Source organism: Onthophagus taurus, chromosome 1 (assembly GCF_036711975.1).
Source record: "Onthophagus taurus isolate NC chromosome 1, IU_Otau_3.0, whole genome shotgun sequence".
NCBI lineage: Eukaryota > Metazoa > Arthropoda > Insecta > Coleoptera > Scarabaeidae > Onthophagus > Onthophagus taurus.
Genome location: NC_091966.1, coordinates 23,988,070 through 24,484,799, shown reverse-complemented (window position 1 = coordinate 24,484,799; position 496,730 = coordinate 23,988,070). Strand labels below are relative to the sequence as shown.

Below are 496,730 nucleotides of genomic sequence, written 5' to 3'. Positions count from 1 at the left end.
AAACATTATTCTTAATAATATTGCTCTTTTATATTTTTGCTCTCATATGCATAAATATTGTGAAAAAACCGAATAGGTGAAAATTAAATGAAATCGAGGTTTTACATCATTTTGCTGGAGGAGTACGGGATCCGGACGTTTTAAAAAAAATTTTGATACAAAAGTTGTTACAAATTTTATACATAACAATACCAGTTTTTTATACTTTTGCTCTCAAATGCAAAAACATCGAGAAAAATTCAAATAGGTGAAAATTAGACAAAATTGTGGTTATATCTTGTTGTTGATTGAGCACGGGATTTGGAACGTTTTAGAAAAATGTTGTAGTATAAAATTTGTACAAACCTTACTCTTAACAATATTGTTCTTTTAGACTGAAGTTTTCAACTGAGATATAAAACAATAAAATCCGTCAAACCGTTCTTTAGTCATAGTCGATTTAATCGATTTTCGAGCGTCCATATGTGAATAAACAACAAGCCGAACAAGGTGTCGTTCTGAGGACTGTACAAAATTAACGGCAAAGAATTGAGATCGGGGTTTTTGTGATTTCGATCAAAGTTGAGGAGTACATCGTTTACGAGTTATGTCCACCTAAAAAAGCCATTTTTCTGTTATTTTCGTGTGCTTTCGCAATGTTACGGCATTTTAGCGGAATTAGGAAGAGATTTCGAATGGGGTACTTTCGTATTGGCCAAGAATTAAGCGTTCGAATGAGATATTGTTGAAACTATAATCAAAATAAAGTAAAATGCTTTTATCTGTCTGTACTTTTATTAAAATGGATTCACCGTTATAAATTCTACAGGTTTCGGTCCTTTTATAAAACCATCTTCAGGAACCTTCGAATCTCGTCAATTTAATTTTAAAGCTCTCGTGACAATTAGCATCCTGATAATTGTGACAAACACGTGCACACATAATCCATCTTGTTCGTTAGTTTAAACTTGATACGCAATCTACCATTAATAAAAACACAGACGCATTTCAATAAATAATAAAACGTTTTATAGAAATTTCAGGATGCTAATTGTCACGAGAGCTTTAAAATTAAATTGACGAGATTCGAAGGTTCCTGAAGATGGTTTTATAAAAGGACCGAAACTGGTAGAATTTATAACGGTGAATCCATTTTAATAAAAGTACAGACAGATAAAAGTATTTTACTTTATTTAAAATAAAATGGAAAGAAATAATGCTTGCAACAATATAATCAAAATGGCGGAGGAGGTATGTAGAACGAAAACCGTTAATTATAATCAGAAACGAACATGTTGGTGGAACGACACAGTAAAAAAAACTACAGGAGAAAAAACGAACATGGATTAGATACAACCAATGTAGAACGCAACAAACTAAAGAGGAATATCACCGAAAACGAAATGAGGCAAAGGAAATTATAAACCAAGCAAAGGCAGATTCTTGAGAGAGATTTGGTAAAAAGATCGAAGAAGATTGCACAGGTAATCAAAAACAGTTCTAGAATACTATCAAGAGATTTAAAGGAAGCAAAAGAAAATAGATAAAGAACATCAAAGATCAAAACGGCGATCTAAAAACATCAAATAAAGAAATATTAAGGGCATAGAAAGAACATTATATTGCAAAATTTAAGAAAGAGGAAAGGTGAGGTGAAAGATGAGGAATGGCGGAAGAGGAGATAGGGATCGAAGAAGTAGAGGAGATAATGAGAAATGGAAAGGCGGTGGGAATGGATAATATAGTTCCGGAGTTACTAAAGAAAGGAGGAGATAAGATGAAGAAAGAGATGTGGGAAATATATAAGCCGGCATGCGTACGGGCACAATACCGAGCAAATGGGAAAATAATATTATTATTCCAATACTTAAGAAGGAGGAAACCATAAAATGTGAAAATTATGGAGCAGTGTGTCTCTCGTCGGTAGCTCTAAAAATATACACAAAAATACTAGAAAAACGCGTAAGAAAGGAAGCAGAAGATAAATTGGAAGATAAATTGGCGTTTCGACACACCAGGCAGACACAAGACTAATACAGGGTGTCCCGTTAAGGGTGCGGAGCGGCTGTATCTCGACAACGGTAAGGCCTAGAGGTTTGGGAAAAAAATCCTTATAAAGCAAAGTGGACAAGAGAAATAGCTGGAAATTATTTAGAAAAAAATTAAAAAAAAAATTCCCGCTATCTCAGAAAGTTAGACGATGAGCTATAACTTTAACAACATCATTTAGTAGCTTGAATAATCCCGCATCGCGTTTATTTTGCGATATTTCTCATATCTGTCATAGTAAGGGAGGGGAATGCGTTTTCAAATGTTTACATTTTAATATCTCCCGGACCATTCAACCGATTTGAATATTTTTGGTCTTATTTGAAAGAGTATTTTATGCTCTTTTAAAAGATATTGTCAGTAAGACCGTTTGTTTAAAAACAAATAAGCTAGAGGGCGTTATCTGCAGTGACTACATATTTTTGTGATTTTTGAAAGAAAGTTAAATGGAACGGTACTGTTCACTTCACAGACCATTAGTCACCATAAAATTTGCTAAATATTGGTGAAAACCGCATCTCGATATCTCTATCCCTTCTCGAATTATAGAAGAAAATGTTAAAAACTCGAGTGCCATCAATAACATCCAGTTACTTCATCGAGAAAAACAAATCACATAACCATGGTAACTGTAAACATGTGATTTACTAACGCAGAAGCGTATGATAGAACGTATGATAATTTATTTTCAATGTTTCGAATATGATGCAACTGCAGGGCAAAAAGGTGCAATGCAATTACGACAAAGAAGACATTTTTCTCTAGAAGTGCTTTTAAGATTGGCTTTGCGATTACGGGAAACTCGCAAAGTGTAGCTCATTTAGACATCTCTATGAATTCGTAAATCACATTAGTCCAGAAGATTCCTCAAGAGAATAATATATATCTCCACCACATTGATTTACATCAGGCCTTAACAGATACCGATTATGATAACATTGATAACAGACTGAACTATTATCATTGACTTTTAAATATGATTTGGGCAAATCCAAACCTTTTATTACAAATGCTATAGATGCATGAAGCATCTTTCAACAAGCTGGTGTAAACTTGCATAATATGCATTCTTAGTTCGAGCGAAACCCACATTGCTTTCACTCCTTTATCTATGGGGTAGACTAAACGACCTGACTTTTCAAGAAAAACCAATAACCAGGGAAAATAGGACAAAACACTAAATGCCATTAGAAACGTATCCAGGGCTGAGACTTAAACAGCGTTTCTTTTTCCATAGAAACTAGATTAAATAAATGCATTGAGGTTTATGGAATGCATTTCGAACATTTGTGAGCTTTGGCGTCTTTAAACAAATTGGATAATTGGTGGATGGATAGTTTGTTTAATTAGGAACAAATCCATAGAGATTGAAGAATAGATCTTAGTATCTATTTTTTTTCGTTAATTCGGGTTGCTCCTTTTTTGTTTTATTTGAACACCCCGTTGTCGGGTAAGCACCTTATTATTTTTCTAATTAGTCGTGTGAATTGTCGATCACTCATTTGTTTTTTATATAATTTAGGGTGTTTAATCGTGATTGTAAACCATTGAGGGGACTAAGTCGACTTCAAGTTTGGAAAAGATCCTGTTATTGGGGAGTCAAGTCGCGCCGTTCCGATACGTAAAAGGATCGCCATTTTGGAGGCGTAATTATAGAAATTTATCGTATTTTATATTCGTTTCGCATTTCGTTGTTTGTAAGGTTAGATTAAATTTAATGAATAGTTATTTCGGCTCAAATTGAAACCAACCTCAGTCAGTTATTACTAATAAAAGAAGTTTATTATTTAACATCTTGATTTTTATTGAAGTAATAAAAATTAGCTGTGGCATGTGAAGGAAGGTTCTAATGTGATCCGATTAAGATATACGATTTTTTAACATTTTCTTCTATAATTCGTTCCATATGACTTTTTTTCAAAAATCACAAAAATATGTAATCGCTGCAGATAACGCTCTCTAGCTTATTTGTTTTAAACCAAACGGTCTTACTGAATAACTGGATGTTATTGATGGCACTCGAATTTTTAACATTTTCTTCTATAATTCGAGAAGCGATAGAGATATCGAGATGCGGTTTTCACCAATATTTAGCACATTTTATGGTGACTAATGGTCTGTGAAGTGAACAGTACCGTTCCATTTAACTTTCTTTCAAAAATCACAAAAATATGTAGTCACTGCAGATAACGCCCTCTAGCTTATTTGTTTTTAAACAAACGGTCTTACTGACAATATCTTTTAAAAGAGCATAAAATGCTCTTTCAAACAAGACCAAAAATATTCAAATCGGTTGAATGGTCCGGGAGATATTAAAGTGTAAACATTTGAAAACGCATTGACCTCCCCCTCCCTTATTATGACAGATATGAGAAATATCACAAAACAAAACCGATGCGGTATTATACAAACTATTAAATAATGTTGTCAAAGTTACAGCTCATCGTCTAACTTTCTGAGATAGCGGGAAATTTATGTTTCTCTACGAAAAGCTATTTTTCTTGCCCACTTTGCCCATAAGGACCGTTGACGAGATACAACCGCTCCGTGCCCTTAATGGAACAACCTGTGTTCAATCAGAACATTAATAGGTAAACCAATGGAAATGGGTAAGGACAAATACCAAGCATTTGTGGACCTAGCAGCAGCCTTTGATACAGTATCAAAAGAAGAAATATGGTAAGTCTTACGAGCGGTACAATGTAAACAAAAAATTACAAAGAACAATTGAAAGTATACAGGTGTCCCGAAACTCAACGTCAAGCGGGCACCGGGTGAGAGACCAACCCATACCTGTTCTGGTAAAAATAAGAAAAAAATTCTGTCTCTTAGTTAAGTGGTAATAGACATATTTTTGAAAATGTTATGAAAATTTATGTCTATTAAGTTTGACACACGATTTCTAAACAAAGGACTAGTACAACACCCTTGGCAAGTTATTTTAAAAGATGGCCTGTTTAGTCAAGATTCCAAAATGGTATAACACTTACCATTTTTCTTTTCCTAAAAAATATTATTGCCTGTTTTTCTGCCAAAAACGCGTTATTTAAAAAATTCATACTTTCGTATGTTATTTGTATTTTCTCCAAAATGACTTAACAACTTTGTTGGAAGATGTGTGCCACTCAATATCTACAGAGAAATGTGGTTTCAACCAGATGGTTGCCCAGTTCATTATGCTTGTCCTGTACGGGATTGCATACAGAATATATGCATAAAGAGATTTGCACAACTAGTAAAAAGATCTTTTCTGTGACGATGCAGAGCTTGTATTAGTGCCGACAGCAAATAATTAGAGCATTTGCCATAGTTTTAAGAAAATAATGCTATAAAATTAATAATAAATAAATTTGTTTGTTTAATTTTGTCTTTAGGTTAACCTTATTTGAAAGAGTCTTTTTGCAAGACATAAGGGCAACCATCTTATTGAAACCACATTTTGTTGTTCGTAGATATTGACTGGCACATCTTCTAACAAAGTTAAGAGGAAATAAAAAGTAAATACAAATAACATACAAAAGTATGAATTTTTTAAATAACGTGTTTTTTTGCAGAAAAACAAACAATAATATTTTTTATGACAAGAAAAATGGTAAGTGTTGTACCATTTTGGAAACTTGACTAAACAGGCCATCTTTTAAAATTACTTGCCAAGGGTGTTGTACTACTCCTTTTTTTAGAAATCGTGTGTCAAACTTGATAGACATAAATTCTTTCAACCTTAACTCAATCAAATTAATATATTTTTTTGCAAAACTAACGACACCCTGTATATAGTAAGATAAAAGAGTGCGTCAGTCTAAATGGTGAAATGTCCGATAACTTTAATATGGAGAAGCGTATGAAACAGGCATAGGTTCTCTTGTTATAATCAACATACTATACATGTAATATCCTGTCTAATTGGGTGCTAATTTCGCATAGATGATTGTAAGTCACTTCACTTCATCAGTTATAGGTGTTCTCTTTTAATTATAATTCTGATTCGATGATTGTAATGATTTATTGTTTGTATTTATGTTTAATAATTTTAAATTTGAATTCAATGTTATGTACTGTAAAAAGTAAAATTTTCGGGGTATCTATTTTATATGTATAATTCATATTATTCAATATTAAATTGTCATTGTGTGATGATAAGTAAACATTTTTAAGGACTTGATTGTTCATGAAATCAAAAAAATGGTGAACATAATAAATTGAGAATACTTTATTTATTTTCTGCTGTTTTAGATATCTACATAGATAATCTTGATAAATGGATAGATAATCTGATTTTATTAAATTTTTTTGAAAGCGCTTTGATAGCTTTAGATTTATTTTATTAACTATGAAGTTTTAGGAAATATATAGTTTTTTTTACACAAATAGATTTTAGTATAGAGTTCTCTATAGGTATTCCGAAAATGGAAAATTTATCGAGTGATTTCCCTGTGACGCTAAATTAATAGCTTACGAAGTTGTGTGAAGATTCGTTGTTGATTAATATCGCCAGCTAGCGCTCGCTTTACATATAAAAAGGTTAGTTATCAATTTTGTAGCAGACAAATTCTGCCAGAAAAAAAGATTTGATAACTTATTTTCATAAAATCACCGTTATCGAAGTAATTCAATCGTCTGAGTTACGACCTTCGTTATCACTTTCGAAATACTATAGCAAGTATTGTAATCGTGAAAAAATCGAGCTCGAGAGATTTTACATAATATGTATGTTTCAGGGTCACAAAATCCATTTTAAACAAAATTTCCTTTCTCATCTTGTCTTCATTGTTTTCTTCGGTTATTTGTTCCTGTAATCTTTTGGTATTTCACATAATTCCATGAATTCACCACGATATCGGGTGTCGATATTAAAAGAACTCCTTGAATGTACAACAATCCTGTTTCAAGCAAATAAATTTGATGATAGAAGTTTTTCCAGTTTTCAAGCTTGTCTGTTCTTCACATATAGTTTTACTTTACCTCATATTATGTTTCCTTTTATAATGTTTTCTGTTATTTATAGTTTATATTGAATTTTATACTTATATTATTATTTTCTGTATTCCATGCGCTAATCAACATGTCATGTAATAGTCTTCATCATTGTCATTGCTATATGTTAACGAATTATAAAATTCATGATATGTTCTTGGATCTGTTTCTTAAGTAGCTTCTTTAAATTCCATACAGTGTGTCCGTAAAGTAACTGATATAGACGATAAAATCATAATAAACTGTTATATAAATAAATTTGAATAAATGATAAAAATAACAGTAGCCATAAGTAACTATGGTAACCAATTATTTTAAACAATTCCCTGAGTGTCAAAAACTGATTTAGTAAAGCTTCTTGAAGTGTGGTGGCGCGCCATCTTGTTGGAATAACTGCCGTTGGACTTGAGTTGTGTCAACATTATCGGGATGGAAGGAATGACATCGTTTTGAAAAAATATAAACATCCCTTTCCAGTTAAGATTTCCTCAAATCTTTTGCGGATATTAGGTGTGCGACTTTCTTGGCTAATTTGGATTTTGGGTAGCCCAATACCGACAACTTTGTCTATTTACTTGCCCACTCAATGTAAATGTCCCTTCGTCGAAAAAATTATGTTTTTGAGAAAGTCTTCGTCATCGCTACAAAATTATTGTTGCAAAACCTACGATTCATTGCTCGTGATACTAATGTCCAAATTAGACTCAATACTCCTTACAGTAACATGAGGGTTTTCTTGCCCAGCCAAACATTTAGTATTCCCCTGAAACATTTAGTAGGTCAGACTTCTAGAAATCCTTTAAGAGATGGCCACGCTTTTTAAATTTAGTCACAGCTAGGCTCACCATACTTGGGCTAATGAGTTGTCGATCAAGATATGTTGTATTAAAGAGGTCAACTACTTAGGAAATTGTTTAAAATAATTGGTAACTATCTGAAGTAGTTAAAGTTTAAAGTAATTTTTCTCGAAAAATTTCTTATGTAACCAATATAAATATTGACTGTACTAGATTCAGAAGAAAATCCTTTTTCATATTCTGTAATAAAAATGGGGGATTGCCATTTGAAAAAAATACCGATAACGTCATAACTCGCTTAAAAATGGCGGAAGAAATTTGAAATCTACACCAAACAATTGCAAAAAATTTAAATCTTTGTCTGATTTTATCGCCTATATCCGTTACTTTACGGACACACTGTATATCTTTCCGATTCATTTCCTCTACGACGCGACGAGAGGAAATAAAACTTTCAAAACATTCAAATAGTTGGAGAGGAGAAAGTGAAGAGGACCTTAACCTTAATTACATAAATTGTTATATGTATACATTGCAAACGATTATATAAATTATACAATATTTATATAAATTATATTAAATTATATTTTGAACGGGAATAAGGACAAGAAAGACATAGATAATTGATTATGTGGTCGTAGATGAGGAATCATAGGAGTAGATAGATGAGTTCAAGGTGGTGGATTCAGATTCTAGTTAGAAGTTGATTTGAAGGGCTTGGAATAATAACAGGAGTAGATGAGTGAATCGGCGAGAATGAAAGACAGGTGATAAAGTACGACTATGAATACGATATGGAAGAGATAATCGAGGTAATGAAAAAAGCAATTGTGAAGAGAGAATATAGATGTGGAGCGAGACCAAACAAATGGTCTATCCCAAAATGAATTCTATAAGGCAAAAAAGATGATCAGAAGACAGATGAGGTGGTGGAGAAAAACTAAGGCGTCGGAGGCTCAATACATTACATTTCATGCAATTGCTAGAAGGGCGTGAGGACCTGCAGAAGAGGGGTGTGGAGAGGAGAATAAACAAAAGAGATGTGGTAGAAATCGAGATGCAAGAATTGGTGAGGATACTAACACAGTTGAAGAGAGGAAAGGCGGCAGGGGAGGATGGGTTACAAAATGAGGAAAGGCTGGAGGCAACAGAGAATATTATAGAGAAATTTAGAGGATTTGGAGGGGTGAGAATTTCCTCGTCAGTGACTAGTCGGACTTACATACAAGTGTTTATTAACTATGGAACCGGCTTAATATGTCCAAAAGTACTTGTCGTATCAACATAAAATTTGAAATGTGAATTTGTAATGTAAATTTTGTCATATTTAACATGTTTGCAAATTATTCGCAAAACGTGCAATAAAAAATTTATTTGACATGATCACCACCTGGCCAAGTAGTGTGGCTTAATACACATCGAATTGGAAGGTTCTATCTTGAAATTATAACCAGTAGTGGGTATAACCGACATTTTTTGTAAATTGTGTTAAATGTTAAAAGTATGCTTATAAAATTTTATAAATTGTTGTTCTTATAATCTAAATTTGCATATTGAAAAAATCTTTATAAAATTCGAACTAAGGCGAATGAAAATTGTTGCCAATATTTAAATTCAGTTTTTTTTAATTTTAAATCAAAAACCTAAAAGAAATAATAAAAATCGTTAGAATACGACAATAGTTATTTCTGATACAAGATAGTGAAATGATCTTGCATTCGAGAATGAAAGTTTTTTTACGAGCGATAGCGAGCAAAAAAAATCGTTCAAGATTATCTTGACCAACAGAAACGTTGACCTCAAGATAATTTTGTTAATTTTATTAGTAAAATTTAACAGAATGTGAACTTTATACTTTCTACGGAATTCCTAACGACGTATTAACGGTGATTGCAAAATAAAATTTCGAAGGAGTTAATTCCTGGATTAAGAGGTTGGACATTCTTTAAAACTTTTGCGATCCTCATTTTTCCCAAATGTTTTTTAATTAATATAACAAAACCTAATTAACCTATATTTAATTGTGGGTGACATTTGTATTTTTGAGCTATACATATTAGAAAATGTTATATACAAAATAGTTACTAATAGTTACTCTTGGTATTTTCACAGGACAGGCATAAGGTAAGTCGGTAAGTCGGGCGTCCAGGTAAAATCGGGCGGTATGAATATCGGTACGCAGTCTTACGACGTTCTTTTTGCTATCCAGGGAATGCGTAACATCCGTATCCAGTACCACGTTTCAAATACGGCTATTTTGTGTCCATCTAAAGTGCTAATGATCCATGATATTACTGAGTATCTATAGATATATAAGTCGCACCTTGGTGTTCCTTGTTATTTGTTTATCTGACCATATCGTCGTTAGTTAAGTAGTAACGGTGTGGGCGAGTGCTATGTACCACCTTATTTCTGGCTTACAAGTACTCTTACTGGAGATTATAGATCAAAGATAAACAAACTCAGGGACGGTTTGGATTTGTGGTGGGAGGTGCTATATTTGGAGGGTATTGCTTCGGTTCAATATCATTAGTTTAGTTTTAGTGACATTTATTTTCAGCCCCAGTGCACGGCTTTGGTTAGTAATTAGTTGGAGCATTTCTGCCAACTCGATATCATCCTGGACTAGTATACTTGTATCGTCAGCGTAAAGGAGGTTATTTAGTTTCTCGCCGCCGATTAACATCCCTCCGTCGTAGTGCTCAAGGGCATGATTTTCCATCTTATACAGTAGAACACCTTTTGTAATCGATGAATCATACTAGCAATTTTCGTGATTTTTCTATCAGTTGTCAAATATTGAAGATCTGATCTCTGTTTCTTCTACTTTTAACAAAGCCTGCTTTTTCTGAAGGAATTTATCGTTCTAGATAATAATTAAGCTTTTGATCGATTATTCTCAACACGACTTTGTTGGCCAGAGAGATAAGTGTGAATGTTTGATAATTCTCACATTTTCGTGTAGAGTCTTTCTTGCGTACTGGTATAAAAATCGATTTTGTCCAATCTTTAGGCTGCTGTACTTAGTTGCATAGGTCCAATTTAATGTCCACGCTGTCGTCTTCTAGTGTATGGATCATTTCCGTGGTGATATTGTCGGGGGCCTCATGTTTTGTTCGACTTTAAGTGACTTATCACACCTCTGTTCCTAGTACGTTCGGTTTTAATTCGGCGTCCGCAATTTTTGGCACAGTCTCACCACCTCCCTCTTCGGTGTGTAGTTCATTGCAGATTTTTCTCCGTCTGTCCACTATTTTGTTCTTTTATCTCAATATCTTTCCGCTTTTCTCGTAGATCGTGGATCTTCTAAATGTAGTTGTTTTTATCTTGTCGGTACTTCTTCTATATTTGTCTACATAATTGTCTGCACAGGGTTCTATCTTCCGAAGTGTTAAACCTCTCATCTTCAGTATCTGACTCTCTTCGATTAGCTTTATTGTTTGATCAAGTGCTTATGTTGTTTATTCTTCTGCCAATTTTTGTAGATCCCTGTAGTTGTTTCTTGTGTGGTGTGTTTGAAGCTGCCCCATTTCTACATTTTAATTTAAGGCGTCTTAATGTTGATTAATCGAGGTTGTATTTCCGGCTTGAAGATCTGAATTTCTTCCGGTGTCATCTTATTGGTTTTGGGTGTCCTTTGTATTGTTTTCAGTTTCAATTTGTGTTCCATTGGAAGGTTTTGCAGTTGATTACTGATGTATTCAGCGTGCGTCGACCATGATGAAATCAATTTGACTCCTGAATCTGTCTCCCGGTAAGTTTCAAGTATACAGTAAGCGTGGATGGTGTTGAAATAGTGTATTCTTGCTAAAACTGTAGTATACGTTCGCTGCGTTCAGGTCTTACGCCAGGTATAAATTTTCCTGCCTCTCTATAAGCATCATCGCCGGTTGTATTCCTGATTATTGCATGCATATCACCTTGTATTACCAGAATTTCTTTCTTGGGGAAGTAGGTTTTATAGTTTTTCCCAACAGACCGTAGAAGTTGTTGATGTTCTCGTGTCCGGTTTTTGATTTAGGAACTAGCAGCGCACCTCCGTTGTGACTCTCATTCGTATATCTCGAAAAATATACTGTGGAGCTCTGAGATGTGTTGAAGTAACCGCTACCTTTCCAGTGAATTTTGGAAAGGAAGCTTACTTTATGTATGTGTATTTGCTTCCGTCTCGCTTTCAATTATGTGCAGTTTCCTCAGCTGCAGAAGGCCTCGTGGATTCTATGTGTCGAGGCGGATCTTCTGCTCATGATCGCTCTTCTTTTCGTAACGTCATTCAGGTTAGCTTAACATTGTAAAAATTGAAACAACGTCAATAATATTCATCTGGTTGTGAATTATTGAACAGTTAAGTATTAGGTATTCTTTTTTAGATGTCAATCATGTCTGTAAAGTCATTTTCTTATAATGATTACTAACCAAAAACACTTGTGGCTGTGCTAAAAAAGATTAAAAAAGTAGTAATAAATTTGATACCCTTCATAATAAACACAATGGAATTCGTATTAACATAATAATAATAATAATAATCATCTTTATTACCGTAATAACATATTACAAAGTCAAATGTAACAACATAATATTTCAATTCAAAAATACTTCTATTTACAAAATTATTTCAAAAAAATCTTCAATGGAATATAATGGTGCTTCCATTAGTACTTCTTTTATTACACACTGGAGCCGTTGTTGTGGTAGCATCCGTATGCGCTGGGGAAGGTGATTAAACAGTTTAATACCCCAGAAAATACTGTTGTCTTGCGTCTTTTTTAACCGATGCATCGGTATTGCAAGTTCTTCTTTTTGTCTAGTGTTGTATTCGTGCTTCTCATTATTGGCAATATGTTTATCAATATTTTGTCGCATATCTGTAATACAATTTAGTACATATACTGAATATATGGTAAGTATACGCTGCTCTTTAAAATATTGTTTGCAACTTTGAGTTGATTTAAGATTGCATAGCGCCCTCAATGCCTTTTTTTGGAGAAGAAAGACTCTTTCTGCTGCAGACGATGCTCCCCAGAATAATATACCGAAAGTAGCAATGCTGTGGAAGTTGGCATAATAGGCAAGTCGCGCTGCAAAGATGGTGGCTACATTTCGTATTCTCCTTACGGTATAAATTGCAGTGTTCAATTTTTTAGAAATGTTCTCTACATGTACTTGCCAGTTAAGTTTGTTATCCAAATAAATTCCCAAAAATTTTAGGCTGTTATTCTCTGCCCCAACATTGTTTTGGAAATGCAGGTATTGAGTCTTCTCTTCATTTAATTTTAAACCATTGTTACCAAACCATTTTTTTGCTGCTACTAATGTTAGCTGAGTTTTAGTTTGCAGATCATCCATATTGTTCGCAGTGGATATAAAGGTGGTGTCATCCGCGTACAAGCACACATTGTCATTAGGTACAGAGTAAGGCATGTCATTTACATAAATTACAAACAAGAGAGGGCCCAGGATAGAACCTTGTGGTACACCAACGTTGATATCATACGTTTTAGACAAAGCTCCATCTATTATCACCGTTTGCTTTCTATTGCACAAATATGAAGTAAACATGCTAAGGGCTGTGCCTCTTACACCATAGCAATCCAATTTGTATAGCAGATACGAGTGGCTAACACTATCAAATGCCTTACTTAAATCGATACTAATCAATTCAACATATTTCCTCTGATCGATTGCCTTGATAATGGATTGTATTATTTCATTAACTCCACTAGTAATAGATCGTCCTTTTATATAACCGTGTTGGTGATCATTGAAGAGCTCAGTCTTCTTAAAAAAATTTGTCAGTCTGTCGGCCAAAACGTACTCGAAGATTTTGGAAATTGTAGGGAGAATCGATATTGGTCTATAACTTGCTGGATTTTCCAGATGTCCCTTTTTGTAGATGGGGCATATTTTAGCAACTTTTAATTCGTCAGGGAACACACCATGTTTTAAACATGCATTTATTAAATATGCTATGTGTTCTGCAATCGCAGGTATAACTTTTTTTAGAAAAACTGTCGAGATTCCATGTATGTCTTCTGTTTTCTTAGATTTTAGTTTCATTGTTACTGTAATAACCTCGTCTTTGTCAGTAGGTCTAAAAAAGCACGAACTGCTATGTGTGTTATACAGAACATTTCCTTCATTAATAACATTTACTCGTTCACATTCTACAGAAGCCAAATAGGAAGCAAATTGATCCGGTGTAATTATTAAGTCTTGTTTTTTCTTCTTAATGCCCCTTGTCTCTGAATTTATTATTTCCCATGTTGCTTTTTGTTTATCATCTGCATTCAGAATCACAGATACATTATACATTTGTTTCTCGTGTTCAAATTGTCTTTTTAACTTCGTCTTATACTTATTGTAAATATCGTATGATTCTTTGTCTTTAAGAGTTTTTGCCATAATACTTAATACTTCAACAATATTTTGTAAGCTTATTATTCTGTCGCTGACATTTAATTTATATTTAGATGAAACTTTTACTTTGCTTCTTTTTTCAGGACAAGATCTATTAAACGCATCCAATAGAAATGAGTAATATTCAGAGAACAACTGTGCTGGCTGTGGCGTAGACTCTGGCGAATAACTTAAGTTAAAATAATATTGACACATAATTTTCATAAATGAATTCATTCCCGTATTTGCTATATTTCTGTATCTAACGTACTCTTGTTTACCAATGTTACAATCTGTATGTTGATATGTAATAGTTTGAGCGTAATGATCCGAGAGATGGAAATTTATAGTTTTTACATTATATTCTTCTTTATTTAAGTTTGTAAATATATTATCTATACAAGAACTTGTTGTGCTTGTCTCTCTTGATGCCTCTAACATAGTAGCATGTAGTCTGTAACAATGTAAAATATCTTGTAAATTTGTCAAAGCTTTTGACCCCTTAAGAACATTTATATTAAAATCTCCGGCAATAAAAACTTTTTTATCATTCAGCTCCGTTTCTATTTTCTCTAAAAGTATTTCTAGTTTTTGAAAAAATATTTCTAAGTCGCCATTTGGGGATCTGTACACTCCAATGATGAGAGTTTTTCGATTTAAGACTTCAACTGCTGCAATTTCTATATGTATCTCTTCAGAGATGCAACACAGGTCTTCACGAATCTTAACTTTTATAGACTCCTTAACAAATATTAATGAACCACCTCTCTGATTGTTTCTCCGAGTGAAGGCAGATGCTAAATTATAGTTTGTAATACTTATTCTCTGCAATACATCGTTTGATAACCAGTGTTCAGTTATTATTGCATATTCAATCTTAGAATTATTGATGATATTAGTGAAGGCGTCAATTTTATTGCTAAGACCCTGTATGTTTATGTTCAATAATGTTACCATAGGAATTTCTCTCATGTTTTGGTCAGAGTAGAGGCCTGGAGTCTGAATAAAAAACGGTTGATTCTAGCTCCAGCGGGCCATAATTGCGTATTTTCTATAGCAATTTGATGACTTTCTTCAACGGATAGTTTAAAAGACGAATATTCATCAGGATATTTTGAAACAAGTTTTTCGCATTTAGCATCTATGTTTTGTGTTTTCAGATAATCTATGATGTCCTTCGTAGTTGTTTCAGGACTTAATCTATACAAGTGAAAGTGTCTGTACTGCTTAACCCCTTTCAAATTTGTGCCTTGCGCAGTTCCAGTAATTGTGTTTTGATTTCTTCGTTTGTTTTTTCTAGCAATGGCTAATTCAAAACCATCATCGTCAATAAATTTGCCACTGTTTTCATCATTTTTTTTGTTTTTATGAACCTTTTTTTCCAGGAGTGATTTTTTTTGAAAATATTTCCTTTAAAGAATTTTCCTCTTTACTATTTTTATTAATATTTTTGTTTTCGATCTTTTTGTCATCAGCTGTAGTCTTTTTTTCCGATTCCGAGTTTTTACGATGTTTTGAAATTGTACCGGTTTGCGAGTTGTTATTTCGCTCGGATCTCATCTCAATATTATTAAAGTTACCGGTTTCTTTTTCCCGATTTATTTCTGGCATTACAGAAAATTTTGTTTCTGAATTTATTTTTAACTTTGCAACTTCACGTTGGAGGTCTCTGTTATCTTTTCGCAATTTTTCTATTTCTATTTGTAGGCTAGTTATTATAGTATTAGTAATACTTTTGATAGCATTTTCAATTTTTTCATTTATAAATTTTTCTAAGCTAGAGTTATCGCTTACCTCTTTTTTTTCATCGTTTATGATTGAGGTTAATTTTACACTGCAATCATTGCACTTCCATTCTTTAATTGTGCCGTCTTCTCGGATTTGATTATATTGGGCTATAGAAATACCCACACACTTTAAATGATAATTTCTTTCACAATCACTTCGACATACTATATAATCATCGTATCTTCCAATACTTTTCTCACAGTATGCACACTGTATCGCCATGTTGGAAAAAATAATGGAGGACACAAGGAGGTGGGATTAGAGGTATTTCTCGTGTATACAAAAATTTATTAGACAATCCCAGTAATAAAAATACCGATTTGGTTGTCATAAGAAAAACAAAAGATATAGCTTGAAACGAATGAAAATTGGTGGTTTCCGTTTAGACCAGATAACTCGTTCTAAAAAGTGTCAGCAATGATAAAGTTTAAAAGCAGTTGCATTACGCGTTATCGGTTTATTGAGGAAAATTGAAATCGGCAATTTTTATTAAATGTGTGGCTTGGTGTCATTGACAATGATTTAATTGTACCATATTTTCTTCGAATGACATTAAATGTTTTTAAATTTTCACATACTGTCATTTCCTCGAAGATGAGTTGCCTCAGCTTCTCGATGATGTTTCCATACAAATCAGGAGAGAATTGTCTGGTCGCTACTTAGACGAAGTTTATACAAATCATTGGATAGTCCGCGGTGGTCCTCAGAATTGGCCAGCAAGATCTCCAGAATTAAATCCATTAGATTTTTGTATGTATTTGGGGTTTTCTTCAAACGTTGGTTTATTCAACTCCTGTTAATAATAAAAAAAATCAAATATCAATGATTTACGGAATCGTATCATCGCATCATATGCAATCGTGCGTTCCTGCTGAGGGTGGCATTTTCCACATTTATTATGATTTATTATTGATATTTTGTTAACGTTGTTATTACTTGTTTTTATAGTTTTGTTAATTGTTATTAGTACTACAATTATTATTGTGATATTTCTTAATTTACATGTTTTTTCAACTAAATGCATTTCTTGCCATTCTTTCAATAAGATTTCATTCAGTTGTTCAAAATGTTTTCAGTACATGCGTATAAAACTCTAGACATTGTAATAATTAGTCTGAATTTATGGCATATGTGTCTGTATATTATTTTTTTTGTGATCAAACTAACAATTTTATGAGAAAATGTTAAGAGACAAAAAAGTTGCAGATTGAATCCATCTATCTCTCATCTATCTTTAAACCAAGAGATAGAAAAATAACACGGACAAAATCACAACAATGAAAATATTTGTCATTATAACACTAGCCTACTTGACATTTTTAAATAAATAATAACTAATCTGTGAATTTATGTCAAATTTCTAATGGATTCTTTTGAAAAATTCGCGTCTTCAGTAAACAAAATACGACATAAAAACTGCGGTGTTTGTGTAACTATTTGAAGAATACATTGGCAAAAAATTAAACGAGGTAAAAAATCCTGCGGTAAGAGCGCTTGAAGTTTGTAAATGATCTTAAATAAATATGCTGGAATAGCTTAAGTTTAATTCTTGAGCAATTTTTCTTGTACTAGTTCCGGGAGAGTCTTCAATTAAATCAAGAACTTCTTCCTCTAGTGCTACAGTTCGTACTTCTCGTGAACGTCCGTAATCGGCAGTTTTTCTTGAAAAATGTCCATCTTCTCGAAGAGATAGAAAAATAAACACGGCCAAAATCACAATGAAAATATTTGTCATTATAATACCAGCTTACTTGACATTTTTAAATAAATAATACCCTGAGTATTATTTAATTTTTTTATGGACAAGAAAGTTGCGTATTGAGTCTCACTATTTAAATCAAGTTTTTAAATAGAAAATTGTAGGCGCATTAAAAAGTTCTGATGGAAAATATTATAGGGGTTGATTTTTTCACCCCCCTTGTAATAACATTTTAGGGTTACAAAAATCGTCAAAAGGTGTCATTTTATTACCAACAGTTATCTACCAAATTTCATTCTTCTAATTCTAAATTCCTCCACAGTGGATTTATTAAATAAAAACAATTTTTTCCCATAACTTTAGAGGGCTATAACTTGGAGCAGAAGGGGTTTTGAACAAAAAGCTATATGAAAGATACCCCTTAATTTACACTGAAAAATCACCCCTTGAAATGTTCGCATCAATTTAGAAACAGCCTGTATATAAAACACGATACCATTATTTCGGTATTTGATTTATACCGTTACTTTTAATGTCTGAAACTTATTATAATAATAATAAATTGCTTTATTGTTCTCATAGCATACAAAAAAAATCATTGTAATAAATCATTGAAAATAATAGAAGAAAAAACAAAAATAAACAGCAAATTAAATAATTACCAATAATAAAAATAAAAAAATTCATACATGAGAACAATATTATGGCATGGTTCAACTCATGTTGTTCTTCCACCATGCCATAGGGAATTTAAACATGAATAGAATGCGCATTAACTACAACAATATACAACAAAAAGAAAAAAACATAATGCAGGTGCAAAGCTATTTTTACAAACGTGAAGGTCACTGCCGCCCATCCAAATAATTTAGCATGTATCTTTTAAAAGTTATTGATGATGCACACACTGTCCACTCAAGAGGAAGTTCATTCATTGTCTTAGCGATCTGATAGGAAAATGACTTTTTGAAAAAAGCTGTATGAAAAGTAGGTGGAGGTAATCTCCCTTCAAATCTAATGTTTACAGTGTGTATATCTCCGCGAAAACTTATTTTATTATAAAGGTAAGGTGGCTTATAAAGATGGAGGATCCGGTGGTAGAGGCATATAGAGTGCAGCTCCTTCCCTGCATGTTTAACCATTTTAATTTTGGCAACTTATCATTTACATGATCACTTCGGTGAAGACCAAACAGTAAATGTACACAGGAATTTTGCGTTTTTTGAATTTTTTCTTTTAAAACATAGGACAAAAAAGGAGAGTACAGAACATCTGCATAGTTAAAAAGTGACAGGACCAGACTTTCACAGAGACATTTCCTTGTGTTACGGTTCAAATAATGCCTGTTCGAGTAGATAACCTTGAAACTCCCATACGGCCTTTGTATGCATTTGTTGATATGATCATTAAAAGTCAAACTCTCATCTAATAAGACACCCAAATTCCTTACTGTTTTCTGGAATTGTAACGGTTCATTGTTCACAAATAGATGGAGACTGTCCGCAACTTGCTGTCTGAGGCTCTTCGGGCCGGAAATAATGGCAAGAGACTTACTCTGATTTATATGAAGCCCATGGTGCACAGTGTTAACAAGTTTGAAATTACCGGCCATAACATGATTTTACTAATTTCTTTTTTTAATATTTTGGCAAATGGGGATCGTTAGGTTATATCCTAATACTCGCTACTCCGCAATAACCACTTTTTATAAACTTCAACTGTGAATAAAAATGACATGTAAAGTTAACACTTATTTTGCATATCAATTTCCAAAAACATTTGATTAATATTGAGAAACGATTGTAAACATATTAAAAGTTGTACCCTTATGAAATTTCACTATAATTTTATACTGTATGTGTTGTTTATGTAACACTGTAATAGCTTCTTGAATGCTGGATTTATTTATCTTTTTCTCAACACTGTTCATAAACAGATTTTATTTGCATTGTTAAACTTTAATTTAAGCTACAAAAAAGGTCCTACAAGATCCCAGGTTGAAATTTGTTTTTTATGTAGTTTCAAGCCTGTACTTTCCTTTCCTAAAAAAATAAATTGCGCATATTTGCGCATTTTCAATAAAATGGCTAATATACAGGGTGGTGTCTACGGATATTCGACAGTGAATACTGAAAATTAGTTTTGAAACTATCAATCGTTTACAATTTTTCAGTATTACTACTTTTTATGAGTTAATAATAATGAATTAATAATTGTCTTTAATTGTTTTTTAATAGTCAACATATTTTTTTATGTACAATTAAAAAGTGTATTAAAAACTGTAGCATTCCATTTAAAGTAACGAAGTTATGGTCTACTTCCGGTGGACCGGAAGTGGCAGCCATCTTGAAAATGTTTTAGATCGAAAGTTCCGAATGAACAACCTATGCTACCAAAATTGCAAACCTTTATGAATAGAAGTCACTAGAGTTTACAGAATCTGTTAAACACGTTTCTGTAAGACATATTATATCATAATGAGCGTTTTGAATAATATTTTTTAGAGCATCAAAAGATAGTAGCAGTGACTTGACGTTTAAATGGCAGAAGGAAATCATAGTGTTGTGAAATTACAAATATTAAATACAATAATTATAATATATAATTATATAATATATATTATATAAAAATATATTGTACAAAAAGAGAGAAAAACAAAATTAAATAAAACAATTAAATAAAGTAATGAAGTACAAAAAAAAAGATTACTATCATGTACATAATATCATGATAGTATATTCTCATGACTCAACCGAATCACAATCAACCGTAAAAGGATTTCTAACATCAATTCACAGGTATTACTAGACTAAGGAACATCTTTCTTCTAGTCACACTTAAGTATTTTATTTCTTTTTATAAAATTTAATCAATCTTTTTTATTTTAGTTTTAACATTTATGTACATAGGTATATATCGTTTTGTCATAACGTAGAAATTTGTGAAATGAAGTGTGCATTCTTAATCTCTGCGCAATGTTGGTAAATCCCGTTTAAAAGGTTCAAAAGAAATAAGTATTTTCCATATTAAAGTTTGCATAAGATCATTTTTAATTTTATTTTTTTCAGTTAATTTTCAAGTTAAGAAATAATGTCACACTTATTTAAAAAAAATATACAAATTATTCATATATTCTAAGTTATGTTTACATTAATACACATAAAACGGGTTTGAAAGCTTTCATGGTGTTATTACAAATAAATCTTCGATATTTAGCCATGAATCTATTAAAATAGTGTTTGATATTTTGATTGCCATGTTGCAATCTTCTTCAGGCATAAGTCCGAGGTCAGTCACACGCGTTAATTACTAATCTGACACATTGGAGAACAGATGTAATGGTACACTTTATGAAAATTGGTTTTAGGCATTAAAATATGTTAAATACAAAACTTTTTAATTTCAAATAATTAATATTCTAATGTAATGTCGACTAAAGTAATATTATGCAAGTCTAAAACCATATCTTATATAACTAAATATTCTCCTTTTAAATCAACTTAATTACACAAAATGAAGCACAAAATTTCAGTCACGTTTCTATAGGAGAAAATGAATACAGATAAATTTCGGTTTTGTCATGTCGAACGAGTTATTTTAAATAAGCAAAAGAAAAGAGACACGGTAACCTACTTCGTCGAAGGTTACGCAACACTCCCTGACCATGCTTTGGACGGATAATAAGTTAAATAACTTTACGTCACAAATTTTTTTTTCGGTACATATTTCGTTCCAATGTGTCGAAACATTAATGAGGTATTTGCAATAAAGGGGAAGTGCGTTGTTACATTTTAAGTAAATATTTTTGGTATTAGTTAACATAGTTCGTTGAACTATGAGAAAAAAAGACAAGAAATAACGTTTACATAAAGAGATTTAAAAGTATAATTACCTTATTTCTTTTAATTTTCTATTCAATTCTTAATAAATTTGAGAGTTTTGTTATTTGGAAATAAGCTTAGGGGATGTGTGGTACCTTTCTTACGACCTTCGATGTATTGTTACATGATACGGACACATAATATAACTTCCGTTTGAAGTAATGTGATGAAGTATTTGACTTCGGTGATAACAGAACTGATTGCAGGTCCACCTTTGATTATATATAATATGGATTGAGCCAACGAGAGAGATAGCTTGCGCAAGGTGATCGAACCGAGATAGACATAGAAGCGTACTGCCATATAATGGGTGTACTGATAGAAGTGAGATAGATATAGAAGCGTACTGACATATAATATATCTATCTTTGTTACACTTTCACATTATCGCTTTCCATCTGCGTCTATTCACCTTGAGCAACATTTTTGTTAGTAGATATATTCAGTTAGCTCAATCCATATTATATAATCAAAGAGGTCCACGCATATAACTTTCTGCTTCTTTATCTTTTATTTTTTCTTCCCTTACTTCTTTTTTCATTGTCTGGTGTAAGTTGAAAATTTCATCTGATAGATTTCCAGTTCTATGACTTACACATTTGTCACATTCGTCTTTCTTTGGACGAAAGAGCGACAAGTTCATTTTCTCAAAAACATGATCAAATGATGTACTGGATGCGAACTTGTATTTATTATCTGCGCACCATTGTTTGTAAAATGTATAAATTGATGATTTTGACTTCCATAATGGTTCTAAGTAAAATTTTGATGATGACGATCGGCAGTAATGAGATTCGACCCTTGGCAACTTATTTAAAAAACGCTGTATATTTTCTTTCACTTTCTGATATCGAGTAGCTTTTTCTTCAATAAATTTTTTTTCTTGTTGTTTTTCAGTATTCTCTCCCACATCTTTATTTATATTCTTTTCCCGAGCAATTTCCTTCAACCAGTCCAAAACCATGTTCTCTTTTACGCAATGTGTGCGTAAAAACATTTGCTTGTATACTCTTAAATGATCACCTGCTTTTTTTATGTAGTATTCTAAAGTCTCGCTTCTTCTTGACACATTATCCTCTTTTCTATTTCTTTGTCTATTAATGGGCTTAGATACAATTAATAATGACACATACACTTTTCTTGTAGACCATGTCATTTCTGACCAAAAATGATTAAAAATATTTTCCCTCTCCGTTTCTGAAAAATCGCGACATTTTAGCACTGAATTCTCACGCAAGGAAGGTTTGCAGTTGTACCACTCTTGCATTTTTCTCTCCTCTTTTGGCAAATCGTATCTCCATTTTTCGTCGACCATTTTTCTTCCTAAATATTCTTTTCCTTGTTCGCGAAACGACTTTCTTTTATTTTCATACCATATTTCGGTGTCTACAAACTGTCTCTTGTTTCTTTTCCTTTTCATCTCTGGTAAGTCAGATTGTTGAGCTGTGTCATTGCTTACATCATCCTGGGGATGGATGGCAGTTTCAGGTACATAATTTAGATCCTCATTATCAGTATCCATTTCCTCATCTTATTTATGTTTACTATTTAATTCAGGCACATAATCCGGATCATCTATTTGCACTTCTATCTCTTCTTCAATATTTTTATATGGTAAATGTTCTAAAAGCACATTATTTTCTAGTCCAGTCTTTTTATTCTCTTCAATATCACATTCTGTACTCGTTAAGGCTTTGCAAACTTTATTTATTTCTAAGGTTGTCTTTCCATCACTTATTCCTACATTATCATATTGTTGTGTAAAACTAAAACTAGATTCGACGGCACAAAGGGAATCAGTAATTTCTGCAATGTCTAATAATAACAAGCTTTTATCGTCTTGTATTGCTGTCGGATTGCACAAACTAATATCGTTCGTAATATTGTCTATTTGTTGATTATAAGGTAACATGATACTAGTTTCAATACTCTGTTCATTATCACAGAAAGGTGTTACAGGGTTACAATTGTGCATTATAGGACATGAATGATTGTTTCTAGCAACTGATTCAGGATCAGATTCATATAAAATTTCATTCAATTGTACAATATTGTTTTGATTGTTCATTGCATTGTGTGTAACTTGGTTATTCGGCAGCATGCGTAGAATTTTTTTTTATCTTTAACATACTCAATTATGTTTGCTGAAAAGAAATTAAAAACTAATTATAAATTATTTTATTATGCGAAACCTCTCGCAAATCCCACAAGTCCAACTGTGTTAATATATAACATAATATAGAATAACTTACCTTTAGCAAAAATTGCAAAGAAAATCACACTGATACTGGATGTTTACATATAATTTGTTTTTCAACAGACCCTCTGTTCACTGCATGCTGGATTACTCTGCAATGAGGACTTACGGTTATTACGTGTCAGGTTCAACGAGCATGGATTTGCGGAGTTTACTAAATTTTAAATTAACGAAAAAGTAATTTTTACAGGAATATGTAATTTTTTCAGTCAATAGATTATTTTTTCCTCAACAGATGCTACTAAAATGTCAATTTAGACCAAAAGTGGACTTAGGGGTTTTGCAGATTAGGCCGACGATATGGCAAGTGTGCGATATCTGACACCATTAAAATAGAGATAAGCAATTTTTATCTTGTGATTAAACATAAATTCCTTTTAAAAACACAAAAAACGTCTAGTTTGGTGTAGTAAACCTCCAAAAAGAAAAGATTGCTCCAACCGAGGGACGTTAGTTAAATCAGCACAACCAACCCCAGAATCAACTCTAGAAATCGAACTTATTCTTTGTTACTCTAAATATCTTTAAGATTATTTTCGGTTCCTTATATTTTCCATGTAAACCTTAATCTTTATCCGAAGCAAAATTCGTAAATTTGTACACTATTGAAATCAAAATTGAGACGATAAAATTGCAATCTATGTGACGTGATTGAAGAAATAGAAAAAGCACAGACTGGAATAAAGAAAGGCAACGGTTGGAAATCAAACCCGTTGATCAAAACCTTATGACTGTATTTAGTGGAGATCGAATAATTTAACGCAGTTACATGAGCGTCTGCGAATATCTGATTGAGGCATTTTTAACCTAACGATAATTCTAGAATGGTCGAAGACTTCTAATGATTTTTATAGGTCAACTCCTGATTCATAGTTTAGAAGACAAAGGGGCGGAGGACGTTTTGGCCCATGATTTGAACAACATACGCCTGGACTTGATCAACGGTAGACTAAAAATGAGACAGCCCACCGATATTGAATCAGCTGAAGGATACGCATCAGAAATAGACAAATACAACATATAGAACAAACGTTACGTTGAAATGTAGAAACCTACAGTAACGCTAGTATCAAAAGTCATGCCTTTACTTTCATGGCCGTTTACACATTAATCAACAAGGCCCATGATACTATTTCAGAAACAAACACCTCAACAACGAAATGAATTTATACCAGCATTTTATTTTTTCCATTAATACAGCTTATGCTGTATTATCGACCAACATCTATGGACATTGATAAAAAAAGAATTTGAGATAATAATATGATGTTAGAAGATATGCACAAACATTGCACGGAATAGAAGAAAGATCAAAAGTTCTGCAATTACCATTACCGAATGCCTTCCATGACAATACAGAATATATTTTATATTGTTTTAACTTTTCGAATGTTTATGACATGCTGATTAGTATGCACGTCTTCAAAGCATTGAAAGAAAAATCGAAAAGGAAACACACTAACTTCTGACTACTTATGAAAAAAACACGTCGGAATAGTGGAATCTTAATAGTAAGAAATACTTAACAGATGGGTAGACCACTTCAAAACACTTTTAAAAAGAACCAGAAGAAGAAGAGGAAAGGGTCAACACCAATATCAATACCGACTCCATAAACGATTGTTAACAGACTCTCCCCGCCGACAAAATAATAGACCATTTTCGAGTCTCTCAAAAATAATAAATTGCCAGACTCTGACGAAATACTAGGTAACTTTTTTAAAAATGGTGGCACCGCATTGGTACAACACGTGGAGGACCTTGTATGATAAATTTGATCATAACAACAAATATAACGAATGGAATGAATGTACTATAGACAGACTTCAATTATACGTAGAAGAAGTTATAGAGCAAACCGGTTTCCGAAAGAATAAATCAACAATAGATATGGTCTATCTTTGCATTATGACAAACACTGGAAAAGTGTATGGAGTACAATCACACATCGTATTTTCGTGGATTTCAGCTGCGCATACGACACCATACTGAGAGACAATTATTCGAAGTAATGACGCGGTTTAATATACCTCCTTATCTGGTAGCCATGATACGTTTAAGTCTCAGGAAAGTTTCCTGTAACGTCAGAATACAAGAAGATTGCCCAGCGAAAGGTAGTAAGAGATGCAGGATTCCGAACATCTGGAACAATTTGATTCAGATGTTTGCTTAAAGATAAATTTACAAAGACCAAGTATATGGTAGCAAAGGCTGGTGGTGGAAATATACTAGTACATTTAGAAGTTGAAGATGACAATATAGAGACGGTTAGCAGTTTCGTATACTGTTATGGCCCTAAAAGACATACTCATTCACTCCTCCATTCATTTTAGTTATTGATTAAAATTAGTATTATCCATGTGATTTTCATACATTGCATTCGCATGGTAAGTCATAGTTGATACTGAATATGAAATTTCTCCGGTAACTAGAATAGCTAAGACCCATTAGTACGCACAAAGCAGTATTATTAGCTATTGTAAAGCCGGTTACTTTTTATTACTATTTTTTTAATTTATTATATTTTTACTAATTTTGTATTTAAATAATATTGGTAATTATATTGTGTATACATATGATAATTGTAAAGTGACAAAATAATAAACTTAGAGTAGCAAGTTTTGATATTATTTTACATTTCAACGTTTTTATTATATTCGTAATTTTATCGCTTCTAATTTATTAATATTAAGTTCTTCTGAACTAAGTAGTAATATTGATTATTCCACCATAAGGTTGATAAGGATCTCCGATAGGATATGAGGTATAAAGTAAGTACAAAGTTTCCACAATAGAAACTTGAATAATAACATGATATTGTATTGACAGGCTTTAATATGAATCAATCTTTCAATTATAAGCGTGTTTTCTACCAAAGCAACAAATTTTATATTGTGTAACTAAATGAAATTACTCAACACTTTGATTAATTCCTTTCTCCTATTAACATAGCACGAAGAAGATTTCTATTAACAAGATTTATTATTTCGATCAAATCAAGTAATTTATTGAAGAAAGAAAGGAATGAGAGTCTCCTTTTAATATGTCTGTTTTATCTGATACATATAATAGATTGTTGGTATCCATTAATTCATTAAAATCAATAATTATAAAATTTGAATTTATTGTATTTGTAGATTCATTTACTAGTTGAAAATTTGTATACACAAGTTGTAGACTTTTAGCTTGTGTAAAAAGGTGTATTAGGTATTTTGACGATATTCTAACCTGTTCTAACCTTGAAATTAAAATTTGGAAATGGAGACTGAGAAAAGGCGACGAACCACCAATTTCACCAAAGAGGACTGCAAACATCTTCTTGATGGGATGGAATTCTTATATGGATACAGTCAACTGCACTGATAACAAACGGAAACCGGGCAGTATCATAAAACTGCCTTTGTACATTTGCGATTTCAACACCTTCCTTCATTCTACAATGTTGCGGTCTTAAGTTTGCAATGGCACAACTAACATGATCTCCTGCAACTCCTGCAAAATCTGCTATGGATAGCAACATGTTTCCTGTTGCATAAAACCGAAGAGTCAGCAACAAACGGTTTGAAGGAGGTACAGCATTATTACTAAAATTTTGATGAATTTTACATTAAATAATAACAATTAACAAATTACTTACGTCATGTATGGAGGTTTTACTACATCTTCTATTTCATTCAAAAGGTGATGAAAACTTTTTTTCGAGAGACGAAATCTCGTCATAAATTCAACATCTGAATGAATATTTAAGTGGTTAACTCTACTCTTTATTTCCTTTCGCTTCTTATAGGAAATTATTCATTGATTTCTTCAAAAATTTGTTCTTCATCTCCAATGTCGAAGAAATTATCCATGATAATTTTATCTAATGTTAATTATTAATAGTGTTTTATTTAAGTTTATATTACTTTTCTTATTTTAACTGAAATAGCAAAACACTCGGATTTTATACGTCAGTATAAATCCTATTTGAGGTTAGATATCCGCGGTTATCCCTTAGATAGCAACTTATCCGACACCCAATCCGCGGGTTACAGATATTTCAAAAGTTATCTCTTGGATAGCGGTATCTATAAGATAAATACATAAATTAATAAGTATAATACATTAAGTTGATGGTACAAAATTGCTACTTTCGTATTTGACAACTCGTACAAAGTGTTGATATTTTGACGTTTTGTTTTGCGCTCTTATTTGTTGATGATGTAGTTTTAAGTAGGATGGAGTTACCTAAATCACATGAATTGTTATGTGGAACAGCACACGTTGATTCATTGACTGAATTCTGAAAACTTGAATGTGTTTCGTTGGTTTTTGTAACCCGAATGAAAAGCTTAACCTTTGTGTCTACACCCACATACTTGAGTGGGCATTTTATTTTCAAATCAATATATTTTGATTGTAGGTGGAAGTAGTAGTTGAGTTATTGGGTCCTATCGATTTGAAACTTCGAGTAGCCTCCTAAAATATTGTTATTTAGTATATTAAAAAATAAATTTATTAAAAGTTTTTTTTTGGTTAGCATCGGATATTTTTGAAAATAAACAATTTGTATGTGCATTATTTTATAACCTTACAAAAGCCTTTTGTGGTGGATATACCACATTTTAAATAATTTACTTTATTAAAATATAAAAAATTTGTCAATTCGAAGATAAATACGTCTATTTGTTATACAGTACTTCCCAAAAGTAACGGATAAATTCGTTAAAACAATTAAAAACGGACAAATGGCTTTATGAACAAATCGCTGAGATGGGTCTAAAGATATAAATGTTTTGCAATTTTTTGGTATACATTTTAAATTTTTACCGTCATTTTTAAACAAGTTGTAACGTCGTCGCTATTTTTTTCTAATAGCAATCTCCCATTTTTATTACCATTTTGTTGTCCAGCAAAAAAGCTGGTTGCAAACGATCAATATTATGCTTGTTGTAGCGCGAAAAGACAAAATTGTTTACAAACTTTTCGATAACTTTATATCGTCCTTCGTATTGAAGAGAAAGTGAAGGTTTAAGACCTTTAACTTTTACGAAAACAAAATCAGAACGTAAGAGTTCTTCTAAGAGAGGCTCACTCTCAAGACAAACATGTGAGTTAACAAAAAATTTTCCGGGTAAACGAAGAGGCTGACCATAAACTAATACAGCAGAACAACATCCCAGATTCTCTTTGAAAGAAGATCAGAGTCCTAACAGAATCATCGGGAGATCGAATGTGAGATCGCATCGGGAGATTGGATGTCAGACCTATTGCTGCTTTCTCCGGCAACAATAGATGTTGCAAGAGATTTATGGAATCTCTCTAAAATCCCATTGGTTTTAGGGTGACAAGAAAATGTACGAATCAAATTGGAATTCAAAGTGTTTCCCCCGGTCTTGTGTAATGGTGTGTGGAACACCGAATCTTGGAAAGTAATTACGGTATATACGGCGTTTGCAATAGAAGAGGCACTTACATCCTTAAGGAGTTATACATTTGGCCAGCAAGTAAATCTATCTATGATAGTTAGAACATAAAAACATCTTTAGCAGGGGGTGAGTGAACCAACAAGATCAATATGTATATGCTCAAATCAAAGTAAGACGTGTTTTATATTTTTCGACATATGAGACCAGAAGAAACGTGCTTTAATGGAATGAAGAGAAGCGCGAAAACCGGAATAAGATAAATTATGGAATTTAAAAAATATATCATTACGAAATATTGCCGGTACGTATATCTTTGGAGTAGAACAAGCAATGAAAATTTATGCCAAAGAAATAAATCCGAAAAGAAAGTTGCGAGTCTAGATAGTTTAAAAATACAGTTTTCTGATGATTGTTTAGAAAATAGATGTTGAAATTCAATATCTTTTGATTGAGCATCTGCAATAGCTTGTATATCAGGATAAGAAGAATTAAGATCATCAATATTGATCCTGGAAAGAGTATCAGCTACAATATTTGAATTAGTTTTAATATACTGAATATCAGAAGTAAATTAAACAATGTAATCTAAATATCTTGTTTGACGTGCAGATTTTTCAGTTTCTATGTTTTTAAAATTTTACGACCATGCAAGTGGAGCTTAAAATTCAAATTCTTTTTTGGCAATCGCAAATTTTTAAGGGATCCAAACGTCTGTTGAACATTTGTTATTATACGGTGTTTAACGTTATGCAAGACAGACAATGAAAAGTCCGAAGAAGAAGTTAAGCTCGGGAAAGATTTTAGAAGTTTAATAAATGGAGTTTTAATAGAAAATAGTTTAGGGTTAGGTATATTAGAATGATGAATTGAGCAAATAGTGTATAATTTAGGTTTAGTATGAATTGGACGCTTATATTTGATGTCAACGGGAATATCAAACTTGTATAAAAAATTCAATAATTGGTATTGAATAACAATAGTAGGTATTGATTGCAGAGTTATCAGCTGCTGAAAGAAATGGAGTTGAATCTCTTTTTAAGGATGGGAATAGTTTAAATGGTAAAACGTCAACACCTGTATCGATAAGAGAAATTACATTGTTATTATCGTCGTAGATAAAAAGACGATGACTAATAAGATGAACTGATGGTTGACGTGAATTACGTTTAGTTATTAAAATGAAATTTCTACTTGAAGGACTGTTTTCTATTGAAACTTCATTCAGTTTTATGAACTTCGATTTAAATTAGATGACTTCGTTTTTTAAATTAAGAAATTAAAAAATTTGCACCACGAACCTTGACAATTGGGAGCATTATCGCCAAACTTTGTATGGTATGTACATATGGAAAAAGAAGATTGATGAACAACGGAAAACGTTTATTTAATTCGTTATTTAAACGTTGGTTAATGGAATTGACCTGTGATTTAATAGAAAACTGGCCTTGTGTCGTGGTTTGTAAAAGAAGCTGACAAGAATTTGAGAAATCTTGCAATGTTTTAAGAATTTCTGAACTATTCGCAGTAGAATTTTCAAATGACGTTGTTGATGTGAATAGTGAGCGATTTGGATCCTACTTCAGTCATTGAAAAAGAAGATGAGAGGTTAGAAGATAACTAATCCCAAATTTCATCCGTAATTGTAAACACGTCATTAACATCTTCTTTGCCAGAAGCTAGAACTAGTAAAACAACTGAAATAGCTCGCGGCAACTTCTTTAACAAACTCTGGATCACCATTTGGGAATCTTCAACACTTAATAATATCTGTCGATAAAAATCAGATGGCCTTTGATCGCCAGTCTGTGAACCAGACAGAACGTCATCTAATCATTATGTGGTGGATGTACCACATTTTAATTTTTTATCAAATTTAATCGTCAGGATCACCAATAATGTGGTGGATGTACCACATTATAATGAGTCTACCAGTCTACTTTATTAAAGTATAAACAATATTATAATTCGTCTGTTTGGTACAGTCTGTAGGTTTAATACAGAATGAATTATGGTATAAAAATAACTAAGTATTTGTTTTCTTGGAAACAAATAAAAATATAATTTTCAAAAACTATTAGATTTTTTAAATAATATTAAATTCTATGTAGAGTTTACTGAATTATAGGGTAAGAATTATGTGCCAATATGGATAAACTTTCTATTGTTACACTAACTTCATCACTGCTATCTAACATATGTGACCTGGACTAAGGCAAGGGGGTTTATGTGCGAAAATTTAATTTTATTTCTACAAAAAAGAATTTTAAATTAAATTTTATATTTTGCGTTTCTAATTTAAAGACATTAAACTTTCGATGCAAATAACTCAGTCGCGAAGATAGTTGCGAAGCTGAGGTTAAGTTCATTGAAAAGACCGCACTTTACACTATTAGAATGATTCAAATGTCAAAATCGAACCCTTGACACGTAAACCCCCTTCCGTAGTCCAGGTCACATATGTGTGTTTGCTCCTTGGAGTTGTAGATTCAGGATATTTAATTTCTCGAATATGTCGACCAAGTAACTCAATTTCGTCACAAATAAAGCATATCGAAACTTTTCGGCTTTCGGGCAGTTTTCCTCTTCTAGAAAAGTGGCAATTTTCTCTTTTAACTCATAAACACGTTGTAGAAATTTCCCACGCGATAACCATCTAACCTCGCAATAAAATAGCAACGTCGAATGTTCTGCACCCATATCTTTGCAAAGTGCATCAAAGATTCTTGAATTTAGGGGTCTCATTTTTATGTAGTATAATTTACTACAGTTACTACTCATTTCTTTGGAAGCCAGAGCCTCTCTGTGGATCATACAATAGGTCCAGACACATTGCGGAGATTTTTGTTTCACAAGTGCTTGTACAGTTTGGAATCTTCAAGACATTGTACGAGCACCATCGGTAGATTATAAGATATTAAGATTAAGATATTTGAGAAATTGTTGCAGACTCAGCTCCGTCGCCATATTAACACTTTTAACTTGTTGCCTCGCTATCAGTCAGGTTTTAGACCGGGATATAGATGTGCCACCGCGGTGACTTGCGTGATTGATGACATTGTTTCGGCTACGGACAAGGGAAAACTTACGGCTCTTATACTTCTGGATTTCACGCGGTCCTTCGATATGGTTTCTCATAGAATACTCTTGGCTATACTTGTGGCAATGGGTTTGGATGAGGGAGCGGTGGCGCTGAGTTGCTCATATTTGGCCAACCGCAGACAGCGAGTTGTTGTTGATCGTGTCCATTCGGATTCTCTGGATGTCAGTGTTCCCCTATCCTATCACCAATTCTGTTCGCTTTATATACGTATGACCTACCAAGCCATCTTCTGGGATGCAACTACCACCTGTACGCCGACGACACTCAGATATACAGATCCTTCTATACACAAGATGCCGCGGATGCTGAGAGTAGTATCAATTCTACCTTGGAGGCTTTGCTTAAATACACAAAACGACACTGTCTTGTGCTGAACCCAACGAAATCATAAGCTATTCTGTTCGAACCGACCCGTGGCCGTGGGTGCGGGCATCAACTCGGGTTGACCGCCGGGTCTGTGCCTATCCCGTTTTTCGATTGTGTTAAGGATCTCGGTCTCTTTCTGGACAGGAGTCTGCGTTTTGTTGAGAATACCTCTTACTTAATAAGTAAGTCACGGATCGTCTTCGACGAATTCTGTGAAATAGCTCATATTGCTTCCCTCAAATTTATATGTAACAATATAAATTTGAGTAGCAATTCGGCAATAGCAATTCGATATTGTAGTTTTTTTTTTAGTTTTTGTACTTTGAGTGAGCAATAAATTTACAACGGTATCATTTGAAAGAGGTATGGATGTTTGGCAAAATTATCTCCAAACATAGTTTCTACAATCTCCATCGCAGCTGGCAGAATTTTTTGAAGAATGATGTTTGCTCTTCATACGACTTTAATTTTAATTCAAAGAATTCTCGGGGCTTGATAACGTACTCACTATAAAGTGTTACCAAATGGCGTCTAAGTTTGTTAGGTTTCATGCTGCCTGCTGCCAAAATTTTATTAGGGTCAAAATTTTTTACGTATAATATACGTCATATTTTATTATTATATGAAAAAGAAAGGTTGGGTCCCGAATACTGAAAGGTGGAGAAACGCTGCACTAGATGTTTCATCTCTTCAGAGATTTTATCATTTAAAAACTTAAAATTCCTAATAATTCTACGCAAAATGAAAAGGTATTGTAAGGTATGAATAGAAAATTACTCTGCAAATTATTAGATTAATAAACTATAAAAATGACAAGGAAAAAGAAGAATCATTACTGCTATCCATTATCTACAATTACAAACACTTTTATGAATTCTCTTTGTATTTTTATATTTGACAATTTTATCTTTAATACTTGGACTTTTATTTTACGATCGAGTGGAATTTCGTCTTTTGCGTCAGCATTGTTAATACAACCTTTTTGTTTCTGAGTTATTACGTTAATAAGTTTGTTTCCAGTTAACCGAGTTGTTAATCGACTGTTTACGACGATTCAAGTTGGTTTATTTTCTTACTAGATAAAATGTAATACTTTTTTACGTCTCTTTAATGATTGAACATATATTATTATAAACCTGGGCAAAAGATAAGAAGCTGAAATAGCCACGAATTAAAAAAAAATTAATCCAATTTATTAACACTTGTTATTTACAATGACAAAAAATCGACCAAATTCATTCAAACATAAACCAACCCAAGCAAAATTCGCGTTGAAAGTTTATCAAAATAAGCGATGTTAGTATAGATTAGTACTCATTTTTCGAAATTGTATAAAAATTAAAGAAGGAGCAAATTGCCTCACATATTTTCAGTTTGGTATCTTTTCTAAGATAGAAATAGAGACCTATGCGAAGTTATCCTCGAACATTTTCATTTCCCAATTAAATATGATTTTATATGTATGTATGTTTAATATTTTAATTATGATGAAAGAATGTTTCTTAACTGATTTCGAACAACAATATTTCATTCAAAAATTTAACTTTTGTGTCTACACCCACATACTTGAGTGGGCCTTTCATTTTCAAATCAATATGTTTTGATTTGTAGGTGGAAGTAGTAGTGGAGTTGTAGGTGCCCTATCCATTTGAAATTTCGAGTAGCCTCCACAAATAAATATTGTTATTTATCGTATTAAGAAATAAATTTATTAAATGTTTTTTTTTTTGGTATCAAATTTACAAGCAATTTTTATAATTGACTCCTTGTTTATTGTATATTATATGCGTAAAATATAACGTTTCAGCTTTAATACATGATATAACTTGTTCTTTAGCTCTCAAAAATAAAATCATAGCAAGTTTTTTATTCTAATTTCTTCTAATATGTTCTAATTCTAATTTGTGTCATAATCGTACAAATCCCAATTTTGCAATTTCTTCTAAAAATTTATATTGTTAAACTTGCCTATTCTATATTACATGTATACGCAAAATATAAGTTGTGCTTTAACTCCTAAAAGTGAAGAATAGTATATTAAAAAACAAGTTTCGTAAGACACGTTTGAAATGCACGAATTCAAGTTGAAAAACGAGTGGCGAAGCCACGAGTTTTTTAATGAATGAGTGCTTTAAGTCTTATGAAACGTGTTTTTTATGCTATTTTTTGTAATTCGCGTTTTTATCCTTTTTTTTTTTCTCAAAAATAAAATAAATATATATATGTAGCAGGTATGTAGCAGTTGGTAACAACGTAACACTTGAAAATAGAAATTTGAATGACAAATAGAAACTCAAAACACAAAACGTATTCACCTGATAAAAATGTTTCATGTACACCTCCCAAAATAAGAGAAATTGCTCAGACTTCAATGTCCTCGTCATTGTGGACCTTGTATTCGATGTTAAAAACGTGTTTAAACATCCATAGGCAAACATTGTGTGTGGCAAAACATTGACAACTAGAAAAATTAATGACCCAATGTCACCAACTTGAACTGATTCCATAAAATGTTACTAAAATCTCATTACAGCATCGGATGCTGTAAAGAGTGTCATTACAGCACCCGTTTGAGTACTGTAATAGCTTTCATTACCGTCGCGAATTACAAAAACATAATTAAACATTTTTGTTTAATTATTAATAATCCCTTTTTTTATTGATTTAGCATTTCTTTGTATATTTTATAGAAGAACAAAAAAATAAAAAATTTAAAAAAAAATGATATATTTTAGGTTGCGCTTCTATCACATTGGGTGATATCTACTGAATGTTGAAGTCTTTTTGTCTTGTGACTTTTGGTATTCTTTAGAAGTTTTTCGGGTTGGTGTTCTTCTGGGGCATAGGTAACGATTTCTCTTCTGCTTGATTCTGCTAGAATTGCCACGTTCGTTTTGAAGGCTGACTGGCAGATTTTTAATAGTAGATGGTACTGGGCAGCCTAACATGCTGTGAATTCCACTACGAGACGGAATTCCACTCATAGCTAATTGTTGGTTATTGTTTGTTGATGGCGTCAAGTCTGGATTATTTTCTATGTAGCTCACGTATACAGCTACATCTATGATTTTGTAAAAAAGCCAAAGGCCATGTCTGCGTTCTGCTCTTCGTTGTATATGTACTCATCATTTAATATTAATAACATGCCCTTAAATGAAAATAAAACTGTTTTTTACGTTTTTTTTTTCTTACATAATAGTGTCTATGTTAAGCCTGTTCGTGCATATAAGTTTCTGAGATTAATAATTTGTATTTGTTTCTACTTTGAGGTTGCAAACAGCTAAATCTGTATAAAGTAGTGTAAGGCATTATAAATCTGGGGCTTCATATGTAGCTTGTAAATAATGAAAAATGGAGGAATAATGCCAAGAATACAATTACATCAATGTCTTTCAGAACACCAACGTTTCGGCGTGAATCTTTCAATCACGATTAGGTACTGCTATTTTTGTTTAACTAAATCTAAAATTATCGGTTTTAATTCTAAACGTTCTCATAATATTAAGTATCCGAATGTAGCAAGTGTTACGGAAGCCTCTCCTTTTGAATCTGACGATATTCCTCCAATTCCACCAAATCTGAAGACATTGATTCACTTGATTGCGAAGATTCTAATTTTCGGCCGGTTCTGTGTGATCAGACTGCAATAAATGATTTGGTCAGGGATTTAAGTTTACCTCAAGATAAATCTGAACTGTTACATTACATTACATTACATATTAATCTGAACTGTTAGGTTTACGACTAAAAGAGTATTTCTTGGTATAGACAGTATAGACATCGAGAGAAGTCATTTATTGAGTTCTTCTCCGAAGGTGGCAGCTATGTTTATTGTAATGGTGTCAATATCCTTGTGCAAAAATGTGGATGATTATATGACCCAGAAATTCTCAAAGATCCATTGATTAATGCGAAAACGATGTTACTACTCCCACTTCATATCTAGTTAGGAATAATAAAGCAGTTGGTAAAGGCGCTTAATAAAAATGGTGCTTCTTATTAAAAAAACTTCTTATTTTGAAAATGTGATGATTTTGGATGACAGAGGTGCCTAGACTAGCTTCAAAGAAGTTGTGAAAGGTTTTGAATATTTCCCACAGTTTATGGAATGTGGATAGAAGTAAGTTTAAAGAAAGAATATACTTACTTTAATAGAAAGTATGATGGATTTATAATATGCAAGAGATTATGTTAGTCTTATACTTATCTATATTATTGAAAATTTAGCAGAAGATACGGCATAAGTTCGTTGTAGATTGAACAGTGACGTCAATATCGAATATAAATTGGCGGCAATAAATAACTGGACATGTTACAAAAACATGGACGAAGTATAATGAGGAAACATTACGGGTTAAAATCGTAGATAATGTGATCCAGTCGGTGTTATCTCAAACGTATAGGTACATATTTCAACCCATCATATCTGCGAATGGGAAACTTCTTTTCGTACGTTAATTGTGTTAAAAAAAACTCTGGTACCTTCTGGCACAAAATTTTTTATAAACTTTACCGCCATTTTATTCAGCGGGCGGTTGCGAAAATATCGCTCTCTAAAGTGATAGGGTTTGACTTGCATGTTACCAAAACCACACATCAAGAGTGGTTCATATCCAGACAAAAGTTTAAAATACACAATCACCAAATTAAGTACAAACAAAAAGTATACCATCCGAATAGAAAGAAAGCATGACAATACCAGTATTCAAAAAGAGGTGCAAGACACCTATGGAATTCTATATTTATTACTATTATCCTTTATTTTACATGGATATCGTACGAAGAATTAAATTTTAGCAGTAGAGTCTCGTTAGAGATTTTATCAATTAAAAACATTCCCAATTTAATAATTTTGCCAAAAGGAAGAAGGTATTTTAAGTTATGTAAAGAAAATTACTCAGTAATTTATTAGGCTAATAAACTATAAGAACGACAAGAAAAATAAAACTCGCGATTACTATCAATTATCTTCATATAAAAACAATTTAATAACACGTTCTTAATGGTACTTATTTCGAATGATCTTGTGTCGTTTAATACTTGCACTTTTATTTTACGATGGAGTGGAATTTCGTCTTTTGCGTCAGCATTGTTGATAGTACCTTTTGATTTAATAGACTGTTTATGATGTTTTGTGGATGGAATATTTACTTTTGCGTCAGAATTAACAAACATATTAGGATAAATTTCCTGCCACAGGAACCATTTATCAATTTTACAAAAAGAAACAATTTTACCGCATTTTTTGGATTTGTTAGTTGTTGTTGTTTATTAGTAGCTGTTAATATAATTTTAATATAGTCGGGAAATTAATTATTTGAAATTGATTTATTTTCTTTCTAGATAAAATGGAAAAATTTATTACGTCACCTTTTTAAAAACATCTGTTTACGAAACCTTTATGGTTTCAAATCAGTTTTTACATAATTTGTAAATGTTTTTGATAGGATTGTACACATTCCGCACATAATTAGTGTATTTTAGTTTCGTTCAAAATTTAGTCCAATATTTTTGTCGAAGTCAAATATCTTTCAAATGAAGAGGTCAATGTCAAAAATTTCTATTTATGTTTTAATTTCTGTACTGTAAAACGATATTTGCGATATTTATTATTACCAACTGATTATAATCAAAACTGTCGATGAAACTTGTAAAATTTCGTAAAACATCCTATCGTTGAGAAGCTTGAAATAGATTTTTTTCTAATAGATAATTGATAACAAAAATTCTATCTAATTTTTATCTATCTTTTTTTCATTATTATTTTTTTTTATCTATCATCTTTTATAAAGACTATATTTGACGTCACGGTCACTTAAATTCTGAAAAGGAAAAAGGAAACATCCAAACTGTGTGATAAATAAATAACACTCAAAATTTACCATTTACCTAAATTTATTTTGAATAAAAATTAAAAAAAAATATCCATTAATTATTCATAATAACTAATCGTTGTGATTATAACCATCATTATCAGTACCATTCAACTCTTTTTTCTTTCCATCATCTTCTTCGTCATCGTCTCTCACAACATAAGTATAACGATACGCCATAAAAGCAAATAGAGCCATATCAACAATCATCAACGAAGCGTATAAGAAAAATGCTGAGGACTAAAACCAAATATATTAAAAATTAATTTGTGTATTAATTTCCAGAAATTACCTCATCATCAAAAGATTGTAATGCTTCAATAATAACAACTATAAGATTTCCGAAAGCTGTTGTTAATAACCATCCAGCTTGAACGACCGATTTCATACTTTTCGGTGCTTGATTGTACGCAAATTCCAAACCTGTGATGGAGTACATAATTTCTCCCATAGTAATGATGATGTATTGTGGTAGTTGCCATAACATATGGACTTTATTGGGTTCTGTTATTTCGATGATATCTATATTCTAAACGTAGTTACAAAAATTAAGAAAAATTAGTTATTCGCAATAAGTTAACAAATTGAAATTATAATACATGTTCTTGAAATACTAAAACGGGATATGTATCACAATTTAAAGTCGACGAAATAAGTGGTTGTTTCAGTTTCCTGTTATACATATTGCTCCGATCACCTTAAACACCACAAATAAGGTGAAGGTTAAGCGATTTTAAATCAACGACCTCGTTCAACCAATGCAAAGTGGAACAAGAAAAATTTAAAAATCATATTAAACGAAAAACTGTACTGTTATATATTAAGAAAAATGTCTACGAATATGCCCCATTATGTGCCTTCTAAGGTAGCTGCAGTCTGTGAAATTACACGATCTCTTATTATATATATCAAAGGTGGCCTTCACTTGTATTTCATAAAAGAATCTGGTATTAGAAGGGTTAATCATCAACTAGTGTGATGTAGTTTGTGAAAGTATAGTAAAAAATTTGTTTTACTTTGGAAACTATAGCGTATGAAATGTATACCTTTCCCCGCCGTATAAGTAGAACACTGTAGGTACCAGCGATTTTCTTGCTAGTTTTTACATGAACTTTAAAAAGCGAGTTTTCGTCCTTTCTGTTATATTTATACAAATCTTAGTATTGTTGCAAAATTAATAACATCATTATAATCTAAATATTGTTGGCTTTGCTATCCAAAGATATTCTGAGTCTGTGGAAGATATGAACAAAGAAATTTAGGCACAAAACTACTATCACAAAAGTTTCACAGTATTTTGAAACAAAATGAAATAAAAACACATGTTATAGATTATCTTATAGATACCCCGGTTCAAATAACTGTAAACAAATTTCCGTAAAAAATTAATAGTTATCTAAAAAATCGGGATTCTAGATCGGAATCCCCCCCTTAACAAAAATACTACGGCCGGCGTTATAATTTTTGTAGCAATAAAATACGAGATAAACAAATCGTGTTCTTTTGTTGAATACATTTTAATTGGCAAACATGATTTCGGTGTCTAACAATGTTGAAATTTTCAGAGGTAAAATTACATTGAAACATTTAAAGACAAATAATTCGGAAACTGATTGCTTTGACCAGAATAAACAACCTTTCTTCGTAAAATTCATGTTCATGAAGGTGTACGACTTTTAAAGGTCGTAATTCATTGACAAAAAAGTATGGGTGGTTACAGCACTGTAGTAAATAAAGGCCTTATTGCGACTTCTACGACTATTCACAGAAAAGACTATGTAAAAGTCTTTTCTGTTTACACCTTAAAAGTTATTAAGAAATTAAAGAACAAAAACAACGTTAACCTTGCGACATATTTCATTGCCTCAGTTTTGAGGTTTCCCGTTAATTTTCCTATACATGACCAATGTAATAAACGAATAATTAAATTTAATTAAAGTTCTACATGATTTTGCACGGAATGTTTGGGTATAGAACCCAAATGATGGTATCATTGTTATCATATTTAAAAAAATAATTTAACAACGATTATTTAGAAAAGTACGGTTAAAATACAACTTAAAATTATATAAAAAATATACTTACAAATAAGGTATTGTTATCTGAATAAGCTAGAATGGCATAAACTCCACCGAGTTTCGAGTCCAAATATTTTTCCGAATTTCCAACCCATACATATAGATCACCAGGACTAAATTCATATTGTTCGTTATCACCAATATCGCTCGTTTGGTGAAGATGGCGAATTTTGTTGTAATATCTAACGTTTAGATTGCTTATATCATTATTCATTGTGTTAACTAATGTCCTATAAAAAAGAAAGTAGTTTAATATAGTTATTGCAAATCTTAGAGTAAAAGTGTAAATATAATAAAACCGTATAGAATCATATTTTTTTTATTACAAAATCATGCGATAACATTAAATTTATCTAAACTTCTTTTAGTATCATGGAAATCAATCAGTTGTAATCGCTTTGATTTCTTATTAATTGGAATTTGATGAATTGCTTAATTTACTTGTTTTGATTCAAATTAGTTGTAAGAGGAAAAAAATTTTTAAATACTCAATTATTACCACTCAACAAATTACCAATTCCCATCGTAAAATCATTTTTAACATCTGTGTAATCACAGTTTTGTATAAATAATTTCGTGTTTAGTATGACGTTATAATTGCTAGCAACGATATAACCGATAAAAATTCCGACTTTAATTCGTGGTCAAAGTAATTGTGAATACTTTTGTTGAATTGCCTGCTTTAACGTATTTCGCAACCTTGTTTTTTATTTAAATGCTGTAATTTAAGGAATGATTCGAAGTGATTTATGTTAGAGAAAGTAAAGGTTGGTACTAAGAAGAGGGAGAGAAAAAGGAGGGAGACGTGACAGTTAGAGAAAGAAGTTCTTGTTATAAGTTTTGTATGTGTATTCAGTTAAATATTAAATAAAGTAATAATACGAAAAGTGGAGTTATTTTAAATAACCTTTAATAATTTAAAGATTAGAGAGATAAACTCAATTTTGAAAACTTATAAAAGAATAATCGAACATAATAACATTGTAGGAAATCAACTTAGCACTGCTTGATTTATCCAATCTAACTGATTTAACCAACGTAATAACTTATTCTTGGACTATTTCAGCTACCTCTTTAAACGCAATTTTAAGTAACCTCGACCTTTTGAAAGTTTGCAATAGCCTCACTGGCTTTTCAGTTTGGTATTTTTCCTGAGATAGAAATGTAATCGATATGTTGAGAAATAGTAAATCACTGTTCGTTTTGGTCTAAATGATGATAAAGCATGTTTCTAATCTGTTAATTACTCCGTTAATTAAGTTACTAAACCACTGTCCGGGTACTAAAACATTGTGTCCGGGAATAGCTTGTAACAGGTCAATATCAAGAAACTAACTAGTCTTAACTATTAGACTAATAATATATATGGATATACCAGGTGTTTCATTTAAAATGACATATGCTTATATCTCAAAAACAAAAACTGGAATCGAAAATGTTTCAAGTAAACATTTTTTGGTGAAGAGAAGGGGGACACATTGTACACATGAACAGAATTTTTTTCAGGGTTGCCTAAAGGCATATCCTTTTTTTCTTTCAAAGTTTTAAAGAACTTGACAAAATCGTCATAACGTGCACTACTGATCACATGAAAATCCTCGTTGGCTAAGACAAGTTGATCATCAAAAACCTTGGTCAGTTAATGTCTAGCGTGGCATTGTTGGCAATAAAATAATTGGACCTTTTTTTATTGATGGCAATTTGAATGGCAGAAAGTATCGGAATTCTTTGTTGAACGATTTACCGGTTTTGTTGGAAGACCTTACTCTGGAACGAAGACTTGCGCTATGGTATCAGCATGATGGATGTCCATCTCATTATGCTCTAGCCGCAAGAGAAGTTTTAGACGAAATGTGTCCTGAAAAATGGATAACACGAAATGGACCGGTGAATTGGCCAGCTAGATCACCCGATTTAACTTCTCCCGATTTTTTTTTTGGGGTTACCTCAAAGAGAAAGTTTACAACCAGGTTCTAACAACACCAAACGATATGAAAAATCGTATGAGAGCAGCTTGCGAATCAATAACTGAAGAAATGCTTGGCAATGTGCAGAGAACGTTTTCAATGAGAATTCAGAAATGTTTAGAAGTGAATGGTCATCATTTTGAGCATTTAATCGATGTATAAAGGTAACTTTATAAATTTTAATCAATGTTCTAAGGTGATTTCAAAAATTAAGAAGAATTTTAGTACTATTTTACGATTAATTAAATCGTTTTTTTATTAATTAAATTTTTTTAAATACATTTTGAAAAATGTTGTGTTATTTTCCTTTTTGTAGATATCTTCATAACGCAGAATTTAAGAAAAAAAATTTTTAAGCAAAAAATGCTTAGGTTGTCAAGTTATTCAAGACGTTGAATGAAAAAAGTATATGTCCGATTTGAAAAAATTAAAATGACGTCAGAAGGGCCTTTAGGCAACCCTGAAAAAAATCTGCTCATGTGTACCCTGTGCCCCCCTTTTCACCAAAAAAAGTTTACTTGAAACTTTTTTTCGATTCGAGTTTTGGTTTTCGAGATATAAGCATATGTTATTTTAAATGAAACACCCTGTATTATATTGGTTGTATTGTCAAAATCTTTGAATATTTGCTTAAAAATTAATTATTTCTGTCTATTTATATCAAAAAATTGAATATGCAATAGTCACTCGGTAGTCTCGACTTGGTAGTTTTTAAAATATTCCTAAAAACTAGGAGTTTGAACGTTTGAACAAAGAAATTTAGGCAGAGTACTATCATAAAACTTTCACAGATCGAAAGCCACAACAAATTCACATCAAAACTATTCTGAAGGCAGATGAAATCTCATTTCTCAAAATAAGTTCGAACGTTGCTTAGATGCAAAATCACAGAATAATAATGAGTGGTTAAACCCGGTAATTTAGAATTTCTCTCTGAAACGTTTACAATACAAAACTTTTAATAACGGATTTATACTAATTTTCAAGATTATGTATGTGACAGAAGTAATAATTAGCCAACAAGCAGAATTACAAACGCACAGCCACAATGAGATCTGCGTTAGGCGAGCAAGAATACGTTCGCCCAATTTCGCAAGAAATCCAAACAACGTATTAAAGAGACGAAAGGCCAAACTTGCATAATATGTACAACCTATTGTCCAGAAATAGCAAATTAACTGTAAATACTTGCATTACAAAGTTTATTATAATAATAATAATAATAAAGGCCTTTATGGCATATGTTGATATATTAATAGAAAACTCTTCGAAAATGAGTATTAGTTTGCGTATATATCCTTATTACTCACCACTGCCCCACAGAGGAACAAGAGGAGGATGTCAAAGAAATGGTAAAACCTACCATTTCTTAAAGGAAGTTTATGATGTGACATCAAAATAATCCTGGAAGATATGAATGCCAAACTGGAAAAGAGGTGCAGTTTACATGTACGATTCATTGCTTGAAGAAAGGTATGTGAATGGAGAATTTCACATAATTTTCAATGGAGAATGAATAAAGGGGATATCTAGGAGAATATCGAAAAATAATGTAATCTATAGATTTATAAAAATAAAACAAGTTTATATAGAAACGAACAAGGTCAAATAGTCAACAGAAATATAATATATTTCTGAGGAGAGAATCGAAATTGAAACACTGCAAGATAAAGGTAGGACCCGGAGAAAGAAAATACAGAACTTTCAACAATACAAGAAATTAGAAAAGCAAGAAATGCTCAAAAAATAAGAAACCAACAGGCGTTGATGAAATACCTTCACAAATATATGCCGGTTGAAAAGTTTTTATCCATGGGGTTGGAACTGAGGTCGGATGGAACGGAAAACAAATCCTACATCGCACATACCAACATCAAAAAACATCCATCGTAACGAAAATCTTGGAGTGTATAAGACAATTATAAGACTTATTATAAGTTACGAATGACGTAAAGCACAAGAAATAAATTAAGAATATTTGAATGGAAAGTATTAAGTAGAATAGTGAAGTCGATCAAAGAAATCAAGATATAACAACGAATTGTATCAAATCGTCGGAGAAGCATCCCTTCGCACAGTTCGTTAGACTTCAAATACTGCAATGGGGTGGACATGTTAGCAGGAGAAAAGAAAAGAGATTACCAAACAGAACTCTTAACGCAGCGAAAGCGTCTCAAAAACACTACGAATAGGGCTTGCAATACCGGACCAAAACCTCAATACCGGTATGCGGTATTCAAAATTTTTAAAACCGGGATACCCGTATTAATACCGGTATTACTATAAAAAAGTTTACTCACTAAATTACAATCACTAGATAGATATCTATTATATTAACAGGTTAATTCCTACTATATTTTTAGATTGGCAAAAAAGCATAAGATACAGAATTTGAGAAGATAATCAAAAAATGGAAAGATATTAGGAATCTGTACAAAGTACCAATAAACTTAAAGGTCTGGATACCATTATTGTTTTGTTGTCTTTCACTTGGTCCAAAGGTTCAACTTCACAGCCGCGTCAAAAAATGAAATTACACTTCATCATCTGAAGCTCGAAAGTAGTTCTTCTATCAGATCTTTATAGTTAATGCTTGCTTCATGATTTCCCTAAAAATTTTGCGCAACAAATTCAACTTTTCTTCGAATATGTTATCTTTCAACAATTCCCTGATGTGACGTCCGACGAAAATTTCTTCATTTATTTTTGCGTCACTAACTTTAGGACATTTTTCTTCCAAGTAAAACCTGAACGGTTTTGGTTCATGGCTTTGACAATTTTTTTTATTAAACCTACTGTTTTATGTAAAGGTGGTAAAAGTACTCTGGTGGGCTCGACAAGGGTGTGTAAAACAGTTCTTTCTCTCTCACGCTTTAGCCAGTCTTTCTTGCGTAAATAATTGTTTCGATATTTGCTGCCTCACTCGTATAGAAAGTAACAAAACTTTTTAAAACACAGTTGCAATCTTAGAAGTAAAGTTATGACTTTTAAGACACCGCATAGTTTAAATGAAAATGTGTTATACTGGATATTTTCTAGCACCAAGTTCATGTTTTCGTAAGTTTCTTTCATACTGAAAGCATGTGCTACCGGAATAGAGGGAAATCTATTTCCAGTATGTGATAGTACTGCTTTTAAACTGGTTTTTGATGAGTCTATAATCAAACGACAATCTTGTATTTCAAATTTAATATCTATCAAGTTCATGGCCGAAGTCATATCATAGCAATAAATAAATTTTTTTGTTGTGCAAAATATTTTGTTAGTTCTTCGCTACGGCTAGAAAAACGACACACCTTAGTATCTGGATGAAGCAAATTCCATTCTTTCAATCTAGCTCCAAATAGTTCAGACTGCTTTTTTGATAATTTTAAGTCACGAACCAGACCGTTCAGATCAGCTTGAATTAGTAAATGAGATTCCTTACTATCAGATACATAGGTTGGATCATGAATTTCATATGCAATTACTCTATATGAAGGCAAATTGATGGCATCATTTGCAGTGTCATTTGTCTGATCTGGCACTGTAGGTATAGGTAAATCAGCACTATGAGGAAGTGGTCGTGTTGTAGAGCGTACATTTTCATATTTCACATGTTTAGCGCCACATTTATACCTTTATTAGTCAGGCAAAAGTAGCAATCAAAAACGTGGTCTACAGACTCTGTCCAAATCATGGATTTTCCGAAAGCCATATATTGCGTTTCTTTTGCCCAAGCTGCAAGGTCTTGAGATCTTGAGAGAAGCCAAAATAATCACGATACAACTGCTATACCTGTTCAATCAAATTTCGTCGTTGACATTTAAAAGTTGCTTCACAACATACGTAGCAAAAACTGTTAGGATGATTGATACACTGCCTGCGCATATTGGGAAACTAACAACGATTAGCTTATGTTATGCTAAACTCACAATTAAGCATTGTTTTGAATGAAAAGTTGATGCAATTCGACATACGTACAGTAGTAGGTATTAGCGGAAAATACAGCTAAATCATGAGTGGATGTCATAACAAATCTGTGGGTGACAGAATCAAAATAATTTGTGTTTTGTATTGAGGGTATGTAGTAAAGTAATAATTAGCATTCAGAATCCATGTGGCAAAAACCTTGTCGATCAATGTAATTGGAATCTCATGGGTATTGTCACTATTGAAAAGTATCTGTAATATTTCTACAGACGGATTTAGTCCAAAAGTTAATATAGAGCTATCAATTCAAAACGCTAAAAGAAATGAAGTTTGGTCGAAGGCTGGTTTGGCTCGTTTGGTTGAAGTTACTTCGTATAATCTAGAAAGTAAATATTTGCAAAATTCCTGAATCACGGTGTACAAAAAAAACAAGCTCATATTTGCTTTTTTCACAATCTTTTTGATCAATATCAAACAAGAAACTAAAACACTTACCTAAATCTTGGATATCCATTATTAACATTTTTCTCATTACTGTCAATAAACTCTGTAAAATTATGCGGATTTTGAAAGTAATACCCAACTGCTTCATTTTCCCGAACCGAAAAAGTTCCCTTGTCACTATAGTCATCGCATGTATAACTGTAGCTGTATTCGATTTCCTTGGTGATTTTAAAATCTGTGTTTTCATAAAATTTATTTGATTCTATTTCAACAATTCCCATCGGCGAATTTGTTGAAAATGTTAAAGTACATGGCATGTTGTTATAGATTCTAATATGACCAATTCCATCCGTGGGTTGTACAGGCATTTCATTCTCCAATGCCAGCGAAATTGATGCTGATACGAAAAATGCAACGGCGGCCAATAAACCACCGGCGACGAGTCTTTGTAGCGGTGTTTTTAAAACGCCGAATTTATTGAAAAGCGGATAGATCAAGTATTGAAAGACTGGGATAAATATCAAAATGAGTAAAGGATTGACGACTTGCATCTGATCTGGAAGGATGTTGTAAAAACCGATGTCGCCGGTCATCATTCGTGCTTGGAACGTCCAACCACTTCCTTGTTGTTCAAAAAGTGCCCAAAAAACTGGAAGAGGAAGATAAAGGAACAAAACTTTTAGTAAATCTTTTACGTCATTAACTAATTTTGTTCCGTGTTTTGCTTCAGCGTAATCTAACCAATGTTCTTTGCTTCCACTAGATTTTCTTTTTTCGCTTATTGCACTCTAAAAATTATAAAAATATTTAAGAATTTTGACAAAAATATTAACAATTTAAATTTAACTTACCCCAATACATTTTGATACTTTAATAACCATGTTACCTTCGGGTTTTCTTATAATATATGACGGTTTACCAATTACAAATATTACTAAAAAATTATTATGTGCATAACCAAATCCTTTAAGGATTTTTAAAACTTACCTAGAGAAATCAACATTAAACCAGCTGGTAAACCAAAAGATCCAGTAAAACAAGTATCGTCGTTAAAACAAGACGATTCTCTAACCAAAGGGGTAATTATAGTTGACAATAAACTTCCGGCGTTAATTGCAAAATAAAATAAGGAGAAGAATTTAGCTAAATGGAGAGCTTGCTCTGGTAATTTAAATTGATCCCCTCCAAAAGCGGCAACGCACGGCTTTATACCACCGGTACCCACAGCGATAAGAAATAGGCCTATCAAAGAAAATACTTCGGTATCCATATCGACCGGTGGAGCTGCCGCCAAAGATAAGACAACATTTCCTATGGCGTAGACAATAGATAACCAGAAAATTGTGTAGAATTTTCCTAACCAACTATCCGCGATCATAGCTCCAAACACAGGAAAGAAATAAACCATAAAAGCAAAGGTGTGGTAAATGATTTTTGCATCGGATTTGCTGTAGAGGATAATATCCGTCAGGTATATACTAAGAACAGCTAAAAATTAAAAAAAGGAAAATGTTTAGATTTAAATGGACAAAAAGGCGTTTCTAATTTTTACCTCGCATGCCATAGTAACTGAATCTTTCGCAAAATTCATTTCCAACTATGAAAAATACGGATTTAGGATACTTTTGTTTCTGTAACAATTAATTATTAAAATACTTTATTAATGCTCTCATAGCAATTGGTATAATAGATATCAAAATGAATGAAATACGCCGAATATTTACATAAACTTTTGTGTGACATTGTAAATACATCGATTCCGCTCAATTGCAACACATCGAGATCGAGACATTTTGTATATTTTAAATTAAAATAATTGTGCCTTAGGATTACACTAGGTTACAGCGCGACATTGATGCACTACGTCTTTATTGCAGCTCAAATTTCATGACACCGAACCTTGAAATGTTATTTCTTTTACAAGGAAGATGACTACGATCAGATACGATTACAGCATGGGTGACAAGAGTGACTCAGGTCAGGGGCCTAGGTGTCACATTTGATGTCAAAGTAATGTTTGAGGGCCACGTTGACGGAGTTGCTGCAAAGGTTTAGCGCATACTTGACTTTGTTATGAGGGTCACACGAAATTTTACAAGTATTTATGCAACAAGAACTTTGTATTTTGCGTATGTACTTATGTACATAGCGTTTTAAGCTTCTTCAGCTCCGTTTGGAATCCCTAATATGAAATACCTACATATTAAAGAAATTCGTAAAACATCTAAGCTATAAAAACAACATCGATCTCCTTCAACTTCTTATCGCTCCGTCAGTGTCATTCATGTGGAGATGCTTTAACATTCCATAAAATCATTTGTTCAAAATCTGCCCAAAAACTGGGAGAGAAAGGTAAAGATATCATATACATAGTACCAGAACTGAAAGGATTCCAAAGACATTCCTAAAATATCTAAGCTTTAAAAGTAACATTGATTACAATGATTACATAGCAGCCTGCGCCTACTTCAAGTTCGTATCGTCCAGACAGCGTCGTTGTAGAGACGGTTTAACATTCCATAAAATCATTAATAGTAGTATTCCAGAACGTATTCCAGGACCATCCAAGACTCTCCCGTACTGAGAATGGCACGCACGTGCAAACACGATAACGATTCGAGCTATCGTCATGAGCCGAAACACGTAGAGTTTAAAAAATACGAATCCAATGATTGCTCGCAACCAGTAAACAAACATTTTAGGCATAGGACATTTTACATAAAGTTGATCCAAAATTTTTCATAAAATTCAAAAATTAATTCATATGTTAGGGCTGCCAATTGAAAAAATTGACTTTAAGGGCTTCTCTTAAGTTCAACTTTGATATAATTTGAACACCCTGTATAGCATTTCAAAGAACTTTACTACTGCTTACTGATTTTCCGATAATAGATAACCACCACAACATTCCCAACACCAAATTTTTCTTTCCGGCGGTCAGAGTAGATGATTTATAAATTATTGAAAGTAATGTTGTAGCTGACATTTTTGATTTAAAAAAATGAATATCTCAAAAATGACTTATTATAGGTATAGGGTATGTAACATACCAGTGGCTTAAAATTGATTGGTGTTCCATTTGAAATATGAAAATTGTTACCACTTCCGATGTAACCACAAGTACGCGGAACCTCAAAATATTTTAGTTAAAAAACTCGCATCAAACATCATAAGTCCGCAAATTTTCAAACCCCCACTTCATTTGGTTCGCAATATTGTTCTAATGGACGGTCGTTGTGAACCCTGTATAAGTACGTACATAATAATGCGTACTTATAATAAATAAACAATTTATCAACTTTTAAAAAAAGACATAGATACCTATATTTTCTAAATATTTTCTTTATAAGTTCAAATTAAATAAATCCTATAAAATATTATCACATAGATACTATAAATCTGTAAGCCCAACTAAAAGAAACACATTGGGTTGATTTAACTCAAGAGCTCACAAACTTCACAAGAAGGATATGAAATAAGACAAAACGACTCTCACCTTTTGCCAGACCAGCTTGAAATTAGGTATATTATGATTTTGGCTTTTTAAAAGACTAAAACAACCCTCAAAAATTGGATTAGAACAACGTTCTGAAACTGTTGTCAAACTTGGCTAATTTAGACGATTGGGAGTTTGTCAGATCATAAATAAAACTAAAATTTTAATTTTCAAAAACAGAAAATTATAGTTATTAATTTATTTTTATTTGTTGCTTATTTGCTATAAAATATAAAATGATGCAGACGATATGCAGATAGAAAATAATTGAAATTACCACTTTTCTGGACTGGCAAATCAATCCAGATCTGGTTGAATTTTTAATTTCAAGGATACATTTTAGTAAAACTAAATACAATCCCGTTAATCAGTTAGTGAAGAGAAAAGACTAGATGATTTGCTGTCAGGATATGAAATAGATCAAAAGCCCTCTAAATTTTATCGAGAAATGTTGGCTACAGTTGGAGGTAGCTAAGTGGTTAGTCATGAGTTGCTCTTGAAGTTATAGGGACGTAGAGTTGTTCAAACAATCTCAGTAGCATTACTAGCATGCGAAAAGGATAATGTTAACAATTTGCTAAATATGGCATACACAATATGGGAATCCATAATTCTTCTTCCATCTCTTTCAATATAAGATCTCGTAAATTAATAAATAAAATAGTTCTACTTCAGATCCCTTACTCATCGATAAAAATGTAAACTCTGATAATGTTAACGAAATTGTCAAGACATTGTCAGAATTTACGTTATAGTGTCAGACAATTTTGCAAACGATCAGTCAACAGTAAGCAATGATGGAGACTAGCATTAATTAAATCACAAATGATTACTAAAAGTTGTCAACCTAACCAGAAATTTTGTTCTAAATCCAGAAATCAATACAAGTCTAAATCAACTTCTAGAAATCGCTCCTTGTCACTATCCTCTCCACCTAAGCTGTATTTTTATCACAAGAAGACGTTATTAGTATTTGTTTTAGTACTAAAATCAATTTTTTGTGTCTTATTTTCATTCTTTCATTATGATGAAACCTTTTGACTGAGACCTTCATTTTCGTGTAGTTCAACTGTACTAGATATATTAATCAATGTTGTGTCATCTGCATACATTATCGTCTTACACATGTTCAGAGTTTCCGGAAGATCGTTCACATATAAAAGGAATAAAATTGGACCCAAGATGGATATCTGCGGTACACCGATTTCCACCCTTCTTATGGTCGATCTATTATTACCAACTTGGACCACCTGTCTTCGATTTTCTAGGTACCATTGAAACACTGTTATCGTGGGGTGTCTGATGCCATAATATTCCAGTTTCTTCAACAGTATCTTATGATTAACACAATCAAATGCCTTTGTAAGGTCCAACATTAGTGGTGACATTTTTTTGACTCATTAAAACCATCAATGATTTGTTCATGTAGATTAATTTTGTGGAGGATAGCCACATTGATGCTTACTGAAAACATCTTCCTTGTACAAATAGTCAAGAAGACGCGATTTCAACAGATGCTCAAAAAGTTTTGACATTGTTGGTAAGATAGCTGTTGGCCGAAAATTGTTAGAATCATTTACCTTGCATCACCATTCATCACCTTTCTTGTGTATGGGAGATATTCTCGCAATTTTTAGCACAAATGAACTGTTGAAAACATTTGTTAATAACAATATTTAATGGTTCAACAATGATGTAAGCAATAAATTTTAAAATGCTCGTTGACATACCATAATAATCTTCTGAGTGACTAATATTGAGTTGCATTATAGTATTAAATATCTCTAATTCATTCGTAGAAAACAGTACAGACGAGTTAACATTCGATTTTACACAGTTCATGTAATCACTGGGGCTATTTGGACCATCACTCATCAATGATGATGCAATTTCCAACGGTGTATGCGTGAAAAAGATGCTCAATTCTTCTGCGTTTACATCAGATTTTATTTTTTGTTTTGAACATAAGTTTATGTATCCCTTGATTACCTGCCAGGCCGCTTTAGACTTATTTCTCGCATTCATATTGTAGTTTGTATTATACTTTTGTTTAGTTTTCATTAATTCATGCCTGTATTCAGTTCTATACTTTTGATAGATATCATATGATTCAGTTGTTTTTGTTGTGTTAGCAATTGTATCAAGTATATCCAGTTTTTCTTTTATAGAATGTAGCCTTTTGTTAAACCACGGTAGTGACCTAGATGGATTCGCCGGTTGTTGTAAAGGAAAGCATTCATTAAATAAGTAGGAGTAATTATTTAATGCTAGTAGATTAAGTTTATCTTTTCTTAACCTATGTTCACTTACACATACAATTTTTATATCATGTTGTTGTAATACAATTTCTAAGCTATCTATCTTTTTTTCAATACTTTACATGTTTATACATAAAACATTGTGGCGTGTTATGTCTCTTGAGTTCATTTCTGAATTTTCCAGAAAAAATGACTAATTAATGTACCAATTGGCCAAATCATTGGATTTTTTAATTGATCAACCAAATTAAATGGAACGCCCACCTTAAAGGAGCTATATATGTCGGATCTCTTCGACTTCATTAAGTCACATTTGACGTCGTTAAATCCTTTTTCATTTAGGTATCGAGTAATATCATGTACCGAAGTGTCCTTATTTAATTTTAAAATATATAAATAAGAGTACTTGATTATAGCTTTCAAATTTGATGTTTCAGCAGAATCATGTATAAATCTATTTTTTTGTGTTTTTACTCCTTTTTCGTACCACTGTTTGAAAATTATCGTCTTCTTTCTTCTCGTCCTGTATGGGATCAGCTATTGTAGGTGTCGCTTTATTGCATGTGCATATGTATTACGAGATAGCGTAGAATTTACATTTCTCGGGCCTTTCTCAATATTAGTATCTTTTAAAATTATTATTATTTTATCTGTTTTTTCTTGACTCGGTTTTTTTTTTAATGGTGTCGTATTAGGTGGCAGTATTTGTATCTTTATGTTCTTTAAATTAATATGAGGATGTGCCGTACAATTGTCGAGAAGGAATACAATTTTTCTTTCTTTATTTTCAAATCCCTTTTCGTACGGCAAAAGACAACTTCGAAAAATTTGGAAGTCATCCACGCGGCATTCTATAGCCCTTAAAACACCGAAGTTTGTTACTTTTTACTATAACGACCAATTCTCGTATATCAGTCCCAAACATATTGGCGTAACAAAGAGTAGTAATCCGGTTCAGTACCTTTTTGTATCCAGACAGTGCAAAATTCGAATAACAGAAGGATCTGCCTGGTGTATCTCGATAATAAAGGTAGGTTTCGTCAGCATTATAGACGTTGCCTACACAGAAAATTTGGAATTTTTGTGTGTCATCAATTTTAGTGCTTTCATTATTTAGCACTATGCACCTTGTCCTTTCTTAAAAATCACGTATTTAGCGCTTTGCACCGTGTGAATCGTGTCCTCTCTTCTGTTCTTCCGTTCTGACTTTGTGTTTTGCTTTCCATCAAGATAACCATCCATCTGTTGCCTTAAATTCTTTATGTTCTAGTTTTTCCGCAATCTCTTCTGATGTCTTTTTCAATACTGCCCCTGTAACATTTACTCGTCCACTAACTACGAAAAACCATTTATCCAACGCTTCTTCAACTTCTGGATCTTTTCGATCACGATTTCGCCAGACAGGCGTTTTCTTGGACAATTTCGTTGTCCCGAAAAAAATAACGACATATAGACGAACGACAGATGGGCGCATCGCTTAAGCGATGGAAAGTGACATTATTACATAAAGGTCATAAAAATACGATCGATGATGTCAATACATATTGTACCATGTCTGGTAAATTACAATCGGTTTTTTATTGTATCGCACGAGACAACGGCCCAACGAAACGGACAACGACCAACAAGAAATCATTTCGAGGGATATTGTTCGTCCCGATTAAGCGGAAAGCTGTCTTAAGTAGGCGATTAAACTATACATTAATTAGAAAGTTTGGTTTCCGTTATTTGAAATTTATTCCAAATTAACAGCCGGTGTCTCAATTATGCGGAATCGTCTGTACTAATAAAAATATTCAAGCTCATAATGTTTATTAATATTTTACTTACTTTGACGAGGGATTCATTGTCGCTATCCTGGGAATCTACAAAAAATAGTATTTAATTTAATCATGTATGTGTACTAAATAATTAAAAAGATATGGGATTCACATATCGAATAAAAAATTTTTATTGCTTTTTTAAACAATTTGAAAAAATTTCGTTTATGACGTTATTAACATTTCTATTCAATATTCCTTATCGAGATTATGATAAAGAAGTAAGTGCACCATGGGGGATATGATTAATTTAATCTAGTTTTAAAATAATACATATCAACGTGATAAGAATCAAAAAAATAACTATCGTGATTTTTTTAAATAAATTTGAGTACAGTTAAAATAATTGAGATATTCGTTAAAGGAAAATGTAAAAACGACTACTGATAATAAATAGTTATATTAAAAAAACTTTTTTGCTGCGTCATTATTTGAAATTTTTACACGTTTATAAATGTTGATAAAAGTCATTTTATTTATCTATAACTGCTTCAAAATAAAATGCGATCATCTTCGACTTGACATATTTTACCATATCTGGTTGATTAGTATCAAACTTTATTTTTATCCTTAAATAAATCGTCTTTTTAGGAACAACAAGTGATTTCAATCTTTACAACATCCACATCATATATCTTTATTATATTCAATGTAGTATTCAAAGTAATGTTGACTTAGTTGTGATTGGAAAAGGATTTAATCTTTTTATGACAGACAGAAAGACTACGGTCGATAGTCCTTTCGGGCCAACGGTTTTTTTTATATATGTATACATACCTTTCTTTTTCTTTCTACTCTTATCTATTGTAAATTGTAAATAATTTAATTTGTTGGCCTTAATAAATTTTGTTCTCTCTTTTATGATTTGGCAAAAAGTTGGGAATAGTGATCAAAATGCTATTTTAATATATGTAAGTAATTTTTGCAAATTTGATAAAATTTTGCATTACTTGTCAAGTTTCGCCAAGTGTTGGTCATTTTACTGTTTAAAATTACTAATTATAAAATATTAATATTTAAAAAAAACTTACCGTTTGTGCATTGCATTTTAAAACGTTTTCTGGTTAAAACTCAACTGCTTTCGTTGTTCATAACTGATCACATTAACCATTTATTCACTTAGAATGAGTATTATCAGTAAGAATTCGATATGGGTTATCATTACCTTTGAGTGGTATTAATCAATTCTCATTAACATCACAACTGCAAAAATGTAAACCTAAGTACCCTTACAAGATTTGTATAAGATTAAGTGCCGCTCTATGAACAACATGCAGAACATTGTTATATGTGCGCAAATTTCGTTAAAAAATTCACCATTTTTACGTTAAAAGAAATAGATTTATGTGAAGTACTTTTCAATTCTTACTAATATGGTATATCTATATTTATAGTAGTGTGTCTATTGAGTGTATTTGTTTTATTCTATAATAACAATCGCACAAAATCTTGATCTTGAGTTTGACACGGTTTTTTAAGCAGAACTATGCAGCGCGAAGAAAGCTTTTGAAAAAAGATAAATAGCACAACATTAAGATATAAGAATTTTGAAACCTACATATTTACTGCGGACAATGTGTAATAAAACATTGTTCATAATTAAAGAGAAGATGTTTTTTTGGAATCATTTTTACATCCTCACATTTAAAGAGAAATTAAGTGCTGTAATCGTGTAAATAAATCGATATCAACATTTTGATGGATCTATACGTTTTGAGGGCCCCTGAATCCATTTCGAGTATTTTTAGCATTATATCTGAGTGTATGTGGGCATGTATGTGGACAGGATAAGTCAAAAGTACAATTATCTGTGACTATGAAAGCTATTAGATTAAAATCGTAGATGTCTATAGTTTCAGGGCTAAAAATTATTGATCGTAATTTAGTTTTTGAGTTATTTTATTTTAAAAGTTCTTTATATTTGAATTTCTCGGCAATTATCAAGCGACAAAGATAAAAATTGGTATGATTGGTCTTTAGATATTCCCAACTGGAATGCCATTTGTTATACAGTGCTAGCGTAAAGTAACCCCCCCCCCTGTTTAACTTCTGAACAGATTGAGATATCAATATGAACAAAAAAACGTCAGTTTCTATATTTTATCAGCACAAATATTTTCTTATGGAAAATTTTGGTATCACTTTTAGTTTTTCCGGAAAATGGAACAGCGTTGTTTTTTTAAATGGAACACCCAGTATATTATGGTATCTTTCGAAAGAATAAAACAATACGAATTCAACGATACCTCACAATCAAATATCGGTTTATTAGTTTTTTACATAAAAATTACACAAAATGCGGAATTTCGCCGGAAAAACCAACGTATCTTCGTTGACTACCTGTCGAGATACAATGGGCCAGATAAATGGTGGACGGTCAGTTAAAGGTCGGTCTACGCTCGGATTAAGCAGGGTTAAAATCAGCAATTCTTTTAGAATGTTTTTATGAAACAATCAATACAAGAAAAGGATAAAAAGAAAGTTCTTTTTAAAACTTCTAAGAAAAAATTGTCATAACAACAATTTTAAAGTTTGTAGGTACTTTGAAATTTTGTATTTAAGGCAGCATGCAAATATTTTCCTTCATTTCTATCTTTGAATTGTACCCGACCAAGTATAACCAAAGAAAGGCGAGATCAAAATGGCTAGAAGGAGTTTAGAGCAAGCACAATATCGAAGCAATTTTAATATTCGCTCGTGCTGACGATTAAGAACTGATTAAGGAACGATTTCCTGAACATCCAATTAGTCGAAAATATTTAAGAGAGCTTGTGAATAAGTTTTTGGAAACTGGAAGCGTCGAAGACCGCAAAAGAACTGGTCGTCAGATATTAACAGAAGTATTTAATGTGCCCATGATGTCGTCTGCTGCTATCGCATCAACGTGTGATGTGTTAAATATTTCCGCGTCGTTGTTGGAAGACGTGGAAATACTTAAAGAAGAATAAATATCATCCATTTTAAATAAAAATGCTTCATGAATTAACAGAAGATGACCCTGATATAGAAGAACAGAATTTTGTGATCTAATGACAAATATGGTTGAACGAAATCGATTATACTTGAAACATATTTGTTTCAGTGATGAATGTACTTTCTTTTTGGGTGGAAAATTGCATCGGCGTGATGTTAATCCACATGAATATCGTGACGTTATCACTCAATTTCATTAGAAAGTAAATGTTTTTTTTTCAAGACTTTTGCAAATTGTACAACAGAATTCTGACGATTTTGAAATGGAACTAGTGTTTCATCAAGACGGACCACCTCCACATTATGCGCCAATGGTACGAAATTATCTTGATAAAAATTTTAATGGACAACAAGATCACCAGATCTGACACCTTTAGATTTCTTTTTATGGGGTTATTTAAAATCCAAGGTATATGAAATTCCGTTGGGTAGTATTGAGGATTTAAAACAAAAAATTATTGACGTCTGCCAAAATATTGATCACATGTTAAGCCGTGTGAGAGAGGAAACACTACAAAGATGTTACCACTGCCTAGAAGTTCAAGGTAATCATATCGAACAATTTACTTAATATTTGATTCTTAATAAATAAAAAATTCTTTTATTATTCAATAACAACACTAAGCTAATTTTTCAACTGTTACCTATACTAGCAAAATCTTTAATAAGAAAATTTCATTTCTTATATTGACTTTTTTTCTTTATAAATATTTTTTGATAAAATATGATTAATTCATAAATTTAATATACTTCCAAACAACTTTTATTTCATTTCTAAAAAAAATATGTAATTGAACTTGCAATTTTAAATCCGTCTTAGCTCGAGCGTATACCGACCGTCCACCATTTACCTGTCCGATTGCATTTCGACAGGTAGTCGACGAAGATACGTTGGTTTTTCCGGCAAAATTCCGCATTTTGTTTAATTTTTATGCGAAAAACTAATAAACCGATATTTGATTGTGAGGTACCGTTGGATTCGTATTGTTTTCATCTTTCGGAAGATACCATAATATACTGGGTGTTCCATTTAAAAAAACAAAGTTGATCTATTTTCCGGAAAAACTAAAAGTGATGGCAAAATTTTCCATAAGAAAATATTTGTGCTGATAAAATATAGAAACTGACGTTTTTTTGTTCATAGTGATATCTCAATTTGTTCGGAAGTTAAACAGGGGGGGGGTTACTTTACGCTAGCACTGTATATATGTATGTATATCTACCTATCTTATACAGATATTCAGAAATTTAATTACCATATTCAATTGACACAAGAAACTCGAAAATGTTAAATAGAGCACCCTACTGGTTTTTCAGATAGGGGAATTTAATCCACTACAACTCAAAAGTATACATACAGGGTGGTCCATTTAACGTGAGACAAGCGATTATTATTGTATTAAATGACAGTTGTTCTGTGCGAAGGGGGAAACCATATGACGATAACATTTCTTGACCTTGACCTTATTTTCAAGGTCACAGACAGTCGGGCCGCCTTAAAGGCAATTCAGTCCTACACGTGTGACTCCGCACTGATCAGAGCGTGTACCAGCAACTTGAGAGAACTCGCTAGGGGCAATGATGTTACCCTATAGTGGGTTCCAGTTCACAGCTACATTGAGGACAATGAGAAGGCAGACAAGTTGGCCAGAGAGGCAGCGTACACCCTGGTTGTGGACTACAAAAAAGCCACCTAATCAACGGTTGGGAGGTCTCAAAGGTAGCCTTACGCTGGAAAGAACTTCCAGGTCACAGACAAGCGAAGAGTATGATAACTCCGTCGCAACAAAACCAAAGAGGTTTTATGCCTCAGCAAAGGGGATCTAGACGCTCTCAGGTTACCTGACCAGCCATGCGCCCCTAAAATACCGCCTCTTCCACATTGGACAAGCTGAGGATCAAACTTGTCGACTTTGAAACGACGAATCAGAAACAGCTGAACATATACTTTGCAATTGCGTCGCCAGAGGCCGTCTAAGACATAAAGGTTCAAGAGCTCAGGACAATACTAAGGTTCATCAAGGACCAACATTTGCCCTAAACCTTTGGAGGGCTAAAGTTACAATAGATCTTATAGGTCGCGGTAACGAGAGGGGCCGCTTCCCTTAGCCCGGCAGCAAAAATAATAATAGTGTGGACAATATGAACAGAAGGTATATCAGTATTCTATTGAGATGAAACTGTCAGATTATTTATAGATGCAGATTTCCTACAAAAAGTATCGATATTTACTTAATCAAGTAGAGAACTAACCAAAAATCAGTTAAAACTAAAAATCAGGTGACTTTCAAACTAACGTTTAAGAAGGATGTACAAGTAGAAAGCATTAGTCGAGACTCTCTATGCGGATGGAGAAGACTTAAATAAATCTCTATGGAAATCAGAACCCAAAAAGCCACTACAAGTCCGGCAAGCCCAGGATATTCGACGAAAAAGAAAAAGCGGGACTTTTGGCGGATCATTTAAGATCACATTCACCAGTCTTTGTAACAATGACACTTCTATTTTGAATTGTTTTTTGGTAAAGTAATTCGATTATGTAGTGTCCTTTGAGTTAAAATATTGTTATTATAACTCAGTTATTATCAATAGTAGTAATTCTGACCAGATATGGTAAAGGATGTATGTATACATGATGGCCCATTTAACGTGAGACAAGCGATTATCTCGAAATTCATTTTAGATAGAAATGAACCTAATGAAAGTTGTTCTGTGCGAAGGGGGAAACCATATATTATGGCGATAATAGTTTTTGGCCTTGGCCTTATTTTCAAGGTCATATGAAGGTCACGACCAATTTTTTAAATGGCACCCTATGTTTTTGATTACAAAATCTGAATCTATGGATAAAAGTAAAATAATTAAAAAAAGAAAAAATAAGTTACCGTGTGGTTTTGCCAATACGATGGCGAAACATGTTTTGTAGACAAAATCTAAATAATTTTTTATTCAAATAGTTTTAAATATTGTTTGTTTATTAAAAAAATGATTAAACTATACTATTAATCAACAACAAGTATAAAATTTATAATACATGTCCAAATATTTCCCCACCCACTTCAATACATTTATTAACCCTTCTACTAAAACTTTCTTTACATCTTAAAAGGTTTTCTTAGCTACTATTTCTGCATGCATTTCTTATCCGCTCTTTCATCTTTTCTGGCGTAGTCGGTACTTCGCGATACACATTATTCTTAAGGATCCCCCACAAAAAAAATTATTCATCCGAGAATAGCACGTTACCACAGAATAACCAGAAAGGACACTGCGATCTTATAGGTTGGTGTTATTGTTTACAATTCCCTTTAACTTAACCTCACTTATGTTCGATGCATCCGATTGTGCTCAAAATAAATTTTCCTAAATTATTAAATTGCAATTATTAAAACTCCAAAAGGAAATATATATTATACAATTTGCCTATTATTTCACGAAAAATAAACGTGCTTTAAAATTCGCACACTTAATATTCCAACCAGTAAGATGGCGTATGCATTGTAAGTAGGTCAGTAGGCCACAAATTTGAACCCTTGAACATGAAAGAGAACGCCGTCGCTGTCCTTTCTGGTTATTCTGTGACGTTACCAAAGAAATTGACGTCCAACCGCATTCGTTCTTGTGCCCATTTTCAAAATATTAATCGATTTACAAAATCACCTCCTTAAAACTGTTGATGTAATGAAATGTGGTATGGGTGATACTTGTTGCGCTTTAACATTCTTAAAATGCTGGTCTTCGATATTCCGACGTCAATTGCAAGTCGTCAAGTGCTAACTTGAAGATTTACCTCACCGCTAGCTAATACCGCAATTTCCTATTCTTCCGGAGTTACAGTTGCTCGCTGAGTTCTTTTTCTTGATTCCACATTTCCAGTGTAGTGAAATCATTCACAACCCTGTAAAAGCTAATAAAAATTATTTCGACTTTTTCTGCCACACGTAGAGTATCCATGATTTAATGACTTAGTTTAAACACTTTGCCTTAATATAAAACAGTGGAATGAATTCAGAATTTGTTGCCAAGCAGTTTTTATGCAAATTTAGTTTTACCTGTTACATTTTAAAACAATTCAACCAATTAAGTCTCTGACAGCGATATTCTGAAAATGCCGACATAAGCAGTTCCACGAACTCTTGTTTTCTATGCGTTGTTATATTATCAAATTGACAATTGAAATGTCGGAAACTTTTAAACCTCTTCCAAAGGTATTTCCGACGAGTCAGGTCACCCGATGTACCTCTTCTGGATTATTTTTTGTTGATTATTCTTAAATAGTATTCTAAGAATTAAGAACTAAAGACAATGTATCAAAGCGGGTAGGAAAATGTTTAAAAATTCATAAATCTTATTTGTTCTTGCTAGATTATAAACGTTAGTTAATTGTTTCTGAAGAAGTTTCAATTTTTTTCAAAAGATGTTTTGTCGTTGTACTGGCAAAACCACACAGTTTTTTTATTTTGAGTTACTTTACTTTTATCCACAGATTCAGATTTTACAATAAAATATATAGGATGCCATTTAAAAAATTAGTCGTGACCTTCATATGACCTTGAAAAGAAGGCCAAGGTCAAAAAATGTTATCGTCATATGGTTTCCCCCTTCGCATAGAACAACTTTCATTTGGTTCATTTTTATGTAAAATGAATGTCGAAATAATCGCTTGTCTCAGGTTAAATGGACCATCATGTATACATACATCCTTTATCATATCTGGTAAAGCTTTTAAAATGTTAAGAATTTAAAGGAAATCATACATAAAAGTGGCAGAATTACTACTATTGATAATAACTGAGTTATAATAGCAATATTTTAACTCAAAGGACACTACATAAAAGTGTCATTTTTACAAAGACTGGTGAATGTGATCTTAAATAATCTGCCAAAAGTCCCGCTTTTTCCTGTTCGTCGAATATCCTGGTAATCGGTGAAAATAATACAGAATGTATTTCTGAAGATTAAATTTTATTTAAAAAATTTTTGTTCTCTCAATGACCGGTTTTGATTATTCTATAATCGTCTTCAGGTTGTTCGCTACGAATTAAAAAACATGTATTGAAAATTTCACAAAAACGCATTAAATCAATTACCAAGTATTTACCGTCAAAAGGGAATTCAATTCTTGAAGAAAATTTGGAGGCATGTCACCAGTGGCGCGCCGTGGTAAACGATCGCCGGGGTGCGAACTCATTTTTGGCGCCCCAAATTCGTATTGAAATAAGATACAAACATTGGAACAACAAGTAATTTATAAAATATATTTTTTATACTAATTTATTACAATTTGCAACATATTTATAAAAAATTAATTTTTAATAATTTTTTCTTGTAAGTACGAAGGCTTTCACGGCCGGTGTGAATTAAACTAAAATTAGAACTAAAACTAGAACCAACACTAGAAACTTTCGGGTTTTGCCGTGCGTCTTTTAATAAAAGGTTTGACGTTTCGGATGCCATGTTGCAACCTTCTTCAGAAACAGGGTTCGAAGTGTTAGCTATAACTGGCGATAGTGGAGACCCCATGGCTGCCCCTTCGAACTGCTCGTAAAATTCTCCTTTCCAGCTGAAATACGTCCACGATAAGCAATACTCCACCAGATCTGGCACGTATTCTGGTAAACCCTCCGGAATGAGTTTTCGGCGAAGACCCTCTACAGCATCCTTAACTGGTACCCTAGTAAAAAGGGATTCCACATCGAAACTTACCAACATATCCCCAGCATCCAGCTTTACACCTTTTACCGATTCCACAAAATGTGTAGAATCGCTGACATACGATTCCGTGTTACCTGTAAAGGGAGACAGAATCTTTGCAAGATGTTTGGCCAGCTGGTATGTTGGGGAGTTGATGGCGCTGACGATAGGGCGGAGGGGGACGTCTGGTTCGTGAATCTTCGGTAGTCCGTAGATTCTTGGTGCACAAACCTTTCTGCTGTTCTGCTGGAATTCCTGTGGATTTTATCAGTTTCTGCATTTTTCTTACGATTTTGTCTGTGGGTTCTTGATCTTCCCGTAGATGGCTGGGTGCAGTAGGTTCAACATTTTGTAGTCGTCTTTCCTGTCCATAACAACAGTGGCATTCCCCTTGTCTGCTGGTAACACGACGATTTCTGACTTTTCTTTTATAGATCGGAGTGCCTTCTTTTCACCAACCGTCAAGTTGGATTTTGGTGGTTTTGCTGACTTCAGTACTCTCGTAACTTCTTGTCGGATCTCTTCGGCTTTCAGTGTAGGCATCCCTCGAATAGCTGCTTCCACTTCGCAGATGATTTCCTCCTTTGGGACCTTCTTCGGGGCGATTGCGTAGTTCAATTCTTTGGCGAGCACAGAGGTTTCGTCTTTCGTTAGTGGGATATTCGATCTGTTAATGACGATTGTTTCTACTGGTAAACTATTACCTTTCTTCTTTTGCGACCGGCGTTCCGGAGATTCAAACTTCTTGATGTGCGTGTCACGGGTCTTCTGAAATTCGCGATCAGCCTTCTCCATTGTTAGTCTGTCCACTTTGTCCCAGTCTTCTCCGGATATACAATTGGAAAGTGAGAGGTGGAGTCGTAGTAACTTCTCACTTATTTTTTGTAGATCATTGAAGGTCTTGTGGATTCTTTCTCGTAGCAGTGCTTGTTCTGTCCTAATCAAAATTCTACGTGCTGCAGCGGAGTCGATGTGGTGCTTCATCTTCAAGAAGGTTGGCGTTACTTTCTTCTCTCTGCATCTTCGTAGAAAGGCCAAACTGCTCAACAGCTTGCGTTGTCTAATTCGTGAGTTATCCAAATCCTTGATTTGTTTGTTGATATCCTCCCCATAAAGGTTAATAATATAAGTACCAAGGCTTTCACTTCGAACCCTGTTTCTGAAGAAGGTTACAACATGGCATCCGAAACGTCAAACCTTTTATTAAAAGACGCACGGCAAAACCCGAAAGTTTCTAGTGTTTGTTATTATTATTATTACTTATTAAAGACAAATTGTTAAGTCGCTCTGGACTCATATTTGCTCTTAAATAGGTTTTTATTATTTTAAGTTTTGAAAATGATCTCTCTCCTGATGCAACACTAACAGGTAATGTTAGGTATATTCTAAGTGCTATAGTAATATTAGGAAGCATATTGAATAAATCATTAGTAAAAATATAATGCAAGACATTTTCAGGTTCGTTTGAAATTTTCACGTCGGATTCTTCTTCCTCTGTTATATTTGTGCCAATGTTTGATATTTCAGTAGTTCGCCTTTGCATATAAAAGCGCAATTTTATTGCGTTACATGCGCCCCTAGGATGACCGCGCCGGGGTGCGATGCACCCCTTGCACCCCTTGCACGGCGCGCCCCTGCATATCACTTCTATTTATTATGTTACAGAGAAGATTCTTAGAGGTTATGTCGTGTTCACTTGTCAAATTATACAAAATAAACGTTAAAACCTATTAAAAACTCCTTTTTACAATTAAACAGTTGCAGATGCAAAGTTTTTAGAAATAGGATGTTCTAAATTATTACAAAATATTCTTTACTATACAATAAATCTTCATCAACAGCGCTGTACGAATGTCAAAAACAAATATCGGACGGAAGAATTAAAAAGGAAATAACATTTTTACATTGGCGCGAATTTTAAATTAGCATTGGATTTTAATTTATTAAAAACTTCTATAAAAATGTGATTTCTGTTGGTTTCAGTAAATTCATTTAACATCTTATCCTCTTCGTAGTATTTATGTCTGAATATTTCCCATTCTTCATATAGATCCAGACTTTTCGATTTTGGAATGTTATGTAAAAGTGTTATTGTGTTTGTAGAATGTGTTGTTGATACTATATGTTTATTTACGGCTGAATTATTATTGTTCAAGTGTTCATTTAGTCTAGTCCTTGACGTTCGTTGCAGTTAATTTTGTAGACCCCATTCTTTTAGTTATTGTCTATTTTTTGTATAATATCCTGGGGTTGCCGGTCTTGTAGTGGCTTTTTGAGTTCTGATTTCCGTAGGGATTTATTTAAGTCTTCTCCATCCGTATAGAGAGTCTCGACTAATGCTTTCTACTTGTACATCCATCTTAAACGTTAGTTTGAAAGTCACCTGATTAGGTTAGTTCTCTACTTGATTAAGTGAATATTGATACTTTTTGTAAGAAATCTGCATCTATAAATAATCTGACAGTTTCATCTCAATAGAATACTGATATACCTTCTGTTCATATTGTCCACACTATTATTATTTTTGCTGCCGGGCTGAGGGGAGTGACCCCTCTCGTTACCGCGACCCTTAAGATCTATTGTAACTTTAGCCCTCCAAAGGTTTAGGGCAAATGTAGGTCCTTGATGAACCTTAGTATTGTCCTGAGGTCTTGAACCTTTATGTCTTAGACGGCCTCTGGCGATGCAATTGCACAGTATATGTTCAGCTGTTTCTGATTCGTCGTTGCAAAGTCGACAAGTTTGATCCTCAGCTTGTCCAATGTGGAAGAGGTGGTATTTTAGGGGCGTATGGCCGGTCAGGTAACCTGAGAGCGTCTAGATCCCCTTTGCTGAGGCATAAAACCTCTTTGGTTTTGTTGCGACGGAGTTATGATACTCTTCGCTTGTCTGTGACCTGGAAGTTCTTTCCAGCGTAAGGCTACCATTGAGACCTCCCTACTGTTGATTATTTGTTTTAGGTGGCTTTTTTGTTCCAATGAAGGGCATTTTCGCTGCTTCTTTGGCTAGTTTGTCCGCCTTCTCATTGCCCTCAATGTTGCAGTAACCTGGAACCCACCATAGGGTAACATCGTTGCACCTAGCGAGTTCTCTCAAGTTGCTGGTATACTCTCTGATCGCGGAGTGACACGTGTAGGCCTGAATTGCCTTTAAGGCGGCCCGACTGTCTGTGAAAATGTTTATGGATGCACCTTTCTGTCCCTTCTGTAGGTTCAAAGTGGTGCAGAAGTTTATAGCAAGAACTTCTGCGTGGAAAATTGTTGAAAAGCTGTTGTTGTACTGTCTTATGTTTTGTTTTTGGCCACCAAACCAATGAGGCGTAGGCGACCATGGGTCTGATTATAGCTACGTAGGCCCAATGAGCCATTCGTGGTTTGAGACCCCAGTTTTTATTCAGTGAAGAAGTCACGTTTTCAATAAATGGTGGCATCTAAAAATTTATGGTACGTGACTATGGAAGCTCTTGATTGGATTACAAACCTAAAGTGACTATATTCGCGGAAAATAAATGTATTGTTTAAAAATTGTGATGGTGGACTATGGATTCTTTTTTTCTTTTTTGGAAGGTAATTTGAATGAAAATCAATTACTTACCGTATATATTACTACCACGTATACATTACTTACCACGTCTCAAGTGGAGCCCTCTTGAATTTTAAATTATAAATGGAATGTAACTACATACAAAAGAGGTTTAGCGGATTGTAAAGGCGGATTGGTGAATACAACTGGAATTTGATTAGTTTTTTTTAATAATTGTTTTTTAAATAGTTTTGTTGTATGTTGTAACGAATTAAAATAGTTGTTAAGTAATTGTTTGCAATTTTGTACATTTTATGCCATGGTGTACTATATCTGATGAAATCAATTGATAAAAAACACTTCATTTTGAATTTATTTGCAAAATTATTAACTTGCCATAATTTTTTATAAAATTTGGCATACACTCATCTAAAAGGTGGTTAATCCAGTGATATACTCAGCACTTTTAAAAAAATATTTCTAATATCTTCAGGTCTACTGTTAATTCTAGTGATAGTGCTAATGTTAGACACACAAGAACAGTTACCTACAGGCTTCGTCCCATCACTATCCACAACAGAAGAGGTTAGTGATTCATGCCTTGTTCTAGTAACCAGAAAAGATGTACGACGAAAAGAATTTAAAGAAAGCATTTCTAGAACATGTGATCCAGAAAAACGGCAACACTCTCAGGGATATCCAGCGAGCCACCAAACAACGCAAGTAGAGAGAAAACGCGAGTAGAGACTGTCCGAAGAAGAGAAACCAAAATTTGGAACGCTTTTCCGATAACTAAAGACAAACTAACCTAATTAAAGGGAGCAGGAGTCTATCAGCTATCGCGCAGTTGTGGGAAGTATTACGTTGGCCAAACTGAACCTAACATCGAGTGCCACATCAACCACCATGAAATTCGACTGAATAAGATTCAGCAGTCGGCAGTCGCAGAGCATTACCACATAAAGGGGCACATCATAGATTTCGCTAAGACCAAGGTGCTAGCCAGAGACGGAAATTAATTCCAACAGATGATAAGACAGGCGATAGAGATGCATTGACATAGGAACAATATGCACATGGAACATTACTACTTTAAACTACTTACAATTAGTTAACAATTAACCAGTAGTTAGTGTTAATTAATTGTTAATTATTTTTTCATGTGTACTTTGTCAAATTTTTACCGATTTGGTCGCTTCGAACTTGTTTCTTTATTTAAAGACGCATGGTTTAACTCGAATGTTTCTAGTTCTAGGTCTACTGTTAGTTCTAAAATTAAGTTAGTTAAGTAGCACGTTAAGTAAGTTAAATTAGTTTTGAAATTTCAAATTCAATGCTCATGAAAAGTTTTATAACAATTCCTAATGGAATTGAAACATACATAAACATATGTATGTTACACTCCTGACATTTTATAAAAGTTAAGGATTTACAACAAGATAATCTGTATCTAGAGCGGCTGTTACCGATTTTTGTCATATCCGTTGGTAGATGTGATGCTAATTTCTTTTTTCTTTGTGTTGAACGGTTGTTGCGATGCATCTTTTCCGAGTCCTGGTGCATAAAGCTTGTCTCTCCCATGTAAAGTTTTATCTAAGCTGGCCTTGTTACGTCAATGTATTTTCTGTTGTTTATTTAAACGTCTACAAGTATCTTCAGAGCGTACATCATTTTCTGTAAATGCGGCAAAGATTGGCTTGTTATCAAACTTCTTTACAACACCCACTTTTTCACACACAATACAATCATAATCCCTGTTTTCTTAGTATGTTATCTGATTTCAAATTTATTATAGTTTTGCCTTATAGTTCTTTCCTTTTTTGTCACTTTTTTCTATTAAAATGCCCGTCCCATTACATTCACTTTGCCTTGCGACATCCAAAGTGGTGTAGAGGTAAAATATTCCTGCACCTTTTTTTTCTTTGCATTTAAATAAATATAAATTCAATGGTAATTCGATGGGATTCACTGCGACCAAAACTTTCATCCCATTCGGATTTGGCTTACCTTTCACCAGTTGCTTTTTGACACATTATTCTACGTAATATGTCAATCAAATCTTCAGTTATTATAACGTGTAGATTCTGGAATGTCAGCGCCTTTGTCAACTTTTAAGCTTGTACGAATTTCAGTATAACGATTTCTAGTTATTGCAGTTACCACTAAGTCGCATCTCTTTCTAAAGCCCAGTACTGTTTTATTCATGGTATAAAAAACTTTCTGCTACAGTATTGTTAATAGATCTTTCTGTTCGTGTAAAGGGGGTAACATTTGTAGAAAAAGTAAATTGATAATCAATTTTGAAAAAAAGTATATTTCATCAATTATTCTACGTTTTCTAAAGGCGAAATGTTTAGTGTAAAAATCTGCGTAGTGGACGGATGAAAATCCTATATACTGCCACCGTTTGGAAAAATTAAACGAATTTGTGGACGTTGATCCTTCAAATACTAGAAGAGACATGTGGTGTTTACATTATGTGCATCTGAACATGTTGCGCGAATGGCGTGAAGGAATTTCTTTAGGGTTGTTTCCTAGGATCGTGGATCGGAAACATCGATAAATTGACCACCCCGGCCACTAGACGTCAATACCTATGGATATATAGTTATGGGAGCAAATTAACTCGTTGGTCACAGTGTTGAAATTCCATTGGTACGATAGTGGAATAATTTGACAATATTAAAGCAGAGATAAATGTACTGTCTACAATACGGTTTACATAAAGACGGCGATATCAGGCATGCAAAGATGCCAGCGGAGGTCTTTTTGAACATCTCTTTTAGTATATTTATTAATTTTTTTCTAATGTAACTAACTTTTCTTCGATCTAGATATTTATTTTTTTAGTGTTATTATTTAAATCGAGAACTTGAAAATGGTGATTTTTATCAAAATTATCTAACAAATTGTAATAGTGATAAAATTATCTAAAATTAGTTTTTTATTAGAAGCTGCAAAAATAAATTTAGATTACAATCTAATAAAAAAGTGTTAAGCAAATGAATTTTTGGAACATTGTATATTGATTAGCCATCAAAGATTATTAAGTTTTAATTATTAAGTGCAAGAGTAGACATTCAAAATTGGCAGGCCAACATTAATAATCGCCTACTAATGTCAGTTGGAAAATTTAAAGGTTTTTCAATATTTATATGTATTTTTGGACATCAACAAATAGGTTTCTCAAGAAAGTTTCTGCAAGAATAAGTAATTTTTTATCAATTAAAGAGAGGCTTAATTATAGTTTTTAATGTGATAAAGAAAAATCCTAACCTTCACGATATAATAATACAAGAATTTAAAACTCGTACGTCCTTTAAACGCAACAATTTATACAATTTATGTTTACAAAGGTGCGGATGCTAAACACTACGAATTTTTTATAATCGTGAAAACTAATTTCTCATTGGTAAATAAATTAAATTAGAAATTACGCAAACGAAGAAATGTAAAAATAAATTAGTACTTTGACGTAAGAAACGATGAAACGGAAAATGGGCAATAGAGTGCAAATGCGATAGATTTGATCAATACATTTTGTGGCGGCACATTTACGGTCGACCTCCCTTTTCTTTAAAACATTTTATTTATTTATCATGACAATATCACCAAGACAAATTGTTTATTATTATTAATTCATTAAAATTCAATCACCATGTACGAAGCGTACATATTGATAATATACATATGTATTAAAATATAATTATTCAAAGAATACATTGTTATTTATCATATTGTGGATAAGATCCCCAGAATTTAGTAACCCCGAAGACTCGAACCTGCAACCAAAGACCATTTCGAACCTGCAACCTAAGACTACTTAGAACCAGCAGCCGACGAATTTTATTGAACTTCCCTCAACGATTATTTTACACTTGACCTGATTCTTTTGGACCTATACCCGGCGATTTTTGAACAAACTTTAGATTTTTGAACTTAAAATTTTCTTTGGATTATTATCAATCACCTCCCCCAATCACATTGTGGACTACAATTTCAACTTTAAAACATTTTGGAATACGTCATGGGTGAGTCGGCACCTTCCATATTTCCTCTGCAGACAGAGAGTTGGACAGAGCAAATCTTTTTATTAATTCAAATTCAAATCCAAATTAATTCTTATTCATATTGCCGCGATATTTTGTTAAAAAGTTTGTTAAAAAGCACGTAATGAATCGTTTAAAATAAAAGATGGCTTTAATCTGTCAACACTAACAGTACAATACTTGTTATTTCTAAAAATTATGAAATTTTTATGACATTTTTAACGCACCGCGCATACCTTCTAATTTAAGGAAGAAGATATCTGATTTTAATAAATCTTTATGAACAAAAGGTTTTTGGAATGTATGATGTAAAACTTGTCAAGCATGTAAGTTTGAAAAGATTTCACGTAAAGGTATGAGTAAAGGTTCACTATCCAAAGATTCGTGTGATGTAAGAAACAATTCTGCAGGAGAATACCAAGGTCTTTTTTGTAAGCATATCTGAGCCCAAGAAGAATGACGAGGAGGTATGAATCTGATGTGCTCCAATTAATGTACTAAATTGAGACAAAATCTGAGATTCAAATTGCTTACCTCTATCGTGGAGGAGGAGGAAGGGGACTAACAATATCAATGTGTATATGTTCGAATCTTCCTTTTGGAAGTGCAACTCTTTTAAATGATGATTTTATATATTTGTGAATCTTCGTTTTTTAACAAATCGTAGACAAGATTTCGTCCAAAGATAAATATCTTTATTCATACGAGGCCAAAAATACAGTGTTTTAAAAAAATTCTGTGTCGCCAGAATGTGAAATATTATGAAAAGCATGAAGTTTCTTCCGTGGAGAGAGTAAACTTGGTAGTTTTTAAAGTTTGTTGTAATAAAAGATGTTTTTGTATCTGCATACTTTTGACATTAGGAAAAAGAGAAGTCATTGATTCAACTCGAGACAATGCGTCTGCGATTATGTTATCAGATCCTTTAATGAATATCAGATGTAAATTGAATAATATCATGTAGATAACGTATCTGACGAGGAGTGTTGTCAGCTTTAGAATTAAATGAAGTAATTAAAGGTTTATGGTCGGTAAAAATCGTAAAATTATTGGCATGTAGAAAATGTTTGAAAAATTTAATCCCTGAATATATTGCAAGAAGTTCTCTATCGTACGTGGAGTAATTAATCTTTGAAGATGACAGTTTTTTGAAAAGAATGGTATAGTTGAGTAAAATTCCAAGAATTCAAAGAACTAAGAATCGCAGAAAAATTTGGAACGAAACGATGATAGAAATTAATCATACCTTGCAATTCCTTAAGGGTTTTCGGAAAATCATTCGGACGAAGAACGAATTCCATTTGATGAAATGGTATGACTAAGAAAGTCAATGGATTGAACCCCAAAAACACACTTTGAAGTTTTTATATTCATGCCAAAATTATTTAATCTTTCAAAAAGTTGATCTAAACGTGAAAGATGTTCGTCCTTATTTTTACGCGCTATAAGAATATCATCTAAATATACGAATACAAAGTTTAAACCATTGGTGACTTCATGAATGAACCATTGGAACATCTGTGCTGCGTTTCTGAGTCCGAAAGGCATTCTGGTAAATTCGTAAACTCCAAAAGGAGTTGTAATAGCAGTTTTATAAACATCTTGTTCAACAATAGGTATTTGATGGTAAGCACGGACTAAGTCAATTTTTGAAAAAAAATTACAACCATGTAGATTAAATTAGAAATCTTGAATGTGAGGCAGTGTGTAACGATCTGGAACAGTAATCAAGTTTAATTGGCGGTAGTCTCCGCAAGGACGCCAATCACCAAAATCCTTTTTAGAAACCATGTGTAATGGAGAAGCAGTGGAAGAAGATGAAGGGCGACAAATACCAAGGGAAACCATTAAATCAAATTCTTTTTTAGCAATTACGAATTTTATTGAGTCCAGACGTTTTAGTCTGCAAAAGGGTAAGTGGGAATTTGTAACGATATGATGTTTTGTGGAATGTTTAACGGGAAAAGCAAAGTCAGGTGTTGAAGTTAAATTGGGAAAAGATTTTAATAAACGCGAATATTCATCAAACTGATGAAAAAATTTTTGGAAACGGGTTCTGTATTATCCATAAAGAGGCAGGCAAAGAGACTAAACGAGGAAGACGCTGCTTTTCAGATAGCTTTTCAACAAATGACATTGTTTCTTCCCAGCATTGTCGTTATTGGAGCGATGTAAATCCAATGATCCTTACATTTTATACGGTCAATGTACTTTCAGCAAGACATTTGCCCAGCTTACCATTCACACATTGTGCCAAATGGTTAAAATTACAATTTCGTCAAAAATGGATTGAACGAAATGGTCCTATTTGATGGCCAGCACATAGTCCTGATCTTACAATTATGGATTTTTATTTTTGGGCACGATTGAAACAAATTGTTTACAGTGAACCATTACAAGATGATGCAGAACTATTAAAACTAAGAATAATTAAAGCGATAGAATCTCTACCACTGGCGGAAATTCGTACTTCTTATAAAGAATTTAGAATTCGTCTTCAAATGTGTGCCGAATTGGCAGGGAATTTGTTTGAATAAGGAATTGTACACTTACAAATAAATAATATTTATTAATTACATAGTGTATTATTACATAAATTTACATTTAAAATATTTTATTCAATTAGCCATATTTTAATTTGATTTGTCCGTATATTTTTCACTATACTCTGTTTTTAAACCAGGAGGAGTATTTTAAATTTGTCACCAGATTGACCTTGCACATGATTGGTTGAATGCGAGGAAGGTTCACACACAGGCAATTTTGAATTTTGATTTTGAATTTGAAGGTTAGGTTATTGACAATTCGACAGTTTCGTGTCATTATTGTAAATTTTGTGTTCTTAAACCCTTCTTTATTATATTTTGAAATAAATACACTCATAACTTCAATGTTAATTTGTATGTTTAGTGTTGACGATAACAAACGAATATAAATACAATAATAAGTAAATAAATAAATAATAATAATTATTAATTTAAATTTACCGCCAAAATATCTAGTGATATGTTCTGGTGATTTTTCCTAGTGTAAATCTTACTTTCGCGTTTACTACTCCTGGTTTAAAAACAGAGTATAACATAAGTTGTAACTTTTATTTTATTTTATTGGTTTCTATGGTTACGTATCGTAAATTGAACTTGAAAAATTTTTAATTTAGGAAAAGTATAATTTTTACATAAAAATGGGAATAATTATTTAACTTCTATAGTTAGAATATAAAGTTCGTGCGATTTAGTGGTTTGAACATATCCGACGCATTATTTATACTAAGATACGTTTGAAAAGTCAGTAACAAAAAATTTTTTCCTTTTTTTCTTTCAAATTTATCAATATCGTTTGTTAGTTTTTGAGTTTAAATCCAAGTTTCACAGTAGGCGCCTAAGTTTTCAGGAAAAAATGAACATGGGAAAGCAGATGCCATGCTGCTTCTTCGGGATTAAATATTTTGTAAAGATTCCGTTGGCCATTAATTATCGAATATCAGGCGTTACAAATATTCCTTCTTTGATTTTTGCTTTTGACAATTTGGGAATTTGGATTTACAAGGGGTACAGAGACGTTTTATTTTCCTAGCTCATAACAACTACGACTTACCCAACTTTCTCTCACATAATGATGTCTAGTTGCACGGTTATCCCACAGACACAAAAGCAGCAAAATTTAGTGAATCACTTTAGTTGGAAAGATATGTAAATCAATTCATGTTTAAATTAGAATTAATATACTTTCATAGCTTTAGATCGCCACAAATGTTCCAGTGATGCTCATTATTTTTGATCTTGGCTAAAGTTGTATGCATTGTGTCGTTGCATTCCTTCGTTTGTGTTGCCTGAACAATTGGAATGGATTGTTTTTATTTCCATTGTGAAATTTCATTGAATATTCCGTTGTGAATGTTCCGTTGTGTTTCTTTTCCTATATACAGTGACTCATATTTCACTGTCAGATAATTCCTGCAACCAAGATTGAAGCAACTCTGCCATTTGTTACAATAAGCTCAAATCATGCAGTTCACTTTGTGTTGTTAAATGGTTTCTTTCTAGTCGAATTTTATTGGGTATTTAAACTTACAACTGGACAAACTGGCAATGGGTCATTATTCGTACGTAGAACTGGCTTGGACACTGATGATACATCATGATATTTGTATTGTGCTAGTATTCTTGTACTAATACCGACGACATTCATCAAGCAAAAGTAGCAATCATCTACATGATTTTTATTCCTCTCCATAGCAATAACAAGCAAACACTTGTATAGCTTTGTTCTGGATGCATTACAAAATGGTACTAGTGATGCAAGTATGATAATTTTGTCACTTTTAACGCATATTAAAAGCAGGCATCTTTTAAACAAAATCACAACGTTTTGAATACAATTGACGTGGCATCTGGTGCCCTAAATAGTTTTTTTATTGAAGATTTTATAAAATTATCACCGCTTTTTCTAAATTCATCTTTATTTTTTAGCAGACTTGTTTCTGTTCGCATAAAGTATACACTCAAGTATAAACTCACAAGGAATCTTAAGAATACTGAGCTTTTTGAGAATAGAAATTTACAGTCATCCTTGTAAGCCACATTGCCCAGGATAGGAACAGCACGTCCGTGCAGTTTGTAAATATGTGTGCTTTCTTGTGAACAGTACGACGAGACAGTTTATCACATCTTGTATAACTGCTCTGCCCTCAAGGACCTCAGATTAAGAGTATTCGGGGAAGAATGCCCTACTACGGATGGCGTCAGAGACACAACTCTGAGCAGTATCCTAGCCTTTGGTAACTCTTTAGGATGGTCGATATAATAATATATAATATAATATATATAATATTGTCTCTCAAAATTATTGTTGTTTTAATGATTAATTTTTTGTTCTTTCGGATGATCTTCCTATGGCGATGCCATTATTGGGACTGCTTGCGAAGATGTTTTTGGATGACATCGAAAACAAATATATTATCAACTCTGTCAATCCTTTTTCTGAACATATTGTTGCTTGGTATAGATACGCGGATGATGTATTCTGTATATAGAGTGGTGATTTTAATAATCTTAATGATTTTCATAATTTTATTAATAGCTTACATGATAAACTTAAGTACACTTCTGAAAATTGAAAAGGATAAAATGATAAACTTTTTGGATTTAACTTTAACTAGAAACGATAAAGATTTCATCGATTATGATATTTATAGAATACCGTCCACTATAGCAACTACTATACCTTATTCTTTACATCCATATTATCTCTGATTATAATAAAATTAAAGAAACTAATTTCATCTTCCGGCTTGCTTGCGACAATGGCTTCCCGATTTATAAGGTTGAACAACTTTTTAATAAAATACGAATCCTAAAAGACCCTTTACTTACTAGAGACAAAATTAATAATACCATTTACAAACCTTTACTATTTAACAGTCCAAATTTACTGTACTACCAAATTTCAACAAACCTTTTCAAAATATAACGTTAATATTCTTTTTCTAATCGTAATACTATTTTGAATCTATTAACTAATCACACAAAGAAAATTTTTAATGAGCTGGAAGAAAGTGGAGTGTATTCGGTCAAATGTTCTAATTGTAAAAGCATATACAGGGGTGGTCCATTTAACGTGAGACAAGTGGTTATCTATGTGGGTTCGTGCTCACTCTTATTCTAAATCTAGGGGTTATGTTTTTATTTATTCACCATAACATCGGAATTGTAACTTAAGTTTTATTTAATAGTTTAACAAAATAAGAGTATTATTTGATTTCACTATACTGGTCACCGTTTTGATCGAATCTACAATAGAAAACAGTTTTTACTTTCGCGTTTTAATTCTTCGCCCGTCGTTGATCTTACAGATCTTTTGCGTTACAGTGCTTTTTTACTACTAACATCCCGCCTAGGAAAGTCGGTTCTGTAGTAGTTCTTAGAAGGTCTGTAGTTCTGTAGGTTCCAAGCGGTGCAGAAGTTTATAGCAAAAACTTCTGCTTGCAAAATTGTTATGTCTGAACTGAGTGCCAGTTTAATGTGGCTATTTGGTCCACTGATGCCCATACCTACTCCGACTCTAACTGTCTTTGAAGCATCGGTGTACCAGGCTACGGCTCCTCTTTTTAGTTGAGGCCCTCCCTTCGCCCAATCATCCCTGCTTCTAAATACGGCTGGTTGAAATTGTATTCTGTCGGTATAAGGTCCGTTTGAAATCAAGTGATTTAGACATGGGTCCTTGAGGATTTCGAGGTGCCCTCTGAGGTTGCCCTGCATGGACTTGAGTGAAGAAACTATTTTCAGTGATAAGGCACTTAAAGCTGTCTTCTTTTGTATATGTAAATGGAGCGGTGTGAGACCGAGTACCAAACCAATAAGGCGTAGGCGACCATGGGTCTGATTATTGCTATGTAGGCCTAATAAGCCATTCGTGGTTTTGTTACGGGGGATGGATTGCGCCGAAGAAGAAACAACAGTTGTTGAATAAAACGAAATAATTTATTTACAAAATATGTACAAAAAAAAAACCCTCAAAGGTTTTTTTAAGACGAAAGGGGTCGTCTTCGAATTGGCGGTTGAAGTGCTGGCTCGTTGTCGCTGTTATCGTTGTCGCTGCTGTTGTCGCTGTTATCGTTGTCGCTGTTGTTGTCGCTTCGGAGTTCGGTTGGAATTAACCGCTGATGGAAACCCGGCCGCCTTATATAGGCGCCCTTGGATAAAACCCTATCAACCGGGCGTTGTGGTTGGTTGGCGACCGTCCGATCCGTAGGTAGTGTTGACGACCAATGGCCAAGCAGATCGAACGGCGCTCAATTCGTACTTGGTGACAGTTTGAGACCACAGTTCCTTCCTAGGAGCCTGCGGTAGATCTGGTTTGCCATGATGACCTTTTTCCTCACCTCATCTAAGTGTGAGTTCCAGGTTAGTTTACTGTCTAGTATTACCCTTAGGTATTTAACTTCTGTTTTGAGATTGATAGTTCTGCTTTCAATGGGGGGTGCTTTTATTTGTAGCTTCCTTCTTTAAGTGAAAGGGACCATTTCGATTTTATTTGGATTGATGCTGAGCCCATTGCTTCTACACCAAGTACTGGTGAGGAGTAGGGCTTTCTGCATTAGTTGAGTTATGATTGTATCATATTTACCTCGGATTGTGATTACCAGGTCATCAGCATATCCCTGAATCTTGAATCCGTTTTTTGTTAGGGTGTTAATCAAGTAATCAACTACCAGGCACTATAGTAGAGGTGATAGCACTCCTCCTTGGGGACATCCTCTTAGCGCCTTTATACTCAGCGACTCGCCTCCCAGACTGGCTGCGATCTGCCGACTTTTCAACATGGCGATACACTATTTGATTGTCGGCGGATGTATATCTTTTACGTTTAAAGCCTTCTGTATGGATTCATAGGAGATGTTATCAAACGCACCCTCTATGTCTATGAAATCGCATAGGGCTATCTCTTTGGTTGCAATTGCCTCCTCTAAAGTGCTAGTGAAAACAAGGAGAGCAGTTGATTTTGCTTTCTGGTAAGCATGTTGGTTAGGGAGGAGTGGATTAATGAAAAGCACTCCATTCCTAAGGTATTGATCGATTACCTTTTCCATCCCGTTACTTCAGGGTCGGCATCTGCGTGGGGGCAGACTTTTGAGGAAGGGAAGTGTGTACTCAGTAGGAGCTCCAACGATTCCTGAGCATCCTCAGTGTATTTACAGTGTTGTGATCTTTTGCCAACATCTTATGCAGACGAGCAACTGTAGGCGAATTGTGTATGCCTTCACAGAAGCTATGCCAGGTTTTTCTTTTGGCTTGACGGATAGCCAAGTTACATTCCGTTAGCGCTTTCTTATAGAGGTCCCATGTTTCCTCGAGTTTGGAATGCCTGACTTTATTATATAGTCTTCTAACCATGATGTTTGCACATTGCATTGTGCTCTTTTGTGTTTTATTGGACAGCTTGATTCATATGCACTATGTATGATTGTTTAGTTGAAAAGAGGCTATTTCAAGATCCTCTCTGCTTTCAATATTTGTTTTGATTTCATCGACCTCTTCGCTGATGTGTCTACAAAAAGAGCACCAATCAGTGAGTGAAGGGATTCTGAATTCTGTTTGTTTTGGTGATTTCGCGTGAAACATGCTAGTTTGCGATTTGCGAACTGAGACGAGACGTAGCTAGGTTCGTTACCTCTGTTGAGGATATCTAAATTTGTACTTGTTAAGTATTGGTAAAGTTCCTTTTGTTTGTGTCTGAGCTGTTCCATGAGAGATGGTGTGCGTTCGCATTGCAGCCCAGGAGGAGCTGTTTCCCCCTTTTATTGCAGTAGTCTATGAGGTCTTTCACCTCCTTTGGCGGTGGATCGTCCGATTCACCGGGGAAGTATGCCGAGGCTATAATCGCCTCTTGCTTACCTCCCGGCGTCGGCAGTATCGCTGACATTGCACCCAGGTGCCTAGAGATAAACTGGGTTAAAGGTAGGGAGGATTTAGCCAGAATCGTTGCTCTCGCAGGGCACTCTCCTCTGTGAGAGCCTTTGACCAGCACGTCGGAGGCGCTTTTACATTGCTGGATGTTGACCTGGAAAAAATCTGAGATTCAAATTGCCTACCTCTATCGTGGAGGATGAGGAAGGGGACCAACAATATCAATGTGTATATGTTCGAATCTTCCTTTTGGAAGTGCAAATCTTTTAAATGATAATTTTGTATATTTGTGAATCTTCGTTTTTTAATAAAACGTAGACAAGATTTCGTGCAAAGATAAATATCTTTATTCATACGAAGCCAAAAATACAGTGTTTTAGAAAAATTCTGTGCCGCCAGAATGTGAAATATTATGAAAAGCATGAAGTTTCTTCCTTGGAGAGAATAAACTTGGTAGTTTTTAAAGTTTGTTGTGATAAAAGATGTTTTATCTGTACATCATTTTCTTGCGCTACCTGTATACTTTTGACATTAGGAAAAAGAGAAGTCATTGATTCAACTCGAGACAATGCGTCTGCGATTATGTTATCAGATCCTTTAAAGAATATCTGATGTAAATTGAATAATATCATGTAGATAACGTATCTGACGAGGAATTTTGTCAGCTTTAGAATTAAATGAAGTAATTAAAGGTTTATGGTTGGTAAAAATCGTAAAATTATTGGCATGTAGAAAATGTTTGAAAAATTTAATCCCTGAATATATTGCAAGAAGTTCTCTATCGTACGTGGAGTAATTAATCTGTGAAGATGACAGTTTTTTGAAAAAAATGGTATAGGTTGAGTAAAATTATCTGTTTGAGAGAGAACTGCTTCAATTGCTGTAGATGAAGCATCTGTTGTTATTGACAACTTGGCTGTACGAGAAGGTTGCGCAAGAACAATTAATTGATTTAAAAGAGTTTTAGTGGTATTAAATGAATGTTCATGTTTATCTAATCAAACAGTGATGTGTTTTTTGTTATTATTTTTCAAAGAATTAGAAAGATTACACAAAGAACTAAGAATCGCAAAAAAAATTGGAACGAAACTATGATAGAAATTAATCATACCTAAAAATCTTTGCAATTCCTTAAGGGTTTTCGTAAAATCATTAATGGCCTGAATCCTATCGGACGAAGGACGAATTCCATTTGATGAAATGATATGACTAAGAAAGTCAATGGATTGAACCCCAAAAACACACTTTCAAGTTTTTATATTCATGCCAAAATTATTTAATCTTTCAATAAGTTGATCTAAACGTGAAAGATGTTCGTCCTTATTTTTACGCGCTATAAGAATATCATCTAAATATACGAATACAAAGTTTAAACCATTAGTGACTTCATGAATGAACCATTGGAACATCTGTGCTGCGTTTCTGAGTCCGAAAGGCATTCTGGTAAATTCGTAAACTCCAAAAGGAGTTGTAATAGCAGTTTTATAAACATCTTGTTCAACAATAGGTATTTGATGGTATGCACGGACTAAGTGAATTTTTGAAAAAAAATTACAACCATGTAGATGAAATTTGAAATCTTGAATGTGAGGCAGTGTGTAACGATCTGGAACAGTAATCAAGTTTAATTGGCGGTAGTCTCCGCAAGGACGCCAATCACCAAAATCCTTTTTAGAAACCATGTGTAATGGAGAAGCAGTGGAAGAAGATGAAGGGCAACAAATACCAAGGGAAACCATTAAATCAAATTCCTTTTTAGCAATTACGAATTTTATTGAGTCCAGACGTTTTAGTCTGCAAAAGGGTAAATGGGAATTTGTAACGATATGATGTTTTGTGGAATGTTTAACGGGAGAAGCAAAGTCAGGTGTTGAAGTTAAATTGGGAAAAGATTTTAATAAACGCGAATATTTTGTTTCAATGGAAAATAATTTCGGAGACAATACAGATATTTACATCAGTTATTTTGGTTGTAGAATCGTTGATTTTTAATATCAACCTAAATGGCGAACTTTTCAAGTAAATCTGCACCGATAATAGGCTTATTAACATCGGCAACGGTAAATATAAAGGGAAAATTTCTTCTTAGATTCAATGTTACTGTCAAGATCTTTTTACCATAAGTATTAATAGAAGATCTATTTGCAGCACAAAGAGATGGTTCTGATTCTGAAATAGATTTGTGTTTATCATTTTCCATTGAAACGGTTATTCGTTGTTTCTATAAATTCTGGTATATATAAATTAAATATATGTTAAATTAAATATATATAAACAAAATAAAGTTAAAAAAGTTTCTTTTTCTTTACCATAATGTACGAGGATGTACAATATCATGTACAATATTTTTATTGAATTTTAAAAATTATTTTTATTCTACCATGTTTTAGGTTGTTAATGGATAATTTAACATGCGTTTTCTTTGCGTTCTGTCTTGGTCTCTTCTTGGAGGGGGAGTATTTGTGACACCACATTCATGGCCGAGCTCCCTTTTCTTGTATGGCGCTGCAGTCCGATGTTGAATCCTGAATGTCTTTCATTGTTGCTTCGATACGTCTCTATCTCGTGCTTCCCTCTTCCAATTTTTGCATCCTAGGATTTCTTTTACATCAATATCAACCGCCTCATCCTATATTTTTCGTGATCTCCCTAAAGTTTCACTCCTTGCATATGTCTGTTTTTTAGCATTCTGGGAAATCTTTCTCTTTCATCATAGAAACATGAGCCCCCTACTGTGTCTCCGAATTCTGATGTAATTGGATAACTTTGGTTCTTTGGTATAATTCATAATTGCATAGATTTCTCCTCTTCAAGAATTCTTGAATTGGGCCTAAAGCTCTCAAGCGTTTCTTTCAAATTTATCAATATCGTTTGTTAGTTTTTGAGTTTAAATCCAAGTTTCACAGTAGGCGCCCATTATGCTATGTCTTGGCGTACCCCTCTTCTTGCTCGTTTCTCGTATCGCCTAAGTTGTCAGGAAAAATGAACATGGGAAAGCAGATGCCATGCTGCTGCTTCATCGGGATTAAATATTTTGTAAAGATTCCGTTGGCCATTAATTATCGAATATCAGGCCAAATATTCCTTCTTTGATTTTTGCTTTTGACAATTTGGGAATTTGGATTTACAAGGGGTACAGAGCCGTTTTGTTTTCCTAGCTCATAACAACTACGACTTACAGTAAGTAAGCTCGTAATCACTATTTTAAAGAGCGACCCATTATAACGTTTTTGAAAAAACAATAGTTATCTATTTAGGTTGAAATTGTAAGTCACTTAAAAGATAATCATATTGACGTCATTATTGATTCCACAAAACACATATCAGCATGTATTTTATTTATTGTTAATAATTATTTACAGCCTTATGTACAATTAAAACTAAATAAAATAATTACATAAATAATACATGATTATGCACAGATAAGTACTAGGATAAGTCAATTTTTTAAAACCTACAAATTAACTAATATACACATCTAATTACATTATTAACAAAATTTTACATTTTAAGCTCCACAGAAGCTAATTTTTCAATTTACGCATCGTCCTTTTCTTTAAGAAAACCCTTATTTTCAATTCCTGATTTATCCGGTAATTGGTCTGCGCTGCTTACTTCGCTATCACTTTCTTCTTTAACTACGTATTTATATCTCATTGCCATTAACGCAAAAATGAACATATCAACAATCATCAAACCAGCGTAAAGGAAAAAGTTTAAAGACTAAAAGTTGAATAAAAATGTATGAATTTTTTTAACAAAAAATATTTAACTTTTATAAATACCTCTTCATCAAAAGGATGTACTGATTCGATAATAATCACAATCAAATTGCCCACTGCTGTTGTAAGTAACCAGCAAGCTTGTAATACTGACTTCATGCTCGTTGGAGCTTGCGAATATGAAAATTCCAAACCAGTGATTGAGAACATAATTTCTCCCATTGTTATTATTACGTATTGAGGAATTAGAAGTAACATATGGATTGAATTTGGATCGGTAACGGTAACTTCTGCTGCTTCCTATTGTAAATAATGATAATTTTAATCCAAATTTATTGGGAAAAAATGATTGATAAGTGATTTATTTTAGTTTTGAATAAATTAAATAAAGACTAAAATTCACAAACTTACAAAGATTCCGTTTGTATTTTCACGTACTAATACAGCGTAAACACCACCCAATTTAAGTGTTATGTCGATTTTTGTGTCACCAATTTCTATCTGGTAGTCGTCAGGTTTTAACTCAAAGAAATTTGGATCTGATGCGTTAGTTGCTGCCATAATGTTTCCTTTGCTATTGAGATATGTTACGTTTATAACACCCAAATTACTTCCACTAATTAATGATCTATAAGAATTAAAAATAGCATATTTAGTAGAGCAATAGAATAAACAACGATTCGATTTCTTCTAGTTTTTTAACAGTAACAATATAATTTACATCTTTATTTATTTTAAATTCTACTACCAACATACCTTACTTTTGGATATCCATTATTATCATCTTTTTCACTACTATCCAAGAATTGTTCCATGGTAACTATATTATCACTATTAATAAAATAATAGCCAAATGCTTTATTTAATTCAGCAGTTGCTACACAACCATCACATTTCAAATTTGCACAAGTGAAGTCGACGGTTGCCGTCCATTCATTGCTGTTAATATCAATATTCTCATAAAATAAGTTCTTTTCAATAATTGATTCTGTATTATCATGTATAATCTTTATTGGACAATCCATGTTATTATAAATCCTAACGTGAGCTTCTGTTGGCGAAGGTTGTCTGGGCATACTCGCTTCCAAAGCTAAAGAAATGCAGGCGGAAATAATAAAGGCAAGAGCTGCAAGTAATCCTCCCGTAACTAATCGTTTTAACGGGGTTTGTAAAATGTGTAATTTGTCCATAAGTGGATAAACTCCGTATTGAAAAATGGGAATGAAGAGTAAAATTAGAAGTGGATTGACGACTTGCATTTGATCTGGAAGGATCGTGTAAAATCCAACGTCTCCATTCATTATCCTAGCTTGGAAAGTCCAACCGGTTCCTTGTTGATCGAAAAGTGCCCAAAAAACTGGGAGTGGAATGTATAAAAGGAGGACTTTTAATAGGGCTTTTACATCAGAAACGAGTTTATCACCGTGTTCTTCTTTAGCATGATCTAACCAATGTTCAGCTTTTTCTTTTGATTTCCATTTCTTTTTAATGGCAGTCTTAAATTAAAAGAAAAATTACATGTGATACAAAATATAATTATTTTCTTGATACTTACAGAAATACATTTACTGACTCTGATCACCATATTGCCTTCAGGTTTTCTAATTGTATACAATGGTTTTCCCAGAACAAAAATAACTAAAAGAAAATTAAAAATAATCCAATTGAAAATTAATATATCATCTTATATTTACCAATAGATACTATCATTAAAACTCCAGGAACGCCAAAGGCTAAAGAATAACAACTATCATCTTCAAAGCAATGAACGTCTTCTCTTAAAAGAGGTGTAACCGTCGTAGAAATTAAACTTCCGGCATTAATAGAAAAGTAAAACATTGAAAAAAATTTAGCCAATTGTAATTCTTGCTGTGGTAATTTAAATTGATCACCGCCAAAAGCTGAAACGCATGGTTTTATGCCACCCGTACCAATAGCGATTAAAAGTAGACCGACCATCGAAAAAGCTACCATTGGAAAATTTAATGGTGGAGCTGCAGACATGGCAAGAACAATGTTTCCTATCGCGTATATGATCGAAACGTAGAAGATGGTATAGAATTTTCCAAGTAAACTGTCGGCGAGCATAGCTCCAAAAATTGGGAAGAAGTAAACGAACATCGTGAATGTGTGATAAATGATTTTTGCGTCTGGTTTGCTGAAGAGGAGGATGTCCACCAGATACAAAGTGAGAATTGCTGAAAAAAATTAATACAGAAATTGTGGCTTTGAGGTGAAATAATGAAATAACTTACTGCGCATTCCATAGTAACTGAACCTTTCACAAAATTCATTGCTGACGATGAAAAATACTGATTTTGGATACGGTAATTTCTGAAACAGACAAAAAAAACATATAAAATTAATTTTTAGGAAATTCTAAAGTTTTCGAAATTTATTTTGTAAGCATATATCAGAAATTAGTGAAATGCTAATGAAAACGCCGACAAAAGTATAGATGAAATCCAAATGCAGATACTAACGCTCCGGAACAATACTTTCGTTCGGTTCCTTATGTATCATATTTAGATTCCATTATATTTTCAATAACAAACCGTTTCGAACACACCATCATACGCTTGGGTATTCTTTTTTTGAACACCCAGAATTTTTAATAACCTCATATAGGAATGAGATTCCAATATTTTTGATGACTAAACTACAAACTGCCGAACAGTTTTATAGACAATCTTTATCAAGAAGCTGACACGCAAATGCAATATTGCCAAGGGTGGCAAATTCTAACAAATTTAACATTTTCTTTTCATTCATTTTACTTTTATGACTTTTCTACTAACAATTTGTTCCATTGAAAAAAGTTTTTGCGCATTAACTAAAGTGAGGACATGACTGCGGTTTAATGACTGAGTGAGTATGCTAAGTGTTAATCGAGAAAACGTCAAGGATAATGGTCAAATTTTGCAAATTACGTCTTAGATATTTTCGCACAAACTCTAAGGAAATTAGTTTTTGCTTTTTCTGATAAGTAAAAATAATAAATTCTCGAGACACCTTACTCCTAGAAAACGTGTTCCCCGGGTGACGAATAGAGGAACTGGAGACAGCATTGCTGTAAATATTCATAATAAGCTGCCGTGGATCAAATGCTAATTATCTCAAGGTAACGGGATCTCTATCGTTTAGTCAATCACACACACAGAGTTTCTGAGTCGGCGATTGAGAATTTTTACGGGAGCCTCGGACATATATGAAAATCAGGCAATGAAAAGGTGAGAAAAAGATTAAAAAAAAAGAACATGAAAGTAGAAAAAGGAAGAAAATAGTTGCGGAAGTGCACAACTATAGAATAAGATTACTTGGTATCAGCGAAACCAAGAAAAAGAATTCTACTTTAAGAACTATTACCATATGCCTCAGATGTAAGAGATAAGAAGAAATTTTACGACGATTTGCAAATAGCAATGGAAAACATGCAAAACGAAATGAAACATATGTATAATGATAACAGGAGGTTAGAATACTCGAACCGGATGAGATGAAGAGGATAGATCTAGAACATTGGGCAAGTTTGGAGGAAAAGAAAGAGTAAATAATAATGGCCAAATGATGATAGATAATCATAAATCGCACATAACAGGGGCTGAAATGAGATTCTTAAGAAAGATCGTGGGCAAAGCTAAAAAGGATCGAATTAGAATGAAATATAGTGAGTGAAATAGAAAATGACCAGCTGAGCTGTTATGAACAGTTAATTAGAATTCCATAAGAAAGAATACTCAGAAAAATGATGGACATAAGTATAATTGGACAACTAGGGGTAGGACTAAGATAAAATGGGAACATAATGTAGAAGATATAACACTTTGGGAAAACGATAAAGAAGAAGAAAAAGTAATCAAAAGTTACAAAAATTAAAAAATTAACATTAATTTTCTACTTCTTTTTTTTACATTTCATTATTGCGACTCTCTGTTCTTTCGGTTTTTAGATATCATGAATATCTTATGGTGTATTGTATCTTAAAAAATCGGACCCAATTACATATTTTGAAGGTATGAATTAATTTGCCTAGGTATTACGTAGTACATTTTGAAAAGATGTAAGGAAAAATACCCCTACTGAAATAATGTCAAAAAACATTTATTTCAATTGTCACGACCTCTGCGTAAAATGACTTGCACATTCAGATTCTTTATTATATTTCTATTTTACCTTAATACATTTTTATGTTTTTCATTAATATTGCGATCTCGATCTTTTGACAGTCAATTCTAATCGCGTTTTGTTTCTAATTTACTGATTCAGGATTTTTAGAAAGTGTAAATCTCGATTTATTGATACAAATCGATTGAATATCCAAAAGTTGTTGAGACTTTTATTTAAAGTATATGTTTTATAATGATGGTAGTTCCAAGATTTGATGTTATTGAAATTATTTAATAGGGTATATAAGATTTTCAACTATTCTACAAGCATAGTACTATGTTCAAAACATGTTGATTACAACATATAATGATGATGTGCATATAATGCTTAGCGGAATGGTCTTAACAGTTTTCACTCATGAGGTGGGCATGGCGATCATAGGCGATCAAAATTTGGAGCAATCTTTGATCAAGACTGCTCTCATCTCCTCGTCGATCGTCCTCAGTGAGAGTTGAAAACTCCAATTCGCATAAGTAGGTCGTAGCGAATGGTAAGAGAATTGCAATAGCACGCCGTGAAAGCAGTGGATACTCATTTTTATATGCAGCCAAAAATATACTAGCTCCGTTTAGGAAAATTTTAGTTTTAATGTCCGATCTGTTTTTAGCTCCATGAATTCTTTCTGCTCGTTTATCAGTAAGTGTCCAAGGGTAATGTTATCTGAGAATGAATTTCATACCCAGTCCATAGGTTGCAGGTCACACTTAAGAAAATAACTGTTCATTTTTTCTGCTAATCACTCCAAGTGTTTCACTATCAAAGCCTGCACCTTTTTTTGTGAATCGGCAACCATGACATTTGGGAACATTTCATTACTACCATTGGTAGCGTGGCTGATTCATACTCCAACTTAGCCACGAAAACTTTCAATCTTAATTCAATATTTTAACGTCATCGGACAATGACGTTAAAATATTAGAATTCCTGCCTTGCATTTTTTTGTTGAGCTCATTTAAATGAGCGAATATGTCCGCCAGATATGCGAGTTTGAATGGCTAGCATTCTTCTTTTTTAAACAGAGAAGCAAAATCTGATCCCTGGGTCTCTAAAAACATCTGAGTTTCATTTCTTAGTTCGTAAATCTGAGAAAGCACTTTTCCCCGAGAAAGCCATCGTACTTCTATATGAAACAGAAGTGCCTGATAATCTGCTCTCATTTCCTGACACACTGCATTAAATAGACGAGAGTTCAGAGGTCACGACTTTATGTAATTAACAATTTTGACAACTTCTTGTAAGACAGACAACAATTCATTAGGCAGAGATTTCATCATCAGTGCTTCCCTGTGTAAAAAGCAATGTAAATTTTTAGTATTAGGATTATTTTCAGAAGCTCTGGTTACAAATCCATTAATTTTTTTTGTCATTGCTGCTGCTCCGTCTGTGCAAATGCTTATGTAGTTGTGCCATTCCAAATTATCCTCACTGAAGTACTGGTCTGTTACTTGGAATATTTGTTCTCCAGTGGTAGAACCGGGTAGTGGCAGACAAAATGAAAAGTCCTCTTTTATTTCATAGTCGTCAGTGTACCTCACATTTGATATGAGATGCGCGTGACCACTGTTTATTCAATGTCGCAATAAATATCATTAATGCGACGTGGGATCGTATCTGTTGATACAGGTATTTTTTCGATTTCCTCAGCGGCTTCTTGGCTAATCATAATCTTGACAACTTCTTTGCAGGCCGGTAAAATTAAAGTTTCAGCGAGAGGATGAGGCTTCTTGGATTTAACTAGCATATTAGCGATCACGTAGCTTGCTTTTTGCACTAAGTCTGATGTTTTGAAAGACAAACTCATGAGAGTTGTACAGCAGTGTGCTGCGGCACACACTTTGCGGAACACTGCTCTACAGGATTCTTCTACAGGAACCACAGGAATTATGTTGCTTGTATATTCTATAGGGCAATCTATAAATTACTATTAATACATTGGAAAATCTACCAGTATCTGAAAGCATTTATAAAGCTGAAGTGAAGTTCTTAGGAGTTTATCTTGATTCCACATTAGTTTGGGACAAACATATAAAACATATTTCGGGACAATTGTGCCATTTATCTCCAAAGAAATCTATTTAGTAAAATCAGTACAAAACTGATGTTGATTTATTTTTCTTTATTTCACTTTGTTGCGTCGTATGCTATAATATCATCTTACCACATGCACAGAATCTTTAAATTGCAACGACGGGCTATACGTATTGTCATGGGATTGCAGTATAAAGATGATGTGAGGGATTTTTTTTGTAAGTCACAATATAATGACAGTTCCATGTCTATATATATACAGAACTCTAATATATTTAAAAAGTAATCTCTCAAGATACCAAACAGTTCAGAGTGTGCATAATCACGCCGTACGATCGCAACAAAATTTGAGGTTTAAAAAAAAAAGGAGTTTTACAAGAGTGGATAGAGGTCGAAATGCTGTCAATCATTTTGGGCCGTCACTTTATAATAAATTGCCACAAGATGTAAAGGATCTTCCAGTGAAACATTTTAACACTAGAATAAAAGACTACTTGCTTAGACGTGCCTTTTATTCCGTAGAAGACTTTGACTTTACATAACTAATTAAGATTTGTTTAGCTTGTGCGTATGTTATTGTTGTATATTTTGTTTGTATTTTATCTGACTTGTGTAATGAATGTAATGTTCAGTGACATCAATAAATCTGAATCTGAATTAATTATAGATCTTATAACATTAAAATAACAAATAAAATATTCACATCGTTTCACAATTATCATAAAATGTTTAAAAGTAATAAACTTTCTAACGACTTTTGATGCAGTTTTACACTTTATTGATTCACTTGTATGCTTTTATGAACATTTCTACAGAGGTCCTTTCTACCGATTATCCTTTCAAAGATTTCTTCTTCTGGAACCATGTAAATTAAACAATACTTTCTATTCATCTCTTTCCGATCGTTACGACGTCATACGCAGTAAATATTTCCGCCTACATTCCGTGTTATAGCCACATGTATTATGTATTATCCGCCAGTGAAGAAAGTATTATATACTTCATTGATAGATAAAATTATTTACCTGTTTATATTGGGTGTTTAGGAAAACTTCAATATCTATTTCCGAAATCGGGAACAAAACATTCAAAGAATTTTCACCAATTCGAATTTCATGATGTGGTCATGGCATATATGAAAGATTTTTGATCTTATTACATACATAATTAATTTAGTAGTACTTCCGGAATCCTTCTTAATGAATATTTTAAAGATTTATTTATTTTTGTTAGGAATTGAGTTACGTCTAATTGATTACGATTTATTTTCATTAATATACCATGTGGTTGTTTGTTTTCAAAATAATATGCTGGTGTTATATAATAATTTGACTGAATGATGCATAGCCTGTAACACAAGGTACTAAATTAAATATTATGTGTTGGCGAAGCAATAAAAATAGAATTGATTACTTTTACAATGCCATATAAGGCGAATATTACCATAAAAATAATTAGACATAATAAAAATTTCTGTAATTAATAAATTCGTGTACAGTCGACATTATCTGTCAATGTTTCCAACTAATTGTAAGCATAACTACAATAATGTTACGTAGACTATATTACAAATGTTTTGCTACTTATGAATTATATACAAAACGGTAATCATCTTGATACAGTGTTTTAGTCACTTTATTCCATGACGTATTAAATTATGACTCATTAATTATCAGTAATCCCCCGAGGTATAACCATTAAAATCAACTTCTAAAAGAAACAATTTGAGATATGTGGAAATATCAATAAATTTGTATAAAGCTTTTTATTAACTTTTAATCTTAATACAACTTCTTTAAACAACAACAACATATAATTATTGTCAATGGCAACAACTAGTGGGGTTAGAATAATTTGACAGGAACCAATTCCTCTAATTAAAAGCCTGTAATTAGTTCTGACTTGGTAATAACAACTTGGTATTATGAACAAAATGCTAGTTCGAATAACCTTATAATACCATGGGGTAAATAGAGACCAAAAGCGTAGAATATATTCCCCATATTGGTATCATAAATCATAAAAAATTCTGGTATTATAAGGATTAAGTCAAGTTTCGGTTTTCACGAATATCGAAATTAATTTTATATCCCAACTTAAAGTCTTGTTCAGATCATATAAATACCAATAAATACCAACATGGACCTATATTGGTATACGATCGAATGGAGTTGATTAATCAATGAACAATACCGAATACCAGAAATCAAAACATATTAAACAGAAAGAAACAGCACAGAGATTCCAAATATTTAAATGAACTTGGTCTAGAATCATTAGGAAACATGAGCCAATTATGGGTCGTATGCAGCTCATTATTAAAGAATTTTGAACAAAACATTATCAGTACTTAGAATATCAGTTAATGTTTATAAAAAATTGCCTGTTGAGAATTGAGATACATTAAAAATACGTTATTGTAGATACTTAGAGTAGTGGTTCGCAACTGCCCTTCCACGGAACACCACTGTTGACACTGTTTTATACGCCGCTTCATTTTATAAAAAACTTGTTTAATAGATTCAATTGTTTTTCCAAACAGATAAGGTTATTTATACGGATTATTTTAATTAACTCCTGAAAGTTTAGACAGTTTTGAAGAAAGTTGTGATGGTGTTCAAGAGGGTAATGATTAAAGAGGTTTGATAAAAAGATCGGGTGCATAAAAATGATTTATTGGCGAGAAACAGCCGATTATCGCCAAGAAATGAATGGACAACATTACGAACAGTGTTTCAGACATGTGTTGTCCATAATTCCTGCGAGATCTTTTATTATGATAGATCAAGCCTCATACTATACTATGTTAGATCCTAGTTTTAGAAATGCCACTACCGCATGAAAAAAAGGGGGTATCAGGAGAGAAATGTGCCGGTACCCGAAAGTTATACAACTTTTTCATCGGTGATCAAACAACAGCTTTTACAAGTCACGCCCTATCATTATTAGAGACGTTATCTGTTGTAACCTTTAGTATGACATATTAGGAGTGGTACGGTAAAATTGTTTTGGTTATTAGCAAGTAACTGTGAATTTAACGCAATTAAATTAATATCGATTTATTAATTATAAATGAAGTGGCAAGGAACAACACTACCTTTAAAATTAACGACATTCGTAACTTGTATCAAAATTCAATTGCTTGAATTACTTCACAAATCATGCAAAATTGCGCCAGACATGTTAAAAAAACTGAGGATAAGTACATAGAAGAATAACATCTGAATCCCGGTCTAGATTCCAGATTTTTTAGGTACCTTGTATAAGAAGTATTTTTATTTCATTATTGAGACCATTCTGCTTATCTAAAACTAGCAATCTAATACGATTCTTAAAATATACATCTTAAGCGAAGCAACTAGAATAAATGAAAAACTTCAAAAAGAAACAAAATAGGGCCTATTTGAAGACGTAAATTTACACGATGACGTTTAATTTTACATGATAAAGAGCTCTTGAATCAATTTAAATTTCAATCTATTGAAAAATGAATGTTTTAACTTAATTTTAGTTCAGCGATTAACATATGTCCAAGCTTGAGCATAATTGAACCAGTAGATTTTGGAATCAAAAACGCGATTGAAGTTTTTATAACTATCATGTTATGGAAACTTTGAAACAAAAGTATTTACAGTTAATTTGCTACACCATTTCTTACAAGCCGTACATATCATGCAAGATTACCCTTTCGTCTCTGTTATGCGTTGTTTGTGTTTTTTGCGATCTCGGGAGAGCGTATTTCTGCTCGGCTGATGCGGATCTTATTGCAACTGGATTTGCAATTCTGCTTGTTTTCTAATTTTTACTCTGGTAACATTCATAACCTTTAGAATTCATATAAACAAAAGATTGCACCACGAATTGATATCGAATTAGTATGAAATCCCAAATTAGTGGGTTTAACCACTCATTATTGTTTTGCCATTCAGATCCCGCTAATTAAATTCGAGCAGGTCATCATGAGATAGGTCTTGACAAATGGACTTTACTTTTGGGTAATTTTGATGTTGTGATTTTCCATATGTGAAAGTTTTATGTAGTACTCGCTAAAATTTCTTTCTTCGTCTCCTCCAGTTAGAATGACTTACGATTGCTAACCCATAGTACCTTGTCACTTCATACTTTTTTGCAAAAGTTTTGTATGTAAGTCATCAATATACAACAAAGATAAATGGTATAAAATAAAGCAGAATGGACTAAAACTTGCTATTTAAAGTTTTAAGTAAAGACGTGTGAGAAAATCGCTTGTACCTTTAATGTTCCACTGATACCGCGTGAAAGAGCATACGTTTCATATATCTTCGAAAATAATGCAAATTTTTTAAATTTACTATCACAAACATATTTCGCAAGGTATACAGTGCTTCCCAAAAGTAACGGATACATTCGTTAAAACAATTAAAAACGATTTATAGAAAAATCGCTGAGACGGATTTAAGGATTTAAATTTTTGAAATCTTTTGGTGTAGATTTTAAATTTTTTCCGCCATTTTTAAACTAGTTATGACATCATCGCTATCTTTTTCAAATAGCGATCCCCATTTTTATTACGGAATATGAAACAGGACTTTTTTCTGAATTTGGTACAGCCAAAATTAATATTAGTTGCATAAGAAAATTTTAGAGAAAAATTGCCTTAAAGTTTCATGACTTTCCATTCATTTGAAGTAGAAAAATAGCAGTAGCAATGCGTAACCATGGCAACTAGTTGTTTTAGATATTTTATTAAGGCCCACTTTTACCACTTCCTGATAAATTTATCCGATAGATAAATCCAGTTCTTAGCCAATGAGAGGGCTTAAAACCGCCGTAACCATGGCAACTATCCTCTAGATAGTTTATCAGGAGGATGGTAAAAGTGGGCCTAAGACAATGATTAATTTTTGATATCTGAAACAGTTGGTTGTCATGGTTACGCATAACTACTGCTATTTTTCTATCTCAAACAAGTGAAAAATCATGAAACTTTAAGATAATTTTTCTCGAAAATTTTCTTATGTAACCAATATTAATATTGACTGTATTAGATTCAGAAAAAAGTCTTCTTTCTTATTCCATAATTCATTACTCGTTTAAAAATGGCAGAAAAAATCTGTACCAAACAATTGTAAAAAATTTAAATCTTTAGACCCATCTCAGCGATTTTTCCATAAACTGTTCTTAATTGTTTTAACGAATTTATCCGTTAGTTTTGGGAAACCTTGTATAATTAAAAAAAGTTTTGATTTTGACCTTCTAGACGGGCATCCCCTCTTAACCTTTCAGAACACGCGCTCTTAATTATCATAAGTACACACGCGCGGAATCTGAGTCCGCATATTCAAAAAAATGTTTTGTGATGTAATTTTAAATGAATACTTATTGTATATGATAAAATGTTATGACTATAAGAATCTTATTTATTCAGTATCACATTCCTTAGAATGTGACCTCGTTTGTAGTGTTCTCATCATGAGATGTTGTTTCTTGTTGTGGTTCCTCAAACCCGGTGATATCTCTAATTCGCGACTTCAGCGGTTTTGGTAAACAACGTAATTGGGCTCGTTAACGAAGATGGCCATCGACTAACTACAGGAATAAAATAAAATAAAGTTTAAATAGTCTAAATAAAATTTAGTAGGAATTGTCTTCTTCTTTCCATACTAGCTGTAATATGTTTCTGGATTACCATAGCATTAATGGCGTCCTAGTATTTCTGGCGCAATCATAAGATGCGCAAAGTTTATCAAAGGTGTTACCTTTTGTGTTGTTGTAATCTACAATAATTTCTGGTTTACCAGTATTCTTATCTATATTATCATCGTAGTGTAGACTTGAGATGAGCAACACATTCTTGTTTTTCTTTGGGTTGTACGAAACTACAATAGCATTTTCATAAAAACCAAACATACTGGATTTTTTCCCTTTTCTTCTTTCGATCTGTGCCCAGCAAAGTCAATTTATTAAAGTGCTGTCAATAACTCCATACTTGTAAACCAATTATCGGTGGTGATGTTTCTTCCATGAACATTCTTAATAAACAAATTCTATTTTTAGATTACGACTAAAATTTGGATCATTTTAACGTGTAGTACGGATTCCCAAGAAACCACTAACGGGTAATGCAATAACAAATATAATCTTTATATTTTTTTTTTATGTATTGAAGTTACTACATAAAACTACAGCCAAGTGAGATAGCAAGAGGAGAATCAACTCTTCAATTATTCATAATGTAAGTAAAAATAATTCATTTAATCAAACAAGTTGTTTTTTAGTCGCACAAATTTCAACAGTTCTTAATATATTGGTAATTTAATTAATCAACAGATTATATGAGCCTATTAATAAGAAATCTAATGAATCATTCCTAATCCTTTAAAAATCGAAAATATATTAATTTAATGTATACGCAATTAAGAAATCGAACTAATACTTTAAGAAATTAAAAAACTTAAACATATAATAATAATTTCCTAACCTTTTCATACACAAAAATAGCCTCTTAGAAAAATAAGTTCGTTGGTATATGTTTATATGGAAGTGTGTCATTGACACAACTATAGGTGAATATTAAGCATTTCTAAGATATATAATTAAAATGGATATATAAAGTAGTCAAGGATATATCAATTATTATAAAACAAGTTTTGATATACATCAATGGACAGGTATTATACACTAATAAATATTATTTCATAAGTCTTATTCTGCATCTTATTAAAGTTATTCGAAAAAGTTGCATTTTAAATAGTACGAAAATAGCCTAAAGAACATTTTAAACATTCATTTGTCAAAGTTATGCTATGCATAGATTGTTATCATAAACATATTTCTAAATGAATAACAATATTAGTATAAAATATTGATATAATTGTTGGAAACGAAGATATAATACTATTAAAATTAATTCCTTAGCGTTTTAAATAGTAAAAACGTGGTCGTAACAATTAACCACGGTAAATTAAAATACTTTTACAGTCATTTGCACAAGCAATAATTCTTAGAAATGTTTACGCATCGTCACGCTTTCTAAAAGTGTTATAAGATGTAGATACCTTAAACTGAAAGCATCTTATAAACCTTTATAACTCACTTGTCATTAATTTTTTTATAAATACACAGTAATAAAAGATAATAGCTTAAATCCGCAAACAGGTGATATGAAGGTCGTTTCTCAATGTTTCTTATTAATTTTAACTTTATTTTTACGTCAATTTAAAAAACAATTAAATCTTACCTTTCTTTGAGATTTTTTTTCTATTTGCGAGGACCCCATTGTTATCACAGGTAAACAAATTACAATAATCGAATATAACTTTCAATAAATATATCACATTTATGTAATAAATTAATAATTTAACTAAAAATCACAATATATTATTCACATTCGTTGAAAGAAGTCTGTAACAGACAAATTATATGTTGACGGCTTGACTGTCGATTGAAAACTGTTGAAGAAGTTTCACTTCGAATGCAACCAACAGTTGACGCCTGTGAAAGTATTGTTTCGATATAACGTTTAACTCTGTGTTGCCTGCGTTTATGTATAACACTTTCATTGTTATTACTAGACGTTTTCAAGGTGTCGATTATTACAGAGACATCATTCTCAATGATGTTATTATTGAGATAAATCTGAACAATCAACAATTTGTCGGAGACGATCTGCGGGTTTTAAAACACAATAAACTCAAATCTTAATTTATGTTAGTATTTGATTTTGCGTGATAAATTTTTCCTTGACCTACATTTTAATACTTAAACGATTATAAAAAAATTACTTTTACTGATTTTATTTTCTATTAAATACATTAAGTCCTATAAATTTAAAATAAAACTTTTTTTAATTTTAATGTAATAATCGACAACGAAAATACTTTGTGATTCAAAAACCGTAATAAAAAGACAGTTATAAAGTACTACTCATTATTTTATAAAGGATTATTTTAGTGATGTATTAATGAGAATGGAATTTTTACAGGAAGTTGTATCGTGTTACTTATTTGATGCGTTATTGTTGTTTTATTCATAGAAATAAATATAATTTTCGGTTAGCTTAAATTTTATTTGATCGTTTGGTTTGCATTAAACGCAAATATTTGCTTACACTTCCTAATCTTTCTGTTGTAATTGTTAAATTGATACAGATGCATTTAAAACAAATAATATTTCAACTTTTTTTTTTCCGAAGTGGATATATTTTTTTAATGCATATACCTTTACTTTATTTTTGTGTCGTCATCTTCAAAAAACTTATCAAATTAAAAAAAAATCAAAAATAATCAGATAATAATATAACTTTTCCTTGCTAAAATATAAAAAGATACCCAGACTAATGGTTGATCGATTAAAAACATTTAGAAATTTGACAGTAGAACAAAATCGCAAAACGTAGCATTAAAGATTAAAAAGCCTTGCTATACTATGTTTTACATTAAACGAGTTTCACGCTAAATAATATTTATAAAGGAATTATGTTGGCGGTTGCGAATAACTGGCATTTTTATGAAGTTTTCAAAACCACATTTCGCGTTATACCTTAAACTTTTTAGTATATTATTCTGGTAATATGAATAATGTAAATTCCGTAATCTATTTGCTTGCAGAATAATGCTGTTTTATGTACCTTAAGTCTTCTGAAAACTTGTTTGTTTGCGTGATATCTGAATATGACATAAATTCACTGCCTATACACTTGATAATACGAAAATAGAAAAAAAAGTAGATGAAAACGGAATCCCTGAAAATGGTTTTGAAAGAGTCGCAATATGAAATTTAACAGTCAAGCTAACAACTACGAATTAGTGTTATTCCAGTTAAACAAAAATTATTTGATATCTTTACTTAATTTATCACAAAATAATGAATTCATCGATTCGCTTTCCTATGTTTCATTTGATCAAAGGAAGAACTAGTGCATGACCGACCTGAGCAAGCAAAATAATTCCGACTGAAAGTTCCATGATTAGGCATTGACACAAATTTCGTCAGTGATAATTTCAAAGGTAAATACAGGGTGTTTCATAACATGTGCGCACGACTGCAGGGTGTGATAGCTTGTCCAAAAATTTGAAAAAAGTTTCGATCAACTTATTACCCTCTAAAATGCACCATTTTCGAGATACATTGTGTTGAAATTTAATAATAAATCGTTTTTTGCGAATAACTCCGGAATCGTTTATCGTACAGAAAACAGCGTTTGTAAGCATTTTCTACTCATAATAAGCTAAGCTTTGTGCGAGAAAACATTTTTTTAAAGGTCATAATTGGTGAAGATTTTGAAAGGGTAGTGGTTGTTTTTCTCCCCAACTTCTACGCCACTGGAAAGAGTGCGATTTTGAGACGTCCATTTGAACCGTCAATATTTTCTACACAAAAAAGGCACTGTAGGTCATGAGCTCTAAAGTTGACCGTTTTCTAGAAAAATCAACTTTTATGTTGAAGAACATGATCAATTTTTTGAAATAAAAATGTTACTTTAGAATTAAAGAAAATTTATGTAAACGTTAGAACAAGTAACAGAAGCAAGCGTTAACTTCAAATTGCAAAATAAAAAAAATGATACAAAAGTTGTCTTTTTAAAATTCTCCAAACCGTAAAGGTAACGCATTTCGCACATTTCAGCATTTGTGTAAAAAATTGTATAATTTTTTTTTAACAAGTAGCCTTTAAGTTTTATAACAAAAACTACCTCCTATCAAAATAATAATTAGTTTGTACCTGCAAAAAGTAAACTTGTATTACAAAATTAAAAATGAATTACACAAACGCTGAAATGTGCGAAATCCATTACCTTTACGGAATGGCATGCGGCAGAAGCAAGGCGGTTGTATCAAAAAAGACATCCTGATCTCCCAGTACCACACCATAACTTGTTTCACGCATTCACCAACGACTATGGGAAAATGGAAGTTTTAAAAGGAATACTACTGATAATGGGCGGCCTATGGAGGTTGCAAATCCTCAAGCAGAAGACTTTGATGAAAATCCGACCACAACTAGCAGAAAAATTGCTCACAACTTAAACCTATCTCACTCGACGGTTTGGAGAATTTTGAAAAGGCAACTTTTGTACCCCTACCATATCCAAAGAGTACAAGCCTTATTGCCAAGAGATTTTTCGCCAAGATTGAGTTTTTGTACATGGATGCAAGGCAAAATAGCTCAAAATCCTGAGTTTGGAGCCGAAGTTCTGTTTACCGATGAAGTATCTTTCTCAGAGGATGGTATCTTCAATTTTCGCCATAAACCACATATGGGCAGAAGAAAATCCACATGAAATTGCAGAAGGCCATCATCATCAACAATTTTCCGTAAATGTTTGGGCTGCCATCGTCGGTGATCATTTGATAGGCCCACATTTTTTACCGAACAGATTAAACGGAATTGAAAAGGGTCAACTTTAGAGTTCATGACCTGTTCAGTACCTTTTTTGTATAGAAAACATTGACGGTTCAAATGGGCGTCTCAAAATCTTACTTTTTCCAGTGGCGTAGAAGTTGGGGAGAAAAGCAACCACTACCCCATCAAAATCTTCACCAATTATGACTTTAAAACATTTTTTTCTCGCACCAAAGTTAGCTTATTATGAGTAGAAAATGCTTATAAAAGCTGTTTTATGTACGATAAACGGTTCCGGAGATATTCGCAAAAAACGAATTTTTTTCTATTAAATTTCAACACCCTGTATTTCGAAAGTGGTGTATTTTAGAGGGTAAGCTGATAGAAACTTTTTTACAAGTTTTTGGACAAGTTATTACATTCTGAAGTTCTGCGCATATATTGTGAAACACTCTGTATATTCTGAATAAACCACAAAAACGCAATAAAAATGAATGGGGTCACCATCCCCAATGTATGTTGATACAAGTAGAAAGCGTAAAATGAAACAGGACAAGTGACAGAAGTCATGATATATAACAAATAACAATAGATGATATAATTTATATATTTATACATTATTCTGGATTCATACAGGTAACCGCCACAATAGTATCCGCTAACAATACAAAAATAAAGTATAAAAATAAAAAAGAACTCATTTACAATGAGCAGTGCTTATTATTGAGTATTAAGGCTATTATATATTATTAAGCATTGATTAACACGTTGACTACCATGAGAAGCGTAACTTGATGCACGGCAAAATTTCCACAACAGCCACGAGAAGCAACAGTTGATTCTCATCCAAGTTTGCTTTTAAAAGCCAAATAAATCAGCGGTTCAAAATTCAAAATACTTGCCTGATGGAACTGGAAGCTGGAATTGGCCTATGCCTATGAGAATCGAGTGTTGATTCTCAAGGCTTGAAATATTAGTAATTGAATTTGTATTGAAAGATAAAAAACTCCATAAAACATAATACAAAATTCAAATACATTCTTTGACGCGCAGAAATAACTTTTTTATGAAAAAATACTTGGAAGTATAGAAAAATGTTATTATTCTGTACATGTATGGACTACAAAAAAGCAACTCAAATAATAGTTTTTAGAGCATTCTACACAACGATATCTTGACTGAGTGGCCTCGGTTTGCGCTTGTTTTCTATCAGATTTTGCAAGTCTCTCGTAACAAACAACACATCTACAACGGTTTTTAGTACCCACGTCTTCTAAAACATGCTCGGTGCGTGGTTATAGTTTTGGGCTGTGAAAAACGTCAAATTTAGTTAGCTTCCAAATAAGATCTATGAATTTCGTTATTGACATTTTTTTATTTGCAACTTCTTGATGTAAAATATGAGCATTCGCCAAACCAGCACCCAAAATTAGGTCAATAGCCAGTTTTCTATACCATTTTACGCCTCTACGTAAAGAAGTTCTGTGTGTCTTCATTTGGTCAGAAAAATCAATGTACGTTTTATATTTATTATAATCAATAATAGCCACTGGTTTCTGATTTTCATTGCCGTAATGAGTGACTGTTTTCAGTTCAGCAGTGTGTTTTGTGCTGAGAGTGCAAACATCACGTTTATCTTTCCACTTTTGTTGCTTTCTGCAACAGTTTTTCCTTTTTGTAGCTTTTTATTCAGCATGGATAAAAAGTTTTGAATCAAATTTTCGGTAGGTTCTCAGTGTCCCAACTAAGTGGGTATTTCTCTTCTGTAATTGATGCGCTAACGAAATACTAGTGTAATAATAACTTATTTGTATTGATTATACGTCCTTTATCTAACAGGTTGTCAGCCAAAATAAGAACTATTTTTTCAGAAGAGAGCTGGTTTGGTGTTTTATCCTCCTTTCCGCAATAAACTTGAAAATTATACGTGTATCCTTTGTCGAGACATAGTTTATTAGTTTGATGCCAAACTTGTGCTTTTGTAACTAATGTATTGGCGAAAACTTAGACGTCCTCTAAAAGGTACTAAGGTTTCGTCTATACACACATTCTCTATGGGGACAATAGGCTTTTGGATATTTTTAATTAATAAATTTGCCAAAGGAGAAATTTTTTGTAACTTATCTTCAGTTATTACTTCATTATTATGAAAATGCAATGTTTTTTGCAACAACTGGAATCGATTACGAGGAATTAGATCTTTGATTTTGTTAGCGTATAGAACACTTCTGGACCAGTATGATTGAATGGACGGAAATTGGCAGCGGCTCATCAAAATCAAAATTCCTAGGAAACATTCAATTTCCTCTTTATTTGTGTCATGCCATTCGTGAATCCTGGATTTGGGTAATTTTTCAGCAGCTCTACACTGGGCTGCATATCTATTTGTCTCTGTTACCATTAGTTTTATGACCTCGGAGGTTAGAAATAATTTGAAAAACTCATACGGACCTTTATCAAAATATTCACCGTGTATTTCTTCCAATACGCAATTCTTCCAACATTTGTTTCAGTAAAAAGAAGTGATTCTAGATTTATTCCAGTTACGTTGACCCATAACAGCTGGTCACTATCACACTTGTTCGCACTATTCGCATCACTACTTTCTTGCATATTTGTTTGAATAACATCATTTATCGTGTCTAATACACTATCTGACGCGTCTTGGGTTGTAGCGAATGTGCTTGGCGTACTTACATTTTGTGGTTTTTTCTAGCAGGTTCATCATCAGAAGAATAACTAGAATTTCGGGGAACAAATTCATCACCAGAATCCTCAAATGGTTCATTATCGTCTTTGTCTGAAAGACCCTCTTGCCACAATTTGTGTTGTTCTTCTTCGTAACTCATTTTTACAGACACTTTTTATACCAAAAACTAAACACTACCACCTGAATACAACATATACCATCCACAAACTGTAAACGACTAAACGTATCATTCATATAGCACTGCATTTTTGAATGAACAGACTTGTATAAAAAAATGATCTGTTGAAAACGAAACAGGAATGATATTCAAAATAAATTACAATATTTCGAAGTATTATTGTCAGACGTTCAATTTACAAGTAACCTTACGAAAACTAATGAACGATAAAACAAAAATATCCAAGTCAGAACAGTAACTATTCTACGTATCAATTATACGAGATAACGACGAATTAAAATGTGCATTAGTGCTAGAAACGGGTGCCTAATCTAAATAAACAGTGATCTCGAGTAGAATAGTTAACCACAACGAATGAAATATGATTCACAAGATCAGGTGAATCAACTAACCCGTTCATCAATTTATGCAAGAAGAACATGTCAGCGGCAGTTCTACGTCCGCTCAGCGTTCGTAAACCAATGATGCTGCACCTCTTTTGTGGGCTAAATACCCAGCAACCTTTTTCTGCGATCCCCCAAGGCGGCCAATATACACAGGATACCCCACGGAAGCATAATATAGTACACTATTGACATAGGCCGTATATAAGGCCTAGACTAGGCCATAAACTTACACACTGTAGGTTAGTAAAAGGTCTGGAAATTCTGATGATGAAACCTACAAATCTGTTAGCCTTAGTAAATTATTCTTCCAAATGATTATTGACAGGTAATTTAGAGTTGAAAACGATGTCCAGATGCTTTATACTAGAAGTAACTCTCAAGAACTCCGATCCAAGCCTGTAGTTATAAAATGAAGATGTAATTTTGTCATAATTTTTCTAAATGCGAAACTGTTTTTAGTTATAATTGAAATAAACAAATTTACATTCTCAACAAAACCTATTACAACGAAACGAAATCAAAACATCTAATTCCTTAACAAAGCCTCAAAGCTGTGAATACGTGAATACAGGCTTGAGATTGTTGCTACTGCTTCGTTAACCTTTGCAATATCACTTGCAAACACCCTTGTACTCGACCAATCCGGTAGGATATAGTTACAAGTTATATCTTCTGAGATATCTATGAACAAAAAATTGGGTGTGAGTTTTATTTTTTGATAATAAACGTATGCAGGTGTAACACATAATTAAAGGAGAATTGATTGTTAAGGAAGCGATCGTATTGGTATTAAACTCTTTAAGGGTTGAGGTCTGCCCACGCTTCTTAACATTTTCTCGTATGTTTTCTCAAATCTCTTTCTTGTTTTTGTAAATAACAGATTTTGGCATTTTTTTAAGATCATTTTTTTCTTAGTGCACAAGATACACTTGCCTTTCGCATAATGTCCATACTAGTCAACATCACTGCTTTAGTCCGTTTCAAAACCACATCGTAGCTAACAAACAACATAATAAAAGCACCTTCGTATAGTGTTACAGCATTCTATTCATACTATTTCTTTCCTCCTTTGTGGCCAATCATTGCTTACACTAAAGTAGATGTCTTGCTGGTCTTGCTCGTTTGTTGCGATGTTTGCCATTGGTAATTGTTAATGCGTATTCCACTCTCCATTGTCCCAACTCATATTTACAACTATTTCTGCAATACTATAGAGACTATCTCTTGTCTGACTAAATTGATTACATTTAATAAACTGTGTGTTCGCTTTTTATTATTTTATGTTTAAATTTCTTTTAATCGCTGTAAATTTATACATAAATGTTTTATTTTATAGTAATGTTAACTATGGTAATATAATATAAACATTTAGGCTCAATTTCTATTATATTCAGTTGTTCATTTCTTGCTAAATTATTCCTGATATCCCACATAATTAAATTATTATTTAAAAACGAAACCTCACTTCTATAACTCACTTTTAGTTTTGTAATGTGTAAATTATGTTAATTTTTCTATATTAATGTTCCAATTTTGGAAATGCAGACGTGTTCAAATGTACTACGCATTTCCTTTTTATTTCCTTTTTAATTTCCTTTTTTAATGACTTCCTGGATAAAAACTAACGTTCGAAATAGAAATTAAAACCTGAAGAGTTATGTTATAATATTGGTAAGAAAATTATTAATGGAACCGTATTAAGAATCTCTATTTTCGATATAGCTTGAAATTTTACACTATTCTTAAAAAGTAAAACCTTCTTGAAAATATTAAATATAAAATTTACTACAAAAAAGGTCACTGTAGCATTTGTTTAACTTACCTCAAGTTGATCTTCGGAGTCAGTTAATGCATCGCCATTTCGATGTGATTCTAAAATAAAAATGATTTTGTAATTAATTTAATACAATTAAAAGTAATAATCTAAACGGTCATAATGAATGTAACATTTATCTGATTCTGGTAAAAATCATATAATCAATAAGATTTTATTTACAAAATTTATCAATTTACAAAATTATTGAATATGTTTAAAATCAAAAACTTTTGACGATAAGTTTTAGTTGAATCTACATCTAACTTTTGTAAAAATTCATTACATGTTTGTTCCAAATATGGAAGTTGTAATAATTTGTTAAATCTTCCCAATACTTAGTTAACTTAGCTTTTCTTTTAATGTAGCTCAATTATGGAATGCATTTATACAATAGTTGAAGTTTCATCAATACTTTTACAAATTTTATTAGTTTATTCTAGAAATATAGAATGCATACTAAATTAGTTTATAACTATATCAAGTCAACTAGTATAAAAATAAAAACGCAATAAACAATTTAGGGCAATACTGCAACTGAGACGTTCTATTGACCTTCACAATGAGCACGTCCGGGGGACGACTTTAAATTAATTAATAATTATATACAAGTGGTGTGCATTAAAAAATAAAAAGAAAATCAAAGAGACAAGTTCTCGGCCAACCCCGACATTTTGTAGCCTTGATCCAGATATGACTATTGTCACTGATATTGACACCTTTTTTAAAACTTAAATGAAAACGATGATCAAGTCTCGACGACTACGGTTTTCTCGAGTGGTTGTGTCCTAGTTTTTTTAATACAGTTTTGATAAAACACGTCCAATCTACTGACGCGAAAAAATAACTTTGGGAATGAGATTTTACACGTGCAATAACAACAACTATGTAGTTTTAATTGATTAAGATATAAAAAATCATTCAATTTAAGATTTTTTTAGCTGCTGAAGTTTTGATCTTTTTGATTTTAAAATCTTCTAGAGTAAAATTTTGATAGTTAATTTATGTATATGTTTAAATAAAAAATGGAAGGACATGTTGAAATATCTCGTAAAAATATTGTTTACTTTAAGTTAAAAAAAGCACGAGAGAAAAACCGCAATTTATGGAAATAGAAACTTCATTATTAAATTGTAAACGTGAAACGTTTTGCTTTATATCTCTGTATAATGACTAATGACATGGATTAAAATACATTTTTCTAGATTTGATAAAAATATCTATAATCATAAACTTGCGACAATTTGATCTGAACGCGATGATAAGAACAATTAATTATCTTTTAAAAAAATGTAGAGATAAAAAACCGCATTTATCTCCTATTTAAACAGGATTTGTATTAAAATGGCCAATTTATTTTTATACGCATCAAGTACTTAATTTAATTGTGTTCGGCGGAGTGCAAAAATAATTAAAAATTCAATATCTCTACGAGTTGATGAAATATTGTTGGAATTATATTATTTAGTTTTAACAAGGATTTCTCGCTAACTATGTCATAAATAAAGTCCTTGATATATCTTTCAATTTCTATTCGCGTAATCTATACGGAATTAAATTCAATCGAATATAAATATTGACTTTTGACGGTCGTATATAGAAGGATTTCATCGTAATTCTATGTAATAAACAGGAAACATACGATTTATAACAATTGATTGATATTAAATTAATATGAAAACAAAATAATCAATTGATTATATAAATAATTTTTTATACTTTTATTCAATACATCAATTTTAGATTTCGGAGAACGCCAACATATATTTTTGAATAATAAAAAAAGAATATGATATTTACAATCTGATAATACGACCTAAACGAATTGTTGTATTATAATTTACGACGCTGAGCCGTTATGTATTATTAACAATAAATTATGGATATAATTGATGGGTTATACACCAGCTTGAAGTTAAAGCTAAAAATTTTGGGAAAAAACGACTACTTGTTGTCATTAAGATGTCGAGTCCTCTTAATATTGAACGTAAAACATAACAACACGCTAAGTTAATTACTATTAATTAGTCAAATTTGACACCTTTTTTGAAAATAATAATAGTATGTAATATGGATAAAAAAATTAAAAATAGCCATGAAGTCTCTCAATTTCTAAATTGTTGCTTTTGAATAAAAAAATGTATTATAGCTCAAAAGCTAATTAACTGTAGTGACATACACTTAATTTTATCATAATTTTTATACTGATAGATTAAAATGATTATAAAGGCTTATTAAATGAAATTTTCGAACTGAACGGAATAAACAAAATGTAAGTTACGATAGTTTTAGTCCATGGGCTTTGTGAAGATGAAAATGTGGAAGGAAGGATGAATTCTAGAAAAGTACAATAACCACTATCTGACCACTATCAATAGTAACTAAAATACGGTTGAACATTCATGTAGAAAAGTAAAATAAAGTAACAAACAAGGATAGGGTGGTCTATAAATCTATCAAAACTTATTTACCAGCAACAAATTACGAGAGGATATGGTTAGGAAGAGGTGTGCGGAAATTGTAACAAATAAATTGGATAAAAATAGATTTAACAATGAGATGGGGGACATTGAACACAAATGGAATTATTTCAAAACAGCTATACTAAAAGCTGCAAGCATTACATGTGGAAGATATAAAAGGAACAACGTAAAGTAGACGTAAAGTGGTCGGTAGAAATAAAGCAAGGTATCAGAAATAAATGGGCTAGGAACAATTATCTAAAGAAAAAGAAACGCGGAAAGTTATGACGATTAAAAAGGAAAGAAAGAAAGTGCAAGAAATGGTGATTGAAGCTAAAAAGCAAAATTGGATAGAGTTCGAAGATACGATGGAAAGAAACAGCAACTTACTAAAGCTGTAAAGAGTAATAACGGATTAATACTGATGGACGCTAGAAAGTGATGGAAAGAGGAAAGAACACTTCATGAAACTGTTACATGTAAATAGTCAAAATGAGATTAAGTAACCGACCCTTATACTAGAACAAAGAGACAAATAGAAACAGATGAGCAGATAACTGTGGAGGAGTTTGAAACGGTAATAAAAGAATTTAAAAATGGACAAGCTCCCGGTCAAGCTAGATTAATTACAGAAATGATAAAATATATGGGAAGAAAAGTGTTACTATATACACTGTAGCAAGTGTGGCAAGAAGTAATTTTACCTAAAGATATGCAAACGGCATTTTACTACTAGTCCACACGAAAAGGGACAGAAAAGATTTCAATAATGATAGAGCGAGTATAGCTACAAAAATTTTAGAACAGATATGTATGTATCACACTTAAGCTCCATTGGACCCCTTGTGCATCCTCCCATCACACACTCTGGTCACATCAACCAGGCTAGGGATTTTCCAAAGGCTGGACATCTCCCAGAGGTGTGTTCCTGATATCATCTGTGGTTGGCCATTTCTCCCCGAAGGTCCTTATTCTGAGGTCGGTCAGAGAAGGGCAATCACACAAGATGTGTATGACTGTCTCGTCATCCTGTTCGTAGGCTCGAGAGCTTCATGTTATGAAGGTGCTTATTTACCTTACAGTGTCCCGTGAGGAGACCTGTGGCAGTGTGAAGGGCACTTTTACCAAGCCCTACGAAGATCTAAGATGTTGTTCTGAAGGATATTTTAACAATTCCTTAGCAAGATGACAGCCCGGGAATCCGTTTAGGAACTTTTTGTGGGTAATGCGCTTAATTGATTCGATTTAGAACAGATAATAGATGGAAGAAAAAGCTACAATAGAAAATGCCCTGGATGAAATACAATGCGGTTATAGAAAAAAGTATCCAATACCATATATTTACAGTTAAACAAATAATAGAGAAGAATCTGCAAGAACGGAAAAGTTTACCCTGCATAAACTTGGAAAAAGTGTTTAATATGGTACCGAGACCATAACTATCAGAAATATTACGAGAAAGAGGTGTTAATGGAAAGGTTTTGAATATTATAAAAGTGGTATATGAGAACAATGTAGAATGTATGAGAACAAGGCACTTAGTAGTGAGCCCAACCTTATTCATAATGTATATTCCTTAACAATTGTGGGGTATTATTGGTTTTGAAAACAAAGTTGACTCATTTTCCGAAAAACTAAAAGTGAACAAATTTTATTATGAATAGTTATTTAGTGTGATAGCCATATACCATATTTCGATGTAACAACTAATTGTGGTTAACTATACAGTGTACATACATTCATACGTACATATGATTTTTGCATAACTTTGCATGTTCAAATCTCGATAGACTAAATTTTCATAATGCGTTCACATTGGCTCACTGTAAATATTGCTTAAGTTTATAAAGCTTAAGCGTGAGTGACGAATATAAATTGAAAGCATGAGAAAATATTGTGTTATAATAGAACCTAATCTTATGCGCCCTTCGAAAGGGAACAAAATGCATCACTCGATGAAATATCCAGCGAACAGCTCCAGAATGAATGCAATGAAGTGTCAGATGACTCTCCTTTTCGAGCAAGCTGGTATGAAAGTGCACATATTGGACTTATCGTCTCCTTTTGAAATTTATAGACAGTTTATTTTTGTTGAAATACTGGACATTATCATTGTAAAGACAAATCGCTGAGCCGCTCACTATGTAAGGCCACAGATTTTTTCACCACGTTGAACGCTGTTTAACACAAGCTCTAAAATGGTACAATTTTACACATCATATCTAGTGTATCTTACTGGTATCTTACCATCTTAGAATATGTACAGTAAAACAACGCTACATAATAATGACAGTTTATGACAATTTATGATATTATTAAATCCAATAAACAACAGAAAAAAAAAGAGTATTGACAGAAAACTGAAAATATTAGAATAAGATATTAAAATATGAGGATAAAGACGAAAACAGCTGAAAAACTATGCCATCCTTATTATAAAATTGTCAATAAAATATTGTCAATATGGCCAATAAATATTGACAAACTGTAATTGCTTCAGACTATCAGTATTTATTGACAATCTACTTAGTTTTGCGTTTGCCGTCAAAGATGTCATGTCATGTTTACATTGTGTTAATGAACCATCCTGGGAGTTAATAGCACTTTCGTCCATTAAAGTATATCTGTCTGAATTAATTATTACGCGATAAATATAATCCGTAATATAATCCTACTAACGCAGGATTGTCAATATGTCCCTCAGACTGTCAATATATCAAATATTTTCGTTTTCGTCAAACCATCCCATCAATATTTTTAATATTGACAATATGTCAATCCTTCTACTCACACGTTCAATAATATCGTCAATACTTAGATATTGACAATATATATTGATCGTGTGAAGAGGGCTCTTTAAAAATCGCAGTCAGTATCAATAAGTTAAAATCTTTAGGTATGTTTGTTAGCTAAATATTTTTAATTAACTATAATATATATTTGTTAAAAAAATACAGGAATTTCAGAACTCGAAATGGATGCGCAACCCGTGGTATACCGATGTAAATATAGTCACATACATCGTAAGTCCCACCGACAATGGATCAATTTGACGGAAAATATATTCTGAAATAAGCAGTATATCGGTCATATCAATGGTGTTTATGTTCCTTCCATTAATAAACACTGTCGTTGCGAACCTCTTAAGCAAGCAATGCAGATTTACCAATTTCCTTAATGATTATGCTGAATTAAATGTTATAGTAAACAGCATTTCTCAGCTACAGAAAAAGAAGTTTATACGATTACAAAAGTAGTGTTATTCTTTCATGACATTTCAGTACAATTTTTCAAAGAAAATGTTCAGCATTTCCTATATAACACCTGCATAATAGAGGTACCTATTGCTTCATAAGGACAATCTTTAAAATCAAAAACAGGAAAGTATGCAAGTCGCTTAAGGCGATGTTATGCGCTATATGTCAGTTATGTGTAGTGTGACTAATTATTTTTCCACAATTGCCGACAAACGACTCATTATTTAAACAATGATACACAAAATAGATATTTGTGTTGAAAAACAAACTAGAAAAGATGTGGCAGCTGCTGCATAGGAATCTACGAAATCCCTACTTGAAATGCTTCATATGTATTTATAACACATGTTTTTTGAGTGAGTAAATGTATTTGTTCTTCTATAAGGTATATTCAAAGTTCTAAAATACTTGAATTTTACGTTTCATGATCTAATTTAAGATGACATACTTCAACTTAAGAACGCAGGAACTTTGTTTAAACTAATCGTTGATACATTGTATAAATACTTTAAATATTCTTTTATTGCTAAATGCTATGTTTCGGGATATTGTTGATTACATATTATTCAGTTTATTTTAATAGTGGTGTACTTATTTTTTCGCATACAAGACACGAAAAATAGCCAGGGGGAAAGTGTGGTAAAAACTATGAACAACTTTAAGTATTTATTTTTAAACTTTTCTTGTTTAAACTATTGGAAAAATTTTGTTCTTGTTATATTATAATGTTCTTAATGTGATTTATTTCAAATAATGCTGAAACAGGTGAAACGATTTATATTCTTTGCTAAATCTTTAAAGCAAATTGATCGTTCTTCGGTCATAGTTAAAAAAGTCATGAAGTTATAAATGTATTTTTCAAATCAATCTTCCTTTCTGTTATGTAATCGGTAAACATTAACATTGACCACGTAAAAGTGGTCCATTAAATATTAACTATTTCAGATAATAATTAAATTATGAGCAAACTGTGTATTTATACCTTCCTAATAATTTCCGTTGATATAATTTGCACCACGTTATCTCGTATTCTAATTTTTAGATCATACATTTAGTCGAGTCGTGTAAACTTTACTTTTCAGATTTTATTGGTCAATTCATCGATTGGAAAGTATTTCGTTTAAACAAGCTTGAACAGGAGAGACATAATGGTATGCCATCTTGTTGCAAAAATAATTCCAATTTACACTGATTGTGAGTTGGGTCAACATTATTAGGAAGTCTGGTTGTCAGGAAGGTTGGTTAACAAAAACCCTAAATATATGTTTTTAGTTTAAGTTTTTACTACTAGTGCGTTCGTTCTTTCGCAAATCATCTTTTATATAAACTGTAAATAGCTACCTGTTCCTCGACGAAAGCATACTTCCTAAGATTTTACTACATTTTAGGAATTTTGATTTTTTCCTTTTACTTTCGTACACTATGTTATTTACCTTTATTTCATAGTTTTCTTCAATTACTTCAAAATTTACCTTCCACTGATTTATCCGTCATCTCGATCTTGAAAGAGCTGGTAGCAGATCGCATATAATTCTTTAATTAGCATTGTAACGAGTATTTCAAATTAGTTCCTAACATTTAACGTGATCAGCAGACATTTACCGTTTTTGCTAGTCTAAATTTATCCATACGCCTAGCCTATGCTGTAAGTTTAATGAAGTTGACTGTTGAAGATTCTTTTCTGAAAGCTCATAAATTATTTATATGTCCCCCCTTTTCCTGTAATTCTTCTAATCTTATCTTTTAGATAACCTCATACAACATGTGTTAATGTACCAGTTTTTACGATAGTCTGAATTGTATTGTTTTTCAAAAGGACATTACACATTTCTTTTGACTTCCTGTTTTCTAACTGTTTTGTAACCGTTTTCTTTAATTTTTAGTTTTCGAACTAACATTTGTATTGGTGAGTTCCTTTATACTTTCTGTGTCTTATTGGTATTTTACATTTACACACTAAGGCCTTCAGCACACGGAGCTGCTCGTCATAGACGCGTATTAGATGCGATTGTAGGAAGGCGTACGCTACAGTGCATCTCACGTATTTTTAAATGAAAAAATGCAAATAACGACGCGGCGTAGCGATTTCGTCTAATAAGACACTTAAAAGCGTCATGCAGCGACGCTTCTTATACGCCTAAAGATCCGCAAACAAACCGATCTTAAAACGTATTTTATTCAGTACTTACCAATATGTCAAGTGATGAAGAGGATCTACTTTTGTTAAATTATCTTCGTTCTCGTAAGAGAAAACAGAAATATAAGAGAAAATTTTGGGTGCATCCTTATATTCGCAAAAATATCGACAAGAGACTATTTATTGCTGCCAAAGAGCTATCAGTAGACGACTCTAAATTTCAAAGTTTCTACAGAATGTCTAAAAATACGTTTAAAGAACTGGTGTTAATTGTAGGTCCCACCATTCAAAAACAAAATACTAACATGCGTGAATGTGTTAGTGCAGAAGAGAGAATTTTGATAACGCTAAGGTAAGTAAAGTAATTTATTTATTATAAAAACAATAATACAAGTTATATATTTAATTTTTAAAGAAAATTATTTTGGTCATTTATATTACTACTACAAGCAGGTAAACTTTCCAAATTATGAATTGTGTATCCATCCGTGGTATCATAAATACTGGAAGCTGAAGACGACGCAATACTAATCGGCGAGGGAGCGTGATTGCTTTGTGCGTTATCGTGCATTTGAAAAGGATCTATAGATTGCTCTTGCTGCGTTAACAGTTGTTCTAGCAATACAAGTGTTTTAATTTTAAATTGTTGCATATTTTTGTCTGATAAGTTCTTTATGTCGGGTAATAAACTTAAAAGAAACATCCTTCGATCGTCATCTAAAGTCTTATTACTTTTCTTTTCTTTGATATAATCTAAAATAGCGTGATCGATTTCATCTTTTTCCTGTACATGTCTTCTCTTTCTTTTCTTTTTTTCAAAGTTAAAAGAACTTTCTTCAGAAGATTTCGTGACGTTATTGTTTTTATTTTCTTCAAGCAGGGTATAACTTAATTGAGGTTCAGGATTGTCTTCGTCGGTCTCTGTCACTATTTCACTTTCTTCCAACGAAATGTTTCCGGTTTTTTCTAAATGCTGAATGGGTCTTACATATGGCAAGACAAACTGCATAATGTCGTGTAAATAGTAAGGTTTTTTAGATTTTGCTGATGATCCACTCGCAGGTGGTTTAAGGCTGCGTACAAAACCATTCCGAATGTTTTTCCATTTGTCTTTACAATCTGCCGCTATAAAAAATTCACGTGTTTATAAGCCAATATAGCGTGCTTTTCATATAATATATACAACTAGTTTTTTGTTTTAGATATTTAGCTACTGGATGTACATTTACTGCTCTATCTTTATATTTTCAAAGAGGTGAACGTACAGTGGGAAGTATTGTAGAACAAACTACAAAAGCGATATGGAATGTGTTGAAGGAGCCATATATGTCGTTACCAAATACAGAAAAATGGAAACAAATAGCAAGTAGATTTTTTGAGCTATGGCAGTTGCCAAACTGTTTAGGAGCAATTGACGGTAAACATATCCGCATTCAGAAATATCCAAATTCCGGATCCACCAACTTTAATTATAAAAATTATCATTCTGTTGTTTTGTTTGGCTGTTGTGATGCTGAAGGGCTGTTCACAACAATAGAATGCGGATATGCTGGCCGAAATAGTGATGGAGGCATCTTTCGGGTTTCTACATTTGGTCGTTGGTTAGAGACCACAATACTTTGCCATCTTTAATAGAACTTCCAAACGACGAAAGTGGCAATAAATTCCCATATTATTTTGCAGCTGATAACGCATTTCCTTTGAGACAAAATATTATGAGGCCATACCCCGAAAGAAATATTAACAATAAAATGCGAATTTTCAATTACAGACATAGTCGTGGAAGAAAAACAATAGAATGTGCTTTTGGAATGATGACTCAAAAATTTCAAATTTTTTTAACACCTATACGAGTCCGCAAATATGAAACAATTATATCAATAATACAATGTGCATGCGTTTTACACAATTTCATTAGAAAAAAAGATGGCACATTATACGCAGTTCCTGTAATAGAAAAGAATCCGCAAAATCCGAGAAACTTGCCAGATATTGAAAATATAAATATCAATGAAACTTCCTCACCTCAAAATCTCCGAAACTATTTAGCTAATTATTTTTTATCACCAAATGTAGCTTTACCATGGCAATGGAATTATTGTTTATAAAATGTTAAAATGAATATCCATATAATAATATATGAAATAATTCTTGAATTACCTGTCCATTTCATTTTTTGACCTATTGCAGACCAAGCTTTTTCGGTAACATCTTTTCTAGAGTGTTCAGCTAATGTATGATTATATAAACACTGATAATTTTCAATTAACTGAACAAATTTCACCGTTTGATCGCTTTTATCTTCCATTTTTACTTATTATTTTATTTATACGGCGTTACCTCTACGCCAAGCGACCAACACTGCTGTACGCCGGCCGCTATGCAGCTTGCATGTTCAAACCAGATCGCGACGCTGCGTCGCCATGTGCAGGTTTTCATTTAAAAACACGTGAGATGCAATGAAGCGTACGTCTTCCTACAATCGTGTCTAATACGCGTCTATGATGAGCAGCTCCGTGTGCAGAAGGCCTTTGGTGGACGAAATCGCGACGCTGCGTTGTCTCTGCAGATTTTCATTTAGAAATACGTGAAATGCACTGAAGCGTACGCCTTCTTACAATCGTGTCTAATACGCGTCTATGACGAGCAGCTCCGTGTGCAGAAGGCCTAATTCCTTCCGTAAACTGATTTTTGATTAACATCTTCACTTGTTTACTGTACACATATAAAATCCTTTTCCATATTTTGTGATATAAATGGTATCATATTCAAGTGTGACGGAAAAATGAAATGAAACCTATTCTGAAAATGATTATAAAGTTTTTGCCGATAATGACCTCTAATTTATGGACGTACTGTATAAAGGATTGAAGCGCACCAGAGTTATGCTCATATACAGGGTATTAGGTAAACATGCGGCAAAAAATGTGGGGGGGTTATTCCTTAGCCTATTCTAAGAATATTTTGTCCTACGCTAATTTTTGAAAAACCCCTTTGTTTCGAAGATAAAGGGCGAAGAAAATTTGCGACAGTAACAACATATTATTATCAAAAAGTACATGTAAAGTTGCTCAATCTACAATAAATGTTCGAAATGACTTCCTCCAGTCTGAATACAAGCATTCAATGTTCTCGTCATTGACTGCCGAATTCTTTTAAATACACCAGAGTCGGTTGTAATTGAGTTACACCCAGCAATTATTCGATTTCGCAAATAGTCCAAATTCTCTACTGGATCAGCGTAAACTAATGACTTCAGAGATGGTCAGAAAAAATAATCCAGGGAGTTTAAGTCTGGGGGTCGAGCAGGCCATGCGTGTAGCCCACCTCGACCAATCCAGCGATTTTCGTATGTCAGCTATTAAAAAATTAAGAGCAACCAAACTGAAATGTGATGGTGCACCATCGTGCATAAACCACGTTGCAAGTCTTGTCGCGTATGGTACATCCTCCAGAAACTTAGGTAGTGTTTCTGCAAAAAAGTTGCGATATAATAGCACGCCAACAAGTCTTCCGGGTAGAAATACCGGTCCAATTAGATAATCATCCACAATTCCAACCGAAACATTCAAGGAGAATTGATATTGAAAATGATCTTCACATACCTCATGCGGATTTTCATCTGCCCACACATGATTATTATGAAAATTCCTTATTGTATTTCTTGAGAAACTGGCTTCATCGGTAAAAAGAATCTGTGTCAGGAATAGGGGATGCGAACTAACATTTGCAATATCCATTGACATAATGCAATACGTGGAGGAAAATCAGCAGATAGTAGTGCTTGAAGGCGTTGAATGTGGTATGGATACTACAAATCGTCCTTACGAATTTTCCAAACTGTCTAAAGACATTCAAAGTATTTGCAATTCTTCACGTGGAACTACCAGGATCTTCCTCTATCATGTCCAGCACATTCTGTTCTAATTGTACCGTTCTTGCAGTCATTGATCTTCCTGGCCCTCCACTTCGTTTTAATGAGCCTGTTTCGCGAAGACGTCGATGAATGTTTTCGAAGATTTTTCAGGCAGGAAATCGGTGGATGTACAATCAACGCTCTAGTCTAGCTTCTGATGAGTTGCCATCAGCAAGTCCATACATGAAATGCATGTCAGTCATCTCGACGTTCGTATAAATCATAATAGAGTAGGTACTGCACTAACTGTTAAAGACATGCCAAAAGCCAAACGTCACTCAATCTAAACAAATGCGATCGATGAGACGTATTTAGGTACTTGATAAACTCATTGACGTACGCCATAGTTTTATTTACATTAATAATTTCAACAAATATCGAATATGGTTTTTCAAAAATCATCATAGGACACAATATTCTTAGAACAGGCCAAGGAATAACCCCTTGAATTTTTGCCGCATGTTTACCTAACACCCTGTGATACTGTGGTGTAAGCAAGAATAATTTGAAGAATTAACCTATTAAAGAAAATTTAAAAATCAATACAAGACTTAGTTTCTATTAAATAGTATTTAAGTGTAAAGTACAACTTACATTGAATTAATCCTGTATTTATGCATTATTGGTACTATTTAATATTATGAGAAGATGGGAGTAGAAAATATAGGTGTATTGTGTGTAACATTGTTGTATGTAGTTTACTAATTTCAACTAATTGTAGTTGCTTTGAATAAACACACCCTTATTTACTACATAAGTATTTTGGCATGTTATCGAAATAAAATAAAAAACGAAAAAAAAGTGATTAGAAATTATACCACAACGTTATGCTCTTCACTACATCATCAACTCTAACGTTTTCAAATTTTCTTGATTTAAAAATATAGTTTACTTATTAAAGATAGTTTAATTGATACTTTTTAATTCATACTTTTTCCAAAAATCATGTTATTCCAATTTCAGGTTAATAGTTAAAACTGTTATAGTTAATTAAGCATTTATAAATACCTGTTAATAACCCTGTATTTGATACACTATTGTAATTTCGATGATTCATATTTAATAATTTTTTGTTATATCTGCACATAGCACAGTTACAAGTCTTTCAATTTTTTTAACAATAGATTAATCAACTTCGTCTGAAAGTTTAATTTCTTTTTCTGATTGTAATACGTTATGCATATACACACAATAGCGTTTGGTTTTATCGCTTTGCGGTGATGTGATTCATGCAATTACGCAATCAAAACTACTGATTAAAATATATCTGCATTAGTTGGATGTTCAATATATACACTTTTTTATAATATTGCAATAATTTTCTTTACATGTTTTTATTATTTTTTGATCTAAATTGTAGAAGATGAAATGTAAACACTGAGACCTCGAGATCAAATTCATAAATTTCCCATTTTAAGATTTTTACTACTGTGATATTGTTTTAGATTATTCTAGATGAAGGAAACCAAACCAAGGCTGCGCGACTTCTATTATTGAACTGCTATTATTTTAAGAGACAATTTTATATTTACAAATTGAACCTCATTTTAAAAAATTTCTTATTTGATAATAACATGTCAATCGGGACTATAAAATTTTTAATTTCTTCTGGTAGCTCGTAAGCACTATTACTCTAAATTCTAATATTCTGCTTATTCTTCCTTTGCATTCTACTGCAGAAGGTAAAAGCAGAATCAATTGCTAAACCATTTAATTAAATAACAATCAACTGTTGAAATAAATCAGGCTGCAACTGAGGTATCATATTGATATACTCTCACAATTTAAAAATGATTGAAATAACTGTAATTATTGTAACAAAGTGTGGTTAATATCGCCCAATCAGTTTTTGTCTGAGTCTTTTTTTGATTTGTTTACGATTAGGAAAGAACTTTTGAAGAATACTAATTAAGTGGGCTTACTGCTGGGCAGGACTTGCACAAGTTTCAAAATATTATTTCCTCTGAAAAACTCTAAAAACTTTAATAACCGATGGTGCTCTGAAATTGATTGTAAAAATTGTGAACAAGATCACAGCAAGGATTTACTTCTTCACTCTGAATTTCGATGTTTAAGAAAGGATGAGTACTTAAACGTTTAATAACCTCTTATTCACCACTGTTGAATTTCTTAAATAACGCGATGAACTGATTTTTGAATTGGAGGATTCAATCTGGTTGCAAGACTTAATTGGCAACTTCAAGGAAGAGACAAGAAATCCGCGGAGATAATTTCAGATGTACAAGTATTTACAAGAAATCTTGAATTTTGGAAACAAAACTTTATCAACTGCGATGCTAAACACTTTTCCGGACTTTGAGAAAAGATATCTCAACATCCTTTGCAATAATCACCGTATGAAAATAATTTTTACCTTAAAGCATGCCTTTAAATCTCGATTTAAAGATTTTAATAAAATATCTCTGATAGTACAACTTGTTTCGTCACCTTTCACAGGAATTAACATTGAGCAATTAAAGCTTTAAAATCTTTGGTATTACATGCAAAATGTACTTGACCTTTAGTAAAGACAAATATTTATTGTTATGCCGAGTTATTAACATCGTATAACATAATCCGTATTACAGATAAATTTTTGGACAGTCGATGAGTCTGAGTACTAGGAATGAGAATCCTGGTAAATATTGTACTCAAAGTAAAGTTTATGTAGTTGTATCATTGTATTTGTTTATTTTATACAGTTAATATACTCAATTATTTTTGGCATTAACTTGTTTTAAAGCTGTCTTTTTATTGCAATATTAAAATATCAGGTTTAAACAAATTATTTTATTGTACTATGACTGGTTTATTTTAATTTATTTGTTCGTCTGACTAGTTTCGCTTTAAAGGCATCATCAGAGACTTTGTCTAAATATACAACCAAGTTACATTCAAATTTTGAACAAAGACATTATAGAGGTCTTAATGAAACATCTTAAAAATATTTATCTACAACTATTGAATTATCTATTCATTATACATTTGATTTTTGACGGGTAATGACACGCATTACTCATGACTGACAAAGTGTTGAATAATGAAGCCATTATTTCACAGTTCTGACACAGCCTAGTAATCAAAAAATAAAATATTAATAGAAATGTCAGCTTTCTTATATTGAGGTTATGTCTGAAATGTCTATCAAGTTTTTTTTTTTTTTCAAAATTAATTAGTTGTAGATAAAGTATAGTATTCAACTTGCGTATAATGGATGTTACCCACTCAGATTACACGAACTTCATCTTCGTGGATAGCAGCCGCCATTATACGGTTGTTGAATAATATACTATTAATTCCGAAATACAACTTAAAACTTTAATAGTATATTAAAAAACAAGTTTCGTAAGACACGCTTGAAATGCACGAATTGAAGTTGAAAAACGAGTGGCGAAGCCACGAGTTTGCTAATGAATGAGTGCTTTAAGTCTTATGAAACGTGTGTTTATGCTATTTTTTGTAATTCGCGTTTTTATCCTTTTTTTTTTTAAATAAAATAAATTTTGACAATGTAGGGAATGTAGGTATGAATTAGGTATGTAGCAGTTGGTAACACAGTAATACTTGAAAATAGAAATTTGAATTGACAATTAGAAATTGTCATAACACATAATGTATTCACCTGAAAAAATGTTTCATGTACACCTCCCAAAATAAGAGAAATTGCTCAGAGTTCAATGTGCTCATCATTGTGGACCTTGTATTCGATGCTAAGAACGTTTTTCAACATCCATAGCCAAAATTGTCACATTGACAACTAGAAAAATTAATGACCCAATATCACCAACTTGAACTGGTTCCATAAAATGTTACTAAAATCTCATTACAGCATCGGATGCTGTAAGGAGTTTCATTACAGCACCCGTTTGAGTACTGTAATAGCTTTCATTACCGTCGCGAATTACAAAAAAATTATATACAGCACGTTACATATTAAAATGGTTGAACTACGTCGTATTAAATTGTGTACGACGTAGTCTGACGAATATTTTCAAAAATATGTATTTAAAGTAAAAACGATTTAAATGACTAATTAGTCATTCATCATACTTGATACTGGAGTATGTCTAATTCCTTGATAATGATTTAAAAAATTCTTATACTTACATTAATTGTCAATACGATTCTGATAATGTTATTAATACGATTATCTCAACTGTTAAATTCTATTTGAAATAGATTAAACAGATTTAGATAAAAATCAAATAAGTACACTTAATATTTTTAGATTTTATACTTGTAATGTAAAATGCATTCAAATATTAGAAATTTAATAAAAATTTAGCAAACAATTTTTAAATATTATTCAAAATTGAAAACGAAAAATGCAATAAATGTTTACGAAATCCTAGCTGAATCTAATTGAACGGATAAGGTAAATGGAACGATAGTAGTAATTTAAAATTTAATTTAATTTAGTAATTAAAATTAAATAATTTCGTATAACTGCGAAATTTACACATTTTGAATTTACAGAAATTAATACCAAACTAATAATAATAATTTTAAAATCTAGTAAAATCTTTTTAGTACTTTCATTAAATTTTCTGTGGTACAGATAACAATAATTTTGTGGGTTACTAAATTTTTTTCTTGATAATCTAACAGAAAATCAATACTATTATCATGCATCTAAATCAAACCTAACTAATTTCAAACCTTTAATAATATTTTCTCACTATTAAAACTATGTTAAAGTTTATTAAAATAGTTTCAATCGAGAATATTTAATCAAAAGGTGGTACAATTCTTTTTAAAAAAATATAAAATACCTATTGATTTATTGAAAAGAGCAGAAACAATAATTTCATTCGTATAAGATTTTCATCATTATGGGTTAACATATTGATATTATATTATTAATTGAAATAATAGTTAATTAAATAATTATGAATGACTTTTTCAATGTTAATGATTATATCTTTTTAATTAAAAAAAATCAACTTACCATCATCCTTCTTCCCCATTATAGTTTTTTTTTATAAACAACAACTAACACAAAATTGTTTAAATATAAAACACTAAATAGTTAAAGTTGTAATTATGTAGTAATATCGACGACTAGATTCTCGCTACTATTGGCAAAAGATGATGTTCACTGGTGTTACTATTTGAAAGATCCTCGATTGAACCTTATCAGCTTTATATCAGTTCTCTCTGGAGATCGTTATCTCGCCCACAATCAATTGTAAAGGGAATTAAAGCCATTCAATCGGAGATTAACCTGATACGTATTAGGATATAACGACGAGGCAGTTAATTTACTGTAAAACCTTTGGAACAATGCCGAGGATCTGTTGTAAATCACATAATCCTTTGGGATATCGTAGCGTTTGCGGTACGATATCATGAAAAAAAAAAGATTTTTATATACATTCTGTTCCTTAATCATCTTTAATACAGAATAACGAATTGGATTTTTAATAGATATTTAGATTCTCGAAATTTATAACAATGAAGATTAAAAATAAGCTGTTTAATAAATATTTTAAAATTCCTTTCATATACAATATAAGTAAATCAACAAATATTTTATTAACATTTTCCTTTCATACAACAATAAAAGTTGCAAGGTTGGTTTTTTGTTTTCATTTTACTCAATTATATTGCTTTTCACTGATAACAAAAATAATTAACGTGCAGGCAACTAAAAAAATAAAACCGGTTAGATATCTCGTATCACCCATTATCTGGTGGTACACAGTTTTTCATAAGATACTCGAAATTACTAATAGAATAGTTTAGATTTTTTCGATTTTAACAAAAAATTTCGAATCTAATTGAAAATCTGATAGATTGGGAAATTAGCAAAACTACTAATAATAATTTCTTTATTTGCTATATTAATGTTTACAACATAAATACTAATAATAATCGATAGATACCAAATAATCACTGTAAATAACCCAAAAAACTAAGTTCACAAACAATTCGTAAAAGATTTTGCGAATTACTCAGATAAGTAAATAGTAAATGAACATGAGTACCTTGTTTTTCAATAATCCTGGAAGTCAATCAATTCAGTCAAATTAATCAGATTTGTGGGTGAAGGTCTTTTAATTATTTGAATAAAACGTAAACACGTAAACATGGAATTTGCATCCATTTAATTATTACACGAAGCATCGAGTAAATATAGGCGTTATAAACAATATCGTTATAATTAAAAAGACGTTTCACCTGTGCATTTCACATAAGTATCTTCAACTGAGTGCATAAGAAGTGCCCACCTGAATATAAAAGCTTTAATGTTGTACAGTCTGACTGTAGTTTGTTTCCAGAGTCAATAGCGTCACTCATGTGCTATTAGTCAGGAAACAATATTACCACCAAGATGAAAACTGAATACTTCGAGTGTGTATCATCGGCATCCATATTTTTTATATCTGACATTAGCAATCTGTAGGAGCCACCAACAATTATTCCCAATAGAATCATGCATGGTCTCAAATAAAGAAAATGATGGAGTCGCACAATACAAAAAAATACCAATTGTTGCAACTTATAATTCAGGGAAACGTAGATATAGGTGAAACGTAGACTTGGTAGAAGGAAACTGTCATGGATGCGGAATATCAGGAATTGGACAGGTTTAAACTTTGAGACCATATTAGAGCTGTGACGGATCGAGAGACCTTTGCGGACGTGATCACTAACCTTCGATAGCAGAGATCGCACAAGCCATCTGTTCTGGGTATTATTATAATAATACTACATATTCGCAAAGCAAGTATATATACTTGCTCTGTTTTTCTTCACTCAACAAAATAATCTTGTGAATATACAAGAATATGATAAGCTTGAGTCAAGAGTTCAAGAATACTAATATATTTCTCTCAGTGTACAGCTTTAACTACGTCAAAGCTACGTGTTTAGCACTTACAATTTTTCCGCCATCATTCCAAAGGCACATTCGCTGGTTTTTGTTCCCCTGCTTAACCTATAGTTAAATATCCTATTGACGTTGTCGAGAACTCTTTTTGAGTAAGGTCTCAATAAATGCCTTGATAATGGGAATGCTTCGTCTGCTACAAAATAATAACGAAAAAGACTGTCACTATTATCGAAACAAAGCTTTGAGTGCGGTGGAATATCAAGTTGACATTGTGATAAAAAATATGTCATTGTTGAAGAACGATAAATGTCTCCGTCACTATTTCTCTCAGCATATTCAGTTTCGACCATTCTGTGAAGACCATCCGCATCGTAACAGGCCAATAAGACTGTATAGTTATATGATTTGTATTTAAAATTCGTAGATCCAGTATTTGGAATTTTTTCGATTCGTATGTGCTTGCGTTCCATATTAATTCGAACCGTTATTATTATTAAAGCTATTATTTATAAAGATATTATTTACACGAAGCCCTGCAGTTTGTTTTGCCATTTACGGAGGCTAAAAACTCTATTAGGCGTAATTTATGTAAAAATTCTAAAAGAACCCAGGAAATTGTTCCGGAAATTGAAGCTATTGAACGTCCCAAATCTGAAGGCGATGAGTTTTTGTCTCCCTTTTTATCAGCACTATTACCACCAACTCCAACATCCCTTGTATCTACATCTTCAGCACCACAACATTCTCTGTCGGAAGTCAGCAAGCAGCCTGATAATCCTAAACCAGAACTGCCCGAAATTTTTCCGACTGCTAGAAAACAAGGTAGTAAAAAAAGAAAATCCTGTACTTCTGAAAATGATGTCCATAAAGTAGCCGCAGAATATTACGTTGTGAAAAAAATCACTTGGAGAGACGGAATGAAAGAGGTACTTTTAGGCTTTTTCAGCAGCATTGTCCCCGACACCTTGCACACTGACTGATGCTCAAATAAGATTGTTCAAGTGAAGAACTCCTTTTAATTGATGAGATAATAAGTTATAATACCGTGTTAGATAATGCTTGCGGCCTTAGTTACTCTTCTTTCCTCAAAGATTGCCATCCGAAGCAGCGTCCCTAACTAGTAACTTCCTTTCAACATACCCTCTCGTCCAAGTAATGAACATAATTTTCCGTTAACTACTGAACCTCAACTAGAAACGAACCCAGTACCGTCGGTTATAATCCTAGTCGAGATGTACATATTATATCTATATTTTGAAAGTTTTTTATATAAATATTTATATTGTATAACAAAGGTTGTTTTGATATCATAAATAAATAAGGGTGTTTTGAGTAAATAGCATGTTATTTACCTTAATATACTTACCTTAACCCTAGGATACTTAGGCCCACTTTTACCACCTCTAGTTAAAGTGGTTGTTAACTTTAACTAATGGTTAGCGCAAAAATCGGCTTTTACCACCATATTTACCTTGTTGATAGTGCTAACTAATAGTTATTTTCGGTCTATCTGTAACTATCGGTTTGGGGGTCGGGTTAAATGTTTACCTCATTGATAAACTTAGTTGAAGGTATTTTTAACCAGATGGCGTAACATAAATCTAACCTAAAATCATAATAAACGCTTACGTTCGCTCAAAACTCCATAATAGTGATTAAAACAGAGTTACACAGCGATAGAATAAAAAATCTTGGATTTCGAAAGGTTTGAAATTGATGAGCAAGAAATCTTGGAGAAAATTAATTATCTATTTCCCATTCGGGGTGGACGCGTAATAAAAGACAGAATAGACCACGTCCGCCATCAAACTGATGAATTTATTAAAAGATTTCGATTATCAAAGGAATGTGTGTTTTCACCACATTTTAGCACAAATTGATAATGACATCAAACCACGAACGAGGAAGTATTATATATGTATAGCACCTAGTTTTTATCAGTAGAAGAATTAATAATGTTTTTTAGAAATTCTACAATCCCTGTTTCAAATTTTTTAAATTTCTACTTTAAGATTTTTTGCTACAGGCAACATGTTATTGGATGTAGCTGACTTTTGTGGAATCAGCGAATCATTAGCTTCAGGTCAATAATAGAAGATTAGTAGTTATCAATTATTTTCGGAACTTATAAAAATAAACTTTATAATTATAAAAAATAATAAAAGAAAACGTTATTTACAAGAAATATGTACATTATTACTATTTAAATATCATCAATAAGTATTTAAAAAATAGATTAACTGTCTTTTTTTTTCTTAATTTTTTTATCCACTTCTTTTTTCAATTTTATCACTTCCATCTCTTTCCTTCTCATTTTCTAACATTAATGTTGTTAACTCTAATCTTTTCTTTAATAACTCATTATAGATATCGTGTACAGCTTTATTGGACACTACACCATATAAAGCAGATCAATTTTTTATAAATACATCGTAGGTTAGTTAGTATTTTGATTGTACTTTTACTTTTCCTTGTTTGCAAAACCCAAACGTTATTTTCTACGCACTAACGTGGCTGTTTTTATTTTCGAGGACATTTTTATGATCCGCCACCAAGTCAAGTAAAAGTGTTATTTCTTCAGGTTAAAAATTTGCCCCCCGAATACGCTTTTCGGCCTGATTTGCGGTTTTTATTTTTTCGTGTTCGTTGATTGCCACTAACAGAACTGACAGGTTTATGAGAATTACCCACGAATTACCGACCATTACCGACGGACAAAGGAGATAGAAACCTGTAATACCTCTTTTACGCATAGTCACCAACAGTCATTATAATATTCCCCTAGATTTTTACGTTAACTACTAGATAGCCTATCCATTAGTTAGATCGAAATGGTAAAAGTCGTTTCGCAGTTAACTAATAGGTAAACGTTATCCGATAGTTAGACTAACCGACCAGTTTAACTAAAGGTGACAAAAGCGGGCCTTAACTAATAAAATATCGTCATTTACATAATCCGGGCTTCTGAGACCCGTTATATAAAATCACGTGTAGTCAGAACAGAAACAAAGTTATTGAAGTAAAACTTTATTTATTTATACATATGTACGTTACAAACGTGAGGTTAAATATGAAAGTAAACATTATTGTTTATTGTTTTTAGGGATTAGTGAAGCATTTAGTGCACATTCTAATACTATGCTCGTTACAGATATTATTTTTACAAGTAATACATATTATTGTGTTACGATCAATACTTGCGGGACATACTGAGCATCTTTTTCTCTTAATTGTTGCACTTGTGTGAGCGGCTGGCGGACCACATATATCAATAAATCTGCTCATACACTCCCGGACAGTACGCCGTAGGTTAGGGTTAGTAGATCTTCTCTGCATATGTGTTATCACTAGTTCCTTCGCTAAATCTTACAAAAACAGTCTGCGTTTGTGAGTCACTCCTATGTTGTAGTTTGGATGTTCCTTCGTAAAGATAGTTGCAGCACTCATATGCATTGAGTGCTGCAACATCAATGATGTTGAAGAAAAATGTCATGGGCAATCGTTTACTTAGCCTCTTGCACGTGTATGTCGACACCATTTGATCCATGATGTCAACACCGTCCTTTGTTTTATTATAATGAGAGATGATTTCAGGCTTCCTCTTAGCGTCGTCATTGATAGATGCGTCGTTGTGCATGGTGCTTAGTAAAATTACGCATTTGTTCTTTTTACGTGCGTAACTTACCATGGATACGTTATTTTGAAAACAAAACAATAAAGAGTACACGATCTTTTGAGGCTTTTATTTCTTTCGGAATGTCACGCTTATTCTGACGTAGTGTACCCACAACAGTAATATTTTTATCCAACAGATAAGTTGCTAGCGGAACACTAGTGAAAAAATTGTCTATCGTGAGATTGCGACCAGAATTATGAATGCCATGCACAAGAGTTTGTACTACTTAAAGCCCCAGGTTTTTATGTGGAGGTTCTCCGGGCTGGCGACAAACATAAACTAAACCATCCAAAGCATAACCAGACGTAGATTCACACATCCGAAATATTTTAAGTCCATATTTGTCCGGTTTACTTGGCATATATTGAACGAATGTGCATCTACCTCTAAACCTAACGAGTTGTTCATCAATAGTTACATTAGTATCAGGTATGACGCAGGTTTTGCATTGCTGAATGAATAAATCCCAAATGTAGGACACCATTGCTAACTTATCGGTTTCCAAACGCGCATTCCGGGTTCTCTTGTCGTCAACTCTGACGAATCTTCGTATTTCTTCAAAGAGAAATATGGACATTGTAGCTCGGTATACAGGATTGGCAAATTCATCACAAAATAATTCTCTCGCAGGAACATACCAGCTTCTATCAACTCCCGCATGAATAAGTAAACCACAGAATGCAAGAAATTCATCAACAGTTACATCTTTCCATGGTTTTCCATTTGCTCCATAAACACGTTTGCCCTCTAAATTAGTACAGTTCACAATTTCTTGTACAATAACTGTAGTTACAAATAACTGAAACCCTTCTTTTGGTGTTGCAGCCATATGTTCCCTTGCTAGTCCTAGCGCACGCCGAATAATGTTGTGTGGTTGAATTCTATTTTTGCTGGAGGTTCCAAACTCCATACCAGACCACTTGGAGCAATGTAACCGCTCGTTGAAGGCTTACCAATATCATCAACATCATCCTCTGAATTATCGTCACCATGATTAGACCTGGATCCAGAATACTCGTCAGTCACATCACTTTCTTCAGAAGGCAGATCATCACATTCAGCTGCCCACTGCACCAATATTTCTTCATAACCGGGGTCACCAAATCTCACGCTTTTTACATTCCTTTTTGACGCCATTATCATATGTATCTCACAAGTTCACTCAATCCAACTTCTATTCCAACTGAATGAAAAACAGCTGCACCTGCTTTTATACATCCAACAGTAATGTACGTTTTAACTTGCACAGACACGCACAATTCCGCGCAGCAGTGTTTGACAAATTATAATAACCCTCAACCTGTAATGAACAAGTTGAAACTTGTTCTATAGTAACTAGTAGTACACGGGCTTCGGAGGCCCGGTTTATGCAAATACGGGGTGCTAATGGAAACAATTTTTTTTTTCGATTGCTAATTACACTTGAATGTTTTTGAATCAAGTGTGTATTGAATAAAGACGTGTTTAGAGCATATCTAAACTGCAGAATCGTTCCATTTACATCCAGTATGACCATTAAGGTCTCCCAACATAGTGATTTTACTTATAGAACCGATTTTTACTGTTTATTCATTAAGGCTCGTTACTACCATCTTCTGGTTAAGCTATCTAAGGGATTATTACCATGGTTACGGCTATTTTACGCGCTCTTATTGGCTAGTAGATGGGTTTATCTATTAGATAAATTTAACTAAAAGATGGTAATAACGAGCCTAAGTCTATCAAGGAATTGCTCTTTAATTACTCCAGGGTTATCCTTTGGCTCCAAGTACCGTTATTTTCCTGCCCATGCTGTTAATTTCCAATTCGATTATATTTTCATTTGCCGGTTACTGATTTTATTTTTCGGTTTATTATTGAGTAATATTGAGACTGTCAGCCCTTTGATCCTTAGGCACGCTGCTATATAAATGTATGTAGTTATTTGCCATTTCGGTTCCTATTTCTTTTCTTTGTCTTTGTTAGAATTCCTATTTCCGATGTTTGTACACAATTTTTGTACTGGTGAGCTAAAGTCATCGTTTAATAAACACAAAGGAAAATTTGTGTTAATTAAAATGTTATTACGGAGTTACGTAAAATTTCTATAGAAATGTTTATAGAAATTTCTATAAACATGTCTGGATAACTTTTTGCAGTACGCCCAAGCAAATAATGCTTAACCTTTGGACACATTAATAAAAAAAAATCATTACTGATAAATAAAATGATACATATATTTTAGATAAAGTAAATATAAAAACGTAAAAATATTACAATAAATTATTCGTAAAAACTGAAATGTTATGTTAAAGCTTCTTTTTCTGATGCATTATCATCGAAAAGCGCTACAGAGCTATCTGCTTCTAATTGGACGAAAGTATATTGAGATGCCATTATAGTAAATATCATCATATCTGCCACGATTAGAATGGCGAAGAAAAAAAATTCGAAAGCCTGAAAATGAATCTAGTATTACGTTCTTGGAAATGAATGAAATTATTTTATTCATTCAAAACTTTCTCCTTTGTTTAAATTAGATCTTAATTTTTTCATCAATAAAAAAATGCATTTCTATCTAAAAAAGTATGTACTCCAATTTGACGAATAATGCAGTTAACACGTGCATCGCGTGTAATAAAAATTATAGATTGCTTCGGATTGGATTAATTTTTTATGAATGCTGTTAATAATTTCGTAATTGCATCATACTTTTTTAATTAGACTGTATCGCGTTGCGACGATAAACAATTCAGATTACATGTCTGGATCACAAAAATCATTTTAAATGAAATTTCCGATAGTAATCTAAGGAATTTGTGTTACCACTGATAAATATGTTTACAAAATCTGTTATTGCCACTCCATTAAAAGCATTGTTAAATTCTTGACAAGTTTACATCATTAAAGAAAATTTTGCTTAATGACTTTTATAAAAAAAACTGTATGTGATAACTTTTAATATTGTTTGGATTTTGAAAGATAAATACGTATAAGATACTGATTATCAATCTATTTTTTACATACTTGGTTCTTAAACATATCCAATTGGGTCACCACGATAACGATTAAATTACCTATTGCTACAGACAAGTACCATGCTGCAATTGTAACTGTTTTCATGCTTTTTGGTGCCTGAAATTTTCCATTCAATATATTTTATAACATAATCTTAATCTTATCTCTCGTAGTACCTGAGTGAAAGAAAACTCTAAACCGGCTATTCCAAACATAATCTCTGCTATTGATATTAAAAAGTATTGCGGTATTAGCCACATAATGCTCACATTATTTGGAGGCGATATCGTATATAATTTTCCAAACTGCAAAGAAGTATACACTTGTTAAATGTAACTATTTCGATAATTATGTTTTGTAGGTAGTACTTCAATAACCCCATGTCGTTCTCTAAAAACCAAACTGTACACTCCTCCTAAAGCCAGGTGAAATGTTTGGGAAAAAAGTGTTTGTTGATTCGATAATACCATGCAATCATATCTTAAAAAAATATATTTTGATTTACAATATCGATTATAAGAAAGATTAAAGAATAAATGTTTTTATTACCCTCCATGAACTAGTTCAATGTATTGTGAAACCGAAAGATCTTTAGGTTCTTCGCCTAAATAGTAAGTATCAACCAAACCGTTGGTTCCTCGTAAAATAACAGTAATGTTATATAAAAAAGGAGATGTTCTTATAAACGCAATTCTAAAAAAAAAGTAAATAAATGTAGGTTAGATTAAAATGAAATCTGATTACAATATAAGGTGAAAATGGACATAAACTTTTTAAATTTTGGAAATTATTTAAATAAAATTAAATTGTCTAAGATTTATAGGCGAAATTTATTATAAACCATATAATGTAAATGTAAAAGCGTGTTTTAAAATGTCATTATCGTGGTTTTAATGAATTATAGACATGCGTTTTACATGCAACGTGCTTTGAAAATTGTTTGGCGTAATGGTTGATAATGTGATACAAAAGTTCTGTAATTCTAAATAATATTCTGTGAAGGAAACGAAATAATTCACAACGTTTATGTCATCATTTACAACGATATTAGACCATTTTGTAGAAATTATCTTCAAGTTGAGAAATAGATTATGGACTTTGATAACATTGCAGACATTACAAGTTGAACAACTTTAAAAATTAACCTCCTAGAAGAATTTGCAGTGAACGTGAGTTGTTCATAAAATGATAAAATGTTTATGCTATTTATAAAGAGGAAGAAGACCAACAAAAGTTGTGCAGCTCAGAATCATTCTTCACGGATCTTTAAATTGCAGGAGTACTCTTGTTAAGCACTAATTACGAATTATTTGTATTATTATTCGTTATACATTTTGATTATGTGTAACTAAATGGGTCAGAAGCAAGAAAATATGTGATCTAGGATATTATCGAGTATCAAATGATAGTTATCCAGATCAGGCCAACGATGCCGATGTAGACGAAAATAATACATCTTTGAAATGGAGAATGTAGATGGGCACAGATTGAGAAGTGAGCTATATGAGAAAAACTGAGTACGTGTTGTTCAAACTCTCGTTTTTTTAACAAACTCGTCGGCGTTAAGTGAGCGACACAATGTTATTATGAATAATAAGAGGTAATCCCGATTAGTTACCACCACCACAGGAATTTTCAAAGATACTCTTTAGATTAAGATAGATTATTACCATATTCAAACAAGGCGATTTTAGCAAATATTTCAGCTGAAAATAATATTGTTACTTCCTCGGAAAAGAAGGAAGTGAACATTGAAAACGTAAACAACAACACCACAGTTAAATCAGACGCTCAGGTAAATATAAACTCCATCAGATTGGTATAAATAATTATCATCCAGGCGTTCTCTTCTTGAATCTGGAAGATTTATCATACAGTGTCCGCCAAAAAGTCAGCAACACTCGTTTCTTTTTTGTTCCATTGTATCTACATTTCTGAAATTTAATTTAGTCTGTATGGGAGGTTCATACCGATCTTTCGATCTAAAGTATTTTCAAGATGAGGTATACTTCCGATAGACCGGAAGTGGTCACTATCTTAAAAATACTTTAGATCGAATGAACGGTATGAACATCCCATACAAACCAAATTTCAGAAACGTAGATGCAATGGAACAGAAAAGAAATGGGTGTTACTGACTTTTTGGCGGACACTGCATATTGTTTCTATCAATGGATACTCTTGTAATACTAGAAAGATCCTAGAGGCCCTACCTTAAGAAAACGCCGTGTCTCCCACTTAATTTAATTTATTGATACGCGCATTTATTATAGTAGAAGCTTGTTTTTCAGTGATTTGTACTCTAACTTGCTTATAACACTCAATTACTAATCAGTGAAAATTCTTAGTATTTTTCCCGAGCATGTAATTTATGCAGGCTACAAATAGAAAGTAGTTTCAAAGCTCCAGTTTTTGCAATCTCCTTTTTATCCAATGTTCAGCTTGTTCTCCATTCTGATCGTGTGCGTTGATCTTATTACTGCAGATATTAGAACAATGCAATCATTAACAATTGCGAAACTTGAAAAATTAAATGACTATCAAACAACAGATATTGTATCTACAATACACACATACTAGGATTAGTTAACATCAATTCGATGAGTAAGTGCAGACGATATGCAATCAATGACCACGCATAACTCAGAAATACAGAGTGGGGCAGAATGGACGGGTCTTTCTGAAATAAAAATAACGCAGCTGATGGTTAATTGAAAAAGAGTTTATTTATAAAAAAGTAAAGTTTAGATGTCCTCATAAAAAATAATCAAGAGCATCACCGTAACAGGAGATTAATAGTCCCTACAAGTCTGTAGTTGTTATTTATATTAAATCTTCGGGCGAAGTGACTTTAAAAGGTAACATTCCTATATGCAGATGATATGCACGATAATATGATGATAATATAAAAATTAAATTGTCCTGGGGCAGTCTGAAGTATTACAAAGTTCGATCGATTAAATCATTCAATGGTTGTGAAAGTAATTAATTTTGCCAAAATAAGGAACACCTCAATAACCTGAATTCTAACCCTTCGAATTCGCTCTCTTACTATATTTATTACTTACTATTACTTTATATTGAAATTTCATTGAACAACTACATGAAGAGCCCAATTCCTCAAATTATTCACCAGAAAAAAAGAAAATTACCACAGAAGTACTTATCGCAAAAGTCTAGGGCGAAGTATAATTAGTCGCTATAAATAAAAGCAAAATTAGTCCAAAACTTTCGGTTTCACACATATCAATATTAATGTCATCTATCAGTAGTCATCTATCAGTATTTTGTTTATCTATGTTTCAGACACTAGTAGACAGTTGCGATTGAAGTTCCTAGACAAACGTCTCTGGGTCACTTCTTCTCTGCAACCTGTAAGCAATAACCGTCACATTACAAATTTTATGACTTGCAAATCTAAACCAAATCTATTCTATGGTGCTCGAAGATGCAAGTAAATTAATCTTAAGATTTTTTCTTATGCAGATTCCGCCACAGATCAGGGGCAGCCCATAATAGATATTAACAATATCTGTGCTATACATCTAACAAAAAGAAAATACAGTCTGCTAGATCAAAAATAAAAAGATGAACAATTACAACAAAATGAAACCGCTGATTACCAAGTCGTTAGTGGACACTTATTAAAAAATAAAGAAATAAAATTGGCCGCAGACGACACATGTAATAATAATAATTCATTTAACTTCATTTAATTTCTCGGTTAATAAAAATCAATGCAGAGGGTAGATAAGCTTATCCGCTCTATTATTTTTATGTAAACTATGCTGAAACTACACATCTTTGAGGTTAAAAGTATTGATTTATTTAAGATGATCCGTTCTAATTGGTTAAGTCGTGTTTAATAAGAATTCTCGGTCATCTAAACCCCTTCCTCTTTGATTTAGCTTCAAAATCGTTTTTCTTTTGTTTTACGAGTTGCAAATTTAACTATTATAGGAGTTGCTTTTTGTATTGAAATGGAAATTTGGATTGAAGTGAAGAAAGAACCTGCTTCATGAAGCAGGTCCATCGAAGTAAAATTTTCAATTAGGATGAGGTATAGATCGTAAAGAAAGACAGTACTCAATCTGTATCATAAAACATGATACCAAAATGCCAATTCTAGACAAATTACTCGATACAAGAGATGACAATTTATCTTTTAAGCAGGACAAAATGGAGAAAATGAATAATAATGGATCAAAAATAAGAAGAGCCGTGGAGTGAATGTAACAGACAAAAAGCAAGTAAACAATTATTGAATACTATGAACAAAATAATCATGGAAAATAATGAAACATTTGGACACTTACGTATATAGTGGTAGAAAAGCATAAAAAGAGGTATACAAAAATGATAGACGGATATGATATACAGAGTGATTCACATAAGAACCGACATAGAGCAGGGCCATGTAGAGGACAATAAATTAAGATGATTTAACGTAACTTACCTCTATACTAAGTTGTACACCTGAGGAGTTATAGGCCTTCAAAGTTGTCTCTTAAATTTAAAAAAAGTTAAATATCTTTGTAATACATTAAGCTAGAAAAACCAAATTTGGTATACGTTATGAGTGTACCAATGTTATGAGTGTTTGGTAGCAAATTGAACTCAATTGAAGCATTTCAAAGGGTTGATTAAGGGTGATGGTACCCTAAATGTTGACAGATTTTTTTAATCTTTTGGCGGATTTAATACATTACTACTTCATTTCATGTGGAATTTAATTCTAAAACTTTTCTTACTCTTATTATTTTTTAAAAAACTGTCGTTTTCATAGAAAACTTAAATAATTAAACCCACGTATTTCGTAATGTTGCTTAAAATAAGCGAAAATTCAGTAGTCGGCTATGAAATTGTACGTCAAACTTGACAAATAGGTTATAAAGTTATTTGACGACAAGGTTTTATAACCTATTTGTCAAGTTTGACGTACAATTTCACAGCCGACTACTGAATTTTCGATGATTTTAAGTAGCATTAACGAAATTCGTGTCTTTAGTTATTTGAGTTTTTTATGAAAACGACAATGTTTTTAAAAAAATAATATGAGTAGAAAAAGTTTTAGAATTAAATTCCACATGAAATCAGGTAATAATGTGTTAAATCCACGAAAAGGTTAAAAAAAGCTGTCAAAATTGATGGGACCATCACCCGTAATCAACCCTTTCAAATGCCTCAATTGGTCTCAACTTGCTATCAATTAATACCCTCGGTACACTCATAACGTATACCAAATTTGGTTTTTCTAACTTAATGTATTACGAAGATATTCAATGTTTTAAAAATTTAAGACCCAACTTTGAAGGCCTATAACTCCTCAGGAGTACAACTTAGTATAGAGATAAGTTGTGTTAAATCGTCTTAATTTATTCTCCTCTACATGTCCCTGTTCTGTGTCGGTTCTTATGTGAATCACCCTGTATGTAACTTATGCATATACAGGGTGTATCAGGTATGAGTAGAAAAAAATTGAGGGGTTATAGGTTTCCTCTTTCTGAATAAAAAATACTTATAACACAATGTCCCATTTATTGTCCTTCTTAAGATATCATACGATAAAGTTAAGAGTTCACAAGTTTGAGTACTACTGGTTAATGAGTTATACTAAGCAGGCTTTGCTTTGCAATTTGTAATTTATTTCTAGTTTTGTAATTAAAACCTCAATTTTTGTAAATTTTCACATTAAAGAGTGAAAAAACAGAAGTGATAAATTTATTCGTATAAAGTAAACAACCTCTAAAAAAATATCTCAAAAATGTCTTTTATGTGTCAAATTAAAGCTATATTACATAAACAAAGTCTGCTTGATATAATTCTTTATACAGCAGTACTTAAACTTTCGAACCCTTAACTTTATCGTATCATACCTTAAGAATGGCATAGAATGGGACATTGTGTTATAAGAATTTTTTATTCAGAAAGAGGAGACCTATAACCCCTCAAATTTTGTCTACTCATACCTGATACACCCTGTATAACACGTATGCAAAAATTCCATAATTACTATAATGTACCCAGTAGAAAAGTTTTAAAAAGACGAATACTTATTTATAGAATGCAATAAAAACTTACACAGAATGTGATGTTGAAAGTTTTTTCTGAAACTTTTTTCTATAAAATAGATTGTTTTTGAGTTATTAATTCGTCGTAATTTAAATGCCTCATCCGTTGACCAGGAAATCGCATCAAAATTATAATTGTATTGATTATATATTTTTTCATCGTATGGATTATCCAGTCAAAATTTCAAATAATTAAAGAGTAGAATTAAGCAAATGAAATTGTCAAAGAATTGATAAGATTAATATTGGAACAGCATAAAATCTGGAATCGCAAGCAAATGTAGAAAAGTTGTATTATACTCTAATTGAACACATAAAAGAACCAAGGGTAAGGTAGAAGAGGGACCTTGCTACCACCCTTTTCTGTCACAGGGAGCTGTTACCAATGTCATTAAAATATCCAAGATTTGGTGACAAATATGAAAAGAAAGAAAAACAAAGGATATAAAAGAACAGCTTCGTTGAGAAAACAGTTATTTATGAACTTCGACATACTTCGAACTTCATGAAATATCGGAGACACGATAAAATCTCGCTACTTTCAGAATAATTACACATCAAGCTCCTTTGTTTACCAATTCAACTAAAATCAATCAACACTTTAAAAGCAGTACTTGTAAAATCTTCAATTTCAATTATTAATTATATTCATTCAAGTTGAACACTTTTTAAAATTAATTTCGCGTTATTGTTAGTGGTAAATTACTAAAAAGGAATAATGTAATCATTAAAACTCAATTTTCCTATGTGAAAAATTAATTATAGCACAAAGAGTATTAGTTTACATTTTAAGTAAATAAAGGTTGACGTAAAAATGAAGATAAAAGAACACACATGATTTTCATGAATACGTGATTTGATAGATAAATTTGTAATAAAAAAATTTTAAGGACAAAGGGAAAAACTAAAACAACAGGTAAGGCATTTAAGTTACAACGATCTAATAATTCATAAACCATCAATTTTATAGGAATATGTTTCAAATAAAACTTTTATCATAAGAAATAATATATTGTGTATTCTGTGTAAGTCTTCATTGTACTTTATAAGCGAGCACAAAGGCGGCACTAGAAGACGAGAACAGTTAATAATATACAATCAATGTTTTCGCTGCTGTTTGTAATAACCTACACATTCCTGGTGTATCCCAAAACCGTGTACTTAGAATGTTACATTGTCATAAATTTCACCCAGAATCACGAAAATGACTTGCAAAATCAAATTTCATTTATAAGTATTATTTATAATAGTATTTATTTGAACGTTATGGAAAAGTTAATTTGAAAGAATCCAACACAAAAATTTATTAAAAAATGCAAGGAATGATAATCAAGTCTCAGAAATCAACACAGATTCAACATTTCTAGAAACTAAATCCAGATAGCTATCACGATTGATACTTCGTCAGTGTGGTAGAGTATCCTATAGTATGTTTCCTAATAGTAGGTAGCATTGTAATCTCTCTCTTCTAGTAGCTGAAGGTTATTTATTATATTATGGTTATTGTGTTAGGTAAAGATCTACTACAATAAAAGAAGTTAAGTAGCAATGAGGGAAAATAGGTCTTTGAAATATTCGATCTAGAGAGACAAAAAAATAAAATCATGAATTGCTTTTCAGAAAAACATTACAGGAGTCACAGATATTCCGGTCTGCGGTCAAGACGTAATAAATTTTTGTAATTGAAGCAATGTTGTAGGTGCCATATTGAACGATTTATTTATTATATATTTCAGTCTTGTACGAGATAGCCATTAATACTACTTTCTTCTTTCTATATATAGTAAGTGTAATTTCTCAAGTAATATACAAAATTAATCAAAAATTTTTGTTGAAAAGTTTACCCTTCTTAAAGAACTTAACTTACAACTAATCTGAAAATACAGAGCAAACAGAATATAGAACCCAAGACTTCTTTGTGTATTACGAGACAATAGTATCCATGCAACTCATAAAGTGAAACATGAAATATAACGTCAGAAAACCATGACAAGACCTTCTGCATGTCCTCGAAGTAAGTATAGAATAATATTTTATATGCGGCGTTCGACTGTGTATATGTCACAGGTAAAGCGTGCATTTCAGTTAATGTACACATTAGCCAGTCAATGTATACATTAATGTAACGTTTTATTGAAAGTATTGTCAGGCAGTGTATGCATTTGCTAACAGATGTTAGTAAAAGTTATAACAAAGAAAATTTACGGTATAATTCTTTTAATAGAAGGGATTGCATGTGATGCAAGTAGTAAGTAAGTAAGTAAGTATAGCAGTAACCATTTTTTGGGTTGGGTTGGGTTCTGTATTTGAGTGCACACGTTTCGAGCAGTTCAGAAGACGAGCGGAGATAAGGATAGGAAGAGAAATTAAAATAGAAAGTATCCACGAACTGTTGAGAGAAACGAGAGAAGTGGGGAGGAAGTAATGGACTTCCTAACTAGAATAATGAAGGAGAAGGAGGTGGAGGAGAAGCGAAGAGAAGGAGAGGAACAAAGCTCCAGCCAACAAAAGAAAGTTGGAGTTGTGTATTTTTCTTATCATCGTGTGAATTAAATAAATTAAAAAACTGCACCTAAACAATTCATTGTAAATAGCTTAGTGTTCTACCGGTTTCGACTGTACAACAGTCATCCTCAGGAAAACAACGCCAACGAACATAAACTAAAACAGGAGCTCATCGGATTAAGACATAAAGGTTCCCTCACAAGAAACTATTACAATAACTTATTTTAGAAATGACAAAATGTGAAAATTTTTTGAGGCGCGCAAGTATGTACATATTTACGCGCCTAGTTCGTTGACATCGTTTTCCTGAGGATGACTGTTGTACCTACAGTCGAAACCGGTAGGAAACTAAGCTATTTACAATAAATATAATCGTTGAAGTGCTGTTTTTTAATTTATTTAATAAAAGAAAGGGCGTAGGTAGGAATGACATAGAAGAGGATCAACAACGAGAGAGCAGCCGCTCCCTCGTTCAGGTATGCAATAAAAACAAAGAAAGTTAAAAATGAATAGAATTCTATGTCCAAATGAACGACGATGGAAAAGAGAGAGAAATATACTGGCCATTAGGGATGAGAAGAAGAAGATGAACAAACGAGAGAGCTCTCTCACCCAGGTTTAAAACGCATTAAAACAGTTAAAATTCAGAAAAGTATGTTCATGAATGAGTAGTTTCATTCATATGTCCACATGTACGCTGGAGAAAATGAAGAACGCTTCTATCGAGCTGTGAAGGAAGATGGGAAGAAGAGGAACAAATTCAGGTGCGAATTTATAGTGTTAATTCAAAAAATTAAAGGACTCGTGTGTCCACATGTACGCTGGAAGAAACGAAGGATGGCGATAGTTGTTAAGCTGAGTATGAAGCTGGTTGGGGTGAAGCAGGAGATGAAAACAGTATGTAACATCTAAAGTCGCAGACTGTCCGAAGAGATGAGCAAGCGGTTCCGGATAGTGAAGGTCTAGTTCATGCGAACAAAAGAGGGGGAGTTTTTAGTGCGGTTGGCCTGGCAAACAACACCTATGCCAGGAAAGTCCCACACTCCCGATCGGATTAGTTTTCAGACGCCACATCCGATCGGGGCTCAGTCCTAAAGATATTCTCCGTTGGGTTAGGTTTCGTTATGTAATATGCTAGTAAACGTACTTTAAGCTTTAATTGGGCGTCATTAGTAATTGTATACATCAACTAGTAAAGGTTTACATTTCGTATTTTATCTACACATTAACTTGATAAATTAGTTAATATATGCATTGACTAGACAATGTGTACATTTACGGAATGAATGCTTTAGCTGTAACATATACATGGTTAGGTCATATGTGTATGAAAGAGAGAACAAAATTTATTTAGGGCGGTAAAAAATAATTACAAGTATAGAAGAAAAAGAAATGTATGTAAAAACAAAAAACGTTGTCCCAAAAAGGCTATCAATCAAAGTCTTTTTGCCCTTTTTATGTGTATGATTTATTTTCAAATGAAATGTGTTAAGCACTCCTATTTTGTTTTATGTATTAAGACCGCCCGAAATATATATTTTAACAGAAATATATTATTACTATTTTATATTTTCTATCTGTACGGTTTAGTCAACCAATAAATTTGTTGTTACGTATATTACATTGTACTATACTATATGATACTACACTAATGATGGTTTAAGAATCATCCTGTAAAAACCCTACCGTATTTTAGGTCTTTCACTCATTGACATCATAAAATCAATAGGATCCGTAATATAATCGGCAATTTCATCTCGGCCATTAGTACCAATCAAAATCGTATCGGTTTGATATTCAACGGCAACTACTTTAACCACGTACTTCGGTTTCATAAAATGAATATCACCGCATTGCGAATTATCCGTTTCTATAGTCACGTTATATTCCGTTTTATCCTCAGCCGGAATATTAACGAACACATATCTATCCGAAGCGTTTAATTGTACAGGTGGTCCAAATGGATTGTCCATGGTTATATCGCAGGGTAAAGTATTAATAAAATTTATGGCAGAAGTGTGTCGTCCTGGTTGGTAAGGTGAATCTTGTTGTAAAAATAATTCTAAGAGACCGGCTGATAAAAATGCAACTCCAGCTATTAATCCACCAACTGCCATACGATGTAATGGATTTTCCAAGAAACGCATTTTTTCTAGGTATGGATACAAAATCCGATCGAACAATGGAATAAAAATTAATACGAATGCTGGATTTACTACTTGCATTTGATCTGGTAATATTTGTAAACCTAAAAACGTATCTCTCATTTTTGATGCCTAAAATCATAGAAACAAATTATTACATTTTCTAATACAAATCCTCCTCAACATTGTTCACAAGAGCGAATTAGATTGAAATCCATTTTCAACTGTGTGAATAATGTGAACAAATAAAATGACCCAATAAATAAAATAAATGCAATTATTGTTGAGATTAAACTAATTTATTTTCGTTTTTGTACACGATAAAGATGAATATCGCAACTAATAGTGTAAAATTTATTTATTTAATCGAATTCGCTTGTGTGGGAGAATTCGAGGAGCATTGGTTATTCCATACATTATTGTTACAAATTATTCTTTATTTTATGTTATCATCATATTTCACATTTATTGCTACGTTATTTCAACGACCCTGCTATAGTTGAATTTTTCCATTTGACCTATATGAGTTGACCAAACGTAACACAAGGTTCCACATAAAAGTTTCAAAACTAACATGTCGCCGCAGTGTAGTTTCCGCCTACAGTGTCTGACCGTGATCAATGAGAAATAATACTTATGTATTCTTTAATAAATAAGGGATAAGGACGATAAAATCATTGTGTTTATGGAAAAATCCCTGAAACGAGTCTAAAGATTTAAATTTTTTAGTGTAGATTTTAAATCTTTTTCGCCATTTTTAAACGATTTATGACGTCTTTGATATTTTTTTGAAATAGTAGTCCCCCATATTTATTACGGAATATGAAAGGGGATTTTTTTCTGAATCTAGTACAGTCAATATTAATATTGGTTACATAAGAACATTTTCGAGAAAAAATAGTTTCAAGTTTAATTACTTCATATTTGCTTGACATGATAAAAATAGCAGTAGCCATGAGTAACTAGGGTAACCAATTGTTTTAAACAATTTTCTAAGTGTCAAAAACTGATGAAGTAAAGCTTGTTGAATTGTGGTGGCGGGCCATTTTGTTGAAATAACTGCTGTTGGAATTGAGTTGAGTCAATATTATTGGGATATTTGGCCGTTATGGAAATGATATTGTTTTGAAAAAATCTGAATTCGTCTCTACAGTTAATGTTCCCTCAAAAAGCAATATTTCGCTCCACCCAATGATCTTTTGCCTGTATTGGGTGGGCGAATTTCTTTTCCAATGTGGATTTTGGGTAGCCCGATATCGATAATTTTGTCTATTTACTTGTCTATTCAATGTAAATGTTTCCTAATCGGAAAAACTTATGTTTTTGACGAAGTCTTCGTCGTCGTTGCAAAATTGATGCAACTACTATTCGTTGGTCGTGAATGAGGTTTACTTTACACACTGAGAGAAATGGATTGTACTGTGTAACTAAAAATATACTATAAGGTATAATACTTTACTACGAAAAGTGACAGCGAGACGAGATTGTATTCAGCACGATAAATATAATGAATATAATATAATGAATTGCTGCATGTATAATATTTTTTCTATAACACGATACGTACAATCTATTTCTTTCAGTGTATAAGGTAGGATTAGTGGGTACGGCGATCAGACACAAAAAAGTAACTAAATTATTAGTTGTGATATTTCGAAACTTTATTGTTTCTTCTACAGGCAATTACTAAAAAAATAAATAAACTCAATGTGCTTTAGCTAATCATTTGGTCACTTGTAATCATAATTTTGACTTTGAAAACCCTGCCATTCTTGACAGTGATGCGAATTACTATAATAGATTATTTGTGGAGATATATCAAATCAATTTGAGTGATACGGTTAATTTTAAGACGGATACCAGTAATTTAAATAATATTTACTCTTTTTTATTTCACTGGGATAGAACCAGAAGGGAGGTTAATGTAAGTCCTCCAGATGACGATTCACTAACGTTTTAGTTTGACTTTCTTTTTAATTAGTTGTTTTTTATTGAAAAAATTTAAATTGTTTTTTGTTTGTTAAAGTTCAAATTTAAAATTTAGCGGTTTTCTGTTTTGTTTTTGTTCATGCGCGTTTAAGTCTAGGATTGGTCGATGATGCGCAGACGGAAAACTGTTTAAACCGGTTCAAAAAAATTGTTAAATGTCCCCTGAAACATTTGGTTTGGCAGTCTTCGAGAAATCTCGTAAATGATTTTTACCATTCTTTTGCTAATGAGTTGGCAATCAAGATATGTTGCAGTAAAGAGTTCAAGTACTTACTAAATCAGATTTTGACACTTAGCAAATTGTTTAAAATAATAGGTTATCTTTAAAGTAATTTTTCTCGAAAATTTTCTTATGTAGCTAATGTTAATATCGATTGTACTAAATTCAGAAAAAAATCCTCTTTCATGTCACATAATAAAAATGGTGATTTGCTATTTGAAAAAAATATTGATGACGTCATAACTCGTTTAAAAATGGTTGAAAAAATTTAAATTTTTAGACCCATTTCAGGATTTTTTCCATAAACCGTTTATAATGATTTTATCGCCTATATATCCTACTTTACTGATGCACTGTAGAGTAGAGGGCTCTAAGAGTACGCAGTTGCTAAAAATCTAAGTTGGCAATATTGTACGTCCGCGCTTTTATAATCCCGAGGTTAGCCACAGTTGGTAGCAAATGTGGGTATATCAGTTGTGGCCATTAACGTAAGCACGGAAGTGTACGGTAAGTAAAACAAATTTAGTTTAATTTTCTGTAACTTTTTACGGATGCGGAGTAAGCATTCATACAGTGGCGCGCTGAATCATGTATAAACATAATGTATTCCGGTTGCTATAACCTCAATTTGCTTGTCAGAGACCAGTTTGCACATTTGTGGCTAAGAATACGCTACCAAAGAGTACGCACCGCGTACTCTTACTCCCCACCTGCGTCCTCATAGCAACTACATGTGTACTCTTTGCGACAATATAAAACGCGCGTTTTTGGTTGTAAAAAATGGGGAAGTACAATCGAAAAAGCGCAAGGTCCTTGAAGTTTACAACAGAATTGTTACAAGAAGCTCGTGAAAGGATAGCAAAGGGCGAAAGCAAGAGATCAGTAGCAGTCTCTTTAGGAGTAAATGAATGTTCGTTAAAGAAAACGTTTAAAGTTGGGTACAGTTCCTGTAACTCTCGGAAGATTTGTACCTGTCTTCACACGTGCGATGGAAGAAGAACTTGAAGGAGAACTGGAGAAACGATTTTACGGCCTAACTATGAAAGATGCTATGCTACTAGCATACCAGTACGCCGAAATGAACAATATCTCCCATCGTTTCAATAAAGAGAAAAAGACTGCTGGAAGAAACTGGACAAGAAATTTCGCAACTAGGAATAATCTATTCTTAAGATATGAAGAAAGTGCAGTTTAGCAAGGGCTGTTGGATTTATGTTTTTGTATTATTACCCCAATAAAATACCGAGAATTTTTGCACCAAGAGGAAAAACGAGTGTGTCAAAAGTGGTGTCTGCTGAGAGAGGACAGACAGTTACGGCTGCATCTGGCATTTGGGTACCACCAAGTTTGATATTTCCCCGGAAGCGAATGAGGGAAGAATTATTTGTTGGAGCACCTCCAGGAACTTTAAAATTGCTGACAGACTCAGGTTATGTGAACACACAACTTTTTATAGAGTGGTTGGTACACTTTCAAAATTTTGTGAAGCCAACGGCCCAAGATCCTGTAATTTTGGTGTTAGACAAACACATATCGCCAGCAATTCTCTTTGCCAGAGAACACCACATTATATTATTGACACTACCCCTCCACGCCAGTCGTAAGTTACAACCTTTGGATAAAGCACTCTTCGGGCCACTGAAAATTACATTTTCATCAGAATGTGACAAGTGGATGCTAACAAATCTGGGCAAAGTTATCAAGTTAACACAAATCTCTCCATTTGTTGCCATCATTGACATCTGCGAAAAAGCATTTGCCTCAACAGGACTTTATCCTTACCACTCCGATATGTTTACAGACGAGGATTTTTGCCCCGGCAGAAGTAACGGATGTGTTACTTAAGGAAAATACTGAGCAAACTGTAGACATTCTTGCTAAAACTTCCCCACGAATTTCTGAGTCGGATTCTTGTGATGATGCGGAGGATAACTTACCTTTCTGCGTCTTCATACAAAACTTCAACTCCCATTCCGGTATCAGCAAAATGATAAGTCCAAAAATGATCATACCTTTTCCAAAAATAGATGAGACCCAAGTCAGGAAGAGGCATGGAAAGAAATCTGAGATATTGTCTTCAACGCCGTACAAAAACAAACTAGAGGAGTCTTGAAGTAAAGACGCAGGTGGTGAAGTGTCGAGTTTTTTCAAGCAAAGAGACAAAAGAATCAAAGAAGTTAAAGAAGAAAAAGCAAGATAAAGATGCCGTATGTCCTTCATGTAGAGAAGCGTACAGTTCGACAACGAAAATTTGTGACTGGATTGGGTTGCACTGACAATTTTACAAGGAATAAATTTATGTGTGATCATTGCACGACATAGGTTAACATATCTACGTACTAAAGTGCGATAGCAACCAATATTGACAAACAATGATTCATTTTTGTTATTTTCAGAAAAACAATCTTACTTTCTTTAATTTGTAGTGTTGGAACCAGTGGTTTCCAAGAGTACGCAGTTGGAAATCTGCAGACTTTTTTAAATAACCAAAGTAACCGTTCTTAAGTATGTTTGAGAATTTATTTTATGTTTTGTAATATTTGATCGAATATATTTTGTGTTAAAAAGCGTGCTTTTCCTGAAGCCTTTTTGTTTATCTGTTTAAAAATTGATTTAAAAATTAAGTGCGTACTCTTAGAGCCTCCAACCCTATATCAGATGAGAAACAGGAAACACCTTCTACTCCAAATAAATCATCACTTTAATTTCAAACGGCCTAAATACTTGTATATTCATGTAAGTTCGGTCGTTATTAAACCTTTTACTTTCAAATGTCTAGTGTTACTTCTAGTGATAGTGCTACTATTAGTTCTAGTTTTAGTTTAATTAACACTGGCCGTGAAAGCCTTCGTACTTATATTATACATCAAGTTAGTGAATGGCAGGAATCGTGTTTTATTATTATACTACTTTATCTGGAGGCTTAATTTTTAATATATAGTCAAGATGATAAGAGACCGCATCTAATAATTCGCAGTTTTCACAAATTTAAGAGATGATTCGGTTTCAAAATAATATCGAAAAGTAAAGCAAAAAAACTACCAAATTGACATTTATGATTTATAAAACGTTAATGTTTGTAATGTGTATATTCCTTATCATAGATTTTTTCTTATTTCCTTATTTCGCATGCAATAATATTACATTTTGTATGTAAAGATGTCACACAATTGTTGTAACATTAGTAAACATGATAGTAAAGCACTATTTCCTATCCCGCCTCAAAATAGACATCCTCCTTATAACCGAAACCAAATTAATCCCAACAGACAAAGTATGCTTTCCTGGCTATACCATCTATAGAAAAGATCAAAATCTCCCAAGCCGACCTAAACCACCTCGACGTCATTGCCCTAAAACTCCAAAACAACCTCCATACCGGGTGTCAGTACATTGTAAGTTAATATCATTTACAGAACATTTAGTGTAAAAGAACAAAAAATAAAGAAAACGAAATAAAAGGTCAAAAATAATTGAATCAAACTTAATTGTTTGATCGCGTTTTTCCTTTAAAACTAATTTAATACAACTGTTAATTTACACCATTATTAAAAAAAAACCACTGACTAAAGCATAGCAGTAATCACTGTTCGAGAAACAGCAAATCAAGAGGAACATAGCGTAGTTCATACTATTAACCTAGCTACTACGCGTCAAAGTTGTAACATTTTCCGAAGGTAAAACGTTAAAAAATAACGAAAATAATTTTTTTTTCAAAAATTAATAGCGATCGTGAAAATTGTTTCAAGTAAAAGATATGTGAAATTATGCTGTCTACCCAACTGAAGAAAAAAAATTATAGATTTAAAAAAATTGCAAAATTAGTACTCACATCCGATATAACCGGAAGTACAAAGAGAATGATTTCATGTCGTAATAATCCTTTTTAACGGCCTAATTATGCATTCCAAATGGTTTTCTTATATCACTAATAATAAAAAAAAAATATTGGGGTGAGCCACTTCTGAGGGACACCCGGTATATCCACCCTCTACAACAGTCCCAAATCCCCGCTGACAAAAAACGAACTTAACAAACGTATAATCCCATACAATGAAATCCTAATCCTTGGGGATCTCAACACCCGCCACTTTTCCTGGGGTTGCAATATCACCAACTCCAAAGGACGTTACATCTTTAATTTCACTCAATCACACAACGCCTTCGTTCTCGCACCATCTACTCCTACTCACTACCCAACCAACGGCAGTAATCTTACCACCATAGAGTCGCCCTAGAGGAGCTCTTCTCCGATCACCGTAAAATCCTTCTAAAAATCAGCTCGAAAATCCTTCCTTCTCAACAACCAACAAAAATCCCTAATTACCGCGCCGCCAACTGGCCTCTTTACAGACACCTCATCAATCAATCCATTCAAGTCACCCTTCACATTGAATCCACCTCTCTTGAAAAAGAAGTCGCTTCCCTTACTGCAGCCATACCAACAATCACAATTTACGCACAGAACTAAAGCTCCACAGAAACCAAATATGTTCCAACAAACTAAAATTCCTCAACCCCAACGACAAATCTATCTGGCAGGAAATCCGAAAGCACAAAAACAAATTCAAACTCATTCCCACCCTCGCAACCCAAACCACTTTCATAATCTCCGAACGAGCAAAAGTCAACCACTTCCCCAATATCCACAAATCCAAACCTAGTTCTTTATAATTGGTGTCTTAATACTATTAACTAATAGAAATACAGTCGCACTTGCCTATTGCTAGTGTTAAACATATTAAATTAAATATCTTACGAACCAGTTAGTTCCTTGACAAGAAATTGTCAATGAAAAGTTACTCAAAAATTATGGGATGCTAGCCGGTCTAGCATGTGTAAACCCAGTGTCTACACATGTTTTGCTATCAATTGATGCATACAGTTAAGAAAGAAATGGCCGACTTTTTAAAAGTGTACAAGTTATACTAACAAATCCGGTGCTTAAAGGTCATATTAGGACTCTAGCCACATTAACAAATATCACAAATTTTCTTGATCTGCTCAGTCATGCAATAATAGATAAGTAAAATGTAATAAAACCTGATTGGTTTGGAGATTTTATCGATAACTGCACCGTTGTCATTCCAACAATTAATATTATGGATAAATTGCGAGAGTAGCATTACGTAATTAGACATAATTAGATTAACAAATTTGCCAAGCAAGGCGAACTGAGTAATTGGAGAGATTAATTGGATGAAGAAAAAAATATTTTATAAATATATTCGAAGAAAATTGATGTCGATGATGAAAGTATAGTGAAAACTGTTGTGTTGTAAAGAGGAGTGATTTGGATCAGAAAATATTAAAGAATAAAGAAGAAGAAATTTGATGGTGGAGACAAGTAGATGCAAGGAAGAGGAAAAGATAGCGCATCTATTTTTGATTGTTGGGTGAATGTTGGAAATAACTTAGAAGGGAGCAAAGTCTATTAAAGGTCTATTTGATCCAAAAATGTAAGTATAAAAGAATTTCACACATTACATTAAAAATCCGTCATTAAAGGATCACTTTTTAAGCATGTTTTCTTGTGTGAAGTTAAACTTAAGTTCACCGTTATTAAGTGAAAGGTATTAAACTGAGAAAACGGCTTTATCGACTTTAATGAAAACAACACATGATAGGTAAAAAAAGTAACGTTTGAAGAAATATAATATGATTTATACTGAGTAGAAGCTAATTTCTATCCTTCTAAATTTTCTGTATTACTTTAGAAAGACCTAGGACATTAAGCAACGTCGAAATTTTGAAATCAGAATATCTACTTCCAGAGGACGTACTCTAAATGAAAGGCTATACATCAAAAGATAACCATTTCATTTAACATGAAAATGATTTTTAATTGATACATGAAAATCCTGAACTCAGTATGAGAACTATCTAACATCAAGTTATTATACCTAGAAGTACTATCTACTTTTATTAGAAAGCAATTCCTCCATGGTTATCATATCCAACATGAACAAGATGATTATACAGATGATTAGTTTTAGAATTAAATTCCACATGAAATGAAGTAGTAATGTATAAAAACCGTCAAAAGGTTAAAAAAATCTGCCAAAATTTAAGGAACCATCACCCTTAATCAACCCTTTGAAATGCCTCAATTGGTCTTAACTTGCTACCAATTAATGCCCTCGGTACACTCATAACGTATACCAAATTTGGTTTTTCTAGCTTAATGTATTACGAAGATATTCAATGTTTTAAAAATTTAAGACCCAACTTTGAAGGCCTATAACTCCTCAGGGGTACAACTTGGTATAGAGATAAGTTGCGTTAAATCATCTTAATTCATTGTCCTCCACATGTCCCTGTTCTGTGTCGGTTCTTATGTGAATCACCCTGTATATCATATCGAACTCATATCGAACATGTGATGTGATGTAATAAATTTTCATAACCATCATGTTTATTCAGGTCATAATCTTCATGTAATAAGAATCACCCATTTCATTAGAGTTTAAAATTAATGATTGGTTTATATGGTTAATAATAATTATTTAAATATTTTTCTGCATTAGAAAATATTAGAAAATTGACATATATAACAGCGCCAATAAATAATTTTTATGCATTATAATGCATCTCATTGCATTCGTCATACAACACAATGTTGAACAGAAATTATCCATAAAAATAGTTCGGAAGAAGAAATAGCGCCATTGATCTTCACTATTACCAGATTTCAATCCATGTGATTTTTTATAAAACTTGATACAGTACACCAAATTAGGACAATCATTCAGTACGCAGCAAATTCCCTACAACGTGACAATCATTTTTCAATTTGTGTTTGTTTAATTCTAATTGAATAATTAATTATAGATACAGCGACGAACATTTAAATAAACAACCACTTTAAAATCTTCGCTTTTTTGGAAGATTATTCTTTTAATATGTCATTAATTCTTATTTAAATTAATTCATAATATGAAAGGTGACCCATGAGAAGAGTTGTTCGGAAAAAACCTTTTGTATAAGAGAAAAATACAAGAACACTGCACAGCTTAAGACTTAGCGCAGGTGCTATTGTTTTTAACAATTCGATTCTCGACACACAAAATTGACTGTTAATCACAGAGGTGGCTCCTAATATATTATGAAATTTTCTGTCGGTACGAAGTGGGCCCCCTTTATCACGTGGATGGAAGAGTGACTAAATGTTGTTTATACAGAATGTTATAAATAATGAATTGAGAAGAATAAAGCTAACCTTTTGGACTGACCAAGACAAAGAATGCAATAATACTTCTCTTAGGCAACTCTTATATGTTACGCAATTAAATATTAATAATTGAATTACTTGTTACTAAAATAAAAGGGCTTTATTGTTATTATTAAATTAAATTTCACCTCAGATTCTGTTTTGTATTTATTTAAATGTCGTAGATATTTCTGGTTGTTTATAAATAGTACAACCGTTTCCTTGAAATGATTGAGAGGCGTAAACTGCTTAGAATAATTCCGATCTTCGTGGAAAAATATATCGTTGAAGAAAATAAAAGTTTTAACGTATTGTATTTATTTATATGTTTGCCACTGTAAATCAAAATGACCACCATATTGAGTATTTTTGTATACATTTTATTTCGATTATTGTCGTTATTCTGCTTGTTGTCCTTATTGCTGTTGCTTTTGTTATGATTGTGATTGTTTTTGATATAGCTAGTTGTTTTTTGTTCGTTTTAATTTTCTTGTTATTAATTAACAAAAAATCTTAAATTAATTTAATTGTTATCAATAAAGTAAAAATAATTTTAATAAACATTGTTTGTTGTGGGAGAACGTAAAGATATTAACTGCTATGGTGCGAAGGTCCAACTACCTTCGGAATAACGGGTTATTTATTGATGCCACTAAATTACATCAACCATTGCTTGGAAGAGGCAAAGATGATGTCTTTTCCTCCCTTGTCCGTATATGAATTTAGCCCATGTTTTTCTATTTTTGTCTAGATTTCCTACTTATTGCATAGTTTTCACTGACTTGTTAGTAATAATGTCAACTATTACCTAATGTAGAGTCAGTCGCGGTCTTCTCGTCCTTCCATCCTGTTTCTTCTTGCTATTTTTTGTATACAATATATGTAGGAAAATTATTTCAATATTTCTGTAATTATTTAGTCTTCTTGCTTTTCCGTTTTTTAAATCTTTTATAACCTGCTCAGGTTAATCTATTGTTATCTGTCTGTCCACGTCCATACCTTTTTCTTCTTGTACTTCTTGAATATTATCACTCTGTTCAGTTATATTTAATAGTTAATAGCATAAAATGTTTTTTATCTTTCCATTATTTTCTCTTTTTTGTTTTATTTCTTTCCATTCTTTCTCGGAAATTCTTCCATGTTTGCTTTTTTGTCTCTATTACCATTCCTTTTACCTATCTTCTTTCTATTATTTAGTCACAATAGCTCTCTGTAATTTTTTGATTTAAGTAATTTTTCCAAACCATTTTTTTATTCCTTATCTACTGTGTCTTATTTGGATTGATCCTAAAGATGGGAGTCAATGACACCACTGCCAATAGTTGCTTGTTTTCGTGTAGTTTCCTCATATTTATCTTTTTTTTGATATAGTTTATCTATCTGGATATGAGTCAGTACTTATTGCGTAACCTTCATCGTTGTGTCAGGACGTTGAATTACTCTTCTGGGGTTTTCAGCAAACATATAATTTATAGTTGTGCAAAACTTTAACAATCTTCGCTCATTATCATTTCTCACCTCCTCTTCGAACTTGCCTGTTACATCATTGTCCATGTAGTTTTTTGACACTATGTGTTTTACTGTATTAATTCTTAAAAAAATAATGAGGAATGGGAGAACACATGCTCTAGACAGGGAGCAAGAAGGGGCTCAGAACGTTGGAGAATACTCAAAAAATGCCACGGGAGCGAATAAGAGATATAATTTCATCAATAACAGCTAAAAATGGACTTATAGTTTCGAAAAAAATGGTAATAATTTTGGTAACAATAACATACATATAATCACGAAGGATCACCAATAAGAATAACTGTGTAAGAGATGAAAAAAGAGCGGCGTGACCAGGGAAAATACCTGGAGAACTTATTAAATATGGAACAGACAATCTAAACCAGATGCTTACAAACATATTCTAAATATGTATAAATAGATCAGAAGGACAAAAAGAATGGAGGTTTTCATATTTTTCATAATGTGGAATGTAAGGAGGAATACGTAAAAACAGAATTGAAGACGAGTATAGTAGGATGGAGGCAGAAGCATAAACCGGCTTCAGAGTAGAAATAGAGAAAAGATAACAGCATATATCCAAGAAGTGCATTAGCTATTTGTAGATCTAAAAAAAGCATATGAAGCATATGATTAAGCTTAAAAAAACTACCGAAGACTTTACAGCACTTTACTTTACTAACATAAATGCTACTTTAAAATAATAAAAAAAGCAATAAAAACCCTACATGACAATGCAAAAATTGATATAAAAATGGGAAATACTTTAACTGCTGGGTTTACAATATCAAAAACGTCTCGAACACGATTGTTGTATAGCGCCAACACTCTTTAAAGTTTATTTAGAACGCGCATTAGTAAGATGGAAAAGAAAATGCCAAACAATATGCATACCAATGCATAGTACATCAGCACTCTACACCTTAGCATTTGCTGAGACCAATTTGTGATCATCACAGGATATTGATGATGACACACAAACCGATAATCAAATATATGAAGAGTGTGATCAATTAAACTAAAACTAGAACTAACACTAGCATCTAGAACTAGAAACTGTTTAAGTGTTTTTCACTTTGAACTTGTTTTCTGAAGAAAGTTGTTAGTGTTAGTTTAATTAACACAGGCCATGAAAGCCTTCGTACTTATAGTGTGATCAATGTTACTTAGAGGTTAACTTGCGTAAAACTGAAGTCATGTATATTGGGGGGAACAACAAGATCTATTGTTGTAATAGTTCTTTAAGTTAAATAGTTGGCAACGCTAAATAACTAAGAAAATTTAAAAAAAAGAGCAATGTGAGTGGAATTGATTTTAATCTGATGTTTCTGCACCGCCACAATTTCCCGGTAAGGTCATCAAATGTTTCTCCCACCGAGATGATGTTTGGTAGACATTTGAATACGAAAATACCGATATTGCGTAACAAATTACGACCTGAAAATGCTAAAAAAATAGGCGATTAATTACAAATTCATCATAACAACTACAAAAATTACCCAACCCAGCAAGAACAGCAAGAAAACCAGAAAAATTTAAAACAAGCAGAAACATAATAAAACAAGACGGACATGAAAAAACTTGGAAGCACGCAATAGTCTTGGGAAAAGAGAATACTCCTAGAAGTTTATATGGATTAATAACCAACACTCGCCAAATGAGACAATGAAACCACAAGAGAAGGGTGTAGAGGATAGCGAACCAACTTTAATACAAGATGACTCGAACAAGGTCCAAAGTGCAGTAGAAAGTAATCCTAAAATTCTTAAACCTGAAAACAGAAAGGTAAGTCGAGAAGATAGACTAGTAAAACCACTGTCATATTTAAAAGATTACATAACATAGCTAAGAGGATAGATGTTATAATAGTTACTTTAAGTTAAGTAGTTAGCAACGCTAAACAATCACACGCCAATGACCCAAGCCAAGCGCAATATGTAATGATCTGCCAGGGGTTAAGCGTTGTCTTCTGAATAGACATTTTAATGTTTGTATTTCAACGTTTTACAATAAAACTAACTAGTTAATCTGGTGTTTTATTTAATATCCTAAGTGGATAACATAACACCTATCTCGTGCAATCAAATGTCCGAGATAGTCTTGTATTTGGTTGACTGTTTGGCTGTGCTGTTGGGTTGGTACTTCTGTCTGTACACTTTATGGATACTTTTCGTGCGTCATTTGAATGTGAGGTCCCTGCTTGCGCACTTTGATGATTTCAGGGATAATGTACTTCGGTTTGATTATGATGTTTTTGCTATTTCTGAAACTTGGTTAAATTCGGATATTGCTGCATCTGTTGTTTGTATCAATAATTATCACATGGTTAGATCGGACAGGCCGTCTTGGGGTGGTGGTGTTGGTCTATATATACGGAGTTGCATTGAATGGCGACGTATTGATGCTGTGCATGTTCTTGGAGTGGAACAGCTTTGGGTTGAGGTTCGGCTCAATGGCTTAAACTTTGCAGTTGGAGTTGTCTATAGGCCTCCTTCGTTTGATATTAATTTGTTTCTTCGTTCGTTTGAGGAGTCTTTATTAGAGATTTATGTTGCAATGGATAGAGTAATAATTTTGGGTGACTTTAATATTAACCTCATGGTGCCTGCTCCCTCTACTGATTGTTTACTTTCAACTCTAAATACTTTTAGTTTAAGACAGATTGTTGACCAGCCAACTCGTATCACCAATTTTTCTGAAACACTCATTGATGTTATTATTACATCAAATGAGTTGCTTCTTCGTGTTTGTGACACTGTCGATGTTGGGTTCTCGAATATCTTGAGTCCAATCAATCAGTGATCAATGAGTGCTAAGTCTAAGGCTAGAGTAATTAGTTTTCGTGATCTCCGTGGTATTGACATTCGTGCCTTTAATGAGGATCTGCCATTAATGAATTGGAAGTCTGTCCTTGATCTTAATACAGTTGATGACAAACTGAATTGCTTTAAAGATACTATGTTATCCTTATTTGATTTTCATGCACCTGTGATTACCAAGATAATCAGAAAGCTTGCTTTGCCATGGATCACTTGGAATGTCAGGCAAATGAATAAACTAAGGAATGAAGCATTTGCTAAGTATAAAAGGATTGGTAGTCAGCAGAGTTTTCATTATTATAAGACTCTACGAAATTACGTCACGGGTGCTATTCGCCGGGAAAAAAGTCATTTTTTGAAAAAAATTTAATCGTCGGTGGCACTAAGTGTTTGTGGAAAAACCTGGGCAACGAAATAGCAAAAGCTTTCAACACGTTAAATCTTCTGCTATTTCGTTGCCTTCTCGTTTGTCTGATCCTAATGTTATCAATACATTTTTTAGTAATAGTGTAAATGACTCCTTGGTTACTCCTGATACTGATCTTCTTACTTTTTATAACAATAATAGGAAGCGTCCTGCTTCGTCTATGTTTGCATTTAATGAGGTCTCTACTGAATGTATCCAGCAGATTTTATTGAACGTAAGGTCTACAGGAGTTGGATCTGATGGAATCAGCCTGGATATGATTCAACTGTCTTGTCCACATATTCTTAACGTGCTTGTCCATCTTTTCAATTTTTGTTTGATTCATTCAGTGTTTCCGGATTGCTGGAAGTACGGTTTTGTTGTTCCTATTCCCAAAGTTATTCCTATCACTGGTTGTAAGGATCTGAGGCCCATTACAATTTTGCCGGTTCTTTCAAAGATCTTAGAAAGACTTATGATAGAGCAGTTAAATATTTATCTAGAAACACATTGCATTTTGCCTCTTAAGCAGTCCGGGTTCAGGAGACAGTTCAGTTATGCTACTGCGCTCCTGGATTTGACTGATGATGTACTCAGGTCTCTGGACCAGGGTAAATCCACAGTGTTAATTTTACTTGATTTCACTAAGGCCTTTGACATACTTGATCATAGTCTCCTGTTGTGCATTTTGAAGTTTATTGGATTGGACGTTCATGCTGTTAAGCTATTCGATAGCTATCTATCAAAATGGGTTCAATCGCTTAAGCTGAATGCTGTTTTATCTGATCCTGTGATCTGCTCTTCTAGTGTTCCTCAAGGTTCTATTTTGGGCCCCGTCCTTTTCACCATTTACACGTGCAATCTATTTTCCAAACTTGAGTATTGTTCTTATCATGTGTATGCGGATGACACGCAATTGTATTACAACTTTAAACCCTGTTAGTATTATTAGTATTATTACTGGCGAGTTGAAAATTCTGTGCACGGAAATTAGTAATCATGACTTGAGGATAAATCCTGATAAGACTCAGGGTATCATATTCTCTAAAAGAGGTGGTGAGTTTGTGGATGGGTCTCGAGTTCATATTATCATTTTGAATAAACCAATTCGTTTTTCGGATGAGGTTAAAAGTTTGTAAATCATTATAGATAGTCAATTGAGTTTTGGTAGGCATATAGGTGTTCTGCGTGCGCGCGCTTTTGGTGCCTTAAAGCGTTTGTATTCATGTCGTAAATTTTTGCCTGTTGAGCTCAAGCGTTTATTATGTGATAGCCTAGTTTTGTCCAACTTCCATTATTGTAGTGTTGTTTTTAGCTCTTGCTTGTCTTTTGAATCAATGCGCAAGGTACAAGTTGTTCAAAACTCTTGCTTGCGCTTTGTTTATAGCGTTAAACGAAGAGATCATATTTCCCCGGTTCTAATGTGTAGTGGTTGGCTGAATATGAAACAGAGATTCCGTTGCAATATTTGTGCCGTTGTACCTTGTTCATAAAATAAGATTTAGAACAAACATTCATAACTTAAACTTGAGACAGATTTGCGATAACGATACCACATCACCGGTCTGCTAAGTTCTGTCGTTCCTTCTCTTACTGGATTGCGCAACTATGGAACTTGTTGTCTGTCGAGGGTATACGATTTTTTTTTCTGTTTTTGTTTGTCTTGGTACAAGTTAAAATCAGTGGTAGTGTTGCTACCTTTTCTATTCTTGTACCATTTGAGCCAATGTAATTTGAATACTTTTTATTTATTTTAGTTGTAAGGATTATTTTATTTTGCCTTGTTAATTATATTTATATTTATATTTCTTGTTATCATTATTTCTGGCTCAATAAACAGTTTATTATTAGGTTATTATTATTAAATATCAAACATTGCAGGTCCGGGAATAATAATAAATATATAATAAATATCCGGGCGTCAAAATATCGTAGGAGGTAACGCTTGACAAGGCGATGATCGAAAGAAATCTGCAGGGTAAGAATGCTAAGCAGTATACTGTAGGATAAACATATAAAAAAAGAAAACAAACGGAATATACAACTCAATAATTAGATATATAATAATCTATAGCTGTGAAGTTTGATCAATAAAACATAACACAGAAAGAACAAGAAAAAACACAGAAATGAATTATTGGAGACGAGAATAATATAGACTAGAAAGAATTAGAAACGAAATATAAGAGATATAATGAAAATAAAACATGTACAAATTGGGTACAAAATCAAGATTGGCTACCAAAGAAAGTATTGCACTGGACATCACAAGGAAGAAGAAGGAGGGGAAAACCACGGAGGAATTGGAAAGAAGGTGTTGATGGAGAGATGCGGATGAGCGATGATGGAGGAGGACACGTGGAGAAACAGAGACGAATGAAGAGGAGTTGAAAGAGGAGTAGGAATAGAAATAAATATATATTTGCATACAATATACGTAGTATATGTCTAACATTCATTTTGACCCCACTTCTAGCAGTTTTTGTATCTGTGTCGCCAATATATCCAATTATGACTATTGAAACCCCTCTTCTAGACTTTTTCCTCTTTTCATTATATGTTTTTAACATCTCATACACTCGACTTCCATGTAACCTGGCCACTACCTGTCATAATCTTTGCATACGTCATTTCTTGGTCTTTACATTCACCAATTTGTTTACACTTTTCAATTATCTTTCCTTGTTTCATTTCCATGTCCTTATTTTAAAGTTCTAAATCAATTTTTGGCAATAAACCATGAAATAGTACTAACCTACTGTGTTCTTTTTCTCTTCTTTCTTACTTCCATTATTTTTTGTTAAATATAAATATTTTGAACTTCGATGTCTGTTTGCAAATTAGTTTTCATGAATCTAATTTATTTTCCGACTTGATAAAAAATGATTTTGAAAGAAAAGCTCTTTTAATGGCACAATTCAACAAGTTTCAAGAAAAAATAAAATGTTTTATTTGGAGGATTAGGTCCGTAACTCGTGTTGGCTCGTCTGTCAAACTGACGTACAAGCAATAGAAACTACAGCTTCTACTCCATACAAAACAATATCCTTTTATTTATATCTATCTCGTACACACTCTACACTACTTATTTACGTTTTATGACCTAGATTCTACTCATAATAGTTGAACTTTTAGCTTTTATTGCGGAATGAACAACATCTGCACTTTATAAACGACCGACCTTACTCTTAGACCATTAAATAACCAAAACAGAACATATTTGTTTAGAACTTTTAACAGTAAATCTTTATTGAAAATTATATTTACGGGTACGTCTATATTGGAGCTGCGATAAACGATAAGAGCAACGATAGTAGCAAAGCAAAGAAAATGATGTCATGATTTTATATACAGGTGTTTATATCGGAGCGACGCGTTGAGATACGCATCGCTATATGCTAATCCATAGAAATGCATTTATTAGCAGCTCCAACATAAACGTACCCTTAGTGGGTTCGTCAAAGCACTTCACGTTTTCAAGAACTTCGGAGAAAAGTAATTTTTTGTTCAACTTTAAAGTGTAATAACGGCTAAACAAAGCTACTTGGTATATACGTGATACTTCTATGTCCATGAAACTTTAGAAACTTCTCTGACATCACATCTAACACATGCGACGTTATTTATCTTTGCGATCTTTTGTTTTATTAATTTATTAATGATGATTTTCAAAGCCATATAAATTAACCGTTTTAAAATAACCAATTATAAAAGATTACTTTCCATACACCATAAATATCAAAAGTCTTTTACATTTTCAAATACCATAAGTACCTATACAAAGTTACATTCATGCATATCGAAGATAATTGACTGTTTCAGTATCATTTTCCAAGTTTGTATAACTTGTCTCACAGGTGTATTTAGTACATCGACTATTGATTGATGTGGCTAAATAGGAAGTTCAAAAGCGTCCACATGCCTCTACTACAAACTACCACCAAAGGAGTAATTACAGAAACGATTTATTGATTTATGTCAACATAAATTACTTGAAACTAAAAAATTAATTGTATTAAGATCGGATTGTGTGGAATTACACTTCGTGGATTAAACCAGTTGTGACAAGGTAATTAATTACATGATTGATAATTTGAAATTGCTGCGAATTTGATCTCAGCATCCGATAAATAAATCTTGAATCAGAATGTATGAATTAAAAATAAAACACTTATTGCGTACAAAGTTTTTGTTAATTATTTGATTAATTATCTCATTTTGACGGCGCACGCTGTTTTTCAAGTGAGATTTTCATCGCAATCATGTTTTATATCAAACATATCTCTATTTGTTACAATTGAAACAATACGTAGAAATGAGAATTTGTTATTGTAACGTGATTCGTCTTAAAAGAATGCAATTCCTGATTATTTGTTTATAAATATGAAGAACCCTAAATATGTATTGAAAATGATTGTTGGTTTCATATCAAAACGTAAACTAGTGATTAATAATGAATTTCCGCGAGAAACAATATTAAACATATTTCGAACAAACGTAATTACTTATTCCGGGAAAACTGATATTGCTGGAATAGACAAAATTGAACTTGTAGTTTTAGAGTAGTTCACAATTAATTTCATTTAATAATTTTACTATAATATTAGTTTCATGGGAAAATATTCAAAAGGCTCCCTTAATAGGCAAAAAAAGTGCCTGAGAAGCGTTTTTATTGTATGTGGAATCAAAGCTAACAAAACGAGCGCACCAACCACCAAGAAAAGCAAAAGTTTTTTTTGTAAAGATTATTAAACCATGTAAGTGAAAGGTAATTCCAACAACGAAAAGAAGTGTTTGTTATAATTTCAAATGGATATTCAAAGGTTTTTAGATGAAGGTATTAGTGATTCGGATGTATTTCCCAAGTAGCTTCTACTGATAAGGGCTTTTTGTATAGCCAACAAAGAGCAACAATAAATTGTTTGGCAGAATGTCAGTTCATAAATAGCCTCTATTCAATTAAACAATAGGTAGTACTGCGCTGGAAAAAACTTCCAGAACAGCGACAGGCGAAAAGTATGATAGCTCTCTCGCAAAAGAAAAGGAGAGGTTTTATACCACAGCAAAGGGGACCTAAGGTCGCTCTCAGGTTTCCTAACCGGCCATATGCCTCTAAAATACCACCTCTTCAACCTTGGATAAGCTGACGATCAAACTTGTCTATTTTGAAACGACGAGTCAGAGACCGCTGACATAAAGAGATAAGACCTTGGAAGTAGTATAGTAATGTCGGTTCTGGACCAGGAGCGGCTCCTTGTGACGTCACGCTAAAATATTAAAAGTATAGGGAAAGTGACCAACTTAAATCTGGGGGGGGGGGCAAAAAATACTAGATTTCAGTTGATAGTGGAAAAGTAACTAGATCTGGTGACTTTTAAAAAAAGTAACTAGATAAATTTGCGCCACCTAGTGATAGGTAGTGAAAGCTTACGTAAAAAAATTTTAAAAATTGTAGAGTTCTGTGGGAAACCTAACCTAGCAATTGGGGAAATTAAATTGTATTATTTCCGAAATATTCCTAATTTCGGCCACGCGTGCATTCAAGCGTCGTGAGACGTGCCTTTAAACGTTCTGAAGATATGAGTTCAAGGTTATATTTTTAGGTAAGCTTTCACTACCTACCGCTAGGTGGTGCCCCTCTTTCCGCGTACAGAAATCTCTTAATCGATCTGTTTTATCCGACCAACCGCATTTGTCGATTAGAACACCGATACTTTTTCGGATGCTTTCGTAACATCTTTACCTGATATAGTATTGCTTGTTACAAATTGAAACAGATATAATGGGGTGACGGTGGTCTGATTGCAGGGAGGACTTTAACGCAAGAATAGGGTAGAAGGGGAAGAGGGTAATGTAGGGGGAAGGAGGGGGAGACGGTTCAAGCGTAAGGTACTGAATGGAGAAGGAAGAGAAATACTACGATGGCTGGAAGACAGGGAATGGGATATGCTATATGAGAATAGGGAGGAAAGGATAGAGGGGTGGGGATTTCCTTACTCCAGGGTGCGGGGGCGTTCGCAAATAACCAATTGTACCAATAATTCTATTAGTCAGAGTTATAGCAGCTGCGAGCCAATTGCTACAGTGCATTGTACTTTCGATGCATTGACGAACCAGTAAACTCTATGTGGTAATGTGCTAACGAGATCATAAAACAAGCAGCCGAAAACATCTTGGTTTTTACCATAAAACACCACGAAACGACTGGTTTGATGAAGAATGCCAAGAGGTGACGAATAGAAAGAACAAAGTATACCAGAGGAAGCAACAGCGGAAAACAAGGGAAAAAGAGGAGATGGACAGACATCTTAGACGAGAAGAAAATAGAAGATAGAACGACTTAAAAACCAGTCAGAAACTTCTACCAACGAGTCAGCAACATAACAAAGGATTTTAAACCGAAAGTCAATATATGTGAGAGGAAGCACGGATAAATTCGGACTGGATGGGTGGAATACTTCTCCGAACTGCTGGGCTCTTATGACCAAGAAGAAGAACGCATGGCTAGAGACGCGGGTCAAAGGATCACATATGGAGAGTACAACATCAAAGCAGTGGAAGAGTTCGTATACCTCAGAGCTATGATAAACCGAAGTAATGATGTTAGTAAAGAAATAAATAGCCGCATTATGCTTACTAACCGCTACTACTATGGACTGACAAAATATCTGCGTAAATCGAACTTATCAAGAAGTACAAAGATCAGAATTTATAAAATTGTACCAGTGTTGATCTACGACTCGGCGCCGAAATATGGATTTTAACAAAAACAGATGAGACGCTCTAGCTACATTTGAAAGAAAAATCTTGCAGAAAATATATGGTGTGGTAATTTTGAACTTGATAACTTATGTAGAGGATCGGGAAATAGAGACATAATAACAACGATCCAGATTGTCAGGCTTAGATGGGCAGGACATGTAGCATGTTATGACATGGGCATACCAACGAGATGAACTTTTGAGGCCGTACCAATAGGCAATAGAGGCAGGGGAAGACCAAGGCTTAGATGGAAAGACGATAGGTATCCGAGGATGCGGGAAAGATCGATGCAGCAAACTGGCGGATCCTTGCGAGAGACCGGAAAGGATAGCGGACAAGGCTAGAGAAAGTCGAGACCCCCCTATATGGCTGTACAACTATTGATTATGATGACTCTTGTAAAAATACTACGTGTTTTTGATATACTATGAATTAGCAACCATTATTAGCAATAATAGCATTATCCTGCTATGTTATTATTATTGGTCGTGATGCTTATGGTACGGTACAAAGTATTTCCAGATGGTAACTTGGTGCATATTTCTTGCTTCCTTCTAACTTCGCACAAGCACAGTACATTCCAATCTTTGCCGATGATTCCCTCTTCTAATTCAATGAGGCGTTCGTCCATTCCTAAAATTTTCACATTGTACGTTGCAATAGTCATGTTCTTTAGGCAGCCTTTTCTGACTCGGAGATTCTTATCACCCTCTAACCGTCTACAGGATTCGTCGCTGCTGAAACAAGCTGCTTCTGGTCTGCCGTGGACTGAGGGGTTTTTCCTTCGGTTGTACTCCACGAAGTGATTTTTGATCGTTTTACAGGTCAGAGATGGGTGTGAGTGATTTTTGGTTAGGTGGGATATAGGGATAGGGGCATGGTTCCTTCCAGTATTGGGAAATGGGAGAGAACCAACACAATTATTAAGCTAATGTTCCGCTAATCGAGTTTACCAAATAAGTATTAAATGAAAATTCAGAGCAATACGAATGTCTAGGGTATAAATATTAAGAGTCTCATTTTTTCAGTTTTTGTTTGAACTTAAGAAGACATAGTCTATAATATTTGAAACAATAATAACTTAAATTGCTTATTGAACTAAAATTAGAACTAACACTAGAAACTTTCGGGTTTTGCCATGCGTCTTTTTTGAAAAGGTTTCAATTCACTCCGGCCGTGAAAGCCTTCGTACTTATATTAAATTGCTTAATTTTAATATTTTATTAAAGTTGAAATAACTTCATATGTCAAAAACTTTAATATCGACCTGTTCTTAGAAACCTAAAAGTTTCTCCTCCTTTCAATAATGCAGGTAAACTCTTGTCGTGTAAAGGTTTAGTAGGAGGAATGGCAACCGTAGAAGTTGTGTCGGTTAGTAAGTTACTTACTTGGAAAGTCCACCGGGATCCTTGTTGATCGAACAACGACCAAAACAACGGTAACGGAGTATACAGGAACAAAACCGCAAAGACGATTTTCATGTCGTAGATGAGCTTACCACCGAAACGGTCTTTTGCGCTGTCCAACCAGTGGTTACCCGTTGTTATTTTCGGCTTCTTGATGTTTTTTACTATAGCGTACTATAATGTTACAAAAAAGTTATTATAACACAGGTTTAAGCGGATCTAAATTGTTTACCGATGTGCAATGAGCGAATTCTAAGACAACATTTCCTTTTGGTGTTTTCAACCTGTACCATTGTTTACCCATTACGAAAATTACTAAACAAAAAAATTTATAATTAAATTAAAAACTAAAAGAAAAATAATGATAAGATAATTTTATAAAAAAAATATTTGATATTTTCTAAATAACATTATAAATCAAGAAAGAAGTCAAGATCAATCAAAATATCCTGTAGACTACAATTAATATATAAAAAATATATGTCAGGAAAAATAATCTCGATATCAACCGCGATAATATGCAAAAATGTTACGGATATTACGGATTTGATTTATCACGTTATAAATCATCAATGCGTATCTATACTTGTTGTTGTATTTATAATTTATCGGAATGATAAACAAGAATATGTGATAAAAATTGTAGAATCCCGATTAGTTATATACATACAACGTGTTAGTAAATTATTACGAGAACTCACACAACGATAGAAAAATTAGGACTGCAGGAAATCCAAAACCTAAAGCATAACAGGTGTCATCCCCAAAACATGTGATTGCCTTTCTCATTATTGGTGTGATAATCATTCCGACGAATCCACCCAAATTAATGCTGAAGTAGAATATGGAGAAGAATTGTTGTAATTGGATTTTTTGCATGGGCAAGTAAAACTGATCACCACCGAAAGCTGCCAAACATGGTTTTGCACCACCGGTCCCAATTGATATTAATGCTAAACCAAGTACAGTCATTGTACTAAAAGAAAATAGCTTTAAAAATTATTACTGTTTTGGTTCAAAACTAAACTTACATTGGGTTTAAATCGAATATAGGTATGGCTGTAATAACCATTATGATGTTTCCAATCAAATAAACTATAGAAAAATAAAAAATTGTCCTAAAAATGATTTGATTAATTCGAAATCTTACAAGTTTTAGGTTAAATGGGCAAATTACCTGTATCTACCTAAAAAACTATCAGCACATATTGCACCTACAATAGGTAAAATATAGCATATCATTATAAAAATGTGATACACCATTGTGGAGCTATTTTCAGAGAGATGAAGTTCGTTTCTAAGGTACAAAGATAGAATGGCTGAAAATAAGAAAAGAAATAGTTATTAACATTAAACTAAATATAAGCAAAAATGATGTTAAAAGAAATTAAACAGATTAAAAAAACTGCTAAACAAAATGTAAAAAGAAAAATTGCTAAAGAAGCAGTAAAATTCAAGAAAGAATGTAGTGAAGAGGGAAGTTACAAAAATATTCAGCTTTGTCAGTCTTCATCAGATGATGATTCACAAAGCTACTTTGAATTGAGTAGAGAAGAAAAAATCGAAAAAGTCGTAAACAACCGCTCTATTTAAGAAAAAGATTATGTACTAGTACAATTAGCAACTAAAAAGACGAAAAAACACTTTGTGGCCAGAATAGTTAAGAAAATTGATGAGGAGTGCAACGTGCAATTTCACAAAAAAATTGTTGGCACAAAAGCAGCTCGAAACTTTGTTCTCGGCGATGAAGATGTTTCTTTTGTTGGTAGTATGGTGTACTGGTTCGTCTTCCCTCGCCTGCTTATGTTGGATTGTCAAAAAGACAAGAAGAACAAATTATCTTTTCAGTTGACTTCAGTCAATACAATGTTTTGTAATTAAAAATGTATCTATGAAATACTTTCAGTCTATCCTGTTGATAATGGTAGGTACTTGTCACATTTTATTATCTATTATTGTTAATAATAATATACATAAATAAAATTAGGTGTAGTTACTAATTGTTCCAACGTACATTCATCGTTGGTTCAAGGTACAACCCTGTACTGTACTTTGGATCAATTCACATTTTTTCTTTCGACGAATGATTTACCCATAAAATGAACTACTTTGCGATTGCGGCTATGAAATTTTATCAATTAAAGCATTACAGAATCGATTTTAACCAAGAGATTTGATTAATAGCTGGTAAATTTTGAAATATTAGCTTTAAAAATAAAATGATCCACGGTACAATACATGCCCCTACATATACATAGTAATAGCATAAAGTAAAAGTACAGCAAAAAGTATACAAAATATATACTACGAAAATCTAGGCTAAAAAAGGAAAGCATTATAAAAACAATACAATTAACAGGAATTGACTACAGTAAGCAAAAAATAAAAGTTGCAAGATGTTACAACAAAAAACGCATGATTACAAATTATAGCAATGCCATCAGCAAGCCCTCCACGTTATCGAAATTGTTTAGCGTATATTCGTTTATTATACGGGGTAATTTTTTGAAAACGATCCGCCTGAGATATTTCTGAAATCAAAAGGAAATTGAAAATTTCCGAAAACAAATTCATTTATATTTCAAGGGGGAAACGGTTTGACCTATGATTCACACTTTTGACGTTTACCACTGCGCCCCCACGAATAGCTCTCCAAAAATTTTAAATGGAATGATTCATCGTGTGGTATCTCAAATGAAAGCTTTATCTTATAAGAATTATGGTGATGTGACACTTGCCCGCGTTTCCTATTTTGTAATACATTTTATGACAAAGTTTATCATTGCCACTTCAGGAAAACGGTAAGCGCTATAGAAACCTAATTTTCATTAGTTATGCGTGGAAAGAAAATAAAACAACCCGTTTTGTCTAACAAATTGTCACATTAGTTGTTTCCGTTTAGTCAACTTAACCTACATTGGTTTCCGTAAAAATGGTGTAGTCTATTGCTGAAAGGGTGGAAGTTATCTACATTTATGGTGCCAAGCAATGTGGTCGTGCAACAGAAATGTTTTTTAATCAAAGACATTCAAATATGCATATGGAGCATAAATACGTTCGCGAACTTGTGCAAAAATTTGAAGTAACTGGATCGGTAGAGAACAAGAAAAGGCATACTAATAAGGTAATAGATGAACTGGCGGAGATGGAAGTAATCAAAAATTTTACCATGGAACCAACCAGTTCTTTGCGTCACGTTGCAGCATCCACCGAACAATATAAATTTCGCCATTACAAGATGCAAATATTAAAATGATCATTGCGAATCCAAATTTAGTAAAAAACATTTGCTTCAGTGATGAGTGCACTTTTTACTTCAATGAACATGTGAACAAGCATAATGTACGTATATCCTGGAGCGACTGGAACATCCCCATATGACAAGAGAGGAACATACCCAGAGACCTCAAAAGATTAATGTTTGGGCAGGATTCATTAATGAAACGCTAAATGATGACATGTACTTGAATATGTTGGAGAACATCATCGATCCTCTAATAACTGAAGAAGTGGAAAACTATCTTCATGAAGAAGGTATTCAAGTACTCGACAAACATCAGTTGTTCTTCCAGCAGGATAGTGCTCCACCGCATTATGCTGCGAATGTTCGTGTAACTGGCTTAACCGGAGATTTCCAAATCACTGGATTGGTAGACAAGGAACTCGGTAGATATTGATCAATGTTATAGAAACTTTTAAATTCAAGGCTTATTTTAGTTCTAAACAGCTTAGCTTCAAGCACATTGAACAGTTTGGCGGCGTAATAGTTCACGCCATCTCACGCTCTCACAGTACGAGTAAAATCTATTTCAATATCGTTACTATTTCTAGTGTAATAATTGTGTTTATCGCTTACTTTACGGTATGAGGTTGAATTATTTTTAATGTATTGTAGACATTCTAGAATATACAAGTGATATACACGGAACAGTCAAGATATTCAATTCAGAGAATTTGGATCTGCAACTCTCGGCAAAGCGCAAACTTTGCCGAGTCATGACTCTCAAAGATCTCCTTTGTATTCGAAAAGCCTGAGCAGCGTGAGCAAAGTGACCCCAACATAGAATGGCGTAGAATACCTGCGGGCAGAAGTGTCCGAATAAGTGACAATCAAAGTGTCAAATGGTATTCAACAATTCTCCGTTGAGTCAAATGTTAATGACTCAGTCTTGGACGCATTCACCACAAGATTATTAGATTTAAACCGAGATAGGAAGCTCCGTATAGATCTGATCAAGAAAATTAGGAAAAAGTTAAGGGGCAAAACAGTATCGGACCAAGTACAGATCCTTGTGAGACTGCATATTTAATTGTAATTTCATCAGAAGTCTACTTTTGTTAGCCTTTCAGCAGTAGAGTTACTAAAATGGTGACCTTATACTTTTAGCAACAATAACTCGTGGTCAACACAGTCGAAAGCCTTGTTCAAATCAAAAAAAGGTATCAATTAAAACTGTTAGCACAAATTTTATAAGTATTGTTAGGATTCTTTGTACTTTCGTTAGACCTTGTTTTATTGCCTTTTTGTATATTTAGAATGTTGTTATCTTTTGCAGTTATAAGAATTGCTTTAAAACTAGTAAACGGTGTACTTTTTACCCATTCTCGCGTTGATACGTACACGAGATATCATTTTATAAAAACTTTTTTTGTAACTAAAGAGAATTATTTTGTGAAATGGATTCACGGCCAGCTACATCGAGATCGATCGTAAATAGATCTTAAACATCGGCGTTGGTAAATGAGAAAATTATTGAACATTGGTCCGATGAAGAAATAAAAATTATTGTAGTATTGAAAGTGATCATGACACAGCCAGTGAACAAGAAGTATCGACACCGATAAGTCAGATGCTATGAGCTGCTACTATCATGGGTGTGATGTTATCCAATGGATAGGAGATGTTCCTCCCAAAAATGTAAGGATTAACAGTTATATTAGTATCCAATAGACCAGAACCTAGAGGAGACGCAAAAAACTCCTTAACGCCAGTAATGGCATGATCACTAATAATATATTAGATTTGATTGTAATGTATACTAACATATACAGGGTGAGACAGAAAGAATGGGAAATCCGAATACCGGAGACACTAGACACCAAAATATGACGATTTAACCTAACATCTTATACAAATGTCGGTGGTTTTCAAGGCACAGGGTGTTGAAAGTTAAATTCTTATCTCGAAATTTCTTGATAATTTTGAAGCTTTTTGTACTATTAACATAATATTTAGTAGTTATATGTTAAGCTGTTAAGAAATACGAATTTGAATTTTGTTTTGTGATTACTCATAGAGGGCGCTAGATACACACTGCACGTTTGAGATATCAAGTCATAACTATTTTGTCAGTTGAGGTATGGTGAATTAGAACCAGAAATCTGAAGGAGCTTTCAATTCTACACAAAAAAGGTAGTCTTGCTTACATTGTGTAAGTCTACTGGTTTCCAAGTTATCTGCTTTTAATTGTTTCAAAGTAATTTTAAGGTTAACATTTAAAATCAATAACACACAGTAACAATAGCAATTAGTAACGATAATAATCGATAACAATAACAATTAATTAATAACAATAGAATATTGTGATTATATTCAAAAATCCAGTGGACTCAAATCTGAATTTCTCACTATTAGAAAACTTATTACGTCGTGACATTCAAATTGGTAATAACTTTGTTGTTGGTAAAAATGATTATTGCACACGGAAATTAGATCAATGTTGACAATTAACAAGCAATTGTCGAAACATGAGCGGAAAAATAAGCCAACTTTGCTATGTTAAAAAATAACAATTTTAGAAGATAAAATACATTTAAACATTTAAAAGTAAATAATTCGAAAACCGATAGACTTAGACAATTTAAATAAGAGTACCTTTTTTATGTAAAATTGAATGCTCTTTGTGATTTTTAGCTCTTAGGACCGATTTACATCAGACGAGCGAATGCTCATTCTATCCCCACTCTATCATATTCTTTTAGTGTAAACAGATGTAGAGCATTCTTTCGATGTTCTGTCTGTGTTCTCAAAGATTCTAGAGAATATTCTAGGAATGTTCGATTGCTTGATGTAAACGGCACTAGAGCGTGCGAACAATTGCTAAGAGCCTTCTTGCGTGTTCGGATGTGCTCGCTCATCGGAGCGGTCTCTTCAAAGCGTTCTTGTGTTCTAGCCGAATGAGCATTCGTTCGGCTGATCTAAACATCTATGTGCAAGAATTCTGATTCTTGATTCTCGTTTTTGCTCGTTGATATTTTGGTGTAAACGCTAAAAACGCGATTTCGTTTACACTAAAAGATCAAGAAAGCATGCTCTTGTTCTAGCTCTAGCTCTTTGTTCGTTTGGTTTAAATGCACCTTTATTGGTCGTAGCTCCACAGCCAAAAAACTTATGATTTGATTTATTGAACGAGCAGTGTGTATCTACCGCCCTCTACGAGCAATAACAAAACAAGTTCCTATTTCTCATGCTTGAAAACATAAAACTATCAAATTTTATGCTAATAGTACAAAAAACTTCAAAATTATCAAGAAATTTCGAAATAACAATTTAACTTTCAACACCCTATGCCTCGAAAACCACTGACATTTGTATAAGAGATGTTAGGTTAAATCATCATATTTTGGTGTCTAGTATCTCCGGTATTCGGATTTCCCACTCTTTCTGACTCACCCTGTATATAGAGTCACAAAGAGTACATTCCTCGTTTCTTATTCGGTCTAACCGTTTAATTTTTAATATGTTTTAGAAGCATCTGTTGGTGAACACCTGCAGTTTCGCGTCTATAGCTATTGACTATCTTGACGACTTCCCTCAGTTTTTCTAGACGCGCTTGCATATCACTGAAAGTATGCGCTACCTGGCATATGTCATCTACATAATCTAGATTTAGTAGTTGTCGGTGTAATTCTCATGCAATACCTCGTTGTAGGTAGTTTGTGGTATTCATGATCCAGTCTAGTGCTATGCTAAAGCGTAATGGGGACAGGGGGCATCATTGTTTCATGTAATACGCAGCACTTTGCATCTTTGCAAAATTCTTTTAATAGTGCTATTATTTTGGATGGGATTCCGGCTAGCTCTAAGATGTGCCATAGCGCTCTATGATTTAGTGAATCGAATTCTCGCTTGAAATTTATGAACGCCATATGCATTGTGGCTCTCTATTCCATGCCTTGTTCAGCTATTGTTCTTAAACTGTTCATGTGGTCGACGCATGATCTATTTGATCTGAAACGTTCCTGTTCCGTTCTGAGTTTTGTTTTAATTTGCTCCATTATTCTTGTATTTATTTTATCAGCTATGATTTAGTTAATCATATTGAAAAGTGTGGTGCACTTCCAGTTACAGTACTTCGATATATCGCCCTTCTTCGGGAGTTTTATAATTATTCCCTCCTTCCAGTCTGACAGGATTTTTCTTCTTCCCATACTCTGTTGGGTAATGGTTGAATGGACCTACATTTAGTAATTCAGCCAGTATCTTGTCTGAGCCTGTTGGTTCGCGCTGTACACAGCTTAGATACTGCTGGCATGACTTCCTCTTTTGTTGGATGTTTTATGTTTATTCTCAGCAGAGGTTGTGCTTTTGTTCTTGTTTTATCATGAAGAAACGTTCCTCCCATGTTCTTATTTGTTCTTTTTCCACCGTTATGATGTTCCCTCTCCGTCTTTCTTTGGTATATTGGTATGGTGGGGCCTGTTAGTTAGCTTTCTTTCTCCTCTTGTATTTTGTCCATCTTTCTACTTGATCTTCATTTCCGATTTCATTCGAATGGTCAGAGTTTTCTTTGATGGTTCTCTTGAACTCTCGTAGTGCGGATAATTCCTCCAGTCTTTCAAGATTATATTTTCTCCTTGTTGCTTTTCGACATTCTGATTTTACTGATCTTAACTTTATTTGAATTACGCCAATTAGTATTATTTTATAATTCAAAGGTGGGGTTGATACTGTCGAAGCATTGTGTGAAACGTATTCAGTTTCTAAAAAATCGTGCCAATGACATCTTATCGTATTCTTTGGTATGATAAACATCGTAGCAATAAATGCATTAGTGAGACACAAAAACAATAATTTAACAAAAAATGAGTATAGGAGAGATTTCCTGAAATCTCTTGTTTTGGAGTTATGTAAACAACATTTATAACATCGACAAACAATTGTCTCATGGGATGTAAAAATGCGTTAATATATCCAAAGGCTGTAGTTGGAGAAGAGATACCACTAAAACGTCCAAAGATTACATGAACCAAATGTCAAGACAATTTCTTACACTTGAAATAAAGTTAACACTTGAAAAGTTGTTAAATTTCTGATGGTAATGTTATAGTAAAAACACTTTACTAATATAATGTTGATATTCAATATTTGAAAGTTCAAAATAATTTTCAAATTTCATACAATACTACTAACTAGATACTACTTGAAAACAAAATTACATAAATTTCTCGAGCTAAATGTTGTAAACATAAAAAAAGGTTGGAATTTAATTATTCTTTATGACATGCAACAAGTTTTTATCGCAGTGGTATGTAATGTAAAAAACCCTTGTTAAGGTTTTAATAGATTGTTTGTACCATATAATTTTCTTTGACGGCAAAAATATTCATACACGGGTACCGATAATAAATGCAAAAGCTTTCTCGTAATTATGATGTATTACCCTGTTTTTCGTTGTGCGTGCCGTTTTATTCGATAAACCTAATTGGACACGTGAAAAGATATTTCTCCACTTACGCGACATGTAGGAAAAAAATTCATAAAATTAATTTAATAGGCAGTTTCAAAATAACGTTTAAACATTCATAGGGTGTATACTACAGTAGAAAACAAGTTGAAAAGTTAAATCAAATTATTTTCAATACCTTATCTAAATGTTGGAGAACTACACGATTTAAAGGGGTGTGCGCCAGCTTGAGGAAATATTTGTCATAGAAGATTTTTCTTTGACAAGACTTAAGATTTCTTCTTCGGCACCCAAAATTCGTTGGTGTCGACCAGGTCCATCATCTCGATCTTGAAATATTTACAATATACCAGTTTCACGGATTACTAGAGCGGTGAATTTTTGTGGAATCGGTGTTGACCTGTTAAGAAACCACTCAGCATACAATCTACTTGCGGCAGCAGCTATCTGGCGTACTTCCCCATAAATTAACACCATGTCAACGTATTCACTGCTGATGAGTCATTTTTAGCTTCCTTATTAGGATTTATTCGAAATTTATGTCAAACCAACAGTGCAGTGTGCACTACTGTGACATCGGGTCTGTGTATGCGTCTCTCTGGTGAAATAGATGCTTTTACTTCTATCAATTTACCTAGTAGGAACGGAAAGTTATTGGTTTTCTCTTTTTTTAACAAAAATAATTTAATAACATCTCTTTGCGTTCAACAAGACGGATTTCATAAAATATTATGTAACTTTTGTTAAGCCATTTTTACGTTAATGACTTTCTTTTAAGAAGTTTAATCATTCCTTAAAGATAAAATCACATAACCGTAAACACACTATAAGTATACATCACCAATTTATTTCATTTAAAATGTTCTTAGTAATAGTCTATTTAGCACTCCAATAGTCGCATGTCATAAGAGATGACGTCTGCCTGGACTAACCTGTTAATACTTTTGCATCATAGAAAAATATATATGTGACCTGGTCTACGAATAAGGGGCTTAGGTGTCAAAAAATCATTTTCCACTTTTCTACCGATTCAGACTCAGTTTGAGACGCTCTTTCCAATAGTGAAAACCAAAAAGTCGTAACTTATTTAAAAGTTCACTAAAAATGAAGAGCAAGTGGAGCACAAATATGAAAAAACTGAAATTTTTGCTGCTTTCGTTTCTTCGATGCCCACTCTCATCCGAAACTAAGCTGCGAAGATTGTTATGGATATACCACTGCCGTTCTAAAGATAAACCAGTTGGTTGTATAATTTGCGGCATTCGACCATCGATAGGTTTTAACAGGAGGTGAAACGACTGGACGTCCTCACTGTCTGCGAATTGCTTCGTTTTTACATAGTCCGTACTGATTATGAAGTGATGAAATTGTGTTATGCCAATCAGTGATTTATAGAATGGTTTAAGATAGCTGTTCCATTCATACCAAACAACTTTCTCGGAGGATACAACTTTATTATAACCACCTGGTGACGATTGTACCACGCACTTCAGTAAATCTTCATACGTGTCGATGTTACTGATAGCGTACTTAGCCTTAAAAATGCCGAAGAAATGATCGGGCGCAAATTTCGTATGACCAGTAAGCAGGAAATTTAATAAAATCGTTTTGTTAAGTCCTCGAGCCAGTTGCCATTGCAAATACGACAGCAGAACATTATTTTTGTTCTGCCCAACGCAATTGTCGCAGAAAAGAACAAGTGTTTTTATATCCTTACAGTAGGTTTGCAGGTGATAATGCAGGATGCTCACAACGCAGTTCGGTCCTTTGCCCACGTCATCTTTTTCGTCTATTAAGTAATTATACTGTAAAAAAGAATTATAAGCAAGATCTTGTAAAACCGAGGAATTTGAGTTCGTATGACACAGTTTGAAATCCAAACCTTAACTTTTTGTTTTTCGTCTGTAATTCCAAAGAGTGCGCACTTCTTCGTTGCTTTAAAGTAAGCCGTAGCGGGTTGTTGTGGACGACTGACGGGGTAACGGACCGTTTGAGCAAAACCGTTTGGAAAATACAAACAGAACAATAAAAACTGAACACAAAATGCTTAAAGTAAATACTCTACATGACTCCCTTCATTTAAAGACATGCTTGACATCTTCGTACAAAAGAATCGCGCACTCTTTCGAAGATTCCTGGAGATTGGCGAATAGTTTCAGATGTGTTTTGTATTCTTTGCTGGAGATCTTCCATGTTATTAACAGCCAAACTATCGAACCTCCTCTTCCTATTCAATTACCGTAAAATTCAGTATTAAGAAAATTACGAACAATGATCGCAAGATGTGTTGGCGCGCCATCGTGCATGATCCATATTTGCAACCTATCCTGGAGAGGTACATCTTCGAATAATATCGGCAAAGTGCTTCGCAGAAAGTCTAAATAAGTTTCACCAGTAGCGATTAGGAAGAATCGTTGGTCCTATCAATCAGTCACCAAGGATACCAAGCCAAACATTTACAGAAAACTTATACTGGCTTCTTGATGCACAACAGCATGAGGATTTTCAGTGAATAAAACGCTAGCATGAAATATCGGATTTTTTGCAAGCTTTTGCAACATCACTTCACAAAATGCTCTTCTTGAAACGTAGTCAGAAGCGACAAGTTCTTGCACTCATTGAACATGGTAAGGATACAATTGTTGCCGACGTAAGATTCTCTAAACTAGAGAGGCAACAATGTTTACTGCAGCAGAGATTCTTCTTACACTCGTACCTGGATTTTCTTCAACCCTTCTCAAAACATCCTCTTCTACTGCAGGAGTACTCACAGATCGAGGTCAACCAGCATCGTAATGAGTTTATTTATTCATGATTACATGAAATAAAACCACTCAACTACACCAACGATAGTGACGTGAGATTGACAATAACTAAAGACAAAATGTATTTAGTTTTGAATGGACACGACTAAACGACTAGATATGAACTTTATTGAAAAGCAACGTAAAATCTATATCTCAACTATATCGCAACTATATCTCTGAATCAATTGATTTTAGGACCTAAATTTACTAAGACTTTTTTGTTTATCTTGATGAGAACTATAAGTGGGTAAAATATCCGACATTTTTTAAACACCCGGTATAGTTCGTTCCTTACATGCATTTCCGAAAAATTATGTGTTTCCTACTAAATGTTAAAAAGTCAAATTTGAAGCACACATACATAAATAATCACACATAAAATTATAAAGGGTCGATGATGACCTAAAGCTAGATAGTAGTTGATGGCTCTTAAGTCTTATAACGTCAGTACTACAGCGTAACTTTTAAAATAAAATTATAAATGTGGTGTTTTAGCCCCTGTTATGCTTTGAACTAATACCAGCCGTCAAGATGCTTTTGAATGATTAATACGCTTCAATGGCAACGACTTGCTTTACAGTTTGACGATACAGAATCTAGTTTCAGCAAAACATTAATGAGGTGTTTACAGATGTACGGGAAAACTACATTAATGATGTATGTTTTCTTTATTTAAGACTTCGTTTCTTGTTGTTACAAAATAGATGATAATTTATAAAACAAAATTTAAAATTAAGGTTATTACCTAATTACGTATTGCGACTTCCTTTGATTCTTTTAGTTCTGCTAAAAGTAATTGAACGATTCAATAATATAAATAAATAAAATGTAGTATTTTTGAGTAAATTTTGTTAACAACAAAGTTCAATGTAGTTTATATATCGATATTTTCCCATAATCAAAAATATATCTGACTAAGCTTTAATTTTCACAAAATTGTAACTGGGAATTGATACTATAACAGCAAAATGTTTGATACTGTCAACATATTGTCCACCACCGAATCTTGTCTTTTTTCGAAACAATATATTTATTATTACATATTATGAAGTAATTATAGGACTGTTTATTATTCTTCTTTGCTTCCTCTTTTGTCTATGTTTACTGCTGGTTTATGCTCAAATATGATACATGAAAATATTTTGTACTGAATTGACACGGTATATATAGCGATTTTTGTGTAGAAGACCGGATTATAGTGACAGATTTATAAATAACTGACTGAAATCATTGCTTGCATTGTCTACATGTTGATTGAGAAAAAATTGCCGGATATTATTAGTAAGTCGAAATATGGAGATCAATTGTACACAATTTGTCGTTCGCAAAGAAATGGATTCAGAAAATCGAAGTGATGTCGTCAAGATTTCAATATAATTAAGAACCTTCAGTTTGATGATGATAAAGTTGAGAATACTAAAACAACAGAATTTGAATAGGCGTTGAGCTGTTATAATTGCATGTATCTACTAAATATTATTAATTCTATTCCAGCTTATTACAAAAAGGGTTAACTATTACTAAATTAAATTTAAACTACATTTCGTGTTAAACTTAACGTCTCGTAGAAGACGTAACTATTATTTACAAGATAGTATGTATCGAAGAATTACGTAAAAAGGGATAACCGTTGTTGTAATACAGGAACTGAAAAAAACTTGGAAAAACCGGTACAGGGGAATTATAACGACGTTTTTACACTGTATTTTCGGAATTTCATTGCATTCCTTCTTGAAAGTAACTTAATTAATCGCGAAAAAGCCAAAAAGCAAAACAAACCTTAATCATCAATATTAAATACATAACAATTCTAAAAGGTAAGGGACCAAATTTGTAACTTGAAAGACCTTCAGACTAACATTTTCTTTAAAAAAAACCACACAAAAAATCGATAGGGTTGATATCGGGAGATCTCGCAGACCATAAAATAGGACAACCGCGACCAATCTATCTATTAGGAAACTGTTGAAACGGTTTTCGACAACGTTTCAATGTTGGATGGATTACTTTCGATCTTGGAACCATAAAGATTGGAAAGAACCTAAAGAGTAATCCCAGAAGGACGGATGTGGACGTGTTCAGCTCTCTGCTAACTGGGTGAGCGATATTGGGTTGCGTAAGCCAACTGAAAGCGTTGAAGTTGAGGAGTACCTAAATACCATTAGTGATTCCTTAATTAAAGCTTATAAAAAGGCCTGTCCCCTCCGATCAGAGACGGTCTCTGGGTTTGCTACCATATGGTGGTGTCCTGAGATCGGCAAACTCAAAAAGGAGGCACGAACAGCCTTTAATAGAGCTAAAAACTCAAAATTAGACGCCGATTGGAAACTTTATAAAGGAAAATTAGCGAAGTTCAAAAAAAGCGTTCGTCATAGAAAACGAGAAACGTGGAGGAAATTTTGTGAGGAAGTTTCCTCCTGCAACGAAGTTTCTCGGCTAAATCGGATTATGGCTTCAGACCCTGAACGGACGAATTGGCTTACTACTTGCTTTTCTTTAAAGTTAATTAGTTCATATTTGTCTGATAGAAGTCAGGTCCTTAATTTCAAGAACTGTACATCGGCTCGTAGATGTGTAAAGCGTGGAGTACCGCACGGATCAATTCTTGGGCCACTGCTTCTTATTATCTATATTAATGACATGCCCAATGCTATCGGGCGTGGTCAAGCGGTGCTCTACGCGGACGATACTACGATTATCTCCAGGGGTGCTTTACACCGTCTGGAAGATGAAATGGCCGACGCCCGACACAAATTAGAGAGTTGGTGCAATAATAACTATCTGTCACTAAGCAAGGACAAAACTGAACAGCTTTCATTTCGTACTACGGTTTGGGGATTGTTATTGACTCTCATTTGTACTGGGAACAACACGTAATAGAATTAGGAAAAAAAGATATTAGAAAACATATACCTAATTCAAAATTTAAAGAATGTTTCCGAGGAGGTTATTTGGGTGGCCTACCACGGACTAATTGAATCGCACATCCTTTATGGAATAATGTCCTGGGGTCACTCATGTCATGCGGAGAGCATCTTCGGGCTCCAGAGGAGGGTATTGCGAATATTAACAAATTTAAAAACACAAGATAACGTAAAAAATAAATTCATTGATTGCAAAGTGCTCACCGTACCGTCTATTTATATTTTGGTCACTTTGACATATATGAGAAAAGACATAAAGGATTACAAATTACACAAAAAAGTGCATGAATATAACGCCAGAAACAAAAACGCAATTGTACCAAAGTTTCATAGAATCAACAAGTGTAGAACGGCAAAAAGTTATTATGGTCCAACATTATTTAACAAATTACCAGAACTCATAAGAGAGCTCCCACTAGGGACTTTCATAAGACGGGTCACTGCAATTCTCCTGGGTCACGCATTCTACAGCGTACAGGAATTTCTAGACAATGAAATGTAACCTGTAAAGTTTGAAATTTTTAAGTATAAGTAGTTTGTCTCATGTTCTCCGTCAATATATCGAATTAGTTTTCTGTTTATTTGTAAGCGACTTGTGGCAGATCGAACGACATGTAGCCAAATGACGAGTGGAAAAGAATGTAGATTCTTATTTACACAAATAAAGTATTATTATTATTATTAGTAAAAAAGGCTGACGATTCTTATACCGACACCCTTTTAGAGAGTCTTCATCTATTAATGGAGGTGCATTTTTCAGTTTCCGGAAGTTCCGCGTGCTTAGAACAGGACACCAACCATGAACCTACTGCAAATGATTGGATTTCAGCCGAAGAGATCTGCATGGAGGAAAAAATACGGTGGGCCATCAACAGTTTCTCGTCGTTCAAAACACCAGGACCAGACGGTATTATATCAGTCCGTTTACAATGGGGCTTGGAGGATTTAGTACCTCACCTAGAAGAAATCTTTCAGGCATGCCTGGCGCTGCGCTATATACCCAGTCGGTGGCGTGAGGTCACAGTGAACTTCATACCAAATCCGGGTAAGCTTGATTATTTCACACCGAAATCGTTTAGACCAATCAGTCTCTCCTCCTTTCTTTTGAAAATTCTGGAAAAACTGTGTGATCGCTACATTAGAGATTTCTGTCTTCCAACTAAACCAGTAAATCCTAATCAACACGCTTCCACTCAGGCCAGGTCCACACTAACGGCTCTTCACTCAGTGACCAGCTTTGTTTGCTGGACCTAAAGGAGTCCGCCCTGGGTGTTTTCATAGATATAGAAGGAGCTTTTGATAAAACAACATTCTCTGGTATTAACGATGCCTTGTTAGAGCATAATGTTCCACCGATTCTTTGTGGATGGATTGAGAACACTCTTAAACATAGGATAGTCGAGGCTGTCCACAAAGGGGTGTACTATCCCCACTTTTGTGGAACCTCACCGTGGTTAACCTCTTGAACCGCCTCGCTGAAACCAACTTTACTACAGTTGGTTACGTAGATGATTTAACCATTCTCGTCAAAGGCAAGTACATAAACGTGCTTTTTGATAGGATGCAAGTAGCTCTCAAATTGATAGAGACTTGGTGTGACGAACAAAGACTCTCTATGACTTCTAAGAAGACAAAGTTGATTCTTCTCACACGGATGAGGAAGTTTGGCAAGCCCAGAATGCCATCCCTTGCTAATACTCCATTGGTGTTGTCAAAAGTGGTCAAATATCTGGGCATCACACTTGACAACAAATTGACATGGAGAGCCCACCTAGATAATAGAGTAAAAAAAGCGTACGTTGCATTCGGTCAATGTCGGAGGGTTATAGGTAAGACATGGGGTTTGTTACCCCAAAATGCCCTCTAGATTTATACGGCTGTAATCCGACCTATGCTTACATATGGTGCAGCAGTATGGTGGTCAAAGACCTTACAGTCTACATCCACTGCTGCATTTAATAAAGTACAGTGACTTGCGTGTTTGTATGTTACAGGTGCGCTGCGGACTACCCCCACTGCAGCCATGGAAAACATGAACCTAATGCCACTTCATTTGTTCAATCAAGAGGTGGCACTGGTGACCATGTTACAACTGCGAGTAGCAGGAATTCTAATGGGTGAGAGATATGGTAAAAATGCCATTCTCTGGAATTAAATGGTGGACTACTCACCAATTTTGGAATGTATAACGGACTTCACACCCCTACAACACATTTTTACGAAGAAATATCTCACCCACCTAAGTTCCACAGAAGTAGAGGTAAAAAACAGCCTTAAAATCTACACTGATGATTCAAGTACACGGGAAGGAGCTGGAGCCGGAATCTTCTCGTACGATCTCCGACTATATATAGGTATATAGGCGGAGTTATTCGCCATACAACTTGCCGCTGACGTTATTGTCAGATCCAACTTAGTAGGTAAGACTTTGATAATTTACACTGACACTAGACAAGCTATTTTAGTCCTGAGTAGAATAACAATTACCTCGGGACTTGTTATGGGCTGTTATCTGACATTGGAGAAGGCCGCAGTGAATAACTGTGTTCTACTTCAATGGACAAAAGGACACTCGATTTGTTCAGGTAACAAGCACGCTGATAGGTTTGCCGCCAAAAGGGCTGCCAAGCGAGTGCCATGTTTGCCTGAACCGATAATCGCTCCGTCCTTATCAACTCAGACTGAGATAATGAAAGATTATACCCATAAAAAGTTTATGAACTGGTTGGATAGGGTTAAGGGCTGCCATCTGTCTAAGGAAGTATTACATCATCCCTCAGCAAAGGCAGCCTTGTCTTTCGTAAGGCTTGGTAGAAACGCTCTACGAACAGTAACGGGACTCGTCACGGGCCACTGTAAGGTAAACAAACATCTTTATAACCTTAAGGTTGCTGTTAGTCTTCTCTGTCGCCTCTGTGAAGAGAGCGAGGAGACGGTCATCTTGTGTGAATGCCCCACTCTGCAAGACCTCGGAATGAGAGACTTCGGAGAGGAATGGCAGAGCACAGATGGCATCAGGAACACACCTCTGAGCTGTATCCTAGCCTACCGAAAATTCCTTAGGCTGGTTGATGTAGCCGTAGAGAGTGCAGGAGGATGTACAAGGGGCCCGTTGGGGCCTAGGTATGCGCAAGCATACCCTCTCCTTTTCTACATACAAACTGTTCGTATAACCACTGTCTCACATTATGCACGAAATGTGTAGAGCACCAACGTGCATGTAGTCAGATTAGTGTTACGACGTATATTGAGCGCAATTTCGTCCATAACTTACTTCAATATTTGGAGATATTCGTGTGCGTTAAGATGATTAGGTAAATAAATTAGTCTAACTACCCTGTGATCAACAGTACCCATATTACCGAAACGCATGGGGATTTTCATTCGCCCAATGGTGAAAATTGTATGTGTTCAAAACACCATTTCTAGTAAACATAGTTTCATCAGTCAAGAGAATATGCCGATAAAATCGTCATCGAAGTGAATTGCAATAACCCTCTCAATTTTTTTGTGAGGGCTCTTTTTAAGAAAAGGTTTAATTAATGGGATTAATGGAAATTACAACCCGAGCCGGTAACAGACTGTTGAACCAAAAATATTCGCAGACGTAAAAAATACATAAAGACGTTATGAGCGCTTTCAGGAAAGTTGCTGAAATAGGCCAAACGATTTATAATTTTGCTAAAATTTTAGAGCACTTTTAAAGAAATATCTTTTCCATTACTTTTAGATTTAAAGCTATGAGTAACATTAATAGCGAAAATGATCAAATTTGATATTTCGGACTTCCACTTTCTAACTATAGTTATAATTAAGCTAAATATATTAATGAATATATTTTTGGTTACTAGAAAATGCTAGTCAGAGGTAGTAAAAGCTATTATGAAACAGATTATGGCCCGAATCTTTTTGATTGTTTCAGTTATGGTTGATTTTAATGTTCGAAAACCATAAATTTTATACATTATAAACCTTTTAAACAATTTATCTGCAAAATATTTTACCGTCACATTTAGTTTTGGTATTATATTTTAAAATTTGTTGTCTCTCCTTAAATTTCTCTATCATTTATAAATGAACGTGTTGTAATTACAGTTAGTTTATCACTCCAGTTAATTGAAATAATAAACGATATATCACGTTAAATTTATTACCAAAAGACAAGTATGGTTTTAGTAATATAATGCCCTTTTAAATGAATTGTTAAAACAAATACGAATGAAATCTGAATTTGACCAGAACTAAAATTTAAAATTCGTTGCCAATTATGGTAAATATTTCAACAGATTGTCTCTTTTTTCACAAATTGTTTTGCATTGTAATGGAATTAGATTTTTATTGCCTCGTTGCTTCCATTCCTATTTCGATCCAATTCCGATATAGTTATAGATTAGAGCTGATCATTAACGCAAAGGTCAGGATTTTTTTAAATTAATACGATTTTTGTTATTTCATATGCAAATCCCGATAATACCACGGTAGAGTATACTTTATAAAAGTAAGGGTAGTTTCACAGAAATTGATTTGTATAACTTTATAATCAATCACAAAATTAAAATCTATAAACGTCCATTTTTATTTTTTATGCAACAAACAAGGCATTAACATTTTATGTTGATATTTTTAAAGTTTTTATAAATATTAAACCATTTTTAAAGTTTTTATAAATATTAAACCATTTTAAAAGTTTAATCCACTATACGCAATTTGGATAAATTAGTGGCCAGCCAGGGTAATTAGTGTTAGTCAATCGCCGCAATAATTTCTTAATATTGATTATTAGGTCATACCATTGAAATAAGAAATTAATGTCTTTATGAAAAATGACTACGACAATGTATGCAAATGTCGACGAATTGTTATGATAACATCGTTTTCACATTTTCCTGATTAATTTTCGAAGTCTTGTAAGTGAAGATTTTGTATATTATTTCCAAACTTTTTATCCACTTTTAAGTTTAAATTTATGAATCATTAAAGATTATGAAAACTTGTGAAAATGTTTATGCAGTCAGATCTAGATAAGTAGGAAACTTCCAAAACCGGGATCAAAACGCCCGCCTGTTTGAATGTTTTTATAAAAAAAAAACTATTTGGATCAATTATAACGTATACAAGGCTTCCACAAGCTCGCGGGGCGGAGCTATAAGGTTTGAACGACTGAAGAAAAAAATTTGAAAATTTGGGCATCACCAAAGACTCATAAAAACTACATTCTTAGATAGTTTAGATCTTCTATGCAATGTGAGTAGTTCTATGAGCTTTTCAATGTGAAGGTCGACAATTTGAACATTCGTTATAAAAATCGCAATAAACGTGCAAAAAAACATGAAAACATTTTATTTTCCCATTTGGTAATCAACCCATCATATTCTTGAAAGAATTAAGATATCGGATTTTGGTTTATGGGGTTGTGTTTCTTCTTCGGTCTCGTAATGACCCAAACGCTCATAAATGGAATTTTGACCTATCAGAAGCAAATCCCTAGTGATATTGGTGATGTCTTCAAATATGCGATTTTCAATCATTAAAAGAGTGATTCTTTCTTTTTCGGTCAGTTTTTGCGCCATTTTTGGAGTTAATAATAGCAAATTTTAGAAAACAAGTTTGTTTTAACTATATACTAAAAGAAGATAAGTAGACTTAAATTTAATAAGAGAAAGATGTTGTGGCGCAGATGTTATTTTGTGACACCTTAACCGTAGTAAAACGAACAATAGAACATCTTACGATGAAGTGCGGCAAGTCTTCAATAATTTTTTTCACAAACGACCACCGATTTCTATCAACAGTCGAGCTATTCGAAGATTTCAAGAAGAGGGAACTGTAAAAGATCTTCCGAGAACTGGTAGACCGAAATTTGCATTTTGTCTTTTATTGAAGAAGCTTCAAGTTCCTTATCAAAAGCATCTCAGGGACATGAAATTGGTAAAAGTTCTGTCCACAGAATTTTGAAAAGAAATAACTACTAATTCCCCTATAAGTTTCACCTAGTTCAGGAATTGAACGAAGGTTTCTTCGAAAGAAGGTTGGAATTCTGTGAAATACTACGTGAAATATGTGATGTTGAGAGAAATTTTCTTTTGAATGTTGTTTTCTCTGATGAGGCTACTTTCTACTTGATCGGTAAGGTTAATAGGCACAATTGTCGCTTTTCGGGTGACGAGAATCCACGTTTAATAAGAGAAAATAATACGCAGAGACCGCAGAAAATATATAATGTATGGGGTGGTGTTTTGGAAGAGAATGTAATTGGTCCATTTTTTATTAATTGAAATTTAGACGGAGACAGATATCTGCAACTGTTAGAAAATCAAGTGGTTTCATGTGTACGTGCCGTATGCCCTAATGGTATTCACAATAAGTGGTTCCAACCAGATGGTGCTCCTCCTCATTTTAGTCGCACAGTCCGAGACTTTTTAAGCCGCACGTTTCCAAACCGTTGCATTGGTAGAAGAGCTGAAATTGAGTGGCTACCACGATCTCCTGATTTAACACCCCTCGATTTTTTCTTTTGGGGGTTTCTGAAAAGTAGAGTGTATGCAACAAAACCAAAATCAACAACCAATATCACTCGGGATATGATCCTGATGGTTCAAAATTTCTATTTATGAGCATTTGAACATTTGTTCTAAAATAAAGTAAAACTCGACAGGTTGCTATTTAAAAATGTAGGGGTGGTCATCCCCTAAAAAAACTCCACATTGCATAGTTCTAAACTATCTGAGAATGTAGTTTTTATGACTCTTTAGTGATCCCCAAATTTTCAAATTTTTTTCTTCAGTCGTTCAAACCTTACAGCTGCATACCCGGAGTTTTGGAAAGCCCTGTATAATGATCAGCAGTGTAACGGTAACACAATGAATACTCTGCACCAAGATCAGGAAAGTAAAGGGATAAAAGCAGAACATAACAACTTCAACATATACAACAAAATTAAAGAACTCGCCGTGAACAGTGCAACCAGTGAACATAAACAGCTCAGCCACACCAGTGACGACCTGATTCATATTCTGGTGAAACAATAAATATCGTTACATAACAGTTATGATACCAAACGAATGGTTGCCATCAACTTTCATTACATTAAGGAAGAAGAGTGCAAATATTACTAAGATGATACAGCATGATAAGGCATGATAATGGTTCGCACATTAAAAATATTGTTGAAACTGATCCATAATATACAGTAAACTAGATACAAACATTAACGACACGAAATTTGCTCTCCGTAACAGTTTGTACTCTATACCATAGCACAAAATGCCTAGACATAAATCAAGACCTATACATATGCTTCAGATAATATACCTATAGATTATAACAAAGTCTTCGCTAATAATGAGCAACATAGACCTTAGATATTCAGGTGGTCCCGTATTTTCCGCATCAAACCATTATACGGTTGAAGATTGATACATTATTCTCAAGCGATTTTTTTAATAACATTTTTTCGAAATGTTTATAATAATCGCATGGGAACTGTTCAAAGACGTCCAGTAGATTATAAATCAGACTCAGGCAATCGGTCTCACCCTCGGCCGGTCCGCCGCGCCGTTCATAACTCGTTTCTCACGAGTACTTACCAATAGATTCGACACGGAAAAAGAAATAAACTTTTTCCCTGAATTGCTATTAGACGACTTTAAACAGTTCCCGTGCGGTTATTATAAACATTTCGAAACATTTTTATTAGAAAAATCTCTCCAGAATAATGTATCCTTCAACCGTATAATGTTCTGATGCGGAAAACACGGGACACCTGTACAGAAATAATTTAAAATTTCTACCACAGCAGTAGTGAATGAAGAATAGGGGCTATTATTCATCATAAGATAAACGACGTACGCGATAACAAAATCAACTCTACAACCGCAGAATACCTATATGTAAAGAATTACCCTATTGATAGGGTAAAGAATACAAATAGCAAGGCACACCTGTGCATGAGGGTAACAATATCACTCAAGAAATACGAATTAGAATCGAACGAGCAAGAAGTACATTTACTAAAATGAGGAGGCTTAAACGTGCCTTTCTATTGCCGAGATCTAAATATTTAATTAAAAATATGAATAGAGAGATGCTATGTATTATCAGTGCAATGAAGCCTGGAAATTGAAAGAAATCGACGTAACGAGACTGGAGATATTTGAACTATGGATGTACTGGAGAATACTTAGGGTTTAATGGACGTACAAAATAACCAACGTAGAGTTGATAAGACGGACGAGAAAAGAGAAAGAAGAAAACTTATCTTGAGAGAAAAACATATCTAACACTCCAACTTTTATGCATTGAAAAATCACAGGAAAGAGATCTATAGGAAAGTGACGAAGCCCAAATTAATTATAAGACTAGAGTTAGGAAAGAACTACAAACCCTGGAAGGAATAGGAAATGAGTTCAGTAGATTCTTGCTGGACAACCATTACAACGATGCTGCAAAAGATTGCCGAAGAGGTAGTTGACGATGAGGTATGACGAAAAATGCAAGAAGACCATTGACAAACAAAACAAGATGCGACAAAGAAAGATACAACGACCGACTAGAAGTCAAACAGGGACGGAAAAAGCGAGAACATCTACACAGACAACTAAGCACAGTACAAGAATTTTGCAGAAATATGGAGGTGAGAGGCTTATCTGCCAAACTTATAAAAAGATACGGTACAGAATTACCTCTTATACCGAGGAGAACTGAGGCGAGTACCAAGGTGGGTTTAAAACCGGCATATGCACCACAGGTCAGCTTATTACAGTTTGACAGGTCATTGAAAATGCATGGGAATTTGATACCATGTTATGGATCGAGAACCACTATACAGAGTGTGTATAAATTGGCGGAAAAGCTATACGCGACGACATGCTCCGCTTAATTCTGAAGTGAAAATATTAATGCAAAAATGTTGTACCATGCTTCATCCTAGTTCACGAGGTTTTCAAAGGTCGGTCAATTAGGTCATAAATAATCATTAATATTGAAAATCTGTTGATGGAAACGGCTTCCAGTATAAAAAGATCTTTAAAATGATTTTTGTTCACTTTATTTTATTTAGGTTAAAAAGTTTGTTTTTAACATTTCTTAATTAACATACATTCACGAAAAACACTTGACAACATAGTAGAATTTCGTTTAGAATTTTGTCATTTAGAAGTCATTTAAAATTAAAAAATAAATAATTCACAATGAATTTCACATTCAATGAATTTGTTGACATGTACATAGAAAGTGTATGTATCTGACAGTCTATCTAACAGGGCAGCATCAGAATATCGATTACGTTTTCCGAACCGCAGACATCCCAGTGGAAATGCATTTCGGAGACTCAACCAACGTGCACGCTAAACCAATTTTTTTTATTTCTAGAAATCAGAATGCTGGTCGACCAAGACAAAGACGGACGATTAGAGGAACAAATTCTCAATAGTACACGGGAGTTAGGATCAACATTAAATGTTTCTAGTAATAAGACTTCTTCATTCCGCTGCAAAATTGTTGCAATCTTTAAATAGAATTGAAGATGATGATTTTATTAAGTATATTCTCTGGATTGGTGAAACTACGTTTACCAGAGTGTTTTTAACACACATAATTTTCACGATTGCATTGGGCGGATGAAAATCCTCATACCTTTCGGCAATAGAGTAACCAAAGAAAATTTTCTGTGAATCTATGGTTGGGTATTGTTGATCTATCTCTTGTCGTCTTAACGCACATGAATATCTCCAAGTATATTGAAAAGTCACGCCCTGAATAGAAAAAATCCACAATGAATGGTTGCTGGAGGAAAATGCGGCCAAATGTTATCAAATCAGAGAAGATTGTAAGATTAAACTAAAACTAGAACTAACACTAGCACTATCACTAGAACTAACACTAGACCTAGAACTAGAAACGTTCGGGTTAAGCCGTGCGTTTTTTGAAAAAATGTTTGACGTTTCGGATGCCATGTTGCAACCTTGTTCAGAAACAAGTTCGAAGTTGTTTCTGCGATACAACATTTTTACATTAAGATTTTCACTTCAGAATCAAACGAAGAACGTCGTCAAGAATAGCATTTCCGTCAAGTTATGCACACCAGTATAGATCCAAGCATGAAATGGGAATTCCTATTAAATTAGTAAATCTGATACGTATGATGATGAGCAACTCGAACGGTATAGTCAATGTGGAGGGCAGGAGGAGGGCTTACGACTAAACGATAGACTAGCTTTTTTATTGTTTAATATAGCGCTACAGGTCATTAAAAATGTATTAATACCAGAATAGCACCATTATTTACAACGAGACACAATTATAGGCATACGTTAGTGAAGGAGAATGCACACCGTGTAGGGTGGCATATAAATATAGATAAAATCAAAGTGATGGTCCTGAAGACAGCACATAGGCTAGGATAAAAATGGACAATTGGGGACGATAACATTGATGTAGTGCCAAGTTTTACCTATCAAAATAACGTAAAGAGGATGCTTTGAAATTGTTTGGAAGAAGGAATTGGCGAGCGGCTGCGAGGAGTAGGAGTTCTTGGAGGAGGTTTATGCTCATTCTGGGCTATAACACCACTGCAAAAAGAAAAAGAACCACTTTTTGAAGGCCGAGAAGAAACAATTTGTTTTAGTTTATTAAATTATTTAGAGAAAAACTTAGAAATGGATTTCAAGAAACTACGTTCGTATATAATCGATTATTTTTGTTAATTAGTAAACTACTTGTTTTAGTTTAACCAAATTTCGTTGCTTGTTTTATTTCTTCTTTTAATCTTAAAAATGTCGGGTTACTGAATTACTGGTACACCTCTATAAAACGGATTTTAAAGATATGCTTAAAGTCGCACATATTAAGATTCAACTGTATGAAGGTCTTTTTCTCAAATTATATCTTCTATGATATAAGTTTTTGTAGTCCAACAATGTGTTGTAAGTAAATTTAAAATAAGATATATACTTACTGCGTAATCCACAAAACGAAAATCTTTCACAAAACTCTGTTGCAATAATACAAAGGATAGATGCAGGTAGTGGATTCTGTTGAGAAATTGACTAAAAATGTATTACAACACAATTTAATTCTTAAAAGTATTTAATAATAACGAAAAATTAAAAAAATACTTACATCCATATTATAATTATTTTCAAAATTATTTAATGTTACTTCAAAGAACAGTTTTTGATTTTGTCATATTGACATACTGACGTCAACATCTTATTAAAAGAAAATCTTTCATACTCATTTATTTCTATTTAAATTGTATTAATTTTTTTTCAAAAAATAATCCTTTATTACCTTTTTGTAAATGATTTTATTATACAACTTATAAAATCTACAATGAGGACATTGCATATATTACACATTGATTTTATACTTCTGACATATACAGGTAAGCAACTTGCAGCATAGCACGTTAGTTAACAAGAAACAACAAAGAAATTAATTAGATGTAATTTTATTTATAGAATACAAGAATTTATTGTGCTCAGCTGATATTTTGTGAGTATTAAAAATTTATAATCAAACAGTTCTAATCAAAATCTTAAACTTTTTTCCTTTATCTATCTTTTATTATTGACTAAAAACTTTCTAAAACTCACAATTAATTTGAAAATACGTGGACCATATTTTGGTGATTTTACATTATAATCGATATCACAACATTTAGTTTTTTTTATTCGCATCGTTAAATACAAGAATACTCCATTTAGAATACCGCTTAGATCTCTAAATAACGCTCAGAGATCAACGAAATAAAAAACGTTGCAGCGTACGGTGTGTTACCGCGGATTTTTTCGATCAGTTTTTTTGCATTTCATTACTATAAAAAATATTTTCAGTCTTTATTCGAAGATATAAGACATAATTATTTTATTATATTTACAAACAGGACGAATGCTGTCGTTACTAATTGGTTAATTATTAATATTAGATTTTGATTTCTTTTTATTTAGGAAAATTTTACACAGAATATTCAAAATTACTTGAAAAATATCACCTTTTTTGAATACTCTGTATAGACATATTAATGTAATTTGTAACTTCATTAATTTTATTTATATTACTTAGGTATAAGAAAATGTGCGTCTTTCAAAATGTCGTGCATAAATCCTATTTTAATTATTACAGTTCGAAAAATTCCGCGTACGTACGGCACCAGGCAAAAATATTTTATATACAACATTAACATTATTATATATACATATATAGATACATGAAAATAAATTGCACATTGAACACGTACATATTTTTGATTTTACATAGTGGTACAGGAAAGTGATCTACCTACACATTTTTAAAAAGGTAATATAATTAATTTGCATACAATATACATTTTTTGAATGAAATATTGATTTAGATAAATTTAAACTTCTTCGCACACTTTTTAAATCATGATATTCTAAAGTTTTTTATCTCAAAAGTTAGATCACTTTACTGAATCACGCTGTATAACTTATTTTTATTATACAAGTGATACACATTATTTTTTTATTATAGCAACATTTATTATGTATTATTTTATTGTTATACACGTATTTAAGCTGATATTATAAAGTATACATACAGCAAAGGGAATACAACTATATAAAGTCATAAGATGGTTTGATAGGCTAAATACATATAACATTATATTTGTTTTGTACACAAATAGTATTTCTTTTGTAAGCGTTCTACTGTATACTATCTGTTCTAGTCAAAAATCAATTATGTTTAATAATTCGTTGTTCGTCTACGAAGGAATGGATTTTAGCATCGAATGCTTCTATTACTTATTCAGTGAAAAAAAACGCAAAAAAAACTTTAAATTACGATAGAAATTAAAATCCACAATTTTATTATTATGCCGGCTTGTAAAACACAATGGTCCCTTATCACATTATTATAAAAAATGTACATTACATTTTTTTCGCCGATTAGTTTTAAACAATAAGATTAAAGTAGATGTTTTGTTTTTTCTTCTTCATTATTTTCTTTACATTTGTAGTTTCATTTTTATAGAGAGATCACAGTTGGGAAGAAGGCAACTCTTACTTCTCGAATAATATAAATAATGTTAATTTTAATTTGGTAGATTTTTGAAAAATTGTTATAGTCTTTTAACCGTTTCCTCTTCGCTTTAAATTTGTTTCAATAGAAATTTCTAATGACAAACATGTGGTGTTTCTTTAATATTCAATTAATGTATCAAAAACAATAGCATACTTTTAATTAAAGTTATAATGCTGTTTTTATTTAATCCAGTAGATTTATCTTAAAGGAATGAAAGGATTACAGTTATATAGTGCAACAAGACAAAGTTAACTCCATCGAAATTGCCGATACCAACGAACTTATCTCGTTACATTCGCGTAAGTGCACTAAAACGTTCTTGTCACTAGAAAATTGTTCCCCATTTTAGTGATTGGATGGTAAAATGTAGGTTCCAACTACATAATATTGATCAGTGACAATAACTTTAGTGTTCTTATCCCAATTACTAACACGTATTCGCTACCAACTATGTGGCTATGTAATTGTACATGATGTAGCCCCAACACAATTGCCCCCAAAAGTAGTTAAACTCCCAAATGCAGAATAAAACTAGCTTTCGAATGATGTAAATTTTAACTGGTGGTGCTAACTGTGTGCAAATTCACATTTCAAATTTCATGTTGATCCGACAAGTACTTTTGGAGTTATTAAGCTGGTTCCATACTTAATTAACACCTTTTATATAGAGGATGTCCCGAAACTCAACGTCAAGCGAGCACCGGGTGAGAGGCTAACCTATACCTGTTCTGGTAAAAATAAGAAAAAAATTCCATGTCCCTTAGTTAAGTGGTAATAGACATATTTTTGAAAATGTTAAAAATCGTTCTCGTAGATCATATCTTTAGGTACTACGGTCAGAAATGTTCGCAATTTTATAGTGATTTTCTTAATAATGTAATCCTTATTAACTATGCTACTATAGAAGTCACAAATCAAACAACAAAAGTCGTTAGTTTAAAAAAAATTGTTTGATTGAGTTAAGGTTGAAAAAATTTATGTCTATTAAGTTTGCCACTTTTTCTAAAAACAGGAATAGTACAGCACCGTTGGCAAGTAACTTTAAAAGTTGGCATGATTAGTCAAGATTCCAAAATAGTACAACACTTGCCATTTTTCTTTTCATAAAAAATATTATTGCCTGTTTTGTCCTGCAATTATCTTGGCATAACACTTGACAGAACGCTAAAGTTTTCCACTCAAGTAAAGACATGCGCCAAGCACTTTAAATCACTCTCGCTCAGTGATCGCGGAATCTCCACCTCATGTGCCTCACACATCTACAAGACCATATGCAGGCCCATCATAGATATGGACCAATACTGCTAAGCGACGCACCAAGAAGAACGAAGTACCACCTGGAAGTGGCGGAAAGATCTGCACTGCGATCCATCACCCGAATTAGGAATCCGCTCTTTAACCCAAGCAATGAACTCCTATATCAACTTACCGATATCCCCCCCTATCAACGCTTGGAAGGCACATGCTTATATCGCCTGGATTACTTCACCCTCTCAACAATCCACCTCTTCTCTTCCAAAAACTGCTGGCTGTCAGAGAAGACTGAAACACAGTGTTGCCACACAGAGGACGCTGTAGTACCGTACTTGAAAACGAAAATTACCGTATTTTATGTAAAAATACCGTACTTGTACTAATAATTGTAGTGACAAAAAAGGTTTTGTGAAGTAAATGATATAAAATGAAGTGTGCAAATAAATAGGTAAAAAAATATTTTAAGTATAGCAAAATAACTAATAGTTCTAATTAATTGGCAATTGTTAATTAGTATACTTCTGTAACAAAAAAAAAGAACTGAACAACAAACTCTCCTCTCATTCTGCTTAACAAAATTAATATAATTTTCATTTTATGCCACACATTCTTTTGTTGTTGATGTAATTAATTTATTTCGTGATTTTGTCTTTATATTGTTAACTCAACTAAACAGACGTTTAGATACTGCATTTGAATGTGGTAAACACAACACATTTAGCACAAATGTCGTCAAATTTCTAAACAAATACTCATTTCCAGCATTTCTATAATTATATAGTGTACCCCAAAAAACATTGATATTTACGTTAATGTTTATTTTGTCATCATGATTAGATGTATAGTTTGCCAATAGCCGCCACTCATCCTCTACACACTGTTTCGTACTTTTTCCCACTAATCTTTCTAATTATTGTAGAATTGGCTGTAATGACTGAACATTATTTCGCGAGTCTGATTTGGTAATGTTTTCCGGTTTGAAAATGTGTAGATTAGATAATACATCGTTGTTAAAATCTTATCGTTTTCTTATTTCTTTACAGAGAGTTACGTAGACGTAGATAACCCTACATAGATAATAAATTGAAGACAACCATCGTAAAAATAAATTAGTAACTCTTGTTGTTGCTGAATTTTGAGTTTATTAATTTCCCTACAGATCTGTATGCAAGATATAGATCTGTAGGGAAATTAAATCGTTTTCTTATTTTTCGTCTACGTAACTGTCTGTAAAGAAATAAGAAAACGATAAGATTTTACCAACGATGTATTATCATACATTGTTTCCTGACAAACAATGCCTGGAATCATGGGGATTAATTAAATTAATTTCAGTGCTATTTACATAAGAACTTTGCATGTAACCTAATAAAAATTCTTTATACATACACTGTGTTAATTAATTATCGTACCCGACGTCATAACTGCAAGTATGCAACCAATATCACAGTATTCGTATGGCAATACGCAAATCGCGTTATGGGTTGCATACTTGAAATGATGACGTCGGGTACGATAATTAATTAACACACTGTATATATTAAACATTGCATTGTGTAAGTCTGTGATTACAATCTTCTCTGTCTGAAAATATTGATTTAGTTTGCATATTCTTGGAAGAACATAATTAAGAAATGTAATGTTAAGTTTTATGCCATTCAAACTTTTATAAATTTATTTTGCAGCAATAGTCGTTCTTGTAACTGTTTGTCATTGAAAACTAATTGCAAGGGACTCCACTGTTCCAAAATTCTGGAAATCACTGCTGCAACTGACAACCATCTCGTTTGGCTTGGATGTAAAATTGTATGAATGTCAATGTAAGCAAATTTTTGAAACTGGACAAATTCATGTTGCTTCTTACTGCTCGACTAATAAAATAAATAATAAGTAGAGTTATAAAAATTGTAGTAACATTTTAAATTTAACCTTAAAAAAATTGTATGTATGTATATGGTCACAAACGGAATATTATAAAATGTTAACACAAAATCATGGTTATGAAGTGGTTATTACATCGTTGGTTATGTTAAAAACGTGTGTGATTTCCCGTTTATCGATTGAACAGCATTTTATGCCACTTGTTACGGCGCCACCTAACGCCATTCTGCGTACAGTACATATTTTCTTAAATTACATAACAGATTTCTAAATTACCGTACATTTTTGTACGGTATTCAGCTTTGGACCGTACACCGTACATTTAGTGGAATTACCGTACGTGTACGGTAATTACCGTACGTATGGCAACACTGTTGAAACAAGCCGCCGCCTACAAAAATCACGGGCGGAAAGACCCTGGTCGGTAGCCCAATTCTGTATATTGTAGGTATATATGTATAAATGTATTGTTATCATTACTCTTATTTATTTTATGTACTAAGGGTTCAGAATAAAATATGTTATTTCTCTCTCATATCACTCAGTACGGTTAAGATTCCTTCGTTTACTGCGAATTGTCCCGTAATCGTGTAACATTTGTACAGAAAACTTTGGCGTGTATTACCCTGGACTTGATATAACATTTGTGCTGACAATTAATGCTTTGTTTCCCTGGACGTGATTTGCGTTATACACGTTACCCGACATGCCGTATTTGTACACCGCGAAAGAATATGCTAAAATGCATCTTATGTATGGTGAGTGCCGTTGCGATGCCTCTCCAGCAGCAAGATTGTATCGCGAGAGGTATCCGAATGCTCCACGACACCCAGATCACCGTGTCTTCATTAATTTACACATGTCGTACTCGCAAGGACGATTGCCTATTGCTCGTGTGGTCGGTGGAAGACCTCGGGGACAACGTCGTTTTAAATGAAATCCCATATAATCTGGAATAGCGAAAAGTATACCATGCGCAACGTGTACAAAGTTTACTACTATCATGAGTATTTGTGTAGAAAAAATCTTTGCAGAACAATGTTGGCAAAACATCATGAAGACTCGGAATTTTTAGACAAAATTTTGTAGTCTGACTAAACGACGTTTAACAAAGACGGTTATTTAAATTTGCACAATCTACACGACTGCCAAAATCCGTATTTAATGCATGAAAACCTGTCCCAGTATCAGTTCAAAGTTAACATGATACCGACATTTTTTTGAACGGACAAATAATTGGATCATTTGAGTTGCCTGAAACTTTAACTGGCGACAACTATTTGTGTTTTCTCCAAAACAATTTACCAACTTTGTTAGAAGATATGCCACTCAATAATGAAATGTGGTTTCAACAAGACGGTTACTCAGCTCATTATGTTCGTCCTGTAAGGATTACTTGAACACAGAATATCCCGAAAGATGGATTGGACGCCTTGGTTCGATTACATGATTGCATAAATAAAAGAACATGTATATTTAAAACCTATTGAAAATCTTCCCAAACTGCGCCGCAATATTTATACAGCCACAGAAGAAATAAATGCAAACAGATTTGCACGACTAATAAAAAGATCTTTTCTGCGGCGATGCAGAGCTTGCATTAGTGCCGACGGCAAACAATTTGAGCATTTGCTTTAGTTTAAAGAAAATAATTAAATAAAATTAATAATAAATCAATTAATAATTCCTTCTTCTTGTTGAAGTCACGTTTTGTAGTCCGTAGCTATTGAGGGCACATCTTCTAACGAAGTTGGTAAATTGTTTTGGATAAATACAAATAGCATACGAAAGTATGAATTTTTTAAATAACGTGTTTTTTGCAGAAAAACAGGCAGTAATATTTTTTATGAAAAGAAACATGGCAAATGTTGTACCATTTTGGGATCTTGACTAAACAGGCCATCTTTTAAAATAACTTGCCAAGGGTGTTATACTACTCATTTTTTTAGAAATCGTGTCTCAAACAATAAATTCTTTCAACCTTAACTTAATCAAACTATGTAATATCTTTTTTGCAAACCTAACGACTTTTGTTATTTGATTTGTATTTGATTTAGTAACATGGTTCATAAGGAATACATTATTAAAAGAATCACTATTAAATTGTGAACATTTTTGACCGTAGTACCTAAAGATATGATGTATGGAATCGATTTTTAACATTTTCAAATTTATGTCTATTACCACTTAACTGAGAGATATGGAACTTTTTTCTTATTTTTACCAGAACAGGTATAGGTTAGCCTCTCACCCGGTAACCGCTTAACGTTGAGTTTTGGGACACCTATATATAAATTCATTTGCAACAATTTCTGACTTTATATTTCAACCACCTTTTTACGATACATACCGAATTTTTACCATTAATTCTACCGACATTTTGCTGGCATAGGTCGTCAATGTAAAATCTTTCGTTCGCCGTTAGTTTATAACTCTTTTATATCAGCAACCATCAGAACGACGTTTTCATTATTTCAATAAATAACGAAACGATTTGCAGAAATATAGCATTCAATTTTGTAATTGTAGCCAACATGTTAACTACTCCGAAACTTTTATAGTTGCCATTTTATATATGCCATTATTAAGATGGCGAATATATCAGCAATGTTAATAGATTTGACTTTAAATATAGTGAGTCTGACATTCTTGAAATGTTATGTAACTCTGCTCTGGTACAATAAAGAGCAGAAAGCAGTTGTGTAAAGTCAGCTTCTGTACTGTACAATTATTTACGAAATTTCATAACTGAAACAAGAGTTGGAGGTACAGTCATTTGGGGTGAGTCATTTGATCTCCAGAGCAGAGAACACTCACTATATCGCTGTTGTGCTAATTTGAATTTAGCACCGAAACTATTAGTGTGATTGCGACATTGAGTACATGTGCATTGAAATCCCGTACTCATGTTGTAATAAAGAAAACAGCGCTGAGAGTTCAACCGATTTGTTATTAAAAGGTTAAGCAATTCGAACTTTGTCTGGTAAGTTAGAATCTGATGGGAATCAACGGATAGTTTCTGATTTATTTCAAATTTTATAACGTGGAGTCATGATGAATGTAGAGTAACATTAGTCCATTGATTTCCAGGAACAATGTCACCACTTAGGCCAGAAAAATCTGACTTAACATTGTACAAATTGAAACAACGTTAAGAATAATAATCTGGTTGTTAACTATGGAACAGATTAATATTAAGTATTCTCTTTAGGTGTCAATCATGCCAAGAAAATATCCGCGAAAGCCGAGATCGCGTTCTTATAAAGATTTCACTCGAGAAACCCTTGAAGCTGCCTTAACAAGGATTACAGAAGATGGGTAGTCCTTGCGTCACGCCTCCAGTACGTATAAAACACCATATTATACGCTTCGTAATAAATATAATTAATAGTATTCGTATTAAAATAAGTCAACCTATTTTCCCAATAACGAACTAAGAGTAAGAGTAATATGGCTAAATTTATTCAAATTAGCTTTTAATTGGACCTGGTCCATGTTCCAAAGACATGATAACGAGATAATTCAAAAATTCACCACAAACATTAAAAGATGTGCAGAAACTATCGATCACAATTTTAATAACGTAAAGGAGACATTAGGAGATGTTTCAGCTTGCAACATTTTCAACTATGACAAAACAAATTTACAAGACTAATAAGGTTAAAAGAAAACGTTATTCCACTGTGGAACTATGTATCCTGAAAGGATTTTCAATTTTGCATAAACCGTTGCATTAGCCGGTTTGTTAAACCGCCTTTGTTTTCGAAAAAACTTCACTAACCCCACTCAACCTTTGTATGTTGGGTTTTCCGTCCGTTCTAGATTGCATGGAGATCGGTTGTAATCAACTGAATTTCTTTCAGTAATTTCCTATCTGCAACAAACCTCTTTAAATAAAAAGATTTTCCTAAATAAAGAAAAATTTAATAACTTCGTTTTGTGCAACCGGTATTGTTCCTTTAGACTCTAGGTCTTGAAAGAGCCAACGTCCTAGTTAATTATTTGAAGCAACATAAGTTCACTGCAGAGCCAGCAAAATGTTAACCGATAAAAACTACACGTGGAAACCGGCAAGAGCGTTGTAGTACACACCTGGACATTGTAGTGATTCAGAGCTAAATGAGGTAATGACAGTTACGATGAAGATGTTCTAGAAACGAGAATTATAATGCGAGAGCAGAGACCTACTTCGAATCAAAAAACAGGGAATCGTACCGAAAAAATCCTGCTGGATGGAATGAGTGCCACACGATACGGCAAAGCGCTGGGCTTTCCCCAAGAGAATATGGAGAGAGGATGTGGCAGAGGCAATAAACTCCAGGGAATTGGCGTAACCGGAAAATGGAAACCAGAGTACTAGAAACGGTTTTAAACTGTAATTAAACTCGCTTAGTAAAAAAAACTAAAATAAAAGGTCCACTTTAGGAGGAATTTGCACTCTATAAATATTGCAAGCATAATGTTTCACATGACAACTTTGATATGTTTTTTTGATGTTGTATCATTACGAGCTTTAAAAGAATAAATAAGAAATTACTCATATTTTATTAATAAGTAAAAATAATTAAATAAATAATTTATCACAATTATAAAGGCATGTTTGCAAATAATAATTATTAATTTTTAAAAACTTTCGTTGCGTTAAGTACATGTAATATTGGTGGCCTATCTGAGTCACCTAGCGATAATGTTGCTTACATAGGCCAAAAACTGTTTAAATCATTACAAAAACTACTGTTTTAGCATACTCTTTAGAATTGAAATTGTCATTCCTTCATTCTTTCATTAATACCAAGTTAGTGGTTTCCAAATTCAAATGTACAGAATGATGTCTTTCTTGTAATTTGATTTTCTAACCTGTTTTAGAAATTTTATTCCTTGCTCCTTTTCTAAAGTTATTTGATAGTTATAAAGATTTATGCTTACTTCATCACGATTTAGTTTGAGTTGATGATGATGATCGCTTCTTACATCTGTGTTGTCCCCGATAAGACCTGTTGCAGTTGTTTTATAACTCGTTCGACTCTTTTCTTTCTTTCAAATGCTTGTGGTTATTTGCGGAGATTATAGTAGTAGCATATATATTTTATGGTAAATATAGGCAATTTCAAGTACAGAATGGTACAATTTCCCAACTGACTATCTTAGACAAACTATGAATAGTAACTTTCATAGTAACTGACTACCAATCGATAACAGATTAATAAATCTACTATTAAGCAGTTATGGAGTAACTAGTGCATTTTATGAGCAGTTACAAAAAGAGCATCAATTTCTAGATTTTCATGCAGATAGATTTAGAGAGCAATCGACTTTTACGTAAAAACTGTTAAAAAAATTCAAAATTTATTGAAAAATGAAAAAATAAAAATAAGTTTTGAACATCCTGTACCATATACCTCTAGTTCAGAAGTTTCCCATTCTTTGTAATTGGTTCTGCGTATATTCCAGCTAAGATATTCCAGATTAATCTGCATGTTATATAACCACTATTATGACAATTTGGCAACTCTTCGCTTTACCATGTGTATATTCATTAAAAAATTATCCCTTTAATATTACTAAACTCTAACTGATTGTTGATTAAAATATTAACATTCCAAAAATAAGTTGTGTAATGCTATAAAAAAACAAGTAATGTAGCAAAACTAACTATAAAAATTTTATTTTCTATTCAATTTATCTCCAAACACTTGAATTAAATTCTATTGGATATCACACTAATGAAAAGATCCGAGCCAAAGTACGCTACTAACTACAAAATCCTGTAATCTCGTAAGATGCACGGAAAAAGCTCCTTGGAGAAAACAAGCTTAAAAAGTTTTCCACCCATTGACTTTCCATCCACGGTGCTTCTTCTACCTTCGGAAGTTATACGGGAAATTGCGTTTCCGTATAACCCCTCAATATGCATCGCAGTCGAGTTATATTTAAAAATCTCGCTCTCTCTCTCGCACTTTTTTCTCTAGATGAAGGAAAATGGAATAGATTGTCGTCGTAACACGACGCCCTTTCTATTTATACTGAGTTCATTGTTAGGGTAATCGTGCAGCCGTTGCACGTCGGTCGGCGGATGCGTACACGCGAAGCCTCCGGCCTGACCTACATATTACTGGAATTTTATTGCGCGGAAGAGGAAAATGGAGAAAACAAGAGAAAAGAAAAGAAGCGTCTAGTTGTGCCCGTCTGAAGATGGCGAAGTGAGCGCGAATTTTCCACTAACGCTTCCGAATACAATTGGATTCCTTATCTCAGGCGCGTACACTTTGAGATCGAAGTAGAAAAGTATTCAAGCGAATGTGGGAATCTTTCGTTGAAGACTTTTTCTACGCATAATCATTTAAGATTGACATCTGGAAATAACACGAATATTAAATATTATAAGAAATGAATTAATTTCTTTTATAAATTAAAAGAGCCGGTTGTTGCAAAGTGTTGCAGAATTAAATTAGATTATGTACAAAACAATAATAATGAAATACGTGACATATACCCAAATCATGTTTGAATAAAACCAACAGGCCAATTTCAACAGGCTAAAATACTAAATATTTTGCGTATTTCAGTGCTTTAAAAAACATTTAAACCCAAGAATTAGGCAAGATACCACAAATTTCACACGGTAACTCCACTTCGTTCATTTTGTTATTACATTCGGATATTAATTTCACTTTCTGCACGTGATCTGTCCGCCGCGCCATTAAGGTAGGCCGGTCATTTGTGAATCTGGATAGAACTCCCTGCTTAGTGTTTTATAGATGGAGAAAAATCGGTTCACGTAGCTAATCCCTTAAATCTGAGGACAAAAATCTTGATCGGAGGTAGAAGAAGTGGAACACTGAAGGAAAAATAGGGGAGTTCGAACATATGAAGTAATGTGCTTCCTTTGTCTGTATAGTCGATGTGTTAGATGAGACTATTTTTGACATACTTGACACAAGGCAACGTTATCAACCTTGTCGCAATGATGAAAGTTACATGAACTTGCATCGTTGTAAGACCGCAACTTTATTTCAACCGATATCCTTCTTCTTCCTTCCATATAAGGCATAACTACCTGTTTTTCTTCATTTTTTGCTCCCTAATCGTTTGGAATGTTGCCGTTTTTTTTTTGTAGGACTTCCAATGCTTCTTCGTGCTGATGGTGATTTGTCCCGTGTTATCTTCACAATTCGTTCTTCTGTCATTCAGTCAATGTGCTCATCTCATTTCTTCTTTCTGTCCAATACAAATCATGTCCAATCATTGATGTTATCTATCCTGCAAACCTGTTGATGTTCTCACTTCTTTCTCTGTCAATGTTTTCTCAACTATTCTACGCACTATTTTCATTTCTGTTGTTTCTAGCCGATATCCAACATAATCAATAGTTTGGCTAGCACCATTAACTGTTGCTAGCCAAACTGACTCAATTCTCTTTGGTTCATTGTTTCGAATTTAATTTGTTTATTTCCAATGTATTTACTGTTATTACTTATGTGAACCAATAAATATTGTTTATTATTATTATTATTATCAAACCTATTATCTAATACCTAAATACGGCTATTATCAAAGCCGTATTTGTTACTAGTGGAGGTCAATATGTCCTCGATGTTACCTTAGCTGTAATGCGTATCTCTCATTCGATCTATAATTGGACACTTGTAATCTTAAAAACTGAAAGGATGGGCTTTAATCTGCAAGATTAAATCCAAGTGGCTTACGTAATCCATTAAAAACGTGTGAAGTTGAAGAATACACGAACGCCCTTAATGACTCTTTCATTAATTTTTTATTAACTGTATGGTTATTCTTGGTAGCACAAGGAAGTTATCTGCATTAGAGAGGTTTTCTGTCTGAAGAGAGTTCTAGCATCAAACCCTAATCTTTAGATATCGGTTTACTAAAAGAATGACAATTGATATTCTGAAAGGCTTCACGTATATCATCATTTCTTAATGATTATACATTTTTCAGTTTCGGCATTCTCAGTGAATCTGGTGCTATTCAGATATTCACTGCATATAATTGATTGTTAAAACAAGTCTACACTCGAATCTCCACTCAGAGACCAGTTACATCGCTGGTGCTTTGAAGTATAATGTAGTATAAATATAAAGTCCTACTTGAGGGTATTCATAAATATAGGGGACTTTTTGTAGGAGTAAGATAACCTGTGGTTGGATTGTGTGAAAGGATATGATCGATAAATTTCTGTGTTATTTATTCACAAGGTAATGTGTTCACCATAATTCTTCTTCTTCCATGGTGCGACAACCCGATGTCAGGCCTTGGCTTCCTTTATCAACTTTCTTCATTCCTGTCTATCACTAGCCCTCCACTTTCAACACCTCACACCCAGAACCCTTTTCGTGTCCTCTTCCACAGCATCCACTTATATACTTCTTGACTTTCTGACTCTTCTCTTACCACCAAAATTACTATTTCTCTATGTTATATCTCTTCTTAGGCATACGTTCTGTTCCCATGTGCTGTACACGACCGCCCATTGAAAGCTTTTGAGCTTAATAATTATGGAAATAGCTGGCTCATCATACAAACTATAAAGTTATTTGTTGTATTTTATTCTCCACATTCCACCTTGCAAACGGGTCTCCAGATTCGTCTCAAAATCCTTCTTTCAAATGCATTGACTAACAATTCCTCTCTTCTATTGACAGTCCAGCTTACACCATCAACTATCCTACTATCTTAATGCGGTCGAATGATAAAGAATGCATATTATTCCTTAGTATTTAAAAATATTGACGCCAAACGTATACCTTTTGGTGCACCAGAATTCGCTTGTTTGGCGGTACGTCAAAGAAAAATGGTTCACGTGCGGCCTGAAGATGGAGTAGAACAATTCGTTAGCAATACAACTCATTAATTTATACAGAGAGCATGAGTACCTTTGGAATCCAATAGAGAATAATTATAAATAGAAATTGAAACAAGTAGATGCTTGGAATTTAATTGCAGCAGAATTTACATGCACTTCAAACGATGTTTAGAAAAAGAATCGAATCTCTATTCGGATACATTTGAAGAGAGTACCAAAAACAGAAAATTGCCTTAACAACAAGTAGTGTGGCTAAACACACATACAAACATATGCTAAGTATTAAATACGAAATACTGGCAATTAAACAAAAATTATCATCACACATTATGTTATTTTCAAAATCGATCGCAAAAAATAATCTTGTCAAACAGGTGGATCTAGTAGACATACAAATTTGCTACTAACTTTATTACAAAATCCAACTTGTAATGTAAGATTTTAACAATCTTTGTTGACAGCAGACAGTTTGGTTTAGATTGACTCTGCATTAATCATGGACGGTCATTTTATACTTGAGGCAAAAGCGACATTAATTTCGTTACACTCCAGTGAATTAAAGAACATTGAATCTATTTGAGAGTTGGCATTCTTGCCAAAATCGTAATAATCCCCCTGTCCTTATCATGTCATATCGAACTTATTGAAACCATAACCTGAGTGAAGATCAAGACTAGGATAGATTAAAAGGGTGCCAATTGGCCAAACAATTATTATGTTATTCTGTCTGTGGTCCAATCTTCTCTCTAATGTTGTGTGATCGCTCTACTCTGTAAGATTTCAGAATGAGAACCTTCTTAGAACAATGGCTTTCAATCAAGAATACCGAATGGCTGGCTGATTTAGCAGGAAGTTGCGCAGGGATCAGTTACAGCCTACATGGTTTACGAGGATGCAAACACTCCCTGCATATAAACAAATATTCCAAAATCTAGATTTATCCTTAGGCGTTAGAACACTTTTATCACAACTAACTATAAATTCCAACAGTTTGGATGTCCTCTATTTTGAAGTTCAGTTTATTTTTGAATAATACTCTTCATTGTCCTTAATCTGTACAGTTCAGAAACACATCTTACACTGAACAGTGCTCTGCGGTGTAACATACCTCTTGTCATAAAAAGGCCAAAGCAGAAAAGGAATATTTAAACAACGCCCCGAATTTCTAGTTTTATCTCTATTTCTTTTCTGGGTATTTATTCGGCTCCCACCCTGGCGATGGCCATAAATATCGGGTGGAATGTTAAACTAATTGAAGATACCTTTTTTGTTCTAACTGCCTATCAAGTATAATTTTAATCGATATTGTAGAAGTCAGTGTTGTTAAATATTCTAAGGTTAAAGGATCTGAATGTGTGTGATTTAATTATAAAAGTGTGTTTTTCAAGAAATCAAGTAATTGAGAATGTCATTTGAAATGTCTGAATGTATCCTTGAATCGGTTTTTACTTAAGACCTGTAGATTACATAGTAAGTTATCGTTGGAAAGAAATCTTGTGAATGATCTGGGTGATGAACATAAGGTATTATCGAGTTCATTAAAAGCAATTGTCGCCCTCGATGTCGTAGGAAAAGCTTTCTGCCTCTTGAGTGATTGAACACGTTTCAATACATTCTTCCAATAATTTTACTATCCTCTGACACCTTGTTAGATGAGCGATATCTCCTCTTGGATTTTTCCATACTAAAAACCCAAAACGATTTAGTTAAAAAATAAAACTAACCACATATTTAGGTATAACACATGTGGATAGAAAAGTTTTATGCCTGTCCCACCAGACCATGTGGTTGAAGATTTTTTCAATACAATATACACGGAGACTAAGCAAGACCAAAGTAATATTACAAGTATAGCAATGATATCTTCGTACGTTATTGAAATAAATTGAGTTGTCATAAACATTTCAGTTTCAATAGGTTTGTTCGAAGAAAAGTTGTTAATCCCTCGTCTCAAATAATATACTAACATATCAATAGCTTGTGCATGCCTCACAAATTCGACGTTAACTTTATTCAAGTATTATTAGCTGCATACAATAATAATAATGTAGATATAATTCAAAACCAGACAATTCAGAATTTCTCTCAAAATTTTGTTGATTTATATTCAAGTTGCATACTAACTGAATTGAGCACGTGTTATAACACGTTCAGCTATAACAGCAAATATTCTCCGCAATATCTTGAAACATCTATTTATTACTTTCAACTGGAATTCTGAAGAAAAGAAAATTTCACGTTTGAAAATGATGGATTCCAAAACTGAATTTATCAAAACTACATTCGTGTAAGTGGACAATTTTGCTGTAATATATTAAGTTTTATTTAGTTGATTAAAAAATGAATAAATAACGAAGTAAATATGATTTGTCATATTTTTTGGATTAATGATTTTGGGGTAAATGGACGGGAAAGTTGGTGAAACAAATTCATCCGGAGGCTGACCTAGATATTCGTTGACAGGCAATTTATTAAAAGCTATTCAAACGTAGCCACTTTATTGTTTGCTCTATTCGGCATCCATCGTTCTAGCTAGAAATAATAAAACTTGAAAGGAAGCTAATATATTCTCACAGGATTCGCTTTCTATAAACGCATCTCTTTCAGGATAAGTTTTATTTACCGAAAATATTTGTTTAAAATAAAACTATTAAAGAAACACCTCAAGTTAATCAAAGTCGAAACATTTCCACAAATTACTTTACCGTCATTTAAGTAAACAAATTTGTCATTTACCAAATTGATGGTCTCTGATCCATTAATTCATTGATGTTCACCATTTGCAGGTGGTGATTAATGGAGCAGATTACTTTATCGATTTCCTGGATCCATTTAACCATCATCGTCTTGATAAAAGCTTAAGCCAACCGTGTAATATACATATATAGATATTTGTAACCTTTATAACATGAATCTCTCTATTATACGTGTTAAATACGTTAACTATATTGGACTTTGTGAACTATTAGCAATTAATTTTTTTCATCTTTTTTTCTTTTAAATTGTATTTATTTATTACTTAATAATATCGTAACCACTCGATTATATTAATGTGCGCATTGTAAAATTGTGTTATAAGCGTGCACTAAATTAATGTTAAGCTCAGTTATCGTCGAGAGGGGTACGAAACCTGTTCGAACTTGCTCGATGAAAGCTTTTACTATGTGCTTAAATCTAGTGGTATTTAATATGTACGTTGTACTTCCAAATTAATTAGCGCGTTAGTGCGGTAGCGGGGACAGTACTTATGGACGGAGGCGTCAAATTAAATTATTAACGGCGTTATACGTGAACATTTATAAAAGGGAGGATTTTAGGGTAGGTTTATACGTGTTGATGAAAATTAAATCGGATTAGCTAGGGAGAATGATGTTGGTGTACCAATTTTAATCAATTTTAACAATACTGCAATAAAAGTTAATTTGGAATAATTAGGGAAAATATTTTTAATTGGTGAAACTATTTTTATATTTCAAAGAGCTTTTTAAAACATTATTTATATTGAAATATCCTCATGTATTTTCAATTTTCTATTCATTAGTTCAAAGGTAATTTAAACTAACCAGAGCCTTTTTCAAAAATTATCCAAATGTTTCCCTTCAACAACCAGATTTCATAACACCGATGAAACAGTATTCAATCAAACATCATATCATATCATCATTAAGTTATCTCCCTTACCCGAGATCGTATTATGTACTTTGAAAAAAATAATAAATAATCATCGTGGACTTATTCTTTTTTATCCTATTAATACTCACCATGATGAACCTGGAGGCTACAATTGCCAATTTTCTTCTTCTTTAGTAGCATCACCATTATAACAAAGATTTAGATTGGCAACCTGATACCATAATTTCAAGATTTAACTTGGAGAAGTCATAACGAAATGTTTTTTTAAATTTGCTTAATACGAGAAGATTTTTTGGTAAGAAACTCCGATTGCAGAAGAAGGTATTCATAAACCAACTATTCTTTTCAGGTTATGAACGCCAATGTCTTAACACCATTATTTAAATTTTGATTTTCATGAGCCACATATCACATGAACTACACTTAAGGATACCTTTACATAATTTCCAACTCCAAATTCAAATTCTAGCGATTAATAACTTATTACTCGAATTTAACATGATGCACTCAATTATTGTACAACAAACGGATTGATAAATGTTAACCAAATAGTGTTTATAGTAGCGATGATAATAATGAATGGAAACGTAATAATGATTCTTTAAAACAACTTTATAAAGACATTAATCTGAAAGAAATGTTAATTTTGAGATTAAAAACTTAGAAGCGAAAAATTATTCTATGGATCAGATTATTTAAATCTTTGGAGGTGAACAACAGTCTCGGAAATTTCAAATTGAAGAGAAAAACGTTCAGTTATGAACATTTTTATTCCATTACATTTGATATAAAATCTCAAATTATTTATAAGGAATTGTGTGGTGATTTTGAAATATGTAAATATAATTTTATCTACGACTGCTTGGATGTCATCATTACCACACTCATTTGAGGTGATTTGAGTTACGTAATGAAGTTTATTACCGCACTGGTTTTATTACTTCCAAAAAACTTCTTAAAAAACTATTTCCAACCTCAATGAATTAATTCAGATACCGTTTTCCCAAAAGTTATCGTTCGAGATAATTTTTATTATGGATTTATGCGATTTATGCTGTATCCATCCGAAGAATGTGTCATATGTGTGGATGACTGCAAAAACAATGTTGGGTAATATTGTTTTTCAAAAAAGCTTATATGTTGTTGATTGATATGAAATCCTAAATGTAAAAGAGATATTGCTGGCTTTCATTAATATAAAGTAATATGTGGCCTACATCATTGGATATGTAGTGCGCATGTTGGAGTGTATAATAGTGAAGTTGGACACCATTTTGTCAAATCTCGTTAAAGACTGACAGGTCAGAATTCAAAAGAAAAGGTGCAAAAATGTTTGCCTGGGTTATGCCAAAAAATTAGCTATTGGAAAAATTAAGTTTTTGACACTTCTCTTAATTGAGAATCCTACAGAAATGGTGGGTAAAAACACTCTTTAAATTTCTAATTTCCCGAAATCAGGAGAGATAATCAAATAGGTTTGCACTCAACTCTAAAGTGATAGTGGACGAACAAACTTGACTTAAGGTAAGTAGTTGAGCTGGTCGAAGAGTGTATAATCAAAGTTATATTTAGTAGCTTTAAAGGGCAAAGCAGCAGAAATCGACAATATCAAAATGAGACCCTCAAAAAGATAGAAGATTAACTAATTAATTAATTAAAAAAATTAACTAAAGGACAATAACATTAACTAATTTTTACAATGACTTCCTAGAGCAAGAAAATTTTCCTAACATTTATAAGCAAACAGAAGTAATTGTTATAAAAAGATCCTACACTGCCAAAGTCATTCCGATATACATTCCGACGCGATTTGCAAAAGATTGATGATACACAGAGAAATTACAGTTTGGCTATCGGAAAAGCAGCTAAACCGAAGGTGATTTAAACACAGCTGTTGCAATATTTATAGATACATGCAATGATTGTTAGAAAGGTTGTTACAAACCATAGATAGCTACATAAAGTCTATAATGGTACAAAATGAGTTAATAATTAAACAAAAGACAAAGAAGAGTTTTGACACAACTATTGGCGAATTGCTAACAAACTCAAGGAAAAAGACTTATTAACATAGCTAGAAGTGGAATGTTAAACTACTAGAAAGAAAAAAGGACACCGATACGACAACTAATTAATTACGTGACCATAACATCTGATCGCAGATTTGACCAGATAAGAAGTGAACTCAGGTAAAATTACACAATATAATATATTATGCAGAATTTACTTGACATTTTTGTAACTCAAATGAAAAAAAAATATGACTGAATCCTTATTATGTACATTTTTTTTTATCCCAACTGTCAGACGGTACTTTTGGATAAGGATAATTTAATCGTGGCCGCTTGTCGCCAAATGCGCACGGTTTGTTAAATTTTAAAAGAAAGCTTAGATTTCGATTAGTTAGCCTACTAATGCTCATTTTTCTTTGCTATGTATATGTTAGGAGCAACTTGATTAACCGGACAGTATTTATTAACCGATCATTATGAATAATGACCAAGAGCGCCGGCCAAATTGATAAATTTATTACTTTGGCCGGCCCATATTAATAAAGCCCGATGGCCTGTAGTCCATTTAAAAAAAATCAAGGTCTGAAATAGCTTGAAATTATCACTTTGACCGGGCAGTATGAATACATCCCTACTTCTAGGCGGCGGGGCGCGTTATGTTAGTTACACAGTGCGCAAGCTTGTATAGGATTGCTTTGATTAGTTGAAATAGTTACGAAAAGTACAGACAGGTAATGTCACTATTGGGTATCGAATGCCCACTGATATATTTATCAGCTGTGTGCCAGTTGACAACTACAGCGTTTGTGTGTTTGGTGTCTTTTATGCTTTTTGTTGTTTTATCGACGATTGTCCAAAATTGAAACAATTCAAAAATTAATCGTCCCAGTGAAAATGAAAGGGAACCAATTAAATATTGCTGTTATATGGATGAAACATTTGATATTATTCACGAAACTCACATTTCTATCGGGCATGGAGGTGGAAATAGGATGATGAAAGAACTCAAACTGAAGTACAAAAACATTACTAAAGAATTTGTGGCTATGTATTTGACTCTTTGTGAATCATGCCAAAAAAAATTAAGTGTACCAAAGAAAGGGCTGGTGGTTAAGCCTATATAAAGTAGTGAATCTAACTCACGATGCCAAGTCGACTTGATCGACATGCAAACACAAGCAGATGGTGGTTTTAAGTTCATCATGGTGTATCAAGACCATCTCACCGAGTTTGTGATTCTCAGATCACTAAAAACATAGCGAGCCGAAAAAGGCGCATATCATTTGTTGGATATCTTCATAATATTTGGAGCGCCATACATTTTGCACAGTGAGAATGGCAGAGAAACCGTAAATAAAATTATTGTCGAACTATGCCAAAAGTGGGAAGAACTCAAAATTGTACATGGCAATTCCCGTCATATCCAATCTCAAAACTCAGTAGAAAGAGCAAATCAGGGTGTAGAAAAGATGTTTTTTTATATGGTTAGAGACAAATAAAACCACAAAATGATCGGAAGGGCTAAGATTCGTACAGTTCATGAAAAACAGAGCTTATCACTTCGGCATCGATCGCAGTTCTTACAAAGTTATGTTTGTCTCCAAACCCAAAGTAGGTTTAAAATCAGTCTTGCTATCATTTGCCGGAAATAGTAAGTGAAGAAGATCTTGAGACAATGTTAAAAGATGGTGATTCCGGTGAAGGTCAAAACATAATGTTGGACAGAGCGGATGATAATAATAGCATAGATAAAAACTTAGCCGTTGTTACTCATTCCATTTCTGTTACGATTGAACCTCAACCTCGTCCTGAACCGGAACAACCTTCTGCCGATACAATAAATGAAAACTCTCGACCAGACGATGAACAGGCTGTTTCTGCCGATATGATCAATGAACAATAAAATACTGATAATGAAAAGGCTGTATGTTTACTGAACGAAGTATCAAACAAAATTGGAGAGGCTCGTGACGCAGCTAAAGTATCACTTCAAAAGCAAGCTGAAAAAATGTTAGTGCATTCAAATGCAAAATTTCCTGTTGCAGAAATAGACCAAAGCGTTGGAATAAGGGTACCAAATGTAGATCGGGCCAAGACGGATAGTCGTAATATAATTACTATCATCATTTCTGTGGAAAAAGAAGACCTCTACAAACTAGGAACGAAACAAGGTATTTTAAAACAACTGTACTCTAGAAATTAATTTTACTGCGACAAACCCGTTATTTAGAATATATCATAACTCAGTTCTGATATAACATAGTAACATATACGCTGTAATACATTTACAACCAAATAGACAATCACAATGATTAATCACTCAACTTAAAATCACATTACATAACCCAATTGTACATTCAAAACCTTAACTACACTAAAAATCTGTATTCCCAATAAATCTTTAATTAGTAAATTCGGAATTAATAAAGGACGTGTGGAACATACACATATAACCATCATAGGACAATTTTCCTCATACGTCATGATTATACAAAAATTTCGTTTGATTATATAAAAATATCGTTGTTTTTAAATTAGATTTGCTGAGTTATCTTATTTTTAGATGTTTGAAAATAATTTTTTTTGTAGAATGGCCTAATAACATTTGTAGTTTGATAACTGATGAACAGAGAATTGAAAAGTTATATAATTTATTTAATATGTACCAATAAAATCATTTGAGAAAAAACCAAGCCAATTACTTTAAAGTATTAATGGGGGAAATGAGGCAAGTACGAATGTTTTATATAAGAACTTTTATCGTACTTAGAAATTAAAAAATTCTTTCTATTTAATATTATTCTTTACCAATTTGGTTCACATCCAAGTAATTATATCATTGTTCGAATTATATAACATTTATAGTAATAAAAAACTGACTACCTTTTGAAATGAGGATTGATTTGTAAATAATGTTATAAAAAGCCACGATTATTTATACTCAACTTCAAAAAATATCTAAATGTAAGAAAAACTTGTCGGTTTTAAAAACAAAAATAGTGATAGTTCAGTAAATTAGTGGCTTTTCAATTTACATATAAATTGCCAGATTTAATTAACTTCTTTCCCAGCATTCAGAATAACAAACACAAAATTTAGTAACCCTTTGTTCTGCGTTTTAAAACAAACAGTCTTCAATTAAATTATTATACAATTATGTGCCCTACTACAATATTTTCAACCAACCATTTCCATTTATTTTGTTTTAATAAAGATTATTTTTATAATTAAAAGTGGCAGGAAAAATTAATGAAGTGAACAGGAAATAGAGCAAGAGGAGATGCTTTAGCGAGCGGATAAAATGTCTTAGGCGTTTTCTCGGGTCGTCGAAAGCAATCAGTCTCTTTCGCCTGTTAAATACTGGCCTAGAGGGCGAAGCTCTTCGCGTTATCGAAATTATGAATTTCTCTACTAATTTACGTAGTAATTAAAGCTGTGGGGGAAGGCGTCGATGGCGCAGGCGCTTTTCTAGAAATGGATCCGGGATACATCGATTACGTGGGGTGAACGTATTGTTCCGGTTAGTGACATACGGACGATTTCTCCTGAACCACTTTTTTCAGTAAATATTTCACGTTCAACAGAATCCTTTTTCACTATTAATAATTTCTACAATGTACTTCCTATTAATCTTTTAGTTCTATTTAAATAATGGATTTAGATTTTGAATACTTAATGTTTTTTTTTGATATGTTCCAGAGATCTATTTTACTTTATTTTAAAATTATTTGTAGGTAGATTGATGAGTATGTAGTAATAGGAAATATATTGTTTTTTGACTTATTATTAAATTAGTTATTAATTTTAAACCCTGTGAGTTGTGGGAAATGCTGCCGTTGATTAATAAATCGTTTACTCGCCAATTTCTTAATTAGTTAGAAAAATTTCAATCTTAATTAATTTTCTTAAATTATGCTGTAAACACCACCTTAGAAAATTACAAAATACCATCTTAAAAATTCAATTTCTTGCCCTAGTGTATCAAATAGTATATAATAATATCAACTTTGTTTGCTCTAATCAATACAATGAATGTAAAATAGTTAACGCGATCAAGCTCAATAAAAATATTGTGTAAAATATGTATTTTTATACGATTACAGGAATGTACAAAAAGCGTATAAAAAGATAGTGTTGATAATTTATGAAAAACAGGACACACGTTGATAGCAAAGCGAATGTTTCGTTGCAAATATGTACACGAATTATTAATATTATGTAAAATAATTTTTAATTAGTACAAAAAATATAAAATCAAATAACTTAGAAACAAATTTGTATCTCAAAAATCTTGTTATGAGAACTATGAAGCAATCTCGGTTCTTTAATGATTAGTAATCGAACATTGAAAGAAGAAAATATTTATATTTAAAAACAATCGTGATATTTGCAACGAAACGTAATTACACATCATGTTTAATTAGTCTAAGTTTCAAGTTGGTGTTATTAAAGATTAAAACAATGTTTTTATACATAAACTGAGTTAAATAAATGCTAATTTAATAAAACTGATAACTGATATAAGGCATTATTTATAACCCCTTTATATTTTTCTTGAAATTATAAAAAAAGAAATTATCTACTATTTTATCCAAACAAAACCGATTTCAGATGAAATAAGAAATAATTAAGATTAATAATAAAATTAAAATTCATTTTTGTTTTAAAATTAATTAATATTTCACTAAACCCAGACACCCGTTTGAGTGTTAAAACTTTCGCCTCATCATAATTCATAAACATCTCTGCCATTTGATCGGTTTGCAGATCGTTTTGATTGACCATCCCTGCACCTTTGTGGACTACAATACATGTTGTAACCTGGTATGATATGGACTCGGACGTCACCGGAAGGTCGAACCCCTTCCGGTCTCTGTCTCCTCGAAAATGTAACCGTCGTTTTACAACAACAGTAATGGAATAAATTGATGTAAGCCTCTCGAAAATGTCTGTTAGTCACGCAATATAAAATGCTGTTAATGCAAGATTTACTTATAGCTAACCAAGCTAAGTTGTAAAATAGTTTATTAGGTATGGATCGAACCGTTCCAATCGCCAAAACTATCCCGAATGGTAACCAAAAAATAACAAATAATAAAAAACTATAAATATTTGTTTGCATTAATGAATAATCCCAACCGAATGTGACGGGAGGTTTAAAACTAGGTCTGGATTTAGCCATCCGAACTTGGTAACTTGCTCTTACATAACAAATAAATGCTAAACTAATCGGACAAAAAACAAATAAAACCCCGATTGTTGCTTGATATGGTATCAAACCTTCGGTTTTCCTTGTGCAGTAATCATAGGAAACGTTTTTAGTAAAAAATTGAAGTCCAGATGCGATGGAGCAGATACCCCAAAAAACTAGGACTATTGTAGTTATCTTCAAGGGTGTTAACGATTCGTAGAAGTTAATCGAACAGCATAGTCTGGCATAGTTTTCGGCCGCTATAGCAGATAATGAAAGGACAGTAACCAGGAAACAAAGAACCGCTAGGAACCATTGGAACTTGCACACTCCTAGGTCGTCGTTTAATCCCGACAGGATAACTATTGCAGAAGCTGGAACTACAAGTCCTGATACCAAAAGATCTGCCAGCGCTACGTTTACTATAAATGTGTTCCCTGAAACAATAAGAAAAATTTAAATATTATGATGAAAAGTAAAAATATTCAAGCAAAATTTAAGAAATTATTGATAAATTTTTTGTTTAATTTGGGTTCTGATGAATTTAAATTGACATTTTAAACCATCGACAAAGACTCGTATACGCGAAACGTATAAAAATAATATATAGTAATCAAGCAAAAATTCGATCTCGATATTTTGATGTATCTATAAATTTTCAGGGGCCCTAAAAAGACCCTAAAAATTTGATATGTAGTCATTACTGAAGATCATAGATCTGTATCAACTTTTGGACTAAAATATGTCAACCGGAAATTGTACAATTAATATATGGCCCATATACAGGTATCCCAAAAGTAATGGATAAATTCGTAAATCAATTAAAACAGTTTATGGAAAAATCGCTAAGACGGATCTAAGGTTTTAAATTTTTTAAATAGTTAAATGGACTCTGTATAATTAACTTTTGAAAAAGTTTACGAAAAAATAGAACACTACGTGAATAGTTTGTAAATATTGAAGGATATATTACTGAAAAAGTACTAAAATAAAAGAAAATTAACGTACAAAATATAAATAAACGAAGAAATGCTTTAAGACAATGATTTTTGATATAATTACACAAAATCAAACAATACCAGTTTTCAAAGTGTATTAACATGTAACTGAAAATAGAAAAAAAAACGCTTTTTATTTTTTAATTATTGTCGATGTCACTATTATAAAATTCACTTTCACTACTATCATTTAAGCTACATTTAATCATTTTTTAACTTTTGATGGCAGTGCTACTCTTCTTAGGCTGTGATGGTCGCAATCTGCTAATTAGTGGATGGGATGATACGAGTAGCAGGTGCATCATATCTTCGAGTGTCTGTTGCCGAGTGAATTTTCGCGAAAAGAAGTGTCTATATTGCTTTAAATCATTATTTCGTGATTCTTGTACCTCTTCGGACCAATGCCCGATAGGTAAAACCAATTTTTTAGTTAGATCTGCCCCATGAAGTAATATTTTATGTAAACTTTGTGGTATATAATACCAAGGATACAAATTAATATAGATCCTTGCAGTATCTATACAGTAAGATTTGAATAGTACGCTATTTACTTCGAAACCACAGGAAATGGTAATTAAAATGGTACTTATTCGTTTTATAAAATGTTCATTCACTTGCCAAACTGCAAAACATCTGGCTGTATTGCCGTCATTGGTTGTCCCAAAACCTGGCAAAATTTTTCTTGTATTTCCTTCTTCCTTGTTTCTACTTTTCCCTTATCTTCTTTCCTGATTTTCCTTTTACATATCTCTAATCTGTATGCGATATATACAATGCACTCAAACGCTTTTGTTCACGCATAAAGGCTTGAAATTCCATATTCCAACTTATCTTCTTTTACCTATCACTCATCTTAATACGACATCTATATCATTCATTTGCCTCGGATAAGGTCCTCAAAGAAGACAGTTTTGACCGAGCGTATCAGCTTACCAGCTGCAAAATTTACCATCAATCATGGTTAAAGAAAATAAAGAATAACACGGTATCAGATTTGCTTGAAATTCTGTAGTCATTGCAGTTCATCCATTTGTTTTTTAATGTTTTCAATTTCATTTTTGACAAATTCCTTTGTTTCTTTATGAAAAATTATTTTTACTGGTCGACAGTATTTTGTTGATGAAGTAGATTTATTTTGCCAAATAACAAATTCCTGTTTATCTTTAAATACAGCTATGATTCGTAATAACACTATAAACATTGAAAACAAAAATGAGTCATCATTTTCTTCGCATTCAAAAATCTGTTTATAACAATTTCTTTTAGTTTGTCCTGCTGCACCATCACAACCCCACTTGAAATATATATTCATTTTTCTAATAGCACTACCACTATTGGTAACTTTGGTACTTTCATGGGGATGTAAGAAGGAAACAGTGAAAATTTATCAAAGTTATTAGTGGTCAGCTTTTACAATGTTGTCAGAAGCAATTTCCTCTACAACCTTACATGATAATTGTTGGGCCAACAATTGCCACAACAACCGACCACTATATTATTTTGGACAATAACATTCGTTGGCATTTTAAAAGCGGTAAAAAGGCGTTCGATATTTTGTTTAAAATATTTCACGCTTTAAATATATCTTATCCAGTACAATCAGAACATTTATATGTATTGTTACAAAAAAGGAGTATATAGAATTCACCTAAACGGAAATAAGGTACCTCCATACATACACGACGTTTTGTCAAAATTGTATAAATAATTTTATGTATTGTATAATATAGTTCCCATATAATGAAGTGTGTATATCGTGGTCACAGGTTTTTGTTAGTAGATAACTATAGATACTCATTTAGAGTTTATGCACAAGAATGCAGATTATTTTCAATGTCTTTATAATGAATGTTGTAGAGTTTATCATACAAAATTCTCTTTCAAACGCCATTACTTACAAAAACATTCGACTAAATCAAACAATTCTTCTGATACATCTACTAGTACTTCAGTTTTTAGTTCAAAAATTACAGCAAACTTATTAAATGGCAGAGATAATATAAATAACGTGAAAGGTGATGCCAAAAGTGATTTTCAAACAAAAGAACCGCTCAACGGAGAGCACAATATTGATTCCTTGTTTAAACATTTCAGCAAAGCCCATCAAAATGCTTTACAACTGTTTATATCCAAATTGTATGATGATTTGTCTTTGCCAAGAAGTAGTATTCAACGTATTATAGGTATGATTCATACATTGTATTTGCCTATTTGCCTATTATTGATGTTTTTAAAAAATCATAAGTTGTTTGTGAAAATATTTTAACAAGTAACGATATTTGTTTCTTAGACAAGATGATTACACTAATTGAAAATCCGTTTTTAAATCTTGATACAGAATATGAAAGATTAAAATTTTTTGAAGATAGTCAATATTTTATTCGACCTACAGAATACATTTTAGATAGTTTTCCTGATACTAAGCGACTCAATGGAGAGAATTGCATGGTATTAAAAAATCGTAGCATTCAGCAGATTCCATTAAATACCCATTTAAAATATGTTTTAGAAATACCTAATGTATATGATACGATAGTTACTTATCAAAATGACTTACCTAGAAATTTTGATGAAAACAAAAGCCTTTTACAAAATGTAGTGCATGGCTCCGTATATCAAAATATTATAAAAAGTACCCACATAAACTTATTTTACCAATAGTCTTGTATTTTGATGACTCCCAACCGGGAAACCCTTTAGGAACTAAAGCCAGTATTTATAAAAAAGGAGCTGTGTACTATACTATTGCAACCATACCACCATCATTTATTAATAGACTTGATAATTTATTTTTGTCTTCAATTTTCTATAGCGATAGAGTAATAGAGTTTTATGTGGAAATGAGTGCACATTTGCATCTCTACTGCATGAAATAAAGGTGTTAGAAAGTGATGGTCTTGGCATTAATATTAAATAAATTCGAAAATTGTGTTACAACTGGTTTATTTTTAAGTTTAAGTTCAACCTGACATGTTTCGGTCTTTTAAATGACCATCGTTGAAACCAACGTGGCTCCCGGTTATCCTGATACTATCCACAAAGACTTCTTCCACACACATCTGCTAGCAGTTACTCTATTTTATTGTATGTTGTTCTTCATATGTCCTTTTTACGATACCTCCGATGATGGTCATTTAAAAGACCGAAACATGTCAGGTTGAACTTAAACTTAAAAATTAATGTTAAAGAAGAAACAAAAACAGTGTATTTCATACTTGTGTCGCTTCTAGGTGACAACTTTACATTCTATACTAGGTTTATGTGAAAGTTTCTCTGCAACAAATTACTGCAGATTTTGTACTGTACCCAAACATGTAACCGACAATCAAATACATGAGAATGTATTGAAGGGGTATCGTATAAGGCTGGAACAAGATTATAACGTATAGGTATAAAAGAAAAACGCATTTGACATCATTGAACAATTTTCATGTTTATAATAATTTGTATAGTAATATAATGCATGATTTATTTGAAGGGGTATTTAGATATGATATGGCACTAATACTAACAAAATTTCTTGAAGATAAATATTTATCACTTGATCTATTAAATTTACGCGTACAATATTTTTCCTATGAACGATACGAAAAAAATATTCCTCCACATGACAAAGGATAATAAATACATTCAAATCAGGGATCAAAGGGAGGATTCAAATCAAGGATATTAAATATAGGATATAAATAAAGGTTATTAAATATTTTCAGCGGCTGAAATGTTATGTTTCGTACGAAATTTTAAATTTATTGTCCATGATTTAATTCCAGAAAGTTACGTTGTAAGAAAAATGTACCGTATTCTTTGGCAGTGAAAGCCCAACTTAAATGTTGCTACAGATTTATGTGTCAACAGCGGTTAAGTGATGTAGAACATGGAAAAGTATATGATATAGATTTTACTACTATTAATTTTTTAGTCAACTTTGATATTGAACTTAAAAATTATGTTTGCACGTCCTGGTACTAAATAAATGGTTTCTATTATGTATGATACAAAATAATACTTTGTATGAAAACAAAATTGATTTGCCAGAATTTTACAAAGTTGATAAAATTCTAGTAAGTAAACTCGAATCATCCATTTTACTTTTATTACAAAAATTACGTACTGATAGTTACAGCAATCATTATAAGGCGTCCATTGTTCACTTACAAGATTTATATCATGTTGTTAAATTATTAGACATTGTTAGAAATCCACCCACTGTGGTTCACATATTAAAAGACAACAAAATGTATGTATCAGATGTATCTACAAGCTAATTCAAAAGTAGTGTTTCAAACGAAAAGCTTTTGTGGAAATGTCATTTTAAAGCGAATTGAAAGAATACATTTTTTTCTCATCTTCCTTTATTTTCGAGATATTCGCTCCTAACATATACGAAAGAATGTTCCGACAAGCAAGAAAATCGTTCAAAAAGTCAAATCGAATGGTTGTCATAGTTTCATTTGTATTACGATGTATTTTTACCAAATTTTAGGTTTGTAACAATAGAGTTTTTGAGAGCGAATAAAATGAAAACGGAGGTCGAACGGGAAAAAAATGTAAGTATTTTTTCCATTTTGCTTTAAAATCATTTTCCATATGGGCTTTTCGTTTAGGACGCTACTTTTGAATAACCTGTATTTATTTTTTAATAAGAATGAATAATTTATTTTTAGTTTAAATATTTTTTTAAAGTTATGATAGATTTTTAATATGTATAAACACTATATTATTTATGGATGTTCAATATTTCTTATTGTTATTAATAAAACATTTTATTTGAGTTTTGTAAATTTTCGGCTTTAAATAATTTCTTATCTACTCCTAATTTAAATAAACAAATCTATTTTATTTAAATATAACGTTTATTTGAAATTATTTCACTTGATACAAGAATTATAAATTCTCAAATTTAAACTTTTCACTATGCAAATTGAGTCAGTTGTTTTATTAAAACCAAATTATGGAAATATTACATTAGAGAGAATTACACCCTTCATTTGAGAATATCTGTTATTTCGACTGAGCATAAGCTTGTAGGACATTCGAATATATGACTTATATATATATATTCTTGAATTAAGGATAGAAACTGCACTAAATTCATGTAAATGGTTTATTTGAAGCTAACTTATTGTATTCTTCAATGTTAAACATAAGCTATATTTTTCTGAATATGCGGTATATTTGTTCATACAGGGTGTCCATTATGTATGGAATATAGTATATACCGGGTTATTCAAAAAACCGCTGACAGACTTCTAGAGTAGATAATACATGAAAAATTAAGATGAATAGTCTTAATGGGGTCGCAAATGCCTCGTTGGCGAGATATACCGGATCAAAGTTTCTTTAAAATTAAACATTATCTGCTATAAAAAGCACTTTTTTAAAAATATTGTCTACGCCATTGCTCTCTACGCGTGTAAAGTGATCAATTATCTATCAATTGGTCTCTTACAAAGAAAAACACGTTTGTAGAAAATTTGTTAATTCAATCAAAAACTGTTGCTCTAATCAAAGTTTTGTAAGAGACCAATTGATAGATAATTGATCACTTTACACGAAAATACTGCCCGTTTGACAAAATTAGCAGTAGAGTTGAAAATATTTTTAAGAAAGGGCGTTTTATTGCAGATAATGTTTAATTTTAAAGAAACTTTGACCCGCTATATCTCGTTCAGGAGGCATTTGCGACCCCATGTATATTAAGACTTTTCATCTTAATTTTTGATGTATTAGCTAGCTGCCCTAGAAGTCTGTCAGCGGTTTTACCACGACCTCTGTCGACTTCCGGAACAGGGATTCTTACAGTGGTACCCAATGGCACATGGGGAAATTTTTTTTCAGATTTCTTTTCATTTTCTGAGCTAGCTCTGTTAAACATCTTTGGAACGGTTCTCTACAGCTACAGCGTTTTTTAAGCATAATGGGCAAACCAATTTAGAACCATAGCTTTCTGCCATATCTCTACGTTCTCGCCTTTTACACACATTGCCGGTTTCGCATTCGGTATTTTATAGAATACCTAGGCAAAGTATAAAATTAATAATATTTCATATATTACCTAAACGCGTTAGGTATTTTATAAATTGCCTTGGTATTGTATAGAATACCGCATTATACAGATTGCCGGTAACATATACACTTAAATTAAGAACAGATTTTTATGTATGCAGGCGATGAAGAACTAAGTAAGGTCGGAAAAGATGATAATTATAAACACCTACCCGGACGTTGACACTAAATTCATGCTAGAAGTTTCGTGGCCGAATTGCGAGGGCATTTTCATGCACCCAAACATGTAAATTATGAAAGTTTATAACTTACTACGTCTTGTGAAACACGATTCATCGGTCGACAATATATTATTTAAAAAATCTCGATTGGTGGCTGTTACATTAACAATGCGCCTTACCGACCTTACTACGCATTGTTATACGCCCTCGCAATTCGGCCACGAAACTTCTAGCATGAATTTAATGTCAACGTCCGGGTAGGTGTTTATAATTATCATCTTTTCCAACCTTACTTTTTCTAGTTTGTTTTCATGGCACACATTATTTTAACTATCTTTATCTATTAAAAATTGGTCTATATCGAATAATAAAAAGCTTGAAAACACCAACTTTAGTGCATTTTGATAAGAGCACGCTTTTTGTTTAAAAAAGTACATAGAATAAAAATATTATTCAAAAGGCCAAAAAGTATACTGTCAGAAAAGTTATTGTTATTTTGATCCGAAAAGAATACGTTACAGAGCGCCCTCTACAATGTAACAAATATAAATAATAAAAAAATAAAGCAATAAAAAAAAAATCAATTTAAAAATTTAATTTGAACATCGTGTATCTCCAAAACAAAGCGTTTATCCTATGTTTATATGAGGTTTTTGTATTAATTTTAAAAAATCTATCGACTGTTAAAGTCCTGCTACAAAAACCTGAAACAGCCTGTATAAAGCTGGGTCCACACGATGCGCGTACTGGTTCGCCACTTCAAAGAAAATGTCCTTTTTTTTGTTGAAGTGACGTGCCAGTCCGCGCATTATGTAGAACAAGAATGGCCTAATAATAGTAGGAGTGTGATTTAAGTGGTAATCTTTGCCCGAGTCGCTTCGACGAGGATTCTATCACATTTAAGGCAAAGTGGTAACTGTCCTAGTCGAACCAGTTTGTCTTGCCTAAATGGGGAAATTTATAATTTAAATAAAATTCTTGTTTTTATTTACTTAAGTATGATGTTTATTTTTAAAAAATGTTGGCCTTACATGTTTCGATTTATTACAATCATCTTCAGAGGCTCTAAAAACAATGTGAAAATTTAAATTTATAATTGTTGCCGTCATTTATCAGTGTATCACGACTCGCGTCAGTGACGGAATGATTAAGTTGATCGATATTGAAAGCATTAGTTTAGTACTGAAATATCTGTATGGCATTGAAAAACCCGAGATCTAGTCCATTGGTGACAGGACTGTTAGGAGATTGACATATTACGTTTATTGGAGTATTTGCGAAACTTAACGCGCTAAGAGTTTCATTCAAGTTCTTATAGTTCTTATCAAATTGCGGTTTAGCGTTGGCTTGTTGAATAAAAATAGGTACCACTATTAGACCGAGGCCATTTAGCTTCAATTGCAGGCAGAAGTTTATCCACTATAATGCTTCTGTATTCAGTCTTGATCACAGATTCAATGACTTTCGTCTTTAGAGTCCCAGCTGGATGATTTTTACTTCTATGTTTGGGTGGTTCTTTTATAAAAGGCCAAATGACTAATTTCTCATCAAACCACTGATTACAACAATTGTCCCACCGTGGAAGAGTAATAGCAACCAAAAAAGTCCTACATCCAGCTATGATGATGTAGAAACAGACCCTTACAACTAATAAAAATACTTAATCAATGACCCCGTGGGATCTTCTCTCTCCACCCCTGCGAGGGATGCAAATTACTTTAATAAAAACACCACTGTGTGCTTCAAAAGTTTAACTGAAATAGCTTACACACAACATTCTTGCGTGTTATAATACTAACGTACTTACAAAATTAGGCAAAATGTCTACCATCTATTAACAAAAAATTAGTTAAAACACATTTATCTCATTACTAAAGTTTAAGCCATTTGTGACAAAGCAAGGTTTTACACAAGGTCGGGGTTTAAGTACACCTTTGTTTAGAACGTAAGTAGGGTAAAGAGGTTCTTTGTTAGATACCAAAGTATGCAAATGGTCGAAATTTTGAAAGGAGCTTTAGCGGATGATGTGGTCAAGTCATTATAGTTACAGATGAAGAGAAACTAAATAACAATTTAAATAAATGGAATAAGAGTACAAAGAAATTCGGAATTAAAATGAATAAAACTGAAACAAAAGTAATGGTATAAGTACGAAGGCTTTTACGGCCGGTGTTAATTAAACTAAAACTAGAACTAACACTGGCACTATCACTAGAACTAACACTAACACTAGACCTAGAACTAGAAACTTTCGGGTTAAGTCGTGCGTTTTTTGAAAAAATGTTTAACATTCAATTTTAACGAAAATTGTTTAAACAATTAAAAAATAAAGTTTATATGATAAAGGTTAAGGTGAAGTGCAACTTTTAGTTCATCTTATATCTTTCCATATACTTCGTGTATGTGAAATAATAACCTTTTAATTTCAAAACATTATCGAATGTTAAAGTTGGTGTTACAGAATTTTTACGCAATAAATTAACCTACGTGCCGGTACTATTTTAAATATTAATTAAAACTTTACAACAGCTCTTTTTGATTTACTTCCTTTAAAAATTTAACAACCCTTCATCATAATATTTTATCTTCGTACCCGCTTTTAATTGCGTTTCTGTAAGCTCCATTCTTCCACTAAATTGGAAAATACCATTTTAACGACACCGTCATATTTTATAACGTCCGTTTTATTAACATCTCCCGGCTCTCAATACACGTTTTAGATCTCCTATCTAAACCCATTATTACTTCTGCGAAGCTATCTTTCGTTTTAATCTAAAGTTGTATGGCTAAACTCTCCTTTTACCCATTTCGTTTTGTATACCCATTTTCCCACCTATGCAAAGTTAGCCCCCAATTAGGATTTTAAATGTATAGTGTTTTGATTATAACAAAAGAACCACTCAACCGATTTCGATAAACAATGTCTCATTCGAAAGCTTAATCCTTGACCAATACGAAAGTGGAAATGCCCGATTCGAAATCTCTTGCGAATTCCTCTAAAAGACCAAAATATTGTGAACATACTAAATCAAAAACGTATTAAATTGACTATAACTAGATTATAACTATATCTCAATCGAAAGCTTACGTCTGGCTGATTGCCTGGGCATTTCCACTTTCGTATCGAAATCAGTTAAGTGGTTCTCTTGTTATAATCAAAATACTATGTAAAATCCTATCTATTTTGGGGCTAGAAAAATCGGGGCTAAGTTCGCATAGGTCATTTTCTCTATTTCCTTATGTAGTCTACTGAACACAAACTGATTACAAAAGACGATGGTAAATTCCGTAAAAAATCTACTTTATAAATTCTCCTCTTCGTAAAACAGAAAGCGACGTAGTTTTATTTAAAGTAAGTGGATGCAGTGCTCGGCTACAAATTAAATAGTGTACGTGCATTCTCGCAATAAAAGTTGAAAGGGAGCTCGCAGAAGATATGCATCGCTAAAACGTAGTTGAGAAACGACCGTTACCGTTTTAATCTCATTTAAACTTGCTTTTATCGCAAACGAGTGAAACAGATAATAGCTTTATTATTCTTGAGGTGATATAATTAATTAACTCACAAATCAGTTAATTGTTTTAAATGAAGTGGTTATTACCGGAAAGTATGGATCTAAGAATGGTAACTCAATGTAAATCAGAGAATGTTTTAAAAAATCTTCTGAGTATAGTAAACTCTCAGGTCCGTACAGCTACGCCCCCCTTTCAAGATATCAGCATTTTGATACTGCCATAATTATGTACTATTTACATGCTAATTTTGTGCTAGGGGAGGGTGGGGCAGGTTGTTACGTGGGGCACGTTGTTACATTGCTTATGCGATCTGCAGTGTTTCATGTAAACATTTAATATTATTATTCAAGAAACCTACTACTAAGAACCATCTATTGAAGTACTGTATTGGTACCTAACGTATCAACAAAGAAATCAGCACTAATTAGTTTTATGTCATCAAAAGCTGTTTTATTTATAAGGTACAAATTGTATTTTATCAACGAAATGGTAAGTCATTTAATTAAACTAATTATATCCTCTTAAACCCACTTGAGATACAAGCTTCAGTCTAGAATATTTTTGTGATAACACTAACGGCTTTCCTAAAAATAAAATCTAAACTATCAAATGCACGTGGAGGCACATTGTTATATTTTGTTCCCTAGAATCTACATTAATTGCAGCATTTCAGCAAGCTGCTAATGCTATTTCTCTAGAGAAAATGTCTATAAGAACTGCTGCTGATAGATTTGGAATTAAGTTTATGACGCTGTACCGTTATGTAAAAAAATCAAAGTCGAATCCAGATAATCCTCCATCTGTTGGATATGCAACACCGTAAAAAATTTTTACTCAGCAACAAGAAGAGGAGTTAGCCGAATATGTTGAAGTTTGCTCAAAAATATGTTATGGACTAACTACAAAGGACTTAAGAAAGTTGGCTTATGATTTAGGTGTTGCTAATAAGAATAAATTACCCGAAAATTGGATAAATACTGGAATGGTAAGTAAAGATTGGTTATTAGGCTTTATGAAGCGAGATCAAGGTTTATCTATACGCACCCCTGAGTCAACAAGTCTTTCAAGAGCTACATCAGTCAATTGTACAAATGTTAATTGGTTTTACGACAATCTTAGTGTCGTTTACGATAAGTATCAGCCTAATGATGTAGGTATACAATGTTGAGGAGTAAAACAAGTTGAGGCTATTACATGAGGAGAAAGGGGTAACAGTTTGCCACCGATGTTAGTATTTCCTCAAAAAAGAAAAATTAAGACATTTATGACAGGAAATGCACCTCCAAAGGACAAACCTGTTTTATTTATCCTAGATAACCAGGAATCACATCTATCAATTCCAGTGCGTAATCACTCTAAAGATAATGGTGTGGTACATTTCAGTTTTCCTCCTCATACCTCCTCGTCTTCAACCTTTGGACAGAACAGTGTTTGATTCATTCAAGAGAATCAAGAATGACAGTTAAAAAATTTCAACTGTCTTGCCGATGGATGGCTAAAGTCGCACCCAGGCGTTCCTATAAACATTTATGACATCCCAGCAGTCTTGAAGAAAGCTCTGCCACTTGCTACTACACCCTCTAACATTCAGAATGGATTTTTAGTTTCCGGAATTTGGCCTTATACTAGGGATATTTTTACAGACGATGATTGTTTACCGTCGGAAGTTACGAACAGGGAATACAATGGTAACACGAATAACTCCAACATGATTAATCAACCAGATGAGGTTCCTGGGCAACCTAATCACTCTTTAGCAATTCGTCATTCAACAACATCTCGTCAACCATCAACTTCTACTGCTGGATGTTTTATAGATGTGTCGATTCATATTTCACCACAGCAGTTGAAACAATTCCCGAAGGCTCCTCCTCGGAAACAAAGAGTAAACCGTCGCAAACGTAAGTCTGCAATTCTTACTGACCCCCCCCTGTAAAGAATCTATTGGAAGCAGCAGCTAGGGAAAGGGAAAATCAAAAGATAAAAAAAAATAAAGGATTCTAAAAATAAAATAAAAAGTGGAAATAACGGTAAGGGCAAAAGAAACATTCTAAAGAAATACAATAGAACTGACTTTGATGATGAGTCAAAAGATAATGAAATTTGCCTTATCTGTCTCATACCGTTCTCACAAAGTGCAGACAAAAACTGGATTCAATGTACAGCATGTAAGAGATTGGCACACGTGGCATGCAGTAGCGACGACGACTTTTATGTCTGAATAAACTGTGCATCTGATGAAGACTGAATTCTGTTTGACTTTATTATACAGGGTGATTCACATAAGAACAGACATAGAGCCGGGACATGTAGAGAACAATAAATTAAGATGATTTAACGTAACATACCTCTACACTAAGTTGTACACCTGAGGAGTTCAATATTTTCGTAATACATTAATCTAGAAAAACGAAATTTGGTGTACGTTATGAGTGTACCAAGGGTATTAATTGGTAGCAAATTGAACTCAATTGAGGCATTTCAAAGAGACAGATTTTCTTAATGTTTTGGCGGATTTAATACATTACTACTTCATTTCATGTGGAATTTAATTCTAAAATTTTTCTTACTCTTATTATTTTTTAAAACACTTTGTCGTTTTCATAAAAAGCTTAAATAACTAAAGCCACGTATTTCGAAAAGTTACTTAAAATAAGCGAAAATTCAGTAGTCGGCCATGAAATTGTACGTCAAACTTGACAAATAGGTTATAAAAACTTATAAAGATATTTTTTGACGATAAGGTTTTATAACCTATTTGTCAAGTTTGACGTACAATTTCACAGCCGACTTCTGAATTTTCGATGATTTTAAGTACCATTAACGAAATACGTGTCTTTAGTTATTTGAGTTTTTTATAAAAACGACAATGTTTTTTAAAAAATAATAATAGTATAAAAAGTTTTAGAATTTTCCGCCATTTTTGGAGGGGTGCAGCTTCTTAGATGAGCCGAAGTCGCCCATAGTAAAGTACCCTTAAAATTCACTAAAGAATCACCCCTTGAAGTTTGTTGCAGTCATTTGGATACAACTGTATATCAAAGTGGGGGTGTATCTGGCCTTTTAAGATATCAACATTTTGATAGTGCCATAATTTTGTACTACATTCAAATTTTTGGTACTAATCATTTAGTATTTATTTTATATACAGGCGTCTAACGTGACTGGTTCGTTAGAACTTTTTCAGGTTCCATATTCGTACGTAGTTTTAAAATTTTAGTAGCAGGGGTTGTTTATTCGGAACTTTCGATCTAAAATATTTTCAATATACAGGGTGTATCTGAATGACGTGCCCAAACTTCAGGGGGTGATTCTTTAGGCAATTTTAAGGGTACTTTCTCATATAAACTATCAGCGATATCGACTCCCCTGCGGAGCTACGCCCCTTCAAAAATGGCCAAGAAACCAAGAAAACACCAAGAAAATGAAATTTGGGAAATATGTTTAGCTTATAATAGGGCATGTTTCGAGCCTATTTGTACTTCCAATCTTCCCTTCTAAGTTACTAAACATAACCACCCCCGTTCAATTTTTGTCTAGATCTTTTTTATGACGATGATAAATACATTGGAAATATTTTATTTAGATAGACGAAAATATTCTAAAACTTTTTTGCCTCTCTGATGTTCTTCGAAAAGTTAATAGTTTCTGAGAAAAAAATTAATTAAGCAAACACTAACTGTTAAGCTGTAGCGTTGTTAATCGAAAGTTGGAATGAATTTTTAAAGAAAAAATCTTAGCAGGCTTAGCAATCTTTATCAGAAATATTTTTGACGTTTAAATGTCAGTGGTTTTCTTACTATTATTATTGTTTTATTTAATATTTTGAAACGTCGAGTGAACGAGCGTAAATGCGGTAGAACTTTATTCATAAACAATAATAATAGTAAGAAAACCACTGACATTTAAACGTCAAAAATATTTCTGACAAAGATTGCAAAGCCTACTAAGATTTTTTCATTAAAAATTCATTCCAACTTTTGATCAACAACCCCGTTCTTGAACGGGCAGTGTTTGCTTTATTATTTTTTTTCTAAAAAATTTGTTGTTTTTGGAAAAATTTTAGAGAGACAAAAAAGTTTTAGGATACTTTCATCTACCTATGTAATTTTTTTTAATGTATTTACCCTCTGCATAAAAAAATTTTAGCAAAAATGTAAAGGGGGTGGTTACGTTTAGTAGTTTAGAAGGATAGGTTGAAAGTACAAATAGGGTGAAAACGTGCCCTACTACCAGTTAAACATATTCCCCAAATTTCGTTGTCCTAGCGTTTATGGTTTTTGAGAAAAAAAAATTAAACCAAAATTTTCCGCCATTTTTGGAGGGATGCAGCTCCTTAGGGGAGCCCAAATCGCCCATGGTTTATATATCAAACTACCCTTAAAATTGCCTAAAGAATCACCCCCTGAAGTTTGGGCATGTCATTCAGATACACCCTGTATACAGTATGTCCTTGGATCGAGTTACAAAGAGGAAAAAAATGTTTGTTACTGATTTTTCAAACTTATCCCAGCCTAAATAATGCGTCGGATATGTTCAAACTACTAAATCGCATGAATTTTATACTCTAACTATAAAAGTTAACATAATTATTCCAATTTTAATGTAAAAACTGGATTTTTCTAAATTGAAAATTTTTCAAGTTCAATTTATGATATGTAACCATAGAAACCATAAAACTTACAACTTATGTTGGTGAGATTAAGTGTTTTCATGCGATGTTAACCGTGAAAGAGAGAATTTACTTAGTCCTGTGCTATGTAAGGGGCTGAGTGGTATAAAAATGTTAAATATTGGTAAACAATTAGGCTTAAATCGCTATAGTGGAGGTGTTTGTTAATGATAGCGATGTAAGCGACATCTAACGGTAAAAGAGAAATTATTACACTGTTAAGTTAGATACAAGACGAAATGAGTAAACTTGTCAACCTGGTAAAAACGAATCGTTGTATGTTTTATAAAACAAGTCGTAATAAAACCTTTTAAACAAAATAGTTCAGTGAAACAATAGTTTCTTGTGTATTTGAGGACCATAAAAGAATCCGAGAATAACAAAATTTGTGTTTTTTAAGCACTGCACAAGCAGAACTTTGAGATGTAACAATATTCGCAACTTCTCGAACCGAGGTTTTGGCGTTTTCTTCTACAGTTAATAAAACGTCCAGTTCCACATTTTTAGAAAATGTTCTGTGCCCAACCTTCGGTTTTTTGAAACATCCAAATTTCCTTAAATTTTCTTCAAGTCGGCTAAATTTACAACGATTTGGAACATCTCTTTCCGGAAAACGTTCCATGTAAAATCACAATGCCTAATTACTGTTTTTACTACATTCAAAATAAACTTGTAGCATGTCAGTAAGTTGATTGAAATTCATGATTTCTTTAAAAAATTTCCAATTATGCTTATTAAAAATGTTAAAGTTGCTAATAATTTATAATGACAGTTATAAGTTGTTTTTTATTTTTTTTTATGGCACACTACATTATAACACAAGTAATTTCAAGAGAATGTTCGGAAAGTGTTTTAATTTCTTTCTCTGCTAAAATTACAATTAATATTGATGTATTGTACATCAATGGATTCAGAAAAAAATCTCTATCCAATAACTTGAAGAAAAATATACTAAAGTAAAGGAAATACACAAAAGTTAATAATCCCTTGAAATTGAAGATGGCGTTGAACAAAATTTATTTGTAGCATGAATCATAGTATTCATCAAACCATTTCATTTGATACCTGGCTCATGAAAATCGGAATGTAAATGACAGAGTTACAGCTTGGGTCGTATTTTATGTAACACCTGTATATAAATTTTTATCAATACAATTTGTGAAAAAAGGAACATAAACGGAGCAAACACGTTTTCGACAATATCTACACATCAATAAACTGTATAATTCCTTTGCTTGAAAACCATTTCACAAAGAAAATTGAAATGTCCCTCTTCGTGCAATATGTCAATCAAATTTACAAATATTAATGGTAATGATTTAATTATGAGATAGTGATAATTGATACTTCCACATGTTTGATCACAATGTCGATTTATTCCCACTCAATAATTTTTATTAATTATCAAAACTATACTCGATAAATAATTTAATTATATTCAGCCAGTTTCCACAATTATTTTATGTTTTACACCAAAAATAAACACGTAGATATTTACTGGAAAGCTTTAACAATAATGTTCATTTAATTTCTCTTCAATTTCTCGTTCAAATCATAAACCCAACTTTAATATCTGAAATGAATACCAGTTTTATTTCATTTGCGTGGAAAAGATTTATTAAAAAGCAAGAATAAATTAAAAACCAAATTCATTTAGTAGTATGTTTTGTTAGCGCCTAATATTTGCTTAATTTCATAAGGCCAGTAAATAATAAACGTCTTTCATGGGTTGTAACCGGTCGAAATAATAATGCATCACGGTGAAAATTACTTACGAGAGCAACCGCTAATACCTTGGATAGAAATGGTTCTTGTTGTCAGCATCTCTGCGCCCCTTCTGCTAATGGATTTAATTACATCAAAGTTTGAAATGAGGGGTGTGGGTTCATAATCCACAACGGATTCCACTTCCTCTCTATTCTCAATACAATATAAAGCGTTCACACGACTGGAAGGAAGTTTATTGGTATATGATATAGTCGAATTAATTCAAATTGAAATGAAAAGAATTCCCATATTTTATAAATTGTTCTTTTTTATTTAAGATTGCATCATTTGTAATAATCTAAGTTGAGATGTTGAAGTACAGTAATTTTTTACATCAAAAGCTCTCAAGGTACCACAGTTAATGTAAGAAGTATATAATATCTAACAAATTGATACTCTGTAGTGGAATTAATAAAATTAGCATTAGAAATTAATTAGAAATAACTGTAAATTATAAAAAATAGCATAAGTAGCATTAAATAAAAGACGATGAACTGTGCGGCTCGTGGAGTAAGCATTTTTGGTCGTTGACCGATTGCCTAATTGATGAGCACGCACAGTGAACCGTTCGAATAGTGTAATAATTAATATTGCAAGGAGTATTATTTTAGCTACCAATAAAATTAGTTGTTAAGCAAATTATTTTATGGTTTTAATGAAACACAATGGAGTATAAAAAGTATATTAAGAACGTACTGCAGTGGTTATTTATCTCCAATCAGATTATTCGAATAGTTATAAAAAATTCTACGACACATTGTTTCGTCTCTTCAAGAATCACCCCTCAAGAACTGTCCTTTACTACATTTATACTTTATGCACATCTAGTTTCTTATTTGATTTCTACAGATGATGCCAGCAAGGATGTTTCATTGTTGTGTTGGGTCGTCAAGATTACAAATATTTCACATGCAACGGCGGCACACTTGTTAAGTATTATTTTGTGATGATACAGAAATAATTCAAAATATCTATAATTTATATAATTTAATAATGGCACGATTGGCACGTAAGAATGCTTAAGATTAGAAAAAAGATATAGATATACAGGTGAATTATTAGTATCCCCGCGGCCAATAGTTACTAAACCGTTTGAGAAAGAAAAAAAATATTTTCTACAAAAGTTGTTTGACGCACCAATTTTTATTACCTAAAATTATTTTCACTTATATAGGTGTTCCATCTAGGCGTAACAGAGACTATGTAAGTTTTTTTAAATGGAACTCCTTATATATTTTATCATATTATGAATACAATTAAATTTATTTTTTTAACAGTATCCAAAGAAATTAGATACGCTATACAGCGAGTGTAGTGTTCATAAATTATTCATAATAATAAATTATTATTTCGTAGATTATTCATTTATCAAAAATAATATTTTGCAAAAATATCACAATTCAAATATTCGATAATATTTTATAAAGAATTAATTGATATTTTAATAACTAAGAACATAATCTATGTTCATGTTTTAAGTAGACTTGTCTTATGTTGCCATGGAAACAAATAATTGAGATCTGACTATAATTAACAAGTTATTGTTATCAAAATTAGTACCAATATTTATCTAGCTCTCGACGACGTGTAATAATTATAGCGAAGAAGAATTAATTAACATGATCTACATCAAGCTCAACCAAGTGTTATATACAGGGTTCAGCTGTTCTTTGAAGAAACAGGTAATATTAATTACCAGCACAAAACTAGAACTAAAACGGCGACTAATGAAGAAAATGAATTTCTGCTATTGGCAAGCATTATAGACGACCAGAGTGCACTAATACTAGAAAAATTAAAAATAATCTGGGACTAAACCAATCGTCAGAGTCTAAAATAATGAAAAGACACAGATATCATCCGTATCATGTGTAACTTGTTCAGGAAATACGCGAAAATGATTTTCAGACAAGATAACGTTTTTGTAACCGGGCTTTTGCACAAATTCAAAAAGATGCAAAATTATTTTGATTTTGTGCTTTTTACGGATGAAGATCATTTCATAAAAATGGTTGTGTTAACAATCACAATATTCATTATTATGCAACGAAAAATCCTCGTATTATTAGATCCCTAGATCATCAACACAAATGATCTATCAATGAGGAGGAATAGTAGATACGCATTTAATAGGGACTTATTTTTTTTTTAAATTCGGTGAATGGAGAAACATACTTAAAGTTGGGACGGCAACTATCGCTGGTGGAAAAACTTAAGGAAACAAAAGTCACCAGGTTGACAAGCGACAGAAACCGTAGATGGCGTTGTTGGTAAACCAGTTAAATCTAAATTTGTATAAATTTATTAAACTAATAAATTCACCCCAAGTTTAGGAGGAATTACGGGGACAGGGAGTTCATATCAAAACCGTAAAGAACCCAAGGAGGAATCAGACCTGAACGAGTCTACAGATGGGTTAGTGGACAACTCAATCAGATGACAGTAAATCTCACCAAGACCCTGGGAGTCAGTTCTGAAGTTGACAGTGTTAAACAAGGCAGAAATGTGAAATATCTCAAGGAAGAGTCTCCTGCTGTACAGATTTTCCTTACAGAGAATACTAGTCTGATCAAAGTCAAACTTATGGCCAGTGGCTACATGATATTCAACAAGCGCAGTGCCAGCAGATTTTTTTGCGGCACAGTCTATAGTGTGTTGGGACACCCTCGATTTAAGATTTTGGGACGTAGTGCCAACATAGCACATCTCACAACCCTTACAATCGATCCTGTAGACCAAGTTCGAATGGAGGAGAAGGTTTGTTTCTTCTGAGAGGTTTGCAGGTGTATTTTGCAAACTTCAATGGGTGGTCACTGAAGATGTTAACTAAATTGTCAGTGAGGCCAGGGATGAAGGGAATCTTGGCAAAGGTGGGAAGTGCTACGGGCAAATCGTCGTCAGGGGGGTGCGTCATCGCCCAATCCAGCTGTGACGCGGGACTCTGACTGGGGTTGTTACGGGTTGGCCCATCCGGAGAATGGAGGACTCTATTAACTAGAGAACGGGGAAAACCGTTGTTACAGAAGATATCCGATAGGAGTTTAAGGTTACGATCTCTAAACTCATGGTCTGAAATGCGAAGAACCCTATTCTTCATACCTTTAAGGGTGTTAATTTTTATTTGGATAGGGTGGTATGAGAAGAAATTAATGAAACGACCAGAATAGGTGAGCTTTCTGTACCAATCCAGAACAACACGCTGGTCATTCTTTCTGATGACAAGTGAATCCAAAAAGGGAACACCATTGTCAGATTCGGTCTCGATGGTGAACTGAATGTGTGGGTTGATAGAGTTGAACTCCCTTTGTACAACCAATAATCTGTCAAACGGGACGGAGCAGATAATGTTATCAACATACTTGTAAATGAAAGGTAATTGGAATGGAAGCTTGGATATGCAGCCATGGACTGGGTATTAGTCCGTAACAATGGTGGCTAGAATCGGACGGAGGGGACTGCCCATGGGTGTGCCGAACTTTTGTTTGTAAAACTTATCACGGAAGGAGAAAACCGAGGAATCGAATAAAAACTCGATGATCTTGAGAAACAAATCATGAGGGATCTCCATGTGAGGTTGTATTAAGTTCCACTCCGCCGATAACCTATCGATCACAAGTTACAGTGGGATATTGGTGAAAAGGGACACAACATCCAAAAACACCAGAACATAATCCGGAGGCAGGGTCAGACTTCTCATCTCGTCAGCAAAGGCAAAGAGTCACTGATATTGTAGGTGGTTCTAGTAGAGAGGGCTACTGATAAAATAGTAGCCAGGTAGCTACTAAATTTACTAAATTTAAGATACAAACACAACAATGCCCCAGCCCACTATGCACGAAATGTGAGATGGAGATCCTACATTATGGCCACCAAGGTCTCCAGACCTCAATAAATTAGATTTCATTTTATGGGGATATATGTAGGAGCTGGTATACCAAACGGCACCCACTACATCAGAAGCTTCGTATAACTAATGTTTTTAACAACGTTAGAGAAAATAAGAGGCACATGTTAAGAGATACTTCAAGATCTTTTGTTTAAAATGCCACCCATTTTCGGAACATGCATACAGCGCATTAATGCTTGCAGAAGAGAAAATAGGCGGCATTTTGAACAACTTCTAAATACTTATTAAGTTAATACCTACTTGTTGAGCAACGTTTAGTAATTGTTTATAGTTTGTTGCTGCATTTCCTTCAAATAATTTACTAATTAAAAAAGGGATGTATTGTTCTGCCATTTAATTGTATTTTTATCACATTTTGATTATTTATTTATTAATTAAAGTTTTTTTTTAGTAAAAATAACTAATTTTTTAATTAATAATATAATATTATTGATTTACAAATAACAGACAAACAAAAAAGAAAAAGAAGAAATTTCTAAATATCAGGAAAACTGTTACACTTAGACATATGACATACTTATCATTAATTAAAGGGAACTTGATGGGCAATTCAGCCATCACACAATATACAGGTGTTCCGTTACAATGTTTTTAAAAAGATCCTGCAATGGGCACATTTTGGAAGAACAATTGAATATCTCAGGAACTATGAACGCTGTGAAATAGTAACATATACGGTTGTATAAACAAATTTAGTTGTATTTATAATATGATAAAATATACAAGGTGTTCCATTTCAATTCTAAGAAACAAAAGGTAACAATAAACACAACAAATACAAACACAACAAGTAGGAAATATTTACCGTTTTTCAAAATACATAAATTTACTCGTCGTAAAAAGTTAAATTGCACTCTGTCAATTGTTTCGCGATTATTTAATGTATTAAATAGTAAGAAAATTTTTCTTTGTAATTCCTCTTCACTATCAATTGTAGAGGCATAGACTTTTGACTTCAATGCCCCCCAGAAAAAATAATCACAAGGTGTAAGATCTGGTGATCTTGCTGGCCATTTTATTGGGGCATCAACTCCCCTTCCAATTCATCGTCCAGAATATTGTTGGTTTAAATATTGCTGAACAGCCATCGTAAAATGTGGCGGTGCACCATCGTGCAAGAATCACATATCGCGACGAAGGTAAATTTTCTAACAAATCCGGTAAGGACTGTCTTAATAAATTTAAACAAACTTCGCTATTTAACCGATTTGGTATTATTACCGTTCCGATGATAATAGCCAATAAATCCAGCCCAAACATTGACCTTTGAATTGATGCTGAAGATGGACTGCTGTGGTCATATGCGTACTTTCTTCAGCATAAACATGATCGTTACGCATATTAGTGATATCAGTTCTGGTAAACGTTGCCTCATCTGTGAATAAAATCCTTCTACTAAAATGTGGGTCGTGGATTCTTTCGTATTGGATGAGTTGATAGAAAGTCAAACGCATTTTATGATCCACAGGAAAAAGCTCTTGCACTTTTGAAAGGTAGTATGGGTGTAATAATTGTTCTTTTATTACCCTATGGACAACATCTTTAGAGACTTCTAGTTGATTTCCTAAGCACCTCGTATTAATTTTAGGGTCTTCCGCCACTCTTTGTCACCTGGCCAGAAAAAGATATATGGAGTAATATCTGCTCAACACATGACTTTTCCATCGTTCCTGTGTTTCTAAAATTGTATCGAAAACCTTAAAAATACGTTAATTGAACCTAGGAACTCACTTCTGAAAAATGGTTTAAATTGATTTACGCGTTTCTGAGTTTTAAAAAATAAAAGATTTTTTTTTACTAACTTTGTAGTGCTCTAGCGGTGAAACGAAGTAACTTTGGATATAGATAACTTAACTTAAATCGACTTATTTTGAGCCAAGGAATCTGTGGTCTTCCATTGTACACGCATTTCGGAGACTCCTGTATATCGGTTTAAAAATTCTGTGACGTTGTCCGATTCCTAGACTCCACCGTTTCCGCTCCTGCTACTCCTCAATGATGCAATCTCAATATCTTCTTGAGTCTTCTTCTCGCACTTGTTTACTGCGGTGTCTACTCCTTTGCATTTTTCGATAATCTGTTCTCCGTCATTCATTGTACAGGGTGGGCAAATTTGGGTGTTATTATACACTTTCTTGAGTAGAATATACTGTCGTTGAAAAATTTTAAAGATACCTGCTAATTTTTGAGATGTATGTAAAAGTACTATAGTTGAAGATTATGATGTTACTGAAAAGAGCATATTTTTAGGTTTCCAATGATTTATCGCATCCATGATGTATCTGCGGAAAATAGGCGTTATTTTTCCTACTTAGTTACTATAACAACGTGAATTTACTTGTCATTTCATTCATAAATTTTGCAAATAGCAGATAGTCTGTGATTGTTTAGTTCCTGAAGTTATTGTTCATATTTAATTATTCATTAATTAATAGATTTCATGTATTTTTAATAAACAAACTATACTTGCTAACCATTTTTTATTGCTGAACAAAGTCAGGGATAAGATGCTGAAAAATTTAAATTAACTATTCAAAGTTTTTATTAGTTGGTACAAAACCAAGTTTATCCTGAATAATGGTAGAAAACTATTTACTGTCCGGGCCCGCCTACTATAATTAAAATTTTGAACATTACCGCTTGGAATTGAAAAGTAACGTTTATTTTCTGCAAATACACCATACGTGCGATACATCATTGGAAAGCTAAAAATATGCTCTTTTCAGTAAAATCATAATCGTAGTATAGTTTGTATTTAAAAAAATACAAGTTTGTGTTGTATCTCAAAAATCATCAAGTATGTTTAAATTTTCAACGGCAGTATATTCTGCTTAAAAAGTGTCTTAGGAACGTATCAACCCCATTTCTTTAATTTGAAAAATAAACGAAATATGAGCATTTTTTGAAATCACAACAAAAGAAGATAGAGGTTTGGTGTTTGCTGGATTGGATTAGTCTCGAAAAAAGAGACCGGGACATGTCAACTACTTTTTTCGTATCTCTTATAGTTTCTGAGATAGCCTATAATACCCAAATTTGCCCATCCTGTACATGGTCATACCATATAAGATGGTTTCTTTCAATATCTTTAACTATTGTCTCTTGTAGCCCCATTTGTTCTTGTACTAGTTCATTTCTTACTCTTTCCATACACGATATTCTGGCAGATCTTCTCAGAATCCATAGAATTCAGTTGCCTCTATGCGATTCTTATTTCGGATTGTTAGTCTCCAGGTCTCCGATCTATATAGTAAGTGACTCTTGATTAGTGTGTAGATATAGATATAGATGTTAAATTTCCTTTTTTGATTATCTCCGTATTCCACAGAATTCTGTTTAAGGACCCTATTAGTAATTTCTTTGCTTGTATGATCAAATGTTTTGTTTTCTCTAAATCCACTTCAAGACCCCAGTCTTCATAACTTTCTTTTCAGTTGCGCGCCATATATTCTAGATCTTCTTTGTCACGAACTAAAACAGCTTGATCGTCTGGAAACTGATGTGTATACACTGTTATGTTGTATCCTCATTCCTTAGCATTTCTTCATCCACATATGCAACGCTTTTTTATGTACATTTTGAAGAGAGTGAGCGACATACATCAGCCGTTCCGATCATTTGTTACTAATTTTTGATGTTGATTGGGAGTACAAGTTTTGTAAGGCCCTTATTAGAGTATGGCTTACACTTGAGTACTGTAGTACTTCCCATAATTTAGTTATTGATATATGCGGGTTTCTTGGTTCGTGGTGCTTTGTGTTTCAATTATTTGTTTCATACAAAATATGTTATCACTGCATGATCTGTTCCTTCTAAATCCACTTTGTTCTTCTTCATCCTCAATCTCACTCTCTATCAGATCCCTAAATATTCTAGCATACAGCTTACTGAGCACACTGGTCACCGACATTCGTCTATAATTTGAGCAGATCTTATGCGCCCTTTCTTGTGGATTGCCGATATATACTCTCCATTGTTCTGGAACTTCTCCGTTCAGGCACTGATTAAATAATTGGGATATTATTTTAAATAATTTTTCTTTTCCATGTTTCAACATTTCTGCCGCTATTCTTTCTGGACCACATGATCTTCTATTTTTCAGTTTCATGACTTCACCATGAATATTTATTATAGTATCGGTTACATACACGTATTTTGACCTTTCTTCTTTCAATAGGTCCTGGTAATGTTTTACCCATGTGTCTATTAGTCATATCTTATTTTTTTAAAATGCGTGTATAATTGTTTTTTTATTTCTACCAGATCCTCTATTAATTCGTTCTACCATATTTTACTGCTCTATTTTTGTATCTTATGCTTAATACTTCATTAGCTGCTTAATGTAGGCTATTTATTATATTTGATAATTTTCTTTAAAACATAATCCTGTGGAAATTTTTAGTTTTATAAAAATTTTTTTTGATACAGATACTGAGTATTGTCATCTTGCAAGCTATCTAAGTTCAATATTCGATACTTGAAGTAGTTGACCTCTTTACTGCAGGATATCTTAATCGCCAATTCATTAGCCAAAGTATGGTAATCCGAGCTGTGACTAAATTTAAAAATCATGCACACCTAGGAGATTTCTCGAAGACTGGTCGACCAAATGTTTGAAAGGATGTTTAACAAAACGTAGTTTAGTTTTGGCTTGGGTCAAATCTGGCCATTAGTAAACCTACGGTTCACAAAATTTTTAAAAGCGCAAAATATCGCAAAAAGTAAACCTCATCCACGAACATATATTTGGCTATATTACGCTACTTTACGGACGCATTGTGTATTAAGAAAGATGGACATGATGAAAGAAAATAATTACCAATGTGGACGAAACAACGTAATGGGAAAATATCATAAAGATCTAACAAAGTGGAAAAATATCATAAAGATTCCGAGAAGTTAATTCAAGACAAATTGAGATCAAGGAATTGGGAGAAAAAGCAATGAACACCTTTCTCACGAAGCTATAGATATAACTTAATAAGAGAAAAATTGACTCAATCGATTGGAAATACTATTGTACTGAAACACCATATAACACTATATTCTGGGTCCTACCAATCGTTCAGTTAAACACCCACAGTAGGACGGTTTTTAATAGTAATGATATAGTAAAAGACATCTGTTTAATTCTAATTTGAAGATGACAAACTGGAGTTTTAGTTTGGCTATGTTTTATAATAAATAGAAATAGAAAAATTACTGTTTTTTCAAAAATGTATTTATTAATATTTTCCAAAAACTAAAACCAGCCTGAAGTTTTGTGAAAGAATAACGTGAAGTCACGATGCATAACTCGAATTAAATTGGAAAATTTTCATTGAAATCGTATTGAAACTCGTTCAGCCGTTTTCGAGATACCACCGTTTTGAAAAGTCACAATTTTCGTTTAAATCTGGTTTAATTCTGTTATATTTGAACGTTTCCTATAAAGCCTAGAAAATTTGTTAAAATCTCGTTACTTTTTTGTTAAAATTCGTACTTGTATTGTGTTCAGTGAATTGATTGTGGCAATTTGAAAGAAATATTGTTCGAGTTTTACATGTGAAGCAAATGAAAGAAAGAAACAACAGGTTTAAATGAACAACTTTAAAGCTCCCCGAAGCGCTTTTTTCTGACCATTCAATTAATTTCAAAACATTTTCCAACCCAATATAGTACTAAAATACTAAAATAAAACAAAGAACCCCTTATTTTACATGAAAACAAACAAACACCGCATTGTGATAGTCAGGTATTATTGAAATAGACACAAATAACAAAACTTTTGTCATGTCGCAAAAATAATAAACAAAAATTAATAATAAAAATTTCTTTGTAAATCGGCATTTATTAGGTAAAAGTTCAAAAACATTTTTAATGATTACCAAACTAACAAAACTAAATCAGATATAAAGGAAATTTCTCTATTTTGTTGAAATTAATTTGATTTCAATTAACCTGGAAGGAATGAATCTCTCGCTCTACGAACGAGAGAAATGTCTTTAATCGGATTTCGCTTTGTATTTACAGCCTTTGGATTCTGGAAACGTCATCTCATTACCAAGAATTTCATCTACTAAATCTTAAAGGACAAATGTTCCATTAATTTATTTTCGAATAAGTAACATCTCCATAACAAGTTAATTTAAAATAAAAATACAAAATTCCTTACCTCTTCTTCTTAAATAATCTTCTATCATTACCGCACTAATCATAAAGACGTTACCAATACTGCCAACAGCAGCTAAGGACGCCAGCAGTAACAGCCTTGCTACACGTGACCAATCAGAACTTAACGTTACAGGAGAAACTGACTCTGCTCTCATGTGAATATCTGTAGCGTTAATAGATGCCATAATTTGATATCTGAAATAAAATAAAGAAAATTATAGAATAACAATATTTAACATTTTCAAGAGTTTCATTATGAAAATTTTTCTATTAAATTTAAAACGTGTTTCTTATTCAATCCCGTTCAAAGAACTGTATCTTTTTACAAAAAAGAAAAAGAAATCCTTTTACAATTTTAAACCAAATTACATTTTACGATCTTTAAAATTTACTTCGCAAATTTCTCCATCGAAACTCTCCTCTCTAAAATGCATATTCAACTGAAATAAGCTGCTATACTGGGATTGGACTGGTGATCATTTGCATAAAAGGGCATTTAGCAATTCAGGTGTACTCTGCATGAATATTAATGCAGACAGCGTGTGTGTAACCGGAGTCTTGAACGTTTGTGAAATTAGGTGTCTTGAAACGATCACACCATCATAATTAATGATTTTATTTTGATATTATAGTGAAATATTTTTAAGTGCTCTTTTTAAGAGAAAAAATTTAAGATTCTTAATAAATCTCTCATTAAATTATTAATAAAAGGAATACGAATTATTAATGAACTAAAATTTGATAAACTTAACAACCTTAATGAACTTTAATTAATTTCATAAATAAATTTACTAAAATCTAAAAGCATATTTGCAAACGGTTCGTTTATTAAAAAGAAATAAAATTTTGTAGAGGAGAATTAATTTTCCTCATAATGAAAATATATTTGTGGATTTAGATACTTTGAGGATTTATTTCGCGTTCACTTTGTCACTCTAGAAATCCGCTGCAAAATTGTTTTGTAGAATAGTAATAGAAATAAGACACCTTATACAAAATAATCAATAGAAACATGGGTCAAGTAGGAAATAGAAACAGGAGTTCACAGGCCATTTGTAGATACATTATTCAGGATGGTTGGAAAGCTATGCACGGTTAGTGTTCAGCCTTCTGTCAAATGGGCACTTACGTGGTACGTGAATTCTATTTGCTACAACAAGATTCTCGACACAAGGTTCGATCGATGCAGCTTTTCGAGTATGCTTAGAATGCGACTCTGTGACGTGCAAATTTAAATGCTTCAAGATGAAGCATGTAGATTAATGTTTATTTAAGTAATTTATTATTTATTTATCGCCTTTATCAGATTATTGTTGTTCTGTACTATTGTATATTCTCTAATTATATCTTCAGCAACTTCATTTTCTGGCATTTTATCCGATTCGTCACTAATGTCAGAAATACGAAATTTCTAAAGTAATAGTCGTAAAGGGCCTGTAATGTATCGATTTTCTTCTCGCAAAACAAAAGTAATGAGATGGCAAGTGGAAACTTAAAGAAAGGTACTACTCTGATTGTAAAGAAAAATATTCCTTCTTATCGAAAGTACGTGAAAAACTTTCTTTGGTCAAAAGATTCGTATAAATGGTTACAAGGCACGGAAATTGTCGCAACATAATCTGTACCTATTATAAACATAACTATTGGTATGTTTTATCATTTATAACAAATAGAATTGTTGGAAATATAAAGTTACTCGAATATCCGTGTACAACCCGTGGTATTAATAACTAAACAGCAAAATGTAATAAAAAAAACATATCGATAGTATAGATAGAAGCTAAATTAATTTATGTAATTATTTTTGCGATAGATAGAGATATTCTTTAAGATTCGATACCTCGCAGCACCAGACTGTCAACTGGAGAGTTAAATAACCCACTATTGTTTCAAATATCACAATGACTCTACTTGGAATTTATATTGAACTTGACCAACCGAACGGTCTATAATCCGTTATAATAAAAAATTATTCAAAACAGTAATATAAATTAATAACCACCGTTTTTCTAATGAGTACTAATATCAAGCAACATAGTGTCGTGGTGTAAGTAGTTACATAAAAAGATACAATGGATATTTTGAAGTCATAATTACTTGTAAGCTATATTGTAGATAGGATGATGTACTGTGTAACTTGATTACCTGGTTATTATGGGCAGTTGCAACGATATTATCAATAAGAGATGTGTAAGGAACTGTTCTTATAGTGTGATTAATAGTTTATCGGACTATTGTAACAATAATTAGCATCGGAAGAGGAAAAGATGCAACAATGAAATATAAAATATAGAAATAAAAAACGTAGGCTTATTTTTTTTGTCATTGTCCTCAGCTTCTCGCAATGGACACTTAGCGTACAAAGTAATTGTAATCGTTAGTCAATTATTGTAAACCTGTGTCACGTTCTCACTCTCTTCACCGTACTAGAACTTCTTTCGACGGAATATGTCGTTAGCGTAAAAACTAAAAATGAAAGCAATGATTGCCTTAGTTATTGTTGGAAAACTTCAGTGTCGTTCAAAGAAACATGAAGTATTAAATCTGTTGCAATTTGGTTCTCCTATCAATATTACAACCACATCAGCTTCTTTACAACGGTTTTGTATAGAATAAAATTGTTCGGCAGATTATAGTTTAGCTGTAACGTTGGATTTGCGAATGGTAAAAATTTTGAGTACTAGAAGTGTTACTATCTGGTATATTATTATTTTCGAACCGACTTGTTATAGAAGATATTAAAAAATTCACATATTCGTCCGGAGAGTTGGTGTAGTGATCATTTTTATTAGACGTAATTTAAATTATCAATTTACCATTTAATTATTATGTTGTGTATCCAGAAACCTGGTTGTCATGTTTTAATATCATAACCAAAAATATTAATAGAAAAAATGTTACATAAAAATGAAACATTTACGATTTACATAAAAGTAAATCGTTTTAAATTGATACCCTATATTTTATAAATACAGGGTGTCTCAAGTAACTGGTTCGTTAGTACTTCTTTAGGTTCCACTATTCATACTATTTTTGAAATTTTGGTATCATGGGTTGTTCGTTCAGAACTTTAGATCTAAAATATTTTCAAAATGGCTGCTATCTACTTGACAGCATCTCTATTTGCACAATCTATTTGACAGCATCTGAAGAGCAATCGTGCCAATTTAGAGCAGTCACCATATTTTTTTATGTACAATTAAAAGGTGCAATAAAAACTATAGCATTCCATTTAAAATAACGAAGTTATGGTCCCTCCGGTAGACCGGTAGACCGGAAGTGGCGTTCATCTTGAAAATATGTTAGATCGAAAGTTTCGAAATAGTGGAACCTGAAAAAGCTCACGTAACGAACCAGTTACGTGAGACACGCTGTATACACTTCAACTTTTTTTCAAACAATTATTATAAAGAACTTTGTACTTATATACATTTATAAATTATAATAAATAAATAATTGTTCGAATTTTATTTGCTAATTATTTATGTGTCCATCATTCACTGTATGTAGAGACATATAGACAAGGACGGAGAACTTTTCCATTTTTTTCCTTGTGTAGAAACGTCCTAAAAATAGATGTTGCTGTTTATATTATTCTTAAAAAAAGCGAATAGATAATAATCGCAGAACCTTCAACCTTTTCTTTTAAACTGTTCCTTTGGTGAACTGTAGTATAGTTCACAATTGCTTCGAATTTTAAGAGATATCTTTATTATATCTTGTCATCATCAATATTTCAAGTAGCGCCCACTTAAAATAATGATGATAACGCCCACTTTCCCACCAGTTACGTGAGACACCCTGTATATGTAGTGTTATGTTATAACCCACTACATAATTGCTCCGAAAACACTCAAAACCCAATCGAAAATTAATTTAAAGACTAAAATTTGTAGTATAAGTACGAAGGTTTTCACGGCCGGTGTGAATTGAACTAAAATTAGAACTAACACTAGAAACTTTCGAGTTTTGCCGTGCGTTTTTAAGAAAAGGTTCGACGTTTCTTCAGAAACTGGTTCGAAGTGACGAAATCGAAAATCGGGAACAATATATAAGTCGGAAAACTGATTAATAATCAATTAACGTTAATTACAAGCTAATTATTAACTAATTGCGTCACATCATGTGAGAGGCGGGAGGAGGTCTTCGTCTTCACCACCATCTTCCATGTTCTGTTAAACTCCCAGCCAAATTCTCTGTTGACGTTATTTCTATGTCCCTGCATGGCAATGTTCCACAACCGCCGACTGCTAGATCTTCTTCAACGTTACATCCCTTTCATGCTCCTTAATGCGGCACTCGACGTCACGTCCAGTTTGGCCAACGTAAACCTTACCACAACTACACGTTGCACCTTCTTCAAGCTATCTTCTTCACATATTCTCGCTGCTCCCTGAATTAAAGTACGGATCACGGACCTCTTCTGTTGGGGATAATGATGTGATGATGCCTGCAAATACCTGTTGGTATGTGTCTTCTTCCGATATACACCAAGTTCCATATCTCCATTTGCCGTCCCGGTGACCAACACATCTAGGAAAGGTTCGGCAGTTTCTGTTTCCATCTTAATCATAGGATGTTGAGAGTTCAAGTGATTCAAGAACTCTTTGAGCCGTTTTTGACCATGTTGCCATATCACAAACGTATCATGTGGATGATTCGGTCATGTGGATGAATCGGAGCTATAGTTTTGGTTTCCATTGGCTCTTCTTCAAAAAATTTTAATGTTGTTTTTTTAAATGTTATATATTTTAACTATTAATAGACTCTTACAATTAATGAAGTTTATGATGTTTAGGTGTTTTATAAAGGTACTGCGTGAAATAAATTCCTATTTCAATTTCTTTATTTTGTATAAAAAATGATATATATGTGTATATGTCTAATGTCTTGCACGAAATTTTATAGTAGTATGCTTCTTTGAAGTCCTAATTTATATGAAAAGAAAATGAGCATGAATTTAAGTAAAGTACTACTTCCGTAGACGAATTTATTATTCTAACTTTTTATTAGGGCGAACATTGAATTCAATTTGTCAATATTATGTTATTGATTCGCCATTATTTATCCAAATTTAATTAATCATTTATACAGCGTGTCCCGTATCTTCCGCATCAGAGCATTATACGGTTGTAGGATACATTATTCTGAAGCGATCTTTCTAATAAAATTTTTTTGAAATGTTTATAATAACCACACGGGAACTGTTTAAAGGAACTGTTTTTCGTCCAATCAGCAGATCGCAAATCAGACTCAGGTAATCGGTGCCACCCTCGGCCGGTCCGCTACGCCGATGATAACTCGTTTCCCACGTGTACTCACCAATAAATTCGTCATGGAAAGAGAAATAAACTTTTTCGATGAATCAAAGTTGTTCGTTATTGGTCGTCGTTAAACAGTTCCCGTGCGGTTATTATAAACATTTCGAAAAAATTTTATTAGAAAGATCGCTTCAGAATAATGTATTCTACAACCGTATAATGCTCTGATGCGGAAGATACGGGACACGCTGTATTGTCATTTGTAATGTTGACGAATGAAGGCGATCAGGAGGACATAACATCAATTTCCAACATTAAACTTCTTCCTTTCTGGAGATCAAACTTTACTTAGTTTAGATAAATTGAGACCCAGTTTCAATTGTCTAGGATTATAAACGATAAAACCAAATACAGTTTGCTAATTGCCAATCTTTCAACCGAAATTATATCAGTGGTAACCGATTCAGTTGATGAATCTCCAGAATGTTTTCTAAAACAACATTTAATTGACCGTCTATCGCTAAGTGAAGAACAGCGTTTAGACGATATCCTATCAGGCTCTCAAATGTACAATCTCTGAGTTCTACAAGAGTCTCCTAAACATAGTCGACAAATTACAGGTTGTGAGTCAAAATTTATTGTTACGGCTATGGCAGAGGCGGCCTCCACGCACTATATCTGAAGCTCTTCTGTCTTCGGACAAACAACAATTGCAAGATTTATTATCTATTGCCGATAAGGTCTTTAAGCGCCTCCTCTTCCCAACCGATAGCATAGAAGTTAACAAATTAGATTGCACAACTCTACCAACTCTACTAACAGATCAGTTTGGGGGATAGTTGAAGCAAGCATTTTCTTGAACGTAATTTAAATTATCAAATTACCATTTAATTATTAATTTGTGTGTTTAAGAATCTGGTTATATCTTTTAGTATTATAAACAAAAATATTAATATACAAAATATTACGCATAACTGGAACATCGTTTTAAATTTATACCTTAGTGTTGTAACCCACTACAGTTGGAATCTCACTTTTATTTTATTGGCTATTTCATTAATTTCTAAATACATGCTTACAACATAAGTTTCGTGGTGGCTTTTGTGTATTTCAAGAACTGCATCCATGGTTCCCACGTGCTCTTAAAACATTTTCTTGACGTTAAGAAGCTCATGTGCTAAGTAGGTATTTTACACGTTTTGTCTATTGAGGTAAGCAATATAAACGTTTAATACTGAATACACGTCAAAAATGCGTGTTTTTTTAGGTTAGATTATAACGTATTGCTAATATGAATGATGCCGCTGCTCTTCCTTTAGTAAAAAAACGTCTAGCTAAACATTTTCCTGTTGAGGATAAACAGCATGTATTAAACATATTTAATAATTATGGTAACGAGAACCCACGCAAAACAGAGAAGATACCCAATAGTACCACTAAGAAAGCCGATATTCAAGCCTGGCGGCATTCAATAATACATCAAATAATACAACATTCAAAATGAAATATCTGCAGCCATTATTTCAACAAGCTGTAAGCAATGTTTCTGCACATAATTGGAGTCATGCCAAAGGCGAGGAAGAAAAATTGTTGCAGGTCCACAATTTAATGGGGGTGAGAATGAAGCAGCTAATAATATAACTGAGTCAGATCACCCCAATTTACAAAATTTCTACTTTTTACAACTAGGTGACCACAATATTAATTTGTGATACGATGCATAAAATACCGTAAAATATTATTTGACATTAAAGCTATACGTATAAGTTAGTGCGAATAATTCTACAGTCTTTTATCTATTGTTAAAATTGTATACATAAATAAAATCTTGTTTGCATTATATTTATTGTTTGTTTTTATACAGCGTGATTCTCCACCTATACGCATAAACTTGGGGATTTATTCCTTGGGACAAATACTGGGTAATGGGCGAAAAAAATTGTAGTAAATGATTTTTAGTTTCATAGATATCCGATATATGCGGCGACATCTAGATAAGGTGCTTCCCGGAAGATGGACAGGTGGAAGTAGTCCATTGACGTGGCCATCTCGATCGCCCGACCTCAATCCTCTTGATTTTTATTTTTGGGGTCACTTAAAAAGCATAGTGTGACCGAAGTTAATACTGAGCAAGGATTGCGAAATCAGATACAAACGGCTGCCGAGACAATCCGCCAACACCCTGGTTTAGAGCGCGCTACCATATCATCTCCAAAGCGTAGTGTTTGCTTCCAGAAATTATCTTACACAGCAACACCAAACTATCTCATCTGTTTAAAACTGATACCACCATATTTATTTCATCTTCTGCAAAAAAATGTCTACATACATTTGAGTGTGTCGTTTACTCACGCCCTTCTGATTGCAAGAGTTGCACAAATGATTGCCTACACGAGATAAAGAATTTACGGATCAAACAATGTTGAGAAAAACGTTGAGAGCATCAAAAAGAATCAGATAGAACTCCGGCGCAAAAACGTTAGACAGCCTTCCTCTGTTTCGTTGATCTTGTAACAAACCGCCCTGTATATTAAATTGCGTTTTCAATAATTATTTTGCTTAAGTCAGCTTTATCGCGTGAGGCGTTGATGCGCCATCGAGTTCGACTCGGGGAGTCGAGTACCATCTACCAAGGTATAGCTACAGTCTTCTAAAGAGTTTATTGCATATGTATGCTAATATATACTACATTAGTATACATAATCATAGCTTAATGAGAAAGGACATTAAAAACATAAAATTATATTTTTCTATCGATCCCTGGGATTATTGAAGACCACTGATTTACACTATTAAATTTCCAAATAAACTTTGAAATGCCCTTTTGACACCTAACCTAACTACTGGTAACCATTATTTTTATAAAAATATTCACACAATTAAGCAAATTTGAAATTACACATGTGTCACTGAAATTACATTGCATGCTTATATACCCAATTTTCTTTCTTTGTATGTGTGTATTTTTTTTGGGTGTGTGAAACTGGCTATTGTGAAATAGTGGGGAAAATAGGCGTTGCTTCGCTCAGGTTTACTGCATCTGTTCGGTGAACAGAGTATAGAACGTAAAATAACACCAGTTTTTTTATATAAACATAGGGTCACAACTCTTTTGTTTTTGAGCTATGAGCGATCATACTAAGGCAAAAATTTACATTTTATTTATTATTTCAGCTATAAATGAACAGTAGAATTTGAAAATTAGTACGTGGTTACTACTCCCTAGCGCCCTATGAGGGGATGACCACAACCCCTTTGAATTTTTTATAAGAACTTTTTAACACCATAGAATATTAACATAAAAAAATATGAATTATAAAGCTTTAATAAGCTTTAATGATGCTTTTTTGTCTCTTTAGTTTTTTCCTTATTTTCCACGAAGAGCGAGATTGTGCAAGCATAGTTGTTAAAATGATAGGGAGAGTTTCTTTCTATTCTCTCTTCTTCACCACCATTCACCTACAGTAGATCTCGATCAGTTGAATGACATCCTTGTGGGTCCCTTCCATTACAGATTTGCTGCTGTAACACTCGATTCCTTGTGACACCTAAATACGAGAAATTGAATATTGAAATTCAAAAATGGTGGAGATATCCTGATAAAATCTTTTTCCATGCTGGTCACTAACGTCGCGTCGCCAAGATTTCGAGGAACGAAGTTCAGGTGCAAAATTGTCGATCTTGTTGTAGATCAAATTAATCTATAAAATGTTTATGTAATGTAACGAACCTGGACCTTCTGTGTCCAACACTTTGACAAAATTCTTCACCAGACCTATTTTTACATATAATGGCGGTAAAAGTACTTTCTGAGGTACTACCGGCGAATTATGGATTTCGTTCTTTTCCCCAGGAGTATATTGTATTCTTTGCTTAACCACCATGTATGGGTTTGTAATTGATTTTAGTAAGGAATCGTCATATTTTCATGTTTTCTTCATGTGCACTGCATGACCACCAGGAATTTCTTTCAGACTCAATTTGTAAGTGTCTATAGAAATACCTCATTCTTTTGGCTGGTGTTCGTAACCTAATGCTAGCATTAAATCGTCAACATTATTGCAAATTGAAAGACCTTCTTTAGTTGAAGAATACTGCAATATATAGAAATACTCATACTCGGAGCTAACAGTTTCCATACTTACAATCTTAAACCTAATATTGCTGCCTAAGCTTTTGACAAGTTGAGATCTCAAATTAGGTCATTTAATTCCAATCGATTTATTAAATAAGGTGTATGCTCTTCTGATGTCAAATATTCTTCATCTATGTTCGACAACTTTGAACTGTATTCTTTTATCTGTGTATTAATATGTTCTTAATTTGAAACATCTGTTGGTTTTGGTAAAAGTTCTGACTCAGGAACTGAAGGTGTGACAAAAAGTAAGTTAGGAAATGTAATTTTATCCTAAATCTTTCTGATAAACCCGAAGGTTTTTGTATCAAAAGTAGCAATCTCTCAAATGGCCCCTTTGTTCTCAAGAAATGATAGAAGTAGCAAATGTCATTGCAATACTCTTACCTATTAATTATGCAATTGTAAGCGATCCACAACTTGTCTTAAAAATTACATAACATACACGTATCAGAGAGTAAGAAAAAAAAGGTTTGCCATGTTATTAGTTAATACCCAGCTGTTTTATATAGGAAAAAGCAAAGTTGGCAATCGATAGACGGACGCCCTGGATAGATTTACTGGCTCCCGAAGTAGTTCGTCCTGTCCGTGGGTTGCAAGTGTTGCGACTTTGATTTATATTAAACATGAAGCTTTTACGTTATAGAGTCATAAATTAAAGTTTAATTATTCACCAATAAGAATCGATTTTGCACTGTATTGACCCCTTTATACCCACAATTCTGAATAAGTAATAACTTTAAAATTATTTATTATTAAAAAGTTAAAGTTATTTAAAGTTATCCCGGCACTTCCGTTGCTCTTGAAACCACTAATTTGTCCAATCTAATTGAAATATCCTTCAATAATCATTACGTCAAGAACAAGTACCCTTATGTAATTTGCAATAGTGATGATACTTAAAATTAACACTTAGTTTACTAATCCCAAATACCGATGTAACTAAAAGCCATTAAAAGCCGTATAATAAATTGTAGTTGGTAACAATACATCATTTAACAAAATAGCGCCTTCTATATTTTTTTAGTAAAGTTGAATTCCTTGTTAAATATACTGAAATTAATATAAGTTGTAATATTTTTGTACGGAATCTAGGCAATCGTTTTTTCTTTGTACAGATGTTTTAGCCATTACTAATTTATTAAACACGCATTGTAGTTCATGACTGGATGATAATTCCACAAATCTCGATGTACATACATTACTAATGTGATTAACGCCTTAATATCCGACAACCTCGATATCGCCTTTGTCTATGGTACGGATGTTTCGCGAAATTATGAACGAGGGCAAGTCCAGTACAGACTTGTCAGTGGGCATGACATCAATAAATTCCATTCTGCCTTTCTGTAGGATAGATTTCTCGTTTGTTTCCGAGGACAGCATTAACATTTGCTTGCAAGTCAAGCACAAATAGCGACGATAACTGTATCCGGAACGGAGATGGTTGGAGAAGGAATTGAAATATCTTCATGAAATTGAAAATAATTTTAAACCATTTAATTAACATGTTGAAAATTACTTTTTATTTCAATAAATCATTGTAATTACATAGTAAATTATATTGTTCCTATCTACGGACTAAGCTACGACTTCCAAAATCTCGATAATATAATTTAAAATACAACAGTCCCTCCATTTACGCGAGGGTTATATTCTGCGAAAATCCCGCGTAAATCGAAATCGGGCAAACCGAATCATTGAATTATATGGGAATTAGGGGAATTCGGTTCCAAGGATTAAGAAGATGTTGAGTTTTAAAATACATTTGTTTGAATTATTTTTTTATTAACCCTCAAGTATTATCGTGGAATATTTGGGCACCCCATACACTAATTTTTGCCCTGCGTCTTTTAAACTATCTTTTTTTACAATTTATTGGTTCCAGGCTATTCTCATACAAGATAAATACGTTCAATGTGGCATAGTTCGATACTCGTCGTGCGTCGTCTCGTCTTCACAGTTTCGTTTGTGATTATTAATACGTTACATATTCCTTACAAAATAACAAAGTTTAACTGAACAACAACGTGCAAATTTAGCCGAAAATATTTATGACGACATTTCTAATGCTGAATTACCTCGTAAATATGATGAAGACTTGAGCGATAGAGCAAGTGAAGATAGTGATCACGAAACGTCGTCAGAGTTTGAAGTTTAACCAGAAGAAGAAAGTCAAAATCAAGTTGAAAACAGTGATACTATTTCACAATACTATTATGGTCGCAATCGTTACAAGTGGTCCACAAATTTCCCTGCTTCTCCAAGGACTAGATCGTTAAATATAACTCTTCATCTGTCAGGAATAAAAGGTCCAGCAGCAAGTGCTTCACTAACAACACCATTTGAAGCAATCTCTTCTGTTTACCGAAGATATTCTGAATGAAATTTTAGTACATACAAATGCAAAACGTACAAATGCAAAAAGCGTTGCGTACGGACCAACATCTTGTTACGTAATACATTTGGATATAATTGAACTAAAAGCATTTCTGGGACTTTTGATTTTAGCTGGTGTGTTCAAATCAAATCAGGAAGATACTAGACACCTTTATGCAAGGGATGGTACTGGAAGAGATATGCTTAGAGCTACAATGTCCGAAGACCGAAGTTTTTTGTTGTTTCTGAGTCGACACTCAGATCATCAAACAATAGGAGTGATAGAATTGATAATGGTGATAGACTTGCTGCAATATCAAATATAATGTTTTTAACAACAACCGCAAAAATTATTTTAGTTGCAGTGAATATGCCGTCGTCGATTAAATGCTCGTTGGATTCAGGGGCCGGTGCAGATTTCGGCAATACATTAAAAGCAAACATAAGAAATATGGCAAAAAAAATGTGTTTGTGTGATGCCAAAACACACTATTTACTAAACTCATTTGTATACACAGGGAAAACCACAGAACTTAATCCTAGAAAACTGTGAGTGGCAAAACGCAGTGTACTAAAGTTAGTTTCACCAATTCAAAATACTAACCGGAACATCACAAGAGATAATTGGTTCACTTCAATAGAGCTGTTAGATGAACTCAAACGAGTTGGACTGACATATGTTGGAACTCTACGCAAGAATAAGCGAGATTTCATCAGTTAAGTCCTGTACTTTGGATTTACACAGGATAATACATTAATTTCATATAGGCCGAAAAAAATAAATGTGTTAATTAAACTAAAACTAGAGCTAACACTAGCACTATCACTAGAACTAACACTAGACCTAGAACTAGAAACTTTCGGGTTAAGCCGTGCATTTTTTGAAAAAATATTTGACGTTTCGGATGCCATGTTGCAACCTTCATCAGAAACAAGTTCTAGTGATAGTGCTACTGTTAGTTCTAGTTTTAGTTTAATTAACACCGGCGGTGAAAGCCTTCGTACTTATAAATGTGTTAAGTTGGTGTCTTTGATGCATCATACGTTCAACGCTGAAAGACGATATTATACAAAATCACCGTCAAGAAATCTCCATGTCACTATAGAACACTTATTGGGAATTGATTCATTAACGCAAGTTGGAGAACCAGGTCCTTCACGAACATACAAAAGATGCCATATGTGTGACCGAAAAAAAGAACGGAAGATAAAAACTATCTGTAATTACTGCTGCCAAAACACCTGTAAAGCGCACTCAAAAGCAATCATTAAATGCTATGCATGTTTAGAAAGGTAAAGTATAATTTGTAGAGTCTAAAGCATTTATTTGAAAAATAGCATATTTTTTTTAATTTTGAGAAAACATGCCAGAATTTTTATGCGTAATGCTAACTAAAATTTTCTCTTACAGGTCTTAAGAACAGAGTTTTGAAAACTTCGAAACAGACGACAACTTTGAAAAAGCATGATTTTAACATTTTTAGACTTTTTTTCTGTTTATATGTAATTTTTGTAAACTTTTACGAACACACACTTTTTGTATTTAAATTTTAATAAAGCTCAACTTTTACTCAATTCAGATTAATTAAGATAAATGATTGCTTTAAAACCTACTATAACTAAAATTTAAAAAAAATTATAATAGCAAAAAAAGTAAAATCAAATTGTGGGGTGTCAAACACCCCACAATTTGTATTCTCAAAATATAGTGAATTCATAAATTTGGAACTGATTTGAAATTTAAACTTACTTCTAAAGCGGCCCTTACACGATCAATAGTATTGACAATATCAGTATTAACAATACAACCATCAATTCTCGTGGTAACCAGTCTCAATACTTCACTACCTTACATGACCAATATTATTGTCAATACTTTTGTCAATAAGTTACCTTTTTACCACGAAAAGGGTGAATCTACGTAGTTTTACTCGGTTATTTGACGGTTTTTCCTTTCTAAATAAGGATAATCGTACAAAAGCTTGCGTAGCTATTATTTTGGCGCATGGAACTACTCTTCGAGTGAAACGCAAACACTGGATGAAAGAATGGTTGAAGAAGAGAGATGAATATTCTTATCTAGTACTATTGACAGAAATAAACCTCTGCGATGTTGATGATTTCAAGAACTACTTTTGAATGGATGAAAGTTCCTTTAACAAACTGTTACAGATGGTTGAACCATTTTTGAAAAGACAGGATAGCAATATGAGAGAAAGTACAAGTGTTAAGAAAAGATTAGCCTTAACCCTGAGGTACTTGGCCACAGGAAAAAATTTGGAAGACTAGAACTTTTGTGTTATAATGTCCCCAGAAACTATCAGCAAAGCTGTAATAGAAACCTGTAAACCCTTTATATACATATATTATGTCCTACAAGACATGAACCAACTGAATGAACTGGATGAACCAACAGTATCTTCATCGTATTGAACCTCAAAACGTCAGTTAGTGGGTCGGTCATTTTCACCACTACTTCACAGGCGCACGGCTTGAACTGAACTGAGTGTAATGTAGAAAATAAGAATTAAACCTGTTTTCAAATTATCTAGGTTAATCCTTTAACGGTTAGTGGCTTCTATAGAGACCATTTATCAATAAGGTCAAATAGCTGCATTACCACAATTAAATCGTTTCTAAAAACGAAAAAATAATTTGCCCGTTAAAAGGTTAAAATAACATATGTTTTTCAGTGTGTTGATGACACACTGAACATGACACAGACATGTTTTGCTATTGTCACAATTAAATAAAAGTAGGTATTTGATTTTGAATTTTGAGTTAATTACACTGAGTATTGATGAAAATATTGGGGCCAACCCTACACCGTCAATAATATTGTCAGTATCCCTTCCAATTTTCAGTATTGATGCCCGAAAATCTGAAAATCCAAATTTTTATCAATACTCCATCACTATTTACCGTCAATCAAATTTTTCACCTTACACTGTCAATATTATTGTCAATATGCTAAGGTATTGTCAATATTATTGATCGCGTGGGGTCCGTTTAAGATAAAAAATGTGTGATTTTGCGCTGTTTTGTTTCATTTTGGAGTCTCTGTTACAAGTGTTTGTATGGTTAGTCAAAATATCTGTTAGTCTAATTATCTGTTAGTCTTAATGGGAGACTATTTCTAAAGTATTTAATAACTATTTATATAACTATTCAAATTATATATATTATATATAACTATTTAAACTATTTATATTCTTTCAGTTAAGAATCATGTGCTTCAAGTAGTTTTTTAATATCTGTTGAATGATAGTCACTAAAACCATCTCCTGTAGCCTGGATGTCATTCTGCAAATTCTCATCAACTCTTCTCTGATGTGATAACATTTGGCTAGATTTTCCTCTAGCAACCATTCATTGTGAATTTTTCAATTCATGGCGCATAATTTTGTCAGTATTGTGGTAACAGTAAGGTCGTTAATTAGAGTCTTTAGTTAAGTGGTAAAATTAGGTCTTAAAACCAGGATCGTTTAATTTTTCATTTTTGGATATAAAAATTTTTTATAGGTACTTTTCTAAAATATCTGACAAATTTTGAAGATTAAAATTTCAGTTCAATTTCAGCATTTTTTTGAATTTTGTTTTTATTTTCACGAATACTTCTTATATAAGACTCTTTTATCTAGATCGTCTAATATCGCACCTCTTTGTAAAAGTGATAACATTTTTCTAGATCGTTTAGAATCTGGCATATTGAAATTTCTGGTGAGAAAACCGCGTAAAAGTGAATCGACCACCACGTAAATTAAGCGTAATCGGTGTTAAATCTTTTACCACGGTAAACCGAATCCGCGTATAAAAATACCGCGTAATTGAAGGGATTACTGTATCGAACGTCTTCTAAATATATTTTATACATATAAAGAAATGTTTTTAATTTTCTTTAGATTTTGTGAAAAATATTGATGACCCTTTACTCCTTTACTTGCACTCAACATTGAAAATTGAATTTACTTTGCTCGTTTCGTAAATGAAATAGTTCGAAAACTAAAATCCATTGAAGCAACAAGTATAGTACCGTGTTGCAATTGATCGCGTTTAAGCACTTCAACAAAAATTAAACAAAAACATTATACTAAAAAGTGTTCATTTTTTTTCATATGCATATTTAAATTATCGCTCATTAATCTCATTATACTAAAACTTTTAACTACATTACTTATTAGTTACAACTGATAAAAGAATTCTTTTAAAAATGACAATTTTTTAAAATGTTTTACATCAGCCTCCTCTTTTTGGATAATGGCAAGTGAGGAAGCTTATTAACTTTTTTAAATCTAGTTGACCTATCATAGCTGCATAGGCTATCTCCAAAACTAAAAGAGATAGACAAAAAGTAGCTTACATGTCATAATCTCGTTTTTCGAGAAAATGTTAATACCGAAAACTCTGAACAGCTATCGTCTTTTGTTTTCGCCCTATCAGCAAAAACTGAAAAATTTGCGAAAACGATAAACGCAAATATCTCACTTATTACCAAAGATGAAGTATTATAAATAAAACATTATATGGGCAACTTTTTACGAAGAATTCAGTGGCGTAATTAGAATTTTTTTCCCATCTTTTATTTTAAAGATTTTAGAAGTAACTTTATTTTTTTAAATGGAAACCATACTTATTTTTCATTAATATTCGGGAGGAGTGGCTTTTGGGTCAGACGTCTTGTTCAATTTCTCTACAAGATGTTGATGGATTTATCGCAACTGAAACCAACACATTGATTTCACCCCCCTGCAGGTCATTTTGGTATGTTTTTACACGTGGTTTCATGAAGGACCAAAAATCCATTAAATTTTCTGTTAACCGGCTGAAGAACCTTGTGAAATATGATTTCGCGGCTAACGTCATATTCTTATCTGCTAACATAGAGCATTCCATCATATTACATTTTTCATATTTTCGAAATTTATTGTAAATTTATTGTTTAATTTTTGCAATAATTAATGTAAAAGTTTAAAATTCCCCACCCCCCGACTCCAGATGACGTTTTAAGTAAGAAGAAAGAAATCACAGACGTCTCTCCCGCCTTCTTCTGTTTTCTTCTAGCGCATAAGATTCGTAGCATTGCCTCTCTCCAGGAATTTTATTGATTTTTATATGCTCCAATCGTACGCTCAAATCTGAGTGACGTACTTTGGAGTTCGCGCCCTGTAGTTTCAAACTTTATTATTTTTTTTTTTTTTTAAACTAAGCCTCAGAATCAAAAATTAAAAAATATAAGGTCAATCAATTTTAAAAAACTTTCGAGTAAGCCAATAAAAAAAAACTTAACGGCCCTATTATAATAAATACTCCATCTTTAGTAATAAGTGAGATATTCGCGTTTGTCGTTTTCGCAAATTTTTCAGTTTTTGTCGATAGGGCGAAAACAAAAGACGATAGCTGTTCGGAGTTTTCGGCATTACCAGTTTCTAGAAAAACGCGACCATGTAAGCTATTTTTTTTCTGTCTCTTTTAGTTTCGGAAATAGCCTATGCAGACAACGAATTTGGGACATCCTGTAATAATGAATTAATTATGGTTTATGTCTTCTTTTCCTTCCTCTTGTAATAGGACCCAGCCCTGTCATTTTTCCTTTCTATCAACAGTTCAGTGTCTCGACTGAGATGCTGAACTTCAGCTTTGAAGAAACCTCTGCCAATGGTACACCACATAGTGGAACATTTTATTTTAATATCAATATCTTTTCATTTTATACTTATGGCACTCAAAAAAAAAAAAGGAATGTGTTGAAGTTTCGGATTTTATGGATGGGGCTATTAAGCATACATTTAAACTCCAACGAGCAGGAAACGCTTCAGTAGTATTACTATCTGAAGTTACCTATTTTCTTCTTCCTCTTATAATATGGCACGGCTTTGTCTTTGTTCAATGGCTTATATCTCGTCTCACCTTGCTTTTTGTTTGTATTTATTTCTCATTATTACATAACGGAGGTGCTGCGATACCACCGCTATTCTTTTGGTTTGTATTCTGACTTCTTCTTTCTAGGTCTGTAGTAATGTTTACTCCGACATATTTCAACTACATGAAATGACCATGATCATATCTTCTTGATATGATTGTAAACCGCTAGTTTACACCTTGGTTGAGCTTTCCATTTTGTACTTCTCTGTCATTTTTTCGAATTTCATCAGCATTCTTTTGAAGCACTCTATATTTGTCTTCAGAGATTAAGACTGCATCGTTTGCGTAGCATATGACCCTTATATCCCTCTCGCCCAACCTATACCCCCTTACACAAAGCGTTCTTAAGATATGATTTTATAATTTCAATTCATTTTCCATTTTTTCAAATATTGTGTCATTTTCAGGGTATAGGAAGAAATTTATCTATTTTACAGCGTGTTCATAGAACTAAGTAAATTCTGATGTTTTTCAAATGGCTTTTCCTTACGTATTTTAAATGGAACGCCCTGTATATTATGTGTTGAACCTCCAACAAAATCACCCACAAATATTTGGACGCGTACATGAGGATGTAAATCGACTAATATTCTTATACAAAATAGAGTACATACCGAGTTCTTGAACTAGTCGTGATTCGGAATTATTTGATGTTTACCCCTCAACACCTTTTATTATAAAGATCAAATTCAGAATTTTGATAATTGCTAGATTATTCCAGAAAACGTTTTGTTCAGATTGTTCAATATGAATTGTTTTGAATTTTGGTAATCCTATTACACTTAAATGTTATTGACATGCACGCTCTATAAAAAGCGGTATTGTTGAAGCCGAAACTGTGCAATAACACGACACTTAACTAATCGGTAAAGCGGTAAGAATAAGTATCGCTTTTCGCGCTCGGTATCGTTTCGACTTGCTTCATAAATTCTCCACACCATAATAAAATGAACCAGAATCCAATTTTCTACGGCGATTACCGCAATCGAACTGTTTATACAAAGCGTGTTTCGCGTGCGCTTCTCTTTCTTTTTCTCTCAAACTCACTATGATGGGGGTGCGGCGCGTGGATCGATTCTGAAATTAATTTGTTCGGGCTTTGGTGTGTTCCGGTTCATTGTTGTAGGAGATGTTTTGTTTAGAGTTGTAATTGATTTTTTTATGCGTTCGTTCGCTTTTTTAATGTTGAATGAAAATCGATTTTTTTTGTAACTGTTATATGGAAATGTATGTGATTTTATGTATGTAATCTAGAATTTTTGGTATGATTTCATTAACATTCCTGTTAATTTAACAAAATGGATAATAATGAAACAGCAAAGAACACAAACATCATAGAGGATTTCCAGAACTTCCTCACACTCCATATATGTACATACTCACTTCACAAATACATACTCTAAATTATTTACAACAAAAGACGAACATATGGAGAATACAAATGAACAAATAATAGCGAATTAAAAAGTAACATAAACAGATTGAAGCATATTGGCAAAAAATCAAGAAAGTGACTTATCATAACAACACAGAATATAGACAGATCAACAAAAATGGGACTATACTAGATCAAATATACTACATGATCAAATACCGGAAGTAACTCAAGAAGAATATGACGAACATCTAGTTAAGGAAAAGACTCACACCCCGAGTTTGGTCTTATAACCAAGTTACTCAGCCTACTTAGTTCCGAAATGTATAACACAATCTGTAACATGTTTAACTTCTGTATACAAATTTCATATTTCCACCAATATATAAGAAGGGAACAACTATAACAATCCCTAAAATTGGTAACCAGTCTTTCGCACAAAGCTACTGCTCTATCGCCTTATTACCTGTGATCAGAAAAATATTCCAAAGTATTATCAACTCTACAATAATATTAACCTTACAAACAACAAAATTCTCATATACTAATTCAACCTCAGACCCAAACAATCCACAATTTAATTGTCCTTACAAACAACATTCAAGCTACTAAAATTCACCAAGGCAAACCGTGACCTTGTTCTTGGACAGGAACAAGGCATTCGATTTGACACCAGGGTCAACTATTCAAAATAGGGCAGCTGGAAATTCCATACCATAGTATCTCCGCAACAGGACATTAAATATCAGAATAAAAAATTCCATATCGTCGTCCTTCTCTACTCTGTAAGTAGTATTACAAGGATCTCCTTTATCACCGACCTTGTATATCATCCATTGCTACGATATTACAACATTTTCAGTTTTTGTTATAAATGATGGTCTGGCGTGCCACACTGTGCTCAAACTTAACCTCGAAATAAGTTCGCGCTGTTTATCGTTTTTCATAGTTAATTATTAATAATTATTATGAACGGTAATAAAGCAAATTGTTCTCGTCACAAAGACAATATACCTATAAAAGCTACAAAGAAAGAAGACGCTATAGAGCCTGCAAAAAAGTGTCGCTGAAAAGCTTATTCATAAAAGACGAGCGAAGAAGTTCTACAATGCTTCAAAAACGACTGCAGAAGAATGTAAAGAACGGCAAGATCTTGCAGCTATTGCATTTGATTACATGCAGAATCTACAACTGCCACAGATTCCTGTGCAAGATCTCTTTTACCTAATCTCAATTAAGTATAAGTGTGTAAAGACAAACAAATCCTTTTTTTATATTTACCATGAGGGTGTAGCTGCAAAAGGCTCTAATGAAGTCACTACATTAGAGTAGTCACTACAAGTCACTACATAATGGAGTATATAGAAAGTATGTTTCTTTTGATGTAAAAGAACTCCGATTGTTTTTTGATAATTGTTCAGGGCAAAACAAGCGAGAACATTCTTTTCTGCCCTGTGACAGAGATTTTGGAGTGATTAAGAGAAGCTTACGGAAAGTTAACCGAGTTTATGATGTCCATGAACTTATTATAACTAGGGCTCGGATTTTATGCAAAATGCATCTTCTTTATTTTCTGGAATATTTTTTTCAAAATTGGTTTCTGGTCGAATTACATAAAAATAAGGCAGATGGTACAATAAAAAAATTGCATATTTTGCATATTTTTACAATTTTTTTGAATGTTGTATAAATTGGCCTTTTAGTGCATATTTTCGCATATTTTGTCATTTTACTAGATTTGTTTCTTGTTGCTTAATAAAATAAATATAATGACTGCGCGATTTTTAAATATACGAACATACCTTTTAGTTTAAAGCACAATACAGGATATTTTTTGATTGCGGTTTGGTTTCAACGATTCACAGAAACATGCGGGGAATCCCTAGCGCTGTTGAGTTTAAGTTTAAGGAAATTCCCAACCATAGTTACTGTGGCTGTGTTCACTGTGAGTGAACATTAAACTACCTATCTATAACAACAATGCCTAAAGTGATATCGTGTCTTGTGTCCCAGTGAATAAAAAGTTATCCCGAACTAAATTTAAATAATGAGGAATTATTTTGCAAAATTTGTGCCAAAGTTGTAAGTATTGTTTTAAAAATTATGTCGTAGCGTTTTAGCCAAGATTTAAGTTAAAAATTAGAGTTTTCAGAGGAGTTGCCAATGGTTTGTTCCGAAATTATATTTCTCATAGACTTTTTACACTAGGAGTTAAAAAAAAATGGAAAATTGTTAAATTAAAACTAAATAAAACTATATTAAATTTGATGTCCCATCTTCTTGGAATATGTTTTACATATGTTTCTAGACAATGGACAATGAAAAATGCGAATCTGTTTTATAGTCTCAGAATTAAATTTTCATCTGTTAGAGTATCTATGGCAAACTTTTTAATTATTCTTTTTTAAGATAACGTGTGAGAGGAAGAAAATAAATAGAACAACATGTAAAAAATGCAAAACATATACAAAAATGTGATAGAAATAGATTGATAACAACTATAAGAAAGATTCCAGGTGATCCATGTTGCAAGTATAGAATAACTTTAAACTTAAATCTATTTTTAGTAAGTTTTTAATATTTGAATAAGTTTTTATTCGTAATCGATTTTAATTCTTTTTTGTAGTTAATCGACTAGTATTATGAATTTTTTCACATTCTACATAGGTTTTGTATAGTTAATTATGACGTAAGTTTTTTATTTTTAAAATTGTTTAGTAATGTATATTATTATTGTATTCAATCTTTATATTAGATTCAGCTGAAGATGAGTTTCTCTCGAAACATGTACTGAGCATATTTAATAAAAGCAAGTTTTGAAGTAAAAATTTTTCTGTTTAAACTATAAGAAAGGTATATGTTTACATATTTCCACATATTTTTGCATATTTTTTGCATATTTTGAATAAAAAGCTTGCATATTTATGCGCATATTTCCTATAATTTGCCTGCATAAAAATCCGAGCTCTAATTATAACTTCTAGTGCCAAAAACGCTTTTACTGTAAAGGAAGTTGCAACAGAAAGTATAATAGATTATAAAAACTGGTGGCGAAAATACTACAAGGCTACATGTGTTTCTGATAAAACTGAAAAACATTCTAGAAATGAAAGAATTCTATTTTCAGTGTCAAAATTTCACCGCTTTGTTCATGAAGCAACAAATCCTGGCGTTGTTAAGGTTAATGAACATATTAATGGATTCATTTGGAACACCTTTAAGCTGACTCATCCCAAAAGATCAAAGAATATGCAGATACAATTGCCAAAACAAAAAGCTTACAATGATAACAAAACTTAAAAATATCAAAGCATTGCTTCAATGGGTAGAAGACGATTATAATAAGCAATTTTACGAAGAAATGCTTGAAAATACCAAACAGACCAAAACTAAGTAATTGTGTCTTATGTTAATGTAAACTTTTACTCTTTCGTTGGAAATAAATTTTGAATTCATAAATGTACTTATTTATTTGAGAAACAACTTAAGTCAATTTTTTTATAGAGAATTTTGACTTTATTAAAACAAATAGAAAGAAGATCGCTATTTTGCTTGTATATTACCTAAAGTACAACCGTTGATTTGTAAAGTATTAAAGTTTTCTAAAAAGTAATAGTTTTCATATGAAATGTTTATTTCGTTTCCTGAAAAGTTATAAAAAGTGATTTAAGTTGTTTCAGTGATAAGCGATTCAATTGTTACAGTTGAGTTCAAACGTTTAAGCCGTTCAAATCGCCTGGAGAAGACAATGCCATTTCCTGCTTTGTTACAGCAGGAAAGATACTGGTTACTAAGGTCACTGTTGTTGCCAAGTTTGGTAAAAATTTTCAGAGCGAGTGTCGCCTCGTTATCTCCCCTGCTTTGGTCCCTCCTAGTTGACGATCTGATTGCGATAGTCGAAGCCGCTGGTGTATAAATACAAGCTTATGCTGATGACATTATCATTATGGTCAAAGGAACCTGTTTGTCGAGGATACCTAACGTTCTCCAGGTGACGCTAGATACCATTTATGCTTGGTGTAAGGGAAAGAACCTCTCGATAAACCCGCAAAAGACAATTGTTGTGCCCTTCACCAGGAAACGAAAGTTGGATGGACTAATTCGCCCAACTATCCAAGGCGAAGAAATTCCTTTCTCAAAGGAAGCCAAATATCTAGGAGTAATCCTAGACAAAACCTTGTCATGGAATGGACACTTGCAGGGAGTTTTGCACAAAGCTAGACTATCCTTGTGGACTTGTCGCAGTCTTTGTGGAAAAAATTGGGGTTTTACCCCTGAAAGACTATATTGGCTCTATGTGACTGTGGTTAAACCTATGAACACATACGGAGCAGCAGCCTGGTATAGGAAAGTCTCACAGACTTCAGTTATCGGTAAACTTTCAGTAATTCAACGGGTAGCCTGATTGGCAATTTTTGGTGCGATAAACACAACGCCAATAGCAATGGAGGTTCTGCTTGGCCTCTCTCCTCTGCATTTGCATATAGAGAAAGTGGCTAGAACAACCATTTACAGATTTAAGCAATATACTCAAAACTGTTCCGACATGTCCTACCAATGGGCTGCGGAAGACATTATAAGCACTGATACTATGCTATCAATGCCGTCGGATTTGGCGGGATCACTGTCAGTGACTAATGTTCGATACCAGATTGTGCTGCCTGAGCGGCAGTCCTGGATCGAAAATAAAAATTCTCTGGTTCAGGCAGATATTTGCTATTGACATGGGTGTTAACATCCTTCTTGAGAGAGGGGTGAAGAACATGACAGTACGAATTTTCGCAGACAGTCAAGCCGTTCTCCAGGCGCTGCAAGCCGTGAAAAGGGTGTCGGCTCTGGTTAATGATTGCAAGGGAACATTAAACACACTGAGTTGTGATAACAGAGTTTCTCTGATTTGGGTCCCGGGTCACTCTGCGGTTACTGGCAATGAAGCAGCAGATGAGCTGGCACGAGAGGGCAGCGCTAAAGCGTTTGTGGGAACGGAACCAGCAGTTGGTTTATCATTTGCGATGGCCAAATATAGGATTGGACTGTGGGCTGAAGAAAGACTTCGCCTACTATGGACCAGTTCTCCTGGAATGAGATATGCTAAGGTGTTTATTAACATCGCCACTGTCAAACCCGGGAACTTTTTAGGACTTGATCGTAGCAGCATAAAAGTTCTAATGGGTGTCTTTACTGGGCATTGCCGATTAAAAGCACACCTCAACTTGTTGGGTTTAGCCGACGATGTTGACTGCCGACTATGTGCAGAGGAAGCAGAGACGGTTGAGCACGTTTTATGCCACTGCCCTGCTGTTAACCGTATCAGATTCTCGATTTTTGGGTCACAGTTTATCTCCTCAAAGGATCTGAATGACCTTTCATCGAGCAAGGTATTAATGTTCATTAAGAGCTATCGGGGTACAATATGTAGTCTATTTAATGTAATGTAATGTAATGTACAGTTCTGTTAAAAATTTTAAAACTTCACCTAGGTTGACAAAAAGTCAATACTATCCCAAAAATATTATAGCTAGTATAATGTCGAACAAAATAATAGATAAAATTAGGAAAACATTTCTAGATACATGTGTCAAAAACTCTATACAACGTAGGAAAGCTGGGAGAATCTAGGTACGTTTAGCAGATAGTATTATCTCATAAAAACGTTTTTTATTAGAACAATATACAACTTTTTCAATTTAAGATCAATTATATTAACAATCTTTTAATCTTGAAACGTTAATTTTGTATCAAAGTAAAACTTTATCTGCAATTTTACATTCTACTAATCCTCCTTTATTCCATTTAATCCTTACAAATCTCTCATGAATTTACACTATAAATTCAAACCCTAAAATTACCGCCCTTCAGATTGTAAAGGGTATGGCACTTTGACCTATTTCATCTATGTTTGTAAATCTTCTGATGCGATGTTAGGTAGATTTAGCTCAAAATTGGAGATCTACTCACCTATAGCATTTCCGCTCGCACACTAAACTAACTGAAACCTACCTGAAATCAACCAAATACTAACATCTCGTGCACGTATAGCGGGGCAAACGGTGTAATTGGATTTTAAATAACAAATAGTCACGCATGGTTATCGTGGTCGCATACAACCATCGAGATGCTTATTCGTGCTGTTTACACGCTTTATGTAACCGACTAATTGGCTGTTGAAAATGAGCTTTACGTATTGATATCCAATGAACATTGATGGGTACAATTTCGAATGAATGGCCATTAAAACGTATTTGGTCATATGTTTCAATAGACTTACATTGCTTATAAAATGTGAATAAAATTTTTCATAACAATAATTAAAATATTCTTTCATAACCCAGTACCTATGTAGTAAATACAAAGTTTATTGAAAAGAATATGAAATACATTTATATCGATTTAGTTTTAAACAAAAACATTTGAATTTCAAAACAAAAAATTTAACAATTTAAAATTGAAAAAATTACTTTATTAATACCTTAACCTTATTAAACGGCCGTAAATTATTCAAAAACGTAATCAATTTAAAATAGAAGGCGGGTTCACGATTGTTCAATTCGGTTAAATGTTTGCTGATGAAATTGATTTAGCTATTGTATTTATTATACCTCGTGCAATCAGTGGAGAGTGCTCGGCAGAGTTTGCAAGTATAACATAGATTTTAGCGTTCTAATCATTTTAGTCTAATGTATCTAATTCCCTTACTTCATCAAATGAAAATAAACAAAGGTTTGTTTGAAATTTTCAGCAAGAAAATCGAATTTGTTAACACTAAATTTAAACTTAATAACTAAAACTTATATCGAAACGTTCGAAAATGCATAAAGTGGTTTAGCAACACCTATAATTCTGTTAGAATCGTTACAAATCGATTCAAAAACATCTGGAGGTGTTCACAGTTTCTTGTTATCGCTAGAAAAAAAATTAAAATTTTCTAAAAGCGTTATAAAAGTTTGTATTTCCATCAGAAATAATAAACTTTCTCGAACCAAATTTCACTCAAACATTTATACGAAAATAGTATTTCTTAATGTTATCATTATTACAGTGTTGTCAAAGATACTAAAATGTTTACAAATTGCTTATAGAGCTATAATTTTTTTGGGAAATCTCAAAGGCATAATTTTTTGAAATTACCACCTCGTACCTCGTAATTTACGAAATATTACAAGGAACAGGATTATTATCTTCGGAAAATGTCAGCTTGACCTTACTACCTTCGCCTACCTTGTCATCAATAACGAATTAAATATAACCTGCCCTTAATTTCCGTGGTAAATCACCGAAGTTAGACGGAATTGATTTTGCAAACTACAGGTAACTGCTTCAATTATTAGTTTAACCTATAAAAATTTGATAAACATGTCCTTTAGAGAAATGATTTTAATTAAAAATATTTTTTAAATAAGTGTCTCATATCAATAAAAAATTAATTACAAAAAATTAACGTGATAAAAGGCCGTTTTTGCCCGTAATTATTCTTGAATTGACTTAGTTGCAGTATTTAGTTCAACTATATTGTCTTGTACACAAGAAGAAATGACCAATTCAACATATAATAAATATCACACCACAGCAAAATTATACGTTTAATAGTTTTGATTCTTGCAGGTTCCTCTAAAACAAAATTGTTAATTCTAAAATTAACGACAACTTTGCAAACCATGCTCAAACCGAAAGCCATGACTCTACCAACTGAACTATAGGTTCTAGGAAATATCTACCCACAAAGCTCAGAAACATCTCTTACTTAAACTAAAACTAGAACTAACACTATCACTAGAACTAACGCTAGACCTAGAACTAGAAACTTTCGTATTAAGCCGTACGTCTTAATCGTGCGTCGAAAAAATGTTTGACGTTTCGGATGCCATGTTGCAAGCTTCTTCAAAAACAAATTCGAAGATTCTGAAGAAGTGGAATGAGAGAATGAAGTAATCGTGATATTAAGATATGCACAGTGATCTATAGGTATTTGACGAAAATTGATCAAAAAATATGTTAATAACATTCGAATTATACACAGCAATTACCACAAATGATTTCATATTTTGCCACGTCACCCTTGCATTATGAAATCCAAGGCCATCTTGGCGAACAGGTCTTCAATATTCATATATTTCACTCTATTCGCATAGCGTCGCGAGATCAAGATGAATCGGCCTATAACCCCATATGGGTATACTGTATGTACTATATCTACAGCAACTTCCACAGTATGTCTGGGTGGATTTCAACCCAGTTTTATTCAAAATATGTCAAACAATTGCGTTTGTCGGATCCTCACAGTTATGTCATGCGATGAGAGGGGAGTTCCGTCCAATCGGAAAAGATGGTTCTGGTGTATGTTCCAGACAAGACGTCGCGCCTTTATTGCTTTATGTAGGTAAAATAAAGACGCGACGTCCAGTCTGGAACACACACCAGTCGAATTGAACGAAACCCCTCTCCCTACATGGTTTATTTCTATTTCTTTTTAATTAATAATTCGTTTCAGAGACATATCAAAATTATAATCTGCATTTGGATCCAATTAGACGTTTTGAGAAAGTTATGTGACTCTTCAATACCAAAATAAAACAAAAACAATGCTAAAAAATGCTATCTATAAAAACAAAGAAAAGAATCCAATGAAGAAGGTTGGTTAACGGGATCGTTGAAAAATAGCTTCTCCACTTTAGATTACCATCAGCGCTGATACTAGACTTACATCTGACCAACATCAACAACGTGAAATCGAAATCTTATGAGTATTGATTCTCAACCTATACGCATATACTTGGAGATTTATTCCTCATGACAAATAATGACTAGGGTTCGGATTTTATGCAATATGCATCTTCTTTATTTGGCGAATTACATAAAAATAAGGCATTTTTACTGCATATTTTCGCATATTTTGTCATTTTACTAGATTTGTTTCTTGTTGCTTAATAAAATAAATACCAAAGATTTAAGTTAAAAATTAGAGTTTTCAGAGGAGTTGCCAATGGTTTGTTCCGAAATTGTATTTCTCAAAGACTTTTACACTAGGAGTTAAAAAAATGGAAAACTGTTAAATTAAAACTAAATAAAACTATATTAAATTTGATGTCCCATCTTCTTGGAATATGTTTTTACATCCGTTATAGACAGTCGACAATGAAAAATACGAATCAGTTTTATAGTGTCAGAATTAAATTTTTAATCTGTTAGAGTATCTATGGCTAACTTTTTTAATTATTCTTTTTTAAGATAACGTGTGAGAGGAAGTCCCAAATAGAACAACATGCGAAAAGTGCAAAACATATACAAAAATGTGACAGAAATAGATTGATAACAACTATAAGAAAGGTATATGTTTGCATATTTCCACATATTTTTGCATATTTTTTGCATATTTTGAATAAAAAGCTTACATATTTATGCGCATATTTCCTATAATTTGACTGCATAAAAATCCGAGCTCTAATAATGACTAATAGGTGAAAAAATTGTAGCAAAATTTTTTTAGCGCGGCCTAAACCAGGGTGATTTCGGATTGTCTCGGGAGCAGCTTGTATCTGATTTTGCAATCCCAAAAATAAAAATCAAGAGGAGGTCGTGCGATCGAAGTGACCAAGCCAATGGACTACCTCGACCTGTCCATCTTCCAAGAAGCACCTTACCTAGATGTCGCTGCATATATCAGATATCTAGGAAACTAAAAAACTTTTATTACTATTGTTTTCATCTATAAGTCATTATTTGTCATGAGGAATCACCCGGTATAATAACACGGAATGTTTTTAGCAATTGTTAATTATGCTACGAGTTTCTTTAAGTCTCCAATCAAAAGATACAAAAAATTAAACTATCAAGGATATCAACAAGGCCCTGCAACAAAATGCTGCAACTCTAATTACAATAACATAAAAAGATTGCACAAGTTGCCCAACCGAGCAAAATAGCATGCTTGAGATAAGTTCGTCAGCGATTGCAATATCTCGGTCTTAACTATAAGTAGAGACTGAACAATATATTGGCAACTTTTAAATGACGATATCACAAATGATGTTTTGATTTTGTTTGTTTTTAATATGTTCGCGAATAATATGATGCTTTCCTCGACTTCTACTGTACAAGTCTCGAAATTTGACCGTAAGTTTTTGCCATTTATATATTTTTATTTTTATTTTATGTCTTTCAATTTTTTTTAATTCATTTTGATGCTATTTTTCGTGCTAATACAAGAAATGTTTGTAATTTCATGTACAGTTTTCAACTGATGATGAGAGAACACTCTCGAAACTAGTTTTGAAATAAAATACTACAAGCAAGAGTGAAGTAAACTTTTTATTTATTGAAATGACTTGCAACATGGATTCCCACCATTAACTCTGTATTTATGTTCTTCACATTCAGTTGATTTCTTGTTGCCTTCTTTTCTAATTAAACGATCCTTCTTGGTGTATTTTCTTAATTGTTATTTAATTAGTTAATTTTCGAAAGAGATAATTTTTTGGCGTTATCTTCTGTAGATGTGTTTACTGCTAGTAATTGCTGGGTAAAATCCAGCAATTACACGTGAGGAGTTTGCTCTTAATCTCTGAATGAAGTGCAGAAAAAGAGGAACCCTATTTTTCTATAATGTTTCCTTCTTTTCCAATGGTTTTCTATTTACCAGCATGTTGCTGTACTTTATTATTGCATGATGTCCGTCTTCCCTATATTGTTAATCTGTTATTGTCCTGCAATAGCAGATTAACAGTAAGTACTTGTATTTCAGAGTTTCCCTAACGTAAAAAACCTGCAATCTCGTTTTTCTCGAAATGGCATTTAATTAAACGGTAATTGGTGCTCAAACTTGTGCACATATTAATCGCATGTACTTATCGTCTGCCCTAGAATCAAGTCAAAATATTAATTTTTATTAAATCTACAACCCTGAGAAATGTAAAAAAGCGTAAATAAATGAAATTCAATCTTCAAATTGAAGCCATTTTATTTCTATCGAAGTTTCTGTATTATTCTAGGTCAGACGATAGCTACAGATGTATATTTTAAGAATTTCATTAGATCATTACATTTAGATAAGCAGAATCTTGGTTACCATGAAAAATGAGGTAGTTTTATATTATTGTTGTAATAAACATATTTTGAAACATAATGAAATAAAAACTCACATCTTATAGATAGCCAATGTGAGTACTAATATTTATGTAGAAATAGCTGTAAACAATTTTACGTAAAAAATTAATAAAGATATCTAAAAAATCTGGATTTTAGACCGGAATTCCTCCTTAACTAAGAGACATGGAATTTTTTTCTTATTTTTATCAGAACAGGGGTTGGCCTCTCGTTCGGTACCCGCTTGTCGTTAAGTTTCGGGATACCTGTATGATACCCTGACTATTATCGAATTTAAAAAAAATGCGTATCAGAAAGAAATCCAGATTAATAATGTGTACACGTAAAATGCTTAAAATGTGTTATGGGTTGAGTATTCACAACGCATTTTCTGGATATTTTACATAGCTCACTGAGCAAAATGACTCCAAAAAATTACAAAACATTGATAAGATTTTAAGGATTGATAAAAATATTTCAAGTTGTTTGTTAAAATTTATGATTAATCACTTTCAAAGATTTTCAGTTCTATACAGTTTGATGAAACAGTAGATGGGATATAGCAGGGGTGGCCAAGCTCCTTGATAGTCCAAGCCATTTTTCAAAATTTATAATTTTTCGCGAGCCGCAATTAAATACGTATATATTAAAAAGGTATGCAAAAAAGGTATTACAAAAAATGTTTACAGAAATTATATTAAATATACTAAAAAAAAGGTACTCGAGAACATTTATCGAGAGCCACAAATAATCCCTCAAAGAGCCGCAGTTTGGCCACCGTTGGCATATAGCATACGCATATAAGTAGAATAATCTTTCATATGAATATCGTCCTATTTTTCTGTTTTTTAAACTATAGGAGAATTAAATAATTAAGAAATTTAGAAATAAGATATTTTCTTCTTAGAATAAAGTAGTTTAGCCACTTTTAATCATTAGTAGAAATAATTAGAAAACTAATGGAAAACCTTTTTATGGTCAAATCGATTCGAAAATACAAGAAGCTTAAAAGGAATTAATAGGGATGCTTTGTTCGTAATGTAGAAGTCAAACAGGCTTCTCTTAAGGGTTACTGTACCTATTTGAAGATGGTTTTACGTAGACCCACACTACTTTGTTGTTTATAACTCATTATTACCGTTAAAAAGAAAAGAATGGACATTTATTTTTTAGTTTTTAATTATATTAATCAAACATTATGCAACAAATTTGCATATTATGTATCAATCACAATGAGTAATTGTTATACAAATATTTCCAGTTTCAATAAAATTAATAATGGATTTTCAATTTCCTAACGAACAAATTTACGTGAAATCGTTTCCATCATAGTTTAATCTAGTTCAATAGATAATTAGTGACAGTTTAATTAATACTATTAATCGCATCAATAATTCGTATTGTAATTAATTTGTTTAAAATGATTGATCATTTTCGATTCGTAGAATATTTTGACAACGATTGAGACGATTTTCGTATCTTCAGAGGATTCTAAAATGATTTTACTGAAACTCCTGCAATTTTAAATTACTTTATTGGGTTTCATGTAACGTTAGAATTTCACGTTTAATTTTCAACAAACTTTAGTAAATTTTCAGTAGTTCATAAATTATTCATCTACCAAGTGTTTCGATTTAAGAAAATTAAATTATTTTTTAATACAATTTCATCAAACTTAAAATAATTCTACTTAAAATACTATTAATAATTTCTAATTAAACGTATCCTTAAAAACTGGGTCTAACCTGTTTCAAGACAAAATATGAATGTAAAGCGTGTATTTGAAGGGGGATTCACCACATTTCCAGTAATATTATGTCGACCGACCCGTCATATACGTTTGAATGCACGTGAACAGCCGACGCATAAACAAGGAACGATCCCTGTCTGTTGTTTCGGTCATCTGCGTTAATATCCACACACGCAAACCATTTTGTTGGTCGTTTTTAGAACAACACCATCGACGGTATGAAAACGAAGCATGTTTGAGCATGCGATGTAGTGGCAATACACGAGTTCCCCATCAAACCGGAAGACCATACGAGTGAATGAACTTCGAACACGACAGCTAATTTATGACGTGAAATGGTAGTAAACCCCTACGAGCTGAATAATGGAACACCGTTCTACCATTTTACTCCGTACTTCAGCATTGGGATTTTAAAATATTGAATTGAGATATTCTCTGGTGCACAATATTTTAGTTAAATAATAATAAATGTGCCAAGTTTTAAGATAAGTAATTTTATCTTTTTAAAATTGTCAGCAATCAAATTTACCGTAAATTAGTACATAAAACAATGAGAATGGAAAATGTAGTAAATATTGAGTAAATATTGGCGAAATGAAAAATGATGTGAAAAAACCTGATAAAATTCAGAAGGATTTTGTAAAAATTCAGCAAAAAACTTCCGGTCAACATAGGTGCAATTCTCAACGTTTTTCGAGATATGGATGGTCAAAAGCGCTGAAAGTCGCTAGTTACGGTAACTAATTTAATTTTTTTTTTTTTTAGATGTAATGCGCATGAAGTTGGCTTTTTGACAGTTATCAATGAAGCCGTTTCTTAGCATTTTTGTCATTGGATTCCGCTCGTAGAACCTTTAAAAATGCCTCTTTTTACGAATGAAGAGTACGCCATATGATATTTTTCTATGGCTACTATGGAGGAAAGGCGTCAGAAGCTGCAAGAGAGTACGCAGAACGCTACCCGAATCGAAGACATCATTGGCGGACAACCATCATGAACTGTTTCAGATTGCTCCGGCAAACAGGATCCTTCCCAAAAAAGACTAATGAGCGAGAGCTTGCGCCACACTGAAGCTGTTCTTCATGAACTTTCTGAGAATCGGAGAACCAGCATAAGAATAATGGTTGCCATCGCGGGACAGAAAAGAGCGTCGATTCACAGGACTTTGCGCGAAAATGAGCTACATTCTTACCACGTAAGTACACAAATATAAAATCACCAACAGACTATGCGAAACGAGAAGAATTTTGCTCGTATATCCTAGAGAACCAGGATCACATCCCAATTACATTGTTCGCGGATGAGTCTACCTTCACTCGTGATGGGATTAACAACTCACATAACGAGCACATCTGGAGCGAAGAAAATCCCCATCCTTTGTCAGAAAGTAGATTCCAGCACCGATTTTCGATTAATGTGGGGAGAAATCATCGAAAATGTTGGTCCTAGGACCGAAAATCTTTGATGGAACTTTGACCAGTCAAATCTACAGAAGATTCCTAGAAGAAGAGCTTCCCATACATCTTGAAGATATCCCCTTGAACGTGCGTAATAGGATGACGGTTTTTCAAACGACTTTTTCCTCTGGGGCAATGTTAAAACCATCGTTTATGGACAAGAGAAGCCGGCTACCAAAGAAGAAGTAGTAGGTAGAATCCTTCGAGAATTTCAGGAAGTTCGTGGAAACATGAAAAATGTCAACTGGATAGGAGAACTGAGTCGAAGAACAGAGTATGGCAATCCAGGGTCGCCATTTTGAGCAACTTTAATCAATTAATGATCGCTATGATCGCTAATTATTGTAGAAGTAAGACAGTCATCCCATCTCAAAAACGGTTGAGAATTGGATCTATGATGATGAAAAAATATTTATTAAAAAATATTTAAAATCAGTGCTACTAGTATCGGGAGTAACGTCTCCCTTCTTCTGGCACGACTGAAATGTACAAATTATTTGTTATTATTAAAATTAACTAGATAATAGGAAGTTAATAGTTACAAATTACGAGATTTTAGTCGGAGAGTAGAATTCAATTAACATCTCAAACGATCCACGAGAAAAAGTATAGAAAATACGACACATTGAACAACCTCTAAAGTTTAAATTCCAAAATATTAACAAAGTTAAAAGCCTGATGGGCAAGATATAACGAAAGAATTTAAGAATTGAATCTTAAAACATGATTTTCATCGTTAAAGAAAAGCCAAAAAAGTTTGAACGTTCTAAAATTAAAGCTGAAAAGATAAGATTATAAGAATTTATGATGGAAGCTTAGAAGAAGTTAACTTACTAATCATTTGTAACTATTAACTTCCTATTATCTATATAATTTTAATAATAACAAATAATTTGTACATTTCAGTCGTGCCAGAAGAAGGCAGAAGTTACTCCCGAAACTAGTAGCACTGATTTTAAATATTTTTTAATAAATATATTTTCATCGTTTTTTCAATTTTTTTTTTTCGACCATTACGATGAACCTCGAATCAAAGATCGCAAGATCGATCTATGATGACTGGAAGTTTTTTGCTGATTTTGATACAAGGAATAACCTTACGAAGTTATGCAACTCAACGGGGAGACACCCTGTATATTTCTTGGTGTTTTCTTTTCTAACTATCTATCTGTACTTGATGTTGGATGGCTTCACTTCGGTTTAGGGTAACCAACCTCTAAGGAAATTTCCCTAGATTTAGAGAAGATGTATGTTAACTAGACAAACAGGGAAATCGTTTATTATATTCAGGAAATTACCAAATAAATTTGATACTACAACATCAGACAACGGCTACAAAGTCGAAACGAATTCAAATCTCCAAACTGGAAAAGTACCGGTCAATATCCAAATTTCAAAACAAATCCTATGAGGATACTAAAATAAAAAAATCAAGGGATACAAGCAAAAATAGTGAAATTAGCAAACTTAAAAAATAAACTAATCATACCTTTCGATTCATACCACGATGCCACCCACCAATTCGCAGGTCTAAGAACATACTTACACAGAGCCTTTACATCTGAACTAGAACAACAGAAATTGGAAAAAGAGAATCAAATAATAGAACAAATTGCAAAAGACAATAAATTCCCACAACACCAAATAAAAAGACTTATTTCAATGTTCCAAAATAAATTTAGTTTGGAAAATATAACTACCTTGACGGATGAAACGAAAAGTAAGAAAAACACATACTCTATATATCTATCACTTTTCCGGGTAATATCTCAAATGATATATGTATACAGTGTGTCCGTAAAGAAACGGATATAGGCGATAAAATCATTATAAACGGTTTATGGAAAAATCCCTGAAACGGGTCTACATAAGAACATTTTCGAGAAAAATTACTTTAAAGTTTAACTACTTCAGATTTGTTGATATGATGAAAATAGCAGTAGCCATGAGTAACTATGGTAACCAATTATTTTAAACAATTTCCTAGGTGTGTAAAACTGATGTAGTAAGTAGTTGACCGTTTTAATACAACATATCTTGATCGCCAACTCATTAGCCAAAGTATGGTGAGCCTAGCTCTGACTTTCTTTAAACAGCATGGCCATCTCTCGAAGCATTACTCGAAGTCTGGCCTACTAAATGTTGCAAGGGAAGTTCAACAAATCGTGGTTTTGGCTGGGCAAGAACACCCTCATGTTACTGTAGGAGTATTGGGTCTAATTTCGACATTAGTAAATCAACCGTTCATAAAATTTTAAAACCCTCAAAATATCATTCCCATAAAGTAAACCTGATTCACGAGCAATGAATCGTAGTTTTTGCAACAACAATTTTGCAACGATGACGAAGACTTTGTCAAAAACATAATTTTTTCGACGAAGGGACAAGTAAATAGACAAAGTTGTCGGTATTGCGCTACCCAAAATCCAAATTAGCCAAGAAAGTCGCACACAAAATATTCGCAAAAGATTTGAGAAAACCTTAAGTGGAAAGAGATGTTTATATTTTTTCAAAGCGATGTCATTCCTTCCATCCCGATAATGTTGACACAACTCAATTCCAACGGCAGTTATTCCAACAAGATGGCGCGCCACTACGCTTCAAGAAGCTTTACTAAATCAGTTTTTGACAATCAGGGAATTGTTTAGAATAATTGGTTACCATAGTTACTCATGGCTACTGCTATTTTTATCATCATACAAATTTGAAGTAATTAAACTTTAAAGTAATTTTTCTCGAAAATTTTCTCTTGTAACCAATATTAATATTGATTGTACTAGATTCAGAAGAAAATCCTCTTTCATATTCCGCAATAAAAATGGGGGATTGCCATTTAAAAAAATAGTCGATGACGCCATAACTCGTCTAAAAATGACGGACAAAATTTGAAATCTACACCAAAAAATTGCAAAAAATGTAAATCTTTAGACCCGTTTCAGGGATTTTTCCATAAACCGTTTATTATGATTTTATCGCCTATATCCGTTACTTTACGGACACACTGTATAAGAAGATATTTAATAGAAATAAAATAACAATCTCTTTCAAAAACAAAAACACTTTAAAGGACCTATTACTTAACAATAAAGACAAAACATCCATCCTTTGAAAAAGTGGAGTATACATGTTACAATGCGACTCCTGCTCCGTAACCTATATTGGTCAAACCGGAAGAAGCCTAGGAACGAGGTTAAAGAAACATAACAACAGCTCAAGGTCGAACTTTGGAAGACACTTGATTTTCAATTATCATAAGTCCGATGAAAATAAAAACATAAAACTCTTACACCAACTTAATAAGAGTAACCTCATGGAGATGGGCGAATCTTATGAAATAAACAAATTTATCAGGAATAATCCAGGGACGGTCAGCCTGAATGAGCAAATATGCCTATGTACACAACATTAATCTTTGTGCAAGTGGACGAGAAGCATGACTTAGGTGGCGGCTAATTGCTTGCACAACTTGCACCTCATGCCCCACTGTCACAGCATTATTATTTTTTAAGTTTTATTTTTAAGTTTACTAATTTCACTATTTTTGTTTGTATCATTTGATTTTCTTATTTTAGTATCCTTATTGGATTTGTTTTAAAATTTGGATATTGACCGATACTTTTCCAGTTTGGAGATTTGAATTCGTTTCGACTTTCTAGCCGTTTTCTGATGATTTTAATGTTGCAACGTTTTTTCAAATGAAATACCCACTTTACCGACAATAGTGTACCTAACCTCAAACCTTGCGTATAAAGCGCGCTTTTAATTTGTAACCATTCAGTCCACTTGTTTTAATTGTGACTCTAGTTAATTACAGTTTCGTTATAAATGTAGTTTACCTTATGTAAAGAATTTTTTGTAATTCGCGACGGTAATGAAAGCTATTACAGTACTCAAACGGGTGCTGTAATGAGACTCCTTACAGCATTCGATGCTGTAATGAGATTTTAGTAACATTTTATAGAACCAGTTCAAGTTGGTGACATTGGGTCATTAATTTATCTAGTTGTCAATGTGACAATGTTTGTCTATGGATGTTTAAACACGTTCTTAGCATCGAATACAAGGTTCACAATTATAAGGACATTGAACTCTGAGCAATGTCTCTTATTTAGGGATGTGCACATGAAACATTTTTTTCAGGTGAATACATTTTGTGTTTTCACAATTTCTAATTGTCAATTTAAATTTCTATTTTCAAGTGTTAGGGTGTTACCAACTGCTACATACCCATTTCCCTACATTGTCAAAATTTATTTTATTTTTGAGAAAAAAAAAGGATAAAAACGCGAATTACAAAAAATAGCATAAAAAACACGTTTCATAAGACTTAAAGCACTCATTCATTAAAAAACTCGTGGCTTCGCCACTCGTTTTTCAACTTGAATTCGTGCATTTCAAGCATTTCTTACGAAACTTATTTTTTAATATACTATTTTGTAATTCGCGACGGTAATGAAAGCTATTACAGTACTCAAACGGGTGCTGTAATGAGACTCCTTACAGCATTCGAAGCTGTAATGAGATTTTAGTAACATTTTATGGAACCAGTTCAAGTTGGTGACATTGGGTCATTAATTTATCTAGTTGTCAATGTGAGAATGTTTGTCTATGGAGTTTAAACACGTTCTTAGCATCGAATACAAGGTCCACAATGATAAGGACATTGAACTCTGAGCAATTTCTCTTATTTTGGGAGGTGTACATGAAACATTTTTGTCAGGTGAATACATTTTGTGTTTTGACAGTTTCTAATAGTCAATTCAAATTTCTATTTTCAAGTGTTACGGTGTTACCAACTGCTACATACCTATTTCCCTACATTGTCAAAATTTATTTTATTATTGTTAAAAAAAGGATAAAAACGAGAATTACAAAAAATAGCATAAAAAACACGTTTCGTAAGACTTAAAGAACTCATTCATTAAAAAACTCGTGGCTTCGCCACTCGTTTTGCCACTTGAATTCGTGCATTTCAAGCGTGTCTTACGAAACTTGTTTTTTAATATAATATTTTGACGTAAGTTAATTTAAAATTTCTGCTGTGGAACAATATTGGAATATGAGTATTTTCGTAGGGTTTACTGATGATGGGCATGGCCCGAAACCCGGTTTAGAACAATAAAATAAAATATTTACTTCACCTCAGTATAGCTTTAATTAAAACATATTGACTAATTACATCGAGATGAAAATGGATATAAGAGATTTTAATATTTTTTTTTATTATTGAGATCCTAAAAACATTCTTTTTACGATAGTATGTCTTTTTTCTAAAAAAATCATTTCTTTCCCCATGAAAAAGCAAACTAACATTTTAATCTAGTAGCGGATGAATGTTTTACACTCGATGTTATTTTTGTCCAAATATCAAGTAGCGGTAGACAGAAAAGAAACAGTAAACTTTATTTTGTAATAATGTTTTGAAATGATTTGAAAAGTCCTCCAACAAAATCATTTATCATGAAGAAGCTGTTAAAGTTAAAATACACATCAGGAGATTTACAGGACCATTTTGTTCACGTAGAAATGATATTCCGAGAATTAGAAGCTCTAAATATGAAACCAGATGATAACGATAAAGCATGTTTCCTATTACTAACAATGCCTGATAAATTTGATGTTGTTACACTCCGAAAAATCGTGGTTACAACAGAAATTCATTTAAATGAAATAAATAGTAAGAGGGGATTAAAGCCTACATACATTTCATTTTAAGTCTGCAATTTTCTTAATTCCAAATATTAAATATAAATTACATAAAATTTATAATCTTTTATTTTAAATATATTTCAGTTATTCGGAAGGAGAATTAACATTGTTTCCAAATTTATGTGCACTTTGTCAATACCATCCAACTACTACTTAAATTAAATGGTTAGTTAAATAATTCCTAGAAAAATATTCTTTAGTTGAAAAGGAATTTGTGTTGTGTTAACAGAAGTATGTATTTAATAATGTCCAGGTTTTTTGTCGATTGTCGCCGTCATGATATCACATGATGTGTAACGGCCGATTCTCTTCAGTTCGTTGGTAGCTCCTTGCTTAAATTTTAACTTGTGCGTACTTGTACACAAAATAGGCGTGCAAATAGTTATCAAAGGTAAGTTCAATAGTTAATTAATACTCTTTTATTTATACAAATACTGATATTATACAGATTTAAAATTACAAACATGCAATACGTGCATAAAATGTGCATTACTTTTTTTTAAATAGATAGAAGATTTTTAAAGAAAATGGAGGTAAACCTAATGCAGGGTTCGATAACAGTTTCAAATTTACTAATGGAATGGGATCTTGCCGAATTAATTGAAGACTTTCAAGATATGTACAGGTGTCCCGTTAAGCGTACGGAGCGGCTGTATCTCAACAACGGTAAGGCTTAAAGGTTTGGGAATAAAATCCTTACAAGCAAAGTGGGCAAGAGAAATATCTGGAAATTATTTTGAAGTTCGTAATTCGACCGCTAGGGGGCGTAACTGCCATTGAGAAACATAAAGTTCCCGCTATCTCAGAAACTTAGACGATGAGCTATAACTTTGAAAACATCATTTAATAGGTTGGATAATACCGCATCGCTTTTGTTTTGCGATATTTCTCATATTTGTCATAATAAGAGGGGGGAGGGCAATGCGTTTTCATATATTTACATTTTAATATCTCCTAGACCATTCAACCGATTTGAATATTTTCGGTGTTGTTTGAAAGAGCATTTTATGCTCTTTTTAAAGATATTTTCAGTAAGACCGTTTGCTTTAAAGCAAATGAGCTAGAGGGCGTTATCTGCAGCGATTACATATTTTTGTGATTTTTGAAGAAAAGTTAAATGGAACGATACTATTTACTTCACAGACCCTTAGTCACTTTAAAATTTGCAAAATTTTAGTGAAAACCGCATCTCGATATCGCCACCCGTTCTCGAATTATAGAAGAAAATGTTAAAAACTCGAGCGCCATCAATCGTATCCAGTTACCTCATCGACAAAAACAAATCACATAACCATGGTAACTGTAAACATGTCATTTACTAACGCAGAAGCGTATGATAGAGCGTATGATGATTTATTTTTAATGTTTTGAATACGATGCAACTGCATGGCAAAAATGTGCAATGCAATTACGATAAAGAAAGACATTTTTCTCTAGAAGTGTTTTTAAGATTGACTTAGCGATTACGGAAAACTGGCAAGGTGTAGCCCATTCAGACATCTCTATGAATTCGTAAATCACATTGATGCGCAATGTGATCCCACATAATCTGGAAACTCCGAAAACAATTGTCCACAAGATTTCTCAAGAGAATAATATCTCCACCACGTTGTTTTACATCAGGCCTTAACAGATACCGATTATGATAATAGACTGAACTATTACCATTGACTTTTAAATATGATTTGGGCAAATCCAAACCTTTTATCACAAATGCTATGGATGCATGAAGCATCTGTCCACAAGCTGATGTAAACGTGCATAATATGCATTCTTGGTTCGAGCAAAACCCACATTGCGTTCACCCCTTTATCTATTGGGTAGACTAAACGACCTGACTTTTCAAGAAAAACCAATAACCAGGGAAAAAATGACAAAACTAAATACCAGTAGAAACGTGTCCAGGGCCGAGACTTAAGCAGCGCTTTTTTTTCGTCGAAACTAGATTAAATAAATGCATCGAGGTTTATGGAAGGCATTTCGCACATTAGTGAGTTATTTTTGCCAAAAATTTAAGTTATTCTAAGTGTTTTGGTTTATTTTGTTTTATTATCATTGTTGATGTTTCATTGATCTGTTGGCTTTTCAACACGCCTCAAAAGTAGTTTTGAAGCAGTTCTAAGCTTGGATAAAGTCTGAAGGAAGGTTCTAGATAATAAAATTTTTGTTCTCTCTTATTTGTTTCCTAAGGTAACTTGATCCGATTAAGATATACGAATTTTTAACATTTTCTTTTATAATTCGAGAATGGATGGAGATATAGAGATGCGGTTTTCACTAATATTTAGCAAATTTTATGGTGATTAATGGTCTGTGAAGTAAATAGTACCTTCGTACTCTTAACGGGACATCCTGTATATAAACTTTTTTTTCTTGAAACAAGGTCCGTTGAGTGATAATTTCTATGGTAATTAAATATTTCTCGCCACATTACGTCATAATTCTTCTTACATGATGTCAACAGCCGCAAAAAAAATCATTACAACATTTTTTATTCCTTATTTATTAATTAATAATAATTAGAAGAAACCAACGGTTTAATTTTTGTTTTCAACAGACTACTTACTACACACACAGAAACAATAAACGAAAACCTTCAGGCAAACGAGAGATACTACAATTTAAAATTCCAAAGAAGAAAACTCAACCAAACAACTAATCAATCTGAATCAAAAGAGAGCGTACAATCTCTTTTTCTAGAAGGTAATGCTCGAGATTATAAAAGCGTTTTTTTTTAAGTGTATCGTCTCTCATTTCTTGAAAACATAGACTACATAGGGTTTGTTTTAGTAAATTGTGATCTTCGTGTGAGACACAATTAAAGATTATTGGAGCGGACTTCTGAATACAGATTCCAGTCTTTTCGAAGTTCAACAGAGACGTTGTCGAAATTATTAAAAGTATGGCCTAGACATTATTATTTTTCAAAATATTTATTTTATTTTGTAATTAAATTTTCTTCTATAGGTTCATATTGATTTTTCAACTTTATTTCCGGATAAACCCAATAATAATTTAATACCCGCATTTTCTGAATTTACAACAAAAATTGTTGAAATATACAAATCCGATATAAAAGATAAACATAGTAAAGAATTATTTAAAAACTTACAGCATGGCGAAATCTCAAAAGGTAAGATTGAAATAATTATTTGTACAACACTTCACACAGATGTTTGTTTTTTAGAATCCAAAGATTGTTATATTATTTTGCTACTACACGCTATATTACAATCGCAAAGATTATCTCGAAACTATAAATCTACTATTGTTGACTCTCAAGACGACTGCGTTTTGTTTGTCAACACAATTAATGACGTTGCTAAAAAATTGGAAACTACACAGACGGATTATGCGGAAAACAAAATCAAATTGCAGCCCCGAGTGGTGGGTAATTGGATCGAAGAAAGGACAAGATTGAATAATTTTATGTATATAGTGATGGGATTAGATACAAGTGCCATTCTTTCCTACAAGCAATTGATATTCTAATTAAGTTGGTATACGTCTTTAATTTAGTTGTCTCCGGTAAGCAAATTAGTGTGGCCGTTTCTTACAAAATATTTTTATTATATACTGCAACATTCCAATTGTGTCAACGCATTAATTTCAAAGCTTAACAATGTTTAAGTGTTTTCTTTGCACGGTAGGTGGCTTCAAAACTACCGTTTTATATTTACATCATTTATAGCAAATTCAAGTTTTTACAATCATGTTTATGATTAAAAAAGAGTGAAATATTTTTTAGTTTTATAAATAGGAGCTTCTATATTTTATTTTAATCCAAAATAATTTAAATTTCCATTTATTGTTGTTATTAAGGTTACTACATTTTATTCGTGCATATCCACTTATTTTCAGTTTTTACAATCATGTTTATGTTTAAAAAAAATGTATTAATTTATGAAGTATTGTTAATTTATACAATTAAAATATAATCTTTTGATTTAAATAAATTGAACAATTTAAATACCAAGTGCATTTTTATTTAATTCTACAACCAACAACTACTATAATAATAGATACTTGCTTTTGATATAAATTCAGTGTACTTAATATTTAGAACCTTCATATTTATTAGAAAGAAAGTGAATTATTAATGGTAAAATCTTTCTTAATCTTTCGAATTGAAAATATTTTTTCTTTGAAGTAAATGAAAATTCATATTAACATTAAATAGTGTTTCATTTAATTTTAATTTAATGCCATTTCTCGTATTGTGTCTGTAATATTTACTAAACCATATCTCCGGGTATCCCAGAGATAATAAAAGAATGATGATGAATCTCTACATCTCTACATGAATAAAGTTTACTATTTTTAAATGTGTGCGCCATCTAAAAAGTATCTAGGCAATTAACAGCGAAGTTTCAAACCGGGTTCGGCTCGGGGAGTTCCCCGAGTTAATTGAAATGCGTTGTCGCAGGTTACCAGAGCGTCGTACAGACATTTTAAAACCTTGTTCGCAGTTAGTAGTTTGATACCGGTAGATTGGTTAGCGAAGTTTAACGAGTACGTGTAAACCGTTTTTAATAATTATTATTTCGTAATTTTAATATGGATCGGTGGCTAAAAACGGGTAGTTTAGTTGAGTCGAACAAAATACTGAACAAGCAGTCAATTGTCCAATCTTCATCGTCAACACCCGACTAATTCCCATTTCAGCCGACTAAATACAAAGAAAAAACTGATGAAACTGGTGAGAAGAAAAGGAAAAGACGAAAATATGACACCGACTATTTACAAATTGGTTTTTACTTTGCTGGGGAAGAACAGTATCAGAACTTCAGCCGCTTTGTGTAATTTGCAACGAAGTGCTTGCTAACAGTAGCTTAAAACCATCACTTCTTCTTCGACACGTTGAAACCAAACATCCAACATACAAGGCTAATCCTGCCGAGTATTTTAGAAGACAATTGGCTAATTATAGAAAGAGTAGTGTATCTTCTTTTCTGTCAGCTTCAAAGGAAGATAGTAAAATGGCGCTTGAGGCATCATTTCGAATAACCTATAGAATTGCAAAATCTGAACCGGTACATACAATTGTAGAAAATTTAAATGGACCATTTGCAAAAGTGTATGAAATGTAATTTTTGGGTCCATGAAAACTGCTCCGACAACGAAATAGGATCAGAAAATTATATTTGCGACAATTGTCGCTAAATTATACAAGCGATTTAAATCTTTTATAATAATATCTCACTTGCCCCTTACCGGGGGTAAGTTTTTGGTACATGTTTTTTAATTTAATATTTTGTTATTAAAAAAATGCCTGTTTTATTTCGTAGACACGTTCATTAATAATTAAATTTAAACTTTTTTGGTATAATTTTTTTTATGATTAAAACCTTACAAACTGTGGCCTGTTTTACATTAATATGACTCACTTGCCCCGCTCTCCTCTACACCAGGGTATCTGGATTATCTCGTTCTGATACATCATGTCACATGACGAAAATTGTTTTTGCAACAACTATGAAAATCGTGAACAAACTTACAACTTATTCTTGTTTAATACATTTACGGCCAGCGGTGCGTTAGCGCACCACTGTTAAAAAAATCGTCTTAATTAACATATTTTTTGCAATAATCAATAATTATAAATTTTAGAAAAGAAATATTTTCTACCTTGACCGTAAATGGGTTATGAACGAGTCCCCTGTTAAGTGCTTTCGAATGAAGATGATTTATTTCTATAATTCAATCTCCTCGCCGCCGCGATGTCTAATGTAAAAAATACGTGAGTAAGAAAGAAATCAGATTTATTTGTAGTCATATTTATCGCGAGTACTGCATTTTGGTTTATTGTAACACATTTTTGATGCTGCAATAAATTCAACAGATTATTGATGAATTTTTATGGAGACGCTGTTGAAGAAGAACAAGACAGAGTACGTGAAAGTAACTAGAGTGAAAAATTAAAATTTTTCAAAAGCTTTTCATAAATATTTGGAAAACGTCGGAGGCAAAAATTTTTTTAATAGTGTATAATAAACCCCTTATAAAATACTATCATGCGGTAAGCATAAAGCATCGTTCACGTGCAAAATAGTTATGCCTGGTAAGAAAAGATAAATAGACCACAAAACGTAAATAATATTATAGTCGTAATTCAATAAAAGATATGGATGATATATTTAGGCGTTAAAAATATCTGCCTCGAAACCGATGTGAAAAGCGAATTAACTACTTCGAGTGCTCGCCCGCCGATAAAACGAGGCATGCCAACCCTTAGCAACCAACTAAAATGTAAAAGGAGAGGAAAATAGTGAAACATGTGGTTTCATAACTTTATGATTTTAAATGGTAACTTTAAACAGTAACACCATTTTTATATTTATTTGTACACAATAATCCAAAGCTATAAACAATGAATCTTGTATTTCTTTATTTAACGTATTTTTCACCTATAAACGCAAGATTCGAATCAAAAAGGTAGCTTTATGTTTTATTTATTTCTTTTGTTGATTAAGAATATTTAAAATGATTATTTAAAAAATTTTTCCGTTCGCGTTTGGCGTAAATAGATTCACGTTTTTAAAAATTACTTGGTGAGCATCCAAATGTGCAAGTGAATGAGATGAATGAAATATCTATGTTTATGCTTTATAACAAAAACGTTTTATCTGCATAATTTCGACCTCAATTTTGTCTGTAATATGCCGATTTGAAATCTTCAAAACGGCACTAATGCGCATGAAGTGTTACATTTGAACGTTTCGTTTAAATTTCTTGATAAATGACGATGAACACCACTTCAAAGAAGATTTTATAGGCACCAAAATAGATGGTCTCTATTCATGATCGTAAAATGATCACGTAAACTGCAAAATTATGAACCACATATTCGCAACCGCTGAAAGTGATTGTTGCCAATGAAATGGAGATAAAACCCAAGTTATGTTCAATTATTTCAAATATCCTTTTAAATTATATCTGTTAAAAAGAATAATGACGTAAATTATTTCTTTTAAAATCGAACACAGAAATTTGCTTCAATATTCCTCTTCTTATTACAATTTATGTAGACTATTTGAGTCAATATATCTTAAGTTTTAGATAATTATCGCGTTATAACTAAGTAATTTCTTGTTAAAGATGCATGTCCATTACAAGTCACGCTCCAGCTTTCGAAGTAAAGAGACATTAACCGAACTAACTTATTTGCATATTAGGCAAGTAACGAGGCGTTAATAGTACTTTGATGGTGACATTTAAGAAGTGGTTAAAGTCTTTTAGTAAAAGGATAGAACTAAATTATACTTTAGATAATTATTGAAGAAGTAAGGTGTTAATTTAACTTAAAATTAGCTTTAAACACATAACTACGTAAATGGATATTAATATCGTTGTCACAATCATCAAAATCTAAAATGAACCATAAATTTTATTTTTATGTGTTAAAAAGTCACGTTAGAAGGGTGGAAACAAAGAAACGTAAGGAGAACAAACGTGACCAATGAACATTAAGCGGCGAAAAGAGCAAATTAAATTTGTACGTGGTTTGTGAAAAACTGACAAATTTCAGTTTACCGTGTTTACTTGAATCTAGGATGGAAATAGCTGAGTATGAAAGTTTTCGTGTTCTGCAAACAATTTGCGTGTTAGAAACTACCACATAAAAAAATATATTTTCAGTTACTTTTAAATATTTGTAAGTAAATGAAAAAATAAATTAGTATAAAAGATTTGTATATGAATCAAATTGAATTCATATTTATATCCATGTTGCAAATTAATTGAGTATTAATAAAACTTTTGTACTTAAATAATTTGAATCTGTAAATTTCGCGCCACCACTTTCACATGAAATACACCACCCACTAAGAATTAGACTGGTTTAGACTATAATTTTAAAACTTCGGTACCTGGGGATGTGACGAAGGAAACTTTAGAGGTAAGACCTTGCTTGAATTTATTACGAGTAATGACTTGGAAATAATCAACCAAAGCTGTGAACCCACGTTCGTCAATGCTAGGTGTCAGACGATTATTGATTTGACCTTGTCATCGGCGAACGTATCTCAAAACATTAGCAACTGGTGTGTCTGCCAGGAGGCGTCTATGTCTGACCATAGATGGATCACTTTTGATTTAGGACCAATTATGCTCTTGAGAAAGAGGGTCCGAGATCCAAAGCGGACTGACTTAAGCATTTTTGCAAACTGTTTAAATGAGCAATTGCGAGATTTTCCAGATGCACTTCCTGGAAATACCGATGAATTGGAGTATTACTCAAACCTCGTGGGTGACACACTTACTCAGGCCTTCCATAGTGCATGTCCTGAGAGAATTGTGGAGGAGAGAGGTAGGGCTACACCTTGGTGGACTCCTGATCTACTTTCACTGAGGGTCACTTGCAGAAAAGCTTTTAATAAAGCAAAACAAACTAGACTGAACTCTGACTGGACCTTGTTCAAAACACACCAGTCAGAATTCAAACATTTAGTACGACAAAAGAAACGCTGCTGAGGCCTCACGCCTAAACAAAATACTATCTCGCGGCCAAAAGCACAGTCATGACATTCTAAAAAAGTCTGATGGCAGTTTTGCCAAGGATCCAGAAGAATCGTTGCATTTATTAATGGATGTTCATTTTCCAGGTTCTTTGCAAGATTTTTCAATGCTTCTACACCAAGTGGAATTTAACAACTCTCCTAGCAGCCAGGACTGGCATATAGCTAACCAGGTTGTAAGGAATGAGTTGGTAGAGTGGGCCGTCGGTAGTTTTGAGCCCTTCAAAACACCTGGACCCGACGGTATATTTCCTGCTCTTCTTCAATGGAGTCTAGAGGATATAAAAATACACTCGATGAGAGTTTTTAAAGCCTGCTTAGCCTTTAACTACGTTCCCATCAGCTGGAGGAAGGTTACAGTAACCTTTATACCAAAGAATGGAACAAAGGACCCAGCGGATCCTAAAGCCTTTCGACCAATTAGTCTCTCATCATTTCTTTTAAAGACGCTTGAAAGACTATGTGAACATTACATTAGAGAGAATGTACTTAAAGCGTTTCCTTTGCACTTCAACCAACATGCATATATCAAAGGTAAATCTGTGGATAGCGCCCTCCACATGGTAGTGGTGCGCATCGAACAAGCACTTAATTCGAAAGAGTCCATTCTGGGAACTTCCCTTGACATAGAGGGAGCGTTTGACAAAACCACCTTTAGTAGCATTAACCTGGCACTGGAATCTCGAAGAGTGCCATCGGTTATCGCGGGCTGGATTAAAACAATGCTAGCAAGCAGAGTTGTTCAGGCTAAGGTGAAAGGACACACAGTACAGAGAACTGTGGTTAAGGGTTGCCCACAAGGTGGGGTACCCTCACCGCTTCTCTGGTGCTTAATAGTTGATGATCACAGTTGGTTACGCCGACGACGTGGCTATCTTGTTAAGAGGTAAACCTGACAATTTTCTTTGTTACAGAATGCAGCAGGCACTTAAACTCGTTGAACGATGGTGTGAAGAACATACCCTCTCTGTCAATCCTAAAAAGACAGAGACTGTTCTATTCACTAAACAGAAGAAACTGGGACACTTAACGCCACCCAATTTCTGCAATAATCCATTAACCTTTGCTCCAGAGGTGAAATATCTGGGTGTTATCTTGGACAAAGGACTAACTTGGACATCACACATTAGTTGCAAAACCAAAAAAGCAACGATTGTACTGACCCAGTGCCGAAGGGCTATTGGGAATACTTGGGGATTAAATCCGAAAGTTACAATGTGAATCTACACTTCTGTGATAAGACCCATGGTAGCTCACGGAGCCATAGTTTGGTGCTCAGCACTATAACATGCATATAAAGCTACATTGCTGCATCAATTGCAACGACTGGAATGCCTACTAATCACAGGCGCTATGAGATCTACACCTACGATTGCAATGGAGACTATGCTAAACGTGCTGTCCCTAGATATTTTTATCAGGGAGGTGACCGTGATGGCATTGCTTCGGTTGCGATCAGTAAATGAAAAGCAGGTTGTTAAAATGGGAGCAGTCCGGAGCAAGCTCTGGAGTGAGGCTGTTAGTAAACAACCCCTCCTTAAAGCTTGCACAGACTACATTACACCTACTTTCTTAGGCAAGCCACACTTTGGCATTGCAACGATACCCCAGAGCAACTCAAGCTCGGGCAAAACGCTGACCATCTACACTGATGGATCAAAGAAGGCTGGAGGTTCCGGAGCGGGAATTTTCTCGCACGATCTTCAGCTGCACCTTTCCACTTCGTTAGGATCGTATTGCACGACTACTCAAGCCGAATTAATTGCTATAAACATAGCAGCCGATGCGATTATCGACTCCAAAAAAGTCGGCAGAAACGTTGTAATCTCTACTGATAGCAGACAGTCTATGCTGGCGGTTGGCAGGCATCACACTGCATCATCGTTAGTGAAGTCCTGTCGGCAATCACTCGAAGAGGCAAACGTATACAACAACGTCACGATAAAATGGCGAAAAGGACACATCGGAATTAAAGGACATGATCATGCGGACAAGTTGGCGAAACGGGCGGCTAACAAGTCACCGATCTCCCCTGAACCGTTTGTACCACTAGCTGTTAATACAGCATCAAAACTGATAAACTCCATCTCCCACCGAGCTTTTTGCGACAGATGGGATGGGACAGCAGTAGGTGCCTTTGCTAAGAAAACTCTGCTCTACCCTGACCGGAAGACATCTACTCAGTTTCTGGGAAAATCGAAAAGGGACATGAGGCTTCTCACCCACTTCCTGACCGGACACTGCAGGTTACGTAAGCACATGTTTTATATGAAGCTGGCGAATCCACCCCTCTGTAGAGGGTGTGAAATGGAAGACGAGACGGTAAGTCATATTGTTTGTGACTGTCCAAACCTCGCGTACTTAAGGAAATCTATTTTCGGAGTACCATGGCTCCAAATTTCGGATATAAGGAACATACCTTTCTGTTCTATATTAACGTTCATGAAAAGATTGGGCTGGTTTTCTGACCCTTGAATGAACAGTAAATTGTGGGAACGTACAAAGGGTCCGCTGGGGCCTAAGTGCTGTGAGTAACTCACCCCCACGTGAAACTACATACATACATAAAACTTCGGTAAAATAATGCTTATCAACTAAGAAACGATGAAAGTTTAGTTGAAAAAACAAAACAAAAATTAACATTTTTCAAGAAAAAGCTAGTAATTTGTTGCACCCTCACGCGCAGCTATGCATGCATTGACTCTTCTACCCGTGCTCTCTATTAAGTGGTCGATGTCCTCCTGGGGTATCTCGTTCCATGCAACCTCTAGATGGTGTCGAAGTTCATCCAGATTCTCAGGAGGCCTGGGTATTTGTCTTACAAGGGAAGTATCAGAACTGTCCCTCACCGATTTTGTTGAAATTTGGTACAGCGGTAGTATGGCCAAAAATAAGGTTTACGTATTTTTTTATACGTGCTAATAAAGCCCTTGGCGCGAGTTATAAGGGTTGCAAATCGGGGCGAAATATATATATTCGCTTATAGGCTGAAAACGAAAATAGCTATCGAAATGTGGTAAATGTAAACTGATATTCTGATATTGATAGCTATTTATCTGAGGGCTTCAGGGGGTAAACTACCCCTAGATTTTTGGAATATTTTAAAAACTACCCTGTCGATTTTGGCGATATTATGTATCCTTATAGTACGTTTAGAAATATTAATGACGTGTTTTTTCTTATTTGCCTCTGACCATCCCCTGCAAAGTTGCGGGGTATGATAGATAACCCCTTTCCTTAAGAATAATGTGATAAACTGTTACACTTTTGAACAATATTTTGAAGAAAACCATTAATTAGGTGTAAATTAAGATTTAGGCAGTAAAATAAACCCTATACGACATTAAGAGGTGGCTGGGGTTAACTACCCTAACTACCTCAAAAATATTTTTTTTGCGAAAATTGTTTGTCGATTTTGGTGCAATTTACCACGATGATTTTTTTGTACGTTAGGTAGTACCATTGTCAGAACTTACAAGGGTTACAAGTTTGGGGTTGAAAATATATTTTCTCTAATAACTTTCATACTCCTACAAAAAAAGCTTTTTTATCCTTACTCTATTTAAATAACACAAAAGTTAGGGTAATTATATAAATATTTATTAATATTGAGTTAAAAAGTAACTGACGTGTACAAATATTAGCTACAGATTTTGTCAAAAAAGCAAAAGAACAAATCCAAATATACGGACCTGAGAATACCTATAACTCTGATCAGTGTGGTTTTAATTTGGAATTCCATTCAGGAAGAACCTTAACCGATTTAGGGGTTAAAACCGTGGAAAGTGTGGTCCAGTCGGTGTCATCGACAACACATAGCTACACAATTCAACCGATCATATCTGCAAATGGAAAGCTACTTTCTCCTCTTTTCATTGTTTTAAAAGAATCCTCTGGTACGTTTGGACTGAGGGTAATAAATGCAATGTTCAAAGCAGATAACATATTCGTTTTGGCATCAAAGTCTGGTAAACTGACTTTTGCTCATATGAAAAATTGGCTACAAAATGTCTATTTCCCAAACACCGGACCTAAATCATTACTATTACTGGATTCTTGGAGTGGTCACTGCCCTGAAATTATTAGTGAAGTAACTCCATCGGATGTTAAGTTTAAATATTTGTCTATACCTGTAGGGACAACAGGTCAAATTCAACCCCTGGATGTATTTGGTTTTAAAATATGGAAAAATTTCATTAGAAGATTTTCTGATCAAGCTATTCTCTACCAGTACGATGTCAATTTGCATCAGCGAGATAATATTTTAAAATTGTAATCCTTAACGCAAAAACCAGTTGTCTTTCCCACGATTTATTAATGTTTCTAAATACGCCTGATTTGCATCTAGATATATAGAGGAGAGACCAGAACAGTTTGAAAATCCCGTGGAGGTATGCTTTTCCAATGAAAAACCTACGTGCGATATCTGTGGAGATATAGCTGTTATAACTTGTGCATGGTGTAAACAATCTTTGTGTTTAAAACATTTTTTCCATGATTTTCATTATTGCCAACAATAAAAAAAGTAAAAAAAAAGAAATTAAATTAATAATGTAGAATACAATTTGTGATAGTGACTTTTTAACTCATTATTAATAAATATTTATATAATTATCCTAACTTTTGTGTTATTTAAATAGAATAAGGATAAAAAACATTTTTCTGAAGGAGTATGAAAGTTATTAGCGAAAATATATTTTCTACCCCAAACCTCTAACCCTTGTAAGTTCTTACAATAGTACTACCTAACGTTTGAAAACATCAACGTGGGAAATTGCACCAAAATCGACAAGCAATTTTCGCAAAAAAAAATTTTTTTGGGGTGGTTAGGGTAGTTAGACGTATAGGGTTTATTTTACTGCGTAAATCTTAATGTACAACTAATTTATGGTTTTCTTCAATATATCGTTCAAAACTGTTACAGTTTATCACATTATTCTTACGGAAAGGGATTATCTATCATACCCCGTAATTTTGCAGGGGATGGTCAGAGGCAAATAAGAAAAAACACGTCATTAATATTTTTAAACGTATTATAAGGATACTTAATATCGCCAAAATCGACACGGTAGTTTTTAAAATATTCCAAAAAACTAGGGGTAGTTTACCCCCTGAAGCTCTCAGATATATGTGTGATATATCAATGGAAAGCTCTTTGAAAATGAATATCAGTTTACATTTACCACATTTCGATAGCTATTTTCGTTTTCAGCCTATAAGCGAATATATATATTTCACCCCGATTTCCAACCCTTATAACTCGCCCCAGGGGCTTTATTAGCACGTATAAAAAAATACGTAAACCTTATTTTTGGCCATACTATCGCTGTACCAAATTTCAACAAAATCGGTGAGGGACAGTTCTGATACTTCCCTTGTTAGTCGCCGACCCATCATATTCCAGACATGTTCAATCGGCGACAAAAATCTGCAATCGAACCTGCTCCAGGAACCTTCTGGTAACCACAGCAGTATGGGGTCTTGCGTTATCCTGTTGGAAAGTGGTATTCTGCAACGTCTGCATGAAAGGTACTAACGCTGGTTCCAGAACGTTGTTGATGTAACGACGTGCGTTTAATGTGCCTGAAATGAACCTGTAAGGGGTGATCTTCGGCCAGCACACATCGCCCCAAAAACCATAATCCCAGGTGTTAAGGCTGTGTGTCGTCTTTGAACAAACTCCAAATTCCGTCTTTCCTCTCGATGTCGCCGCATCTTTCTACGACCATCATTCACCCATAAACAAAACCTTGATTCATCACGATGTCATTCCACTGATAAACCAATATAGTTAAATTTTAACCAGCATAGTGATCATGTTAATAGGGTTTTTGTATGATGTTTTCTATATTGTTGATATAGATTTGGCTGAAGATGGGCATTTAGCCCGAAAGTAGTCCCATATATGTATATTAATAAATAGCAAGGAAGAAGTTTTTGTTGTTTTATTAATATTTAATTAACTTGCAACATGGATACAAATATTAATTACCATTCCAACACTTTACATCTTATCCATGGAATCAGGAAACTATATGTAAAGCTTGAAATAACTAAGAACCACATTCATTTTATCAATAGTTTTGTAAAAGGAATTTCGCAAAAATTAAATGTTTGAATTTAAAAAACTCGATTAGGCTTTATATTATTGATAAGATACTTAGAGAAGATGAAAAGAGAAGACACTTTAGAACTTTGAATGTAACATATGAAAAGCTTGCTATGGTACAAAGAACACTTCGAGGTATACTACATTTCATAGAAATGGAACAAGTAATAGTGGACGCAATTGAAAGTTCAATGATAATTAAGAGGGAAGATTTTATAAAGAAGAGAAGAAAGATGAGAAATTTAAAGAAGAATTTGAAACATATCAATGAAAATATTAATAAAGAGGAAGCTTTATTAGAAACTGTTATCCAATTTAATAATTATTTTGAAATTAATTTTAATGAAAATGAAACAAATCTTCTTAATAAAGGTTATAAATTTGCCATAGAACCCAAGTATAAATTAGCCAATATAGCAATAGATTTTGATATAGAAAACTGAAAAAACAATAGTGAAAAAAGAAAACAACCAAATAGAATACAATAATATTGTCACTTCTATTAAAAGAAAATTAATTTACAATAACGCTGTATTTGTAAAAGCAGATAAGGGTGCTGGATTTGTTATTCTTGACAGAGACATGTATTTAGAAAAGACATATGAAAATAATAATTACAAAAAGCTAAACCATAATCCGTTGAACAAATTAATTCGAAAAACAAGAGAAATCATTAATAGCTGTAAAGAGACTTTAATTAGAAAATAATTATTCGGGAGACGATCTTTTTTATATAAAAAGAAACTACTTTATTTTATACTAATATTTTGATCAGTTTACTTCGATCTTCCTCAGAGTATAACTAAAATACAAAAGCAACCAATCCAAAAATAAGAATCTTACAATAAAAGTTCATTACTTACAAATTGTGTTTCTTAAGGAAATAACGTAATGAAACCATAAAGCGTTTATAACAATAATTGAAGATGTAAAAAGTTTAAAAAACAATACAATACACTTCAAAAAATTAGAACTTCAAGTTGAAAAATAAAACGTGAAATGTGACAACCATATTAAAATAAGCAAATCAGTGCTCGTCAATCGAGTAACGTCACAAATAACATTTATTTATTTTTATTTTTATCTAGTTGAAAAAGATATGAATAAATGTTGCTCACATTTTCTGTATCTAACTTGAAATTGACAATATTATTTGCAGCGTTAATATGAACATTTCAAGCAATAATCTATTGTGATAATTTGATTCCTTGTCCAAAATTATTGTGTTTTCAAAATAAAAAATATGGTTATGGTCAACAGCGTGTTTTGAGAGAGCACATGATGTTTTTTTTAATTTAGTGTCACTTTTGTGTTTATTAACTCTACTTTTTAACCATTGTTTAGTTTGTCAAATGTATTTACCATTACAACCTTTACAAGTAATGCAATATATAAGTTCCGACTCTAAGAATTTTTCTGTTTTATCTTTTGAAGTTGAGAAATATTTATTTAATTTATTTGGGTATACATATACCTATTGATGAATGTCAAATTATCTGCTTTTCAATGTATTCGAAGTAATTCTGTCAATCTGGGGATATATGGAAATTTTTTATATTGTTTTGATGTTATAAATTAGTGGAAAATAGTAAAGTAATTTATTAAGGAATTTTCTTGGATAACCATTATTTTCAAACATATTACGTAAGATTTTTAGATTCTTGTCTTTAAACTGTGGTTCAACTATAGTACATATTCTATGTTTTAAAGTAAGCACCAAGCAACAATCTTATGTTTGAATCTGTGGAATGAAAATTTACATATCTACCAGAATATGTTAGTTTTCTATACCAATCCAAAATAATTTGATCAGATCGAAATTCTTATGGAAGAGAAAATGCGACAAACTTTTAAGATTGAGAAATGAAAGACGACAGAAAATAACCACTTCCTCATTTAACATAGTTCCACATATCCATCAGTTTCATTCAAGGACAACTAATCTCTCCAGTTTCGAATTTACACAGCAAGAATTGAATTTACTTAATAAAGGACATAAATATACACCCACACCCATGTTCCTGAACTTACCAATATTGGCCATAGACATCCAAAATATGATTACAGGCACACAGGAAGAAGACTCATTAAGAAGAGAATTTATAGAGATCCTCAAAAGAGAAGAGCGAAAAAAGAGACAAGTACCCAATAAAAACAATATTAAAAGAATCAAAGAAGAGGAACAAATTATACGCAAGATCAAAACAAAAACTAAAAATAACTCTTTAATTATAACTAATGCAGATAAAAATGCAGGTTTAGTTATTTTAGAAAAGGTAGATTATATAGATAAAACTTTACAATTTTTCAATAATAATAACTTCGTTGAAATAAAAAGAAACCCCACTCACAGTTTTCATAATAAAGTCAAAACAGTTATAAAAAATAGTATAGATTTCTTGACAAAAAAATACTTATCCAACTTATTCATTCGTTCCTATAAACCCGAAAGTGCCCTTAGTTTATTCCTTAATAAAACTGCATCAAAATAATTTTCCTATCAGGCCTATTATATCATCTGTTAATTCTAGTACATATAACATCGCTAAATTCATGATACAATTTTTCAGAAACACTATCCAATTTAAAGCAGACTACACAATTAACAACCGTTACGATTTGATCGACACCTTACAAAATTTAAAATGCTATTACCAACTTATACAGCAACATACCCATTAAAGACACATTAGATATAACCAAAGATTTATTGATAAATTGACCTGTGATACTTGCGGAGCCTACTACATAGGTGAAACCGGTCGCCCTTTAAAAAATAGAATAAAAGAACACATCCGAAGAGAAGAGTCAAATTTTGGTACTCATCTTTTAACTCATAATCATGATTTTTATATAGACAAAAATGTCAAATTGCTACACTCTCAAAATAAAGGCCATAAATTCAATTTACTAGAAAATTATGAGATAGACAGGTTTAGGAATAATGTAAACGATGTAGAATGTCTCAATGACCAGGTATTTTACTCAAAGATCCCAATATACAAATCCTTATCTAACCTATTTCCCCAAGATACCGAGGACTCATCTGTTTAGCCATACAGATATTTCGCAGATCTTGGGGTCTCAGTGGCTAATTTCCTTTCCCCCCCCTTATATTTTTTATTTTTCTATGTTCTATATGTTTAACCTAACAACTAAGTTTGTCATGTTTATTGTTTTTTCTTTGGATTTTGATTATTACCATTTGGATTTTGACCATTTAATTTTTATTCCAATGTACATACGCATTTTGATTTTGTAATTCTAACATCTGTTGATTAAAAAAAAACGTTTTTGATTTTGTAATTTGGTAAAGCGACACATTTATACACTCAATTTCCTCCAGTACATAATGAATTTGTGATTGCTTTCATTATTTTATTCGTTCGACGAATTGTGAATTAGAATTTATTCGAATGACTTTTCAACTTTAACAAAGTTCATTTGTAAGTAACCTATTTTCTTTTTAAATGAAATTTCTAATTTGAAAATATTCCGAATTTACAATGTTCATTTTTAAATCAGTCTGTTTAATTTTTGTTTTTTATTTTGTAGTTCTGAAGATATTTAATTAACCAGTTAAAGTGCAAAATAATTATTTATAATCCTTTAAATGACAAAAATAATTTGGTTTTTTCATCTCTAATCATCATGGTATCCAAAAACGGAATACTTTTATTGTTTTCCCTTTCGATCGTAAAACGAATGTTAGGATGAAATTTGTTAAACACATATAAAATGTTATCAATATTATCTTCTTTGCAAGCTAAAATCAAATCGTCTACATATTTCCTTATGAATGTTAATTGTAAATCATTAGTTTATAAAATTTCATCGACACAATCACCCATCACTATTAAAGACAGAATCGTGCTAATAGGTGACCCCATCGGTACTCCTAAAATTTGATATGTTTTATTTTGAAAAGTAAACATGGAAGCATCAAAGAGCAACTTCAAGCCTGTTAGGAAAGTTTCTTTATCCCATTCACAAACTCCATGAATTCTCTCCCAGTTTTCTTCCACTATTTTCGTCACAAGTGATAAAGGAACATTAGTAAACAGATTAACTAGATCAAGTGAAAACAGTACATTGTCTTTTGGAAGTTGAAAGCCTCGAAATTCTTCCACAAAATCAAACGTATTGTGAATGTTATAAGTTTCTCCTGCAAAAGCTGCAGTAAGGATTTTAGATAAATAGCTCGATAATTATCGTCTCCCGAATAATTATTTTATCAATGAAATCAACTACGATCGATTAATTTATTTTATTTAATTGGAAATACACCTGGTTTAAATTCAAATAATAGATTTTTCAACAGCTCATTTTTTATACATATGAAGACTAATATCCCAGAACAAAGATACATAAGACTGGTATGCGAATAAGATCAATTACTTCATTCAGAAACTCACTCACATCGAAACTAGCTGAATTTATGCTCAATAAGTTTAAAATGATTAACATTGTACCTGGTTTTTCAATAAAGAGCACCCAACAATTTATAGAACAAACTAAAGACATAAAATTTAATAACAGAATTATGGTTTCATTTGATGTTACTAATCTATATGTAAATGTTCCCATAGAGTTAACACTTGAATTAACGGATAAATTGTTTAGGACATTTTTTAATATTAATAATACAAAAATAAAACATCTTAACAATATCATAAAGCATAAAATTACTGTTTCTTTAATGAAGAATACTACATCATTACAAAAGGCTTGCCAATGGGAATACCATTGTTTGGAATACTAGCCGATATCTTTTTAAATCACATTGAAAAAACTGAAATAATGAACGATAAAAATCCTTTTAAGAAACATATATTCAAATGGACAAGATATGTTGATATGTTTTGATCTATTTGAACAACATTCAACCAAATTTACACTTCACATTGGAAATGGAAGAAGATAAATCTCTAAACTTTTTGGATTTAAAATTGAAATAAAGTGAAGAAGGAAACCTTGAATATGATATTTACAGGAAGCTAACAATGATGCCCACAACCATACCACAGAATAACTAGAAGTGACAGTGGCAGTATCCCGCCAAATCTGACGCCATATTATAGCGAGTTACCAAGGTATGTTGCTATTTGTGGTAATGATTTGGCGGGATACCGCTAGTGTCACTTCTGGTTCACGTCTCTTAAGACGGCTAAACACAAATGATTCTACTTCTACTATATAATCTAATATACGTACTTTTCTAATACGTATATTTAACCTTTCGACTACTTCAATAAAAATATACAACAAGCTAGCGCTTAATAACAATTAAAACTAGAATTAACACTAGACCTAGAACTAGAAACATTCGAAACTTTCTAGTTCTAGGTCTAGCGTTAGTTCTAGTTTTACACTAGCACAGTTACTATGTAAAATTAATACTATACCTAGAACTAGAATCATTTGGGTTTAGCCGCATGTCTCTAAAGACGGCTAATTCAAATTTTAATCAAGATACTTTTACCATTAGTTCCTTTTCTATGTTGTGCATATAGATTTGGCTCAAGATGGCATTTAACCCGAAACTAGTCCTATATATATTAATAGATAGCAAGGAAGAAGTTTTTTTAAAAAGAATCAAATTGAGTACGAATTCAAAATAAAATAAAAATGAAACAACCTTGCACTATTTAAAGTATTATGTAAACAAAGCTGAAAATTCGCAACTAATCGATACAAACATTTTGGTTTTCCGCTTGCTAAAAATAAAACGTTTACTGAGCAAACCATTATTTTCATTTTCCACAAGCAGAAATACTTCGTCAGGATCGGTACATTTCATACATGCATTGTTCAAATGTGAATACAATTTCGGAGAAACGTAGTTAAATTCGTTTAAAATCCTTGTTAACTAACTGGGGGCAACCTTTGAATTGCGAATTACGTAACGAAACTTCGCCGAAATTACTTTATAGAATGTGTGTATTGAGGCGATTTGTTCTCTTTAGGTTATATGTTAAAGTATGCATTGTTATTGAAGTTTATATTAGAGTAAAGTAAGGATATAAAAAGTTTTCTTTAGAAACTTTGAAATTAAGAAACCTTTAGTACAAAAATGGTTTTATTAAAAAATCAACTACATAGAGTTTTCGAGATTAAAATTTCAATTATCCTCTTTGTTGAGAAATTATAATGCGCTCGAGTTGTTAAAAATTATCAAATTATTAGTTCATCAAAATAAAAGAAAACCGGATTCCATGAAAGAAAATTTAAGAATTGCGGACAAAAACTATAGGAAACATAATACAGTAGACTCGCGATAATGTGAACTTGCGCTTTGAACAACAAAATTTTTCTGTAACATGAACATTGCGTAATGTCGGTATCGTGACGTCATAATAACAAAGCCAAACACGTTTTATCTTGTTATAAAAGTGATGGCTGCTGTGTGGTAGCGGAGATGAAAACGTGGCTAGTGAAAGTAAATTAAATGTTTATCTCTCTACGAAAAATCTAAGACAATTGAAGAACATGAAAAAGGAGTGAGCGTACTTTGAAAGTACGGCATGGCAAATCAACCGTTTGTTCAATAAAACATGAAAAATATTAGCAGTGCTAGGTCAAGTTGAAAACACACATTGAAACAAGCAGAATATCCAAAAATGGAGAAAGCGTTGTATAAATGGTTTCTTTGACCACGCGAAAGACATATGCGTATTAATGGGAGCTTAATGAAACAAAAAGACATACATTTTTTTTAATAAACATTATACAGGAATATGTGTTGTAAATTTTCCATTATTCATCAAGATTATATAATAAAATCTAATAAATCTTGTTATTTTGTACTTCTTGATGTTTTTATTTTGTTTTTGATTCCTACCGGTTTCGGTTTATTAAACCGTTATCAAGGTAATCACGTCAGTTATACTAAAAGATTAACATGATTGAACGAACACTATACACTATGAACGTCGACTTAGCTTAATACAAAAATATTATTAACACATTAAAAATATTTGAGAAGGTTACTTTTACTTTCTTCTATACTCAAGAAGTACACTATTAAGAATTACAAAATAACAAGTTTTATTAGACTTTATTATACAGGAAGTTTTAATTCCAGCGATAGCTGATTTTAAAAGTTTAAAATGCGTTATGGCGTAAGACTGTTAAAGATCAGTGGAGAACGATTGTCATCTCAACCTGAACGTGTCCAGCCTTTCAAACGTAAATTGGAGAATAAGATTCAAGAACTTAACCTAAGTGACCATCAACTTTGCAATGGCGATGAAACGGGATTATACTGGTAAGTATTGCCAGATAAAAGCTCCTAAAAGCGGCAAAACAACGCATAATTTTTCCGCTAGTTGACCTTTAATAACAAGTAAACCTAAAAATCCCGGATGTTTTGGAATTTTAATAACCAAGCATTTACACCGACACAAAAAATGCTTAGATGACGGCGAAAGTTTTTAAAATTTGTTTTGTTAACAATTTCATTCAAAAAGTATTATTAATAGATGTGTTAGTGAAAAAATTGTTACTAGTTGGTCGAATTTTAGGTTAAGAAATATTTACAAAAATGAAAATCTTCCACAAAGGGTTTCACATTCTTCCGAAGAAGAAGTCATGTTCTGACCACCAAATGTATCTGTTTTGATCAAGCCTATGGATCAAAACATTCCAACAATTCCACTTAAATTTGCTATGGAAACTTTAGCAGCCGTATGGGAGAAATTAGAACCAAGGATTTTACAAAAATGTTAGCATAAAATAAGAAATAATGAAGACTAAAAAGAACAAGAGGTGATCGAACAGCAAGCACTATGTTTGAATTAGATACAGTTATACATACAATAATGGATTAACTCCCAATCTGAAGCGGGAAGTTACAAAACCTGATGGAGTATGTACATCAGGAATAGTAAAGTAACGGTATTAGCAGTTTTAAAATCACTTAAAGCCAATTACCAGCCAAGCACCATAAAAATTTAACAAATATGGTGTTGATGATTAGAAAGTGTGTAATTTTAATAACTTTCTATCTAAAAATGATATAATTTGCTACAATCATCAGAAAGCTGCACTAAGTTCTTACTCTACAAAATACCCAGTTTTAAGCTAAAATTACCAGTGACTTCGTAAATGACTAATAATGGGAAGTAATTTTTAAAAGTTTAACTGAAAACACACATTTGGTAGTTAAGCCTATGTGACCTAAAACCCTCGATATATTTTGACTCAACAAATGATGAGAACAATCTAGAATGAAACACTACGAAGTATACAAGTCAAAACTCTACACGACAGAATACAGAACGAAGATATCAGACAACAATGCGAAATACAGGACGTAGGAAGATAGGTGAGACAAAAACGTATAACAAACAGGCGAGACAAACATATAAAAAGAATGGAAGACAACAGACTCGTTAAAAACGCTAAGATGAATAACTCAGAAAAAAGATCACAAGGAAGACTACCAAAACGATGTCGAGAATGTTGGACCTCATCTGCCGGAGAGGACGTGTTGGCAATGAACAGACAGTAACCTACTAATGTAGATATCCACATTAGAAAGTAAGTAGAACAAGAAGAAGCTAGTAATGTATGAGATTGGTTTTCAATGTCAACAAAATTCTAATGTCTACATTTTAAGGTATAGAAATTAATTAGTTAAGAGTTAGAAGGAGGTTTCATTAATTTTGTTGCAGAATTTCACTAAAGAAACATTCATGAGAAAAATCTTATTAATGGTAAATATAAAATCTCGGTGAAAATCTTATTTTTCTCAATCAAACAAATTTTGCACTTAAAGGTAAAATCTGTTTATTATTACTCTACCGGTTTCGCTCCTTTCGGAGCATCCTCAGGAGTTCGTCAACTCAATTTTTGAAAATCTAAACATGTTATGTGACACTTTATTAAATTAATCCACTATTAAAATTATTTTATAATATATAACGACACATGTTTAAGGATTAATAAACTGGTAGAGTAATAATAAACACATTTCACCTTTAAGTGCAAAATTTGTTTGGTTGAATTACCCAGGTGAAAAGAAAATAAAAATGAATATTATTTTTCTCACTTGTACTGTAACATATTATTTTTCCCTAAAATATTTGCTTTTTCGATTATTGTTAAAATAATTCTCCAAATCATTAGATCTAAGTAGTAACTACTTACTTCAAAGCCCAGAAAGTGAAGCGCACCTATGAAATGTTATAGTTGACGGAACTATATAGTATCGGATAGATCAAGGTAAGTCCTCCAAACATAATGTACTACCATACCAGATTACCAAATTAGTAAATTGCACAATGCGTAAATGGGCAAGTCAACTAAATATAAACTTTTCTTGTCGCAAACAAGAAGTAAACTGTTACTTGTTTTATTTACAACGGAGAAATTCTGATTTAGTGCATTTTATAGCAACGAAAAATCTCATCAAATGTTTTTATCTAACTCAATAATTTAACGAAACGCTAATGCTCGGTTAACATCATGTTAAACTACGATTAAATTTATAAATGTTTAAAAAACCGGCGATAACGCATAATTCAGCTAAAATAATAACAATGTGTAATAAAATGTTGGTTTAGTCACGTCCTTAGGTTGTTACCAATTGTCCTTCATTTCCGGGCTGCAAAGAATCCGAAAATACAAACTTCAGATTACTCCAAATCTTTTACTTTGAACATAAAACAAAAATCATTCAATCTCGAATCGAGATTGTTTTGTGTATATCATATATTAGCAACTTGATTATAGGAATACTTCTCTATCTTAACCTATTACATTCCAACATTTAATTCATTCGCATTTGTAATTTTTTGTATAAAACTGACTTCGTATTAAGGACGAAACGATTACGTTTGAAGAGTCAAAAAATCGATCATTTTCACGAATTTTTGTAGCTACAATAATAGCTACAAAAATTCGTTAAAAAGCAATTATTTTACAAGAGTTATCTTTTTATATGTTTTTTATTCATATTTAAGCTAGCTTTCCAAAAATGTTTCAAATAGAAACAAACAACACTTTGTTAATAAATTATTAAACGATTTCCAATGGGCAGTAAAAAATATGTTGCTGCCTTGTTCACACGATAACTGTTCCTCTAGTGCTATGAAAGGAATAAAGCCAAACTTATTTTAATCATTAATGCTGTGAATCTAGCCTCAACTTTGATAAAAAATGAAAGAAACAAAAATGGCGGCTTGTTAAAAATTGAAATTTGTTTCATACGACTTTGATTGAAATAATTCTACTTCCGGCTATAGAGAATCTATTTACGAATCAAATATGCGACGTACCTATAAAATCGGTCGACTAGTTTTTGTGTAATCTTGTGAACCGTTTCGAAAAATACAACTTTTCAGGAGAAGAGTTTAAGGTAAACATTCTCAACCAGCATGTGCACGGTAAAAACGGTCACATCTTCGAGAATTTTCAAGGTATTCCAAAAACTAAAACTTGTACTTTTTCTCCGTGAATTACAGAATCAAAATTGCGATTGAAAAATATCGATTTTATGCATTTCAAACGTAAATACTCCCCTAATTATTTAATTGTAAAGTAGAAGCATTTTGATTTCTTTTCAATTTACATTTTCGCATTTTTATTTTTTTTTAGAAAAGCTCTTACAATGAGGCCTTTACTCTCAATCCAATAGAAAGATCGTCTTTCAACAAATCGATAAACTATGTAAAGATAGAAGGATTGGTAACATTATCAAATCCCAAAACTGTTTAATTTTTGCAATTATTAATAATATACAGGGTGGTTCAGTTTTTAATCGGGAAACTTTACTAGGACATAGTACTTGCCAAAATAACACAAATTTTTTATATAAACGTATGGTCGCAACTCGTTTGTTTTCGAGTTATGAGCTGTCAAAGCTGAGCCAAAAATTTACATTTTGTTTTGTATTTTGGCTGGAAGTAAACCATAGAATTTGAAACTTTGTACGTATTTACTACTGGTTACGACCTTATTTTCAACCATACCTTAATCTTCCCTAGCGCCCTCTAATGGGATGAAATTCACAACCCCTTTGAATTTTTTATTAAAATTCAAAATCCCCTCTATATAAAACTTTGGTGACGTTTACGAGGTTTTCGCGTAAGATCAAGAAGACACAAACGTACATCGTTCGGATCTCTTCCTCTAGTGCATAAGATTCTCGTGGCATCTTGCTCATGCACCTATTATTAATTTTTATTTCACCAACCGCGTGCGAATCGACGGTGACGTCTCCAAAGTTTTTTCAAATTTTCATTATTTTTTTTGGAAAAACTAAAGTCCTGTTTGAAAAATAAAAAATTATGGAAGTCTTCAATTTTGCTAAACTATCGAATAAGCTATTAAAAAAAAATGTGTTACGGTCGCATTAGTGAAGATGTTAAAACTTGTATAAACCATACGGCCTTTAAAAGGTTAAACACAAAAGGATATTAATTTCGAAACAGTTATTCTTTTTGGTGACGTTTAAGCTAATAAAACAACTGCAATAGATGAAATTTCAAGGTCAAGCCATAACCAAACTATCGTTACACAATGAAATTTATAGTGTAACACATTCGCTTTTAGTTTTGTAACTTTTACATTAATAAATCAAACGAAGTATTACAACGATGGTTAGTTCCCATAATTTCAACATAAAATTATTAACATTACTCACAATTACGTTACCTAATCACCTATGAAATTAAATTTTAAATATTACCTTAATAGTAAAGTTGGCATCAAATCCGCACTATCGAACGTTATATGAGACACCAAAAATGGTGTATATTTTTATACGTCACATTCACGTCAGGGAAGCTACATATATTTTATTATTAAACATGAAAAAGGATATAATTGATTATTGTGGCTATTTACCTAAAGTTAAAGGTCAAATTTAACTCTTGGTATAAATATAATAGTTTATATCCAATGAAAGAAACGTACCATATCTTTCATAAACAAGAAGGCCCTTATCGGATTTATGGTTTGCACGTTCCGGTAGTAAATAAAAATTAAAGCAGTTTAGTTCTAGATCGACGTCGAAAACGTACATTGATTAGTAATTGTTCACAGTAACACGTGTGCGTTTGAAGTTTCTCGAAAAAATCAACGAAAAGAGGTAAGTTAAATTAATTCTTATATTAAATTCTTGTTTTATTCGAATAGTACTAGAATCGTTATTTCTACCTTCTTAATAATAAATTAACATCAAACTAAATACCACAAAAATGTTTGTTTAAACGAAGTCTGATTGGTAGTTGCCAACTAGGAAATAAAGCAACCAATTAATCGCAACGTGATTTTATACGCTGCTACAATCATGAGCAGCCAATCTCACATTTTCCTGCTGTATACGATAAACCATGTCTTTTAATACAGTGCTTTTTAGGTAGTAATTATTGTTCGATCACTTTTGTATTTATAAATAACAGTTATTTAAAAATTAATTGTATACGGACGGCTTTAGCTATGGTCCTTGAAATAGGTTTATCGATGAAATAATTCCTTCGCAAATTTTCATTGATTATTTATTCAGTATCGGTCAGTTATGATTCATTTAAATACAATTCAACGTTATTACCGATAAACGGAAATTGTTAGTAACGTGTTTTTGTTCATATCGACCCACAAAGAGCCAAAAGTGTGTATTATTTTCACTATTTCGATAATTTTTTATATAAATTGTTTTGAAATGCAAATCGTCGGAGATTATGAATTATCAAATCCTTAAGTTACAGTCCAAACAAAATGATATGTTAATATTAACGTTTAAATCGCACAAAAAAATCTATAATGAGAATTTGAACTGAGGAATCAAGAAAAAATATTAAATTCAGAATGAGTTGACTACATTTATCATTAATTAGATTAAATAAAATAAGCATATGTGTTTCTATATTTACTTTATTTTAACTAACGATGTTTCGGCTGTTCCGTTATCATCAGGAGCACTTCAATTTGAATTGTTATAAAGTATTTCATAAATTGATTGTATTGATTACTGAACATCAATACAATAACCAAGAAAAATCGGTCAACTGAATTTAAATCAAATGACGCACAAATATTGCAAAAGAATAATTTCGAAGTCCATAAATAATTCCACATACCAAAGGCTTTTACAAAGAGGTTTATTTCCGCCAATGCTATAAATTTTTACACTCCACTGATAAGAGCACAGCAAAAATCTAATGTAGAAAGTGCTTAAGACCACATTGTACCACAAAATGTAGATCTCAACTTCCAGAAAAATGCAAGTCGTGTGGCTAAGATGATCATTTAAGTGTTAAAACAGACCTAAACCACTCATTCAAGGCGTTCTTAATGTGATAATAAAGCCAGCTTACTAATTACAGAAGAAACACGAATACTAGACCATCCATGATCATAGTATTGATACTTATCTAGCCAAAATAAATTTCCCTAAATCTCGTGGTGGTCAAGGGCTGATAAACTCCTTGAAGTGTATATTCATAAAACTCCATCAAGTCGACACAATTGTTCATTTACGGAGAGCTACATTATCATAATTATCATGATACGTCAATGACATGGTAATTGAACAATCAAACATGTTATCATCGTGAACAGCAGTGTCATAGGGGGAGCTATGGTTATGGGTCATACCGATCTATAATTAAGTAAAAATAACTCTTCCAACAAATTACAAATGTTTTAAAAATACATTTATCCATCCAGCCACGTCGAAGAGTCAAGATTCGACTATTGTCTTAATTATTCAGCCTAAATCCACCCAAAAAGAGGAAAATCGGCGAATGTCAAGTTTTGTGTGGATCGAAACTCCTCCAACGTTCGTTATGGTCAACAATCCTAATTCTACTCCTGATTTAGTCTTATGTACTAACAATATAAGACAAAGTCAACAACGCAATAAAAGAATTAATAATAGCAAATCGAACAATCACGCCTGCACTGATATCAGACTTCAACAACCACCTTAATAAATCGGTAGATGCAGAAAGCCTTTCCTCATCTATTAAATATTACAACATTCCAGTCGTTTATCGAGGTTTAACGAGGCTAATGAACACATTCAGGTGCTAGTACTGCAATACCGACGGGAAAAATACATAGAAGCCTGCAATAGCATCAACCAAAGTAAAGAAAAAAACTTTTGGCAAAAAGTTCGCAAATTACCCAAACACCAAAAATCCAAAAAAAAAATACAGATTGATTCCAGTGATCGTTTTAGGCGTTCCGATCCTCAAAAAATTGTTAATTTGCATCCTGACCACCTTGAAAATTCTTCCACTGAGAATAATTTAGTCTGCACCAACAACAAGAGGGCACTAGACGACTGCTATCAATTTACTCTTTTGATTGGGTTCGAAACTATTGAGGACGCTTTTATACAAGAAGACGACTAATTCACCCTCGTAAGCCAAGGAACGAACACTTCCTACAAAATCGGAAAGCCTCCATTATTATCTGCAACCCCAAAAAAGAGTTCTCTCTATCCGACCCAGCAAACTATCTCATTATTTCACTGCTGACTGTAATAGGAAAACTCTTTGAATCACACCTTAAGAATAAGTTGCTGGCTGCCACTTCAAAGAAGATGCCATCGTATCAATTCGGTTTCCAACCAGGAAGATCAACATCCCATCCTCTGTCGATTCTGGTTTCGAACTTCCACGTGGCCCGCTACAAAAAACGCCAATCTGCTGCGGTGTTCTTGGATGCTCGGAGGGCTGTCGATTTGGTATGGCACATTTATACAAGATGATATTCTAAGATTCTTAAGTCGATGTTACACGTAGCAGTCGACTGCTGTGGCAGTAACGTGGTTCGATTGTTACCGCCACCTTTGCGTGTAACGTTACAGCTATAGCAAAGTTCATATAGCAGTCGGCTGCAATTGCAATAACTACGGAAGGGGTGTGGTTTGAATGTTACCGTTAAATTTACGTGATTTACTATGATGACAGTACTGCTAGGGGGTGTTAGATACGTCACAAGCCTTTTTTGTCAGTCAAAAGTGATATTTTAAACATGGCTCTAAAAACTTTCTAGCGACAACAATAACTTTTATAAGTCTTCGTAGTTACTGTCATGGCAGTCGACTGCTACGTGTAACGTCGGCTTTAGTCTTCTTATTATTATTATTATTTCCGGTCGCGCCTGGTGGCGTATAGGACAGCAGTAAAAGTAATATTCGTTCTCAATACTCTAAAGACACACCAAATGAACACGTTTACACCCCTCATATTTCCGGCTTTCCTTTTAGACACTGCTTCACTACAAGTTATCTTTTGAATGGAATTATTGATTTTGTCATGTGGGAAAATCTGCATCAATGCACAAATTTTCTTCATTTACCAACTTCCAGAATTTATCGTTGACATTACATTCCCCATTTACATCAACAATGTGTAAGTTTTTTTGTAGGTATTCAAATCTATTGATTTATATGCAGAGCAAGACTTTTTTTTCCACATTTAGGTTGCTATTTTTTCCGCTTTCATGAATTGAATGCATGTTAGTTTTTTTGTGCTAGGCCAATAAATATTTTATTTGGAAAATATTTCACAAAATACATTGTAGTACCCTTCCATCGAGTACCCTTTCAAAAACCTTTCAAAAACCTAAAATTCACGAGTAAGATTGGTCTAAGATTCATGGTAATAATTTAAAGTATGATAAAGGTAATTGAGTATTGTTGGATAGTTAGCCGCCATATTCACTTGCATATACCATCGGGCCCATAGCATTTGTAGAAATTCTATTCGTGACATACAAAATTTTACCACCTGTACTCTGAGTTTATGTAAATAAGAAATAGTCCCAATAATAGAGGCCCATGAACAATGGTAAATGAAATAATATAATATAATATATTTCATAGATAAGGTTTTATAAGAAAACAGTCTACAGAAAATTAGCTAAACATAAGTTCCATTGGAATATATCAGAAAACGAAAAAATTTCAAAAATCAGCATTATTGTTTATTAATTCGGACAAAAAGTACTAACTGCACAAAAACGTAGTAGAAGAGATAACGTCAATTTACACAAATTCTCAATGTCAAGGACTTACATCAATATGCGAATATTTTAACGCCGAGGTCAATATAAAACTTCCATTTAAAGTTAGCATCTACAATAAGACCTAAATACTTCGTATAATGGCTTTTTTATGATAATATCGCAAAAACATGACACTCCCCGACATCATACAAATCCAATTTAATATACAAGCGTATTATGAGATTCCTTGTCAAATTCCTGTGCCAGAAACAAAATTATTAAAATAATTGAGTAGATATATCCAATGTATCTGAAAATGCAGTAAAAGCATTGTAAACCCCCTATTCTGACGAAAATCATACTAAAAAGAAAATAAAATATTGTTTGAGTTGAAAAAAATACCCGTTTTGTGTTTAAAAGTTCCATCAATCTTAATAATGTTTAGATTATGCCAAATAATGTTAACGCAAATTCTTAAGGGTCACGTTCACGGATCGCAATTTTCGAAGCTCCAGATGAAATTTTCTGTAAGAAACTGTTTGGCAATCATCCATAAGTATATCTTATTAGACCATACATTTTGTATTTAAAATAATTGTGTTTGGCAGATTTTATCAACTTCTTATGTCGTTACACTGGTGTTTATACAAGTTATAATTTTCAAACGACCTACTTTGCGAGTATGTACAGGGTGTCCAAATTTCAATGGGTTTGCTGGGTATCTCAGTTATTATGAAAGATAGAAAGTTGCGGCTTTCACGAACCTGAGCTACTTTTTTGTGAAGCTTGGCGCAAACCAAATTTTCATAGCCCTCTTCGTTTTTGATATACAGGGAGTGTTGGAAAGTTACGATTTTCACACACCTCCTGTATCTCGGCTATCCGGAAACTTAGTATATTAGGATTTTTTCGCGTGGAATCCGATGGTGCATGTAGAATTTTTCTAGTCATCACGGTTTTTGAGTTATAAACACAACTCAAATACTGAATACTCAACTTCTAAAATACTTAACTCTTTATAACTCAAAAATCTATTAGAACCCGTTTTTACGTTTCCGGATAGCCGAGATACTATAGATATAGGAAGTGTCTGAAAATCGTAAATTTTGAAACACTCCCTGTATATCAAAAACGAAGAGGGCTATGAAAATTTGGTTTGCGCCATTGTAAGTTTCGCAAAAAAGTAGCTCAGGTTCGCGAAAGCCGCAACTTTCTATGTTTCATAATAACTGCGATACCCTGCAAACCCATCGAAATTTGGACACCTGTACAAACCCGTTTTTTGAATGAGTCAGAAAATATTGTTTTTTGTAACAAATTAATTTAAACTGAAAATTGATTTCAAAGGGTTCAAAGTTTCAAAGCTCAATTATAGAAATAATGAATACTTTTTGAACAAAATAATTTGTAATAAAATTTTAAAAAGTAGTTATTGTGAAGCGGTGGGTTTTCAAAAATTGTCAAATGTTTTATCACAAACAGAAACATTTCTAGCTTTAGGTGGATCCCCCAAAAGTTTTTCTATAATGAATTATAAACAAATACAGAACACAGCGGAATGACAAAAAAAACTAAACAATCCTATTTAAAACGCCCATGTTATTGTACTGAATGTGGCTAGAAGATTACACGGGTGCGGTCCTACTCTCATATAAAAAGTGTTATATATAGAGGTGTCTCGTGTTCTCGCCATTGAATATGGGAAACAGTAATTCAATTTTTGACTTTCCTTTATAAGATATTCTGATACAACAAATGACAATCTATTCGACAATGTAGAAAAGAAGTATTTACGACCGATACACGTGAGCAATAAGTAAAAGCGACTATTTAAAAAACTAATATTTCGGTCATTTATTATAACCTTGTTCAAAACATTTTTTATCGTTGTTTTTTGAAACTAACCATTGCAAAACAACCGAAAACCATCATTAAAGTTAAAGGATCATAAAGGATCAAAAACTAAGCGGAACCATTAATAAAACCGGGTGAATCAACAAGCGTACAAGATGTCTGACAAGTAAAACCTCTTTTGTTTAACTAAACCTATTTGACAACATCTGAAGAGTAATCGTGCCAATTTAAAGCTTTTTTGAATGAACGTTGGATGAGATATGGGATTTTAAAGGGAATGGTGAAATTTGCCAAAAAAAGCTTAAAACCAAAATAACTCGAAAACGAAAAACGCTAGATACCAATAACTTTCATGAAAGTTAACATATTTTTTTACGTACAATTAAAAGGTGTAATAATAATAATATATAATAATAATAATAATATTTATTTGTGCATCCAAAATATACAGTTTTTATACTCGTCATATAGAAAAAACTTAGAAAGAAAAAAAAGAACAAAGCACACAATACATAGTAAAGTAACATGCAGATCATCATTCTTTGAATTGATGCTGTCACGACCGACGTCAAATACCACAAAATTCTTTTAAAAAAATTCATATTCAAGAAACTCCGAATAAGCATAGAAATCTCTCAACAGCAGAAATTGCTTTATCAATGTTGCAAACTTGCTCAGAGGTAAACGTGTAACCGTTAAAGGTAATTTATTATAAAACTTGTGCGCAGTAAAATGTACACCTTTCTGTGACTTAGAGAGTCTGCAAAATTTAGGTTTCAACTTATGATTGTTACGGGTTCTGTAGCTGTGTATATATCTGTGGGCAGTATATTTATCTACATTGTTTTGCAAGTACAGCAGACACTCTAATATAAATAGCGAGGCAAATGTTAGTATTTTCTGATCTAGAAAGAATTCACGCCACTCGTCTCGATGCTTAAGACCACATATGACACGAATGGCACGTCGCTGCAGCCGAAAAACCCTAGACCAACCCGAGCAGTTTCCCCAGGCCAACAACGAATATGATAATAGCGATTGACACAATGTAAAGTAAGCAGTGCTCCGGTCCTGACACATTTCTGGAAAGTATACTTACATGCTGCTGCCATTTCAATGCGGGCTCCAAGCGAACACCCAAAAAATCTATGAATTGCTCACCCACCATACCTGGCTGAATGCCTGTTAGTGTAAAGACAGCTTCAGCTGTTTTGTTGGAATTCAGATTTAGGCCGTTGCACGCAAACCACTCCTCAGCCTCAGAGCGCGACGCTCGATTCGCTGCAACAGTATCAATGAGAATTTTATGCCTGCTGATTAAAGCAGTGTCGTCAGCGTAGAATATAATTGAAGACTTAGATATTGAAGCAGGCAAGTCATTTATTAAATGAGGAAAAGCAGTGGTCCCAACATCAACCCTTGTGGAACTACAATAGAAATGCACTCTGATGTAGAATAGCTATCATTACAACAGACTATTTGTCTTCTACCACCAAGGTACAATTGAATCATCTTAATGCTACTGTCACCAAAGTTATATCTACTCAGCTTCTTTATTAATAAGTTATGGTTCAAACAATCAAAGGCCTTCCTGAGGTCACAGAACGTAGTTGTCATACACTCGCCTCTCTCATAACAGTCTACTGCCTGTTGTACAAAATCTATAACCGTGTCTTCCGTGCTACGATTCTGATGAAATTCGTATTGACATGACACGAAAAAGTCGACGAATCTATTCTTTGTGATTTTTTCAAAAATTTTTGGGAATGCAGGCAGGGCTGAGATTGGTCGATAATTTTCTATTACAAGAGGATCGCCTTTCATAAAGACAGGAGTTACTAATGTTAACTTTAAAGCATTTGGAAAAGTATTTTCTCTCATGCATTGCTTGATTAATTTTGTTAAAGGCGATGATATCACATTTTTTATCAGCTTTAATATTACAGCATTTAATCCGTATACATCCCTAGAAGAAGTATTTTTTAAAGAACAGATTGTCACGAACCTCAATTAAACCGACCGGCTCCAGGCAGAATTTCCAGATGGTACAGTGATATTCGATAGTAGCTGATTAAAGTTAGTTGTCAAGTTACCCAGCTGAATTATATTAACAAGGTCTAGGGGAACATTTATAAAGTAATCATTTACTTCATTTGGGTCAAACATTGCTTTAGTATTACTTTTCTTGCTTATTCGATGACTGTTTACCATTTTCCACATACACTTACATGAATTTCTTTTTTGTTTTAAAATCTCATCATTGTATCTAACTTTAGCACCCTTTATCTTGCCTCTATAATTTTTTGTTAGAAAGTTAAATCCTCGGTTTAGTTTCTCACAACCTGTGAATTGTGAGTATCTCTTAAGAAATGCAGGCGATTCCTCATGCCCTTGAGATCTGCAGAAAACCAGCTTGTGCGTTTCTTATTACTTTGCACATTTATTTTTTCCGGAAATGCGCCATGAAATGCATGAAAGATAAATAAGTTCATGAAATTTATCAAACTTTGGATTGGCAGTCATCATACGATATGAAATCCCAATTTATATCATATACAGAGTTATAAAACATCTTTCCATGACTCGTAATTGGCCTGCATCTGACCAGCGTCTCACGGTGTGTACTACTCAGTTTACACTCTAATGACACCCTGCAGTGATCAGAGTCCATCAACAGTTCAAACCCCTTGTTGGAGTATTCAGCAGCAACAGGAAAAACCAAAAGTAGCGAAGGTGTCAATAAGTAGCTCGGCTCTTCTGTCACCTGAGTCAAAATGAATGTTAAAATCACCCGCCACAATTACCCTCCGATGTGGTCCGTCCAACAGCTCGAGTGCCGATTCGAGCTGTTCCAGAAATTGAAAAAATTCACCGTTACTTAATCTATAGAGAGTCACAACAACAACGCCCAAGAAGCACTGCGCAGACTCAAAATGAATCTCTCATGATAGACAATTGACCGAATTGATTTCCCTATAATTAACACCATCCTCAACCAAAATCAAGGTTCCGCCATGAATAAAATTGACTCTAAAAAAGCAATGTGTAGCAATTTATGGCATTGTGAGTCCGCATCATTTAACCAGGTCTCGGTAAAACAGAGAACATTATATGTTCTGTCAACGAAGTACGCATTAAGTTCGCTAATCTTGCTACGTAGGCCCTGTATAAATAATAAAAAATAAATAGAAATAAAAATAATAAAAACTATAGCATTCCATTTAAAATAACGAAGTTATGGTCTACTTTTGGTAGACCGGAAGTGGCGGCTATATTGAAAATATTTTATATCGAAAGTTCCGAATGAACAATCCATGTTCTAACGAACCAGTTACGTGAGACACCCTGTATTTGATAGATATATCGTGCAATTTGACTCAAATTTCTTATTTTCACAAGATTGATTATTTGAAAGGTCACTTAAAATAACACGCAACCCTTAAAATATGCTCTAAATAGTAGATTTATTAAAAAAAACAACACGTAGTTAATACTCCAACCATTAGTTCGGAAGTAAATAAAGGAGAGATTACATTACGTTACAGTACTCTTATTATTGTAAATCGTATGGAACAACTACTAGTAGATGATAACTTGTTACATCGGAGCTCCATTATTCAAAATAGTTCGCGAGCTAGTAGGTATTGCGAATGTGAGAAAAAGTTCGTTGTGATAGTAAGCAAGTTTCAAATAAAGTTGGATCTTGCGACGAACATTTGGTCAAAATACCGGCAACGAATTCTTTAAATACGTTGTACAGATATTTCTAAATTGATGCAAAAGATTTGAAGGGGTGATTTTTCAGCAAAAATTAAGCGGTGTCTTTCATATAACCCTTTCCTCCAAGTTACAGCCTTCTAAAGTTAGGGGAAAAAATTGTTGTTATTTAACAAATCCACTACGGAGAAATTGTAGAGTTATGGAGAAATGTAGAGACTTTTTAATGCATCTCTACATTTAAAAACATTTGATTCAATCTGCAATTTTTTTTGTCTCTTAACATTTTCTCCTAAAATTGTTAATTTGATCACAAAAAATTATCTCAAATTTCTGAAGAGTTTTATACGTATGGACTGAAAATATTCTGCACAACTAAATAAGATTTTATTGAAAGAATGGCATTTACTATTTAGTTGAAAAAATATGTGAATTAAGAAATATCACAATAATAAATTGAACAGTAATGATTGTAGTACTAATTAAGTAATTAACTAACATTTAACGAAACTACAAATACAAATAATAACAACGTTAACAAAATATCAATAATAAGTCATAATAAATGTTGAAAGCGCCTCCTCTGGGCAGCAACGCACGATTCTACCCTTGGCCACATTGAATTTAGTATTCTTTCAAATACTCCTGGTGTAGTATTCCTAATAGTTTCACATGATGCAACAGGAATTGAATAAACCATGGTTTTAAGAAAACCCCAAATACAAAAGTCCAATGGATTTAATTCTGGAGATCTGGCTGGCCAATTCTCACAACCACCACACCCTATCGCTAAATGTGCTGGTGCGCCATCATGTATGAACCATTCTCGCCTAAATTGTATCGAAACATCATCAAGAAGCAGGAAATGACAGTATGCGTCTCCATTTAATCTTATTGGAAGAAAATATGGCCCAATTAAATAAATGTCAATGACACCAAGCCACACATAATATACATATGAAAATTGGCGTTGAAAATTGCATTCAACAATATTATGTGAATTTTCTTCAGCCCATACATATGTGATTGTTATGGAAATTTGTAATGGATTCTTTTGAAAACTTGCCTCATCAGTAAACAAAATACGACATGAAAACTGAATATAATAACCTAATCTGAATTTGTGCCAAATGTCAAACATTATAGGGGTTAATTTTTTCATTCACGTGTAATAACATTTTAGGGTTTATCGTCAAAAAGTGTCATTTCATTAGCAACAGTTATCTGCCAAATTTCATTCTTCTAAATTCCTCCATAGTGGATTTATTAAGTAAAAACAATATTTCCCCCAACTTGTAGCCCCTAGTAACAGCCCCTAGAGGGCTGTAACTCGGGTGAGATGAATTTTTGCTGAAAAATCACCCCTTGCAATCTTTCGCATCAATTTAGAAACACTTGCATATTTGTGATAATCTTCAGAACTGCGACCAATAATTTTAATAAAATGTATGCATTCAGTGACAGCGAAGTTCGGGAGGATCTTGCCAATTATGCCTATATTGGTTAGGCCAATGCCAAATTTGTGAAGGCCCTTCATGGAATTAAAAAAAGAGTGTCTTGCTGGTAATATCGCTATTGTCGACGATACTAATAATGCTCAATAACATGAAAAATCGAGTCTTGAAACGCGTTATTTCCAATAGAAATACGATTTTTGAATTAACTGTTGCTGTTATATTGATACCACTGTAGTTTTGGATGACCAACAATTTATTTATAAAAGGGAGAAATTGTTCGTTTGCTTCTGTTCATTCGTAATAGTACCTAATAGTGCAATGTCTAAAACTTCGTGATTGAAAGCATATTTGATTGTTGTACGATCAAGGTTAAAATTAATAATAAAAGTGCGTCATCATGTTGGTTAACCGTAGCCCAAGTAGTAATGATGAATGTTATATGTATATTGCATGATCATCGCGCGGTTAATTTGGCCCTTCTTAATAAAGTGCTAAATGTAAAAATTAATCAAATACGTTTTTACAACGTTGTGATCTATCAGCATTGTGTTATAAATGATTTAAGAGATGATTTGTGTAAGATTAACTGGTCATTTATAATTGATTATGAATATGTGAGCGATGGATTTCATATGAAGAATCAAGGGGAAAAACGATGAAAGTCCATTTTAAGATAAAAGTAATAAATTTAATTTAAAGTAATTTGCCCTAATGATCAGGTACTTTCTTTAAAAATCCCACTTTACAAGTATTTAACCATTCCTTTCCCCCAAAATGCAGAGGACTAATGCATCTGGTCCGCGTGCATTTTTCGCACTTTTTGGGGTCCCAGCGGCCAATCCCCCTTTTCCTTTTTCGAACCCCAATCCTTATACACCTCTTCCTATTTTTATATTTTAAAGTTCCCATTTCAAATTCCAACATCCCTAGTAACCCCACTATAATAGTTCATAACTATGAAATATTATATAAAAATTTTTAAAAACATTTTTAATTACATTTAATTACAGAAAATTAATTTTCATGTTAGTCCTTGATAGTTTGATTTAAATGAGTTTTCAAAATATTTTCCAGTTTGAATTTAGAATTAAAATACGTCACCAAATATTTTTGTACATGCGCATTATATATTGTTCTCTTACGAAGAAGAAAAAAGAAAAACCTGAACTCAGACCATCTTGTAACATCTACCACAAAAGATGTCCTGCGGAGTTAAATCTTTAAAGATTTGTAAAAATTTTTACGTTTATTTTAAGTAAATTTTGTGACAATAATAATTTTAATTTGTTCACCGCTTTATGTTTTCGATGTTAATTTCCTGTAAAATTCATTGACTTGTAAGTATTTTTTAAAAAACTTTTTATTGTTAATTCACATATTTAAATTTCACTTATTAATTAAAAATTGTTAATTCTTGTAGTTGTCTCTGATGATGGCTTTTTGCCGAAACTAGTTAGACAACAAAAATATAAATAAACCAGTAAAAGTACAACAAAATTCGAAAATTTTTTCTATCATAATAAATTTAAGACAAATTAACTAAAATTAAAGACAAAGTAACTAATAGTGCTATTTGTTGGTTTGTGAGGTATACTATCGATATTTAGAAAGAATAAGGAGAAATATCAAATTACAATTATCTGACTATGACCCTTCATATACATATAGGCAATAAAATCATTATGCACGGTTTATGGAAAAATCACTCAAACGGATCTAAAGATTTAAATTTTTTGCAAACTATTTCGTTATTATTATTATCGTTATTTTTCTTTTTAATAGCCAATCTCCAATTTTTATTACGGAATATGAAAGAGGATTCTTTTCTAAATTTAGTGTAGTTAATATTAATATTAGTTACATAAGAAAATTTTTGAAAGAAATTACTTCAAAATTTAATTAGGTACTTCAAAATTGATGACATGAAAAACCAGTGACCATGAGTAACTATGGTAACTAATTATTTTAAACAATTTCCCAAGTATCCAAACCTGATTTAGTAAAGCTTGTTGAAATGTGGTGGCGCGTCATCTTATTGGAATAACAGCCGTTAGAATTGAGTTGGGTTAACATTATCGGGAAATCCGGCCGAAAATGGCCAGTTAAAGTTCCCTCAAAAAAGTAAGGACCAGGATAGTATCCCGTACTATTTCGCTCTATATATTGATTTATTTTTGTGTATATTGGGTGTGCGACTCTCTTGCCGAATGTTTATTTTGGGTAGTCCAACACCAACAATTTTGTCTATTTACTTATCCACACAATGTAGATGTTTCCTCGCCGAAGAAATTATATTTTTGACGATATCTTCGTTGTCATTGCAAAATTGTTGAAACGACAACCTTGCTGGTGAATAAGGTTTACTTTAAAGGGCTGATATTTTGCGGTTTTTAATATTTTGTGAAAATTCACATTGATTTATTATTGGTGCCAAAAGTCAAGGCCTCTCACTTTAGAGGTCGATATCTTCGCAACCGCTCGACAAAAAAAATTGCATCAAAGTTTGTTGTAATCACTGAACATTTCTACATAACATATGTTAATTTAAAAAGTTTTCTTTTTATCGCGAGTTAAATGAAAAAAGTGCCCGATTTTTTACGGTACCTTCAACTTTGTCCACTTTGTGATTTTTTTTCTCAAAAACAGTTTGACGAAAGTTTCAATTTTAAACAGGTGGTAGCCTGATGTGTTCTTAATGAGGGGCATATTTCTATATACCATATAGTTTCGTTGAAAATCGCGATTTAGTTGGACGCCGTTATGTCGAAAACGGCTGGGTGGATTTCAACGCGGTTTTAATCAAAATATGACAAATAATTGCGTTTGTCAGATACTGTCATCAGTTTTTCAAAGTTATGTCTCTCTAATTTTTTTAGAGCGATTTATAAATTAAAAAGGAACAGAAATAAGTAATGCGGGGAGAGGAGGGTGTGTGTTGCAGAGACAACGTCGCGCCTTTATTTCTTTACGTTGGTAAGATAAAAGCGCGACGTACTGTCTGGAACGCACCATCTTTTCCAATTGGACGGTACTCCCCTCTCTCCGCAGAGCTTATTTCTGTTTCTTTATAATTTGCTTAAATCGCTCTAAAAAAATTAGAGAGTATTGTACGATGATCGTTATTTTATCATGTACAATATTTGAATTTATACAGTATTTTCTACTACATTAACTTGTTATATTTTTAATTTGTTAATTTTTCTTGTTTTTTTTAAATTATATAACAAATCATTTATTAAAACAATGACATGGCACACTTTGTGTGGTGCATGGCACACTACAATACCCCCCCTTCCGTGAAAAAGAAATTAATAAGAAGAGGAAGGTTAAACAATCGTACAACTTAAGAAAGTAATAGGTTGTAGTAATAAAAAAATAAAGATTATATGTTAAAATGTACTTTCCTATTCGAGGATGACACATATTTATCTATTTCAGAATTATTAAATTTAACACTCTCGTTAACGATAAACCCGGGCTTAAGGCGATCGATATTAACAATAATTTTATCATTGCCTTTCTGAATAACGAAATATTTGTTTGCTTTTGTCAGAACTTTGAAAGGTCCTTCGTATCGCGGAGATAACGATGGTTTCAAACCTTCAATTCTAATGAAAACGAAATTTGATTTGTGCAAGTCTTTATGAATAAAAGGTTTTTGAATAGAGTGAAAAGACGTATTCACTGGTTTTAATTTTGAAAAACTGTATCTTAAACTGGAGAGGAAAGGCTCATAGTCAATAGATGGATTAGTGGTTGCCCGTAAAGCAATTCTGCTGAGGAGCAACCTAGATCTTCCTTAAGTGATGTTCTTAATCCTAGTAGGGTGAGGGGTAGATTATTGTTCCATCTAGTAGTGTCTCCTTTAGCGATGATAGTCTTCAATGATTGATGAAATCGTTCTAACATTCCATTTGCTTGAGGGTGGAAAAATGATGTGTGAATTTGTCGTGTGCCGAGTAATGTGTTAAATATTGAAGAGAGGTTTGATTCGAATTGCCGTCCCTGATCATGTGTTATTGTGGTAGGTATACCAAATCGATTAAAATAATGCCGGAAGAGTGTGTTTGCTATAGTAGAACATGTGATATATTTCAGCGGAAAAGCTTCTGGCCATCGAGTGAAGCGTTCGATAACTGTAAGTACATAAGTACAACCTAGGCACGGAGTGAGTGGTCCAATCAAGTCGATATGTATATGATCAAATCTAATTTTAGGAATTTTGATGTTGTTGATTGGTGACTTTGTATGTTTTTGGATTTTTGCTTGTTGAGATTTTTTTCACAGGTTTTGGTCCAAACATGAATTTGCTTTGACATGTGTGGCCAAAAGAATCTTGTTTTGATTGCATGAATGGTGGAACGTATTCTGGGATGAGATAAGCTATGAATTTTGTCAAAAATTGCTTGTCTGAACTGTTGCAGAATATAAATTCTTGGAGATGATGAAGAGGTTTCACGCCACAGTTTGATATCAGATTGTGGTATTGTTTGATGTGTCAAACGATAAGATTTTGAAGGATTGTTGGAAAATTGCTTATTCGGTAAGTTTGACAATTCTGTGTCAGCAAGTTGAGCGTTGCTAAGGGTTAGAAAATATGGATAAGATGAATTTAGAGATTCGATGGATAGAGTATCTGCAACAACGTTTGAATTTCCTCCGTTGTATTTGATATATGAAGTAAATTGTGTAATATAACTTAGATATCGGGTTTGACGAGGAGTTTTGTCTGTCGACGAAAAAGTTGATGTGACAATGGGTTTGTGATCTGTATATACCGTAAATTGATTTCCATGTAAGAAATGTTTGAAAAATTTGATAGCAGAGTAGATCGCTAATAGTTCTCTATCAAAAGTTGAATATTTGGTTTGGCATGAAGTAAATTTTTTGGAAAAGAACGCTAATGGTTGAGATTTTTCATTGGTGGTTTGTGTTAAAACAGCTCCATGTGTTACAGTGTTAGATGCATCAGTTGACAATGATAGGGTAGCATGTGAAGAGGGATGTCCTAGAAAGATAGATTTTGATAGAAAATCTTTGACTGAAGAAAAAGCGTTGTCGTGTTGCAGTGTCCAAGAAGTTGATGAAATTGTTTTTTGTTTTTGATAGTGAAGTGATTTTGAAAGTCTGTATAAGGGATCAAGAATATTTGAAATGTTAGGTAAGAATCTATGGTAGAAGTTTAACATTCCCAAAAATCTTTGTAACTCTTTTAGTCTAGTCGTTGGCTTTGGAAAATGTGTTATGGCTGTGATTCTTGATTGGGATGGTCGAATGCCATCGGCTGAAACATGATGACTAAAAAGATCCAATAATTTAACACCGAAAATGCATTTTTTGGGTTGGATATTAATATTGTAGGAAATAATTGTTTTAAATTAAGTATGTGTTCTTCTTCATTTCGACTTGCTACATGAATATCGTCTAAATATACAAAAATGAAGGTTAGTCCTGAAAGTACTTCATTGATGAACCTTTGGAATGTTTGCGCTGCATTTCGAAGGCCAAAAGGCATGCGAACGAATTTGAAAAGACCGAAAGGGGTTGTTATAGCTGTCTTTGGTATGTCCTCTTCATCTACGGGTATCTGATGATACGCTCTGACCAAGTCGATTTTAGAAAAGATTTTGCATCCGTGCAAATGAATGTTGAAATCATGTATATGAGGTAGCGGATAGCGATCTGGCACAGTAACAATAAGCGTTCAATTGGCGGTAATCTCCACATGGTCTCCAGTCATCAGAATCTTTTTTTAGTACCATGTGAAGAGGCGATGCCGTAGATGAAGAGGATGGTCGACAGATACCCATAGCGACCCTTTGTTGGAATTCTTTTTTAGCGATTGATAGCTTACGCACATCCAAACGCCGGGGACGGCAAAACGGAAGATGTGAATTAGTAATAATTTTGTGTTTAGTGTTGTGTGTAACGGGAGATGAGAAATCAGGCGATATAGTTAATTTTGGAAATGATTTTAAAATGTTTCAAAATTTTGATTCAAAGAAGAAAATTTTGGGTGATGGAACGTCGCTTTTGATACAAGAACCAATAGAGAAAATATTTGTTTCCTTATCGATTAGTTTGTTATTCTTAACATCAACTAAGATACCGAATCTAGTTAAGAAATCGGCACCAATTATTGGTTTACTAACGTTGGCCACGGTAAAAATGAATGGATAATCTCTCCTAAGGTTGAGTGATACTGTTAGCATTTTCTTACCATACGTTAGTATTTTAGTATCGTTCGCAGCACCAAGATTGGATTCAATATCTTGTTTGTGCTGGGGGAATAATTTGTGCGGTAAAACAGAAATATCCGCTCCAGTATCAACCAAAAAATTCAAATTGTTTTGATTATCAAAAATAAATAACCTTGGATTAAAAGTATTTGTCGAAATTTGGGGTGACAAAGCTTTAGTCGAAATTTTAAATTTTGAAAAAGGATGTTTATTTTTCTTCTTTGAATCATCTATTCGTTTTTTGGTGTTGTGTATGAATTTGAAGATTTATTGGTGATTGTTTGATGAAAAATGCATGGTTGTTGGCATTTATGTGCTTTTGAACCATACTTGTTGTGTTGAAATGAAATAAGTAATAATAAGTAGACCTCTTGACCTCTAAAGTTTTGTATCTACGACTGCTTGGATAAGTCATCATTACCGCACTCATTTGGGGTGATTTGAGTTACGTAATGAAGTTCATTACCGCATTGGTTTCATTACGTAACGCATTTTTAGCCTAATATATTAGCCTATATCATAACAGAACAGACTTAATTTATTGAAACGAGCAACAATACCAAAGAAAAAGTGCTACCTACTTACAGAGAAACAATACTATTTATTATAAACATTAATTGTTATGTTTTTACATTTCAAAACACTTATAGAAAACATGTTGTTGAAACTGACAATTAAAAATTGTCAACAATCATTTCAAAATATTTTTATAAATGTCAAATAGACTTTTTTAAAGAAATTGATTTTTTGGTAACTTTTAGCAGTCGTAGATAAAATGCTGTATATCACACGTGGGCTAGAGCATAATTACAGTACTCGTGTGATTACACGAGTACTGTAATTATTAATTAAGTTTATGTACTTGGTACTAGTTTCGACATATTATGATGTCATCATCAGCTAAATCTACAAAAAGATATAATAACTATACTGATCTTAAAAATATATAAAAAACCAATAAAATTGCATAAATATATCTCAACTTACAGTCCAATAGTTAAAAAATCACGCTGAACAAACAAATTTCTACGTTAAAATAAAACATTATTTAAAAGAAACACGAAAATAACGATTCTAAACAAGAAAACACAATACCGTGCACAATTGAACTCCAAAGACGACTGTTAAATCAACATCGAACTAAATTTAAAAACCGGTTACAAAAAGGAATAAAAATGTCACAGTAAAATAATTTTATCTACGACTGCTTGGATAAGTCATCATTACCGCACTCATTTGAGGTGATTTGAGTTACGTAATGAAGTTCATTACCGCACTGGTTTCATTACGTAACGCATTTTTAGCCTAATCAGAACAGACTTAATTTATTGAAACGAGCAACAATACAAAAGAAAAAGAGCTATCTACTTACAGAGAAACAATACTATTTATTATAAACATTAATTGTTATGTTTTTACATTTCAAAACACTTATTCCAGATGAGTAAACATGTTGTTAAAACTGACAATTCAAAATTGTCAACAATCATTTCAAAATATTTTTATAAATGTCAAATAGACTTTTCTAAAAAAATTGATTTTTTAGTAATTTTTAGCAGTCGTAGATAAAATGCTGTATATCACACGTGGACTAGAGCATCTAGCCATTTCTAGCCCACTTGTAATATAAATAACTATTAAAATGAAATTATTTTTTCAAAAAGGCGTATAGTGGTTTGTAATAGTTTTCGAGTTGATCATTTAAAGTGAGATAGTTATCATTATGTTTAAGTTTATCGATTTCGAACATTTCAAGGAAATTCATTTTCAAACCTTTTTTGCACTTATGTAGGAGTTGTACATTGTCATAATCAATGTTATGGCCTGTTTCTAATTTATGTTTGAAAATGTTCGAAGTGCATCTGGTTTTATGTTCGCATAGTCTTTTTTGTAATTTTCGACCAGTCTGACCAACATACATAGCAGAACAATCGCTACAATCCAAAGCGTTTTCTTTTTGTTTGTAGTTACAAGTGGAATCACCCAGTTGTCCTTTACATTTAAAGCTGACAAATACACCATAGGTTTCTAGTATGGTTATAATTTTGCAGTTTATTTTGTTGTATGTTATTGTCTTATAATTGTCAAAGTTATTTTTATTCGTAGAGTATAAAGGGTCTAGGTTTATGAGGTTTTTATACAGTAATTGGTCGATGGTACAACTTGGATAACCATTTTCTCTTGCTAATCTATGAATAAAATTCAGTTCTTTTAGTCTGGATGTATAGTCTAGAGTCTAGAGGATATTCAGCGTGATTTTTTGACTATTTGACTGTAAGTTGAAATATATATATGCAATTTTATTGTTTTTTTATATATTTTTAAGATCACTATAGTTATTATATCTTTTTGTAGATTTGGCTGATGATGACATCATAATATGTCGAAACTAGTACCAAGTACATAAACTTAATTAATAAAAAACTTTAGAGGTCAAGAGGCCTATTTATTATTACTTATTTCATTTTCAACATACAGTGTGTCCCCGGATTGTGTCCCCGTAAGGTATAATTGACGATAAATTTTTGGATTCAAATTCCATCTTTTGCAATTAAAGTCTGGATGTCATAAAACGAAATATAACCAAGTTTTACGTCAAATATCCTCAAAGTAACAAAGTTATCGCAAGAAGTTTGTTAACCGTTGCAGGTAAAGTGGTCTTTCTGAGCAATGTATAACAAAAGTTGATTAAGATAAAATGTTTGTTATGTTAAATTATAGCGATATACCGAATTTTATTAATTTAGCATATAAAAGAAAAAATGAGCCTTTTCTTGAAAACTTTTTTTGATATTCCGTTTTACAATAAAAACAAATGATCTGAGTTTTACATCACAACATAAAATATTTATAGTGCAGTGCTATGGATTGGGGAACATTAGTTACAATGCAGTCTTAAGGCAATTTGAGGAAAAATTTGGATTTTTAGTAGATAAAAAAACAATAAAGAGAGTTGTTAAAAAATTTTCGGAAACGGGCAATGTGGAAAATAAAAGGAGCGAAAAAAAAGCGAAGGAAAGAAATTGTTGTAGTAACGAACGCAGTGGATTACGGTGAGGTGTCGTTAAAAAAAAGGGCAGTTCAAGTCGGTATAAGTAAATCCCATTTACAAAGAATTTATCGAGAAAATAAAATATTGCCGTATAAACCAAAATTTAACCACACTATCGAATTAGGTGATGAAGCAAAACGTTTAGATTATTGTTTGTGGCTGGGGTACAAAATTTTGAAAGACAGAACTTTTTTAAAAAACATGATATTTTCGGACGAAGCAGCGTTCACCACTAATGGAGTGGTTACATCACAAAATTGTCGATTCTGGTCAAAGACTGATCCACATTATCGCATAGCTTGTAAACGCCAGTATTCCCAGAAAGTAAATGTATGGTGTGCTGTTTCGTGGGACGGTGTTATTGGACCTTACTTCATAAACGGCAATTTGAATCAACACCAATATTTGGAAATACTAGATACTATTGTTTATTTAATTATCTTCACGGCGTGGATTTAGAAAAACGCAATAAATTATATTTTCAACAAGATGGTTGCGGCCCACATTCCATTTTAATTAGAAATTTGTTAAATACGTTATTTGGAAAAAAATGGATTGGTAGATATGACCTGCACCATGGCCGCCAAGAAGTCCGGATTTATCTATTATGGATTTTTATTTTTGGGGTTATGTAAAACAAAAAGTGTACACTGAAAATTTTAATAACAGTTTAGACCGTTTAAAACAAAAAATTGAAACTGTTATTAGAGAAATTGCGTTGGACCATGTTAGAAAAAGTTATAAACAATTTCGGAAAAGGGCGGAATTATGTGTTAGTGTCGTTGGTGGTATCATTGAATAAGCTTTTATGTTAATTTAGTTTAGATCGAAAATGTTTTGTTAATCGTATGATGTAAAAATCTGCAGTTTGCTTTTATATCCTAAATTAATAAAATTAGGTATATCGCTATAACTTAACATAACAAACATTTTATCTTAATCAACTTTTGATGTACATTGCTCAGAAAGACCACTTTACCTGCAACGGTTAACAAACTTCTTGCGTTAACTTTGGTACTTTGAGGACATTTGACGTAAAACTTGGTTATATTTCGTTTTATGACATCCAGACTTTAATTGCAAAAGATGGAATTTGAATTCAAAAATTTATCGTCAATTATACCTTACGGGGACACAATCCGGGGACACACTGTATATTATACCTCTAGTATAATGGATCTTTTAAAACATAATTGTTGTAGTACCAGCATATTTCATTATTTTTATATTGCCGATTCCTACAACAATTACAGTGTCCTGTATGTGATGTATTATTTGTTTGTATTTGTAATGTTAAATAATAATTTATTTGTGTTTCTAAAAGTTTATGTTTATCGACGTTTGTTTGTTGTTGTTTTTCTACGGTTTTTAGCAATGATTGACATGTCAGTGTCAAATCGTTCATTGACATCAGTAGTGTGTCAAAATTAATTTTGTTATGCGACTGTGTCGGGAGTGTAGAAGTGATGGTGGTTCTTATTCGATTTGGCTGAAAGAGAATTTGAGAAGAAATAGAAGGAGTGTGAGCTATGGCGTCCCAAACTTTACAAGCGATCGAAAGAAGATTGGTAACATCGTCTTTTCCAGAGGATGGCTACTGATATAATCTGAGGCAACTTTCTTTTCCACAGTTTAAGTAACAAATTGGGGGTCACGACTTGTGATCCTCCAATTTGGGTATCTGATAACAGATTATCCAGACGCTTCTCTTCGCTGGAAGATAACCGTTCTATTAATAGTTTCTTCAGCGAAGAGTAAGGTGCTTCTTCTGGAGGGTTTTGTATAAAATGAATTGCTGTTGTAATCGTTTCCGCGGGTAAATTACTTAATAAAATATTGTATTTCGCCTTTTCACTTATTACGCAGACTAGTGTGAATTGCGCTTCGACTTGCGCAAACCAAATTTCAGGATGATCGTTATTTTATCATATACAATATTTGAATTTATACAATAAATATTTACACAATATTTTCTACTATATTAACTTGTTATATTTTTAATTTGTTATTTTTGTTGTTTTTTTAAGTTATATAACAAATCATTTATTAAAACAATTTTACATGGCACACTACAGAGAGACATAACGTCATAAAAATATCAACGTTATAACTCGTTTAAAAATGACGAAAAACATTTAAAATCTATACCAAAAACCTGCAAAAAATTTAAATCTAGATCCGTTTCAGGGATTTTTTATAAACCGTTTATGATGATTTTATCGTTTATAGGGGATATACTTTACAGACGCACTGTTTAACGAGATTTATATAATGAGGTTTGTTTGCAAATGAACCTAGCTACATTGTTCAGGAGAGATTCGGCTCTACGCTGGGGAAACCGACACTACTATACGTGCCCAAAGTCAAAGCCCCTCATTTTAGAGATCGATATCTTTGCAACCGCTCGGTGAAAAAATCGCGATAAAGTTTGTTGTAATTACTCAACATTTCTATGTAACAAATGTGAATTTAAAAATGTTCGGCAACCCGGTTTTCTTTTTATCGCAAGGGAAATGAAAATAGTACCCGACTTTTGATGGTGCCGCCAACTTTGTACACTTTGCGACTTTTTTTCTCAAAAGCTATTTGTAATTAGCCTGGGGGGTTAGTTTTGATACAGACTTTGTATATTACTTCTAGAGTTTGTAGCACCTATATCCTCTGCATCAGCGATATTGGTATAAGTTTTATTGGGTTAAATCGTCATATTTTGTCTGTTACACTGAGAAAAATAGATTGTACGAATCGTATTGTAGAAAAAATATTATACATGCAACAATTCATTGTATTATATTCATTATATTTATATGCTTCATTACAATCTGGTCTCGCTATCACTAACGTATTACATATTATATTAACTTATAGTATATTTTTAATGCATAGTACAATCCATTTCTCTCAGTGTAAGTGTATTTTTAAAGATTATGTGATTTGTTTAACCCGTATCTGCTATTATAAGAATTATGTTAAGTTCTTCCCTATTGCTGCCTATTATGACTGAACGTCTGTATCCAAAGTTTAATTCTAAGCCACATTAGTTCTTTTTTCGCTATATCGTTTATTAAACATGTCTGATTATATCAATTCCGCTATGTTGAGGTGCCATCAAAAGTCCTGGATTGAATAGGACATGGCAGTGATAAACAAAACCTAGCTTTTCAAAAGTTATTTGATATACTCTTTTCATTAAAATCATATTTCATTAACCAAAAAACCCAAAAACGAATATAAAACGACAACTTTTGTAGTATCTATTATTAATATTTTATTATTCCGACTGTTTATTTAATTAGCTAACCATTCATTCAACGCTATCCTAACTCTTATCGAAACGAGTCGCAATAACACGTCATACATGCGTGGCTTCACTCACAATAAATAAAGATCTTGACACCAGCTGTTACATTTTTTAATAATTAGACGTTAAGTATTAACGTTAAGATTAAAATCAACAAAATGTTACACATGTAATTAAAAATTATAAGTACGAAGGCTTTCACGGCTGGTGTTAATTAAACTAAAACTAGAACTTAAACACTAGCACTATCACTAGAAGGAACACTAGACCTTTTGAAAAAATGTTTAACGTTTCGGATGCCATATTGCAACCTTCTTCTGAAAAAAGTGGTCGTCGAAGTTCAAGTCGAAGTGGTCGAACAACTTCACAGAAACCCGAAAGTTTCTAGTTGTAAGTCTAGTGTTAGTTCTAGTGATAGTTTAATGTTATTGTAAAAACTACAAAATTTCGCCTTGATATAACAAATATTAATTAATATTACTTTATATTATTAAGTTATTTGTATAATTCTAGAATAAAAATATAAAATGAAGCCTTTTTGAACTCCAATATGTTAACAATGAATCACACCTAATATTTAAGCTATTTTAACAAACAATAATATTATTTTATGTGTTAAGGTGGTAAAGCCGTGTTTTTTTAATCCAAACTTCGCTGAAAAATGAAATAAATGACGCGACGACATACAATGTTCGTCAAAAAGTTGTTTTATTTCATTGCGTTTCTGAAATTTTGTTTATTTGGAATGTTTTCCCCGATCTTTCGATCTAATAAATTTTCAAGATGGTCACAAAAGTGTTATTTTAAATTGAATGTTCTGGTTTGTATTACATATTCAAATACAATATGCAAAAATTGATTGATTTTGATAAGGATTCTTGATATCTAGAGCTTTTTGTTTTTCAGTTATTTTAATTTTCATTGTTTTAGCAGCAGTTATTGATGTGTTTTTTTAAACCTGAATTCTCTGCCACTGCACAACCTACAAAATTGAAAATTTGTATAAATACGCTTCACATGTTCAGAATTAACCTAAATTAAAACCTTAAATAAAACCTTAAACCTTAATTAGTTATATCGGTGTATAAGATAGTCAAAAATTGAAGTAGATATGATATTGCTCAGTGAATTAGTCCAAAGATCTACAACTCTATCTGATAAAGTAAAGAAGCGTAGTATAAGAGCGGTCCCGGCTCTTAATCAGATAAAATCATTCACTTCCTACTTCAATCAGGCCGCTTGATGCCGAGGCGCTACAATATCATACATGTCGAGGTTCTCCAGAAAAACGTCACATATCAAATTCGACTAGTGGCAACTCCAGGTTATGAAACAATCCTTGCAAGAAAGTTGACTTAAAAAGTTGATTATAAGATAAGTTGACTTTAATAATGTACATTTATCTTGTGTATGTATTTCTTTAAGTTGTGACATTATTCTTGAATATTTATACTCAATCTAAATAATAAAGCGGATCTAAAACGTATTTTTCTGTAATTGTGTCACTTTTGTTGATACTTAAGAAATAGAAATTCATTTTAAGTCGTAAAATTTTTAATTCTTTCACTTTTCTTGAGCAAAATTTTATTAAAAAATCAACTTTTCAAAATATGAACAATGGAAAATTGGCAAGCAGCATCGTTTAACGAACGGACTAAACTATTGCTGAGACTATCAAAACAAATAAACGATAAAAATAATGTTATTCAAAATGAAACGAGTTCACAACTATTGACAATAAGTAATGAAAATGATGTAACAAAGAGCAATGTGAACAACGATGAGAATACAAATCTAGCTATAAGTAACGTTGAGACTTTTTTAGCGATTCCAGATAACCCAACAGTTACCAGCTCTGAAACTGGAACTTCATCTGGTAGTGATCACTATTCACAATTTGATGATTCGGACTCAGACCTAAATTACAGCTCCAGTTCTACGTCATCTTCAAGTAGTTCGAGTAGCGATTCTGATGAGGGCCTCTCTGCAGATGAATCCTTGGCAGAACAGCCTGTTTTACCAAATGAAACAGCAGAAGTCAATTTAGAATATAAACAAAAAGGCAAGAAGAGAAAGGCAAATCCCGACAAATGGAAAAGAACGTTGCAAAAAAGGAATTCTGGCTTGAAGTATACATCTAGTTCCAAACGTAAAAAAGTTTTTAAAGCTAAAAATTTAGAACCGCTGTGCAGTCCAAAATGCAGACTGCAGTGTAGTGCCAAAATCACAGGCGAAGACCGAAAGGCAATTTTTTCAGATTCTGGAACTTGGGTGATTTACAAAGACGTGATTTTATTTTGAAAAGTGTTGAAGAGATTAATCCCAAATATCAATATAAACGAGTACAGAGTAATCGAACAAAGAATCATGCATTTTATTTTACGATTAATGCATCAAAATATAGGATCTCCAAATTTTTTTTTCAAATCCACATTAGCGATAACAGACAGGCCAATCAGAACTATATTTAAGAAGCAGACATTTACTACTAAGGGAATGATCATTTCATATCAGCGAGGAAAACATAGTAATCATTACCAAATTGACGACGATGTAAATTATTGTAGGAAGGATTCTAACCTAGAATACATCGAAGGAGGAAAAACAGTGGCCCAACTCCATAGAGACTATGTAGCGATCTGTAAGGAAAATAATAAATCATATGCAAATTACTTAATGTATAGTAAAATTTTCAACATCGAGTTTAAAATATCTTTTTTTTTGTCTAAAGAAAGATCAGTGTGACACTTGCGGTTCGTATGAGCTAGCTTCAGCAGAAGATAAAAAAATATGAAAGAAGAATATGACACTCATTATAACACATAAAGAAAAAGATAAAGGAAACAATTTAGACAGTGTTGTTGCAGTGTATGATTTGCAAGCAGTTCTTCAATGTCCCAGAGGAGACGTGTCCAGTTTCTACTACGTTTCCAAATTCAATGTCTTTAACTTCACTGTTTATGAAGTGAAGTCAAAGGCAGTGAATTGGTGTTTTCGAAATCGGAACATGTGTTTTGAATTATTTGGAATCTTTAAAAGACAGAGCTAATACCAAGAAGTTGGATGTGATATTAAAATCATTAAAGCTGAAAAAGAACAACCAGATAAACTGTTCTACAAAACGTCTTATGGTGAAGAGCAATTTTATATCATTCAAGTAAAGCAACCAAGAAAATCAAGTAACACAAGAAAATCAGAAAACACCGTTAGTGACACTGTCGTAGAATTGAAGAGAATATATAACACCAAACCTGCACTAAGTGAAAAAAAAGACAAGTATATTAAGTTTATTTTCTCAGAACAAATCAAAGAAATCTGTTGTTCCGCAGTATCGCTTCATTATTTCAAAAATTTGTAATTAAGAAGATAACAATAATAATGTAATATAGTTTTCATTTGACTTGTGCTATAAGCTATAATTGTGTCTCTTAACCCTTAAACCGACATGCGAAGTCTATCAGATTCCTTAGTATCTTTCAACTTAAATATTTTTACAAATATTTAAGTTGAAAGATTAGCGCTTCTAGGTACTTTTCGACAGTTATATTACGCATTGCCTGACCAACGCGCGACAGTCGGTGTATAATCTTCATTGAGTAATTACGTGTTTAACTTCCTAATTTAACTTCTTTAAGTTTTTTAATGAGTTCGTATGAGTTTTTTATCGTATGTTTGAGATTGTGTTGGAAATGTTGAAACAGAAAACCTTGTAAAATCTTTGCTATTCTATTGGTTGGGGTATTGGAGTTGGTAATAATAGGCCTGATACTGAGAGTTGGGACGAGAGGGTTCATTTCAAGTGAGTGAAAAGTATTAATCTTAAAACTATGTAAATAGGTTAGGTTGTCTTTGATAAACTTTCTAAGTTTGTTATTGAATTTTACTGTGGGATTAGTTTTGATTTCCTTTATGTTGTTATCATGGAAGAACTCTAGAGTCTTGGAAATGTAAGTATCTCTGTTCAATATGACAGTTCCTGCACCTTTATCGCCCAAAGTTAGCAGAAGGTCGTTGTTTTTTATTTTGGATTTCAGTTTTTTGATGTTACAATTGATATTTCTCTGATTCAGTTTATTACAGGTTGTACGGGATGAATTGTTGGCACACTTCGTTATTATGTCGTTATTATCCTGCATTCTCAAATTTTTTGTTTGGCCAGAACCCCAGAAACGTCTAATGACCGGTCTCGCTGAGACACCCTGTATATACTGGTAAAGACAGCGATGGCAAAACATTAGAGCAAAAGCGACTACCAATACCATGCCAGTCTGTAATCAGACTCAGTAAATCTATATATGGAACCAACAGAAATATAATGGCAGACATTTGGTTTTCGTCAATGCCTTTAATTTTATTGTAGAATTGAGAAAAAGGCAGCTTACGTTTGTAGGAACGATGAGAAAACACAATGCTGCTATTCCAAAAGAATTTTTGCCAAACAGACGTCGAATGGTAGATACATCCTTATTTGGATTTCAAAATGATTTAACTATGGCATCATTTGTTCCTCGAAAAAGTAGCGCCGTAGTTCTTGTTTCGTCTATGCACCATACACTAGAGATAGACGAAGCCACAAAAAACCAGAAATCATTATGTTTTACAACATGACTAAATGTAGCATCGATAGTATGGATCAAAAAATTGCACACTACACGTCAAACAGAAGGTCACTTCGATGGCTATTGTGGTTTACCCTTTTGGATATAAGTGGAGTGAACAGCTATGTTCTTTATAGCTCATATAAGGGCATTAAGGCAGGAAGCCGACTGGATTTTATAAAATCATTGGCAAAGGCATTGGTGCATCCATTTTTAGTACAAAGATCAGAATTGGCTAATATACCTCAAGCTTTGAGAATAAATATAAATCATACAATTGCCTTTAGAAGAGAATATTAGTACTGGAAATGCCGAAGCGAAACTTGCGACCTGATAATACTGTGGGATATGTCCACCACGAATTCGCAGAAAGACAGCTTATGTATGTGTTTGTTGTACATACAAAGCCAATCTGTTTAAGTCATGCAAAAAAAGTTTGACAACTATATAGCCAGAAGGCAGTCTTTGTAAAAAATTGTTGTGTAAATTTTTATTTCGGTTTCTAAAATAAAGTGTTTTTCATCAAATTTTTTGTTTTCTTTGGTAATTAAACATATATTTTGAAGTTTAAGTACTTTATAGAAAATAATCTAGGTTTAAATAATTGACAAACAAATAATAACAGCAGGGAGTCTGTCAGACTCCGCATGTCGGTATATGTTCCAAGAAAAGCGCGTGTCGGCTTAAGGGTTAACTTTAACCACATGTAGCCCATTACATTATGAAATCGTTACAAGCAAAGATACGTGAAAAAATTCGCATACATTTTGGTTTTTTTTACATACACGTAAGCAGTACACTTTCAAACCGTTCAAAATATCAATTTTTGAGATATATCACTTTTCTTGTGTCCCGACGATATAATAACCAGTTTCAGATTATCATATTGGAACACTAGGACAAGCGGTAGAGGCTTGATCAGATAATATCATAGACTTCAGGTTAATATAATATTAATCACCCAATCTCAGCGCACCGTATACGAGATACGCGAAATTATTTGGCTAATTTGATTCCAAACCATTGGATTGGACGGCCATGCTATTTTTTTCTTTGAGGATACCTTAAGGGGATATCAACCATCTTGAGAACATTATAAGGTAATGTTATCGAAACATATCTCTAGCAATGATAAGAAACCCATCCCGCAAAGTAAATTATCGAAGCAATGTGTGAATAGGGAGAGACGGAGATCACGTGTAATATTTCAATTTTATTATTTACACCACATATTTATTTGTATTAATTTATTTTAGTTAAATGTTTAAAAGTTTGTAGTAAAAATTGATTGCTTTTTTGTTGTTTGTCGTTGTAGTTAATTTTGTTTCATAAAAAAAAGGAACAAGAAAGTTAGTCCTAATTAAAAATACTTGTTCATTTAACAACAAGGCTACCTATATTACTAGCTTTAATAATTTGTCAATCACAACAAATTGCACAAAGAAGAACAACTACTAAAGAATAAATCAATTAAAAATTACGTTCTTCAAAATTACATAAGTTTAATAATTTGTATTTATCTCAAAATTATTAAGTATGTAATTTTTTTACTACATTTATTTATAGATTATTTAGATAATAAAATAAATATACTACATAAATAGATATTTCTGTTTATGTAGTAGTAAGCTTTTTTATTTAGCGACTCTTTTGTACACAAAGAATAAACTCTTTTGAACCGTACACCACTGGTCCAAATTACACGGGTCATAAACTATAAAAGAGACCACCGATCGTTGAAAATAAATACTTTGAAGTCATATAACTTTTATAAAAGCCCACAAACTAATCAACAGTTCTCTGAAAAAAATTTAAATACATTTTACGCTAGTAATTTAGAAACTAATTAAACACATTAAAAAACAAATATTGACGAAACAAACATTTCTGAAATAATAAATGTATGTGAAATTAAAGTTGGAATATAAATTTACATCTAGATTCGCTGAAATAAATTTAATTGTGATACTTGAAATTTTTTAATTATATTTGTCTTCAATGTTAAATTCTCTTGTGTCTCAATGTTCAAACTTTAATTTCCGACTTTAGAGAAACACTTTCAAACTTGTACAATTCTAATATAAATTAAACTTCTCATGAGACGTTTCCAAGTTTTAAGCGATCAAATAATTTAGATAAAATGTAATTAATTTTAAAATTTCACGAAAGCTTATTATCTTTTATTTACAATAAGGTACAGAAAGGAACAAAATTATAATAAAGACTCACCAAATTTATTGCGATGATTTTTTTCTCAAAATTCTTGTGAATAAATGAAAAATGTTCGTTTCAAGACGGAGCTCTCATGTCAGTTTTTAAATTTGCACGTTATCACCACAAATCGGTAAATTGTAGATGTTGGAGAACGGATTGGGGAAATCGAAAAGGGATAAAAGGAAACAACACTGACCAGCTTTGCTGAACGATAAAAGGAGTAAAATACTAGAAGAAAGTCGCAAGGCTTTTTCGATTTAGATTCTCCGAATCTTTCTCCCCCAGATTTTCGTGGATATCTCAAAAACCTTACAGTTTCTTTTAAAAACTGGACGCACACGATCTAACCGATTACGATTTTCTCTCAACCGTTACGACCAACTACACCGGGGGAAGTGTCAGGCGTCGCGACGCCCAGTGTCCTTCGGCACCATCAACGTCGACGCCGTCCCAAAAACACTCCGCATGCGCAACAAGTATATTTTATAATACTATACTATTATGGTATATTATCAAGATAATTTTTTTTTTCGTTTTTATTGAAGACGAAAATTAATTTAAAATTTTATTAAACCACATGTTTATATATTTTTATACCTATATAATGATAATTTGATGAATTTTTTTTAAACAGTGCCTTTACAAAAGCCACAAGAAGGGCAGTCGAGGCACGTAGTTGACGTACACACGACACCAACGCAAAATATCGTATGTGGGACGACTATTTGTCGTACTCGACTCGGCGCCCACGCTATAAAGCCAGAGGGAAATTGATCGTATTGTCACGTTGTTGGGGCGCAACTACGATTGGATAATAATTAATCACAAAGAACCGCCGTGGTACTCATCATATTGTATCTAATAATGTTAAACTCGCCTCAATCCGCTTATTATGTGCTAATAACATTCGATCATTGTAATTTCAACATCTTACAACAGAAAGAATTCTGTTTTAAGTCTTCTAGAAAATCAACTTTATACATTAATTCCTAATTTCTACAATTAATTCTACAATTAGAAAAACTTTTCAAAGAAATCTTGATTTTGATCTTGTTAGTCCATAAGTTCAGAAGTAAACTTAAAGGCAAGGAGCTGAAGTTTCTTTTATTTTTATGACGTTCATGAACATAAAGGATAAAGTTGTTAACCTGTCGATACACGCGATAATTTAAATTTCTAATTTCGCACTAACACCATATTTTGTTGGCTAGCTGTTTCAAATGACAGGCAATTTGACAGGCAATAACAGTTTTAATAAATATTAATATGTGTGAAATATTATGTATACAAAACAAGTTAATAAAAGCCTTGTTTAGCCGTACGTCTTCAGATGCGAACCATTTTAGTTCTAGTGCTGGTGTTAGTTGTTATATAGCGCTAGGTTGTTATGTATTTTTATTGAACTAAAACTAGAACTAACATTAGACTTAGAACTATAGTAAGTTATTTAGGGTTTAGCTTTATTTATTATATTTATATTCTATTATTTATCTTTATTTATTTATGGGTTTAGCTGCACCACAGCACTTTTGTGTGTTGATGACAATTTTGAGGGCTGCAGATGACAATAATATAACTATCCTATGTCTTATAGACTACAGTAAAGCCTTTGATATGATCGATCATCAGCTGCTTTTTGCTATATTGTATCACAATGGGGTTGGTCCTAAGGCATTGAATTTGCTTAGTGAATATGTTGCTGGGCGAGAGCAAGCCGTGAGCCTAGGTGGCAGTAGGTCAGATTTACTGGTATCTACTTCTGGGTGTCCACAGGGGTCTATATTGTCACCACTGTTGTTTTCTATTTATGTTAGAAGCATATCAAACTGCTTAAAATACTCCAAATATCACTATTATGCCGATGACACCCAGATTTATACAGGGTCATCCACGACGACTGTCCATTAGAACTTTACAGGATTCTGGCCAAAATACAAATTTGAAAATTCAGATTTAAGTATTACAAATTGCGTTCTCTTCGACTAAAATATTTTCAAATATCTAACACTTCCGGTTATACCGGAAGTCGCCACCTACTTTATTTTTTTAAATGGAACACCCTGTATATTTTTACATATTTGGATTTGTCTGTTTTCAAGATTTATGAATGACATTACTTTTTGCAATTTGATTCGGCCGTTCTCGAGTTATTCGAATTTTTCTAGAAAAATCTGCTCCGCAGACATTTGTTCAAAAAATCAGAGAACACTCGATTTTTGGGGTATCAATTTAGGATTCAGAACATGCTTAAGCAACATGATGGAGTATGTTTTGGTGCCGAGTATGGCTGTCTAGAACGTTTGGTCACTTTACTATGGCACGTTACCTTTTCGAAACTTGGAAGTACCATAACTTCATTTCTTTAAATGGCACCCCCCATATTTTATTACTTAGTCGTCTTCGGTGTCTCATTTTACATCTTTTATATCCCATATGTCCTAAACTTAACATTTATAGTTTGGGAAATAATTAGGGTTTATTGAAAAATGCACACAAATATCGATATTAAAGTATTTTCAGGTTCCGGGTACTTGTGGTTACACCGGAAGAGGTGACAATTTTCATATTTCAAATGGAACACCCTGAGTTTTATAACATTTTTCAATCAAAAATGGTTATGTATTATCAGAGGATCAGTAAGGAAAGAGTAAACAGTTTGACATTTGCTAAAGCTATGGTTTATTTCTGTTGGTGTGATGACTAGGTTACTTTTTGTAGTGATCTGTTCTCAAGAAATGCCACATTTGGAATTTAGTAATGAGGATTATTTGAATTTGATAATAATTAATGGAGAGTACAACCAAATAATTGCGCGTATGTGTCGGTTGCAACATACAGGGGCCTAAAATTGAACAAAAATTTCAAAAATGTAATGACATACAGGGTGTTCCATTTGAAATATGAAAATTGTCACCTCTTCCGGTGTACGCGCAAGCACCCGGAACCAGAAAATATTTTAGTAAAAAGCTGGCATCAAACACAGAAGTCTGCAAATTTTCAAAAGGCCAGTTCATATGGTTATACACTAGGTCACACTAGATATTCATGGCACACTAGGTTAAATATCGATATGATATGTGTACATTTTTCAAAAAAACCCTAATTATCTCCTAAACTATAAATGTTAGGTATAGGACATATGGGATATAAAAGATGTAAAATGAGACACCGAAGACGACTAAGTAATAAAATATGGGGGGTGCCATTTAAAAAAATGAAGTTATGGTATTTCCAAATTTCGAAAATTTAACGTGCCGTAGTAAAGTGACCAAACGATCTAGACAGTCGTACTCGGCATTAAAACACACTCCATCATGTTGCTTATGCATGTTCTCAATCCTAAATTGATATCCCAAAAATCGAGTCTTCTCTGATTTTTTGAACAAATGTCTGCTGGAGCAGATTTTTCTAGAAAAATTCGAATAACTCGAGAACGGCCGAATCAAATTGCAAAAAGGAAAGTTATTCATAAACCTTGAAAATAGACAAATCCAAATATGTAAAAATATATAGGGTGTTCCATTTAAAAAAATAAAGTAGGTGGTGACTTCCGGTATAACCGGAAGTGCTAGAAATCTGAAAATATTTTAGTCGAAGAGAACGCAATTAATAATACTTAAATCAGAATTTTCAAATTTTTGTATTGGCAAGAACCCTGTAAAGTTTTAATGGACGGTCGTCGTGGATGACCCTGTATATCGGGTAAGGAAACGGAGTTGGATGAGTTATGCGGTCGGCTTGAGAATGATTTGTCATCGATATTGGATTATTCCCAGCGACATGGACTACAAATTAACAGTAGCAACACCGAGCTTATTGTATTTGGTCCGCGAAGGCTTAGAAAAAGAGTAAAGGATAGGATTACGATAACACTAAATGGAGATCGTTTAGAGGTAAAGGAAAAAGTAAAAAAATTGGGCGTTGTGCTAGACGAGGCTTTGAGCTTTCGCGACCACATAAATTTATGTCTAAAAAAGACTTTTATTCACATGAAAAAATTATATAACATGAGACATTATCTTTCCCGAAAGTTGAAAATCATGCTCTGTGATTCCTTGGTCCTGTCCCATTTTAATTATGCCGATGCACTATACTCTCCGTTCTTGACTTCTCAGCTGCGAGCGAGAGTGCAACAAATACAGAACTCATGTATACGCTTGATTTTTGGTTTGAGACGGAGAGATCATGTGAGTCATAAATTGGAGGAGCTTAATTGGCTTAACATGCATAATCGAAGAACAATGCATACTATTGTTCTCTTTTATAAAATAATTGTTACGGGTGTGCCTCCTTACCTAACTGATAAAATCCGCTGGCGGTCCGATGTACATACACTTAATATTAGATTTAAGGGAGCATTATCACCTCCGTTTCATAAGACAGAACGCTTCAAAAATAGCTACACTTACTAAATTTTTAAGTTATACAACATGTACATTTTTGGCGCGGGTTTTCATCCATCGGCAATTTCGGTGGGCTCAGTTAGGTTAGCCATGTTTAAAAAATTGTTTCGCGCTCACTTAGCAAATTCTTGATTTAGCTAAGAAAATGAAAGTTTGGCTTTGTTTCGGTAATTAAATATGATTTTTGTACTGTATCCTTGTGCGATCATTACTGGGTCGATTATGGGCGCATGGAAGATCAGCTTTTTTCTGCTGAATGCGCACCATACGGTTGCTCTATTATAATTTCAATTTTGTTTTTAATTTTGTTATCTTTAAGTTCTTGTTACTATTAAGTTTTTTTTTCTTTTGTATTTCTTTTCTTTTGTACTTGTTTTCAATGGAGCAATAAACTATATATTATTATTATTATATTATTATTATTTGGCATACTGGATTCACAAAAAAGTGAACTCGATTGCTTTAATGGCACTTATAAATGCAAAGTACAAGTTTATTGTCGTGCACGTAATAGCTTAACAGTGGCTTGGCAGTATTTTGGAAAATTATTAGAAAATATAAAGTTAAACGACTCAATTGCTCAAAGAGACTAGATATTGCTGCCAGGAGACTAAGTATTGCTAATGAAAGACTAGATATTGCAAATGAAGCACATCCTTCTTACAGAAGACTACACACTGCTACTAAAGAACCAAATACTGTTAGCAGAAGGCTTAATTTTACTGTCAGAAGACCAAATTATGTTGTTAGAAGACTAGATATTACCAATGGTACAAATCCCGTTTAAATTTCTGTCCAATACTAGTTAAAATTGCATCGCTCGCTTCTCGATTTCTATGTTTTTTAGATTCGGTATTCCAAAGATCTGAATTTTCTTCATACACTTCAATTAATTCAAATATTCCTTCTTTTTTTTATTAACTGCGTTAACCAGTTCAACATTAAATGTTACTTCATGGCTTTGATAACAATTGAAATTAGTTATACTGGGTGTTTTTTTAAGCCCGATAGAAGTTTAAATTGAAAAAAATAACACAAAAGATTAAATTTTAATCCAAAAAAGTTTTTCTTCGAAAGATCAATACATGGTATTAACATTTGAAAATGATTTCGGGCATATGGGCACCGCGGCTGTTCTTGACGAAGCGCATTCTGGACGTTCAATTTTGGGCCGCATTGCTGGCCGTATGTCATGAATAACAGGAACAATATTGGCCCCCAAAAAGTCAATTGTTGCTGGTTTATCAGCATAAACCAATGACTTGGCGTGATGGCGCCACAGGAAATAATCGAGAGGTGTCATTTCAAAAAATCATTGATTATGGTGTGGTAACGATCTCCATTAACCGTAACGCGAGCTCCGGCTTCATTTTTGAAGAAATAAGGTCCAATGATGCCACCAGCGTGCAAACCACACCAAACGGTGCATTTTTCTGGATGTAATGGAATCTGTAGGGTCTGTTGTGGATTGTTTTCACTCCATATGCGGTAATTTTGTTTATTAATAAACCCATTAAACCAAAAATGAATGGAGGACCTCATCACTGAACACAATTTTGCGATAAAACATCGAATCTGTTTCCAACTGCTCTAGAACCAAATCGGCGAAAGAACGCGCGTATGTTGGTCTCGTGGCTTTAATTCCTACACCAGCTGGATCTTAAACGAGTGTAGTCCAAGATCTATGCGCAAAATTTTCCACGTAGTGGACGGATAGAGCTCCAATTCCGTCAACTGACGACGAATCGATAAACTTGGATCTTCTTCCACACTTTCGTTTACAGCGGCCAGATTTTCTTCAGTACACACATTCCTTCGACGTGTCGTGCTATTGCATCATTTAGAGTGTATGTGGTATGAAATCTATCCATAGTTCGACGGATGGCTTGCTCGGATTGACGATTATGTGTGCCATACAAATCACGAAGTCGTATATAAGGTGTGCGAATTGATTACTGATTTTCAGAGTAAATCTGGATAATTTGGTAGCGTTGTTCAAGCGTCAATCTATTCATGATGATTTGCCAGAGTATACTGATCAGAAATATCAAAAAGTGAGCGCAGTATGACAGTTCGTTTAACAGTTAACCCTTTCGTAAGTTCTATCTGGCTTAAAAAACACCCTCTACAATAATAGCGAGGGAACTAACAATGTCATCCTGAATCTATTCGCTATCTACTAAGTCTTCTCTAAATATGTCTTGTGGAAGTCTCCGTTTTAATCGACTATGGATTCCAATATCTTCCAATTGATGTTCTTGTGCACTTGGACACTTTTGGAGGTCTTGTAAGTATTTTTTGGTTGTTTTAGTAATGTGTTCTGTTATCGCCTCGACTCCTAATTCTTCATGTATCTGCGAGTTTCTCACAAACCATGGGGTTTGTAAGTTTAAGTTATGAACTGCAGTGAACTGATTTTACCATATTTAACTAATTAGATTCATGGGATTCCGTGAATAATTTTTGACGCGTAATTTCCTATAGTAAACTTTTTTTCGATAGTAACTTTTGGAATTTATAAATTCCTTTATCTGGGATCGATAAGTACCCCTCCAAAATTAGTTGGTTAATTTTAAAGTTTAGTGAATAAGAAACTAAAGTTTTATTAAAGTTTATATACTGGTCGATTGATCGATAATTGACCTAATGATATTTGACCGGTCAATTGCACAACTCTACTTGCATATGCTTCGTTTAACTTTTTATTAATATGGTACTTCCATGTAAGTCTTCACAGTCATGTAAGGCTTTGGTCCAAATATACTCCCAGATATTTGATAGCGCTATCTTTCGGATTCTAGTTTAAAGGGTGATCTTCGATTATTATTGTTGGTCGGATTTATAAGCATTAACTCTGACGTAAAATGTTCTATCATCCAAAAATGAGGAAATTAGGGCTTTGAGGTATTCAGGTATATTAGTTTTAAGGATCTTATATTTTAAGCCATATAGCCATACTGAATCAAAGGTTTTTGATATGTCTAGAAAAGCAGGTGTTGTATACAGTTTATTTTCATATCCTCGCTCTATTATTTCTGTCACTCTTGTGAGTTGATGTACTGTTGAGTGACCAATTTTAAATTCGTATTAAATATTAGGTATGATTGTGATTTTGGATCGTAAACGTTGCAAAATCAGTTTTTCAAAAAGTTTACCCATGGTAGGAAGCAGACTAATAGGTCAGTGATTTTCGATTTCACGTTTATTTTTGCCAGGTTTCCTAAACATTAATATTTTAGCTTCTTTCCAGGTGTTAGGAAAGTATCCCAGATTCATGGAGATGTTAAAAATGGAACTTAATGTATTTAAGGTCTGATTGGGTAGATTTTTGATCACTGAATTAGGGATGAGGTCGTGACCAGGAGCTTTTTTGGTAGGTTTATCTATTGGTAAACATTCGAAGTTCTTCAAGGGTGGTATGATCAATAGTGGCTTTATTAACAGCAAGATTAGCTTCTATATACTGTTGAATTTTATTTGTGAATGTGTAATTCGCTCTTGAAAATTGTGGAGTGAATATTTTTTCAAGATAGTATGAAAAACATACGACTTTATCAGCATCTGTGCTAAAAGTGTTCTCTTGATGGATTAATGTTGGAATTGGTTCCCTATTTTTGATTATTCTTTTAGTTGTTTTCCACATTCCTGGATCATTTATCGTTAGATTTTTGATTAAGTTATTGTAAGAATCTGCTGGTTCAATTCGTAAGTGATTTGGTGTATCAGTTAGGTTTAGTTTTCCCTTACTTTTTGGATCTCGAGTTCTCTGCCATTCTCTACTAGTACGTCTTTTTTGGTTTATGATTTCAATTACATAAGCAGGAGGAATGTTGTAATTAGAATTAATATTTTTTTGGTAGGCTTAATACTGTTGCATACTGATGTAGTTATTTAATTGGTAAGAATCCTCAGGTTGTTGTCAACATCAGAGGGTGTTGTTCTTTTCTGAAATGTTCCCTGTTGCATTTATATTTAGCTTTATTGGCCATTGAGATTATAATAGGTACATGGTCCGAGTTTAATGCATATACTACTGTTTGCTCGATGGGAGTTGATATCTGTTTGGTAATTAACACGTCTAAGATATCCGGTTGATGATCATTTCTATACGGGTAATAAGTGTATTCATCAGGCGTGTGTATTAATAACCTGATCTCTGTAAGTATATCATTTAGGATATGTCCGCTAGGATTGTTGACTTTACATCCCCAAATTTGGTTTTTACTATTTAGGTCTCCTATTAGCATGGTTGGTGTTGATGAACTAAACATCGTTTCAAAATCTCTTTTATCGAGTTTAATATTTGGTTGTTTATATGCACATATAATATTCATCTTGTTTTTGTTTACGAGATGAACTGTAATTGCTATAGTTTCAAGTGATTTTAATTTTTCAAGTGGTTATGATTAAATCCGAATGCACCAGATGGGTTTTAATAAAGATAGCAACTCCACCAGCAGCTATTCTTGATTGGAGATCTTTTCGATATATAGTATAACCACCTATTGAAAACATTTGTCGATCCGCTAAATAGGTATCTGTGATACATGCAATATCTATCTTATATCTTGCTATAAATGCAATCAATATATTTTTTTGTATCTTGATTCCATTAATGTTAAAGTTTAATATATTAATGTCATTTAATGATCGGGTTAATTCAGACATTGAAAATATTGGGAATTAATTCGATAACAAAGGACTTTAATTTAGTAATTAGTGGTGTAATGAGTTTTTTTATGAAATTCAGGATGGTTATTCAATATGTTGTGACTAGTTGTTTCTTTGGAGTTTAAGTGGCAGTAATTGGAAGAGGGAAGTTGCGCTTTGCCAGTGGCTGCTGCGTAAGTAGTATAGGTGGTATAAGGAGAGTATTCATTGCTACGTTCGTTCACGTTATTGATGTTTGAGTTTTGTTGACGTCGATTATTATACCGGCGGTGTTGATTTTGTAATACTTTCACGGCCGGTGTTAATTAAACTAAAACTAACACTAGCACTATCACTAGACCTAGAAACTTTCGGGTTAAGCCGTGCGTTTTTGAAAAAATGTTTGACGTTTCGGATGCCATGTTGCAGCCTTCTTCAGAAACAAGTTTGAAGTGATGAATTCGGTTAAAATTTGACAATAAATACATGAAAAGGTAAATAATAATTAATTAGTGTCTAATTGTCAACTAAGTTGTTTTTGTCAAATCCGGGTGGAAAAGGCTTCGTTGAGTTCACTAGCATCTTCCATGTGCGGCTGAGTTCCCAACCATCTTCTCTATTCATGTTATTCCCATGTCGATGAATCTCTATCGCCTCTCTCGTCAATCTTTGGAAGTAATGTCCGCTTCTTGCTAGCACTTTGGTTTTCTCGAACTTTATGCTGTGTCCTCCTTTGTGGCAATGCTCTGCGACTGCAGATTGTTGAATCTTCCTTAGTCGGACTCGATGTTACGTCCAGTTTGGCTAACGTAATATTTCCCGCAACTGCACGATAGCCGGTAGACTCCCGCTCCCTTAAATGGGATTAGTTTGCCTTTGGCTATCGGTAAAGCGTTTTGTATTTTGCTGACTGTACCGTATCGTACGACGATATCATTCTTCTTCAGACGCCTCGCAATTCGCTCTGTCACACCTGAAACATAAGGAAGGCAGATAAAACCGGCTGGTGTCGTACTTACCGAGTCATCCTTCTGTTTGCGTGGTTTGGTGGCTCGTCGGATATCTCCCATCGTATAGCCGTTCTTCTGTAGCACATCTTCTAGGAATCTTTCTTCTTTTCATCGGTTCTCTTTATCGCATATCCTCTCTGCTCGCTGGAATAAGGTTTGAATCACGGACCTCTTCTGTTGTGGGTGGTGGTGAGATGAAGCCTGCAGATTCGTATGCGTCTTCTTCCGATATACTCCCAGTTCCATGCCCCCATCTGTCTTCCTAGTGACTAACACATCCAGGAATGGCAACTGTTTTGCAGGTTCTGTTTCTATGGTAAATTTTATCATGGGGTGCTGTGAATTGAGGTGGTCTAGAAATTCCTAGAGTTGCTCTTTTCCATGTTGCCAGATCACGAAAGTGTCATCGTCGTAACGGAGCCATAGCTTCGGTTTCCAAGGACTCTTCTTTAACGCTTTCTTTTCAAACATCTCCATGTAAAAATTGGCTATCACAGGAGACAGAGGTGATCCCATGGCTGCCCCTTCGCATTGCTCGTAGAATTTCCCCTTCTAGCTGAAGTATGTCGACGATAGGCAGTACTCCACTAGTCCTGGGACATACTTGGGCAAACCCTCCGGGATGAGTTTCTGGCGAAGACCATCCACGGCATCTTTGACTGGTACTCTGGTGAATAAAGATTCTACGTCGAAACTTACCAGCATATCCTGAGGGTCTAGCTTCATACTCCTAATTGATTCTACAAAATGTGTGGAGTCTCTAACTCTGTTCTACCTGTAAAAGGAGACAGAATCTTGGAAAGGTGTTTTGCTAGCTGATAGATGGGAGAATTTATGGCACTGACAATAGGGCGTAGTAGGACGTCTGGTTTATGGATTTTGGGTAATCCATATATCCTTGGTGGTACTGGAGCCTGTACGAATAAGCTTTTCTGTTGATCTCCTGGGATTTCTGTGGATTTTACCAGTTCTTTCATTTTCCTTACTATTTTCTCGGTTGAGTCCTTTTTTATTTTCTTATACGTGGCTGGGTCCAAAAGGCTCTTGATCTTGTCGTCGTATTCCTTTCTGCCCATAACCACGGTCGCATTCCCCTTGTCCGCTGGTAGGATGATAATGTCTGGTTTTCGCTTATCGTTCGTAGTGCTCTTTTTTCGTTCATTGTTAAGTTAGATTTTGGTGGTCTTGCTGTTTTAAGCACTCTCGCTATGTCTTGACGAATTTCTTCTGCTTTCACTGCAGGTATTCTACGAATAGCCGCTTCCACTTCACATATAATTTCGTCTTTGGGAACCCTCTTTGGAGCGACTGCGTAATTTAAGCCTTTGGCGAGTACTTTAGTTTCCTCCTGTGTTAATGGGACGCTTGATCGGTTGATAACAACTGTTTCAATTGGTTTTCCTCTTGTGGGTGCGACGGTCCAGCAATTCGAATTTCTTAATCTGCTTATCCCGACATCTTTGGAATTCACGTTCAGCCTTCCCCATGGTTATCCTGTCTACTTTGTCCCAGTCTTCTCTTGCCATGGAATTGGAAAGTGAGAGGTGGAGTCATAGTAACCCCTCATTTATTCTCTGCAGATCTTTAAAGGTTTTGTGAATTCTTTCTCGTATCAGCGCCTGTTCTGTCTTGATCAAGATCCTACGTGCTGCAGCGGTGTCGCTATGGGGTATTATATAAATGTTCTTCGCCGCATATCACACATCCTGATCTTAGAGCTCAATAGTTTTTGGTGTGTCCATATCTCTGACAGTTATGACATTGCGGAATGTGAATTAACCTTTTACGAGGTTCTACAGTAACAATTGCTTTGGCTATTTCATTCATATTAAAATTGATTGTGTTCGTTTTTTGACAGTTACTCTCACGATACACAAATTGTCAGTGTCCACTAGAGTACAAGTCTCAACCTGTTCACTCTCCGAAAGTTGGTGGGGACTCTCTGATAATTGCTCTCAGATGCGTGTCCACCAGAAAAAATACTCTCGATAGCTTCTCTCGAGAACATTTCTCGCAAGTGGACACCTAGCTTGAGAACATGCGTGTTTAGGTTAGTTATTAGCGTTAGTTGTAGTGATAGTGTTAACTTAATTCTAGTTTTAGTTGTTATTTAGCGCCAAGTTATTGTATATTTTGAACACTTGGAACTTATTTCTGAAGAAAGTTATAGTGCTAGTGTTAGTTCTAGTTTTCATGCAATATAATACAGGGTCTGTCACGACGAGCTTAATCTAGTATATGGCAAACTACTGACACAATTTTTGGTGAAAATTTACATACAGGATTTATTCGAAGAATTCGTTTAAGCTAAAATACTTTAAGTTTTCTGCAAATTCTGGTTATATCGGAAATGGATACTTACATAGTTATTTTAAATGGAATATCCTCATTTTCATTGAATTTTCGAGATCCCCACTAAATTTTAATATAATTTAATAATCATATGTCTAGATTACACCATTTTTGAGCTATTTCAGTTTTTTCGAAAATTTTGGCAGATGCAGTCCTTCACAATAAAAATAATTTTTCGATGTTACATTCGAGTCAGGCCAAATATTCTCACGGATTGTATAAATTGGACCCAAAGGTTACATGATCTTTGAACACTTTTTTGAAAATTATACAGCGTGATCAGAAGTTTGCGCCAAATTTCCCTATCTCGTCGTAAAAGTCGAAAAGTTAATTTTTTTAAATAGTAATCCCACTTTTTTCTTTGCTATGTTTATATATGTCATAAACCGATGTATGACAAGCACAGCGCGTGGATATGCGGGAATCGCGTCGAATAATAATTGTTTTCAACATGATCGTTTACACTGGATTTTGAAATTATATCATTCTAGTATTATTTCTATGTTTGTTCTATCTTATACCGGGCGAGTCATTTAAATTGAGACGACCTTATAACTGATAAACCATTAATTTTATCAAAAAAAAGTTTCAGATAAGACTTTCACCATATGAAGGGAAAAAATATTCTGAATACATTTTCATTGCATTTTAGAAGTGCCATCTATGTCTTTCCATTGTTAAGTAAGTTTTTTAAATTAAATATAATGTTAAATATAGGCCAAATGATATAATATTGAACCAAATCAGTTCTAACAGCAGTTATTCCAATAAGATGGCGCGTCACCACACTTCAACAAGCTTTACTAAATCACTTTTTGACACTTAGGAAATTGTTTATAATAATTGGTTACCATAGTTACTTATGGCTACTGCAATTTTTATTATGTCAACAAATTTGAAGTAGTTAAACTTTAAAGTAATTTTTCTCGCAATTTTCTTATCTAACCAATATTGACTGTACTAGATTCAGAAAAAATCCTCTTTCATATTCCGTAATAAAAATGGGGGATTGTCATTTGAAAAAAATGTCGATTTAAATCTGAAAATTTAAATCTTTAGACTCGTTTCAGGGATTTTTCAGTTTTCCATAAACTGTTTATACTGATTTATAATGACTCATAACTTAAAAGAAAAGACAAGAACATCGGTATTGAAGTAAATAAACAAAAGACGGAGATACTAACGCAAATGAGAACCAGAATGAATGTAAACCACATCATAGCCGAGAGAGATATTGAAAAAGGAGCTTTACCTATCTGACAGTCAACTCAAAACAGACAAATCAGAGGAACTGGAAATACTAAATAGAATAACGACCGCGAACTTACTTTATTCTGTCAAACGTATTCCGCTGTAAAACTGTACATAGCCATAACCATTATAAGACCATTATAATAACCATTATTAGTCATAGTATTGGTATAATGATGGTATTATGAGGTATGGATGCAAGACGTCGATTATGACAGAAAGCGCAAAGAACAAACTGGAAGAATTTGAAAGAAAAATACTGAGGAAAAATGTTAGCCCAATAAAGGAGAATGGGATGTGGAGAAGGCGATACAACATGGAACTTAACCATCTGTTCAAGAAAACCCTCTCAGAACTCGTCAGGCTGCAAAAACTGCAAAGGGCTGGTAACGTGACATGAACGATGCGATGATAGAATGCCATAAAGGTTCTTAAGCAGCAAAATTCAAGTCATGAGACCGAGAGGGAGGCCACGGAAATGATGGGAGGACGAAGTTATGGATGACGTACAACGACTCATGAGCGTCAGAATCAGTAGCTCTTGATCGGCAGTGTTGGAGCCAAAAGGTGGAAGCCAAGGCTCAATTTGGACCGTAGCGTCATTGGAGATAGAGAGAATTTTGAACATGCTTATTTACCGAGCAACTCGAATACTCCTTTATCTACCGAAGTGTAACAGAATCATGTGTTGCCGCCTCCTCAACCTGGCAATCTATACTAGCTAATAGAGATTACATACTACCGATAACAATCATGATAGTATTATCTCTGAAGTAACAGCTTACGACCTACTCAACATTCAGTATTACGCGACTAATTTCGCCTAACTGATGGTTTTGCGATGTAGTAGGTTTGCTGATGCAGTTTTGCGTCAGTCCAACCATTTCAATCATCAGTGTAAATGAATGGTGCTATTTCCTTTTACAGCTGTAGGAGCAAGGTTTGTAGATTTTTTTGCATAAAAGAATTTTTCCGAGGTATATTAGTAGAGGTGCCATTTAATTGCATTCCCAGTTTAGGTTTGAACTACAGTAATGAAAGATATTTACGCAGCTACATTTTAAATTAAACAGTTCCCAAGTATTTCTGCACAACTCACTATGGAAGTCACGTTAATCTCTTATAACTTTACGATGAGAATGTCTCGCGGCTTAATTTCACATACCACAAACTATTTAACGAAGAACTAAAAGTGAATTAGACGAAACGAATTTATGTTAACTGTTTTACGTAGTTTAAAGTTATTTTATAAATTGCTTAATTGTAAAAGTTTAAATAAAATAAACGCTTAATACAATAAATGTTGAAATGAACAAGTTTTATTTCATTTTGCGACTTTGAATAGGATAGTTATTTGTTATATTTGGTTGTGGAAAGTTTCATCATCATATTTTTGGTTAAACTTTTATTATAAAGAATGATCACAAATTGTCATGTGAAACTCCGTTAAGTTTTCAATATTCTGTCACAACCATTAATAACAAATCATATAAACGTTACTCACAATCAGATAAAAACAAAATAAACATGCGAAAAAATGCTCGTTCATTATGAATTGACAATTTACAGATATTACCACAATCAAAAAATAATCTTTCAGAGTACTGTAAAGGCAAAATAATTTATATGAAGTGCAAATGAAAAAAACAATTCTAGGAAAGCGGAAAATATAGTGGAAATAAACAAATTCAATATCTGTATTTATTATTAATCGACAATCAATTTAAATTAATTATGATGAGAAACCAATTTTATTGATAAAATGGTATTAGAACTAATATGAGTTACAGTTCGGACTAGCTGTACAATTAGAAAACCCGTCTATTCTGAATATATTTCGTCTATTGAATATAGTTAAAGTGTTTGTAAAAAATTTCTTTCATATTCAAACAGAACTGCTTCATTGAGTTTTATTGGAAATTATTCCTTATATGTTAATCATCATTTACTATTTGTACTAGTACCTTCAAATGTTTGTGAAGTAGCTGAAACAAGATTTTTCATATACAGTATGTTTGATTTTAGTTGTCACAACAGATATCTCGACTATTGTTGGAGATATGACAAAATGTTATAGAAGAAAAATTGCTCCACACTTAGTATTCTATTATCTTTCATACGTAATACCTGTAAAACAATCTATTTACATCGATGCCATAGTTTACATAAATAAGAACTTTATCCCTAAAAGTAGGCGATGAAGCAAATGAAACTGCAACATGAACAAAATAACAATAAATTAATAAGTAGACTAACTTAATAACTTCAAATCATAATATCTAAAGCATTTGTTTAATATGACCTCTGTTGTTTGCAATACATTCTTGAAATCTGTTAAATATTCAATTACATTTCTTCTGGCTTTTTGCAACCTGCATTTTGCAACATCTACATCTTGGAATCATTTCAAGACAGTTACGCTAGAAGCTGTAAAAATTACATGTGTTAGATATAAGAGAAACAACAATGTGAAGTAGATAACGTGGTGGTTAGAAGAAATAAAACACGGTATCAGAAATAAAAAAATGGGCGTGCAAAAATTAGGGACTAAATCTGGATAAAAGTATAAAAGGATAAAAGTAAATTAATATTGAGGGATGACGAGAGAGTGATGGAAAGGCGGAAGGAAGGCTTCATAGAACTGTTAAATGTAAATACTAGAAAGAGACAAAACAGAAATAGATGAGGAGATAACCATGGGAGAGTTTGAAACGGTAATAATAGAATTAAAAAGCTCCCGGTCAAGATAGATTAACCATAGAAATGATGAAATAGATGAGGATGAGAAGTGTTACTACATACAGGGTGTCCACTGAGGTATCCGAGAACCTTCGTATATGAATTCTATGATCAATTTTAAACATAAATGATTCTAATCACTTTTCTAGAATTCCAAACAGTTGTTGAAATATCGAGATTTGAAGTTACCGGATCGTATGGATAGATACTAAACAGTAAATAACATGTCGCTAGGTAATTGAATAATTAGCCATTTAATTGATATTAGAATAAAATTGTTGACATTCAGGTCATTAATTGTCATCATTGTTATCAATTGTGCTACAACAAGTTTCATAACGAACATGTGTGGAGATTCGAAAACCCTCATGCTGTTCGAGAAACCCATTTCCAGAGTAGATTCTCCGTAAACGTTTGGGCTGGAATAATTAATAATGTTGTTATTGGACCGCATTTTTTCGACGGAAATTTGAACAGCGAAATGTACCAGGCTTTTTTGGAGAATGATCTACCTCTATTACTTGAGGACATTTCTATTCAAATTAGAAGAGCAATGGTCTTTTTACATGATGGTGCTCCCGCCCATTATGCAAGAATTGTCACGAATTTCCTCAATGAACAGTATCCAAATCGATGGATCGTCGTAGTGGTCCCATTGCTTGGCCACCGCGATCTCCGGATCTCACCCCACTAGATTTTTTCATATGGGGACATGTGAAGACACTTACGTATTCAACGGGAAAGCCTAATAATAGAGACCGACTTATACAAAACATTCATGCAGCGTTTCGAGAGGTAAAAAACAATATGGAGAACTACAACTGGAAACGAGAGCTCCGACAAAGGATTGAATTATGCATTGCACAAGGTGGTGCTCACATTGAGCAGCTTTAATAATTGCAGTGTCATTAAGGTTTTATTAAAATAAGCCGCCATTTTTCCATAGTCAACCTAGCAATGTGTTGTACTGTTTAGCATCCTATTCATACGATTTGTCAACTTCAAACCTCGATATCTCAACAACCGTTTGGAATTCGAGAAAAGTGAATAGAATCATTTGTGCTTAAAATTAATTATAGAATTCATATACAACGTTTCTCGGATACCTCAGCGGACACCTGTATACTACAGCAAGTGTGGTAAGACGAAATTTTACCTAAAGATTGGCATACAGCACTATTAGTACTCGTCCACAAGAAAGGGGAAAGAAATCTTTTCTGCAATAATTATAGAGGAATTACGGTCTTAAGTACAGCTCTGATACACCCTGGATGAAACACAATGCGGTTTAAGCAAAGGCCATATATTTACAATCAAACGAATAACAGAGAAGAATCTACAGAAGAATAGAAAAGTTGACCTGGAATTCATAGACTTGGAAAAAGCATTTGATATGGTACTTTAAATATACCTAATAAAAGAAGGTATTAGACAAGGCGGAGGATCGAGCCCAACCTTATTCATAACATATTATATGGATTTCCTTGTCGGTTATAGAAATGTTCTAGCGATCCGAGTTCTAGAATGAGCATTTGCGAATGACGTTGTTATTATAGCTAGAGACGAAAAAGAAGTAAATATAAGTTAAAATAACTGGAATTAGGCTTCTAAGAATTTTGGAGTGAAGATGAACAAGTCAAAAACTAAAATATTGGTGATAGGTAGTAATGAAAAGTTGAAAATAGTGATTGATGGTTAAATATATTTAAATTTATTTGATAGTTAAATATATTTTTGGTGTAATCTACAGGCCCCCGACCGGAAGTCTGCCATTATTCTTTGACTCTCTCGAGGAATCTTTAAGTTTAGCTATACCACAATGTAATGAACTATTTATTGCCGGTGATATAAATATTGATTTGTTGCACCCTGAAAGTACATATTCACGCATTTTCCTTGATTTGCTGGAGTCATTTGGTCTGGTTCAACTTGTTAATCAACCAACCCGTATTACACTTAATTCCGAAACTTTAATAGATATTGCTGCATGTTCATGTGAAGACTTCACCCTGGTTGGTTTACATTCACTACCTCACCTTTCAAATCACGAACTGGTACATTCTCACTTGAAAATTGCTAGTACAAACGCTGTTCCTACATTTCGAACCTATACAACTTTAAGAGGTTCAATCTCGATCTGTTTAGTAGAGATCTTGAATCATTACCTTTACAATTAATTTTTGAAATTAATGGCATTGATGACAAAGTGAATTATTTTAATTCTTTAATACCAGATCTAGAACACACTACAAATCAAGGAAGTGATCGCGGTTAGAAATAAAGCTTATGCTAAGTGTAAGCGTACAAAAAATGTATTAGACCTAGAGCAGTATAAAACGTTGAGAAGGCACGTAACAAATACCATAAAACAGAAAAAAAGGGTGTACTTTGAGGGAGCAACGAGTCGAACTGGGACATCTGCGATGTGGCCTGTTGTTCGTGATTTCAGAGTAATCAGGGATAGAGTAAACACTTTGCCCATGCATTTAAGAAATGCGAACGACATTAATAACCACTTTCTCCAGACAGGTTGTTCATTGGGAGCACTTTCAAGTGATGTTATGCACTTTTATAACAGTAACAAAAAATGTGAATTTCAGAAATATTTTGATTTCGAAACTGTACATGAAAACGTTGTTGCAAGTTATTTACTTAAAATGAAATCTAATGCTGTCGGAGATGTTGGTATTTCGTTGTCAATACTCTTGTACTGCTGTCCTTTTATACTCCCACATTTGACGCATATCCCTTCCTGTTGGAAGACCGCTCTGGTAACTCCATTACCAAAATTTTCTAATCCCTAAGAGTACAAGGATTTACGACCTATTAGCATTCTCCCGATTCTTGCAAAGGTTGTGGAGAAAGTTATGGACTGGCAGATTAGAACTTTTATTGACGGCTATAATATCCTACCTCTATATCAGTCTGGATTTCGTAAACATTATGGTTGTGAAACAGCGTTAATGCATATTACCGACGACATTCTCCGAGCGATTGATGAAAACGATATGACTGCGTTAGTTTTGTTGTATTACTCAAAAGCTTTCGATACTGTAAACCATTCCTTGTTAAGTTCTGTCTTAAATTTTGTTGGGTTTAGCGCTAATGCTATATCATTGGTTTCCAATTATTTGTGCAAGAGATACCAAGAAGTTAAGATAAACAACTCTATATCTGAGCCTCGGAGGGTGTCGGCGGGTGAGCCGCAGAGTTCTATATTGGGACCACTTTTGTTTTCGTTATAAACAACCAATTTTTCAAATAGTTTGAAACCCTGTAGCTGTCATTTTTACGCAGATGACACTCAATTATACCTGAGATTTGCTCCCAGTGATGTGTTTCTGGATGAAACTATTTTAACGCAGGAAATTAGGAACTTAGTGGAAGTTTCGTCTGCACATAATTTGAAGGTGAATGGTGCCAAGTCGGCATTGATGCTTTTTGGTATTCGGGGTTTGCGGGAGGAACATTCTCCTCAATTCAGTATAGAAGTTGATGGTCGAATTAATGTAGGATGCTGTTTTCGTAATTTGGGATTGTATCAGGATTCAGATATTAGATTTAAAACACTTATTACACAGAAAACCAATAAACCATATGCAACGTTGAAATTAAGTTATAGCATTAGGCACACAGTATCTAAAACTACACTGTTAAAACTGTGCGATACCCTTGTACTTAGTCATTTCATCTTTTGTGATAAGGTTTTTGGTACCTGTATAGATAACGCTTCAGTAAGTCGCGTACAGCGGGTACAGAATGCTTGCCTCAGGCTTGTATACGGTTTAAAACGGTTGGTTGAATATTTCCAACAGAAGAAAGTTGCATTTGTTATCATTCTACCATAAGCTTCTCATGTTGAAGAAGCCCCCGTATCTATACAACAAAATATCATTCAGGACAGATGTTCATAATATCAATATTAGAAATAAAGGTATTATTACACCTCCTAAACACGAGACCTCGTTATTTGAACGATCCTTCACTTATTGCCTTCCTAAATATTATGCTCTGCAACCAGGCTCTTTGAAATCTCTAAATTTGAATGCGTTCTGCAATCTGGCGTATAGTTGCTTAGTTTCGCATGCATATGTATTGCTATTAATATATATTCCTTTGTTTTTTTTATTTTGATTTGTTTAATACTATCAATTTCGTAAACATTGTTTCTTTCTATTTTTATTTTAATTTTTCTTTTGTTCTATTTTATTAATATTTCTATTTTTATTTTTTTTTGTTTTGTTTGTAGGGTTGAATGGTAGAGAGGAACTTGATTCCTAACTCCGCCCTACGTATTGCTTTTGTATAATTATTATTGTCATTATTTTTGATTAATAAAGCCAAATTATTATTATTATGGTAAGAATTGAACGGTTTGAAATAGACATCCACGCAAACCAAGAAAAAGAGATAAATACAAGAATATAAAAGACGCTGAAAGAGTATTTATCGGCAAAAAAGAAACGAACATAAACATACAAAAAGCGACATACAGATCTATCTTAACTTTAGCTTATGAAACGTGGATGCTAACGAAATGAGAAAAGTGTAGATTGCAGGCTGTCATTTCAGGTTGGCAAGTTTGTAGGTTAGTGGAAAGAGAGGAACACTGCGAGATACTTGGGATAAGGCAATAAACAAGATAATCACCAATAGAAGAAAAACTATACAGGAAGCCAAAAATTTAGAAATAAGAAAATGTTGGCAAAATTCGTCACGGTCAAAAATCGGACAACATTTAATTGTGTAAACGAGATAGAGATATATGCTCTAGGGCACAAATGCGTTTTTAATACACAGTGTGTCCCACATAAGCGGCAATGTACATAAATGGCATTACAGAAGCGAGATACACAGTTCTTCTTTAGAGAAAAGTCATTCGAAATTTACCACACTGTAAACGGAAAATATTTTTATACTTACAGGCTGTTCCATAACGAAGTAGTGACATAAACATATGTTATTTTAAATGAAATGGTATAGTTTTTGTTGCCTGTTCTGATTCTACAGACAAAAATATGTTGACTTTGATAAGACATGTTGATACCTGGCGCTTTTAGTTTTTGAGTTATTTTAATTAGAATCTTTTTTTAACAATTAACACAATGCAATTTGATTCGGCCGTTCTCGAGTTATTCGATTTTTTCTAAAAAAATCTGCTCTAGCAGACATTTGTTCAAAAAATTAGAGAGTTTGTCCTTCTCAATGAGTTCTTCTCAAAGTCTCACTTGTTTACGTCACTTGAAACTAATAATCCGTTAGGTGTCTTAATATTAGTACTAAAAAAAGTTAAAATCGATAACAATAACGAATATAATATACAGTTGATACCAACAGCTTCTTGGTATCTTCTAAAAATCTTCCACCACAGTGCGTAACAATTTCAGGCAACGCTCTGCTGTTAGAACACCGTCATAAATGAAGTATGAGAACCTGCCATCCATCATAAGGCAAAAAATGTTGAAACTAAACCTAACCTGATAGTTTCTTTCTCGTATTGCATGTGAAACCTTACATTCGAACGTCCATATAACTTTTTTCATAAAGTTTTCATAGTCTTGACAGCGAAGGTATAGCATCTTACACAAGTTCACTCGGTCGACGAGATCTTGAGGATGAAGGTCTTGAACTAACGAGAACTTGCAGTTGTGAAACCGGAGTTGCTGATGTTTCTTCAAGATGTTCTGCACTGAATACTTACTAATTCCGGCATATTTCTAAAAACTTTATCGCACTTTCCGTGCATAAAAATTAAAATAGGGATTTTTTCATTTGTATAAACATTATTTACGTTACTAACATCCATTTTGAGGAGTGCGGGAAGTTAGCCCGCCATTTTTGATTTTTAAATTTTTCATTATGTTCTAGATTATTCTAGAGTTGTTCTACATTTTTCCAAAGCGGCAAATCGAAAAAACGGGTTTTTTTGACTAGCCCCCCATTTTTGAAAAAATCAGATTTTCTATTTTCAATTTCATATTACAAATATATACTTATTACACCTAAAGCAATCTGGAACACAATTATTTTCACTAGAACAAGTCTATAAAGGACACTCTTTGAAAATTAAAGTTTTGGAAGGATACTTGAGTCAGTGGTTTTAAATTACACAAAAAGAATTAAAATACATAGAATAATCTAAAATAACTCGAACTTTGCTGATTCAAATTGTTCTAGATGTGTTTTACTTTTAAACTAGAAAAAAAAAGCTTTTCTGGTTACACGGACATTAATTTTGCAAAATGACATCTTCTTAAAAATACAGCAAAATGCAGACCTAATTCATTATAATAATACAACTATTCGATCAGCAAACAAAAATACACTATTTGTATTATACGTTATGTATTAAAAACTAAATATCTCTGTGTCCCACGCACACATAGATATATTTATATATACTATACATATATTTATTATTTGTTCTATTTGTTCTAAACAAATCAAATTTGGTTTACTTCAACGGTATATATTTAACTAAAGAAAATTACAAAAACAATGTTACAACTCTCAGTTACTTTTAAGTTATACTTAAAAAAGTAAATTAATAACGCAAAACAAAGTGGAAAAATGTCAAGTATGCTTTGAATTCGCGAATGAAAGCCTACTAAAGATGACAAATGAATTCAGTTGTCAATTTTCGTTCATTAAAAGCGTCATGAGGCATCGTGAGTGCAAGTTGCTCGTGCTGTCGCCACTTTGTTCGACATGTTTGCAGGGATCCTCCAGTTTCCCCTTCTGTTATTCAGCGTTTATGGAATCGGTTTCGGGAGACTGGACAACATGTTAGAAGAGCTGGACAAGGTCAAAATCGAAAAACGACTCAAAATCAAGACCGATTTCTTGTCCTTTCCTGTCTACGTACGCGTACTGCCACAACACGAGACCTCCTAAACGACCTAAGACGAGTACATGGAATAGAAATTTCTGATCAAACTGTTAGAAACAGATTAAAAGAAGCGAATTTGAAACCTAGAAGACCTGTGCCCGAACCACGCCTTACGCAGCATCATAAAGCAGCGCAAATGAGGTTTACTTTGGATCATATTGATAGGCAACTTCGTCACTGCACACCTGTACTGTTTGCAGATGAATCCAGATTTCGTTTAACTCGTTGCGACGATGCCTAAAGAGAGTCTAAAGCCTAAAGGTTCCGAGAGGCGAATCGGGGGATCGTGAGAGAATACCCCCGCGCCTGCACCATTTCGTCCTTTTGAATCATCAGTGTAGATCTTAAAAGTTCTTTGTACATCTACTACTGTGGGACTGACGTGGGTGAGGTACTTCTTTGAGAAAACATATTTTGCTGGTCTGTGATCAGTCTTACACTCGAGTAGGGGTATGTCTAACACTGCTTCCCTCCAGAGTGTTGAACTGCTGCCAAAGTCCTCATCCTTCATAGTTCCTACTGATTGTAGTCTTTTCATGGTTACCAACGCCACTTCCTGAATATGTAGATTGAGTGATGGTAAATTTAGCATGATTTCCATGGCCGCGGTGGGGGTTGATCGCAGCGCACCTGTAACATACAGACACGCGAGTCTCTGTATTCTATTAAGTGCAGTGGTGGCGGTAGACTTAGAAGTTCTAATCCACCATACCACCGCACCGTAAGTTAGCATTGGTCGAACAACGGCGGTGTAAATCCACAGGGCTATCTTGGGAGGCAGACCCCAAGTCCTCCCGACAGCCCTCCGGCACTGGCCGAAGGCGACACAAGCTTTATTAACTCTATTGTCTAGGTGGGATTTCCACGTTAGCTTACTGTCTATTATTAAGCCCAAGTACTTAACTCCTGTAGACAGTTTAAGTAGAGTTTTAGCGAGCGTTGGCAGTCTAGGATTGCCAATGTTGCGCTTGCGTGTAAAAAGAACCATCTCTGTCTTCTTGGGATTGACGGAAAGGCATTGTTTATTACACCAGTTCTCAATTAGATTGAGTGCTTCCTGCATCCTGTCGAGGAGTACGTTAGCGTACTTGCCTCTTATGAGGATTGTCAGGTCATCTGCGCAGCCAACGGTTTTAAAACCGGCTAGGTTTAGGCGTTTCATGAGGCTATCGAGGGTGAGATTCCACAAAAGTGGAGAAAGTACTCCCCCTTGCGGACAGCCTCTAGTAACAGCCCCTTGAAGAATGGCCTGGCCAGCCCTTAATTTGACGACCCTATGTCTTAGAGTGCTCTCAATCCAGCCGCACAGGGCCAGAGGAACGTTACCCTCTAGCAAGGCGCCGTTAATTCCGGAGAAGGTAGTTTTATCAAAAGCTCCTTCCACGTCAATAAAAACCCCGACGGCGGACTCCTTGTGGTCCAGCGCACCACCGACGAAACTAATCACTGAGTGAAGAGCCGTCAGCGTGGACTTTCCCTGGGTGGAAGCGTGTTGATTAGAGTCTAGTGGCCTGCTGCGCAGACAAGAGTCTCGAATGTAACGGTCGCAAAGCCTCTCCAACGTTTTTAGTAGAAAGGAGGAGAGGCTAATTGGTCTATAGGACTTCGGAAGGAAGTAATCTTGCTTACCCGGTTTAGGTATAAAGCTGACCGTGACTTCACGCCAACTTCCCGATACATAGCGAAACGCCAGACACCCCTGGCAAATACTCTTCAGGTGCGGTAACAGGTCATCCAGTCCCCACTGTAAGAGGGCCGGTCCTGGAGTTTTGAACGGCGAGAACGTATTCACAGCCTACCGTATTTTCTCCTCGTCGCGGATGACTTTGGCCAAGAGCCATTCATCCGCAGTTGGTACATGAATTATCTCTTCTTGGACATCGTTAAAGTTGTATGAACCTGAGAAATGAATAGTCATTAAAAGCTGTAAACTGTCTTGAAGGTTGTCGGTATAAGAACCGTCTTCCTTCTTTAGTATACCAATACGTTGAACAGGGCTGGAAGCAAGCACCTTTTTTAGGCGGGAGACCTCTGCAGAGGAAGTAATTTCCTCACAGAAGTTCATCCATGCTTCTCGCTTTTTTCGACGAATGGTTTTTTTAAAAGCTGACAGCTTCCACTTATAGAGGTGCCAGTCAGAGTCGATCCTGGAGTCCTTAGCTTTGTTGTCCTCTCGTTTTAGTGAGGCAAGCTCGGGGCACCACCAGATGGTAGCGCGCCCAGTTACCGCCTCCCTACGGAGGGGACAAGCCTTTTTATAGGCAAGGATCAAGGAATTGTGTAGAGACTTTGAATAGTTCTCTAGCTCGCAGCTGTCCACTGGTTTTCGTCGACCGAGTCTAGTCAATAACCCAGATAGTGTAGACCTGAACTTATGCACGTCCATCCTTCTAGGATTGCGACTCAGTTTGTTGTCGATCTTAGTGTTTCTAAGATCAAAAGTAATCCACCTATGGTCCGACATTGACATAACGTCGGAAACCGTCCAGTTGTGGATTGATTGTGAAATACTCAAGGAGGCCAGAGTGATATCAATTACCGATTGACCTTTCGCAGTTACAAAGGTTAGTTCGGTACCTCGGTTTAGTATGTCTAAATAACTGCAATGAATAAAGTCTAAGAGGGCCTTACCTCTAGTGTTGTCATTCGCACTACCCCAAGCCGTTGAGTGAGCGTTTGAATCGCAGTCGATGACAAGATTCCATTTACCTACCCTAGCGGCTTCAACCAGTCGCACCAATCCTTGTCCAATTCTTGTCCTTGGCAGGATGTCTGTTTCCTTGCGGTTAACAGTAGAACGTATCCTAACCGTCGTCGCGTCTGAGTCCGTGAATTGCTATTTATTTTCGATTGTTTATCGACTCGATTTGTAACATATTTGTAAAAGTGTGAAAATTGTAAAGATTGTAAAGGTAAAGTTAGTGAAAAATGAAAGAAAGTGATATGACAAATCAAAGAATGAAATGTCTATTAATATAAATGTTAATGTTAATATAAATAATAAATAGGATGTGATTGATTTAAGATTGCATTTTTCATTATTCCACTAGTGGATAAAGTGGTACTTTATACGGTTCATAAGTGTGGATAAAACTTCAATTATAAGGTGATTGTGGATAAAATAAAAAATCTCTAAAAAATATTTCAAAAATAACTTTTATGTGTCAAACTAAAGCTATATACATAAGCAAAGTCTGCTTAGTATAATTCTTTATACAGCAGTACATAAAATTTTGAACCCCTAACTTTATCGCATCATATCTTAAGAATGGCAAGGAATGGGACATTGTGTTATAACAATTTTTTATTCACAAAAAGGATACCTATAACCCCTCAATTTTTTTCTACTCATATCTAATACACCTTGTATATTTCCCTCAAAACATACGTTCGTTATCGCATCGCACTACATATTGTATTACAGCACATATAGCCATAACAGTCGTTTTAGACCAAGCTGTATTACCTGTATAGTAGGTACAACCAAACGCATCGTGAATGGAACACTTGCATAACAATCCAAATCCATAGCCGTTAAACGCGGTCGTTTAAAATAAAAAGATAGTTCTGCTAGAAAAAATGATTTGAAAATTGAAATTATTTGAAGATCGGTTGACCTCAAAAATCACTTTACTTTGAAACCACTAAGCCGACCTTATCAAATTTTTGGTAATTTTAATTTGTTATCGCCGTATTATACCGTAATCAAAACAAAATGTTTAAAGTCTACAATTAACATCGGTGATGTAACAAGCACTTAGATAAACCACTTGAGCGTGCCGTTTTTTATTCCAGTCGTGTTACAACAATCATGCAAAATGGCTCTTACTTTAAAATTGTTTGTTATCATTTTTATTACTGTTCTAAGTGCTGTTTACATTCGTAAAAATTTCGATCACTTTTTCGATGTATCAATTCCAACTTTAGAAGAAATATGGTGGGGTCCAAAATCGATTAAAGCAGACAATAAAATCAGATCTTTTAAAATAGATGTGTCGGAAGATGTAATTATAACATACATTTTAAATTATTCATGTAATAAGAAGTATTAAATGACATAGTAATTTTAGGTGATTAAAGATTTAAAATATCGATTAGAAAATGCTAGACCTTTTACGCCTCCTTTAGAGGGTATTCAACAACAATATGGAATGAATACGAAATTATTATCGGATGTTGTGAATTTTTGGAAAACTGATTATAATTGGAAAGAGAGAGAAGAATTTTTAAACAAATATCCTCAATTTATAACAAACATTCAAGGTCTTGATATACATTTTATTCACGTAAAACCTAAAAATATACCATCTGGTGTTAAAATTCTTCCATTATTAATGTTACACGGCTGGCCAGGAAGTATAAGAGAATTTTATGAAATAATTCCATTTCTAACAGAATTAAACGAATATAATAAAAAGTCGAAAATAATTTTTGAAGTGATTGCGCCATCTTTACCGGGTTACGGTTTTTCTAAAGGTGCCATTCGACCCGGTATGGGACCGGCAGAAATTGGGGTTGTAATGAAGAATTTGATGTTAAGATTAGGATTCGATAAATATTACCTTCAAGGTGGTGATTGGGGAGCGAACATTGTGGCTCATATGTCAGCTTTATTTCCAAATCACATTCTTGGAACGCATTCAAATATGTGCCTGGCTATGACGCCAGGAAGTTTTATAAAATATTTATTAACCCTAATCACCCCATCTTGGTTAATTAAAGAAACAGAAAAAGTGATTATGACACCGTTTGAAATTTTTGAATTGGGGTTGTTAGAAACTGGATATTTTCATGTTCAAGCGACAAAACCTGACACGATAGGGGTGAGTTTAGATGATTCACCGGTTGGGTTGGCCGCTTATATGTTGGAGAAATTTACAACGGGAACTCTTATTGATTACAAAAATAGAGAAGATGGTGGATTGAAAATTAAATTTACTTACACAAATCTTTTGGATAATGTTATGATATATTGGGTTAACAAATCAATGACGACTGCTGCAAGATTATATTCTGAAGGGTTTAATAAAAATCAATTTAAAAGAGGACTTGAGAGGTATAATATATCTTAAAATATTCACTCACATATTTTAAGGCGATCGAAATTGGCGATTGAAATTCAGGAAAAATAGGACAAACTCATTAGCTAAATGTTAAGATGCTATTCACTTTTATCACAAATTTCAGTTAATGCTTTGTTATAAAAAAGATATAACATGTATTAAGGCAAAACTACTATACGAGCCAAAAGTCAAGGGCCCTCAGTTTAGAGACCGATTTCTTCGCAACAGCACGATGAATAAAATAGCGGCATAGTTTGTTGTAATTATTGAACATTTCTACGTAAGATGTGTGAATTTGAAAATTTTTGGCTTCACGACTTATCTATTTATAGCGTGTTAAATGAAAAAAGTTCCGGATTTTTGAGAGTGCCGACAACTGTGTCTAATTTACGATTTTTTTTCTCAAAAACTGTCTGACGAAAAAATTTCAATTTTGAACAGTTGGTTGGCTGATGTGTTCTTCGTGAGGGGCAGATGTGATTATGTCGAAAACGGCTGGGATATTAACGTGGTTTTAACCAAAATATGTAAAATAATTGCGTTTGTCGAATCCCGTTATGAATTTTTCAAAGTTATGTCTCTCTAATTTTTGTTGGTCGAATTACGCAAATTAAAAAGAAACAGAAATAAGCCATGCGCACAGAGATGGGTTCCGTAAAATTATATTTTTAGGAGTGAAAATTTAGGAAATCATGTTAGGTATGTTTATTTTTATAAAAATCGCCTTTTGAAATGGGTATATTCAAAATTTCGTCAAAAATGGTAGCATATTAATAATTGCAAGTAGTAGATAAAAGCCGATTCTAGAACCTCCTCTCAGAACCTCAGGTCAAGGTCAAGGCCAAGGTCACGTTGAGTGACCATGACCTTGACCTTGCCCTGAGGTTCTGGGAGGAGGTTCCAGAATCGGCTATTGCAAAGGGGGTCGTTGACCAGTAACCTTGACCTAAACAATGACCTTTACTTTGAGCTCACCTCAGGTCAAGATCACGTTTAGTGACCATGACCTTGATCAGTAACCTTGACCTGAACAATGACCTTTACTTTGATCTCAACGGAGACCTTGAAGTCAACCTTAATTGTGACCATTACATTGACCGTGTACGTGACCGGAAATGAAGGTTACACGACGTGAGGCCATTGAAAACCCCACTTCGGAGGAGGTATGCTTTAAATAGCAGATAGAAAATCGTGTTCAACAGTATTGAAGTAAGAGTGTTGTGAACATAAAGAAATTGAGGAACTTGTAGCTCCTATTTTAAGCAGTTTACATCGCTTAAATATAATGGCATCGAGAAATCCAATTAAAGTCATCGATATGCAAGGGTTTACTTTATCTTCGGGATTTCGAGTTAAAGAATTGGCTATCGGTGATGGTGAGTCGATTTCCCATTTCATATTTCAACCTGATATAAGTTATGAAAGACTCAATAAGCGAGAATGTCGACAAGTGCGTTGGGAGGAGAATAACTTACACCATTTGCATTACGAGAATGGATATGTGCCCTATAATCAACTGAAAGACATTCTGGAACAGCATACATGCGGAGTGGAGGTGGTGTTTGTAAAGGGATCTCAAAAAGAAAAGGTATTGAGAGACCTATTATCATCGGTAAAGCCAGTGATTATTAATTTACAAGATAATATATATTGCCCTTTGCTTTCGTTGAGTCAAAATTCTTGCGCATATCATTATAAATCGGAAAGCAGTTGTGCAATTGAAAATGTTAAATTAATTTTAAAATTTTTAAAAATGGATTTAGATTAGTGTTAAAATTTAAAATTTAAATAAATTAATTTTTATTGTACTGACTTTTTTTATTCAATTTAAATGTATCACATTCCTAATCCTAATATATAAAATGGAAAAGAAAAACAACCGAATTAAATTTCATTTAATTTATTGAACTCGTCTTTAATAAATGATAAACAATTGCATATCTTTTTAACGTATTATTTATGGTGTCAACTCGACGCCCCCGAGTTAGCAGTTCATGATGTTTTTTTTTGGTGTACTCAAGTCGAGTGATGACTCTTCTCGGGTGCTCCCGGAGGAGTGGAGCATGACCGGGTTGGATTTACTTTGAGCTCACCTCAGGTCAAGATCACGTTGAGTGACTATGACATTGATCAGTAACCTTGACCTGAACAATGACCTTTACTTTGACCTCAACGGAGAACTTGAAGTCAACCTTAATTGTGACCGTGACGTCCCCACCTAAAATGATGTGCATAAATAGCAAGTCAGGTTCATAAAAGATTAGTTTCATTGAAATCATCCGACGTAGTGGTGACATAACAACGCAGAACAAGTAAGTCCATAAACACTTGTCTTACAGCAGAAGTATTAATGTTATATATACTTAGTGGGTTCCAGACAACAATATACAAAAGCACCGAAGAGAAGTCTCGAGGTTCAACAGGCGGTGTCCAAAAAAGCGAGCATAAGTCCAAAGGTGATAAAACCCTCGTTGACACCCGTGGCATCTGAAGAGGTGTTAAAACAAGAAAAGTTTAATACAGTTATAGAGTGTGGTAACAATATGCAAGCGGTCGCTGATGGAAAAGATTCGTTTGCAGACTTAAGCCCTTTTATTATGACGCAAAGTGTTAACGGTAATAATGAAGTAGTTTCGAGAATAGATAACATGGAGAGCTTAACCAACATGTCGGACAGTACAGTAAGAGCAAGTAGAGGTCCTCTATTTTCGGAAACAGTGTATGCACTAAATAAGAGCCGCACGAAATGTGTGGCAATAGGATTAAGTGCTGACTTACATTTTGAACCAGTGGTAAGGTTAATGGGAAAAGGTCAATGTTTAACATTAACGGAAAACGATTGGCACAACATTATTATGTATAAGTCAACAATCACAAACAGTTTTGCTAATCAGTCTCCGTCGCAGATAGTGTTGTGTGGTGTCAGTATATCGTGCGATTGGATGGAAAACGTTTGCAAGATTTTAAAGTTGGAGAGGGGTGGAGAATATGTATATATTGCATATGAATCGTTGCATGAGCTTTGGAACGTAGCAGATTTAGTAGCAACTCGACTGAAATTATTGAGAACTGTGAATTACAAAGCATATTATGATAGTGTTATAAACGCGTTAGCTGCAATGGATGGAGATGTGAAACGTAATATGTTAACGATGCTCAATGAATCGTGTTCTGAACAAATATGTATAAGTAAGGAAGTGATGTTGTACAATTTCGATAAAATCTTGTTGGATGTAGATTTGTTTAAATTATTTCACAATCAATAAAGACATGGGTAAGGTGCGGATTGATGAGAGTAAAAATGAGATGCATAGAATGTATGCATGGACTTATGCGTATAGACAATCACGAAAGTGTAATTGGGAGGAAATGTATTTAGATCGTCTTAGATTTAAGAATAGAATAAGTTATGTAAATGATATGTTACACCTGTACTTAAGCAGCGAATTTAGAAATAAGATTTTTCATGAAAGATTTAAATATGTAATGACTTAAAATAAATAAAATTTTTTTTCAAATGTGAGCGTATTATTAACCATCCAATATTCACCGAATAATGTGCGAAAGCTATTAAATATAATGGTATGAATGTTAGGACAGTGAAACAGTATGCATCGATCAAGCAAACGGTCTGGTCGAGGTATTGTGAATACATTAATCAATAAGCTTCCGATAGAACTACATTTGCCAGGTTATAATTATTGCGGTCCGGGAACCAAATTGGTAAAGAGATTAGTTCGTGGAGATCGGGGAGTGAATAAATTAGACGACGCCTGTAAAACGCATGATATTGCCTACGCAGCGACATCGAATTTAGCTGAGCGACACATAGCCGATAAAGAGTTGTATAAGACGGCGAAAGAGCGGTTGAGAAGTAAAGACGCAAGCTTAGGAGAGCGACTATCGTCGGCGTTAGTGTCAACGATAATGAAAGGAAAAACAATAATGGGTATGGGAATGCAAATTCGTGCCCTAAGACGTAGAGGGACAACTCGTCAGAAGTTGAAACGTGGCGGTAAGTTGTCGTTTACGCAGGCAATGAACTTAGTGCGGCGAGCGATTGCACAGACCAACAGTACGAATACAAAGGGAGATGTACAAGTGGGTTACAATCTGTTGAAACCTTATCAAGGTAGAATACTTAAACCGCGCGGAAAAATAATCAAGATTCCCAAGACGGGAGGTTTTTTACCCTTAATACTTGCAGCTTTGGGTGCTCTCGGTTCTTTAGGCGGAGGTGCAGCAGCTATTGCAAAAACCGTAAACGAAGCAAAAATAGCAAGGGAGCAGTTACAAGAAGCCCAACGTCACAATCGGGCTATGGAACCAAAAGCGATCGGCAGCGGTTTGTATATTAAACCATATAAGCAAGGTTGCGGACTAGTCATGAAAACGGTATCACGAAAATCAAAGCGACTAAAACGCCCCAAGAGGGCGAACAAAATTGGTACAGGAATGTTTATTAATCCATATAAAAAGGGTTGTGGTTATAAAACTGTAGCAAAAAACTAATAAAAATACCCCAACATTCTTTAACGGATGTAGAGTTAAGGCGATATGCACGAGCGCTTGATCTGTTAAACTTTCGTGGGGTGTACATGAGAAACAATTTACCGAAGAAAATCCGAAAACGAGAGAGTGGGATAATAAATCTTGATAATCGTACGGGTCCCGGTACTCACTGGACAGCTTACAACAAGGATGGTGTAAATGTTAACTACTTTGACAGTTATGGAGATTTACGACCACCGATTGAAGTGGAGAAGTATTTTATATCGGATGGGGGGAGAAATATTGTGAGGTATAATTATCGACGATATCAAAAAGAAGATCAAACAAATTGTGGACAATTGTGTCTGCATTTCTTAGATAGTTTAAATACCAAGGAAGTATCCGTGTAAGATTAGTCTTGAGAACAACAATGGAACAAGATACAATACATACAAGTTATACATTTACGCTCACCGGAAGGGGGTCGGAGTTGTCTTGTAACTTTAACCCACCGATTTATTTGAATGAACTCGGTACATACGAGTTAGCTCTTTTAAATTTCGAAACGTTCAATACGTTACCTAATATCGATTCAACAAACAATATTTTACAATATGAAGATCATATGGGAAATTTTACAGAGAATATTGAAATACCGCTAGGAACATACGATATTAACGATATTAACGAATACGTTAAAAAAACATTAACAGCGAGGAATATTCTCAGCGTGACTACACCGGGTACACAGATACGCATAAGAGGTAATAATAATACGCAACGTGCTGAGATAAAAACAAACCGGCGAATAAATTTTGCTAGCGATAATTCAATCGGTTCCTTACTTGGTTTTAACCCTAAAGTTATACCTAAAAACACGATAACAGAATCGGATCATATCGTGAATATAAATAAAACGAATGCATTACAAATTTATTGTAATTTGAGCTCCGGATCGTATACGAATGGACAACCCATGCACGTGTTGTATCATTTCTTCCCGAACGTACCGGCTGGTTTTAAAATAATAGAAGCTCCGCAACAACCGATTTACTTACCTGTTACAACGAACGTGATTAGTACATTAATAGTACGCATACTTGATCAGGACGGTCAGTTGGTAAACTTCAGAGACGAAGAAGTGACCGTGAGAGTGCACTTGAAATCGGTGTGAGTAGTAGGGTATTTAATATGGGTATAGTGTACGACGTTCGAAGAAAAGCACAGGAAAATCTGGGTGATAGAGTAATGTATAAAACGGTACGAAAGGATGTAAAACCTAACAGTAAGCGAAAATCAACTACCCAGTTAACACGCGTCAATCGTCAGTATTTAAGCAACTTAGGTTTTCAACTACTATAAATGGAGTCCTTAAACGTCACAGAGAAAATAAAAGTAGATAACTCGATTGTAAGTTACGAATATCATTCCCATCAACCGTTTGGTTCTACTAGCTTCGGTAACAATGATGAAATTCGTATAGGCATACCCGAAATAGACAATTACACATTGCCTCATGAAAGTTTTTTGTATGTGGAAGGGAGCGTACGTAAACTGGATGCGAGTGGTAAAGCAACAAAAGATGCTAGTGCAACTGCAAAATTGATAAATAATCCTGTAGCGTTTATGTTCAGTGATATTCGCTATCTTATAAATGGTGTTCAAATAGATGGAGTGAGAAACGTGGGGTTAACATCATGTATGAAAGGATACTTTTCGTATACCCCTCACGATATAATAAAGTTGGCGAACGCAGGTTGGAACATGGGCGAGGATCTGCTAGGTCAAGTGGTCCCAACATCCCCTGTAACGGATGCAATAATGGATAAAAATGGAAATTTTGGATTGAGTGTACCGCTAAAGACATTAATAGGGTTTGCTGAAGATTTTAAAACAATTGTGATGAATGTGAGACAAGAGCTAGTGTTAATTCGTAATAATGATGATAATGATGTGCTTGTGAATACGGTAGAAGAACCGTTACAGTTAAAAATCGATAAAGTTGTGTGGAGAATGCCCCATCTAGCCGTAGGCTTACGAGAACAATTAGCTCTAACAAAAATAGCAGGACGAAATATTGATCTGCAAATACCTTTTCGCAGTTGGGAAGTACATGAATATCCTTCTTTACCTCAAACAACAAAGCATTCATGGGCTGTGAAAACAGCTCCGCAGTTGGAAACACCTAGATTTATAATAATTGGGTTTCAAACAAAGAAGAAAGGAAAACAGTTGGCGAACATGGCAACCTTTGATAATGTAAAACTCACCAATTTGACGGTATTCCTAAACGGTGAACGCTACCCATACGATAATCTGAACGTGGACTTTGATAGTAATCGTGTCGCAGTGTTATATGACATGTATACACGCTTTCAAAAGTCCTACTATGGGAAGGAAGGAGAACCATTACTCACTCCGAAACAATTTATTGAAAATTATCCACTGATTGGAATTGATTGTACATATCAAGCAGAAGCGCTACACAAAAGTGGGGTAGAAATACGGATAGAATTTACGACAAAAAATCCGATTCCTGATGGTACCACAGCATACTGTTTAGTTTTACATGATAAGGCGTTTCAATATTCTCCACTAACAAAAATCGTCAAACAAATGACTTGAGTATGGGGAAAGAAGGGTTGGTAGTGTGTAGTTGGATCGGATCCTGAGCCGCATCGCACCCGTAGCTCATCATCCGAAATGTGAGACTTCTATATTCAGCGTAAACAAAAAAAAAAGTCGTAGAGTATAAGTTGTGCGACAGATTTCTACGGCTGCATAGTATGGATAATCGTGTTGATGTACGGAAGCAAGATGTATTCAAATAAAACTCAATACATAATTCTCGATATACAAGGTTTCATGGTCAACGAAGATCAGTTCGTACCTAAAGAATTAGCATCATGTGATAGTAACAAATGCATAACCCACCACGTTTTTCAACCGAGTAGCAGTATAGCTTCATTACCATCTAAATATAGGAATACTGCAAACTGGTTAATGACACATCATCATTGCATCGACTGGAAAGTTGGTTTTATCCATCCAATGGAATTCGACGCCATAGTCAAATATCTGTGTCGGAATGTCAAGAAAGTGTATGTTAAAGGACCTGAAAAAATTAAATTTTTAAGACATATTATTTCCGCGCCGATATTTGCGTTGGAAGGTAGTATCTATAAACTTGAGATGGGTATACCGAGCTGTGCTTTTCACTCGCGACGAAGAAGTATGTGCGCTCTTTCCAATGTACGCCACTTACAAGAAGTTGTCGAAGAGGGGGTGCAAAACAAGGATGCGAAAGACAGTCGGTGACTATAAAGCAGAGACAAGTCGTAATGGGGGATAGTTAAGAGCTGGTTGCGATGGAACAAGTGTTCACTGTGTTTGGGTGTTGGCCACTTACATCTGCCAAGAAAGTGTACAGCGTAATGAAAAAATATGAACAAGATGCCTCATTTGCGAACATTCCAGCTCGTGATTTAAAATATTTACCAACACAGTATTATTTCGATAAAGTACCATCTATGGAATTACGAAGAATTTGGACCCAACTACCGTTCGCCTACCAGCAATCGAAAATGTTACAAATGAAGTTACCGTGTCTTGAACATTATAATAATGATTGTGCGGAAACTCATTTCGATGGACCACCACCACCTAAAATGCATTGTATTAAATGTACGTTAGAAAAGAAATAAATGTTATTTTTTTATCCATATTGATGAGTTTTATTTAAAGAAACCTCTTCACCTCCCCTTCCCCCTCCCCCCTCCCGCACCGCCCGCGCGGGGGGGTGGGGCAGGGGTGGGGCAGGGGAGGGGGAGGGGAGGGGGAGGGGGGAGGGGGGATTGTAACCCCCCTTGAGTCACGGGCGAAGATAAGGTCCGAACGACCTCGCATTCTCAGACAGTATGACCTCCCCTTGGGCCACAGGCGATAACAAGGAGAAAACCTGGACAACCTCGCATTCCCAGACAGTATGACCTCCCCTTCAGTCACAGGCGATAACAAGGAGAAGACCTAAACGACCTCGCATTCCCAGACAGTTGACCGGACAAATACCTGTTCACTAACCCGTACTTAAAGGTAGTGGAAAGTGGGTTACTCCTCACTCCGTGTACAGCAGTCGCTGAGTGATATAGTAGTGTACAAAAGACGATAATTCCTTAAAAAGTGTGTTTACAATAATAACAGATTTTGTTAAAAACTGTGTTTTTCCGACCACGAAGAAATCGCCTTCTGCTAGAAAACCATTTGAAAAGTAAGTTACATCAATACAATTTTTATCGGTTTTCTTCATGTATGTTTGTGATGATTTCAGGTATTAATTGTTATACGCTGAGAAAAGTGGTTCTTCAGCGCATTGCAAACCTGTCAGACGTGATAGAAAACCATTTGAAAAGTAAGTTACATCAATACAATTTTTATCGGTTTTCTTCATGTATGTTTGTGATGATTTCAGACATTAATTGTTATACGCTGAGAAAAGTGGTTCTTCAGCGGATTGCAAACTTGTCAGACGTGAGCGAACGTATAATTTTAATAAAATAATCCAAATTTTTTGTAACCCTTTTGATTCCTTGAAGTCTTTCCCATTATGCTTCACTTAATTGGTAACAGCCACGCTCGTGCAAGCGATAATACCGATGGTATGACCGACCCACTGGTTGCCGTGCTGCCACGCAATAACGACAGTACGAATGTTGTTGAGTCAAGCCTACCGTCGTTACCATTATATTGCAGCGGCAACTTTGACGGTTTGAGTCGTACCATGCAGGATTTCACTACAGACCCACCACTGTACGAGCAAATAATGAATGAGCTCCGGTCACAGCCAGGGAACGACAATGGTGCGATTGTTACCACCAGTCCAACCTTGTCGTCCTACGGCTTAACTCGCATCAGTATGGAGATACGAGAAGAAGGAACATATCAGGAAGTTGTTGTGCCACCTGAACCTGCTACCAATCAGGCCGACGTGGTACAACCACTTCCAGATATTGTACATACGGATGTCACAAGTCAAGCACCTGCTGAAAACCAGGTGCTTGCGGCACCGTCTGTACCAGCGACGGAAGACGTATCCCAACCCTCCGATAGGATATGTGTTTCGCCTGTCTTCTCGAGTGGACCCATACGGTACACATCCCGCCGTATAAAAAAACGCGTCAACTTGTTGTCAAGGGGTTGCGTGAAACAAACTACCCGCCCAAACCCTTCTCCTGCTTCACAAGACTCCTGTAGATTGCTGCGAAACGCATTAGCCAAACCTCCCCGTAACACACGAAGAGTACCTACACTCGCTACAGTAACCAGACCTGCAACGGTGGTTACATCTCCACCAGAGGTGACCATCGACATCCGTGACAGCCCGCCAACTATCACAACTATCCCACCACAAAATGTGGTGTTCCCACCACCTTTACCTATCCCTACTATCCCGCAGAGGCAAAATCTTCCAGCTGTAAATACCGCACATCCCGACCCATGGGTTGATGCGTTTCTGCATTCAACAACCAACTTGGCAAGCAGTCTTTTGTCCCAAGAGGATTTTTTCATCTTGGGCTTGAAACCTCAATTGCAAACCAAAGTGACGACTTTGGAACATCATAAGCGCCACTTCGTGAACGCGTTGAATGCAGTAAACCAGAATCCCACCGTCTGCTTTGCTGCTTCTTCAAACATCCTTAACATGTACAACACCAAAATTAACCTGTATAAGTCCCTTCTCAGGCTGCTGCCTGACAACGGTTAATAGCGTTTTTTTTTTGAAGCTCGTTCAGTTTTTTTGTCTCTTGCAGTGTTAACGTTGCAGGAGTTGGCTATGGAGAGCGTTAATTCGACGATTTCCCGTAAAGACCGTACGTTGCGGTTAGTAGATGTTTTACCAAAGACTCTACTACTAAACGTAATGTACAGCTGGGACATATGCTTCTGGCGTCGAATATCCCGAAAGGGCGATCGAATCAATCTTGGGGAGGTTTGCTTCCCCACCGTGGAACGCTTTGGAAAGAAAATGTCGCAAGGCACCGTACATAAGTTGTTCCACGGTTCTCCGGTTGATTGGAGTTCAACTTTCGGAGTGGGTCTTCAGTATCAAGCAAGGTATGTTTTTTATGAATCACATTTGGGCAACCTTTGCTATCGTTGTCGACGCCGCCTACACCATATTAGTATAACGAACGTTTTACAACTGGATTGTCGTGTGAAATTGCGCTCGAAAATAAAGTATGCATCTTCTGAACGATTGCAGACTATTATTTTAAATAAAAAATATTGGTGTGCGATGTGTTGTCGTGTGTCTTTGTTTCGAGTCTGTTTTAAACCACAACTTGAGGAGGATCAAAGTACTGAGGAATTGTCGGAGGGATGTCTCAGCAACTAATATGTTGTAGGTGGTTTTTTCAAATTTGTACACCATCCTTGTATGATACTGAAAATCGTTCGAATTGATGATATGACAACAAGTTCGCTTCCTTTTCACCTTTTCCGCTCCCATGCTTTTGTTTATATGTATTATTAATTATTTATTTGAATATTTACCGTATCTACTTATTGTTACCGCTCCCATGCTTTTGTTAATATGTATTATTAATTACTTATTTGAATATTTACCGTATCTACTTATTGTTAATTTAATACTAAGTAGTGTAAATTGTACTGTGACTTACACTGCTTTATTTTGTTTAATCACATAACATCTGTATGTGAATAACCCACTGGTGGTTCTACTACATCAACCATACAGATACTTTTGAAATCATGATAATAAATAATTTTGTAAATTTATGTATACCACGTCTTATTGTAAAATAAATATTGTGTAATATTACGCACGCTTTAAATAACTTTCAAACTCAATGTTAACAGTTTATATAGTTAAAGTGTTGTAAACCATTATTTTGAAACAATGATAATAAATAATCTGCTGAAATTTTTTGTATGCTACATTTTATGATAAAATAAACATTGTTTTCTACTACGACTTCATTTCTTGTTAATCTCCCGTTCAAGTATCACCCGTCAGCATGGTTGAAGACGTTAAGTTTGTTAGCCAACCTTTAACACTACCAATCTGTAATCTTCATAACGACTTCGCTGCAAATAAATTTAAACGACATAGCGAATTATTTGGTGGGGAATGTAAACGTGGTTTGATAATTGGTTCTTCGGGTGCCGGAAAAACAAACGTAATGTTAACTTTATTGACAGCTCTCAACGGGTTGCGCTTTTTGAATGTATATTTGTGCTCTAATTCACTCTACCAAATCAAATACGAATTTCTACGACAATTACTTAAACCTATCCGCTCTTGCGGCTATTATGAATACTCAGATGTCGGACGATTTCTACCACCGTCAAAGGTGAAAGAATATTCAATTATTATTTTTGATGATATTGCTCCTACAGAGCAACAGATTATCAAGGAATATTTTTCATACGGTCGTCATAGAAACGTTGATACTTTTTTACTCGCTCAAAGTTATAGCGCCATTTCCAAGCAGCTTTTACGTGACAATTGCAACCTTTTAGTTTTATTTAAACAAGATCTCACTAACTTGAAACATATTTACAACGATCATTTGCTAGGGGACATTACGTGGGATGATTTTGTCAGAATTTGTCGAACTTGTTGGGATACACCGCACGGTATATTAGTTATTGATTTAGATTGCGATAAAAATAACGGACGCTATCGGAAAGGTTTCGATGAGTACATTATACTGTAAAACCATTGACTTTACGACTGCATGCTCAGTCTCTGTGCGATCATTACACTATCACGTTGAACTATGAATCGTAATGTTGCACAACAGTTAATAGCTGCGCGAGAAGATGTTAAACATAAAATACGCACTTTGAAAGGAGATATAAAACAGAAGCAGTCCATTGCCGAAGCTCAACTCGCTCCACTGAAAGAACCTCTGACAGATATTTCCAAAAAATTACAAACTGTCAATTTATTAGCGCTCGACAATAAATTCGGGATAAAACGTGATTTATTTACCCCGAAAAAGGAGCAGTCACCAGATATCTCAGCCTTACTGGCTGACTTGCAGAAACCTTCTAAAGGACTTAAACTGGAAACTCCTAGAGTGAAACCTAAACGTAGAGTTACGTCAACACCCATTAAACCGGGAGCTAGCATGGATGTTTCACCGGAACTCGCACGGAGTCCGCAATTTCTCAGCGACGAAGAGGTGTTCGAGGGTCGAGATACTACACCTGAGGTTTCTGTTCGTGAGTCAGACACATCTTTAGATGTCTACGAGCGGGACGCTAGGGAGCAGTTGGCGCGCATGAAAGAGAATATGGAGGGAATGATGGAACAGACAGTTATTAGAGAAGCTTTAGGGCAGCTGGACCCCTTACCACGTACCTATGTTACGGGTTTAACAGTAGATGTAAATAACGAGTTCGATCAAACTTACGGTGTTCGTGCACTTACCGATGGATTGTATATCGCAAATCAACCAATAACGTTTGACGGGAAAAACATTTTGGTGGGTGAATTTACTTATACAGGAACACCGGGGTTATACGAGTTGTTATTCAAAAATAAACCGGGTAAATTTACTTTACCAGATGCGAGAAATTACAAAGATATCTTACAACGTTCGAATGTACATAAAAGAGATTATGACGCTTCAAAAAGTATCATAACTGATGATGAAAATGAAAAGTTTGTGAACATAATCAAACCAATTTCCTTGGGTCAAAGACCAAATGTGTACTGGGCTCGATATTGGCCAAAACCTAAAACTGGATCAGGTCACTTAAATAAGTTGTTAGTACCTGCTGCAATTAAAGAGTACGAATACTGGGACGACGTGAACGAATTAGTTGATCGGTTGCGTTTACTACTTGCTTCCGAAGCAGCAGGTCATACTGCTCATCATAACGAAATTATATCCCTCATAGAGGAATTACGGGAAGCGCAAGTCATTCGTTAAGGGTATATAAACTTTTTTCTGTTTCTGTGACGCTTCAGAAGCCAATATGCCTTTAAACCGTTTTGGTGAACATGGTTCTACATCTATCGATAAATTTGGTAAGCATGTTCACCACCATGTTATACAGAACCACATAGCAAGATCCGAAGTTCTACAACCTTCATCAACATTTATTTTAACTTTACGTGGTGATGGAGATGTTGATCCAAAAACAAAACTTTATAAAATCACAAACAAAAGTGGAATTACGGATTACATCAATTCTTTCTACGAAGGTATGATAAAAGATGTTGTAAAGTCCGCTCATGTTCAGTTACTTGTTAACGATATCGTTATTAAGTCGCTCCAGGGAGTCCAACTCAAACGCGGAGATACCATTAAGTGTAAAAATAATGCACCGATAGGAGGACTACCTTTTCTTGTAGAGTTGTTGATTGAAGGGGTTGTAGAGTAATGGTTAGTGTTAAGCGAGATCTCGTTAACGAACTACATGCACCTGCGAGACGACATTATCGGCGACGCCGCGTTCTGCTTCACGGACTATTGGATCTTTATCAAGCTGATTTGGTTGAAATGATCCCATATGCGTCGGTCAATAAAGGTTACAAGTATATACTGACTGTTATCAACGCTTTTTCAAAATACGCATGGGCCTTACCACTCAAAACCAAAACTGGGAAAGAGGTTACTCAAGCTATGAAGGACATTTTGCATAGTAAAAAGAATATTACTCCGAGCAACTTACAAACCGATAATGGGAAAGAGTTTTACAATAGCGATTTTCAAAAATTAATGGAACAACTTAACATTAATCATTACAGCACCTATTCCACTTTAAAAAGCTCGATTATCGAACGGTTTAATAGAACCCTAAAAAATAAAATGTGGAAAGAATTTAGTATGCAAGGAAATTATCGCTGGTTAGACTTACTACCCAAATTACTAAAATCTTACAACAACACAATACATCGCACCATTCACATGAAACCTTCAGCTGTTAATCGACGAAATGAATCTGCTCTGTTAAATACTGTATACAATTCCATTAAAGTTGTCGACCCCAACCACCATAAATTTAATGTGGGGGAACACGTGCGAATTAGCAAGTACAGACACGCTTTTGCTAAAGGTTACCAACCAACTTGGTCCAATGAAATTTTCACCATAGCGACAGTTCAAAATACTAATCCCAGGACTTACCTTATTAAAGATGGTAGAGGAGAACCCATTCTTGGAGCATTTTACGACGAAGAATTACAACGTGTGAAACACCCGGATGTATTTTTAATTGAAAAAGTTCTTCGTCGAAAAGGAAATAAAGTCCGAGTGAAATGGTTGGGAATGGATAGCTCTCATAATTCTTGGATTGCAAAAAAGGATGTATTATAATTTTTACACTAAGAAAATAAAAAACTTTTTTTTTAATTTCGTTGATTTTATTTCAAGTAACCTTTTTAACAACCTACTTTCTACTTTATATACAAGTTTTGTGATACAAGCAAGTATTTTTTTTTTTTACAAATTAACTGATCGCAATTTAACTAGCCATACATGTTTACGTTTAACAACTCCAATAAGTTGTCCAAAAGATCTTCCCTGCGTAGATCTTCAATAAGATAGTTTCCCCAAGCTAACGTATGACATCCATCCTCCATCACGTAACGTTTATCGTCATGTGCAGAGAGCGCCACTTTATTCTTTAGTTCTGTATACATCGTGTGATAGGAGGAGCGAAAGACATACATCTTTTTTCGCACAGAACCTCCATCTTCGATAATCCGTTTATATTCTGAAACACTTAAGTTTTTATCGATAACATACTTTTTCACACCCTTGGCACGCTTGACAACTCCTTCCAAAGTGTTAATACAATAAGCTTTAGCTCCTGTACCATAAAACGATGTTAATATCGTATTTGGGTACTCATCTTTCATTTTTCCAACTATCGGCGGCCCTGGAGGAATATTATGTCTGTTGTTTAACTTGTAATTAGAGGTATCGAACATCTCTATATTTTCTTTGATATCCTGGTATACATTCTCAGTAAATATTTCGAGAATTAACGAATCCGTATCTGTATATAACAATAATACGTTTTCACCATATTTCTCTTTTAAAAAATTATAAAAAAAGTTATAAATGACCGCTTTCGACAATTCCAGTACGCTAAACCCTACATACAGAGGTTTGTTATATTTGACCTCCACCTTCTGCATTTCAATGGCTGCCAAATTATGGCAGAAAATTTTCGATGACTTGAAAGTCGGCTTTGCGATAAGAGCTTCTGCACCGGGTCTCCTGTAACGATTCTCCCAATGTGACACTAATCGTATATCGACTCTATTTTCAACATTTTCCATCGTTTTCCCATACACGATATTATTCATTTGTTTATAATGATTTTTCCCAAATTCATTCGTAGCATTCATTCGTTTCTCAGAGTTAAAATCGATATATGGTTTCATCCACGGCGATTGTTGAAATTGCAATGCACGGTGTATTTTGGTTAGCTTAAGACCTTTTTTCACACATTCACGTAGGTTTACATAGTGAATTATGTATTTCGATTTATTTTGTAAGTTCGCAATCAACTTAGGATGCTTCGATCCGGGAGCGATTATGTTTTCGGGACAAAACGGTAGATCATCATGCTGGTTGTGTAACCTTTCGGGATACTCCAAATCCACTTCAAAGACATAACCAAGGTGTTCATCATCTAAACACTCCACATCTATATCTGCTATTTCTTGGTTCGACAACCATCGAAAACCGCCTGTTGGTAATTTACAACTCATTGCATACCCATACAAATTGGTAGCGTCCAAGTATAGAATATATGATGATGGTTTTTCCGGGTTAAAATCGTCAAGGAACTTGTTGTTTGCTATTGCAGATCGTTTTACACACATACAGAGACCGCCTCTAATTCCTTTCTTAAAAAAGTGTAACATGTCAATGTCTGATAACAATTCTAATTTTACACCTGTCATTTTTAACAGAGCATCCCACCCAAACCCGGGCGCAGTATAATAATGGCAAGGATCCAGATTGTAATTCTCCAAAGATATTGTCCTGAAATTTTCAAAGACGTCAGTCAACATTAACACATCTGACGTCAAATACAGGTCACTGTATTCTCCCAACGTTGTACACTTAAATTTATTCCATACAGTCTGTGCTCTAGAGTATTGTTCCTTTGAAATATTACTTGAACTCAATATGTCGTAAAACTGTGTATGATCAGGCAATTTACTATACTCCAACTTTTCAAACGAATCTACGAACGAATATGGAAATACACCTTTCTGGCGCATCAATCTAAATTCTTCAGAGTCTTTGAATTTTTTTTTCACTTCCACACAATCCTTATCATCCAAATATGAAACCAACTTTTCCAAAGAACTCGCCATAAATCTAAACGAGTCGACGAATCTTATTTTCATAAACACTTTGCGTTTCTTTCCCTTGTTATCGGTTGTTTCTCCGACAACTATTTTTTTGGAAAAAGAAATATATTTTTCTTTGTTTTGTGCTATCACCTCTACTTCCTCCTTGTTTAGGGCAATACTTTTCACAAACATGTGGGCATCGTAATTCGACAGGTTGTGGAAAAACACAGGGATAAACATCGGTAATTTATAATTTATATTGCAGACGGAATGCGCAGGACCCCTATACAATCCTGTCAAGTGATCGTGATCACACACTTTCTCTTCTTTGTTTATTGGTTTATCACAAATGTGACATACGGAACTCAGTTCATGTACAAATTGGTCCAGACAGCTTAGCGGTATCATATCCTTTGTTTGCCTCAAATGTTGTTTATAGATCTCTATTACATCCTTCTCCAATCTTATAATAAATTCCAGAGCAGCGTTTCGCCCTCGGTATATTCGGAATTTCGATAAGTTATCATCGTAAGCACACTTAATGTAGTACGCAAACGCGTATGGTTCGTGTTCAAAACATCGGGCCGTATATGGTTTATTATCATCGTAAACTTTTCCTTCTTCGGGCGTTAAGGGTTTCAGAATCGCCTCGAAATCGGCGTACACCACAAACGGAACTTTCATTTTTTTTTCAAATCCTTCAAATTGTAAAACATTTTCCTTTTCTAGATGTCCGAACTTATTCACTTTTATTTGTTCGCTTGGTACTGTTGCTTTCACTTTTTTACAGTCATCCATCTGATGTCGTACCAACTTGTCTTCAGTTGAAAAGTATTGCAAACAACCCTCACAAATATATCTTTGATGTTCATGAGTCGATGATTGTGTATTTATCAGTCGAGATAAGTTTTTTATCCAACAATAGTGGTTATTCCCGAAATTGTCGCTGACTACTAATAAGTTTACATGACGCTCCCGTTTCTGTTTACATATACATACAGTTACAATATCATCTACCATTTTCTCTCCATTATACCAAGAATTTATACCATAGACGTTAATTGAAATGTTATTTTCTTCCTCAAATTTTGGTATGTCTCTGATGGGTACTGGGAATGTTACGCAGTCAAACTTTAATTCTGTTTCCCTATAATCTGGGTATGATGATATTCTTTGCGGTAAACCTGTGGGTTGGTACAGCGCGGACATCAGTGCCCAAGCAAAGCACTTATTATCGTTATTTTGCACATTTATTACCGCTCTCTTCCCTTTTATGGATGTCGGTAAGTCGATGTAGCTCGATGCTCTTGTAGGATTAAACTTGTTACAGTTCACTTCAAGATATAATATTTCCAACAAGGTCCAACCTGCAGTATTAACGCCTTTAGTTTCGCATTTTACTACTTTTCTATTCTTATACTCTTACCTGAGTCCCGTTCTTGGAATTCCGACATTTTCACCATAATCTCGTCCATAAAGTCCTCGTATGTTTGGTACAAGTCTACGGCTACTGTTATAATTTTATTTTTTGTGTTGAATGATTTGATTTCCACTTCTTCCTTCGTATTTATGAAATACAATCCAAAAATTTCCGTATTCACTTTTAAACTACCATTTACATTCCTCACGGACTGTATCAAACTGATAACTTTTTCTCTAATTCGGTTACTGAATTCCTTCATGTCTACGTACTTCCGTTCATGATCGCTCACTCTAAAACTACATATTTTATCTCCAAATATCGAATCTATTTTTTCTACACCATCATCTATTATTACGAAGGCTTTCTGTTTATGTTTGTTGCTGCGCAGATGTGAGGAATAACATTGTCTGGTTACGTGTTCATCACATATTTCACACACTATAACATCTCCTTGTTGATCCTCTTCCACCTTTCGACGTTTCCCAATACATGCTGTGCGTTGATGTCTCACAAGATTATCTGGTCTAGTAAACTCTTTGTAACACACGTCGCAGGTCAACATGTTCACAACACTCTTACTTCAATACTGTTGAACACGATTTTCTATCTGCTATTTAAAGCATACCTCCTCCGAAGTGGGGTTTTCAATGAACTCACGTCGTGTAACCTTCATTTCAGGTCACGTACAAGGTCAATGTCATGGTCACAATTAAGGTTGACTTCAAGGTCTCCGTTGAGGTCAAAGTAAAGGTCATTGTTCAGGTCAAGGTTACTGATCAAGGTCATGGTCACTAAACGTGATCTTGACCTGAGGTGAGCTCAAAGTAAAGGTCATTGTTTAGGTCTAGGTTACTGGTCAACGACCCCCTTTGCAATAGCCGATTCTGGAACCTCCTCCCAGAACCTCAGGGCAAGGTCAAGGTCAAGGTCACTCAACGTGACCTTGGCCTTGACCTTGACCTGAGGTTCTGAGAGGAGGTTCTAGAATCGGCTTTTATCTACTACTATTGCAGCTATATTAAAAATAAAGTGTTTTTTATCCATGGCAAAAAATGGCATCAAAATGACATAAAATATACAATATTACAAACTGCGTAACCTATTGGTATACTCAGATTTTTTATAGATTTTATAGAAGCTTATAAGATAATTTAAGAAAATAAGAAAACCATTACGCCAAAACCTGAAACCTGATTTATATTTAAAGATGAAAGCTGAAGAGTTTGGAAAATTACTAGATTGATAAGATTTTCAGTGTACCACAGGATAGTTGGAAAGATAAGCATGACATAATATTGTTACCGGTAAGCATTCTGGAGCAGTAAAATTAATAAAGACGTCGGTTGTTTCTACTTGGTTGAAGCATATTTGGCCTAAATTAAGCGATGACGATGTTTTCAATGGGGATGAAACAGCACCTTACTGACAAAACTTACATCGGGTCGCATCCAAAAGTGTAAGGGTGAAAATGTGCAGGAAGTAAACAATCAAAATTAAAATTTTAAAATTATTAATAAAAAATTAATAAAATGAACAACTTCTGACTCCCTAAAATAATTTATTTATTCAGAACCGGTTTCAAAACTTAAAAAGTTTCATCTTCAGCTGAATCTACATATAATGGAGACAAAAGAAAATCATTTAAAAATAAAAAAGAATAATAAAACCAAACTTACAGTCATGTTAAACGAAACATTAAGAAGAACATTAGCTGATAAAAACTTATCAAAAAGACTTAATAGAAAAAGACTTAACAAAGCACACAAATGAAGGAAATTTAAAATCAAAAACGAAGGAAATGACAAACAGAGATGGAAAAATACAAAAATTAACAAACAAAATTATAGAATTAATTCCCAATATTCCATCCCTATTAAATCTCCTCCGTTTCTTACATTAATTAAAAACATTAACTAAATTTCAGAAAGGCAAGTGTAAAGTGGAATATAATTGATATCCAATTGGTCATTTAGTGTCATATATTCATTGTTATTTGTTGCTCTACTAATTTCAAGAGATTCCAAAAGATCCAACTTAAAACCTTTCTTACATTTATGTAATAATCTTGTTTGTAGATTTTGGATTATTCTTATGTTCCGCTAGTCTAATTTGTAATTTACGCCCAGTCTGTCCTACGTAAATAGCGTTGCATTTAGAACAACCGATAGAATATACTCCGCTTTCATTTAAGATGTTATTATTTCCAAAATGATAATTAGATAATAGATTGTTAATACTATTCTTATTAGAAAAAGCAAAGGAGGAATTATATTTTGAAAAATTTTTTTTAGTGTATTGAGTGACAATGTTGAAGGGGATAGGTTTATACAGTGTGTCCCCGGATTGTGTCCCCGTAAGGTATAATTGACGATAAATTTTTGAATTCAAATTCCATCTTTTACAATTAAAGTCTGGATGTCACAAAACGAAATATAACCAAGTTTTACGTTAAATGTCCTCAAACTACCAAAGTTAACGCAAGAAGTTTGTTAACCGTTGCAGGTAAAGTGGTCTTTCTGAGCAATGTACAGCAAAAGTTGATTAAAATAAAATGTTTGTTATGTTAAATTATAGCGATATGTCGAATTTTATTAATTTAGGATATAAAAGCAAAATGCAGATTTTTAAATCATAAGATTAACAAAACATTTTCGATCTAAACTAAGGCCAAGGTCACGTTGAGTGACCTTGGCCTTGACCTTGACCTGAGGTTCTGAGAGGAGGTTCTAGAATCGGCTTTTATCTACTACTATTGCAGCTATATTAAAAATAAAGTGTTTTTTATCCATGGCAAAAAATGGCATCAAAATGACATAAAATATACAATATTACAAACTGCGTAACCTATTGGTATACTCAGATTTTTTATAGATTTTATAGAAGCTTATAAGATAATTTAAGAAAATAAGAAAACCATTACGCCAAAACCTGAAACCTGATTTATATTTAAAGATGAAAGCTGAAGAGTTTGGAAAATTACTAGATTGATAAGATTTTCAGTGTACCACAGGATAGTTGGAAAGATAAGCATGACATAATATTGTTACCGGTAAGCATTCTGGAGCAGTAAAATTAATAAAGACGTCGGTTGTTTCTACTTGGTTGAAGCATATTTGGCCTAAATTAAGCGATGACGATGTTTTCAATGGGGATGAAACAGCACCTTACTGACAAAACTTACATCGGGTCGCATCCAAAAGTGTAAGGGTGAAAATGTGCAGGAAGTAAACAATCAAAATTAAAATTTTAAAATTATTAATAAAAAATTAATAAAATGAACAACTTCTGACTCCCTAAAATAATTTATTTATTCAGAACCGGTTTCAAAACTTAAAAAGTTTCATCTTCAGCTGAATCTACATATAATGGAGACAAAAGAAAATCATTTAAAAATAAAAAAGAATAATAAAACCAAACTTACAGTCATGTTAAACGAAACATTAAGAAGAACATTAGCTGATAAAAACTTATCAAAAAGACTTAATAGAAAAAGACTTAACAAAGCACACAAATGAAGGAAATTTAAAATCAAAAACGAAGGAAATGACAAACAGAGATGGAAAAATACAAAAATTAACAAACAAAATTATAGAATTAATTCCCAATATTCCATCCCTATTAAATCTCCTCCGTTTCTTACATTAATTAAAAACATTAACTAAATTTCAGAAAGGCAAGTGTAAAGTGGAATATAATTGATATCCAATTGGTCATTTAGTGTCATATATTCATTGTTATTTGTTGCTCTACTAATTTCAAGAGATTCCAAAAGATCCAACTTAAAACCTTTCTTACATTTATGTAATAATCTTGTTTGTAGATTTTGGATTATTCTTATGTTCCGCTAGTCTAATTTGTAATTTACGCCCAGTCTGTCCTACGTAAATAGCGTTGCATTTAGAACAACCGATAGAATATACTCCGCTTTCATTTAAGATGTTATTATTTCCAAAATGATAATTAGATAATAGATTGTTAATACTATTCTTATTAGAAAAAGCAAAGGAGGAATTATATTTTGAAAAATTTTTTTTAGTGTATTGAGTGACAATGTTGAAGGGGATAGGTTTATACAGTGTGTCCCCGGATTGTGTCCCCGTAAGGTATAATTGACGATAAATTTTTGAATTCAAATTCCATCTTTTACAATTAAAGTCTGGATGTCACAAAACGAAATATAACCAAGTTTTACGTTAAATGTCCTCAAACTACCAAAGTTAACGCAAGAAGTTTGTTAACCGTTGCAGGTAAAGTGGTCTTTCTGAGCAATGTACAACAAAAGTTGATTAAGATAAAATGTTTGTTATGTTATATTATAGCCATATGCGGAATTTTATTAATTTAGCGCATAAAAGAAAAAATGAGTTTTTTCTTGAAAATTTTTTTCTAATATCCCGTTTTACAATAAAAACAAATGATCTGAGTGAACTAACAATTATTATTTGATAGCTTAGCTTTAGCCTATTGTCTATTGTGCCTATTGTTAGATTAATTGATCATGTTTACATTACAACATAAAATATTTATAGTGCAGAGCTATGGATTGGGGAACATTAGTTACAATGCAGTTTTAAGGCAATTTGAGGAAAAATTTGGATTTTTAGTACTACAAAAACAATTAAGAGAGTTGTTAAAAAAAATTCAGAAACAGGCAATGTGGAAAATAAAAGGAAGGAAAAATAGCTTTTAGATGAACATGATGCGGGGTCGCTTATTGCAGTAACAAACGCAATGGATTACGGTAAAGTATCGTTAAGAAAAAGGGCAGTTCAAGTCGGTATAAGTAAATCCCATGAACAAAGAATTTATCGAGAAAATAAAATATTGCCGTATAAACCAAAATTTAACCACACTATCGAATTAGGTGATGAAGCAAAACGTTTAGATTATTGTTTGTGGCTTGGGTACAAAATTTTGAAAGACAGAACTTTTTTAAAAAGCATAATATTTTCGGACGAAGCATCGTTCACCACTAATGGAGTGGTTACATCACAAAATTGTCGATTCTGGTCAAAGACTAATCCACATTATCGCATAGCTTGTAAACGCCAGTATTCCCAGAAAGTGAATGTGTGGTGTGCTGTTTCTTGAGACGGAGTTATTGAACCTTCCGTCATAAACGGGAATTTGAATCAACACCGATATTTGGAAATACTAGAAAATTGCTTATTTAATTATCTTCACGGCGTGGATTTAGAAAAACGCAATAAATTATATTTTCAACAAGATGGTTGCGGCCCACATTCGACTATTTTAATTAGAGATTATTTAAATACGTTATTTGGAAAAAATTGATTGGTAGATGTGGTCCGCAACCATGGCTGCCAAGAAGTTCGGATTTAACTATTATGAATTTTTATTTTTGGGGTTATGTAAAACAAAAAGTGTACACTGAAAATTTTAATAACAATTTAGTCCGTTTCAAACAAAAAATTGAAACTGTTATTAGAGAAATTCCGTTGGACCATATTTGAAAAAGTTATAAACAATGTCGGAAAAGGGCTGAATTATGTGTTAGTGTTGGTGGTGGTATCATTGAATAAGCTTTTATATTAATTTAGTTTAGATCGAAAATGTTTTGTTAATCTTATGATTTAAAAATCTGCATTTTGCTTTTATATCCTAAATTAATAAAATTCGACATATCGCTATAATTTAACATAACAAACATTTTATTTTAATCAACTTTTGCTGTACATTGCTCAGAAAGACCACTTTACTTGCAACGGTTAACAAACTTCTTGCGTTAACTTTGGTACTTTGAGAACATTTAACGTAAAATTTGGTTATATTTCGTTTTATGACATCCAGACTTTAATTGTAAAAGATGGAATTTGAATTCAAAAATTTATCGTCAATTATACCTTACGGAGACACAATCCGGGGACACACTGTAGACCCTGCGTTCCTGGATTTTTGTGTGTAGAGGATCATTTGCGTTACGGATCCGTCTTATAAGATTGTTAAGAACTTTTAGTGGTAAATTATTTTGTTTTGCTATCTTGAAAAGTTCATTAAATTCTTTTGTTTTTTTATGATTTGAAATAGGATATTGTAAAGTTCTATTTATATAGAAACGAAAACTAGCCAATTTTTGTGAAAGGAGATGGGCTGAGTCAAAAGGTATAATAGTGGTTACAAAAGAGAGTTTCTTAAAAATTTGAAAATCTATTTTATTATATTTATTGGAAAGGGTTAGATCTCATTCCTTATCCTATCCCACTTCGTCTTTCCTACTATTTTCCGTAAAAATTTCATTTCAATTGCTGTGCTCTTTCCTTCTTGTTTATATTGGAGTGTCCATGATTCACTGGCATATGTTAATATTGGGACTGCCACCGCGTTGTACACTTTCAATTTTATCTTTTTATCTATCTTCTTCTTCCCAAAAATTGGTCTGTTTAAAGTATGATTTACGTTGTTTGTTTCCTTATTCTTCCATTTATGTTTAAATTTATCCTTCCATCTTATGATATTATACTGCCCAAGTACTCATATGATGATACTTCTTCTATCTTTTGTTCCTTAATAAATATTTCTTTCGGTTTATTTCTTATTGCCTTTTTATTTATTATCACAATTTTACATTTATTTACGATCAATTCTAGGCCCATCTTTTCAATTTCTTCTGTCCATATTTCAACCAACTTCCTTGAATAGTACATGTATGTTATCGTTCGTTTGTTTGTTTGCTCTGTATGCTGTTTGTTCATGTTTTAGTTTATTTTCCACTACTCTTCGTAACCTTTTTTCTATTATCTTTGTGTATAATTTGTAACTTGTAGATGATAGGCATATGGCTCTATAATTTTCACAGTTCGAGTAGCTTCCTATTTTATGTATTGGTAAGATGATATTATCATCCCAATCTTTCGGGATTGTTTCCTACTCCCATGCGCTTTATATATACTGGGAAGCCACTCCTTCCCTTTTATTCCCAAATATTTTATCATCTCCGGGTTCATCATTCTCCTTCATCATTGCCTCTCCTAATTCTTCTTTTGTTATCTCTTCAGTTGCTATGTCTGTAGTGTCTTCCCTTATCTCATTTTCTCGTCCCTCCTCCATTGTTTGTGTCCGTTTTCCATCCTTAAAATTTTTTATATAAAATTCTGCCCATATGTCCAGAATTTCCCTTGTAGTTGTGTTTATCTCGTTGTTTTTATCTTTGACGGCTTTTAGTTGTTTCCGTTGATCTCCCTTCAGTTTTCTTATTTGATTCGAGAATTTCCTGTTATTTCCTGTTCACTTAAGCTTGTTCCGAACTCTTCCCAACATTTCTTTTTCGCCTCCCTTATCATATTCTTAGCTACATCTCTGTTCGTTCTATAGTTTGCTCTATCCTCTTCCGAATTGGTTCTTATGTATCTCTTCCATGACTTTTTCTTCTTCTTGATTGTCTGTCGGACTGTCTCTTCATTCCACCAGTGTTTTCTATTTGTCTGATTATTATATTTTCTCATTCCACATACCTCCATAGCTTTATTTCGCATTATCTCTTTAAAAATTCTCCACCTTTCTTCCAGTGTTAAATTTTTGTTCTAGTTTTTGAAATTCGTTGTTTTTTCTTGGTATTTTAGTCTTTCTTCCTCCTGCCTTAGTTTATGGATGTTTATTTTCGTGTAGGTTTTCATCTCTTCTCTTTCGATTTCTATATTATTAATAGTTGTCATGACTAGTCTGTGCTTGGTTTCCATTTCTTCTTCTGCTTCAGTCTTTACCTCCTGGAATCTATTTTGGAGATTCCGGGAGTATGTGATGTAATCAATAATACTCTTAGCGTTCCAATAATACTCCACAGAGTGTTTCCAATCAATAAGTCGTTTATTTGACAAAATTCCAGCATTCTTTGCCCATTTCTATTCATCACTGCCTCTTTCTGATTCTCCTATACCGCCTCCCCCTTGTGTGTATCATTACCTATTCTTGCATTCCAGTCTCTTATTATAATTACTTCTTCTCCTTGTTCTCTGGATTTATCGAAAGTGCAGACTTGAGTAAAAATCTCGTATTTCTTCTTCTTCTGTTCCTTCCGTTGAAGCGTAGATTTGAATTATATTCACCTTTCCATTTAGGTTAATTCCCAATTCCAGAATTCTTGAATTTACTGGTGCATACTTATTTACTCTTTTGTTTAGTTCCTCTGTTATAATTATTTGCTTCTTTATTTGCTCCATGTATTTTCTTGGACTCCTGAGAAGTATAGACTATAATTGTTTGATAATTGTATGCTTCCCCTTTTCTTCTTTTTGTCTTCACTAATTCCCATTATTTCTATCCCAAATCTCTCCATCTATTATTTCCCTTTCCTTTCCCGTTAAAATTGTAATATTCCACGTCCCTATCTTTATAACTTTCCTATTTTCTTCTTGCTTTTTCTTGCGTTTATCCATATTCCTGCCATTTTCATCCTCAGTAAACTCCTCTTCTTCCCACACATAGTTTTTTGAATTTATAGGGCGTCTCTTTTTTTCTTTTCTATATTGTCCGATGATCTTTCCGAAACTGTAGGTTTATTATTCCTGGCAGCTTGTATTGTAAATGAGCTTTAACTAATTTTCTCCTGCGTTCTCTTAGTTCAGTCAACAAGTCATATATCTCTTTTTGAATTTTCTTAGACTAATCCTCATCTATCCATATGTTTGTTCCTTTCGACCCTTTAGCGTTTTTTAGGATATCTATCCTTCTGCCTTCCTTTGTTAAATTTACTCCGATATTCTTCATCAAGTTAATCACCTCATTCTCTCTCTTTTCGAAACTTTCAAATCTCTCTTCTTTAATTCCCTTTATTACCACATTTTTACGTCTTAACTCTCTTTCCACCATATCTATACGTTTCTCCTGTTCCACAATCTTCCCCTTAAGTTCCTCATTTTCCCTTTTGTATCCACTCATCTCCCTTCTGATGTCGATCAGCCTTTATGTTTCTGAACATATTTTCAATTTTTTCCATATCTGACATCCTTCGTCTACCCGTTCTATCAAATTCGATTTTTAAAATTAAATCTTTAGATTTTATTTATGAACTCCAAAATTCCTATGACGGCCCTGTTTATGCGCCCTGAATTCGCCTCATCAACCGATCGGAATTGGTACTCTTATCAGTTAACCGTCCCCAACCTGATTATTTTAGTCGTTGTTTTATGAAAATATACCCTGTTTACCAAAGATTCCACTAGAAATCGACTTTTCCTCACTATCACTATCTATCACTAATGATTCAAATGGCTACTGTTTGTTATTTACCCAGAAAACAAATAAAAATTATCGGAACGATTTACGCACGCGTTTCCTTGTTAAAATACCAGGACCAGATCCTTCTTAAGACTTAAACTTCAAAAAGCTTAAGTAACACTGAAAAACGTAACTTCTTGTTTTTGGAAAATCCCCGATGTATGAAAATTAAAAAGCTGCTGATCACATATGCTACTAATACGAGTTCATGGATGACAGCGACTATTTTTCAAAGAGAACTTTTGTTATGGGATGAAGTGCTGAGACAAAAACAATGGACAATAACAATCTTGATTTTTATCCACCAAGTTGTTCCTCCATATTACAACTTATGGATCCAGGTGTAATTTGATGTTTCAAAACACAATACCTTAAAAATCTATTAATAAAATTGATTAAAGCGTTGGATGATGGGGAAAAATTTGCATGGTCTTTGTCGGACTCTATTGGAATTGTGGCGCAAGTTTGCAATACAATTAGTGAAGAAGTAATTAGAAATTGCTTCAAACATTAAGGCTTCAGTTATAAAAATTTGAAATTGTTAAAGATGATTTGACCAAAGAAATTGTATATATAGAAGTAGTTGTAAACATTAAAACTTGAAGCCAACGAAACATGCGGTTTGTTTACTAACAACCTTTGTCGAAACCAGTTGAAACAATGAGCGTGCACAGATCGGACCATCGGCCGATTATCGCCGAACACTCCCGAATATTATTTTAGCCCCTAGAATAAGACATACACTACAATAACGAATCCTATTTGCGAATCAATAAATCTTCAAAGTCGTTCTTCTTTCGATTCGTTTTTCTTCATTTTTATTTATATTTATTTATACATTTAGTATACCATTACTTTTAGTTAGAAATAGAACTTATCAATCAAAATAGTACATACTTGTATCGTTTACCAAGTATGTATATTGTTTCTAGGTCCTCTGATTAATTTAAAAGATTACAAGATTATATTTATTGTCTTTAATACTTCAAAATCTTATTAAAACTTGACAAAGATATAGAAAAAAATTCATTCTACAATTTATAAAATTATTACGGCAATAGTTTTTCAATTGGTAGTTAGTTTAACAATTAATGAGTGATTGTAATTTTATATATGAAATTAGGATGCTCTTTGGATACGCCACTGGATAAAGTCTGACCAATTTCATCTAATTCGTACACGCCACTGTCGCTAGGACCAAGGTCTATTTTGTTTGCAAACAAATGCTCTTGCGTTGGCTTCAAACCGGTATACGGGCGAACGAATTAAATCGATCGAGCTGAAGATATCTCTGAATCGGACGACGAATTGGGAAATGCATTTTACTTATTTGGAAGCTATGTAAGGTATTAAAATCGTTCTTCAATACCAGGAATATTCTGAAAATATTAGTAACGATATTTTAAATTGGACGCGCGATGTCCAGTCTAGAACACACACTAGCACCATTTTTCCGATTGGACAGAACACCCCTTTCCTCGCATTGCTTATTTCTATTTCTTTTTTAATTTACAATTCGCGTAACACAACCCCACCGTATCCTATTAAACTGCGAAAATATAAAGATTACAAAGACAGAATAAAACACGTCTTTCATTAGAAACATATCAGGCTACCACCTGTTCAAAATTGAAATTTTTTCGTCCAATAGGTTTTGAGAAATTAAATGGCAAAGTGGACAAAGTTGCAGGTACTTTTTCCATTTAATTCGCAATGAAATTCTGCAGAGCCGAAAACTTTCAAATTCACACATCTTACGTAGAAATATTCATTGATTACAACAAAGTTTACCGCTATTTTTTTCATCAAGCGGTTGCGAAAATATCGACGTTTTTCACGGATTATAGGATTTTCTTTTTACTATTAAAAAAGTACTTTACCGTAGCAACCTTAGGCATTATTTAAGTTTTTTCAATTATCATCTTCTGTCCTAGTATACAGTTTTAAGAGATTATAGGAGTTTTCTTAGGGTCTACACAGAGTTTCAGTTTATGCTTCCAGTTTTTAACCATTTTAATAAAAACTTAGGGTCCGATTTTATAAACATTTATGCAGTTAGTAGGTTTATCATGACTAATCACTTTATAAAACCCCGCCTATATCACTTACTTTTTTTAGAACGCCTGTAACTGTTCCATATGCCTGTGCCAAATTTCTCAACGATATGCACATGCCAGATAGTTTTCTTACAACAAGATTTAAAAATTTAATACATTCGAAAACTTATGAGGGTGGACACTTTGCAGCAATGGAAGTACCAAAAACATTAGCTGCGGATATTTATATGGCATTGGAAAAAATTGAAAACCTTCAATCAAACAATAATACAGAAAAATAAATGTATGTATTTTTTGTATATACTCTGATATGTAATAGTTGTTAAAGGGTTAAACAGAAAATAAATTGAAAATCACATTAAAAAAATCTTTAATCTTTGCAAGAATTATAAGAACGACTTTGCACCTATTGTCTAAATAAATAATTAATTCTAACAATTTCGATCACAAAATAGAAATAAAATTAGTTTATAAAAAATAAAGTCAAAGAAAATCAGCGTAATATATACAACAATAGTCGCAAACTCTATGTCAATAATTACAAACATTAATGCTTACAATTATTAATAATATTAATATGTACATATTCTAAAATTTACGTATTCACATTATGTTACAATCATTTTTTAGGACAATTTACAAAAACTTTAACTGTGTTTATCACTGCTCCTCTGAATTACTGTAAAACAAAAAGAAATATTTAATAAAATTCATGACATAATGAATAAATTGATTTTATAGAAAATTAATGCTTACCACTTCCAAAAGTGACGTATCTGGCTTCTTTCAAAAAGACATGTTCGGGAAGTTTTTCAAACCAATTATCGTTAGACGATTGTGAACTTGAACCGCTACGATTTAAAAAAAATAAATAAATATAAGAAAAGTAATAAATAAGAAAAAGTTTCAAATGGCAAAAGTAGAAAATCAAGACTGGAAAGTTTATTTTCAACATATATGTTCTACAGAAGGAAAGAATATAATCGAGGACGCTTGCCATAGAAGCAATACAACTGTTTAATCTCAAAACTCGTTTGCGTTTAATCGCAACTGTGTTATTATATAATATTTTTTAAAATAGCTTAAAGACTACAAATTAATAGCATAACTTCGCGTTTCATCGGACCTACGATTTTAACCGCTGTTTACTTTATATTTTGAATATGCACTTTAAAAGGTCTCACACATTTTTTGGTATTTTAAATCCCAACGTGATATTTAAAGTTGTTCACTGCATGCTTGTGTTATGAATAAATCACGACAACGATTCGCTTCGTAGTTCATCAAATTAGCTAGTTCTAGTTAACATTTTAATTTTCTGCGTCAAACTGTTTAATCTCAAAACTCGCGTTTAATCGCAACCGTGTAATAGGTCTGCATTTTTAGAAGTTGTCATGTTTTAGAACACGTGAAAAAATTAAGAATTTTAGACTGAGAATTTATATTGATACCGATGAGAGATAAGAAAATACTAATAATTTCCTATGTTTATAGCACGAATTTGATTAATAAAGACACGTTAGTATTAAAAAAAATTGCTTTCTCATCGCGCTGCGTATTATATTGTTTTTTTAGAAAAACGTAAATTACATCACTAAACCACTCAAAAATATTTGATCCTATAGTCAAACAACAATCAATTACGAGACTTTGATTATTACTAAAAAAATTCCAAACGAAATTCTTCTGTAAACCTGAAGTAAATTTACTTCACGAGATGCTGTTTTACATCTTTAATATTTTTTGGCCAAACCCAGTTCCTGCCAACCCATTCCTATATCCAACCTAACCAAAAATCACTCTTACTTATTCCTAACTACTTGCCAACCCAATTGGTCAGTGTGGCGTGACCAAAAATCCCCACATGGAGTATATCAGAAAGAAAAAGCCCTCAATCTCCGGCAGACTAGAAGCAGCTCGTTAGGATAGCGACGAATCCTGTAGACGGTTAGAGGGTGCTAAAAATCTCCGCGTCAGATAAGGCTGTCTAAGGACCCTCGGAACATTAAACGTGCAAACCCCGAGAACGGACGAACGCTTCATTGAGTTAGAAGAGGAAATCAATGACAAAAATTGAGATGTACTGCACTTGAGCGGAGTCAGAAGGAAGTAAGAAATATGCACCAAATTAACACCTGAAAATACTTTGTACCATATATCACAAGTATCACAACCAATAATAGTAACATAGCAGGAGTAGTTTCTAATATATACAAAACTGGAGAATAATATATCAGAAATAAGTAGTATCTCTCCAAGAGTAGCCTACCTTACATTGCAAATATTCCAAAGATATCGACTGAACATAATTCAGGTGTGTGCATCAACACCTGCAGCCGAAGAAAATGAAATAGAATAATTCTACGAAAACGTACCTAGGGCCATAACATCAAATAAAACCCAACACTCCCTAACAATAAGAGTTTGATACGCAGAAATAGGAAAAAGAGAAGACAACGTAACGGGCGTCAGCCCGTGTGGCATATAAACAAGATACTGGGTAAATATGCTGAAAGTAGAGGACTATATATTATGAATGAATCAGAAAATGGACGTGGAGAGCTCCAAATGGCAGGGGTCAAAACAGAATAGATTTTGTAATATCTACAGACAGACAACAGTCATAAACCAATTTCCCACAGGTAGTGATCATAGAATAGTACGAACAAGGCTAATACGACTCAAAAAATGACAGCAAAAAAGCACGACATCGACCGAGATCTACTTAAGGAACCAACGAATGAATATTAAAAAGAACTGGAAAGGAGGGTATGGTATTATGAGGAATAATTAGGAACACACCAGACATTTAAAACAAATAATAACAAAACACAACAACTAATTACAAGAAGACAAAAATCAGCAAATGATGGCAAAAGAACAACAAATAAAAAATATATAGAATTAAGCAAGAATATCATCAGAAAAATCGCAGAAGATCTAATAGAGAAAACAACTATTACAAATAACAAAAGGGTACTACAGATTGAAAAAGAATCGGATAACGAAAAATACCTGGCATAGAAAAATATGAAATACAGAAACCTATTAATGAAATGAAGCTAAATAAAGCATCAGGGGACGACAATACAACACCCGAGTTGATAAAATACTGCGACAATCGGATAATACCACAAGCTTATGACAATGCGATACTGATATTGTTACTTTCTTGTGTAACAATATCAGTATCGCATTGGCGACCAGTCAGAAATGAAGAACTGCCGACCAATAAGTGTCTTGTGCCAAGTATATAGTGCTCATGAAAATAATAAATTCACGTTAAACGAACAAATTTGACCTGTACCATAATACTGAGCAAGTAAATTTCAGGAAACACTATAGCACTTTGGATCATATCCTGTCACTACGCAATATCATACAAAAATCTCTAGAATATAACAAAGATCTATACTTGGGGTTTATTTATAATAAGGCTTTTGATTCAATTAAAATATGAGCGATAGTAACTGCACAGGAAAACTGTAGAATTAATTCAAAATGTACTTAACGCATTAACAAACAACTATAACAGAGCAACCAATACAATCAACCTCTACACAGAAAGGTAAAGAATTAAACTGGAAAGAAGCATAAGACAAGAAAATTCCATATTGCCGAAACAAGAAAAAATGATGTAGTACTCATAGCAAATGATCCAAAAGAACTGGAAATCAAAATATGACATCCTCTCGAATGATAGTGAGTAATACCCCGAATAGAAGAATACATTTGAGTAAATAAGTCAATACGAAGCATAAAATGCTACAGTGACAGGTATATTATTGTAGTTGCAGGGCATCAAAATGGATGTATTTTTAAGAGAAACTTTATTACTATAGTATCCAACTTACTAACATTCTTTTACGTTTACTATAATTTCAAGTAAATGTTCCTTATTTTTGAAGGCAGTATCTATACAATGAAAATTGAACACAAACTCCACAACTACATGGATTTTTATTATAAAAACTATAATTAAACAAATTAATGTAAAAATAAAGCTGCTGTCCTCGATCCGAGTGAAAAAAAAACAGGTTTTATTTAAATAATTGTATAAAAAACTAAAACTGTGTGACCAATAAAAAACGTTTGTTACTTTGAATTGTTAAAATAAATAAAATTTTATAGATTTTTTTTGCAATTATATTTTATAGTAACTTGATTATTATAATTAAACATAGTTTATAAAAAATCAATAAGCATTATTTGCTTATTAATTAGAATGTCTTATTTTTTTCAACATTTTTGTATTTAAAAAATTGTATCATTCATGAACTCACAACTTTTGGACAATTAATTTCATGCTAAATATCTGCTATGCTCAAATACCATGAAAATTAATAAATATAAGCTTTAAACAAATTTTGCTAGTATTACTTTTAATGATATATAAATATGTTACTATTCGCATTGAGTAACGCCAGGTCCTCTTATTTACTCGTGTTAAATTGTTGTAAACCATTGGAAGCGAATTGACGCATTTAATAAAATGCCGTGCCTGTAATTAAATTATCAAACAGGGCGTGCTATGTAATTTGTTATGTAAAATTGTGATTTGTAATATTGTAATCAGAAATAACGTGCTCTCATGCAGAAAAAGTTATCTTGGTATATTTACTTATATTATCATATTTTATGTAAAAATTAGGTTAGGTTCTTTTGCTCAATATTCAATGTGATGTGATATGAACAATAATTTAAGTTCTTAGAAAATATGAAAACAACATTCTATTAACACAAAAATAATAACCCAAACATTTCTATTTACAGAGTTTTTTTTTAGAATTGATGGTAATGATAGACAGTCAAAATATATTTATGTAAGGTACTAAAATTATTGCTATAATGTAAATATCAAATATCACTGAATAGCTGAAAAGTTAATGTGTGCATATTTAATTTTTGTGATTTCAATATACAGGGTGCGGCAACATAACTTCCTTTTTTGAAATGTGCTTCATTAAGTCGGTTGATGTCGTAGCGGAGCGCCAGTGGTCTCGTTCGAAAGGGTGGACTATAAAGTTTTGTTCCGACAAAGTTCAGGCGCCACCATGCGTTGTAACCAGTGCCGGCGCTAGCAAATGAAGCGCCAGGGTGCGGGAACCGGAGTGGCGCCCCTCCCAAGCATTTTGGACGGAATGCGAAAACATACATAACGTTAGCAGAAGACTAGATACTGCTTCTAAAAAACCAAATACTGCTTTCTGAAGACTAGATACTGCTCTGGAAGGTTAAATACTGCTTTCTGAAGACTAGATACTGCCGACAGGTCTAAATACAGCGTCTGGAACACTAAATACTGGTTTCTAAAGACTAAAATTGCTTTGTGGAGACTAAATACTGCTTTCTGAAGACTAGATACTGCTGACAGGTCTAAGTACAGCAAAAGAAAGATAAGATATTGTTGTAGAAAACATACATAACGTTGGCAGAAGACTAGATACTGCTTCTAGAAGACTAAATACTGCTTTCTGAAGACTAGACACTTCCGACAGGTCTAAATACCGCGTCTGGAACACTAAATACTGCCTTCTAAAGACTAAAATTGCTTTGGGGAGACTAAATACTACTTTCTGAAGACTAGATACTGCTAACAGGTCTAAATACTGCAAAAGAAAGATAAAATGTTTTAGAGAAAACATACATAACTTTGGCAAAAGACTAGATACTGCTTCTAGAAGACTAGATACTGCTTCTAGAAGACTAAATACTGCCGACAGGTCTAAATACAGCGTCTGGAACACTAAATACTGCTTTCTAAAGACGAAAATTGCTTTGTGGAGACTAAATACTGCTTTCTGAAGACTAGTTACTGCTGACAGGTCTAAATACTGCAAAAGAAAGATAAGATATTGTTGGAGAAAACATTAAAAAGGCGCCGGCGCCCCCTTGTAGGCGGCGCCCGGGTGCAATGCACCCCTTGCACCCCCCGGTAGCGCCGCCTCTGGTTGTAACAGTGAGGAGCGTGCGTTTCCCGTTGAGCCCTACTTTTCGAGCGGATGTTCTGTGATCGCAACCCAGTGTGCCTTTCGGAATCGCTTTAATTTAGCCCCGTTGGCCCTTGTCCCGGATCGGAAATCAATTGTTACGTGGGTCACTACGTTCAAATAAACTGCAAGTGTGACAAGACGAAGAACTGGAGCCTCTCGGCCCATTAGAACACTTGAGAACATTGAGGCAGTAAGAGCTTTAGTGTTGCGATCACCACGGCTAGATGAGTTGGATTTAGAGGACATTTGGTTCCAACAAGACAGTGCAACGGCTCACACTTCAAGAGCAGGATGGCTGTTTTGAGGGAACACTTCCCAAAACGCCTAATCTCAATTAGGGGCGATTTGGAATGGCCGACCCGGTCTCCCGATTTGGACCCTTGTGATTTTTTTTATGGAGTGTTTTGAAATCCCGTGTTTATGTGAACCGTCCAAGGACCCTACAAGATTTGACCAACATCCAGGAACAAATTGCCAACATAACCCCTGTTATACTGGGAAGAGTTATGGGGGATGTCACCTACCTGATTTGATCTTCAAAACTGTGTACAAAACTTTATGTATGTGCCTACATTATAAAAAGCAAATAAAAATTTTCTGATTCATACAATAGGTTTTATTAAGTTTTGAAAAAATTAAGTTATGTTGCCGCACCCTGTATAATTGATACTTGGCTTCAACTAACAAAGAAGACAAGATAACAATTGTAGCTGATAAAGTATGAATATGATCTTCTTGATGTATGTTCAAGAAGAATAAATCGACTATTAAGATTATATTATTTGAGAATGAAATTAAGATGGGAAACGACGTTCAACGGCGTCTGACAGAACAAAAACGACGCTCACGTTCAAGATTTACTTGGCGTAGAAATTCGCACACGTTAGTATGCACTGAAATGTTCTCTTGAATGTCGGTAACATCTGGTTCATCCAAACAGTCTCTATAGATAGAACAATCCTTAGCATTACATTTGGATTTAAGTTCATGTAAAAGAAAATATGCTACTCTTAAATCTATTGTAAATGGTTCTGACCGCCCACAATATAAAGCTACAATGGTACCTAAGAGTATTTCTATAACCGAATGTATTGTTGATGTCGGCTTATAGCAATTAATTAAATTAATGTTTCAAAAATAAATTACTCATTTAGTATAGACAAACAAAAGTTTGATAACAACCACAGTACAGATGCTCTTTTATTGGCGACTGCAAATATGCAAACAAAATTAATAAATTCTGTATCCCAATGTCATGCGGAGCAAAGCTGTAGATGTTTGTGAAATATCATAGACGAAGAACATAAAGTAACATTTACAATGTTAATGTCAACGTTGAATGGCCATACTGTTTTGCTTGCTCGAAACTCTTTAGCCACTCAATACTAAATTACGAAACTGAAAAAATATTAAATAAATTTGATACTCTATTAACCATTTTTTAAGTACGACCTTCAATAGTTTTTTTAAGTACCAATCTTCATTATTTCAATCTGGTTTGACGTTAACATGAAATTATTTTATTTCTGCTCTTATAATTCTTTCTTAAATTCGCGACATCGAAAACAATCTGAAAGTTCGTACCACTTGTGATGAATAAGAAGGAAGTTCTTAAAAAATAATACAAAGACGAAAGGAATCCCAAAGAGTAATAGTTTAAACGTATCAAAATATTGTTAAATAGTTAATCACCGTTTTTATATTTTTTATTAAAACAATATTATAAAAAATTTGTCACTTTTAATTTTTACGGGAAAAAGGTCATTTTTTAACGGTGCGGTTTTCACCCTAACTATCCTTTCTGTGTTGTTAATTCCATAAAGCAATGGGAAACTTTTTTTTATTCTTATATTGTGATCTTCGTGGGATAAATCGCATAATGTTAATTATTTCTCACCAAATTATTATATTTACATTAAAAATATAGGTAAAATTTTCTATTAATTTAGAATTTACTTTGTCATTATGACAAAGTTGGCTACGATGACTCACAATCTGCACATAGCGAACGCAAATAATTCGGTGCAATTCGGAATGCATAGTGATATTTTGGTTTGATATTCACGTTATTTCTATAGTCACCGTTGCGGAGCGATGAAATTGCTGCGACAAATTCATAACGCCCACAAATGTTTTACATTGTTTTTTGGGTAAGCTTTAATTCTCTGGTATTAATTATAATTATCCCACAAAAAGGAAGATAAAATTAGATTTAATTGCTAAATCACGAAATTAAATCATTCCTTGGTTGCCATTTTTGAAATAAATAATAGCCAATAATTCGTATAGTTGAGATTTATATAAGATATAATATTTAGATCTTTCTAGAAATGTGGTACAAGTAGCGCAATATGATATCATCGGCATCATTTGAAAAAAAAAACAATACAAAAAAGTAAAAATTTACTTTAGAGTGAAAAAAAATCATCTTTGGATTCTTCCCGTAGGTAAGTTAATTTTCTTTTTAAACCCTCCAATTTTATTTCATTCTACCTTTTGGAACACTGTTTTATTTTATTTCTTAATTTATGCTCTGTCATTTAGTTATTACTATTCTTTCTTGTATTCATATATGTTAAAAAATTATATTTATATGGCCAAAATGTTCTTCAGGTATGTTCTGATCTCGTAATTACTTCCACGATATTTTTAAACAGAAATTTAGGCGTTTATTCGCTCCTAAGGAACAGAAAAATTAAACGACTTTTGTTTCCTGCTAGTACATCTCAACTAGGATTATTTCTCTAATGAAGTCTTTACATTTCGGCAATAGCAATAAAAGATAAACGACGAGAACTAGATACTCACGCTTCCATAAGAAACATATTCCAGAAATGTAATTAAGTCTGTAGAAAATATTACAGCGTGGATGAATACGTCATACCGAATGAAAAACAACTACCATTTCGTGAAACATCATGCCAAATAAATAGGGGATACAAAATTATCTACAGTGAATGTAATAGTATATTATTATATGAGCATATAATGAGGGCTATTATTCACGAAGGTTAAGTTTATGTCACGAGCGTAGCGAGTGTCATAATTAACCTGAGTGAATAATAGCTCATTATATGCGAGTAGAATACTATACTTTGTCCACGACTATTGAAATTGATTCCATAAATTTATTTTTTAAATACATTTTTGAATAAAGGTTAAACGTCAATGTGACACAAATTCAATGTTACTAACTGTAAAAACCTTCACAACAATTTGTCAAAATTAAGTGTCAGTTTTATAAAACGTCGTTTTCTTTATGAAAATTAATTAATTTATGCTTAAATCATACGAAAAAAGGAATTTGTTTAGGTTTTTTTAATGTCAAACATTTAGAAACTCCTAAAAAATTGAATTAAATTGACGTTTTTTGAACTTTTAACGTTTCAAATAATTATTATTAGTCTGGTCAAGATGGCTACCCGTGAATAATGATTATTATTCACCGCTATTATTCACTCCGTGAAAAATGGCTACCATTTTGTTTTAGAAAACTCATTCATAAGGTATATATTATAAGGTAGTCGTGGACAAAAGAATTTGTATATCATATTTAGAAGTTTAGGTTAGAAGTAACCTGCAGAACAGCAGCAAATGGTATCATGGCTTTGCAATAAATCGATTGTTGCATAAGTATCGTCCAACACTAGTTAGTACAATATAATCCAACTGAAAAACATTAACAAAGCTGCGACGTACTTGGACAATAAATAACATCTTCTGTATATAGCGGCTAACGTCTTGTACTCTAAAAGTGTATTTATATTAGAGCGGACAGAAGTTCGTTTACGGTAGGATAATTTGCATGGGGAACCAAACAAGATCGAACGAACTCGTTCGTGTTCGTGCAGGTTCCAACGCTTGTCGGTAAATCTGCGAATCATCAAAGGAAGTCGGTGCTCAATGTGAGCAGTGTTGTTTTAGAAACGAACGAATTTGCAGCAAATAGTAGAGAAATTATTTGCCTTTTCGTAATAATGGAATAGATAAACGAGAAAACACTTCTTTTCTCTTTTTTGTCGAAAGTCCTGCAGTAACTATAAAACTAGCGGCGCTAATTAAAATATCTTTATCCGTATCCAACATCGAGAACAAATGGATGGATCCTCGACGATCGCGAATGTTCTCGCTCTAATTTAAACGCACCTTAACAGTACACTTAGTCACAAAAGTCTTCGTACAGGTGAAAAAACAACAAAATAACCGATTATTTATAAATTTTGCTACATTTCGTTATCGAAATGTATAATATAAAACAGTTAATAACGTTTTATGGATAAAATAAAGCACAGGGTCCGGCAGTGACAAGGAAAGATTTAATGTAGGGTTTGCAGCGCTCCGCGAAGTGATAGGGAAGAAAGTAGCCAACTTGCCAAGACCTGCATAATTTGCTATTTAGTTTACAATGGAGCGTTGTAAGGGTGAGCATCGCGGTTACGCAGTTAAAGTCTATTTTCAAAACGGTGAGATTTCGGCAAATGGGCAAACCATCGGTTCATATTTTTTTGAAAATGAGGTTGAAATGCCGTTACCGTTAATTCTGTACGATACGTTGCAATGATTCAGAATTATCTCACACAACTTGAAGGCCTTCCAAGGAATGAAGACACACTTTTCAACAAGACGGGGCAACAAGTCACACTACAAAAATTTCAATGAATGCTGTAATTGCTTTAAAACGGGGATATCACTGATCTTACTTCATTATGATAATTTGCCGATTGTTAATTTTCGGTTCACTTCGTTTAACTTTGGTATATCGTAAACTTTGACTTGTTAAGACATGTTCAGCGCAACAATTGCATCACATCACATTCATAGAACATTTATGGGACGAAATTGAAAGAAGAGTGAGAAAAATAGGATAATGGGCAAAGCCTCCCTTAAAGAAGCGATTTTGAAAGAATGGGAGAATATTACGCCCGATGTTACTAGAAACTTAATATCGTCGATGCAAAATCGTTTAAAAACTGTTTTAGAGCAGAAAGGTGGACCGACACGATACTAGTTATTTATTTAATAGGATTTTTCTTCAGTTATTTTGTTAATAATTCGTTGTACGAACACTTAGAAGCATATACTTTAATTTTAAATCATTATTAATCGTTGAAAAGATGTAAAATGTTTCATAACAGTTATAAATAAATAATTATTTTGTTCATAAATACGAATTTCTAGCCTGTACGAAAACCTTCGTGACTAAGTGTACACGTCATGCAGCAAACCTCAGCTCAAAATGGGTGCAAGTACAGCGAAAACCGCCAACGAAAATCTAATATAACGAACAAATTGGGAACGATATTAGGCAATATTTTTGTAGTCAAAAAATTACAGATCCACCGTGTGACAAAGAATAATATCCATCGTTCAAACGTAAGTCAAAATTTGTGAAATTATGAACTATTACAGAAATTTACAAATTCCGATAAACTTTCGGACCCAACCAGATGAGAACCATTCTCAACGTAATTCGATGTGCTCAATCCGGATCTTCCATCCGTTTGTCAAGATTTGTCTTGAATTTTCAGTATTTTAAATAGTTTTAAACCGACATTCCGCCAAAAGGTAAAGATGATATAAGTACGAAGGCTTTCACGGCCAGTGTTAATTAAACTAGAACTAACACAAACCTTCTTCAGAAACAAGTTCGAAGTGACTGAAACAACTTCGAACTTGTTTCTGAAGAAGGTTGCAACATGGCATCCGAAACGTCAAACATTTTTTCAAAAAACGCACGTGATAATGCTAGTGTTAGTTCTACTTTCAGTTTAAGTAAAGATGAATTTGGAAAAAAGTTCATCACTTTAATTGTATTCAAAACGTTGTGATTGTGTTTAGAAATTCGTAAAAATGCAGAAACAGCTTTGCAAAGTGGATTCAAAATGTTTTTGTACCGTTTGCGGAAGATAATAACAATACACGCGTATTTGCATTACTTTGGATTTTCTATATCAGATATTGAGAAGCCGTGAGTGCCTAAGTTGTTTTGTAATGTGTGCAGAACAAAGCTCTACAAGTCACTTGCTGAAAAATCATGTAGATATATGAACGTCATCGGTATAATGTAAGAGAACTAGTACAATACAAATATCATGATGTATATCACAAGTAGTGACCCATTATCAGTGTGTCCAGGTGTAAGTGAAAAGGCCCAGCAAAATATCTCCATCAACCAGTGACAGTAGTGATTTGATCATGGAAGGAAACCATTTAATGACGCAAAATGAACCAAGTGATTAATTCCATGATATGAGGTTTTGGAAACAAACGGCAGAGCTTGTATCACGATTGCAGGAATGGAAATATCTTGTCAGTGGAACACGAGTCATTGTATACAGGAAAAGAAATGAAACGATTCAACAATTCTTCAAGAAAGAACGAAACGTGTGTTTCTACAATGACATCAACGGTATTTGATGCTATGAATACATCGTATGATCGAAAAAAATGGCGTTTGTTTAACGATGATTCAAAATACATACAGGGGTGCCCATTATGTATGGAATATAGTATATATCTTGGTAACTATCAACTTTATAAAAAAACATTTTATACAAAAGTTGTTTAATATTTTATTTAACATAATAATTCAATTCAGCATTCAATTGTTTTTATTTCAGAAAACAAATGAGCAATAAATAGCACTTTAAGTTTTTTAAATGGCAATGTACCCTTTCGTTAGGCTCATTTGATAAAGTTTTTTTTTCTCTTTATGATAACGTAAAATTTTTGTACCCTTACATAAAAAAATTTTTGTAAATATTGTTTATTAATAAAAATTAATCAATAACATTAATCTAGATTAATGGTATTAGTTAAATTTTCTTCATAAACAATTTTCACATTTTTTTCAATACATTTTTTCATACTGAATTAGAAATTGATTTTCCTACTTAAACTGTTGTTTTATCTTTAGGGGTTTTTATTGCCCAAGTCAACAGCTTTGTTCGCAGAAACGTATATGGCTGGTTGGAAATTGTTTTGAGATCCCTTCGTATTAAACAGTCCCTTCAAGTTACAGCAAATTTATTTACATTATTTAAGATATGTAAATGAAACTTTGAGTGTTTAATCAATCGGAAACTATACAACCGTTTGTATGAATAAGCTTACTTTCTTTAAAATGTCTCATGTTTAAAAATTATGTTTTCATTTTCTTCCACCATATTTCCATGGTAGTTACGTAAGCTGACATTATCATAAATATTAGAAGAATTATAATCGAAATCCATCTACCAGTATTTGCAAAAGGAAAAAAAAAATATTTTTTATACTTTTAATCTTATAACAATTTATAAGTCTTACTAGTTTCGGCTATGTGCCATCTTCAGAAACTATGCCAAAAATATCGTGAAAACGATTAAGATATCAAACTTGTTGTATGAATAATTTTTACATAGTTACAAAAAGTTAAAGTTACAAAATTGAATTAAATAAATACAATAAGTACAGAACACGTTTAATGTTAAAAGTATAGAACATTTTATACTGCCAGGGAATGATCATGTTGTAATTTTTTTATTATAATCTCGGCTTCTGGTTTACTAGAATTAACTTATCTTCAAACTTATCTTACTGCCAAACTATAACATCAAGTTTTTGAAATGCTAAAGATTAGACTTCTAATTAAAATACGTGTACCATTTACTGCCATTTTTAAATATTATTAATATTTTTCATATTTTATCATCTCACTATGAAAGGTAAGATAAATTTCATATGTAAATGTCAACAACAACTTTTCAAAAAGGAAATATCCGGTCTATATAAGTTACCTATCATTTTTCTGTATAATTAGGGAGCAGTTGTATTTTTATTACTTTATTTCTTTAAGAACTTCTTTAAAAAAACAACTAAGTATCTGGGTCTAAACTGAAAATTATTATAACAGAAATTCATATTTTGTTAGTGAATAAAATCGCCAATATTGAGCTATGATATTTGAATTTCGATGATACATCAATTTGGTTACAAAACTAATAATTTCTTATACATTTTAAAATGATTTCTTAGTCTACACGGTCGATAATGTCTCTTCCATTTTTGTTTAGGGCTTGGGTTTACAATTAATCCTGTCATTGCTGAAGACCACACAGTTTTATCAAACACAAATAAGTTATTACCAACAAATCTGGCAGAATAAATCATATTTGTATTGGTAACTTATTTGAAAAAGAAAAAATCGTTTACTATTTAATAAACGGGAAAGAAATCGAATCAGAATTTACCAGGAAATTAGTTGCACTGGTTAGCAGATACAATATAGCACAGTGTCATAATCACTTTTGCAATATTATTTATTACAACTATGTATTTAAATAAAATCAATCAACTTATTTAGGTATAAAAAAAGTTTACTTACTTATTAGAATTTGAAAACTTCAACTTAAAATTCTTATTAATATTCCCTTCTTCACGCAACTTGGAAAATATTTCATCATAATCTTTCTGCCGTTTCCGCGATGGTTCTTCAACAGGGCTATTAGTCCTTTTCCTTTGATTCGACACCTCTTTCCTCTCATCTTCAAATTTCCTTATTTTCGCCGAATCACTCCGTTCCATCGAAGGACTTTTCCTCTTCGAAGGTCTTTCCTGCACTTTACTCCCACCACTCTGTCTAGATAATTGATAATACCTTTCATGCGTATTGTTCATTTGATTTCTTAACGATTTCTCGTATGATCGCCTCTTAATTTCATCATACTTATTTCGCGAAAACATCGCGCTATCTAATTGAGAATATTGATGAGTTTCCATACTATTTCTTTCGGATCTCGATTGAGGTATTCTATTGTAACTCGTATTATTGCGTTGATCATTTTGTTTTAGATAATCATTTCCGGGGACGCGTTCAGATCTCGATTGATGAATTCTATTTAAATTGTTTTTATGATCCCAATACATTTTCTCGTTAGATTGAGGATTTCTTGGATTCGTTTTTGATGATGAATCTGGATTACCAGGACGTTCTGGTCGATTATAAGATGGTTTTCTTTGCTCATTTCGTGATGGTGGTCGATCATATTTCCAAAAATCTTGTTGCCTTTGGTAATAGGGTTGTTGTTGGTAATTGCTTGATGTCGAGGGATAATAATTTTTATTAGAGTTGTAATTTGATTTGTCGATTGGTTTAAGATTATCTTCTTTACGAAGATATGTTGATGATGATCGTATGTTACTTCTACTTTCGGATCTTGTATTATCTCTTTGATCTCTTTGTGATGTATTGGATGGTGGTTTACTGGATGAATATTGACTACTGGAACTAGATTTTGATTTTTGATGGTTGTGCTGGCTAGAAGTTTCTGGTCTCCATTTTTGAATTTCACTCTGATATTTTTGAATTGGCATAGCAGTTGAAATTAATCCCGGTTTTTCACGTGAATCAGAAACATTTCTTTGGGTATTTTCTCTAGATGAATCTAGACTTCTACTTTCCTTTTTTTCATTAGATCTGCTTCTTTCGCGTTTCTTTTCAATTTCTTTCGAATCGTCAATTTTCTGTAATTTATATTCTTCTTTGAATTTCTTCTCTTTTTGTACTACTTTCATATGTACTTCAGTTTTCGGTTTAGTTTGCTCATTATCATTAATTTTACCTTGAAGATTTTCTTTGATGACGTTCTTTACATCTTTTTTCTGTATATCTTTATCCAAAGAAGTATCTTTTTGGTCTAATTGAGGCATATTTTCTGAGACTGTTGGGTCTGGCCTGGATGACTGTCTCGATTCGTTCACATTCAAACTACTTGACGCGTCAGCTTTCTTTGATACGGAAAATTCAAGTTTCTTCCCCACTGGTTTTGGCTTATCTCTTTCAATCTTTTTAGCTCTATCTTTCGCTTTAGTAAACGCAGTATACAAATCATCAGTTGACGCGAATTCGTGTTTGTTAATTTTAACGGTAACACGAGTTGGCGATTCTAAAATATTAGGTGCATCAACATTTAATAAATCTGTATCATCAAAAGTTGCAAAAATTAATTTAGCCAATTTGTCCGGTTTCATTTCTAATTCTTCTTGCGATTCTAAATTAGCTGACAAAATATTTTCAATAAACGCTTGTTTAGAAATGGACATTTCTGGTGGTAATTTTGGAAGTGGTTTTTCATTTTGATATTTCCAATTTAATCCCTTTTGGTTATTATCTGGAGATGTTTCATTACTATCATCACTACTACTACTACCTTGGCCTTTATCATCTTTTTTCTTTGATGATATTCTCGGTGCGGATACAGGAGTTCTAGTATTTCTTCTTATTGGAAATGCATCGGCCCATTCCATCAATTTCTTCTCGGCTTTTGTTCTAACTTTTTCTTTCTTCAATTCTTTCTCCTTCATTCTCTTTGCATATTCAATAAGCGAATCGTTTGTGTTTAGTTTCGGAGTACCTGGACACGTAAATGTCTCATCTTTAAACAAGTTATCTGTTGACGCGTATTCGTACTCATTAACTTTAACAGTTACTTTTTGTGGAACCTCCATTGCAACATTTTTTGGTATCGTATGCAAAGTTTTTAATGGATTAACAATCATTTTATCTGGAGAAATACTTTCAGATGGATAGAAATCCTCAATATCACATAAAGCAAGATCTGATAACGGAAATGAATTTATAGTGAAATCGGTTGCGTTTGAATCATCGATTCGCGTTGATGAAAGTAAATTATCGTTAGTGAATGTCATTGTATTTTCAAATTGACCGCTTGTATCAGCAATCGAGGTTTGATGATGCTGCATAACGTTTCCCATCATTTTGTTCATGAAATCCTGGGTATCGATGAAATTGTATGGCAATGAATTGTACTGTTCTGTCATGTTATTGACGAGGGAACCATGATTTGAGACTGGAATCATTGGGTTCTCATTATGAGCCCCCATCGAAACCTGTTCGACAAAAGAGAACATAAGATCATCTAAGTCTTTACAAGTTTCTCTTTTGCTTACTTGTCTCGATGGACTCATCTCTGGTGATTCATTGTTATGTGGTTGTTCGTATTTACCAACCAAAAGCGGCCCACCTATTTAAATAATAATTATAATTTTAAACATATTTGTAAAAATGGATCAAGTAACCACAAACATATGACATAATTCGGCAAAAATATTCAATTCTTTTTTATTTTATAATTTTTAATTTTGTTTCTTTTATAAATCAGGGTAAATCTCCGGAAAGTAATACAATTAGTGTCCAATCGAAGATTCGGTCTTGATTTCGACCAGGTTCGACCATAAATCGAACGCTTGGCTGGTGCCTATTCTCGTTATCTTGTTTCAAGCAAGATGAAACAAGTTACTCTATGCTAAATTAGTTTCAAATGTTATCAACAAACAAACCGTATGGCGTTATTGATATCTTATGCGTAATGTCAAATATCACTTCTGTTTTCTAATTCATTGTTTATAATTAATACTCGTTAGACTGTTTTTGCATATATTTCTTTTAACTAAGAAGATTAAAGAAGTTATAGCCCTCTAAGTTGGAGGCTTCAAATCGGGTTCTTAGAGACTCTAAGTCTAAGAACCAAGATTAAGTCTAAGACAACGAAGGAGTGAGAAACATGACGAAACAAATGCATAATATATATTACATTAACTTTACTCGATCCCCGATTTAACAAAATATCTTACACTCGATGAAGTAAACACTGTTACAAAGGAAATAATGAATTTATTAAATGGAGACCAAAATAAAGCAAACCACGGTAAATAACTGATCACCTCAATGTTTGGCTAACCAGAAAACAGAGGAACGGGGTTTATGGAATTTTCACGATTTGGACAATTCTGCTAGACCATCATATAGACACATACGGTGTTAATATTCAACATGCATTCAAAAAGTTAATGTCAGTAGTAACATGTGATATAATAATTCGCGAAAGTAATACAAAAGCAACACACCGGGTTGCTTTTACGTACATGAACCTACAGAAAAACCAACAAAACCACTTCGTATATATAGAAACTCACTACTACATCTAAATTTGACACTTATCTGGGAATACTTTTGTTAGCCGGCGTCATAGATTCTAGACATGTACACATAGCTGATCTATTGAAAACTAATTCACATTCGCTGTATCGTGTTTCAATGAAATTAGGTTTGGAAATACCTAATATGTAATACCTAATATCTGACATTTTCCTTATATTGAATAGAAACCTTCAGGACATCTAACGACCATACAGGGTGTTTCTGTAAGTCGTGGCATAATTTTAATCACAAATACTAGAGTGAAAATGATGACGATTTGTGTAAAAAATTTTGCCCTAAACCCAATAAATGACTAAGATATGGGCCTTCAAAATTAAGAAATATTCAAAAACTTTTTTAAATATTTTCAATATAGTTTGTCTTAGAAAGAGTAAATTTAGCAAACAATGCAATGTTATCATAACAAATCGTTTAAGATCACTATTAAAAATATCGAACCACGAGATCAATGCTATATTTATTTCTTTAAAAGTTTCTTATTATGCCATAAACCCTTAAATTTTCCAAAGAATTTTTGATTCTAAAAGCCTATTCCATTTTAAAACTATTTTCACTTTTTGAAATTTTTGATTAGACGCATCGTTTTCGAGATATTTGTGAAAAAATACAACCTCGATTTTGGAATGTATTCATTAATCGCAAGTGCCTACGGAAACAAACTGTAAGTAAAATCCACCTGATAGAAAAGCATTTCTAAAAACTGAAACACATTTATGTGAGACAGGAAATTTAAGATAGAAGTATGTAAATAACGGGATTCTGAGATCAGTTAGTACACCCCAACTAAAAGAAAACATTATGGATTTTGTGGCAGATCGTAGTACCGCCAGTACTGTTGATAGCAACAGTTTAGACATTTCAGAATATCCAAAGGTACGTCTTGGCACGTCCTACATGAACAGCAATTGTATCCATCTATTTGTCGAGAGTACAAGAATTTAAAATTGTTGATCATCCGTTGCAAATACAGTGTTGTCATACTATCATGGAAAAATGTACTATTGATGCTGCGTTTTTAGAAAAAAGTACTTTTTACAGATAACCATTAATTTGAGAAATGCTTAAGAATAATTGTACTGAAAAAAATTCTGATTTCATGCTAGGTTGAGAAATAATTTGACAGCTTTCTCTTAAACGAACTTAAGTCTTTTTGTGAATAACTCGAAAACGATGTGTCTAAACAAAAATTTTTAAGAGTAAAAATAATTTCAAAATGAAATAGGCTTTTAGAATCAGTTAGAAAATTTAATGTTTTATGGGAATAACCTTTGTGAACATCCTGTATAGCATTGATTCCGTGTTTGCATATTTTCAAAAGTCATCTTAAACGATTGTTCATGATAACATTACACTGTTTGCCTTTCCAAGACAAACTATATTGAAAATATTTAAGAAAATTTTTAAAAATTTCTTAACTTTGATGTCTATATATTCCTATATCTTATCCATTTTGGGTTTAGACCAAAAATTTTTACACGGATCGTCATCATTATGACTCTATTTGTGATTAAAATTATGCCACCACTTACAGAAACACCTGTATAGCTGAAACCAAGGATTTAAGATTTGGCGGGTATGTACTGCTATTACTTCTTATTCAAACAAAGGACATATCAAACTGATATGGCACCCCTCTGGAGAAAAAGGAAGAAATCAAGGTTAAATATTTGTGTTACAAGGTAATGTTTCGTGGAAGTGGACAAAACATAGTATGTGACGACTTTTTTACAAGTTATAATTTGGCTTCTACTTTGATGTAAGGATACAATTTGTCAATATTGAGCACAGTAAACAAAATACGTACATTTGAACCAGCCAAACTTTCGAATCCCAGAGAAAGAGCAGTTCTAAATTTACGGTTTTAGCAACAACATAAGTATACGTTCATATGTTACAAAAAAAAGATTAAATCAGTTGTGCTTCTTCCCACATTCAAAGTCTTTAGCGCTGCTGGATTACCATTTGCTAATCGACACAATAATTTAATAGGGGTATTGAATTATAATTATTAAGATTAGTCATGTCTTTTACTTTATGATGAATACAATATTATTAAAATCCCTAGATTTTATCTTTCATTTGCTGAATTTTGGTTTCGATCGGACACTAAATAAAATATTTTCAGAATTTTATCAAGCAGTTAAATGTAATATATTTGAGCTGGTAAATTGAATATTTTTCTATTTATAAATATTAATTTAAATAATTAATAAAAAACTTACCATAATTTATATAATCATGATCTGACGATTCTGAACCAATTTTAACGAAACCCATCGACTTAACTTTTTCTGCTAATTGTGGATCATCAACATCAATAGTTTCATTACAAGCCAATCTACCATTAAAATCCGTCGCGGCATTCATGATGTTTACATTAGAGCTGGATCCAGAAACTTCTAAGTTAGGATTTTTCTCGACGTTAATCATTTCATTATTAGTGTTTGGAATTAATTGTTCTTGGTTCAAAGGTGGCATAACTTTCATATTTGAGTTGTTCATTTGCTGGTTCAAAATATTAGTATTTCCTAATAAATCGCTACACGAGTCCAAATACGGTAGTCTCTTATCTAACATAACATCAGACAAAAATTGATCGGCATCAAATGAAACATTTAAAATGCTATTTGATATTGGTTGAGTATTATAATCCAAGATGGTGCTTTGGTGCATCTTTTGCGGAAATTGTGTATTGAACTGTGGTAAATTTGTTGTTAACATGTTCGAATTATTAAATTCGTGGATTGTTTGAACAGGAATGATTAGGTCAGGTGTAGGAACAATATTGGGACTAGAGACAATTTTGGGAATGGTTTCATGGTTAGAAATACTTTCCGAATTTGTAATAACTTCGTTTTTGTTGATGGTTTCTGAACTAGTAATCTTTTCGTGAATTCCTTCAATAATTTCTGGATTTGTAAATATTTCGTTAGAGATATTTTCAGCCACATATTGCTTATTAGAGTTAGTGTCTTCATATTTTCCATTGCGATGCACATAACTACCATCCTCAGCAATGGTTACTGTTGGTTCTATAACACACGATTGCGAATTTTCAGTTGATGCCGCGATTAATTGATTGTTTTCGTCCACCCGAGGTTCAATTTTGTTAGCGTTAACTTCATTAAAAACTGGATAATTAGGACTCGTTTGTAAATCATAATCGCTACTTGAAGTATCATAAGATTCATCTTGCATAAATTTATATTTCTCCAATAATTCTTTGGCAGGGCGAACTTTTAATGTACAGTCATTTATAAAACTGTTGTTGCTGGTAATTACAAAATCATCTTCATTCATTGCAGTAGGAAACCTAACAAGTGTTTTTGGTTCAATATGCGAAATTTGTGAAGTATTATTCGGTACATTAATTTCTGGGTTTTGTAAGATCTCTTTATATTCGTTATCATATTTAGGTTCATCTTGAATAGTTGGTAAAGGAATCGATGAAGTGGATTCTCTTGAGTCAGCAACTATTAATCCAGAAGTTAATGGTGTTTCTGTTTCATTAACATTTTCAATATTTTTCGACAATGTATCGATATTTAAGTTCTCTGATGAATGTATAGGCTCCAATGAAATATCAACCTCGAATTGTCCATCTTTACTACATTCAACCACTGCATCACAGTCAAATGCTTCAGTAACCTGTGGTTTAGGTAATTGACTTATAGAATTATCGTTAACAAAAGACTCGGTTGCAGCTTCATTTACTTTTTCCTGTAATTTCTCTTTTTCAATGTGATTTTCTTTCTTATCGCAATCAGTTTCCGTTAACATTTCAAACTCAACTGGAATATTATCGTTATCATTCTCTTTGGTACCTTCATGATAAGATGTCTCAGTCGGTTGAGTTTCTTCCATAAAATTATTTGTAGGAAATATTTCTTCACTAGTATCTTGTAATGGTGTTTCAATTTTTTGTGATGTTTCAATTATTTGCTCATTCTGTTGCGAAATCGAATATTCAAAATCTAAGTTTTTGTCCTGTTGATTATGATTATCAGGTGAATTACTTTCAGTATGTTCTTGAACCATGGGTTCTTCGACTACAGATGTTTGCAACTCTAAATCTGCTTCATTATTAACAACTTCTGAGGTTCCTATCTGTTCCAAGGGAATATCTGCAATAATTTGTTTATTTTCTTCATCAATTTTGTCCCTTTCCATTTTGTCATCATCAGGACATATCATATCAATTTCATTATCTTCCGTTTCTTGTTGGTTGTCTTCAAAGATGTCACCAATAACAGCATCATTAGGTTTCTGAACATTTTCTTCTGAAATTACTGAACTATTAACAACTTCTACTCCAGAATGTGATTCATGTAGAACTTCAACTAAATCTTTATTTTCTACAGAAGGTCTTATTTCTTCAACTGCCATCTCTTCATCTTCATGGTTACTTTTCATTTCATCAACTTCAATGTTACTCCCATCTCCAGAACCTTCCTCATGACATAACTCAGTTTCAGATTGATCTATCTTTTCTTGAATAAGTTGTGCTTCACTATCACTCATTTGGGGAACATTCATATTTTCACTTTGTTGCATTTGAGTACTTAAAACAGTTGTTAAATCGGAGCTAATATTTTGATCTTTAATTATTTCGTATGTTTCCTGTTTTTCAAGCGTTTCAACGGCTGGTATAACACAATCAAGATTTTCAAGTACTATTTCGTTATGAACTTCTTCATTAGATTGGATTTGTTGTGTATTGGTTATTTCTTCCTGAATTTGTTGACACAGCATATTATCTAGTCCATGATTATTAGAATGTTCTTGTTCCTTTGTTTCCTCTGTAACATCATTAAATTGAGGACTTTGTTTTTCCGCATCTTCTTTGATGGTATTATCGTTACTAACGTTACTTATTGGGAAAAGTTCATCTAATTGAATCTTTTTCTGTTTGTTAATTTGCCACAAATCGTTCTTTTTCAAAGACGTCGCCAGTTTTACAACAATCGCATCTAAACCTTTAGACCTACATGGTTTAATTCTTCTTTTAGTCGTATTCAAAGTGGGTTTTCTTAAAGAATTTATATACTGAGTTCGAAACGCCTCCATATTGCTTATATTTCTTATTTTCACTACTGGTTTACGCTTGAATAAACAAGAAATATCTTCTGGCAAATTTTCTATAATATGATCATAACTCATTGGCGTCGCCTTTTCTCTGCTTTCTTCATCTTGTTCCTCTGCATCAAGTTCTGATATTAACCTTTTTCGTTTTAGCACATTGGATTCAGCGTTATTTTCAGAATTTTCAACTACTGATGCACTTAATGTTTCCTGTGTACTTTCTATTGATTCAGTTAAGACTTTTTCGTTATAAGATGATTCGGGTTCACTTTCTTGGGCAAGTGCATTTATAATTTCTGAGTTTGCTTTTTGTACATCTGAATTTGAAAAATTATTTTCCTCAGCGCTAACCTGTGTAAAATTTTGAAGATCTAATGAAGTGTTTGGTAAACTTATAACAGATTCTTCAAGGAAACTTGATTTTTCTTGTGAAGTTGAATCTGTTACTTCAATTTCTTCATTTTCATTGTCCTTTTCATTCACAGAAAGATCATGTATTGAATCTTCCGCTTCTTCACATGATACAAAATTATCTTTTTCAGAAGAACTATTCCTTTCTCCTTCTTCAAAATTTTGATCATACTTAGACAAAATCTCAGCCTGATTCTCGGAAGAATCGATCACTAAATCATTTTTTATTGTTACTTCAACCTTATTTACCTCTTCTTTTAGAATTGAGGTATCAATTACTTCGTTTACTTGTTCTTCCACAATTTGATGTTGATCTTCACCAATCATAGGTGGATCAATTACAGCTTCAATTACATTGGTTATTTCATCCTCTATGTATATTTCGTTTGCATTGTAAAATTCGGCGTCAATTTCGAGTTCTTCTACATGATCAACATAATCAGAATGAATTATCTCTTCAGAAGCGTGTTGAACTCTTTCGATTAATTCTTCTGATACAACTTTATCTATTTTAGGTTGCTCTTCTTGTAATTCAATCGATTCCTTTAGACTTTCAACTACTAAAGCAACTTCAACATCAACCCGACATATATTTGTATTCAAATTATTTTCTGTACCATTTTTTTCTGTTTCATCTGATTTAGAACAAGATTCTATTTCTTTCGTTTCGCCTATTGAATTTGGAGTTGATTCAATAGCTCCTTTGTCTAGTAGTGATTCTGACGAAACACTTTCTTTGGTCAACACAGTTTCTGGATTTATTTCTGTTTTGCATATAACTGTTGGGTCACTCTCTAAATCTTGTAATTTGGAATCAACGTTTAATTCCGATTCTGTTTCGTTCAATACATTTAAGGTTCGTTCTGAACTCGAAGTTTTCTTATTTTTTAATTTAACTTTAGTTTCTTTGTTACGAAGTCTAGTGTTTTGTCGAGTACTACGTGATTTGGACAAAGTTTCTTCCACAATTTCGCAGGCAACAATGTCGGTTTTATAACTTTCCTTCCCTCTTTTCCTGCTTGGTCTTTTATTTAGTCTAGGAATTTTTTCCATCAAATCATAATTTTTTAAAAATAATTCCTTCGCTTGAGCTTCATTTTCCATGTCATGTAAATTAAATGGTCCATTTACATTACCGTTTGTGACAATGTCGCAACGCTGTTTTTCTACAACACTCGTTAAAATAGAATTTGTTTTCTTATTTCTTCGTGTAGGTTTCTTACTGATATTGTTTTCTTCATTAATACTTGGGTCATCAAGTTCTCTTTCAATATTTTTTTGTGATTGTATGTCAAATTTTTTATTTTTTTTATTGATTTTCTTTTCAATTAAATCTTCAACTGTATCTTTAGTCCTCCCATTTTTTCTTGTTAATCTTTTTTCAGGAAACCATTGAGTTTCTTCATCATTGCAGTAAGAAATAGGTTTTTGCTCATTTAAGTATCGATCAAGTAGATCTTCTTCACCAATATGCTTCAAATCTTGTAAATTTAAATGATTGCTTTTCTTTTCTTTCTTTTCTCTTGTACTTTTTCTTCGTTTTGTATTGATTTTTCCAACTTCATTCAAATTAAAAACAGGTTCTTTTTCTTCATTTTTTGTAGAATTAATTTCATTGTGATGTTTATTATTTGAAGCTGATGAAGAATTTTCTGCATTTTTGTTCATAAGATCTTCAAAAGGTTGCCAAATTTTAACTTTATCTTGACCAATTTTATCTTTATTTGACACAGATGAAAGTAATGATTTCTCCTTATTATTTTGTGGTTTATTTTTGCCTTCTATTTCATCCTCATTATTCGCCGTCTCTTGCTGATTAATATCTTCAATATTTTTTTGATTTATTTGATTATCTTTTCGTTTACTCTTTGATGACTTTGTTGTTTTTAATGGCATAGTTGTTTCTTGCGAATTCCTGTCACATATCTTCTCAGATTTATCCCCAATTATTTCAATTGATACTTCTGGATTTAACATAACTTTTTTCGACAGATTTAAAGGAACATCGTCCGGAGGTGTAGGAACATCTATTCTTGCGATTGTTAGACCATTCCTTATTGTGTAAGGGATGTTCAATAAATTTTCAATTGAGTAATCTGTTGATGTTTTATTTTCATTTAGATTTTCACTCAAATTCTTATTGACCTTTGATTTGTTAGCTTTTCGTTTAGATTTAACTTCGGAAACATCGTCATGTTTGGATTTATTTTTAACAGAACGCCCATTAAAAGGTAAAGGTTCATTAAAAAGCAACATACTTTTACTTCTTGTACATCTACCTACAGTCACAACTTCCTCATCTACTTTACGATTTTTTAAGTTGTTCTCTTTTTTAGGATTAATACATTTTAACCGTTGATTTTTGGTGGTTTTTAGATGGTTTATTGATTTTTTACCTTTTAAATCTTTTTCTACTATTGAGCTTTTTTCATCGGCTGTGTACGAAAGATCATTTTCAATACTATCTTCATCGATTACTGGATTATCTTTACGTTTTCGTTGAAATTTCGCGTTCGGAATTATCAATCTACTTCTAGCTCGTTTATTGAGATTTAATTTTTTATTTTTTTTGCTTTCAGGAGTAACGGGCAAGTGTTGGCATTTATCTGCGAGTTCAGCAAGTACCGAAAGCCGATTTTCATGCAGAACATCTGATCGGGAGACTTTTGGAGACTCTGGAAGCGACGTTAATTCATGGTGAGGAAAAATTTCTTTTTCTGGCAGTTCTTCGATGCGAATTTCAACAGGTCGTTCAAGGTCACCATCACTATTTGGAATACTATATGTGATCGAACAGCTATGTTTATGTGCATTGCTGTTGTATAATTCTTCCAATTCTGATTTAGCTTCTTCTATTGTAGTTGTGACTTTATTATCAATAGATAAATCCGAAGTTTTCAAGGATTGAGGTGGTTTATCCGTTTTAGGTGAATCAGAACTTGTATTTTGATATTCTTTGTTTGAATGGTAATAAACAAAGTTCGCAACCGAATTAATATGTTCTTCGATTAGCGAATTTGTTGTTGAGGAATTATTTTTAAACAGTTCTGTAATGGGTTTATCCTCTAATAATTTCTCATCTTTTATAGCATCTTCTTGATCAATATTTACATCTTCTTTAAGAGCCACCTTGTGTATATCATTAGAAGGTAGTAATGCAGATTCAGAAATTTCCTCATTGCTATTTTCAAGATCAAGATCATCATTGGATTCTTCATGAATCACTAATTTTTCATTGGTTAACACAGACGATTCCGAGGTTTCACTGCAAGTGTCTGAGTCATCTTCGTCAATTTTATCTTGTAGATCAGATAATGTTTTTTGTGTTTTATGGTCTTGTTTTTCAATATTTTTAGCTAAATAATCTTTACCCTCTATGTGAATTGGGACATCCATTGGTAGAATACTTGGTGATATCCTATTATCAACAGTGGGTGTAAAAGATTCATGACTTAAATGTTCAACATTTTTAGTAGCTAATAGGTTTATCGAATCAGCTTTTTCTGTATCTTGTATTTCTATTTCATTAATTTTTTCATCACCTTCTTTTTGGACAACATCAACAATAGTTTCTAATTGCATTTCATGATTTTGATCATTGATATTATGGGAAGGTTGACATAAATATTTAGTATTGTTTTCATTGTCAATGTCTTCTTCACAAGAATAAATTTCAAAACTTGGATTTTCCATAGTGGGCAATTTTACTACACCTTCATTACTTTTAGCATGTTTTAACTCTCCTTTATCCAGTGAATTATTTAATTCAATTTGAATGTCACAGTTTTCTTTACTAATTTCTGTTACAGCTTCATTAGTTTTCACAATTGCAACTTTATTGTTTGTGTCTTTCAATATATTTTCTAATACTTCTTGTTCATTATCTGCAGTTTTTTCATTGATGTCTCCAAATAAAACATCACCTTCATTTTGGTCAATATCCTTTTCTTCTGTATTTTTAATATTGATATTATCAGGTTTATTCAAAGATGACAGGCAGCTTTCTAATTGGTTATCAATATCAACAACTCTATCTTTATGGATAATTTCAGAGTTATCTTTCTCACTCGATAAATTACTAGAAATGTGCTCAAAATTGTCGGTTTCAGCAAGATTATTTGCTGTATGTCTTTTTTCTGAATTATCTACATTTGAGGTTTGATGGTTTGATGTATTACATACAAAATAAGGTTCTGTAATCATAGGATCCCCTGATGCTTTTAAATTATCTAATGTATCATTTTCAACCATTCTGATCATGGTATTCAAAAGGTCAATTATTATTATTTGAGAATCATCATTAGGATTTAAATCTTCTAATTCTGAAGGTATTTTGAGCAATGAATCTAATCGATTTTCCACTAATACTTCACCAACTTCTTTATTTACGTCACATATTTTCGCTTGAAATGTATCTGTATGGGAATCACTAACAAAATTATCATTTCTCTCTACGTCTTTTAAATTTGGTATAACATTTTCCACGTTGTTATCTTTTTCTTCATAATTACTGGTGACATAAGACGGCGTTAAACAGCTATCAGCATTGTTGTAATATCTGTCGTGTGAACTAGTATAAACTTGATCAATTGAATTACAATCGGGAGTTAAAAAAGCTTTCGATATCCTTATAGAAGAACTACTATTCTCATGCTTCTGATAACTTGGATAAGTAGTACTGGTAGAGGTAATTTCAACGCTGTGCAGTGAAAAATCCAAATCACGACTCACTGATTCACAGTTGTTATCAATATCGAATATTTGCGAAGATGAAATTTCATTGACTTGATTGTCCGAAACGACTGGCTTCTTCGTTTGTCTGGCACGCGATCTTTTAGTGTTGGATCGCGCGATCTGTGGTGGTTCCGGTGGTATTGGAACTGTGTCAATCTTTGGCTCTTCATCTGCGTACTTATTTAATATTGAATCTTCGTCCTCTTCAATCACAATTTGTATTTGATGCTCACTTTTTATTTTCACAACTGTCCCGTTCTTCAACGTGATATTACTACATTGACTCGTCGATGGCGGTAAATCCATCAAGTCGAATTGTCGTGATGTTGTCTTTCGGCAGTCCTTTACCAAACCTTTTGAACATCTATTTTTCACCTTATTGCCTCTAGCCTTACTTAAATAATCACTAGGTTTTGTTTTTGTACTCTGCATGGCTTCCAATTTAACACTAGATTTCACATTTATTTGTACATCGCTTTTCACACTTTTGTTGAGATCACTATTACAAGTTTTAGCACTTTTATAGTCATTGTGTTCCAATAAAACAGCGTCCTCGTCACTATCATCCAAACAGATGGTGTCAATAGCACTATTCACGACGGTATCCGCACTTCTGATGCTGGCATCTTGTGAAGACTTTTCTTCCAATGAGGTATAGTCTGGTTTGTTTGAGGGTGTCGCTGTGCACTTTTCAGTGGGAGTTAGAAGTGATAGCCTACTAAGTTCGCAATTTATAGTCTGAAAAATACAAAACTTATATGAAATTTTAATCCATAAAATATTCTTTATGTGATCTTACCTGTGCTTCTTCATCATCTGTATCATACTCTTCGGGTATTTCATTGATGTCATAAAGTGATAGCATTCTAACTGCTGGATTTGAGGTAGTGATGTTACAAATACCCATTGTGCTCCTTTGCACAGCGTCCCACAATTTTAACTTCTTCAATAATTTTCTGTTGAATTTAATATTATAAGTTAATAAGAAGGTAAGGTTACAAAAAAATACTATGACCTAACGATTTTAATGAATTTATTTTAGTGAATGGGAGGCCAATATATTTGATACCTGTCTTGGCGTACGCTAGCAATGCGTTGGATTAGGTGGAAATGTAGCTATTTACTGCACTTGGCATTTTTTGCTACGCATAGATACATAGGATTTATATGAAGACAAATCCAGAATTATAAGTACGAAGGTTTTCACAGGCGGTGTTAATTGAACTAAATCTAAAACACTAGACCTATAACTAGAAACTTTCGGGTTAAGCTATGTTGCCATGTTGCAACCTTCTTCAGAAACAAACTTCGAAGTGACGAAATCGATTGTATACCCGTAAAATCGAATTTTTTACTGTATGATTATCAAAAATTTATGTATATTTTGACTGCCAAAATCAGTTTATCTTTTATAGTTACATGAGCAAAGTTTTTTGCGCAAATTATGAATGTGCAACAAAAATAAAACATGACGATTTAAATTGTAGCCACCAAAAGAGGGAATACATGTGTGGGTTGTAAATTACTCAACATCATTTGGATTAGAATTGTCAATACAGTTACCAATCTTCAGAAGCAAGTGTTTGTACGCATAGCATAGCCATTTAACATATTATTATTTAACAATGAAGCGTTCCAGCACTAAAAAAACGTTCATTGAAGGACAGTGACAGGGAAATTGAACATCAAATGCGTCAAAATTCAATGGATACGTTTTCTGTTCGAAGTCTTCGAACTTCTTTCTCAAGAAGATTGCAACATGTCATCCGACACGTCCAAAATTTTTTTCAAAAGACGCATGGCTTAATCCGAGCTTTTAGTAATCCTAACTCCCTTGTAATCGCAACCATACAATCGGCCACAGTCGGTCGTGTATTCGTTGATGTGTTCTTATCAAAGCTGCATATGTCGGGGAATCACCGGAACGGTTTAACCTATATATTATGGCTAATAAAATCTAAGGCTACACGACAAACAGGAAATTTTGAAACTATTAAACAGTGGTACAAGTGGAAAATCGTCGGCGTCGGCCGCAAAGTATTGGTAGTGCGACAACAATTTCGAACATTAAAAGCAACAAGGATTAAATAATAGTAATTATGCTACAAGTTATTGCCGTAATTAAATTTCGAGTAGGTACATTGGGGATCGTATTTCGACAGCAAAACGTAAAAGAAACTCTGTGTAATTCAGATTACACCCTAATGGAAACAGAAGTTTATAAATGGTTCTTGTCACAAAGAGAAAGACATGAAAACGTAACCCCACCACTGTTCTAAGAAAAAAGATTATGCAGATTTATGCCAAACATTAACCGATTTAAAGAAAGGCATGGCATTCACAGATTAAAAGTGAATGGGGAAAAGCTGTCAAGCGATTCTACAGTGATCCAGCCGTTTCTGAAAAAAATGAACGAGTTAAGCTATTACCTTAGATACCAGCAGATATGCAATGCTGATGAATCAGTAATACTTTGTAAGCTGCTACCAAATCATACATTACTATACGTCAAAGAAACCCCAGTGCCAAGGCGAAAAAGTTCCAAAGAGAGACAACTTCTCGCATGTGCCAATAGCGATGGTAGTGATAAACTCAAAATGATGGCTATTGGCAAAGCTAAAAATCACAGATCTTTTAACAACCCTAATATTCCAGTTGGGTACTATTCAACAAAGAATGTCTGGATGATATCCGCTATATTCGTTGAATGGTTTTATACATCCTTTGTCAAACATGTAAGGATTTCAAAAAGGGAACAATCTGAATTGGAAGACGCTGTTATTAATCAGCAATGCTCACTCATGGTTAAGAGGTAACTGCGCCTCTTAAGCATGAGTGAAGCAATGATGGTGAAATTGTAACCATATTTTTGCCGCCTAATTACACCCCGCCACTTCAGCCAATAGATCAGAATTCAGAATGCCATATGGCTAATAAAGCTTTACTGTCGAAAAAATCTTTTATCGTTTTGCCTGATAGACAGAATGTGGATCATTCTGGCTGTCCAGGACGACATTTCAAACGTCCTTAAAAATATTAACTTGATGGATGCAGTTCGCGTTCTTGGCGGAACATGTCAACTTATACAATAAGTAAATGCTGGAAAAAATATTTTGTTATTCTACTAATAATGATCTTTCATTAATTCCGCAAAGGAAAACTTTGTGAAGACAAGCAGAAGGAATTTACTGAAATCAGAAACAGATTGCAATAAACTAAAATTAGAACTAAAACTAGAACTAACACTAGAAACTTTCGGGTTTTGCCGTGCGTCTTTTATGAAAAGGTTTGACGTTTCGGATGCCATGTTGCAACCTTCTTCAGAAACTGGTACGAAGTGACTTCGAACCAGTTCTAGTTTTAGTTCTAATTTTAGTTTAATTCACACCGGCCGTGAAAGCCTTCGTATTTAGATTGCAATAAATTTCGTGTGATAATCATCAGCATAACAAAACTAAACTTAACGGATGGATTGTAGGTGATGTCGACTTTTATCCCTTAACCGACCTTTTAACCTTCTACATAGCGATATTAGTGTTTCGAATGATGAAAAGATATAGCTGAACCAAAAGTGAAACATGAAGATACAATCAGCAGTTTTAAGACTTGTATAACATGGTCTAAAATGGGCTGATGAAAATACAGCCGAATTAGGAACACTGCACACCCTTAGGCTGATGCAAGAAAAGAAAAAGTGTGTGATACTGAATTAGAACTTCTGTATTATATATGTTCTTTTTTTTGTAAATGTATTTATATATATATATATATATATATATATATATATATATATATATATATTATTTTGGCATAATGCAGATCTAGTAAATTTTAAATTATTTTAATGATGACTCAGTATTCCGAAATAGCGAGTCCCCACTGTAAAAGTAATTCTTCAACAAATCTACATTAATTGTACTTACTTTCATTAAAATTCAAAAAACAATACAAATTTGCAAAACGACTTGCGCGGAACTAAGTTTACCGATTCTTTGATGCACGCGTACTCAAAAAATCAAAACTTTCAGAATTATTTTCTTGAAAACTACAACGCATTGGTACAAATTCCGAGACAGGTGACGCATATTTTGTTTTCCCTAATCACAAAAATAAATTAAAATCCATATGTTACATATTGTGTATTGATTTTTTTTTCTTTTGCAGTATCAAATATGAACCAAGTGATAGTTTTAAACATTATTATTGAAATTCGAAAACGTTTAAGTAATAAATGTAGCCTTAAAGTTGGCAGAAAAATAAGAATAAGAAGAAAATATAAACTAAAAAGAAGAATAACTGTTACAGTAGAGTTAAGTGTAAATAACGATGGTGAATCTAAACTAGAACCTGAAAGAAGTTATTGGACTATTCGGATTTATCTCAATCGTTGAAAGTTAAGAAAACGTATTAAACTGTATTTAAGTTCGTAACGTTTTAATAACAACTTTTATAATCTTTTTTATGTGACCAATAAAATTTTTAACCTTACCTTACTAAATTGCCAAATACATTGTTATCACATCGATATTCACTAGAAACTGCATACAAGACTTTCAATACGAACAGTGAATTTGGATAGACGCATCTTGCGGGTGCCGGCTTCTTATCGTAAAGTAGGAACATGTTTTCAAGCAGATTGATGACACGGTTTTCCACTTCTTTCTCAAACTCCAAATGATTACCTTCTGCAGAGTACAGGGCATTATGCTCGAGCTGTATATACTCCACCACAAGCTTGACCAGGATTTTTGAAAACGGAAATCGCTTCTTTTTCTGTTTAAATTAACAAAGCTAATACAACAATTCTGTTTTAAATCATTAATATTTACCTCTTTAATCTCTTGATGGAATTCATGAAGAAACAGTAATTTTTTATAGATGTCTTTCACGAAAGTTTGTGATTTACGTTTCTTAACGCTTGCTGTTTTAATTTCTCTATAAAAATATAATGATAATATCAATTTAAATTAAAGTATTTATTTGTTATGGGGATATTACCAGAAATGGAGGTAACTCTTTTTCATTCTTTAAATTAACTCATATGAGAAGGAAGTGAATTTGAATTGAATAAATTGAATGAATCATTTTTAAAAAAGAAAAAGAGAAATGTATGACATGCATTAATTTGATTCAATTATTAAATTGAAATGAAATATCATAAAAAAATCAAAAATATAAAAAAAATAATTTGTTGAACAACAGTTTTGATGATGGTAGATCTTCATTCTTCATTATGACGAAAAGCTTCATAACCGGTGATTGGATTATCCAAATTTGCGTTGGTAGGATTAGTACATAGGATTCTTGTTCCATTTTAAAATAAACTGATTATTAACAATAGCAAAATTTAAAATACATATTACATTTTGAATTTCAACATCAACTTATTGAACATTTATGAACAAAAAATTAATTTAAGTTTAAAATTGTTACTATTTCTTTCCGCGTGCATGAAATTTTGAACATTAAAACAATTTTATTTGGTATCCTGAGTTATTCCATCTTCATGTAATCTGGCCAAGGTATGTAGAAACTCGTAGACACCTAGATTTATTGAACAATTAAATAGAACAAAAATACCGATAGGAATCATAAACAACTAGACATAAATAATAAAATACATATCATTATATGTATAAAATATATCTTATATTTCTAATTTAATAATTACTAATTTGTTCTATTACATTACTTGAAACGTTACTACATTATTACTTAAGGGGGTATTTACGTTTGAAATCGAAAAAAATAAATTTTTTAAATCGTTATTTTACTTTTATAATTCATGGAGAATAAGCAGAAGTTTTAGTTTTTGGAATAACTTGAAAAATCTGAAAGATATGACCGTTTTTACCGTGCATATGCCGGTTGATAATAATAAGAAAAAAAAATTTAATAAGGCACGTTGAAAACGGATGGGTGCGAGAATGCGCAATGTATTAGCGGAAAAGTGTAGGAAAACTCACTTATTGTGGCTTAGCAATCCGAAGAAACATTGCATCTGTGTCAGAAATAAAAAATGAAATATCGGCTGCATTTTACTATAACAGAGTATCAGATAACAGTCCTCAACGCCATTATGGTAAAGTCGCCCTGGTAAAGATAGCTGAATTTAGACAGTCTTACACACAAGGGACCACTTGTTCCATTTTTTGTTCCAATTCCACTTTCTGTAGAATTTTAAAAAGCTATTCAACCTATTTACCAAGAGTTAACACCAGAGGGTTTATTGGAACGCTGTTTAGGAGGAAACACCCAGAATAGCAACGAAAACCTCAATTCGCTCATTTGGACGTTTACTCCAAAACAACTGCATTCTGGTCCAAAGATAGCTCAGTTTGCGATGTATCTAGCAATTTGCATTTTTTATGAAGCTTACACACCGTTGTTAACAATGATGCAAAGTATGGGTATTACTTTGAGTACCGATATTTTTGAATATATGGAAGCCAGAAATGCGGAAAGGCTGGAACGATCCGATCGGCGAGCATCAAACGCTACTAAACAAGCGAGAACAGAAAAAAAAAAAGAAATTAGATGCAGAAGGCCTTCTATGAAGCAAAAGAAGGACTATTATACGGCATTGGAATTGCTGACTAAAGGTAAATCACGATTTTTCATTTTATCACCCTCATAACAGTACTTCAATTTCAAACGCTTCTCCTGAAAAGTTCTTTTTTTTTGTAAAGTTAAGTAAAAAAACGTAATTTTTGACAAGCCGCAATTTTTTTTGTTACGATTTTTATCCAAGAAATTAGTAGTTAGTTTCTATTCGAAATATTTTTGAAATCTACCTTAAATAATTTCTTCACAGTAAAAAAAATCGTGAAAATGATCGATTTTTTGACTGTCCAAACGTAAATACACCCTTAGGCCCACTTTTACCACCTCTTGATAAATTTAACCGATAGATAAATTGGCGCTCTTAGCCAATGAGAGCGCTTAAAACCGCTGTATCCATGGTAATTATCTATCGGTTAAATTTATCAAGAGGTGGTAAAAGTGGGCCTTAATCATATAATTCATAAGTATAGTTCAACATTTACACAGCAAATATATAATCTACTCGTCATTTCGTTATCCATAAAAACAGCAAATAGCATTGTCCTTTAAGGACAAACTTGCACTTTAGAGTAGAAAAAATAAGGTTACTAGGAAATCGACAATCAATTGTGAAGAACCAAATTTTTGACATTATTCGACATGAATCAAATTATAAATATCATCTTTATTATCATTTTAAAATCAACAAATAAAATGTGGCACAGTATGTACCTTGGCCACAAAGGTCACCTATCCGCTTCGAATTGAGATGTATTTGCTCTCATATGCCTATATTTTATAATTTTGTCCTTAATACATACAGTAGATCATAGCTTATATTTTGATATGACATATATTGTTATAATATATACTTAGATGGCTGTAAATAAGTAAAAACTGAAAATTATATCGAAAAATTTAAGGCTATATTCAGAACGCACGTCTTTCCATACATTTCTATAGAGGGAGCACACACATAGGAATTAGATTATGAATCAGATTATTGCTGAGAAACACGTGACTACTGATCAATCTACATTTTTAAGTCATGTATGAAGCAATGTACCGAAGCCAGCCTTAGTAATGCCAGAAGATGGCCCTTTTTGAAATAACAAAAACTTGAATAAAGAGAAAGAAGTCTTCAATGCCACATATATTATGAACTTACAAAAGTTTACATACAGTGTAAGTATGATGTTATTTTCAGTAATGAACAATTCATTGACATTTATTGACACCTTCTTTGGCTTATCTAAGGGCCATAATCCATTGAGGCATGGAATCCACGTTAAACAGTCACATCCATTGATATGTCGCTTTTTCAACCTATGTTTTAAATAAGCCCACTAATGCGCTTTCATGTTTAAATCTCGCAACCGTGGAAAGTTGTTTGGGACATTATACATATTATATTACACATATATATAGTGTTATTGTAAATAATTTTTCAAATTATTTGTTTATATTTCCATAATGTCATCCTTAAACCCAACCCAACCCCACGTCATTCGTTGACATACAACTCTAAGGTGAAATTGACAGTCCGCTGTGTTTAGCTGTTGGTGTTGGGTCGTTTGTGTCATCGGTGAATAATATCTTATTACAAAACACTGTCTCTATTTCTCTATATTCACGTAAATTCTAACCTTCTACTTCGATTTGTTGCATTCACCAATGATTGTTTACTATCTTCTCCAATTCTAATTCAACACTTTGTGTCAATTTTACTGGTTTTTGCTTTCTGCTTAACCATTTTTCACGATTTGTTTATAATTAACATAATAATGTATTATTGCAATTCACAGCTATTTGCACTGAATCATCATCATCATCATTGGCACCACAACCCGACATAGATCTTGGCCTCCTCTAGAAATCTCTAGAGATCTCATAACGATCTGTCCTTTCCCAACGTGTTGCCGTTAACAACACGTCAACCCGCATTCTAGGAGGAAAGAGTACTAACGACACCAGAGAGACACGTGACAGTTTTGAAATGAGCAATTGAAAGAATGCGTTAACGAAAAACAGTGCTGCTTTCTGAATATTCTTTTCTTTTCTGTTTCTGAATATTGTAATTCTGGACTTGACTCTCAAGTCCAGAATTACAATATATCTACATGGCTAAAAGTACTGACTAGAAGCATGACAGATCACATTATAACGTAGGGCCTTTACAAATTCATGTAGGACGTCATTTTTCAGTAAATTCTTACTCAAGAAAACTTTGAAATGAAAAGAAACTATCCAACGTCGATGGTTAATTTATTGGTCAATAGTGTCTTTTGCTTTTATTTCGATTATTTTACATTACTTCAGCTTCTAATAATAAACTGGATCAAGTAACAAAGAAACACAAAAATTACTTTCTAAGGAAAGTTTACAATGAAAAAATATGCTCCAACGACTGATGCACATTACATTATTTTAGCTGAAAACAATATGGCATTCAGAGGACCTTCTGTTAAGTTATTTACCTCCAATAATGGGAAATTTTTAGGACTCGTACAATTATTGGCAAAGTTAACCTGTCATGGAAGAGTATGTACCCTTACCATTATTGTGGCAAAAATATACAAAATGAATTGATAGAACCAATGGTATCGAAAGTAAACACAACAATATTATCCCACGTAAAGAAATCAAAGTATTTTGCAATTATAGCTGTTAACGGTAACTCCTGATATAAGCCATAAAGAGCAATTCTCCCTAAAATTAAGGTGCACTGACATAACTGAGGACCCAGTAAGCATTAACGAATATTTCATTACATTTGTGGAAATTGATGATACAACTGGTGCAGGTCTCACACTACTTATTGTTAGTAGTATTAGTAGTAGTGCCTATTGGTCGTAAAGGAAAGTAAAATACAACAGTAAGAAATAAAGGGCACCAAAAAATATCTTGCCCGCGGTTCTCCGATGCTAAAGCCGACACTTTTGTTAATTTTTGTGTACAATATTAAGCAATTTTATTAACTATTAACTTGTTCTCCATACAAGATTGTGCTCGATATTGATCCAGCTAATATCCAAAAAAAGTCGCCAAAAACAAGTATCGTGAGGGTTAAAGGATTCCAAAAATGAACCTGAGTCAAGGGACATCTAGCAAACCAACAAAGATAGGAAACAACAATTAATAGTCCGTCAGCAAATCTAGAAGTATTTGTGTGATGTACTCCTAACAGCCAAAAAATTATCTTTGGTCTATAGACCATAATGTATTTGTGGTAAATGATATTATGTAGACCAAATGAGAAAATAAACTAGGAAATCACATAATATTACCATACAAAACACCACAAAATAAGTGTCAGCTTTCCAAAAACAGCTACAACTATACTCTATTTTTTAATTCGGAGGAGTGTTTTCAAATTGAAGTGCCAAAAAGAAGGGTTGGTATTAGTCAGTTTTAAGCAAAAATTACACTAGGAAAATTCGAGCTGTTGCCGTATAAATTGTGTATTTTAAGTTGTGTGTTTAATTTTTCTCCTTAAACTTGCGTTGTAATAGTAAAATAGTTCATTTAAGAACTAATCGGCAGACATACTCTTCGTGTGAAACATTTTCACGTCGTTTTTCTTCAATATGGACGAAGTACCAAGTACTTCTAGATTGCAAATACCTCCGCCAAGAAGGCGAAAATTTCTCAGATTAGGACATTTATCTGTGATTGAGATGCAAAATATATTCAAAAAACTTTGAGCAGACAACCCCACAATGAGAATCAATGCTATTGTCGCAAGAATATCGAGTATGATAGGTTGGTATTAAAAGACATCACCATCAATAGGAATACATATGTTATTTTATTTTTAGGCGCAGTCTACTATTTATCGCACAATAAAAGAATATAAGGAGAAGGGTCAAGTTACTCCACCTAAGTAAAGTTCTGGAAGACACTCATTAATTGCTGATTATGATGAAACTGTAAAAATTCCATAAGACAATTAATTCACAGATTTTTTATAAAAACAAACTTCTTATCCTTGATAAAAAGGATATAAAGTATTGACTGAAATGAAACAGTGTGATGATTTGCCACAGATGAGTCGTTTAACATTGTAAAAATGTATGAAAACCATAAACTTCAGGTCAGTGCCAATGTTCTATTCAATATAAAAAATTTCGAGTAAATTTATGCTGTAGGTACTCTGATATGATTAAAAATGATATATTAATTATTGTAGGTATATGAAGAAAGATCGTATGATAGAGCGTGATGATATAATTAGATGGAGAAGAAGGTATTTGATGATAATTAAAGATTGTCGTCGCCAGAATCGGCCAATATATTATTTGGATGAAACGAAAGACAAACAAAAAATTTGGATGGATGACAGTATAAAAAGTCGACGACAAGCGTTTACAGAAGGACCAATTATTACAGAGCAACCAATTACCATGACGAAATGAATGCTGAAGTGTTTGAAAGATGGTTTGATCAAATATTAACAGTGCTACCAGACGATGCTGTTATTATCATGGATAATGCTTTATATCACAGCCGTAAAGTTGAAAAAATTCCCACAACAACATCTAAAAAGCTCCATATGCATAGCTTGGTTGATCCCAAAATATTCAGTACAATCAAAAGATGGCTCGGTCTGAGCTTATTCACCTAATCCGATTTAATAAAGACCAATATAATACTCACGTAACAGATGAGATGGCCAAAAATTTCAACAAAACTGTTTTGAGGTTACCACCTTATCACTGCAAACTCAACCTAATTGAGTTGGTGTGGGCTCAAATAAAAAATGAGGTGGCAAGTAAGAATACTTCATTCAAATTAGTAGGTGTAAAGGTACTGTTAGTACAGGCTATCCAGAATGTCACTCTGGACAATCGGAAAAAATGTGTTGAACATGTTATGAAAGAAGAATATGTGAGTAAATATTTCACCTATAATGATCAGCCCTTGTTACTACAGATTAAAAGTATATATTTTTTAAAACAAATAAGTAATTAAATTGGTAACTGGAGTTTACTTAAAATCCTCTCTGGTTTTAAAACTCCCGCCAAAAAATATCTTTGAAAAATTACGCTGTGTAAACGTGACTTTTCATTTTACTCCAACGAATTAAAAAATTGAGTATACCACAGGATGACTTTCTTTTCAACATTGGACAAGATGAGGATCAAACTTGTTGACTTTTTAACTTGCAACGACAAGTCAGAGACTTCTGAACATATTCTGTGTAGTTGCGTCGCCAGACATCGCCTAAGACACAAAATCTCGGAAAGGTTTGCCTGACACGTACTAACATAAAGGAACAAGAGAACTCAGAGCAATACAAAGGTTCATCAAGGACACTAAGGATTTGCCCTAAACCTTTGGAGGAAGTAAGTTACAGTAGATCTTATAGGTCGCGGTGACGAGGGGTTCCTTCAGCTTCGCAGCAACAAAAAAAAAAGTGGATGATCAGAGAAGCAATTCATGCTTATTAGCACAAGAATACTATCACTGAAGATGGTTCAGAGTTTACCCAAAGAATTCTTTACATACTACACCAGACGCAGCAAATAGTAATTAGTTAATGATTAATTAATTCCTTAGGTATACATTGATAAAGGAATGGCAAAACTTAACAGCTTTTAATTACATTACTATTAACTGTTTGACGCCTAAATTTTGTATTGAAAAATTCCAGCATATTTCAAGCACTGTAGACAACTAATAGTGCTGTCACTGGCTTAAGGGAAGCGCCATCGCACATTTAAAGAAAGCGCGGGATTTTTGATAGCGAATTTTTAACACCTTTGGTACCCAAACAGTTAAATATATAACACTAAATTTATAAATAATAAAAATTGATACATAAACAAAATAATTAATGATACCACATCACATTATTAATTTAATTGCATCACATTACAGTTTGATGCGATTAACAAATAACCAAAAAGTTTTAGCTTGGTAGTGTTAAATATCGAAAATTTTATTATTATTTGGTTTTGTTTACATGTATTTGCTTGAAACAAATTGTGTAAATGAATGAATTACTGTATATCAACAGTTAGTGTAATTTTCCCCATGTATAAGCAACAATAACAACAACATGTAATCTTAATGTTAAGTCAATATTATGTGCATAGTTTCAAATCATACCTAAACAGAATTTCTGCAATTTTCTTTGAATTTTTGATTCGACACTCTGCTTGAAGTTCCAATAGCGAATCCTTAGCCAAATCAGTTCTCCCTAAATATCCTAAAACCAAAAACAAACAACACAACAACTGAGTTAAAAAGAACAAAAATGTATCCCATTACAACAAACATACCTTGATTCAGCTTCTGAAGGGACGGTGCATCATTCATAACCTGAAGTCCAGGCTCTTTACCACCGTTCACTTCCAAAGTCATGCTTTAGCGCTAAAAATTTATAATCCACTTAAGTAAAGGTCATCAGTCCAAAACTATTTTAACAGCCACAATTGTTAGTATAAACTTGTAACAATTGACGAATTGTCAATATGGTAAATAATTATTTACAACAAATAAACGTATTTGCACGATAAGAATACGAGAACGCACCTACTTATCGTAGATAATCAACTACGCCAAAATACTGGGCCATGCTAAATGAATCACGCCTTGTATGGACGAGTACGCCTTGTGGGATTACTTACTTAATACGTTGCACGGCACTCAGATTCAATTTTGGGCACGAATTTTCACGATCAAACGATCTCAAACTCAACAAAATATTGCAATTTGTTAACAAAGTCGCACGACTATTCCCTATCATGTTTTTGTTGGAGACGGAGAAATGTCTTTTTACTACCAACCTAAATATGTCGTCAAATGTCGTTTACTCTAATGTGCTAATTCTCTAAATTCATTTTCGCGTTTTTCATAAAAACAATTATGTTGCAGGTAAATTTACGGATCAAATTATTTTTTAAAGATTTGAATTGATATTTATTGTTATTTTAAAAACCCCGTTTTAAATGACCATAAAATATGTGGTTGTACTTAAGGTCATATACCGGTACGTTCTATAAATCTTGGATGTGTTAAATAATATTTATAAAAAGATGTGATATTCGTAAAAAAATCAAAAATTAAAGATTTTAATTGAAGTGAAATTTAGAATTGCATCAAAATAATTATTTATTAATTTAATAATTCTATACAAGTACTGTATTGTCGATATATTCTATGGGAGTTCTTATTGATGTATAGTACTTTTGATGTTTTGCAGTTGGCAACCACTACGTTTTCTTACGTCAACCAATGAGGCAACGGAAGAAATTACGAGCATTTACCTTCAGCTGCGAATTGTTCCCTTATGTGACATGGCGTCTGAGAGGAAAGTTAGTTCGTAAACGGGTACAAACGTTATAAATTCGATTTTATGACATTTTATGAAGAAGCGGCTTACCATACAAGCCACAAACGTTTTCTAGAGACTTGCATTGATGGTAATGCATGCAAGGAAAACACAGCGGATGAACGATGGGTAGGCATTTTGCCCTTATTGACACAATCGAGGGGCCGAGTTTACGATTGAAAGTAAACGGGCCCCACGGTCGGTCAATAAATCGCCTTAAAAAGGCGGCGCAATCATCGCAAAATACTAAAAAACATTTTCTTTTTCTGTTTAGGTACTTCGAAAAGCACCAGACCCATCCCTATCAGGTAAACAAATTTGGTAACTGTTTATTTATTATTAAATTCCATTTATGTGTATTTTACGGGGCTCCATTAAACAATTATCTGTTGTTGGGTAAATTACTTTGTCAAAAAACCTTCAACTTGTCATATGAAAGCCATCAAACTTATAAACATTTTTCATATCATTAGTAACAACAAATTGGTTGCTTCAATGCAACTAATATAAACATACAAGGAAACTAAATCGTTTACTTTAATAACTACGTTCTTTATTGGTATTAATAGAAAATTTCTGGATTAAACATGAAAACAAACATGTCTACCTTGTATAGTTTTTTGACATAACCTATTTTCCATTTATATGCGATTTATTGGCTCCTATAGCAAAATAACCCAGATCTATGGCCGAATAAGTGTTTGTTGGTACATCCTGGTTGGTTTTTGCGCAGAATTCCAAATATAGCTCGTCAAAGAGTTACGGGTCCGGTGGTGAACGCTATGAGAGGATACGGGACTCACCCAACGGGAACTACAGATCGGACAGCCCGGACAGTCAATCGCCGCGCGACCGAGACAGACCCTACCAGTCGAAATCTTATCTACAGAAAATACGTGAGAAGGAGAGAGAAAATAGAGACTACAAAATGTCACGGGACAAGTATCCAGGTAATTTCATTTCTTTTATTAAAAACAGCTATTAACACTAAGGTTTATTATGCATGATGATAGATATAATTCATCAGAAAAGTGTATCTTAATTAATGATTACTATATCAATATATCTCTTTTAATCTCATTAATGATGATAATGTGCTTAGGTCAAAAAAGAATCTATTAAACTGTAAACAACCCAAGTAAGATGCTACTACAATACATAATTGTTGTGTGATGTTATTCTCTAATAAATAAGAATATTTTTTAAATCATAGTTATGTCTTTTATAGTAACAAATCTAAGGATTAAACTATAAGTCATTATGGATAATTGGAGTGCTATGTATTTTTGGAAGCATGTTGATAACATTGTTAATATTCCTAGAATTCATTTTGGATACAAATTATATCTTCATTTTCAAAAAAAAATTCCAATATGTTTAACAATGTTTACTTTTATGATAAAACAATAAACCAAGCTAACAAATGGTTTCTTTATATACAGGTACTGCAAAAGTCAGTTAAGCAATATTAATAAATTAATAAAAACAAGGACTGGATGAAAAACGTAATTTATATTTGAACAAAACTTTAGTTTATCTTGTGTTCAAACTGTATACAACCTTCATCCATACATAATTGGTTGACCATGGACCTTCAGGTTTTGCAAAAGAACTGTGGGTGACCACTCAAGTGTTAATATCATATAGTAGGGTGACAAACGCTTTATTCTTCAAGACTATTTATCCTTTTGGACGTTATGTCTTGTGACTGTGCCATTTCTCCCCATTTTCCCCATATCCAATCACCAAACTCATTATAGAAGAAAGAAGAAACTCCTAGTCTATAGTGTGGTGGAGCGTCGTCTTGTTGGAAACACCTTCTAATTGCGGATTATTTGCAAGTTCTCCCTTTAACTTCATGAACAGTTCCAAATACTTTTTCGCATTCACTGTTCCAACAAAGAAAAACAAGCCCATGATGAACTCCAACCCATACTATTATACCAGGAACATTTAATGGATTTACTGGAACATGTCCAGTACACACAATTGTGCAGGTTAATTCGCCTTTTCAGTTTGAACTGCGCTTCTTCGCTTCAAAGAGTGGATTTGTGAAAATTGACGTCGTCTTCAGCGCAGCCAGTGTACCATTCGTAAAAGTCAAGTCTACAACCAGGTTATCTTTCGTTAAGGCGTGTAACAATCGTGGATTATCGTATTTGTAATTCAAGAGACATACGACGTGTAGATTTGGATGGTGCCTTGACGAACGCTTCAGCAACAAGTTACATATTATCTTCTGTGACTGTGGCGCATTGAAAACCAACCCCAACTGCAAGAATTTCGTGTGCAGCTTGTACACCATTTATCTCGTGGAAACTGCACAGCAAACTCTTCAAAAATCGTGTTGTAATTGGTATTATACATGGGTACCCTGTTGCTGTATCTGTCCCAACTGAGCATGATCGAGTATATCGTAAACAGGATAGAACTCGCGACTACGTATTTTTATTAATTTATTAATATTGGTTAACTGGCATTTGCCAAGTTCTGTGCTCACTATTACCAACTTCTTGATAAATTATCTAGGGGTTAGTTGCTATGGTTACAGCGGTTTTAAGCGCTCTTATTAGCTAAGAGCTCGATTTATCTATTTGATAAATTTATTAAGAGTTGGTAAAAGTAGGCCTTAGGGCCGATTTATCAATGTCGAGTTAAACCTGTTAGGTACGCAACTTGCCTAACAGTTAACCTCAATGAAGCATTTATCCAACAACTTTCTACGCGACAGATAGCAAACTGCAAGATAGAAAATAGATGATACCCCTGAGTCTTAATTTTAGAAACGGAAATGAAACGTGATTGGTCAAATTTGAATAATTGACATTATCATTCCCGTGTGCTTTCGGTATTGTGCGTTGTTTTCGAAAATCTCTTTTATAATGGAATTCCTACATGAATATTTATTAGACAGCGATGAAGATGAGGATATTGTCCAACTCTTAAATTATAAACGACGACCATATATTATAAAAGAAAGACAAAATCACTTTGAGGAGTTGGACGACCACGATATTTTTGTTAGATTTCGTTATTATGTCCTGTTTTAGGTTAAAAAAGGACATAATTTTGTCAATCTTGGTTAAAATTGACACCAGATGAGAATTTCAAGTATAAGAAATGTTTGAATTAGGTATCACCACAGTTATAAGCTTTATTTTAGGTTATATTTTGATTTTGTTGTAATTTCCTTTCACCAAGCATCCAAACTTGCGCGCACATATGTTTCCAACAATATCTAATAGATAAACCCTTACCTAGTACTTCAAACTGGTAGATTTGGTCATATTTACCTATAAGATAACCCTAAACTACGGGTGGATAAACGATTCGTCGATGTTAACTATCAGTTAGAATTTTAACTGACAATAAATTGTCTTAACTAGATATTGATAAACCGGCCCTAAGAGAAATAAGAAATAAATTAAGGTTAACTAGGGATAAACAAATAGGAACAAATTTTAATTAAATATATTATGATATCAGTTAACATTAATATTACACATATCATAGAATGAATTTAAAACATTAAAATATGAACTTTTTTTAACTGTAAATTAGAATTAGAATAATTTTTAGTAATAATTATAATTATTTTGCAAACAATTTGATAGTACTTTAACACCACTTTTATAAAATGTGATTAGCGTCACATTTTCACTCACCACTAACATTGGTGCTCTAGCTAATCAGAAAGCAATTAACCTTGATAAACAGTTATAAAACTACTTACTACGCTATTAGTTGTTTTCCTCTGTTGCGAGTATTGTGTAATGTGTTATGCTTTCCCTGAAAAGAAATTCATGTCTGCTGGTTGATGTGGTTTTAAAAACTTCACCTATGTTCTTATCTTTGTTGTTTGTAAATGTACCCAAAAGGTTTATTTTTATTTTTTTTTGTTTGATTAATTTCCAGTACATAGGTATTACTTACCTTGTGAAATATTAGTTTTTGTTTGATTTTAACCATTTGGTTTTTATGATGTATAGATTGTGCCAGATCACCAAAGGATAAAAGAAGTCGTGAATCAGAACATCGAACTAATCATGACAGGAGTGATGATAAGAACATCTTGCATCCCATAAAGTCCTCTTCAAATCTGTCATCCAGAGACAGAAAACCTGTGCACAACAACTGTATTGATAAGGTAATCTATTAAATTATTATTTTTACTTTATACATCTTTATATTCATTATTTTTTGTTTTGATATTGAAGAGGGATGAAAGGGAGAGAGTGACCAGAATTGGAGATTGGTCAGAACACATCAGCTCATCGGGCAAGAAGTATTATTACAACTGTAAAACGGAAGTATCACAGTGGGAGAAACCCCGTGAATGGATTGAACGTGAACGAGATAGATTCAGAACTAGGGACAGAGATAGAGATTCTGATAGATATTCCAGTTCCAGTAGATCAGGTAAGCTGTGGTTATTATTTCTAATTTGTTTTTATAAACATCTTCAATCTATTATTTCTAGGACATGATAAACATTCCAATTCACGAGGAAGCAACAGTAGTTCTAGTAAAGATATATCAAGAGATGGAGCAACAGGTAGTCGACATTGGAGCAGTAGTAGAGGTGACGACATCGATCCGCCGCCAAAAGAAACGTCTAGGTCATCCTCTCGAAAGCATTCAGACGATAACGCCCAGGCAACACAGGATATGGATATTTCGCCTGGTGACAGTACACCAACTTCGGAAGTGTCCTATTGCCAAGGATCAGGAGGTTCCCATCAGATACCGGTCGACCAGAATTCTCATGGACCAGTGCTGTTGGCAAACGCACTTCCCCGTCTCATCTCTCACCCAATTCACCTGCCGTCGACACCGACCACTACGCGGCCGGAATCGTCCCCACTGGGGAATCCACAGAGTACCCCCTCTATGATGCCGACGACGTCGTCAAGTGTAACTACAGCAAACACGCCAGGACCTCCAACGGCTATGCAAGAATCCCAAAGTGACCCGAAAATTCAGACTATACACAGTAACATAATTATGAATAGACAAGTGGTTGCGGGTGATAATAGTGTACATACACAGCTTCTTACTGTTGACACTAATCATAGTGGTCCTGTTATTGAAGGTCCTCCGACGCCGACACATTCGGAATCTTCTGATTGTGCAAAGGGTAAGTTTAACATTATTTAACTATTTTGGTTAAGACAATAATATAAAAAATAATAGACAAAATTATAATAGTTGTGATTTGTGATAGAAAGACTCTAGCAAATAGAAATAATAAATTATGAGCAAGTTATACACAATATTTTTTAGGCAACAGGTTGTGAATAGAGTTAATGTGATAGACGTTTAATTTTTGATTTTTTTTTTGACAGTGCAGCATAAAAATTATTTTTCAATTACAGAAATTGGCTTGATTTAAGTCAGTATATCGTCGGTTTAAAATGCAACTGGCTTAAAGCTAAGTTTCCACATTACTGGCGCCAGATTATTTGCATGTAGAAATAGCAAAAAACCACTGGCGCCCATAGATTGATGCATGTAATCATAGCACCAATAAAGTTGACGCTATTTCTACTTTTTGGCGCCAGTAACAGTATTTATAAAGAAAACGTGTAACTATTAACGTGTTCGTCCAACTAAAATGAATAAATCTGCTAATAAACCATCCAACAAATGGACATCAGAACAAACAGTACTATTTCCAGAAACGTACGAATAATATCCTTCTTTGTGGAATCAGAAAATTCCACAATATAAGGACCGACTAGCACGAAATGAAGCTATCAGAAGGATAGTTGAAATTACGAAGAAAACAGTTCCTAATTTTGACGAAACCTTGGCAAAAGCAAAAATACGAAGTATATGTTGAATTGTAATATGTATACAATTGAATACCATAAAGTACTTCACCATAAAATACTTCACATATAAATTTAGAAATTATGCTTTTTGCCAAATGATACATATATTGCAAGGATGTAGAAGAATCTCCAGAAACCAAAAATCTTAAAGTTGCTTGCAGTTTCATGTGAGCTGGAATAGCATCTCTCATATGTGTATGTTATTTTTGTATTTTAGAGGATACTTGCCTCAGCAAAAACATGAAACTCTCTCCAGTCATTCTTAAATGATTGAAAAAGGCATAATTCTTTAATTAAAGTACTAGACGCACCTAGGTTATTTATTACGTGCAATTTTTTGTTAATAACGTGTGCAGTTCCAAGGAGCACATTTGGACTACCATATTGATGCCAGCGCGAAGCAAGATTTATACAGGGTGTTTCGGTGACGCGGGGAACAAATTTAACCACATATACTAGAGTGAAAATGATGACGATTCATGTAAAAAAAATTAGTAAAAGTCTTCAAATTTCAAACATACAGGCCATAAAAGTTAGGAAATTTTAACACATTTTTCCAAATATGTTAAACACTATTTACAGTAAAACGTTCAAATTTGGTACAGTATAAATCAATGTGATGTAAAATAAATAAATAAATAAATAAATAATCATTTATTGTACAAAGAAGTATAAAGAAAAAAAAAACAATATATATATAAACAAAATCAAAATATAATCATAGAAACGAAAAAAGTTATAACAAAAATAAAGAGAGAAAAAAAAAAAAAAAAAAAAAGAACACATCTCAACTACAGCAAAAAATAGAAAATAACTTCTCTTCTTTGCACAACCGCGAGGTGACAATTCAGGAACAACACCTGATCTTCCATTGTCACCTCGAAAAAAAAAAAGAAAAACAATTTTAAAACAAAAAAAGTTAGGGAAAAAAAAAACAAATTAGGAAAGTAAAAATTAAAAATTACAAAATTAAGAAAATTAAATTCCGGGTTCATACAAAAACAATAAAGTAGTTATAACTGCCAGACCGGTAAACAACAACCGAACTTGACTCACCATCTGACCTGATCGCCCATCACACTCAGATTCTGACGCTGATTAATAATTAATGTCTGATTATCGAAAAGTTTTGCATAGAGCAATAAAGTTTTGCATAAAATCGTTAGGCAATTTAGGAGTTGAATCGGTCCGCGGGAACAATGCTATACCGGCTGTTCCTAAAGTTTGTTTGCTCAGAACTTTTTTATTCTATCATAACCCTACATTTATTTTTGCAGTTTCTAATAGAAAATTTAGTTTAGAAACTTCTATTACTCTTAGATATTATTGATAGAAATCACCGTTTTCGTGTTAAATGCAAAAATGTTGGGTTCCGATTTCAATAATAGCACTAAAAAAAAAGAAATCTTAGTTTTTGAACATTTAGTATTTTTTATTACTTGTCTTGTTATTTTATGTACTTTTTTTATTATTGCTGTAAGTGTGGTCGTTTTTTTGTTTACTTTTTGTTGATTTTTAATTTATTGTCTTTGGATTCTTTTATTAAACCAACTAAAACAAATTAAAAATGTGATTTAGCTAAACCTACACTTGGACATGTTGCATACATACTAGTTATGACAGCTCAGTTCGATTTTCACTGGTCATTGCCAATTCAGATTATTTATTTATTTTTTTTTTTTACTGTTATTGAATTCGGAGCCTAAAATTTTTGCATTTAATTCGAAAACGGTGGATTTTATGAATATTCTCTAAGAGTGATAAAAGTTTCTAAACTAAATTTACTATTAGAAACTGCAAAAATAAATGTAGGGTTATGATAGAATAAAAAAGTTCTGAGCAAACAAACTTTAGGAATAGCCGGTATAGCATTGTTCCCGCGTACCGATCCAACTCAAAAATTGCCTAATGATTTTACGTGATATTAGTTTACACTGTACCAAATTTCAACGCTTTACCATAAATAGTGTTTAAGATGTTTAGAAAAATGTGTTAAAATTTTTTAAATTTGATGGCCTGTATCTTTGCAATTTGAGGACTTTTACTTATTTTTTTTTTACATGAATCGTCATCATTTTCACTCCAGTACATGTGGTTACATTTATTCCCCAAGTCACCGAAACACCCTGTATATTAAAGGTTATCTAAGTTCCTATGCTGCAATACTTTGATTTTAGTTTGTGGGCGAAGGGCAAAAGCAGGAGTATTTTGTGACGTAAGTAATCACGGATTGCGCGAGCAACCTCAAGGTCATGTTTAGTGAGAGTTGAAGTGTCTTCTCTAGTGATAACATAAATCAATTACTACTTTAGTTTCCCTCAATTATTTTATGATAAGTGAATTTATATCAAAAATTAAGTTGAATTATTTTCCGTTTTACTACCGCTGTTAATAATATACCACACTAAATACAGGGTGATTCACATAAGAACCGACACAGAGCAGGGACATGTAGAGGAGTATAAATTAAGATGATTTAACGCAACTGACTGGTAGGAAATTGAACTCAATTGAGGCATTTCAAAGGGTTGATTAAGGGTGATGGTACCCTAAATTTTGACAGATTTTTTAACCTTTTGGCGGATTTAATATATTACTACTTCATTTCATGTGGAATTTAATTCTAAAACTTTAGAATTAAGCGCCAATAACAAATGATTTTGTAAAGCATTTCTAGGCCTGTAAGCGAATAATAATTCATGAGGTGTTTTCTTCGTGACACTATTTGGTAAGGAATTTAAAGCGAATTGGATTTCACACAGTCGTTTATCCCAATCTCGTCCATCCTCATTCTCACTTCTTGTAGATATTGCTGTCTGTCATTAGTGTTCTGTTGTAACGTTCCACCTGTCCATTTGCACGTGGTGTCGCAGTTGCATTTTGAATATGTATGATTCATTTTACAATATTCCGTAAATTTCTTTGAGCTGAACGCCGTGCCTCTGTCGGATACAAGTCTAGTTGGTGGTCCAAAAGTATTATGTATTTCTTTCATAATCCTCACGACTGGTTCACTTTTTGTATTTTTCACTGCTCTTACTATTAGATATTTTGTAAAGTTGTCTATATATACCAGAAGATGTGTGTTACCCTTCGTACTCTTAGGAAACGGTCCTAAATGGTCGATATTAACTGTATGGAAAGGTATTGGTTGTCTCTCTATATTATGCAATTCTCCTTCCTTTTTACCTCCAGATATTTTCCTATATGCACATTCTACACAGGCTCGTATATAATTTGTGACTCTTTTCCTCATTTTAGGGAACCATAAATATTGTTTAAGGTGACTTATCGTTTTGTCCACACCATAATGACCCATACGATCATGACTATTTTGAATGACCTTCCATATAATCCCTTTGGGTACAACCCAACGTTTATCATCTCCCAATTTTCTATATAATCTGTTCTTAATTAATTCATAATCGTGATGTATTTGTTTCTCATCGTTATTATTCGGGGGTCTTTGCAATATTTGCGTTATTGTCATTAATTTTACATCTTGCATTTGCATTGTTATAAGCCAATCTTCTTCGTTAATCATTAAAATGTTCAAACCAGCTATCTCTGGTTCACTAGCCTCTTCTTGAGGACATCTACTCAATGCGTCAACATGTTTCATTTGTTCGGCTTTTCGATGCTCAACCACATAATTATATTCCAACAATTTCAAACACCATCTAGCAATTCTCGGTGACATATATTGTTTTTTTACTGTTTGTTTAATTGAATTGCAATCTGTTGTTATTCTAATTTGTTTTCCTAGCACATACATTCTAAATCTCTCTAGACTCTCTACTATAGCAAGCATTTCCAATTCGTAACTATGGTATTTAGCTTCGATCTCAGATGTTTGTCTACTATAAAAACATATTGGTTTCCACATACCTTCAGTTTTCTGCATTAATATTCCAGCAACACCTATCTTACTAGCATCAGTATGTACTTCCAGTTCAGAACCAGGATTGTATAATGCCAAAACCGGTCTTTCACATAACCTCCTCTTTAGTACTTCAAAAGCGTTTTCTTGTGCACTTCCCCAAACAAACTTCTCATCTTTTCTGGTTAATATTGTCAACGGTTTAATAACAATGGAAAAGTTCTTAATGAATCTTCTAAAAAAACTAGTTAACCCAATAAATTGTCGTACTTCCTGCACTGTTGTCGGTCTCCGAAAATAAGAAACAGCTTCAATTTTCCTAATTCCTGGTCTCAGTCCCTCTTTGCTAATCTCGAACCCAAGGTAGTCAATCTTATTATACAAAAATTTACATTTGCTCATTCTTAATGTGAGTCTAGCTTCTTTCAACACTTTAAGTACGATTTTCAATTTCTCAAGACCTTCCACGACAGTTTCGCTTGCAATCAATATATCATCCATGTACACAAGAGCAATATTTGGTCCTACCCTTCTCAAGACTTTACTCATTAAACGGTTGAAAACACTTGGGGCGTTAACAAGTCCAAATGGCATCCTGTTAAACTCATACAAGCCATCTGTTGTTACAAAAGCTGTCAAATGCCTGCTTTCTTCACTAATCGGTACTTGGTAATATCCATTAGCTAGGTCAAGAGTAGTAAAATATTTCTTACCAGCAAGTTTATCTAGTTGTTCATCTATCAACGGCATTTGTGTATGCTCTTTTCGGGTCACCTCGTTTAGTCGCCTGTAATCAATACATAAACGCTCTCCTCCTGTTTTCTTACTCACCAGCACAACGGGACTCGCATACTCAGATGTTGAAGGACTAATAATACCAGCTTTCAATAATTCACCGACTTGATCGTTGACTATATCTCGCTGACTATATGCTAGCCTATATGGACGACTTGATATTGGTTTTGTATTTGTAACTTCAATCTTCATCTCAAACAAATCCGTGCATCCCAAATCAGAATATTTATCCGCAAACATTTGGTCATGTTCTTCTAATAATTTAACTAACTCCATTTTGTCACTTTCTTGTATTTCTGCATTTACATTAACTTTTTGCTTTTGTACTTTCATCTGAGTTCTTGCTATATCTACTACTTCTTGTTCTGCTACAGCTTGGTTACAACCTTTATTGAAATCTTCATTATCTAAATCGACTTCTACATATTCAATTTCTTTAGTTTTCTCTTCTTCAATCTGACTTATCGTCAAAGTATTATATTCCTTTATAACACGGATATTAGGTTTATCTAAAACACTTCTTCCAATTATTATTGGTTCATTCTGGGTCGAATCAGGTACAACAAGTACTTGAGATGTCATCTCTATTCCATCTATTACTATTTCAACATTGGATTCTCCTATTGGTCGACATTTTTCTCCCCCAAATCCTGTCAGTCTTACAATAGAGGGTTTATAATGTAATTTTAATTCATCTGCTTCCTGTTGGCGTATTGTAACTACATCACTACCAAGATCGATAAATGCTACAATGTCGGTTTTATTAATCTGTACAATTTTATGATATTCATCTCTACATGTATATTGTTCTACTTTATTTACTCGCCTTGGTGTAGTACAATCCTTCGCAATATGCCCGTCTCTATTGCATTTGAAACATTTTCTTTGTTTTGGTTTGCTGCAATTTGTCGCCATATGACCAGTTTCACCACAATTGTAACACCTTCTTTCATTCCGAGAAGCACTGACTGACTTATCACCTTGTGGATCATGGAATGTATCTCGTTGAGTATTTCCCCTTCGATCGGACATATTTTTCATGGTTGCTTCATAATCTTTTATTTTTGATAATAAATCTTGAGTATCACATGGTGTACTAATACCCTTATTTCCAATAGCTTTCATGAAATATACATAATTCTCGTATGATTCATCAGGTTTCTTTTTCTTTCTTGATAATTCAAAATGAATATTAACGTCATCAACGGCAGTAGGAAAATCAGCAACGACCAATTTTTTTAACTCAACCCAACTTGATATCCGGTCTTGTGCTCCATTAAACCATAATTGTGCAGCGCCTTTTAGTTTAGACACAGCGTTAAACAGTAAGGTATCATCTTCCCAATGAAACACCTGTGCCATATTTTCTACTTTTTTAATCCATTGTTTCGCCGTCAGTGAATGTAATTTTCCAGGGTCAAACTCAGGTAAAACTTGATTTCCAGCATTATAAAAGTAATTTACGCTTCGTCCGGAATCGTTTAATTTTCTTTCTCTTTCCATCAAATCTCGTTCCCTCTTTAACAATTCTCGTTCTTGTTGCAGCAATCTTCTTTCTCTATCGATAGACGTTTCATCTTCAACATTGAAATCTCGTACTGTTGAACAACCAAATTCGCCTGTCACGTCCACCGTTTCTCCGTATTCACTCATTTGTTCTCTTTTTTTTTTAAACACCACGTATAAAGTATTTAACCGACGCAACACCTGTAATCTTTCTCGAATATACTATGACGTCACCACAATCCGTTAAAGTAGCGTCCACACTTGTTTCCAGAATCGTCCACGTTTTTATTGTTTTTCTTTTTACTAACTGGTTTGATTTATTTATCGCACCGCTGCTCTGTTAGATATCACTTTATTAACAATATTCTCAATAAACTACAAGTCATCAATTTATAACAATCGAAATAACTTCCAACGCCTCACACATTCGGCTCTCTAACTCAACTCTGACTCTCTTACTAAACTAATGCCCTTAACCGTCCTTCCCACTCCCTACTCTCTCTCTTCTTCATCTCTTTCTCTCTCTTAGCGGTATCGATCTTCACATATTATTTTTTAAAAAAACTTTGTCGTTTTCATCAAAACCTTAAACGTAACTTTCGCTGATATTAAACAACATTAACGAAATACATGTCTTTAGTTATTTGAGCTTTTTATAAAAACGATAAAGTTTTTTAAAAAATAAGGCCGTTTGCATCTTAAGCCGACAATATCTAAATCAACAGACCAAAAATAATCAACATACAATGAAATACAAGGCAATGATAACTTATGAGCACTTGGGAAAATCTACACTTACAAAATTTTCATAGTGTTTAGCTTTACAAATCTGCAAATTATTTTTTGATTACATTTTATTAAGAATTGGATTTTCTTTATGATTGGTGATGAATCACTATTAATAACATGTACTTATTTATAATTAATTATTTTGGAGAAAAGCAAAATTTTCAGATATTACTGTATACCAGTTGTGTACTGTAGCTTTTAATAATTAAAAATATGTATGTTAAAGAAAGCTGACAACGGTCACCATATACAATACACAATGTTAATTAACTCTCTTCAGTCATCGGATTTCGGACGTCGCGACTATGGATGAGTGGAGGTTGTGTGATGAGGTTTCGCCATGCATCTCTGTCTTCTATAATAATAATAATTATACTCTTTATTGTGCTATAAGATAGTTCTCTTAGTTCGTCATTAGAATTTACAGGTTCACATTTGTTGAGAAATACAGTGAAATTCCCCTAACTCGAATCACTGAGGGAGCGGAAGAAAACTTTGCGTTATGGAGATTAAAAGTTAGAAATGTACTTTTCTAAGTCGTATATTTAAAACAGAAACCTTAATACTATTGTAAGTAGGAAACTAATCAAGTTTTTTAAAGAAATCCGTAATTTTCTTTTGGCTTAAAGTGGACATCCACCCTTTGTCGAAGAAATCTTCTATTAAATGTAAAGAATTATGAATATTATCTTTAACATTCTCTCTTGTTAATACAAAGGTTTCAAGCTTTCTAAGAGAGGAATAAGCTTCATCAAATGTAGGCACAGCGATAAGTATTTCATTTTCAAGATTATAATCACCCTCATCGAATTCTGAAACAATAAGAACATTAGGTTTGTTTTGGTTCAAGAGTCTGTAGTTTCTGAGCCTGAGTCTATGTGGTTTGATTCTGCATACGTATTTTATACAATATGTATGCGCGGAAGAGTTCAGAACCGTGCGGAACTACAGAACTAAAGCAAGCCTATTATTATTGGAACATTTGTAACAGATTATGCTAATGGATTGCCTAAAAGTTACATACACATACGGTTTTTATCTGAAAATTGAAGTTGTCATAACGCTGTCTAAAATATCTTTGGCTGTTGGAAAATCCATTGTATGGATACCATCATTGATATTTATATAATCATCAAATGAACAGTGCATATCTTTTTTTGGAGGGTTTTATATTTACCCGCCATGTTTTGTTTAAGTCTTTAATTGCATCAAGTAATGTTATTGTTGTAGAAGTAACTGCATCCATATTGCTTAACAGTTTCATTAAAATTCGTTTTCTATACAACTGTTTAACATTTTGTATAAATCCCAAATCCTTCAGTTGTAGTACAGAGGTCGTATTAGGGGAAAACTATGCCAGTTTAATATGTTTAAATTTAGATTGTATAGTCCGTGGATGAGCGGGACAATTGTCCACAAACAGTATAATGCTTCTCTTTTGAGCACCAAATTTTATATCTAATCCCAAGCGCCATTTTTAAAAAATATCACTCGTCATCTAGGCCTTTCTGTTATGTTCATAATCCACATGAAGCGACTTTATGCCATGAAAACAACGCAGATTTTTTGATTTTCCCATGACTAGTAATTTTAACTTCATATTACTGCCGACCATAACAGTAATTCTTTCTTTGCTCTTTTTTCCACCAAAGCATGGTTGATTTTTAAATGCTAACCTTCGATTAGGTAAACATTTATAAAATAAACCCGTCTCATCGGCATTGAAAATACCATTTTCATTGTATTCTTTCATCAAATCAGGCAACACATTTTTTTGCCAATTCTCACAGCATTCTAAATCCACAGATTTATTCAACCACCCTACGCTAGCTACAAAGTCTTCACTACCCATAGCAACAGCAAATTCTTTTGCTTTTTCACGAGTTAGTGAACCAGAAATTGGGCGATTTGTATTGATCGCGGCAGTAACCCATTTAAGCATAACTTTGTCGATATCGTCATAAACACAAGTTTTAAGTCTTTTTCATTTATGAATAGAACTATTAAAACTTAAGGTTAACGATGAAACTTTATATTTTATTATTAAAATTTATTTCGGTGCTACAAGTTTCGGAATAACTTATTCCTTCATCAGGCACGACTGAAAGTACATTGTGTAAACAATTAATTAAACGGAAAAATATATTGTTAAGTTACCGTCAAATCAAAGAAGTAGAAATTCGTAAATCACATTCGCAATTAGATTAAAAAATTTGAGATTAACAAAAATCAGAGGTAGGACAATTCATTAGTTTTTTTAATTTGAGTTTTAATCAAGGTTAACGATGAAGCTTTATATACATATCTAGTTCTATTCATATTGAATCTACGATTGCTGATAAAAGAACGGATTCGAATATTTTATTCTTTGGTAAATTCGATTTATAGAAATAAAAGTTGAAGAAATTCCATAGTAGTCAGTTCGAGTTAAAGAGAAATTCGAGTTAGTGAAATTCAACTTAGGTCCATTACTACCATCTTTTAGTTAAATTTATCTTATAGATAAACCCATCTACTAGTCAATCAGAGCGCGTAAAATAGCCGTAACCGTGGTAATAAGGGATTTAGTAATGAACCTTAGGCCCTCTTTTACCACCTCTTGATAAAGTTAACCGATAGATAAATTGGCGCTCGTAGCCAATGAGAGCGCCTAAAACCGCTGTAACCATGGTAATTATCTATCGAATAAATTTATCAAGAGATGCTAAAAGTGGGCCTTAGAGTGATAAAAACATTTGAAACCTACTCAAACGCTTGAGCTTACGAAAATTATTCGACTTAGAGGATAATTCGAGATATAGAAGTTGGAGTTAGGGGAATTTCACTGTATCAATATTACACTTTAAAAATTCATCAATGAAATAAAACGCATTCGAAGCTAAGAAATGTGTCAGTTTACCTTCTAGTTCCACCTTGACAATAAGGTTTCGTAGCAAAAAGATGTTTGTTTTGGATTACCAAAATTAGTAAAATTAAAATTTCTCTGACTTAATATCATTCTGACTGTCTTCGTATTATTCAAACCTTCCAAAGTCTTTGTATTATGTTCTATGTAGAACCAATTCTGATCTTTGAATGACTTCTTCAGCTTCATTGCTTCGGATAATCAAAGTGACATAGTCAGCATGTAATAAACAGTTAGTGTTCCTAAAATAGTACGGAAAGTCATTGAAAAACATCAACAATTAAAGAGGACCAACGGTAGAACCCTGTGGAACACCCTGAGTCAAAGTGACTTTTTCCGATGCAACAGGTGACTTCTGGTCAAGTCACCTGTTGCGTTCTGCCGCACAAATAAGATTGGATTTGACCAACACTTCTGTCGTCAAAATTATAAACATTGCGAAGTTTATCAATAAGAATTGGATGAGATAAGTATCGAATGCAAGAGACAAGTCCAAAAACAATGACATACAGTATTCACGCTTTTCAAAGCTGTCAAGACAGATATTCATATATTTAACTACCCCGTCAGAGGTGCACCTACCCCTTCGAAAGCCAAACTAATGAGGAAGCAATAAATTATTTTGGTCCAAGTATGCGATGATTCTGTTGAATTGATTCTTTCAAATATTTTGGAAAAGGTGAACAGAATACTTATAGGACGAAAATTAGCATTGTTGTTTTTATCACCACCTTTATATATTGGAATTACATTAGCTACTTTTAATAAGCCAGGAAATAGGCCGGATGAAAAGGAAAGGTTTACCAATCTGGTAATGGGCGCCACATATAGACCGGTGTTACTTCTCACAAATTTGTAGAAACGCCATAAATGTCTTTAGAGTTACTAGATTTTAAACTGCAAAGCAAATCACGAACTTCAATCAGCGTAACTTCAGAACACGAAAAGTACACGCTTTCTGGAGGCAGCGTATGACAAACGACCATAGCGCAAACACTTGAACCTGGCAAACCTGGAACCACCTCGTCAGATATGCCAAAAAAATTATTTAATTCATTAGGGTTTAAATGAGAAGTGTTACCATTCATACCACTACACCTAGTATTATTAATAAGATTCCACTTGCTTTTGGTTTATTCTTGCATTGCTTAATAACTTCACTCGAAGCCTTCAGAAATCGCCTTTCTATATTGAATTCTAAGTTTATTTCTAGCATAAAGTAAATCATCCGTGTTACATTTTCTATAAAGCTCGCAAGAAGAGTTATACATTTCTCTTATGTGTTTCAAATCACTGTTAAACCAATTGAGGCCGTCATCACATTGATAAATTTGATTCAATCACGGTAGTAATGAAATTATTCGTAGAAAAATTCACAAATATGTTGTCAATACAATTATTTATTCTAGTAGGCTTGACATAGTCAGCTTGAGAAATCGACATCTGTTCCAGATCCTTTATTTGGTCTATAGATCTCACAAGTGACGTGCCTCTTGGCTATTGCCATATACCTTCTCTTTTATCATGAGTTTTTCCATATCGTCCTTTAGAATTTAAGTATGCGACGCTAGATTGTAGGTAGCAATGGATACGTTAATGCGATACACAGTTCAAGGAATTCTGAACATTCTTGTTGTTCTGAGCCGCTCAAATTTATTTTCGTGCCCAGATAATGATCTCATTCTTAACTCCTATGTCGTAGAATAGCCACCCGGTTTACAATCAACAAGTGGCATGTAGATCTATTTAGTCGCAGTCCACACTTAGTTAATTAAATGAGATTAAATAATCATTACGCGTTCTGAACAATTATTTTGGTTATTGAGTGGGAAGATGTGACAAAACATTAAGTAAGTTTATTCTATATCAACATAGAGGAGGTGAAAAAGAAAGAATAGAACGCTTTAACTATATGCTCAAGACTGTCGAATTATGTTGCTCTTACATATTTAAACGCAAAGTTAATAAAAATGAATGGACAAATTAGGACACGCCAATTCATTAAGAAGCGATTCAGTTCTTTAGGCGAAATTTTATGTCAGGTGTTTTTGAAAGTGTTGATAAGGAATCTGACATTTCTTTAAAAAGATGTTCAGGTGCCACCAAGAACCGTGAAAAATATGTTGCAATGTTGTTGTCCTATTATATTTTCGAGCAACATTTTTCTGGTACAACTTTCTGATTTTGTTTTAAACTAAACATTTGTATACAGCCCTATAATTCTATGGATATAATTCATAAATTTAAAAGTTGTTTCCAAGACGTAGATCTTAAATTTAAATTTGTAACGGTCGTTGAGGGGCTAACCAAAAACTCACGTCACAGTTTCTTTTTAATGTTATATTAATTTAGGTTCAACGTCAGATATTTCGTATTATACGGTTACAGAGAATACTTAAGAAAAATATAATAATTCGGCTTCCTCTTTTAATGGAACCACTACGAAAGACGCGCACCACACCGAGGTCATCTAGCGACTTGTTCTTACTCGCACCAGTTACGAACTGGTTTTGTTCTAATTGTTTATACACGTAACGCCATCTAGTATCACGCTACACTCTCCCCCTCTGAACCATGATTTGGTCCTCCATTATGGTTCAGCATCTTAGGTGGACGGCCTCTCTTCCTCCTCGGTAAAGTTGGTGGCACAGGTGCTGCTCCAACGAAAGGAGTCAATTCCGATGCATGAAATTTTCCAATTATTCTGTTTGTTTTAGGTTCTTCTAGTTCATAAGTTGTTGCGGAAACCACTTTTCTTATTGCGTATGGTCCATCTCGTTTCGGCGCTAATTTGCTAGTGAACCCTTTCGACCCTTTACTCAATTCATGAGACCGTATCAAAACCAATTGTCCAGGTTGATAGTCTGGAGCAGGACGTCTGTGTATATCTGCGTATTGTTTTCGACGTTCCTGTTCCTTTTGTACATTTTCCGCAACATCTACCAGTCTGGATACGAATCGTTTCAAATATGGAGTCATCTGCGGAATGAAATTATCGGTCTCCAATACCTCTCTAGCATCATGTCTGAGATCATCCAAAGTCCGCAATTCTCGTCCAAACGTCAAATAGGCTGCAGAATATTTTGTTGTGGAACATGTTGCTGTATTCATCGCAAATCGAATCTGTGGGAGTCTCTCATCCCATGTTGTGTGATCATTTCCCACTAAGATAGCCAATTGTGGTTTTAAATCACGGTTTTTTCTTTCTACTGGGTTTGCTTCAGGATGATACACAGGATTCAAAGTCTGCCTGACATCTAGTATATACATTGTTTGCTGCATTACCTCGGAAACAAATTGCACACCATTATCACTAAGAACTCGTGTTGGTAAGCCATATCTCAGAAATACTTCTTCCACCAAAAGTCGAGCACACGAGACGGCTGTTGCTTCTTTCATTGGGAAAAGTTCAATCCATTTTGTAGAAGTATCCTCGATAATAAAAATCCATCGATTTTCTTTCGCTGTTTCGGGTAATGGTCCAAATAGGTCAATAGACAATACTTCAAATCTTCGGTTGTAAGTAGGAGTTTGCAGTAATCCTGCTGGTTTTAAATTGGTTGGTTTGTACTTTTGGCAGGGAACACATGCCTTTATATAGTTCTGGATGTATCGTCTCATTCCAGGCCAATAGTACCTTTTCGCTACTCTTTCATTGGTTTTCTCAGATCCATAGTGTCCTGCGGTCGCATCATCATGGTATTCCCTCATGATTTCGACTCTGCATTGTGGTGGCACTACGTATTGTGCTTCTTCTTCGTCCGATTCTGGAGAATAACGATATAGAACTCCATTGTTCATTAAATAACCTTTTCCAGTCCAGTGAACGTAGTCTTCATTCGTAGGAACAGTTTCAAAGGACTTGATAATCTTATCCAACTCTGGATCTGCTAATTGATCAGACCGTAATTTTTCTAAACTATACCCTTTTAGATCAACAGTTATTGTACATACACTACATGTAGTGAAATTTTCATCTGTACAGCTAGGTCTCGAAAGAGTATCAGCAATCTGATTTGCCTTTCCGGGAATATAGGATATTTTAAGATTGAATGATTGTAATTGAAGGGCTCACCTGGCTAGGCGTCCACTTGGCGATTTCAATCCCATAAGCCATCGAAGAGGTTGATGGTCAGTCTTCACATGTATTTCCGAACATTCGATGTACTCTCGAAAACGATTTACTGCCCAGACTACAGCTAAAGCTTCTCGTTCTGTTGTGGTGTAGTTTCTTTCGGCAGCTGTCAACAATCGACTGGCATATTCAACTGGTCGTTCATCATTGCCTTCTCCTTGGAGTAACACGGCTCCAATCGCATAATCACTTGCATCTGTATTTAATATGAATGATTTGCTTTCATCCGCTTGACGTAGTACCGGTGCTGAGGTGAGCAAACTCTTCAGTGTTTCAAAAGCTTTCCTCTGAGAATCACCCCACGTCCAAGCAGCGTTCTTTTTCATCAAATTCGTTAAAGGTTTTGCGACGTTTGCAAATTCAGGTATAAACCTTCGATACCATGCACAAGTCTGTACGAAAGAAACTAGGTGCTTCAAATTTCTTGGCTCGGGCATCTGAGTGATGGCATTAACCTTTCCAGGATTGACAGAAATACCATTCGAAGTAATCCAATGACCCAAATATTTGACAGTAGCACACGCGAAAACACTCTTCTCCCGATTGAGTTTCAAATTGTACATTTCAAGTCTTTTAAATACATCGCATAAATCTGACATATGTTGTTCGAATGTTTCTGAAAGAATTATTAAATCGTCCAAATAAGCTAACATTGTCACATGCGGTAAACCTGCGCGAAAACTATCGATCAGTCTCTGAAAAGTCGCGGGCGCGTTTTTAAGTCCAAAACTCATACCGATGTACCGAAAAATACCGAACGGGGTTGTAAAAGCTGTTTTGTCTCTATCGCACTCACGTACCTTCACCTGGTGATATCCCGCACGCATGTCCAATGTTGTCATTTATTTTGTGTTCTTCGCTTGATGTAATAAGTCTTCAATCCTGGGCATAGGATACTTGTCACTGATTGTTATTGCGTTTAAGCGTCGGTAATCTACGCATAATCGTACATTTCCGTCTTTCTTTGGGACTAGAACCACAGGAGCAGTCCAAGGACTCTCACATTCTTCGATGATACCTTCATCTAGAAGTTTGTCCAGTTCTCTCTTCAACAATTCTTTTTTTGGAGCAGGCATTCGATATGGAGGGACGGAGATAGGAATTTGGTTCTTCTCAATGACAATGCAATGTTCGGCATAAGGGGTAAAGCCTCCCCCTCGTTTGAACACCGGGGTATTTGCAAGAAGATTCCTCAAATCCTCACGTTGACCTCGAGTTAAATTCTTAGCCTCATCTGGTCTGTGTTCTATAGAACTTATGACAGGTGATGTGGCAGGTTGATGATTCCCATTTACGAAACTGTATCTCTCTTCCGGATGCTCGCTGAAATACCATTGGTCCTTACATAAATCTAATACAAGTTGGGCTTGGCGAATAAAATCCATTCCTAGCAATGTACAATTGTCGTGACATGTCGTTAACGCTAGAAACTTGTTCGTTATGATTTTATCGTTTAGGGTTACATCCAAAATACAACTGTATACGTCATCTCCATTCATACTACCATCTGCCAACTTTACAACAATGTTTTCTTTCGTAAAAGTTACTTTGTCTTTAATCTTTTCGTAAAGTGTTCTACCAATAATGCTTCTTACTGCACCAGTATCCAAGCATGCCTGACCATTCATACCCAATATTCCTACCTTAACGGTTGGCCTTGACTTACGACATACCTCATCAAGCGAATAAAACTCTACTGTTTCTACGGAAGCAACCGTGTCGTTGTTATCTTTGGATTACATTTTCCACATTTCGAACGAATTACCCCTTCGGCACCACAACCATAACAAGAAATCGTTGGTTTGGAAGAGTTTGAAGCAGCATTCGTTGCGCTGGGGCTCATAGGTCCTTTCTTTTCTGTTTTCCGTTTAAGGCTCTCGCAGTCGGCAATCAAATGTCCGTAGGTTTTGCAATACGCACACTTTACTTTCTTACGCGCACTATTGTCTTTGTCTTTTCCGTTCATTTTATCTTTCAAATCATCTTTGCACGCTAAAGATTGTTCTGCACTACGCGAATACTCGATTAAGTCAGTGAAACTTTTTACCGATTCGCGGCTAACACGTTTTCGAATTTTCCTACGCAACAATCCGTAAATCATATCGATTTGCATTTCTTCCGAGATTGTATACGTCACTTGCGCGAGTAATGCACGAGCATTACATATAAAATGTTCAGTTTGTTCATTTTCCGATTGTTCTTTCGAAAATAGTTCACAATATACTCGATATGGCGGTAAAACTTTGCTGTACGCGGAACGTAACGCATCAATTGCATCTTTCCACGTCTTAATTGTTTGTTTAATGCCTTGCCAATAGGTGGCAGCATGATCTGTTAACAAAAGTGGTAACCCACGTAACGCATTTTCATCGGAAACATTGCTACAATCCTTGTAGACTAAGATGGCATCAATAAAAGCTTCTACATTCGCATTGGAGCTATTATCGAACCGGGATGTACAATTCGCGAAATTTCCACTTGTGGATGATACACGTGAAAGTTCAACAAACTTTTCTAAAAATTGTTTTTGAGATTCCATTTGTTGTATTTGCATACCAGCAATTAGATCCTTCAGATGTTCATTAGTCATCATAACGGTTGGAGAAGGGACGTCACTAGACATGTCCGAAACCGTAGACCGTGGCATCGTTGATCTTGAAATCGATAAACGCTTACAAGTTTTAAGAGATTCGTCGGTAACTGGCTTTGAGCTGCGTAAATTGTACGACGTAGTCTTTTTAGGGAACATCCACCGATGTATAAGACACTCAAGAACGTCAGTAAAACACAACCACTAAAGCAGTTTTCAAAACTTCGCTATAGACAGTTATTTCACAATATTGTCCAAGACCGCAAACACGACACCAACGCCGCACGTTTGGGCGCCAAATTGTAACGGTCGTTGAGGGGCTAACCAAAAACTCACGTCACAGTTTCTTTTTAATGTTATATTAATTTAGGTTCAACGTCAGATATTTCGTATTATACGGTTACAGACAATACTTAAGAAAAATATAATAATTCGGTTTTCTCTTTTAATGGAACCACTACGAAAGACGCGCACCACACCGAGGTCATCTAGCGACTTGTTCTTACTCGCACCAGTTACGAACTGGTTTTGTTCTAATTGTTTATACACGTAACGCCATCTAGTATCACGCTACAAATTCACTTACTTTATGATCGCTAGATATGGCTTTATAATACATAATACATGAAATCATCTAGTCGGACCACTCTCAACGCTCGTTACACAGAAACCCACGAATTTTCAAAAACTCCTTGAAGTGTTTTTGTCTTTTGTGTACCATATCCAGGCTAGGTTCATGTATAAGTCTTATGTAATTGATAACAGAATGTTTTTTAGATTATATGCTTTCTATTTTCTAGTTATATTTTTTATTTCGGACTTGCTATTTTTTATTTCTTATTTACAGGATAGATGCAAGCAACATTTTAATATTCTTTTAATCCATGTGAATGGATGTAATGTCGCATTGATGTCATTAAAGTATTTTACTGTTGTTTTACACACTTACACACGCGTTACATACTTTGAGTTCTTAAGAAGTCTTCAGAAATTTACATTTATTTTTCATCTATTATGAAGTAAAAAGGTATTGCTTGCTCTGAAGTATTGAACAGACTGCGTTCGATAGTTGTCTCCGTATTTTCGTGCAAAATGATGGTATCCAATTTTTAAACTAAATTTTTGTCCTAGTATCTTCAACTTTGGAAATCAGTTACAATGCAACAAGTGACGTAAAAGCATGATTGGCATATTTCTTCATTATCACTACATTTTTTCTACATAATATATGTAATACTCTGTCCCAAAGTTTCATCGTAACCCCATTTGCAAATTAAATGAATGTTATACACTTTAAAAGTGAAATTTAGTGGGATTTTAGTACTATTTAATATCATGGATTTTATATGCCATGCCATAACAATAAGATTTTGCAGAAAATTGTATTAACCCCAGATTTATATGCGTACCAGTAATCTGGTGATACATATTATATAACATAATGTAATGATGATAAGGGAAATGGTGCAATAAGGGCAATGTCTAAAGGAAATTTCTAAAGGAAATCAGCGCTAATGATATCAAGGCTCACTATCGCAATTTTAATATTATATAAATGATGTATAAACTAATTCTTCAATCGGTCTTTTCATTTTAAAATATCGGGCTGTATATTTATCCGACAAATACTCGTCATTAGTGGTCTATCTCGTTTCGGTGTATTAATTATGAGAAAATGCCAACCATTTTGCTATTGACGTAGTGAACACTATCAAATCCATCTTGTCCTGTTTTATTACTCCTTCCCTTTCCATTTCTGACTGATATTCTAACCAAGCGTTACAAACGGCTAGATTGAAGAAATGGATAATTACCCTCAAAGTCCATTTTCGTGAACTAATAAAAGTCACTTTTAAATCACTTTTATCTGCCCCTCCCATCGAAATATTAACAATCGTATCCTCTTGTATGGCTCCTTTCTGTCCCATCTTCTTACCTCATCTTCAACTTCATTGCTTACGAAATGCGATGCCATGTTTACGCTTTTATTGTCATACCATCGAACTGCTATTGTTTTCCAATCGTCTAAAGCAAATGAAGCGTTGCTACCACGTCGACTTTCCTTTAGTTCATTTTTAGACTTCAGGGGACATCTTTCAAGTCTATTACAGCGAATGGTTCCTGCTACGAAAACACCTTGTTTTAACAGTTCTTGCAGTAATAATAGTGATGTAAAATAATCACAAAACAGTTTGTGTCCTTTATGCTGTGGAATTCTACTTGTTAGATGAATTAACAAAAGAACCACAAAACATGAACACTTTTACTTCTCACGGATTTGTCTTTGCTTTTAGATACTTCACCACAAGTTGTCGTTTGAATGGAAATATTGATTCGTTAATATTTAAGTTATTAACAACTTTTCACCCCGCTTTTCGAAAGAATTGATGATTCGACGTACCTTTCAGAGTTAATCGTTATCGTTTTGTTCCCCATTTACATCCACAATGTGTAAGTTATGTAAGTTATATCTGTGAATTGTATTCTTGTGGCAAGTGTGCAATAAAATCTCAATCTGGGAGAGCGAATTATACTCATAAATACATGCAGAGCTATAAGTATAGCCATGTAAATGTTGTGGTGACAAATGCCACCTGCAAGGCCAGAAGGGAAGCATTTGTGCATAATTTTATAGAACATAATGACTACCAATTCAAGCAACATATGAAAATTTTTTAAATAACTCGATGTTTTATAAAATCTGCGGTGCCTACTACCCGTAACAAATACATTACAGTTATTTTATAAGTTAATTTGAATAAATACAAGTTTGTTATGAGCATCATATTTTCTCAAATTTCAATTTTCCGTAAAATATAGAAAAATTAGTTGAAATGATTTGTTTTAGTGTTCTGGAATATCATCGATATCATGAAGTATCAGATAGCACGAGAAACCGACATAACTTATTTAATACTGTTTAAAATCAAAGGAAATCAGCAACATGTTGTCAACTGCGTGCTATGGTATAAATTTTCCAAAATTTAAAATGCTGACAACGATCTCACATTTTTGTGGAATTATTGCATTTTTAATTTTAAATGTCTGTTGAATTTCTGCGATATTTAACATTTCAGTAAGCCAAAAATGTAAACAAACGTTCGGTGAATGTCTATAAAGTGCTTGAGTGGAATTGCTTTGATAAATTCTCGATCACTTGTCAACAATGTTTAAGATATAAATCGTCTACTCGGTGTTGTACGTCAGGGTATAAATTTGTTCTGTGGTATGAATTGGGTTGTATATTGAGTCAGAATGGATTTAGCAATTAATGTCTCCAGGTTCATCATGGTGGAAGTTAATTGAAAAAGGACACAGGTCGATCCACGATTATTATTTATTGGTTTAATTCAGTACTACAGTGTTTCTACTAAATACAGAAATCCTACTTCAACTGATACTTCTATTCCAAAAATTCCTTCACTTCATATCAATATAAACTTGCTTCATTCAAGTTTCTTTTTAATAAAATTAAAAATTAAATTATCCTCTCAATCCTATAGTCTTTAACAAAGAGATTCTCGACATTGTGTCTTTTTTCAAGAATGGATTTTCACCTATTGATTGGCCATATATACTGCCACAATACGGAACTGCCATGTGAGGGCTTATCGTTGTAATGGAAAAGTCGTTGACAATGCTGAATGGAAGTTATTGTCAAATTGCGTATACCATAACGGTGATAGGAATAAATAATTACTTGTTGGACAAAGATAAAGAAATCACACCAGATCATTGGGAAAAGTGAAGGCAGTCTCTGACGAAGAAATGTTGTTGTGTACCTACAAATGATTGCGTCTGTTATAGTATTTACGAGAATGAAAACATTAAGACTATTAGATGTTGAACCGATTTGCACGTATCGTAAAATTCAAAGGAAGGTGTGTGCGGGATATGTGCTGGAAAAACGCTGTGTTGTGATAGAATGTTGTATCAGTTTTCACAAACTAATGATGTTCTACAACGTCATAACTACTTAATAGTACTACATAGGTACTACGCATTTGGAGCAGCATTCCGATCACCACTTTGCTAATATATGAAGATTTATTTCGAGACGATCTCCTAGACTGGTGTTTCGGTCCTTCTTACATTGTTAATGGCATAATGACTGCGTCAACGATACGATATGGCATTTGGTTCCTAAACACTTCTATTGCGGCTTTAAAAGTAATTTAAACATTCACCTATTTAGTGACTAATATATTCGATAATCTCAATACATTCGTCCTACAATGCACCCAAGAGATGGAAGATAAAAATTTATTGTATTGGTCTGGAATCGTCGGCTAACACAAAAGAGCTGTGAGCTTAAATAAAATTTGATTTTTTGTTTAGTGAAACTTTGACCACATTTCTTGGGGGTTAAAATTTTGTAGGATGAGACAAATTGCACGAAAACTACTCAATCGATTTTGCTGCAGAATTATTCTGCAATTGCCTAGTCGTTATGCAGACCTCTAATGTTACATTCTCAATGCTAAAAAAATATATACGCAAATGTCTGTCACGTCTAATATCTGAACTTAATGCTCATAACAGAGAAGTGGGAAACAACCAACTAAAATTCAAATGCTCTATTTAAAGCTAAAATAAATAAACTATAAGCTTTTTCTCTAACCAAAAAGTATTACGAGCGCATGGTAAAGTAAGATACAACGAAGGTAGTTGTAGTGGTTTATCGATTTCTGACTGGTAGGAAGATAATTATTCCATTCGTAAATATCAAATAATGCAAACAAATGTGCTGTAATTTGACGTTTATGGGCAATCTAATGATAACGATGCCTTTAGAAGACTCGAATCATTGTCGACTATTTTTAGCATTATGTGTATATATGTTTATGAGTGTGTGTAAACAAGAAAACTCGAAAACACAATAGCAGTATTAATTATGTTTTTCCTGTTCACATATCGAACTTTTTATATGTATAATCTTTCACTTTAAATAAAGATACCCGATACATAATCGGAAGCGCTACTTTATCTGATTACATACTTGGTATTTTCGTGAAAATTATGCTAAATTAATCACATATTTTTGCATAAGTCGTTATAATTGTGAAAAACATTCAATTATAACATTGCAATCTAAGTGCGAAACCAGAAGTTATACATTATCTTGAAGATTCAGAAGTATTTTGAACTTACAACACTTTGTTGAAATTGGATGTTCTATTTTACCAATGGACATTCTGTAAATGTTGTTATCTATTAGTGCCACATAAGATAGGTAGAAAGCAGAGTGTAATCCACTTCAATTAATTTATGGAAAATTTTACAGCTTTGCCATACCTGCTAATTTTATTACAGATTTAACCGTTTGAGTCCCAGGGAGTATTGAAAAAACACTGTCGAAGAATCTCAAACAGCGCAACCGCACTTTTTATAATTGAGTATGAAAAGACCCCCCTGAGAACGCGATAGTGTTTATTTTATTTTATGTCGAGAAATACCAAGCGGCGCGATAACAATGAAATAAAAAATTTTATTTTCTAACGTATGATTGCACTATTATAGCATTACTCTACCTATTGAAAAATGTATTATTAACATTAAAAGGAGCTCTGTGATGTACTTACGTCAGTAAATCTATGCGCGACTTCGACAGTCGGTGACGCACCATCAGTTATCCACAATGCTCGAAATGTGGTGGTTTTTCTCGACATAAAATCTGAACAGGGCGATCGCGCTGCTTAGGACTCAAACGGTTAATTGCACAATAAAAGTAATTGTATTATATATTACAACTATAATAATTGTATACAAATATATTAGACTTTAACTTGTTGAATGTGTTGAAAACGTGAAATTAATATCTACAATTAATTAATTTAGTGGCAATACCGGCTGCCAGTCCACCAGGGAATAGTCTACCCACCATACCCGCTGTACAGAGTTCATTACACGCCCTGAGACCACAGGGGCCCACGATCACACCTTCATTGGCCAATCATTACAGGGATGACCTTACGAATCATGTGAAGGGCTGGCCCGCCGATATTCTGGAAAAACAAGTAATATCTCCATTGAAATTATTTCAATTAAATCTTTACTATTATTATGCACATTTCCTTTTTATAATTATATTATTACAGTGAATATTCTTTAAATATGTGTTACAGGCGCAAAAGTTATCAGAGGAAGCACACATTATGGGCAGTATACAATGTTCAAAGGTATCGGCGGAACTTAAATCCGCACGATCTTTAGTTCGACTTACCGAAATACAAGCTACATTACAGGAGCAAAGGTAAGTTTTTTCTGGGATTTTTCATATTGATACATTGAGTATAGTATAGGGAGCAATTTGTTAAAGGCCGGTTTACCAATATAGGAGACGTTGATTGAAACGTTTCTTAATTTTCTAAAAAAAAAACCTGTGTCATGTTAACAACAGATTAATATCATGTAATTTATCTACCAGAGGTACTAATATAAAAATGTATTAAACTATAAGTTAGGGAAATTTTATTAAGAATCAGGGATTAGAAGTATGTAGTACATACATAATTGAAATAATATAAATAAAAAAAACCAAACTCGAAATTAATTAATGGAAATTATTTTTATTAATACAGTGTGATTCTCAACCTATACGCATAAACTTGAGAATTGATTCCTCTTGACTAATAGTGACTAATAGATGAATAAAATTGTAGTAAAAGTTTTTTAGTTTCCTAGATATCCGATCTTCTTGAAAAGTATTTCCACCTAGATTTCGGTATAACAGCACGATTCTGGGATGCAATCCGAGTAGAGTAACAATGTGAGACAGTCGCCAAACGGTGATTTTAAAATGTTATTCATAATTGCTAAGGTGTATAACTGTTTAATAATAAATAAGTCACACTCAGCAAACAACAACGCAGCTGGGAAAGTACGGGGCCTATGCATCATTATTTTTATAACACATTTTTGAGACGTAATTAATTTCTGAAGGTAAGAATCAGCTGCAGAGCCCCATGCCAAAATGCCATACTGCAGGATTGATTGTATAACTCCAAAGTAAAATATCTTAATAGTTTTGAAATCGCATACATGACGTAATCTTTTGAACATGTAAGTACTACGCCGAATCTTGTCAACTATCCTTGCAATATGAGCATTCCATCTCAAATGATTGTCAATTAGTACACCTAAATAAGTAGCAACTTACACAGATGTAATCCTTTTACAATTGCAACCGTCCACACAACAATCATTTTCATGAATTGGAAGGCTAGAAAAGGTATTAGTGGTATCCTTTCTGATGGTAAACCTTTATTTGCTATCATTTAAAATAAGTTTACTGCTATTTAGCCAATTATTTATTAATCTCAAATCTGCTATATTTCTCTTTTCAACATCCGCTCAAGAACGGCATAAGAGATTAAGTCTTCATTGAGTGTTAATGAAAGCAAGTCATTTAAATAAATTAAAAACAAAAGCGGACCCAAAACCGTTCCCTGTGGTACTCCGATATTCATCGACACCGAACAGCTGTGACTTTGACCAATTCTCACATATCGAGATCTCTCGTGCAGATAGTCCCACATTAATTTCAAAGGTATACCTTTCACCCCATAAATATCGAGCTTACGCAACAAAAAACTAGATCCAAAAGAACGGCTAGGCAAGCCCTTGATTTCTCAAAACTATTTTTAACTTTTGTTGTAAGTTCCGCAATGGCATCACTTGTTGATTTACCCTCAGTGAAGCCATATTGATTCTTAGAAAGAATACTATTTTCATTCATCAAAGACTTAAAAAGCATAGTGTACGTCACGGGAGTTAATACTGAACAAATATTGCAAAATCAGATACATGCTGCTGCTCAAACAATTCGCCAACACCCTAGTTTAGACCGCGCTAATGGAGGATCGTGGATTGCGGGAGGTTACTTGATAACAAAAATGTGAAATGACTTCGAACACTTGCTGTGATGTTATTTTAAAATGTTATTTGTATTCTTGATTTGAAAGTAAATATCACGGATATCTATGAAACAGAAAATCTTTTACTACAAATTTGTTCGCCTATTGGTCATTATTCGTCGTGAGGAGTAAATCCCCAAGTTTATGCGTATAGGTTGAGAATCGCCTAACTGCAACATTTATTTGTCCTGGACATATCAGTAAAATTGTGTCAAAAGGTTACTGAAAAGTTTTGACTATTGATTAGTGTGTGTAAACCTTAACTTACAAGGGAACTGTCCCTCACCGATTTTGTTGCAACTCAGTGTAGTAATATACTCGTAGTATGGGCCAAAATATGGTTTACTTGTTTTTTTAACGTTTTATTTTTTTATACGTGCAAATAGAGTCCCTGGGGCGAGTTATAAGGGTTGGAAATATACTGCACTGTATGACATGATAGACTGATTATAAAAATGAAAAAGTGGCTTCTGCATTAAATGTCTATTGTTTTAAACTCATACCTAAAAAATAGATTATTCTTAGTGTGATAGGATGATCAGTACTCAACCTTATTCCAAATTGGATCTTTAGTCCTGGAAAGAAATGCACTTCAATTCAACGATTATTGGTACTTTTGCTGATGATACATCAGTATCCAACGTCTCAGTACAATCTGAACTTGCTTCAGGAATGACTGTCGTCAGTGATGGATAAATGTCAATACTGCGATATCCACGCACATTACGTTCACTCTTAGAAGGAGTCTATCAATTCATCAGTACTTTGAGAAGGTTGCAGCTGGAAATCTTATAAACAAAAATTATTAAATACATTTTATACATTACATTTTTAAATTATACTTATTAGATTTATGAACAAAAAATCATGTCTAAGTCGTGAAAATAAACTTAGAGTTTACAAGGCGATTCAAATCAATATGGTCTACAATCATGGGGTATCAATCTTGCGACTACAACAATTTCAATCCAAGATACTCTGTCATTTCTCTCAGGCTCCATGGGAAATATGTACATAATGTAATCCATATAGATCTCCAAATACCAACCGTGAAAGAATTAATTGCACACCGGAATTCTAAATACGTAACACGTTTTAAAAACCATTCAAATATTGTCGCCAATAAATTCAGTTACCGACGCATCACGAAAAGGTTGGACCCGCTCGGCATGCCATCAAGATCTTAGCGTAAACAGGAAAAGGAAGAATAAAAAAATACAACACACAAAATAAATAATACTAGTGATGCACCCCTGAACGTGATCACGTTGTGACAGTATTATCACCCTGTATTATCACAAATTGTATTCTATATTAATAGTTCAATTTTTTCTTTACTTATTTTTATTCAATGTATTGTTGGCAATGGTGAAAATCATTGGACAAATGTTTTAAACACAAATATTGTTTACATCATGCACAAGTTATAACAGCTTGTTTAACAATTTATAATCTATGGTGGTTCTGGCTTTGGTTGGTAACAAATTCGTTAATTTCTGATAATTTTCCTTTGTATGTTCCTTTCTCCTCATTATATTTTGCCCATCTTTGCAATTGTTTCTTTGATGTTACTTTTCTGTATCTATTTTGCATGGTTTCTAGTTTCAAGTAGCCTTAGTTACCACTTGTCCAAAAATTTACCGCTTATAATTTATATTCATAATCGATATTATTCTTTACTAGGAAAGCTTTGTATGCTCACCATCGTTGATAGTGGTGGATAAGTCGAAGACAAACACAGTTTCGTCTTCAATTTGTATATAACCGGGGTGGGAAAAAATCACGATTTCTTTATTTTAATCAAATACCATTGATTTTTTTTTAAATCAAGATTTTTTTGATTTTTTCAAATATCTCAATTTAATTTTGGTACGTATCTTTTATTCTTTAACCTTGGTTTTGATCTTTTTACGTAAATACGAACGCATCATTTACGGTCGTTTATGAGGAAGAAAAAATAAAATGTTTTGGAAGTTTTTCTGGATGTAACGTAAACATATCAGTTGAAGGTTTGTCTAACGTACGTAATGACCCTATACTGTGTACCACAATAACTACTAAAGATGGAAACGCATTCTTATATGAAACAATAGATACATCTAGTAACCCCCATACAAACGATTACTTAACAAAAACTGCTTATGGAATAATTTCATCTTGTAAAGCGAAATATAATTGTAATGTAACGTCATTTGTGACGGATATGCTGCGAATATAACAAGTATGAGAAGACATAGATCAGAAGCTTAAGCTTTAGTGGTTCTGTTATAACTTACAGATGCTCACTCATTTTCTAAATTTGCTTTGTAAAGACTTTGAAGTAACTAAAGTCAAAGAGCATGTGATCCAAATTGTGAAATATTTTAGAAACGATCACCTAGCTAGATCTAAGTATATGGCTTGAATATACTGATGGAAAAGTTTTAAACGATGTGAAGTGGAAGAATATATGCGAAGAAAATTAAAAGGAAGTTGATCCTACAATATATGTATACCAAAAAGTATCTAATATTGATCGCAAAAGCTCTGCAGATTACTTAAATATCTTAAAGCCAATATCCCGGGGACTTGACAAATTGCAAAAATGGTGCTTCTAAAAGACACACTTTCGAAAGACGAAGCTATGAGCACACTTAGGGATACATACGCTAATACTGGATTACTACCACTAATAATTAAGCTAGAGGCGAAAATGGAACCATTTTCTGCAAGGAAGTTATAGTGGTGGATTTCACAAAAGAACCTTCCTAGTATTGAGAAACTTCTTCTGATTTTAAAATAATTTTTATGTGTTATTTGTTCTTCAGCTTCAATAGAGGGCACAGAAACAAAATGTTGAACATTAATCTTTAATATTTTAGAATTGAAAAATGACGCCTATTTTCTGCAAATACATCACGCGTGCGATATATCTTGCAATATATATTTTGCAAAACTACGCAAAAAAGAATTGCGTAGTTTCTTAGGTTTCGTTGTTGTTTGTAGACCAACATTGAAAAACGTGTCCAAAGTTTTTTGTTTTGCATCCCTTTCCTTTTGTCTTTTCAACTCCTAGTAGCAACTTACAACTGCGGTAATATCACGAGAAATGTTGACGCTGTGCTCTTTGTTGGGATCATTGTGAGGATGGATCAAAATGCGTAAGTGCATTGGATAACTTTTTTAAAGTCAATTGTGGGATTGTGATATTAACTAAAGTTGCATTGACAATATTTTTAGTAATGTATGCTCTTCTATACTGGCGGCTTCAACCATGGAACTGCATATCTCCAACCACCGTGGCCAGTTATTGCGGATTATGGGTGATAGGGGCAGTCTTCCTGAGCAATACAAAAGCATAAAGACCAGAGTGCGAAATGAGCGAATCTTGAATGGTTTCAGAGAAAAGTTGGCGGGGTTGCGATGGAGTCTGCTTTTTCAGAGGAGCTCTGGTAATGATCGTTACAATCTATTCCATGAACGTTTTTTTTCCCAAATATAGCACATTTTTCCCAGTACATAATAAAAGGGTTAAAATAAACGTGAGAAGCAGGTGTAGATTATCGCAATCTGTTCTGGAGAAAAAGCTTTTGTTGAATTCGCTGGGTATGATGGCTGCGAGTAAGAGAGATGCTGAATCTTACGAAATTTATAATACCTGTAAGCGGGAATATCTACTACTGGTGAATAATGAAAAAAAGAAAAAAAATCTGAAGCTATTCAAAGAGCTGCCAACAAAAATAAGAAAATGTGGGAGATAGTAAGCACAGAAAAAGGCACTAAGGAAAATAAATCACAAGCTAATAATGATTTAGACGTTCCTGGTATCAGTGAGCATTTTTCAACGGAAGTGCAGTCACTGCTCAACACGATCACAATGTCCTCGACTCATTCTGAGGATTACTTAAGAAAGTAATCCTCAGAATTCTCAATTCTTGCTTCTTCAGACCTACAGATGCTGAACAGATTTTAAGTATAATTAAAAATATGAAACGAAGCCATAGTCAAAACATGTATGACTTTACCGCTATTATGATCAAGGAAGTAGCTGGGATATTTGCGCAGCCCCTGGCTATAATTTTCAATAAATGTATGGACGATGGAGTGTTTCCGGAAAAACTCAAAATTGCCAAAATAACTCCGGTCTATAAGAAAGGGGACAAAAGCAATTACGGCAATTATCGCCCGATTGCACTCTTGCCAGCCTTTTCTAAGGTATTTGAACAAATTATCAAAAAAAAAAAAAAAAAACTTTCTAGAGGCTATAGAACGGGCAAATCAACAACATCGGCTATTATCGAACTTATTAGTCACATCACGGAACCACACGATGATTATGATAGGGTCAGAATAAACTGTTGTGATCTTAGTCGGGCTTTTGATACGGTAGATCATCATGTTGTCTAAACTTGATTATTATGGCATCAGGGGAAAAGCAAATATATTGCTAGAATCGTATTTATCCGGACGATATCAGTGTGTCAGGTGGAACTCGGATCTCTCAGAAATGACAGAATGCAAATGGGGTGTTCCCCAGGGATCAATACTTGCCCCCCTTCTATTTATAGTTTATACAGGGTCATCCACGACGACCGTCCATTAGAACTATACAGGGTTCTGGCCAAAATAAAAATTTGAGAATAAAGATTTTAGTATTATCAATTGAGTTCTCTTTGACTAAAATATTTTCAGATTTCTAACATTTCCGATTACACCGGAAGTCGCCACCTACTTTATTTTTCTAAATGGAACACCCTATATATTTTTACATATTTGCATTTGTCTGTTTATGAATAACTTTACGTTTTGCAATTTTATTCGACCGTTCTCGAGTTATTTGAATTTTTCTAGAAAAATCTGCTGCAGCAGACATTTGTTCAAAAAATCAGAGATCGCTCGATTTTTGGGATATCACTTTAGGATTCAGAACATGCTTAAGCAACATGATGGAGTATGTTTTGGTGCCGAGTACGGCTGTCTAGAACGTTTGGTCACTTTACTATGGCACGTTAACTTTTCGAAACTTGGAAGTACCATAACTTTATTTTTTTGAATGGCACCCCCCATATTTTATTACTTAGTCGTCTTCGATGTCTCATTTTACATCTTTTATATCACATATGTCCTATACCTAACATTTATAATTTGGAAGATAATTAGGGTTGTTTGAAAAATGCACACATATCATAACAATATTTAACCTAGTGTGACTTAATGAATAACCAAACGAACTGGGGGTTTGAAAATTTGCAGACTTGTGATAACACCCTGTAAAAATATACAGGCTGTTCCATTTAAAAAAATAAAGTAGGTGGCGACTTCCGGTATAACCGGAAGTAGTATAGTTCTATAGTATAGTTCTAATGGATGGTCGTCGTGGATGACCCTGTATAAATGATCTCTCAAAAAATGTAGAAAGTGCTATGTCATGTCTCTATGCGGATGATGCCTCCTTTGTAGTTCGAAGGCATGCTGCCGAGGATATTAAGAATAGTAGTAATGATACACTCGTCTCTGCTGGTGACTGGTTATGTGCAAATAGGTTAATAATAAATAAGAAAAAGACTCAAATACTAGACTTCTTCCACAAACAAGATAAGAATACTGTAAAGCTTCTAGGCCTGATGTTTAATTTATTAATTAAATTGGGGGGAACATATAAGTGGTACGCAGATTGATACATTGTGCTACGCTAGAAGTCGCCAAAACGGCTTATTTCGCGTGTTGTCATGTCATCGCCGGGTATGGTGTTGCAGTGTGGGGATCGGCCTCGGCAATGCAGAGAATATTTTTGCATCAAAAGAGGTGTGTGCGTGCGCTTCATGGTCTCGGACAGATGGAAGGTTGTAAGCCGTCTTTCAAAAGACATATCATTTTAACAATTCCGTGTTTGTATGTGTTAGCATCCTTGAATTTTGTGCATAAAAATCATTTGCATGACTATGATACACATAATAGATTACTTTTTGAAGTACTGTCCCATCGCCTTAAAACAACACAATAAGGTGTTGATAATCACGGCACGAAATTTTATAACAAGTTACCAAATTGTATAAAGTCGTTGAATTGTGTAAAATTCTATAAAGATATTAAGCATGAGTTCATTAAGCAATGTTTTTATTCGATTGACGAATTTCTAACTGGCGAAAAATTGGTTGACTCTGTAGTTTAGAGATTTTGCGTTTTAGAGATTGTGTTGGTCTATGTTCTTTTCTTTTGTAACGAATTGTACTACATTTGTAGACAAAATAATTTGAATTTAACTATTTCTTCTTCAGCCTGAAGTATTTCGTTCTCTGCAAGTTCAATTAACTCGCCATTCGAAAGTGACTGGCGATCGGCATCCAACAAATTCACGACATCATTTTCTTCCAAATCTTCAAAACCAACTTCTTTTGCTAAATTTAATATGTTTTGTCTAATTTCTGCAAGGAGGAGAACAGGGCTACTGTTGTTTGTTGCAGGACTAATACAATCGGGCAAAATTTTTTTGCATGCGCTGTTTAATGTTGTTGATTTGAGGTCATCCCATGATTCGCCAATATTGTCTACAGCATCTTTTATATTGAATTGTTTCCAAAACTTATTAATTGACAATTTGCTATCGGTTTCATTAACAAGTTTTCGAACCGGTTTTCGAATTATCTTATCGAATAAATTATCATATTACTCCCTGATCTATTGCCTGAATCAGGTCAGTATTTTTAGGCAGATATTCAATTTTCGTCCCATATATTGGTGGGATGTCCGGGAGCGTCATCCAAGAGAAGCAGAATATTCAATCTTTTTTGGATATCAGTTTACATTTACCACATGTTTTTGTCGTCAAACTATAAGTGAATATTTATCGTTTGTCACGACCTCCAATCCATGTAACTCGCCCCAGGGGCTTTATTAACACGTATAAAAAAATATTGTATATATTGTAAATTGTTGTCATATTCAATACTTACCCACAGCAGTCCAAGTAGTGCATATATCTTTGCACTGCAACGGAGAGCGGTGAGAGTAGTGGGGGGTCTTGGGTACACAGAAGACTGCCGAGATGTTTTTAATAGATTAAAGATTTTAACTCTACCCTCACTTTTTATTCTCGAATGCGCTCTGTATGCTTTTGATAACAGGGGACATTTTGCGATACATGCCGATATTCATGAGCACGATACTAGGAATAAGAATAAAATTTATAACGATTACTGCCGTTTATCCAAAACACAGCTTGGGCCAGAGTACTTATCTCGAGTGGTACTTAACAAGCTGCCGAGTGAATTAATAGGAGAGTCTAATAGAATGATTTTTAAAGGTAGCTTAAAAAAGGTTTTGTGTCAGAAAACATTTTATTCTGTGTAGGAGTTCCTAAATACGGAGATCGGATTGTAACCACCATTTTGGTTTTTGTTTATGCTAGTATATTTATTAAATAAGAAAATGTATTTATTTGGACGAGTGTAATAGCAGCAGCTTAAGTAACACAATAAACTATTAATATTATTGTTACGTAAACCTTATTTTGGCCTATACTATCACTACCAAATTGCACTTAATTGGCGAGGGATAGTTATGACATTTCCATTGTTATAGAAGCGTACAGGTCCGATTGTTATCCTAATAGATTTAATTAATAAGTCATTGCTAAATCGGCCTGAAGAGTGGCCTATTAAGAATTGTTGAAATTGTTTTATTAATTTAAAAAAACGAATGAAAACAGTTGGTTTCTTCTGCGTTTGTATAACACTCACTTCATAGAGCGAAAATGACACAGTGCAATCGCAGAAATATTTTCAACTGTTACCAATTGTTTATGAGATATATGTTACTAATGATTAAAAATTAAATTTGAAATGATTTTTTGAATTGTATTTGTTTCAGGATTCTTTTTCTTCGTCAGCAAATAAAAACGTTGGAGGAATTAAAGTCCCAGAATTCATTTATGTCCGATGATTCTTAGTGCAAAAGTATTCACAAAACTCTAGTGTTAATGGCTAATCGTTATTTTGTTTTTCATTCTTTTTTTTATTTAAGTGAAAGGAATGGTATGCGTACATTGGTTTTTTGACGTTGTTTAACAAACACGGTGTACATTTACGGATTTTCGCAAACTAAAATTCAACCCAAATGAGTTTTCAGACCTGTCGCAAACGACAGGACTTTAGGGCCTATTTGGCACTTTAAAAAATTATTTAGATATCTAAAGACTATCTCGATAGGTAGAATTTATTAAAAAGAAGATATGTGAATTTGTATTTGTATTATAACGGTTTTATGTTTTAGATGTAGCGAGAAACGAGATAATTCTTCTAGGCATAGTTTATTTCCCATTCTCTCCTCACCTAGATGTACATTTTCATTTGCTTACTGTGAGCAGTTATGTAATAATTCGTTTCTTCTATCATTTGTACATATATATTATACTTGTTTTTTTTTTAGAATAAATATGTATTTATGTAAGCGGTTCACAATAAATTTTTAACCATTTAAGAATATAGTCTGACTTTTCTTTAAAGTACAAATTATTCTCTAAAGGCGATTTAAAAATTAAGCGGTAATTTGGTTATTGGAAACTTTTTATTGTATCATTTAAAATATTAAAAAGTGATTTGCTTTTTTTGTATCTTAGATGTAATAATTTTGATTGAAAATGTATTTATTTAATTAATATTTATACAAGTATAAGTATTTATTATTTCTGTCCTTTTTGTTTTGTAAATGTAGTACTGCATTAAAAATCTTTCACAATAAAATATTTCAGTCGAACTTGAGGCAGTATGAAAATGTACATTGGGTTACAACGTTGAATTATTAACAGGACAATAGCCTTTTCTATTAGCTAATTCTAAAAGTTTATTATTTAATTGTGAAAAACTTTAATAACTATTAACATTTTGTTCGTCTGAAACAAATTTGTGAAAATCCATCAATTTTTACGCGATTTAATTTTCGTGTATAGTCCGTAAAAATTATTTATAAATTTGTAGTTGTTTATATATTGAATTAACTGGTGAAAAAATAAACGTTTTGTTATAATTATATTGAGAATCATTTTTTATAACCAACATTTTTTGAAGACATTATTATTTTGGTCTCAATCTAAAACTATTTTTTTTTTGTTTGTTTGCTTCCTTTTTTATTTTAAATAAAACTACAGATGTATCTGTAACCACGTTAAAATTAAACATTTTGACGAATTTATTAAAGTTTTTCACATTTTTTTAAACTAATAATTGTGTTTACCCTTTAACGCATCAAGTTTCAGTGATATTTATTGACACAATTTCCGCATTTTTATTGAGTGCTTTCCTATAGTGAACTATTATTTTGAAAGAAAATACAGTGGAGACTCGCTAATCCACACGGACGGTTTGGATTATCGAAAAATTTCGATTACTCATCGTTAAAATAATTTAAAAAATTGTTGCGTCTATTAACACCAAAAAATAACACAGATTTCCAAGAAAAAAAAGTACAGTCATGTTCACGGGAAATGCACACTCAAGGTTAAGCGCTGTTGTGAGATCCGACATGCCGTTGGTTCGGCTGGCTAAACAGGTTGAGCCGAACGCCCACGAGCCTCGAGCTTCGTGTGCGCTCGGCTCAGCCCGTTTAGCCAGCCGCATGTCGAATCTCACAACAGTGCTTGACCTTGAGCATTTCCCGTGAACATGACTGTACATAATACATAAGTTGTAATTCAGTATGACATCTTAAAGCACGGTTTCCAAACCTTTTTTCGTCGAGCCTCCCTGGATTATAACTAATATTTTTATGCGCCCCTTTACTTTTTGTTTTGATATAAGAGTTTATTTTGCTCGACATCGAAACCCCAAGTATCAACCATACTTATGGCGGTCGACGTCTTCGAAGTCGTTCGTTTTAAACTAAAATTAGAATCTTTCGGTTTAAGCGTTTCTAAGTCTACTAATAATGAAATTTAATAAAATTATTAAGATTATTATTAAATTTCTGCGTTAAATTAATTTTTCTTTCGAAAATGGAAACTTATTTGGCCTCCTTGACATCTCTCTATGCCCTTCTAGGAAGGCGTGCCCCCCCGGTTGGGAAATCCTGTCTTAAAGCATCACTAATAAGAAAAGAGATTGTAAAACATATACATAGGTACATAATTTAGTTAAAAAGTCGGTAATTTTTGCTAATCGACACTACAATTTTTTAGCTTCCATTGCTCGTTCTCGCATCAGCCTAAGTGTATGCAGTGTTCCTAATTTGGTTCCATTTTCTTCAGCCCATTTTATACAAGTGTTAAAACTGCTGATTACCTCTTCATGTGTCACTTTTGGTTCATTTACACTCTACAATACACTCGCGATAGTATGAACACAAAAATACCATACGTTTATACCAACGAGGGTGTAATTAAATTTAATTATTGGTTATATCTAATTCGATTATGTATACGTGGAAATTTTTTTTATTCCTTAAGATTTTTTGGGCAATTTTGGCCATATCTGCGTTTTCTTGAATTTCTTTCAAGGTATTCAACAGCTGCATTAATTAGTTTAATTGCTTCGAAATGGCAAATGTCAATGCACTCATTTTCATCTTCATTTGAAGAAGGTTGATCTGAGTCATCATCTGCTGCCTCATCCTTATCTAAATCTTCCACCCCTGCAGCAGCGTAATTTTAATTTTATTTTAAATTTGCTGTACATATATGATTATAATATAATTGAAATAAAACTATGTGTATTTATAGATGGATGGTTTTTTTAATTGTCGGCTCTACCGGTTTCGATTGTTACATTCAATCATCTTCAGGAGCTAGCCACGTCATTAAACATATTTTTAAGAAACATATCTTGTTTATTGTTTTTAGCTGTTATCTTCTTGATTCTGATTATTATTTACTTCTTCTTCTCTTTTTCGTTTTTACAAACGAAAAGAAACACATGGCTTGTAGTGGTGCAAAGAAATCGTTTTGATTAAATTAACAAAGAGAAGAAGTAAATAATAATCAGAATCAAGAAGATAACAGTTAAAACAATAAACAAGATATGTTTCTTAAAAATATGTTTAATGACGTGGCTAGCTCCTGAAGATGATTGAATGTAACAATCGAAACCGGTAGAGCCGACAATTAAAAAAACCATCCATCTATAAATACACATAGTTTTATTTCAATTATATTAAAATTGAGATGGAAAGAAATAACCAAATTAATATTATATATGATTATGCTATTGACTTCCAAAATCACTCATTAAAATCATTAACTTACTGGAAGTAGTTTCTATAGTGAATTTATTCTATCATCCATAATAGCAGCAGGGACCAAAGCTTTTTCACATATTAATTTTTCCCATAATGTACTTAGTGGAATGCTATCTTGGTCTGCATCCTCATTATGTTCCTTAAAATCTGACAGGATGTTTTATCAAGTCTTCTCGATTACTGTTGAGCTAAGTTTCTCGCAGGCCGCAGACTAATGTATGATGAAATCTTACTGAGTTCTGCAGCTATTCCTTCTTCTGTTGATACAACAAAACTGAGCAAACTGTTCCTATAGTACACTTAAGCGTGTTTCAGCCGTATGAAACAAATGGTAGATAATTTTAACTCTTACCTCATTTACAAAATGTTGAAAAAACCATTCAGCAATGGGTTGTTAAAATTCTTAAAACATCTTGAATTTTTTGATTTCCCTATCAATAGGAGTTTGAGCTTATATAAATTTGCAGCATTTACGCAACCCATAAACATCAGTTGTTGCTTTAATCCAGGAGCAATTTTTTCAGCTAATTAGACATAAGTTTTTAAGCGCTAATACAATCTTGTCTCATCAGCATTATAGATTTGATGCCGCTTTAGGTCTTGAATAATACGTTTTAGATCCTTTTTAAAAGGGTCTACTTCATCTGGATTGGCTAATAAATTCTCTCCTATGATTTTCAAAAATTTTAAGCCACGACGGTGTTTAAATCTTTACAGCCAACCATCACTGGCTGTGAAAGTATCAATATCCAATTATTTTGATAGTGATAACGTTCTGTTTCAGCACATTCCTCGAAATTCGTGAATTATTTTTTCTTTGTTTAAAAAATTGTACAATTTCTCTTCTAAAAGTGGAAATGCAAACTTTTCAAGATGCATTTTTTCGATAGCTTTAGCTTCTGATTGTGAGTTATCGTATAGATAATAAGATTTTAATTTTTTTATTCAGCAAATTGTTGATTTTCAAATTCTGTATGTTTAGATGAGGTCGTGACTAACAGTCCTTTTTACTTTCTTCGATTATATTAGCTTTTTCTCTTAAACTCAATGTATTTACATCGGAGGCACATTCACAACTACGCATGATATGTAGAATGTGCTTTTAATAAGGGACTTTCCCGAGCGGTAAATAATTAAAATCCCTGATAGAAACGCATAATCCACTTTTTCGCCCCAACGAAAATCCAAGCTGTTCACACTATACGGCGTTTAATGCAAATAATTTCGTGTTCACACCACCGAGAGGTTCCCATTGCGGAATGTTCGCATCATCAAGTGTACTGTATAACTGTTTCATCATCTAAAACACTCTCGTCGCTATGTAGAGGTAAAAAATCATCATTTCCAATCCATTCGTTAAGTCCAGTTTCGGTATACTGATGATTGTCTTCAGAAAGTAACTTTTTCTTTACGGCAGTAATGGAGATGTCATTAGCATCAGAAAATATTTTTTACCAGCATTTATTTATTGTATCAGTTGACACGTTTTCTCAAAAGCGCGAGATAAGCAAAACTACATCCATCAAGTTAATATTTTTGGGCATTTAAAATGTCGTCCTCAGCAGCCATAATGTGTTAATAAAGTTTTTTTAATCATATGGTGTTGGGTATTCTATTTGGTATTGTGATCCATTGGCTAAAGTAATAGGGTTCAATTGTTCTTTTTTTTGATTTAATCTTACTTTTTTGACAAAAGATGTCAACGAATAGAGCGGATGTCATCCATGCATTGTTGGTCGAATGGTACTCAACTGGAAATTAGCGTTTTTAGAAGCTTGAGATTTTTTAGCTTTGCCAATAACCACCATTTTGAGTTTATGAGTACTATTGCCATTGGCACAAGTGAAAAGAGTTACTCTCTCTTTGAGAGATTTCTTTGATGTGTTCTAAGGTATGATCTTGTAGCAGCTTCCAAAATAGTGCTGATTCATCAGCATTTTATATCTGGCTAGGTAATAGCTTAAACTCGTTCATTTTCTCCGTAAATATTTTCAGAAGCGGTTATACCACTGTAAGATTGCGTTTGTTTAAATCGGTTAATCCAACACTCACCAGCATTAAATTTGTTATTATTGTAATGTTTGGCATAAATCTGCATAGCCTTTCCATTAGAACAATAGTGGTTATGTTCGCATCTCTTTCTCATTTTGACAAAAACCATTTATAAACTTCTGTTTCAATTAGATGGTAATCAGATTTGCGCAGTGTGCACTTGCACCAAAGTTTATTTCAAAATTTCCTTTTCACTAAGCTTTTCACTAAGTGTTAGCGTTTTATACGCTCGTTTAGTCATCATACTTTGGTAAGAACATACCAACATGATCTGATTGTATATATCCAATGTTAAAGCAATTTTTCAATTTTGTTCTAATTAGTGAATCTCCAGTGTATTTTTAATTTTTTCAGTTTAAAGCATTTTTAATCTACATAAAATAAACCTTTTATTCGATCTAAACGATCAAAATTGAACAGGATGTTACCGACGTTTATTTTTCTTAGAAAAGCATTTCATTGGTATGCGTTAAAGGGTTAATATAAGAATAATTAAAATGAAAACTTAACATGTGATACTAACGAAGGGTGTTGTCCGTATACATCTCTATTTACATATAATTTTGTAAATTTCCATTACTTATAATTTTTATAGCACCTTCTGCGACCGATCAACGTATAGTTTTTATTGTAATTTATTGTTGTTCTTTATTTAAACCAAAAAAAAGAGGCAAAACTTATCATCACTCGACGTGTTTTTGAAAATTTTGAAGATGTGAATTAATCCTTCTTCGATATTCACCGTGTATCTTTAGCTTACGTTTTGCACATTTCGATATAATAGGAATATTTTTTTTTTATAATTCTATAGAATTTTTTTTTCAAGACGTTTAAGTTGTATAGTTGTCTCAGTGTATTTGCGTGCATGTCACTGTTATAATATAGTCTTATAAAAATCATAAAATGTTCCAAACGGTAATATTAAAAACTTTTTAATCTATTTAATTTTGTTTTTTAATATTCATTTATATTCAAGAAGATTACAAAAGATATCAGATGTGATGTAGAAACATGTAGTGTGTTAATTAATTATCGTACCCGACGTCATCATTGATAGTATACAACCAATATCACAGTGCAATACGCACATCGTGTATTGCAATACCAATACTGTCATATTGGCTGCATACTTGCAATGATGACGTCGGGGACGATAATTAATTAACACACTGTATGATTGCAATGGTACTTATAAGTACAAACGCTTTCACGGCCGGTATTAATTGAACAAACATTAGAACTAATAGCAGAACTAGATCTAGATACTTTCGGGAACTTTCAGCCATGACTCATTTGAAAAACTGTTTGTCCTTTCGGATGCTATGTTGCAACCTTCTTCGGAAACAAGTTCGAAGTGCCGAAATCGGTAAGAGAATTTTTTTTAATTATTTTTATTGATGCCTCTGTTAACAAAATATTATAACAAAGGTAACAGTAATAGTACACCAAATGGTGTATCATCATGTTATGATAAACATGATGTCAACGCTGCCAAGCCAAAACGGCATAAACGAAACAAAATGGTCACATTTTATTTAGTTACACCGTTGAACAGGATTTTTAAATCTGTATCCAACAGTTAAAGCGACAACCGCAAACAAACTACAATTACTACGTTTAACGTTTGCGCAAATGCTTATTTCAATACGACGTGATAAAAGATTTTTTGATTTCCTGAGAAATCATGTAAATGTCGTTTATGCCGTTTTGGCTAAGCAGCGTCGATGTGTTGAAGAAGAATTGTTGTATAATGTCCACAGGAATGACCTTTTTATACGTCTCAAGTTGCTGAAGGGCTGTTCTGTCAGATTTCGAGCTACTACGTTTGGATGACTTTTTAGACGATCATCTAGCGTAAGGAGCCAATCATTTTGTTGGTTACGTACCATGCACTGTAGATTAAAAAAATAGTATTTTTTGTATATGACTCTTATAGCAGTCCCCTAGATCTGCACACCATACGTCAATATAGGCTTTAGAAAGGAGCGATACAGAAGCAATTTATTTTCTACACTAAGGAATGAATCCCAACTAAAGACTTCTTCTTCCTGTTCCCCAACGTACCTTTATCGTGGCGTTGGAAACCAGATTTTCCCTCTCCCCAGCAAGATCCTTGAGCTAGCTGCTGCATAATTTTCCCTCGGCTGGTCGCAATCTACGCCATTGTCTGTTCATTTCATTCTCGTTCTCCTTATGGGTCGCCTACCCTGCACTCTGACCTCTATGTACGTTTGTGGTTTCTTCACCTGTCCCATTCGTTTACGTAATCAAACCAAGACAGCTGTCTATCCTCAATGATCCTCTCGACCGGCTGCATATTAACCTCTAATCGAACACTTTATCCCGTCGTGTCTTTTCTGCATCTCTCTGAAGGCATTTCATTTGAATCTCATTATATCTATTGATGTCCGGTCTATTTGCGGTCCAGCTTTCACTGCCATAGGTAAGTATAGGCTCTATGACCTTGTCTTGGCCTGCCCGTTTACTTCATACTTTTCAAACACACACCGACTCAGGGCATAGTAAGCCTTGATAGCCTTGTCCACTCTGTTCCTAACCTCTTCAGTAATCTATCAGATGGGTAAGTTTATTGAAGAGGATAACTGAAGCCTCATGGTCGAAATGTGTTATCCCCAAGTTAAATTGTTGTCTAAACGGATTCCCAAGTATTTAATTTCAGTTTAAATTGGGAGAAGAACATTATTCTAGTCTTACTTGTGGACACTTCCCTCGGTTTAGTATGAAGGTGACCTGTGCAGACTTTTTGCAGTTTACTTTGATTCGTCATCGTCTAGTAGTCTATTTACCTCTTTTGAGTAAGTGCTTTTGAAGATGGTAAGAAGCTATTTGGCGATCCCTATGTGAGGCTAAGATAACAGTATCGTCAGCGTGGGTGGCTATATGGTGTAAATGCTGGTTGCCATATTTGCAGTATGTTTGAGGTATAATGTCGGACCCAAAACGTTGTTCTGTAGGACTCCAGCTTGTATGGGTAGAAGATTGGGTTGACCTTCCTGCGGAACAAAGAAGAACCTCTCCTCTAAATATGATTGCAGTAGAAAATAGTATAGATGAAGCAGTTCCTTTTTAAATTTAGTGAATAAGCTATAATGCGCTGCGAGATATCCAAAAATGCCGCTGTACAGTAGCTTTTTTCTTCAAACACCTGTCTTACTGTTTTGAGGATTCCATGTACAGTCGTGATCTTGGGAAATGCACACTCACACACAGCTCTTGACTCGTGGGCGCTCGGCTCAGCCCTTTTAGCCAGCGGCATGTCGGATCTCACAACAGCGCTTGACCTTGAGCGTGCGTTTCCCAAGATCACGACTGTACCTGTTCAATAGTTCCGTATTATCGCATTCCTTCTCTGAAAAATTTAATATTTCAGATAAGGATGGAGTTTGATTAGCAGCATTTTTCATGTACCTTACCAAGCACCGGAAGCAAACTGATAGAGCGGTAAGATGCCGCTTCGGTTTTGTCTTTATGAGGTTTGACTATCATTTTAACCTCAGCAATTTTCCATTGTACTGGGAAACATGGCATTAAAAATGTAGGTAATGAGCTTGATTATCTTATCAGGTACTTGCTTCAACATTAGCCCTGTCATGAAGTCATAACCAGGAGCTTTTCTAGGTTTGAAACTTGTAATTACAACGAGAAGGTCTGTCTTTTTGAACTTTTCCGTCGTTAAACACGTCTGGTTTATCTGGTTTATCTATCTGGGATCTCTAGAGTGTCCAGTGTTCTTCTTCAGTGGATGAAATTTTTTCTCTTGTGAGGTTGGAAGACTGAAATTAGATCTTTCGCAAACGTGCGAACCATGTCTTCATCGCTTCTTGTCCATTGGCCATTTTACATCCTGATCAAGGGATTCATATCACGTTGGGTTTTGTATTAGTTTAATTACCGTAAGAAGTAGTTTGTCTCAGCTGAATTTGTTAGAGATGAGTGCTCGCGCGGGTGTTTTGCTATTTTTTGTATAACTTTCGTTTTTCTCGCTTTTGCTGTAATATATGATTTGGATAAGTTCTTGTATATAGGGACCGGTGCTGCAGCCCATGCAGCTTTCGGAATATGTAGGGTTAAATTTGTGATCGCTATTTCTATATCATCTCTCGATTTGAGGGGAATTTGGGTGTCGATTGAGGTACCTAAGGAATTTCTGAATACCTGCAATAAGTGCTCTTTTGTTTATAAGAAAAGGATTTAAGATCCTATGTGCATCTAGATGTAAATTTACAAAAGGTGAATGGTGGTACGGAATCGTGGTACGGTCTTCCGATAGCTAAAGACAAACTAACTCCATTCAAGCGGGAATGGATCGGCTATAATCCAGTTGTGGAAAATACTACGTTAGCCAGACTGGGCGTAACATCGAGTGGCGCATAAAGCAGCACGAGAGGCATCCCTCTTGATGTTACGTCCGACTAAATAAGACAAGTTTCGTTAAGACCAAGGCGCTAGCTAGAGCCGGAAATTATTTCGAAAGGATGACAAGAAGAGCGATAGAGATCCATTGAGGCGTCTATTTGCAAAAGCGGCAACATCCATTATATCAAAATTCTACTAAGAGTGGAAAAGTACACTGTAAAGCTTCGTGATATGGTAAAGTCAGTTCTTTCAAAAACTGCTACATCCCACTTGGAAGTGCATTTGAGTATGCTAGTATGTTGCAAAGACAGCAACATCCATGACTGAGTTTGTTGCAAAAACAACAAATCCATAATTTGGCTTTGCACATGCTGTGTACCGCGTGATATCTAAATTTTCGGTAGGAACAGCTAATTGCTCGTTGTGGCTGTTAAAATAATTAAAAGTGTTGGTATTGTTCATTGAAAACAGTTCTTCCAGGCAAAACACGGTAAGACTTAGTAATCTTAACGAATGGAAAAGAAGTCAAGAAAAAAAGCGTAGGTGTGCTTAGTTATAACTTAATTAGTATTTTTCTTAATTTATCTTGAATAGTAATTTAATGTTATTTTGATTCGTCATAGATATATGCCGGCTTTGGGACCTGTAATACCTAAATGTAGATATGGCACAAAGAATAAATCATACGGAACTGACAGACATCGAAGTAAAAAAATTGATAATTTTATGCAGATACAACAAAATCTGAGCAGGACGGATTTATTTTAAAATGTATTTCGAGTGTTGCTGCAAAAAGGTATAAATCTGTTAGCACTGTTCGTGAAAATCCTATAACTACTTTAAAATATTTTGTCAAAGTGCACTCCAAATCAGTACGTGTCTGTAGAAATGCATTTTTAGAAATATCAAATCTAAAAAGCATTGTGTACAGGGTGTTGCCCAAAGGTTTCTTTCTACTGGAGTTCTTTCAAAAGAACATCGTGGCACGAAATTATATGACGATAACAGGACCTCGATTATAAACTTCATTAAAACATTTCAATGCATCGAATCACACCATTGTCGAATGTTTGTATAAGAACATTTAATAATAAAAACAGACTTAAAAACAATAACACAGGATAGCGATTTTCAAATAGTCAAAAAACGTAGAAAATTTAATAACAAAACCATCCGAGGTTCAGCAACCAACTCTGATATAAAAGCGATAACAAAATATTCTTATATTTACGTTACTAGATTAGATAAAGAAGTAACTAAAGATAATCTTGTTAATTACTTGCATGGCAAGAGTTTTAAAGACGTAATTTGTGACCAAATCACCTCGAAACGGCCAGATGTATACTCATCCTTTAGAGTGGGAATACCTTCCCACCTTCTGGAAGAGATAAAAAAACCGACGTATTGGCCTGTGGGCGCATACATAAACAATTTTTTCTGGAAGACCAAGAGCCCATCATTAGTGACCTAGCGGCTGACGACGTATTTACTATTTGTTGTCAAAACGTTCAGGGTTTAACCACCGCAGTATTAGGCCTCCAAGTAGAAATAAGTTTATCGCAAAACTGCAAAATAATCTGTATTACGGAACATTTTATAAATTTAGATAACCTGAAACGTGTTAGTATACCGGGTTTCAAGCTGTCAGCGCACTACTGTAGACAGCAATTACAAAAAGGAGGATCAGCTATATACATATCAAAGGATACTCAAGATGCGTCCAAAAACCTTTTCATAAACAATATGGCAACTGAAAGTGTCTTCTAGTGCTGTAGTGTCGATATCATTATAAATAAAAACCTTTTTACGGTAGTATGCTTGTATCGTACACCGACTAGTAACTTTAATGTTTTTTGCGACAATTTTGAAAATATGTTAAATAGTATATTCGCTCGTGGTCATCAAACGGTCATAGCAAGGGATTTTAATGTAGATCTCTGTTGTGATACTCAAGAATGTAATGTATTTCTAAATTTATTAGCTAGCTTTGATGCCGAAATATTGTTTCGTGTACTTACCAGGATAGCTAAAACAGCTCAAACTTGTTTAGACAATGTAATTCTTATAAACCCATCGCATGCTAAAAGCCCTACCATTGTAGCTACGACCTCACAACGTAGCACCTACTCCGATCATAATGTTTTAACAGCTACTATAAAATCTGCGTATGGTGGGAATAAGTCAAAATCAGTCACTTTTCAGGAGAGGGTAAAAACTTATTCATTTTAAAATAAAACAACATAGTAGTAATATCTTTTAATAAAGTGATATCTCTCACCATTTCACACCCAGTGCATTCAATTTTAATTGAATACGCACTGGGTGTAACGAGTTTTGAGCGACTTGTTGCATCTGCCACGTGAAACAAATACATAATATTGACTTATGTGATCGGCCACATACTGAAAACATAAACGTTTTCTACTTAAATTAAATTAACCTCAAAATTATTTATGTATACATAGTAAGAAGAACTAGAACAATCAAATCTTTAAGCTAAAATAACAAAAATCGCACATCTATACTTCAGATTGTCAAAAGTTGGGGTTGTCAGAATTTGAATCAATCTCACCTACATCAGGATCTATCGACACAGTTGAGCCAGATGAAGGCAAGCCTCTGTAAAAATTATGAAATACATGGGGAATAAACTGTAGTAGGGACAACAGATCCCCCTTCTTTTCTTTGGATATCGGCAATAAGGTGTTTCTAATTTGTGGGACGTTGCCGCCATCATCTAGCCATTTTGCGGATATTTTCTGCCGCAAGAAGGACACCTCTTGGTATGGTTCATAATCGTCTAAGCTGGTTTTGAATTGGATGATACCAAACTGTTTGCTGTACTTTAAACAGCGTACCGGTTGCCACTTAAAAATGTTTTGTGCAACATCTTTTTTTCTTTTAACCAGGGGACCTTTCAATATATGTGAGAATTCTAAAAAGTCGTCCTGCGTCATCTCAATAACGGAAAATCTAGGACCGCACGATCGCACCAGCTGATACCAATCATGGGGGTGGCTTATCAATGTACTACTTTTTTTTTCCTCTCATCACAGCATGATCGCCATCCACTTCCATATGAGAGTGTCCGGGCAACATGAATTTATGTTCTATTGTAGAAATGTGTGGACACATTTGCAAAACTAAGGTTAACATTGCCGCTACGTAGGTGTTTTCGTTCTGTCCTCCGCACGTGTCCGAATATAGTATAACTTTTTTAATACCAGCAGGTAGATTTTGAAGATGTTTATAAATACACGAAGCGATTTCATTGGCTCCACGAGCCGCAGTAGCCTCATGCCACATGTAGCAAAATGCTTGATTACTTTCATTATCGTGAATTGTCAAATTGTACGTCCAAAGCTGGCGTTTGTAAAACGCGATGGCATTCGATAAGAATGGTGTAGGCAGGCATTGTTGTAAATCAATCGTCAACCATCGGATACTTAGATTTTCATTTGCTAGTTGTTTATCTCTTGCTTTTTGTTTGTATGTTTCATCTGCAACGAATAAATGGTACTCTCGTTCAATAATAAGTTTACGCTTTGCCTCATCATTAAAATTTGTAGCAAGATCCAATTTGAGCTTAAATTTATCACATTCATCACAGGTATCTAATTTTCTTGGTTTAATGGCTAATTTCAAAGCGTGAAATGTTTCACTGTAATAGCGATATGACACTCCATGTGGATATTTTTCTCGGTAAACGTCGTACATCATTTTTATTGTGAAGTGGGATGGTAAATATCTTTTGTCATTTTGTCGTCTCGTATAATGGCTTTCATGGGTGGGAAATGACAATAAATGTGTACGAACATTATCCATTGTTTGTTTGGAAAATTTGGATGGAGGAGATTTACGTCCCCTCCCATCATTATCAATAAATCCACATACTGAACAACTTTTCATACGACAAACAAGTCTTTTTTCTCCAGAAATTTTAACTCGGCATTTTCGTCTGCATCGTGGTAAAGGCAACATAGTTCTTTCGCTACGTAGTTTTCCACTACAAGTGCTGTAAGACAACCCAGCGTTTCGTCTTTCGGTCCTTTCGCGACGAATTTTTCTAGACTCATTTTTCATTCCGCGTTTCTAATTGGAAGGTTTATGTTAAAAAACGATCCTGCCTCACCTTGAGGGTAAATTCGGTCAAGAGATCCAGTATTCTTATCATTTTGTGTAATGAACGTATTTTCACGTTTCTCTGTTACATCGTCAATTTCTGAAGACGGCCCTGCCTCACAATTAAAATCAACTATTCGGAAACCACGTTTCGTGGTTTCACTATTAGGGTCATATGTGGGGTCGCAATCAGAATCATCATTTGCTGTCCATTCATTCAACTCTTCATGTTCTGAAAGAATAATCTGTTATTCTCCTAGTAACGACAAACCATTTGAAAATATGGATCAACTCATCCTTGACAATAATTTTCCAGTTAAAAAAAAACGGATTACCATCATTCAATATATCACTTCGTTTGCGGAGTGATTCCACAACTTGTTTACTTCTAGAATTCATTTTCCTGCTTTTCCACTTACAAACTTCTTTCACTTTCAAAAAATGATAAATAATACACGTAAATATCGGCGTAATTAAAACCACTGTCAAAAACCAGCAAACCGTTTGGCTAATTGTCAAGTACAAAACAATAGATTTTCGTCGATATCAGGCCGCAACATTCGCACACCTTGATTAAAATTTTTAATTCAATTAACCTTTCGGTACACGCGTTAGAACTGTCAGTCCGCAAGTTTGACTTTTATAATTTCGTATTGGCGTCCTCTTTTATTAAGTTAACCGGATTAAGTAGTTTACGCAGGTTTGATGTCGTGAAGTGTTTGTATTTAGTGATGTTCGTTTCTTTGAGTGTTCGAATTCAAAATACATCAAATTAACGTAGAAAATTTGGTTTTTAAAGTTTTTAAATCTTATTCTTTTGCAAATATTTGACAGCGAGAAATAAATAGTGGTAATAAACAATAATAGTAATAATAATAGTCGTGGAGTATGTGTGTACAAACTAGGTAAATAAAAGTACGATTTAATTAATTACTTTGCTTGAATGTGGCGTTTAACCATAAATAACTATTATATTCTTCAATGACACTTTTTTTTTAATTCCTAAAAATATCTCAAAATATCGCATTTTTGTATTAATCAACTTCAAGTCTATCAAGTATATCAAGTCCTGCGTTGTTATTCGCTACAAACGTTTAGCGCATAATCACTCAAGTCTGACTTATGTTACTTTTCCCTGTAAATACGGAGTGTAAAACCACATAAGTCTGACTTATGTTATTATACCCACCGCATATTGTCGCACTTCGACTAATGTGTATATACACATTCATATTTAACCCCTCTACGCTTCGTTATTGACTTATATGATTTTATACAGTGGTGCATTTTCGGTTACAAAGGCTGAATTTGACTTAATACCAAATGCGATATTTTGACTTATGTGCTTATTCCCACCATACGCAGAAATATGATATAAAGCCGAAACCGTTATTTAAGGAAATAAGGGTAATTAATAAGTATTCAATAAATAATTTTGTAAGCGCAGTATCTTGTGAAACCTGGGCTGATGTGTACGATGATGATCACGATATTAATGACAAATTTTCTAATTTTTTAAAGACCTATGTGAATTACTTTAATAGATTCTTTCCAGTAAAACGAGTACGGATACATAAAGACAGCGCACAAACCTTACCTACTCATCTTCTAAAATTACGGAACTTGGTTTCGGCTGTACAGACGGTTGCTACATTCGACTGTGACTTTAAATCAACCTATAATTTATACAAAAATCTTTATGACACCGAAATTAACCAGCTTAAACGCAAACGGAATGATTATATACTTGAACGGTCAACTAATAAGAACAAAAGTATGTGGAAAATAATTAATGAACATACAGGGAAGCAAAAGTCATCCAATCTCCCCTTCACGGATGACCTTCAATCTCTGGCTGATGATTTTAATAACATGTTCTCTAGCATTGCCGGTGGTTTGCCTGATATAGTTGGAAAAGATTTAAACACAAGTTACAATAGTTGTCCACATACGTTTTATTTTTTCCCAGTTTGCAAAGACGAACTGGTTTCGATTGTAAAAACGCTGAGTTACTCACAGGCATATGGTATCGATGGAATACCAATCAACTTCCTAAGAAAATGTCCACAAACTTTTATGGATCCGATATGCCACATAATAAACCAATCCCTGCAGTGCGGGATATTCCCTGAATACCTAAAAAAGGCAATGCTTATACCACTATATAAGAAAGGCGATTCAAACGATATTTCCAATTACCGACCAATCAGTTTGCTAACTGGCTTCTCTAAGATCTTTGAAAAAGTAGTCTGAAATTATTAGAAAAACTGTATAATTATTTAGAAAAGCACAAATTACTGAGCGAGTGCCAAAATGGTTTTCTGAAACGGAGAAGTGTGGAAACTGCATTATTCACGTACACGTGCGACATTTATGAGGCTTTGGAGAGAGGAGTTATGGCTTGCGGTGTACTCCTGGACTTCTGGATCGAAGGCGTTCGACACGATTAATCACAAAATACTGATCTCGAAATTGGACTCGTGTGGGATGAGGGGAATCGCTCTTGACTGGTTTGCTTCGTACCTATGTAATAGAAAACAAAATGTGCGAATTACGGAAAATGGCGTTCCAATTAATTCAAGGGAGACCACTATGTCGAGAGGTGTACCGCAGGGCAGTATACTGGGTCCTATATCGTTCCTGATATACATAAATGATATACAAAGTGCTACCGAACACGTAAATGCAAACTTCTCCGCTATTAACTACGCTGACGATACCAGCTTTCTATTATATGGTGATACATTTGAATCTATTGTTACTGGTGGTTCAGAGTTGTTAAATACTGTAGAAAATTGGTTAACCACCAAGGACCTCATTATAAACCATGACAAGGCTAACGTTATTCTGTTTAAAACTACAAATAGCTTTTATCCCAATACTATAACTTTCAATCAACGTTTACATACAACTGAAGAACGGGTACGTTTGCTTGGAATGGTTATCGACGACACTCTTAAATGGAAATCGCATATTGATGCACTCTCTAAAAAATTGAGCAGTTTTTACTACGCTCTACGTCAAATGAAAAAGTTGGTGAATGATCGCGTTATACATTTATGCTACTACGGTTGTTGCTATTCGCAAATACGGTTTGGTATCATAGTCTGGGGAGGCAACAGCGAATTACGTCGCGTATTTGTGTTGCAGAAGAGACTAATACGCACCATGCTCGGTTTAAGTTACGGACAATCGTGTAGAGGCAATTTTAGGAAAAATAGGTTGTTAACTGCGTCTGCAATATATATTTATGAGATTTTAGTTTTTCTGTTTAATAACAAAAGTCTTTTTTCACAAAACTCATTTAATCACCATTACGAAACTCGAAATAGGCGCGATTATTGCTACCGAAGACATCGCCTAGCTGCTAGTGAAACTTCAACTGGTTATGCGGCCCTAAAATTATATAATAAATTACCTAACTCGATAAAACATATTACCAGAATTAGTACGTTTAAACAGGATTTGTTCAATTTTCTAATCGATGTAGAACCCTATAATGTTGCTGAATATTTAGATTTTAAAATGTAAAATCTTAAAAATGACGTTTGTTGTAATTTTTTGATTTGTCTACAACACAATAAAGATTATTATTATTATTAAAATCAAATGTGCTTATTTTAGAGAAATATTTAACACAAGATTTAACATAGGTTTTGATACATCTCGTCCAAAAAACATGAGATTCTGATACAAGGCAAAGTTGCTTATAATTTAGAAGTTGGAGTTCCAAAAGGTGTGATGAAACGAGGAAAGCAAATTACAAACGCAAAGTTAATGGAGATATCACGAGGGAAGATTAGACGATTAAAGATCAGAAGCTCCAAAATGTAGACATAATACTAAAAAAACATTATTGACTTAAATTTCGTGATATTGATTGCTTAGAACATTACAAAAATATAATACGCGATAACGAACTATTTTGAGTCCATTTGCGAAACACCTGAAGAAATACCACAAGCCAATATCTAAATACAAAATTTCTAACTTGTATTGTTTTACTGAAATATTATTATGTTTTTAGTTAGTTACTACGTACTTCATTACCAACCCTGTTTTAAGCTAAGTTTCCACATGCACGGATTACTGGCGCCAGTCGGCTGGCGTCAGTTCAATAAACAGTACTATTTCTAGAAACGTATGAACAATATCCTTGTTTGTGGAATCAGAAAATTCCACAATATAAGGACCGACTAACATGAAATGAAGCTGTCGGAAGGATAGTTGAAATTATGAAGAAAACGGTTCCTAATTTTGACGAAACCTCGGCAAAAGCAAAAATACCAAGTATATACAATTGAATACCATAAACTTTCAAATTCATGCAGAATTGGAACATCAGCTGACGATGTGTATAAACCCACAGTACCATGGTATTCTGTGATTAATCGGTTTCTACACTCAGTTGTGGAAATAAGAGAAACATATTTATTAATTATTATTCTATTTGTGTATAAAATTTACATACAAACATATATTTAAATGTTTAATTTTAATTATCTTAGCAATATTCAAATCATATCATTTTGCCACGGTACTTTTCCGGAATTTATAAAATAGTATCTATCTCATATTAGTGTTGCTTCTCTTGAGCGGTTATTACTACCAATGTTCTGAATCTGACGTAGATCAGATGACTGTCATTCATACCATATACCAAGGATCATCTCCCAGTCTCTAAATTTTCAAAGTCTGTTAAGCCCGACATTAAATACGAAGATGAAGTTTTTCATAACCAGTTATGTAACACACAACATGCCATCACTACTTTATCGACCTTTTGTGGTGCTAAAGATATAGGCTTCTCAAATATTCGAAATTTTGTCATTAGAACGCTGAATTCTTAAAAGGCAGTTTGGCACATCTTGAGTACGGTTTCATGAGATCATTTTTTAGAGGAAATGCGTCATCTCCTACAATGACAAAATGTTCCGGAATATTAATGGTCTTTTCATCAATAGCCCTTTTGAGACTAGACCGAGTAAATACACCACCATCCGACTCTCTTCCGGCAGCACCAACCTTTACATAAGTAAAACAATAATTGCTATCAACTAAAGCAAGCATGATAACACTGACACAGTTAACACACTTTTAGCAGGACATTCTATTATAACATGTTTTCCGTCTATCGTTCCTATACATCCAGGAAAATTCCATCTTATTGCAAAACCGTTTTTTACACTTCTCCATTCATCCTCTGTAGATGGTGTCTGAAAATAATTCAATATTAAAACATATTTTTTTATTTCACTCTGTTATACTCAAGTAACATATTAATTATTATAAAATGTCATGTTTATATTTAGAAATCACAAAATATTGAAAAAGATGCCAAAAAAGCTGAAGAACCGGATAACAGTTTAATAGTTTGTGAAAATATCCCTAATCAAGAATCAGAGATCCATATAGACCCTGACAGGATACCAGTCAGTCTCCTATTAGAAAGAAAAATGTTAGTAATAATAAAGAATAATAAAGAAATGTCGTAGCAAGTCAATACACCTCAACCTACCCGCGATGACTTTGAAGCATTTGAGAAAACAGTTGCTGCCCACCTACGACAACTTCCATTAAACAAAGCCTTGGAAAGTCAGGATGAAATTCTTAATTATTTAGTAAAACAAAGACTAAATCAGCCAAGTTCACTATCAGTATCCCTTCAGCTTCAAAATTCAAATAGCTGTTCGTTTTTGATGGAAGATTCATCTACCGCTTTTGGGTTAGGAACAGAAGGCACAACTTATCATGACAATTATAACACTGGACGACTAATACGGGAAGCAATGAATTTATGATTCATTTAATGAAGCAGACTTAAATTTATAAAAAGATCTATCTAAATCATGAAGAAAAGTTGGAATAAAGTAGTAGTCAATAAAAATGTTTTTCTTATTAATTATCAGAAGTATTAATCAAAAATCAAACTTACATTTAAATAATCCTTTAAAGCAGAGATGCACAGACCGCGGCCCGCCGGTCGAATACTGGTGGCCCGCCGACAGCAAAAATAATATTCTCGTACATTCGAAAAATAATAAATATTAAAGTACTTTGTTTCTTTTGATATTGTGAGCGACGTCCATAAAACATGAAAATCATTCAAATACCGCGCCAGTTCATAAATGAAACGACGCCGCGGCCGCGCCGCCTCAAGCGCCCAAAAATACTAAGTCAAGTAACATCGACTTAAGTCGATAGCAATAGTCCCGAATTCCCGATTGCTCGCGTAGATACACGAAGCTTCCAGAGTCGGTTTCGAGATTTCTCCAGACAGTTTTTGACTCTATACGCGCGGTATAAAAGCCACGCTAACCGCAGCGACCGACAGTTCGGTTTAAATTTGAGTGAAGTGTCAACAGAAAGAAATAAGCGCGAAAATACAAAGCGAAGTTACAAGTGATTGAGAATAAGTGCAGTTTAATAGTGTTTTTGGAAGGCAACAGTTCTAGTGTAGATTTTAACTCGACTAGCCGGTGTCATATATTTTGATCCACATTCAACGTAGATTACCTGTTGCAGTGTTAACCCGCCAAGTGCCGTGTATAATGGTATTTTTACAGATTACTTTTACCAAGTTTACAGGCGAATTAAGAAAGCAAAAAATGTTGTCTTTAAAACGGGAGCTTATTGGTCAGCAAGCTATGTTTATAAAACCTATTCAAAATTCAGAAACAGCTACAGAAGTAAGTTATGAAATTTCTCGAATGATAGCAAAGCGAAGTCGCCCCTTCAATGATGGGGATTTTGTAAAAGAATGCATAGAAATTGCCGCTAAGAAAATGTGTCCAGAAGCAGCAGAAAAGTTTGAGAAAATTCAACTGAATCGTATGACTATCCAAAGACGAATTATGTCTTTGTCAGGTAATATTGTGGAACAATTAACTGAAAAAACTAAGATCATTGAATTTTTTTCATTAGCACTCGACGAATGCACTGATATTAGTTCCACAGCTCAACTTCTCATATTCATACGAGGTGTTACTCAAGATTTTGAAGTCTTAGAAGAGTTATTAGGAATGTGTTCATTGAAAGGTCAAACCAAAGGAGTTGATATACTCAATGTACTTTTGGATGAGTGTTCAAAAACTGATTTGGACTTATCAAAATTATCGGGAGTTGCGACTGACGGTGCTCCTTCGATGATTGGTGTCAATTCCGGGCTAGTTACTTTGCTGAAAAAGCATCTGCAAGAAAAAAACATAAACGCTGAAGATCTCATGCAGTTTCACTGCATTATACACCAAGAAGCGCTCTGTTCTAAAAAAATTGAATTTCAAAATGTCATGAAAGTGGTAGTTTCGACTGTAAATTTCATAAAATCACGAGGACTCAATCACAGGCAATTCAAACAATTCCTTGATGACATCGAAAGCGAATATGGAGATTTACTGTATTATACAGAAGTAAGGTGGCTAAGTCGTGGATTGACACTGGAACGATTTCTAAATTTAATAGAAGAAATTGGAATATTTCTGGCGGAAAAGCAAAAGGATGTCCGGAACTTAACAATCCTGATTGGTTGTGTGATTTGGCTTTTTTAGTTGACATTACAAATCATTTGAATGTCTTGAACACACGGCTTCAAGGCAAAAATCAACTGATATCCCAGCTCTACGCTCATGTATCATCCTTTCAAAGCAAGCTGACACTTTTCAGATCGCAATTGAATTCTGGAAATTACAATCATTTTCCGAATTATAAGAAAATGGCTAAAAAATTCAACAAAACTGCAATTAATTTCAGTTATGTAGAAAAGCTAGATATTTTGATTCAATTTTTTCAAGACAGATTTTCAGAGTTTAAAAAAGTGAAACCTCTGTTGGACATATTCAGCAATCCTTTCACTATTTCAGTTGAAAATGCGCCAGAGTCAATGCAGTTAGAAATTATCGACATTCAAAACGACCAAGATTTACGCAACAAATTCAACGAAGGAGACTTGCAGAACTTTTACCGCTGTATTGATAAAAATATGTACAAAGAGTTGCGCATAAACGCTCTGAAATGTGCCAGCTTATTTGGTTCTGCCTATATATGTGAACAAACTTTTTCAATACTAAATAATAATAAAACAAAAAATCGAAACCGCCTTGCAAATGATAGTTTGGAAGCAGTTTTACGTGTTACTACAAGTAAATTTGAGCCAAATATAAAAAATGCAGTGCCACGCTTCAAATTAATAAATTCTTT

The 496,730-nt window shown here is 33.4% G+C and overlaps 13 protein-coding genes and 1 long non-coding RNA gene across 25 annotated transcripts; 5 read left to right on the top strand and 9 right to left on the bottom strand.

Moving 5' to 3' along the window:
• Positions 1–38,571: 38,571 nt before the first annotated feature.
• Positions 38,572–55,663, bottom strand: LOC111416552 (peptide transporter family 1-like). Its single transcript, XM_023048609.2, has 9 exons — positions 55,574–55,663; positions 54,553–54,587; positions 48,521–48,599; positions 47,956–48,456; positions 47,820–47,902; positions 47,020–47,756; positions 40,653–40,875; positions 38,860–39,096; positions 38,572–38,807 (listed from the first exon to the last, which is right to left on the bottom strand). The coding sequence occupies exons 1-9, from the start codon at positions 55,587–55,589 to the stop codon at positions 38,640–38,642; spliced, it is 2,079 nt and encodes a 692-aa protein (XP_022904377.2). The 5' UTR covers positions 55,590–55,663; the 3' UTR covers positions 38,572–38,639.
• A 7,831-nt stretch (positions 55,664–63,494) lies between these two features.
• Positions 63,495–64,004, bottom strand: LOC139429573 (uncharacterized). Its single transcript, XM_071195424.1, has one exon. The coding sequence runs from the start codon at positions 64,002–64,004 to the stop codon at positions 63,495–63,497; it is 510 nt and encodes a 169-aa protein (XP_071051525.1).
• Positions 64,005–82,511: 18,507 nt separating this feature from the next.
• On the bottom strand, positions 82,512–121,404 carry LOC111416557 (peptide transporter family 1). 3 transcript variants are annotated; one of them, XM_071198781.1, is made up of 9 exons: positions 121,236–121,404; positions 104,525–104,574; positions 85,166–85,244; positions 84,605–85,108; positions 84,466–84,548; positions 83,667–84,406; positions 83,322–83,538; positions 82,974–83,210; positions 82,512–82,911 (listed from the first exon to the last, which is right to left on the bottom strand). In XM_071198781.1, the coding sequence occupies exons 1-9, from the start codon at positions 121,252–121,254 to the stop codon at positions 82,726–82,728; spliced, it is 2,115 nt and encodes a 704-aa protein (XP_071054882.1). In that variant the 5' UTR covers positions 121,255–121,404; the 3' UTR covers positions 82,512–82,725. The 3 variants fall into 3 exon arrangements, with proteins under 3 accessions (XP_071054882.1, XP_071054880.1, XP_071054886.1); XM_071198779.1 differs by lacking the exon at positions 121,236–121,404 and adding an exon at positions 117,296–117,359; XM_071198785.1 differs by lacking the exons at positions 104,525–104,574; positions 121,236–121,404 and adding an exon at positions 96,325–96,578.
• Positions 112,724–114,702, bottom strand: LOC139431118 (uncharacterized). Its single transcript, XM_071198720.1, has 2 exons — positions 114,532–114,702; positions 112,724–113,496 (listed from the first exon to the last, which is right to left on the bottom strand). Exons 1-2 carry the CDS (start codon positions 114,677–114,679, stop codon positions 112,781–112,783), a joined length of 864 nt encoding a protein of 287 aa, XP_071054821.1. The 5' UTR covers positions 114,680–114,702; the 3' UTR covers positions 112,724–112,780.
• A 5,620-nt stretch (positions 121,405–127,024) lies between the features above and the next one.
• Positions 127,025–127,627, bottom strand: LOC111415280 (piggyBac transposable element-derived protein 4-like). Its single transcript, XM_023046870.2, has one exon. It carries the CDS (start codon positions 127,625–127,627, stop codon positions 127,025–127,027), a length of 603 nt encoding a protein of 200 aa, XP_022902638.2.
• A 1,376-nt stretch (positions 127,628–129,003) lies between these two features.
• Positions 129,004–197,422, bottom strand: LOC111415279 (peptide transporter family 1-like). Of its 2 annotated transcripts, none has more exons than XM_071198739.1 (13): positions 188,373–197,422; positions 188,209–188,299; positions 164,014–164,155; positions 163,868–163,954; positions 163,538–163,812; positions 163,069–163,151; positions 162,819–163,010; positions 140,058–140,647; positions 130,345–130,488; positions 130,164–130,275; positions 129,972–130,100; positions 129,805–129,912; positions 129,004–129,234 (listed from the first exon to the last, which is right to left on the bottom strand). In XM_071198739.1, the coding sequence occupies exons 1-13, from the start codon at positions 188,376–188,378 to the stop codon at positions 129,082–129,084; spliced, it is 2,112 nt and encodes a 703-aa protein (XP_071054840.1). In that variant the 5' UTR covers positions 188,379–197,422; the 3' UTR covers positions 129,004–129,081. The 2 variants fall into 2 exon arrangements, with proteins under 2 accessions (XP_071054840.1, XP_071054843.1); XM_071198742.1 differs by having other exon boundaries at positions 188,209–188,284.
• LOC139431154 (uncharacterized) lies at positions 188,470–205,182 on the top strand. Of its 3 annotated transcripts, none has more exons than XR_011641458.1 (4): positions 188,470–188,637; positions 188,714–188,747; positions 196,645–196,774; positions 205,044–205,182. It is a non-coding gene; the product is annotated as an uncharacterized lncRNA (long non-coding RNA). The 3 variants fall into 3 exon arrangements; XR_011641462.1 differs by lacking the exon at positions 205,044–205,182 and adding an exon at positions 197,397–197,964; XR_011641453.1 differs by lacking the exon at positions 205,044–205,182 and adding an exon at positions 196,907–197,964.
• A 7,009-nt stretch (positions 205,183–212,191) lies between these two features.
• LOC111415278 (melatonin receptor type 1B-B-like) lies at positions 212,192–336,815 on the bottom strand. The gene is made up of 3 exons (XM_071198769.1): positions 336,436–336,815; positions 240,335–240,528; positions 212,192–213,530 (listed from the first exon to the last, which is right to left on the bottom strand). The coding sequence occupies exons 2-3, from the start codon at positions 240,516–240,518 to the stop codon at positions 212,629–212,631; spliced, it is 1,086 nt and encodes a 361-aa protein (XP_071054870.1). The 5' UTR covers positions 240,519–240,528; positions 336,436–336,815; the 3' UTR covers positions 212,192–212,628.
• Positions 336,816–363,465: 26,650 nt separating this feature from the next.
• Positions 363,466–395,064, top strand: LOC111416117 (juvenile hormone epoxide hydrolase 2-like). Its single transcript, XM_023048072.2, has 3 exons — positions 363,466–363,718; positions 363,785–364,770; positions 394,393–395,064. Exons 1-3 carry the CDS (start codon positions 363,533–363,535, stop codon positions 394,610–394,612), a joined length of 1,392 nt encoding a protein of 463 aa, XP_022903840.1. The 5' UTR covers positions 363,466–363,532; the 3' UTR covers positions 394,613–395,064.
• LOC139431144 (uncharacterized) lies at positions 373,118–376,259 on the top strand. Of its 3 annotated transcripts, XM_071198764.1 has the most exons (3): positions 373,118–373,535; positions 373,596–373,676; positions 373,737–376,259. In XM_071198764.1, the coding sequence occupies exon 3, from the start codon at positions 373,872–373,874 to the stop codon at positions 375,027–375,029; it is 1,158 nt and encodes a 385-aa protein (XP_071054865.1). In that variant the 5' UTR covers positions 373,118–373,535; positions 373,596–373,676; positions 373,737–373,871; the 3' UTR covers positions 375,030–376,259. The 3 variants fall into 3 exon arrangements, with proteins under 3 accessions (XP_071054865.1, XP_071054866.1, XP_071054862.1); XM_071198765.1 differs by lacking the exon at positions 373,596–373,676; XM_071198761.1 differs by having other exon boundaries at positions 373,596–376,259.
• Positions 379,770–383,944, bottom strand: LOC139432633 (uncharacterized). Its single transcript, XM_071201346.1, has 2 exons — positions 383,044–383,944; positions 379,770–382,984 (listed from the first exon to the last, which is right to left on the bottom strand). The coding sequence occupies exons 1-2, from the start codon at positions 383,600–383,602 to the stop codon at positions 379,770–379,772; spliced, it is 3,774 nt and encodes a 1,257-aa protein (XP_071057447.1). The 5' UTR covers positions 383,603–383,944.
• On the bottom strand, positions 394,685–435,869 carry LOC111416116 (uro-adherence factor A-like). 4 transcript variants are annotated; one of them, XM_023048070.2, is made up of 11 exons: positions 435,725–435,869; positions 435,377–435,467; positions 435,204–435,303; positions 427,379–427,484; positions 427,039–427,322; positions 423,349–423,505; positions 414,545–423,287; positions 411,272–411,345; positions 408,687–411,211; positions 395,088–395,182; positions 394,685–395,010 (listed from the first exon to the last, which is right to left on the bottom strand). In XM_023048070.2, the coding sequence occupies exons 2-11, from the start codon at positions 435,456–435,458 to the stop codon at positions 394,979–394,981; spliced, it is 12,198 nt and encodes a 4,065-aa protein (XP_022903838.2). In that variant the 5' UTR covers positions 435,459–435,467; positions 435,725–435,869; the 3' UTR covers positions 394,685–394,978. The 4 variants fall into 4 exon arrangements, with proteins under 4 accessions (XP_022903838.2, XP_022903837.2, XP_022903836.2 ...); XM_023048069.2 differs by having other exon boundaries at positions 408,687–411,345; positions 435,630–435,869; XM_023048068.2 differs by having other exon boundaries at positions 408,687–411,345.
• A 447-nt stretch (positions 435,870–436,316) lies between these two features.
• Positions 436,317–480,980, top strand: LOC111416114 (WW domain-containing adapter protein with coiled-coil wacky). Of its 2 annotated transcripts, none has more exons than XM_071198746.1 (9): positions 436,317–436,557; positions 436,703–436,736; positions 437,162–437,378; positions 440,418–440,575; positions 440,646–440,847; positions 440,909–441,565; positions 464,701–464,879; positions 464,988–465,115; positions 474,627–480,980. In XM_071198746.1, the coding sequence occupies exons 1-9, from the start codon at positions 436,517–436,519 to the stop codon at positions 474,703–474,705; spliced, it is 1,695 nt and encodes a 564-aa protein (XP_071054847.1). In that variant the 5' UTR covers positions 436,317–436,516; the 3' UTR covers positions 474,706–480,980. The 2 variants fall into 2 exon arrangements, with proteins under 2 accessions (XP_071054847.1, XP_071054851.1); XM_071198750.1 differs by having other exon boundaries at positions 436,335–436,557; positions 437,097–437,378.
• A 10,146-nt stretch (positions 480,981–491,126) lies between these two features.
• On the top strand, positions 491,127–496,102 carry LOC111418021 (protein FAM200C-like). The gene is made up of 5 exons (XM_023050455.2): positions 491,127–491,456; positions 493,847–493,966; positions 495,101–495,401; positions 495,459–495,943; positions 496,082–496,102. Exons 1-5 carry the CDS (start codon positions 491,127–491,129, stop codon positions 496,100–496,102), a joined length of 1,257 nt encoding a protein of 418 aa, XP_022906223.2.
• The last annotated feature ends 628 nt before the right edge of the window (positions 496,103–496,730 follow it).

Coding starts and splice junctions, on each gene's coding strand:
- LOC111416552 (XM_023048609.2), bottom strand. Junction 48,600..54,552: donor ACAATGAATCCCTCGTCAAA/GTAAGTAAAATA, acceptor TAATTGTTACAG/AAACAAAAGTATCCTAAATC. Junction 38,808..38,859: donor TACAATCTTTTGATGATGAG/GTAATTTCTGGA, acceptor ATTTGGTTTTAG/TCCTCAGCATTTTTCTTATA.
- LOC139429573 (XM_071195424.1), bottom strand. CDS start 64,004: ATGGAGAAGGCTGATCGCGAATTTCAGAAGACCCGTGACACGCACATC.
- LOC139431118 (XM_071198720.1), bottom strand. CDS start 114,679: ATGGAAGATAAAAGCGATCAAACGGTGAAATTTGTTCAGTTAATTGAA. Junction 113,497..114,531: donor TCAAAAAATGAAATGGACAG/GTAATTCAAGAA, acceptor AATTTTTTATAG/CGGCAGATTGTAAAGACAAA.
- LOC111416557 (XM_071198779.1), bottom strand. CDS start 117,344: ATGAATCATCGAAATTACAATAGTGTATCAAATACAGGGTTATTAACA. Junction 83,211..83,321: donor AAAATACAAACGGAATCTTT/GTAAGTTTGTGA, acceptor TATTTACAATAG/GAAGCAGCAGAAGTTACCGT. Junction 82,912..82,973: donor TACATCCTTTTGATGAAGAG/GTATTTATAAAA, acceptor TTCAACTTTTAG/TCTTTAAACTTTTTCCTTTA.
- LOC111415280 (XM_023046870.2), bottom strand. CDS start 127,627: ATGGCTGCAACACCAAAAGAAGGGTTTCAGTTATTTGTAACTACAGTT.
- LOC111415279 (XM_071198739.1), bottom strand. Junction 163,955..164,013: donor AGTTTTTTAGGTAGATACAG/GTAATTTGCCCA, acceptor AATCATTTTTAG/GACAATTTTTTATTTTTCTA. Junction 130,276..130,344: donor ATTGAACTAGTTCATGGAGG/GTAATAAAAACA, acceptor TATTTTTTTAAG/ATATGATTGCATGGTATTAT.
- LOC111415278 (XM_071198769.1), bottom strand. CDS start 240,518: ATGGCATCTATTAACGCTACAGATATTCACATGAGAGCAGAGTCAGTT. Junction 213,531..240,334: donor AGATTATTTAAGAAGAAGAG/GTAAGGAATTTT, acceptor TTATTGTTTCAG/GGAACACATTTATAGTAAAC.
- LOC111416117 (XM_023048072.2), top strand. CDS start 363,533: ATGGCTCTTACTTTAAAATTGTTTGTTATCATTTTTATTACTGTTCTA. Junction 363,719..363,784: donor AAATAGATGTGTCGGAAGAT/GTAATTATAACA, acceptor TAGTAATTTTAG/GTGATTAAAGATTTAAAATA. Junction 364,771..394,392: donor TTTAAAAGAGGACTTGAGAG/GTATAATATATC, acceptor TACTTTTTTTAG/AACGCCTGTAACTGTTCCAT.
- LOC139431144 (XM_071198765.1), top strand. CDS start 373,872: ATGCTTCACTTAATTGGTAACAGCCACGCTCGTGCAAGCGATAATACC.
- LOC139432633 (XM_071201346.1), bottom strand. CDS start 383,602: ATGTTGACCTGCGACGTGTGTTACAAAGAGTTTACTAGACCAGATAAT. Junction 382,985..383,043: donor ATTCCAAGAACGGGACTCAG/GTAAGAGTATAA, acceptor TTAATACTGCAG/GTTGGACCTTGTTGGAAATA.
- LOC111416116 (XM_023048069.2), bottom strand. CDS start 435,458: ATGACTTTGGAAGTGAACGGTGGTAAAGAGCCTGGACTTCAGGTTATG. Junction 427,485..435,203: donor ATTGCAGAAATTCTGTTTAG/GTATGATTTGAA, acceptor ATATTTTTATAG/AGAAATTAAAACAGCAAGCG. Junction 427,323..427,378: donor TCCATCAAGAGATTAAAGAG/GTAAATATTAAT, acceptor TAATTTAAACAG/AAAAAGAAGCGATTTCCGTT.
- LOC111416114 (XM_071198746.1), top strand. CDS start 436,517: ATGGTAATGCATGCAAGGAAAACACAGCGGATGAACGATGG. Junction 436,737..437,161: donor ACCAGACCCATCCCTATCAG/GTAAACAAATTT, acceptor GTTTTTGCGCAG/AATTCCAAATATAGCTCGTC. Junction 440,848..440,908: donor TTCCAGTTCCAGTAGATCAG/GTAAGCTGTGGT, acceptor TATTATTTCTAG/GACATGATAAACATTCCAAT.
- LOC111418021 (XM_023050455.2), top strand. CDS start 491,127: ATGTCGAGAGGTGTACCGCAGGGCAGTATACTGGGTCCTATATCGTTC. Junction 495,402..495,458: donor ACGAATTATGTCTTTGTCAG/GTAATATTGTGG, acceptor TTTTTTCATTAG/CACTCGACGAATGCACTGAT. Junction 495,944..496,081: donor ATTTACTGTATTATACAGAA/GTAAGGTGGCTA, acceptor TGGCTTTTTTAG/TTGACATTACAAATCATTTG.